At 36.6% G+C, this 523955-nt stretch overlaps 59 protein-coding genes and 2 long non-coding RNA genes across 89 annotated transcripts; 35 read left to right on the plus strand and 26 right to left on the minus strand.

Moving 5' to 3' along the window:
• The first annotated feature begins 427 nt into the window (after positions 1 to 427).
• LOC141899065 (ileal sodium/bile acid cotransporter-like) lies at positions 428 to 5048 on the plus strand. The gene is made up of 3 exons (XM_074785218.1): positions 428 to 1186; positions 3788 to 3959; positions 4336 to 5048. The coding sequence occupies exons 1-3, from the start codon at positions 428 to 430 to the stop codon at positions 5046 to 5048; spliced, it is 1644 nt and encodes a 547-aa protein (XP_074641319.1).
• A 5489-nt stretch (positions 5049 to 10537) lies between these two features.
• On the plus strand, positions 10538 to 11450 carry LOC141898405 (dynein light chain Tctex-type 5-A-like). Its single transcript, XM_074784263.1, has one exon. The coding sequence runs from the start codon at positions 10814 to 10816 to the stop codon at positions 11282 to 11284; it is 471 nt and encodes a 156-aa protein (XP_074640364.1). The 5' UTR covers positions 10538 to 10813; the 3' UTR covers positions 11285 to 11450.
• Positions 11451 to 13070: 1620 nt separating this feature from the next.
• LOC141898404 (sodium- and chloride-dependent glycine transporter 2-like) lies at positions 13071 to 28951 on the plus strand. Of its 2 annotated transcripts, none has more exons than XM_074784262.1 (14): positions 13071 to 13499; positions 18143 to 18577; positions 18932 to 19063; positions 19352 to 19664; positions 20607 to 20739; positions 21305 to 21439; positions 21566 to 21669; positions 24647 to 24771; positions 24964 to 25076; positions 25458 to 25589; positions 25702 to 25801; positions 25953 to 26053; positions 26301 to 26468; positions 26654 to 28951. In XM_074784262.1, the coding sequence occupies exons 2-14, from the start codon at positions 18367 to 18369 to the stop codon at positions 26843 to 26845; spliced, it is 1959 nt and encodes a 652-aa protein (XP_074640363.1). In that variant the 5' UTR covers positions 13071 to 13499; positions 18143 to 18366; the 3' UTR covers positions 26846 to 28951. The 2 variants fall into 2 exon arrangements, with proteins under 2 accessions (XP_074640363.1, XP_074640361.1); XM_074784260.1 differs by having other exon boundaries at positions 18388 to 18577.
• Positions 28952 to 33596: 4645 nt separating this feature from the next.
• LOC141900217 (cytochrome b-c1 complex subunit 6, mitochondrial-like) lies at positions 33597 to 34687 on the plus strand. Its single transcript, XM_074787006.1, has 4 exons — positions 33597 to 33723; positions 33961 to 33993; positions 34131 to 34292; positions 34496 to 34687. Exons 1-4 carry the CDS (start codon positions 33679 to 33681, stop codon positions 34526 to 34528), a joined length of 273 nt encoding a protein of 90 aa, XP_074643107.1. The 5' UTR covers positions 33597 to 33678; the 3' UTR covers positions 34529 to 34687.
• A 4476-nt stretch (positions 34688 to 39163) lies between these two features.
• Positions 39164 to 44469, plus strand: LOC141898711 (heparanase-like). 2 transcript variants are annotated; one of them, XM_074784768.1, is made up of 10 exons: positions 39164 to 39459; positions 39698 to 39882; positions 39969 to 40142; positions 40225 to 40399; positions 40479 to 40526; positions 40613 to 40813; positions 40897 to 41008; positions 41106 to 41221; positions 41356 to 41502; positions 41603 to 44469. In XM_074784768.1, exons 1-10 carry the CDS (start codon positions 39242 to 39244, stop codon positions 41772 to 41774), a joined length of 1548 nt encoding a protein of 515 aa, XP_074640869.1. In that variant the 5' UTR covers positions 39164 to 39241; the 3' UTR covers positions 41775 to 44469. The 2 variants fall into 2 exon arrangements, with proteins under 2 accessions (XP_074640869.1, XP_074640870.1); XM_074784769.1 differs by having other exon boundaries at positions 40631 to 40813.
• Positions 44470 to 44690: 221 nt separating this feature from the next.
• Positions 44691 to 51781, minus strand: LOC141899287 (uncharacterized). 2 transcript variants are annotated; one of them, XM_074785495.1, is made up of 21 exons: positions 51721 to 51781; positions 51202 to 51292; positions 50917 to 51090; positions 50496 to 50730; positions 50208 to 50333; positions 50011 to 50137; positions 49755 to 49928; positions 49480 to 49563; positions 49047 to 49106; positions 48407 to 48541; positions 48229 to 48314; positions 47999 to 48151; positions 47807 to 47898; positions 47586 to 47666; positions 47372 to 47504; positions 47165 to 47295; positions 46943 to 47049; positions 46751 to 46853; positions 46531 to 46670; positions 46276 to 46453; positions 44691 to 46095 (listed from the first exon to the last, which is right to left on the minus strand). In XM_074785495.1, the coding sequence occupies exons 3-21, from the start codon at positions 51070 to 51072 to the stop codon at positions 45970 to 45972; spliced, it is 2427 nt and encodes an 808-aa protein (XP_074641596.1). In that variant the 5' UTR covers positions 51073 to 51090; positions 51202 to 51292; positions 51721 to 51781; the 3' UTR covers positions 44691 to 45969. The 2 variants fall into 2 exon arrangements, with proteins under 2 accessions (XP_074641596.1, XP_074641598.1); XM_074785497.1 differs by lacking the exon at positions 49047 to 49106.
• A 268-nt stretch (positions 51782 to 52049) lies between these two features.
• LOC141899864 (G patch domain-containing protein 3-like) lies at positions 52050 to 54200 on the plus strand. The gene is made up of 6 exons (XM_074786446.1): positions 52050 to 52503; positions 52618 to 53063; positions 53160 to 53334; positions 53462 to 53712; positions 53798 to 53925; positions 54013 to 54200. The coding sequence occupies exons 1-6, from the start codon at positions 52062 to 52064 to the stop codon at positions 54197 to 54199; spliced, it is 1629 nt and encodes a 542-aa protein (XP_074642547.1). The 5' UTR covers positions 52050 to 52061; the 3' UTR covers position 54200.
• A 360-nt stretch (positions 54201 to 54560) lies between these two features.
• Positions 54561 to 58649, minus strand: LOC141899593 (uncharacterized). Of its 2 annotated transcripts, none has more exons than XM_074785980.1 (3): positions 58554 to 58649; positions 57942 to 58134; positions 54561 to 56579 (listed from the first exon to the last, which is right to left on the minus strand). In XM_074785980.1, the coding sequence occupies exons 2-3, from the start codon at positions 58119 to 58121 to the stop codon at positions 56445 to 56447; spliced, it is 315 nt and encodes a 104-aa protein (XP_074642081.1). In that variant the 5' UTR covers positions 58122 to 58134; positions 58554 to 58649; the 3' UTR covers positions 54561 to 56444. The 2 variants fall into 2 exon arrangements, with proteins under 2 accessions (XP_074642081.1, XP_074642082.1); XM_074785981.1 differs by lacking the exon at positions 58554 to 58649 and adding an exon at positions 58450 to 58547.
• Positions 58650 to 58726: 77 nt separating this feature from the next.
• On the plus strand, positions 58727 to 60141 carry LOC141900158 (large ribosomal subunit protein uL18m-like). Its single transcript, XM_074786927.1, has 6 exons — positions 58727 to 58891; positions 59011 to 59101; positions 59328 to 59405; positions 59493 to 59606; positions 59715 to 59832; positions 59910 to 60141. The coding sequence occupies exons 1-6, from the start codon at positions 58810 to 58812 to the stop codon at positions 60111 to 60113; spliced, it is 687 nt and encodes a 228-aa protein (XP_074643028.1). The 5' UTR covers positions 58727 to 58809; the 3' UTR covers positions 60114 to 60141.
• Positions 60142 to 60639: 498 nt separating this feature from the next.
• LOC141900611 (uncharacterized) lies at positions 60640 to 63427 on the minus strand. Its single transcript, XM_074787595.1, has 9 exons — positions 63238 to 63427; positions 62805 to 62919; positions 62654 to 62716; positions 62329 to 62460; positions 62034 to 62241; positions 61834 to 61942; positions 61682 to 61750; positions 61311 to 61388; positions 60640 to 61210 (listed from the first exon to the last, which is right to left on the minus strand). The coding sequence occupies exons 1-9, from the start codon at positions 63267 to 63269 to the stop codon at positions 60697 to 60699; spliced, it is 1320 nt and encodes a 439-aa protein (XP_074643696.1). The 5' UTR covers positions 63270 to 63427; the 3' UTR covers positions 60640 to 60696.
• LOC141900612 (aspartate beta-hydroxylase domain-containing protein 2-like) lies at positions 63379 to 66054 on the plus strand. Its single transcript, XM_074787596.1, has 2 exons — positions 63379 to 64348; positions 64664 to 66054. Exons 1-2 carry the CDS (start codon positions 63601 to 63603, stop codon positions 64927 to 64929), a joined length of 1014 nt encoding a protein of 337 aa, XP_074643697.1. The 5' UTR covers positions 63379 to 63600; the 3' UTR covers positions 64930 to 66054.
• A 569-nt stretch (positions 66055 to 66623) lies between these two features.
• On the minus strand, positions 66624 to 81545 carry LOC141900609 (uncharacterized). 7 transcript variants are annotated; one of them, XM_074787587.1, is made up of 25 exons: positions 81424 to 81545; positions 80447 to 80837; positions 80175 to 80361; positions 77313 to 77420; positions 77150 to 77223; positions 76928 to 77064; positions 76687 to 76831; positions 76319 to 76487; positions 76176 to 76212; positions 75949 to 76089; positions 75605 to 75831; positions 75324 to 75465; positions 74888 to 75109; positions 74681 to 74773; positions 74317 to 74349; positions 72965 to 73158; positions 72782 to 72886; positions 72296 to 72698; positions 72087 to 72202; positions 71817 to 71980; positions 71521 to 71663; positions 71121 to 71330; positions 70569 to 70928; positions 70243 to 70473; positions 66624 to 70117 (listed from the first exon to the last, which is right to left on the minus strand). In XM_074787587.1, the coding sequence occupies exons 4-25, from the start codon at positions 77412 to 77414 to the stop codon at positions 69921 to 69923; spliced, it is 3645 nt and encodes a 1214-aa protein (XP_074643688.1). In that variant the 5' UTR covers positions 77415 to 77420; positions 80175 to 80361; positions 80447 to 80837; positions 81424 to 81545; the 3' UTR covers positions 66624 to 69920. The 7 variants fall into 7 exon arrangements, 6 of the variants coding, with proteins under 6 accessions (XP_074643688.1, XP_074643691.1, XP_074643690.1 ...); XM_074787590.1 differs by having other exon boundaries at positions 72965 to 73146; positions 80175 to 80837; XM_074787589.1 differs by lacking the exon at positions 81424 to 81545 and adding an exon at positions 81354 to 81373 and having other exon boundaries at positions 80175 to 80837.
• Positions 81546 to 81792: 247 nt separating this feature from the next.
• Positions 81793 to 84031, plus strand: LOC141899232 (developmentally-regulated GTP-binding protein 1). Its single transcript, XM_074785411.1, has 9 exons — positions 81793 to 81931; positions 82097 to 82393; positions 82483 to 82552; positions 82681 to 82850; positions 82941 to 83126; positions 83218 to 83330; positions 83454 to 83576; positions 83655 to 83750; positions 83834 to 84031. Exons 1-9 carry the CDS (start codon positions 81893 to 81895, stop codon positions 83838 to 83840), a joined length of 1101 nt encoding a protein of 366 aa, XP_074641512.1. The 5' UTR covers positions 81793 to 81892; the 3' UTR covers positions 83841 to 84031.
• Positions 84032 to 84306: 275 nt separating this feature from the next.
• Positions 84307 to 87591, plus strand: LOC141898709 (ubiquitin-like domain-containing CTD phosphatase 1). 4 transcript variants are annotated; one of them, XM_074784763.1, is made up of 11 exons: positions 84307 to 84326; positions 84790 to 85003; positions 85072 to 85163; positions 85252 to 85334; positions 85438 to 85553; positions 85630 to 85728; positions 85822 to 85958; positions 86044 to 86157; positions 86534 to 86661; positions 86774 to 86794; positions 86884 to 87591. In XM_074784763.1, exons 2-11 carry the CDS (start codon positions 84838 to 84840, stop codon positions 86921 to 86923), a joined length of 996 nt encoding a protein of 331 aa, XP_074640864.1. In that variant the 5' UTR covers positions 84307 to 84326; positions 84790 to 84837; the 3' UTR covers positions 86924 to 87591. The 4 variants fall into 4 exon arrangements, with proteins under 4 accessions (XP_074640864.1, XP_074640866.1, XP_074640862.1 ...); XM_074784765.1 differs by having other exon boundaries at positions 84326 to 84337; XM_074784761.1 differs by lacking the exon at positions 84307 to 84326 and adding an exon at positions 84342 to 84475.
• A 503-nt stretch (positions 87592 to 88094) lies between these two features.
• On the minus strand, positions 88095 to 94897 carry LOC141898742 (rho-related BTB domain-containing protein 1-like). The gene is made up of 9 exons (XM_074784810.1): positions 94812 to 94897; positions 92839 to 93078; positions 92369 to 92472; positions 91887 to 92078; positions 90778 to 91706; positions 90530 to 90648; positions 90195 to 90437; positions 89962 to 90110; positions 88095 to 89835 (listed from the first exon to the last, which is right to left on the minus strand). Exons 2-9 carry the CDS (start codon positions 93019 to 93021, stop codon positions 89652 to 89654), a joined length of 2103 nt encoding a protein of 700 aa, XP_074640911.1. The 5' UTR covers positions 93022 to 93078; positions 94812 to 94897; the 3' UTR covers positions 88095 to 89651.
• A 139-nt stretch (positions 94898 to 95036) lies between these two features.
• On the plus strand, positions 95037 to 97817 carry LOC141899066 (transcriptional adapter 2-alpha-like). The gene is made up of 11 exons (XM_074785219.1): positions 95037 to 95266; positions 95572 to 95663; positions 95951 to 96048; positions 96158 to 96208; positions 96289 to 96517; positions 96604 to 96647; positions 96749 to 96859; positions 96967 to 97127; positions 97293 to 97368; positions 97450 to 97523; positions 97626 to 97817. Exons 1-11 carry the CDS (start codon positions 95099 to 95101, stop codon positions 97815 to 97817), a joined length of 1296 nt encoding a protein of 431 aa, XP_074641320.1. The 5' UTR covers positions 95037 to 95098.
• A 197-nt stretch (positions 97818 to 98014) lies between these two features.
• Positions 98015 to 106894, minus strand: LOC141898341 (phosphatidylinositol-3,5-bisphosphate 3-phosphatase MTMR3-like). The gene is made up of 14 exons (XM_074784191.1): positions 106806 to 106894; positions 106364 to 106653; positions 106061 to 106227; positions 105051 to 105147; positions 104814 to 104927; positions 104350 to 104537; positions 103762 to 103978; positions 103413 to 103611; positions 103143 to 103328; positions 102879 to 103049; positions 101649 to 102782; positions 101300 to 101530; positions 100899 to 101095; positions 98015 to 100025 (listed from the first exon to the last, which is right to left on the minus strand). Exons 1-14 carry the CDS (start codon positions 106890 to 106892, stop codon positions 99848 to 99850), a joined length of 3456 nt encoding a protein of 1151 aa, XP_074640292.1. The 5' UTR covers positions 106893 to 106894; the 3' UTR covers positions 98015 to 99847.
• A 5832-nt stretch (positions 106895 to 112726) lies between these two features.
• On the plus strand, positions 112727 to 113513 carry LOC141900613 (delta-stichotoxin-Sgt2a-like). Its single transcript, XM_074787597.1, has 3 exons — positions 112727 to 112775; positions 113166 to 113233; positions 113329 to 113513. Exons 2-3 carry the CDS (start codon positions 113167 to 113169, stop codon positions 113466 to 113468), a joined length of 207 nt encoding a protein of 68 aa, XP_074643698.1. The 5' UTR covers positions 112727 to 112775; position 113166; the 3' UTR covers positions 113469 to 113513.
• A 517-nt stretch (positions 113514 to 114030) lies between these two features.
• Positions 114031 to 125221, plus strand: LOC141899067 (Y+L amino acid transporter 2-like). Its single transcript, XM_074785220.1, has 11 exons — positions 114031 to 114082; positions 115521 to 116049; positions 116526 to 116651; positions 117008 to 117107; positions 118735 to 118779; positions 121132 to 121255; positions 122485 to 122588; positions 124071 to 124167; positions 124291 to 124440; positions 124824 to 125001; positions 125148 to 125221. Exons 2-11 carry the CDS (start codon positions 115536 to 115538, stop codon positions 125219 to 125221), a joined length of 1512 nt encoding a protein of 503 aa, XP_074641321.1. The 5' UTR covers positions 114031 to 114082; positions 115521 to 115535.
• A 3659-nt stretch (positions 125222 to 128880) lies between these two features.
• LOC141899636 (small ribosomal subunit protein eS7-like) lies at positions 128881 to 130962 on the minus strand. Its single transcript, XM_074786056.1, has 7 exons — positions 130900 to 130962; positions 130282 to 130362; positions 130107 to 130178; positions 129865 to 130005; positions 129711 to 129775; positions 129097 to 129247; positions 128881 to 129005 (listed from the first exon to the last, which is right to left on the minus strand). Exons 2-7 carry the CDS (start codon positions 130360 to 130362, stop codon positions 128928 to 128930), a joined length of 588 nt encoding a protein of 195 aa, XP_074642157.1. The 5' UTR covers positions 130900 to 130962; the 3' UTR covers positions 128881 to 128927.
• Positions 130963 to 131124: 162 nt separating this feature from the next.
• LOC141898736 (ribonuclease H1-like) lies at positions 131125 to 133429 on the plus strand. Its single transcript, XM_074784805.1, has 8 exons — positions 131125 to 131317; positions 131478 to 131737; positions 131812 to 132180; positions 132389 to 132503; positions 132591 to 132645; positions 132730 to 132814; positions 132952 to 133076; positions 133154 to 133429. The coding sequence occupies exons 1-8, from the start codon at positions 131214 to 131216 to the stop codon at positions 133244 to 133246; spliced, it is 1206 nt and encodes a 401-aa protein (XP_074640906.1). The 5' UTR covers positions 131125 to 131213; the 3' UTR covers positions 133247 to 133429.
• Positions 133430 to 133749: 320 nt separating this feature from the next.
• On the minus strand, positions 133750 to 138565 carry LOC141898737 (elongin-C). Its single transcript, XM_074784806.1, has 4 exons — positions 138520 to 138565; positions 136520 to 136727; positions 136258 to 136306; positions 133750 to 135696 (listed from the first exon to the last, which is right to left on the minus strand). The coding sequence occupies exons 2-4, from the start codon at positions 136686 to 136688 to the stop codon at positions 135555 to 135557; spliced, it is 360 nt and encodes a 119-aa protein (XP_074640907.1). The 5' UTR covers positions 136689 to 136727; positions 138520 to 138565; the 3' UTR covers positions 133750 to 135554.
• A 233-nt stretch (positions 138566 to 138798) lies between these two features.
• Positions 138799 to 145582, plus strand: LOC141900040 (ubiquitin thioesterase zranb1-A-like). The gene is made up of 8 exons (XM_074786743.1): positions 138799 to 138933; positions 139418 to 140706; positions 140807 to 140878; positions 140972 to 141170; positions 141258 to 141376; positions 141453 to 141578; positions 141668 to 141897; positions 142032 to 145582. The coding sequence occupies exons 2-8, from the start codon at positions 139485 to 139487 to the stop codon at positions 142257 to 142259; spliced, it is 2196 nt and encodes a 731-aa protein (XP_074642844.1). The 5' UTR covers positions 138799 to 138933; positions 139418 to 139484; the 3' UTR covers positions 142260 to 145582.
• Positions 145583 to 145778: 196 nt separating this feature from the next.
• Positions 145779 to 176896, minus strand: LOC141898842 (uncharacterized). Its single transcript, XM_074784969.1, has 11 exons — positions 176826 to 176896; positions 150330 to 150488; positions 150082 to 150242; positions 149730 to 149824; positions 149515 to 149643; positions 149286 to 149415; positions 149136 to 149193; positions 148912 to 149044; positions 148616 to 148830; positions 148331 to 148440; positions 145779 to 148191 (listed from the first exon to the last, which is right to left on the minus strand). Exons 1-11 carry the CDS (start codon positions 176853 to 176855, stop codon positions 146238 to 146240), a joined length of 3174 nt encoding a protein of 1057 aa, XP_074641070.1. The 5' UTR covers positions 176856 to 176896; the 3' UTR covers positions 145779 to 146237.
• LOC141900347 (uncharacterized) lies at positions 152433 to 155136 on the minus strand. Its single transcript, XM_074787199.1, has 3 exons — positions 154836 to 155136; positions 154578 to 154751; positions 152433 to 153479 (listed from the first exon to the last, which is right to left on the minus strand). Exons 1-3 carry the CDS (start codon positions 155076 to 155078, stop codon positions 153201 to 153203), a joined length of 696 nt encoding a protein of 231 aa, XP_074643300.1. The 5' UTR covers positions 155079 to 155136; the 3' UTR covers positions 152433 to 153200.
• Positions 176897 to 177358: 462 nt separating the features above from the next.
• LOC141899957 (small nuclear ribonucleoprotein G-like) lies at positions 177359 to 178963 on the minus strand. Its single transcript, XM_074786602.1, has 4 exons — positions 178815 to 178963; positions 178302 to 178324; positions 178090 to 178214; positions 177359 to 177578 (listed from the first exon to the last, which is right to left on the minus strand). Exons 1-4 carry the CDS (start codon positions 178844 to 178846, stop codon positions 177528 to 177530), a joined length of 231 nt encoding a protein of 76 aa, XP_074642703.1. The 5' UTR covers positions 178847 to 178963; the 3' UTR covers positions 177359 to 177527.
• A 162-nt stretch (positions 178964 to 179125) lies between these two features.
• On the plus strand, positions 179126 to 184615 carry LOC141899907 (transitional endoplasmic reticulum ATPase). The gene is made up of 15 exons (XM_074786519.1): positions 179126 to 179283; positions 179677 to 179785; positions 180300 to 180472; positions 180642 to 180722; positions 180815 to 181139; positions 181222 to 181324; positions 181410 to 181543; positions 181633 to 181881; positions 181967 to 182254; positions 182337 to 182549; positions 182634 to 182718; positions 182797 to 182890; positions 182971 to 183100; positions 183226 to 183530; positions 183618 to 184615. Exons 1-15 carry the CDS (start codon positions 179267 to 179269, stop codon positions 183727 to 183729), a joined length of 2418 nt encoding a protein of 805 aa, XP_074642620.1. The 5' UTR covers positions 179126 to 179266; the 3' UTR covers positions 183730 to 184615.
• Positions 184616 to 184918: 303 nt separating this feature from the next.
• On the minus strand, positions 184919 to 186738 carry LOC141899804 (BRISC and BRCA1-A complex member 1-like). Of its 2 annotated transcripts, XM_074786340.1 has the most exons (8): positions 186669 to 186734; positions 186405 to 186508; positions 186130 to 186188; positions 185917 to 186037; positions 185725 to 185834; positions 185517 to 185637; positions 185323 to 185409; positions 184919 to 185237 (listed from the first exon to the last, which is right to left on the minus strand). In XM_074786340.1, exons 3-8 carry the CDS (start codon positions 186159 to 186161, stop codon positions 185064 to 185066), a joined length of 645 nt encoding a protein of 214 aa, XP_074642441.1. In that variant the 5' UTR covers positions 186162 to 186188; positions 186405 to 186508; positions 186669 to 186734; the 3' UTR covers positions 184919 to 185063. The 2 variants fall into 2 exon arrangements, with proteins under 2 accessions (XP_074642441.1, XP_074642440.1); XM_074786339.1 differs by having other exon boundaries at positions 186405 to 186738.
• Positions 186739 to 186786: 48 nt separating this feature from the next.
• LOC141898731 (membralin-like) lies at positions 186787 to 191428 on the plus strand. The gene is made up of 10 exons (XM_074784801.1): positions 186787 to 186861; positions 187615 to 187856; positions 187932 to 188454; positions 188540 to 188650; positions 188753 to 188875; positions 188963 to 189063; positions 189193 to 189250; positions 189331 to 189414; positions 189504 to 189636; positions 189723 to 191428. Exons 2-10 carry the CDS (start codon positions 187632 to 187634, stop codon positions 190477 to 190479), a joined length of 2115 nt encoding a protein of 704 aa, XP_074640902.1. The 5' UTR covers positions 186787 to 186861; positions 187615 to 187631; the 3' UTR covers positions 190480 to 191428.
• A 66-nt stretch (positions 191429 to 191494) lies between these two features.
• Positions 191495 to 194547, plus strand: LOC141899303 (uroporphyrinogen decarboxylase-like). Its single transcript, XM_074785524.1, has 10 exons — positions 191495 to 191610; positions 192278 to 192383; positions 192470 to 192549; positions 192624 to 192722; positions 192797 to 192958; positions 193047 to 193208; positions 193289 to 193426; positions 193515 to 193615; positions 193734 to 193800; positions 193879 to 194547. The coding sequence occupies exons 1-10, from the start codon at positions 191587 to 191589 to the stop codon at positions 194038 to 194040; spliced, it is 1101 nt and encodes a 366-aa protein (XP_074641625.1). The 5' UTR covers positions 191495 to 191586; the 3' UTR covers positions 194041 to 194547.
• A 112-nt stretch (positions 194548 to 194659) lies between these two features.
• Positions 194660 to 196115, minus strand: LOC141900401 (uncharacterized). The gene is made up of 3 exons (XM_074787282.1): positions 196014 to 196115; positions 195565 to 195810; positions 194660 to 195473 (listed from the first exon to the last, which is right to left on the minus strand). Exons 1-3 carry the CDS (start codon positions 196113 to 196115, stop codon positions 194718 to 194720), a joined length of 1104 nt encoding a protein of 367 aa, XP_074643383.1. The 3' UTR covers positions 194660 to 194717.
• A 53-nt stretch (positions 196116 to 196168) lies between these two features.
• On the plus strand, positions 196169 to 200357 carry LOC141899302 (zinc finger CCHC domain-containing protein 8-like). The gene is made up of 14 exons (XM_074785523.1): positions 196169 to 196491; positions 196639 to 196681; positions 196785 to 196850; positions 196938 to 197025; positions 197346 to 197429; positions 197507 to 197610; positions 197872 to 197949; positions 198104 to 198259; positions 198335 to 198385; positions 198469 to 198617; positions 198796 to 198858; positions 198937 to 199007; positions 199111 to 199282; positions 199379 to 200357. The coding sequence occupies exons 1-14, from the start codon at positions 196173 to 196175 to the stop codon at positions 199903 to 199905; spliced, it is 1971 nt and encodes a 656-aa protein (XP_074641624.1). The 5' UTR covers positions 196169 to 196172; the 3' UTR covers positions 199906 to 200357.
• Positions 200358 to 200672: 315 nt separating this feature from the next.
• Positions 200673 to 212194, minus strand: LOC141898789 (N-lysine methyltransferase setd6-like). Its single transcript, XM_074784886.1, has 11 exons — positions 212032 to 212194; positions 209232 to 209376; positions 206613 to 206760; positions 206097 to 206225; positions 205433 to 205682; positions 205102 to 205200; positions 204925 to 205020; positions 204567 to 204647; positions 204187 to 204286; positions 204057 to 204102; positions 200673 to 203969 (listed from the first exon to the last, which is right to left on the minus strand). The coding sequence occupies exons 1-11, from the start codon at positions 212191 to 212193 to the stop codon at positions 203810 to 203812; spliced, it is 1416 nt and encodes a 471-aa protein (XP_074640987.1). The 5' UTR covers position 212194; the 3' UTR covers positions 200673 to 203809.
• Positions 212195 to 214628: 2434 nt separating this feature from the next.
• On the minus strand, positions 214629 to 282130 carry LOC141899068 (uncharacterized). Its single transcript, XM_074785222.1, has 20 exons — positions 281879 to 282130; positions 277464 to 278330; positions 266902 to 267117; positions 265627 to 265677; positions 261364 to 261393; positions 234579 to 234624; positions 230958 to 231189; positions 229396 to 229682; positions 226662 to 226885; positions 225199 to 225243; positions 224272 to 224349; positions 223603 to 223731; positions 222608 to 222709; positions 221166 to 221355; positions 220983 to 221057; positions 219981 to 220046; positions 219556 to 219609; positions 218429 to 218654; positions 218311 to 218346; positions 214629 to 217986 (listed from the first exon to the last, which is right to left on the minus strand). The coding sequence occupies exons 1-20, from the start codon at positions 282128 to 282130 to the stop codon at positions 217098 to 217100; spliced, it is 4095 nt and encodes a 1364-aa protein (XP_074641323.1). The 3' UTR covers positions 214629 to 217097.
• Positions 282131 to 283063: 933 nt separating this feature from the next.
• LOC141900094 (unconventional myosin-XVIIIa-like) lies at positions 283064 to 328662 on the plus strand. 2 transcript variants are annotated; one of them, XM_074786826.1, is made up of 53 exons: positions 284627 to 284709; positions 285072 to 286263; positions 288929 to 289129; positions 290195 to 290371; positions 290921 to 291131; positions 291496 to 291638; positions 291778 to 291878; positions 292207 to 292267; positions 293036 to 293053; positions 295824 to 295968; positions 296304 to 296442; positions 298614 to 298754; positions 299125 to 299317; positions 299674 to 299760; positions 300387 to 300425; positions 302100 to 302241; positions 302761 to 302920; positions 303212 to 303392; positions 303467 to 303677; positions 304572 to 304669; positions 304915 to 304980; positions 309302 to 309430; positions 310043 to 310186; positions 310385 to 310594; positions 310684 to 310795; positions 310898 to 311028; positions 311232 to 311386; positions 311694 to 311913; positions 312067 to 312168; positions 312261 to 312371; positions 312464 to 312587; positions 312681 to 312808; positions 312992 to 313105; positions 313230 to 313346; positions 313463 to 313546; positions 313659 to 313796; positions 313890 to 314075; positions 314158 to 314291; positions 323308 to 323350; positions 323498 to 323605; positions 323685 to 323771; positions 323857 to 324095; positions 324210 to 324287; positions 324539 to 324616; positions 324895 to 324947; positions 325061 to 325123; positions 325655 to 325769; positions 326582 to 326666; positions 326927 to 326986; positions 327263 to 327346; positions 327787 to 327867; positions 327971 to 328077; positions 328167 to 328662. In XM_074786826.1, the coding sequence occupies exons 2-53, from the start codon at positions 285148 to 285150 to the stop codon at positions 328303 to 328305; spliced, it is 7389 nt and encodes a 2462-aa protein (XP_074642927.1). In that variant the 5' UTR covers positions 284627 to 284709; positions 285072 to 285147; the 3' UTR covers positions 328306 to 328662. The 2 variants fall into 2 exon arrangements, with proteins under 2 accessions (XP_074642928.1, XP_074642927.1); XM_074786827.1 differs by lacking the exons at positions 284627 to 284709; positions 323308 to 323350; positions 323498 to 323605; ... (11 more) ...; positions 327971 to 328077; positions 328167 to 328662 and adding exons at positions 283064 to 283153; positions 314579 to 314727; positions 314813 to 316844.
• Positions 317179 to 321751, plus strand: LOC141900095 (uncharacterized). The gene is made up of 2 exons (XM_074786828.1): positions 317179 to 317257; positions 318797 to 321751. The coding sequence occupies exon 2, from the start codon at positions 318820 to 318822 to the stop codon at positions 321205 to 321207; it is 2388 nt and encodes a 795-aa protein (XP_074642929.1). The 5' UTR covers positions 317179 to 317257; positions 318797 to 318819; the 3' UTR covers positions 321208 to 321751.
• A 5671-nt stretch (positions 328663 to 334333) lies between the features above and the next one.
• On the minus strand, positions 334334 to 344685 carry LOC141899815 (protein-tyrosine sulfotransferase 1-like). Its single transcript, XM_074786362.1, has 3 exons — positions 344645 to 344685; positions 336342 to 337209; positions 334334 to 334745 (listed from the first exon to the last, which is right to left on the minus strand). Exons 2-3 carry the CDS (start codon positions 337163 to 337165, stop codon positions 334394 to 334396), a joined length of 1176 nt encoding a protein of 391 aa, XP_074642463.1. The 5' UTR covers positions 337166 to 337209; positions 344645 to 344685; the 3' UTR covers positions 334334 to 334393.
• A 1303-nt stretch (positions 344686 to 345988) lies between these two features.
• LOC141899205 (protein farnesyltransferase/geranylgeranyltransferase type-1 subunit alpha-like) lies at positions 345989 to 352712 on the plus strand. Its single transcript, XM_074785371.1, has 8 exons — positions 345989 to 346106; positions 349179 to 349293; positions 349376 to 349480; positions 349625 to 349735; positions 349881 to 350042; positions 350128 to 350190; positions 351316 to 351490; positions 351629 to 352712. The coding sequence occupies exons 1-8, from the start codon at positions 345992 to 345994 to the stop codon at positions 351749 to 351751; spliced, it is 969 nt and encodes a 322-aa protein (XP_074641472.1). The 5' UTR covers positions 345989 to 345991; the 3' UTR covers positions 351752 to 352712.
• Positions 352713 to 353142: 430 nt separating this feature from the next.
• LOC141898858 (mitoferrin-1-like) lies at positions 353143 to 356608 on the minus strand. Its single transcript, XM_074784991.1, has 4 exons — positions 356335 to 356608; positions 355879 to 356101; positions 355154 to 355210; positions 353143 to 355035 (listed from the first exon to the last, which is right to left on the minus strand). The coding sequence occupies exons 1-4, from the start codon at positions 356461 to 356463 to the stop codon at positions 354398 to 354400; spliced, it is 1047 nt and encodes a 348-aa protein (XP_074641092.1). The 5' UTR covers positions 356464 to 356608; the 3' UTR covers positions 353143 to 354397.
• A 187-nt stretch (positions 356609 to 356795) lies between these two features.
• LOC141899771 (uncharacterized) lies at positions 356796 to 366532 on the plus strand. The gene is made up of 13 exons (XM_074786289.1): positions 356796 to 356974; positions 357413 to 357537; positions 357663 to 357898; positions 357984 to 359291; positions 359386 to 359441; positions 360247 to 360382; positions 360472 to 360862; positions 360939 to 361142; positions 361243 to 361407; positions 361510 to 361593; positions 361680 to 361742; positions 362909 to 362971; positions 363057 to 366532. Exons 1-13 carry the CDS (start codon positions 356852 to 356854, stop codon positions 365755 to 365757), a joined length of 5655 nt encoding a protein of 1884 aa, XP_074642390.1. The 5' UTR covers positions 356796 to 356851; the 3' UTR covers positions 365758 to 366532.
• Positions 366533 to 367032: 500 nt separating this feature from the next.
• LOC141899323 (suppressor of fused homolog) lies at positions 367033 to 371037 on the minus strand. Its single transcript, XM_074785566.1, has 13 exons — positions 370971 to 371037; positions 370442 to 370618; positions 370206 to 370340; positions 369928 to 370073; positions 369707 to 369849; positions 369539 to 369624; positions 369371 to 369443; positions 369125 to 369299; positions 368954 to 369044; positions 368748 to 368873; positions 368534 to 368672; positions 368386 to 368454; positions 367033 to 368294 (listed from the first exon to the last, which is right to left on the minus strand). Exons 2-13 carry the CDS (start codon positions 370603 to 370605, stop codon positions 368205 to 368207), a joined length of 1437 nt encoding a protein of 478 aa, XP_074641667.1. The 5' UTR covers positions 370606 to 370618; positions 370971 to 371037; the 3' UTR covers positions 367033 to 368204.
• Positions 371038 to 371892: 855 nt separating this feature from the next.
• Positions 371893 to 381929, plus strand: LOC141899711 (cys-loop ligand-gated ion channel-like). Of its 4 annotated transcripts, none has more exons than XR_012618642.1 (9): positions 371893 to 372309; positions 374473 to 374601; positions 375305 to 375508; positions 376448 to 376705; positions 377124 to 377279; positions 377487 to 377690; positions 377866 to 377913; positions 381470 to 381666; positions 381861 to 381929. XR_012618642.1 is itself a non-coding variant. In XM_074786157.1 (9 exons), exons 1-8 carry the CDS (start codon positions 372028 to 372030, stop codon positions 378037 to 378039), a joined length of 1299 nt encoding a protein of 432 aa, XP_074642258.1. In that variant the 5' UTR covers positions 371893 to 372027; the 3' UTR covers positions 378040 to 378061; positions 381470 to 381501. The 4 variants fall into 4 exon arrangements, 3 of the variants coding, with proteins under 3 accessions (XP_074642258.1, XP_074642255.1, XP_074642257.1); XM_074786157.1 differs by lacking the exon at positions 381861 to 381929 and adding an exon at positions 378022 to 378061 and having other exon boundaries at positions 381470 to 381501; XM_074786154.1 differs by lacking the exons at positions 381470 to 381666; positions 381861 to 381929 and adding exons at positions 378264 to 378449; positions 379716 to 380053.
• Positions 381930 to 383606: 1677 nt separating this feature from the next.
• LOC141900121 (uncharacterized) lies at positions 383607 to 385181 on the plus strand. Its single transcript, XM_074786868.1, has 7 exons — positions 383607 to 383763; positions 383897 to 383969; positions 384052 to 384187; positions 384481 to 384509; positions 384595 to 384628; positions 384703 to 384829; positions 384912 to 385181. Exons 1-7 carry the CDS (start codon positions 383709 to 383711, stop codon positions 385124 to 385126), a joined length of 669 nt encoding a protein of 222 aa, XP_074642969.1. The 5' UTR covers positions 383607 to 383708; the 3' UTR covers positions 385127 to 385181.
• Positions 385182 to 385726: 545 nt separating this feature from the next.
• Positions 385727 to 389072, minus strand: LOC141899069 (T-box transcription factor TBX1-B-like). The gene is made up of 6 exons (XM_074785223.1): positions 388873 to 389072; positions 387866 to 388139; positions 387636 to 387788; positions 386697 to 386764; positions 386495 to 386619; positions 385727 to 386410 (listed from the first exon to the last, which is right to left on the minus strand). The coding sequence occupies exons 1-6, from the start codon at positions 389070 to 389072 to the stop codon at positions 386142 to 386144; spliced, it is 1089 nt and encodes a 362-aa protein (XP_074641324.1). The 3' UTR covers positions 385727 to 386141.
• Positions 389073 to 391768: 2696 nt separating this feature from the next.
• LOC141900321 (C-signal-like) lies at positions 391769 to 393512 on the minus strand. 3 transcript variants are annotated; one of them, XM_074787155.1, is made up of 5 exons: positions 393345 to 393512; positions 393098 to 393149; positions 392826 to 392896; positions 392593 to 392742; positions 391769 to 391997 (listed from the first exon to the last, which is right to left on the minus strand). In XM_074787155.1, the coding sequence occupies exons 1-5, from the start codon at positions 393477 to 393479 to the stop codon at positions 391770 to 391772; spliced, it is 636 nt and encodes a 211-aa protein (XP_074643256.1). In that variant the 5' UTR covers positions 393480 to 393512; the 3' UTR covers position 391769. The 3 variants fall into 3 exon arrangements, with proteins under 3 accessions (XP_074643256.1, XP_074643255.1, XP_074643254.1); XM_074787154.1 differs by having other exon boundaries at positions 392593 to 392721; positions 392826 to 393013; XM_074787153.1 differs by having other exon boundaries at positions 392826 to 393013.
• An 809-nt stretch (positions 393513 to 394321) lies between these two features.
• Positions 394322 to 395473, minus strand: LOC141899793 (membrane-spanning 4-domains subfamily A member 12-like). Its single transcript, XM_074786319.1, has 2 exons — positions 395326 to 395473; positions 394322 to 395251 (listed from the first exon to the last, which is right to left on the minus strand). Exon 2 carries the CDS (start codon positions 395225 to 395227, stop codon positions 394493 to 394495), a length of 735 nt encoding a protein of 244 aa, XP_074642420.1. The 5' UTR covers positions 395228 to 395251; positions 395326 to 395473; the 3' UTR covers positions 394322 to 394492.
• A 1311-nt stretch (positions 395474 to 396784) lies between these two features.
• Positions 396785 to 419623, plus strand: LOC141899331 (uncharacterized). Its single transcript, XM_074785577.1, has 22 exons — positions 396785 to 396790; positions 396883 to 396983; positions 397191 to 397316; positions 397426 to 397563; positions 397724 to 397788; positions 397896 to 397957; positions 398063 to 398172; positions 398298 to 398481; positions 398580 to 398669; positions 398785 to 398933; positions 399007 to 399168; positions 399275 to 399427; positions 399500 to 399584; positions 399656 to 399843; positions 399928 to 400026; positions 400117 to 400329; positions 400931 to 401049; positions 401285 to 401419; positions 402081 to 402159; positions 402315 to 402435; positions 407544 to 407752; positions 417435 to 419623. Exons 3-21 carry the CDS (start codon positions 397197 to 397199, stop codon positions 407735 to 407737), a joined length of 2466 nt encoding a protein of 821 aa, XP_074641678.1. The 5' UTR covers positions 396785 to 396790; positions 396883 to 396983; positions 397191 to 397196; the 3' UTR covers positions 407738 to 407752; positions 417435 to 419623.
• Positions 419624 to 426083: 6460 nt separating this feature from the next.
• On the plus strand, positions 426084 to 430645 carry LOC141899681 (uncharacterized). Its single transcript, XM_074786114.1, has 2 exons — positions 426084 to 426300; positions 427862 to 430645. The coding sequence occupies exons 1-2, from the start codon at positions 426205 to 426207 to the stop codon at positions 428825 to 428827; spliced, it is 1062 nt and encodes a 353-aa protein (XP_074642215.1). The 5' UTR covers positions 426084 to 426204; the 3' UTR covers positions 428828 to 430645.
• An 892-nt stretch (positions 430646 to 431537) lies between these two features.
• On the minus strand, positions 431538 to 436856 carry LOC141900450 (uncharacterized). Its single transcript, XM_074787369.1, has 2 exons — positions 436781 to 436856; positions 431538 to 433733 (listed from the first exon to the last, which is right to left on the minus strand). The coding sequence occupies exon 2, from the start codon at positions 433717 to 433719 to the stop codon at positions 432067 to 432069; it is 1653 nt and encodes a 550-aa protein (XP_074643470.1). The 5' UTR covers positions 433720 to 433733; positions 436781 to 436856; the 3' UTR covers positions 431538 to 432066.
• A 422-nt stretch (positions 436857 to 437278) lies between these two features.
• Positions 437279 to 442661, minus strand: LOC141898843 (transforming growth factor-beta-induced protein ig-h3-like). Its single transcript, XM_074784970.1, has 15 exons — positions 442081 to 442661; positions 441273 to 441374; positions 440962 to 441084; positions 440630 to 440724; positions 440327 to 440487; positions 440020 to 440211; positions 439645 to 439795; positions 439438 to 439560; positions 439146 to 439355; positions 438919 to 439055; positions 438491 to 438658; positions 438312 to 438398; positions 438048 to 438194; positions 437892 to 437967; positions 437279 to 437809 (listed from the first exon to the last, which is right to left on the minus strand). Exons 1-15 carry the CDS (start codon positions 442581 to 442583, stop codon positions 437550 to 437552), a joined length of 2535 nt encoding a protein of 844 aa, XP_074641071.1. The 5' UTR covers positions 442584 to 442661; the 3' UTR covers positions 437279 to 437549.
• A 3018-nt stretch (positions 442662 to 445679) lies between these two features.
• Positions 445680 to 446714, plus strand: LOC141900768 (uncharacterized). Its single transcript, XR_012618764.1, has 3 exons — positions 445680 to 445833; positions 446312 to 446531; positions 446638 to 446714. It is a non-coding gene; the product is annotated as an uncharacterized LOC141900768 (long non-coding RNA).
• A 202-nt stretch (positions 446715 to 446916) lies between these two features.
• On the plus strand, positions 446917 to 449927 carry LOC141899070 (uncharacterized). The gene is made up of 6 exons (XM_074785224.1): positions 446917 to 447023; positions 447432 to 447523; positions 447818 to 448108; positions 448370 to 448524; positions 448754 to 448790; positions 449065 to 449927. The coding sequence occupies exons 1-6, from the start codon at positions 446917 to 446919 to the stop codon at positions 449907 to 449909; spliced, it is 1527 nt and encodes a 508-aa protein (XP_074641325.1). The 3' UTR covers positions 449910 to 449927.
• A 994-nt stretch (positions 449928 to 450921) lies between these two features.
• Positions 450922 to 457987, minus strand: LOC141900001 (vesicular inhibitory amino acid transporter-like). Its single transcript, XM_074786688.1, has 2 exons — positions 457785 to 457987; positions 450922 to 452826 (listed from the first exon to the last, which is right to left on the minus strand). Exon 2 carries the CDS (start codon positions 452821 to 452823, stop codon positions 451561 to 451563), a length of 1263 nt encoding a protein of 420 aa, XP_074642789.1. The 5' UTR covers positions 452824 to 452826; positions 457785 to 457987; the 3' UTR covers positions 450922 to 451560.
• Positions 457988 to 465771: 7784 nt separating this feature from the next.
• On the plus strand, positions 465772 to 472055 carry LOC141899276 (uncharacterized). 3 transcript variants are annotated; one of them, XR_012618619.1, is made up of 3 exons: positions 465772 to 465795; positions 467885 to 468069; positions 471501 to 472055. It is a non-coding gene; the product is annotated as an uncharacterized LOC141899276 (long non-coding RNA). The 3 variants fall into 3 exon arrangements; XR_012618617.1 differs by having other exon boundaries at positions 465793 to 465928; XR_012618618.1 differs by lacking the exon at positions 465772 to 465795 and adding an exon at positions 467473 to 467505.
• A 2837-nt stretch (positions 472056 to 474892) lies between these two features.
• On the plus strand, positions 474893 to 477501 carry LOC141899326 (uncharacterized). The gene is made up of 5 exons (XM_074785571.1): positions 474893 to 475023; positions 475355 to 476086; positions 476163 to 476275; positions 476345 to 476486; positions 476574 to 477501. Exons 2-5 carry the CDS (start codon positions 475381 to 475383, stop codon positions 476957 to 476959), a joined length of 1347 nt encoding a protein of 448 aa, XP_074641672.1. The 5' UTR covers positions 474893 to 475023; positions 475355 to 475380; the 3' UTR covers positions 476960 to 477501.
• A 426-nt stretch (positions 477502 to 477927) lies between these two features.
• Positions 477928 to 491343, minus strand: LOC141898597 (F-BAR domain only protein 2-like). Of its 6 annotated transcripts, none has more exons than XM_074784581.1 (26): positions 491283 to 491343; positions 490003 to 490094; positions 489840 to 489914; positions 489603 to 489744; positions 489302 to 489367; positions 489068 to 489173; positions 488867 to 488946; positions 488633 to 488731; positions 488299 to 488389; positions 488015 to 488143; positions 487317 to 487415; positions 484961 to 485045; positions 483953 to 484117; positions 482547 to 482568; positions 482395 to 482461; positions 482282 to 482317; positions 482049 to 482185; positions 481889 to 481965; positions 481562 to 481767; positions 481343 to 481482; positions 481045 to 481256; positions 480806 to 480961; positions 480394 to 480526; positions 480106 to 480308; positions 479758 to 479987; positions 477928 to 479628 (listed from the first exon to the last, which is right to left on the minus strand). In XM_074784581.1, the coding sequence occupies exons 1-26, from the start codon at positions 491307 to 491309 to the stop codon at positions 479585 to 479587; spliced, it is 2919 nt and encodes a 972-aa protein (XP_074640682.1). In that variant the 5' UTR covers positions 491310 to 491343; the 3' UTR covers positions 477928 to 479584. The 6 variants fall into 6 exon arrangements, with proteins under 6 accessions (XP_074640682.1, XP_074640681.1, XP_074640683.1 ...); XM_074784580.1 differs by having other exon boundaries at positions 488299 to 488395; XM_074784582.1 differs by lacking the exon at positions 483953 to 484117 and adding an exon at positions 484517 to 484600 and having other exon boundaries at positions 488299 to 488395.
• A 120-nt stretch (positions 491344 to 491463) lies between these two features.
• On the plus strand, positions 491464 to 493575 carry LOC141899318 (RING finger and CHY zinc finger domain-containing protein 1-like). The gene is made up of 8 exons (XM_074785557.1): positions 491464 to 491547; positions 491969 to 492094; positions 492254 to 492451; positions 492535 to 492638; positions 492739 to 492768; positions 492850 to 492994; positions 493071 to 493158; positions 493238 to 493575. Exons 1-8 carry the CDS (start codon positions 491479 to 491481, stop codon positions 493255 to 493257), a joined length of 780 nt encoding a protein of 259 aa, XP_074641658.1. The 5' UTR covers positions 491464 to 491478; the 3' UTR covers positions 493258 to 493575.
• Positions 493576 to 493765: 190 nt separating this feature from the next.
• LOC141900260 (carbonyl reductase family member 4-like) lies at positions 493766 to 498773 on the plus strand. Of its 2 annotated transcripts, XM_074787063.1 has the most exons (7): positions 493766 to 493962; positions 494045 to 494167; positions 494287 to 494433; positions 494559 to 494693; positions 494967 to 495109; positions 495213 to 495271; positions 498039 to 498773. In XM_074787063.1, the coding sequence occupies exons 1-6, from the start codon at positions 493815 to 493817 to the stop codon at positions 495249 to 495251; spliced, it is 735 nt and encodes a 244-aa protein (XP_074643164.1). In that variant the 5' UTR covers positions 493766 to 493814; the 3' UTR covers positions 495252 to 495271; positions 498039 to 498773. The 2 variants fall into 2 exon arrangements, with proteins under 2 accessions (XP_074643164.1, XP_074643165.1); XM_074787064.1 differs by lacking the exon at positions 498039 to 498773 and having other exon boundaries at positions 495196 to 495260.
• A 4457-nt stretch (positions 498774 to 503230) lies between these two features.
• Positions 503231 to 508400, plus strand: LOC141899734 (A disintegrin and metalloproteinase with thrombospondin motifs 6-like). Its single transcript, XM_074786209.1, has 21 exons — positions 503231 to 503436; positions 503527 to 503610; positions 503758 to 503888; positions 503979 to 504022; positions 504101 to 504206; positions 504303 to 504449; positions 504748 to 504886; positions 505002 to 505109; positions 505196 to 505341; positions 505428 to 505491; positions 505591 to 505693; positions 505788 to 505921; positions 506013 to 506136; positions 506228 to 506308; positions 506409 to 506572; positions 506719 to 506875; positions 506951 to 507077; positions 507245 to 507449; positions 507569 to 507745; positions 507937 to 508087; positions 508180 to 508400. Exons 1-21 carry the CDS (start codon positions 503248 to 503250, stop codon positions 508290 to 508292), a joined length of 2694 nt encoding a protein of 897 aa, XP_074642310.1. The 5' UTR covers positions 503231 to 503247; the 3' UTR covers positions 508293 to 508400.
• A 430-nt stretch (positions 508401 to 508830) lies between these two features.
• Positions 508831 to 511395, plus strand: LOC141899937 (RNA 3'-terminal phosphate cyclase-like protein). The gene is made up of 9 exons (XM_074786574.1): positions 508831 to 508960; positions 509095 to 509166; positions 509244 to 509419; positions 509501 to 509575; positions 509665 to 509789; positions 510593 to 510718; positions 510803 to 510962; positions 511036 to 511139; positions 511225 to 511395. Exons 1-9 carry the CDS (start codon positions 508831 to 508833, stop codon positions 511382 to 511384), a joined length of 1128 nt encoding a protein of 375 aa, XP_074642675.1. The 3' UTR covers positions 511385 to 511395.
• A 508-nt stretch (positions 511396 to 511903) lies between these two features.
• On the minus strand, positions 511904 to 513747 carry LOC141900532 (uncharacterized). Its single transcript, XM_074787466.1, has 5 exons — positions 513609 to 513747; positions 512977 to 513102; positions 512757 to 512880; positions 512565 to 512679; positions 511904 to 512230 (listed from the first exon to the last, which is right to left on the minus strand). Exons 1-5 carry the CDS (start codon positions 513682 to 513684, stop codon positions 512099 to 512101), a joined length of 573 nt encoding a protein of 190 aa, XP_074643567.1. The 5' UTR covers positions 513685 to 513747; the 3' UTR covers positions 511904 to 512098.
• Between the last annotated feature and the right edge of the window lie 10208 nt (positions 513748 to 523955).

A 523955-nucleotide genomic window follows, 5' to 3' on the forward strand; every position in this document is an offset into this window, starting at 1 on the left:
CGGGTACGAGCTAGCTGCATATCTGTTCATATTCAACACTGACCGATAGACCATCGAAATTTCCCGACTTGGATTCTACACACTGTGTATAAGCTTAGTTTATGTGAACAACATTTGCCGTGAAGTTGAATCGTTATTTTTCTCAAGTAGGGAACGGATCATTTTATTCGTGCACCTGGCAAATTAAGGGTTAAATAATTGATAAGGATATAATAGGTTGTCGTTACATTGTACTTATTGGCTAATGTTAATACAATTTTTCATCATTTCAGTTTCATGAGCCGTGAGGTATGCAGTGCGTATGATTCACAAGAGGAAGAATTCGCGGCCTAAAATGACTGTTCGAATATGTTAATAAATCGAGTGCCTTAGCATCTAGGTTCGGAAAATTAGTTCACTTTACTACTATACTTACAAGGTATATGCAATGGCATTGTGGCGATATCGTGTATCTACCTCTTTATTTGTTTTAATTTTGGGCAGCTTTGTCCCTTCAAATTGGGGCTTCGTTTATGAACCGTATTACAAAAATGGCATGCGACATAAAGATCCCATTGCCGAAAGTCGTGTGATGAGTTTGGAAGAGGCCGACGGTCCATTGCCTTGCGTGATGGATTTGAAACCGAATAGGAGTCGAAAGTTGTTACTCGACTCGCCATTCCAAGTAATCCGATTCAACTGTTCGTGCCCCCATTCACCCATAATTCTCGAACGCAGAAACAATGAAAGCATCTACATTATCGTAAAAACATCAGATTTCGTGGTAGCGAGACCGATGGTGTTGAAAGACCTTCGTCGTTGTATCAACAGGGACGACTGTGACCGCATTAGCGTATGGATTGATAATTGCGACAAGGAAAAGGGATTTAAGATCGAACCGCTCCACATCGGACGTGTGAATTTCACTATCGAAATGATACAGTATTCTTACAACTCTCAGGGATTAAAAACACCAAATGGCAGCCTATGGGACACGAAACTGTTGTACGAGTACAATTATAATGCGGTCGTCACGCGGAGGCGTAGAATGGTAGATACGGTCTTTGACGTGTTGATCGCGATGCTGGCCGTTCTGACTAGTTTCGCTGTCGGCTGCTTATGTGATGGTGAAAGCATCAAGAAACATTATAAGAATCCATTGGGTCTGATTGGTCTCTTAGTCTGCCAGCTTCTGCTAATGCCAACGGTATGTACCATAGACATAGTTAATTTTTATACTGCATATATATTTCTTTTTACTAGGATTGGGATTCGTCATCTCTATCTTGTGTCGCCCGTGCAATTTTCCGATGCACTTACTGAAATTGTACATTGTCCCGTATCAAGACCAAATAACTGTACGCTTCGCTGAAGTGATATATGAATAAATCTGTCAACCATGCGAAATACATGACATTGAAATGTATCCTTTTATTCTACATCTCGGTAATGTTTGCAGTAACAACATTGTCTCAGTCAACACATGGCTTGTCAATAAATAGAGATAATATGAAATCTGGTCATCAGCGTCATATGCTTCCCGCCGTTGAGCCGAGTCGGTGCTATTGCAGCTTCCACCATTGGATACCATACAACACCGAGATTAAAAATTAATACGCACTTACCATGAAAAAATTACTTACCCTCTTTTGTGGACACTTCTTGGCAATTCATTAGACAAGATGTGGAATAACCAAAACAATTGGTTCGGCAGCTAATTTTGATTTTTACGAATTGTTGAATTCACCTTTTCACTATTTGAAGTATGCATATATCTAAAAATTGGTAAGGGTAATGTAAGATACAAGTATACTATAGCTTATATATGAACGGCGAAGATGAGGATAATGAATACGAACAGAGCGTCGTATAACGAGGGGAGGTTATTTGTAGAACAAGAACTACAAGACGTGCATCTTATTTTGTTTTTAGTTCGTGAACTCTTATCTCTTTCCTACTTCTTTTCTGTGGTTTGTATCGTGCACAGGCGTTATCAACTCCGTCCTTGGCTTAAGAAATAGATGTATTGTTTTCCAGTTTACTAGGTTCTAGTAAATTGTGGTACTGTTTGATTTTTTCCCATGTCGGCGTGGGAATAGTAACAAATGTTGTTTTAAGATATTTCGAATATTCTTTAAGTATCTCTTGACAATTGGAACTTCATTTTCCATTTATAGCAGCTAGCCTTGGACTCTAAAACCATTCTTCCGTTGAGTAAACAAATGAATTTTCTGAGAAAGTAGTTTTCCGTTTTGTTGTTCAAACCATATATACTAGCATGGTTGCTAATACGGGCCAGTATGAAGATCTTTCATTATGCAAATTAAGATGGAAAAACGGTAAAACGCCAATGACACAAATCACCCACCGCATTATATACTCTACTCTCATGTTTATACATCGTAGCGGATTTTCCGTTAAGATATTCATCCTATTCGAGAAAATTTAGATTCTGTATATTGAGGGCTTCGTTTCTACTCAAGTTGTCATTGTCATTGATTCAATGTTGACGTTCAATGACATTAGTTTAGTATGGCATTCATGAACATGTTATTTCGACGGGTTCTTCAGCTGCAGAAAAACTGCCGTTAACCTATGACGCACAGTGAGGTTTGATCTGCCTCTCCGTCTATTTCCTGCAACGATTTCGATATCGATTCTTCCGCCATCACTCCTACGAGATTTATTGAACGCTCGATGTGATGTCGGAATATCAGCATATTGGCTTGCCTAACATCACGGCAATACACAAATTCGACCGGTAATATCCAATTCAATGAGATACTTCAACGCTTTCAACTGATAGTAAAATAAGCCAATCTCTCCGCTGGTTCTACTGACACATTTAGCAGTCTAGTAAACATAGATGATGAGGGGTAGAAGGGAGGAAGGGAAAGATTTAAAGCTTAAAACAGATTATGTTAATCAATTCAACGCCTGCCAGTAGGAGTTGGAGTTAAATGCTAATTCGTGGCTGTTGATAATTTACTAAGTAAACACTAAAACCATCGGCTGCATGAGCAAATCCAACTTCATCACACAAAGAATGAACCATGTACGAAAACAGAACGTGATTCAATTAGATTGGAAAACATTTGAATTATTAACATATATATACTAAGAATTACCCATGGGCAATCAGCTAATTACTTCACATTGAAGCATTATGTGCATGTTTTATTTGAATTCCAAATAAGATTGCGTTCACATATTTCTTGATTCTTTAAAATAAATCGTTTAATCAAAACGTACTAAAATCTCGAAGGCTTTCTCATTAGTATTCTGAGGACTGCCTAACCGGCCCTTTCGTCACAATCATGGAAATGGGGAACGTTTGATATACCGATGTTTGCACGAATCTGAATTATTGAATTATGTGAATATCCAATGGGATTTCAACGGCCGGTCAGCATACCTCGGCAATTGGAGCGATCATTATACCGTCCCATTAACCCTAATGACACGGCTTCTTGGTGCCGTTGTGTAGCACATATTCGTCTGGAGGAAAATCTGGATGCTTAAGTTAATGAGCTTTCCTTTCGCTGTTTATAGAATCTGCGCAGACTAGCACGCAAACATCACATTTACCAGTACACAAAATCAGAAATCTATACCTTTACATGTACAGTTGTATCCATTGAGATGGAAACAGAAATCAATTCGTCGAATGAAAATTTCAAGAGGCATCATGTATTGATGAAAAGTCAGTCGCGGATTCCTTTTTTCAAATTATTCTATGATTTTTATGTGCTCCATTGTGTATGAAAATTTCGTAAAGAGAAATAAAGAGATATTTTTTGTTTTACAGGTTGCGTACGGATTAGCAACGTGGCTCGTCTTGAGTAAAGAACTTACGCTCAGTTTATTACTGATGGCCTCGATACCCGGAGGAGGTTTGGGACACTTGCTGTCGTTATCATTGGGAGGAGAGCATTCTCTGAGTCGTGCCAGCAATGCATTTTGTGTGATATTAGCCGTTGGTAAGCACTTTCGATACCTGAAGCACTCTTCTTATATATAACGCATATATGTTGAGTTCCCAGGGCAGAAGACATGTACACGATGTTAATATGTTGTAAAACTGTGGAATAATATGAATCTTGTTATGGACGTTTTATCGAGAAAAACACCAGGCTGCATCCCTCTCGCAATTTTAGATATGGCACAAGTGCGCTTACTGCAATTATGCCTACCATTTATAACTCTCTTCTTTTCTACTTTCATATTTCCTGTCAAATACTTCAGTTTGTACACTTTCAGTGACGTATATCCGACTGCTCGGTTGCACACGCATTTTAATCGATGTCGCACGATTTTACCCGTTGATTTATTGTCGTTTCCTTTTTCTATTTTCAGGCACGTCGCCTCTGTGGATCTTCGTGCTAAACGAGAAAACGATAATCAACGGGCCGGAGGTGATGAAGATCGATCTGTACAAAATTCCCATAGGCTTAGGAATGATTATGGTCCCTATGGTGCTAGGTCTATTGTTACAACATTTCTACGAGTCTTCCGCCGAGGCCTTCCTCAACTGGATTATTAAACCCCTGCTGCTGTTAGCAAGCATCTTGTTCGGTACCCTCGGAGTGCACATTAACATGTATATGTTCAGTGTCATCGATTATGCAAGCGTTACCGCTTCGGCGACATTGCCATTAGCTGGGTTTCTGCTGGGCCTGGTTGCTGGTATCGTAACCCGACAGTCAATACCAAACATAAAAACAATGGCCGCGGAGTGCTCTGTCTCGAACTGTATGGTGACCATGTGTATTCTTCGGTTTTCGCTTTATCAACCGGAGGCGGACATCGCTTCCGCATTGCCCATTTGGGGCATTTTCTTCGCACCTGTACCCGTTATATGCACATTTATTACGTTCAAAGTAATCAAAACTGCACTTGGATATATGCAAATAAACAAAGACAAAGAAGGAAATTTTAGCATAGCGTCGAGTTTGGCACAAGTTACTCAGGTGTCAGCTTTATCCACGCCATATCTAGTCGGGGAAGGCTCGGAAGTTGATGACGAAGGCCAGAATCTCATTGACCAAGAAAAAGTGACCGTATTATAGGATCTTGATGCAGTGACTCTTGAAATCATTACGTGAGGGCTTTCTTGGTATCACCCGCGGTGAATATGAAAATGGTGCCATATTGGTGCCAAATGTGAATTTAGAATATATGAAGATATTCGAGGTCATGTGATGTATCAGTGCTCTTATTTACCATTCGATATGGCAGCCCTGTTATCACGAACTTGCCGGTAACAACAGATGACATAAGTTGCTAGGACCAGCCAGCCATTACGCATTAAAGTATATACCACCAGGAATGCTTCGGAGCTGATGCTACAAGTAGTGATCAAAGCCATTCGTTCATACACAGAGCTTCCTACGAACACAGTACAGGACAAAATGCAATCAATATGAATGAATATTGCCGTGTCTGTGATCTACCACAACCACCATCACCGCCATCCATGAATATCCTCGATCCACCAGCACATCGTACTGCAAATTGATTCTTATAGAGCTACATATGCATACTGCATTGAATAACGGCAGGATAGCTTGCCAAATATAATAATAGGGATATCATGGTTTATATTGTTGATTTTATGGCGAGAATATATTCCCACCTCTACGTTTGCATGGCTTCCGTGTGGTTCATTTTCATCCGCATGTAACGCAGTAAACATTAATACACAGTAGGCATGTTTTACATTAGTAGTCAGCTGCTTGTATGCAAATAAAAAGTGTTTTTTCAAGAGTTGTTCAGATATAAGAGGGAAGGCATCGATCGAAATTCTTGTGACTCGCATCTAAAATTCAACCAAATCGTTAGAATTGTTGGAATGAGAGAGTGGAAAATAAATGTAGATTATCAAATGTACCTAAATTCAACATAGTAAATGCACACAAGAATGAAATGGAGATCAAAAATTAAATGTTGTCTTAGAGACTTTATTTATACTTTTATACACGGCATAATGATAATATAAAACTAAACTAATAATGATAATATGCAAGATTTATCTCCTGTGACCATAAGTTTCATTCATCTTTGAATATGCAGAATGTATGATTCATCAATATATCAAAACGTTTCACCGTGAAGTCTTTTTAGCAATATTCATTGGCCACGTTGGTCAAAATGCAAAATCGATGAATAACGCATTTTATTCAGATAGGCTACCGGCCTGCCGTACACTGGTCTTTTTTCATTTTTGCGAATCGCTTGAGGTTAAATCCGGTTAACGGGGAATGTTCTTCGACTTTATAGTTGATTTATATAAATCATATATATTATAATGTATTCCACCGTGGTTTCCACGCACGTAAGTGTATATAAACTTATCTCAAATCTTTTCAAGATCTACCCATGAATTACTATCTCCCTTTCGCTCTCTATTTCCCGTTTCACATTACGACTAATGCAAATGCTTATCTTGATAGTCTCTTTCACCTTTTCAATCGGACGTACAAAATACATTTACTAACTATAAAGAGGTTGTATAGGAGCGTTATTCCACAATATAGGATGCTAATATGGTTTGAAATAGAAATATCTATAGAAATTGAAAGTTTCGTGTGATAGCCAAAAAAATGAAGGTCAAACGTAGGTTTGTATTAGCAAGGTTTGTTTCGCGGAAAAAGCAGCGATATCAAATTATTATATTTCGCGCTTGGTAAGCTATTAATAGTAAAAGTTGTACAAATTTGCAGTTTGAAATAGATAAATCATAATTCATATATTCTCATTTTAGTCCACATAGCCACTCATATTATGACTATTACACGATTTACTATGATATACCTGAATACTGTTTGCGCTTGGCACTTTTTTATATCATAACAATATTATCAATACATACACCATCGTCACATTTTCAATATATAGAACAATATACCGTTAAATTATATATGAATATTACTGTAAAGTTTTACACATCTTTAGGGACTCACTCTATCGTCGAAAACTCATTTTCATTTTTAGATCCTATTTTTAAGTGTTTTCTCTTGATCTCGGGATAGTGAGGCGTGGTATTGAGGATGCATTGCTCAGAATATTAGGCCTATGGTTATAAAAGTTTGACCGGCGGTGTGTGACCTTGGGCGCTCGTTTTTGATAAACGCACGTATGCAATTTTTCGTGTGTCATATTCTTCATGCAAAAATATATATATATACATATGTATACATAAAATATCTACTTCTTACGAGTTCGCTTCCAATCTGTCCGGTCTTACGTACGTAAGTAATCACATTATTAATTTTCCTGATAAGAATAATAGCTATGATATTGATATCGATGTTAAATAGTTATGATGATAATGATAATGACAAAAATCGCTTGTTAATTTGCCAATGCTTATGTTATCTGCTGCTTAGAAGAAAAATACTCGCTTATATACGCTTCCTTCGTTTTACCAACAACTACCTATTTGTGAATATTCTATAGTACATTTATTTTCTTAACTCCTTACTTCTCTTCTTGCACTCGTGACTTTATTCTCTTTCGCCGTAGTTCAAATTTGGGGGTGCTAGAAAGCGCGTATCCCTGAGATAACACATTTTAACGAACTCATGACGAACAGTTTAAAACATCATTTCTTCTTATCATCTGAAATTTTCAATATTGGATTAAAAAAGTGGCATCTGGATGGTTGTAGGTTTGTCGATGATCTTGATAATGTTGATGGTAATACTGAAATCTTCCTTACAAGATAATAGACAAAAGTTATATAATACGTGGTTAATGTATAGAATTTTATTGTTATTATTAACTGCTGAGTTTCTTATTCTGATACCCATTTTTATTTGATTCTTGTGCATCGTTGAACGTTGAATGTAGATGCAGTATTCTGCTTTTTGACCCACTTGGAATTTTAGTCCCAGCAGAATATTGCGTTCACTTTTCGTCCGTCGTTCATCGGATCCGTACGTTCGTCCACCCAACAGTAGACGGAAGCCAGCTTGGACCCATCAGCATAAGCAAAATTTGGTCAATCGGACACAAGATAGCCGTCCTGTGACCTGTCTGTGCCCATTTTCAGTCAATTCTTACGTAATCCACAGCCATTTTAGTCTGATCACTCCTCATTCGTAGACGAAGACAATACCATCAGGTTTTAACTTATAGTAATGATATTTTATAATTGATTACACTGTCATAGGTCACATCTCTTCAAATGGAATTATGATTACCTATGATTACCTATTATGAATATTGAATCATATACAATTTGTCTATTTGTCCCAATGCATATTTTGTAACCGTATTTAATCGAAAAGTTGTAGCTCATAACAGGTTCTATGATTGTGTTGAGTTTCAAGGTAACTGATTACTGTATTTGTTCACCAAGGGCGTTGAATATTGAAATTGTCAGATTGTCAAGTATTTCACCAACGGGACGTGGTATCCCTAGGCCCCTAGTTAACTTCATCGATGGTTATATGCTGAACTATATCCCAAATTGTAAACGATTATCTCTTTTCCGATGACCATACATAGTTCCTGGAAGTACTGTACTGTAGTTAAGAGAAAGAAAATACTGAGAGTAGGTGTGGGTGTTTCGAACGTTTTTTTTTTCATTTAATTTTATCAACAATTTCTTTAATATGCATTGTGTCCGAATGTCTTCACTGAGCTTCATGACTATATTTGGGATGCTTTTAACTGCTTAATTGTAAAAACTTTTCCATTCGTATTTAATTTATTGGTCTTTGATTTATTAGTGTATTTTCATTATAGCGGTAAAGCTCTATACCTTTCAATATCCACGTATCTCTAATTATCGCAATGCATTATTTTCCTGCAGTTCAGCAAAATTAGGAATTTAATGAAAATAGAACATTTGAGATATGTTTATGAATTATAGATTTCTTAGAACTCCTTCACGTACGTTAATTTTGATAAATGTTTTGTTTCAATGTTATGTATAGCAGGAAAGTTATTTTTCAAAATAACGTGTCATTTAAGTGTTACTATTTTAAACCTCTAGACTTTAGTATTAAACATGTCTTATATCAAATTTCCCATGTAGCCATAAATATAGGATTCAGTATATACGATTATGTTAATATATTAGAATTTCGTCCTGTTTGCAACTATACAAACTGTAAATATGTACATTTATTTCAAGACAATCTAAACAATGAAATCTCGTCTCATTATCATGTATGTCCGACTACTCATTTTTCGCGTGTCAATTTTTTCCCTTGATATCATAGCCACGTTTTTTGGCTCTTGCTACCCCTGTTTATTGTCTATTTCTAATTTCCGAGATTCTTAGAAATCCACATTTCTTTCATAACCCTTACAGAAATCATAGGCCAGTTCTATAGACTGGGTATCCACTCCCCTATATCAAGTGGCTAACTTCTATAGTTAACAATAGCAAACGATGGGATTTTTCAAATGAAACCTAGTCTAAAAACGGGCGCTAGGGTTATTTTATTCATCGTTCTCATTACAATTTTCTTACACTCGTTTCATGTTATATCAATGCACACTTCAATCTACGATGCAGGTACAGGTATTACGATACAGCGATCTAATGTACTTCAAAGGTGACAAATTCAACTTTCAATCAGACGACGATAATTCATGTATTGTCCATATTTAAGAGTGAAAAATTTCCGCCGTGAGTGAAATCCAACTTGTTTTTTCCTCTTTGAATAAATATTTCAAAGGATTTAAAAAACTACACCTTTCGTTGTATTTCCTGCTGCTCGGTGTATTGGTAAAGATAATAAGAAATAAGACGCGGAATTAGTTGAATTTATGTAACAAAAGTCGATCATTATGCATCATTGTCTTGTACGTGGATATGTAGACGATGAAGTTTCTACAGTCAATTAGCGGTCGTTTCTGTCGAAGATTTTCATGTAGAATGGTATTTCAGTTGCTTCTTTCAGTAACCCAAATGAGCGGAACCATTCCGCAGCCAAATCCGCCCGCAGGACACGAACGAAAGAAAGATACGCTGAATAAAAGAGCTACGGCAAGTAGGTAAGGTGGCTGATCAGGGACAAAAAAATTGTGATGATTGTTTTAACGCCACGTAAGATCTACGTAAAAACAAAAAGAAAAAAATTATTGATTTTACGTGTTATTCACGTAAAAACAATTCTTTTACAGTTTTACATAGATTTTACTTGGCGTAGTAACAATTTTGGGGATACAATTTTTTGTCGCGTATCAGCTTTGAAAAAGCCACGATGTACCTGATCAGCCGCCCTACGGGCAAGCGCGTATTCACCCACCCGGTATGGTGTCACAAAGTTACTGGTCACAATATATAATTCAAAATCTTTTGACGTCAAGGTCTTAAGAGACCATTACCAGAGTACCAAGACGATACGCTACGATACGATATCTCAATTCAAAGATCTACAGGTGAGTTAATGTATGAAATTTGCTGAGGAATAAGTAATTGTAAATATTTATCCATACTTCAAATATTTCCAACAGTGTGTCCAACCATATAACTTTCAGTTAGGAACCAAAGGACACTTAAAAGTTTGAAAGCAAAGTTGTGAGTATGTCATTCACGGGCTTTTGAATGAGTTCGTAATTCATTTTCGTACGTATTTACCTTAACTCCGCTGGGAAATTCGTGCATTGCGTTCGTTCGAACAAAGAATCGAAAGTCATAATTTTCCCAGAATGTATACAACAAGGAAAATATAGTTCACTAGAGTATAAAACAACGTAACGACAAAGGTAATTTGTCACACTTACGCTAACACAGATCTAGATAAGTTGTTCTGCTGAACGAAAATCTTCAAAAACCGATTAAGCAAAACGCGTTACTGAATCTCAATTCTGGAAAATGGCTGCTTTGATGGCTGCTCTCCGTATGAGGGAGAAAGTGGCGTATGGTCGTGACCCCTCAACGAGTACAGGAACGCGAATCTCGCTGCTGGGCAGACGTCGAGAACCGCCGAAGAAATACGAGCCGACGTACAAAACGCAGCCGGATAAGCGTGTGTTTCCGGAAAAGTGTCAGAGGATAATCAGCGATTGTTTCGAGAAGAAACTGCATGACGTCAAATATCAAGCGCAAGCGTGTAACAAACTCGGTAAAGATCTGGCGACGCTCATAAAAAATCAAGTGAAGATGCTCGGATACAAACGTTTTCGTATCATTGTCGACGTGATGCTCGGGCCTGTGGACAATACATCAGTGACTGTCTCCAGTCAGTGTTTATGGAATCCTCTCACTGATACGTACGCCGAATGTTCGTATCGAAATGATTCGATATTTGCTGTCGGTTTAGTGTACGCTATTTATCAAGAATGAAATAAACAATATACATGTTAACCTATATCATGTCTATTACTTGGTAACGTAATTGTGTTTTATTCAAATTATATATACAAATACAAGTAATTCATACATCAATATATAGCATGTATTTACCGTTATAGTACTGGTTACTACAATTTGTAAACATTATTTGAATACATGAGCTATGAATGAAATCCTTTACACATTTTCTATCTGCGGGGTACTTTCTTTTTCTCGGATGTTTTGAAATCCTGAACGACTCCCTTTTTCAGATGCCATATTAGAAAACTAGTGGGCATTTCATTGTTTAGTGAATCTAATTTTCTACTGTGTTCTACGCGGCAGTACTTCTTGCAGTAGCTTTTGTCCTTGTACGTACATTTGGCGAGGCATCGGGTCATGATGAAACATCTTTGTTCGCAGATCTTTTTGTATCTTGCATAATCTTTCGCCGTCGTTCGACCATCGTTCAAATTTGGAGAACAGCCTTTCTCGCATCTCATGAGGTTTTCGGTTGTGTCATGTCGGAGATCTCTAACAGCAATCGAGGCCTCTAAAAAGAGCAGCCCTGTAGAAATAATCATGACCTCTACATTAATAACAGCATTCATTTCAAACTAAGGAAAAAACGAAGACATATATCACGATTTGAGTACTGAGATATAGAATATTCTACGAATTTGTTGGAGTCAATATTGATTGACGAAAGGCACTAAGTGGCAGATTTCTTAAATTCAGTTGATTTATAGATTTGTTTACGTAGAATGGGTTAGATCATACTCAACTTGCTTGATTATTATTGAACTGAACTGAACTGAACTGAATTGAACTATTTTGGCAACGAATTTGAATCTTAGATTGAACCTTTGGCTTTTGAAAAGCCTGTGAAAATTCATCGATAGAAAATCTACCTGACTAAATAGGTGCAGAATAGGTACACAAATCTAAAAAGAAAATTAAGTGCAAGATATCGCTCACCACAAAACATCAGTAACGAAACCGAGTGCAGCATTGTCCCTTCGTGTCCTCAAGTGCCTCACTGCAAATTATTCTGTGATGATGCGATACTATCATCATTATCAATATACATTGCCGCGGACTACGCTGTATGAATTACGTCACTTAATAACCACTTTCACGAATAATAAGTACAATCATTGTAAATGTGTTTTTCCTGCTACTGGTTATCAAACCTTTAAGGAAATTATACGTTATGATAATAATATAATCATATATCTATCGAAGGAATTGATATATATGTCGTTGATCGTCTCATTATTAACCATAAGCTCAAGTTTGATTCTTTTCACACAAAGTATGTATAGATAGATGGCGAATGTAGCCGTTTCGCCTGTCGTTGCAACGATGCTGTCAAAATATATTAGCTAAATAAGAGATAGATGATATATGAATCAGGTTAAGTAATGAAGATGTAATACAAAATTAAAATTGAGCGAAAAGAAGATTAAAAACCATTCACTTAATTTATGTTGCGTTCTTATTTCTAATTAGCTCCTACAGGTTACAGGCGTAAAGAATCGTATAAAAAATCCGTCCCTGAGGATTTGAATACAATGACGGCTCGTCCGCGCATGGCCATAATTACATCGATTTTCGGCTAACGAGAGTGATCAGATTTTATATTGCGACGTGATATTAATTTCAGTGATAGAGAGGAGCAAGTACTCTTCGCTAGGCGCGAGTCTAATAACTCGGTACAATGAATACATGTAACATAAAGCGTTCGGGGTTTTAACTGAAAATAACGTTTCAGACGCACGCGGACTAGTTGAAGTTAATGACATGTTGTATGTGCTGCTGCAAGCGACGCAAAATTCTATTGAGATCAACGCAAGATCACTACCTTGCACGACAGCGAGTATCTAATCACACCTTTGGCCGTAGCGGCGACTCCGGTCGATTTTCGAGTTCGGGCACCGTCGACGACAAATCGCGGCCGAAGTTCGCACGTTGTCTACACTCGCAACTGAAATCACACGGCATTGGGTAATAATATTATCACCGTTGCTACATAATCTCTGGCACATATTACCATAAGCGACCTATTATACGTAAACCGAAATAAAAATTCGGAAGCTCGACACGTGTTGTATTAGACAGCGCATAATATATATTTATTCATCCCATGGAATAAACTCGTCAATTTTCAAAGATGCCTGCTATGGATGGGATGAACTGTTGTGGCGGTAGAAATAAATTCGAACCGGTAAGTTTGAATTATTATCACATGTTATCATCATTACTATTATGATCAGTATCATTAAATACCCGTTGTTTTTATATTCTGATAGTTTCCAAAACTTTTTCCAAACTGTTACTCGATAAAAACTAAGTGGTTTTTAGTGAATGAGAACATCATCGAATGAAATGTTCCGCAAAAAATACTTATTTGTGGACTATTTCTCGGTTCTATTTTGTATTCGATTTCGAATAAATTCTTTTCTATATAAATTCTATATTCTACATATTTTCTTTGCCAATAATAGTTGCGTTGTTGGGGTTAGTTTTTTTGTATGCATTCCACGGGGATCCGATGTATTAGGTGTTTTATCTTCCAACGTGACAGGACAGACTGCGCAGACCTAACGTGAATCGGTTATGGGGCAGATTGCGGAATAAAACATCATTGATTTCAGACCGGTTGAACGCTGACAGGATATTTCTGTCAACCATTGTAAGCCAGTTTATCTGTGTTGAACAGATTTTGTGCAAGTTATGGGCGCCTAAGATCAATGACGGCCGGTTGGATACATTTCCAATACTAAATATGCCTTCAATTTTTGGCGAACATTGTAAATGCCTTTTTATATTGGTAATTTGATCATGCGTGAAACGGACCTGCATTTAAGCGATAAGGTTCCTCAATAGAGCAGGGCATCATAAATTAAAGATTGCTCTGATTAGGGAATATAACCGCGTACATACCATCCGTGTTTTTAATTCTAATAATTTCCATAGCGACGTTAATTTGACTTTGGAAATGAGATTTACTGAACTTCCATTTCGTCAGTAAATATTTCTCATTGTGTCCACTTTAATTCATTAGCACTACGCGTCTGAGTAGAAAATAAAAAATGGTATAAAATCTCATTGTTTTGTAGTCTCTCACCTACCATGTATAATTAGTTCAACCAGTTCAATGATGATATCGTGATTATTTTTCTTGATAATCGATCGATAGAGTAATCGCTCATGTTTACCAAGACCTCTTTCTTATCTCCTGTTATCTTCGGCGGCCGATCACTACCAGTTCATAACCAACTAGTTCTAACTAGAATAGAAGTCTGTTAGGAGAGAATGTTATTAAAAAGAATGTTGAAAATGCGATCGTTATATTTGATGAGTGTAAAATAGGGAAACTAAAATTTCTAATTTCCCCTCGATTGATTGATTGGACCTATTTAAATTCCATCACTATTCTAATCGTAAAGGCTATCCTTAAACATCGGCTGCAAGGGGGGAAATAGGGTTCATATCAGTGACAACCAGAGCAATAAGAATTCCTACGAAATTGAAAACGTGATATATATTTCCCCTGGAGATATAACATTACCGGTGCATCTCGAGACAGAAGCTATCCCTTTGTGATTTGTCATGAACGGGTAAAGATAATACCCAAACCCAGAACCAAAATTTGAAATAAGTTCAACTCTCTTTAGAGAAACTGACAACGTGGAATTACGCTCGAAAAAGATGTTTGAAAGGATTTCAATGCCTCGAAAACAAATCTCAAGTCTTATACAATATTCCCTAATAGACTTTCATGCTCGATACGCGAAAATAGTAGCAAATAAATTTCATTCGTAAAGATTATACAATTTTAATGAAATTAATGTGCATTTATGGGTATTCAAATTCAATGAACATACATGTAAAACTGGATCCGTAATTTCTGTGTTAATTGTCTATGTAAAAGATAATCAGAAATGATTATCCATATCAAGCCAGATGGTATCTAATTTTCATCCAAATATATGCAACCTGGCAATCTTCCATAGGTGTGGGATGATTTTATACGCATCAACGTGGGATAATCCGACCTTTTAAATATGCGCATCGCTAACGGAAAACTGCAAATGAAATTCAACTAATTTGTCCATTTTCATTATCATTATTCGTTTCGTCGATTCTTAACTTATATGGCACCAATAGTAGTGATTATGATGATAATGATCTTTATTCATCAAAGCTAAATCGCATCAGCTGTACGATAATGATTGAGTAGCGCAAAACTTGTTGCCAACATCTGAAAATGTCGAATACCAATATCCATTTTGGTCGGGAATTCACCCACAACCACGGGGTGGGAGCGCGTGGTGTTGTAGTGTAACTGTTCGGGCATACCGATGAATCATTCCCAGATGATATTTTTTTAGTCGGGGCCGGGGGTTCTGATTTTTTACGGTGGGTTGTGACGTAAGTAATGTTGTGAGTTTTCTTTTCTGTCGGCCTTGTGATTGTATGACCTTATAACTCTTTTTATACTTTACATGTTTACATGTTTACATACTTTACTATTTTGTTCTTTTATCTTATCCACATTGTTTGTACTTTATTGACTTCATGCTCAAATGTTTTATATTGTAAGATTTTAGAGTTCCATAAAGTTATTTTCTATTCCTCCATCACAATTACCCGTCTCTGTCTCCTTATGAATATATATGTCAGTACACCGTGTGAGTAAAATACTATCAGTATCAGTGTCAATCTAAAGAGAATCCCACAATAACATAACGAACAAATATCAGGTCCGAAAATGTTTTCTCAAGCTTCATTCCTGAAGATGACTAATAGAATATAGTCGAAACGTCGAATGAATTACTAAAACAAGTAAATATTTTTCGGACTTAATATTTTTTCGATACCATTGTGGAATTCTCTAGATTATCGTCAACATACGGATATAATATCAGTATCAAATCCCATTAAGGCAATAAGGTCGACAATGCAAACAATTCCACGACATTAGATGACTGCGCTCCTTAGATGAATACTAGATTTTGTTTTTTAAAACGAATTATTCTTTTTATAACTCATGAAAATCATATCAATTCATCCCTAAACATGGTCAAATATAACATAAAAATCTGTACATAATATTTGATATTCAAAGTACTGTTGCAAATGCGATTTTGGGATTCTGATGTTAATGAGAAGTCATTGCAAGTCAAGTAGACTGGACTTGGGAATTATTTGTTATGCTATTGGTCTTTGACACTTTCTGTTTGTTATTACAGTCATTCATGGCTAATCAAGTCGTCGTTCGTAGATTGATTATCGTGAATAGTAGCACAACTACTACAGACTCGCGTTAGCTCATTTTTCCATAAATACCAATTCCGTATTTGAACCACGAAATCATTGAATCTCGGTTTATTAGCGTTGAGTTGAAAGTGTGTAAGTGTTGTGCTGTCATCTGTGCATACGACTGTGAAAGTTATTAGGTATCTTTGCTTTTTTCATTTTTCGAAGAATTTGACAAAAATTTTCAAACAATCTGAAAATTGTGGCTGCCGACAAAAGAACTGCTATAACGAACTTTTCCGCCGCGCGGTTATTTGCAAGTTGCAGTGTTTGCAACTGCAATTAAGGGATTGTTTTGAGTGCCGATCTGAAAATGATTTGCCTTTGCAATTCTCAATATCAAAACCGCGAGAATAATTTTGAATTGACAGAATTGGACGATATATTGATTTTCTAAGTAAATAGCAATCCTGGATAGCCAAGTCATCAACATTCACGACTGTACTGGCGTCCGGTTCTACACGCAATCTGAAGGCACTTGACCAGGTGACGATATCTTCCGGGCAAATATGCAGTTCGCTGCATGCTAGTATGTTAATGGACGTTTCGATACCGTTCTTCCAGCGAAGCACGATTTATGAAAATATGTCGCGGGTGATTAGTCGTAAGCTGATCGATGTATAACAACCGAAAGAATACCAGTTACACTTGCTCCCTGCCATTCCGCCGTTAAATCTGATACCAATGTCGATTAAGCCCATGGCCCCAGATATGGATAACGAAAATTTGTATTTCGTCAAAGTGTTTACACTTGTATGACAATTAAAAATAAAGTGAACAAAACCATTAACACAGATGGCGTTACTTTTTCACAATACACTATCTTAATTGATGGACAAGTAATCATTTTAATTAGTATCACTTAGGAGAGCATCTTCTACGTCTGAACATCCCTAACTAATATTTTCCAATAGTATCTGTAGATTGACTGCGAGCACAGATATGGAACACAGAAGCTCTACAAATTTGAAGATAGTCGGATTACGAGTGTAGTATCTTGGTAAAAGGTCTCTTCTAAGTGAGTTGTACGCAAGGCAGGAAAGATGTATACACCTGTTGCATCTGGCGTTACTTTCATGTCTGTTTACACGCTATCTTCATTCAAAAGTTACCTTGATTTTCCACATGTATATGTGAAAAAGTCATCGCGGCGTCTGTGCCGTATTAGAGGTTAATCCGCTATTAGATGTTAGAATAAAAATCAACTTTTATTCCATGTGACGTGATAATCCTTCCCACGTTCAATTACTATAAAAAGTGTGTTCCGTAATCAACAACTGCGTATATCGCTAATCGGATTCACAAAATTAAAATGGACTCTTATCAGGTATTGCAGCCTCTGATTTGGGCTAATGTTATTTCTCGCCGAAATCCAGAAAACCAGAATATTATTCGCTTGATAACGAATCTCGTCCGGAAAACATAATTTCCTTACGAAACGGATCATGTGCACTGACACGATGATTCTGCGTGTGATATCATAAACTTTCTCGCGTGAAATTGATGCAGATGATCATGATCGGTAGTGATCGCTAAATTTTCTAGGATGAGCAATTTCTGATGTCATTTGACGGATGGATGAATTGTGAAACAAATAAAGAATGACAACACAAATATTCGCATCGAACCTATTCGGCCGCTGCGAAGCATTTTGTTTAAAGCTTGATACCCAAAGTTAAGCCTACAATATTCATATCAACACTAAAAACTACAAATCGTCCGTTGTTACTTTTGACATTTATGATGCAAAATGATTCATAGCAAAATGTATGTCTGTAATTGAATTGCAGCCCACGACGAACGCAAATCATGAAGAAAAGATTCCAATCGATGGACCTTCCGATACCTCGTCTGAAGACAGCGAAAATGCGAGGGGACATTGGGGAAAACAGCTCGATTTCATATTATCATGTGTAGGATATGCAGTTGGTTTAGGGAATATATGGCGTTTCCCTTATCTATGTATGCGAAATGGAGGAGGTATGTAAAACTTAATTAACGGGGCTGGCAATATCCACATGGGACCTTTATATTACCACGAGTTAGTTATAATCATGACACCTGTACGTTCCGCAACGGTACATCATGGTGGTAGTTGCAGAACCCAATGAGCCACATCGAGCTGTATATCTACAACTGTGATGAGTAATAAATAAATACAATATTATAATGAGCATGATACGTAGCCTCCGACTTTGGGCGGAATTGAAATTTGAAACTTTTAAACTACGCGATATGAAAAATCAGTTTATCTCAAATGCAGGTTGTTTACCAGTACATAGGTAGATGTTATGAAAAGCTTTTCTGAATATTCCAATGTACTTCCAATTTCAGGGGCGTTTCTCATACCTTATTTCACATTTATGGTGTTGGGCGGTATTCCCTTGTTCTTTATGGAATTATCGATAGGTCAGTTCTCCAGCCTGGGGCCACTGTCTGTTTGGAAATACTGCCCGTTATTTCGAGGTAAGTACCATATCATAAGTGGCATCGGAGTCAATAGCCAAAAGCGACACCGTGATGTTATTCAATATATCGTTTTTTATAGGGAACACGAGGCTTAGGGGTAAAAGATCCGATGTTTCATTTACTTCGGAAGGACCCCAATGTTCTTCTAGCTTAGCATGAAATAGAATCTTAACATTGGAAAATCCGATCCAAGCATTTGATTCAATATAGACTAACTGAGAGAAGTTGTAATTCTAATTCTGTAATTTTCAATGGTTATTCTGTACAACTGTTTCAATTTTACAGGTATTGGATGGGGAATGATTATCGTCTCAGGGATATATACTCTCGATTATAACGTCATTATTGCGTGGATTTTATTCTACTTGGGAAACTCTTTTTCCTGGGAATTACCGTGGGGATCATGTAAAAACGACTGGAATACACCAAACTGTCGGGAACGTGGCTCGGCGGCCAGCATACTAGTCTTATGCAATAGTAGTATAAGTGATTGCACGGAAAATGCAACTTACAGTATAACAACTCCTCTGAACGCTACGGCAAATATCACCACAAATATAACAGGACGAATCATGTCTCCGGCCGAGGAATTCTGGCAGTAAGTATACTAATTCTATCCGGAATGCAGAGTTTGTGATTTGGGGCGTTTAATTAACAAACCGGTCTATTGGCTAGCACATTTCTGAGTCGCAGTGGCTTTAGTTCATAGAATTTCAATGTATATTACATGCTGAACGCATCAGTCTCTCGATAGTCTTTGCTTTAGATTATCGTGGTGCAATCCAAGAAACTGAGATAAGCCGACTTAAAGTCTTTCCCGTGAATACAAAGAATGTTTCCGCGGAACTGGATGATGGAAATCCAACCAAAGGCGATTTGGTCCTATACACTCGAACATGTAAACGCGATATTTACAAAGGCCGCGTGTGCCGTCATTAGTTCAGGGTCAACTATATCTAACGGATGTCGATTCTATTGGGGTTTCGCGTCGGAATTTACGGTGAGCCGTCTGTCTCGTCAGGAAACGAGCTTCTGACAGCTCTACGGCTTTTATCCTTCGCATATTATTGAATTTTTGCCTTCAGTTTAAATCAATTTATAAGATGCCAAGCCCTAAAGAATTCGATGATTTGATTCGAAAGCGGATGGTCTTGAATAGGTTTCAATGCGAGTGATCCGCTGAGGGAAGGATTTAGGATATCGACCTCGATGATTATGACTTCTCTTCGTCGGGAAATTATTTCGCAGCGCTAATGAATTAGTTTCTCGTTTCGCTAAGGGAATTCCAAGTGAAAATAAAAACGAACATAGGTTGTAATTATATCATGATTAACACAGCCTCTCTTACTCGGAGAAACACGTAATGTCTTCATAATTTTCAATTTCGAATATCGTGCGCAGATACGTTTTTCAATTTCTTCTTAGCCACGCTGTCAACATGGAATTGAAATATCCAAAGCCAATAACTTTAAAGCACAGGTCGCATTTTAGTGTGAATGCGTTGTCAATCAAGTAAAATGAAGTATTCTATTATTTATAGATTTAAAGTTTTAGACATGAGTGATGGAATTGGAACCTTTGGTGGATTACACTGGCAATTAGTTTTATGTCATCTCGCCAGTTGGACGATTGTATTTTTCTGCTTGATAAGAGGCGTCAAATCATCGGGAAAGGTAACTTCAATTCAAACTTAGATTAGCCCGGCTAAATCCCACGAGCCTTCGCCGGGAACCTGGCGGGCGTATTAATAATCGGTATTTGGGTTGCAAAGGGTTGATTCACATTTACAGAGCAATCTCGTCGCGAAATACGGCTCTTTCCGATCTCCGATATCAACTAACTGTATTATTCACAGAATGCACCGTTTTGTTCACATATGTCGTTTATATTCACATGACAAACACAGATCTCGGCGCCTGGAGGTTTTCATCCATATATTCTTAAGGTCACAGACGATGTAATCTGTAATTTTCGTTTCATGATTTATTACATTCATAACTACAAGAGACAAAGTGCGAATGTGTGAAATCTAATAAAGATCACAGATCTACTCAGCGCGCTGATGTTTCCTCGCTGCAATGATACGTGTAAAAGTAACGAAATCAGTACTCGGTATTGACATTCTTTCGAGCAGCAAACAGATTCATCTTTCCATGTCCAGAGTAATAAAGCTCGGCTTAGAAAATGGAAAATGTAGCGCTAGCACAATTATTGAAGAGTCTTTTTACTTTTTCCAAGGTTGTGTACGTCACCGCTACAGTGCCGTATTTTTTTCTATTCGCCCTACTCATCAGAGGCGCTACTCTGCCCGGTTCACTAAATGGAGTCAAATACTACATTTCCCCGGACTGGAGTAAACTACTCTCATTCAAGGTACGTTGTTATCATTCTAGAGATTTGAAGTGAAGACAATCAAATTCAATCTTTTGGCTACGATTTATTATATGGTTTAAATGCAGATTGGGGCCCACGACCAAATAACGTGTTATCTTTTTATAGATTTGGGCTGAAGCATGTATGCAGATATTCTTCTCACTGGGTCCCGCATGGGGCGGATTAATAACAATGGCCAGTTACAACAAATTCCATCATAACTGTTATCGGTAAGTTTGACATTCCCCAAGGCAGTCTCACGACGAATCCCCGCCGATGGATGATACAGAATAGAAGGTCCGACGATTTGAAATATCTCATAGTTGGTGTTAATCATTTTCATTTTTATGTACTTATCCTCTGGAAGCTGAAAATCTAATTTAAACTGTTCAACCATACATTATTGGTGAATGTCATTTATGAGTCTGAGTTGCGGTAAGAAAGGCTGATTTGAGCTGTATGTATTCATGCATAAACTGATAACGACTGAAGCATTTCAAGAGACATCCTTTACATCGATTCAACCTGGCCACTGCAAAAACTCATTTGATTTTCAGATAAATGTTTCGGGTTTAATACGTGTGTCTCACTCGGTACTGGTCGTGTTACGGTATAGTTCAAGTTGTCTTTAATTCCAGTGGTTTATCGCGTCACTAGTTAAATATGCCAGTTGTATCGTATTTGATAAAAAATGAAATAGCTATCAGCATCATGTTTCTGATTTGCATGGCGTCCATTGAAGGTGGATATTGTCGATAAAAAGATACGACTGCATGAGGTTGACTTTTATTGCCTTCCACGTCTTAACGTATTCGACACTATTGTAGTGTATTTCCTGCGCTTAATGATTTTCTTTTCTCGCTTCGGCTTATAAAGCAAGGCATTAATTCTGACAGGTCGACGAAACCGTATCTTTCCATGACGAATTATCATTGGTAGCGAGAGGTTTCAGTTTCATTTCGATATTCTAATTAATGTCCATCAGTTGTATACATATATGTGTGAATTGTATGCTCCAGCTAATCTAGACATCAATATAACGGGAGGCTGTGCAGACAAAAAAAGAATCACAGGTGGCAGTCCGCCGATTTTTACCCATCGGATGGGTACAATATTTTCTGTTTTTCCGATGCTATATAGAGTATCTTTCACAATACAAAGTACTTTTTTCTAGGCGTATGTTTGGGATACGCATTCTTCCGATGACATTAAGAGGAGCTCCATACATATATACACGTATTGTTTCTTTTTTTATTATTATGTTTTCGATGGCCGAGTGAGAAAACGGGAAGCGCGGGACTGGCGCGTGCAGTTAGGTCCAAGTACTCAGACACGATTTTGCTAACTGGGAAATATTATGCGGCCGCATATCAGCTTCCGCTTTTTTGCGTTCATGTAAAATAGTAATATTATCTAAAATCGATAATTTTCTAGATATGAATCAACAAAATTCTAATATCCGATGCGCTGTGAATACAATACATATGAGAAAATCATAACCAATCACACGGCAACGAAATGATAGCGAGACTTATGACGAAAAATTTAGAACCTTTTCTCCGCCGTCGAAGAGCCAAAAATGGCTTTACCTTGCAATCAATTTTATGGAATGATTTTTTATATAATCAATAAAAATGAAATTTTCTATAAAAGATATCGTTATACCGCCTCAAACATTTCGCAACTTTCCAGTTGAAAAGTTGTATTGTGAATTCGCCGAAAAAGATAAAAGGGAATTCCAATGATTGACAGCGATTGATGAACAACCCCCTGTTTTCCATCTACAGAACACTAGTCATTCTGAGTTAAAAAGACGTTTACAGCAATTACGTTTGTGTCACGTTGAAAGACGAGCCGAACGAGTTTGCCGTTACACCACCTACCATAAAGAAATCATCATGCATGGTGTTATCGATGTTATAAAGTGTAAATATTGGAATCAATAATGACAAGAAGTTTATTGCGCTGAAAATGAAAGATTGGGTATAATAAATATCCTTAGAAATGCCTATTTGACAAGGCTTCTTCGACTGTAATTTCGGATTCGATGTCGTTAAGTGATTTCCAATATAACAATGGTGGTTCTGATGCTCTTATAGATAACATGTATCTATCAGTTTCCAATGCGTCAATAATTTGGGACAGTAAACAAAAGACGGACTGTTTGCATTTAATGTTCCTTACCAACTTCCGCAATATTGCCTCAGACACGAGTGATGGAGTATTATTTTCTTAGCATTACTGTATCGACGATAGCGGGCCACGATTTCAAAGACCTACAACTAAGCCAAAAAGGATACTTGGCAGTTACTTTGCACCGCTACTGCACCTATGTCCATATAAAAAACCCACCACACCTTGCTGACAAGGTGGTTTTGTTTTGAAGTAGGAAATCGAAGGGCAGATGCAGATATAGTTGGATGGTCGGTCAAATGTACAGAATTCTTTGTTTAAATCGAAGCAATTTCGGTTTTAATTAGTGTCTAACAAACGACTGATTCAGTTTAGTTTTTGTGTCTGCCAACTTTGAAATCATCTTTGACATCAAAATCACAGTGTAACCTTGCCATCCACAATACTCAACTGATGATCTGAAGACAGGTCGAGATCAGATCGGCATTCCATATACCGGGTAAGCCGATGGTCGAGCTAGTTGAACGATCTGCAATAAAATGCCCAGTTGAGAATCGCAGTAATTCCCTCCAACATTCCATAAATAACGTCCAACACGACCGGGTTGTGGTAACGAGAACATAAACGCACACATACATCACACAATATACATATGGCTAATATCTTCTTGACAGTTACTTTTCTCATTTATCTCCGGGCGTTTCCGAAGCAGGTGATCTTCTTAGCGGGTCGCCACCAGTCTTATTCAAATTCTTTACCGATTATCCAGAATTGCTTAATCACGCGTGGCTTCACTTTTCGCTGAATGATAATCGAGGTGAACTATCAAATAAATTTGACAGCCTGTGATGTATTTAATCACCTAATGGTCTATTCCGTGTCAGCAGCATCCTAGGGCTAATATTCCCAGTAAACATTATTTTTCGTAGTAACGAATGAGTTATCGATAGACATTGGCGCGTTTTTACACGCGTTTCATGTAGTGTGTAATTAGATGTATTTTCAATCTATTTGATATTCCAAATAAATTTCTAAATACAATATTAGAATTCTAACAAATCCACTGCTTTTCAGTGATGCTTTCATCGTACCATTGGTGAACTGTGGGACTAGTTTTTTCGCTGGTTTTGTCGTATTCAGTATCATCGGCTACATGGCACACGAAGCGAAAGTTCCCGTCGAAGACGCCATTACTTCCGGTTGGTAGATTCGAATTTCTCTCGGAATTACATGACAAAGATCCTTCAATTTTATTGTCCAACTGAAATAAGAGAAGAGTAACATGTAATAACTTGGAAATATTTGGTTTAAATTGTTGGAAAATGTCTTTTTTCAATTCATTTTCAAGATTGATATGATTTTACTAATAACATTTATATTTCCTTTTACAGGCCCTGGTTTAGCATTCATCGCATATCCAGAAGCGCTTACGAAACTACCTGGGTCAGCAATTTGGGCAGTTTGTTTTTTCATAATGTTATTGACAATAGGGCTGGATAGTCAAGTAAGTAATGTATATCATCATTGGTATTTTGGCCCTTGTTCGGAGATAATGGAAACCTGATAAATAATCGATTATACGAAAGGTGTTGAGTGCATTTATGAATAGCGTTGATGGAAGAATCGATACATCTCGAGAGGCTGGGAAAATCGTCAAAAATCTCTATGCCTTTGTGGTGTGTTTCCTTGCAATGATTTCCATTATAAATCTAACATACGCTAGCTAGTGTCCTTTGAAGAATTCCCTTGACCACACTCACGCTCTTTCATCACATGAGACGAGCTTTTGAAGATCTATAAAAAATCTTATTTGTTTATTATACATTTCCTTTTGATTTTCGAAGTGATTTGTGCACATTGAACTGTTTATTATCATTTCTACTAGTTTGTAACATTTGAGACGCTTACGACTGGATTTGTCGACCAATTCCCCAAGCAATTGCGAAAAAGAAAATTACTGTTCACTTTTTCGTTGGTTATACTCGAAGTAATCGTTGGACTTCTTACAGTTTGTCGGGTAATACATATTTAACATATACGAAAGATACGAAACAGTTTCTAATGCTTCATCTTTATGAATAATCACGTCGATGGTGTCTGTGTTACTTTTCTTCTGATTCTAATTCCAGGCTGGGATATATTGGTTTCAACTAATTGACTGGTATAGTGCCGCTTTTTCAATTATGTTGTTCGCAATTATCGAGTGCCTTGTTCTATCATACATATACGGTAAATTTGATGAACATATCGTTTCACTTATTTACGTAATATTTTTAACGTAGCATAGGCATATCCCCATTCACTAGCCAATCTGAATAGTTATTATATCAGACTTTTGCTCTTTAATGAACCTTTATGCAATTTTTTTCGTTCCTCTCAGGTTTGAACCGGTTGTATGATGAGATAAGAATGATGATAGGTTATTACCCAATATTTGTCTGGAAAATTTGTTGGTGTGCGATAACCCCGCTGCTTCTTGTAGTAAGTACTACGAAAACCGAATGATTTTTTGGAATGAATATTATATGTTGCAGGAATTATGGTCAAAAATGTTTTGTCTGAGAAATATCTTAGCAAAACTACAACGTCATGAGACAGTGATAGACATATTTAAAAGCATGTAAAGTTTGTGTGAATCCTGAACAATTTTATTTTCTGTGTTCTATTTTATCCAAGATATAGTCTAAAATTATTTCAATCTTTTTGTTGTTGAATTTTTGCATTATAGGTATGTCTTCTGTACGCATTAATCAAGCAGGTTGCACCTTACTATGGAACCTATTTCTATCCACCCTGGGCTATTGTCGCTGGATGGACGATTGCGAGCGTCTCGGTCGTTCCTATACCGATATTCATGGCGCTAGAATTACGCAACGCAAAAGGAACATTCTGGGAGGTTGGTATAGATTTATGATTTATTTGTATTAGTCTTAATTTCGTATAAACACTCATTAGCAAATGCTGATAAATCCAGCTGAAATACTCGTTTTTAAATGTTTGTAATGCTTACATTCACAAAACTATACGTTAGTTCACGCGAGCATTTTCACGATTATTTATACGAAAAAAAAAAACTTTCAGAAATTGAAGTTCTGTATTACACCAGATCCGACCTGGGGTCCAGCAGAACGGTCGATACGAGAAGAAGTTAACTACGGTGCCCCACCGCCGCATGAAGTAAATGACGCATCAAAAATAGCCATGAAAGATCTACCTAGCGAGAAAACGGCGTTTTTGCATAATTCCAACATCCCTTCGCCGGCTGAAGTTTAGTTCCACGCAATGACCGATGCTGATATCATTGTATCGTATAACATTTAGTCATTGCCAAAACTTTTATAGTATCTCACTCGTAAACCACTAGAAAAAGGTGGATATTTTGTCCCTAGAACTAAGACGCTTCTGTAGCAATGTGATATAGATTTTGCAACGCACAGAACTTCCTCACTTTATAGGAAGCGTCCTTCGTCGGTACATCAGCTCGGGTTCAGTTAGGCTCAGTTAGGCACAATTGGGCTCAGTTAGGCTCAGTTGGGCTCAGCTAAGGAGTGATAACCAGGCTAGCACGTGATATGAAAACAACGATTAAGACGCTCCATTATTTCATTCATCAGATTGTTTCAAAGGGTAAAGCTATATATGTATCGGAATATATCATGTATTGAACTATATTAAAGGAACAAATAGAGTTTGTATGAATAAATTTGAGAAAATCTTCCCATTATATGGGGAGCTTATGTATTCTTAGACTAGGCAATTGCACTTAGTGATCCGCTGTTATTCATTAAGCCTTTGCTATCAATGAATTAGCAATGAATATGGAAATTCGTCTACCTCGATATAAGGTTCAAAATTGATTTAGCATATGATATTAACGTTATGGCTTACAAAAAATATTTTAAAAATATTGTACCCTCTACATATCGTTTCATAAGAGCAATACTAATATTACGTATATAGAAACTCAGAATGGACGAATCTTTCGATGATCCATAAGAAAGAAAATGTTCATCATACAGATTGAGAAATTCTCGCAAATAAATGAAGTTCAGATATCTTGGAGAGACTGAACAGTTTTATAGATATCGAAATAAAAGACATTTTGGAAATCATAGTTTAGGCTACAGGGAGGATTTTTTAGACAACATCTTTTTAAACAATCCTTACATCTATCCCAAAAATTAAGGATATCAATGAAAAATCCAATACATAATTGTATAAAATATGAAATAGATGCAATTGAATCGACGTTGTTGCAAAATTTTTTACTTTTCCTGATATTACAACTGTAAAGAAAATGTTGATATTGATATCCACTCATTTTATCCACTCCAAAAAGCTATGCAGAGTGAATTTCAGTCGGCATTGGCCGCTGAGTCTTGTCGAAATGTGAAATAACAACGGATTAATGGCACCATGCTTTGATAAATCTCACTGGTCTTCAATTGGTAATTATCATATTTATCACTCAAATATATATCATTTTTTATGGAAAGCTAACGCAACATTGTTCCCTATTTCCTATCCTAGTACACACGAAAATGAAACAAGAAGTGAATTCAAATATGTACATTGCATGATGTCAAAATTTGAAAGCTATTTAATGATTCAATTAATAACTTTAGATAGAAAAATTGTACTTGGAAATGTTTGTGCAACGACATGTACCTTTTTGTCTCTGTCTTTCTAGTCCCGCACATTCTAATGGCTTAAAAGATTAATAATGCAAATATGATATAAAATTAACTGAATCATATATCTTTATAGACATTAAAAAAGATTGTTTTTAGAAATTGTGAACAATATACCTCATATCCTAAGTTACTATGTATATGTAATAATGTTTTATGTAGGGCCTATTGACTTCGTCACTAAGATCCTAGTTTCATCAAGCCTACGTAATAAACTAGTTCTAATGCCTATCACATCTTGGCACTAGCGTTATGTACAACGACACAGCTAAACCAACCGTAAAGATATTCCATTAGATTTATGAGCAAATCTCAAAGAACAGCCAAAAACACATTAGCCTCCCGATCGGGTACAGAATACTGTGACGTGTGAAAATCATTATGGCATAGATGATACTTCTGTAGTATCGATATACAGACCGTTGAGTCTTTTTACCAATTGTGTATATTTGAAATTTTGCTACTAAATATATTTAGCTGTTAATGTTATAGATATAGCAGATATTATTAGATTATGGTATTTCAATTACTTAAACTTATATATCCAAAAAATATTTACCTGTTAAAATTTTAATGATTAGGACCTAGTGTCAACATGGCAGCGACATAGCTGATAGTATATAGTTGCTGTAAATAGTCAACTACTGTAAATATTAATTCATTTCAGTATCAATAAAATTACCCAAAACGTACAAAGAGTTTCATCGTTTATCTTGTTATCTTTACTGGGTGCGATGGCAAGTAATCAACAATTAAATGCGTTATTTCAAAATTTGTATTGTTCCCTTTCTTTGTAATCGTTATCGGGTCCTAAGAATTGAGCATGAAAAATAGGAAAATGAATACAAAATTACCCCGGACAATTCTGGTTCTTCTATTGCTGTATGAGTTCATGTGTATCACCGGTAAGCAAATGTCAGTAATAGGCTATCCATCGATTTTCTAAGATATTACAAACAGAAGAGGCGTGATGATTTTGGGAAGTGCACTGCTTGTGAAATTGCAGGAAATGTTTCGTGTCTCAAACTGGATACTGATAGAATGAAGCGAGATGGTTCGGATCCGGATTATGAGGTATGATTTTGTTTATACTGATGTCTGATGATGCAGATAATAAATGTATAACGGATTTTCTATTGATAACATTTTTGTATTTTCATATTTATCAAATGTTTAGCCAAAAGGGCTACCCATCAGTCACTGTATGCGAAATTATTCTATAATAGTTACTCGACGAAAAGCCTGACGAAGTCGAAAAGTCAAATGATGATGACGGATTGAGTGGGAAAGCGATTGGTATTATCATTGGCGTTGTTTTCCTCTTGATCATAACTTTTATTATCACCTACTGCTGCTGGTTTTGGTGTAGGAATACAGGTTGCTGTCCCTGCTGTGACGATATACCCAAAGATGCGAAGGGTACGAAGGTTGGCAACATGATGTCAAAGTGAGTGACCATAAATGATTTGAATAGTTTATGGGAAATTTGTTCACGAATGAGTAATGTAAATCAACGCCTATGTAAATAATCTCATCGTAATTTCAGCAACAAATAACGCGTGATCTGTGAACTTTGAAATATGAGCGTTCGATATGACTTTCATATAGACCCATAACTCCCATTCGTTTTCCGAATAATACCTCGTAAATGTCTATACTCCTAATCAAATCATGATCCAACATTACGTGAACATTTACAATGACTCCAGTCACTTTCCCTGAATAAATATTAGATAGAATAGACAAGGGTTTTTTTAGTAACGGTTAATTTCCTTATCTAATCTTTACAATAGCACCCAGACAATGTCGGATAAAATTCCAATCGTATTTGTGTTGACAGTTTTGTACCCGGAATGAGAAAGGACAAGGACGGAAAGATGAGATACTACAAACCAACAGATGAAGAACTATCGGCTTTAAAAGAAGGCGGTGAAAACGTGGCAAATGTGTATTTTTAACACAACTCTCTAGCAATTTTTCCGCGATTTCGCTACATCCGTTTAATCCGTTTGACAAAACAATGTATCACAGTCGTTATTTCTTTTAGAAGAATAAACGTTTGCTTAACGTATCAGCTCAACACAATTCTATTTCGAATTAAAGTGTTGTTTTTTAAGTCTTTTCAATCAACTATGCAAACTCGTTGTCTCCGAGAATTTGTTATTTTGACCCATTTGAATTTCTTTGTATTTTCTTAGAATAGAACAACTACCTGCATTGTAACAGAAATAATACTGCACATTGAAAATATTTACGCGCTCGAAAAATCCTTGGAATATTTCGTGCGTGTGATATATATGGGTTTTCTCTCTATTTTTGGAAGGTTAAAGGCATATTAAGTGCGTCACACTGGCAATAACATTCCGGACAGCGCAAAAGAAAAGCACTTAAAATTGACGTCACGAAAAATAGCCCCAAACCATTTCTCGGTCGTCTGATATTTTTCATTCACATCAAAATGAAACGCGACAAACCCTGAAAAGGTCAATCTAACTATGTGTACTACTTTATTAAGCATTTACATTGTCAAATTTTGGTTTGAAATAATCCCCATCAAATCCCAAAGCGCGTTAACATGAATGGGATGATTATTTTGAAATATCTGTATATATCACATCGTGTCCTTCGTGATTTTCCCGAAAAAATAGAGGCCGGGGGCATGAGTTCATACCTACGAATTTCCAGTAAGAGTATAAAAATGAATAATAGAGGCGCGCATACTGATTAATCCACTGTAACCATGGTGCCAAAACACATATTGATGTTTTGATAATAATGTCCAATCAATCCCAATAATGATGAGAAAAAATAGATGAATGATTGAATCTATAAAAGAATAACTCCATTACAGAATTATTTGTTATTACAATGTCCACAGATATAAACCATATTTGTAAATACGACATATCCCCCAATATATGTAACGTGGAATAAATCATCCGAAAAGTATACATGTTGTCGTGTAATTAGAAATCGTTACCGGGTAGTTTAGAGTTTAACTACAGACGTACTGGTACGCGGAATTATCTGCATATAATGTTTTGAATGTTATTGTTTTCTCAGTAAAATGCCATTCTATTGATGGATAAATAGAATGATCTACATAGCGTATGCTTGAACCCGTAATCCAACTCGAGCGCATTAGTCATTCAGCAGTACCAACCGACGACACTTCCTGGAATTTGCGGTTTTATTATGCAGCGCGTGTTGATAATATTATTGTCAGGCATATGCGACACGGACTCGTCTAGAAACACAAACAGGCATATTCGCGTGCTATAAATGCTCATGACAAACGGCGGACCGATCATCAGTCAACTATCAGTCGAGAATTTCGGAAGTGTTTGAGAAGCCAATTTCTAAAAGACCGCGAGGATATCGGTAATAAGACGTTTGAAGTTGTTTACTCTTTCGCTTGTAGCGGTTGTATGTACGATTAAAGAATATGAGGAATTTAGCGATGGAATTCAGGCGTCCATTCCAAACTGGCTTACCCGTGGATAACCGTGTGAGCCGTGATGATGATAAGTCTCCATTGTGTAACATGTGCGGGCTAGGGTTAGAGAAATTATCATCGGCGGTGACAGTTTACCAACCGGCAGCTGCTTGTAAACAACGCCTGATGGCAAAACTGTACGAGACAAACTTTGGACATTACATTATGTTCTATCAGCACCGCAAATACAGCAAACCGTTTGCATTTATAAATCTAAAAAACTTTTACATTCAGATGGATGACCACACACGGACATTTAATGTCATCACAAAAAATAACTGCGATGTATTCGGAAATATTTCGTTTACGGTGAATTCGGACAAAGATTCCGAAACGTGGAAAAGTGAACTGTCTTGCTACGAAGTGAAATTACAAGAAGGTGCGAAAAGATCTTCAATCCCGAAAGTGCCATTGATGCCTACGTTGGAAGAAGATGGAGACGAGGATTAAAGCGATTTTAACTGTGATATTGCTATCTAATTGTGATGCCATTGTGTTCAGAAAATCTACCAATTTAAAAATAACTGGACTATTTTCATAGTATCGCGATATATGTTAATGTTAGTCTACCTGTTTAAGTGGGGTGTTAAGTAAATCAATATTTCGGAACATCAGATGAAATGTTATCTGTAATAGAATTAGCTCAATTCCTATCAATAGTTGATTGGAATAAGTGGGGTGATAGGCGAGGACGTGGTATCAAAATTCGAATTGCCCTGATGTATTAAAGTATAATTTGTATGTATAAGATAAAAATTGATTAAAGTACGAGGTAAAATGAATTAACAGGTTCTTTATCTTAGTCTTCGTATAAGAAGCATAGCTCGACCGTTAGTGCTGTCCCTATGTTGCTGGTGAACATGTGAATTAACTTATCACCTCACGTTCACTGCTAATGAAAGCGACCAGCACTTGACGGTCACCAACGTGGGATGACCGGACTTCTTTAACAAATTCAGACCAGAGATTTTTAGTGCTGGTGTATTTTGTTATCTAATTTTTACTGAATTCTATACGTTAACCGGAAATTGTTTGATAAGAACAAAAAAACGCTTAAAGAAAACGATTAAAATTCCAACCACTGTGCTGACAATTTTCTGCCCGGAATGAGGAAAGACAATGAAGGAGATACTGGACTGATCGGCATTAAAAGATGGCGGTGAAAAATATGGCCGACATATTTTCAAAATAACTCTCTAGCAATTCTTCTTTAACGTAAATGCGGATCAATTATTCAATATCTTAAGAATATTCAGACTAAAATACGTATATATCACTGCGCAATGAATCACAGAAACGGACACCAAACTGCGCTCGTTTTTTGCGGGCGTATTGCCGTCGACACGCAGTCAGCAGTGACACAGTGAAAAAATAGTTTTTTTTTAATGCGTCTGCTTAGCAAAATATTGATTTAACACCGTTTATTGACATACCATACAGGCGAAGTCTATTTCAGTTTTGATGTGTTTCAATGTCATCATCACAAACTGTCAAATTCTCTAATTAAAAACGAACTGGAAAAAAAACGTTGGATTTGCATTTATCATATTCATTCAGAATATCACTGTTCACAAAATGCCTTAAATTATACAGATCTTAATTAAAGCGACAATTAAATCTTAAATCAATAAAAACGGAGATAATGATGATACAAATGGGCGTAAAATTATCTTAGATACTCGGTCACCGAATTGCCAATATAATCTATTAGAAAAAAAGATAATGCATTCTGGGAAAAAAGGAAAACGACTTTTTCCTCGCGTTTATAGTAAGTTGCGTGAGAATGGACCCATTCTCGGAAAAGAAAAATTGTACGGTGCTGCCATCTTGTATGTTACGATTCTAGCACTGGCAGTTGATAATTTGATGGGATTCGAACCTACTACCCCTTGTGCCCTTGACCTTACAATTACGGCAAAATGGCCTTGGGGAATGAAATTGTAGCTGCTGCGTCTTCTGTCGAGGTTTGTAGCTTGGTTTTACGATAAATTACGAATATTTTCTGTTTTAACGAAACTTCATGTATAGTTTTATCAACCTTTAATGTTCAAGGTTGTTGAAATATCTGCAGATTTTATGTAATTCGCTCGAAACTAGTTCTACTACGTGGTCTGCGTGAAATCTGTTAAGACAAGTCAATTCGAATTATTAATCACAGACAGTAGGCATGTCAACTGAAATGAAATTGATCTTTTTTTTAGCCTGAAGAGGAAGAGGAAGAAGTTGACTTAGAGGTAAGTCTACCATTCAATCTATGAAAATACAACTCCGCACAACCTAGAAAAATTCTCGACTCCTGGCTAATAGTAATATTACAGTAAGAATTGAGGAAGAAGGTGCTAATGACAGGCGTCTTCGATTATCATTTCAGGACCCTCGCGACAAGGTGAAGGAAAGATGTCAGGCGACTAAGGAATGTCAGAAACATCTGGATGAATACGAACGCTGTAACGAACGAGTAAACAGTAAATCAAACACTAGTGAAACATGCGCTCAGGAACTGTATGACTTTATCCATTGTGTCGATCATTGCGTAAGTATAATCATCATTCGAACCATTTGATAGCAGCTGATGTTTCACTAGGTCATCGAACCTGATAGCATCCCTTCCCATTTTAGACTGAAGAAGGGTGGTAGTGACCACCCGAAATAGTGGGATTTTAACTATTATTGTTTTATCACGGATATTGTGAGCTACAATTGGTTTTTATTTATTCCGGTTCTATTCAATTACAGGCAGCGCAGAAGGCGTTTGAAGGCACAAAATGAAGACGTTAAATTTAGGAAATTTCAATTGATATAACAATGATAAATTAGAACAATTACTAGACCAACAGATGTAATAATGATTAGTGGTGTGTTGTGTGATTAGATTAATGTATGATGTAAGCAGTTCTTTAAATATTAAACATGTTTTATTGAAAATCAGTGAATGTGTCTTTTTTAGCCCACTTGGGACTTTAGTCCCAGCGGGCTATTGCGTTCACTTGTCGTCCGTCCGTAGACGGAATCCAGTTATTTTGGGAAGTTTTGAAGACGCTTCAAGGTAACGTCTTGATATTTGGGTTACACGTGTATCTACCCTAGACACATCTTCAGCCCAAAAACTGGCCCTGTCAGAATCAAGATGGCTGACTGGCAGCCATTGTTGTTCACCAAAATCAGCACTTTTTACACATTTTTTAACTTTTCGAGGGAAATTTTGAAGACGCTTCGATCAATTACCTTGATCTTTCGGATATATATGAATCCCCCAGGGCCCATCAACGAAACAAAAATTGGGTCGGTCGGACTCAAGATGGCCGTCCTATAACCTTTTTAGTGCCCAAAAATGTTAATTTTTGCCCGAATTCTGAGTCCTGTAGCTTCCTACTGGTTTACCATTTCTCATCGCAATTTGTGATGGGTATTCTTTGGAAAGGGATGTTTTATACCTCAGACTGGCATTTTTCATCAGCCAATTATGACGCAATTGGCGGCCATCTTGGTGTCACCAGTACTCATTCGTAAGTGGGAAAAAGTTTTTCCACATTATATTGATACCTAAGCGTATTTTGCTACCACAATCAATTAGAAAGTTGTAGCTCATAACGTGTTCTATGATTGTGGTGAGTTTCAAGGTAATTGGATTTCGTATATGGCCACCAGGGGGCGTTGAATAATACAATATCTTAGCATTTCTTTATTATATTCGTACCTATGCATATTTTGTAACCACAATCAATTGGAAAGTTGTAGCTCATGACATCATCTATGATTCTTGTGAGCTTTAAGGACATTTGTTTTTCTATATGGTCACCAGGGGGCGTTGAATAGTAGAATAACTTAGTATTTCCTTATTATATTGGTACCTAGGCATATTTTGTTACCATGATCAATTGCAAAGTTGTATTTCATGACATTTTCTATGATTGTGGTAAGTTTTGAGGTCATTGGGTTTTGAATATGGTCTCCAGAGGGCGTTGAATAGTAGAATAACTTAGTATTTCCATATCAATTTGGTAACGAGGCATATTTTGTTATCACAATCAATTACAAAATCGTAGCTGCTGACATGTTCTATGATTGTGGTGAGTTTCAAGGTCATTGGTTTTTGTATATGGTTGCCAGGGGCGTTGAATATTGAAATTGTTAGATTGTTGAACATTTGGAACCACTTCCCAAGTGGGCATGGTGTCCCTGGACCCCTAGTTGGACTTTTTTGTCGGTGTGCTGTCACAAGATCAATCAAATCAGATTTTTTTTCTCAGATGTTTGACACTTTTTTATGGATGAGGTGCAACTTCAGTACTAGGGTATACAGTACTTTACCAGCTGGCACCATCTTCGCTTGCTGGGGTTTTTTTAAGTCTGACTACCAGTCCAGTCGTTACGGGTTACTAGACCACTTTTTAGTAGTCGTATCGTTGCCTCCCGCTGATGCTGCTTGTGAGGTATGGCGAGAGGCAATCCAACTCTGGCAAGCGAGGATAGCTATATAGCTTACCCCGAACATATAAAGGCCTTATAGGCCTTTTTATGAACACTCGATTAGTATATTCGAGTATGCAAAACGTTTTTATGAGCATGGATTATGTCATAATCCGTCATTTTTATGAACATTGGTTATCATAATCGATTAGCATACTCAGCATACTCGCTCGGCGAGCAAGTATGCCGATTATCTAATCCAACCGATTATGGTGTTCTCGGTAGAAGTCGCTGCTGAGTAGGCCATAATTGAATAATTTCTACCTGGCGTTTTTATCAACCAACATACCCGGTTATGCTAATTGACACTAATCGGCTATATAATCTAAATAGCTAATCTATTTCGATTTTGCTGGTTCATAAAAAGGCCTATAGTTTCTTAGGCCCCGAAGTTGCCAATGAAATAAAGATTGAATTGAATTGGTTTTCAGTTCGTGACCGGATCAGCTCTTGTCAAGGTCGGTGCCCGTAGAAGACCGGTTTTTTCATCTAGGGCAATCTTAAGACCTGCTTCATATGGCGTCACAAGCCCCGAGGCTTGTCACGCCATATTGGGGCTTGACACGCCATGTGGTAAACATAAAATGAAAATCAAATCCTAGTCGACTACGTCTCGCGGGTTTTTCTTCCGAAGTTGAAATATTCGATTGGATATTTATTTGTCATAGATGATTTACAACGTACTATATATACGTAATAAGAACTACATATTACATCGCATATATGAAAATGATTTGATTCAGAAGATTACTTTTAATCAATAACTTATAACGAGTAATGTTTGAATCAAACTTTATTTGATATGAATTTCATATTTTGTAAGAATCTGATGGAACAGGAAAATTGAATGAGTTTTACAGAATAAAAATTTTTAATTTACTATCTTACATTTCAATGAATCATTCATCTATTTCACATGATTTGTTGATCAATTAGTCTTAGAAGAACATAGTTAATGTTAGAAAAACATATATGGTGAGCCAGGCTCCAATCTAGTGTGATCTGCAGTCAATATGGCTCCTAAAATCGCTAAGCCTTCTACATGGCGTGTAAGGCCCCAAATGTTCTGCAGCCAATATGGCGTGTCAAGCCCCAAATTGTCTGCAGAATAGCTTCAATAATTGAAACATGGTTTGTCAATAATTTAGTCTTAGAAAAAAAGCAATACTGTTAAAAAAAACTGGTCTAAAATCACGCTGTCTTCTACATGGCGTGTCAGGCCCCAAATATTCTGCAGCCAATATGTCAAAGCCCCAAACGGTCTGCAGAATAGCTTCAATTGAAACATGGCGTGAGAGGACCCAATCGATCGGGTTTCCGTAAAAACAAATTAATAATTGTCACTATTTTTCTTAACTGTTCAAACATTAATCATTCAACATGGTTTGTCAAGCATTTAGTCTTGACAAGCAAAAACTGTTACATAAAGCTCCTAAAATCACGCTGTCTTCTACATGGCGTGTCAGGCCCCAAATGTTCTGCAGAATGCTTCAATTGAGACATGGCACGAGAGGACCCGAACGGTTTTCCCTACAAACAAATGAATAATTGTCATTAATTGTCTTAAATGTTCAAAGATTTATCATTCTATATGGTTTGTCAATCATTTAGTCTTAGAAAAAAGCAAATACTGTTACATAAAGCACCTAAAATCACGCTGTCTTTTACATGGCGTGTCAGGCCCCAAATGTTCTGCAGCCAATATGGCGTGAGAGGACCCGAACGGTTTTCTATGGAAGCAATTAAATTATATCTTTAGTTTCAATTAGTTATATATTGTTTATGATTTGATAATCACAAAGTGTTAGAAAGCCAAACAAATTCTGCTAGAAAAACTGCGATTTGTCTTCTATGTGGCGTGTCAAGCCCCGAACGTTCTGCAGCCAATATGGCGTGTCAGGCCCCGAACGGTTTTCCGTACAAACAAATGAATAATGTCATTAATTGTGTTAAATGTTCAAAGATTTATCATTCTACATGGTTTGTCAATCCTTTAGACTTAGACAAAAGGCAAATATTGTTTCAAAGAACTCCTAGAATCACGCTGTCTTCTACATGGTGTGTCAGGCCCCAAAGTGTTCTGCCGCCAATATGGCGTGAGAGTACGCGATCAGTTTTCTATGGAAGCAACTAATTGTCACTAATTATATCTTTAGTTTCAATTAGTTATATGTTGTTCATAATCATAAAGTCTTAGAAAACAAAACAAATAGTGCTAGAAAAACCGCGATTTGTCTTTTGCATGGCGTGTCAAGCCCCGAACGTTCTGCAGCCAATATGGCGTGTCAGGCCCCAAATTGTCTGCAGAATAGCTTCAGTTTACATGGTGTGAGAGGACCCGATCGGTTTTCCGTAGAAATAAATGAATAATTGTGACTGATTATCTTAAATTTCAATCAGTAGTACAATAATCATTAAGTCTTAGAAATAGGTTTATAAATCGTTGTTTTTATTTTGTTCATATATAAAAATATACAAAAATCGCTTTGGTAAATGTAGCTAATGATCTCCTGATCGTCTCGCACCATAACGGAAACCTGCAAAAAACATATTCGAAGAATTTTACATAAAAATCTTAAGTAAAAACGTGATATAATTTTCTTTCAAAGTGGTTGCACTGAACGGAATACTTCAAAATAGCGTATAAGTACCGGTACTGGGTATATATTTAGACAATAAGTTAAGAAAAAAAATAGAAATTCATTACACATTGACATACCAGTACTTATAATTATCTCATTCAGGTTTTACACGTCGTATCGGACTTAAAAACGTGGTCCGTTCGACGCTAACATATATCTTCGTTCCGTGTGAATTATATATAGTCTGCATTTTACTTGGGGTTTGTGACGCATGTCAGATATGGCGTGACAAGCCCCGGGGCTTGTGACGCCATGTTCTGCTGATTCTTAAGATTGACTTCACTCTGTTTTTCAATTCCGAAATTCTTTCATCAAAATACAACACGTCTTCAGTCGAGGACAGGGTTGATTTTTGTTTGCCTGGTAAAAAATGGCACGGATAAAGTGTTCTAAACAGAAAGTTGTTTTTTTGACCTGGTTTATTATCGCTGCTGTATATGCTAGATCACCGAATGGCGGTAATGTCAATAATGAAGTGAATGTAACTGTAGACAATCTTCGTATAACTCAAGTCACTGATGAGCGATTTCTTAGTGTTGCGGTAGATGCTTCGGGTTTGGCAAATCATTGGGCAAGAGTTGATTTGAAGTAAGTCACGAATAGGCTAATAGTAGAGATTAACGTTTGGGAAGGGAACAAAGGCAAAGTAGTGATCATAGTGATTCTTAGTCTGAATACCAGTCGTTGTTGCGGTTCCCTACGTTGTTTGGGGAACGACGGCTAGGTACTAGACTAAGTGATTCTCGATTCCAAGATTTTTAGTGGGTAGCAAGCGTCTGTGAATATATTCAATCCATGGTGACATTTCAATTTATTTCCCTTTCAGCAATCCTGAACTGTTGGTAATTGCGCAAGCTCTTGAACCGTTGTATCTTCGTGTCGGTGGCACAGTTGAAGATTCATTGTATTTTGATGAGGAATTCACTGTAACTGAATTTGACAATGTTATAGATGATGAGTTGTTAGTTGATGAAAGGAGAGTTTTACCATTAGACAAAGCAATATTTAATGGTGAGCTAGTATCAAGAAACCTTAGATTGAAATGGTTAAAATCATCTTACTGTTAAAACAAACAAAATTTTTTTTCATATTTTCAGGAAATGATTGGGATAAACTGAATACATTCATCCAAAAATTGCCTAGGACTGAGCTCTATTTTGGTTTGAATGTCCTAATAAGGAAAGATGGTGCTTGGGATCCGTCAAATGCACTCAAGCTATTTCAGTATACTGAAAGGAAAAACTATTCTGTAAATTTTCAGCTCGGAAATGGTGAGACCACGGAGGAAATTGTAGGGCTTTGAAAGATTTTCTTTGAATTCTACTTCTTAATGTGCTGTGCTGTTTATTTCAGAACCAACTGATTTCAAGCATATATTCCATACAGAGTTGACCCCTGAACAAGATGCGGCTGACTTCATTAAACTGCGAAGTATTCTCAACAAATTTCCGAAATTGAAGAACAGTAAATTGGTTGGGCCCGATTCCAATGACCCAAGAAAACTAAGAAACCTTCAATATTTCACTAAGTATGTTATACATGTAGTTTGTAAGAATATCTTAATGAGTTTTGCTCATCTTCAAATGATATAAAGAAACTAATTTCAGATTCATCAAACATGCTGCCCCCTATGTAAATGGAACTACCTGGCATCAGTAAGTTTAGATTTTCTCAAAATCCTATGTATGGGCATTATTGATAATGGATATATGATAGAAAGAAACTTGTTGATTTATTACAGATATTATACTAATGGAAGGACTGCTACATTGGATACTTTTGTTGATGCTGATTTGTTAGATACATTAAGAAAGTCAATAGAAAACACGGTATCAGTAGTTCATAATGTGAAACCGAAATGTCAAGTTTGGTTGGGAGAGACAAGCTCCACATATGGTGGAGGAACAGAAGGATTGTCTGATCGTTATGTCGCTGGCTTCATGTAAGTTTTTGGCATTATTTTCTGATATTAAAGTGGCCCGAAAGTCATGATTGTGTCACACACACACTGGAACTTTATTACAGGTGGCTTGATAAACTGGGTTTGTCTGCCAGATATGGACTCAGTGTTGTAGTAAGACAGTCTCTCATACATGGACACTATGCACTGATAAATGACGATTACTCTCCACGACCTGTAAGCGCATGTATATAAATTCAAAACTCTTCTATGAAAACATCCTATAGTATTCCGTGTAGGATATTACATGACAAATACAACTTTTTATTCTTAGGATTTTTGGCTTTCTTGGATCTACAAAAACCTTGTCAGCAAATACGTCCTGGATGTAATTGTCAAACCCCAAACAAACAAAGTGCGACTGTATGCTCATTGCATAAAATCCCAAGCGTAAGTGTTTATGATACTTAACTTGGATAATTTTTGATATTGAAGAAACCACTCATCAGAATAACCATCTGAACTGTGATCTACTTGTAATTATTGCTTGAATGAAATTTTTGATTGTATGATATATTTTAAAGATCTGGCTATCCAAAGAATACTGTGGTTTTGTATGGAATGAATCTAATGAACAGTGATGTAAATATCAACTTGCCAGTAAAGCTATTTGATAAAGGAGCATATCTTTATTTGTTGACCCCTCATGGTCCAGAAGGCCTCAGAAGCAAGTAAGTAATAAAAGGCTTTTGACTTTGAGCTTTTGACACCATATTGTCACAAACCACTATGAAATTTCAAATGCATTGATTTGCCGTATATTTCCTTCAGATTAGTTGAGCTCAATGGAGAAGCACTTCTGCTGCCAGAGGGTAAATGGTTTCCACCACTGCAGAGCAAAGTTTATATTCCACCAGGAAAACCTATTCGTATGCCTGCTAAGACGTTTGGTTTTGTAACTCTCCTTTCTAAGACGGACAATGTCTGTAATTCTCTAATTTGAAACATATCAAACCAAGTATCAACGGGGTATTCATGAAATATTTGAAGAGTTTTGATTTCGACTGTGGATGGTATATTATAGGATGAAACCATCCAACTTTCAAAGATGAGATTTCATATTCTTTTTCTAATTCTATTGCAAGAGATTTGAGTTATTTATTTATTCTATTTATCAATATATCAAAACTTTTACACATTTATACATGTTTTTAGAAAAATCCTTACATATCGAAGGAATGAAATTCTTTACATCACTGGTAGGATGCTTGTACTTTGTGTAGGTTATCTTCACTCAAAGTTGATATGATTTTTATGGACTTTCGCTTTAGCGAAGTCCATAGTTTCCATAATAATGTAGTATATGATGATAGTTACATTGGACTTCAATCGATCAGGATCAAATCAACCCAGATAACCGTTCGATTCAGATGTTTGTTGAAAATCTTTTGACGAAACTATGAAATACATAACATCCAACTCAGATATCACTTAAGTCTGTCATATCATTACGGCCCCAAAATAAGATTCGGCTCGAGCGGAGTTTAGTGTATTGAGCGAAGAATAAAATCGTGAACATTTATTGTTGAAAATAATGTATTAGTCACAACACCGTAGTATGATGATGACTGTTTTAATGTACCATTGAAATCGAATATAATAAAATCGCACATTTATAAAGAACTAGGGTTCCAGGGACACCATGCCCACTTGGGAAGTGGTTCCAAATGCTCAACAATCTAACAATTTCAATATTCAACGCCCCCTGACCATATACAAAAACCAATGCGAAACCTTGAAACTCGCCACAATCATAGAACATGTCAGCAGCTACGATTTTGTAATTGATTGTGATAACAAAATATGCCTCGTTACCAATTTAATATGGAAAAACTAAGTTATTCTACTATTTAACGCCCCCTGGTGACCATATTCAAAACCCAATGACCTCGAAACTTATCACATTCATAGAACATGTCATGAACTACAACTTTGCAATTGATCATGGTAACAAAATATGCCTAGGTACCAATATAATAAGGAAATGTTAAGTTATTCTACTATTCAACGCCCCCTGGTGACCATATAGAATAACCAATGTCCTTAAAACTCGCAACAATAGTAGATGATGTCATGAGCTACAACTTTCCAATTGATTGTGGTTACAAAATATGCATAGGTACGAATATAATATAGAAATGCTAAGATATTGCATTATTCAACGCCCCCTGGTGGCCATATACAAAATCCAATGACCTTGAAACTCACTACAATCATAGAACACGTTATGAGCTACAACTTTCTAAATGATTGTGGTAACAAAATACGCTAAGGTATCAATATAATGTGGAAAAACTTTTTCCCACTTACGAATGAGTACTGGTGACACCAAGATGGCCGCCAATTGCGTCATAATTGGCTGATGAAAAATAACTGTCTCAGGTATAAAACATCCCTTTCCAAAGAATACCCATCACAAATTGCAATGAGAAATGGTACAAAAGCTACAGGACCCCGAATTCGGGCCAAAATTAACATTTTTGGGCACTAAAAAGGTCATAGGACGGCCATCTTAAGTCCGATCGACCCAATTTTTGTTATGCTGATGGGCCCTGGGGGGATTCACATATATCCGAAAGATCAAGGTAATTGATCAAAGCGTCTTCAAAATTTCCCTCAATAAGTTCAAAAATGTGTAAAAAGTGCTGATTTTGGCGAACAACAATGGCTGCCAGTCGGCCATCTTGATTCTGATAGGGCCAGTTTTTGGGCTGAAGATGTGTCTAGGGTAGATACATGTGTAACCCAAATATCAAGACATTACCTTGAAGCGTCTTCAAAACTTCCCAAAATAACTGGATTCCGTCTACGGACGGACGACGGACGAAAAGTGAACGCAATAGCCCGCTGGGACTAAAGTCCCAAGTGGGCTAAAAAATTGAAACTTAGTTTTATTCGTCGTAAATATGTTCATTAGTCCATGTTTGAAGTTAGTTTTGTGGAAGCACATAGTTCTTCGGTCTTCACTTTGGTCATGAATAGTTTTAGTTTTTCGTGAGAGGGTGTTACTAAAACGAAGAACTATGCACACCAGTTAATTTTTGTTAATTCCGGGTAATTTATTGTCGCAGCAAGATAGTATGATGGTAGTTTATGTGCTACTTTATGTACTACAGTAGACTCCGCCCGAATAGGATCCGATTAACCTGGAAAACCACTCAAATCGGATGTTCGATGATGCATAACATCCAACTCGGGTATCCCACAAGTCAATCAGATCTTTACGGTCCCAAGATGAGAGCCGACTCGGCAGAGTCTAGAGTATTGATCAAAGAATAAAATCGTAAGCATTTATTGGTGAAAAGAATGTATACAACAACGAAGTATGATGACAGTCTGTTATTAAAAAAACAAGGGTGGCAACTAATCTTTAATCTCAAAATGACCTCTCCACTGCAATCGCCTGTAATTCCAAACATTCTTAACCAATTCACATGAAATCAGCTTTAATACAAACTACTGCCGGTATCTAGAATTTCGTTTCTTGTTATGATCTATTTTCATATAAAACAAAATTTCAAAATTAATGAATTAACGGTATAGATATTTAAGATGTAATTACATAAAATGAAGGACTGCTCTGAAGCTAGTTAGCTAGTAAAAGTTGTATATTACATTTATTCATAATTGGGAATTATGTATTCAGAAAATTTCACAATAAATCAGGTTATCATGTCATATTTAGCGTTCTCACTTCTTAAAATCTGTATCCGGTTTTGGAAATGGACTCGGTGAGGACACTTGACACAATGCAAAATGGAGATTCCTTCAGCCTATGCGCAGTTTATAGCCTGTAATACCATGACACCTCATTCCAGTCGGAATAGCCGGCTACATGTTGAAAAGTCTCATATATGAAGAATATAGTTTTTTTAGTGATGATATCTTTATTACAATGAAAAATATAAAAAAAACTTTATAATAGTTATGAATTCAAATAATTTCATTAGTGGTTCTAATTCATAATACAATTACATAATACATCGACCATATGATAGTACCATATGTATTTCTATTATCTAGACTCATCATGAATCTTAATAACTTTTTTAGATAAAAATTTTCTAAAACTTACAGCTGATCATATATCAAAAATATATTCAAATAATATAGTTCATAGTATTAGAACATGTATATCGAACTCGAGTATTTCGATGGTATTTGATAACATTAATACACCTAAGGAGACGATTTCCGATACCGGGTGTTCCTACCTATGATACACATTATTTCTAAGCATTATGTAGGGAATATATTCAATATTATTTGAAGAATACGTACACTGAATAAATTCTTTGTGTATAGACAGATGATGTATCATTATTAGTTAATAAACATTTACAATTACAAGTAATTGAATATCCTTAAAGAGTATTCTTTTCTTTAGTTAGTATTTAACATGTTCTCTGTGATTGATTTTTACTTTATAACTTAGTAGCATTGCCATCATATTTCGTGAGCAATATTTTGCAGTAAGGTGAACATTTCAGGATGTAAATTTTTCAATTATATGTGACAAAACAATAACACTAACAACAAAATCAGGCAAACAATCACAACCTTTTATGATAAAAACCTTACAACATGATTTCAGGAACCTGCCCGAAATAATGGAATTACCGAATGAAATACAGAAGTATAACTACTATCGATAAAATCAAAGTATATAGACTTCTCTTAAAACAAAAGGTTTTAACAGTATAAAATTCATCCATCTTGACACAGAATTCATGTCCAAAATATTAAAATATTCACAGCATAATGTACTTAAACAATTACACTACTTTCTAGCTTATAGTAAAAAGTTACAGGAAACATAAGAAAACTCTCGGCATTCAAAAACAACACAACAGAATAACAGTTATTTTATTGCACTAAATATTTGCAAATTGAAAAGCTTGATGTTACTACATTTGTAGACATGTACAGATTTTCTATCCCTTTATTGAACTTTATGAATATAGTGCCATGGATGCAAAATTTTGACAAATTTTCCAATCATTTGCAGCATTCTCCACATTTGCTTTTGATTACAGGTATATCAATTTAAGAGTGCTAGAATAATAGCTGTGTGAGTAAGGGGATAATGCTGAAGGACGGTTTTTCTATGATCTTATTACTTTAGAAACAGTACACTATCACGTTGTATCTAGGCGTATCATTCGTAGTTTTAGACTATCAGCTAGTATACATGCAGCTTCATTTGAACCACCGCAGTAATGTGACGACGAAAATACAGTCATAAGTTTACCTTTCTGCTGTACCTGTATATATGTGAAAACAAATTACGACATTATATTTATTTTTCTCTTTCATATAAAAATCTATCCAAGTCCAATTTGATTCATTTCATCATTTCTTTCATTTCTGGAAAGTTGTTAAGCATTGGCTTACATTTATATACTGAATTGACTGAAGATTAGATGAGTGGACATGCATCTTACCTGGAAGCCAACTTGTTGAACTTCATGAGCTCGCACCACATGAGATAAATTATTCTTTTCAAGAAATGTAATAAGAGCCTCACAACTGAAGAAATTAGCAGTACCACGTCTAGTATTGTGTATATATCCTCTATTCTTTTCAAGTCTCTCAGTCAGTTCAGGAGTTACATTATCTGGACTACAAAAAAATCAATATTTTCTTTGAAAATGTGCTTTCCAATAAATTCTGAATAGATAAACAGTTATGGTACTCACTTAACTGGATCACTCCACAAGATTTCCCAGGCTAATCGGCTTTCAGCTTCTGGGTCCTCTAATGGAGCTGGAATACTATTGATATCATCAATACTTTCGCAAACATGAGGAGCTGGAATTCCACCATGGACACAAAATATCTGAAAGTCATTCAAAAATTCTCAAAAATTTGAACATTTACACAAAGATTAGCATTGAATTATGATATCAAATAAAATACCTTGTCATCAACAGTTGCAGCAATGGGCATGGAATCAAATACCGTATTTATTTCATCCCAAATTTGTAAACCTATCGTAGCCCCAAATTTGTCTATACATTCTCTGAAATGTCATCGAACATCAACAACATTCAATCTCAAATCAATGACAACCGAAATACTAATGCCGGTTAATTATGTTTATGTACTTACTGATGAAAAGTGAACATTTTCTGCACAGTTCGAACTTCATGATTGCCCCTCAGCAGATAGAACTTTTTGGGTGCAAGCAGTTTTTGAGCAAGCAGATAAGCAACCACCTAAAGAATTACCAGTGTGTAGAACAAAATTACGCTTTGTAGGACAAGTGGATATGTATTTCATACATTCGCAAGAAAAAATTTATTCGCCTATGATAAAAGTTAGTAATTGTACCTCTACACCACAAGTTCCACGGTCAACATAATCTCCAAGAAAAAGAAAATTGGCAGGAGTTAAATGTGGACCCATACGCCATAAAACCTTTTCGAAGCATACAAGATCTCTGAAGTTTCCATGTATATCCCCTAGAAAACGAATATTACGACTGAATGATGCGGCTAAAAGACGATGTAACATTTTCTTTCATCAATATTAACTTACCAAGAATGTAGGTAGGAGACTTCACTTTAATCAGTCGTGGTTCATCTAACATGATTTCTTTAACTTTTCGGCACAAAGCTAATAGACATTTTGCCAATGCCCTTTTCTCTACATTACCCCAGTCAAATGGTGGCTAAAGTGTAAAGACAATATCGTGTGCACAGTTGTGAGACGTGGGTAAATGTAATTCGCCAAACTTCAGAAAGAAACTCACCTTTCCCTCACCATCTTTGTCTGATTTAATTTGCCGTTCAAAATATCGTAAACCAGTCAACATTTCATTGGCATGAGACCTCTGACAAAAACATTAAGGTATTCTAATTCAGAAAATGCTAAAAATGTTACTCTCTACTACATTTAACTATACCTTGACATGATATATGAAAAATTCAACAGTAAAGTTCAATTCCAGCCCGCTTCATCATTCGAACAAACCTGATTAAAAGTATCCATGGAAGACATTCTTTCAAACCTCGATTTATTGCCTTCCAGTTCAACTTGAGTACTATCACTAACAGCTGTGGTACCTGAACACAAACACACATACATCAATGTTAATAAACACTCTACCCCCGTACATCAGATATCATGTACCGGTATGTCACATTTTTTGAAGAGGAAAATTACCTGCTAATTCCCAGATGGCCATGACATCAGACAATGTGCCAGTGCGACGTACTTTGATAGCATGAGTAGCAAGTTCATACGGTCTATCTTTACTAACTGGAGACAGTTGACAGGAGTACGGAAGTTTGAAGCCATCGTCAGATACAATTGAGCCTGAAAAACATAACAAAATAAACTGAGGCAAAATGTATATCATGAATGCCTGATATATGTTTAATATGTACATGTACCTGGAGGTTTGGAGATCAGATCAGATTTTCTTCTTTTTAACGGAGGTTTGAAAATGTTGAACGTGTCTTCTACCATGCTTTCACTTCTAAATGACAACGAAAAGAAAGAATACTTAGAACATACAACCAAACCAACTCATTATCCAGTTTTTTTTGTGTTAAAAGTATGACAGATTACTCTTGTTTTCGGTATCCAACTGTGCACGATTCACTGAGACGAAATAATACAGAAGTGCCGCGAAATTTCAGCTGGCCAACAGCTAACAGGAAGTCTGACATAGGAAGTTTATCGCGATGCTCATTACCAAAAACCCTGAAAATATATCCAGATAACAGCAATTTGTTAACAGCACTAGTATAATTCGATGTCTTCAAAAGTGATATTTTGTTTTTCTTAATTTTTTTAAACACAAAGGTGCAGTCACCAGTCAAAAAGTTTACAGCTTGTGAAAATGCATACACAGAACAAACAAAATAAGATAGCGGGTGCAAGATCGCGTTTATGAACATCACCACAAGACTTTCCTCACTCCCCTAGAGTCTTACTGCTTTACAGACAAAATGATGCATACTGTAGATAGTACCAAATATATTTTTGATAGTACACAAATCATATATGCAAACCATACTGCTTTAATCATGCAATAAAATTCCTAAATCACTGTTGGTTAATATTTTAGGATAGTGATTGATATAATATGCAATATATAATATGCTCTTCCATGCATCTTTTTACCAAAGATGGTTAACATCAAAATATCAATCAATAATAATGATGAATATTATAAGCACACAAATGATAAATATAACCTATGTACCAGTTTTTGTTAGAATCAACTAGAGAATCAGTAGTGCTTTCATCATCACTCCAGAATGTTCTGAAAGGGAAATGTGTTTATAAAGCTTTTCTAAGTTTGCCCCATGCTTTATTCATAGTGTTATATTTGTCACTTTGCTTATCAATTGTCGATTGTTAATCAAATCATACATCGTTATAGAGAATTATAGTGTACGTAAAGTGTGCCAATATTTGAAACATAGCTGCAGCGGGTTATCGCTAAGATTCCAAAAGTTTTTAGAGCATCCCCCTCTACAGATATATGTACAAGAAATCAGTAACTTATACGGATTACATGGGAAAATAAGCACAGATACGTTTCTGCAGAATTCATAGTCACAAGACTTAACGAGGAAATCATAATAAAAAATACTACTGAATACACCTTCAAAAGTGCAACGTTAATAGCTTACTTTGCATTAGCTTCTGCTTCTTTATCAACTGATTCATCATCAAGACTAAGTCCCTTGAATTTCCTTATATCTGACACTAAAGATCTGTAAAATACAAAACAAAATTTCTAATGTAAACAGATGTCATAACACACCCACACAAAGTGGTAGGAGTCTAGATAAGTGGATGATGGTTCCCACTACAAGTATGTGAGGATTAATGCTTTTGTCATTTGTCCGAGGCATTTTTGATACTTTAGAAAAATAATTAATTATTTTTTTCTCGCAGAAAGTACCTGAATTCAGAAAAATCGAGCAACCCATCACCATTAACATCGTAATATCTGAAGATATAACGACATCTCATTTCAGCTGGTGTTCCACCATGTTGTGTACAAGGTTCCATAGCAGACAATCCATACAGGAAATCGCGGTAACTTAGCATGCTCCTTTTTTGAATATCAAAAGCTCTGTATATAAAAGCAATGAAAATCACATTTAACTGACATCTTCAATCCCAAATTGTTTATAGAAATAATCTAGTTGAATTACCTGAATAGGCTTTCAATGAAGTTTTCATTGACACCTTTGGCAATCATGCATTTCATGAAATTTTCAAAATTCATCATTGTGCTCGGCGAACTGTGCTTCGAGAAATCTTCATAAATCCATCCTTGCTCTGAAACCAACAAATCTAATTTTTTTTCTGTTTTTCTGCTAGCTATAAAGTCCTCAGTAAAGATTTTTACCTTGTTTGTTGAAACGAGCACCCTTCACTAGTTGTTCTTGTGGTGAAAGTTGAGCCCCATCCACATTAATATTAACAGCTTCAAAATAATTCTCTTGAATTACCGGAACAGGCATTATACTAGCACCTAAAATTTCAAACATTTTTTCATAATTTAGCCTGTTTGTTCACAATGACAAAAACCATCTCAAAATCAAGATAACTCTCAATTCAGATAGAATTATTAGGTCACAATTGATGTCAAAGTTAAGAAGGATTTTCTATAGTATTAATCGAATGTGAAAATTACCTTTTTCTAAATATTGTACAAACTGAAGTGGTTCAATACCATGAAGGGAATGTTTCTCTTCTTCAAGTTCAGTTAAAGAGAACCATCGAGAGAACTCATCAACTGTCTGTACTACTAGTAACGGATGAGTAAGGTATGTAATTTGAGTATACGTGTTGCTAAGATTATCTCCTGAAGGCAAACGATGCAACTGAACTCGAAGGACACCCTGCAGACTTATTCTTGTTCCAGCAACCTTTTAAAAAGTTATATAAAAACCATATTAACAATATTGGAAGCTATTTAACAGATATGCATGAAAGAGGTGCTGAGCACATGATTAAAATCGCAATTCATGCGCATATGCAATTCAAAATCAAGTGCCCATGTACATTAAACTATAGAAGGGAGATTTCCGAGAACCAGAAGGTAAAGATTTTACCTCAGCTGCAATCCTTAGTGCAGCAGACTTGAAACTTTCATTGTTCTGAACTGTACCAGTTGGAAGCCACCATCCCAGCGCTGATTGTTTCACTAGCAGGTACTTTCCATCCTCTTCCCGGGGTATCAATACACTCACAACGTTACTGAAAACCATCACAGTTCATCTAGCTAACTGAAAATTAATTGAATTATTAGTCAATTAACAAATTGAATAGACATAGGCCTAGTTACCTTGTCATCCAAGACTTACACCTTGACTAGAACAATGCTAGAAAAATTTTACCTGGTGAAATAATAATTTGACATTCACTCATGCAGTCACCAGTTGAACAGGTTTTAGCAGAGACCAAGACAGTACCAAGATCAACGACAGTCTAGCGGATAAGAGGAAAACATGTCAAAATATCTCAGTCAGAAATTTGCGCATATTCCCCGCATAACATCCACAGCACAACAGGTATGTAGATGATGGCGATGCATCGCTGCACTGTACAGTACATTTTTTATGGAGTCAAAGGCCCAGGCCTGAGCAGAGAGAGTAGCAGAAGCATCCTCCCTCGGCAGGGATTCGAACCCGATGACATCGAGAAGTACAACAGCGAACAACTACTAATTACAACAGAAGTGTGAGTCAGCCTCCAACAAGCCAGGAGACCTCCTTGGCTTAGGTTAGTCTATAGCTAGTAAACAATTCAAAATGTAGCAATTTCTAAATGTGTAGGATCGACCACATATTAGGTCTAGCTTTATTTCAACTCTTATGCCTATGTAGTAGGCCCTAGGCCTATATCATCTTAATTACCACAACGTTGCTGTGTTATACTTTGCTCTGCTTGTTCAACCGTGTCCAAGCTCTTTTTTGGCTTTCCTAATTGATGGCTATTAGACTTGGACTTTGATCCGGTCTAGTCACTTCATTCAAGTAAACGATTCTGACTCTTTGAATAAAGCATGCATATATATATATATCTGATAACTAGATTGTCTCAAATATTTGCCGGCCACAGAGAATCACAGTATATTCACATTTATACAACTCGGCGTAGGTAAATCTTGTAGCCGACAATTAGTGAACGCCACCGGCACACAAAATTACGTCATTGTCGGAATTCCCTTTTCGTTTCCGGATTCCCTACTGTCGAAATGGAAATGAATGAGTTTGTTTATGCTGTTGTTAGAAATATTCCAAAGACTTATCACACCAGCGACCTGCGAAATTATTTCTCCCAGTTCATAGAATCTGGTGGATTTGACTGTTTTCACTTTAAACACCGACCTGAGAAGACTTCGACGTACTCTTCGGAAAACATTCCTTCTTCAACAACAACCAGTTCCTCTTCTGTTGACGCTGCTAATACTGGTGCATGTAATAACTACCAAATGTACAATGATGACAGTGCGAGGCAACGTAAAAAAACCAGTGGATCTGATAGTTTAATGAAAACGTATTGTTGTATTGTACGAATGTCCCCAGAAAATCTAAAACGATTGCTGAAAATGTATAACAGAAAACATTGGTTGGATATAAATGGTGATTCAATTGCCAGCCTTTGTCAGATATCAAAGATTAAAGTCAAGGATATCGGTGAGAGTCTCCAAGATAATTGTAGAACCTAGTTCATCATCGGGAATTTCTATTAGGCATGATGGTATTTGTTTACATTCTTACTTCCACACTAATGTCAATTCACAAATTTAGTTTCAGATTCTAAAACTAAAGATTACAAAACTCGCATCGAAGAAAAACAGATTCCAACAGATCGTGAAGAATTCACCAAATCAGATCTTAAGACCATGAGGGAATTACACCCACCTCCGCTTATGAAAAATGGAAATGTTGGCACACCTACAATGGTGTTCATGGACCTGATAAAACAGTGCAAATTACCCTCGAAAATTATAAAAAGTTTAGGATTAAAGTTCCCTAGATTGCGGTTAAATAAGCGTTATGGAAAGGTACCATTTGATTATGGAGGCACAGTAGTTGCCGGTACTCTTCCAGATGATGTAGTGTTGAGTGGTGAAGGAACAGAGATCATATCTACCGATACGTGTACTCCTATGGTAACTGAGGATGAGAATAGGAAAGCAGAAGAAAATATTTCAAGTAGCTGCGCCACTGGAGAGGACAGTGATCCAGATAACGTAAGCATAAATGAAAATTAGAAAATGTTTTATCTCCCTTGAGATAAATATTCAATACAAACTAATGTCATGAGAACTGAATCTACTTACTGATAGGATGATGATACATGTGAAGAATGGGAGCGTCATGAAGCCTTATACGATGATCCTGATAACCAAGAAAGAAATAAGGAACGATTGTTCGAGGAAGAAATTGAACTGAAGTGGGAGAAAGGAGGATCTGGTTTAGTGTTTTATACCGATGCCCAATATTGGCAAGAAAAAGAAGGAGGTATAATGAATTGCAGTACTAGTTTATGTTATCAATGAAATTAAGTTTTTTTTGGAGGCATCTTATTACTTCCCAACGCATTTACCATGAGGTAATTTAATTTCGTATGTTTTCATTCAATTTCTAGATTTTGATGAACAAACTGCAGATGACTGGGACATCGATATGAGTGTTTACTATGAAAAAAATGCTGGCGATAAGGATGCCCGAGATATAATGATGATGAGACGAGAGCAGAACCGTCATCAGGGAATTTTCGACAAAGATGATAATACTTTCAGACCATGGAAAAGGATAAAGCAAAAATATTCATGTGACAGCAATGATGAGGATGAAATATCAACAAAAAGGATTGGTAGTTTTGAAAAGTTCACTAAAGTAAGTTTGCGTTGATTAATTTAAAAAAAGCTTAAGTAGCATGCATATGGGCCTATATTCTTTTCTAGCTGTATCTAAATTTTAGGGTTTTGGTCGTAAACTGATGGAAAAACAAGGCTGGAAAGATGGTCAAGGCTTGGGCTCTAGTTTTCCTGGAATGGCCGAGGCTCTGGAAAATGATGGACAGAATCCTAAATGTAGACATGGTTTCGGGTAAGTATAAGACATGAAGACAAATCGAATTGTAAAAAAAATAAATTGTTGATTTATTATCTAAACTATCTTCCTATGTATTTTCAGTTACTACGGCGAAAAACTGACTGATTTCAAAAGTATGAAAAAGCCAAGAACAGATCGACAATTTATTGTGTCAACAGTTTATGATAAGCATGAAGATACAGATCCACCTGAAACTGTATCGCGTAGAAACAATCATTATGGACTTAAATACCGCACATCTCGCATTGACTTTGTAAATTCATCTTGACAATAGATTTTTATTTTGATTAGGTATATTTGTTATTTTCACTATTTTTTGAGCATTTGTAGGAGCCAAGTCCTTTCATCGTAGGATCATTTGAATATTCCTTGTATGATCAGAAATTCTCCAACAGATTGATGAATGCTATGAAATTGATGGCAACATGTTATGACATACTAAATAATTCACTCCAGGAAGATAGTAGTCAACCCCCGATAATAGGTTATTTACGATGTTGAAAGTGGACAAACCTACTAGTATTCGCTGGCATCAGACGGAGTGGATGGTGACTAGTTGCCAATCAAAGACAAAAACAATGAAATACGCTTAATTACTTTTACAGTGAAATTTATTTTGTCACATCCACACACAGTGAAAATCGTACACAGCAGTTTGTATATTTGCAACACGAAAGCTTGTGAAATCAACTTAAATAAGCAACCAAGCGACATATTACATTAAAGAATAAATGTTGAAATATGATTTATTCTTGTGAAGAGAAAACTAAACATTATTTGCAGTAAGTGAAATATCTCAACACTAGCTAGTTATAACTCAATATATTGTTGAATCTAAAGGCTCATCTACACAAGAGGAAAATCCTTTATCTTCTATCTACACAGACAAAATTGACAAAAAACCCCTTTTTAAAAATGCGGCTCTGCATAGGCCTACTCATGAGTAGGACCCAACGGAGTCACTTACAAAGGGAAGTATAACTCCCACACCACAACGTTTTTGTAACCGAAAACCTGAGATTACAACATTTTGTGTAACCGCACTTCCCCAGTACTAATATTCAATCGTGAAGATGTGCACTTTTCAAAATACATTCTCAAAAAAAGCTGGTTCCAATGAAGTCAGCTTTTTAATGCCTCTGTGTAGCTGAGCGTTTAAAACCTTTAAGTCAAACAAAAACATGTACTGGAAAAAACTATCGAACTGTTTCCGGACTGAATGAATCATGGATTTCAGGTAAAATTAGCTTTTTCTTCGAATTGTGATCTTCAGTCAAACAAATCTTTCAACACAGGGATACATCTATTGTAAGCCTCTGGGGCTGGTTGCATAGTGATGGCTTAGACTTAAGACCAGTCTAAGACCAACTTAGTTCTTTAGCCTATCTAACAACTTAAGACCAGTTTTAAGATTTAAGACCACTTTTGGACTTAAGTCACGACTGTGCAACTGGCCCCCAGTAATTCAGTGTCATGGAAACAAATATTCATGAACAAACAATTCAATGTTTGATGAATAATAAATGCATGTAAAAAAACATAAAAACCTAAATGTTATGAAAAAAATATCACAATTCATAGCACTTAAGATAGAAAAGAGACAGCTTTAAATCAGCTTATAAAATAAATATTCAATATCACAATGCTTGAGATGTATCTAAAAATGAGTTAACCAGAGGTTAAACTAGCTGTTGAATTAAGAAAAAACTTTGCTACACTTTACATGAGATCCACCAGTACAAAAAAATGTATATAAAATGTAAAGCGTTAAGCCAGATTATAGTTTTTATATGCAGACATGGTATAAACCCTTACATGCACGTACCTAACACCTACCAGTACACTACACTATTCACTTAAAGCTTATCAAGAAAAAAAATATGTGCATATATTTAAGAAATCTTATCATCAGTAGTAGTACAGTCGTACACGGGAAATCCAAAAGTTCCTTTATATCATTGACGACAATTTATCATAGGTTTCTTTGAAAAAATAGAGTTATAAAATTAAAAGTGGGTTACATACAGTAGAGACAGAGGGTTCTGAGCAACACATTGTACCTCTCCACAGCACTTGAGGTAGAAAATGTTAGAATCAAATGGCCAAAATCATATAAACCGTAATCAAAACTCTGCATCTGTTTCAATTTCTATGAATTGACTAATAGTAAAACAACAGGAAAGTGCTTTAAGCCACAACTTGTACAAGTGAAAAAAATCTCACTGAACTTGCCATTTAGGCAATCACAATCAAAGCAATCACATACTGGGTATTCAAGTCTTTCAATGTTGTAAGAATAGGTTTTTACCAACTGGGAATAAGAAACAAAAAGTTTCCAAATTATCTACTCTGTTATAATCTCTTGTTTTCACTTTAGTCCATAAACCAAGGATAAAATTATAGACCTTGAAGCCTTTCTTTATAAGTGGATTATTCATAAGCCAAATTATTTCTGATTTTTCTCCAGTTACTGTACACAGTTTATGCCAGGGAGATGTGTTGATGACTCGTATTCAATCTTTGCCTATTTTACTTGAAGGAGCTGTCAAATTGACATCTTTCTCGATGATTGGAGTGACTTTTTCACACATTTTTTTGCATTCCTTTTCTCTTTCTTGGATCCTTTCAATCCTTGCTTTTTCTTGGGCCTACAAAAATGTTTAGTAGAAACAAATGAAAAACTAGGGGTCCAGGGACACCATGCCCACTTGTGTAGTGGTTTCAAATGCTCAACAATCTAACAATTTCAATATTCAACGCCCTCTGGTGACCATATACAAAAACCAATAACCTTGAAACTCAATACAATCATTAAACATGTCAGCAGCTACGATTTTGTAATTGATTGTGATAACAAAAAATGCCTCGTTACTAATTTAATATGGAAATACTAAGTTAATCTACTATCCAACGCCCCCTGGTGACCATATTCAAAACCCAATAACCTTGTAACTCACCATATTCATAGAACATGTCATGAACTACAACTTTTCAATTGATCATGGTAACAAAATATGCCTAGGTACCAATATAATAAGGAAATAAAATGTTATTCTACTATTCAACGCCCCCTGGTGACCATATAGAATAACTAATTTCCTTAAAACTCACCACAATCATAGATGATGTCATGAGCTACAACTTTGCAATTGATTGCGGTAACAAAATATGTATTGGTACAAATAAAATATAGAAATACTAAGATATTGTATTATTCAACACCCCCTGGTGGCCATATACAAAAAACCATGAACTTGAAACTCACCCCAATCATAGAACACGTTATACGTTACAACTTTCTAATTCATTGTTGTAACAAAATATGCTTAGGTAACAATATAATGTCGAAAACCTTTTCCCACCTATGAATGAGTACTAATGACACCAAGATGGCCGCCAATTGCGTTATAATTGGCGGATCAAAAATACCTATCTCAGGTATAAAACATCCCTTTACAAAGAATACCCATCACAAATTGCAATGAGAAATGGCAAACCAGTAGGAAGCTACAGGACCTAGAATTCTGGCCAAAATTGACATTTTTGGGCACTAAAAAGGTCATAGGACGGCCATCTTGAGTCAGATGGACCCAATTTTTCTTATGCTGATGGGCCCTTGGTAGATTCAAATATATTCGAAAGATCAAGGTAATTGATCATATCGTCTTCAAAATTTCCCTCGTAAACTTCGAAAATGTGTAAAAAGTGCTGATTTTGGCGAACAACAATGGCTGCCAGTCGGCCATCTTGATTCTGATAGGGCCAGTTTTTGGGCTGAAGATGTGTCTAGGGTAGATACATGTATAAACCAAATATCAAGACATGCGTCTTCAAAACTTCCCAAAATAACTGGATTCCGTCTACGGACGGACGGACGGACGACGGACGAAAAGTGAACGCAATAGCCCGCTGGGACTAAAGTCCCAAGTGGGCTAATAAAATACAACAGCATTAATCAATTTCTACTACCTTAATGAATCTCAAATACCAGGTTATAAAAGTAAACTGACCTTCCTCCGTTCTTCGGCTGCCTTTTGCTTTTCATCCAAGACATCTGGAGTAACCGGTCTAGGCATATGATCACTTAGACGCTTTTTCAATTTTTCCGGCATTTGACCTGATGTTTTTCCAACTCCACTATCATCCAATGATACGTTGAATGAAACTGGTCGTTCATTTGCTTCAGACATGATTTCAGGTCTCCTGAAAAATGAACATGGCAAAATTAGATTGGTGCAACTAAAACGCACAAAGACAAAAAAACCACACCCAGTCTGACAGGTAAGACTACTCACGAGTATTTACATACAAAATAGGATGACAAGTGAAACACTTTGACAACCAAGAATGTAAGAAATCACTAAAGAATGAGCTTTTGCGTTAATCCCTAACACAGTAAGAGTTAAGAGATTAAGCACTGACTCATCGCCAATTTCCAGACTTGATTTGAATAAAGATAGTTGTAATTTGACTTTGTTACAATTGAATTGATTGAGTTGCAATATTTTGGCCTTTTACCTGGATTAGTTCAGATCTTCAGATGCTAACTTTTACTTTGTTTGATAAACTGACTACTCAAACATTCAACATTTGTGTATAAACAATCTGAGTTCGATACTTACGATAGTTTTGTGACAAATACTACAAAGGTAATTCAATGGAGATTTCACTTCCTGGTTCCAGGTTGAGATTTAATGTCCGTCCTCGTGAGTCATTCGTTACCGTTAGATGGCGCTTTATTTATCGCTATTTGCTATAAAAAGATTTTTTGCCACCAGGTAGCGTCAGCCGCTAGTCGATGGGATATAGTCATTATCTTGGTTCATTGAACCATGCATTGATTGAAAATAAATGGTTGTGCATACTTAAGCTGCATTTATGATGGAGAGATTAATAACCAATTTTAGTCGAAGAAATTTTCCTTTAATTCTTCTGCAATCCTCAAGTAAAAGATTTGTCGGTGAGTTGCCTAACCTAACCGATTAAACCTTGTCCTAGCTTGTGCCTTAAAAGAGTAAATTCTAGAATTGAATTTACTTTAACTTTAATTCTGTTAAAATGTTTTTTTTTCAATTTCAGGAAACGTTGATGTTAAGTCACAGTTTGAACCTGCAAACCTGAATAAAGAAAATGAAACTATAAGTCCAGATTTCATAAATAGAAATCCTAGGTAGAGAATGTTTCTAATTCTTTATTCCATACCAGAATTGTCATATCTCCATTATCACAAATCAAGGGCAGGTTTTATCGAGCGAAGTATAAACATTAGTTGAAATATATTCCTCAGAATAGATCAATAGATCTACTTACTTGCAGAAGGGTCCTTCAGGATGCCCACAGCGTTTATCAAAGGATCTGTGTCTGATTTCATTCAATTTTTCCATATTTACTTTTAGAAATATGGAAATTTTGGGAGTTGCACGGAAAAGAGAAGGCTGGCAATTTCAATTTCCTCGGAGGGACTTTTATCATAAGTAAGTTAAAGTGTTCAGACAAAAAGTGGTACAGTATTCTATCATAATTCCATCATCAATGAATAATATAATCTAAAAACTTTTCAGATTAATCTTCAATGCTTCAAACCGCAATACCACTGCATCTGTTGTGCACACATCAGGAAAAGTTGTTGTTTCAGCATCAACAACTGAGTGGGCCATTCGAAAACATCTATATAGGTAAGAATCATATCAAAGTACTTGCATATATGTCCATAATCAAAAATACATGATGATGTATGTTTTTTTGCCATTATTCAGTTGGTTGATGCAGTATATTCATTTCAGTTCAACGGATGTTGCAGCTTCTTTGAATATAGGACGAGTACTTGCTCATAGATGTCTGAAGGCTGGAATTTCTGAAATGCTTTTTGATGAAGAAGAAACTCCACTTGCTGGAGAAAAGGTATGCCCCAGTGTTCCATTTAAGGATTGAATCGAAGGATTTGTATCATTTATGCAACTTATACTCATGCTCTCTAGGTTTCAAAATTCTACCAAGCTGTCATAGATGGAGGAGTTAGTCTAGAAGAAATAGAATATCAACCAGCAGAAGAGAAGATTGGGATGGATTACGAAAACTTACCTAAGCAACCAAAAATTAAAGAATTCAGAAAGCCAAATCCGGGCACTAGAAGACCCGGCAAAAGTAAATACTTGAAGATTTCTGACAAAAATATGATATAGAACATCTGTAGAAAAGGGATTTTTAATAAAAAATATGTTCATTTATTAGAATTGTTGTATTGGTATTTTTTTTGTATTGGCATCTTTTCATTCTTAATCAAGGAAGTTCTTAATGGAACAATCACTTCTGTATCATTCGGTTGAAATTCTGTTGTCTTTTTCCACGTTGCCAAGCATATCGCTTGTCCACAGCAAGTTGACTTTGAATTCTTCTGGATCATTTTGTAAATACAATCAAGACCGAACATTGTGGGAATATTCACTCAGTAAATCTATGTACAGTCACCTTTTTAAAGTCATGAATCATGGAGTTCGCACAAATTGTAATGTCCCAATAGTCTTACTTCAAATAACCTTTAAAATCTCTCTAAAGGGCGCTTCTTTCTAAGTCACATAAAAAGACTGGTTCCCTTCAGGTGACATTCAGTTCCCAAGTACGTGGAGGTTGACCGTATAAAATTTTTCCTTTGAAACAAATGAACTCTACGTACAAAATCAATAAGTTAAAAGTAGATATCTTTTTCGGTTTCATTCACGAACCAATGACATATAATTAATGAAATAGAAATAACACTTGACTACATTAATCAGAATCTGGTGCAGTAACAGATACATGCGAAGTTGCTGCTTTTCTCGCAAGATATCGTGCTTTAGCATCACTAATTGTGCTATCATTATTACGCCGCGCATATTTTTCCGCATGAGTCTTTTCCTTCACAGGTTCTGGCTGTGGTTTAATTTCGACCACATTTTCTGTTTCATCGGCACTATCGCTATCATCTCTATCGGGATTTATATCAGTTTCAGCTGATTTAAGGATTGGTTCTATGGTATCCGGCTCTAGTTCATCACTATTATCCTTGTTTCGTTGATGTTCCTGATTTATGTTTGTCCTATTACTGTCATTATCTCGATGATGTCTACCGTGACTCGGTTTATCGAGATGTCTTTCTCTGCTTCTCTTTTTCATCGATCCAGAATCCCTGTCTCTACTCTTTCTACTGCGACGATCGGGTGAATGCCTTCGACTAGAATCATGTCTGCGATGGCTTTCACGATCATGGCCGAGTTTTTTTCTTGTGGACGAAACTCTTTCCCTATGTAGTGAAAATATCCAGATATGTTTGAAAGAAATTTTCATATTTTGAAATGGAATGAACGGTTATGATACTGAAATGTCATGATATTTTAACTTACCCATCACTACTGCTACCAGAGTCATGATGTGAGCGATAATTCCGTCTTCTGGTACTCTCTTCATTTTTGACTTTTGACCTATAAGCAATGAGAATAATCATAAATCTTATAATCTAAGGGAATAATGTTACTGAAAAACAAAACCTATCTATATTCGGAATAAGAGTAAAACTCACTCAATTCGGATGACTGAGGACTGTCCAGATTTTTCTGAATTAGGAATACTAGTTTACATGGTTCCAAGTTAACTGGACAAAAGTATTTCATGCGAATTAAGCGAGTATACCGGGACAGATTGAACTGAGGTTTACTGTAGTGATATATGCAGATGTGCAAGACATCTTCACCATATTACAGCATAGGAAACTAACCTATTCAACTTTTCCTCCGAGCCTGATTTAACTGGACCTTGATCTTCTTCAGTCACTTCTGTTTTAACACTGAAAAAGGATCAAATTTTATATAAGCTTTCTTTTCCATTGGTGAATTTTACAGTATATTCATAGACTGGAATGATAGTTACCTAACAGTTGCATCCGGTTCTTCTTTAATATTCACATCTCCAGTTGTTTGTTTGTATAAATTTCTGTAGAATCCACTGAGATCTTTCTGTTTCGTTACATCCAACATTGCTACAAACATAAGCAATTAAATCGTATGATACACCCGCAATAATCTCTCCGTTACTATTGATTTATATGACCATGGCCTATAGTTACATACCTTCCATTTCAGCCTCTCTTTTCTCTTTAGCTTCTGCTTCCTTCATGTCTTCAAGCTTTTTCTTGTAAGCAGATGTCACAAACTCTTCCTTGTCTGCAAATTCATTACCCTCGGCATCTCTTTCCTTTTGTATTTTCCTCTCTAGTCTTCGCTCATCCTCTTTTTTGCGAGATTCAGCCATTTTCAGCAGCCCAGTGATGTATTTTGGCTACAATGAATTAACCACATAATACAGAAAACCTTGAGTTGACTTACCGTAATACAGAACATAGCTAAAATGCGATCAGTGACTTACTTTTCGTTCAGCCTTTTTTTCCTTCAATTTAGGATCGTTTTTCTGTTTTTGCGACTTCATGTCATCATACACATTGTCGTATTCATAAACACTAGGGTCTTCCGACAGAGCCTTTTCAATTTGTAGCTGCGTCTACAAATATGAAGTCATACCTTAAGGTTCTGGATCATATACAAACTGACATTTTTGAGGGGTCCCATAAGTCAAAATTTTCAAATACAGTGATAATGAGAGTGGCATGCGTGAGAAGTATTGAACATTGAGAATTATTAGATTGAAGATTAATAGGCCTAACATAATATAAATTCACAATGGACATACCTACCTGCTTCTTGAAAAGACTCTTTGAAGACTCCTTTTTGATGGCCGATTCAACTTTGTTTTTACCCTGAATTGTAAATTGATTCTATGAAGAATTTCTTTATCAAATACAAAATATAGAATTGTTCATCATTGATGATTGGTATGGAATTTACCTCCTCTTCATCGCTGTCATCTTGAAAAGCAGCAAGACGATTTTGTAGGAATGGGTTATTCACGGATTTAACAGTGGCTGATGATGATGGTTTCTTCTTCAGAATTAATCCATATCTGAAACGGAAAAGATTAAATGATATTAGGACACGAAAAGACAAAAGACTTCAAAAAAACTTTCGATTTGATAATTTCAATCTTTAAAAATTGTATATAGGCTCAGGCTTAGTGGGTAATCTAATTCTATTAACCGCAAAAACACATAGCCAGCAGGTGCTGCCACCGTGTGACCAAGGAAGAAATGTTGCAAAATAGGCTGAGTCGAACATCGTTTGAGTTGACTTCAAACCAACCAATTTTATGCCCGTTTTCAAAAATGATAAAAAATATTGTGGACATTTAGATCCACGCACGAGACACTGTTTAGATACGTACTTCTTACCCGTTTTACCAATTTCAGCATTCATTCTTGATGTGTTTCAATCGAGCAAGCTCCATGAATTTTAAAATCATAATCGCGGGAGTGGGCTGGACGAAACGTCATTGAATACATGACCCACCCACAAATTCTAATCCATGTGAAAAAAATGATAAAATATCAATATGTAATGGCATGGTCTCAGAAATCCAAATAAACTAGCAATTATGATTCTAATCACTGAAATGATAACTAATTGTGGCCAGTAGGTGGCAGCACTCGCAGAACATGTGCCTGTACATGAATCCTTTGACAGATTACAGTCACAACACAACGCGTACGATCGCATTACACTGTTCTGATCAGGTTTGTGGCATGACATGGCGTTCTTGTTTACCATAGATTGCTATCATTTACTAGGTTTTGCTTTGGGAGTGATAACAACAATAGCATTAGTGTGGTCAAAACTGAAAAAAGAGCTAAAACTTTTTGGGGGCACCACAGCTGATGATGATGCCAGCAGCAGCAGAGGCAATGATAATGATGAGGAGAAAGACGATGATAGAAAGTTCTCTAAATGCAAATCCGCAGGATGTGTTCGATGCAGTCGAAAGAATTCCGTGATTTCAGCCGCAGCCGAGCTCTTGGACAACTATCAAAGTGAACATCCGAAAAAGTTACCGCGTAGAATCGAATCAGCAGTCGATAATTACGAAGAGATTTTAACCAAACTCAAAGGTTCAATGCAACAACCGAATATTTTTTTCTTACCCGGTCTGCGTACGTCTCCGTTTTGGAATAGTAACTCGTTTTCGAAAGACGCGAACGTGTTGAAAAAAAGTTTCAACGAAATCAATAAGGAATTTTGCACGGCCTATGCTAAAACTGCCGGCTGGATTACAAATGTCGTTCCGACGGGAGAGTGGCACATTTATCACTTGATCAATCAGGGCCAAGTTGTTGAAGAGAATGCGAAATGTTGTCCGAAAACGATGAAGATCGCGAGACAAATGGATTCAGCTATGAAGAATAATCTATTCGGAAATGTTAGCTTTTCTGTGATCATTCCCGGGACGCATATAACTCCGCATTATGGACCGTGTAATTTCCGTATACGTGCTCACTTAGGTAAAAATTTATGATTAACGTCAAAAATTATCTTTGCCAGACAGTAGCGGTAGTTAGTTTTTTCCTAAATTGTGATAGTCATTATCTGTTGGACATAAAATACTCAAGCTGTCTCTATTTTCCGTTACAAGGTTATCACCAAGACAAATTGGGCTGACTGGACTCGTGCCAATTTACTAGTCAGTCATAGTAAATTTATTTCTGTACTATATTTGGCGTGATGCCAGACCGAACTTGTGTCACATTTTTTTTCCGTACCACTAGCTTCTATTATATTATATGATTATTGTACTAAAGTTGATTGTATATTTTCAGCTTTGCTCGCTCCGACTCAATGCTCATTAACGGTCAGTGGTATCAGTAAAACCTGGAACGCAAAAGATTGCCTTTTTTTTGATGATTCATTTTTACACGAAGTTCAACACACAGGCACCGATGATCACGGACCCCGCGCTGTACTTATCATCGATTTATGGCATCCAGATCTCAAGAACGCGGAACGAAATGTGATCGACTATATATTCCCTGGTAGTGGTAGTGGCGAGAAAGTTAACGAACATCCTATAAAAAAGAGATTATGATTTCTACGTAGGAGTAGTAGAGAAATGTTACATAATGTTGTGGTGTCTGGTTGTATTGCACTTTCTAGTTCACTCAATTTTCATATCTCAGGAATTTGCACTGTTTTTTGTTTGTTGCAAGATGGAACCTCTTAATGCAAATTGACATCAACTGCCATTGATTTAGCCTATCAGGTTATTTTCTGTAAAATTTATTTACAAAATTTATACCTTCTTTCACATTCTACTAAGCTTAAAAAGTTGACCCGGCCAGCCGCCTATATTCCCTGTACATAAGTTTTTTGTTAAATCATGATCATGCTAACCATAACATACCTGGCAGCTATAGAAATGAACGAATTACGAATTTCATTGCATTATACAAATTAAAATGACCCGATTAAGAAGAAACAAGGAATAATTTTTTAGCCTGAATATGGAAAAATTGTTCAATATTTTTTCATTTATTCGGGATGAAATTATATTGGTCACTACTGATAAAAATCAAACTGGCCTACTACTGGACTGTTTATACTTACTGGGGTAGCCTATTATTTTTACTTTCCCTGTTTTTAATAATTATTGTGTCACAAGCGATGTTAAGATTTACTTAATTTTTGCCAGTGTTTTCTCGGTTGAGCATGTTAGAAATAACTGTTGAAATTGTTAGAGTTTGCATAAACGATTGAATTGTTTTCGACTTACAGGAAATCAAGTTTACAATGGGGCTTGGAATTGAAAACGATCTCTACGGTGCTAAAACTGTTAGAAATTCAATACCCGGCGCAGATTTCATAGGACTTAATATATCATTATTGCCAACAGTATTGCGTTACTATGACTAATGGAACTTTAAGTCATTCTGTGAAACCGGCCCCTTGTTCCTCATAAACAGCTGATTTTATGTGCTCATAGCATCTGTCTGTCTTCAAACAATAGATATATGTATGTCTAATGTGTTGTCCTCTATGCAAACATGATTCTTGCCTTAGATGCTTCTGTCCAAAGATTTGAATGTTTTAGAATCAGTATTCTAATTAATTGATTTACATTTTAATGTATTGAATATTCATTGTGTACTTTTCTTCATCTTAAAAATGTATTTTTACAGCGTTGTGATTGATTTGGATTTTTCATTAAGGTCAATATGTCACTTATGATTCACAATTAAAATTAGTATTTAATTTCCGAGTAAATGAAGTTAACATAATGAATAATATCAGATATTCGCTTGTTCTTTCGTTCAAATCTTAAAGGGATCTATAGATCTAGGGATCTATAGATCTAGGGGTCTATGTTGAGGCAGCTCTGCTACTATCACTTTCATGGTAGTAATCTTTTTGATTGATCAAGCATATTGCACCAAAGCACATCTGGAGCTAGAGCTCTTAAAATTGATTTTCTATTGGGGGTCGAAAGAGGAAAACATAACGGGACACGGCCACATATGGCAGTGAATTAAATATTCCATAATCCCGTGGCTTGTCTGTCGATCAAACTTGGAAATGAGCCAACAAGAAATTTTCCATAGAGATAGCAACACCCTTTTCCCAGACCTGCCACCTACACAGAAATCTTATCTCTAAGAATAGCCGACACTGATGATCTTTTTAACATCGGGCCATTTTTAGGTAAAGAACATATTTCAATCGTTCATCAGTGGTGTCTATCCTTTAGTTTGAAACATTCAAATAATCAAGTCATTGATTTGTGTTATTTTAACAATGCTCTTCAAGATGAATATTTTATTCTTTCACAGCGACAGATGATATAATTATCCGAATTAACTCACTTTTATACTTCAATGTTTTACCATCATGAACGTATGTAAATAAATATTAAACCACTCTATTAGGTCTCTACACATGTTTCAACAACTTCGCATACAGAATTTACACTAAGTTCTTCAAGCAAACACAAAATTCGGCATTTCATCAAACCAGTAAGTGTAAATGACCACCCTTGAAAAAAATAACCTAACCTACGATTCAAATTCCTTTTAGTAAGAAATTGAAAATTTCTTCATTACCAGTCCATCGTTAATAATTGGAGATCATTATATTTCGGTACAAATTAAAAGAATACCACATATAACAGGTAACCACTTAAGCCTTGAAGATGTTATATGTTCATTATATATTCTTCCAAACCTATCAAATCAGTCAAAATTATCCTTTTTTAGCAGGAACCCATTCCAAAAAGAAGTGTAACTTGAAATCAAAATGTGAAAAAATGAGGAGTTAATGGACTTATATTACCTAATTCAAAACACTAACCGATCCACAATACTGTAACTATGAATACACTGTATACAGTTTTATTCTATAAAAAAGTCAAGGCCCAGTTTTGCAGTTGTGGAAATTATTTCAATGGAGTTACTGAAAAATGAAATTATTTATTCTCTGCCAGGTAAATCACATCTATGGTTGAAACGGGTTCAGTAAGCGATGAGCCTGTAACATATTCTATACTGCTCTAAGCTTCTACTCGAGTTTATTTTTGAGACAACACCAACCCACAAGTGTTGAAAGAAGTTTACATCAGATTATTAAAAAGATGGGACTCAAAGCAACATCCTTACAATACAATGAGTCTATCAATGATGATAATATTACGTGTTCGAAACAACATTAGGTATCTGATGGTCAAAAAAAATAAAGAAAATAAAGGTACTATTTACAAGTGCGCCAACGAAAATATACTACAGGTACCAACATCATCCAGAAAACCACGATACAATGGAAATTGACATCAAACACGTACCAAATAACAGTACATAAATGCACACAATTGCCTCACCATTTAATGTTTATACATGTAATTATTATTAGTAACTGTCTTCTGTGAGACAAAACCATCATTGAAAGCTGGAATATTATTCATTAGATTACAATCAAGTACGTCACATACAGTAATTTACGAACAATCGAAACGACATATCTTTAGTATACACTACCTACAAACTATAAGAATTTGGAGAGTAAGGTTCTTGATATAACGCAATTCATATTTTCTAGTTTGTGAATAACTGCATATTCCTAATATTTTGTGCTATAGAATTAAATTCTTACATACATCGTGTATATAGTCGTTTAAACTGCAATGCACATACAACATACAGAAAATCCAAATCTTTTACAGAGCACAACCACCAAGAACCTACGAAGCAGTGTTTTATTCATTCAGTTGATACATTACATGCAACTGCATTAATTTAGTTGTTACCTCGTATAATACGTTAGATGTAAGATGCATATACGTGCAAATAACACCAGATAATTCCGAACCAAAGGAAAACACAAAAATTACTTGAATGAAATTGGTTCATAAGCTTATTATGTAGCTCTTTTAAACAGATTACAATGAATGATTTTTGACAGAAAAGGAAAATATATCGGTTTTTTTAAGTCTGGTGTCTTTTGTGTACTATCAAGAGGCATGGTGATATAAATTATTAACCACATCAAAAATCACTTCCATTTATCAAAAAGGTGTTTGAACCAATTAACCATTTATAACTTTAATTTGACACAAGCAAATCATTCAGATATATCTTGTTTTATGCATGGAATAAAAAGAGTGAGTACCAGTAAATAAACTAAATATCTAACTTGATAGCTTATCAATCATAAATGTGATAATATTTACATGTACACAAAAAACTAAGCAAAATCAGCAGCTACCTAACTGCCATAACCATATTTTCATCGAGCATTTTGTGCAATCGATTAAAAAGGTATTGTCCTCAATATCTTATGGCCTGATAAAAAATTACTACAACTTGAAGTGCGTTACATATAACATATAATGAGTTGTACAATGAATTAATTATTTACATACACAATCTACACAGGAAAACCATCTCAGAAATAAGCCTCTTAATGGCACCCATTTTTTCTTTTTTTTTTCTTTCTTACATTTTTACGTATATATCGAAGTTGCATTTCGTACTGTACAAACATTTTTTTTGAGTTGAATAATATCCAGCTTAAAGGAATACAAATTTTGAGTTCACCATCAAAATTGGAACAAAATTGTACTTTTTGTCCATTTCATTCACGAAATGTGGTAATGATTGACCACTCGTCGAAACCACTTATTTGAAAGACAATTTTCTACATACAATATGAACTGGTATGTTTTTTGACGACAACTAGCTATTTATCAGTACAACATTGTATTTTATTCTATTATTCCATACACAAGTTCGAGATAAAAGTGTGAAAAAGAGCTAGAAAATATTGTTACTTTATTACGTCATACACAGACCAACAATTAGCACAATAAAATTAACTTAATGACACGAATGATATCACATTTACTTAATTTCAATTGTCCAGTGATGCACGGAATGGACAAAAATTTGTAAATAACAGAAATGAAAGCCTAATTATAAATGTTCACCGATTCTACTTGCCCCAAGGCTTGAAATTAAATCAACACACAAGTGCATTAAGTACATTATAACGTCAAATGATGGGAAATTGAAGGAAATATTCTGATTAATTAGTACATCTCGAACCAGTCAATGAGTAATCACATAAATAGTAACACAATAGAGGTAGTTTTATGTCAAGTTAACTCTAAATGACGGTTCTTCCTAACTCTAAATTCCAATACCGGGGTGATATGTAAACTCAGAAAAGAAAGATACCCATTGAATAATGTCTTCAGTTGTCTGTCTAACCAAGCACATCCGTGAAGTTTTTCTATTGAATATCAAACGAATTGTAAATGCCGGATATCTGTTCGATAGTTAATATAAGATAATCATATATGCATTTAGAATAAGCATAAGAATCCATGGAAAAAAATATAAATGAAACTCTTTTTTCAAGTTATTACAAACAGAATATGTTTACATCATTTTATATCATTTTATATCATTATGACACGCAATCAAATCGTTCAAACTTCAATCACATATTTCCACATTTACGAAGTAACATCATACCAAACACAAGTTATTAATGTAAATCATTATATTTTGCACTCAGTGCTTTGTTAGTGCACTAGGTAACGACCTGCTGACGTCTTTCAATTTCATCTACAGTCATCACGCGTTGTCCTGGTGCGGGTAACGGAGGCATATTCGGTAGCTGTTGTTTTAACAAATCCATACCAAACCATTTCGTCAGATTTGAGTCCGTCATATTCGGACTTGCGGCTTTTGGATACACACCCGGTGACAGTGGCCCATTTCTACCATCTGAAAAAGAAATTAAGGAAAATACAATAGTCATAAGCGAATACTTGAACTCACAGGGTATTTTGACTATACTTCATACTCATAAGTCAATGAGGAAATAGATACTGACGATATAAGTTACTTACCAGCAACAAATTGAGAATGAATCTGAGGCTGAGGTGAAAGAGATCGATTGTTCATATTCGGCACACCGAGAGCATTTGGTGAATTAGGAAGGAGACCAGCGCGCTGTCCAGGAACTAAGTTAGGATAGACACCACGTACTGGCATTCTCGGATCGATAGTTCTCTGCTGTTGCTGTTGAATTGTAGCCAGTGGATTTAAGTTCATATTCATCTGATTTTGAAGTGCATTTACTGTAAAATTCATTACAATAAACATTTTTAATTCAATATACATTGTACACAAATTTCAACTAATCAAGCTGAATGAACATCGTTGTAAATCTTACCTCTGGCAGCAGCAGCAACAATTGCATTTTGCTGGGTCATGCCTGCTTGCATCATCTGTTGAACTAGAAGTGCATTAGCAGCGGCTGGGTTCACTATGGCTGGCCGTGTTCCTTGCATCGGTAAACGACCGGCTATTGGTGAAAGGAATGGAGGCGTCGTCGTGTTTGGAAGATGAGGCATGTTTGGCGGCGTTCGTAGATTATTCATATTTGGTGACTTGGGACATTCGTTTTGTCGTTCATTAGGGGTTGAAGGAACAGCAGCGGCAGCAGTGCCGCTACCTCCTGCACGTACATTCATTTCATTACCCACTGATAGCGGGCTGTTTTGAGGTGCAGAAACAGTTGGCTGATTCGCAGCTGAAAAACAAATACCTGCACCATTTATATCTTCAAGTCATGTCTTCATTCATTTCATTATACTCCATTTGGTTATCTTGTTAGCAATTCAAGACAGATGTTAGTTTAAAAGGCTTTAATTGAATATTTAGAAGGCAAATATAACTATGAGATATGGTCAAGAACAGTGCCTCTTAACTCAAAATCCCATACCTGTTGCCTTCATTATAGGCCGTCCTTGTTGAGACACAAGCGCATTCATTACACCTTGTCCAACTAATGGCCGTCCAGGAATATGTTGCGGACTGACAGGAAGCTGATCTTTCGTCATAATCAGTCGGGGCGGACTAAGATTTGAATCGTCCAATGACCGAATTTGCTGCTGGAACTGGGGCAAAAGTTGTTGGTTCATCATGTCGATATCTGAAATCAATTGTTGAACAAAAATCCCTTTACGCCTGAAAATTTGCTAGTTGAATCCAAGAGGTCAACTGCTCAAGTGCTAACATTATACATTAAATACATTGAATGACTTGATGCGAACTTGAGCAACTGAAGTAAAAGTTATAGTAGCCGTAATAGTAAGGTCTCGCAAGCAAAAACCTTTCTTTACCCGATTCCTCTCTCATCTTCTTCTCTGAAGCCATTTTCATAATGACAGATGTAGGAGTGAATGCAGCAGATACACTCTGCGTAGTCGAAGCAACTGGCGTAGTAGGTACTTCGCCCGGTAGTCTCATTGGATTCGGTGATTTTCTGTAAATATCAGAATTATAACTTAACCTATTCTTTCTTACTACTATTGGGAATGATTTCCATGAGAAATGATAAAAAAATGATACAGCCGATTACATGTACATCTTTATATTTCCAACGAGAAACATAAGCAGTTTAATTTCATATGCCTACCGGTTCGGTTCATGTTGTTGTTGTTTCTTGATGAATCGTTCTTTCTGATCTTCCAACTGTTTCTTAATAAGAGCATTTTGCATGATCGCCTGCGTATGGAAAACTAACTCCTGTGGAGATGGAACTCGTGGTAAAACTGATGGTCGTAATGACGTCGGCGAACCCTGAATATGAACGCACAAAACCCATCAATTTCTATCAGCAAACAAGAGTAACCAAATCCAAACTTTGCCGAATTGACTTGGAAGAGTTTAAAACATGAATACTTACAGGTGTAACTTGAAGAGTGTTGACTGAAAGGTTAGCTGTTGGAGAAGCAGTAGTTGACTGTGTTGGATGTATAGGTGAAGGTGCACTCAAATGCATTGGTGGTTGAGTTCCGAACACTGAAAGTTAACACAAAATATCCCACCAACTTAACCTCTTAAAATTGTAATGGTCATCATGACCGGTAGAGTGTAAATGATGAATATACTTACTGATAGGTGAAGGAGCTCTAGGGGATGAAGGCTGTTGTAACAGTATATTTGGTGACGGTACATTAGGTGTTGTTGGCTGTTGTTGCTGTGGTACATTAACGACTGGTGATGCTGGCTTCGTTATGATCGTTGGTTTATTCTTTATAATATTTTTCAGCATCTCTTGTTGTTGTTGATGCTGTAACAATTTTGCTTGGATTTGTTGCAGTTGTTTTTGCTGTTGATTTTGCTCCTGCATCTGGCGTTGTTTTTGTTCTTGCATTTGACATTGTTGCTGTTCCTGCATCTGTCTGTGTTGTTCATGCAGCTGACGCTGTTGCTGTTCCTGCATTTGACGTTGTTGCACCTGCATTTGACGTTGTTGCTCCTGAATCTGGCGCTGTTGTTGGGTCCGTAATAATTCCTAGAATAAACGAAGCGATACGATAGTAATGAGCAAGATCAGTAACTAATAATCGGCAACTTTCAAGATAAGCGATGCCTTACTTGTAACATATCTTTCTGTGGTGCCTGCTGAGGTTGATGTAAAGAAGGGTCTGATCTGGCCTGTTGTTGTTGGGGAGTCATTATAGTAACTGGGACTGGTTTATGCTATAACAAAAAGAAAACATTATAAACAGTTAATTAATCCAAGATTGATGAATCTACCTAACCGAATTAGCTACTTACCGGTGCTTGTGGAGAATTCGGCAAAGAACCACTAGCTTTCATCAATCCCAGGAGTTTGTTAAATGCGGTCATATCTTCATTTGAGGGCTGTTGTTGAGGAGTGTGTTGCTGTGGTTTCATAGGTGTAGATGATACGCCTGCCTCGAGTTCGGCGAGTGTTTTTATACGATCAGTCGGTACACCTGGAATTGAAGCTGTGAATTGAAGACCAAGATTAAAACAACATCGAACACACAAAATAATACAGAGATTATAGTACAGAGTGGCCACTTTTATTTGACTTGCTTTTTCCCTGACATGCACATTGTTTTTCCTGACTCCATCTGCTAAGAATCCAATCAATTAACACAGTCAAATACTTGACTGTTTTATTTCACTTGCGATCTAGCAATATCAACAAATTTCCTCGTCTCTTAGCTTATTCTATTTTTGGACAAAATTCCCTCACTATTCCCAGACTTTTTTAAAGAAAAGAAAATTCTGACTTTTCACTGATTTCCAAGTAAATGGCCACCCTGTAGTAGTGGATAAATTAGCGATAATATAGTGGATGTATCAAATTGATCCAATAAACCTAATAAAGGATCCAGTTCCATTTTCATGAACTCAGGAAACCACCTATTGAATTTTAGATGATAAGACAAAAATTTTCTTGCTGAAGACAACTCAACTCAGTGACTTCCATAGTATCAAACTAATGAGTAAGGCAAAAGTCTACTGAGCATTTTAAAGAATTTCTAAATCTTTGCTGGTCTACAATCATCGATATGTTCCATATATCATCGCTCATAAGTAAAAATCCACACATAAACAACACCGATGATGAATGAGAATGTCAAATATAAACCCTTAATTGTGCATCAACTTAAATTCTTTTATGTCATAATATTTGATCAATGAATTGAATGGTAAAACGCTTGTGAAAAAAATCAAATAAACTTCAGATTGCAACATAAAAAGCTTAGCCAACTAAACTTACAACATGCAAGATAAAATATGTGATCAACAATCACAATAAGTGAAAAGTGTATAAATAGTGTTTGAAAAAGTGTTAAATTCTGCAGGACATTTGATATGGGACTTGATATGACTTGATGATACCAGTTGAGTTGGTACCATATATAGCCAGATATAACAGCTAAGTATTGAACCTAGACATTTTCTTGAAAAGGGACTGACTTCAAAGGTATCTTAAGATTTTATGTACAATTTAATGGAGATGTCACTTCACTAATAGCGATATAGGATAAAGAATTTTCAGTTTTTAAACCACAGAATATAGAAAATCCTCAGATGAAGCTCAATAATTTTGGCCCGAGATATTCATTTTCAAGACTCTAGGCCATACTCACTTTCTTGTATGCTGTCAAGTCTATATCGGTTTCCTTTAAGGAATATATGGATAGCATTCAATCATATGTATTTCATTAGTGCGCAAACAAATTGTTCAGATATTTGGTGAGTTTCTATACACAGGGAATCTAAACCGATTTCGAAATCATCTTTGCCAATCAAAAAATACTATTACATAGTGCAACTGCACATGCTCCATAGGAAATAACAATACATAGGCTAAATTCTGATAAAATCAGACTGGTTACAACAATACCATAACACAAGGATTTTTAGTCATTTCAACAATTGTTCATTCAATATTGGAAGTGTTTAGTCATACGTAGCCTTAACAATTGAAATGAAATTTTATAAGATACTTACTGATAACAGGACGCTGTTGCTGTTGTGAAATTTCAGGTTTCTTGCCGGAAAACAGTAGTGCCTTCAAATCAGCCTCCATTGCCGATGCTGTGACTGCAATTTAAGAAGTTCCGTGATGAAAATAAACCTTATATATTGTATCGATTTGTGGCCATGTAAAAAAAATGTGTTCTCTGTAACTCCGAAACAATGTGTAGTGATGCTTACCTTTATCCCTATCCGAAAGTCTTGACATGTGTGTTTGATGAGATGGAGGAGGTACGTGTAAATTTGGTTTATTGTTCATCATCATCATCTCAAACAGTGACTGCTGTTGTTGTTGTTGTTGATCTTCGATATTTGGAATTGGCGAAAACATACCTGGCGGATCTGAAGGCGATGGAATTGTAGGACTTCGGTGGCCACCAACGATGTCCGAAAATGAAAGATCTAAAAAAGAATTCATATGGGCCTCAAAACTGTTCTGCTAACGGATGAAGTATTCTAATAGGCTACACTTAGCTACATTTAGTAAGCAAAAGTTTCATACACCCGTTTTTGCTTTACGAAACATTTAACTCACTAATTACTTAGCAAGCATAGAATATAACTTTTAGTCGTATAATGTCCCAACTCGTTTAATACTCGATTAAAGATAACTAACCATGTAGATAATTATAGTCATCAGTAAATGAAGATCTACGGCTACCATTTCTACTGTTATGAGGGCTATTAGTTTGAAACCATCGAGTGAATCGACTTCCACTTTGAGGCACAGTTGCTTCACTTTCCACCGTAGGGTTACTCTACAGATAATTATAATACAGATAATCATTTTACAATGCCATGAAAAAGTCCCCTGTTTAGAATAAATTTTTGAATGAAATCTAAAAGTTTATGATCCTAGAAGAAAGTAGAACAAAATGTATTGGAGAATGTGCTCACACCAAGTCCTGGAATGGTCTCGAGGTTGAAAAATGCGTTAAAGTCAAAGTCAGGTCCATTAGGTGCTTGTTCTTGTTGCAGTTCAGCTTTATCAGATGAAGCTGGAGTCGATGGTTTTTCCGGCGTTGTTGATCTAGCTTCATCCAATGAACTACTGTCATTGGTTGCAACGCTCTCACCATGCCCAGTGCGAGCTTGTTTTTCTGAGGCTTTTGTCGCGGACACATCTGTGAAAATATGTAGCATATTTTTAAACAAAATCTTTAACGATGATATAAAGGAAGTTATGTACTTCATACTACAGCTATTCCTGAAAATACAGAACATCCACATCACTGACTGACCTGCATCACTACCATTTTCAGTTTTCTCATCATAGACTGGGTCCTCAAATCCCCTCAGCTCAATAGTCTCTAGCTGGTTTGTGGGGCCACTAGTAAACCATTCAGGCTGTTCCTCCTCACGACGCCTTACAGGACGACGACCTGTTGATTGAAATCAATAAATTGTCAGATTTCAAAATTTACAAAAAAACTGAGCATAATTTGCACTATCTATAGTTTCTACTCACTACTAAATCGCCGATCCTCATATTCAGATCGTTGACCCTGTAATTGAGAGTTACAAAACATGAATGAAATGACTGTATGTATGATAAAATACAATACACCATAGTATTGTCAAACTTAACATATCTATTAACACAACACATACCCGCCTAGTGTCCCTACTGTCTCGATCATGTTCATCACTGTCTCGGCTATCTCTGCGATATCTTTCGAATCTCCTCTCATTGAATCGATCCGAACGGAAATCACGATCCCGGTCTCGATCCATCGCCAAACGGCCACTACCGATACGTCTGTCCGGGTTACGTCGATCCCTTGAAAATGCACAAACAAATAGAATCGTGAAATTTCACCAAAAACTCTGCGAGTTTCATCACCTTAGCAAAAATTGAGATTGATAAGGAAATGACGTACAGTCAAATTAGGTGCAGAATAGAGTTATAAGATCAGATTTCTAAAGGAATCTTTAACCAGAAATCAAGAGGGTAAAACAATGTGATAATTTACTGCTACCTTTCAACAGGTTCTCTATATTCCATCGGACTGCTCGGACGACGCTGCTGAGATGATGTGGTCACGTGACACCCGGTGCCAAAACTTTTCCGCTGAGGACTGAGGATGATGCCATCTCTTTCTTCTCTAATACGCTCTTTTGGGTCTGCAGGAATTAATTGTTACAATTGTTTGAGTGAGTTGAGGTACTTTTGAACCAGTCGGAAAGGTACTGCTGGTACCTAAGTGATTTTACTCTTACCGATTGCGCGTCTAGTGAAGTCTCTGTCGAGGTCAGCCGGACGTCTCTTCTCTCTGCTCGGAACGGTAACAGGTGAATCACCGTGAGGAACGTGGAACGATCGGATCCATTTCTCAGGATCCCAATAACCATCAGACCTGAAATTAATTCAACCTTCACATGAGGACCATGAAAACACGTACCCGGTAAACACTGCATGTGTTCGATAGTAGTAAAACTTACGTATCAAATTCAATCGAAAGCTCGGCTGGTCTCGTTTTTGAAGCAGGGACCTCTGACAGATCAATCAACTTCCCCTGTATTAATTCAAAATGTTCAATGAATAAATTCATTTCCTATCATTACCTGCTATCACAGCGCTAATCTTATTTGGACAATGACTAACCCTGGAGTACATGTGCTCTGGCAATGGCCCATCAGAATCTGCAGTTTCTTCAGTTTCAATAGGAACATTTCCAGCTTCATCTTTATCTTCGGCCTTCTCCATAGCACTCTAGGAATATCAATTTATACTTATAACATGCATACAGATATTGGTAACATACTAATGGTGACTAATCTTTCAAAATTTTCATAGGAATCGTAATATCTTAATTGCAATCATCGCGGAAATTCGTTTCTTAAATTTTCATGTAGGTTTTCAAGCGAATGGCACAAAAATTTAACACATCAAGTTTCACTGATCAAGAATTAATCACTACGCTAACGACAACAAATAATAATAGACTTCACCAACATAATTTGACACCTATCCAGGCAAGTTACATTATAACCGCCGATAGCTGGAACCAGGCATCTATTACTCTTTTGAACTCCATATATGGTCAAATGATAAATCATTACCTTTCCTTTGCCCTATCATCATAAAAACTATCGAATCCAAAAGGGCAGCCTATGTTATAACACAGTTCAACACCTTTAGACAGTCCACAGAATGGACACCTCAGGTCACTAATTTGAATATCACGTTTAATCCAGTCTTCACATAACTAAATTGCGATCAAGTACTTCCTTTTATCGGCCACAACGATATGTAAGTTCATTTATCAACTCAACTGCGGCATTATCATAAATGACGCCCGCTACGTAGGTATTGTTTTAAACATCATATCCGAGTATATTACAAGACAATATCATAGAGAATTTGCCATGTGTGTCATATGAGCCATGCTCATTGCTGTTACACAGGCCGCTCGCTCGCGAGACAGCCGCATTGCTATTTATAGACATCTGACATTTAAGGCGAAATGTTGTAGTTTTTCTTATCATTTTTGTGATATGAAGAGTGCATTCTCACACAAGCGCGCTGGCGATTTAACACAATGAGACGTTTTGCAATCCGTCCTAATGATCTACATACGCACTCATGATTGAATACCAGTTCAATATTCAGTCTGTAGATATCTGATCAGACAAAAAGCCAACTAAACACATAATCGGAATTGAAAAAATAATCTTAGAGCCAAGGAGAAATGCATTTTTTTGTAGGCTATCATCTTTGAACACCAAGATTATCAACATCAGCTCAACAATAATTACTCTTAAGGTAGTCCTAACATTCAATTTAACAAGACTAATATCAGGTCATTCATATTTCAATCATATGATAAATTTCTTAAATGAAACTATATGTTTCCTGTTCTGATTTAATAAGCAAGGACACCAAAGAACTCCAATTTTATCACAAGTATCGCATCATCACTGAGTCAGGACCTACTCACAAGAAGGGCCTGGTCAGGAATGGTGAAATAGAGTAGCCGCTAAAATTAATGTAATTTCAGGACCAGCAGGTTCAGGAAATGTCATTGAATACGGCTGTTTGTCATTCAATATGGCTAGATAATATAACAAGAAAACTAAACCTCAATATTTATTGACCTTGAAAAATAATATATAAATTGCTTAAAACAGTGTTCTCCACAACAGGTTTTAGGGGTCCAGCCACCCCCTTTATGTTTACAACAAGCCCTCTGAAAATCTGCCACCCGTTATCTTCTGCCTATACCACAGTGAAGATTCTATCAATATATTGATATTAATTGCTTTGAAATAAATAGAGCTAATGTGTTAGGCTAAAAAGAAGATTGCACCAAAATTAAGCTTGAAAATTTTGTATTTTTTGGATGGAAAGCCTTGCTACTTCCGCAGCTATGTCATCATACACCCAACAATGAATGCAGCCCCTTTAAATTTCCAGCATGGTGATTACTGCAAAATATTGTTGGAGATGAAGAACTCGATGACAAAGATCAAATATCAGGCGAGATTTAACGAATATGATACCAGAACTGTACCACAGTTAATCCTGGCCCGACATTCGTGGTACATCAACAATTTGATATAATCTAATTGACCAGCATCCTAGCCTCAATGCTGATACTTAAAATAAATTCATTATTCATAAGACATGAAATATCATGAAATGGAAAATGAAGGGTTCTGTGGTTCTGTTAATGCAATGCCCACAAAAAACCAATGACCTTGAAACTCGCCACAATAATAAAAATAGCAATGATCTAAAACTTTGCTATTGACAGTGATTACCAAATAAGCATAGGTAACAATATAAATTGTCAATTACGCAATCAATATTAACCTCCTCTGATGGTGAAAACAATATACTGGGTAATCGTTTGACAAGAATCGTCTAGATTGGCAATGAGTCTCCAAGACTCACAGCTGAAAAAGTGTAAATGTAAATGTAATCCCAAATCCAATATGAGGTGTAAAGCTGCTGGGGGCGTCAAAATCGAATGAGCTAAAAACCTGTCTGATATGTTAAGGTCTTAATTTCAATGTAATATGACAAACCATGTAGAAGAAACCTCCCCTTACTGAGACAAGCCAACTGAAGACTTGCCTAACTCGAGACAAAATGAAATTTTTGTGACATGCTGGGAACGTATTCTCTTATTAACTTGGGACGATTTTGCTGGTCCCAGTTCACCTGAGTCAAACAGGCTTTACAGTAGTAAGCTAGAGGCAAGAATTCAGACCTATAATTACCTTTTATGAACAAAAAAGGTCTCAAGATGGCTATCTTGTTTCCAATCGACAAAATCTTTTCTTGCAAATTGCAAGACCGAGAGGGGAATACACAATACATACTTAGGCTCAAGACAATTGATTAAAGCGTCTTCAAAACTTCAACAATGCGCAAAGAGCTTATTTAGCCAAATAATAATGGGCACAAGTCTGCCATCTTTATTCCGATCGGTCTAACTAAAGTAAGTAAAACCGTGCTTACCTGATCAGTAATTATTCTGTTGCTGTTAGAATTTCCCCTTTTCTCCTTAATCACTATGTAGAAGATCGTAGCTCTATGTTATCATCATTCACTCATATTGCATCAGTTATAGATTGATAATCCAATGTTTCTTGAATGGTCAGTCTTGAAATTTGTTTGTCGAGATTCAAGATTTTCAGGCAACACACTGGTTAAACCAAGGATAAATAATTTGATTAAGTAGCGATGTAAAATTCGGCTGCCAAGTACACAAAGCTTTAACTACTGCTCACAATAATGTTCCAATTGGAAACCTCCACTACTGATCACTTTAATCCAAATTCTTTTGAACGCACCAGCACCACTTGTCTCTTGTCCACAAAAAGTAGGCTATCAGAATTTAGTAGATTCAAATTTGTAGAAATTTCTTAAAGGGTTTTTTAAACTAAAAGCCAAATAGATGGACCAAAATAGTAGCCTTAAAATTCAGGGTAAATGAGACTTCAATTTGTTGAAAACGGAATACAATTTGTCGATAACTTCCAATACGTCAGGATATATTTCTTCCGACCAAACTAAGGTAGAAATGTCTTAAAGAAGAGCAGCGAATGAAAACTGAGTAGAGTATTTGACAGCAGCAAAATGAGCTCAAGTTTCAGCGTTGTTGTTAACGATACGACAAACCTACAAAAAATACAAATATCAATATAATTATGTTTGTGATAGCGTAATTAAGAGAATGGTGCTAAACAAAATAAGGATGCAAGTATGTATTACAGGCGAGTTATAATAGGCCTAAGTCACCTGCCCACTTATACGTGGCGCTAGGCGATATCAAGGACTTATTAGGGCTATGGTCAGTTCAGGTACAACTAACTATAAGGGCCACCTTAACTACTGTGAGTTTTGCGTGTGTGGGCGCTGTGTGTAGTAGCCGTTTTATTTAGACATCATTTCAAGGTCTGGCACTGGAATGACTTCTTGCCGAGATGAATACTTAACTTCAAGGAACATTTCAAACAACTGGCTTTTACCACGCCGTTACATGGCAAAGGATTAAGATCAGGTTAAGCTCTGCTAAATTTACCCCACAATACAGGAGTTATCTAATATCAATTGGGGTCTCAAGGTAGTGAACATAATAGGAGGCTTAAAAAAGACGATAAAGAGAGAACTCAACTGCCTCTTTCAATAAGCAACCTCAAATAAAATGGACAATGTTACTACCCAGCCCAGTCTGACTTTGGCCACGCCTGTTTTCGACAGCTACCGTATCAAATATTCGTCAAATTCATGAGTTATCGGTTGAGAAGCACGGAATTTCAGCAAATCTGGACGCAGTATTTTTCTCAAGACAAACGCTACAACTACTAAAACCACCGGAAATGATCTACAATGGCTTACTGCGCACGCGCAACGAATGAACGAATGAGGAAATCCTACTGTGGCAACCAAGGATCCATCAGGTTCGCTAGTAGTTAGTAAAGAAATGCAAAGTGATATCTTATTGAAATCTTAATCAACCTATTTAATTACGAAAAATGATGTCTTAATTTCAATTGATTCATTTTCTAATAAATCTCTGAACAGTTTGACTGATTCTCGTACGAAGTCACGCCAACGCGAGATTCGCTTTTACTTCCGGGTTGAGAAAAATTTTCGAGCGTGATCCTTGACTTGAATCGGCTATATTCAAATAACTACTCCTGTCTTACTTGCCCTAAAAATAAAATATCATCATGGGAATATTGGAAAAAATATCGGAAATTGAGTCAGAGGTAAGCATTCATTTATAATTAAGTATATGTGCTTGAAATTTGATAGCAGTTGGGAAAATGAGAGCCGGTTTGTGTAGTACAGGTGGCGCCACACAACAATTTGAAGTAAAAATAGTGAAAAAAAAGAAAACATTTGATTATGGATGATATCATTTCAATTTTCAGATGGCCCGTACTCAAAGAAATAAAGCCACTATGGGTCATTTAGGATTGCTGAAAGCGAGACTCGCAAAGTTAAAAAGAGAATTGATTGAACCCAAAGGTGGAGGTGGTGGAGCTGGTGAAGGGTTTGACGTAGCTAAAACTGGAGATGCAAGAATAGGGTTTGTTGGTTTTCCTTCAGTCGGAAAGTCGACTTTACTGAGCAACCTGGCTGGCGTATATTCAGAGGTAGCTGCTTATGAATTTACTACTTTAACCACTGTTCCTGGAGTTATTCGTTACAAGGGTGCAAAAATTCAGGTATGTTAAAGCAAGTCGTTTTTGTTTTCCTTGATTTATATGACACACTACTTGTATTTTTGTTTTCATAATCTATGTTTTATTTTCAGTTACTTGATCTTCCTGGTATTATTGAAGGTGCTAAAGATGGCAAAGGCCGTGGAAAACAAGTTATTGCAGGTAAATTGAAGCTATGACTGAAAATTTATTTTCTATGCTATTGAGGGGTTATTAGTAAGACTTACGCTCTTATTCTAAATTTCCCAGTAGGAGTCACTGTCATCTTATTGTTGATATTTGTATTTCAGTTGCACGGACTTGTAACATTATATTTATGGTTTTGGATGTCCTGAAGCCATTGCAACACAAAAAACTTCTTGAGTATGAATTAGAAGGCTTCGGAATCCGATTAAACAAAGAGCCGCCAAATATCAATTTTCGTAAAAAGGAAAAAGGTGGCATCAACTTGAATGCTACTGTAAGCATTATCAAGTTTTTCATATTTTTTTCTTCTACAATCACCAATAATACGATATTGAAGTGTGTCTACATTTCGTATTTTGTCTAGTGCTCCCAAAGTGAATTGGACTCGGATACAGTCAAATCGATACTTGGTGAATATAAAATCCACAATGCTGATATAACGCTGCGAGATGATGCAACAGCTGAAGATTTAATCGATGTTATCGAAGGAAATCGTATCTATATTCCCTGTATCTACGTTCTAAACAAGATTGATCAAATTAGTATTGAGGTATGTTTGAAGCTCTGGATGATATGATGTCCAATTTATAGCCTATTTTCCTCAGTGCTGCTATATACTTTGCTGATGCTTCCTCTTTCAGGAGCTGGATGTTATTTACAAGGTGCCTCACTGCGTTCCTATATCTGCTCATCACAAGTGGAATTTCGACGATCTATTAGAAAAAATGTGGGAGTATCTACAACTTGTCAGAATGTAAGTAAAACAATATAATGCTAACAAAATGGGATATACACTGAACACGTTTTTCACTGTTCTGTTAAATTGGATACAGGATGTGGTAAATAGCGATTTTCACTTAGAATATTTCTCTTGTAGTTATACTAAACCGAAAGGACAGCTTCCAGATTACTCCGCTCCTGTTGTGTTGAAACTCGGACGTGTGACTATTGAGGACTTTTGTCATAAACTTCACAGAAATCTTATGAAAGAATTCAAGCAGTATGTGTATGAGAATTAGTTGAAATTTTAGAATCTGTTATGTATAGAAATGTTTAATGATTTTGTCATCTGTTACAGTGCTGTAGTATGGGGATCCTCGGTGAAACATCAGCCACAAAAAGTTGGTAAAGAACACGGTCTCAACGATGAAGACGTTGTACAAATTGTTAAAAAGTATGTTATAATTTTATACTTGCCTTATTCCTTGTGATCTTCGAAAAATATACATTGTTTGAATCCATGTGTTTTTTCTTCAGGCATTGATGAAAAGTCCCAGAATTTTGGAAATAGTTTCAAATTTGGCTGTTTTGAATTCATGAGTTCACATGGATCCTTGCATTTTGTTGGATATCGGCTTTGAGTCATTCAGGAACTGAAGAAATTCACCCTTGGACTTGGAAGTAGAAGACTTGAGTGGAGGATTAATTTCTTACAATTTCTTTAACCGCATTGTGCTGTATATCGTTTAATCATGTTATTAAATGAGAATATATTATTCTCTGAATTATAAACAGCGTTTTTCCTTCATCATTTTATCGAATAGGATTTATAATCTTAAGTTAACTCGAAAAAAAGGCAGTCTAGGTATCAGTAAGTTCTACAGAGGTTGAAAGAGCAATCGATCAAAACGGGAAACTTGGATCCGAAAGTCGTAAAGATGAATAATTTTAATGAGAAGGATTCGAACCTACCTAATTGGATTCGAATCGTGCAGTACTTTGAGTAGTGTGAATTATCCAGTACCATATCGTAACTAAAAAGTTTATATATATTCCGATAATTCTTCCTCAAACGTGGAATTAATGCCAGTTTATGACACCAAACACCCCCGGGTCTTACGATTATTGCTCGCAGCCATTCTTGATTTGTAACTGATTCGAACCAGAGTGTCTCTTGCGGTATAGAATATTCAATCAATGAAATTTTATTGAACCGTATTTTTGTCTGTCGTGCTAATTACCAAACATTAACTATTTATACTAACTCACTTTCGCTCTAATGAGTGACAGAATGATATTTGACTGATATCCAAGATACAATTGTGAAACCCTGAAATTATCATATGAGCATTTTGAAAAAAACTGTATATAAGGAGGTAATTAATTCCACAATAATCTGCTGATTAATGGACCATGATTATGAATAGGCCTATTTTCCCTATCAATAATAATGTCCATCATAATTTTCCCTCAAACCATTTTTTCACTAACAGGAAAGAATTGAGAAATAAGAAGAGAAAAACAAAACAAGACATATCATTATGGCAAATGATGGCTTTATCGATTTTATTGTCAAATGGAGTGGTAAAGAATATAAAATTGAAGGCCTTTCAGAATCGGAAACTGTGTATAACCTGAAAGATGCCATCAAGAAACAAACAGGCGTAATGCCTGAACGAATGAAACTGATGGGTTTGAAGTATAAAGGTAGAATCAAATTGCTTTCTGAATTCAAATCCTATGATTGTTTATTATCACGTGTGACTACACTGTAGGTAAACCTCCTGATGATGATGTTTCCCTGGGTTTGATGAAACTAAAAGCAACAACTCGGGTCATGATGATGGGCACAAGAGAAGATGATCTGGTAAAGCAGTTTTTTTATAGATAATGCATAATTTACAATAACATAGACTTTACCCCTTTGATGTTATTACATTAGCGACAACTTTCAGGTTGATATGGAACCTCCGAAGGATTTACCTGAAGTGGTAAATGACTTCGACATTGAGGAAGAGGAAATAGCCATTGAAGACAGGTTTGTAATTTACTTGAGTTGAAGAGTTTGGTATTATTCTTACTGTCATTTTAAGTGTAGCCTATTAATTAATTTTCAATTGTCTGCATTGTAATTTATAAAGGGAGGAATTCTTATCAAAAATAGAGAAACGTGTTCGAGACTATAAGATAGACATGATTAATGAGCCTAGACCTGGAAAAAAACTGTTGGTGCTCGATATCGACTACACGTTATTTGGTAAGTTCCGTTCTGTTAGAAATAAAAACCGAAGTTGATGATATAATGTAGTCGTCATATGTGATTATTGTATTAGATCATCGATCTGTTGGTGAAACTGGTAATGACCTGATGCGACCATTCCTTCATGAATTCCTTACTTCTGCTTATGAAGATTATGATATCGTCATTTGGTGTAAGTTTATCGTGAAATGATGGTAAAACATTTAATCATAGATGTGTGACTGTGCTTGTTTCTGTTCCTTATTGAAAATTCATTTACTTTCAGCTGCTACTGGTATGAAATGGATTGAAGCGAAGATGAACGAACTGGGAGTGTCAGCGAATCCGAACTATAAACTAACTTTCATGTTAGACAGTACTGCCATGATAACTGTGCATAGTCCTAAATATGGCGTCATTGATGTATGTTGCTGGTAAATCATGCAAAATTCTTTATCCCAGTATACCAACTACCGGTATATTATGCGAAATCTTATTGTTATTGTAGGTCAAACCATTGGGGGTAATTTGGGGTAAATTTTCTTGTTACACGTGCAATAACACTGTGATGTTTGATGATATGCGAAGAAACTTCATTATGAATCCTAAAAATGGATTAAAGGTTGGTATACGAATAGAAAGAATGATGTATCCCTGCTCTATTTCTGCCATCATTTCCCCACTTGGCGGGCTTTTGCATTCACTCTTCGTCCGTCGTCCATCCATTTGTTTGGTTTTTTTTTTAAAGAAAAGGTTTTATGATCATATAGGGGAGTTAAATATTAAATTGCATACAACTGTACAATATTTCGAGTAAGTACCTACCGGTATGTGTATTTTGTTATCACAACCAAAATTGCATATTCTAGCTCATGACAGGTCTATTATTGTGGTGAATTTCAAGCTCATTGATTATATAAAAATTATCAGATCGTCAAGCATTTCACTAAGTGGAAACAGTGTCCCTGAACCTCTAGGTTCGTAATATCCATTTTTAGATTCGACCGTTCAAGAAGGCTCATTTCAACCGTGATAAAGATAGAGAATTAATCAAATTAGCAAAATACCTAAAAGACATTTCGCAAGAAGAAGATTTCATGAAATTGAATCATAAGCATTGGGAAAGGTATTTTTCTGTTCATATATTAAAGGATAATATGATAAATGTAGCTCTTAATTTACGTACAAGTCTCGTTTGTATCTTTTTTATTGGTGCTCTGTATTATAATGTATTTCAGATATAGACCTCCTTCAGAAAAGTATGTCATAGTTTTATTTGTCTCGTTAGTTTTTAGCCTATTTTCAAATACCAGGTATATTTCAATTCGCGCTGACTTTCTTTTCTTAGAAACAAAAACCTGAGCAGGAGTCGAACCGAAGAGCCATAGAGAAGTCTTATGAACTGCTGCATTAGGAGCATCTTTATACCTATGCCATTACTGTAATACAAGTACATGCAGGGAGGCTGTTGACCTCAGATTATGCACAAACGATTGAATTTATTCAGAAGCAAACAGATAAATTATTGCTAAAATTACATGCATTCCTGTCTAAGAAAAGCAGAATAGGTTATGTTTTTAGCTCCGCTGACCTTCGGTCACAGCGGGGGTTAGGGGGTCAGCCGTCATTGTCCGTCCGTTCGTTCGTCTGTCAATTTTTTCTTCCAATCGCTACTAGTCTTACAGTTTTAATGAGATCAATTCCAAATTTGGTATGAATGTTCTATATGGACCAAGGCCTATAAAGTAACAGAGCCATTTTTTGGATTCGTGGAGTTTCTATTTCTTCACATCGCTACTAGTCCTACAGTTTTGATGAGATCAATTCCAAATTTGGTATGAATGTTCTATGGACCAATACCTACTAAGTACAGCGCTTTTTTGGATTTGGCCAAAAGGGGGCACCCCTAGGTATGCAGCTTCTATTTCTTCAAATCACACAGCGGAGCTATATAAGCCGATAGGCTCCTTGTTTAAGTAACTGGTTAATGAAAGATATCTGTACTACTGATGTTGCTGAATATGGTGTAATTTGTGTCTTATCTATAAAATGTATTAAATACATTGTTGTTTATGGTTTTTGCCTTAATAAACATTCTTTTCATTTCTTTAAGTGTCTCGTTCAGTTCTCTTGATATTGGTGGTCTGTATTTCAGTTCTCTTGATATTGGTGGTCTGTATTTGCGTGACAATTTCATCACTTATTGTTCTATTACGGCAGAATAAATATGAATGTGGAATGTCCGGCCTTCATGAGGTTATGGATAAACCAGTTTAAATTTTAGGACTAGAACCCTGGACTTCGCATGTGGACGAGCTAATCAAACCTAGAAGTGTTGCTCACTTCTGGACTTGGCCCAGGGGTGGCTCCAGGGTTAAACATGGGTGGATTCCAAGCCCCTGACTGGTAATGTAGATAAACCTCAGAGGAAGAAGTCGATATGAATATTACACAGAGATGGAGAGAGAACATCATTTATCTTAAGCATCACAGTTTATTGAAGCACATATTATATACATTAATATACTTATCATAATATAATATCTAAACAAAACTCAACAATATCTCAGTAATAGAACTTATTTTAAGGCTTAAATATTAAAACTTGCCTTTTCATCATGAATAAAAGTAACAAAAAAAATCAAAATGCAATGCCGCCCAAATGCTCAGTTTTTGAAAATCAGAATAAATAAATGAACATTGTCTGCAAAGAATTTACATTAATTGGAATGATTCTTTATAAAGTGCTGCTTCTGTAAAGAATAACATTTTCCTTTCTTCCCTCTTGTGCATGAAAATAAATGAAAGGTTAATACTCCATATGGTAAAAAAGTCTATGCAAAAGCGGCGCTAGAATGTGATCAGGCGTGGTAAATTTTTTCATTCTAAGAAGCCAAATTACAGAATCATGCAATAGCAAATGGCACTGTCACCATGCAGGGTTACTCTACTACAATACAGTAGAGTTTGCTTAAGTCGGATATCATAACCGTTCTATTTTTAACTTCTAACCTTCAAAGTAAATTATGTTTTTCATCTTCTTTATTTTCATTATATATATGCAATACATATATAAAATAATCGTGGAAAGTATGTACTACAGTTGACAAGAGAAAATATCAAAATTTCCACGTACGTGCAACTCCGAATACGAATAAGTTGGACTAAAGATTACGGTCACAAGTCATCCAAATATTATGTGCTCTATTGTACAAGGAAAACCAGCAGAATAACTACAATGCTGCTTATCTAATACATTTATACATTAACAGTCCGAAAAGTGAATACATGTATAAGTCTATCCATCAGGCCCTCAAAAACCTCTGCTGAAAATATGGAATAGAACATCCTATTGTTCATTACTACACTTTGTTGGCACATATCGGTAATCAAATCTGGTTTTCTAGTGTTACTTATGTTGAATATAAGATTTAACAACTTAAATATGAATATTCACGCATTTATGTGTAGTCAACCTATCAATTATACATGTAAATATTGATCATATATATATATAAAATATGTTTGCCCAGCAAGTATAGACATTAAATGCATATAAAACAGAGCACCATTTATACAGAATATAATACAACACTCATTTTTGACAGTTGTAAACCACCTCCAATTTGTAGAATAAGATCTTAGTAATTTGAGCCATGCTGATTGGTACACCCGGTATGTACATATACCTATATTGTATATACTCTCATTATAAGATGCAACAGTAAGTGATAATACATAGTAATCACAGAACACTCCATATGAAATTCAATAAGTCAATTTTCCAATTCAAATTTAGAGCCAAGGTAAGCTAAATAAAAAATGTAGACCTTACTCAATTTTAGCACCAAATCATTTTCATTTGGAGCTCTGTCTCTCTCCATCTAACCATTTTTTGTTTCCAATTTTGTGCATTACATCATCATTCTTGACCATTTCACAACTACATGTACTAACCCTTAAACACAGTCTGAGATACAAACTGACAATATACGTGAACATTTATTCATTATAACATGTAAGATATATGCAGTCATAACCAATATATTTCCATACAGAACATCGAACTCAATGGTACATACAGATGTGGATCAGCCTCACAAAGTTCTATGCGTATCAATCTTCGACTTCTGAGTTACTAGTGGTAGTAGTTTGGTGATTTACTCTCTGTCGACGACCAATGCATAAACAACCGCTATTCTTTCGCTGGCGTTTAAGCGATGATATTGGTTGCTGACTGATTCGTTCGCGTTCTTCATCACGACCACGTTTCTCATAATAGTCCAATTCTTTCAGATACCTGAATAATATTCAAAACGACAAAACACATATATATCTTAAACATAAGAACGGGTTCCGCAGGTAAGTAAGCCTGACATAAAACTCAAAATATCGGAGTATTCGAATTTAAGTTTTAAAACTTTACCAAAGTGGTGGCCATCGATTCTTCACCAGATATGTTTGATTATCTGTGTGTAGCATTTTGAAGAATTTGAAATATTTGTTGTGCAAAGTCTGATAGTTGTTACACAGATATGACAGACACCAAGATGCCAGCTGGACGGCATTAAAGCACTGAAATAGAAGAATGGAAGCTCCAGGTACATCGGCTTAGAATGTTATCATTAAAGAAGTCAGAATCCTAGTTCAAAATTCCACCTGTGCAGGTTCAATCAATGCAAGGACATCTTCCATAATATTCTCTCCATCATCATGAGCTTTCATCAGGTGTTTCACAAGCATGCTCTCTAATAAAGAATGCATGCGAGGCAAACACAAGCGATTCGATAGCTCAATCAATTCAACAGGGTCAACTTCAGAGAAATCTGGACAACAGTCATCGAGATACAGGTATTCTAGTAGATATGAGAATGGCAACTGTTCCAATCCTGGCATCGGTATCTAAAATAATGAAAAAACAAAAAACTTTTTTAGAAGGATCATAAACCCATATTGAAAAATTGACATTGATATATACCAAAAAGTGTACATACCACCTCAGCTAAACTCTCTTTAAAGTTATCAGTGAACAAAGCTAACATCCAATCACAACGAGTGACAAGCAGGGCCTTGTGCGCTGGTACAAATCCATCATCCAGCTGAAAAACCACATCTAGGGACAACATAAATAGAAAGTTACATGTAAGAAACATATTGGGATACATGTGCAATGAATCCGCAGTAGGACGGATTTATCAACAATTAGTTGAATAGAATGTATAAATTAAAAGAAATAAGTTACCTGACAGAAATCCTTGCTGAATTGCAAAGTTCCACATACGTTTAAACCTCTCCTTAAAGAATTTAGCTTCCAATTCTTGATTCAGAAATGCGTTACCATCCAACATATCATTTATCATATTCACTAAATCTCTAAGTTCTAACCAAACAGCAATTTGTTTGACTTGGAGAAGTAGTTCACTAATATATGGGGCTTTCCCGGTATATAAGTAATTCAATATGTAACGGAAAACAGCTGGAGTGATATCAGAATTTAAAACTACTGCAATTTTGTGAGTTTTACTATTCTTAGCTGAGCAATCGCTACCTTCAGCGTCCAATGATTCAAATGAATAAACACATTCAAATGCGGGATGTGAGAAATTAGCAATTGAATCACTTTTATTTGACTGCGTTTGTTCTTCTTCGAGTAACTTTTGACGGTCAGAGTTTCCTTTTTGTTCTTTGTCACCATTTGCACCATAAATGCTTCCAGGCTTTGACACCATTTTAGAAATGGAGGCACGGGTAAGCTGTACTAATTGATTGCTGCAGAAAAGTTGTTGAAAAACAGAAGAAGCGGCAAGCAACATTACGCAATGAGCATAGATTCTACTTCCACGAGATATGAACACAACATCAGCAAAGTTTTCATCTAAAAGTAACTTTTCACAGTCTGATATGTATGTAGATTCTTTGACGATTATATCTGGAACAACATGCGGTGGTGGCAAGTATGGTGGCTGACATAACGGATAGTTAATACGCTTTAACTGAGGATTCCAGAATCGCATGCGCCGTCTTTCAATCAACGCTGCTCTTGTGATATTCTCAAAAAGGTGTTCAACACCGTGCTGTGTTAGTACACTTGTCTCATAATATTCAGCTCCAATATCTTTTGCTACTTCTCTCCCTTGCTCAGGTGTGATGATTTCAGACTCTTTAATTTCCCTAAAATGGAATATCAATCCTGATGTGATGAAGTTGAGATACTTTTTTTCACAACCCGTTTTACATACCAGACACAAATCATTGAAAAGATAGCATGTTATCATTTTGACACATGATAAACAATAATCGTTTCATTTGAAGATACCATATGACATTCATTATTATATCAATATCACTTACTGAAAGAAAAGTCCTTTATCCATGGCTTTAAACTTCGGGTCTTTGTACAAGTGCCGAAGATCATTTTGACATCCACAAAGCACAATAGGAGTTCCCGGACAGTAACGTTTTATCTCACAGTACCAGATATTCCAAACGTTTCTCAATGACATCGGACGAACCACAGAAAAGCATAGTAACACCACATCAGCTCTATAATCATCATAATAAATAATTTCATGTTTTTGTTATGGACTGTGAAGAAAATTACAGGGCACTAGTAGACGGGATATTCCTTTGATATGCTCCTGTTTAGTATAATCAGGGAGGTGGGAGTGAACTCCCACCTCCCTGGTATAATGGACCAAATTGCCACTGGTATTTCTTTAACCATGCAGATAGCAATCTACAATGAGCCTCAAGGAAAGGTGGGGCATAAACTATATGATTATGTCATCTAAAATTAACTATAGGGACAAGCGCTTGGGAGTTGAGTCACAAACCTTGAACAAGCAAATCTCCTGTCCTTATCATGGTAGCCAAAAGTGTCCCAAAGTCGAAGAGACACTGCAACTCCGTCAACATCACAGAAAGATAATGACAGTACCTGTAATTAATTGATCAATGCGATACTGATAATAATAATCACTGTCATGATTTCATTGTCTTTATATTAGATTAGCGGTAATATAGGCTACAGCAAAAGCGTGTTATATATCACAAATTGATTTGTGCATATCATCGTGCAGATGAAACATATCGCATTCATGTGTTCTATACAGACGCCCAACTCATACTCAAACCACTATAATCATGGAAAAATTATTTACACTTTTCACAAATGAATCTTTTTAATATGAATATTTGTTTCCTGATTCTATGCAGGGTTTATTCTCAAGTATCTGTGGTGGAAAGAATGTGGAGCAAATTTCAACACAAAACTGAATATCAGGCTGAATAATCAAATGCATACCTCACGGTCCATATTGTAGTTATCTATGGCCCATACTGTTGGAATATGGGTCTGCATTAGTTGTTCAAGGGAGTATCGAGAATGACATGCCCTTGAACAAACTAATCGCGTCTTACCAACTCCCGAATCACCGATTACGACACACTTCACCAATTCCATGTGCGGTTGGTCATACTCAGCCATAACGTCACTTATTAGTCATCTATTATGAACGGCCATCACTGTTTTACTGTCTTTCTTCTGAAAACATAATTTGTCCAACCTGTTGTCAAACCTGTAATGACTATTTTCCCTAGATTTGAAGTGTCTGATTTCACATGAAATAAGCATTCTTCTATGAACTAGTTTTTTCAAGAACAGTCTTTGGAACCTAATCGGTGCTCAGTCAAAAGTTATTGCTGACAAACAGTTTCACAAATGAACTAACCGTATTGAATGGCTATATAGGGCTACAGGTACAATACACATTTAAGCAGAAATTATTTTAACTCTTATAACAGAATAGCAGAAGTACCAGTATTTGTCACTATAATACAGGACAGATGGTTATGTTATGCTGTAAGTAAAAGCTATTTTTAGTATTGATCGGACAAAGAAATGCTAAAACATTTGGCTCGATGCCATTTTATCTAAAACATGTAAGTCCAATGCTAGTTCAAATATGATGTGTGGATGATATTTCTTTGATCAACATTGGCACATTACAGTACACTGACGCATCCGCAATTCATAATTTATTCTGTTCTGAGATTATCTTTCTATAAGCTTACCATGTTCTATCATTGATATTATTGATCACATGGCAAATAGAAAACCAATAGAGGCATTCAAATCTCAGCCAATTTATGGCAATTTTGCCAGTTCAGATTCATTACGAATGTGTGAATTTGAATTAACTTTACGTTACTAGTTTAACATGAATGGCAGATAATGTATAATGATGTCTATGACGTAAATGATACATCAATGCGATCGATTTCGTTTATGCCAGCACTGCAAATATTGATTTATTGGACCTAATCATAAAATTGCGACATCTATAGCCGCATCAAACATTGCGAGTTGTGTTATCCCCATTGTGGGACTTTGTACCCAAACAAATCAGCTTTAATCAATATGGACAAAAATACATGAATTTTTGATATGGAGTATAGACCCAAGCCAAAACACTTAAAACAATGGATTTGTGTCAAGTCAACTTGCAAAATATTATGAGTTAGCCTTAAGGCTATAGCCTATATTATAGGCTGACATATAAAGGTATTTATATATCAAAGAAAATTGAAAAGCTTTGGAAGTGGATATATTTTGCTGATGCAGAAAGTTTTGGAAGTGGATATATTTTACGGATGCGGTTATTTAGCAAACGTTATTATTCCACCTTCTATAAGATAAACTATAAAATCAAAAAATCAATACTAAGTAGGTTTGGGGTAAGGGTCAGGGCTTGGATAGAGTTACTCTAGAGAGTCCAGATGGTAGGACTCATTTTAAGTCGATTAGGATCTAGGGTTATAGTCAAAACTATTTCAAGTAATTCAGTTCGCACTCTCAGTAGTCTAGTGGGAAGATGAAGTGGTAGGCCTATTTCGGCCCGGGTTCAAATCCTGAATTGTCTGCTCTAAGTCACACCGAAAATTTTGAAAGGTATTTTATCGACATCAAGGATAATCATAATAATGGAGACATGAGTAGAAAATATCCCCTGCCTTAGTTTTCGCAATCAAAACATTAAAATGTCATTCCTACATATGTGGCCAATACATAAGCTTCAATTCAAATCAAATGCAAAATACCCTAACAAACACCAGTATGACTCGCATGAGTAGAGTAGGCCTACCTACAGACAGTTAATCATGAGTTTTACAGTCACAGACACGCGTCACCACACAACCTTAGAAAGTGACAGTTGATTGGTACAAACAAAAAGGCAACAATTGATTTAACTGCTAGAATGTGACTTAAATCGTTACCTGTTCGTTGCTTCATTTGGTAAAGTCGACTTCGAGTTCGTTTTTTGCGTTCCTTCATAAACAATTTGACAGCAGATGTCAGCTGTAAAAAGTAAATAAATAATCATACGTCACTTCTTCTTCCGGGTTAACATAAATCTCCGGTAATGGCGACGGTAACGGCTCAGAATTGGCCTTTTCTCGGGATCCGGCTATTCCACTGTCTTGCTCAAGGTCGTTGAGCCATCTGACATTTCGGGTTAAATTAAAATAGTGATAAATATTCTGGCAATTATCTGGACAAAATCATGCCTCCAAGCAATAAAAACTCTATGTGCCCTGGATGTGGCATCATTTTGAAAGAGCCATATATCAAATGTGCAGAATGTGTGAAGTCTTTGAGTATTTGTCTCCGATGTTTTGCCAGAGGAATTGAAGTTCGTAAACATAAAAGTTACCACAAATTTGAAGTTATAGTAAGTACATGTATTCCGTATCCAGGATTTATATGCATATGAAAGTAAGCTAAAGAACCAAGCAGAACGAAGCGGGAGAAATGATTTATATGTTTAGGGCTAAAAGTTCAATGTCAAAGAGTGTACACACGAATTGGTTAAGATTATTGCTGAGCTCGGCCTCAAGGCTCAAGCGCCTCAGGAGCAGATGATATCCAGCAATTTATTCCAGTCAAGTGCTGATAATTCGAGGTCGGCGCATTATTATTCAAAGTCTTTTAGGCCTACTTAATGTATTAACAAATGAAACACTATTGAATTTTTAGAAAAATGACTTCTCACTGTTCGAAGAAAAATGGACCGCCGGTGAGGAACTACATTTATTGGATGCTATATCAGAATGTGGTATTGGAAACTGGTAAGGCAAATATGGTAGCATCTGTAAAAATGATAAACTCCTAAATCAATTTAACATAAACCAAATTAATTGAAGAAATTAAATTGATTTCGGAGTTAGGCTAAACTCCATTTTGTAAAACTGGGTCCTGGCCAGGGCCTCATGTACGATATATTGTATCTGGCTAAGAAATATTGCACATTATTCTAAATATAATGTTGGGAATGCATTGTTTTATCGTGTGCATATCTTTAAAACATGTGATGCTACTGTACCTTATCATTCGTAATGTTATCTAATCTTAACAGGCAAGATGTTGCAAGTCAGCTACAAACAAAAACCAAAGAGGAATGTGAACGCCACTACAATATGTATTATATACATAATGCTAAACCGCCTTTACCAGGTAAGTGCATGTTCTATGTATTAAATCGTCCTTTGTAATGAGTAATTATTTGCTAGATTTGCATGGTTTTACAATTTACAATTCAATGAACGGTTTACACATTTTTCAGAAATGCCAGATCCCATCATTAGTTATCCACCACCTGCGATTGTTTTCAAATGTAAGTACTCAAGTGTTTCGTTCATGTACAAAAATTTATATCATATTTGACCGGTAGATCATGTTTTATTCCTTTAAAAGTATCTGAGGATCCACCACGACCACCGGATGGTTCTATGATGCAGATGGATATGTCTGGTTATATGGCAGCTCGAGGTGATTTTATGGTTGAACCATGCAATTATGCCGAATCAGAATTAAAAGATATTGAATTCACTGACGAAGATAGCGATGACTGTGAAACTCAACTTAAATTAGCCGTTGTGGAAAACTACTGGCAAGTGTTGAAAGAGAGACAATGGAAGAAAAAGTGAGTTTTTCTGAATTTAAGTGGGATAAATTAGTTACACTTAGATTCACTTAATTTTTCACTTTTCTCTTGTTTTTATCTTGTAGAATCATAAGAGATTTTGGGCTTATCAATATCAAAAAAGTTATGGGTAATTATTTTGGTGTACGCCATTAGATACCTAATGTATAGCATTATGAAAAATAGCGCAGCATGCTTAATGTATTGATGTACGGTATGCTTTGATTTCAGCCCAGTATAAACGCTTCGATCCAACCATCAAGACATATCTGGACAGACTTTTGCCTCTCTTGAGACTTTTGTCTCCTGTTGATGCAGATATGTATTTAGAAACACTCCATTGTAAGTAAAATATCATTCATGTAACAAGTTAGTATTCATTTTACTATTTGGACATTTTATGGTCTGTAAATCCTTGATTTTAACGAAGGATATATATATTTCTGTAGATGAAGTTCAGTTAAAGAACGAGATCAGAAAATTGCAAGAGTACAGAGAAAATGGCATAACACGAATAAGACTCATACACCTGTACGAGTCATTAAAACAACGTCGCAAAGAAGAAAGTGAAAAACCAAAATTTACTACTGAAGTAATGAATCATGTAGAGGTACGTGGAAACTAATTACATCCGAATGGAACTGGTCATTTATATCATTTATATAATTTATTGTTTGTTCTCCAATTAATAATTTAAGTACACAGTTCAGCAGGACGGTACTTTTTTCGCTAAGCTGCATAGAGTTTTTACTAATTTTGCATTGTTTGAACATAGAGAGATGGAGCTTGTCAACAATGGTTACAGAAATCTTTAGCTTCTGAAGATGGTCAAGTCCCTATACCACCTATGAGTAAGTATTGCTAACTTTTCATCGAATGATGGAAACAACATTTTTTACTTACCGGTAATGGAAACTATGTATTACTTTCAGCTCGTCGAAGTGCAGCTCCTTTAGATGTGATAGGATTACCTGGTTATGATAAACTGTCAACCAAAGAAAGAGAGGTCAGTACTAATGAGTTAACAGAACCTATTAAATGAACTACATGCATGTATACCATAGTAAATTGCTTAAATTTATGTCATTCTCATTCTCTTCATCCACAGATTTGTTCCAAATTCCGCTTGATTCCGAAATCATATCTGGATTTTAAAGAACTATTGATAAACGAATGTCGTAAACACGGATATCTCAGATTAGCTCAGGCTCGACAACTAATAAAAATCGATGTCAATAAAACTCGCAAACTGTTCGATTTCCTTGTAGAAGAGGGAGAAATCAATAAAGAACCGACATAAATGATAAATAATATATAACTGTGTCTCAAGCTTTCATTCATATGGGCATATTTCCAAATCTCCATCGAAATTATGGCGAGAATCATGTGGGCAATGATTTGCTTATTCTGTCTAGGCAGTAAGCATGTGTTGCTCGTTAGTTTATCCTCATAACGAATACAAGATGGAAGAAACTCCAAAAGAGTATGAATTGTTTGTACATATACATATGTTTATTATACAAGTTACAGCGCATTTGTGTCACACAGGGCTCCCAATAATAATCTTTAATACGTATGATTAATAGTCATCACAGAAAACGTACTAATTATTTCTAACTTTATTACCATGATTTTCTATGATTCTACAATATCCAAAACATCACCCAGCTAGAAGAGAATTTGGCAGGAGTTGACCAAGCATAGCATTTCATATAAGCTGAGCATAATATCAAAGATGAAATTGGCAGCAATGTCATGCAGGATCCCTATCTTTGAACTTAGGTATATTTTAGCGATTTTTTATATTATTGTGTCCACATTGCATTAAGATTTTAACTGATATTTCTGTGAATATAAATTTCAACGTAAATATATGTGAACTTGCATTTTGAATATTTCAACCAACAAGCAACAGGTTTAACATTAAAAAAGAAATTACGTTAATATAACCATAGCACATTTCTTGTGATTTTCTGGTTAGAATATTAAAGGAAAAATCTACAAAATTAGAGAACTCATTTTAAAACCAATTTAGGTCCGAAATATCGGACAATAAGTCTATGAAAAAAATGGAAACAATCAATTCTTCACTGTGGCAAGACATGATGATGGTATGATCACTCTGCACTGATGTTGCACTAAGTACCTGAATATCAATTTCTATTACATGTATATGGAACTGCTGTTAACTTTTAGAACTAATATAAACCTAGTTACAATGACTAGTTCCTTCTTGATGACAACTGGCTTTTTCTATTCTACTCCAGGAGTTATTAATTGCATCATTACAAGTTCTTAATTTGGTAACATTTCATGGTTCATAGATATAAATGCATGAAGTCATTGTCACAATGCAGTTGTTATCCAATAATGATCTATCTATATCTAGCAGTAAAACAACATATAACCACGTAATATACCACTGTTTTATCTGGTGATTGAGGCAAAAGCAAACTAAAATTGAAGCCAGGGCGATGTTTATGGTACAATAAATCATTTGCATATTCATTGGTCTATCTATGAACAAGTCTTAAATTGAGCTTCGGCAAACACTGTTCTTATTATGTTTAATCATGGAAGTACAGTACAGAATATCCCCAGTTAGATACTCCCGAGAGAAGATACATATGAAGCAAACACATTGCTGTAGCCATGGATGTATGAACTAGTTTATACATCCATGCTGTAACTGTATTGAATGACGAGCACTACTGTAATACCCATCACACAAACAAACATATCGTACATACATTTTGTATACAGGTCTAATTCCACAAAACCAATAAGAGACTCTTTTAGTTGCACCTTGATCTGAATCTTATTAATATAACATCATGGAATCGGCCCAAAACAAAGTAATTCATTTTTGTATAATTTTTCCAACATGCAGAAGACTATTGAGAGTTTTTTAAACTCTTGATAATTTCCATTATAAATCTTTAAGGACTAGACAATGTTCACTTTAGTCAGTCAATATATACAAATACATTATTAATCCAAAATATCCATTGTATGTGACTCCAGTACCTTAAAGGTACGTGTTCCAGTCAGCAACATAAATCAATGCACGCCCATAACTTCAAAAGCAAATCTCCCAAATCAGCATCATCCAAATAGTACATATCCATTACACCTCAGATTTGAAATTAACTACAGACTACACTTTTCAAAGAGACAGTAAAGTTAAGTCCCAGAGATGCTGTATTATGAAGTAAGCAATACCTTTTACAAACCTAAAGATTCGATAACAAATTTGGGTTAAAGTAAGGCATACTCCACCGAATATAACCGTACTACAATATCTATCATATAAGTATATACCATCACAGTTTAACAAGGCATCATTAATGCCTCTTGGGATGACTCAACCATAGTCTCAGCGGTGTTATTGTTGCCTGAAAGGTTTCTGAAACAGCTACGGCATACACGGACTGGTTCCCAGAGTTGTTGCGTTGGAATCGAAGTGAAATAATCAGTGCACTGTCCACAAAATACTTTACCACAGTTTCTACAACAAATAACTCTCAAATTAAAACCAAACTGCACGTTTTAAAACCAAATTAAAATGATTTGTTTTGATAAGTTGCACATACACAAGTAAGTCATTTTCGTGTATTACTGAACTTATTGATAAAGTAAACATTTGACCTCATTAGATCAGGGTTTTATTACATTTCATGCTGATTTGACACTTCCTTTTGGACCATTCAAAGGCACCAAATATGTAAACAATAATGGAACTAAAGGTCAAATGTAAAGCCCAACAATCATCATCTACAGTTTATATATTACTGCAAACAGCCTTAGCCATTTATAAACAATGATAGCGCCATACCCATAACCATTAATTGTGAGAAAGAAAAGCAGGTTGTTTAAAGCGGGTACCAATATCTTAATTGGTAAGATAGTTATCAGAATACTTATCACTAGATTTATAATTGGTGGTAAGAAAATCCACAACCAGTATCAACTGTTATCAGCCAAGTTTTATCCAGCAAGAGTATTATAGAATTTGGAAAATTGACACAATTCTATTGGCGGGTAAACATCAGAGATATTTTTCAGACTTGATAGGATAGAAGTTTGACACAACAATTGTTGTTAAATGCAAAAAGAAATAAAACCATTTCTTTGCAAATCAGAAAATATTCATTCAGCTTAAACGATGAAATATCACCATAATTATGTAACCAAATCTAACTATGACCATAACATAGAGCATTTCTAAGCACGACAGAATCAAATCATCCAAAAAAGAAATAAGGAAACCAATAGTATCAAGACTATTTGTCAATACCTGTTTTTTGATTCGCAAAAAGAAATGGCTTCAAGAAAAGGAGTTATTCATGCAAAAGACTTACAAGAAGCCACATGGACTTGCCTGCAGTGATGCTTTCGTCGGACAACCCAGAATTCACCCTGACAACCAGCACAATGTGTAACGGCATGATCAGGCACCCATAACGTCATACGAGCATCTTTCTCATCGATATGTTCCCACGACAGATCTGAGGCAGCTGTACTGCCGTTACCGAGGGATTGCAACTCCCCGCTGCCAGTAGATTCAGGCAGAGACGACTGAAAATATTCCAAATGCATTTTCAATACTGGTAGATCTGAAAACAGTGTACTTTTATATTGAGTGTTATCAATCTCATCAAATGGTACCGGTAGGCAATTAAAATATACCGGTGTTAAAAAGAATTACTATTGGTTGATTACGTTTTCATTTACTCAAAAATAATAAAATCCTGAAGAGAAATGACTGAGAATATTATTTACCATGTCATCGTTATTTTCAGTAGCAAGTCGACCATTACATCCCGAAGCATACTGATATAAAGCGACTTTTGCAGCGCGCAATTGTCGCTCTAATGTCTCTATACGATGTACATATTCACATTCCATCTGATGCAAACGAATCTGTACGGGATCATCATTCACAGTCAAACCATCGATGTCCAACTGACGCGTGATTGCCGCATTGTTACGATAAAATCGTGGCTCCGATATCTACGGATATAAGTCAAACATATATTGTTTTTTTCTTTCATGTATCAAATTACATAGAACGCTAGAATAGATTCAGATTCAGTATAATTATTGATTACAAAGCAGAGCTTGTACGTACCTTACTATCAGCACTAGGAGTGGCTGGACACGATGAGCATGGAGTGTGTGAATTGTTAGGAGTCGAGTTAGCTGAATCAGTACGCGAACTACCCTTACTGGATACTTCACGCGAGCCATCACTTTGCGAGCTACGAGAAGATCGCGTACCATTATCTACTACGGGACCTAACGTCAATGTTAGATCATTCACTTTTAAGCTTTGTCCGTTAAAATGAAATTTCTCATTTAGATTGATATTAACATGCGAATCACTGATATCTGTTGTACTGGTACTGATACTAGTACCCAGACATTTACGTTCAATAAGTTCATTAATATTTGGCTCAGAACAACAGCCATTTTGTCGCGGAGACAAGACGGTGTTTTCTTTAATAATAGTCCTAGCAATACTATCGCTTTTAGTGTCTTTAATATTAATGATTGCATCTTCAGTGAGCGTGTCTGTGGAGCTTTCTATAGCTTGTCCCACATCAGACTCCACTGTATACACACTATCACAGTCCACACATTTATCACTGGCAATATCACATTGTCCGTTTGGCACGATACCATTTTCCTTTCTAACACCTGTCTCTAATGTACCATTTTCTAGGATATTTCCGTTAGAAATCGAATGTTCGTCATCGTTTAGAAAACCATTTTCTAGCACATTTTGTTGAGATAGATCTTGCTCCGTATCGCTATCGTTCGGACTAAATTCCTCCGGTATTTGAATCGTAGAATCTCCTTCCGAAGCCGTCTCCGATTCCCCGTTCATTTGATGATCACTTGCGTCTGGTTTCAGCGTGATTTCGCTCAAATGCTTCTCAAATTTTGCTGACTCCTCGTTGGCGTTGATCTCGAGACGTTCGACTTCAGTTTGAAGGAGAAATTTCGGATCTCTGTGGTCGGAACTGAGGTTTGGGTCAGATGATGTTCTTGTTAGATTACTCGTATGTTCTAATGCTGCAACAATGTCGTCGCATGATCGAGTTTTTGGCAATAAATTCTGTTCCTTTCTGTCATCAGTGGTACTGTCTGGGGTAAGTGGTGGAGCACTCATGTCAAGAATGTCCGTCATGGGGGCAGTATTAGCCAAGTAAACTGCATTCCACAGTAGCATGTCTCTTACGTGATATGCAGGACGCAGCACCTGGAAATTTTAATGAACCATCGGATGAATTTCCAATTAATAACAATGAGGAACATCAAAACATGTTTTTCTATATAAATTTATCGATATACTAACCTGAGTATTATTCCTGGAGTACAAATAGTTTGTAATCTTCCAGGGTTTATGTTTGAGCAGAGACCAGAATGAGAATGAACGGGATTTCACGTTTTCTTTCTCGCGTTCCATGACGGTGTTGCACAGAAACGTTCCGAATAAACATGAATAAGTGTGATAAACGAGTTTACACTGGAAAACATGAGAAAACAAAACATCGAGAAAGTTGTCATTGTGGAAGACAGGAGATGATGATAATTTGAGTTTGAGAGATGTCCTACGTACCAAGAATGCTTCATTGAATTCGAAGGCACAAGGGAACTGTTCCACTAGTTGATGAATGCAGTCTAACCATTGGATAAACACTGGACACCTTTCATTTACATCATCACTACCTAAACCTTGGCCACATCTATCACTGAACTTGTGACCAAACTCCAACCATTCTCTTTCGACCAATATCTGAAAACCCTGTAACAACAATATTAATTCATTATTTATACTGCCAATACAAATAGGGAACAGCGGAGGCCTTTTTTCGATGTTGCACTATACCTCTATGGTCCTATAGAATGGGTCTAACATGATTTCGGCTAAGGCAACAATCTGTGGAGTGCGATCCCAGCCATCTGAGCAATGAACGACAACGGGACGAGCTTCTAAATTGACAGCATTCACGACCGTTAGTGCCGACTTCATCAGTCCCGAAATATGGTGCAACCATTTAGTATTTTCTAATGCAGAGAGCCATGAACTGAAAATACATTACACAACTATAGATACATCTGGAATAAATACATATTATGATTAATATCATGATCATGTTTTCATAGATAGGGCATTAACCTTTTACACTAGGGCTTGGGATAAAAAATGCATTAAAAATGCAATTAAAAATGCTTACTTAGCTTGTTCAGGTCCCGAGGCACACAGAGTTCTCATTGCCTGAAAACTCTTCCTGATTGTGTGTATATTTGCCAAACTCATGAACTGTATCTCGCAGTTCGGGTAATACTCTGGACATTCACATCCTCCACCTTTCGCTCGGTTAGCCACAGCAGCAGTGTAAGACCGAGCATCGATTATCAGCAATTTCTGCAGCTGAGCTGTTCGATTCCCACCTGCAAATTACATAGGAGAAAAGAAAACATCACATAAAACTTGAAGATATCAAAGGTGTGTATTTTCATGTGACACAACTAAAAAAAAAGCCTCAACCCTTTCAGTGCTGACTAATTGATACCCGAAAGTGCTGGAGATAATTTGTAAATTTCTAAAAATTCCACCCAGTATGTTGAATAATGGGTTTACTGCTTTAGTGCATCTACACCATGACGCGGTGAGTCCTTAGTTACTAATAGATCGCCATCTTCCAAAAGGGATAAAAACTAATTGCTAATTACATTGATACACTACAATGTGGTTTACTAGCAAAGTCCATCACCGGTACATACACCGCACTGGAAGGGTTAATACTTAGAAATAAGCGCACCGGCGTGTCCATTGGCAATGGAACCATTGCTTGCACTTTTCAATTGGTTATTATCTTCATCCCCTCGATTTTCAGCGCACGCTTTAGCGATAGCCTGTAATAAGTCTTCGTCTTCCGTTCGTCGCCAGCCTAACCAACCGACTTCAGGCTGACTACATCGACCGATTATAGCCCCGGTACGTCTGTCTCTACAATGAATTACATAACAAAGAACGTTTAATCCAGCTCAATAAGTAGACCTAATTGCGACAATTGACACCTCGATAAAACCATATTATCTTAATAACAATAACGTGACAAGTTCGATAATTCTTATCAAGTAAATGGCACCGAATAACTGTTACAGGTCCTATTTGTTACAAGGTCCAGTATCAAATTAGGTCTATCAGCTAATAACACAACCATCAAAATACGCAGCATAGGAAAGTATTCCATTAGTCCTATATTTCGTCCATAAATCTTACCTCCAAACAACAGATGGAATACGCTTAGATGATCGAAATGAAACAACATTCTCTAAATGTTTTTCATCAACTGATGATGGTACTATGTGATACTGTGGATATGTATTGCATACTCTGTAATTAGAAAATAAACCATCGTAAAAAAGAATTTATCCGCATAAATACTATGCACTTTTACTATGCACTTCTAGTCGATGCATGTTAAGCTAATAAATAGGTTAATTAAACAAATATTACTTGTAATCCTCATTCCAGTAACTAATTCTCCAGGCACCTTTCAGATCGAAACCCATTCGCTCTACCTCCTGACCAAAACTATAGGCGTAATCATCACCTACATGTAGGAAAAATTGTTTTTTACAATATCATTCGAGCATCAACAGAAAAACGAAATACGCTAGCTTTTTTTCGCATAAACCCTGCACAGTCTGCACGTGCCGTTGAGACAGAATCAGTCCCTCGAGGCAGGGTTCTCTAGACCATTGTTATTCAGACAGGTTCGTGTGTTCCTTTTTTTATGAAAGTTATCTACGATTTATATCATTGTTACAGTGAGAACAAAAAATCTTAATGAATGCTTTCAAAGTGAGCCAACAATGCTATGCGCAATGTGGTCTATAGATCTATATTCTACAAAAAAATAATTTTGAAATATTGTTTTGGAATTTTTTCAGTTAATAATCATTATTTAGAATTTTCGTTATACTAAACACCAGCGTGGGCTAAAGTTGATGTTAGCAGTGGTATATGAATTTAGGCAGTTTCATTTATGACAGTCAATCTATGTCACAGATGGTATTCCATCTGTCATAACGCAAACATTAATTGTATATAGCAGTTTGCCAGTACTTCCATATGAATTAAACACTTCAGTTAGATAGTAGCATTTCAAACCGACCTAATCACGAGTCTGAAGACCGTTCTATGATCTCTCCATGGCAAACAAATTCAGTTATGCAATTTCATAATAAGCAACAATGGTTTACTGAGAATAGGGGAACACTACTTAACTGGGACAGCGGATTCAATTTAGGCTTGAATTATCTAACTTTAATGCTTTCATATAGGCCTATATCCAAATATTGCCTAGACTCTATAAATACTTTCTTCATAATATTATGCAATCTTATATCCTTGTTATAATTACAGCTTTAGTAACTCATGTAGTAAGAACCAGTAGTGAGTGACCCCGATCAGTTGAATAGAAATTACGTTGACAGATTTCGAAACATGTTTCCTATTTTTACCTTGCAGTAAACAGGCGTAATCTTCTGTATCCGAGATACACCTATGGTCCTGACAATAGGCGTAGAATCGAAATGCAAATACATCATCAATTTTTCTGGGAGGATCCAAAGCATAGCTCAGTCTTTTATACCACTCCATACATAATTCATTCGTTGAAAATGTGCACCTAGAATGCAAGAAACCAAGAGCAAAAAAGTCAAAACCGAAAGAAGCCAATCGAATTCCTGGTAATTGAACAGATTTTAACATAATAAATAAATAAACGCATCGGTCTTAACCGATCGCGATAAAGATGGCCTTACCTTATGACTCGGGCATCTTTGCAATAAACATGTAAGAAGAAGATATCTCGGCATTCAATCATCTCGATAAGTCCCAGTGGAATATTGATGAATGAATCCGCATAACAAACAAGCAGACGAAAGTTTGATAATGTGATCGTCCCGTCCGACGTGCGGCCCAGATATGTGACATTCTCTCCGACTAGAGGTGGAAATGGGATCTGTAATGACTTGTCATCGGAAATAGTCTCACGTTGCGGGTAAATCTCGCGAGCCTGCACATATTCAAGACTGCTTTCTTCCTGGTATGACTGCAAAATGCAACACGTTACTTGTTATCATACATACAAGAAATTTGCCTTATCCAACAATAAATTCAAATTCACAGCACGCATTTATCTATGCACTAAAGCCTTGTAGGACTGACCCAAGATCAAAATACCCAATAGATAATATAGCTCACACATGTCAATAACTGGTCCACCAATTCTACTCGTCCTATGTCCACCCAAAGATACTCATAACAAGATATAATGCTGACCATTGGCATCTTTGCGTCGAATATGTCTGATTTCATTATTCTACCCTTTGACGATAAATAATTTTTCACAATACGTATTTCAAAATAATTTCCTATAGTAATCAGTCCACATGCTGAGTAATACACGAGCATATGTTGCATAACATTTTCCACATATCCTACTGGTTAGAGCAAAGTTCATCGACTATCCCGCATGTTTGTCTGGTTTCATGCGACATAGTTTTCTTTTTAAATCAACCAATCAATTACCATAAACTTTCCCATATTTTCATGAAACTAGTGGGCACTGAGTTTGAACCAGGCCCGATATAACCGTTAGCATGAATCAACTTGTTTCAACTATTGCTGACCTGATATTTTTAAACCTGTATATATATATATAAACAGTAAGATGGCTGAACTAAAAGTTCAACTTCTTAGAAAATGTTTCGAGTTTAGTCTATTGTAGACATAGCTAGGCTTCATATTATTAGTAAAACAGCAATAAAAAGAATATCTTAGGTAGGCCTTACAGGTAACAAAATTCTATAACTCACCATGTTTTCACATTATCCGATGACAAAATGTAGAGTATAAGAATCAATCAGCCAAAACCTGCATAAAAAAGATTGAAAAAAAGGATTTCATCGAATCATTTATCAATCAGACAGAATAGATTCGTTTTTCTAGAAAAAATCTGGTTTTGCCAGAAATAACTTATAAGGCCTATCACTGCAGTTCTAGTGTATGTGTGCTGACAATAAGGGAGGCTAAAAATAAACACAAAATTCCAAGGATATTATCCTGTCCTTTATTATACGATATACGGTATTGATAAAGATAAAAAGAGCCCTAGTATAATTAGGGTTAGGGTTCGTTTGAGGCCTAGGCTAATCATTTTTGAATATGTCTGACATTTGAGACATAAAATAATGAAGTCCAATATTAATCAAATAAATACCAATTGATATTTGTAAAATATGTTAGGCCCTATTGCATGCTTATGTATTTCGACACTAAGGTGAATATTATCAGTTCAAGGTTGCGTGGAGTCATTTGTTTACATTTGCACTAATTGCGTTTAAACTGGCAGGCAGATTGTAGACGTTAGTCTGAATACCAGATGATGTACAGATTCCTACGCGTCTGAAGCCTAACTGTGAAACTGTTGTTTCTTGTAATGCAGCTTTTTATCAAATAAATTAAATGGTTACTTGCTTGACCTTGAAAATGTGTTAATATTAATATTTATATTTTTGATGATATATTCGGAAATCTAAAAATTCATTGATTTGAATTTGTGTTAGGCTAGAATTTGATATCAAACGTTTTGATCCCTAAATTATAATCTGTTGAAAAACTTATTGATTTGGCAATAATTAATTAGGAATCAATATCTTTAAAATTCTTTGAAATAAGAATTAAATCCACCAATAAACACATTGTGGCAGCTTTAGACTTTGTTCACTTCCAACTGTATTTTGACAAGGCGACTAAGCCTACATACTGTCCTCTAAGTTTTGCGGTTCCCCAGATTACGCAGATAGGAACGTTTTCTGCCTCTGTACGGACTACAAAATAGATAGACAATTCAATTCAAAAATCTCTTTATTATACTGATACACCCTTTAGGGGTCGAGACGCAGACAGTCAGTAATTCAGTTAAATCTACACGAGAGGTGCATTGGATTTTGGATCAAGGAGTAGAGTTGCACAATGGAAAATAAAGGCTAGGCCTAGATGGCGAACTCAGTGAATGTTTTATTGTACATTTTGCAGTAATATTTCATCATTTTCAACACACCGACAAGGGCAAGAGGAAAGCCCATATTCGTGGTGGTGGTCTTTGACAGATCTCAACGGTCAGATCATCACCAGACCTGGTCATCAGCTACTCGACCCTTAGCGCCCTTGTGTAACTGACCAAAATTGTGATTGTCAATTTGGGGACAGACAGGCGTTATTAGCCGATGGACAGTGCTATTACAGAGCATCACTAACAAAACACAATAACAGTTCAGCAGTGTAAGGTGTTATAAATTTCAATTTTACTCGAACGGAACGTCGTGTTTTGAACTTGAAGAACCCTACCTCGCTCTCCCTTGTCCGAACGAGGTCGAATTTAATCCAGAATAAAACCCCCTCTCTATTCAGTCGGGGGTCTGAAAGCTACCATATCATGATCCAGCGTAAATAAACGCCGAAATAAACGAGTAAATTGCAATTTCACCCTATTTTGACCCGGATCTCAGCAAAGATGGCGATCTGTCAACAACAAGTGACGTCATTGTGGGAGGTGCAGATCATGTGACCTCTATTTGTGTGTAGAGGGCGTAAAAAGCACGTGGTATTTGTTTATGTTATACACTATCGCTAAAGAGATAGATGGCGCCTTAGTGAATAGTGTAGTGTTCATAAACTAGCCAAAAAGAATTTTGTTTTCAATGTGAAGACTTTAAACTTGCCAGCCGATCTAGGTTTTCCTCTTTGTTTTCGTATCTATACCATATAGCCTTCTTTGATGGTTAATAATGATATGATATATGATATGATATCTCCACTCAATTTACCCGATTGCCTTCGTTCTTGCTTGATCCTATGCCATACTAAAAATTACCACTTTTCTCGACGAATATCATCTATTGCAGAATTATGTAGATCATCGCGCAGTAGCAACTACATTTGTGTTTGGAACCTTCTTTTTAGACTTGCGTTTGAACCTGAACTACTAAGTGTGTGAATCTACAATTCTTGGAAATTATGAGAAAACGAAGCTCAATCAGCCTCGTTTAAGAATTTAAAACTTTCATCATTCCGGCCCTTGAGGAACTTTTATATTTTTCTTACCATACGTAGGCCTATACATATTCTGTGTACAGTGTTGTTGTTTTCGTTCTTCTCTGTCAGAAATTGTTTATCTTTTATTCTATACTATGTTTTATAATTGTAAATACATTTCGTGACTCGTTGAGGTGTGTGTTCCTTTCATCTCCTTTCGAAATTTCTTCTCAGGCAATGGAAAATCCATTCATTCCCCCAGAGATTCCCTCAGAGAAAAAAGTTCTGATACTACTCCCCCGAAAATACTAATCGACTTCAGTTCAAACTTGAGGAAGCGACTCCTGTAAACCTCTTATTCACCGATTCTTACTGCGAAGCTTCACTTAGAGGTTACATCGGCCTCCATTTGGTGTCAAGTGTTAAGGTGTTCTGGGGCTAACGTGATAGTAAAACTACGCAATAAATCGCGAGAGAGAAATGAAATATAAGTCCCACAATCACGAGTTCGAAAGAGATTTTAAAACATCAAAACTATAAAAAATTAGTAAAACCTCGAATTTTCGGTTTTATTCTAAAAACCATTTTCAAGAGTGAATTTTTCATTAAATTCCCATTCAAATTCCTGTGTCAATGGTAACCTTGGTTTCTCCCCCCATAATAAACTTTTGTCATTCTTTTGTTCTGGGGCTGTATTTGATTGAAAAAAATCATTCCTTTGCATTGTGGTAAGACAGTCAGTGCTTGAATTTATACAGTGTCAAGACATGTTTGACGAATACGATATTTTCTCAGTTGCTGGTGCAGAACATCCAATCAAACATCACGTGTTAAAAACGACTCGACGTCGCGCAAGTAATTTTGAATTTCCGAAAGGGAAAACCTCGCGTTAATGCACCTTATAGAGAAAATATATTTTGAATCAAACAGAGAAAAATCATAATCTTTATATTCATTTTTCAATTTATTCGCTTTCATCTAACAAACATTTCTTTTCTAACAATGATATAAAACTACCAACAACATCTACCGATAGCAAATCCGCTACCACTGCAACAGTTGTGATCTGGTCCACCAATCACCCACCAGGTTCCTCGTTTGCCGTTGACTTTACAAGTACATGGAATTCCTCTCTTTTCAATCTCAACTTCTATAATGCATGTATAGAAATAAACTTGCTATAGAGTTCGCAGAAGCAAATGTAATCAAATTTTGTGCGTGAATTTTGATATATATTAGTGACATGTTTTGGGCGGATCATATGAGTCGTCCAAAAGATTTTTGTCCAAATTCTACTATATTGATGGATAATACGATATTTACCTTCAGCAGCAATGGCACCAATGACCATGAAAACGGCCAGGGCAACGAAAAGAGTTTTGGTAAACATTCTGAAAAATTGTATAAAACAAGATAATTTACGTGGCTCCAGGATGAGTTACCGCATCTTAGTCGAAATATCTAACTGAGGCAAACATACTATTGAATTTAGATTATTAAAAAACTTACCTTCAATGAGTGTGAATGCGTAGACGATTCAATAACAAAAACTGACAGAAATCAGTTCTTTTATAGTGATAGAGCCTTTACGCGTAATCGGCTTTTCGGATGAAACTTTTCACGTATGCCAAAAAGCAGAAGCTTTACATTTTCAATAAGGATATTATTTATGTATTTTCAATATCATTAGAATATATACATACATTGACTCTTAAGCCCCATTTGAAACTTTGCGTCGCTCAGATTTAACCAATAACTTCACTGCTTTTTAACAATATGTAGTTGAGATCGGTCCACATCGATTCGGGTTTTAAGAAGCAAACAAACAAACAAACAAACACCTTCCATAGGTGGAACAACTGGAATGGGAGTTTTCAAATTAAGCAGGTTATATTTCATCGCCGGGGACTCCAAAACAAAATGAAAGTTGAATAAAGATTTCTAGTACGTATTTTATATAACCAGGGGATTCCAAGAATAAGAAATATATAAATCAAGAGTTCCGCGAGTTTTTGGGGCCCCGAAATATTCTTTGCGATCCAAATTGTGCCCTTTTCTGTAGTCACCTCCAAAAATTCTGCCTTTCTTCGTGGGCACGACTTCACCCGATTCTCGGAAAGAATCTAGTTTGAATGATTTGAACGGGAAATGTGAAATGTGTAGCCAAATGTGAGCAAAAATGGTCGAGATTTCCCGAAATATCCAAATTACGTACGTGCACATTCTAATACTGTCGATGAGAGAAACTATAATGGATCGTAGTAGCTTTATATCAATAAAATAATATATAAATTATATATAATATATAATATATAATATATAATATATAATATATAATATATAATATATAATATATAATATATAATATATAATATATAATATATAATATATAATATATAATATATAGTATATATTATATAGATAAAAGAAGCGAGTAAAACTGGACCATTATATTTTCTAGTTATGGTAGCTATTAGACAACAACGTGAAATACGTGATTAAAGTTTTGTATCAAAATATTGTTGTTGCGAATCATTCGCCGTATAATTGACCTGCGAGTGAATTCGGGAAACTAAAGTTGACACATTGAGACGAATTCGGTGCGAAGTCTGATTCAACGCACGGGCGAACCCCGATCCAAAGTATTGAATTTCATTTTCAACGTCTGAAATGGATCTCAATACGTTTATACTGAATCATCATCATCATCATCCCACCAAGCACAGGACAGTATGCAACTTTCAAAGCAGAGGCTTCAATCTATAGGACTCGAATGTAAAACGAATGTTCCAAGCCAACTTCCGTCGTGATTTGGGATAGTACCGCATTCTGGAGTTGTCGAAAGATGAACACGAATGTTCCAGAGCTGGCCTTATATGTTGGCCAAACCGACTGATTGATGAAAGCCAGGTTTCCTTTTTTTCAAACACACATGAAAAAATCCAACCAAGTTTTTGAATATACTTTTTAACACATGTTACGATGAAAAATCGTGAATAATTTTTGAATAATCCAACCAGGATTTAATCTTTGTTGACAAATCCCACCAAGCTGGTGTTTATTTGAGGCAATAAATGGAGGATTTCTGCTGGCACAAGCTACTGTTATCTCAACACAGACACCAATAACAACCAGGTAAGCACTTCTCCGAAGCCGAAGGCTTTTTGAATTACCTGGAGCACGGATTTTTTTCTCGTAAAAAATGGGAGGGTGAAGGGAAAATATGAGAATAATTTTTTTTTGTAATAGGTGTTCCAAAATGGAAGGGGACTAACTTTTTTTAATTATTTGAGTATTTTCCGCATAAAACCTCGGTAGGACTGCAGAAAAAAAAATAAAAAGAGAGTATGAAAATTGTGATTAATTTGATTCAAATGATAGGAGAAATTTAGATGAAAATATGAAAGAGGTCTAAATTAAAATGTTTTTTTTAAAACTTTTGCCGATTTTTGCCGAGTTCCGAATGCCTAATATCAAACGCTCAATCAGCAAATGATTCTACTATACATCAAAATCTATTTTCAGAATGTTTACCAAAACTTTGATTGTTACTTTGGCCATTTTCATGGTTCTCGGAGCCGCCACGGCTTCAGGTAATTTTTTCGTTAACCATTCTACAATTAAAATGGTTCATGCACGAAATTTTCGTTCAGTTTTTATATTTATTTCTGATCTTTTTAAATTACAGATGAAGTACATATTGCCAAGAGAGGTGTACCATGTTTCTGCCCAGGTAGATTCGGTCTCGGCCAGGGAACCTACTGGCTGATTGGTGGACCAAGCAGCAACTGTTGCAGCTGGGGTATTGGAAAATGTTGCAAAAACTAATACATTCCATGAATATGTATAGAATATCAAATAAAATAAAAAGAGTGATCAAAATCATTATTTTGGTTTTCAATTGCTATTAAGGTTACTATTTAATGTGAAAATCTTTTTATCGTTGCTCTAGCCGTACAGAAATTTTTTTAGTATGGCCTCGGTTGTGAATTAATCCAAGTATGGTCGTGAAATCCTGAATTTTATTCATTTTCTTGCGTGAAAACGTGAATTCTAGGCTATCCCGGCTGTTCTCCAGCCGCAGAGTTTTAAAAATCATTTTTCAAGATTTGGAGTATCGGATGAATGGCCATGTCTGTATCAAGTTCATAGTGAAAATATAATAAGGATGATGATAAACTATCAGTATTTTGCTGCAGATGAAAGCCGGAAACAAAGCACTAGACGAAAGATAAATTTCATTTCCTCCCACACGCGTACGTACCTCTTTCTACTACCGTGAGAGCGCGCGACTCTCTCCTACCCATTGGTGGCAAGCCGCCGTTGCATCACCCTGTCACTTTTGCTTCTAGAGTACCACCGACCGGCGGCTGCATTAACTGTCTGGAACCTGGAATATTTACAAAAAGGAACATTGATCTGTTGAATTTTTACATATCTGAGTAAGTCCTTAATTGTACTTTTTGATCAGTTATTTTATCACTTTTTTCGTTATCAGTTTTGCAGAAAAAAGATTGATTATATACGTACGTATAAGTAATGTAATTGCACATGCTTCATGATATTTGAATTCAAATATTCTGAATTATCTAATTTGCGCTTGCAACTTCATATCATTTACATATGGCCCGTTGTTTTTATGAAAAATCCGCGGGAATTATTGATGCGTATTTATAGGATTCGAACCTTAACACGAGAATGCGCGATTTGAATGCATCTAAATGCTGTCTGAACCGCGTGCTGTAAAATCGGAGTCATCACTTGCAGGTGCGGACAGAATGAATTTGTCCATAGAACTCGAATCACATTTTTTTTTTTAGTTCTATGGTTTTCGATCCGACAATCTTAAGTCTGAGATACAGTACTTAGGCCTAAGGGCTGTAAGATTCATGCAAAATATCGTCTTCCTTCATGAAAGCAGATGATCAGAGAAAAGTGAACCGTCGAAATGCGCAATCACAAACCGCGACGGCCTCGGGATTTTCACTTTTTAGTTTTTGTTTTGACATGTCCATTGAATAAATAACGTCGGGTCTATGCTATTATCCCTCATTCCCTGCTCTATCGGTTCCTATCATTGTTAATGTCAAATCGTCATTCGTCATGGTTCTATTCTACAACAAAAGGCAAAGGCCATAAAGGGCGGATCTAGGGTAAAAAAGGAAAGGGCTAATCTAGGACTGGATCTGCCACTGTTTCAATTTTTAAAAGTGAAAAAAGAAAACTGGCAATCTATTCTAATTGTGAAGTAGTGGATAAACAATGCAGGGATTTTACAGGCCACATGCTATTTGTTTACCGCGACCAGAGGCCTTCACTTGTCTTTGTGGGGCATTTTGCTTGTCAATGGGATGGGGCCCTCATCTTGGTGGGGGAATGATATTTTTCAAAATTTGCTGCCAGGTGCCTTTGCCTGGATGTATTCTTCCAGATTTCAGAATTTCAAAACTAATATTGGATAGGCCTATATATTTTTTTCACGACAAAATCACAAGAGAAATGATTTGATAAGAGCTGTACCCAATGCCTACTCTAAAAGACCTGAACACTTTCGATAGGCCTATGCTGCATATTTCCATTGTTTCTGGCGACTCCCTGCTGCTACCTCCTTGTCAGGATTGATTTCTTGGAAAATGTTAGCGGGCCATCCATTGCAGCACTCCTGCTTTAAAACTCTGGATATCTCTTACACCTTTTGCTAAATCCACCCTTGTGGACCTTCTGTGGGCCTTCTAAAAACTGCTATGAATTGGAAATCAAGGAAATTGAAAGTCTTACAAAGCAAACTTTGTTGAGTTAGGCTTCCTTTGAGCTTGCCTTTTTCCCACAGTTGAGGGGCAGTCAGCTATTTCAGGTTGTAGTGTTTCTTATTGTTTTCAGGTGTTTAGAGAGATAATGGCCCAGACTGCAGAAACAGACAACATGATGAATATTGAAACGATAAGTGATGCATCTGTATCTAGTTCTACCACTGATTCTTCACTTAATTCTAACAACTCCATAAAACTGAAAAGAAATTTAGGATTGCGTAATGGTATTGCAATTATCATTGGTATTATAATTGGCAGCGGAATATTTGTTAGTCCAACTGGTGTACTTCATGATGCTGGATCGGTTGGCATGGCGCTCATGATTTGGTTACTCTGTGGTATAGCAACATTGCTGGGTGGACTATGCTATGCTGAACTTGGCACGTCTATCCCGGTGTCGGGAGGACCGTATTCTTATATTTACGAAGCATTTGGTCGATTACCAGCGTTTTTAACCTTATGGATATCCGTGCTGATGAGGACCCCAACTGGTAACGCGATTATGGCTTTGACTTTTGCAAACTACGTTCTTTATCCAGTTTTTCCAGACTGTCAACCACCTCACGAGGCAAAAGTGTTATTGGCAGCTATATCAATTTGTAAGTAGGCACCAGTATTTGATAATTTTTTCATCCATATGATTCAAGTTGAGTGCACTCGCGCTATGGGTTCACATCAGTGTTTTCCTTCTGTCGGGTCTTTTGATGGAAGAAAAATTGGTATATGTAATCATTAATACAGGTTGATATAAAAACACTGCGATTATGTATATAATTTTTTTGTGTGTGCACCTTGTGAGCACCTTGTTAATCTAACCTGGAACCAAGTGTTTTGAATGATAATACTGAATGTTTGGTCTCAAATTACAAAGATTGGCATTGTTGGTATCTGGTGAAGTAATGTTGGGTACTGTTACCCTCCAATTACTCTGACCAATTATGGGAAGTTTTCACCATTTATTAAACAGGCCCGTTCAGATCATATTTGTCTACCGTTATTTATCACATGAAATCTTCCTATTTATAACTACATGTAGAATTAATGTTTCTATTGTGCATTTTTTTTTCAAATTCAGGTTTTCTATCATTTCTGAATTGTGCAAGTGTTGATTGGGCGGCACGGTTACAAGACGTTTTCATGTTCTTCAAAATTCTAGCGCTTGGAATCATAATAGTTGCAGGCATGATTCCTCTCTTTAAAGGTATTTATTCAAATCTAATTTGAAGGCATTTCTTATTATTCTGTCAATTTTGAACAGCTGATATCTGTAGTATTTTTGCCTCCTTATCGCTTAACATACCTCATTCAAGAATCATTTCAGTGAAAACCATTCTTTGAAATATGCTTCCCGTTGTAGTTGATTGTACAAGATATCACGTTACAATGACTAATTAATATTTGACTTGGTGACTGAAACTTTATTAACTGTATAATATCTGGTTACCTATTACTGCTATTCTATTACTTGATGGAAAGCATTTATCAAATTTGAGTTCATTGTAAGATGAATGTCTTTCTTCAATATGCGTTCTATATTCGTTATTTTTCAACTTTTAGGTAATACTGAACACTTTGAGAAGCCATTTGAATCGACGACAAGGGACCCAGGAAAAATATCTCTAGCAATCTATGCAGGGTTATTTTCATTCTCTGGCTGGTGAGTACTTCTCTTAGTTCTTAATCTTGAATATTACAGTAAACCTCATCTTGCTCGGACAACGACAACTCTGATTTTCAACTAACTATGACAAAAAATTAAATCATTTTTCAGACGTCCTTATGTATTATCCTATCCTTAATTCGGACTTCGCTTATCTCAGACCAATTTTGCCGGTCCCATTTTATTCAACAATACTAAATGAAGGACACTCAAAAAGTGTGTATTGGGCAGTCTTGCAGTTTGACGTATTTTTCATTAGTTAGCCAGCCTACTGCAATTTTGACATCATGCCTTAGAAAGGGTCATATCCACCGAGTCCTCAATAAATACCAATAATGACGAGCTAAATATTTATTATGCCTTTCATTACACGCTGTGTGGAAGAAGATGAATGTAACCTTTGTCGGCGTCGCTTAGAACTTCGGAACCTGTATTGCATGTGAGGCAGATGATTAAATATAAATAACCACCTGATCAATATGATATATATCTAAAACTACTAATTATGCGTATAGTTGGGGGAAGACATATGCTGGGGTCTAATGTTATATGGAGACTTCTAGCTAAATCTTGGTGAAACATGTCTGCTTGGCTATTGATTAATCTATATCATAGTCGATGCCGCGTCTTATTTTCTTGACTGGTGTGCGAAACACACGCATAAAACTGTGATAAATCGGTACCACAATCCACAGCAGTAATTGATCAGGTTTCCCGTTTCATAAAGGGCGGTACTTACTTGGTACCTTTAAGGAGATGTTTTTAGGACATGTTGACTGAATTCTGTACCCTTGTTTATGAGTGATTAGAAGAAGTTTGAACTTGCTTGAACGCTTTAATGAAATCATTTGAGTGGCTTTTCATTGGAAGCAATTCTTCGAATAGGCTTTGGCAATATTACATTCCACGAACTTAATAAAAGCAGCATGAAATATGATTCCACAAACATTGTAAAAAAGAATTCTACATTGTACAAAACTAATAATATCAACATATATTGCTTCAGGTTTTATTAATTTTTGATGTGGTGTACTGTGCAGTTGTTAACAATGATTTTATCGCCATGATTCAATCATTTGATATTCTGCGACACATGGCCAAATAATGTTGTCTCCCTTCATATCATAAGTTCAATTAAGATATTCAGTAGTTATTGCGAAAAACATTAGATGTTTTGAGATGCTTGCTCTCCTACAAACAACATCTATTGTACGGGGTTTGTTCCTTCCTTTCTTCCCTCCTCTCAATCTACGGTATTTCTTGAATGATTTACAGATTGTATCTGACAGCCCGGCTGTCTGATATGTATTGATACTTCCACATTATATCAATAACGATACACCTCTTCTTAGTATAAAACTATGGTAATATAAGAAGCCAACAATAGAGAGAACTAAAATTAATCGCTTTTGCTGAACATTAGCTCCACCCTAGTATAGTACTGGTATGTTAGCTGCTAAATGCTGTAGCAAGCGTAGATAAATGTCACGTTAAGGGTATTATAAAATGCTCTATGAGTAATGCACTTGGTAACACTGAATTAGAAGGTGATTCCTCCCATTGACTTGTAGATAGGTTGATCTAACGCATTTCCGCTCTGAATGATTTTAATTTTCTTTTTCAGGGATGGGTTCAACTTTGTAACAGAAGAGATACGAAACCCAAAACGGTTGGTATTTCAAACTGTTATTGAACTCATCATTAATTTAATCACATACATATTGCGAAAAATAAGATACCATATGAAATAAGTAGTTCATCATCTTGAGCTGATTCCCCACGTTTACTTATCATAAAAAATTCCTTGAGCTTCTAACATAGAATAGTAAGGCTTGCTTGCATCGGTGTACCGTGCATCTCGTATCCAGTGCATCCATGTAGTATTAGTTGCTCAATCGACTGAGATACTGAAGCCAATTTGAAGCAGTAATTTGGTGCAAGTCATGAATACTGATCAAGAGAAGGTTATAGTGGTAAAGATCCCCGATTCTTTGAAGTAGGTAGAAATCGCCCACCTTTTGAATAGAGTGCAACTTATTCATACAAATTATCGAACAATTTGAATTAGATAAAACACTAAAAACTAACAGTTCATTATACTAGATTAATACTGAAAGTTATCACACAGCTCAAATGTATTACGCTAGCTTGAATTTAAGATATTTCAAATTAAAAGTTCATTGTTTCTAATAATTGCATCGCACACTGAAATATACCACAAAAAGGTCGCAGTTAATATTCCAGTTTCGAATTTAAAAATATCCCTGATAAAAAGTTTGTCTAATTCTATTTGTTCTAACAATTAATTTAATTCTTAGAGTTTATTCACGAATGTATCACAACGTAAGAGTTTATTGCACGGTTCAAATATATTGCAGTTTTGTTGCAAATGAATAGAATTGGAGAAATATCTTGCTTTGAAATGTTCTCAAAAAGGAGAGTTTTTACCTACTTTGAAGATATGGGGATTCATTTTACTATGTGGATTTTTACCGGGTTTTCATTATATCAAGTCTTCTTGTTTGATTCTTTAATTCTTCTTCTTTGATTTAGTCATAATCTTAAGAAGGTTTAACAAAGCAATTCATATCACCATTTACTTCTTTAAAATTTCCATCTATTTCTACAATGATCTACATTCAAATTATGCCATACAGTGATCGTAAAATGATTTAAAATTATTAAGTGCCACAAAAAAATTCTGAGATAATCAAAGCAAATGATATTAACAGAGCTGCCGACTGTTCCTGATTTTCCATTGTTACTGTTTTACAAGAAATACTGGTTAATAATAAGATAAAAACCCACTATGTACAAATTAAAAGAATTCTAAAATCGAGAATTTATTTATTGAAGCAATCTAAAATATAAGAACACGACGTTTCGATCTCACCCTAGAGATCATCGTCAGGTTTGTACTTCGTCAGGTCGTCAGGTTCACAACTGACGATGATCTCTAGGGTGTGATCGAAACGTTGTGTTCTTATATTTTAGATTGTTTCAATAGATAAATTCTCGGTTTTAGAATTCTTTTAATTTGTACATAGTGGGTTTTTATCTTATTATCTATTCACCACGTTTGACTGTGGTTATCGCACTACTGGTTAATTTGTTTATAATGCATACAGAAAGATGAAAGTCAGGGTTATTGATTTCTGATTAATTTGAACATTTTCCTTCATATTTCAATCAAATGTTACTAAAACAATTCAATTTATTACTGATAGCACTTTTCAGCTCTGTATTAAATGTTGATCCCTGATTATCGAATTCTTCAAATCTTTTAATTGTTTTTTTATTATAAACTTGGGTTTCATTGGTAAACAAGGTTCGGATTGATCAAGCGTATTTATTATTCTGAATGTGCCGCAATGAACTCGAGGCTACGATTCTCAAATGACTGCCATTTCGTTCTTCTTCTTCACGTCGGCCGTTGTCATAGCGACAGACTAGGAAATACGGCAAACTGTGTATTATATCGATTCTACATCAAACTGTAAAATGAATATCTGTTTGAAAGTGCAGGAAAACACAAAAATATTATTGTTCTTCAGATAAGATAGATCGCTTTGCTTATCTCGTGTGGCAATTGGGCGATATTTGATTTGCAGCTCTTGATGGTTGATTACTCGTTAATAAGGCCAACTAGTCATAGTTGAATGTATATGAGAGATTTGGATCATTACTGATGTCGGGGAATATTGGATTTCAGATAAATCTGGCTGCCTCACATTATCCATGGGTCATAAAACAAAAAGTTCTCGAGTGGAACAAACTCCAAAGTGCTTTAAGATCGAAGATTGACTTGAATTTCTTTTTTTTTTAAATTGACAAGAAATTATTTCATAATTGTAGATTCTTCAAGGCATTTCCTCTGTCTTACCAACGTTTATACTTTAGGTTAAACCAACAGAAAGAAATGATTTGTGGATACGTTTTTTGCATGTAAATGGGGATTTCACTGTATTCCGACCATCTTCAATAACTGATAATATTTTTTGAATAATTTTTTTTCTTCCAGAAATCTTCCACTGGCTATATGGATCTCCATTCCGTTATGTACGATTGTCTATCTATTAGTCAACGTAGCATTTTTCACCGTTCTCGATCAGCACGAAATATTGACATCATCTGCTATTGCGGTGGTAAGTACTTGCGATGTTGTATTTAGTTACGTACGCATACATCATAGCAGCATGAAGGGTCGCCATCAAGAACACTGGACTGAATTCGTTACCGATACATTACGCGTTTAATGCAATGACACAAAGCGCCTCGGTTGACTTATACATTTTGCTTGTTTGCCTTTTGTAGGTCGATGGTTTTATACGAAATCGAAATTTTACAAAATGTATGGATCAATCGGGCGCAAAAAATTCCAAACTAATAAAATCTTTTAATAAAATTGAAGAATGGAATGTACGAAAAGTACCCTTCATGTTGCCGCCATCCTCTTGGGTATCTCTCACATAATTAGGGCCAGTAGTTAGTTAAGTGTGATACCCATTGCTTGAATTACATTCGTAATGTGTGTCACACTACTGTCGATTTTAATATATTGTTTTACTCAGTCACATCCATTGCTGGAATTACATTCGTAATGGGTGTAACACTAGAAATTGCTCAGGGTCGAAATTTTTCTATCACTACGTTTTTTTGCGGTCAGGGCTACATAATTGGGCGACTGCCGAAACGTAGAAGTTGGACGTGGTTTTTTCTGAATGTCGCGCGGAAGTGTTGCATCTATTACTGGAATTACATTCGTAATGGGTGTAATATCTATACTGTAACAAACCTTTCTTACACCGTGTTGTGTCCAATGCTTGAATTACATTCGTAATGGGCACGATACTCTAATACTTAGGATTAAACTAGTTGATATACGCAGTACTGTTTAATAATGCAATAAGTGGATAATGTTTAAGATGATCGAGTGCTGTGAATTAAAAGAATTAGAATTATTCGTGAGAGATGCCCAGCCTTGTTTTTCAGTGACCCTCAGACATAGCCGGGTAGATGGTGTGTCGTGTGAGAAGTCGAACTCATTTGTTGTCGATGGATCCTTGCATGCTGTCGAAAACCTATTTGTCATAAAACATTAGCGTATTCAGCGATTTCAACGCTGGTGTTTAGCATACAGAACTGCTAGTCGTTTCAAATTCGATGAATGCAATCGAATGTGAGTTAGATGCCAGTCAAACTCACGACGTAAAAATCAGTTAAGGTTTCCTACATCATGGAGAATTTGGTCGGCAACTATAAATGTGTTTGGCTTACTTGCACGGTTAGCACACTGGGCAAAACCACGTCTGGCCTGAGGACTGGGTGTGGGACGCTAGTTGGGGGACATTCATAGATTGATTGCTTCTTTTAGACATTCAGTCAGAAAATGCTGGGCGTGATGTCATTTCTGATGCCCGTGTTTGTTGCCTTCTCCTGCTTCGGTAGTCTGAATGGATCTCTTCTTACCGGGTCCAGGTGAGCTAAAATGTATAATCTCTTGACCTACAAGACAGTTAGTGCCGCTCTCTGCAGGCTGCTGTTGCTGGTGAATTTACTCATATTTCGTATCACAGGTAAAAAAGTTTAGTTGGTTCATTGAACCTGTGAACTGTCACGTGTAGACTGAGGGCAAGCCGATACTACTCTGTGCTACGAGCTAGCTCTGTGGAACTGGCAAACCATTGCTTAAAATGGCTTATTTTAGATGGAGGAAAATGAATTAGTACTGAATAGATCTCTACACTAAATCTTAGAAACAACCAATTATCAACCAATTATTGAGCAGGAAAAGATACATTTACATCATGTGATTTATGAATATTTTCACTCTTTCAATCAGTAATTTATCAGTAATTTAGAATTATGAAAACGACTAATCACGATTTTGGGTTTCCAGTACCCCTGGAAAGAACATCAAGCATGAGTTGTTGTTGGAGAATTTCATTAACTTTTGGAAACCCCCGCCGTTTTTGCATGGATGGAGTACTGTTGCTGATACATTTTAAAGGGTTTGGCGAGCATGACAACGCAATGCTATTTTGCTGTATCTTTTCCATCGATGATTCCACTGTACTGGTGTTCTTCAAGGATCACTGCCGCATGTAGTTACAATTTCAATATTCTGAATAGCCGTCCTCAGCAGTACTAGCTGTGGATTCTCACAATACCTACAAATCGATCTCTCATTATGGTGTCAGAAATATTGGACATTGGCTCATCATAGTGAAGTACATTTCAACTGAATATACCTTTAATGTGTGTGTATTATATTAACACCTCTGATGATTATATTTTCTATTTGAATTATGTTCCTTTTTTTTTAGAGACACATGAGATGTGCATACTCTGGCTGGTTATCCGGGAGTATGTGTATCTTGACATGAAAATTTTCTCTATTTTCAGAATTGTTTTAAATTTCTTCTTTTTCTAATAGGGATTATTTATCTATACATGTCACTATATTAAATTACTACTAAATGATGTATCTAAATTTATAGGAAAAGGCTTAAATTCATTTTCGCTCTATTGATCAAAAATTCTTCACATGACAGCACACTGATTACAAGCAGTTAGTGCCACTATATCGTGATAATTAAACCATTACATTTCAGATCAAGCAATTTTTATTATTTTCCTGTTGCTTCTTAAAATGAGATAGTCATGGCCCGGCTTAGTGTCCAGGAATTGAACCTGATTTATAGCAAGTTGGCACTTTTCTGTTCATTCTATGATGCAAGTTCAAATGCTGATCGTTTCTCTTATCGCTAACCTGAAACTAATAAAAACTATTATCTATTAATTTTCTCCTCAGCCATTCCAATTCAGCTGTGTGATACTGGTAATATCTAGAAAAATATATTTCTCATAAAGAAAAGACATCCTTTTGAAAAGCATATTACCAGTTGAATGATAGTTTATGTACGCTGCTCATGCTTTACCCGTTATGATTGATTACAGGTCATTCTTTGTCGGAGCTCGAGATGGAAATCTACCAAGCGTGATGGCACTGGTTAATGTCAAGTGTTTGACTCCCATCACATCTGTTATATTTGGGGTAATGTATTAATTAAACGGTAGATAAACCAATAGCCAAATGTCTGGGGATCAATTGGTGAATAAATATTGATCTACACTTTACACATATTTAATCCAATCACATTCATACATATTATTTTAGGGTATCATGTCGCTGATAATGATTTCTACGGGAGATGTCTTCGAGTTGATCACTTATTTTGAATTTGTCGAATCATTGTTGCTCGGAGCTCCAGTTCTCGGCTTACTCTATTTACGATGGAAGAAGCCAGACATGCCAAGGCCAGTGAAGGTATAATTACTTTCTCCTAATGTTTAAACGCAGGCCCGTGCCGTGGGTAGCGAACAAACCCTCTACAATTTTCAGAACCCTTCAAAAAGTCAGTGTAACAAAATTTGGCTCAAACTTCTAAGTCAAAGAAATCATTCCTTAAAACTGTTCAATTAGTTGTAAATATTGTTGAATATTGGAGATACATACTATTTGAATTTAATGCCTAAAACGTAAAATGAAACGTTTTTCAAGTTTAGGTTATCGAAAAAATTATGTTTTAATAAGAAAGAGCCCCTTTTTCTCAGTGAAATAGTGCCCTCTTTCTTGAAATAGAACTGCCCCTCAAAAAGCTTAATATGGGCCTGAAATGTTTATGAAACTAAGTCTTGATTTATTTTTAGGTACATATTATTATCCCAATAATGTATCTGGTTGTCGTCACATTCTTACTGTTATTCCCCTGGCTTGAGAGTCCAGTCGAGACCATGTGGGGCGTTGTGATGATTTTGTCAGGCTTACCCATTTACCTGATATTCATATCGTGGAACTTTAAACCTAAATGCGTCGAGAAATTTGTCTGTAAGTGCCATTACCTTAATGATAGGGCAATATAGAGTTGTGCAATGAAGAATATCTCCATTCATATTAACTATCATATAGTACTGGTAACCGAGTTTCTCCCCATCCGTTGCTAAACTGAGAATATATTCGTCTTATTTTTACAGATAACATTACGAAGTACACTCAACTTATATTCTACTGTGTACCGCAGGAAGGCTACGAAGAGAAGCTCGCCTAGTAATTAGAAGTTGCGCGATGTACATGTATATATAAATTGAATCTCTACGTGCTATATTAAGTAACTATAAGCTTTGCAAGGTGTGTCTGATGAAGATGTTTTGACTAAAGGAGGCAGCACTTTCTACACACAGAACAGAGTGATGCCGTTGGTGATAGATGAACATGATGCTTCCATCGTTATTCAAGTTCCTTCAAATTGATGAGAATCCAAATATTTTGAAAAAGTTCCAATTTCTTCAACTTGGAAGGAAGACAAATTTTTCGCCGCCTTTTTGAAATGGGTCCTTCAGTTGGAATTTGTCCGTCCGTTAGAAATGGCGCTGTATATAGATATACAGATATATGGGATTATGATTTGTCTTCTTAAAATGGTGGTATGCATAGCTAACAAAACAAGAAATGAAATAACATCAATATTTTCATAGACCATTTTTGAAATAAACTCTTAAAACTGCTGTAAATCAACAGCATTTAGAAAACCTTATTCATCTATTTGGGGTTAGTTCATATCTCAGTTGATATTTTGAACAGAAATTATATAATCTATACATGGTTTATATTGATGTAAGGCATGGCTCAGAGAAATGTTTTATTAGCACTAGAAAAACTTGAAGGAACATCTTAGATTACACGGGTCCTTCTACACAATGGCTGCAACTGTGATCAGTATTATTTGAATTTTATACCTGTTGTGGACACAATACACGATCATTCCTGTTCACTGGAAGAACTTATGTTTATATAATACTTCTGTTTACAAAGAAGTGTGGTTCATAGACATATATTAACTAATACATCGTAGGTGATTGTTACTGGGCAAATTCACAGGAACATTCCTGTCCAGGCAACTCCTAGGGTAAAAGATATTTTCAAGTAGTTGATGGTTAGTTTTTATACTAGAATTCTATATAAGATTGCGTACAGCAAAGTAGATGCATTTGTAATTATAGGAATTCATCAAGATTATTGTGTGATAACACCTCATTGTTGGTTGGCATCATTCTTACTTGTTAATCATGAGACTTGCACTGTAACGATATGTCTAGGATTTGAATTATCTAAGACCTGTGATGCTAGTTCACTTCTGTTGGATCGATTTTAATGAGGGCAATTACTTGTTGCTGATGGTTTATCAGATATATATGTATCAGCAATTTCGAGTTGTGTTAGTATTCTATTCTATCGAATCATGAGCTGATGAACATTACTGTTCGACCTGTCGGTGAACATTCCGTTCATGAGAATTACTGTTGCAGTCATTGAAGTTAGATCGACCGTGGACTCTGGATTGACTAAAAATCATTCCTGAGTAATTTAGTAGTCTTATATCAAGGTGGCATATTGATTTACTGAAGTATTTAGGTTTAATCAAAAATTCATCGTCTTTATGAATTTTTGGTTTAATTCATTCTGTTAGAAATATCTGCCACATCTCTCCAGACCAGAATCAGGAGAAATGCATTTAAATGCACATGTGATTGGATTGTGGGATTAAACACATGTGCTATGTTTATTTGATTGATAGGAAATGTGTCATTAATAGTGTAGTTTTGTAGGAGCTCAAAAATATATGGTATGTCTATTTTACTGAGAGATATGTGTTGACATATTTTGCAGAACAATATTTTTTAATATCCTGTAAATATGTGAAATCATAATTACGCATTGTGGAATCATTAGAAATTAATTGATTTTGCTGTGATAGAATTATCATCATTGATGGTCTCCGTAGATGAAGTCGTTATCACGAAGAAATTGTTGCTTTGTTCAATTTTTCAAAGCAAGATCTGTGAAAAATACTAAGGTCTATCCTAATGTTACTAAGTAAGGCGGAGTCCACTCTGTTACTTTAACTGATTGTTTTAAATGAAAATCTTAAGCTGTAAAGTAGTTGATTCTTCCAAGTATTCTATCAATTTTTCATTTCTTAAAGGGTTGAATTTTTAATCAGCCAGTGATTATGTTAACCTTTGCCAAATAGTCAAGTATTGTACATTAACAAGTGTCTTCATGAAGTTGTATTGTGAAATGTATCCACAACTTCGGATATGGTAGATGTTATCTTTTGATTTTTTCATGCCTTGAAATATTGTTATCATCGTTACACATGTGCGTATCAACGATGAGATGAAATTATATTTTAGGATGAACCTGTGATGATAATCTTCGTGCCAATACTTCCTCAATGGATACTTCTCTGGATACTGTGAAAGCGGCTTAAATATTGCTCTGTAGTTACCGACAATTCGTTTCATTCTGTTATCTTGATTGTTACTTGCAGTATCTGGTATTTATTGCATCTTTTGATGCATTTTTAAGAAACTAAACTGTCATTTATCTTTGACTTGTAGAGTCAGAGAATAGATTGGCTAGTGACGACTTTAACTTGCTTAGAGCATATCTTTCGTTATGCATAAAATGCAGCGGCATGTTTTTGACACATTATTTGGGAGGTACCTCAACTCATCATGGCTAATGCATGTTACATTTAAATTTTGTATCATGTTTGTTAAAAAACAATTTTTGCTCAAATTGCTTCTAAATATGTGGTAGCCATATTTTTGTAATTTTGGTCATTGTTTTTTGAGCTCAGGGTTAAACATTAACTTGTAGTATATTACCAGATTCTGCATCTGGATATACCCGATCTCCTATCATATTCTACAACAGACTAAATGCTTATCCGATGATACATGTACTGTTTGTGAAAGCTTTATGTCAATGTCGCTCAGTTTTACGTGAACAATCAGAGCTTTTATCAAATCAGTGCAGTATTATAAAATATATCGAAAATAAGTGTTCTATTGAGACAGTTTATATATATATTATGTAGATTGTATTGTATAACTGACATTGTTCACCATAAATCAAACATGCACGGCCTATCGTATTTTATTTTATTTGTGGAAGTGTATATGGTTGATTGACTACATTTTCTGTGTGAAATAAAAATTGTGAAGTAATGCAAAGTTAAATTGAAATTTTAACATTGGTTTTCATGTAAGCATTCTCAGAGTTTGTCATGCACATTCCCTTGTTCATAACATCATCCTTTTCTGATAAGGCTTCCCGTTTGTTCAGGACCTCACTTCCGGAAAATGAATTTAACAACGGACTTGCTCATTTTACCTCCTGGCATTCAAAAGTGGTAATCTTCTGTGCCAACTGTCAATTAAAACCCTGAGCCCTTACCTCAAGGATAGACACTTATCCACATTATTTAGTTAAAGCGTTGTCACTATCAAATCTCTACTTCAATGTTACAATATGAAGAACATTAGTGCATCCGCTGTCAGAACCCCGACGTACGTGAAAATGGTAGAAAGTGGTTAGCGTCTCTTGCCCGGCTTCCCTCTTGCCAACGCTGTAGTGGTATTATGTTCAACAATGAAATTTCATGATTTAGGGTGGATTGAAAATACCAAACGTATCGTGAAAGTGTCATATGCCCGAGGAGGAGGTTCAACGTAACAATTGACCGCCGCATTAGACTTCACATGATCTTATAATGGGGTTTTGGTTGTGGGCTGCATAAGCTTGAACAAACCTTCACCAAGGAAACTACATTTCACAGGACAAGAATATTTCAAATTCCATGACGAGTGCGCACCACCACCACCGAGAGGAGATATGACCTTTTTCAAAACAAAAACTAACTTCTATTTCTTGTGTTGGCAATAATTATTTAACCTCTTTTACACATCTTACAATACGTAATCGGGGAATTCGAAAACGACCTCTTTTCCCGTCAGTTTCTTGTATACAGCCGTAAATGTTTCCAACTGAAAGATTAATGATTGAAAAAATACCGTTACAATTTTTTCATCAAAACGAAGACCACCAAGAATCTAGCGCGCAAATCAACGTTAGTACCTTGTGTTCGATATTGGTTTGCTGGTTTTTGTCGAGGTGTACTTTAATAAGCCGTGAACCATCCAATTTGATTCTGATTCGTTTGCCTACAATCTCTGCCGGGTAGCACAAGTCCTCGAGGATGTTATCGTGGACACTGGTTAATGTTCGGCTGAAAATAACGACAAACGCAATAAAGCAACATTCATAAAGATTTTATGCAACGGCACTAGAAAGTAGTAATAAATACATGTCAATTGTTTCTACTGCAACACATGATCGTCAACCATATGTCATACAATTGAGAAACGATTTGTTTCATGTAGTCCAAAAGCGAAACTTGATGAGTTTGAGTTAGAACTCATCCAGTATTAGAATGGACAAATTTCTATATAGTCAACACCGGATATACAACCCCCTGATTAGCCACCGCCCCTGTCTGATGTTGGGCTTCTGAACATCTGTGTTTCATCTCAGAATTTATCTAAATTAATCCCCGTGCGATATACCCGTGCCATATTCCAATTAGCAAGGCACACTTTTAACATTGATTTTTGTTACCAAACAAATCTGTAGTTGATAATAATATGGTTAAGTCTATCAGGATGAAATGGCATAGAGAAAAGGCTTTTTACCTCCTGGGTCGCTTCTGTTTGCTATTATTGGTGCTTTTTCTGGTTGGTTTCGCTAAAATACGTCGCTGAAAACATACAAAAGAATTCAATAAATTTGAAAATTTATTTTTTTGATAACCCATGAAAAATAATCTTGTTTATCTGTTTTTCTTACCTGAGCAACAAAAACTACATGTTTACCGCTGAACTTCTTTTCCAGTTCCCTGACTAATCTGGTCTGGATTTTCTGGTAGGCCCGCAGTTGTGGGACAGGTACGAAGATGATGATCGCCTTTTTGCCGGCAATATCAATTTCCTGAATGAAACAAAAGCAATCAGCATTTGTCGTTTTAACTGGCTTTCAAAATAACTGGACACTTTTAATCATGATTAGCTTCTATAGCCTGCTGACAATACCTTAGCTCCAGTAATGAATAATTCACGGAGTTGTGCTTTCAAATCACTGTTCATTTCAAGATCCAGAAGAGCCTAGAAGAAATATTTTGAAAAAAGATTCTTTATCATGCCTAATAAACCCATCAGAAATTCAAAATACATCTTCGGTTAACATTTCAAGTGAGAAAAGGTTTACCTGAGAAATAGAGGATTCAAATTCATCAGGTTTCCTGGTAGTGCCCGCAGGCTTAACGATTTTGGCGCTTGCCGAGTACATCTAAAATTAGGATATAAAACATATATTCAATCAATATCAGGAAGGCTTATGTCATAAAATGAACAGACCTATATAGGCCAAACAGAAAATGAATATCTCAAAAATGATACAAATTGATATTGTCGATTGATAATGATGGCGAATGAAATTTTGGTTTTGAAACAGACAGGAAGAAGATATTGAAATCAGTAGAGGAAGTGATTCTTTTGAGGAGACTGCTGGAAGTTCAGAGGCAAGCATAAAAACTAGACCACAGAAGCGAAGTGTAAGTTACTCTTTCAGGGCCAAAAACCAAACATCTATTTGTGAGAATCTAATTCTGATACTTTCGTGAAGGTTTTTTGAACATTTCATCGCGACAGCTGAAAATCTAGTTGGACAATCGGTGTTTCAAACTGTTTTATCGCATCGATCGACGCAATTTTCCAATTTGTAATAAACCTAAATGTTTCTGTTTTTCAGCCTACTTTGTTAGTTTGTAATTAAATCTTAATGGTAAAGTGCAAAAAGGTATTTTTTTGCAAATATTTCACAAACCTTGTACACTTTCACGACGCCGGAAGTAGAAGAGGCAAATAGTCTCGTAATTTGTTACAATATGATATACCTTGGTTTTAAGAATCGAATAAACCCTAATGTACTACTAATGAAATGCCAATTTATTGTAGATTTCTATATTTTTCAATCATATGAACGAAGATGACTGGATTATGTGGAATAATTTGAGTAAATATCTTCATTAGCGAGATTAATTGACCACATGATATACAAAATGGCGGCGCGTTGAACCCTATATTAATAATTTAAGTGTCGATAATTTGAAAGAGCCCGTCTGTCCTGCAGCATGTAATATGCTCAAATATTTTCAGAGAAATTCTCTTCATACATTTATTTGGTTGAAAATGGTTTACTACGCCGTCCGTGTTGGTCGAACACCAGGTATATATCATTCTTGGTAAGTATTTCTTTTTTAATTTTAGCATGTGTGCTGTGAGTGTAAAGACAAAGTATTAAACCAAACTGAGAAGGAAGTGGAAATGGTTCTATAATGCCTTGTTGTGCCGTTTGCAAACTATGAACATAATTCCGTCAATGAATTTTTACTATTTTTTTAGGGCAGAATGTGAAGCTCAAATAAAAGCATATCCAAAAGCGCGGTTCAAAAAATTCAAATGCCAGAATCAAGCTCAAGAATTTATTCGTCAAACAGCCGGTGAAATCGATGGAGAATCCAAAATAGATGTGGATGAGTCAGAAGAGAATGGTACCGTTATTCATCAATTCATCAAACCACCATGTTATCCTCTAGGCGAAAATTATAAACCTGAAAAGTGTTTGCAGTCAATATCGACCAATAAAGCACATAAAAGGAAAAGTGTGTATTCTAAACAAAAGCATTTTTGTTTTGATTATGGTACAAATCATTCATCGCTGTAATTCTCATTACAGATGAATTGCCGATAATGATCTCAGATGATGATGATGATGAGTTGTTAGGGCACGCTCTTGATGTGTCACAAGCTGAAACATTGAATTCATCCACATCCAATAAAAACAGTCATGCTGCACCATCTGAAGCTGATCGAAATCTCATAGTCGATGCCTGTCAAATGGCGGAGAAACTGAATGAAACTGCTAAACATTTAAACAAGACTGCTCTGCAGCTTAAAGACACCGCTAAGGAACTATTGAACCATGTGTCAACACTGAATTCAAAGTTCAATATTTGTAATAGTTCGATTCTGTCTAGTTCGAAACGTAAGAAGTTATCTGGTGATTCAGTAAATGAAAGCCATAGATTCATGTCTAATGATACAGGTAAGTTATTAATTAGTTCTACCAATTTAAGAGGACTGTCAAACCACAACTCTACCCTGGCTTGAATCCCTGTCGAGGGAAGATGGTTGCGTTTAGGTTTAAGCTAGGGTAGAAAAGGTTGAATTTGTTCTCATTACAAAATTGATTTCTAGCCAAAGCATAACAACACAAAACTTGAAATTGTCCTCGATAAAACCTTTTTTTTAAGGATTCAATATGACTGGAAGTGCTGTTATTGTTTATACTGATGGTGCTTGTTCTTCCAATGGTAAAAAAGGAGCAGCTGCCGGTATTGGTGTATATTGGGGTGAAGGTCATCCAATGTAAGCAAACTTGGATGAAATTTCGTTCCTTTGTTTCCTACCAAATTTCCATTTCCCAATAAAATTTTCGTCATTGTGAATTGCCAGGAATGTTAGTGAAAGATTACCAGGAAGGCAAACAAACAACAGAGCTGAGATTCATGTAAGTTGGTCAATTATCTATTACTACAGATTCCTAAGTAAATAAGAGATGATTACGTGTTTTGTATCCAAAATTTTCTTTCAGGCAGCAGTTAAAGCTATCAAACAGGCAAAATCTATGAATAAACTGAGTGTCAAGTTACATACAGACAGTCAATTTCTCATAAATTGTAAGTTTGAAACAATTATTGATCTGGTAGTACAACCAAATCTGAAGTTTCTTTTGATCAATTATTAATTCACGATACATGGTAGTTTTTGCATTATTTTCTACCCTTAGTTTGGTTTTATTCAAATATATTTCTAGCTGTTACAAAATGGATGAAAAACTGGAAAAGAAATGGCTGGAAACTTGCTTCTGGTGAGCCTGTTGTAAATCGTGAAGATTTTGAAGCGCTTGACCTTGCCATGTGTGGCATGAATATTCAATGGGTATGTTGCAGAAAATAAGGCCTCCATTCTGATAAGAGTGTTTGTTGCATTGTACAAACTATCCATATTTGTTATAGGTTCATGTTCGGGGACATGCTGGGATACTGGGTAACGAAGAAGCCGATCGCCTTGCTAATGCAGGAGCAAAGAAGAATGAAATTATACTATGAAAACGTATTCCATGGTTCAATGGTACATGTTAGATCAGATATTTTCTTGTTGACAGAAGTAACAACAATCAGTAAAAACTGAGTTCTTTTCATGAGAAATGTTTGACACTCTTTTCTTTTGTATTTTTATAATAAAATGGTATCCAAGTCTTTGCATATTGTGTTGCCTTGCATGCATTTAAAGTTGTAAATAAATCAAAGTTTTGTTTCTATTTCAATACATTTGCATGTTTTGGTGTTTTTTATCTGCTCTGAAGACTCAGCACTGTGTGGAGATGATGGAAATGACATGAATCATTTCAACAGATTTTGATTGAATGCACCGGTAGGCTTTTCATATACATGTATACATATCCCCAAGGTTTGCTTTACTAAAATGTGCTTACGAGATATTACAACTTGTGTCAAATGCATCAAATTTTCATATAACTAGCATTGAATTAACCTTACGCAACTGTGTTTCAGCTCCATCATAGCACCATTAATTTGAGCCAACTAACAGATAAGTGTATGTCCATATACAAAATTTATTGAATTAGATATCTTATACACTATAGGTGTTGCACAACTCGGGCTACTTGGTCTATGATTGAAATGGATCAATAATAGTAGTCATTCAAGACTAATGAAATTCACCAAATTGTCCATGTAGAAAGAAAACTTAAACATATATTGGTACTGCTTATATAAATCAGTAAAATTTAACTGGAATTCTAGACCTGAATATACTTTAGTTACCCAGATTAATTAAGCATGTTTGACATCTACACGACATGTAGAAATGACATACATCATGGTATACAACCTTTTTCGTTGACAAACAAAAAAAAAACGTTCTTATTTGTGATTATAATTTTTGTTATGGTTTTAGCAATACAGACATGTACATTTCCATAAATCATTCTATTTTTGCTTCATGCACTTGGGTGACTGATCCAAGGCATTTCATGTACGAAATAACAGAAATTGCATATATATGTACGAAAGACCAAAAGAGAAAAGACCCTTCGCATGCTCTAGTTTTAAGGGAGTGAAGTGGTCATAAATATGAAAAATAATCTAGGATAAATTGGATATTTGAAGGGTAAGCATAACACTTTTTGCCAATACCAGGTAAATTGCACTTTCAAGACAAGGCTATTTACTGGTATAGTGCCATCTACTGTCATAATTATCCAATGACTGGAAACATTCACACAACACATGAACAGCAAAAATCCCTGATAATACAATAACTTTACATATACGTATGTTCAGAGTACCATAGATTTTGAAGCAGCAATATGATACAAGTCCAAATGGTTTTTTTATGAATCTAAGTTCCATTCAAGTCTCAGCCCAACAGATATCATATCGGACTAAAGATTATATCTAAAATCAGCGATAGCTATCGAGACAATTTCTTTCAGATTAAAAATCCTGAACGAAGTATCGAACATCTTGATACATTTTGGTAACTTTCTTTAAATGTCAGTACAATAAGCAATAAAGGTTAACTATAGTAATATCGAGTCCATCAATAAATAAGTAGGTAGTGTTGAACAATGTTATTTATTTTCAATTAAAAGAGTAACTCAAAATTTACATTAGGTATGCGTAATAAGTTCTGAAGCGAAGTACAAAATGTTACTAGAAGATTTTAATGGTAATGAAGAAAAAAAACCCAATGGATTGATACACACACAAATTGTTTTTGACAATATCTAAGTATTTCATAACCGTTCTTTAAAAGTAAATATGCACCTAGAAAATGTCTACCAGTACAAATTAGAAACAGAAACCAGAGCGATGTTTTCATGTACGGTAATCATTCTTTTGCCAATTTTCTCTTTTGCTATAAGGGGACAGTGGTTTGGTTTGCCTTTAAGTTTCATAAAAAATCCTGCATTTCCTAATCCTTTTACTAATATCCTGTTCAGTTAAATCAACGTCAATCGGCTCAGCACAGGAATTTAATACACAGTTTTCAGAATCATAACAACAAGATAGAAACAACTACTTAATAGACTTTTTTCATCATATCATTTTATCACTGGCATTAACGTTGATCTTATACCGGTATAACCACTAAACATGACAGCAGCATTTACAAAGCTTGAATTAATGATAAAAACAATTCAAAACTTCATACACGTGCAAAGCTATTATCAAGAGTTTATAAGTTCACACCAATTCTAACATGACAAATATTTTTTTTCAACTGTCACTTTATGCAGACTATATCTTCGCAGTAACAATTTCAATAAATCGTTAAGGATACCAAGCTTTCGTCTTTAAATTAAATTAAAACTATAAATACGCATCGAGATTAACAGTCCAAGAAATTCGCAGCCATTAGTAATTCAAGAGCTATCTCCGGTGCAATCGGGAATTCAGGAATTTCAGTTGAGCTGTTGGTATAACGAACTTTGTACGTGAAGTACATGCAAACTTTTTGCAGAACATGAGATCTGAAAACAAGTAGCCACAGAAAGTTATAATGTTACAAAGGTTATTGGTAAAACTAGGGGTCCAGGGATATATCCACTTGGGGAAATGCACTATGACTGTCCAATTTTCCTTCTGCCGATGGACCCTTGGACCCTTGGGGGACACGAATATAATATGAAAGATTAAGATAATTGATCGAAGTGTCTTCAAATTTTCCTTCGAAAACTTCAAAAACGTGCAGATGAATGCTGTTTTCAGCGAACAACAATGGCCACCACTCGACCATCTTGATTCTGACTTTTGCCAGGGCTGAAGATGGGTCTAGGGTATAAATGCATACCCTACATGTATAAACCAAATATCAATCCCTTGAAGCATCTTCAAATCTCTCCAAAATAGTTGGAGTCCATCTACAGATGAATGGATGGATGAAGGACGTGATCACAATAGCCTGCTGGGACTTGACTCCCAAGTGGGCTAAAAAGCCACTGAACATGCATTTAAATGTTTCCTAATTTCCAAATACTGCGTAGAATTTCCAAACCATCCATAAGAACCTGTAATGACATTAGAATACTTACGGGATTTCCCTAAAATTAATTTCATTTGTTTCATTTTCAGCAAACTGACCTAGAATATACAAAACAGCCAAATCATCAATAAATATTTCAACTAAAATCATTTCATGGAAAAGATTTCTGACTGTTTTCTACAAAAAATATTAAGGATTCAACTAGGGCCTAGCCTATAGGCCTATGAATTATGGAATGAATTTTCTGCAATTTCTTTAATAAGCTATTTGAGCTATATGTAGCACTAATATATGAAGGTAGCACTACTTACCAGGTCCACTTAACATAGCTTTAATTGTGCCAGATGTAAGAGCATGTTCTCGTTTGACAATAAATTCATGCTTATCGGATGACACTAGTTTCACATACATGGCGTCGGGACCTTCACAGCCACCATACACTTTCTCCTCTTCTCCTTTCTCATCTTTAGTATCTGTCATACTGTCTGGTATGCTTGGTGTATCGCTTGAGTTAAAATGCTGTGAAAGATGAAGATTAATGTTTCATGCATTCCACAAAGATAGTTCCAAGATATAGTGATTACTAATACAGTCAAACTCGGTTAAGTCATCATCGTTTTATTCGTCATTTTGTTTAAGTAGTCAGTTTTTGTAAGAACGAAATATATTCTTCATTATTCCAAAGAAAATTCTGTGGTTAATTCGTCTCTTATAAGTCGTCATTTTGTTTAAATCGTCGTTGTAATGTCGGTAAAATTAGTCAATTTCCACGTAAAATGCCTCGGTTAACTCGTCGCGGGAAATTTTCTGAATGCTACTGTAATCAATACATTCCAATATACATATATTGGGGCCTGCTGCTTTTTATTTATTTCTCTTGATATTCTTCCCACCTTGATATTGGAGTGTCTATAGCACTGCCTTCTTGAAATTTACCAATAAATGACCGGGGGAAAAAAGATACGGTAGTTTTCAATTTTATTTTGTTCTCCCCTTTAAATTCTTTTGATAAAAATACCCTAATGCCAAAAGAAAAACTATTCACTGAGGACACTCTTTAAATAAATACGAATTACACACGGCTGCACTGAGTCACCCATCAAGATCCGAGCCCCGATTAACGTTGCTTAACTTCTAATGGTTAACCGCTTGCATACGATGTTTACTGTCATATTATTCTGACATCGTCGAGGATTTACATGAACCGGGAGAGATATTCATGGATTTTCACAAGCTCAGGGGTGTTTTAAGTAAATATTCTGGATGGATGAGTACCATTTTATCCATATTAAGTGTTTTGGGGAACATTGAAAAATTATCACATAGGCCTAACTCGTCACTTGGATAAGTCGTCGTTTCAGTATCGGTCCCCCGGACGACGACTTAACCGAGTTTGACTGTAATTGCAGTATTAAAGTGCAGGGAGATAGTTTCACTACAGGGCCTATGTTTCAACTTCGGCATACAGTGACAGTGGGAAGGTGACCTAACTAAAACTGTAGTTCACACAACCACAATGTGGCAATCGGCCTAGTACATAAAACAAAATCGTCTAACACAGGGTATGATCTAAGCACTTGTCCGATTGTTCGGGACAAGTATATTATCATAAGGGCAAGTAGGTTATCATTATCACTTGTCCTCCGGGCTAGTGGAATTCTATGTTTCAAAGCTTTTTGCCAATTGATACAACAGTTGGACTGCTTGTGTAGGGCAAGTAGATTTTTGAGGGGGCAAGTAAAATTTCAGATATGCTTGCCCCCGGGCAAGTGGTTCTAATTCCTTAGATCGGACCCTGCTAACGAGATCAAAATTGCGTTGATTAAGCAATTTTGAAAATGTGCATGCAAGGCCTTTATGATCAGTGACAGTCATTCCTCTATAATGCACAGGGACTGTTTGTGTCAAGTCCCTGTGCTATAATGTAGGCCCCTAATTTATAATAATATGCGAACACACATTATACATCACGATTAATCGGCTGTGGTATGAAGCTTCTGCTATTGATTCAAAGAGAATTGAAAAACACAAAAAATTCAAATATAGATGAACAATAACAGCTTAACGATTAATTCAATGACAAGGCCCATACAGTTATCACAAAAAAACCAATTTCGTCAGAGGTTTTTTTAAATTTATTTGTTGCCAAGAAGGTCGGGCTGTGTTGAAATCTAACGCTTTTAAGGCGCAATTACACCGATTCACGACCCAAAACAACGTCAAACAGTTAATGGGATACAATATTCAATTCTCAGAAGTACGATTTTAGAGAAATTTCGAATAGAAGTCGAACAAAATCGCCGCTTTTTACCGATGCAATGCGTGATGTGTGAAGTGTCCCTACCAACAAAGATGATTCCCGATTTCGGCCGAGCGTAAAAAACGGACGTTGGACTTTCACGGTACTTGATAATCTAATTATGTAATATTTTCTAATTTCTTTCTTATTTTTTTAAGGGGTTCATAGTTAAATTGTTAGATTTCTAAATGCTTGATTTAATGAATTGAGAAGTCACCTTCAAAATTAATAAAATTCCACGGTAACAGTTAAGTTGACTTATTCTGCGGCTCGCGATTTCACTTCCTGTTTTGATTATTTAATGAAGATGAAAATTTCCTCAATAAAATATCATTATCGACCAATGTTTGCCCTTTGATGAAATCATTGAATAATTGTTGAAAATGTACACAGTGATTATCTCATTACCACTTATTGCAGCATGCTGTAAGTATTCGTTATAAACATAAACGAAAGATTCCAGTTTCGAAAGTGTAAATTTACTAAATCTGCTGGAGAATGGAATTGACACTGACTGACAGCAGGGGTCTAGGCCCTGGATTTTATTTCACTTCTAGTTGACCTCTGACTGTAGGAGGAATCGAATCAAGTATCTGCTGTATTGTAGATGTCAGAATTTTTTTATTGTAAAGTTTGATTAATTCACTACTACTGCCACTACTGAAAGTGAAATCTACAATTTGATAAAAAGATTGAGATGAATTGGTTAGTTCAAAAAGAAAGGTTTTCAAATTTGATTTAAAAGACTAGAAAGACTAGATAAATATGACTCAAAAGCCCTCTTTTGGCAAAATTTCTATTTTGATGTGACATTTTGTGGATAAAAGCTCAGTGAAGCGCGGCAATCAATTATTGATACTTAACACATTTGAATATTGTTTTAAAATTTTTGTTATGTTACATTTTCCAGGGTTACTGGTTGAGAAACTGTGAATGGTTGAGTCAATCAAGTTAACTGACCTGTCCCCTGCCACAGGATGGAAGGATCTGAAGGACAAAAATGGTCATGTGAATATTGCACTTATGAAAATTGGCCCGTTGCGAAGAAATGTACCTTATGCCATGCTCCCCGACCATTGCAGCTCATCTCCCAGGCAGTTAGCGATCCCGAACAAGACATTTACAAGTTGGCCCCTCTCCTGACACAGGATGCTGCTAGTGCAACGAGCACAAGTTCTTTTTTGATAAGCCAGTGTTATGATCCTACAAAAAAATGGTCGTGCCCAGCATGTACATATCTAAACTGGCCACGTTCCCAAAAATGTGTACAATGTATGACAGCACGCCAACAGACCCCAACGACATCGGAACCTTCATCAACTACAGCCTCAAATGAACAACAGTTGAGTCCTCTCAGCATAAACGTGAACATCACTCCATCAGGAAGTCCAGGATCTCGCCATTCCTCCCCAAGCTCACCCGAGGCGGCTAAAGAACTCAATAATGATCGTAATCGCCTTGTTGCTTTAAAACAAGGAAAATGGACCTGTAGAGCTTGTACATATGACAATTGGCCGAAATCGAATAAATGTGTCATTTGCGCGACGCATAGAGGACGTCAGTTTGAAGCAGGGGCAGCTGGTGGCCATAGCCCGAGAATTATATCTCCTGATTTTGATGAACAGTGCAGCAGTAGCAGTACCAGTACTAGCAATAATCGTCAAAGTGAAAGTCGCAGGCGACAGTCACCAACAAGAAGCATTCGCAGCGCTGAAAGTCCAGAAATATATGGAGCAACAGCTGCTCCTCGCATTATACAGGAGGACAATAATATCACTCAAGAGCGTAAATTAAAACAGATTCGCAATCGATTACGTAAAGTGGACTGGTTGTGGTTGAATGCGTGTAAGGGTGTAATTGACGGTGATGTACACGCAGTTGAAGCCTATTTGACGTCCGGAGGTAATCCCGCACGCCAGTTGACGAACGACGAAATATCACTGCTCGGTCGTCCAAGCGCGTATGAAATTGGTTACACGCTTGTTCATTTGGCGATTCGTTACCAACGTGAAGATACATTAGCAGTATTACTCACATCGACAGACACACCAAGCAAAGCAATAAAGCGAGTCCCATCTCATGTTAGCCCAGATTTGGCAGCAGATATTCGAAGGGATGTGGCAGGAAATTTACGCCAGCGAAAAGGAGACTTTCCTTGTTACTTCGTTACTGATTTGGTTACTTTTGCTTTGCCAGCTGGTGAGTAGAGTTTACTAATTCTTTAAGTTCATATCTATCACATTAACTACATTTGCTATGAATCGATGCATTAAAATCTTTGTCATGCGGTTTTCTTCAGAAATTGAAGATCTTCCGCGACCGATTCAAAAACAGTTATTTGAAGAACTCTTAGATAGCGACGTTCAGAAAGGTAAGACGGAAAGTACATATTAATGTTTTCAATTTAATTTGTTCATTGTACAACGGTATAGAATGTTATCTTGTATCTCATTGAATTTGGTAGAATTAGAAGTTGAGGAGCCTATAATAAACTGGAGTGTCGAGTTAACCGATCGCCTTGGAAGTCGGCTGTACGCATTGTGGAATCGAACAGCTGGTGATTGCTTGTTAGATTCAGTGTTGCAAGCAACCTGGGGAATCTTTGACAGGGATAATACTTTACGTCGGACACTAGCTGATAGTCTGTGTGATGGAGCCGCTACGTAAGATTGAAAAGAATATTTCAAAGATTCACTATAAAAATGCACACTTGTAGGCTAGAAAGTTTTGAAATATTTTATATCTTGTAGATTTTATCCTCGCTGGAAAGAGTTTGAGTCTATGCAAGCTCAGTCCTTACAATTCACCCTCGATGAAAGTCAATGGGAACGTGATTGGGCCATCTTACTAAGTCTCGCTACTCAACCAGGTAGATTATTTCAAATGTGAGGCATTCTTTACTACCAGGTATTTCATACTATCTTCATATCACTTTTTCTTTATAGGCGCATCCTTGGAACAAACACACATATTTGCTTTGGCTCATATTCTCAGACGGCCAATTATTGTCTACGGTGTCAAATTTGTAAAAAGCTTTAGGGGTGATGCAATCGGCTTTGCCAGATTTCAAGGTATGTTTCCATTACGCTCGATCTTGTTGAATTTTTCAGCTCTTTTTCTAGCAGCTAATACACACAATTTTACTTGATGCTTGTTTTAGGCATATATTTACCAATTCTGTGGGAATCCAGTTTTTGCTGGAAAACACCAATAACACTGGGGTATACACGGGGACATTTCTCGGCGCTAGTTCCTCTGGAAACTGATAATGATCGTAATATTGGTGCCAGTTGTAATCTTGATGGCAGCACTGATCAACAGATCACATACCTACCACTTATGGACAGCGAAGGCAAACTCTTACCAATTCATTTCTTATCAGCATCTCAGGTGGGTGGAAAACCATTTGTCATCTGTATATAATCATCACAAGATCTTAAATCTTCACTACAGCTATGAAATCAATAAACAAACCATTCTATCAATCATTTACTTAACTTTCTATAATTTATGATTTGTTATAGTTGGGTAAAGAAGAAACAATCATGCACGAGTGGATGGACTGTTGTCAGACAACGGGGGGCCTGCTAGTCGCGCAGATGAAAGTTGGTAAGAAACCAGGACTAGTTCGACAGATGATCGACGAATGGTTAGATTTTTATCGTCGATTATCGCATGTAGTGAATAATAGCCAGTCATCAGCAGCACCGGTTCACACATTGTCTAGTGATGGTGAATCTGAAGATGAATAGATCTCAACTGTTCACATACATTACATGTGCCATAAAATGTCCACTGTCGTGAATAACTTCTTGTATATGTTAAGAACCTTTAATTGTCCATGCTCAAACCGAATGGTGATAGCCAAAGAAAATCATTTGACAAAAATTTGATCGGATATTTTATTACCTTAATGAATGTATAAATTGCTTATTTGTTTGTAAACCGTGGGCCAGTAACTTTGGACAACCTTTGAGCATTTGGCTCCATGCATTTCTCGGCTTAGACGTGTTAAATTAGTAACTTTATTCGTATCTGCAAATTTGTCATGAGCACAGGAAGGACATGTGGATGATTTAGAATGTCATTACCAGTTTATTCAGGGGATTAATACTAGAGTATGCATAGGACTGAAATGAAATTCAATTACCAATAAATAGGGCTTTTTAGTTCTCCTAAGTTCATGTAATGAAAGAAAGACTTATGCATACTCTCTACTGAAGTATCTACCTCTGTACATTCAGTTGGCATTGGTGTAGACTCTTGCTAAGCAAGCTATAATAGTTTTAATCCAATTTATGCTTCGCCAGATTATATACTGGCCACCTGGGCATTTGTTATTTATTCATGGCAATCTGTATTGTGTGAAACAAACAGGCATGATTATGCTTGAGTCAATAATATGACCTTCACATTTCAAGATATGCTATATATTTTTTTCTTGACAAGAGTATTGTCTGTTAAGTATGTATTATACTATTTACTTCATCATCAATTGAAAATTACAAAAATACATGATAGAAATAGTATATTGATGATGGTGGAAGTTATGAAAGAATTGAACTACAATGTATTCTTAATTATGATGTTTCAGTTTTAACTGTTGAAAATACAAATGTGCTTTGTGTAATATGCACATGTATCTGGATTGTATTCATAACTAAGATCTCCGGTAAAGTGTGGTTTGATTCAAGACCCTGTTATGACCCTGTTAAACAATGACATGTAAAAAAGTTTCTTAAGGATTTTACTAGCACACTAGACTGTCTTTGGAAATTTTGTATACAATCACATACTATAGAATCAAGAAGAAAAAGGAATCGTTCAGCGGTTGTTGTTCGTAGAATGTTGCATGAGAAATCTGCTAAAATTCAATGAAGTGGCAGAAATTGGTTGTTGTTCATTAGCAACTACATGTAGACACATAACGCCTGCATGTATGTGCCGGTGTAATACTTTCTAATCAATGTTTAGAAAATACAAAATGATTGTAGTAATATGTATTGATATGAAGAAACCTATGTGTGTGATACATTTGTAGTACATTGTATTCGTGTGCGGTCAGTGCGATCGGCAGTATTTTATGTGTATTACTTCCATAAAGAAACATCTGAGAGAGTGTATTTCTGCAGCACAATCTATTGTACCAACATTGTGTATATTGTGTATATACTTTCCGATGACTGCGAGAAGAGAATGGACCGTCTCATGGAAATGTACCAGTAGTTAGTTCCATTTACATCCACTGGTATATGTAAATCTTCACATGTGACCAATTTTGATTCCCGCTTCAAGGTGCATGATCCTCCCTGAAGACTTTGTATCCTCCATCATGGTGTTGTTCATAAAAAAAATACTTGTACCGGTACATGTTGTTGTGAATAGTAATCTAAGTGAAACTGCCCTGACATTCATTCATGTTCAGGAAAAAGAAACAATTTAATTTGAAAATCTATTTGATCCAAGTCGGAGTACTAATTGTTGGTAATAACAATTACTGTTTTTAAGGTTTAGAACATGTTACATAAAATATGCATGAATTAACTTAGAATTAGCATTAGCTGATATCTTATTAGCTTAGAAATTATGCACGTGATTTTCTGAGTGGTACTGAATAATTTTAGTTTTCCTTCTATCTGATGTTTGCACAAGTTTGCAGGGAAACTAAATCTATTTTAGAACTATAAATTTAGATTGCCTGAGATTCTAAATTTAAAAAAACAGTTATAAATTCTTTTCTGAAGCAGTTCGGTTACATGTTGTAGCTGTTATTCTTTTATTTTGGATATTCATGTTTTTCAGAACAGTAATTAAAAATTTTCTTTAAGTTTTGATGCTTTCAATAATAGATCATAGATTTTAGAGTAATCGACAACGAATGTGATTAGTGACATTTGTATTATTACCCCTTTCGCTTAGCGGTTGTAAGAGTTCTTCTCAAGGGAGTTCAGCTTCAATACATTTTTCAATGAATGAATTTAGACGTTTTCTTCGAACAAGTATTTCAGTTAAGAATTTACTTTGGTGCTGTGAATTTTTTGTTTTCTATTTCATTCCTAGTTGAGAAATTCAATTATTGGTGGAGCTATATGACGTATTGTATGTAGGTTGATATTATAGATGTTGCTGTGAGATTGATTAATTTGGAGTTTGGCTTCGTTTCTTCTTAAACGACACTATTTCACTTCCTATATGGACATCACAGAATAACTTAATAAGCATAAGATATTGATAAAATATTCATTTTGAAATTACATTCTTTTGTTGGTAATTTAGCTGATAAATGAATTCTCAGGTATCTCATAGCAGCAGCAGCAGCTCATTATTCATGATATCACCAGACATGGATGGCCTTGTAAACCAGCCATATTTGTCATCATCAAAGTACTATATATACATTACTAAGTATGCTATGTGTACACAGTTTTTGTTTTCTCTTTATCATGATGTCCATATTGATAGTGTAGTTTATCCAAATATGGAGCAGATACACAAGCTTCTGATTGAACAAATCTTCTCTGGGGAAAATTCTTTAACTTACCATCCATAGTGGGTACCAGATACACCTCCAGTTTAACAGAGGAAACCCAACTAATAATTACGATTGACTTTTTCTTATCCTGAATTTTTGGCAATGGTAGGTGGGTTCTGCTCTGTATTTTTTTTTTAATGACAGTATAGTATAGTTAGGTTTGTTAATAAAGGCATGAATGTAGTGACACAGGAATGCTGAACAATTTATTGTGTTATAAGTAAAGCTGTCAGTGCAGTAGCCAAGAAAGAAACGAACCACTTACTTGCAGATCTATATGTAATGCTAAAATGTATTTCTCTAGCTTCAAGAGAAAACACTATTCAGCAATCTTTGATGGATGAAATCACATCTATTTAAAGGCATGATACTATCGGTCTGTTGAATTGGCTTATATCAACAATTTGAAATGACAATGAAGTTTTATTTGAAGTTTTAATGATAAAAAGGTGGGCTAAAAGAGCAATTTGGAATGGTCGAGAACGAATATTGTAGGATATATTATATATACCTGTTCTTTTTGTATTTTATTCGTAATAAATACTAATATTGTTGATTGTAAAATGATATTTAAAATCTCTGGTTTCCGGATGTCATTTAGCTGGTCTCCAATCAGAATAAAAGACTTCCAACATAAAATCCTCATTCAGTCAGTATAACCATAAACTTTCATAATTTTTTATATCAATAATGTCATTATCTTTCATTCATATATACACATGTACATAATATCTACACATCAGGAGATAGTGAACACAATTGGCACTAGGTATTAAAAAGATTCTTTTTTAAAAAGATTCACTTAAAAATGTCCCAGGAAATAAAATGAAAAGAACATTGAACTATAAAAATTAAACCCGAAACAATGGTGCATTCTACCTCAACATCTACAACATTAACGGCAAAATACAGCAACAATATCCCTTTTTACATGTACTGGTGCTGTACTTATGTACTACCTAGGAACACCATGCCCACCAAAACTAGATTCTACCTGTAGATGGACAACATATGACAAGTGAACGCAATAGCCCTCTGAGGAGACTGAAGTCCAAAACAGGTTGAAAATAACATTATTTCAAAGCAATAATAATGAATACAGTGAGTTTGACTCGAGGATTTGAGTTAAAATTCATAATCTACAGGTTATTTCAATATTGCACACGATTGTCTTGATAAATGTGCATTTGTTACTCCCCTACATATACTCATCCAGCAACATACCAATTGCATTCTCGACATTCCCGAAATGTATTTCCAATGCACGGGCCATCTCTTCAAGAGTTGCCTGCGGAACAATGCAATGTATAGTTTCAATTTCATGCTTCCATTTATCACTAGTCTTACTTGGTGATCTGTATTCGTTGAATGATGATGACGATGTTTGTTGTGATTCTGCCTCAACTCCTGTATCCATTGGAGAAATATGGGGATTCGATTCAAATTTCGGCGCTGACAAAACTGAAGGTGGTGTCTTATTTTCGACGGATCTAGTAATAGCCTCTTCAGATTGTAATTTATTTGTTGGAGATTCTGTTGATTTTCTTTTGTTAGATAGTCCGATGTGTTTATCGTGAGACAAATTGTCTGGTGATGAATCAGTGGATTTCGAGGGACTGATATCAGGCAATGAATCGTCATCTGAATCAATCTCAACTGGTTCACTTCGATGCTTACCAAGTGACACTGGAGATTGTTTATTTCCAGTTGGAATAACGTCTTGTTTCAATATATCTGAAAAGTTTATTTCTCTTTTGCGAGGAGTACCCAAAGTTGATGACAGGGGGAGAGCAAATTTTGAAGGCGTCAAAATTGGCGACATTGAAGGAGAGCGCTCTTCATCCCCAAGATATAAATCATTCACTGGTTTCATATCGTATAAATCCTTAACAGCCTGTGATTTCCCTGCAGTCTGTTTGGGGGGAGAGTTGTCATCCAAAACTGAACGATGCTCTGTCCAATTGGGAGATATGTCATCTCTTATATTCGGCCATACTTTGCGAGGAGTTCTTACAATTGGGGCTTCTTCAATTCGATCTAATTCACTGCTATCCATAAGTTGATGTTGCCTCCACATTTTAGTAGGTTTCAGTGCTGAGGCTTTATTCGTTGAGTCACTTTTAGCTGGATGACTATGAATTTCAGCAGCAACTACAATCACATTACTCTCATTGCAAGTCGTTTCAGGGAGATCTTGTTCAGCAGGTGTCACCACAAATGCTTCAATATTCGCCACTGGTTCAGCAGTTGATGTTTCTACACTAGGGCTGACAGCAGAAGTACCCACAAATTTTGACTTTTTCATGTCCGAATCTAGATGAGATGATAATGATGAGTCACCTGTATTATCCATCGGTTTAATTTTTCGTTTTGCACCCGATTTCGATCCAATGAAAAGATCGTCATCACTTTCAAATAAATCAGTATATGGATCAGTTTCAGAGTTCTTTCTTTTTGGAGCTGGTTTTTGATTCATATCATTATGCAATACTATTTGATCATAATCAAGAACAGATGATCCGCTATCAATATGGTTATTATATGAGAGTTTATTTTTTTGGCAACTGCTCTGAAGCACATTTTCTCTAATTACTTCACCATTTGCACTCTCAACGCCATCCAGATCATGAGTAACATCATTTAATGAGTTTGATGTTAAATCAGTCGTACTGTCTGTAGCCGGTGCATTACAATGGTAGTCACTCAATTGTTCTTTGCCACTAATGGAGCCGTCAGCTGTACTAGTTGCCGTTAATTTTGATTCTTCTTCACAGCAGTTATGTTGCAAAGATGATTGAATATAAGAAGTTTTCACTTCAATGGTTTGTCTATGGGGAGAACTAAGGCCACCTGGTGTATCAAGTTCCTCTTTAGAGACGGTACTTGTCACATTAGACTTAAACATATTCCTTTCAACAGAACTTTGCTGAAAATTGGTATTTTCGGCTGAATCTTCGGCTGAATTTTGTTGTTTCCCAAGAGCTGCTGATTTGGTTGACATCTTGCGAGATACGTTTAAAACATTTTTACCATCGTAATTCACCCATTCATCAGAAACTCCTGGATTATTATTGTTATTTTCTTTACTTCCCACAGTGTCTTTTAGTTGAAATCCATTGGGAAATAGCACATCAAAATCACCAGTATTCATCCTAAATTGAAGAGAGAATTCAGACACTAAGATTAAATGTGATTTTGTGTGAAAACCTTTAACGATGAACAATTATCTTTAATCTGAACCATGAAAATAATGGTAGCCAGCTCAAACGACAACCAAGATCATTATGTTACCTTTGTTTGATATCAGCAGTTAGCATAACAAGCACATCAACAGTTGTTTGGATATCTTGTGTCCGAATCACGGAGAAATCAGTGCTGCAGTCAAGATCTTCAATTATCTCCTATAAGAAAATCAAATGCTGGTGCATGGCAGAGAAATATGGTACAGACACTGTCATCATTTACTACAGATGTAAATGTAGCATTTACGGAGGTAGCTATATTTTCTGATGTGGGCAATACACATAAAATTTTTCTGTGGAATATACGATGATCTATAGCCTAACTGGTACTAACCTGTAAAGCGTCGACTGGGGGATTGCCACATTTACCCACGCCTTGACAGCCATCCTGACAGCGAACTACATACCGCTCCAGGTCACCTTCGATTAAATATTTCACTTTACCATTCATTTCAATGCCCTTGTTTGCAACAAATTCATTGGACCAAGCTTTCATCTTATCAATTTGACTAAAAAACCGCCCGTCGACAATACTATTGGCAAGATCATCTATAACAAAAGGCCACAAATTTAAAATACGTTGTTGATGTGTAAGTTATTTTGTTCATCGTAAATCCTTGAAATAATTACCTCCACGTTTACGTTCAACTAGGAATGGAAGACAATATTCTATTCCCTTATATCTGTAAATCCATTGATAATCACCAGTTTTTAACCGTTTTGTTCGATACGTTAGTGAAGTTTGGTCAATCATCCGTGTAAGCTAGAAATTAAAATTTACAATAGCATGCACAAAGGATTAACAAATATGATTTAAGCATCTCATTATCTTCTTAATTTCTCACACAACGCACTTGTGATAATCCAATAGCATCTCCACCCCATTCTTGAGTATCTACCAGTAGGATTACACTAAAAATGAAATATATACAGAAATATATAAGATTTTTATTACTGAAATAGCGAAACCTTAAATTTCAAAAGAAGCGGTAATGAATGCTCACCCATCATCCTGACCAGTATCATTCGTGTACAAAGCATCAAGAAAGTGATTAACATCCTGTAATTTTCTGGGGCTTGGTTGTAAACGTTTATTCTTGAGAGGACTTGTACCAACGGGCTGCGAAGTCTCCCCTGTGAAAAAAGAGGGTTAAGAGTGTAATTGACTCTTCAAACTTATAATGGGTCGTGATTAAATATGGCAAATTAAATGAGATGGTTAGACGAAATTACCTCTTAAATGAAGAGCTACTTGTTCTCCATACGGTAACAATTCATAAACTGGCTTTTTATTGACAGTTCTTTTTTTCACCATACCACGGGAACAAAGGATGTTAAGCCTCCAAGTTGCAATACAAAACCCTATAGAATGAGAGATTTTTGGGGATGTCACAAGAAGTTGATTGGTTCAATGATGTAGATTAGTAGAATCGAAATTGATTACTTACCAGTAGAATCAGCAGGTAAAAACTTCTCTTCGCAAAGTTGTGCCGCTACCTTACACAATGATGCTTCTGACACCGCATAAACTTTCTTAGATGACCTAAAAAGGTAAACAAAATGATGTTATACGTTACATTACATTATCCACATAATAACCACAGTTTTTGCAATTTCAGTTAAAGACCAGTTGCTCAAAAGTTGGTTAATAAGAGTTAACCAGTGGATAGAAAAAACAATGACATAGTGACACAATCCAAAGTCCATTGTCACTATTGAATTTATCCGCTCGTAATCTTTAAGCAAATTTTGAGTACCAGTAACTAGCCCCAGATATTTATCAAGGTTTTTCAAACTCACGGCTCACTAGTCGATTTTAATCTATCTTCTTTCATATTCAACAGAGTTAATAACAATGCAGGTGCTGATGATACAAATCTTCCTTGTCCAGGTGGATCTGCAGCATACTTGTCTTTATCGTTGCAAATGTCTTTCAGTTTATCAGCTAATACATTTCCAATCTGAATGAAACATTCTCATAGCTTTCACACAAATGGAATATGGCTTTGAAATCTGCATTTGAAATTGAAAGCTGTCAAATAACTTACCCCTTCCAACTGAGTAGCTTGTTTTACAGATTTCAGGGGTATGTCACATAAATCTAACGATACGATGGCACGTGATGTACACTCTGCAGCAGACTTAAAGTAATGTCTTGATCTCTGGAAACTTTCTAGGGGTATAAGTCCTCGGATAAACTTGTGTCTCTGAAAAATAGAAAAAACTTTTTTCTTCAATTTTTGCCAGATTGTGTATGTCATTGTCGACGTCCAAGACAATTTTTTTGAGGCGCAAGCACCTACGTGAAGTGAGCCTGTTATTCCAGCCTCGTATTCAGATATAGTGTGTACACACTGTATAGCTGCCTGTAGATACTGGTTGACATGAAATGTATAACTTAACATGACGGAGCGATGATAACTAACGTAAACGTTAGTATATAGCATCGGATACTGATACTCAAATTTCTCTGAAACAAAAACTCCAGGTTTCGTAAAAACTGAGTATATTACTGAGTAGGCTCGATTGTTCAAGTAGATATATAAAGTAAATGTCTGTGCATCGATTTGTTCAGGTATCATTTCAACTCACGATTGCATCATTCCACGATATCTAAAATTTAAAAATTCAAACTCAAATTTCTCTCAAACTAAAACCTGGGGCTTTCTGAAAATCGAGTATAATATTAAGGAAACTCTTTTCTTTAAGTTGATGTAAAGCGGATGTCTGTGCATTGATTTGATCATAATAAAAAACGCGTCATTTCAATACACGATTGCATCATGGCGCGATATTCAGAAATTTAAATTTCAAAATCAAATTTCTCTAAAACTAAAACCTGAGGCTGTCTGAAAATCAAGTATATTAATAAGGAAACTCTATTCTTTAAGTTGATTTAAGGCAGATGTCTGTGCATTGATTTGATCATAGTAAAAAAATGCGTCATTTCAATACACGATTGCATCATGGCGCGATATTCAGAAATTTAAATTTTAAAATTAAATTTCTCTCAAACTAAAACCTGAGGGTTCCTGAAAATTAAGTATATTAATAAGCAAACTCTATTCTTTAAGTTGATTCAAGGCAGAAGTCTGTGCATTGATTTGATTATAGTAAAAAAACGCGTCATTTCAATACACGATTGCATCATGGCGCGATATTCAGAAATTTAAATTTCAAAATTAAATTTCTCTAAAACTAAAACCTGAGGGTTCCTGAAAATTAAGTATATTAATAAGCAAACTCTATTCTTTAAGTTGATGTAAGGCAGATGTCTGTGCATTGATTTGATCATAGTAAAAAAAACGCGTCATTTCAATACACGATTGCATCATGGCGCGATATTCAGAAATTTAAATTTCAAAATCAAATTTCTCTTAAACTAAAACCTGAGGGTTCCTGAAAAGTAAGTATATTAATAAGCAAACTGTAGTCCTGAGTTGATGTAAAGCGCATGTCTGTGCATTGATTTGTTCATAGTTAGATTGCCTGTTATTGCGACACACGATTGCATCATTGCGCGATATTCAAAATTTAAAAATTCAAACTCAAATTTCTCTAAAACTAAAACCTGGGGTTTCCTGAAAAAACGATTATATCAATAAGATGACTCTATTCTTCAAGTTGATGTAAATAAGATGTCTTTGCATTGATTGGTTTATAGTAAGAATTGGTGTTATTTCAATACTCGAAGCATCATTGCGCGAATATTCAAAAATTTAAATTTCAAAATTAAATTTCTCTAAAACAAGATGATTGATGAAAATATTGAAAATACGAACATATTGATAAACGGTTTAGCGATATTCACTGGAAATTATGTCGATGTAGTCTATTAATCAAAATCGCCCTCTTTCATAAGTTTAGTATTTTGCACCTATGTTTTGATTTAGAATCAGCAGTGCGCATATTACTGCCTCAACAAAAACGTGCAGAAAGTGAAATGTTGGTTATGCCAACGTGTATCCGCTCCTCTGATGACTTTTCTGTTGCTAGGTTTTCCGTTTAAGTCGCAAAATGGGGGTTTGAATTGAACTGTGAACAAATCAATTCTGGCAAATGTAGATAATGACTTATACCAAGTACATTGTACTTTCCGATACTTCCAAAAATAAATCCAAATAAAAGCTCGCGTTCCGTTTTATGTTTTTTCTTTATTGAATATAAAAGAATCCGTATAATGTAAACTTTTTAGTTTCAAGAGGCTGAGAGGTTTTAGTGTCAATGTGTCGGAATAATTGCTTTGCTTGAATTGTTATCCAAACTAGTCTTTAAGTGTTCACACTGATGAGCACTTTCCCCCAGGCTTAAGGCCAATATTCAAGAGTTATTCTAGTCTAATAATAATAATAATCCATTAACTATACTATATACACTCTATTATTCTTATTTTCAATAATCGTAGTTCTCCCAGTCTAATGTCCTAGCGTATCATATAATACGTTGTATTATTCATTCAATTTATTTCTAAAAAAGTGAAACCCAAATCATAATATTCCCCTCCCCTCAATCTACGTTCCCGTCCTTGGGGACATTCATATAATAGCCATCATATACAACATATATTGAGCTGAAAAAAATAAAATCATTTTCCTAAAAAAGATCATATATCTAGCTGAAAAAATTAAACATTTTCCAAAAAGAGATCACTTAAGTAAAAGAGTGTCCCGCACCAAAACCTGACGCGAGCTTTAGACCCCAGGAAAAAACACTTTATTGATGGAAATTCAATTACATGATAGCTGCAATGTTATATATATATAGTTCTTTAATATATTGTGTACTTCGCTGCCATCAAAATCCGTGGTTCACGATCCTGATAAAAAGTGGCTCCGAATCCATTAACGCAGGGCCGGGAGTGTGATCAGAAACGTCAGGATGTGTAGGTGTAATGAACTAGAATTCTTCGATTTTAAAGTCTAATCTATCGAAACATCTGGTTCTTCAAAATCAAAACTTCGATCCCCCGGTGTCTCCTCGGTACATAGTCCGTGCGCAATATTAGCCCTCTCCACTCGTTCCGCGATCTTACTTCTGGGGTCAGCTGACAGATTTTCCTTGATGTATTGCATAATATAACGATGCAGGCGTTCTATTCCACGATCATTTAAATGCAACCCATCCAAACGATAAAATTCTTGTTTGACAGAGAATTGATCTCCTTTGTTTTTGCGTTTCTGACTCGTTTCGAAAATACGCTGAAATGAGACAACACAATCAAAATGCAGGCTATGAAAATATACCATTTTACAGATGTTAGCCGCCTTTTTGTTAGCGTACGGTACTAAACTTTGTCCTCTATTGTTAGATAACTTTTTTCTCTTTTTAAAGGATTATTTGTGATGTGTTCTATCATATTTAATTGGTTTGTAGGTGAATTTTGCCATGTAAGGAGCATTCAAACCATGGGAATACGTATCTTGTTTGTTTTCAGTTATCTAAAATCTACGAGCAATTATAGATGATAAATGATTGCAAAAGTCAAAAATACTCTAGAAACCAGCAAATAAGGAGTAATTTTGAATTCTTCATTTTCGTAGCAAATTCAAACTTTGATTGACTTTGGAGGAGGAGCTTCTTAGTTATCAACTCACTGACCACAAGCCTGCTGAATTATGTAAACATAACAGCTGTGTGTTTTTTATCTTGTAAGCTGTTGTTAATTAATTGCCTTCACCGGCAATGGTTTTTACTCGGAGCAAAACTTGTTTACTGGGTAAAAAGGAAATATGATAAATTTTTAATTCGTTTCTTATAACTAGATTGATTTACCCTCAAATTTTTAGGAAAATCGGACCTCAAATAAAAACAAGGAAGTTTTTTACCCATGTTCTTGCCTTTAATCAGAAATAATCCCCAGAATCATGGAAGGTGTCATTCAATTCCATCAGTTACAGATTTTTACTCGTTTTACTCGAATTATTGGTCGAGTAGTATACAGGGAGTAAAAAACAAGTTTTTTTTGTCTGGCCAGTCCAGGGGCCGTGCTGAGATACAAAAAATAACGAACTTCGAATCCCTACGCATGTGGCAAAAACTGGCCACGGGTTTTTTTATCATTCTCATGTCGCATTGTTGCGAATTTGAGAAACACTAGAAATGTTTGAATGCTGCCAAAATGTCAAAATCCACCTACAGGCCAATGAAATATGATAAAACACATCACAAATAATATTTAAAATAGAAATAATTACCAAACAATAGAGGACAAATGAAAGTACCCTAACAAAATGGTGGCTGGCAACTGTAACATGGTATTAGTTTACGGTATACATTTCATGAATATATATATTTACCTCAGTTTTCATGAAGGAAACCCTTTTGAACCTGGGTTCGCGCAGAAGCTTCTTCGTTAACCTATTAACTTTCTTCCGCTTCTGATCCTTCACCTTTGAATCATTTCGTGGAAATATCGGCAACAGAAGGATTTTGGTTGATGGCATCATCAGCGCGAGATAACCTAAAAAAAACTAGTATCAAGAGGAATTTAGTCATTCGTCATTTAGTCATTTGAATTTTCTGTAATTTTCTGCATAAACTGTTGAGTAACTAACCTGGTATGCCTTTACTATATCCTTTGGTTGAACATTTTCGTTTAAATCGTTAGTTCCGACCCATACTATGAGAACGTCCGCGTATTTTATGTCGTCAATTATTTTCTCACCGACGATTCTACGCATTACGTCAATGCCTATTCCTGGCCAAAAATGTGTCTTATGATTTTTCGATTCCGGGAAAAAACGACCCATGCTATCACTTAAAAGTATCGTTTTCATTTTGAATGTGTGCGCGCTCATGTAAACCGGGTAATAATCTGGTAAGAACTGGTTTGAAATTGTTGTGCGCCTTAAACTAGGTAGAGCAGTCACTTTTGCTTACGCAACTGATAGTTAAGCAACATAAGATTATATAATATCAATGATTTATAAAAATGTTTATACGTCCATGAAGTAGTTTTGTTTAAAGATTCAATGTTACATGTACGTATGATTGAATAATGAGGATGTAGTGGAAAAATCCCAACGTTTTAGTTAGCCACTTAATAATTTCAAGATCAGGATAATAATTGTTAGGTTCAAAGAAGTATATTGTTCATTTATTTTGCCGCATAACCAAAGCGTTGAAAATGATGGAATATAACATTCTATTTCACCTACACATGCTGTTTAATGGGAATGTCTATTTGAGATTAGCTGACACTCTCAGATGAGAAGTGCGGACCGATAAAACACAGCGAAATTGGAATATAACATTCTATTTCACCTACACATGCTGTTTAATGGGAATGTCTATTTGAGATTAGCTGACACTCTCAGATGAGAAGTGCGGACCGATAAAACACAGCGAAATGTGAGGAATAGATACAATCTATGCCTAGTATAAAAACATTTATACTGTATAGTCCTTATGAATATTGATAGTGTACTACTAATTACAAAGAATGTCGTGCAGGCGTGAAATTCGTGTTAGTTGATACTTGGTTTTTCGGATTTTATGCCTGTTTGATGGTGATTTCAAAGTCACTTCTGCCAGAAGTTCGATGTACGATTTCCACATGATGTTAAATGTTCTTTTATCGCTGAAGGTTAAGTTCCATGCTCCTTTACCCTTGTGGCGAAATTTCGTCACGGGTTGGGGGCGGTCTGTACGCTACGCATGAACAAGTTTTTGGTGCCAAATGAATGGTCGTTTATATGTTTTAGTATCGATTTCATGGTTTCGTAGACTTTTGGACCATTTAAGTTTGGACGCTCCGCGTGACGTCACCCACTGCGCGCAATGATCAAAACAAACACAAAGACAAACACGATGTGAAGTCTATTCATAATGAGTTGACGTGCGGCTTTTTCTCCACATCAAAGAGCAGCTACTGCTGTGAGCTGTCAGATAGCTGCTACACAAATGATCCATCACAGATGTGCTGACCCACTGCAGCCCAGCGTCCACCAAGAGTGAATAACTACACACACATAACTTGCATCTCCAACCACTCAGTTCTTTAATATTACCAGGGAGGTGGGAGTTCACTCCCACCTCCCTGATATTACACAAGTCAGTTTATAATGCAAATGATTTGGTTGACAAATTCATTATAAATATCAGCGATGATAAATGAAGAAATCTCACACTTCGAATTTAAAATTATATGATCAAATTTATTATTACGAAACCACAACGTTTCGGCTGTTGACTAACAGCCATCATCAGGTGGAATGACCAGAAAAACAAGTTACAAAGCATATAAACTCACAGGATCTAAAATAGAAGCAGTGTGTCAAAACTAAAGATAAACAGACCAAGCAATAAAACACCAAGGGGTACCGTGGAAACCACAGCAATTCTAAACAGTTCAGAGTAAAAACAAATTATGTAACTAAGTGAAGTGGACTGAAGAGGGTGGCGATAACAGAGTGACACATAGTGACATTAACCCAAATCTAATAAAGAATTGATGTGTCTGGATAATAATTGGTTATGTGGAGAAAAACCAGTATTTAAATTAGTAGATAAATTGGATTTCGAAAGTTTACATATTAGGGCTGATTCCACTATGTGTCTCTTATTAATATCTTTACAAGGATAAATAAGTTTCGAATTCTGAAAGTCAAATTGGTGATTAGTTGTAAAGACATGATTTGCTATTCCACTCTCAGGCTTTTGGTTGCGGATATCTATGTTGTGTTCTTTAATACGCTGACTAAGATTACGTCCCGTTTCGCCGATGTACATCATATTACAGTCTTTACATGATGATTCTTCGTCTGAATTAGATTCAAACTATGTAATATGGATGCATCCGCAAAAGAGAGTGACTGGGTAGAAGATTATCGTAACTTTTTACACACTTATAGCTATCTGTTTTCAGAGCCTATTTTGATTTGTTAGTTGATACAAATTACCTGGCTCGAGATAAAGTTTTTCCTATCATTTACTTCGACTAAAGCATAATATATGTAACCGACCACCCAAATCAAGTCAAGTTGAATATGGGTACAATGTCGAGATGAAAACATATCCATGGTTTCCACACGAGAAAAAAAAATAATCAACTCAAATTCAATCATGATAAACCCGTCCTTGTTCCTCGAGTAAACAAAAATGATGCCTTGTTTCTCCGCAGCGGCCGGGTCAATTTTTGTAAAATTTGATAAAATTAGTAAACAGTTCATTTCTAGAGCTGCTGGGTTTGTTATGGTAAAATTGATCACGATTTTTAAAAAAAAGTAATGTATAGGGTAGATAGGCGGCCGGCCGGGTCAACTTCTAAGCTCAGCAGAGCGGGGAAACAAGGTATCAATTTTTTTAGGCTTAAGCTAGTAGTAAATATATAAATACCATTTAGCGAGACAAATGTATGATGACAGAATAACTGCAGTCTAGATTATTTCATTAATTGTTTTGGACACTGATTATGTACCGTGCTGCTTTTCAAATAGGGAAGTTTCCAGTTACAGGCGCCAGAAAATAGAAATTGTCGCCTTTCAAACGATAATTTTGGTGTCAGAGGGGGGATGGACGACAATAAATCGTGCCAAAGGTTTTACTTAAAAAAATAAATAAATCTATCCAACAACGGTACCTGTGGGACCACCTCAAAATGACGCCTAACTGGAAACTATTACATCACATGGCAACGGGGTTATCTAATATTCAAAATGAATGATGATTCTGTTTCGCGTATTTTTAGAATCACTCATTTTAGAATCACTCTAATCCGTGTAATGTTGATAAATAAAAAAGTTTCGCAATCGAATATAATGTGATAAAATATGGAAGCAAAACCGGCTACTGACTACACACTGACCGGCTACACAGCCACGGTCAGGTGCAATTTCCAGTAAAGAAAAAAGCATACACTCACAGTACATTAGCAGGGTTAGCGGTAAAGGCCCCTTATTCTAAGTTAGGTAAAAATCCTCTACCTTTTGAACGGAGTATGAAACAATAACTATAAGGCGGATTTAGTCATATTTATTTATTCAATGTATCTATATTTTATTGTACGGTGTACATAAGGATACCATCAACATACCAATTACTTTATACTACATTCTCAAAGTTATCGCACAGCTCGAACATATCGCAAGTTTGAAACAGGTCACCGCACAGTTAAAATGACACTTGCTTGAATTTAGAATGTTTAAAATATTAAGTGCATTATTTCAAATTTCTTTTTTTTCGCATCGCTCAGTGAAATGTAACACAAAGTAAAAATAGTCCACCGTTCGACGATGTTCCAGTTCTAATTGAAAAATGTTACAAATTAAGAGTTCACTTATTCTATGAATTCCAACAACCCCTTATTCGAAGAAATTATCATATGATTTAGGGGATTTTTACCGAGGGAATGTTTTCTCACTACTCATTAGCAGAAGCTGTTCAGAAAGTATAAAAATGTGATCTTTAGTCAGCGCATCAAAGAACATAAGCCTGAAAGTGAGGTTGCTAATCCCATTTTATCACCAATTTGACATAAGAACTCGTTATTTATACTTTAAAAAAATGCAGACACATAGTGGAATCGGCCCTATAGGCCTAAATATAAACGGGAGAAATTTAACTTATACAGCATTCACTTTCATACTGGGTGAAATTTTCCACATAGTAATTATCGGTATCTATCTATACGTATATATCAACTTTTTATTGAATATCCGTTTATTCTACAATGGACGTCATAAACTAGATTATACTCCTTGATTCTACTAATATGTGTTTTATCCTGTAATGGACCAATGGACGCTAATACGAAGGGACGTAAAAAAGCGGCGTTAGATCATGACCAGAGCTGTAGACGGATCATATGGCAACGTTGAGATGGCTTTCCGATGAGATGACAGTATTTTGCCAATTATAGCCCCGCCGAATAGCTCTGAGCTAAGAGCAATCAAGCTCATTGCGTTGAGTTCATAATCTTACTTTACTATTTCGATTGAAACTAAAATTAAATTTTCAGTTGCGTCAGATAGCTTCGCCGGGGACAGTAAAAGAACTGGGTACATGTTACATCACCCATGATTAGTGACGGAGCAAATAAGCAAAACTAGGAAGAAAACAGCGAGAGGTACCTCAGTAACCACAGTCTTAACAATCTTTGACTCCATCCAATACGAGTATTAAAGCCCATGATTGGACATTATGTAACCATGGACAAGCCTACAGCAACACCAAGCTGCCAACATCAACCGATAATCTTGTTGGTAACGCTATTTTTGTTAAAATTGATATACTAAAAGTGGATTGATTTTTCTTCATCGTGGATATATACTTTAGTATTGCATAACATAATTACATAGCGTTGCGTTGTTCCAATTTCCTTTACTTAAAACGTCAAGCGCATGTTGTTCTATAAGTAAAACCTGAGGTTTCTTGAAAATTAATGATGTCGGTGCAATAATCTGTTGTATTATTTCAATACACAAATGCATCTTTCGGCAATATTCAAAATTTAGAGATTCAACTAAAATTTTCTCTCAAACTAAAACCTGAAGCTTTTTGAAAAATGGACTTTGTTGAGCCTATCCTCTCTAAAGTGATAAAGAATTGATTTGTTCATAGTTAGAATACATGTTATTTCATAGAGGATAGTTAGATACACCATCGATACACAATACACACTGTAAGGGCTGACTGTAGGTTTACAGTAGCCTACCAACCACTGGAAGAGTTTCATTTCAGGCGAATGAAATTACTCGGAGACTCCCACATACATTTTGGGGCGGCACCTCCTTTAAGTGTATAGTCTATATATATATATATATATATATATATATATATATATATATATATATATATATATATATATATATACTGGTATTCCATAAACGGTACAGATCTTTACTGAAACGCACTCAGTTCAGTAAAATATCAAAGAATTTCGCTGCAAGTTAGTTTGCGTAAAACCTTGTACCCTCGAAGATCGCGATTATATATAAGTATATTATTTTGGAGCTGCAATCATGGCCAGAAAAGCCTACAAGAGGTTACACAATGCAAATCATTGCACTCTAGACGAGGAGACGGTAAAAGCGGCTATACAAAAATATGGTGTTCCGAATATTTCTCTTGGTGATTTAACTTGGGGTTTGATGTCCATTTTTATATACAAAAAAGACACCCCGAAATTACGACGTAAATTGTACGATTACATACGTCGCCATCCAAATCTCATGGTCGATGATACACAACAAAATCAAGAACCGGAACCAATTGATCTACAAAGAAAGGCTTGGCTACCGGTAAGTTTCATATCTTTATAGTAACCTGTTATTAAGCATAAGTCATGTGTAATTGAGAAAAACTCCAGCTGATTTGCGAAGAAAATATAGAAGATAAAACCTCCACCCCCACCACCTCCCTTGAAATACATCTATTTGTCGCGCGGTAATAACCGCCTATCTATACTAAACGATTGACACATTACGAGATCCTGGCGTGCTCTGGAAGGCCGATGGTTGCTTCATACGATTGAATATTGAATTTAAAATTGATTTCATAAAATGTTTCTAACGCAATATGTAGACTAGGCTGTTAAATCCATGTTTCGCGTTTTATCAAACATTTTTTTAATACAAATATAAATGATATTTCAAAAAATTGTTTGTAAGAAACTAAAAAGCTTCAGGCCCTGTACAGCAAGAAAAGTATCAGTTGCAACTAAAAATGTCTAGGGGGTTCTTGATGTGACTAAAATGTGTACTTGACGTTCTCATAACAAGATAATTGTTATGAGAATGTTTATAGTGTATTTTGTATGTGCATTATTTATTAATGATATAATGGAATTTTGTTCAACTTCGTGGAAATCTCACTAAATTTTTCTTAAATTTTCAAACAATTCCTATCGTCCGCATGGTCGTTGTAGCGGCTCTGCATCATCGGTCGCAAAGTAACATTGCACACAGTCCCTTATTACTTCCCTGGAACCCACCCCTACAGAAATTGATGAGAAATGATTAAAAGTTAAACTAAAAAGTAAAAAAAATATACGTATTATCATGCAGCACAGAAATCTATAGTCTAGGAATGAAGTCTCCCGTAACAATTTGTAGTGATCATGAAAATAACACTGACATCCTGTCGCCAGAACTAGAATAGCTAAAAAAGTATATAAAATTGCGTCAGTCGTGTAAAGAATTTCAAAGGACACAGTCCAACGTTATAGAAAGTAAAATAAAATAGCGAAATATCGGTAAAGAAAGTTTTAAGTACTTTAAAATTCTAGATCCGCTCCGATAATCGATTATCCCTCCGTCTGTGTTTATGTTGTGGCTATACAAACTAATACTTGCAAGGAGAGGCATCATGTTTATTACTCAAGATGAAACTTAAATTTTAAGTGTTATCTTTAATGTTCAGGACATTTTTGATTGTTGTCCACTGATATTTTAGGGCTAACCGGAATAGCCGTTGCACCAGCAGTTCACATAGATACCTGGTGCAAAAATAAACGATATCTCCATATATCTTTAGAACCACCTACTGGTAACCGCAAGTACTGGTAGGCCTGTAGGTGATCATAGCAAGGTGTGGGCAATAAATTAGCAGAAGCCGATGACAAGTAGTTAATTAAGCCTTTGCGCAGCATTCGTAGTCAATGCACATGCGTTATTACTCCAAAAGTGATGACAGCACAATGCGCTCTTGTGCTGCGCTGAAAATAAATAATCCCCTCTCCAAATCACCACTGATTTTAAATCCCCTCTCTGATGCTTGAAGAAAGCTAGTTATTACCACTGTCCATGGTTATTCACCCGTAAATTATATGATGTTTGGTATAAAACTCAACTTCGCGTATTTTGCTGTTGTTTTCGCCTTTGATCAACCTGCACCAGTAATTTATTGATTATTTCATTTTCTCAGTTTAAGGCAAAAAAATGATACCCTGTTTCCCATTCTCCGACCGAGTCCCATAAAGTACGACAAAAATCATAAAAATAAATGCTGCCGACCGGGCCTATTACCTTCTTATTTTTATGATGCAGATAAAAACCGACCGGGTGGGTCAATATAAGTAGTATATGGTAATGAATTTACTTGTTTAAAATCAGATGCCAAATAGCGTGAGGTCGGGACTTGAACCTACGCCAACACTCCTGGGTAGAATCGCCGTTGTTCCAGAACCCGTAACGTCGACTGGTGTCCAGACTTCTAGATTAGTCTGGACACCTTTGCTTTTAACAGAAATACACTCGATCATTTCGACTTAATCACTCAATCATTTCGACTTTCGAAACTCTTGTTTCATAAAGAAATTAAAAAAAATGTTTTTGAAGTTGAAATTTAAAAATCAGATTCAAATTGGAAATATAAGGTAATTTATATTTGGTTCATGCTAATGATGATGATTCTTGTCTGGGATTTGGAGATTTTTATAATTTCATTTACTTTTAGATATTTAATTCGTGGCACTAAATAAGTATTTTCATGCGTTTGAATCACGCCAACTCCCCATACTAATGGCGTTTCTTCGATATTTACTAAAGCTTATTCTATAGAACGCTTTGTAGCCATGAGCGAAAAATCCTCGGTAGTTGGGAATGATCCAAGGTTTGGCAGCTAAACTAGGCAGAGTCTCTTGCTTATTGTTTCCATTCTGGCTATTTAGAAAAATAGTTGAATAGTTAACGTACCCTCGAAAATTGGGGAAAACAGGAAGATATGAATGAACCAACATCTGGAAATCAAACTAGACCTACAAGTATACTATAATGGTATTTGACAAACAGTGAGAACTTCTAAAAACCATATCCTGTACATCTTTTTTATCTCAAAAATTTCAGTGGAAACAGTTTTGAAATGAAAATAAAGAAAGGCCGGCCTGGTGGAAATATGTCAAATTTCATACTTTTTATGGAAAAAATAAAAATAAAATGCTGCCTGCCTGGTCACTTTTGGGCATACAGTTTTCCTCTATAGATGAGAAACAAGGTATCATTTTAGGCCATTTATATAGGTTTCGAATTGTTCTACCAGTGTCCCCGTACACAATCAAAGTTCGGTAAAGTGCAGCAATACACCATCTATCAAAAAAATAAGTATTTTTCGAACAGATCTGCACTTCTTGCACCGTGACTGATAGTAATATTTATTTGTAGGAATCCTGCAATAACATTCAAAATGAAGTTGATTTGACCAGCTCATCGAATTCGAGTTGCATAGAATCGACCATATCCTCACCGATAACATATGCTGATATTGTTAAAGCCATGCAAACCTCTTTGTTAGCCGCTTCTGAAGAAAGCGATGATGACGGAAACAACGGCAGCAGTAGCAGCATTGACAAGGAAATTGATAAAGGTGCATTAAAAAATAAGGCCGAGTATATTCGGCTGACATCGAATGCAGCAACATCGTTATGGTCAAAAGCCTCCTTGATATCCCCAACGTATGCTGACATATTGAAGGCTACTCCACAATCGAACAGTGGGTCTAAAAGTCAACCGGAAATGGAATCTAGAGCTGTGCCTGAAAAAACACCACCTGTATGTGTTGAGCAAAGGAATAGTGAAATAGTGCACTCAACCTACGCCGATAAGTTGAAGGCCAACCAGCGAGTGAAATCACCCGCTAATGATTTTTCTACACATAGCTCGCTGGATGAATCGGAAATTGAGCCTATGGAATGCTCAAATGAATCAGTAGTGCGAAACGATATAGAGTCGTCGAATGATATTTCATCACTTTCGCCAACGTATGCCGACATATTGAGAACGAATCCACAATCAAGCGGCGAGACTAAAAAAGAACCCGAACGGGAATCTACACCTAAAATAACAGTACCACCGGAAGTAAGGACACCACCTCAATATGCGGAGCTACAAAGAACTGCAAAACCTCCATCGTATGACGAAGTCATGCGAAACCGACAGGCCTATGTCCTCGATGACGAAAAAATAAATGGACCAAATCGGATGACATCAATTAACGAACAAGACGTTGAACCAATCAATACAAAAAACATAGAATTTAAACGGAATCCACCGCGGCATAAACGTAAACGTTATACCGACTTTTATCGTCCAACGGTCTTCCATCGCTTAGACAGTGGGAATATTAAATACTGCTACTGCCAGGAACCAAACGATGGGGATCCTATGGTGGAATGCGATTATTGTGGCAACTGGTTTCACTATCGATGTATGAAAACAGACATCAACACGCAAAATTTTACAGATGAAACAGCCGTATTCTGCTGTTCCAGTTGCACCTCTACTTTCATTCGTGGTTCTAGCAAACGGGGCATCGTGAACATAAAAAACACATGTTGGCTAATATCGGCAATACAAGCATTTTTGTCAACAAGTTATGCCGGATTTCTGCGGACGATGGATGTCGAGCGACCTGTGCAACGGGTAACTGATGTGGTTCAAAGGAAAATCCTTCGGATTAAAGATCAACTGTCGTGCATTATACAAATGGTTTGTACTGATACGTTTGATGAACCGTATGTGGGAAGAGAATTTATGGACACCTTGATTGAAAGTGTTAATGAACTCCTTCCTGGAGTATCTAACGGTATTATGTTTGATTGTGACGATTTTGTACGCCAAATATTGACAAAACTGCTTGTGATGTTCGATCGCCAGGATAAACTTCGCTTTATCACAAAAACCTACTGTAAGCGTTTGAACCATCATCACGAATACATAAACAATGACCAACAATTTAATGAATTATTGATAGGTCGCTACGCTATTCCGAATGATGATATAATGATGGCTATTCGGCGCTACTTCGAGGAAGAACGCAGAGACTGTCGATGCCCATGTCCACATTGTGAAACACAGCGTCAGCGTGAAACAGAAGAAGTCAGATATATACAAAAGATAATTAATCTGCCAAAAACGCTGATCGTAAATATGGCCCGTTGCAGGATTAACTATGAGGACGGATCACTTTTTAAGAACATGGACCCGGTGAAGCCGTCGTCGATATTAGATATGACATCATTCATGGGTGCTGACGCACCGCAGTATGCATCTCGGTGTTACTGGTTGTCCGCAGTTATTGTGCATCGAGGTTTCGCAGCAGATAGTGGTCATTATGTAACCTATCGATTCAACCGCGATGGGACCGTTACTTTATTCGATGACAGCGTGGTAAAAATTGTTCACCCACAATTAGCGGATGCGGATATCACTATCAATGGACAGATGTTCATATATACGATAGATAACATCCACTGTGACGGGATACCAAAAACACAGGCCGAAAATTTGAAAGAAGTTAAACAAATGGAAAACCGATCTATTTCACCAAGGAAGTGCCGGTCACCAAATTCTCATGAATCGATTCATGAATACAAAAGTCCATCGTTCGAAGATAAAACGGTAAGTAGCGTAACGATGACAGACGATGACATTCTGAGTCACAGGACATTGGAGGCGCTTTCAAATACAATAGTAGAAATTGATGCATATGAAGCTCCGACACCGGAACCGGCACTATTTCAGTTAAAGGCTGACGAATGGAATGAACTCATAAAAAAAGCAACCGTTATAACATCAAAGAAAAAGCCAGCTCAAAGACAAAGATCTCTACCACCGAATTGGGTAAACATATTTCATGACTATATAAAAGAAAGCAATCCACATTGTACCATACAATTCAAGGGTCACCGAGTACGAGCAGCAAAATCAAGAAAAAGAAATGCTCCCTTATTTACAGCAACGGGTTATTGCAGCATTGGAAAGAACGAAGAAGATGTAAGGGAGTGCCCTTGTTCTATAAAGCTGGTGATGAATGATCAATTAAATTGCATAGTTACATACACAGGTACAATACTACACGAGAAAGGTTGCAATAGCCGTAGATATTTCAGAGCAAATGAAAGAGATGAGATGAAAGCCCAATTACTGGATGAAAAGCATCCCCGTAAATTACAAGATAGACATATAAGTCAACTTACAAAAACACAGCTAGCTTCCGGCAATTGGTCAGGTGCAACCGTATCCAGTGATGTTTATAGAAGTATGCAACATGAAGCCAGAAGAGGACTTCAAATGAATGATGATGTGTGGAAGAGTCTTATTGAAATGAAACAAAAATTCAAAATTGAAGACGGACTCGATGATGAGGACTTACCAGGATATGTACATCATATTGGAATAGATCCGGCCACCATACATCTCTATTCCCACGCAGGAATTAAAGCATATCACGACCTTGCAACAAACTTTCCCATATATTATGATGCAACGGGGTCAATTATAAGGAAGCAAAAAGATGGACCAGATTACTACTATCATGCATTAGTTATTCACAATCCAAACGTCAAACCAAGCACTCCTTTAGCAATAGCTGAGATGATAACCCGAAGCCAAAATGCACCCACAATTATATCATGGTTGGCAAACATCCAGCACGCCGAAAAACGAATTTACGGGTACAAAAATACGATATCACCATGCATTATTTCAGCTGATAGAAGCGCAACATTTTTGTTAGCCTGGTCGAAAATGATTAATTCTGAAGACGTTGCAGATCACTTGCAGAGAGCGTACCGAATAGTAACCGGTGAAGCTTCAAAAGATGATTTAGGAAAAACCATATACCATATGGGATGTTGCCACCTTATGAAGGATGCTAAAGTAATGGTGAAAAAGTACTATGCAGCAAATTATCGACTCGGCATGTACATTTTCAGCGTACTGGCAAACGTCTCTAACCTGAAACGTTTTGAAGATCTATACTACAGCATTTGTTACGTATTGATTTCACAAAAAAACTCACCAAAAACTGCTGAGCACATGCGTAGACTGCAAGCTGCACTGGAAACATTGGGCACAGAGGAAGAAGATGTTATAAAAAGCACCTATGTCGAACCCGAGGTAAAAAATAACGATGATGAGGGCGGGGATGAAGAGATGTCTAATCGTTTGACAGAAGAAGAATTCATTCATTCGAATAAAACTTCGTCATTTGCTAAAATGGGTAAGAAAATACTGGAGAGGGTGCGAGCGGATATCTTGACAGAACGTGCAAACGAGTACATTGAGGAAAACCCTGCAGTATCAGAAACATTACTGAAGAAGATACAAAGTCATTACATTCCGACTATACCATTATGGTCTAACATGCTGCGTGGGGACCTCAGACGACACTTCCCAAACGGAAGTTCGCAGCGTGAATTCGTTCGCCTCACCGGTACCGTACCCAAAACACAAGGATTAATTGAAGAATTTTGGAAAGATGTCAAAGGTTCGATGACCAATTACATTCGCTGGCGCCCAGATGTATTTGTATCTAAAGCCAAAGATTTCCACGTATCCAGGTGCAAAAAGTTTTTCATGCAGTCTACTTTAAAGAAAAAGACAAAGCGTGCTGGGAAACGATTAAAAAGTCTGACGAAAGAGAAGTGGCATCATACGCCAACAGTTCTAGGCAGAAAAATGACTGGTAACAGTAACACAAAGAAAAAAGGCCACTTCCAAAAACCTCCCAAAACTCCAGTGACAGCTCGAAAAAAAACTGATTCCACAAAATTGCAGAAAAAGATCACTCAGGCAGGAGAAAAGAACAAAGCAATTGGCATTTCAACAAAACGGAAATTGACCTTCGAACCAATGATCAAAAAAGTTAAGTTTGATAACTCGACACTCAACAGAAGTGACCACGAAAAGACGGTAAACGAAATAAACTTCCATCCAGGAAATACATCAACCCCTAAAATGAAGAAGGTGATCACATTTAACAAACCTAAAAATTCTGTTGAAGTCATCACAATATCACCTGAGCAACAAGAGAAAAACAACAAAAAGATCGTCTTCAGACACGCCTATCACTTGTCATTAAAGGTAATAGGAAGTATCTTGAATTCAAAGGAATGGCTAACCGATGAAGTGATTCATGCATATGCAGAAGCTGTTTTCTGTAATACTAATGCCAATTTCCTAACAAGTTTTTTCTACAGCGCCTGCTTGAATAAAAATCAAACCACAGATCCAGTGGTATATCTCAAAGATGACATTACTGATAAAAAGTATCTTTTTATACCAATCAATAGATCTAATCATCATTGGGTATGCGTTATCATCAATACCGAAGCAAGGCATTTGATATATCTAGATCCTACCAATAGAAGTGGCCCTACACTGCATGGACAACAGGCAATAAAGGTGATAAAGGATGTTTTTCAACGGAAAATGGGAGAAACCTTCATGGAAAACTGGACAGAGCTATACGACCCACCAAGTAAAACTCTGCAAATTGACTTAAGCAACTGTGGTGTATACATTTGTGCATATTTCGAATCAATGTTGATATCATCAAAATTGTCATTCAATCTCAGGGAAAACTGGACAGCATTAAAGTATCGGAAGAAGATGCATGCTATTCTGATGAAAGCCAAGTCTAATGCAGTTACCTATTAAAAAGTCTAATGCAAAGTATCCACAAGGGTCAACAGTTTGTATGTTGGTTTGTTGAGGTTCTGAAATATCACTTTCCTATCAGGGTCGAGTCATCGGTCCACGCGATGCCAGTATACCTACTAGGGTCAATAGTTTGTATATGTCGGATTTTTTTAAAGTTCTGAAATATCAATTTTCCCTATGAGGGTCGAGTCATCGGTCCACGCGATGCCAGTACCCACTAGGGTCATTGTATATGTCGGTTTATTGAGGTTCTCAAATATCAATTTTCCCTATCAGGGTCGAGTCATCGGTCCACGCGATGCCAGTACCCACTAGGGTCATTGTATATGTCGGTTTATTGAGGTTCTCAAATATCAATTTTCCCTATGAGGGTCGAGTCATCGGTCCACGCGATGCCAGTACCCACTAGGGTCAATAGTTTGTATATGTCGGATTTTTTTAAAGTTCTGAAATATCAATTTTCCCTATGAGGGTCGAGTCATCGGTCCACGCGATGCCAGTATCCACTAGGGTCATTGTATATGTCGGTTTGTTGAGGTTCTGAAATATCACTTTTCCCTATGAGGGTCGAGTCATCGGTCCACGCGATGCCAGTATCCACTAGGGTCAATAGTTTGTATATGTCGGTTTATTGAGGTTCTCAAATATCAATTTTCCCTATGAGGGTCGAGTCATCGGTCCACGCGATGCCAGTACCTACTAGGGTCAATAGTTTGTATATGTCGGTTTATTGAGGTTCTGAAATATCAATTTTCCCTATGAGGGTCGAGTCATCGGTCCACGCGATGCCAGTACCTACTAGGGTCAATAGTTTGTATATGTCGGTTTATTGAGGTTCTGAAATATCAATTTTCCCTATCAGGGTCGAGTCATCGGTCCACGCGATGCCAGTATCCACTAGGGTCAATAGTTTGTATATGTCGGGTTTTTTTAAAGTTCTGAAATATCAATTTTCCCTATGAGGGTCGAGTCGTCGGTCCATGCGATGCCAGTACCCACTAGGGTCATTGTATATGTCGGTTTATTGAGGTTCTCAAATATCAATTTTCCCTATCAGGGTCGAGTCATCGGTCCACGCGATGCCAGTATCCACTAGGGTCAATAGTTTGTATATGTCGGGTTTTTTTAAAGTTCTGAAATATCAATTTTCCCTATGAGGGTCGAGTCGTCGGTCCATGCGATGCCAGTACCCACTAGGGTCATTGTATATGTCGGTTTATTGAGGTTCTCAAATATCAATTTTCCCTATCAGGGTCGAGTCATCGGTCCACGCGATGCCAGTATCCACTAGGGTCAATAGTTTGTATATGTCGGGTTTTTTTAAAGTTCTGAAATATCAATTTTCCCTATGAGGGTCGAGTCATCGGTCCACGCGATGCCAGTACCCACTAGGGTCAATAGTTTGTATATGTCGGATTTTTTTAAAGTTCTGAAATATCAATTTTCCCTATGAGGGTCGAGTCATCGGTCCACGCGATGCCAGTACCCACTAGGGTCATTGTATATGTCGGTTTATTGAGGTTCTCAAATATCAATTTTCCCTATCAGGGTCGAGTCATCGGTCCACGCGATGCCAGTATCCACTAGGGTCAATAGTTTGTATATGTCGGGTTTTTTTAAAGTTCTGAAATATCAATTTTCCCTATGAGGGTCGAGTCATCGGTCCACGCGATGCCAGTATCCACTAGGGTCAATAGTTTGTATATGTCGGGTTTTTTTAAAGTTCTGAAATATCAATTTTCCCTATGAGGGTCGAGTCATCGGTCCACGCGATGCCAGTACCCACTAGGGTCAATAGTTTGTATATGTCGGATTTTTTTAAAGTTCTGAAATATCAATTTTCCCTATGAGGGTCGAGTCATCGGTCCACGCGATGCCAGTACCCACTAGGGTCAATAGTTTGTATATGTCGGGTTTTTTTAAAGTTCTGAAATATCAATTTTCCCTATGAGGGTCGAGTCATCGGTCCACGCGATGCCAGTATCCACTAGGGTCAATAGTTTGTATATGTCGGGTTTTTTTAAAGTTCTGAAATATCAATTTTCCCTATGAGGGTCGAGTCATCGGTCCACGCGATGCCAGTACCCACTAGGGTCAATAGTTTGTATATGTCGGATTTTTTTAAAGTTCTGAAATATCAATTTTCCCTATGAGGGTCGAGTCATCGGTCCACGCGATGCCAGTACCCACTAGGGTCAATAGTTTGTATATGTCGGGTTTTTTTAAAGTTCTGAAATATCAATTTTCCCTATGAGGGTCGAGTCATCGGTCCACGCGATGCCAGTATCCACTAGGGTCAATAGTTTGTATATGTCGGGTTTTTTTAAAGTTCTGAAATATCAATTTTCCCTATGAGGGTCGAGTCATCGGTCCACGCGATGCCAGTACCCACTAGGGTCAATAGTTTGTATATGTCGGATTTTTTTAAAGTTCTGAAATATCAATTTTCCCTATGAGGGTCGAGTCATCGGTCCACGCGATGCCAGTACCCACTAGGGTCAATAGTTTGTATATGTCGGGTTTTTTTAAAGTTCTGAAATATCAATTTTCCCTATGAGGGTCGAGTCATCGGTCCACGCGATGCCAGTATCCACTAGGGTCAATAGTTTGTATATGTCGGGTTTTTTTAAAGTTCTGAAATATCAATTTTCCCTATGAGGGTCGAGTCATCGGTCCACGCGATGCCAGTACCCACTAGGGTCATTGTATATGTCGGTTTATTGAGGTTCTGAAATATCAATTTTCCCTATGAGGGTCGAGTCATCGGTCCACGCGATGCCAGTACCCACTAGGGTCATTGTATATGTCGGTTTGTTGAGGTTCTGAAATTTCAATTTTCCCTATCAGGGTCGAGTCATCGGTCCACGCGATGCCAGTACCCAATAGGGTCAATAGTTTGTATATGTCGGGTTTTTTAAAGTTCTGAAATATCAATTTTCCCTATCAGGGTCGAGTCATCGGTCCACGCGATGCCAGTACCCACTGGGGCCAATACTTTGTATGTAATACGTACATTTGTTTTCTAAAGGTATAGATTTTCAGCTCAGAAGATTATTCCATGAGATGGTTTATGGCAAGAAGATGGTTTCAAGAAGATAATTCCATGGCAAAGTCTATCCCCGTATCATAGGCCCTTATAAGGGCCACTCATATGTCCAGAAAGAGCAGTTTGTGCAGCGCCTCCTCGCTTTGCTTCAAATTTTTACATTTAACTTCATATAAGTAGCCAACGAAAGGAGGTATAAACCGTGAGAAATTTTAATGAAACGTCATTTTCATTAATTATGTTTTACGTGTTCGTGTTCGTTTTGAATATCGCTCCATGGTGCAAATGTTTATTGCAATACCACGTAAAAACCAATGCACAGACTTCTGCCTAACATCAACTTATAGATATTAAAAAAAATTCAGATAAAAGAAATTCTTTTTGTCTTAAGTCAACTTAAAGAATAGAGTTTCCTGAATATTATACTTGATTTTCAGAAAGCCTCAGGTTTTAGTTTTAGAGAAATTTGATTTTGAATTTTTACTTTTTAAATATCGAGCCATGATGCAATCGTGTATTGAAATGACGCGTTTTTTACTATGATCGAATCAATGCACAGACATCTGCCTTAAATAAACTTAAAGAATAGTTTCCTGAATACTATACTGGATTTTCAGAAAGCCTCAGGTTTTAGTTTAAGAGGAATTTGATTTTGAATTTTAAATTTCTGAATATCACGCCATGATGCAATCGTGTATTGAAATGACGCGTTTTTTTACTATGATCAAATCAATGCACAGACATCTGCCTTAAATCAACCTAAAGAATAGAGTTTCCTTATTAATATACTTGATTTTCGGAAAGCCTCAGGTTTTAGTTTTAGAGAAATTTTATTTTGAAATTTAAATTTCTGAATATCGCGCCATGATGCAATCGTGTATTGAAATGACGCGTTTTTTTACTATGATCAAATCAATGCACAGACATCTGCCTTGAATCAACTTAAAGAATAGAGTTTCCTGAATATTATACTGGATTTTCAGAAAGCCTCAGGTTTTAGTTTTAGAGAAACATGATTTTGAATTTTAACTTTTTAAATATCGCGCAATGATGCAATTGTGTATTGAAATGACGCGTTTTTTTACTATGATCAAATCAATGCACAGACATCTGCCTTAAATCATCTTAAAGAATAGAGTTTCCTGAATATTATACTAGATTTTCAGAAAGCCTCGGGTTTTAGTTTAAGAGGAATTTGATTTTGAATTTTTACTTTTTAAATATCGTGCCATGATGTAATCGTGTATTGAAATGACGCGTTTTTTACTATGATCGAATCAATGCACAGACATCTGCCTTAAATAAACTTAAAGAATAGTTTCCTGAATATTATACTGGATTTTCAGAAAGCCTCAGGTTTTAGTTTAAGAGGAATTTGATTTTGAATTTTAACTTTTTAAATATCGCGCAATGATGCAATCGCGTATTGAAATGACGCGTTTTTTTTACTATGATCAAATCAATGCACAGACATCTGCCTTGAATCAACTTAAAGAATAGAGTTTGCTTATTAATATACTTGATTTTCAGACAGCCTCAGGTTTTAGTTTTAGAGAAATTTGATTTTGAAATTTAAATTTCTGAATATCGCGCCATGATGCAATCGTGTATTGAAATGACGCATTTTTTTACTATGATCAAATCAATGCACAGACATCTGCCTTAAATCAACTTAAAGAATAGAGTTTCCTTATTAATATACTTGATTTTCAGACAGCCTCAGGTTTTAGTTTTAGAGAAATTTGATTTTGAAATTTAAATTTCTGAATATCGCGCCATGATGCAATCGTGTATTGAAATGACGCGTTTTTTTACTATGATCAAATCAATGCACAGACATCTGCCTTAAATCAACTTAAAGAATAGAGTTTCCTGAATATTATACTGGATTTTCAGAAAGCCTCAGGTTTTAGTTTAAGAGGAATTTGATTTTGAATTTTAACTTTTTAAATATCGCGCAATGATGCAATCGTGTATTGAAATGACGCGTTTTTTTACTATGATCAAATCAATGCACAGACATCTGCCTTAAATCAACTTAAAGAATAGAGTTTCCTGAATATTATACTGGATTTTCAGAAAGCCTCAGGTTTTAGTTTAAGAGGAATTTGATTTTGAATTTTAACTTTTTAAATATCGCGCAATGATGCAATCGTGTATTGAAATGACGCGTTTTTTTACTATGATCAAATCAATGCACAGACATCTGCCTTAAATCAACTTAAAGAATAGAGTTTCCTGAATATTATACTTGATTTTCAGAAAGCCTCAGGTTTTAGTTTTAGAGAAATTTGATTTTGAATTTTAATTTTTAAATACTGCGCCTTGATGCAGTCGTGTATTGAAATATTGCATTTTTTACTATGATCAAATCATTGCACAGACATCTGCCTTAAAGAATAGAGTTTCCTTTATAATATTCTCGATTTTCAGAAAGCCTCAGGTTTTAGATTAATGGAATTTTATTTTTTGAAATTTAAATTTCTGAATATCGCGCAATGATGCAATCGTGTATTGAAATGACGCGTTTTTTTTACTATGAAAAAATCAATGCACAGACATCTGCCTTGAATCAACTTAAAGACTAGAGTTAATATACTTAATTATCCTCAGGTTTGAGTTTAAGAGAAATTTGATTTTTAATTTTAATTTTTGAATATCGTGCCACGATGCTATCGTCTATTGAAATGACGCATTTTTTACTATAATCAAACCAATGCACAGACATCTGCTTTACATCAACTTTACATCAGAGTGTGCTTATTAATATACTTAATTTTAAGGAAGTCTCAGGTTTCAGAGTTTCAGAGAAATCTCATTATGAATTTTAGCTTTTTAAATATCACCCAATGATGCAATCGTGTATTGAAATGACGCGTTTTTTACTATGATCAAATCAATGCACAGACATCTGCCTTAAATCAACTTAAAGAATAGAGTTTCCTGAATATTATACTGGATTTTCAGAAAGCCTCAGATTTTAGTTTTAGAGAAATTTGATTTTGAATTTTAACTTTTTAAATATCGTGCCATGATGCAATTGTGTATTGAAATGACGCGTTTTTTTACTATGATCAAATCAATGCACAGACATCTGCTTTGAATCAACTTAAAGAATAGAGTTTGCTTATTGATATACTTAATTTTCAGGAACCCTCAGGTTTTAGTTTTAGAGAAATTTAATCTTGAAATTTAAATTTCTGAATATCGCGCCATGATGCAATCGTGTATTGAAATGACGCGTTTTTTTACTATGATCAAATCAATGCACAGACATCTGCCTTAAATCAACTTAAAGAATAGAGTTTCCTGAATATTATACTGGATTTTCAGAAAGCCTCAGGTTTTAGTTTAAGAGGAATTTGATTTTGAATTTTAACTTTTTAAATATCGCGCAATGATGCAATCGTGTATTGAAATGACGCGTTTTTTTACTATGATCAAATCAATGCACAGACATCTGCCTTAAATCAACTTAAAGAATAGAGTTTCCTGAATATTATACTTGATTTTCAGAAAGCCTCAGGTTTTAGTTTAAGAGTAATTTGATTTTGAATTTTAACTTTTTAAATATCGCGCAATGATGCAATCGCGTATTGAAATGACGCGTTTTTTTTACTATGATCAAATCAATGCACAGACATCTGCCTTAAATAAACTTAAAGAATAGTTTCCTGAATATTATACTGGATTTTCAGAAAGCCTCAGGTTTTAGTTTTAGAGAAATTTAATTTTGAAATTTAAATTTCTGAATATCGCGCCATGATGCAATCGTGTATTGAAATGACGCGTTTTTTTACTATGATCAAATCAATGCACAGACATCTGCCTTAAATAAACTTAAAGAATAGTTTCCTGAATATTATACTGGATTTTCAGAAAGCCTCAGGTTTTAGTTTTAGAGAAATTTGATTTTGAATTTTAATTTTTAAATACTGCCCCTTGATGCAGTCGTGTATTGAAATATTGCATTTTTTACTATGATCAAATCATTGCACAGACATCTGCCTTAAAGAATAGAGTTTCCTTTATAATATTCTCGATTTTCAGAAAGCCTCAGGTTTTAGATTAATGGAATTTTATTTTTTGAAATTTAAATTTCTGAATATCGCGCAATGATGCAATCGTGTATTGAAATGACGCGTTTTTTTTACTATGAAAAAATCAATGCACAGACATCTGCCTTGAATCAACTTAAAGACTAGAGTTAATATACTTAATTATCCTCAGGTTTGAGTTTAAGTTTAATTTTTGAATATCGTGCCACGATGCTATCATCTATTGAAATGACGCATTTTTTACTATGATCAAACCAATGCACAGACATCTGCTTTACATCAACTTTACATCAGAGTGTGCTTATTAATATACTTAATTTTAAGGAAGTCTCAGGTTTCAGAGTTTCAGAGAAATCTCATTATGAATTTTAACTTTTTAAATATCACGCAATGATGCAATCGTGTATTGAAATGACGCGTTTTTTACTATGATCAAATCAATGCACAGACATCTGCCTTAAATCAACTTAAAGAATAGAGTTTCCTTAATGATATACTTAATTTTCAGGAACCCTGAGGTTTTAGTTTTAGAGAAATTTGATTTTGAATTTTAATGTTAACATGTTGAGCCATGATGCAATCGTGCGTTGAAATATTGCGTATTTTTTACTATGAACAAATGAAGACATCTGCTTTAAATCAACTCGAAGAATAGAGAAATTAATTTTCAGGTAGCATTGTTTTACTTTTATAGACATAGTTGAATTTTAACAGGCATAATTGATGTAAAATACATTTCGATGAAAATCTATGAAATTTACGAAAATCACTACACATTTTAATTATATAAAACAATTATTGATCACTCTTCTGCCCCGGTGACTTTATTGAATGATCGTCGTTTCGTCCGGTCAAAGTGTTAAGTTATACATTTCATGTCAACCAGTATCTACAGGCAGCTATACAGTGTGTACACACTATATCTGAATACGAGGCTGGAATAACAGGCTCACTTCACGATAGTGGCGCAAGCCCCTGTTTAGCCTCTGCAGTTTTCAAAAATGTCTTGAACAATTTATTCATTGTGTACTTAAACAAAATATAAATCATGCTTATGCTTACCAAATCAACATAACCCCTTGTTTCGGACATTTCGAATGATTACTAAGGGCCTACAGATTCTCACAAAATTTAATTATGAACATTTTGATTTATAACAAAAATTGTTGATTGCGGATGTAATAAAACTTAGTATTCACTAATGATCGGTTGTCGACCTTTGCTTAAACCCGGACTCTGCGCGTTACTCTTCTTCACGGCACCGCAGTCCTTATTTCACTGCGTTTGAGATTTCACTATTGGTTTTCGTTATTCCATATTGGTGTACTGGCTAATTGGTGGACCTTGCAGCAACTGTTGCTGGGGTATTCGAAATTGCAAAAACTGGAAAAAAAACAGCGTAAAAATGGTCTTGTCTTGCACTTTTTTTTTGTCAATCTTGTAGACTCAGTCTATCGACAAGCTTTTTTTGACTCAACACCTTGGATAAAACACATCAAGAATGGATGGGAATAGCAGCATTCAAAACCAAACAAAACTACATGAAAACCAAATGGCAATGCAGAGGCAGAAAAACAAACATATGTAAATATTTACAAAAGGTTGTTTATTTTACATGATTACAAAAATGTGTACTTCATAAACATTAAACACTATTCACAATTCAATATCAATTATTGATCAGATTTTTCTGTTCTAGCTCAAAGCTAAATGCGTGAATCATATATACATGAACATCCAGTGTATGGCATTCTATCAGTAGCATCATATCCTTTCTTGAGACTCAAGCAAAACCACACTGTTCCCTCTGACAACCTGAAGTAGAAATATACAAAAATTAAGTAATTTTCAATCTTAGAAATAGCAAGAGTTCATTCATTTTACTAATACAGTCAAAGTCTGTTACTTATAATGCCATCGTTTTTTCTAAAGACAAATTTGCTCAATCCAACTCAATTTCAATGGAAATACCATTCTTTACAACGCCAAATTCGTAATCATGCCATGTTTTTCATTGGCTCCAACAGTATCATCATAAAGGACATACTGTAAAAGCTATTTGGATTTTCCCCTCATTTCCAAAGCCATCAATGACATCAAAGTTAGTAGCCGAGAATTTTAACTAGACAAAGTATGAGGAGTTTTTAATTAGAATAGCAATGTAATCCATCACGGTACGACAGAGTTGCAGTCACATTCAGACAGCTGAATAATTCAATAGGAATGCCACCATCTGGTCATCCTCTACTCAACAATGACGGATAGAAGTGCTGAGTTTCTAAGTGAATCAGAAGGTTATCTGTAATGATAAAAATACATAACATACCACCATGCCGATTGGTCGTTTTTCACCGGTTTTTAACTCTTCAATGCACTCATCTATCACTATATTCATGAATGGATCGAAGCCTCTCAGAACTCCTGTTATTTGTCGATAGCCATTGAGTTTCACTGTAAAAAAAAATCAGAATGAGCATTGTATTTAAGATTTATACAAAAGGCATAAATGCCAGGGTCAATAAGTGTAAAAATACTTACATGTTAATCTCTTGTCCATATACCTGAAAGAAATAAATAATCAAATAGAGAAGAATTAATTAAAAACCAAGTCCAAGATGGTACATTCATTCATAAAGAATTAAAAGATACTCCAGCACACCCTCACTACTACTGACGTACTGTAAGTGGTTTATTTAAAAAGGTGAATATTAGGTATTGAATTTAAGTGAGTGAATGGTGCCTGGCGAGGCCGAGGGTCTGATGAATTTAATGCACAACACTGCCACTGAGCAAATGCACACCAAGATTTCACCAAATGCAATATGACAAAATTGCAATCATAATTTTTTTTAGCAAATAATGTGTGAAAAGAAACGGGGGAAAATTAGAACAATAATCATGAGTATAACAATAAGATTCGCTACTAAATTGTCAGAAATAACCTTAAATTTTTCACTGTGTATTTGTAAGCAAACTATGGCATACTACAACACATTTTTCGAATAAACAGATGATAAAATCGTAAATAGTGCTTAAGAATTACAAACATACTTCTTCAATTCTGGTGGATGTGCTTTACTCATCGTGATTTAGTAAGATTATTAATCCAAACTTTCAAAGAAATTCGTTACGAATACAAACAGCGCCGGTTAGTGAGAATGTTACAGGAAAAATTCACGACGCTGGACCGCGGGTAACACTAAACAACGGAAGAAGGATCAGCGTCGGTATTCGATGTAATAATAATTTAAGCTATTCTCTTATATCTCTAATTATAGATTTTAAAAAATAACAAGTTTTGAACTTATTTAGAAAATATTTTGATATCTGGTAAATGAAAAGTTCTAGAATTGCTGTCACACGTCAGTAATACGCAGTAGTGATGACGTCATCGACATATGCGCACTAAAGGACACAGACCGGCGAAGTTGTGCAGTTTTTCAGTGTAGAGCTGCTACATTTTACAACTCACCTTTGAAAACATACACACATTTCTCTCCAGAATGGCTGAAGGATCCGCGTATGTATAATTGACTGTTTTCATATTACTTAGATGGTTTCCTGGCTTGAATAATGGTGGTATATGAGTGGCTAAATGAAAAATAGTTTTTGTTTTGTTTCAATTTCACTTTGTCACGCATCTTGCGGCGACACCTGGTGGTGACATTTGTACTATTCACCCCTGTACTTTTAAGTCCACCTTTTAATAATTTTTCTTAAAGAGATAGGTTGAATGTGAGTTATAATTTAGGCCTAAGGTACTTTAGCAACAATTGGTCTCCCCCAATCAATGAAAACCTGCAAAATTCTGATTGGTGGCAAGTCGTATTTCATAGCGTTTTCCTGTTCCAAAAAAAAGGTCTCTGAAACCTTTTCAGTTTTATTTGATTGTTCTGCTTTTTTTTCAATGAAGCCATCAAGAAGAACTGGCTACAGCCATCTTGCGAAAGAAAGAAAAACCTAACAGACTGATCGTAGAAGAGTCGATCAATGATGACAATTCTGTTGTTTCACTTTCCCAGGTTAGTATTGAATTTTATTTGGACAAATGTATTGATCCTCATAGAATGGTTCTAAGAGTAACTTTCTGTTAGCTCTTGGTGGCACGAATTGTCACTACTGGATGTACACAGCCAATATTTTGTATGATATTTTGTCATAAAAAAGGAAATATGGAAAGTTTCAGCTGTAAGCCCTTTGGGAGTACTGGGAGAAAATGAGCAAAATTTCAATGAACTTTCCCCCATTCTGATTATCGATGCTTGACCTTGTTTTATTGATGATGATGCCCCTGGGAGAGCATTTCAGAATCCAAGTTCAGTATTTAAAGCATAAACATGCTAGTGAGTCATGGGGAAACCTATTACCATGAGGATCAGAATCTGATATACATTGTAGCAAAAATACGATTGTAGGCCTAATGGGATCCCCCTTTGATTATTATCATCAAAGTTGAACCTGATTTCTACAGTGGTATTGATTTCATCTTTATGCGCCTTCTGACTGAAAAATGATTATAATTTAATGTCTCTTTAGGCGAAAATGGAAGAGCTGCAGTTGTTCCGTGGAGATACTGTTCAACTGAAGGGAAAACGGAGACGAGATACGATATGCATCGTCCTATCGGACGATACTGTTCATGACGAAAAGATCCGCTTGAACCGCTGCATCAGAAGCAATCTCCGTGTACGCCTGGGTGATGTTGTCAGGTAAGGATCCATTTTGGAAATTGAATTAGTGCCAGGCTCGATCAGATGTCCTGCCCAAAATCAACTATTAAAGGAGTAGGTGCTGATTTGAATGTGAGAGTTTGCAGTGAAAATCCTCTGTGTTAAGTGAGTGTGATTTATTATGATAAATACCTCGTTTTGATTTCAGTATTGTAGCATGCCCTGATGTGAAGTATGGTAAGCGGATTCATGTTTTACCTCTTGATGATACCGTTGAAGGTTTAACCGGGTGAGAGATTAATCATGGATTTCAATCTGTTCAGTTTTCTATATGATTGACTGTTATTGGTACTAATTGTTCTAGCTCGTTTTTGTTCTTAGAAACCTATTCGACGTATACTTGAAACCATATTTCTTGGAGGCTTACCGACCAATGAGGAAGGGTGATATTTTCATCGTGCGCGGAGGAATGAGGGCGGTAGAATTTAAAGTTATTGAAACCGATCCGAGTCCGTTTTGTATCGTAGCGCCCGATACGGTTATTCATTGTGAAGGAGAACCGGTAAAACGGGAAGAAGAGGAAGAAGCGTTGAATGAGGTCGGATACGATGATATCGGTGGCTGTCGCAAACAACTGGCACAAATCAAGGAGATGGTCGAGCTGCCTCTTCGACATCCACAGTTATTCAAGGCCATTGGTGTTAAGGTATGAATTGTGAAATTATTGACAGCTTCGATCTTGTTAAAGTTATCATTAATTACATTTCTTTTATTTTATAACGTTTTAGCCACCCAGAGGTATATTGCTTTATGGTCCGCCCGGTACTGGTAAGACTTTGATTGCAAGAGCTGTGGCCAATGAAACTGGTTCATTTTTCTTCCTCATCAATGGTAAGTAGTATCGTTCTTCAATGCTGATATGTAAGGTGCTTGTGTACTGCCGTTTTTACCTAATGTTTTGATTTCTTGTTTTAAGGACCTGAGATCATGAGCAAATTGGCTGGTGAATCAGAAAGCAATCTCAGAAAAGCCTTTGAAGAAGCTGAGAAAAATGCCCCTGCTATCATCTTCATAGATGAATTGGATGCAATCGCACCGAAAAGGGAAAAAGTAGGAAAAATACTTTATTGGTTATTATTTGGCTCGAAACAGATGATTTCAATGAGTTTTATGTTAACTTTTATGAAAAATTTTCACAGACTCATGGCGAAGTGGAAAGACGTATTGTATCACAATTACTTACTCTCATGGACGGATTAAAACAACGATCACATGTAATAGTTATGGCTGCTACAAACAGACCTAACAGCATTGATGGTGCGCTGAGACGTTTCGGTCGTTTTGACAGAGAGGTTGACATCGGAATCCCGGACGCTACTGGTCGATTAGAGATTCTGCGCATTCACACGAAAAATATGAAGCTGTCGGATGATGTCGAGTTGGAACAGGTATTTTTACTCTAATGAAATTTTGGTCAAGTGGAACTTTCTCATGTGAAGATCTTAGATTAGACGTGATGTTTTTGTTCGACAGATCGCTGCTGAAACTCATGGTCATGTCGGTTCTGATTTGGCCGCGTTGTGTTCGGAAGCCGCCTTGCAACAAATCCGAGGTAAAATGGACCTCATTGATTTGGAAGATGAAACTATCGACGCCGAAGTATTGGACTCATTGGCCGTTACGCAAGAAGATTTCCGATGGGCCCTCAGTAAAAGCAACCCGAGCGCCCTGCGTGAAACTGCAGTCGAAGTACCCTCAGTCACATGGCAAGACATCGGTGGATTGGAAAGCGTCAAAAAAGAATTACAAGAATTGGTGCAGGTCAGTAATTGAAAAAAAAAATGTAAATCGTTTTACTTCCCAAAAAAGTCATTAAATGAATTCGATGTTGTGCTGTTTTCAGTACCCTGTTGAACATCCAGACAAATTCCTCAAGTTTGGTATGACACCAAGCAAAGGTGTGCTGTTCTATGGTCCTCCCGGTTGCGGTAAAACATTGTTGGCTAAGGCTATTGCCAATGAATGTCAGGCAAATTTCATTTCGATCAAAGGCCCTGAACTGTTAACTATGTGGTTTGGTGAGTCAGAAGCGAATGTCAGAGATATTTTTGACAAGGTTAGTCATTTTACGACAAAGATGATTTCAATGGTTTATATCAAAGATAGAGTTTACTAGTTCCAATTCCAATTGTATTTTCAGGCCAGATCTGCAGCCCCTTGTGTTTTGTTCTTTGATGAATTGGATTCGATTGCGAAATCCCGTGGTGGAAATTTGGGTGATGGTGGTAAGTTTGTGAACCAAAAAGAATGATCTCTGAATACCTCCTGTGAATTGACTATTAAGATTGTCGTTGATTAATCAGGTGGTGCAGCTGATCGTGTGATCAATCAGCTCCTAACTGAAATGGATGGTATGAGCTCGAAGAAGAACGTTTTCATTATTGGTGCAACAAACAGGTACAGTGCTGTGAATTTGATGTAAAAAATCATATTTCTGTGACCAATCCTTACTAACCTACGGTATGTGCTTTTTGCAGACCTGACATCATAGATCCAGCCATCTTGAGACCTGGACGTTTGGATCAATTGATCTACATCCCACTGCCTGATGAGAAATCACGCGTCTCAATTCTAAAGGCTAATCTCAGAAAGTCGCCTGTAGCAAAGGTATGATGATTTATTTACTGCTATAGGATAGATTCCTATATTGCTATCTAGTTTGTTTTTAATGGCAGATAACCTGTTATCTTGTTTATAATCATCAATATTTTTTGAATGACATTAAATTTTAGGATGTGGATACAGATTTTTTGGCGAAGAGTACAGCGGGATTCAGTGGTGCAGATTTGACAGAGATCTGTCAACGAGCGTGTAAATTGGCGATTCGCGAAGCCATCGAAGAGGACATCAAACGCGAAAGTGAAAAAGATGCCGACGATGACATGGAAACTGAAGATCCAGTTCCGGAGATTTCTCGCGAACACTTCGAAGAAGCGATGAAATTCGCCAGACGGTCAGTAACGGACAACGATATCAGGAAATATGAAATGTTCGCCCAAACATTACAGCAAAGCCGAGGATTTGGTGGCAATTTTAGGTAAGCCACTACTGAACAAGAGTTTGATTCTGATTTGCCAGGTATTTGCTTGAGAGTGAAAATTAACGAATTGATTGTTTTGATTAGTTTTAGATTCCCCGATCAAGGCAGTGCCGGACAAGGTGGTAGCAGCCAGGGTGGTGCTGATAGTGGTAATCTTTATCCGGATGATGGAGACGATGATGATCTTTACAGTTAAATCACATCAGATACGATTCATTCATTCATGAGTTTAACATCCTTCGATGAATTGCCGAACGTACGACATGTAAAGAACACTCTTAGATGATGAAAGTGTTTCCAACGCAGTTCATTTCATTCCAACACTAGTTTGACATTTCGACTTACAAATCTTAACTTTGCGTTGTTTAAATTCACATGAAATATATAATCAACCAAATCTGAAGAATTTTTCGTGTATTGTATAGTTCCGTAGTTGCGGATATTTTGTAATATATGAAGCGTAATTTTATTGAAGAAATATGTAATTTATATATAAACACAATAGCTGGCACTCGGTATTGACGAAACTTGTTGTATTATCATCGAATAATTCAAATTTGAAGCATAGTTTTCAAAAAAAAGTCAAGTACCGGTATATCTTCAAACAAAAAAAAACTACATGTATCATTAGCGTAGTATTTTCATTGCATTTTAAGATCCCAGGATTGTATTGATGTGCTAATGAATTTGTGTTTATCTGTGTGTGTAAGGTATACTGGAAATTTGGATATCAAAGTACATGTATCATGCATTCCACTGTTTGATAAACCCCTTTCGCCTAAATTGCCTTGAAAATCCGTGGCAGAGATAACTATATTCATCCAACAATGCTAATGTTCTCTTCTGGACAGATTAAATTTTCAGCCGAATTTCAGGAATTTTGCCGTTGAATGTCAAGTACATCACCTTATCCTGTGAACAATATTTAATTGCGTATGGCTATTAATTTTTTCCAATGAAGAACAATGATATTTTGTTTTGTACTGTATTTGGTTACAATTTCCCGGTCTGTGTTTACTGAAGAAACTAACCTTACTTGGGTTTGGGAAAAATGTGATGTTACCACAATAAACGGGGAATATACTTCTCAATTAATTGTGTTGTTGTTCCAAGGTCTTTCTATTCAAGAGGATAAATGTTGTTGCTGCTGCTGCCAAGATCAAACTGGGAATTAATGAGGATACACTGCTGACTAATACATAGGATATACTACTGCGAAAGGTTAATGACTGCTCGATACCAAACTTCATCATTTTGTATCCGAATACCTGCACTTCATCGGATTTGCAGATGAAAGATATTTACCCGGTACCAAAATCCCAATAATTTTTAACTACAATGTGTACTGGTAAATATTTTTGTTTACTTTGTAAAATATTATTGACATTAGGTATGTACATAAAAAATTTGCAACAATGGATTCTGCTATCCTTCAGTCTAATAAAGACCAACTTGCAGCCAGTTTGATAGGATAGCACCTTAGATTGCGAACAAGAGAGACATTAATCTTGAAATTCATTCTCTTGAGTTTCATCCGTCACGCAATGAGTTAATCTTAAAATACAAGTCCTTTTGATACGGTCGTTGAAGAGGATGTGCGAGTAACTGAGCAATATGGTCGTAAACCCTCGTAAGATTCTTTGCCACCTCAAAGATATACGATCGTTCCTTAGTGTCCAGATCACAGAGGAAGTTGAATACTTCCTACAATGAATGAAATACACCATACTTATTAGCATTAAAAGTGCACTTTTGATCAGAACCGGAGAAGATTCAATGAGTATTTTACCTCGCATTTGTTGTCATCACTAGCAGGCTCGTGAACGTAAAATGCGTCGATAAAGAAATACGGAGATGAATTCAACAGTTTAAAACCCTGGAAGATCAATTAACAGTACATCATGATTATTATTTAAAACCTCATGTAATTTAAAACCTGATTTAATATATCTGATTGATATAATTTTGGAAACCAATACTCACCTCGTCATTCAGGATAGAAGGGACACAATGAGACCTTCCATAAAACAAAATAGCTCTAGCTGTAAACGGTGGTGGAACTGCAGTTGGGTCATTCACTACAGGCAACACCACATGATTTGATCTGTTCGGTTGAAAAAACAGAATCGTGGAATTACCAGTATGATCAAATCAATCGAATGCTGCATGGATTTGGACGAGATAAACTTACATCACTTCGAACAAAGATCCGATATCAAAACTGTCACACTGGAATGATTTCGGGCTTAAATCATCGAGGAAATTGACGACTTCTTTCGGATCTTTGGTGAAATCCTTTACCTGAAAGACAATATAAAACGCTCAGAGAATAGAAACAGTTTGATAGTTAGACTGTTTGGTTCTAGTGAAAAACTCTACTAACCCATACAGCATCACCATGTAAAGCAATTAATGCGTATTCGTGATTTCTGTTTATCTGGCTTTTAGTCTGAAGATATATACCAAGAGCTCTCTTAATCAGCTTCATCGGAGAAAACTTATCCCTAAAATGAACACATCATTTTTATTCAACATCTATATCATACGGACTATGCGGTGAACTAGAAAAATGATATATATATATATATATATTTACCCTGCACGGGACTTGAATAATAAACTTTCCATTTCAGAAGACAGATCAAGGCAAATAATCTGAAAGGTTAAGAGTTCATGAATGTTGGTGTAAGACAAGGATGGTAAGGGCAGTAAACAGTTGTTGTTGTACCAGAGCGGAGGTAGTCTAATACCTATTACTTAGTACCTATTAGAACCGGTAACAACGACTGGTATTCAGACTAGAGCATCTTTTCCTGGAAGAAAGTGAAATCAGAACAGAAACCCCGATGAAAAAGGGGCATATTGACTTACAATTTTTTCAGGGCAATTAACCCGAGGAAATTTGATGCTGGGAGTGTCGATAAGGTTTGTTGCGTATTCATCTTGTTGACCTAATGATGGCGATGCTGCAGCAGCTGAAGAAGAAATGGAGTAACGCCGGGTCATTTCGGGTCTTCTTTTTTCATTTTTCCTCGTATTCTCATTAACTAAATCACTGCTAGTGCTAGATTGTGATTGTGAAGGGGACACTTCGGTTACGCATTGATCGTCGATGATGGCATATTCATTGAGCACCTCTTGTGATGGTGGTACGGGTTGACTTTCCGTAGAATTGTCAAAAGTATCATCGCTGTCGTCCGCCATCTTGTCAACACTACTCGCAGGTTCCGGCCTAGCAGTTGGAATAATCCGAATATAGATGGCGTTGTTATCCAATGGATGAGATATCTATTTTCTGTGAATTTTAACGTATTTTGTGGTATTTTAGGTAAATCTATCAACCGATTTATTTCAATACACCGATACAGTATCATATAAGGCATATAGTTTATCACAATCAAAGATTTCGTCCAAAAAAGTAATTGATTAACTGAAATCTTGTAGTTTTAAATGACAATCTTTTAGTCAAAGTCGGTCAGGTTAGTTTTGACTTGTGTGTGGAGGCATTAGGGATAGGGAGCATAAAAGCTAGCCTTACCCTTACTCTCATTCATTCCAGCTGTTAACCTTCGTTATTACGTCACGATTCCGTTTAAGATGACACTCGTTTACTTATGATGATTTCCAGTGTGAGATATTTAATTTAATCAAGCTAGTTATGCACGATACAAACGAAGAAACCTGTTTAATACGACAATTTCACTTTTGCCCCAAGATTCATATTAATGAGGTTTCTCTGTGTTTTTTTTTTAGCGAATCCATCATTGGTGTTAGCTAATCGAGCTTTTGGGAAATATTTCCGATCTTGAAACTAAATGAAAAACTTTATATTCCCACAACACAAGTCATACAGTCTGGTGAATACCCAGACGATGACTTTCAGGTTCTGCTACTACCGAACAACGGCTTGATATTTAACTACCATCATATGACTAGTCCAGTAGACCAACCATCATCATTACCTTAAGTGCTCTACCTAGTTACACTACGTCTACCATTCAGAGACACCCTTACCCTAGTTTAGTACAACTCCGATCATCCATTCAAGCCCAATGATTAAAGTAAGTTAACTCCTTTTCAGAGAGCTGAATCATAAACATGCCTGATGCTGATAATACAGGCAATGCACAGCCTGAGGCTACTGCAAATAACAATAATGGACCGCAGCAACAGCAGCAGCAAAGACAACAGCAGCAGGCTAATCCTTTATTGAATGTTCGTGATCGACTATTTGAAGCACTTTTCTACCGAATTGCATTGACTTATGCGCGAGCTATCCCTCCTCCTATACGCAAAGCATTGGAATATATAGTTTTGGCTAAGGTAAACATATCTATACTTTACTGTTACTAATGGTTTGGAATCTGTAGAATCTTATATTGTACAATTTTATTTCAGGCTATAATTGTGTTTCTTGTACTTGCCTATATTCACATGGTATTCGCACGTGCACCTATGAATTGTTTGCAACACGTCGAAAAATCGTGGCCCCGCGATGGCATTCTTCGAGTCGAGATTATAAAAAATGCCTCAAAAGACTACACGATTTATAACTCGTACGAGAAGGAATATAAAGGTTTCGAGCCGTCTACGTTGTGGAACATGTCTACTGATGACGATGGGACTGCAGCTGATGCTGGCGAAGATGGATCCATTGATGAAAAGTTAGGAATTATGCCAAAAGAACCAACAGAAGAGGGAGGTCAGATGTTTGAAAACCGCAATAAGACTGGCAACTTTGCCGATGGGATGGTACGCAATGACCTCCCAAAAGCTCTGGTGGAAAATTATGAAAATGATTCCAAAGAGATCAACTTGACAAATTCGTCTCTTCAATATGATGGTGTAGAAGAGAAACCTCTTAAGAATATTCAACCATTTCGTGAGACAATCTCAGAATTCGAAATGCTTACGAAAGCAGGTTTGTTTGTTTCAATAAACTTAATATATGAGAAAATGAATCTCGTCTCATCAGCGGTTCTCTATATATTGTAATGTTATTTCAGTTTGGCCTGAAGAGAAGTATATAGTTGAGTATTCATTGGAATATGGTTTTCTGCGACTTTCTCCAAAAACGAGACAAAGATTGAATATCACTGTCATGTTAGTGACATTAGGTATGATTACATGTTACCATAAAAACTACACAGAGTTCACTTAGATTTTTGCTGTAATCGAATTGAATTCGTCTTATAAATCATTTGATTTTCTCATTCCAGATCCATTGGCGAATGAGTGTTTTGGAGACAGTTTCAGTCGCTTTATATTGGATGAGTTTTTGGGTTATGATGATATACTAATGGCTAGCGTGAAGCATCTTGCTGAGAATGAAGACAATAAAGGTAAATCATATGATGAGAAAATATAATTTATCATCAGAATTCCCATTGATTCATAAGCTGACTCACTCTGGGTATTCTTCTTTTTAGGGTTTTTGCGGAATGTAGTAACTGGTGAACACTATCGTTTTGTCAGTATGTGGATGACGAGGACATCATATGTGCCAGCGGCTCTGATAATGTTTATTTTTGTAAGTACTTTTTTTTTAGTCGTCTGCTGATTGTAAAGTGATTTAGCATCATAAACCCAATCATATACCCGGTACACAGATACTTAACTGCGTTGCAAAACTTTGAATGAAAACCTCTGCAAATTTCAGACTTTATCCGTATCAATGTTGCTCAGATATTCACACCATCAGATTTTCATGTTCATTGGTGAGTAGTTCAGTATATTTCTGTTTTATATCGCAATAATCAGACACTCATTTTGAATTGATTATTTGTTCCATTTTCAGTTGATTTGTTACAAATGTTAGAAATGAATGTTACTATTGCTTTCCCTGCTGCTCCGCTGTTGACTGTTATATTGGCTCTCGTTGGTATGTATTATCTTCAGCACATTAATCATTGATCGTAGTTCCATACCTTCCAGCTTCATCTATACGTTTCAAATTCTAAATCCTTTCAGGAATGGAGGCAATAATGTCAGAATTTTTCAACGATACGACTACAGCGTTCTATATTATTCTGATTGTTTGGGTGGCTGATCAGTACGACGCTATCTGCTGTCATACAGTTATCAGTAAACGTCACTGGCTGAGGTAAGTATCGATAAAGATCAGACTGGAACAATAATATCTTTAAAATTCTAGTGAAGTTATTGCATGTAAATTCATTGTTCTTTCAGGTTCTTCTATCTCTACCATTACGCCTTCTACGCGTATCATTATCGGTTCAACGGACAGTACAGCGGGTTAGCACTGCTGACATCGTGGCTTTTTATTCAACACTCGATGATTTACTTTTTCCACAATTATGAGTTACCGGCATTGTTACGTCAGATGCAGATAAACCAGTTACTCGTCGGAACAACCGATCAAGGTAACAACAACGGACAAGCAGCTGAAGGGGCGACGGGGAACGTTGCTCCGAACGGAACAGTGCCACCCGCTGGCGGAAATGCTACAAATGAAAATACTGGTGAAAATGATAATTCAGCGAATAGCGATCAGCCTGCGGAGTCTCAACCAAACGCAGCCGTGAATCAACGACCTCAAATACGCATTGGTCCACTCGGTAATATCAGAGTTTACGCGAATATAGCAAATGCTGCCAATCAAATCGGGGTTCAGCGTCTCATTAATGCTAGTCTGCAAAATTTCTTATCAACGCGGCAACAAAACCCGCCTGCCGCGCCCGTCGTGGGTAACAACACTGACATTGCTTCAACGAGTAGTAGTGATACCGATGGTGTACCGGATATAACTCCTAATAACGAGGAGACATCACTTAATAACGAATCCAGTATTAATGACAATAGTGCTGAAACAATACTTACAGACACTCACAACGAGGATAGTGATAACAAAGATGATACTAATGTACGTCATCGGCACGTAGGGGATACGTTACCTCCAGGAAGTGTCGTTACCAATGAAACATAATTGAATTAATTTAGGTTAAGTTATCAGAATTTATGAATTCTAAATGTGATAGCATGATTTTTTTTTGTTAATCCGTGCCTGATATGGTGATTGCGAAAGTGTGTAAATATTGAGATAGAAGTTTGTAACATATTGAACTATGGTATCTGATCGAGTTTCCTTTTTGAGTTTCATGCTAATGATATGTAAATGCGTATTGAACTGTGAACTGTTCATATAAAGGAAATTGTGAAGGTAACGATGTGAATTCTGCTTGTATGGTAATTTGCGACTTACTAATCTGGATTCATATCTATTGAAGAAGAGTTTTTCATAGATATATCTACTATTTATTGTAATTATTGGTCTTGGGTGAAGAATTGTTGAGTGTATAAGGTAAACCATTGGCAGCAGGGAAGAAGGTCTGAAATAAAGCAAATTTTGTCTATGTTATCACTTGTTATTTGAAATGATAGTAACATTGATAGCGCGGATAGTATTTATGAGACATCCTGCTATACCTAATAACTCAAGAAATGATATTGTAATCTATATGTAAGCTTGAAGCAAAAAATGTAGTTGAGAATTTCAGTTTTATTTTGCATTTGTTACAATTTAGACAATTCACATGTCATTGTGACATTCATTTTGTATCTGTTAATCTGTAAATAATGTATAGCCAGTGTAACGTGTATTGATTTTAAATTGAATAGATTTTCAATATTTTATTCTAAATTATTAGCGATTAATTTCTTGAGACCTAAGAGAAAACTCTGCCTCACGAAAAATTAATGCTAAATGTCTTGAGTAATGACTCTTAAGAGCAATTTTAATCAAGCTGTACATCAACCCAGGTGTGGTTTTGGAGGGATTTGTGTCAATGGAAAATGATTTGTTGTGTTTTCTTGCCATATATAGATTTTGTGGTAATGAATAAGTTAAGAAATATATCGCTATTGTCTATGGAAAAATGCAAATTGTCTTACAGTCTTTTCTTTCGTTTTGCTGTGTACTGTATCGACGTATATTGTAGAGGGCAGCACTAGTTGAGCCGGTTCGACTCGAAAAATATCTTTGCCATCATTAAAACCTTTCTGTAGCTGTTTATCCTGCTTTGACAATAACGCAATGGATTGCGATAAAACCGGAAAGGTACAAAAATCTTAAATATAAGTAGCTCAATGCCTGTCCATCCAGATTGTGCGAATGATGCCATCGAATTTCCATGGACATGACAGGATACAGTATGGTGCAGAACTATAGAAGAAGTGTGCAACCAGGAAAACATACGTCACAATTTTCGTTTCTTGTCCTGATACATCATAATATCTATTTCAATATGAGCTGTTGAGTAGGTTTACCTGTATCTAATTCCTTATCCCTATTCTTCCTTACACTTGTGGTAAGCGAACGAACACCAATTGTAACCAGAAAATGTATTACGGGTTACCCTGTTTTAGGACGGCTAGGTACTTCACTAAAAAAAATCTTTTTTGTCTGGGATCGATTTTTGGGGATATTTCTCTTAATTTTTTGAAGACAGTTTGAATAAATCATTGGTTTGATAATCATTTAGCCGTGTATTGAAGGATTGGCATTCTCAAACTGCACAGTTTCATTGGTGTTAAGACCAAATTGTGGTATGTGTTCGACAGATTAAGCAAAATGTCCCAAAAAATCGATCTCAGACGAAAGTGAATGGCTTTAGGTAGGCCCGGATATTACAGCAGTGCTGATAGCAGATTGCTCCTCCTCGTGAATAATGACTAGATTAGTCTGACATTTAAGACTCACATTTAAGTTGTTTTTCCCATTCTAGGTATTTCCCCCATTGAAAAATGATACCCTTCTCAAAGCTGCTCGGGGTGAAAAGGTTAAACATGTACCAGTTTGGGTGATGAGGCAAGCCGGACGGTACTTACCAGGTACAGTTGTAGTATACTTTATTTCAAATGAATGTTTAAAAATATTTTTTGACTGCAAGTTTAGTATGGAAACTTTAATATTTCAGAATTCAAGGAGTTGAGAAGCAAGCACTCTTTCATAGAAATGTGCCATACACCAGAACTTGCTTGTGAAGTCACATTACAGGTGAAATCTTATATCCTTCAATACAACTTCATGAAAAGTCTAAGATCATAACTCAATGAATCTTATATTTTTAGCCACTCAGGAGATTTCCACTGGATGGTGCTATCATATTTTCAGACATTCTTGTTGTCAATAAAGCATTAGGTGTCGACTTTGAACTTATACCAGAGAAAGTAAGTTTTTTTGTATTCAAAAGTTTTGATTAATTCATATTGCATAATAAATGAATGAATTATGAATATTCTAGGGTATTCATGTACCAAATCCACTAAAATCACCAGAGGACATTAGTCGTTTAAAAACTGATATTGACATCAAGAAAGAATTGTCATATGTTTTTGATGCCATAACCTTGACTAGACATAAACTTGAAGGCAAGGTTCCACTTCTAGGATTCTGCGGTGCACCGGTATGTTTCCCTAATTTCATGTATTTTAAAATAAACACATTTGGCAAAAGCTTACTTACAGCAAATTATTCCATTTCATCTATTCTAGTGGACACTTATGACATATATGGTTGAATCAGATAGCTCCCCTGGGAAAGAATTGGTGAAAAAATGGTTGTACGAGTATCCAGAGGCTAGTCATAAACTATTGCATATTATAGCTAATGTACTGGTGGATTATCTAACTGAACAAGTGTTGGCTGGAGCTCAGGTATGCAGTAGGAAAAAATTTTCTGTATTCTTTTGTTTCAATCATCTTTGCTCATATATATGTACCATGTATTTTTGCAGATGTTGCAAGTGTTTGAATCGCATGCTGGTTGTTTGGGGACAAACTTATTCAACAAATTCTCACTACCATACGTAACTGACATAGCAAAACGCGTAAAAGAAAACCTACAAGCTAAAAATATACAACCAGTGCCCATGGTAATTTATTACTCGATAACAATATTTTGTCTTTCTAATGCAGCTTTTATTGTCATTTTTTGAAAAATTGTAATGTTTCTGTACATAGGTTATTTTTGCTAATGGAGGACACTATGCAATTGAGGATTTAGCTCATTCAAGTTATGATGTGATTGGATTAGACTGGACTGTTAAACCCAAAAATGCAAGGTAATTTCCATCCCAGTGCTTTGAATATTGTGTAGTGTAATATTGAAAATGTCTCTTAATCATCGAAAATATTTGTATCGAATTTGAGTTTGAATATTATTTTGTGTTTTGATTTCAGGAGGTTAGCTGGAACTAGTGTTTCTCTTCAAGGCAATCTGGACCCATCTGCATTATTTGCCCCTAAGGTAAGAGGACCTAAAAAGAAATTGAGGTGAGGTGATGCATATAGACTATTGGTAATATCGTTGTTGTATTTTTTGTAGGAAGAAATTTCGAGATTGGTTAAAGAGATGTTAGATAAGTTCGGTAAAGATCGTTATATCGCAAATCTTGGTCACGGTATATCTCGATACACAGATCCAGAACATATGGCTGCATTCGTGGAGGCTATTCATCAATATTCCACTGACTCTGATGATGAGTGATGCAGTGTTCCTACAGAGACTGCTTCTGATTTCAGTTAATAAACCACTTGTCTTGGTTGATGATTCCTATTTCCTGCGACTTGAATGCAAATTCAAAACCCCATGTCAAATATTTAGTTCACTCTGTTACATAGTTTCCTGCGAACAAACGTGTGGTTTAGTGAGAGTACCTGCATCATGTGTCCCTAAACATGTCTTTGATAATATTGATTTACACTTGAAACATTTTAATCTAGTCCAATAGCTATGATATTGATATACAGATATACAAATGTAATAAAGCTTTATGAATTTTTTGTAAGTTGTCGCAACTTATACAGTGAAATTTTTTCCATGAAACTAACATATTTGAATCTCTTTCGTTGGTTGTTTTTTTCTTTGTGTGTATGAAGATTTTCTGAATGCTGTACAAGTACCGGTATTTTATAAGAATCAGATAATGTTCAATACAGTATTATGAAATATTGTTGCCTTAAATGAAGTGAAAATAATGTACTAGATTCTATGGTAATGAAATGATTATCCTTTGAAAATACGGTTGGACCGTAGTTGTTTTAAATCCTTTTTATTTGAAAACAATGCGAGTGTTACTGGATTTTCTACCAAGGCTAGAGATTACTGGATGCTCCGCTGGAACCAATAAAGAAAATGATACGAAGACACCATTTGAGAATTGACTACGAATGTAATAGTTTTGCATTTATTACATGTGACATTCCAGAAACAAATGCGGAATTACAAAATTCTAGAACTAGCTGAACAAAATGATATCTTTTGTTTACATCCTCATTTCTACCATCAGAGACTCGTCGCTTTTTACTGACATGGTCAGAATTATTCTCTGCGTTCGAGTCATAATTCTGTACGTCCATCCACTGGCAAATCAGTATTTGCATACACTTAGGAAAAAGTTCAGAAACAATATCTTCTGGTGGTGGCAAATTGTCTATGCAATCTATATGATTTACTTTGAAGGTATCGACTGCTTTTTCAACATTTTGTTTTAGTCCAGCAAATTTCTTGCCTAACCAATCGGCAATTGTACATAACATATAATCACAAGTGTCATATTCCGTGACACGGCAGCTGTCACAACTTAGATCATTGATGATTTTTAGATATTTTTCCAACAAATTATTGATCAATGAAAAAATACAGAAATTGCAGGTCGGCGTTGTATGTGAATTGTCTGAAGAAATCAACACCTGACAAAGTGTTCTAAAATTGTTAATTTCTCCACAAACATCGAAAACTGGAAATTCTGTTATCACAAAATTCTGGTGATCTGTATGAGGATTACTTTGACTGGCAGTACAATCTGCTTGATATTCCCCTGTCCTTGTATCGTTGTAATATTCATAAACTTGTGAATGAAACCGCATTTGCATGTAATGAGGAAGAGGTGCATCATCGCAAAATTGAAGCCACAAATCCTGAAATAAAGTGAAAATTGCCAAACTTAGATAAAAAATCGTAAAAAACGATTTAATGCAGATACGAGTATTTTCATTTCAGAGTACTCACCTTCAAGTGAACTAAACATAGTTTTTTCATCTCTTTAGTATGTCTTTCAAAAACTAGACTAAATAATCCGCTGACAGAGTAGAACCATAGTGGAGTTAATGCATTCTTGATGCCTGCCACTTGAACATTCTTGAAGTCTATTCTTGTAGCCTCACCACGTTTACAAAAACTCTGATTAACCCTTGACTGGTGCTTTTGAGCAACAGGACCTCCCTGAAATATATCCGCGCCAAGGAATAAAGGGATCTGAAATAAAAAGTTAGTAGTTATAAAACCATTAGGGTTTATATGGGGTTTGAACCACCATTGCGTCAAAAGGGATAATAATTACATCCGCGATCAACATTGTAGTCATAAGAATCTGCGCACCGATGAAATTTTGGCCCTGTCTCCAACAATAACATCAAAATCTTATCCATTATATGATTAGAAAATAGTAAATTAGTTACCCCATCGTTTGACATAAAACACTCTTCATTTATGACATTAACATTGATGTAACGAAGCACAACTTCGCCAATTTTCATATTTTTTACATATATGTCGGCCATCTTGCTCCACAATACATCCAATTATCCGCGTTTTAGTCGTACCTGGACTTCTTCGTAATGGCTGAGTGCGATATTTTCGGTGATGCCTCTTTATTTGGGGAATTTGAACGCGAAAGAACTGCCAATGGCTCTCCGGCTTACGACCAACCCCAAGAAAGCAATCCACTTGAGCGAAATGAATCAATATCTGACCCCAGCAAACCTCCCCCAGAATTTTTTATCGGGTGTTCAGATGATTCGGAACCCGAGAATTCCGCCGCCGGCGGGACTTGTCTGGAGGAAAAGCCTACAGGTTCTGAAAATGAGAAAGAAAAGGATGCTTTGAAATCCGAAATAATATCGTTGAAGCAAAAGATATCGGTTTTAGAATCACAAAATATCCTTTTAAATTTCCGTGCAGTGTTAAATTTTGATTATTGTTGCTGTTAGTAAAAACAAAAGCAGGTTGAAGACCCAAAATAAACAATTGTTTTGAGGTATCTTTCTCAAGTCAGTATTCAGAATTATCCTTAACCATGTTTACAGCTACGAATGATGAAAATAGCTAGACTTACAGAAGTTCCGGCGTTAGTATTAAGTGTCCCTAGAAATGTCATTTTTCAATTCACATCTTAGGGTCTACTTCTTAGGACTAATAATTTCAACTATTTTGATTTTAATTTTTTTCAGGAATTTAGTTTTAACCGAAGAGTGTCCTGCATTTACTGTAAATTTTTTAAATAACCGACTGGCGAGGTTTGTTTTGCCAAAATCTTTTTTTGGGAAATTTGGTTTTTAAATTGACTGATTGAAATGACACGTTTACTCGCTTTCCCTTTACAGGAAATACAAAGCCAAAATTGAGAACTTCATCAGCCATTTGATATCTGAAGATGATGACGCTGAGAAAATGCCTTCTTTAAATATTCGAGTATGTTTGTACTAAGCGCAGGCTTAGGCTAAAAATGAATTAGGCCTATACCTTGTTTCTCCTAATCGGCCGGGTCATTTGGTAAACCGCAAGGAAATTTGTAATCTCATTGCTATTACTGTGGGGGTATTACTGTGTTGTTGTTAGCTTGATAATGAAAAAAGTGTACATGGTAGATAGGTGGCCAGCCGGGTAAACTTTTTTTAAGCTCGGCAGAAAGTAGAAACAAGGTATAAATCTTTTAGCCTTGGTTTGGCCTCCCAATAGGCAGCACTTTGCATAACTAATAAAATGTTATAAGATTGTCTTTCTATTTCTAGTCTCATTACCTGTGTTTAGCTGATGATTCATCTTTAGAAAAGATTGATAAAGATAAGGTTGATGAATTGAAAGAATCTTATACTGTAAGTTCTATATGGAATATTATGACTATTTTCATGAAGCCCGGTCCCTGAAATCTATATGTTTGTATGTTTTTCAGGCTATCAGTAGTTGTCAATATTATCAAATGTTTATCGCGGATAGTCTTGGTTGGCCTTTAGTCGGTGGTAATCCTTCATTGACCGATAGCTGGGAAATTCCTTCGTATCCTTATATCAAAATATGAAGGCTAAAAATGATTGGTACCTTATTTCTCATTTCTGCTAAGCTTAAAAGTTAAATAACAGGCCCTGAAGTTATAGAAATGAGCTGATTAAAAGTTTTATTGCAGTTTATTTATGTGACCACGCCGAATATGAGAAAAAGGTATCAATTTCTTTTCGGCCTTATAATTTTGTTTTCTCATCAATCGACGTTCAATGATGTTTATATGTTCATGAGTGATTTTTCCTGATGTTTCTGTAGCTATGAACAGATCTATTTAAAATCACTACCGTATAACAAAGAGGAGGATGAAGAAGAAACAAGACCACAAAAAAGAAGGTACTTCCATTTTTTTCTGCTTATCCGGACAAGATTTGGCCCCAATTGAAGTTTAGCTCTAGACAAATTGGAATTTGTTTTCGCTGATAAATGAATTACTCGCTTACTTCAGTTGAAACCTTACACACACTTCAGTTCTTTCTATTCAATTCAGGGATAAAGGTCCATCTTGTTTCAACTGTGGAGGTTGTCACACGATGAGAGAATGCACAGAGAAGAAAGACCCAGCAAGAATACAACAGAATCGACAAGAATTCATGGATAAATTCTCCCCTGCTACTATAAGTGGTCGTAGTGGCCGGGATCCGAGGTTTGTACAGTAATGTTTGTACCAATGAATTTAAGTTTTTAATGATTTCTATTATTCAATATTGATACTTTTCAGATATCATGGTACAGATCCTAGGTTTAACAAATTCAAGCCTGGCGTGATTAGGTAATGATTAAGATTGCTGGGTGCTGAGGAGAATTTCAGGAAAATATGATTAACAACTGTATTACCGTAAATCTTATTTTCAGCGATGATCTAAGGAAAGCTCTGTGTTTAAGAGAAGATGAACTGCCTCCGTATATCTATCAGATGCGTGTTTATGGTTATCCACCCGGGCATCTACAAGCTGCTGAGATTTCACATTCCAGTTTCACTATGTTTGATAAGCATGGCAGAGGTAAAATTTGTTCATTTGTCTTAAAAACTAAATATATTATCGTTGCATTGCAGTACAAATATTTTACGGTTGAGTATGCCGCCATTAATGCCACACCAACAGAAACACATGTTACGAGAGATGATGGGTGAATCTATGTTTAAGACTATCTAAAGCAATTTATTTTATTTATTATTAGAAACAAATAAAGAAGGTGAAGCTTTAGAGGATGGAGAGGTTGATTCTGATCGATATGGAGATTGTAAGTAGATTTCAGTTTATTTAGATGTGTATTGCATTTTCACATGCAACGCATTCTATGGATTGCTTGTTATTTCAGTGGCATTCGATTTGAATGCAATTATTGAATATCCTGGTTTTAACACAACAGTTCCTGATGGGTTTGTTGATGTAAGTTGATTACTGGTGTAATACGTTCGAATATTATCTTACACTTTGTTTTATGAAACTTAATTTACGAATATTGACATATCATGACTTGTGTTGATTTTAGGACTCCAGTCGGTTGAGTATGCCGCCATTAATGCCACACCAACAGAAACACATGTTACGAGAGATGATGGGTGAATCTATGTTTAAGACTATCGATAAACCATCGCGGAAACGGAAAGCTAGTGTTCTGTTAGACAGAGATGAACAAGACATGGACTTAGAAGATGATTCAGGTAATTTAATTGTTGATATAAAAGATTATCAGCATTTCAATGAGATCGATAGTGATTTCCCGCTATGCTGCCCTACAACTAGTGCACTACTTTCAGGTGATCCTCAAGACACGGAGGCAAAGAAACCAGTTCACACACAAATCAGTCGAATTATCGATTCATCCAGCGCTTCATCGTCGCCTGGTTCAACACCAAAGAGGGCCCAATCATTTTCTCTCGACGAACTCGAACAACAAAAACTACAACTTTTGTCACAACTCGCTAACGAAGAAGTCAGTGCAGCCGAAACAGACCCATCTATCGATGAAGATGGTGTGGTCTCCGCGCCATCGGGAGCATCGACGCCAACTCGAATGAAATCTCAAGATCAGCACTTATTTTCACCTTTTGAAACACCTACTGCAATGACTTTGTCGCGTAGTGAGTCAATCGGATTAGAACTAGGAACACCAGTTATTGAGGAATGCAATCAAACTATCAAACTTCCTTCACCCGAAAAATGGTCAAAGGATATAACTGAACATATCCCGTATGAAAATTTACCCGAGGCAACAGGAATGTATCAGAAAATGAGAGGTGTTATTAGAAATGTGCGTAAACAAACAAAGCCAGATAAATCATGATTTATTGATACTTAATGAGGTGATATTTGCTTTCATTTCGTTGTTTAATCAGCATTCTGGCTTCAAGGATATAGCTTACCCCGGTAGAAACTAATACGACAATTCTTAAAATCCTCTAGTTGGAATGACTTTTACCGGTAGTTGGAACAACACTGATACAAGTGCATTTATAATTAATTCAAGTATGATGGGAGCTATTCTATTATTACTTCGTTTGGTTTCTTTTTCTTTGAAATGGGAATAATACAAAAATTCATCTTGTTCAGATTCACACCAGATATTTTTGTTATGTCCATGCATTTTTTTCACACTGACTAAACAGTGTCTACACATGTATCAGATAATGCAGTTTTTAGATAACCTGCATATCAAGAAACTTCAACGGTCATGGATGACTCGTGGTGCTCACATAAATGTAATTGTATATATTTTTGTCAGTTTACGAATAAAAACCTTTGTAATCGAATGGTCAGTTTTCCAGTGATTTAATTCTCTCAGAAATATCTTTAAAGGTCAACCTTAAGAAAATTAAGAGAAAATGGAAAGAATTCAGAAAATGTGATATGGTTTTTGAAGAAAAGGCCAATCGTGAATGCTAGTCTGGCCTCCATGTATCGATATTCTAGGGAACAGTTCTCTATTTGATGTTGTTTCTGATAACTAATATTAAGCTCCATCTCGTGTAACAGGATAATCTGGTACATATCCATGACAAATGATCTCTATTAATTAAGAAACTACTTAAAGTTTCAAGTTATTATTTCACATTTATTTTATCTAAAATATCATGGATATATAAAACTATGAAATCATCAATACATAAATCCATACATAAGTACTACATGATCATTATTTTAAAAACATACCTCAAGTAATTGGAACATAGAATACTCGGTATCAGCTCCAGTAATATTTTACATTCAACTGCAGAAATGGCCTAAAGAGATGACTGCCTTACCATTGGTTAATTAAAAAATAGTAAACAACTTCTTTCAAAGCAGCACTTGAATCAACAGATATTGAAAAAAAATTCTTGATTGAATATACGGACAAAAATACAATGAAGAAGAAGATATGGTTAACATGAGAGTACTGAGGTAGCAGACAACTTCAATCAGGAGACTAACAGTTTCAAAGCTTACAGCTTGGTCCCAAATAAAATAAGACTAAAAGGTGGGTGTTTAGAACACTAACAGGAGAAATGAGAATGAATCATCAGCATATGGCTATTGTCAATATATCTGGCATACATATATGTACAATGCTTGCATTGAGATAAACTTTATCTTTGAGACCATCCATCTCTTAAATGCACACATTTGAAATGAAAAGTCTTCTACCTATGGTAGGACATTCTTATAGGACAAGGTTCAACATGCGAAACAGCCATTTCTCCATCAATATCCAAGTTCTAGCCTTTGAAAATAATCATCACTGTTTAAGATAAGAGGAAGAGACAACTATGGAAGTATTAAAGAATGCAAGATGAATTCATTACGTTATTGAATTCAAAAGTGGTGGCGTGTGGCACCAAACCTCAAGTTAAGTCTAGACAAGAAAAGAAACATCTTAAAACTACAGTGAGTGGATTGTTAAGACTGAATTATCATTTCAAAATATGGATAAAGAGAATATTCCGTTGTTTGCTTTGAGCTAAATTCAACGACAAAAATAGCTTTATGTGAGGTAGCATGGTATAACGCATTTTGCTATAAAATCTGGTTATGTGCTACCTAAGTTTTTGACAGACAATCTATTTGCAGCAAACCACCAATCTTTAATCTTTAATTTGAATGACTGTGGTGAAAGTGCATCCATCATTATCATTCTTTTTATCTTTATAGGAAAGAGCAAATAGGAAAGTAACTTATTTGTACATTACTTATGTAATAGTTATGCCCCAATACACTTATATATGCATCTAATGCGCAAAAGCTGTGAATACAAAAAATTCTAATCTGACATATTCAAAACAACAGTAACTTCTATGGTTCGGGAAGACTTAACAGTTAATTCTAAATTTTGTGCAGTAAAAAAGGCTATATACTTTTCTCAGGAAATGTATGACTTGGTCATAAAAGTATAGTATAGTTTGATAAGTATCGAAATATTTTGCCAGCAAATAATAATGATAATACTAATAATAATTTAAATACACGTCTTAATGAATTATATTACAACATCAAACAGGAAAGATTCACACATGCGAAGTCAATTACAGGTACTCAATAAAGGCTTTTCATATGTTCGATGAATAGTTTCCAGGAATGGTACAGAGATCTAATAATATGTACCAGAATGAGAAAGCAGTGTGTAGTAACCAGGAACAAACGAAAACATACAATGCATTTCCCTTCACAGCATATCGCATGCATGAATTGTGCAGAAAAAAAAAAGAAATATCACTCAGATTCGGTATAACAGTGAAAAATCTATCTCGACAAACAAAACTGGTCCTCTAATATCACCTTTGTTTTATAATTATCAATAACATATTCTGGACCAACAAAATATTATGTACAACCTATAAAATATGCCAATACTATAACAATAATAATCTACCACGCCTGTGTTGGCAATTCTATAGAAATACAAAATAAACAACGCACATGTATATATTACTGAAAAATAATAATAGTGCGATTTCCAGATGAAGAAAATTTACAATAACTAACAGTTTAGATTTCGCTGAAAAAATTATAGAAAGGCTATAATTGTTTGAATTTTGCTGTTTAAGATCAGGATATATCCCAAAAAACAACACATTAATCATTTTGTTAATCATTTTAAGTCATTAATGCCCTATTTTTAGGAAGCTTTTTTGTTAAACAGTTATATGGATAGGCTGAAATCAATCCATTCCAGATGAGCTTAAATATCATTTGTTTTCATTGAATTCTACTCGTGACGATGAACCGCAGCTATGTAGAAACGCCACCATTACCCTGACTCGAGTGATTCATTCTTTCATTTACTTCCTTCAACATCAACGACGTATGTACACAATTAGTGCTATCAAAATTGATCGAAAATGTTTTCCCTACTTAATATTCTACCTAATACCAGGATACATCTATCATCATTTATAAGATGTACTACCGTATTTCTTTCTGTAAAAACCTCATTTCTGTCTAAGAAAAGGCACGTCTTTTTAAATAGTATTCAATTTTCTCAATGTATATACACTCACACTACATATGCTAATCTGTAGGGATAAATTGCGTTATAAATACATTATCTGGTGATTATATTGTTCCCTAGTAATGTGTCTGAAGACCATTTCAAACAATGAAAATAACAGTCACCAACCAACACATGCTTCCATTACATCAATAAACATGTATTTCCACCAACAAAAAAAAACTATCTGATTTATCAAATATATCACGTATCAAATATTTCCTCCAGTTTCAAATTACTAAACATTATCTCAAAACATAGATAGTACAAGCTGTTTAAGACTGTAACTAATTTCAAAAATACAACATCAAAATATTTACTCAAGTAGATCTTGTTTGGTAATCAGAAAATTTTTTGTAAACATGTTTAAAGACATACCGGGTTGTCATTCATACACATACGTCAACATTCACCAAGCATTGATTATGAAATGGTTCCTCGAGACAAATGCGCCATATTTTCATATTGTTAATTAGACTTCTTAATGCTGCCTTAATCACATCACCGGAACCATTCGATCTACTGAGACCACCATCGTCCTTTTCCTCTGTTTGAGACATGCGATCCATAAGTGCTGTCTTATGGATGCAGATGCCATCTGTCATGCAACTCCTGAGATAGGTTCAGAGCTTGCTGCGGCAGCTACAGTTGGTTTATTCTTCTCATGCAGCTTTTCACATTTCATTATTAAACATAGATCCATAATTGCGCAATCCATGCACTATTATTTTGTTATATCTATCACGTGTTGCAATATTTTCAATTGTCCGTATCGAACATATGCGGCATATTTTTGGCGAGAATTGAGCACATCAATGTTTTTGAGTAGTTTTTCTTCGTCACTTAAAGACCTCGGGTATAAAGTTTGACATTTCTTTGCGACCCTGGAATATAACAATGTATTGATTGTGAAGTGAGATTCAGATCAAAAAGAGCCGAGCTATAATAATAAATGGCTAATACCAACTTACCTATGAAATATACTTTTCCAAAGTGTAGGCATTGAGGGTACAGACTCTGCAAACAACAACAACAAAAATAAAATACTGTCTAATCAATGAAAAATAATAGTTACAACTAGAGCTGTGTCCAAGGACTTACTGTAAAGGAGTTTATCATCACAACTAGCCGTACTTTCTGCATCACTCCAACCTTCCTGTTCTCGGTGTTCTTCGAATTCGCTTCGAGTCATCGATAATACCTTATAAATAGAAAATCTACACGTTTGATACAGATCAAAGTAGTGCTGCCACCTTGCACGCAATGTAGTAAGCTTGAACTGCCTGCAGCGTGGAAGCCTTTACAACCACTCCGTACTCTATAAAACAACAATCTAATCTACATGTATTTTCATAATTCCTCTCATTGAGGATGATTCGATCAACTTTCTCATTTTGATAAGCACATAAAATGTGTTCAAATGAATATGAAATACTTCAAATGAATATCTATTGGTATATTCGTTATACAATAATTCTCACCTTCAAAGTATGATAAAGTTCCTCTTCAGTAAGAACGCCATCCGTACCGAAAACAAATCCGCCATCATCAGGTATCAACTCCTGAAGAATATTATTCATCAAATGAATTAAAAGTCAGATTTCCTTATCAGCAGTTCAAAATACAGTTTATATACAGTATATAAGAATATAACACATACAGTCATACGAAACTATAGAAATGTCATACATATCGTATTCGCTCAAATATAAATTCTATCTGAATACAACATAAATATTGTGCACGACATTTTACCTAAAACTGTTTGATATCGAAGATAAGGATTTACGAAGATGTAAAAATTTAAATGCAATCTTCTTGGTCTATATTTTCACATACCAGTCCTTGAAGAAATTCCCATTTTTCATCTAAAAGATCCATATCTTCCGAATCCTGTTTGGCAATTTCATACACTAACTTCATTGGAATGTCAACCTTAACAGAGATTTAAAGGTAATCATAAATGGTAAATATTTAGTAAGTTTTTCAGGAGATACATAAAATATACAAACTTACGGTGTCATTATGATTTTGAGGGTACTGTTCAGCAAACCCATACATATGTAATAGCTGCCAGTTTGCAAGTGGACCATATGTATTAAACACTTCCTCGCCCTAACACACATAACATAGAATAATAAATCGAACCATCCAAGTAACGAGGATTGATAAATAAATAATAATAAATGTTTACTGGTATGATTGAATTGACAGTTATTCCACCATCAAAATGCAATAAAAGTTTAAGTACTACCCTTAGAAATTCTTTAATGTACACAAAAATGACCAATATGAAATAGTTTTATTTCCTTTTGATGATGAAATTTTTTCTTGCGATTGTATTTACCTTTAATATTGGTTTCAAAGAGACCATTTTCAACGATTCCTTCCCCCATATTAGATTTGCATTGTTCTTTGCTATATGATTTAATACATCCGCTAATGGCACCATCATAGGTAACGGTTTTACAGGTAAAGTAGAAACGTTGTCGTTGCTTATATCATTCAAAGCGTCTTCGTTTTCTGGCTCTGTAAAGCTGTACGCCATAACGAATGATACCATCTTTTTATACATATCTAGACTATGGCATTCGGACCTGAAGAATATATAAACCGATGCTACTAAATAAAACAAATTGTAATATAGTACAAATATGATTCAAGGCTAAACTTAATGAGGAAGTTAAGGTGCTTAAAAACTTAGCTCATATTTGCATTACAAATTTCAAACATGTACAGGCATATTAATGAATTTGCAACTATCACTTAAGGGTCATCGGGACCCGACATAACTGCTTCATAATATGGGGCTGTATGCAAATATTGTAGAAAGAAATGATATATAAAAATAAATCCATCAGATCGACATTGATTTTTGAAGAGAAACATCATATTGAATACTGAGATTGTAACCTCAGCATTAACACGCGAAAAACGACAATAATCAATGAGTAATAACAGACCAGTTCTTCAAAAATGGAAATAATGGTCGTTTTGCGATTGATACCTACGGAAAGGTTTCAGGGTGTTTTTTCATGAAAGGAAGTACGATTTTGTTGAATTCTTTTTTTATATTCTCCAGGTCTTTTTCGACTGCGTCGTGGATGCCGGTTCCTTTCAGCTCCTTGGCGCGTTCTTTTCTGGATAAATAGAAAATGACTTGGTTAGTTTTTTTTTTCGAGTGATCTACTGCATGGCTAATTTCATCCAGAAAATGGCTACAGTACAATGCCATTATCTAATGATGTGACGGTTTGCTAGCAGTCTTCTGCCAGTCTCAGTGACTAACACTATACAGTCTTCAGCTCAATGTCCGGAGAAACCAATGATTCTAACATGCTGTTGATGTTTGCGATGTTAGAAATGTTAGCAAATCTACAACTCAGATTAATCCAGTCCATTAATTTTCAGTCTCTAGGCTAACAAGTGTGGCACAAATTTTGAATTACATGTAGTCATAGCAAATGAACCAAACAGTTCAAAATCAAAATTTATTTAAAGCGCGTAATTAGGTAAGCAATACGTACCTTTCCCAGAACATCGGAGGATCAAGTTCTTTGAAGTCCGGCACCAAATCGATGTATGGTCGCCATCTTGAATGCGGCGATGTATATTCATATAATAATGACACTAACAATGGTACCCATCCACTGTTACTTTTCAATGATTCAGACTCTGAAAGTATAAAACGATCAGGACATTAATTTAATCATAGTCTCTACAGATCGGCCATTCCTGGATTAAAGGAGTTTTAAAGGAGATAATTCCAAATTTCAAGGTGTCTGCATCACTGGCATATCCATATCACAGTACACTCCTCCTAATCTGTACTTCATATCTCGATGCATGGTTGTTTTGTAAGCAATTATTACTCTTTACACTATTAAAATCTGTTTCTACTTCGGCAACCGCCTTATTAGTTAAAGGAAAAAATCCTGGTCCGAACTGTATCGGTTTAGGCATTTTCCACTGTACAACTACAGTAAACCTCACCTTACTCTGACATGGCCGACTGTTAACTAACTCAAACAAGAAACAATGTAATTTTTCAGACTTCCTCAAGTATTTTCCTATCCTTAACTCAAATTATGCTAACCTCAAACTGATTTTGCCAGTTCCAGTTAGTCTGGGTTAGGCGAGGTTCACTGTACAAAAATTTCTAATTGCCTATTTCTCAAAATTGAAATATTTTTGGGCATTTTGTTCAATTGAGTTTCAAGCACCTATAAAAGCATTCTCAGTTTAGGAGTTTTTAAGGAATCAAGGAGTTGTAGGGACTCTGTTACCGATCTCATAAGCCCATGTGCTCGGGACAGTCCGCAGAGAACTCAATACCAAATTTGAGTAATCTAATCAAAATAACGAAGTAACCACATTTCAAAGCACAATTTGAGATTCTTTTTTGCATTTCAGAAAGAAATTGTTCATTATCCTCGCAGTTCACAGTTCTATCAGTCATAACTGAATATCATAAAATATAGAACATAACCATCCACCTGCTCTTATACCCCAGAGGACAACTAATTCTCAAAATGATATTACCATGCATTTCAGACATGACATAAATTTCAGATTACGCAGATAAGAAATTCTCCAGGTATGATAATGGTTTGGACCAAAACAACGAATACATTTTCAGTAATTTTAATGAATCAAATAAACAATGAAGTTAAGTATCAACGTCTTAAATAAATAAATGCATGACCAATACTCATCAATAAAAAGAACTGCCATTGGACCTGAAATGGCCATTGAAAATAAGCAAATATACATCTTGATAAAATATATGACTAGGCCTGTAACATTATTAAGCGCACAATTCGTAAATAACGAATAGATTTTAGATATCATCATAGGGCTCTATTGAGAAGTGAAGAGCACAAGAGTATTGAATACCCAATTATTCTCAACACACCTCAAAAAAATAGACGGACGTGTGACAACAACGGACACCGTACGGCCTGACTCGGGGCAGTGATTAGAAAGTCACAAGACACCAAACTTTCATCAAACAATGCTCAAGCAGCACCTGGTCGGCGCTTACTAAATCCACAACAAAACCATAATACAAAGCTACTATCGCTCCTACTACTCTCCTGTTCAATGGAGAAATAAACCTTCCGATTAATGGCCTAGTGATTCCAAAAAAGTAATAAGTTTTTTTAAGAAAATCAGTTGTTTATTCGCCACATCTAGATAGAAAAAATTCGATATCAAGTTTGTTTATCTAAAACACGATGAAAGTCATTACAGGCAACCTATCAATTTACGGTAACACGTTCATTTGAAGTTTTCATTTTTAAAAAAACCCTTATTGTGCCTCGAGGTACCACGGTAAAAAATTGACGAGATGAAATTATTCAACGAACAAATACCGGTTTCCCCAGTGATACCCGATATACTGTGTGCCTGCAGGCGAAAAAATCGTCGGTGGCTGTTTTTTTATCTGATGGATGAAGTTACGTGCGTTTTATTCTCTGGCTGCGATATAAGCACAGCGCGCGCACACACTCACACACACTCACACACACACGAGATGTCAGTGTCTAAACAATCAATGGCGAATACAGATCCCTTGCTGACCAGATAACCATGGTAACGGAGACTCCATCCCTGACAGCGTTCTGTCCTTTGCAGACCGAACGAAGTACGTCTGCATAAGCCAGCTATCCACACGTATATAACTGCCGGCATTTTATTGACTTAGTTCTTACAATCCAGTAATCATTGTACAACCAAACCAAACTCTCCCATCATTCTTAAAGCGGGCCTGTAGCCAGGGGTGTGTGCATTTGGCACATCGGCGCAAGATCCAGAGTTCCGCTATTTTTTGTCTAAGAAAATTTATTAGAATGCATTAATGTTTCAGTGACTTTGAAACATTAATGTCAGAAATGTATCTAAACTGCTTCAAATTTTCCCAAACCGCCACAGGAGGTTTTTTGTACCCACCCAGGCTGCGTACGGGCCTGTAAAGCGTATTAGCCATTCGATCGTTCAATAACTAACCTTTTGAAATGCAACCCGATGGAACAAAAAAATTCATAAGACATCTAGAATAATGCTATTGAACTGGAACTGAGTTTCTTTAAATCATACGAAGATCTTCAAATATTTTTCAATGAATACAATGGGACTTAACTTACCAGTTTTTAAAAGATCGGCTATATTGGTAGTATCCGAAGTGAGAATCACGTTTCGAGGTATTTCAAATAGAACTTCACCTTCATCAATATCATACTCCGCAATCATTCCATACTGCGCGCATACGCTTTCCTTCTGAATGGTCACCTGAAAAATACCATTTTGGATACAATTTCAATCAAAGTTTTAAAACATATTTATCTTCGTTATTCTAATAAGTCTGCAAACAAACGCTACATCCAATTCAGATAATTTACCAAGGTGACTCATAGAACAGGTAGATAAAGAAATGAAGAAAGCCATAGGCCCACATCCATAGCCCAATACTATAAATGCGGAGGGGTTTTCCGGTCCCATACATGCGATTGCATATATTTTTTTTTCAAGCTATGCCAGACAATATTTAGACATGCATTGCCATTGAAGAGTCTTTGTACAATGGCCGGTTCATAATAGAATGTAGGGTACAACACAACGTATTCTCCTCAACTAGCGACTGACGACCAATAGTCAGAGAATAAACCAGATGAACGCTACAGATAATAGTGGACAAATTTTTTTCTCCAAATAATGCGGTATACGTACAGGTACAATCAGTATTCAAAGAGAATCCTCCTCGGCAATATTAGTACCAGAAGAGAGCGGAGTTTTAAACAGTCCCCGAGAACACCACCAACATCGAACAATATCACAAATCTCAACTATTCTATCTTGTAAATATGTTTTATCAGCGAAATGAATACAGTATTTCATACAAGTAGTAGAGACTTAACAGTAATTACTGAGCAAAAACAGTGGCGGAACTATTTTCTTGTTCGGAACAAACTAAATGATGAACGAACGAATGAACGATGCGTTTAATTCGTCGAGCACAGATGGTAAATTTCTCGAAGCTGCTTCGCCGGATGGATCTAAACGCCGCGCAGACTCATTTAAGCGTCAAATCACCGACGCGATTGGAAGACGCGACGATCAATAGCGAGAGATTTAACTCTCAATTAAACTTGATTTTAATCATTTGTGAAACGACGTTACTCGACGCAGTCAAATTAGAGTTTTCCATGTTCGAGTGGAATTAGGAAATTACCGCTCGCCGACGGAAAACCGACAAAGAAAAACGCTTTCAACGTCGATATACAACAATAACGACAGACATCGTCGAATGTCTTAATCAATACAATTCACATGAATAAATCCACATCATACTTAATTATACTCATGAAGTCGACGACCCTGATCGTTTCGATTAAAAGTGAACTTTTTATTCGTTCGAATGGCGAGAACATCGAGACAGACTTAAGTGATTTACTACTTTGTATACACCCTCTGAATTCTACATGATGATGAGGGGGCATAAAAAAAAACTGTGACCCTACCGGTGACCCGGCGTTTGTCCACGTCGATTCAAAAAATAACAATACATGATAACCGCTCTGGACAGAAGGGTTGACAGATGCTGCTCTTTCGCCCGTCTTGACCATGCAGAAAACGAAACAGCTGCGTAAGCGTGCAAATTAGGCAGACGGCAAAAAATCCCGACGTCTTGTGCAGAAAGTGTGGACATTCAAAACAATGACAAAGGCCACAATCAAAAAAGCTGTTTGGCTGAACACCGGACACTAGTCAGAACAATGAAGCCCCACGGGTATGAAGCGCTAAGCCTAATTTATTCACCATTCGTCTTTTGTATTGAACACTGAAATCGACTGCGGACGCTCGGCCACTTGTACAAATGGGTTATGCATACAGTAAATCGCATATCCAATCTCGGCTGGATTCAGTCACCCAATTGCCCGAATTTCTGTGAAAAGTCAGCATTTCACAGGCTACTTGCCATTCACCGATTGTATGCCTCTTTAATACGAGATCTGGCTCACGAATGTTGAATTTACATCAAACGCGGAACAGATTCTCAAAAATATAAATCAACCCTACTGAAAAAAGCCCTGATGAAAAATCAGTTCTTAAAACTTATCGTTCCATCAAAGTGTTTTAGTATGTTGATTAGGCCTATAGGCGCTGACCTATCTATCTTACCTTAAATACCATCAACACTTCAATTGATATCACAGGAAAACTAGCCTTTCATTCCGGCTATGGCTAGACTAACATATCTGATATGATAAAAAATGCTTCTCAAGAAAAATAACAAGCTTAGTCCATTAAGACCGCAGGATGTAACACGAAGACTCTCATAAATTGACAACATCGTGTTGAATTTCATCATAAAGATTTGCGGCCACTTTCGTTGAATCATGTTTGAGAAAATGACAAGAGAAGCAAAAAGCCTTTCAAGCTTCCCTGCATCTACTCCATAGCCCTAAAATATCTAGGCCTATATATAAAATATATCAGCTATATACCTATATACCTAAGCTTTCATCAATCATCAATATTAATTCCAAAATCCTCATCAATGTCTATATTTATGGCAATAATAATAATACATTCATTCCACTTTATCTATCGACCTATGCTACATATAACTGCATCTTCTTTCACCTCCTCCATCTCTCTTCGACATCTTCCAGTAAAAAGTTGTACAGACTACTTACTACACACTACACTTACAACTACTACAGGAATTCTAACAACATACAGCTCAGCTTTTTACTAGTTTTAAAACTCCAATTACTGACATTCCTATGCTTGTCAAAATAATGATCTATTTGATGATGAATGGATACTGAAGTCACACTCAAGAAGAGATAGTAGAAGCACAAAAACGCGAAAACTCGACTGACCACCACAGAAAATTGACCACAGAATTGGACGCAATTCTACACGGTTTTAACTACGTACCTTGTGACTGATTGCGATTTTCTCGTTCTTACACCACTCGACGAATTTGTCGACTTCGTTTCTATCGCCATTCGACGCGAATTTCTTGGATGGTAGGACGTCCAGCGGGCCAGTCTCCTCCGCATGGCTTCTCTTGCACGTCGCCATATTGGCAAATGTCATAGTGAACATTCACACCTTCAAAAACAGGAGATAATACCGTAGTTAAAATGATCGACGTAAGAGGGCAGCAGGTGACGGTTGTTACTGGCATGCACTCTCGCCGGTGCGCCAAGTCAACTTTTGAACTCAAGTTAAATTATATTTCTTCGTATCAAACAAGCTGGGACGAATATATGCAAAAGAATTGCATAGAAACAATACAAACGGAAAATGATAACAAGGAAAGATATATGAGCGCACTCAAACCAAACCGCCAGTTTTATTCACTTGGGCCAAAAAATTCTAAGATGTCTTTTACAATCTTTTTTTCATTTTGAAAATCGTACATACAAGTACAAAAAGCACGACGAAGTTCAAATGAAATTTCTTTTACTTTGGCTAGGATTCCAATTGGCCGTCGTTCAGGTGTGATCGGAAGCTCCCCACCAGGTGCTGAAATTGGTTTTTGATGAACCAATGCGGCCTCGGCTCCGTCCAAGGCGGGCTTTGGCAATCAAACTGTTGCCTCACGATAAGACTATTATAAGATATGATAGCCTATTTATAATCACTCTTTCATGCTACTTCGGTAAATTGATTGAAATTTTTTCACAAAAAGGAGAAAAAGAGTTTCATAGGTCTACCTCATAACACACACACACACACACACACACACAACATCCAGATTTCGGCACATTTGCCCATAAGTGCGAGGAACATCTCAGTTATCAACTCTTACTGAACTACCTTTCCAGTTTAATTTTCCCCGAGATACACATAATGTTCCGACAAAAATCTAACAAAAAAAACCTAAATTTCGGAACTTGTTTTATTATACACTCGTGCAAAAACTAATATATCATTTTTTATCGATACGGTATCCAGGATTTGCGCAGTTGGCGGTACCAATAGCCAATTAGGTTTAAACCATACAGTGCTGCCGCTATGCTATGCTACAAACATACCCTGGCAGTCAATGTGTTTGTTGCCTTTACACCATGAGGTGCTGCCGCCCACCGAGACAGCACTTGATTGCCAGAGTCTGTTCATAAATCATATTAGTGTATGAAAAATCCGCTAGCTCAGCAGCACTTTACGGTGTAACAAGGCAGCACCTAAAGCATGAATAATACTTTCCTCTATTAAGAAGCAGTTCAACAACCGTTTACAACCCGCAATAATTATGACCTAAGCATTCCACATACCACAGATTAAAGACAATTTCTTCTGTGAATCTAGGGCCCTAAGCAACTAAATATTTCAATGGCTAAGATATTTTCTGAATTAAACTCTTGAATTCGAATCCTATGTCGAAAAGATACCCGACACATTTTCGATTCATTTGTTTTATTCCCGGGATATTTTCTTTTATCTTACGAAACCTCAATCGAATTTTACCAGACTTGTTCGTTGAGAGGCCAGTCTCGATTACATTATTTGATCTCATTTTTTGGGCGAAAGCGAACTGTGGCCAGTGGTTTCTTTCAGCTCCAATTAAATGAAATAAGTACCGTAGTAATTTTTGTGAAGTTATAAATGGTCGGTCATCTTTGCTGCAATAATTGCAGATGTTCATCGTGGAGTGTACGAAGCCGAAATCTTGTTATGAACGTTGAATTCAAGATTATTTCATGATGTTTAGAAAGTTTTTAATTTCACAAATTTCATATCCATTCAAAATTAAGGAGAGATCTCAATAAATCAATGACACTCGATATGTGTGTATGTGGAATCTGCAATAAAATATGACCCCAGTGAAGTCATTACTTGTTCCTTATTCCGTATTCTGTTACTTATTGAGAATTCATCTCCCAATAAGGAACAAGGAACAAGTTACTTGTTCCTTGTTCCTTATTGGGAGATGAATTCCCAATAAGTAACAGAATAAGGAATAAGGAACAAGTAATGAACTTCACTGGGGTTGGCATAAGATATGCCAGTATTGTTTTATTTATTTTACCCCATTTCCGCACCGTAGTTCATTTTCGATTAATCAGAAATTTAAATTCCTTCATTACCAGTAGATGCGCCATTGGCAGTGTTTAAAAGAAGAACTATATCTAATCATGGATTATAAATCGAATCATCTTATAGTCCATCTAATCCATCACATCCTTCATCCGATGTTCAGCATCTACTAGTACTAGGGTCCGGACTGCTTTGCAATTTAGATAAGTCTACCCATTTTGTCAAGATAGAATGTTGAAACTAGGACACTCAACTCTCTCAGAAATTGCATCTACGAATGCATTCTTCAGAAATTTTCTATCTCTGAGGAACCCTGCTTTAACTGCAGCCCATTTCTTCAGTGTGGCTGCTTTATCCAAGAAATGCCCTTCATATTCCTTTGAATATCTGCCTTCCAATTTTCCCAGATACGCCTGAATAAAGTCTCTTTCCAAGATTCGATGAAATAAAAAAGCTGAAGACAGTAGGTAATGTATTAACATTCTGAATGTTATTTTTATTTAATTTCGTTAAATGTTCTTCTATACACTAGATAGAAACACATCTTTCAATATACAATTTATTTGGCAGAGCACCACACACAGAAAAGGGTTAGGTAGAAGATTTTATAGAAAAATCCATCATATTACACAGTTGCTTTTTTAAAATCTGAAATGCATTTAATTTCAGGTGACTATGAATCAACATATGCTTACCAAACAAACAGGTGGAAATGAAGTTCAAATATTTAATGAAACAAATTTAAGTTTATCGACGACGGCTCAAAAAGTAAAATGGGAAATAGCATTCAAATTTATTACAAATTGGAAACACATTAAAATGCCATAAAATCTTATACATTCTACTTCATCATTTCAATTTTTGTCACGTGTTGGATCCTATATTAAACACGGAGTGAGTTGCATAAAACTAGTTCACTTTCAAATACATTTGTAGTTGTAAAAATCACAATATTATGATTATACTTATACATAGTGAATGATATAGTTCTTAAGTCCACCAACACATTTTAGTAAGAGGGATAGACCCAGTGAGAGATTAATGACAGAACAGAATGGGAGGGGACGCTTTTTGGCAAAATAAAAACTTAAACGATGCATACAATAACTATAGATATTTATATTTTAAAAAAAACAACACTTGGAGCAGAAAATGCCATGGTTTTAATCATTATTGGAAATCTTTTCATTACACTTCCCTTTCTTACTACACTCCCCACCCTCAAAAAACAAATATCAGAAGGAAATTTAATTGGTGCAAGTTTTGGCAGCGACTCGTTCAGAAATTGAGGTTAAAATGCATCCACGGGTAATTTCTCCTCATAACGAGATATGATAAATTAAACAGACAGTCATTTCGGATAATATAATTGTAATCATAGCACATAATGAGCATACAAAATAAACTCAGATCTACCAGGTAGGTCGTCAAATTTCACAGCGCACAAAACCATTTTTTAAACACACCATAATCAGCGTAAATCAAATACTGAGTTACACTCAAAAAAACTTATTTTGATTCAGTGACAGCGAAAAACGTTTACCAGGATAATGGCACTTTCATCACAAAGTGCAGTGATTAATAAATATAATGGTGAAACAAAATTGATGTAAGACCCGAATCATCGTCTTTCAGGTAGAACACATTTCACTCTGCAGCAACTCTCAACTGTTAACTTCTCTTTTATCAACAGCAATAATTTATCTTTCGAATATCAAATTTACACATCATGAAATGAAGGTTATTCCGCAATGAAATAATTTAAGTCTAGCTTTTAATAACTAGTGCATTGTGCCCACGTGTTCAAATGATCAAGTTCTTGAAAACCGTTGGCGTAATGAATCAAAACAAGGAATGATGTGTATAAGCAGCCTTAAAAGGAAATTATCCCTGAGATTTTGAATTTTTTATTTATTACTTTAATTCATTTCCAACAATATTTCTAAGAGCTGGACTAAAAATGTCATCGACTATAAAATGTACCTCACGATATAGTCTGTCATAGGTGTATGGTCACATCATATTCTAGATTAAAACCATTAAATAAAACACTTTCTGTAGATCGTGTGAAAAATTCTTATTCATGCATTTGTAAAATGTACCAATAAAGGGTAAGAGAATGATTAAAATCCATATGGTCATTAAGATTACTTATTTGAGGGTTTCACTTTAGGCGTGTGTACACTGAAAATATATGGCTAGTTCTTTTTGAAATTGAGGAACTGAACGCAGAGAAAAATAATTAATTCATGGATGTAAATAGAAAATTGTTGACAATATACTACTTGCTCTATGAGCTGGTGTCTGATAAAATGAGTCAATGAAATGTAAAATTATCATTCCAGTTGATATAATAAATATAAAATTGACAGCTATATGTCGTGTGGAGGTTTTATTTTCAAGAACAGCACCATGTGTTCAAGTGTGCACAGTGAAAATACAGTCACAATTTACATTCTATCTTAAATGTCATGATCATTTTCTTAAGTTTTGAGAGCTGTCCTCAAATCACATAAACGTATACTACCAACAAATGAAACTAATTAAACATCATGATTTCCTAATGGTTTTTTAGCGTTCTCAATAAGTTTTCATCGAGGACAGTTTTCAAAAGACTAAATATCTTTCAACTATTATTCATAATATACTAAACACCAGTGTTTCATTCACTCAAGCAATTTTATAAATACACATTCAAAACAATATGAATAATATAACATCACCAATTTCAGCATATACAATAAACTCTTTTTACGTTCATTTTAAAAAAAGTACTTTGTACCACACAATATCTACAGTTATACACAGCATTGCATTGCTTCTATTTTTACATACAATGCGCAATAGAGAATCTTTGAACACCACGGCGTAAACATGATAATAATTTTCTATTATCAGTTCAAAAGTTGATATCTTACAAAAAGAATTCATTACACCTAACAACACTTCCGGTGTGACTATCTCGACTGAGCTTCTATTTCGTTATTTGGTTGAAGTGTATCACGACGGTCTTTTAAGTTTTGCTCAGTCGATGATGAGTTTGGCATTGGACTATTAGACTTAGATTTTGAGGTTGTCGCCGGTGAACTATTATGACTACGTGACTGATGGACAGCGGTTGCTGATGGAATGAGCGGTGGTGGCCCACCGGCTGCTGCGGCGCTACTCGGCGAATTACTTTTACTGGTATTGTTCAGATGCGAATGGTTCACAGTCACAGGGCTGCTTTGTCGTGGAAAATGCACAGCACCGGTTGCCATAGGCAAAAAGGAATCGGCTCCATGACGCAACACAGGCATTTCGTGTCGGAATGTACGTTCGCGCATCAACAACTCCTCTTTATATCGTTCGTGTTCCATCATGGCGCTCAACGGATTTTGAATCCGTCGCAGCATTAGTTCACGTTCTTGCTCAGCCATTTCTTTCTGGAACTGAAGTCTTTGGTGAGCGCTGAAATCTAATCCACGCTCGAATGGATTCCAGATGCCCGGATGAGGTGGTCGATCGGGAGGCAACCCGTATGGATTCGGAAATCGAGCCACTCGATCTAACATATTAAGCGATATCGGATGTGGCCCGGGAAGGCCTTGAGGCAGAAGGTGATCATTCCTTTTATTAAACATAACATCGTCTTTTCGATCGTCTTTCAGTCGGAGATCAAGCTTATCGTGGTTACTGTCTAAACTGTTCGCATGTTTTATATTTGTCTCTCGTTCTCCGTTTCTAATTGGAGACCTAGACCGCGGACGACTAGCGGGTCTATTGCGGTCTATATCTACACTATTACGATGATGGTCCTTGTGGTTATTTGTACTCGGTGAACCTCTGCTAAGTCTATCACGATCCCTAAAAAAAAAGATACGCATGATGAGTTATTCAGGAATACAAAGTCGAACCCAATAAAACCTCCCTTCTTTTGATGTGAATTCTCTAAAGAGATCTCGCCGAAGGGATATTGAATAAATGTAGTAACATACACAAGAATTCCTACCACCTGTCTTTTGATATGAACTTTGTTTAAGCGTTAAGCCAGAGGGAGACAGAATTGCTAAATACATGTACAAGTACAAATTCTAGAAATATGATAAGGCCATGTGAGACGAGTGTAACTTCAGGGTATTCTAAAAAAAATTCTGTAATTAGAATTCACAAGTGACTCATACAACTCACCTTTCTCGTTCCTGATCTCTCTCACGTTCTCGCTCGCTGTAAATATGAATTTTGATAAATTAAACCTCGTGCAGAAACAAACCGTTTTAGCTGCGAAATATGATGAGGCAATACATACCGCTCTCTTTCCAGTTCTTTTTCTCTTTCCCGATCATTTTCACGGCGTTCCTTTTCACGCTCAGCCTCTCTTTCTTTTTCGCGTTCGCGTTCACGCTCAAGGTCTGGTTTTGGCCACGTAGGTGGCGTTGGGAATGAGGGGGGTGTCCGATGTAATCGGTTCCAGTCATGCGGTGAAGTCATGCCAGGCACAGCCTGAAGATCACGACCTCCTAACAAACCATTACCTGAAAAAGTAGCATCATCAGATGGTTAGAGATTTTATGCCTTTTTACCAGGCCATTAACAATTTGACCATGTAGTAATAAGACAATGGCCAGCACTTCATGATAAGCTTTGTAGGAGGTAGTTAGAAAGCAAAAGTATTCATAGAACATCAAAACAACCATAGCAGAATGGTAAACCGCTGCCAGGCATACAGACTGTGTTGATAAAAGAATTATGGTTAAACCACCAGTGATGAAAGAACATTACTTTGTTGTCATGATTGGTGATCGATGTTGATTTATGTATGCTAAATTTAATAAATTAGCAGCAATGCCAAAGTGAGCCATAATATTACAGAATCACGTTTAGGCCAATTGCTGCAAAGCAAACAAAGCAATCGATCGCTTTAGAAACCAAAAATATTATTCATCGTTACCAGTAACGATATGAAAATATTTCTGAATTAATCAAAGCGAAATCGCTTTTCATATTCAAACACGACACAACCGTCTTGGAAATGGTTAATTTGATTGAAAGGCAACTCGTGTTATGTTTAGTTTACAATAATAGAAAGCTGGAATGATGAACGTCGTGTCTTATTGACATTGATTTATTGTATTAAAGAGAAGAGATCGATATGAGATACATGAGAGACAATAACACGCAGTATCGTGAATACCAAAAAAATCCCTTCAATTTCATAAGGAATATAGCGTTTGCTTTCGCTGAAAATTATTCAGGCATATCGTGCATAATCTGATTTGTGGTTTCATAAAGATTTTTTTCATTTATTGAAAATTCTCAATGCTGCAGTTTTTTGAATGTGCGAACAAGCTGCAATAGGTAAAGAAGAAGAATAACCCTGATGTATAAAGAAAGAAAAGCTAACTTTGAAAATGGTTGATGAATTGCCCAGCTTACCTGCAAGTAATTGGGCGCAATGTGGAGGAAAACCATTAGCTATTGACAGCGAACCTAATGGTCCAGCAGCAGAAAAAGAGAGCAAACAATACATGATTGTAACTCATCATCTGCTTAGAATTTCAAGAGGTTCTGATCATCTCAAAAGGGATCCGGGGACAACTGGATGAATCAGAAACTAATCAGCTAACAGCATGCAGGTGAAATCATTGAGAGGATTCAGAACCTCATATCCTACAATTTTCTTAATCAGGAAGAAACATTTTGAAGTATAATAAACACTAAGCAAATGAATCGGAAGAAATGAACTGTAGTAGTTATATCTCTGGAAAAAGAATTAATCAGGGGCAATGATTTCATGTGCTGCTTGCTGTATTTATGATCTGGCTTGGTGAACTAATGATATTGCGTAAAAAAAGACTCACCTAATCCACCAAATGGTAATGAGCTGCCTAAACCACCAAATGCACCAGGCCGAAATGGTGAAATGCCTGAAACAAAATCAAATATGCAATTGAATTATTGAATTCTTCAAAGAATAACTTTAAAAATCAATGTAGGTGTGATGCAAAAATCAATACCAATCTAGAAAAATCCAGAAATATACACAAAACTATAAGGGCGGGTCGGTGAGATCATACTGCTAATGATAACACACTTTTATTGAAAATAAATTTTATCTAAAATGAAAAACTTTGTCTATTGCGGTGATATAAGTAGTTAGAAGACATTTTACATATATTATCCAGCAAATCGATTAGCTAAGTGTTTTATTGTGAATGTCAATATATCTGCGCAGCTTTGGTAGCATGAAAAGTTAAAACTATATACATCTAGTGTTCGTGACACTCTTTCATGTCTTTGTCAATGACGAAAAAAACATCGATATTTCGTAACAAGAGACAGAATTCAATGACAAGCCCCTTCAGTCGAGCAAACAGAAAAACTGTTAAAACGTCTCTGCTCTTTGAAGCAAATGATCGGATATGGATAGGCTTAGTGGTGGAAAATCAATGCTATCAAATTAGCGTTTGTCGCCCTGAAGGCAATTTTTTCTAATCACATTCTATGTAATTGACCGCGAATGGAACGTTAAGTCTATATATAACGTACACGTAACAAAATATTTCACAAGCACGATTCATTCAAATATTCATCGCCATTCTACACCTTTTAGCAGTAACCCGCGAATAGAAATTTTTTAACCATTGGAAAATTGATAACGAACCTTCAAGCAAATAAGTAAAAAATCTAACATCAACATATATATTGCATTTTCCCTCATATTTCATAAATTTTTTTACTGTAAAATCAATTTTTGATTGATATATTTGAAAGTGTTTCATTATTCCAGGCATATATAATGGATAGTTCTAGAACATCTCAGTAGCTCTGAGTTGTACTAAGTGGCTAATCATTTGACTCACCTAAGTGACCAGCACCTATTAATCCACCATGAGGATGACCTCCGGTTTCAAATGGTGTTCGATTATGTGCAGCAGCTGAAATTGAGAGATTTTTTTAAGGTTTGCACTTTAAATCCATTGTAGTTCTAATTGTGGAATTAAATTGCTGAATACAAATGGTGAAGTTATATTTACAACACTGACCAGGTCCAATAAGTGGTTCATGCGGCCGATGTAATGACGAGCTGCCTGGAAAAATATGACTAGGAGGCCGCAAAGTTGGTTCAACAGATTTAGAGTCGGATGACTTTTGTGCTTCGGCTTGTTGCTTTTGTTGATGATGATATATTTCCCAAGCCACACGCACATGCACCGCATTCCATTTACCAGTTTTCTGCAAAAAAAGAAGAAAAACCGATCGATGTAGCGTTGAAGAATGTGAGGAAACATGCGAAATGCAACTTATCGAGAATTTTCATTATTTGATTTATCGTCCAATAAAAATCACCATGTTATTATGTATAAAATTTACATTCGCTACAGCTCCTAATTCTTAAAGCTATAAAGAGGAAGCCGGGCTCATTTTACATCGATTTGACAATAGATTGCAAAAATCCTATACTGATTTGCCGACTTCTGGCGTGTTCATGTGGAGAAACAATAAAATCAGAGTGATTTGAGCAATTCTCATTAAAATAAATCAACAACCCGTGAATAAACGGAAATAATTCAATCCCAATTCTCATCAGCTAATCTTAAAGCCGCATTGTTTGATTAGTACAGGTTTAGTGCTTGTACGCTGGATTTTACACATACAGCGCATCAGTATAAATCGCCCGACGAAAAAAGATGAAAGCATGTCGTGGCATTGATTAGTTCCTTTATTTCGAATTGTCGATTCAAATATCGCCTACTCAGAAGGTGTATTAACTGACCAGAATCACTTTACACAGCTTCCATAAAACTAGCAATAAGGCATAAAACACACAACCATTAACTGCTCGAAAGCCTTTATTGAAGTATTTTTCTAGACTATTGTTGACTGATGCCGTGTTTAATGTATTCAGCAGCAGATACCCGGCTCAACATATAATGGCTGCTAGTCCGGTAAGCATCATTTCAACGATGCTTTGCAAATTACTGCTCATGTCGCTGAATTAATAAGGGCTTAAATGATTAGAGTATGTCAATGCGGCCTGCTTAGGTAAATGGCGTCATGGAAATAGACAGCTTAACTAAGCTAAAGTCAACTAGGCTTCCCGATGGTGGTGGCGATAGCGATCTCATACAGTAAGCCTTCAGAAGCTGATCAAATTATTGGAAACTGGCCACAGATGTAGAATATAGGTTTTTCAGACATATGGTTTGGTGGCAGAAGACAAAGAAACCCCTGTCCTGCGTATGTGATCAAGTGACAAATTTAATGGTAACCATAATCATAGAGTCCAAAAGTTGGAGGTCACATTGATTTGCACCGGATTCTGTTAACACTAATACAGCAATTAAAATTCTTAGTTCTTAGTTCCAATGGAGAAATTCACTTACAGTAACGCATTAGATTGAATGCGACAGAAAAGATGCGTATTGGAAAAAATACGTCAAAGGTCGAATCAAGCGAAAGAAGGTGAAAACGAAAATGAACTAACTTTCTGAGCCAGAGGTGGAGGAGCAGCGGGCTGTGCGTTCTTGTCCCTATCCCTCAATGAGAGAAGTAACTGTGCATGCGGCATAGAACTTGGTGGACCAGTCTGTAAACCATACAAATGAACACGATCATTTACACATATATCAGCACACATACAAATATATACATAGCAGTTCAAATATGAAGAAAACTTTCGATCAAGAAAGCAACTCACGAATCATACACTCAGTGACAAAATGATTGGTATATAAGAAAGAACAATATAGAAAGATATATCGTGTTTGTCATAGAAATGAAGAAATCTGTATCCCAGAGGATATCAACCAGATTTTTCAGTAATGAACATAACCTAAGAAGTTATATCATCGTTATGCATATCACCTTCGATGACATTTGCCAAAGGAATTTGTTTTTGCTTTAGGTATCAAAGTGTAATATACGCAAACCCATAGGAATCGTCGTATCAGCCACACATAACATGCTCTCCATATCGAACCTGTCACTAGAAGGCGATGATGGTGCATTTAAACTGCAGCAATCATGTCTAGTGGGAAATTAAGTCTACTCATTTAAATGTAGCCTTTATTATGACGTATAATGGCAATTCGGAGTCTACTGAGGAAAATCAAGGGACAGTCAAAGCAAATTAGATCGCTTCAAGCAGGAAATATGCCGCAGATGTAGCGAGACCCTCGAGAATGCCACAGAATATATGTAAATAGTGTTCCACTTGCAAATTTCATTCAAGATGACTTGAAAAATGGCATTCTATTTGCAACTGGAGTACACTAAAACACATTTCCAAAGCATAGTCAAAGGAGCTTTACATAAATACTTAAAACTAGAATAAACAGCTGCAAAGTCTGTGTTTATCTTATGCAAGTTTTCGTGGCAGAATTTCAACACTTATACAAATATTTCATCGTAATATGAAGCAGTCTATACTTATGATAATCATCGTGATATTTCTTCACCTGTCAGGGTAAGATAACATACCTTAGGCTGGAAAGCACCGGATCCGAGGGGACCAGCGCCTAGTGGACCACCAGTGGGAAGAGCTCCTCCTCCAGGTCCCGGCGGATGAAACATTGGCGATAATCCAGGATATCCAGGAAGACCAGGAACCTGAATGAGAAAGGCATTCAATCAAATATAATTATATAATCATTGCATCTCTTATGGATGAAAATGATCATTTTCATGAAAGCAGAATATAGACAAAATTCTGAGAATTATTGATATCCCAATTGAGCTTTTATTCTAAATGAAACGAGCAGAATATTTTATGTAGATTGGGAAAAAATATCAAAGGAGTCTATGGTTTCGAGACATACAAACCACTTAATCGATACCAATACGTTGTCGAGACAGACAAATTAGACCCAATGGGCCTATTAATGCTATAATTTAGATTTCAGCTTTAAATATAGAATTCAAATATAAAACATTGATGAACCTTTTAACTATAGTCTGATATAAATACTTTGGGAAGGAAATCATGAATGACATCAGGTCAGTAGCCAGGGAGCCTGTAACAGCTTTGACATAACTCTGAACATTGCGATGATTATTCCGGCACATTTATTTGCAATATTTCAAAAAAATCAATATTAATCATCGAAATGGATAAAACTTTGTAACGTTGTACGCGTGTTGACTGACTACCTGTGGTTTGTCCATTCTAGACTGGTTCGGGGGCCTCACATTTGTCAAGGGTCGCGGATCTATTCTACAGGCTCCCGGCTATTAATAGAGATAGAAAGATGAAGGCAAAGTTAAAGACAATGTAGTAGATGATTATAAATCAAAAGGTCAAATTTAAAAAGGAATTAAAACATAATACATATCATGCAAAATACCATAACTAAATACATTTTTGAGGGATATTAAGGAGGTTTGACTATTTTCTTTAACATCTATTTGAATCCCACAAAACTAGTTCTATATTAAGATTCAAGCATCAAACTTAAACAATAACTCTGGAACCAGGCAATACATTTGCAGCTTAGTTATAGACAGTGCGACTGATACATCGAACAATGTATTCTTTCGGACAAAATGTCCAGGAAATGATTCACTTAGTTGCATCAACGAACTCAAATAGTAGGAAATGAAAACGTCCAAAATTATTGATGGAACGTTAGCTGACGTGTGCATGTCAAACACATCAACATGACACTGTCAGATATCAAACAAAAAAAGTTTCAGATTACTGTCATGGAAAGAGGCTTCCTGTTAGCGTCTAACTTGGCATATCAATATGTAACGAATTTTAAAATTTTATTTATGTGTATTTATACAATATACATTGCTTCCACCGATCTCGCGATGACTGACATCTAAATTTACAGAGTTTATCATTTGTTAAAAGCAACTGAAAGGGAGTGCTGGTAATGAATGAAGCGCTTCGCCAATAAATGAATGTAAATGCAATGCATATCAGCTAAAGAGACAATGTCGTTAGCACTTGACATGAAGAACTGGTTTGTGAGTGCAACGACAACAGCAGAAAATGAACAGTAAGAAATAAGCTCACTGAAGATGGATAGAAATGAGCTTGTTCATGTCTTTTGAGTTGGTGGTTGAACTTACCGGCTGTCTGAAGAATGGTGAATCATACTTCGGCATTTTATCGAACTGCAAAGAGAACCGAGATATACAGATATAGCATGAAGGGCCAAGTCCTCAAGAGCTGAGCTCTCCCCTCACTAGTCACATCTCGAGAGCATTTCACGGCTTTTTAAGCCATGCGCAATATATGGCTTATCCCGTAAAAGTTCACGGTTCACGTCTTATCCTCACCGAGAGATAAGAGGGTGATAGCGAGAATATTTCGGATCAAAAACTGAGTCAGAATTAGCTAATCGTATGGCACATTAGGTAACAGATCATAAGTTGAAAAAATAACATCTTGAGGTTTCCCTGCGGTTAATTTGATGACTTCCAGAAGATATCAATAGGCTACATATAGCTGCGGAAATAGGCTTTATTCTGCTCATGTATTACATAGCTTCAAAAATCTCTGGGATCTTTATGCTGATGTTTTTATGCCAAAATATTTGACCTTCTTTCAGAAAAGCTTTCAGATCGTGTGACTACTTAACCAGCAATTACTAACATAAAATTTTGTTCATTTTTTTTCGCTCCACAAAGCGCGATAATTCATCATATCAAAGGGATCATTATGCAGGTTTTAACTGATCGCGTCCCGCTAGTAACATCCACCAAATGCACATTCGACTTAATTAACAATGACAGACATTAATATCGATGACGAGTTTGTAAGATTAATATTCGAAACTTAAGACAAATTGCCGGAGAGCTGCATGCGTCATTATTCAGGCAACCGGTGACATGACAAGTGAGCATTTAGCTATGAAATGAGCTCGCGAAGGAGAAAAAATCTCATTTGTCAGACGTGGTAATACGATTTTCATGCATGCTAATTGTTCATCACAGAGGTGATTCGATTTCAATCAGAACACGCAGTGCATTAAATTAGCATTAGTCTTTAATCCTCGCCGGGTGACGAAGATGAAATTACGCCTTATATTGCAGCCAGCAATATCATCGCCATCTTTTACACGAGATATCGACCGTATTATATCCATCCCGAAAAATAATGCGCAGAAAAATACACTACACACGTGTCAGTGTAGCTTCAAACAAAAGCCTATTGATTTACATCGGGTAATATCGCGGAAACCTCTACAGCTTCACCAGCTCAGCTCGCCATAAAGAGGCAAAAAAAAAACTAATTTCATCGATAATTATTAGCCATGCGTATTAAACGATAATGCACCATGCCATGATTACAAACCTAACAATTCGGTAGCGAATTGGGCGTTGTTTTTTACATGTACAGAAAAACTTTTAATGTAAGTACAATTACTAGAGATATAAAACCATATCCGATGTGGAGACTTAAAATAACTAAATCGCTAACTAGGCTAAGAATAAAGCAAATTTTTGACTCGTGTCGGTAGTGCTGCACTAGACATCATCAGAATAGATGGGCCGGTTCATTACCATCAATATTGATACCATACACTTACCAAGTGGACTGGACTCTGCGATGGTAACATCCCACTGCCAAGAGTGGGTGGAAAACCCGGACCGTATGTGTGTTGATGCATGTGCTGGTGTTGGTGCATGTGTTGATGCTGGTGCATCTCCGCACGCAGTAATGGCGAATTCGCAGCCGCTGCCGCAATACGGTCGGGAGATGCGTGAGATTGTAAAAAACGATTATTCAACTCTTGACGAAGGAGATCTTGACCTGGAAATAGAAAACGTTACACATGTAAATACGAATAGCAAGAATCGATGACTGAAGATGACATAAGTGCAGACAACATACAGAAAACTCGTCGCTAAGTGGAATGAAAGTGGTTGAATGTAATTTATCTTTGACAGTCACCGAGACATTTGTTAAGAAAACCTGCTCCAGATTCAGGAACGTAAAATGTTCGCATCAGTGTATATAGCAATCCAGCCGAGACGGAAGATGAAATACTGACCAAGCCATCTGAAAATTCACCATTCAGACATTCGCTTTCATAACTAATGCATCAAGGATAAATCACTTTGAAGCATGAACAGTATTCTCACTGGCACAGATTTGACCAAAGAACAAGATGCAAAGCAATGCGTAATACAATTATTGCACATCAATCCCAATATATACGAAGTTTGAACATCATCTCATGCGCAGATTAGTTACAGTTCAATTTTCATTCACGCATCGACCTTCTTTTTCAGCACTCCTAAGTTGTCAGTAGCATTGTAGTCGACGAAGACGATTGCCGGGATCAAGCATCGCGCACTGTTTCTGCCTGGTTTCCCTTCATTCTGATTATTTCCTGCCGATGTGATGTTACAGGATATTGCCATTAAAGCCGTTCATATTAAACCACGACTTCACACTATCAACAGTAACAAGGAAATGATCGCAACGTCTACAACCGACCGGACCTAAATCGCGCTTTCTCGTTACCACGGTAACGATAAGCCAAAACGGGATGAAAAGTGACACCTACTTGAAAAAGGCTCTGCAAAAAGCAACGCAAACCTTTAGACATTACACCCAAACATATCGTGATGAAATTAAAGGTCCTGATGTTGTAAAACAAATGTCCCTGCTGATAATCAACGACGGTAATAGTATAGCAACTAACTACTACTGGCAATAGATTTTTACAGCAAAATGAAATGTGATATTTTACGTTCCCTATCCATGAATTATATACAAGAGCACTTAAGTATTGGGAGGTTTATATATATGATATGAAAAACAATACAACTCCATAAATGACAATCGCTACATATCACAATACATTTTTTGCTGTACTAGGATGAGTAAGGCCTTCAATAGTAGATCAAATTTAGACGCTTCGTAGAAAAATAAGGCACTGCGTTATAGTTGTGAAAAACAGTAAGCATACAAAGATATTCAAATCATGTAGCTCATTTCACCGATATCAGTTTTCAAGACGTTCAAAGGTTTTCAGAATATTCAACAAATCCTGAATAGTTGGGAGACTAATTTTGAGTGATCACTTTGATATGTCGCCCATAAATGTGATTCAACAATTATAGATAGACACAAAATCGATAACATACTCCATTACACAATCATGTTCAAATTTTCTCTTATTTCTAAAATTACATTTATTTCTTCGCATCAATTTCAAGGTTTCCAGTAGGAATAGGAGATCGCGCATTTGAACTTCTAAAAACTTTATATAGTATACGAACAGCTATGTGACAACGGATTCAGAATATCAGGAGCCTCTGGCAGTGGGAGGATATATTTTCCTATATTTGTTCATTATTCAGGCTGCGTTTTGTGGAAATAAATACGCATATTTCATCAACAATATTGCCGCCTAAAGGCCAGTTATAATGGACAGCTGAGATAAAAATGAACACAATAGGTGATGAATGACATAACTACTGTGATGATTAACTAACCCAGAGCTGTTACTGGTATTAATAAAGAAACAGCAAGTCAGAGCCAACGGAACCACACTTTCACAGGAACGCCATCAGCCTTCCAGCACATCTCTCACAATATGCCGGCAGACCAAATTGAAATTGCTCCATAACAGAAATCCAACACCCAATACCTGGTGGGGATAATACGTTTCCAGGCGCTAATAGACACATATTCTGGCACCCATGGCTGGCAGAAAAATGACTGTAATCCACCTAAAAATTTGGCTACAATGGATTTGGTATAATACTTAAACAACTGACCAAAATGATGCCGATGAGCGAGCTGCTGGTGCTTCATAAACCATGAATAACTGAAGCACACTATTCAGTCGAGAAAAAACTGAATGATACATGTAAATACATTGATGTAACCGGAAGCCAGTCAGTTAGATGCAAGTTATGACTTACAAAGTGAATACAACAACGGGCATATAATTTTAGCGTAATAAAGCGAGAAAGCTCTCAACATCAGATGATTAATGTGAACCGTGCTCTTTTGATGGCAGCATGAAAAAAGATAGCGACGACCCACAGTTACTAATTAAATGGACAGAGAAGTTGACAGTGCGCACAGCCGACAAAGCGAGCTGGCTTTCATCCAGGACAAAAATCACTGCCGGTATAACATAAGATAGATATCGCAATCTCTTTCTATAATTCACCCATTACTGGAGAACAAAAGAAGCCATTTCATTCACTTCGTTGAACATCCCTTCGGGCCGACTGCTGAAATTTTAGATAAGAAGTAGAAGAAATATGTGCGTATTTATATCATAAATGAACAAACCGTACCTGAATGTATTGAATCAACCCCGTAGGGTGTGGGCATACTAGTTGGAGCGGGCAGTGACTGAGACGTTAATGCTGTTGGCGCCAAAGGAGGCGCGAACATGTTCCGGGGAGCTGCCTGTGATTGTAGATGCTGCGCGTGAAGCTGAGGATTTGGCGGATGATGAGAATGATGAGGTTGTAGATATGGCGATGATGACTGTTGTTGTCGCTGTGGTGGTTGCGGTTGTTGAGAGATATGCGGATGATGACTATTTGCTTTCAATTGGTTCACAGTATTGTTCACGGGACTGAAAAGACACAAATAAACGTACAAATATATTCCCGACATAATGATGAGGAAATGTAAAATCAGATGGAAATCAAGCGATAAAATTACTCAGCAAATCATACAATTATTCCAATGTTGAAATAATAACTGTATGTTGAATACGGGATAATAAGTGATTAAAGATGATTTATACGACTGCAGCTTATAGTATTAACAAGTCTGATGCTTTGGCCGAACACATCTGTATAATCTACGAGCTGTTTAGTCAAGGCAGACTGTATACCCAATCAAATTTCAATAAAATTCTGTAAATTTTCGATTAATTTGTTGCTAAATTCACGTTTTATTTGCCATACAGATGGAGCATTTGCATCGATAATTATACTGCAGTCAATCTAAGTTGCCAGCGATAAACCTCCCATAAACCTTGATCCCATCATTTATATTGTTTCAAAAAGTATTTACTTGTACGATACTGGTGAAAGAAAACAGGACTTTCCCTTGGAAAATATAAACAAAATCAGACAATCATAACGTTGTTCTTAATAATAAAGTTGTTATTGCTATACATATTACACATTATGTGTGGCTATCATAGATGATTTGGTACTGCAAACGTCTATCTATCCAGTAGAATTTTTAATCAAATTTCAAAAAGGCAATATGTAACACATTGCATTACCTATTTCAAACAAGCATCTCACATAAAATAAACATTCACAAGCTGTGTACACTAGCGCGCATTGTTTTTATTACTTATCAATTCTCACATTGCAACAATGCCTGCTGAGGCATAGTCTTAAGGTAATCTTCTTTCAACTATGAAAAACAAAAGACCATCTACTGTAAATAATTATACCAACTGTTATAACTAAACCTTCAAAAGCCAACATAATACGGTTATACATATGGTACCTCACCTGTAGGCAAAATATTCATATATGTTGGAATGACGGTAAGAAATGTGTAAGGCTTTAAAAAGCTCCGAGTATATACCAGTTTTTAGCCAGTTGTTACATTTACCTTTCTGATTCTAATGATGTTCAGCCTGAACTATGTTTATTAGTAAAACAGGGTAAAATATTTGCAGCAACAGGTGTGATTTGTATGACTGCCACGTGAACATCTATCAGATTTATTGGCAGACAAAATCTAGTAAAGATAGTCCTACCTAACTGACTGACTGAAAAAAAATAAACCTACATCGCAGATAACATAACCAGAAATGTTACCTGGTGGCTTATGCAAGGCTGGAAGAAAGTGGATATGTGTAGTAAGAATTGAGTGAGCATACCTCGGATGCCAGCTTGGATGGGTTTTGGAATATGCTGAGATATGATGGTCCTTATCGTACAATTGATCAGTTTTACGACTGGAAGTTAACTGCGGACTTGGCGAGAGATTCGGTCGTTTTCGATCGCGGTGCAATGGTGGCACAGGGCCCTTAGGGGCAGGGCTTGGAGCACAGCTTCCACCACTACTACTGCTACTGCTACTGCTTGCAACACTATTATTATTTGCTTCACCTGAAAGAAAAGAATGAGAAATTTGCATGTAGAGTTAACCCTTAACGACAATTCTCATCATAGAGCCACATTTTTAGAACAAGTTATCACATTATTCTTTTTGGCAACCTTTCATGAGATCATCGACAACAACTTCCAACAACATATATTTCTATCGCAGGTAATTGAACCTTAGACTACCCACACAACCACTGCAAATTGATACACATAAATAATGGCAACTTTTGAAAATACATAGTACTTTGAAGCATGATTGGCATGGAAATATTCTGGTATTATTGATATAAGCTGCATTCAGTACGGTACTAAGCGTTCACACTAGGAAATTATTCGAGGCCTATTCGCGGCTTATTCAGTTCCGTACTGAAATACGCGGCTTATTAAGCGTGAAATGCGATTCTGTGCCGAAAATCCGATCTCAGTACGGCACTGAGCTGGCCGCGTATTTTCTGTGGTGTGAACGCAGATTCGCGCTTAGCTGGTCGCGATTTCACATCCTCGTAGTACAAAACACTTAGCACTAATTTCACTCCCCTCTATTGGCACACTGGATGACTACTATACTGGGCTCATTAAGTGCCGAATTGCCGACTCGTAGTGTGAACGTAAATGGCTGTATAAGCCCGTATTTTGGTGAATTCGGCACCAGTGAAGTACGGTACTTTGTAAGCGCCGAATCTAGTGTGAACGCGGCTATAGATGGTGAATGTAGGACCATTCCAAAACTACGTTTTACATTTTGTAAGCTTGCATTATCAAATCAATCATTGGGAAATTAATGAGATAACTGTCTCGACATTACATCATATTGTCCTGTCTCAATGGCATAGCTTCATTCACTATAAATTCATGAACATTGTCATTATCATCAAAACAAAGGGCACAACATTCATAATTAGTGAATTTTCTCCATTGTTTGATGACACAATATGCAGACAATGAACTGAGATGCAAATGATATTTTGGGATAAAGCCAACTGCCAGGAGTTTTATAATGTTAGCGTTGACTACTAAATGTGACTACTAAATGATACCGGAAACCCAGTACCAATCATTGAGCGTGCATTAAAGCTGGTTAATTCGCTTTGCAATGAGCATTAATCTTGATGTAATTTGTTCAGGGTCGTCACTATTGGCCGTCATTAATACTAATAGTAGTGGCGGCAAATTGCTCTTGGCGTTCTGATCATCATCACAGGGCATGTATTAATGGCTGCATTCGTAGGAATTAATCAGTACGGTCTGAATAAACCACCAATGAGTCTTGTATTGATGATGCAAATAAAAATGGCCATAAAAAGGAGATTGAGAACAAACTGTATGACGGTATCTAATAGGTATCAAAGATTCAGTTTCATCATCTTAATCGGTCAAAATGAGAAAGAAATGATCGTAATAGAGCTTCATCTTTAGTCATCGCTCCATCTTCGTTCCACTGCCTCAAAGTGGCCCATCAAAATATTTCATGAAGTACCAGTACGCAATTTCCATTCTCATTAAAACGTTGAACATCTTGCAAACTTTGAGAACTCTTGAACTCCTCAGAACATTTTCTTTGAAGACAAATCAACATACAAGACTTATGCATAGTAATCAGATTTGGTCACTGATTACAAATATTTACGTCATGCTAACCAGTATTGGCTGGCGAAGTGCTTGGAGAGATGTTGAACTATGTCAAATATTAGTATCGATTAACAACACTAATAATACCCTGTGCTATTCCTCCCACACAAGTCTAATCTATCATCAATATCTTGAATGCAATAACCACAAAATCAACCAACAACCAGAAATTCAACCAGAATAATGCGGGGCCTAATTTAGTTCCAAAATTGACCTCATTTCAGTTGGTATAGTGCCAGCTTAGCTCTTCCTCATTGGAACAGAAACTTTTGGTTGATGAAAAAATCTTTCCACGAATAGATAATTCATGAACGCCTAAATAATCCAATTCATGCTTACACTCGCAAAACATCAGATGATAAAATATTGCATGTGCGTGCGTGTATGATACAGAGACAAACGGTTTGTCACGTATTCAACATCGATCCGTCGGAGATGAGCTTAAATACTTCTTTCCATTACCCTTCTCCAGAGGCGAGCGTTTCTCCATTTACTAAATCCGTCATAAATCAAGCAAATTCACAGATGCGAGGTTTGTATTTCCCAGCGGTATATCTTGACCAAACAAACTGACAAATACGCATGACGGCGTCGGATTTCGCAATGACTCGTCAACGGTGCCAGGCGAACATGTCGAATGTTATCGGTTCTAATTCAACCAGCATGGCTAGTGTGCGGAAAATTTCCATTTGTTAATCATCTTGACACGGCAACCGGATCAATTTTTCAAATCACAAATCAATCGCCAGACGGTCTTCGGGGATAATGGCATCAAGTAGTCGCGTGGCCGCCTTCACACGTCACATACCGATTCTTTTCCGCATTCTGAAGAACGCGGCCAGGATTTGTCGTATCATACTCCGGTCGTTGACTATGTTTTACTTTTTCAAATCACGTTCGATACAAACACGACCATGAAATCATAACACGGTAAAATTCAGCAGAGAAGAAAAAAAATCATTGTACGATATCCTTCAGCTATATAGAAGTTTTTAAACGTTTCGATTATATCATAATAGTCATCATCAGCAATACTGGAACTTATCGGACTCATTTTTCTCTTCGCGGTATTTGTGGGATTTCAGCGTTTCGTCAAGATTACCATAAAATCATGTTTTTAGATTAGTAGATCGGTTTTCATCGATGAAGTTTAACCGGTGATTCACTAGCATCGTTTTGACTTCAGTAAATTTGTACATGCTAGTGTATTATAGCGTTATCAAGGAATAAAAGCTCGCCGATAAAAGCGATACCGGAAAGACGATAAATTACGCATTAGCTACCCACAGAATGGGGCCGTGAAAAGCGGGATTAATGCGCTTTTCGACAAAAACTGGCAGACAACATGCAAACAACATTACAACTTAATCCAGTGACGAATTTGTGAATAAAATAAGATTGATGACGGAATTTCCGACATTAAATCCAGTCATTGTGCCCGACGACAGATCATAGCAATGAACAATGTCAACACGGAAATGAAGAAATGTTTGACTAAGAACTTCGATCCTACGCAAAACTGTTTCACATTTTTATAGCGTTCAATCACACTGCCTCGCTATATAAAATTTTTCTGGAACATTTTAATTGCAAAGAATTCAGGAACATTCTATATCAATTCCAAACGAGCATTTCAAGTCCTCAGGCTACTGACATAAAAATGGTAAGGGACTGAACAGTAAAATATACTGATTTTAGACAGAGCGATGGACATCAATGATGGATATCATACGCATTCATTATCATACTTCGTTCATACTTACGTTTATGACCAAGCGTTAAAATGCTATCTGAACCATTTTCAGATACCTGAAAATATACAAAAATACGAGAACATTAGTATTGAATTACAGATTCAATATAAAATCCCTGAAAAATTTCAAAAGCCATTTGTCCTCTTTATATGAGATAACACCTCATCATCAATAATTATTCCATACTACATCTGTGACATGCTAATTCATGATGTCACAGATGCTCATGAGAACCAATGAAAAAAAAATATTCCTGAATCTCATGACAAATCAGGAAAAGTAAAACTGTTCTTTCATGAAAATTCATGAGCTGACATCATTACGTGAAATTGAATATTCTTTTTAAATATCAATACACTATGCGGAAACGTATCTCGTCATTTCCCTGTTGAAAACCCCCGATGATAATGTGATAATGCATGACTGAAAAAAAGCTGCCATTGCGTAATCAATCATTGATAATCTTCATACGACAAGAATACAGACATTGTGGCCAACATCATTTTCACTGGCAGCAGACACGAACTTATCCTCTACCACCATAAACTATTCATTTCAAAACAAGAAGAGAAGCTACATGCTGTAATATTCTGTACTATTCTCCTAAAACGATCATTATGAAAACTTTAAAATAGCCTACGTGGCAGGTGGTGCAATAATTCTTCTTCGTGTAAAAAGATATGCTCAGCATAACTCATCAAAGAGTATTCTATTTCAACCCATAGGATGATGATTGATAAATGCTGAGGTTCTCATATTTAGAAAATGTATCTGGGGCAATTGAAATATCAGGATATCAGACAGATTAAGATTAGATTTCCATACCCACTGGGTTATCCAATTGCAGTTATGAAGTCCTAACACGTATGCACCGGATAGGTATCCTAGGATCCATGGTAAAGGTTAATCAGGAATCAGACGACAGCTGCTAAGGGTTCAAGGATTTATTAACATCAGTCCATATTTTCCATTTAAACTACCTCGGTTTTAAGGATGAAATCCATTTTGAGTGAACTCTAAATCCATATTCATCATATTTCGGGTGAAACAGCCGATATAAATAATGCCGATACATAAAATGCAAATAGATGTACAGAAATCCATGAAATTATCGCCCATGATAGATTGAGGTAAAGCGTATAATCATCTGTCCAAATGGTTAAACATTTATTACAATGGAAAAAATTTTACCAACCATATTTTGCCATATCTGTAGTGTTGAAGCTGATTACTCCAAGGTTGAAGTAAAGATACCTATGAATGAATGAATATTCCATGCATCGTTGTTATAGCTAACACAAACAGCATATGTCACTGATAAGCTATATATGTATCACAAGTATCCAAACTTCGAATAATTCAGTCTGGGTGTATTACTTTATATCATGTCCACAACATATCCAATGAACAAACGCGTATAAAACCAATTTGATTTCAGAGACACACCATAACTGATTACATCTAATTGCATCGTGAATGCGTGTAAGCGATAGCTGAAATATTGGCGCATGCAATAACACGACGCGCGTGCGTATTTCTCATCAATAAAATCATCGCCAGGCGATCGCTGAGGCCTATTGAAACGTGGAACTAGTGATTTAAGATGCGGCGAACTGAACTGTATGACATCACTATTATTATTGGATCTACCGTGTGTGCGGGTACGTGATGTCTAAAACCGATAACAGATCACTAACATTAGAGCGGTAGCACTGCTGATGATTACACATTCATCACGTGAAACACCTAAATCCAATAAGACATAATTATAGTGATAGACAGTATACAACGTTTCATTAGCATTCATACACATCATCAGACATCTACTGTCTGGGGTACCTCGAAAAACATCATATCATACGAATCATATATACCTAGCATCGGTATCATGAATTCCTAATGGACACTTTTGACACCGCAATCGAATTACTATGAGTTGGCCAAATACATAATCATTGAGGTAACAGACAAGTCAAGACTGCTGAAATAGCTGCAATATGCATTAGTACGCCTGAACGAGCTTTACAACATCTTCATCCGAACAAGCAGAAATCTCCTGATAGAAATTGCCGTTTCAATTTCGAAATGTTGTTACAAAAGCCAATATCATCAAGAATGGTTGAACTGTTTCGAGCATGATCGGTTATCCGAGCATGAACATGACTGTATTGCTGTATCAATTACATTATGTGCATCTAAAAAATGCATCCGATTACAAAATACTTCGAGAGCTTCGAATCCGAGGGTTTTCATTACGTAAACAACAAAATCTGGTTAAACTAACACTAAGGAAGAGATGAGGATATTGATCTTCTAACAGTGACACAAAGATAAAACATATCATAGGAATCTAGGTATGAAAGGTATAAATGATACAAGATAGATAGAGTGGACATAGATTTAAAAAATCACGAAGAAATTACAAGACAAAGCCGTCAAAAATGTGATATATTCATATATATTCCGTAAGTTTGTATCAGTGATAAACCACTTCCAACGCGCAGCTTCATACGTATAATATTTAACAAATAAAACTGCCACAAGATACAACTGATCTGTTCGCCTTGGCAGCTTTCAGGCATAGCTCTTGATATCCATTTGCAAAAAATCCGAGAAACCTTGAGTACGAACAGAAAGTGCGAAAACGCATCAGTTTAAAAATCTAGCCAAGTCATTATTTCATTATGAGTCTAAACTCAACAAAATCAATCCAGGAATTTGAATATCTCTAAATCATTCATACAAAATCTTAACACATGTGTATCACAAAACCTGCAATATTGATAATCTATAATTACGGAAGTTAAAAAAACAACGGAGAACGTCTTAATGATGCTTTTGTCTTTGAATGAATAATATGCAGTTAGATTCATTATAACTCAGTACAGAACGCCCAGACAATGCTAACAGAAGAAATAGAAGAAAACTGAATATATGAGATATATACAGCTGACATTAGACCATCTCAAAACCACCTGATAAATGTCTGACAACTTTTTTGTCATTGATAAGTCCGACCTATCTTTTCAAAGAGTGAACTAAATCTATACTTAGTATATAGCCGGTGCTGTTATGAACAAACAGAAACCTAAAATGAAGACCTCAGGTTAAAAACCCACTGAATCTGATTACGAATGAAAGTTGGATTATTTTTTATAACATCAATGAGGCATATAAGCACTATCATGTTGATCCCACAGGCTCGAGCAATAGTGGTATTTTAAGTAAAAACAAATTCGCACTTTCACCTGGTGTTTTGGCTTTCGCACCAACTGAAACCATCAAAACCCTTCAATTACTTAGCAGCGTATCAGGTGTGACTACAAGTATAGTTAATGGTTTGAAGGGTTTACAGGCTCCCCTCTTCAAGTATCATTCAAACTGACATACACCAGTCCTACATCCCACGCTTTAAACATATCCACCACTTATCACCGAGATAAACCTCTTTCGTTCCCTTTCTACCCTCAGATCGACTGGGCTTTGTAGGTTCCGTATTCAAATATTACGCGTGTGTTTGTAATATATTTCAGATATGAAGCCAAATATATCGATCAAAAGTTCGTAGCGCAGTAATTTAACAATTCTTGACAAAAATCGGATATGTCTCATTGATCATTTGAAGAATGATATTGACATAATCACATCTACATAGCTTTGAAGTGCCTCTACTTTTATAAAGTGGTAGTTTACGCTTGTGATGCCGAGGGAGTTGCTATTCCGAGAAAGATCACGCTAAAAACCCTACAGGCCTTAAACTGCTTATATGACAAACTAAAAACATTTACAGATACAATCAGGCACTGTTATAAAATGCTGCGACAGATGATTCAGGAGGGCTACGGAACCATTTATTACTGACCAAGAAAATGACTGATGACCCAGCTTGCCACTAATCCTCTAGTGTAAAGCTGGAATATCATGCATAATCCGTGCCTCCCATTTATCTATCTAATGATAATCCAATGTCCAGCGCGGATGACAAGATCTCACTGAGGGCCAACTCGGCTCATTTCGCGCAGATTAAATTGATTTGCCGGCGTCTTCGTCGAGCCAATAAAATGTCGGCGAAGCGAGTAGCGTAGTGGGATTATTAGGAGATTCGTGCGCCATATGCGATAAATGTTCTAGCACATGTTGGATATAGCAAGGAAGTATTTTTAGTAGCAGCACCGATATATCTGTACGAACCACGAAAATCATCGTATTATTTCTCATTAAAGATAAAGTAATAAATAATCCACGTATTCCAACTAACTACTTCAATGTAAAAATCAATTTGGCAAAAATTTCTGCTAATCGGATTTTACGCCTTTTTTCCTATGAACCGATGATATCGTATCTGCTGAGAAAAAAAGTCGAGATTATGCAGTAATGCGCAATAGATACATACCACTAGATAACAAGACCTCCGAAGCTATAGGGATCCTCCTGGACCGATACATGATAAAGTACTTAATCTACACCAATACACATGATACACAGATACCCCGGATAGTCAAGCGGAAAAATGCAGTGAAAGAAGATATTGGCAATGCGAAACATTCTCCGACAATCGTTTTGCTAATCTACTTATCCAGTAGTATGATGATGAGGGTATTGCTTACATGCAAGTATTTACACTGATAATCTCGAGTAGACCTGTCTAATGGCTTCCTAACATATCAGACCAGTAATTGAAATGAACTGACTGGTATAACAACATTTACCTTTATCATGTTAGATTTCCCCGAGTAAATATCGCCTTGATGATTAAGTAAAGAAATGGCTGACTGTATAAATAAAATTCAACTAGGTTCAAGCACGGAAGGTGGAAACCTCTCTAATTCTAGTTAGTTCCTTCAGCGGTAAATCCACAAAATGTCCATACGATATTTATAAACGATTTAAGTATTTCAATAATTATCTATAATCACTACATCAAATATACTTCAGTATTTTACTCCTTGTCCTAGGTTTCTCCTAATCTTTACCAATGCCTATAACATATTTAGCCAGCAAAACCTTCCAAGTAATAGAACTTACTTTTACCCTCACAATCATCTATCCCACACACATCAAAATCTAAATGCTTATCTCGACCATGTCAAATTGTAGAACTATTTTCTCACGTCATTTTCTTGTACCACTCAGTCGCTTTAAGAGTTTCAGATATTGCTGTTTGTTAAGTAGTGAACTAAACTGCCAGTGATAACAGTGATTAAATTTCTTCCATTTCCAAGAGTTATGCATTTTAAACGAGTCACGATAGCTCGAAAAAATTTAAGTTGAAACTACCGCAGCGAGGAACAATTTAGGATTAGTTACAGATTCACGTCATCATCCATTAGTACATTACCAAATATAAAGACAATTTCAAATATCAAGACACATATAATCCTCCTTATTCGCAATGTCAGTGGAAAGTTTGACAAGATTTCCTGCAGAACACTCCTCCAGAAACTCTTTGGTCTCAGAAATCGAAGATCGATTTGAGTGTAATGGTATAACGGACTGCAATGCCTGCACCTGTCATTGGCTTGTTCAAAGGCAAGCAGCAAGTGAGTAGTTCAATACATTGCAGAACAATTTCAACATGGACTTTACATCAAGTGAAACATCTACCTGGTCATCTACCCAGGTAACAAGGTGTTCCGATGTTTCAGTGAAACTGAAAATAAGCAGGTCAAGGCGACTGAAAAATCTACTGGAGGCATGCAATGGATACGGATTAATTAAGAGGTGATAAGATAAACTCATAAGGTATATACTAAACTGATTAGAGATAACACTTAGCACATGTTTACGCGTGAGTGGTCTTACTGAACTGCATCACCACTTTACCAGCTGGGAGCTGATTTTCAACAGGCTTTTAGTGTTTTTACATTAAATTACTCTCACCTGAAACAGCTAGGTACACCATCAACACAAGCAGATTAGTAGCACCTGGCTCGTGTGCACGCAGGCTTATAATCCAAAGATATGAGGAAAAGATTTACCAAAAAGAGCAGCCATCTTGACAGAGTTAACTTCTTGTCAGTTTACATTCAGGTGCAAATGATCAATTATCAGCCAGGTATCAATGGTTTAGCAGCTTCCCCAGTATTTCAGCCAGTAATAATACATTCTTCATAGCACTGCATCGCCAATTGTTTTACGATCAAGCTACCGATGGTCATGATCGCGGTACAAATATATAGCTATCATGGATGATTAGTTTAATACTACATTCCACTCAGCTCATAATCAAATCATAGCTTTCGGGAATTCGGTGCTACCACAGCGTAATAATAATTACAGACATAACTAGTCATTACACAGGGAGAATGAAAGAGAGAGAGAGAGAGCAAAAAGTTGTAAAACAACGTCATAGTAGAATCACATTTAATTGGAATCGGTATCAGAATATCGCACAGGTACACTTCAATGGCACATGTCGCGAGTTATCAGGTGAAGTCAAACTGTTACCAAAAGCGACAAATTAATGAATTATTGATTAACACGCGATACATGGATATGGACGTGAGTATATTTGTGAAGGAGACTGAAGTAAATCACTGGGTGATTAGGTATCACTGAGTAAACCATCAACTCCTATGATGACTCCGACAAGTAGGTGAGATTCCATCTCTTGAGTACTGGTGCCGACTCTTCAGCGATGCAATAATGCGGAGTACCGCGTAATTACACCGACGAGTCGGGAAACCTTTATCAGAAAATTGGCTCAATTTGAACAGAGAACACTCGAATCGGTCAGAATTCTGGTGAGGATTAGTATCCATGATATCGGTAGAGTGGTCCATCTTAACACACAGTGCAAGCAAACAGTACCGACAATCATATTCTAACACCACTTCATCACCGATGACCGGCTTAAGAACACAAAGCGTACTTCGCAACGCCATTGATGGCCTTGACCTCTCATAAAGGTCTTATAACATTCTACTGAGAAACACCAGATTCATAAGTAAATTGGTGAACCTGCGCTCTTCACCGATGAAGCCATAGCAATGACTGGGTTCATCGACATCATTTCAAAGAAATTAGATCAATAGAACACAAAATGTCATTTCTCGTTGGAAGTCGTCTCTTTCAAGCCGGTAAAATGATGAACAGATGATATTTCACACCTCCTTGAGGCTTACACATGAACTAACCTTCCGGAACATAAACCAGAGTTCTTTTATTTTCCCATTTCTTGTCATGAGAACGCTTCATCAGTTCAACGGAACGTGTAAACAATCATGTCACTGCAGCACCCGGTGACTCATTACACTTCACCGGCTTTCCAAGATTATTAATCCAATCTCAAAGACATCTAAATCGGTGAGAGCATTTCAAACACTGGAGGGCCACGTTGACAACTTTATTCCATCAGTGGGTTTCATTAACACTTTTGGTCAAGGATGATCGTGCCTCGTTCGGCGGCAATCATCCACAATTTGCCGGCAGCAAGAGAGAGCAGAGGAACTGAGTGAAGATGTTTCAAGCAGAAAGATGATGGCTCTTCGACATGTTATCGACACATTACGTCTTGTCAGGATATTTTAATGGTTCACTAACTATTCATCCTGCAGTGCTTCCATATCTTATTTCAGATGACCACCATCGTGAACAGCAGACGAAGGTTAAACCTTACTCGAATCACAACAGTTATATATCAATATTCTGGTAGTATGGATATACCAATTGATTAATCTAAGTTTCCCGCCTTTCAAAAATCCTTCGGACAATTCACTAATTGCTTGAAATGATTATCAAGTAGTGAAGTAAGTAGCCATGTGTTTGAAAGGCATCAATAACAAGGTTGACATTAAACTAATACATTTTTCGCAACTTTCATGATGGAGTAACCAAGATAAGAACACTTGGACGGCAAATTATTACCACTCGATGCGTAAAGTTACCAAACATACAAACCTAGATAAATACAGATCAAGAGCTCTTGACTGAATTGTTGGCAAAAAAGTGCCAATTGAAGTGCACCAGGAAAGGCGCAGGCTTTATATGACTCTTCACCCCTTCAAGTTATGGCTAGGATATCTCGTTATTTCCCGGTTAATTGCTTTTGCCACTCAAGTAGCCTTCATCACTGTGGCATGACTTCCACTTATGGTGTCGTGAAACAGGTCAACAGGATACTGGCAACGCAGTCGTACACTACTGACACTGTATTTAGGTGGTTTCATAACCAGTTCAAGCGTAATTTTGTCAACCAGTAACTGATAACCTGACGCCAAAAAAGCCACTCAGCGATTGCACTCAATGATTGTAATAAAAGCGCATTCATCAATCATTGATGCACCAATTCAAGAACCGATATCGGTACAGTTAAGATTAGATTTTAGAGTAAGTATAAGGTGTACATATCCATGAAAATTAGATACCCATACCTTATTCGCGTTGTCATCATTTATCAACATGTCCTGCTCTGCACCAGTTTGGGAACGAATTATGCACATCGCGTTGATATTGTATATAGCCACGAGGTTTATGACATCAAGCAATAGATGGAACGGTGCCATAGTTAGTGATAACGACTGTAGACAAGGCTAATAGAAGCCTACAAGCACCGCGTAACATGGCATGTCCGTTAATATGATGACTGATCTAGCTGCAGCTGTGTAAGAAAGCGGTCTCTTCTTCACTAGATGTCGGCTAATGTAATATGCTTGCGTAGTAATTGAGTTGTACAAAACAAGCTCCAAGACAGCAATTCATCTGAATTCAACATCGTCTATAATGCAAAACGCTTGCATTTCTGCCTTAAACTTTGCAATCAATATTCAGAATATATATCAGAGCAGAACATTGAAAAATTCGAGTTTCAGGATGAAAATTGAAATGACCGCTTTATCAAAAGAGCAAAAGATGATGGCAGAAATATGAAATCTTTCATCTGCTGTTTGTACAACTTACAAGTACTTAAACTTGATGAATAGACTACTAATGCTATTAAAATAACACCGTTGAAAAAGCAACCAAAAACGTCAGTGATCGTGAAATCAGCTTATAGCCTGCCATATATCAAATGTCTACTTACTATCAGACATCAGTCACGGGATGGTAGGAAATGAGGCGGATTAGTATGTCGCTGAAATCCCCCAGTTGGGGTATTAAATGAATCTTATATTTCGGTAATTCTGCCATGCAATGCAATTGATCTGTGGGCTCCCAGTGTGGCTGATTACAAAAGCCGTCTACTTGCAACTCATGGCTCCCCAGACTACGATTGTCGGTGATTTCGTTACTGTTCTGATTAGTCCGCGGAGACAAAACAAACCGCTAGAGAAGTGAATAAAACTGGTGATCATATCCACACAAGACGCCGATGCCCACCGGGACGTGGGGACTGATTGATGATGGCTTACAACTAAAAGCTATCACTCTCGGGGGAAGTTGGCACACAATTTCCACGAACACACATCGAGTTGCAGTATCAATGCTGAAATCGACTGTGAAGGATTTATGGTGCGTTAAGAGTGCAGCTTAGAGGAAAGCCATGGTTCAATGTCATGCACGAACTGCTTAAAATAGTGAATGCCACGTATAACTATTTATAATATTCCATAATGGAGCTAGCTGCAGAACTTCATATTTCTGCTGTTGGGTTGCTTTTTGAAGTTCCCAAGTGATCAAATCATTCTACTTTGTCCTTCGGCTACGTACATATATGTCATAATATGTTTTGTAGGAAAATATGATATACAGGTATATGTTATTGTGGTTATGTCAAGTGAAATGGAATGCCAATAGACCATCAAAAAGGCTAAATCAATAGTTTTTGACATTTCAATACAAATCAACAACTTTTTCTCATAAAGTTTTTTATAGCCATGAGATACTTAGATTTTTACTGCAAATGAATATTTCCACTAAGTGTAGTTAAGGTATAAACAATTTTAGAGTTGATTCTATACCTACAGCTAAGGTGGGGCATACCTTGGTGAGTGTCACAGAAGTGGGAAATCTAATGATCTAATGACAGGCCAGACTGGGTAAGTTCATACAGACATTGATATAGATTGCATGATAAAAGCCTTCAGGACTAAATTATAAAACATTACATAAAAATGATTATCTATATTGAATGAGTCAAATTTCATATTCGCACATTATCATTTTGTCCTTTGCGAAGTCAGCTCATATTTATAGCATAATCAATACCTAAGTACATAGAATGTCATCAGAAACATCTGTTTATGATGAAATATGTCTCAATATACAAGAATGGAATTAATAATAGTAAGTTGATATCACTCACCTGGTGTTTGGTTAATATTCGCGTATTAATTTGTCCTAGATCTCAAACGCAACAGAAAATCCAAAGAGAGAAGTTCCACGTACGCGAAGGATTCACTACTGAACGCGTAACTGACTACCTTCGTATTATAACACCTCGACGAGCAACAAACACATGTTCCGGGGAGGAGAATGTAGAAGTTAGACTGTTTGAACAGTCTGCCGTTGCACTGTTGAGTGGAATACTGGCAAGAAGTCAGAAACAGCAAGAAACTTCACCAACTGTTAAAATACCATCTCATATATAGATAAATGAAATCAATGAACAATGTTTTCCGTAAAAATAAATGTACTATTTTCTAGTTAATCCGTCAAACAATAGGTGGTGCTGATAACACTTGACCCGTGTACCGGCCCTGTACGATTCTGATATGCCTAATATTACAAAACAAATTACTGGCACCGATGAGAGCCCTAAAACCTACTGAACACCCGGAGAACCATTTGCCCCTAACACATTCGAGTGCACTCAAAGAGCTATCCAGTCAACATTGGCAGAAGTTCGAGTGATCACGTTTTCAATACTGCGTACTACATTTTGTCTCATGGAGACGCTCAATGCCTGGGAATAATAGACAGTAAATATACTGATCACAAAAATTGGAAAAAATGCATGCTGTCCAACTACCACTTTTTTATTTACTATGTGTACCTTTTGAAACCTTGATAAATGAGGCTTGACACATATTGTAAGGTATGAATAAACTTTTCAATTATCAGGCATTTCAAGTGACAATCAAGTTGAACACTTCAGAAGAAATCGCGCATAATGTACGCATACAGTCATGTGACATGCAAAGGTATACGAAAGATTTTCAATAGAATCAAACAAATCATGTCTCGTGGAATGTGTCTAGATAGATTACAAAAATGCAGGTCAATTCAGTATAAATACAACTAAAGAGGCTCAGAATGGTTCAAAAAAGTGTCGACAATAAAAAGTAACATTAAACACTTTTAAGATTGATAAAACACTATATATCCGTGTTGTGACGATAATGTAGAGAATCAAACAATAATAACGAAAAAAAGTCCTTAAATGTTTCCTAGAGCAGTTTATTCAACGTTTCGACTTTATTCTTATGGTCATCTTCAGGCATACCCATACTGTATTACTTTATTCCCGAGATGACTATTAGAATAAAGTCGAAACATCAAATAAACTACTAGCTCCAGTCACATTTTTGGACTGTCTTTCGTTTTTTGTGTTTCGTTTGGACTGTCTTTTGTGGGATTCCCTCTACATCAAACACTACAATCATACTGTAAGGATTGTTATTATTCAATCTGCTCTCATTGGAAAATGATGGTAACATATTGTACTTTGCTCAACTTTCTTCGGCTTAGTATCTATACTCAATCGAATGAAGAAGAGAAATAAAATAAAAAAAGGAGAGTCTCGGTTATGCCCTAAAGTTGTCTATCACATATGGATAGCAGGTTTAGTAAATCTAATCCGATAACATATTAGTAAATTGCAGAGGGAGATACCGCCAGCGGCACCGCGTAAATCCTATTTTGTATAATTGTATTCGTCGGCGACGATAATGAAGCAAGTCATGTGAACCGTGAATAATTCCTAAAAGGATGCGGCATTCAGTCTGGCCGCGAGCAATGACGCTAGGCTAATTCCTCAGATTACGAGGCCTATTGCTAATACGCCGTTCTAATCTAATCAAAACTGTAATTTCGCTATTCGGTCGTCCTATACTCTAGTCTTCATCGAACAGTTGATGACGATTCGTTAAAATCGATTGGAAAAACAAAATCGTCGCATTCGTGGGCCATAACTAATGTTATTAGGTAAATTGCCGAGCTACCTGTAAGGTTTCATCATCATTAGTGAGATTGTTGGTTAAATGATAGAATTTCAAATAAATCTTCGCTTTTGTTTATAATTAATATCGAAAGGGAAATCGGTTTATGACAAAGCGATCCAGCCACGCCAATCCATCAATTTATTTATGTCGAACAACTAACAATTGTGACAATTGAATCCATCATGTTTAATTGACTATTTGGACGTTAAACATCGATTAGTTTTTACAGCTAGTAAGTAACTTCTGCAATAAGGCAACCGAGGTGTGATTTTGACAACATACGCAGAGTATTGAATTTCTGTCAATGTGAAGTATGAATTGTTTGAATTAAAAATAGTTTATTCACCTTTGAGGTAGGATACTTTAACATGAGGGATAGTCAAGGCTACAGGTATGCCTATCTTTATGACGCATCTCGGTTTTTGACAAATATTTTTTCGAAGCAGTGCCGTCATGTGTAGTTCATGTCGAACCCATCAATGCACATTCATTGGTAAAGAAAAAACCAGCTTGAAATTCTAATGTCTTGTCACACTAAGTTCTGGTGCCTCGGGCAGACACTAACCTGTTTGAATACCCCGTATTGCATCCCCCTGCGAGACGACAATCAACGCGATATGTCAAAAGAAATACTTTGAGACACGAAAGATACTTTGAAAGATATCACAGTTTGACCTTAAACATGTAGTGTTCAGACGGGTGATGAATTGCTATCTACAACATAATCACCACCATTGAACATAAATCCAGTGAAAGAGGTATGAATATATGGAACTAGGTATGGCTCATAATCCTATTAAACGTGGAGACTGAAGCTTGACTGACGCTTTAGAATTAATTGGCACAATGTTCTGAAATAACCTTGACTTAAGTAGCAGCAGCAACATATACGTTAAAATTTGAAGCATATCTGAGGTTGTCAAAAAATCCATTGTCGTCGCATGGGTTTCTCTTACAAGTGGCCTTTCTAAGTAGATTTAAACTTGTCAAGTCTGATGATAACATGAACATAATAACTGTTTGATTATTGTCGCTGGAGAGTTCATATGTAAACCGATACCACTTATCTTCATCACATTCAAGTCACTCTCATATCCAAATCACAACCGGACAAAGGAGAAATGACAAATAAGTTTACTCAGCACACAAAGGAAAGCTTTCAAACCTCCAAACCTTTAAACACCAAAGTGAGAGTGATTATCGTTTGGAATATGCCAGCGGGTATGATTCAACAGGCCTTTGTGCTTCACATGTCAAGCTCAAACAGCCAGAGGAAATTTCATTAATATCTCTCAGTTCCTTCTATCTATCCCTGCCTGGTTTTCAATACACTTAAGCGGTGGACCATGAGTCCCCCTCTGATCTTCCACTGTACCAATTAATTGATAATCACCTGCCACAATAGAAAACCTTGCAATTATCAAACAGTTTAATCTGAAGCCAACTCTGAGAAAGGTTCAGCTGTCCATTAATAATCAAACAATACGCAAGTGGAAATTTGACCATGTTCAAATACTTCACATTGCCTCCAACCACAGAAATCTCTTTAGACAACATGACATGCACACAGTCAGATAATCCCTTATGTCAAAAATTATCTACCAACATGAAGTGTGCCTTGACAGAACTTTTCAAATCATAAAAAATGTAGCATATAAGGCAAGTTCCAATTGGTCTCAACTGATTCCTGAATTCTCTCCCAGCATTTTCTACCTATTCTGGAATAGCATCACCTGTAACCTGAAAGAAGGCTGGCCAGTAGAGTTTGTAACCGCTAATTGCTATTCATAAACCTGCCTCAGACATGCCAAAGCCATAGTCCAGTACTTTTAACGAAAAAGGTGGAATAAAAATACAAGCTTCTCAGTTCTCATTCGTAAATACCCAGATGATCATGGGTATATGGAAAATTGCTCGCTGATTCAGCGAAATAAATCCATAAACACACGCAAATGTCCCATTTATGATAATAGGTACATAATTGACCATAATCGCTACCAATTTACAGATGTTTATTCGAAGTGTAAATCATTATCATTAATGGTATAAACGTTCATAAATAGGTAGGCCAGCCAACCGAGTGTCAGAGTATAATACGCAGCATTCGACAAATATAAAGTATCACCGATAAAAATACATACGTTATCGTTATCGAGTGACCTTACGATGAATACGTGATTTCAACTAGTTGATAGCACTTACCGCGATAAACATCCGGCGGCATCCATCGCACCGAAAATATCCGAAAACAAAAAAACAACAACCGTTCAACTAATCAATAATAAATCCGTTTCTCACCGTCGACGATCCGTTCGCTCGGCGTTTCAAAGTCGGTTTCGCGCGGAGTTAAATCCAATGGCAAAGTTGGACGCGAGAACGAGTGTAAAATCCTAGCGCGCCACAATGGCGAGATCATCCATCTGTGATTTATTCACAGCTACTACGTAAGGTTCAATGTCGTCGCTTGTTCGACTGTCATGCGAGAACTCGGCGAGGCGATGTAATGTAATTATCTGACGCGCCAATCGTGCAACGCGAACGACGATGCCGCAGTAAAAGAGAGACGTACATGTCAACCAACCAATTAATGAGACAATAGCTGAGCCTTCGGTGGTCTTTTATTTGTTCGACATAATCATTGTAGATGGCTACAGGGTCTAGTCACGCTTAGTACTCGATTACAACTAAAGAGGCAGCACAGAACGTAGTCCTAATTCTCGCGCAGTTTCTCGCTCGAGTTACGCAGATTTCGCCGAAACTCTATAAAATGCGGCCGTAAAAACGGACGCGCAGCCATAACGAGTGCGGCGGACGCTTAGTAAAATTGACAGTGGCTGATCTACGCGATGGTTCCCATCTCATTTCATTATCCAGTCGACTGTACGTTTTAATTTCCTTTCTTGTCAGTATAGTCGAAGCGATTCATTGATCGAACGACGACGCAGTAACCGCACACCCCGCTGACTAGCGGCGCGCACCTGCGTGAATAAGCGTTATACACGCCCGGCGGCGCGATCGATCGCACAAAGTAATGTGTCATAATTAAATATACATGCTAATGGCCGCGCAAAATAGGATCGTCTTCTAAGTGTACGACGACCGCCCTCGGCTATTGGGCACGAATGAGTGCCGGCTTAGCTGGCTTCTGCCCAAATACCCGTGAACCGAACGTCGTCCGGTGGAAAAACAAGAATTATTACCGGCTGAATAAGTCACGAGCGCTATATTTAGTCTGCTCGTCCGTCGCTAAACGTCTCGTTCGCGTTTAGCACGAAGGTGAAGGTCAATAATGGAGACACGAGGATTCGTGACTATATTTGAAGGAGTACGTCCATGAATTAGTACTTAGCGTAACAGTAAAAGCGAATGAAGCGAATGTTTATAGAGCTGCAACTCGGCGTATACATCATATTGATTAATAAAAATAAAACCATGTAGCTATAGGTTGAGTTTTTTTCAGTCACTCAAACAATGACTGGAAGTGCATCATTTACAATGAAATAAGATTTATAGCACTGCAATTGCTGTATCAGAGAATGACTCAAATTGCGTAAAAAACACAATGGCCACAAATTGGTCCAATACATGGAAAACCTCATCATGTGACTAGGCAGTGAAATGTATGCTGTAATTTCGGGTTATATCAATTGCGATTAGCAAACACTTTTCGGCAATTTGCCCAAATCTATCTCAACAATATGTAATTGTGCCTGCAATTTTCGTGACAATTTGCACGCATTAAATGCAATCTCACTAACTGGGATGAATCGATTGTTTTCATATTTCTCAGTATTTTACCAACCAAAACAACAAAATTTGATAGAAACAACAATCAAACGCATTTGCTTGAAGCACGAAAGGAATAATTCATAAACGTATCCAATGAATTTTTGAGCTATCGACGGAGAAATTGAAGAAGCATGTAACCAGTACCGACCAGCGGAGGAATGGGGATGGATGAACCATTGTTCAAACGGCTAGGAACAGGATATAAATTTCGAAGAAATGGCAATTGTGTGTAAATCCGTAAAAGAAACTTGACTACCACTTGACTACCAAATTCTCCCTCGGGTATTTCGACAAGATCAAAATCCAACGTACAGAATGCCATGGCATCGAAACCCTAGATTTCTACCGAATTTAATATCCTAACTTCTCAATTGTTATCTATTCCCCGCGGACGTGATACCCATTAATGTCAACCTTGCCGTATAGCAGATATATTAAGTAACATTCAAAAGTGAGATTATTCCAGGCCCCGGCGGACTGCATAAAATTCTATGGCGATTCCCCGGTGACTTCTCAACATCGACCACGAAATAACCTCACGGAACTGCGGGTAATATACAGCGTGCGATAGCAATGTTTTCTTGTATTCATATCAGGCACGTTCGGGGAGTAGTTAAAAGCGGAATAGCGATGAAGAATTATTCCCAGGCGACTGCTCGGCTAATAGCACATAATCAACTCCTAGTGCCATAATGAACTCCCAAACGTGATCTTACGTTCCCGGAGGCGCACTAAAAACTTTTGCCCGAGCTATGAGTAACGCCGAGCAATTTGTATGAGTGAGATTATTCATTTAAACGGGGTAAATACCGTGTGTGAATGACACCAAAAAACAAAAACAAACTGAAAAAAATAAATCATTAATTTTTGGTTACCACTAATGGTTCGAAGCCCATCTAAGCAATTATTCGTTAAATCTGCTGATACTGTTTCCTGACAAACATTTATGGCATAAGAGTTTTTTGGCCATAAGTCGAAAAGCATACAGATCTTCCCTGGTCATGAATTTTACATGATATATCAAGACAAGCGAATAAGAGGATTAACGTCGAATCTTAAACCCAGGCTCAAGTTGCACTCTAAGTCGCGGATTGTATTTCTTTATTTTGCGCAAAAATATCTCTCGACAAAAGGATTTCTTCCGAGAATGTGCGTGGTTCACCTTGCATGCGAGATGTTACTACTGTACGATGATCCGATGTTGGGGTGTGTACGGTACTTCACTCTATATCACACCATCACTACCATAACTAGCAAAAATAGTACTCTGAAGTTGAAATATCATACGTGGTAAGTCAAAGTTACATCATAACACAAATGAGGATTGGTTTACAGGAAATTAGATCACATCAGAATAGTTCGAGTGGAATGGGCTGAGATTATCTTGCAATAATCATCTAACATAGTGCAAAACTGAAGTGAAAACTCTTAATAATAGCATTCTGATTGAAGAGTCTCATGATTGAGTAAAAACTTGTGAGTTGATTCTTCAAGCAGCTCTTGACACAGGCAGAGAATAGTCCATCTGCTGCATAATTTGATAAATTGTTGAACCTGCAAACAACAGGATCATCAATGAACTCCAGACCTACCTCGTGAGTCTACTTCAAAAATTCAATTTGCTATTGTATACATCCAGCTGTTCCATCAACCAACATTTTTTATCCAATTACAAATTTCAAATGTTCCGTCGAGCTAATATGAAATGCCAATGATTGCGAATAATAGAAGTCGGGAAACCTGGCTAAATAGTACATGTAGGCCTATTAGAGCATCAAAGAGATGCTAAGCGTCTTAACATCTTAATGGTTCAAATCCTTGAAAAGTAGCGGCGAGATCCGAAGCTTGATAAAGGGCGGGTATTGGCCAGCCTACAAAAGCCCAGCGTCGGCACAAAAATATGGTGTCAAAATGGGCACCGAAAAGAACAATGCTGCTTCACAATGAGAACAACGCTGGAAGCCAAGTAGACCACTGTTGTTGAAATCAAGCAGTTTTGATAGAAGAAAATTATCCGGGCTGAGGACAATGTACCATCGATGCGACATCATGACCTCATTATTTTCCTTAAGGTACTTCGCAGACATGTTGAAGACCATACCACCAACGATAGATGATTTCATACTAGGAATCCCAAGAACTACCATGCTCTGATGTACATGCTTAGAATAGGGATAAACAACAACTGGTACAACACTGACCAAGATAAGTCATTGTCCAATAAAAAATAGATTAGCATAACCAGGAAACACTTTTCATGATTAAGAAACATATGATTGACTGAGGTAATTAAAACAAACCATGGAAAACATAATCTCCCACATCAATTGAAATCTAAAGCGATTAAACATCTTGATAAGGAACATAAGTTAGCTAACCACCATTTACAAACTAGACTATTTCCACTTGACCTGACTAAATCCCTACAGAGAACGTTCCCTCTATTTGTGACACTTCACATCACAGCTACTAAGTCAGGCCAAGTGGTTGTTCAACTTTTGACAGCAGTTTGTACAAAAAGTGCCTCATCGATTGAGGACTAACCGCTGTCTCGCAATCTAGCAGTAACCCTTTCATCGAAACTACTATAATTTGTGCAGGCTGTCAGAAAATCTGAAATCAAGTGTCCGAATTATCAGTCTATGTAGAATGCTAACAAAATCAAGCAAAAACATCTTTACAATCAATGAATGAACGTATGTGACATGAAATATGAATATTTTGATAGTATGCCAAAAAAGTAATTATCAGATTCCAGATAAAGGATTCAATTCTCAACGTAACAGTTGTATTGCACTACTTTCCATACTGAAAATGTTCCACTGATGCTTTTTTCCAAGTAGCCAGGTTTAAATTCGAAACCGTTCAACTAGATTGTGAAAAATCTATGATATAGCCTCGAGTGGTGTAGCATTAAGCAGAATATGATATTAGAATTCTAAATGTGCAAAAACATACCTCGAAGCCATAAATATAATCTCCGCAATACAACTGGCAAAGCCATTTTGATAATCCTTCTCACAGGCCATGATCAAATTGAAGTTTTCTTTCAAAAACAGAACACGATATCCGAAAAGTTTATAATATCGCCAACATTTTTTGACCAGAAATATAATCCTCTATAGCCGAAGTCGTCTGTTGTGTACAATCCACAGCTTTAGCTGTCGTTACCGGCTGCCGTCTTCAGTCTGTGTGACCCGATTGGCACCTTCTACATGAAAAGCACACCTCGGCTGCGTGGCGCGTCTATTTCATTGAACGACTACGACAAACACTGGTTGGTTAAATGATCGGCCTTTCACAAGCCACCGAGAGCTATTCACTACTCCCGCAGCAAACATGCCGATTGACTCGCAGACGTAGCGTTTCTAAAGTTACGATCATCCGGTTTGATTGAATAACGCCGATTGTCACAACCAGGGAGTCGCCGATCTCGACTACGACCAGATGGACACCATCCAATGGGACTCGGAATTTGCCCAAGTCATTCGAGCCGCCGCGCTTGTATATGCACGTACAAAAATCAACTTAGAAACACAACGGCAGATGCCACCTGACTGAATTCAAGAGAAACCGATACGTGAAATACAAACCTATGCAGATGTTGTTAGTATGACATCGATAGCTGCTGCACTAGACTACGGGATCATAGTAATGAGGCTATTGATTGAACATTTTGGAAATTCTAAATATCTACTAGAATATTAATCGCCCTAAATATAGATTCCTCATTTGAAAGACAGACAAATATACCGTACTAATGCACTAATACCACCACAAAGCCGAACTGAGCTGTCAAAAAAATAACCTCCAACAACGATTTTCTGATGGCTCAGTTTCAGTAAACTGGAAACAAAATACCGGTCTTTTGTCGGACGTTGAATTGTTAGAACGTTTATGCGGAATTGCTCATTCAATCGAGACAGACATGTTAGCTGCGATGATGACACACCGGATTCACCATCACATCATGCACGCTGCCAACAAAATGTATCCAGCAAAATTATCCACTTAGTCCGACGCGCTGTCAGTGGCATGATTGATTGGAAAAAGCGCATAATAGATCAATTATTTTAATAAATGCCTTATCCGAGGCGATTATTGGCACGATAAACACAATTACCAAAATGACTTCTCCGATTCAAACATTTAGGACTGCGAAACCCACGAGAAATGAGATGACATACCGCGGGGATTTTTTGCGCGCCGCCGTATATAATAGCGGCGGCTGATAATAATACGCATCGAATTCAATACGATCAATCCCTACAGAGCCGACGTGATTATCTTCACAGGGCGAGTTTAATATTTCCTGTAAAACGGCAGACGTAACGCGCGTAATTACAAACAGGAAACGGAGAATAACCCACGCCCGTCGTTGATCAAACCCGATCCACAAACGCGCGTAACAAAAGACAACCTTATAGACCGCATCTCAAATTTTGCAACTAAACGAAGACGGACGATCGAATGACAACACATACCTTCGACATGACCGTAATACTGCTTGTAGTACGTTCGACCAGTAACAGCGATTCTAAAGGTAAAGTCACATTTTCATGATATGTTCGCGTATACCGACAACCAGACAACCAGATGCTCCGTTACTCTTTATCAGTCAGATCAGTGACAGTTCTATATCACTAGAAGCAGGTGCATGAGAAATGACGGTATACAAAATGATATCAACGACGTCTGATACTATAGAAAAGTGATGCGCCAGAACGCAAGCGAAACATTTCTCCCACCAGGGGAGAGTTAATAAGCGCCAGCCTGAATTTAATCCCGGAGACATGATATGCAATATATTACGCTGATATGCCTGATGATAGATTATGAATAAGTAAATCTGCTCATCATCGTTGTAAAGGAAGCTTAAGCCCGATCTGCATAAAATTAACATCACATATCTACACATACTTCATTGATAGATACGTCTAAATGAAAGGCTTGATAAGTATAAGATCATCGGTGAGTTTTACTTTCAGTTTTTTGAAGCGGCCCGACGAATTGATGCGGCGATTAACCCTCAATCCACGAGTGATCGATCTTGAGAACAGCTGCTGTTTCCACCGGGCGGAATAAATGCTAAGTCAGCGGCAACAATTCACCCCCGGACTTCGCCGCGAAGATTTTGAATAATTTGCCGCCGCCGCGCGGCGATATTGCAAAATCAATTCATATAGCTCATCGAATTGTCGATTAAGCCACAAAAAAATCTATACCAATAGAAGCAAAGAAATTGGTATTTGGTTAAGCATCACGGATCAGTGAAAACGCATTTGATATCATCAAAGCAGAAAGCACGGTTGAGTAGGCATCCTAATCATCTTCTCAGTTGACCAATTTTTCAGAGACGATACACAGCGGAAGACATGAATGTCTAATATATTGATGAATATGATCGGTCAAAGGTGGCCTTTTGTATCATTATTTTTTGTATCATTATAGGAAATTATCTTATTCGAGAAAAATATCAATTAACGAAGAAACGAAATATCCTAACTGTAAGCGGGTTTAGATAAGGCGATGATAAGAATACCAGGCAGGTTTCATTCTCAGCCCACTACCGCAACGTAGTCATAAATTAGAGACGTGATATGAAAGTCAACCTATCAAGAAGGACATAACACCTACAGTTTATACAGTAGGGGGCTAATAAGTACATAGTAATCCCGGCAATGAAAGCAGTTTTGCTTCAGTAATAGGTAAATATAGCTGTCGTCAGGGATAAACTATTACCAATTCATACTCTAAACCAGGGTCAATATCTGTACATGACATCGTTTGCATTGTCAATTCATCCGTTTGTGTGTCCAACGTGAGCGCGCATACAATCACTCGCTCACGGATAATATTTGCCAATTGGTCGGGAGTTAATGTTCAAACAGGCGAAGCTTTTATCTATTTTTTATGCCTACGATCATATCCTGGCCAATGAATTATGTATAATGGTGACAACTTGCCCGGAAATGAGTGTCATTGCCGCGGATTGCGAAAATCGGCAACAATTCTATGAGCGAGCTGATGTACACGATGTAATGGCGTTTTTTTTTACCCTCTCGCAGGAATGAAAGAGTAACCTCCGACAGCACCGCATAGAGAATGAGCTCGTATGCCTTCGTGATTCACAAGTATCAAATTTTGCGAAGAAACTGTAACCGTAACCGTGTATCTCCGTGTATCTCCGGGTAAAATTAATACATTTAATGATGCATATATGATGCATTTCAATTACACGTAATTCGATCTTGCGCTTTCATCTGACAATTTCGTAAACATCAAACGCCACAGACGGTGCAACTTAAATTATCTAATCTATCACAGCCCCGGCGCTATAACGAACAATCAAGAGCTTTCCTAACGTCTCATTACACTTTGTCAATAATCAACGGGGATTTCGTAACAAACTGAATGAGACCAAATCATATTATTCATTATAGATAGATATGCACATCCAACGCACATCCAACAGTAGCATCGACTGATGAGTTTAGTAAAACTTCAAAGCAATGAAAAAACTGAAACACATTAACGTTTATCCTTGTGGTCACATTTGAAATAAATAAGAACATTTTAGAAATCAATGCTAAGTTTATCAAAAACAATTTACATGCCATTTAAGTATCAAAATTCAATTTTGGTTTTTTTTTCCTCTTTCTCTTTTGTATTCCTAGTTAAAATAAAATAGGATTGTATTTACAAGGTATTGCTAATAATGTACTTTATGTATCTAAGCAAACCATTGATATTTAATGTGTACAATATCAAATAATAAAGGCACATTTATATCTAAAAAAAAAATCCTTGTGGTCAGACACAAGTCTCTATAAAATGTTGAAAGGGTTTGCTAAGGGTAACGATACGAATTCAGCGCTATCTCCTGCGGTGTCTATTTTCCGAGAAATATCGCTGATAAAACACAGGGAATAAAACCTATATTTTCCGGCCATAAAGGTATGCACGAAGCAGAACACGAGTTATAATTTCCCACTTCCTGCCAGCTCAGGTAATCACTATGATTAACACTCGTCGAGGGACAGGAGCAATGATTGCTTCCTCAATTCGTGGACAGCTATAAATTCTATATCTCGTGATAACTGACTTTCGATCTGAATAAATATAGAGACGCAACCTGTAATCAGGTGAGGATTGAGAACGATAAGATTTCATATTTCGTAAGATAAAGAAGGTGGTCTGTGACAAGTGACATGAAATGAAACGATGTATAGGGAAAGATTTGCCGACGAAAGTGATGGTTCAACTCAGAAATACGAAATCAGTACGGGTCAGTAGTTGATTATGGGCAACACAAACCATGAACTTTTCATCCTCTGGTCGTATATTTCCTATTATCCGACACACTAACTCCCAGCACAATCAGTAAGCTGTAACCAGTAACGACTCAGGCAAATAAATTAAACATATACCAAATGAATGTCTCACTGGTGACATAAAGAAACCATTACACTTTTCCTCATCGACTCACATGAAAGTGTAATAATACTAAGTGTCTAATGGGAGAGAGCAACAGAATTTTCATCATGGGTAACACTTCGTTGGCGATAGGAGAGAGGCCCTGTTGAAACATGGTTTCCCATAAACCTTGAGAAGAGTAATGTATATAGATACTTTCACACAGGCTCTTGACAGAACTCTCGTCGAAAGATCCTCTCTGAGAGACTTTCTTAACAGATGGCGGCACCACTTGGGACCTTGATACTTTGAATGATATCTACAACCATGGATTGCTACGACCGAGCTAGACATTTTCGTAATACCATCTAAACATATATTACTAGGTGCATATGCATAAGCCGTGGTAATCTTTATGATTTAATATCTGTCATTCATTGCAGTGAATGAAGTTAGATGAAAATTTAATGAAGCTCCGTTCTAATTCACCATCATCCATCATTATCAATCTCATCGTCGGAACTTCGTTTTTGTATGGCAACGAATAATATCATTGTATGCAGACCCTCAACTTACATGATAAGATATTCGAGTTTCAACTTTATGCGAATGGCTTAAGCCCAGTCTAGCAGTGCTGAGTCCCTGCCATAAAAAACTGAAATGGTTTAGACTTTGTGCGCTTACTCTCAAATAATATATCCATCACCCAAAAAAATCGTAAAAACTCCACAAAACCTTCACGATCATATGCCGACAGTAAGTAAGGAGGTTCGAAATGATCATTAAGCCCTCTTCAAAGCAAACGAACACCAGCTAATAATTCCATTAACCATCACAGCCCTCGAATCCAGAGTTGAAGGCAGCTATCTATTGCTGTAAGTAAATTCTATTACTGAATAGAGCCGTGTTTGTGATTAGATTATCATCGATGACGTGTTGTTCCGTGATTGTCTTGACAACTTTAACTTCGCTGCCGAGATCTCGTTACATCAAATTGAACTTATGAATTTAGACAAATTACGCGTGATGGGTCATTGTGCCTGATATTTTGCCAGGAGCGAGTGTATCACTGCCGCGACGAGTTCTACGCAGCCGATGATTCTCGTCTCGATAGCCACCAGCAACTAGATGCTGTGTAATTCCGCATCACGTTAATGTCACAGCTAAGTCCAATTTCACGCTTCACCAAATACATTCAAAGCGGGCTGATTTCTGCGGCCAATCAACCAGCGAAATAGAACCTTCTGGCAACTACTCTAAATATGCGAAGGTAAAATGCCCGGGCAAGTACATTATTTGTCTCCGTTATCAAGGGAATGATTGCCGCCGAGGGCAGGCAACTCCTGAATAAAACAACTGCTAAAAACAGTAGAAACAAATATTTCATCCCAAGATATTCAACGAAAATACACGACCAACTAGTTCCGCGTCTCGGAGCAATCATCTCTTCATGACCTTTCAGTTGATCTGTTCGATAGATACTAAGTATTCTTGTCTCATTTCAGAGACTGGTAACAAAAGAATTGATAATTAGCCTATGAACTTAACTAGATCGTAATACTGTTTGTGTCGATGAAGAGCGACTAGCAGCACTTGCCACACTACTTCGTAACGCCCAGTTTGACAACGCAATGCGCCCATTATCACCAGCCAAACAACCAATTTCTCACAGATATGTCGTCTGCCTTGGGCAACAAATAACGTACGAGACAGCTGCAATTAATTCTGAAGTGATGATCACACGAGCGCCCGAAAAAAACGGTAGTACAACATTACCGAGGTTTTATTTTCATGATTGCTAAACTAAAGAATACGTTCAACTGAAATCAGCGGGAAATCGGTGATGCGTAGATTAGCTTGATTAAAAATCAGGGTGGTGTGTGAATGAATGTACCTCCTGGTCAGTTAGATAATGCCAACAGCTGCAGATACCTAACTGATGTAAAAAAAATCGCGCTCTTCATTCAATTAAGCACCACGTGCCGTACGTGAAAAACGATCGACTGTCACATTGAACAACGAAGTATTTTCTCATGAATGGAAGTATCTGAACTCGAATATCGCCCCCTTTTTTTTCATCTTCACGAGCCGTTTATAAAGATTTGAGAATGTAGGCAAAAATATGACGCCATCAACCATAAAACGGGCACTATCTATACGCAGCCTCATCCATTCATCTTCAAGTTCATATCTGACTATTTCAAAAGAGCATTTATGTCGCCTCCAGCAACCATTTTCCACTATTATCAACTATGGAAAACAAGGCAATTTACCACATAAAATGTGCATACACGTAGTAATATGAAAGTTGATCATGCATTCATACAATAATGAACAAAGTATATTTGTAAATAGGAGCTAAAAGAAACATCAATTCATCCCTGGCTCCTTTGTTCCATAAGACAGAAGTCAGAACATCAAAGCCTTGCACATAAATCATTCAGTTATGAAATAAAAAAAATACTACACTAAATATACCTGAAGGCAATATTTAGCCTAAAATGAAATTTTGTTTTACTAATAATATTTGCAATAATGTGTGCGTGGTATAAATGTACCCGCAGTGTGACATTAGCATTATCATCTAATAGTTATTATTCACAGTTTTGGTACGAAGTCTATCATATTAAACTAACCTTAAAAGCAACATGAGATATGAAGATGTGATGCAAAAGATACATCAAATCACACCACATCCAGTAAAAAGGAGTGATATTCTAAACGTGTCAATTCAAACAAAACACCAACCACCTTCTATGAAACGTTAAACCAACTGGAACAGATATATTTCGATGCCTTTCTCCAAAATCTGATCCTCAAGATATCGTTTACCAATAGACACAACATGTCTTTGCCTCATCGACAATTAATTCTTTGGTGGAACTACAGTCATTTCTTTTTCAGACATGAAATAACATACATTGATTGATTGATTGATTGATTGATTGATTGACTGGATGATTGATTGATGTGTCTATTGCCCAAGAGAATAAAAAATTACATATTTTAATCCATTGAGAGAGCGGGTCACTTACCTTTTTCTGGATAATGAAACGGAAACACGACGAATAATATCATTAGTGAAAATCGTTTATTGATAGAAAATGATGGGCGAAACATTTGTGTTGATTCGGCTGCAACTATCTATATGCAACAACAAGAATCGTTGTCATGGATTTTATATTTGAAAATGCACTATATATAAAAGCGCGCAATTATTGCCCCATGAAACTGTTAAGAACAAATAGCCTGAAAATAATATATGGCATCGGCACATACATATACAACATGTTTCATCTTTGAATCAACCACCACCGTTATCTATGATCCCTTTGATGTGAATCATAAATGCTGGTTTTGTCAGTGATTACATATTGCAGCAACACCGTAAAGGCAGATAATTGCTACTACATGTAGTGTATGTGTGCATATACATATATATGAAATATATATCCACATATGCATACAATTGTAACTATGAACTTTACCTTGTCAACTTCACTGGATTCACTGTCGCCCTAAAAAGAAGAGATTGAAATGATACATTAGGATGAAAGATAATTTCGTAAAAAGCAACATCCAACAACGTGACACCATGATAGAAAGCTTCATCAAAAAGCCTTTAAGTTGTATTTTTGGTTATACGTATATATATATTTCTTGTCGACAAAATATCTGCCCAACAGCGGCTCTAGTTCAAGTTTCCATTAAAAATGTTCATAGCTGAGTAGATATAAGTAACCTTTAAAGTCATATACTAGATCTACAATGGAAACGTTCTCAACCATCTTAAAGCAAATAGGAAACCAAATGATGACACTAGAGCTGTTGTTTTGACACCCAGTGCTGTGGCATTAGTAAATCGATGCTACTTTATGAAATTATATCAAGCAAACATAATCAAGCCAGCTCTTGAGGCAATAATGCAAATCACATACTGCAGCGCTCTAGCTTTAGTAAAAAATCTACCCAAATGAAAATCAAGTAAATAAGAAATTCTGAACATATCATCATACAGTCAGAAGTATGAAAGAATATAAACAGGAAAAAGAGATTTCGCAGGACCTTTCCATTTCATTCTCAGTGGTAAATTCCAATGAAATGATCTTAAATTCGAATGCGATCACATATAATGTAATTACATGTCATTTCACACCGTGAACTGAATAAATGAGCAGAGAGGAAAGCTGTTATTGTCAAAGGAACCAGTGGTAAAAAGAGGGAGATTGCGGATAATGCAGCAAATGATATTACCGGTAACCCTGAGAACACTGACAATACTCCCATTGCAGAAAGTGCAGAAACGATATAAATCAAATTTGTCCTTAAACTTTGTGAAGGTAATCCATTTTCTGACAAAGAAAAGCGCGCTTGGTAATTCGTAATGAAGTCAGTTCCAGTAACATCGTAGCTGTAGGCAGGATTTCAAACCTTCACAAAGAATTGTCAAGTTGTCAAAAAGATGGTACTTGATCCCATATATCTAGACATTAAAAATTTCACAAGATCATTTTCATATCAAATACGAGCAGTTATTCATAATATTTGCAACCTTATATCTTGGAATCTTTCATATGAAACTTGTATGAAAAGAGAGCTTTAATGTCAAAAAGTGTTTACAATTTTCTGACAACAAAATTAGAACTTGAGCTTCGGCGAAGGATTTATACACTTCCAAGAAATACAAAGTTGATTCCGCTAAAACAATATCAAAGGGATAAATCCGTACTAATATCTTAGCAGACCATTTCCAGATTACTTGTCACCAACTATTTCAATTGGCACCCATCGGCAGTCACTTTCTCGAGGATGGAAACAATCGCGAGTAAACCGAAGACGTGCGCTGCCCAGTGGGTGTTTACCATTAATAACTGGCAACGAACCAAGTCACAGGTTACAAATTTTGCTGGCACATTTCCTGATCGCTGTGTCTTCAAAGACGGACTACGGCAGAGCCTGCGGGGAGTAGACATGTATACGACTTCATCAGCTTTCCGCGATCCTTCGTAATGACAGTTTCTTAACACAAAGAACTTTTACGTGTGACGACTCTTTCCTAGCTGGTAAGATTTCATTATCTAACTGAACATAATTTCCTCCTCCAAAGCAACGCAGATATTTATCTTGTCTGTGATACACATGATTACTGCTTCCTGGTGAGCTAAAAGCATACTATTTGCCTAATCTATCTATCTAAGAAATGATTTTCTCTAAGAAATGCAAATGAATGCGCCGGATTGAGGAAGTGATTTAACACGGCCTGGCAATAAGTCAATAAGTAAAGCGGTTGTTCTGAAATTCATGGGGTCAACGCGGAATGTCTAAATGCGCTCAAAAGAGTCGATCAAAATTACCATCGAATTTGATTACGCAACAGTGAAACTGTGATTCAATGGGAAATCTGAGCTAAAAATACATTGAGGAATATGCTAAGATGTTGATACATTAAGACATATAAGACATTTATAAGTTGCGAAGCCACGCAAATGTGAAAAATAGAGAAAATCAAGCTGGAAGACTGAACAGTTGAAAGCTAACAGGTTGACAAGCCCCTTCAAATATCACATGAAGTTGATGAAGACCAAGTATATGGCAGACATAATTTGTAATTAATAGATTATTACATGATCAGGTATTCTACACGTCCCACACCAACATAAAAGACGTTGATGTCTTAATGTCTTAACGAACTCCTGGAAAAGCAATTTGGCAACTTACGAAGAAATCTCACAATATATTGGATTTCAATTTTCGTCAAGATTGATTGTACCGACAGCAATTTCATATGAAATATCAGTCAATACATCATAAACCAGAGAAAAGGACTTTATATGGTCGGGTTCCAGTTTTATTTTTCATCATCAAGACTTATTGAGCAACTAGCAGTCATCCCATCGGATGCTGTCTTATACTAATGGAACATCACGGATCAGTGAGATTACTGACTACCGGTTTCTGAAAACTTAGCCCGCCGGCCTTAATCAATAAACTCATTTATCATCGTCTTTCAAGTTCGCTATAGGCAAGATTGTATTTTCATTAAATAAATGCCCCGACAACCGGGGCCGTTATAAGAATCAATTATTACTCTCGGCGTACAAGCCGTAATCGTTCCCGCCGTAATAAAAACTTGTCATCTGAAAATTTGCATGCCGCATCATTGAACAGATTAATCTTTCAGCTGAAAGAGACATTGACACTTCGAGGCATATAATAATCTGGAACTGCGTAAAGCCGACAAGATGTTTGCGCCTAATTTGGCATTAAGGTTTTTCAAACAGAAACGCATATTGTTCAGTTTCTTCATGAAAGAATCTCGCGCTGCGTCGACTCAAGTTAGATTTTAAAAACTGCAGTTACAGTAACTCTGAATCTGAGGTAACGTGAGCTACAAAGAAGCCTGTCTCGTTAATTAGAATTAATTCAGGATTGCGTCATCAATTCAAGAAATGAAAAAAAAACATCAGTGATGTAACGATCACAAAAAAACTCTACAAATATTCTGTTCTTTTCATGAAACTGGGAAAATGAATATCATGTATGAAGTTGAGAAGAACATACGAAAAAGTCAGCATACAACTATGCCATGGGCAAGAGCACGAGAAAACCAGGAACAGAATTGCGTGATACTGACTCGATCGGTGATCATAGTAATAGAATTTCTGAAACCGCGCAATTACTCAGAAAGAACGAAACACACAGAGAAAATATTGCATGAAAATTACAGCTTCGGGCATATAGCAAGCAAAGTTGGCACTTTACTGCTATTACCCAAAGGCATCGAATAGCGGAATATGGCTGTTTTTCTAAACAGAAAAAATCAAACCTCTAATTGGGGGATCTGGGTAAAAAATCTGTACCGAGAGGAATGAATACTACATAGAGGGAGTACCCTCAAATAACTGTTACATCTCTGAAGACCGAAATGTTCTAGAGGTTAAGATTTTTCAGGGTGCCACGATAAATTTCTCCGATTTCTTGCTTTTCACAAAATTCCTTGACTTTTGGAAAAAGAAAATTCCCCAGATGTCTTCCTGATTTCCAGGTAAGTGACCGCTCTGTTTTTGAATGGCGTTACATCGAAGAATACATCAAAAACTTCTCATATTCTTCAGCGGAATCATTGCGTTGACACAACAGTATTCGATTCATGCTTATCGATAACGCAGCGTGGAAGGAAGTGCGGGATCCTCTGCACGGTTTGGCGTGAAACTACTTTCCTTACAGGAAACATTAATGGCGAATTACCACTCAGTGCCTTGTAGCAATATTTACTAAGCCTCAGGCCAGAGATTTTTTGCCACGGCAAACGGAAATTATCACCATAATCGACGGTATTCGATCGCGGAATGAAATGCGCACGAGTTTTTAAGGGCCGACTCGATGTCAATGCAGGCATTAGAAAAGCAACTCAACTTTATTCACAGGGAAATTTTGCCCTTTTTTTCCCGACCCCAATTTTTTTTTGAATACATTTTTATAAATATATTTATAGTTGCCAAGTTGATGAGATCAGATGCCCTGAAAAGTCACTAAATAAAATTTTTGTTTTTCAACCCCTCTGAAGAAATCCTACATCCGTCCCTGATTCATATTACAAATGACAGTTTCGTTTCAGTGAGGGTTTTTCAAACTTTCAAAGTGATCATCAAAAGGAACATTTTTGTCAATCGCAATAAAACCAACATGTCACATGGGATCACTCAATGGGTACCTGTATTACGAACACAGCATTGATAGGATATACTTACATTATAACTTCTTCCTGAACTGACCCCTGAACTCGGCGTTCTAGCACGATCCTGATAATAAAAAATAGTTATAACTATCAATATTTTGGAGGAACTTTTTTTCAAGGTTAGCAGATACTAAGAGACTCGTTTTACGAGCTCTATGAAATTAGATAACCTTGTTATATCATACATATCGACACAATATATAACGCGCGCACATGATTTAAGCATGAACCTAACAAGTCACTTGTAATGATAAAATTCCCGTGAATAACACTTAGGAAACACTTTCCATTTTAAATTAGTTCAAGTAGCATTAGTGCAATTACAAGTTCGTGATGTAGGGTTATTATAATGACAATTGGTGGCATGAAAAATGTTTCTAAATGGAAAAACTGTTTTAAGTACACACTGAATGAATCATGTTTTACGTCTGCACATGAAGTGTCTATCGAGAGGTGCATAAACAGCGTTGTCATCGCGCAGGATGCGTGACAGTTCGTTCTTTATCATATGCCAAACACATGCGTCCTCTTTCCCCAAAGAAATTAACACGGCTTTCGGGATACGGACATATATCGCCATTCAATATTCGATGTGTAACGAAATACCACGCGTTCTAAGTGATTGTGTATGATTGAAATTCACCATCAAGCTATATTACATTATCACCACGTCTCAAACTCGTGCCATCATCATCCGAGACTCGAGCGTAAAGTTTGTGAAAAATCGTCGTCATTATCTGGTTTACAATCACGCATCGGAGACGAGAGACTCATGTTATATAGTATCGGTCGCCGGCAGGAAAGTGTGAAGTATAAAGTGATGGATCCCATTTACGCGGTCGATACCGAATCGATGCACCATTAATTGATCAACGAGTTCGGGATCCGTTAAATCTGCGACAAATCGCCCCGAACGCTCGGCTGCATTATGACAGGACTTGCCACCGACGTCGTAAACATCGATAAACCAATCTTAAACATCGCGTCGTCTGATCGACAATCGCCTGATTACAAATATCTAACATCATTCCGATTTTCAACTTCAAGAGTTTATCTTTAGTCTGATTTTTTAATCGTATCGACGTGACGAAATATCATATCAACCCCCTGGGAAACCATTGATCACGAATAAATTGGCAATTTCTGCACGAGATTCTTTTTATCGAATTGATAGTGAATCAGGTTGAATAATAGAACGCTCTAATATCAAAACACAAGGCTTGAAATGGTATCGATGTTTTATGAACTTATTCTATCTGATTGACAATAGCTGATATTTATATCTTACCTCTGAAACTCTGTCCTGAGATATATGTTTGATAGGGCCATTCATATGAGACACAAGATGTTGTTGATGATGATGATGATGATGATGACGATGAGGTTGGTGGTGGTGGTGGTGGTGGTTGTGGTGGTTGTGGTTACTTGAGACTCGTTGTTCCTCCTTAATTATCACACTTTTATCACTATTTTTATGACAATATCCGGGCGATGCAGAATTTACCTGAAAATATAATGATAATTGCAGCGTCTAAGTTGGTGAAATATACGTTACTTTACTTTGGCCAAGGAGGACTAATCATGAATCAGCAAATAACCAGTTCTAAAACCTGAAAGATTGATTAATGAAAACATAAGGTACCATATCATACATTAAGAGATGAATAGCTAGATTTTTGGCGATATTTTTGTTAATCAAGAAAATAAAGAGGGAAGGAGAATTAAAAAGATGAACCGTCAAAAGTTTTTTCCAAAGCAAATTACATGTGCCACCAAATCGGTGCGTAACGTCAGATGATAGCCAGCGCATAACGAAAAAAGAAATAATTACTTAACGCCAGAACTGAGCACGGCGAACGTAGAAGTCGGAACAAATTTTTGAACTGTTCTATGTCTTGTGAGACGGTTAGCGGAAATGACTGCGTATTGAAATTGTTGTTTGATCTATGACACCGAAGTCAGCACCGCTTGTAAATTTGCTAATGAAATCAGAACCGGGTACAATAAATCACAATACAGGAACATCACGTAGGCGACGCGTCGCGGCTACTTGTTAGTTGCGGTCTCTTTTTCTGATTGGTCGTATTTTCGCGGCGTTAATGGTCCATCATAGGATAATCGACATCAACGAATCTATGTTAGAGCCATTAGTTTGCAAATCATGCCCTCTGTATAACGTACAGCCGAAGCTAAATTAAATCTACGGTCGATTATTGACGGATGCGCGTAGACCTTCCGCAGGTAAAACAGATCAGTCACATTATTACTGCAGTCGTGAATGCATCAATTCGCTGTTTACAGTGGAACTTAGTTAAACGAGCTACGCTGCGCCATCATCTGCTCGCGATGTATGCGCCCGTCAATAGATTTCTGTCATCATTAACGCGCCAGCGCCATTGTGCCCGATCTTCATCGTTTGTCAGCGCAATTATCTTGTATTACACACGCGCTATTGTGTGACGATCGTACCATTAACGATATTTGATCAACACTCGAAAATGCCTCCGAAATTCATGGCACTGATACCCGACAATAGCTGCTTCGCCCTGTTGATAATTTGGACTGTGGCTCAGGTCGATGTATCACTTGCAATTGTCTATTCACGATGGATACATTGCGCGCCATTGTCTCGTGATATAATCGATGAACCTCTCTGTTTACTTAGAGCTTGTTACTGGTCCATTGCTAAGCAATCTACTCATTAATATTGATTATAGATGACTACGCGTATTTTTATATCTATTAATCGTCCATTCTTGGAAACAATCTTCGTAAATATTTATAATACGGGCGCTAATTCAGGTATCATAATTTCCACTGATGTAAAGCTCAAAATTAATGAATTCGATCTTGTTTTCGATCAAAAGATCATAGTAACGAGAACCCAATACAATTATAAGCGAGAACAGAGGAACGTCACAATTAGTAATATAAGATTGTTCCAAGTATATACCTAACATATATATAACGTATATCTATATGAAGCCAATAATTAATTCAATGATCTGGGCTAAACCTATTACGCTTAAACTGGCACTGCCGCGGGATATCAATTAGTTCATGAAACACCAATCAATGATGTTAGACAAGCGCACCACCTCAGCCAAACCAAATCGGTAACAGGTCACAGTACAAATAATGAAATATCCAATAGATGTGACATAGTGAGACTAAGTGACTGATGTATTATACCTGATAAGATGAACTATTGATAATTGGTTGTTATGTCCGAAACTAGCGGTTGAATTGATTTCCAGATTCTAAGTTAACATACGAAAATTTCTACACGTATCAATGTACGATGACTATACAAATCCTGACATAGATCGTAGATCACAGTAAGCTACATTAATTCAAATCAAGACGTACAATCTAATTAATGAGACCCCATATCTGTTATGGAGAAAGAACCAGTATCACACTCACCCGAGTGACAAGAGATAGCGTGATAATGATCAATTGACTTGAATTGCTCATCGGGACAACTTTATGGTTGCCATGGTCTCGCGTCAAGATACTAGTCAGTCAGTGCACTGCACTGCCTCCTGTCATTAAATTCTTGAAGCTTCGTGGTGAACCTAGGTTTTCAGACTCCCACAAGAGGGCAACATCTCTCAGTAACAATATAAATTCTTGTAACCTCTATATAACAATGTTTGGTTAGAGAAAAATAAACCATTCTATATTCTATTCTATTCTAATATCATTAATAGTGCATTACGTGTATTGTTAATAATTTTCTCATATTTTGAGAAACGTTTATATTTTCAGTTTTTTTTAAATGATATTGTACATATATTTTATAGTCTCCCTCCATATACAGTGGAAATGGTTGGAGTGCAAATAAATTCCTAATTCATAATTTATCAGTTGAACTAGACAACCATAAGCACTGTCTCGCTGAATAAATTTAGGATCGGTTGCCACAAATCAAATGCCAGCAAACTTAGCTATGAAAACATTGAGAGAAATGAACGTCATCGTACATATCATTGGAATCTTGATAAATCTAGTGATGAATTACATTTTCTTTTTGAATGTTCCAAATTAAACAATGTTCGAAGAGCTCGCCTAACAACCGGTAAACACCGTTAAAACACCTAACACTGTTAATACTTAATGCTGTAATAATAATATCCTTATCAAACTTGCTAGATTTATAAATGTTGACCTCAAATTACTAAAGTAAATCAAATGAATTGTGTTTCTTTTTAAGTTTTGTAGAAAACAAATTAAATTCTATTGTATAAGTTCTTGTAACCTCTATGAACCAATGTTCTGGTCACAGAGAAATTAACTATTCTATTCTAGTTTAAACATTTTTGGTTACCTTGATATTTCTTCAGCACTCTTATACAAATCTAATAACTCAGCAACTTCTTCTCTTATAGAAGTTAGAACTGAAATCATGATAAAATCAAGCGTGCGAAATAAACTCTGCGTCATTTTGTTTTGAACAGGTTCTATCAGGTTATGATTCGTTCAGAGCACCTCTATTGAGCCCCTAGCAAACTAGACAATTTTGATTCGTTAACCATCAGAGTTTCAATTGTCAGCGATTTTTGCCATCAGGTCAACCACCACAGCATACTCAATGATTTTTGTGGCCAAATCTCAGGCCACAGTGTGGCGCTACTAGTATTTCACATCAGGGAGCTGCCATTTTGTGAATCGCACATGATTTTTATCCCGTCGATGATTTTCTGTTTGTCATGTGTTACGAAATGACTTATCACTAGGAGCCGCACACCAGGCGACGTAATTCGCTGGCAAATATCTATCATGCTAGATACTGACCGATCAAATCGCAGGTGACTATTTGCTGACCGACAAAAGTTGCCAGTGACCGTTCACTATCTTTGTAAATTTGTCACCAACAAATCATTCAGATATCACCTAGTGTGTTTGTTGGAAGCTTTAGATGGGCTCATACCCTCATTTTGAAGTTTATGGAAACCAACGATTGGACAATTTCAAACTATCTACATTCACATGACCAAGTAGCTTTCAACTTTCTTTTAAAGAGTTAGTTTGCATTGATTATTTGTCTCGATGAGATTGTATTGGTAATATGACTGAAACCGGTGATTATATGGATAGAGTTTCTTTCCGAATTTCCATCAATACACATCTTATTCCGACTTTAATATATTTTCAATCTGCAATGCAAACATATCATAGTTGCGTAAAGAATTAAAAATCGACAAATGACTCTTTAAAGTCCCGACAAATAATAGCCATTCCCACACTTTAAAAGCATAAACAAACATCAAGAATGAAATTTCTGACCTATTAATTTTCCAAGTTCATTTTATCAAAATCTTTGTTCAAAAAGTTAAACGCACTTGACTTTTGAGTTAATGATATCATTCTCGTTCATTCTAGTCTCAAGAGAGAAAGAGCAGAAACACCTGAAATTGCTCCTAAGAAATTTTATCAGTAGTAAATATGCGAGCGTATTCAGCCGCTGATTATTATTTTTAATGACAACATTCAAGTATGTTTTCTAACCCCCTTTCATCTAGCACGGCTCAAACGCATTAAATACTTTCATACGTAATTAAAAATCAACCATTGTGGCCTTTAATCTGGAGGAAAAAAATTAAAGACTAGGGTTAGTCATTTGCTTTGCGCTTAGCAAAATTCTGCTTATCTTTACAAATAAGCTAACCAGTCTGCAATGTCTTGCGTACTAATAATTAAATCTTAAGCCACGAATTAACAGATTATTTCAACTGAAACATTATATGCAAATGCCCTACCGATAGCGGCAATCTATGATTATCTATTTGACTGTTCGAAGACTACTCTTCACCAATACCTAATCCGTTCTGACAGTATGATTAAGTGCTCTTAAAGGGGTTGTAAATCACGAGCAATCGGGCGTCGGTGTGTTTACTAGTTTGTATTCTTATTCTCAGATGGCGCCACAGTTTACGAAGACAATCGTTTACATGTTATTGAGACATTTTCACGCACAGATCTCGTGTTTTAGATTTCGAGATACCCACGAATGATGACAAATTCATTCTTTAATGAATACAGCCCTCAGATACTGGAGAGTCTGGTGTCATAGAGAATAATAACAACCTTTACAAACAAATTAGCCTAGTAAACAAAATACTATGAAAATCAGACCTCTTTGGTTATCGAGGCAACTGTTGTTATATGAGGGACCATCACATAATTTACATGGCCAATGAATATAATTTATTGTTTCTCATTATATCCATTAGTATGAAACATGAATACGAATTCTGAAACATCATCAACAAATAAGCGAATCTTCAATAATGTTAAATATCAATGATTTGACGTGATGGCAATAGACGAGGTAAATTGTACCCAAACATGTGTTGCACCGTTTCATATGGTTCATAAACAATTTTGATATACTACAGATGCTGTAGCACTAAAAATACAAAATTCTGAAATTATCCTAATGTTTCTAATGTGTCAAATAAGTCTTATTCGAAGGCTATTTCATATTTTCTGGAAACCCGAGCCGCTATCTTTTTTTTTGCACGGACAAGTTCAATTGTGAAGGTAATTTAGCTTTACTAAAGATCAGCGTGTCGTGCTATTATAACATGCACATGGGGATATTATTCGCTATAGATTGTTCAATTCTGTTGATGACACACTAGTCTCTTGTCGTTCTATGAATAATTCAATAGACTGCGTTTCGACCGCAAAAGGGGATCATTCGCAAACACATTCGGCAACTTTTTTTTACTTCGCGATGGAAAAAGTGCAATATTCAGATTTTCGCTGCAAATACAATAGACGAAAACCTCTTCGAATGAAAGCTCAATTATACAACAGGGTTCCCACAGGTTGGCCAACATCATTTTTCAAACCTTTTCCATACATTTTCCATACCAAGATTATAAATTTTCCATGCCACTAGGTTATACATCGCCAACCTGATGATTTTCACCAGGGAATTTTACCGGTGGGGGGGAGGGAGGTGTGATCCCCTCCCTGGTGTAAACAAGCCAGCATCATTATAATTTAGTCTAGATATGAAAGCATGTCCTGTCCTTCAATACAAAAGTAAATAAGTGGCATTAATGAATACCATTCACAAAGTGTTTTCATAAAGATTGTTCTCAAATGTGTAGTGACTAAAGACAACCTGTTATCTGGAAAATGACAACTCCCTTTTGTTATCAAAATTCTTAGTGGAGAGGATTGGCTTAAGCCTATAATTCAAAATTGAAGGACATTTTTATTTTGAGGTCATTTTCTGATTTTCCATACTTTTTCCACAGCCACAGAGAAAAACCAAAATTTCCATAGATTTTCCAGGGCCTGGAAAAGTGTTTGCGTGTTGAAAAAGTGTTAAGTGTTTGCTGAGGATTTTTCTTATCATAAACTTCCTTCTCTTACCCCTTTTTCCATGTGGGCGACTCTGAAATCGTAACTTCATTAGAGCATCATACTCCCATCTACGAGCTCAAAGGAACGCTATAGCGCAATGCAAAATTCTGCAATCATCCTCAAGTGACTGATTTCAAATAATATCATATTTTCTGTATACCTAAGCCACTATCTTTTTTATTTTCATGGACGAGTTCAATTGTGACAAGCTCAATTTTACAAATGTTTGCAGAACATTTTTCTACTTAGAGACTTCCTCCTATTACTCTTTTTTCCTCCTATTACTCTTTTTTCTCAAGAGAATTCTGAACTCATTACTTGATTAGAGCATCATACTCCGATCTACGGCGCTCAAGGATGGTAAAGTTTAACATGTCAGTTCGAATGTGTAAACATTCTATATCGTACATCAGGAAGTATCAATTTTCAGTTTCCTGTTTTCAGTGAAATAATGCACTTTATTTTCAATACTTGCACTAGCAGTCAATTCATGGATCCATTATGCGAGGTTGAAATTTCATGATATTAGTAGCAATACAAGATGCCCATTCTTTGTACTGCAAACTGGCGTTATCAAGAAAATGGTAAAAATTTCCTTCGCTGAACAGTTAAGCCTAGCGCACATCGACACTGCGATTGGAGACAACTAGTTGCAAGGCAGTTTTCGGCGCATGAGAGGAACTGGCTGGATACGATCAGTTGCTTGAATGTGTTGATGTGAGCGAGCTTATGATTGGTAAGCGTCGATCTATCTCCAGTTCCAGCCAGTTGCCCATGTTCTACTTTTGAGCAACTGGTTGTACTCAATCGCAGTCATATCCGTCGATGTGCGCGCTCTGGATCTCGACGATCGACACGTGCCATGCAGTTGCTGCAACTGACCGGTTGTAACTAGATTTCGATGTGCGCGGGGTAATCGGGGTAATCGTTCGGTAGCAACTAGTTGTCTCCAATGGCAGTGTCGATGTGCGCTAGGCTTTATGATTTGAAAACTGGAAATAAAGTTTCCATGGCGGAAATTCTCGACTGATGTCAAAACCAAGTCCACCCACAGCGAAATAAGATAGCTCTGAACGCTGTAATTTAGATATTCGAGAAGGCCATTATATAGGATACAAGCAACTGAGGATAGAATTCTATATTCTACGAGTGATTTTAACTTGAATTCTAATTTCAATTTCCCTAAGAGCTTCATTCGTAAAAAAAACTAATTCGAAGCTCTTTTTCATCCACACCGAAGCCGCACAACTACTTAACTTAATAAGATTTGGTTAAACCAAACCTTACAAAACCTGAACTTTACGAAGGAGTTAGCTACTCTGGGGAAAAACTGTTGGCATAGCCACTGCTATAGATTCCGTCTTGGTTTAAACGTGGTTAAACCCAATTAGTGTCTTGTCAGATCATGAAATACAGGCGGAATTGATATAATTAATCACACTGATGATAGCGGGACATCTTATGGATTATCCAGGCGAACTAGGATGACAAACAATGCTGTAATGGGTGGAAGCCAGGATGCAGTAACAGAACAACCCAATGAACTCAGCTACAAAGTATATTCAGCATTCTGCATACTGACTATGGAGTTTACATCACATAAGGAGGTAGAGGATTATAGCTGGAGGGTAGGGCAGAACTACATTATCATCTCTTTGTTAAAAAGATCAGTACTCGTAAGAACATTGACGCAGACATCATCTAAAAATGAACATTCATGAAATAAAACTGTCACAGATTTATGCGACATAGTTTGCAGATCTAATGGAAATTCTCAAGGATAACTATTCCAGATATATCTACAATCAGTGTTAAACTTAGATTAGGTATTGCATAATTTTCTTATGATCCGAGATGGATATAAGAATGAGAATACAACCTTACACAATGCCTACCTGCGTGTACATTACGGACTGGGCTATAAAATCCCTGTTGGACCCTCAAATAAATCGTTTTCAGTAAATTACTTGAAGAGAATGATTTTGCCGGACAAGCACGAGTGGAAAATACTTCGACGGTCTATAAATAACAACATAAAACGAAAATCCCCATGACATAATAGATCCCCTCTTCAATCTTATAATCTAAAAAATTCTTAATATATACTTAACAGAAGTTGTCACTCGAGACTGTCGAGCGCTTGTAAAAAAAAGTCATGACTGAGTGTAAATTGATAGCACTCAATTTAATGCGGTGGAATTTCCTTGGGAATCAAATAATCAATGTGTGTTGAAGTAAAACACTAATCTCTTGATTTTCATCTGTAGTTTACACGTGCCGTATGCTAGCAATACTATCCGCATATAATCAAAGAGGTTTATGCCGACTGCGTATAAAAATGTCTCCGCTTAGGGTGAAAACTGAAGCCATGAATTTGTGTCGCGCTATATACCAGTATCAGCGAGAGTGTGGTTAGTGACATTATGTCCTGCATCATCGGGACTAGAATAATTTTTGCAGAACAGTCCACGAGGTCGACGAACAATAAATCGCCGATGTCCATTATTGAAACGCTGCTATCAAACTTTCGACTTTGACGAAACAGAACTGATTGACGGAAAACTGCATTTACAATTTCAGATGATGGAAGTAAACACTAGAAACAACAGATAATTTTACATCCAGCAGTAGTGAAAACATATATAACTAGTAACATAAACAAACAATTACAAACACATACAAAAAAATCAATAGATAAATAGTGTTTCTCAATGAAATGCAGTTTCACTACGAGTAATCATCACATTGCAGGTTCGATAATGACAATAACCCAATAATGTAGTATTCACATATTTAGCCGATTCATATCAAAACGTATTAACATAAATATAAACAAGAAAGTTAATTTTAATAAATTATTTCACCCCTTCGAATTTTTGGGATAAGCTAATGTGGAATTGCAAATTTGAAATTGAAGTTTTCAGAAATTTGGGGAATTATGAGATTCGGGGATTGGGTAGGTGATACGAGGTCTTAGTCGAATTGATAACTTGCGACCGACTTCATTCACTTTTGTCTCTAAGTTGGTCTGCAACTGCATTGCCTCCATGGTTGAGGAGAGCTCGTCTGTCTGCTTCATCTGGGACTTTGGATGATGAGCATATCGTGTGGCCTAGCCGGCCCGGTCCCGGTTTGGCTGTCACTCGATATTTCATTTAAAATAAACTTGTTTATGCTATTTTGTATGAATTGTGTATTGAATTTGGGAATTTAAAGGATCAATAAAGAATTGAAATGTCACCTAATATGCATGCCATCAGAGGATGCGGAGCCGTATATGACAGCTATGCTATCATAAATTGCTAATCTCATGAAACCTGCATACCCCTAATATCGAACATATTTTCTAAAACATTTGAATAATGAAATTATATGTTTACACATTTTTATATTGACCGCCGATGAAATTCACGCCGGCCCTACACAGATCGTAGATAGCTTCGTCATTCCACCAGCATCCCCATGTCAGGGTCTTGCTTTTATATCAGACTTCCATATGTATATACATCCGCCATTTTGACCGAATAATCCGATTTACTTATCATTTCGATTTATGCCTGCTTCTGATATCATCATACATCCTTTACTATTTCAACACGTCTTCTAATGATATTCAATGCAATATAACATTTCGATGTTCAAATATGGCTCATTATATAATCACAGGAAGCCATTCTACATCTGTGTCAATAATATTCTGCCCAATAGCTTGTATGTGTACACATAGACCTGTGACGTTTTGCACATCGATTTATGGTTGTCGTTTGTAATATGACGCTGAATGGTTAACGTTGTTTAGGTTTCATAATGGTAACGTTTTATAAGGCGCCAAAAAAAAAAACTAAATATTAAGTGCAGCAAAAACAACTAGAGTGGCACAGAACACAGGGAGAATCGATGTAAGCTAACAATATGATCGGGATAATTCATCGGTCATGTAGCCGCTGTAATAACCGCTTCGGGGTCAGGGAAAAACTACGTAGTCAACGGACGAGGCTATTCGAGACTCTCGAGAGGAAAAAAAATGAAAATTTGATGACGATTCGCTAATAAGACATGTACGCCGACTTTATTGATTTGTTTTGCTGGCGGTCTCCTAAATACAGCTGTACGTTCTCCATTGGTAGAAACGAACGAACGACAAGTCTGACAATGAGGACTACTTGGACATAGCACTTGACACTGCAACATGATTGCTATATAAATTCTACCTAGTTTGACAAACCAGGTGTTTTAGCATATTTACACCAGTGATCCCTACAGTCAGAGTCTCATTTCTAGTGTTTTACGCTTTCCACATGTACCTCGAATGTTTGACTCCTAACAAAGTATGGCTACCTAAAAGCATGCTTCAAAGATTATAAATCATCGTAGCTCACTACGGAGATATTGTATTTACGAGAAAAAAAAAATACACATACCATTTCGACAAAGAAAAAATCGTTCCAACACAAGAACGATGCTTACCTTATTATTTTTCTTACGAGACAATGAGCTAGGCGATAAGATCGTACCAGTAGTAGCGGCGGCGGATGTAATAACAGACGGCGCAGGTGCCGACGATGACCGGGCAGATACTGCGACCGACGTTATCGCCGTCGTACAGGTCGTCGTAACGACGGTCGACGCCACGGCGATAACCGTCGACATTGTTGTCACGGTGGCGCTAACACTAGCAGCAGAAGGCAACAATCCACAAGTTGACGATGACGACGGTGGTGGTGGTAGTGGCGGCGCGGGCGTCGAGTGCGGTTTCACAAACGTCTGCGGCGTCGTCGAATTGTTCGCGTTCACTTCGCGTTTAAACTCTTTTAACTCCCCATTCGAACTTATATTCTTAATATCACTTGCAGCATTCGGTTTCGCTTTGTTAACGTTATTATTCTTCACGTTATTTACAACGACGCTATTTTTACTGCTATTCTTATTACTGCCGACTATTCGCAGCGGCGGCGGCACAGAGCTATTCGGCGATATACTGGATATACTACCCAGATTTTGATTATTCCCTAAGTTTGTATTATCCATTGATTGTGATTGATGGTAGTGATGTTGTTGCTGGGTCTTTTTGCTCGGAAAATCCAGTGGAATCGCTGCCTGAGTTGTTGTCACAATAACGGGTGTCACAGCAGCAGTATTCGTGTCATTACATGTCACTATAGGAGGCGTCGCAGTACTGGACTCAGTACTGGACACTACGCAGCTATTATCGAGAGTCGTCGATACAGTACTCCTCTTCTGATCCAATACTGAGTTGGTGGTTGCGGTAACTGATGCAGTAATTGTGCGGCTTCGGTTGTTGGTTGAGTTCTTCATCTGACTCGCGGAGAAATCCTACACGAAAACAGAGAAAAAATACATTTATGAAAACTTGTTATAGGCACGAAGTTCGGTATTAAAATGCGTAACTATCAATCTACGCTAAATCCAGCAAGTTCGAAGAGGAACAATATCCACAGCTGGAACTAAACAGAATCAATTATCCAGCAGCAAATATAAATTTAACTGAAATCGATAAGTTCATCAACACCAGAAGCAATCCATACAAAGCAGGTGAAGTGAATATGACGAATATTTTCACAGGGGGACAAAACTATCGAAGCTAAATGAACGTTGGAGAAAGCCTGCTTTGAACTCAGGTCATTAATATCAGCAAACCATTCCGAAGTCGTAGCAATAATGGTTGTGATTTTATGCAGCATCATTGTAGCAGAGAGATGCATGGTCCAAACAAATGTGTATAGCCTACATGAAGGATAGGATTACTCATCTACCAATCAATATTAAGCCTTTTATCCTCTGTGACAAAAGGCCTTAAAATTCATACTTTGTCAGCATTAGCACATTTGTAAACTTCCCGATTAACCCTGAAAACCATTCTTAACTTCTCTTATGGAATAACTTAATATTATTGCTCCTTTTCGTGAAGTGATTTAGAATCAACCTTTAGCCTATCAAAACTTCAAAATCAAAACGATCTTGTCAAAGTCATAAATTGAAAAATTATCAATACTTCTTTTATCAAATCATTCGATATATATGCCTAAGCCAATAGAAGCCAATAGATTAAGTGGTCATATCAGGTTGCTTAGTTCAAAACACAGCCCAGCTAAAATTACCAACAATACACTAAATGTTTCATGTTCATTATTACGAAATCAGCTTTTGTGTCAATATAACTTCATGGCATTCATTTACGAGTAAAATGTACTATGTAGGCACCTGCTACGTCAATTGAGATTGCATTTATATAAATATATCCATACACAAAGAGAAAAACTAGACAATTTATTCTCTTAGAAAGAAAACCATTCTTGAAGGTGTGGAGATTATAGTACAAAACACCTACACACATAACATTAGTGAAAAGTGACCTGTGGCCCGCTTTACAAAACGACTTGACATGTCATCTAAGTATCATCTATGTGTTGCCTAAATGCAAATTTTTTAAATTTTAAAATATGGATTGACCCTGTTAATCATTTGATTGGTAGATTTGATTTGATTTGTTTTGATTCGGTGTCCCTTACAAACCAACCACACACACCTACCGGGAGCAAAACAGGGGGGTTTGATTTTAAAATCGGAAATACAAGTACAGATATAGATGTAGGCCTATAATTGGCGATCAAATTTACGGAAATTTTTGTTTAAATTGAGGTACAAAATTGGAAATATCGGTTCCAGTTCATTCAAACGAAACACGAATCCCATGATAAATATTTTAGTGTCTCTGAAATGGTCCCGTATAGGCCTACTTTAAGTTGTAGGTATTAGTCAATGAATTAGATTTGTATAAGAAAAGTTGAATCTCAGACAATTATAAGCTATCATCACTAGCTTATGAAGATCTAGCCTCAACTATAAAAAAAAAAACCATAAGTATAGAAATCCTATAAATTTCATTCACAATTCCAATGACTATCAATTTAAATTTCACGAATTGAAATTCAGGCTTAACTTCATACTATTTATAGACATAGAAAAGTTGAAGACGATATTAATGAGTTTCAATTGATATGTGCATCACTTATTATAACGTCTTCAGATCTCAAAATATTAAGACTTTAGGGGCAGATTTGGCATATTGTCGTCTTGCGTGCATGCAATGACAGGCATTATAACCCTCACAATCCTTATCGGCTCTTCAGAGTTATTGTCAAATAACAGCCAATTTCCATGTGAATGATTCATGCTCTCAGGGCCTATATTAGAGCAGCTCGTGCAGCCATCATCCGAGCAGATAGGATATGAATTTTAGAGTTAAAACCTACTACATAACCAATTTCAAAATAGCCATTATGTAAACACTTTTAATTCATTGGCAAATGGCTTCTATAATTTCATCAGCATTATTTGTATATACAATCTACTCTTATTCGGTAGCTTTGGGACGATGAATATTTCACCGAGTTAACCAGACACACTGAATTGAAAATAAGTGTTTAGTCTGATACATTTTCATAAAATTCACTGACTTTTACAGTCAATAATAAGTCAATAAACAAGAAAATCTATCATCCATAGAGATACACACAAGAGGGAGACAATAGAATAGGGATACAAACCAAAAAGGCAAATATTTTGCATCATGAATAATATGCTATAAATTTTACTAAATTCTAGACAAGGATCTACTTGGCTGTGTTATTGAAACACTCAAATTAACTTCATTACATTTCATAGTTTTTATCAGATTCCTTCATATTAATGATTACTATCAATCTAGGGCTCTTTAAATACTCAACTTCTAGAGTAAAAACAAGCAGACATAACATAGAAAGTAACTCCACTTCAAATTGGTTTATGTGCTCACAGAATAACAAAGGTTTACAGAACCTGGCTGGAATCAAATGATGAATGCACATAAATGTAACACCTGGTTTATTATTACTCTGAACAACATGGTGTCAAGTTAGCAAATAATGAACCACTTTGTTGTAACATCAGCAAATATACCCGATTGAGAATTAGGGAAATATCATGACCATGACCATATCCTAAATTGAGGAATTGTCCAGACCTGGTGCATTTGAGTTAAGTCTAGAATCAGAATGTAATATCTTATCCATAACTTTCTTGACAATCTTTATTGTGGATTTCATCAAGATTAGCAATATAACAGCAATAAAAAATTCTTAAATAAAACATCAAATTCGTCGCTCCTTTTTCAATTTCTAAAAAAAAGTTTTTTTTTTGCAATTTAAACATCGTCTCCAAGAATATTTTATGAGGCAAAACGTTCAATAATCAATGAATTATGTGCCAAAAAATACAAGACTGGGCCTAAGCTTAAAATGGGAATATTACGCCAAATATTTGTGGGCTAATAATTACTAAATTTCTGGTAAATTAATGAAAAGATTTTCTTAAAACTTATAGAAAGCTATCAGAGTTATCAGTGATTGGTTATAAAGGCCTAATGATAATATTATTTTATAGGGGGCCTAATCATTTGAAATAGCACACTGAATTCCATTTTCCTGCAAAGCATTTTGTTACAAATGTATACATATTTCATACAATATAACACAACAAAGAACTAATGTATATCAAAGTATAAGGAGTCTTCATACAAAAGCAAAACATGTAATATGACTAATGAATCTGATCATAAGACTGTTGTGCATGGCAAATGACTCCTGCACGTAGACATTGCAGATTGCTGCAATTAAAAATTCATCAATTGCCTACACAGTTGTCGAAGACAAATTTCATTACATACTAGGCTAAACAGCAATACTTAATATATATTTCAAATAATGAATTCAATATGAAAATCAAATCATAAATGTTAGCTAATAAATTAACAATAATGCATCATTTACAGGGCAGATGTTGATTTTCCTGTGGATACGGTCCCTCAAATATAAATAGCTCACCTCGAGATCTTCCAAGCTTCTGAAACTGACTATGGCAAATCCATCAATTATATCTTCCTCCACAGATTCTGTGCTCTCAGTCGAGCTATCCCTTTTCACTTCAGCCTTTTTAGGCTTATCTTTGCAAGCCCTAGGAGGCGAATCCTCGCCCTCATCGTCGCTAGAAACCACATGATTTTGTTTTTCCTTGTGGGATTTATTACGATCTCTACGTCGTGGGCGAGGGTTTCGAGCTTTCCCTACACTTTCCATGACGATTCTGGCGAGATCTGCCACTGGATCGCTTAGAAAATCACCTCATCTGGAACCTTAGACGTTAAACTATTACACAAAATACAAAAATCACGGTTATAATCCACACAGCGGCTGGAATCCGGCTAATAATTTAGATATCCTAAAAGCTGAATCCCTTTGATTGTTCGAATGGCGGAAAATACAATATGGCCGAACAGCCAGCTGAATACCGTTCTTCCGTTCTCTGATCTATAGTGCCCTCTATCATGATGGTGAGGACTCGCTTAATTCTTTAGAGTGGATTCGTCAGATAACGAGATTTTTCTAAAAGGATTTGAATATTGAAATGTAAACATATCACATGATAAAAGCATAAGTTTTGAGTGACGATTTAAAAGAATTTTTGATTAAAAAACATTTGAGGGGTCGCCTAAGGCGGATCAATTCTGAGATTCATAGATTATCATTTTACTATTATTTTAGATACCGGTCGATAATCATTCATGGATCTACTAATTAGACGATTAAACTGAATTTGCTTTTTTCTTGAAATTTCAAATCATTTTAGAGAAAAATATAATTGATATCCCAGAAAAAATCTAGGCGGCGCCTGTCAATAATTAAAGGTGTTGAAATAAATTTGTAGAACTTTGAATAAGTACATTTGGACAAAATCAGTCTGCCGGTTTGCTCGAATGAAAGTGTTCCTAAAAAATGTTCCTTGGTCGTTCAATAAACATGCAAATATATCGTTTGCTATGAACACATTTATCTATTATCTCTTTTATACAACATACATGTATCGGGTCCGGGCAACAATCTATAAATTTAAGAATTGGTCGAGTCCTAACAAGGAAGGTCGTTCGTAGTGCGAGCTGCTGAAGCACTTACTGCGGCAAGTAGATCTCATCGCGATCGCACCCGGTGAAGGTCATGTGTCATAGCTTGCCGCCATTTTGTAAATGAAAATACAATTTTTGCGTAAAAAAGACCATTTTCTCATTGAATTCTGAGCTGTGTTAGTTTATTTCACTCTGATCGGTAAGTGTACTTATGTAGTAATGCCATGTGTATGAACCCAGGGTTATATTGGTGAGAGAGAGTGTGTAAACTCGGAGTTAATTAGGCGTTAGTGGAGATCCGAAACGCGGAAGTGAGAATTTTGTCTGTGTGTGGTGGTGGATGGAGTCTGATGATGGTGTATTGCCATTTGTTCAAGTTCAAGTTAGCTACGTTGCAGGGCCAATATTTGGCACCTAGGGTAACGAAATGAAGGGTTGGTTAAAAGTGCAGATCCGCACCTCTTCACATAAACGGTTCAATCAATTACATGAAATATCATTGTTTCAGATTCAAAATGTCATCAGCAATTCAGTACATTGCCATTGGCTAATTTTAAGACATCTTCCCTAGAGAGAGTAGAAAGATTTTAGCCTGGATTCTGTCATTCAGCAGATTGCGTCAATCACGAGAGGTGCGGATCTGCACTTTTACCGTTACCGAAGGGTTGTTTTGTCATGTAGGCCTACTGTATGTAGTAGTCGAACAAAGCGCTCGCTTCATTTGCTCATATGACATAAAAAAATCAACAAACTTGAGGGTGACTCCATCAGGCCTTAAACATTCATTTGTAATCTCTTCATTCATAGTTTTATTTTTTAATTGACATGTGAATTGATCAGATATGAGGTACCTTAGGCTTTTTTGAGTTTTTTTGTTGAGTACGTCTAGTAGGTCCTAATAAATGTAACCCCCTTCACCTTATTTGGATTCACCCCCTTCACCTTAGTTGGATTATTATTATAAACCAAGTTTTTGGGCTTATTTATACGTACATGTATTTTTACATGGAAATGTTAGATAGGACTGAATTAGGACATTTTGATGGAAGAATTTAATAGGTCTACTACTGTAGGCCTAGTTAAACTCAGTTCCTGTGAAATGTGTTCAGTTGAACAAAGCTAGGTAGAGAGCTTATAAAAGGCTGTAAACTGTTAAAGTGGGATGAGTGGAGTATAACATGTTTTATCACCAGCGTAAAAGATCCTTCAATATAACAGAATAATCGATGAGAGATACATGTTAAATACACGTTAGGTATGGAATGTTAAACAATAACGCATGGTGAAAGTATATGTGTACAGTGGTGGCTATCTATATCAGTATATCATCTATCGAAACAGTTATCAGATACTAGAAATTAACTTCATTGTCCATTCCTTCCAAAAAATGGGAGCTGACTGAATCATGTATATACAGGGTAAAGAGGAGTAGCCCACATGGGATCTAGTTAATTACCGGTTTTTATCAGTCTGAAAGAAAAAAACCAGTTGACTTATGTTCACAGCGTTCATTTGTCACAATCTTGTTAGTCGGTATAGTTGAGTGTACAATGATTTGTCTGTGTCGGTTTTTGCAAAAGGAAATGATTCATGCTTGATTGCATGTACTGCGCTAGTTGTATGAACTCTTAAACTCAAAGAAAGGCTTCATATAAACTGAGGACACTTGTAATCCGCGGGGACTAATAGCAGTGTCAATTTGAATATTACAAATATTCTATTCAGAGTTATTATTTCATATGGCTGTGTCGATCTGTAAGTAAATCTAATCTTGGGCTATGACTTAAATGTTGGATGTTTATTTGTGTTTGATTATGAACTGTTAGATAACTCTGATCACTGCTAGTTCTATAACATAGCGTGGTATACATACATGGCAGAGATTATGATTAGTAGCGATGTTTTTAGGTCACTTATTTATGTAAAAAAAGAGGCCTATGTCATGAGTTTGTATAGTGAAAATTAACGAAGTAAATATCCACTTTGTTTGCTAGTTTCAGATGCATAGCTTTATCTACTGCGATTCACCATGAATCAGATGCTTCGGAAGTACGATAACGCTCAATCGTGTTCGATCCATTGTGATACGCTTTTTACCGGTACTTTTTCCATTGCAGGAATGGTGAGAACACTTCATCGCGTTAACTTTATGTTTGGTACAGTCGCAGCGAGTTCAAATTACCATAAGGCATCATGATTAACTTTTTCAAAAAGGACAAAGAAGAACGCGAACGCAAAAAGAAGGAGAAAAAGGATCGTAAGGAAAAAGAGAAACAAAACCCGTTGACACACGAAGAGCTTGAACGCCTCGACGAGGCCAAGAAAGGTCTTTTCGGTCGGCGGTGGTCATTCGGCGAGAAGGATAAACATAAACAGCGTAAAGGTAGTGACGGCATGATGCAGAGTGATAGTGAATCAAGTTTAGCTTCGTTGAGTAGTCGGGCTAGTAGTAGTAAAGATGTCGAAATTTCGACTCCTGTTTACGACACGCCACCTCCACCGGCGCATACAACATCGGTGGAAATACAACTCAACAATAATCAACCGAAAAAATCAGAAAGTCACAACAAACGCTTATCCTCGAAACCTAAAAAGGGAATTCTGAAAGGGAAGTCGAGCTACGGACCAGCGATACCGAATCAGGGGGTCGTAGGCAATGTCGACGATGTTGAGAATTTACAGATGATAACGCTAGTGAACGAAGTACTATCCGGTGACCGCGTCGATAGTAAAGACATGAAACTCGGACAGAAATTAAGTTCGAAAGAACGAGACGCCGTGATTCGTTTGGGTCAGGAAGCTAAATTCCTAATCGAGAAACCGGCTCATGAGATGGTGACGGGGAAAACGTTTAACTGCGAGTTGAAGTTGCCAGCAGTTGAGCAAGTGCGTACTTTGCGCGCTAGAGATATGGTTCTCAGTCGCCAGCCGGCTGGAGATTTCGGATTTAGCTTAAGAAGAGGAACGATGCTAGATCGTTGTGCGGCCAACGCACTAGAGCGCAAGCGTATGGTCGTGTTCGCCGAGCCAGGTAGCGGCCCAAAATGCGTGCAGACGGAACTGTTGCCGGGCGATAGATTGATCGAGATTAACGGTATTAACGTCGAAAACAATACACGTGAAGAAATCATCGAGTTGATTAAACGTTCAGGGGATGATGTTCGCTTGAAGGTTCAACCGATTCCCGAGTTGTGTGAGCTGAGTATGAGGTCGCTCGGTGTCGGTGGCGGTCATGTTCTACTCGACGATGAGAATGTGAAAACCGGCAGTCTTAGACGTAGTGGAAGTATCAAGTATAAGAAAAAAGAGGTTAGTAATTATTAGTTTTCCGTAAGTTAATGAATGCACGCGTTTCATTGTTACAGAGAAAATGAAATGAGAGATAAAGTTTTATTGCATTTATTCGGGCTTAAACTTGACATATTTGAAACACGAATTGACAGGTAACAAGTCTAGATTCCTCGTGAAGAAGAGGTTTCTGTTCGCTGTATCTTCTTAAGATATTCACTCGGGACATCATCAGCTTCTCGGAATGATCTTTTCAAATGTGACATGACTGGGTGTATGACTAACAATAAACGCGCTTTGTCCACGGCGTGTGGCTCCGTGTTCACCCGATTCAATGCACGAATTGTCAAAGCATTCTCGCGATTTCTATACATAATGGGTTCAGATTTTCATAAAGCCCGTTCGGCTTACGACGGTGACGTTGTTTCCGTACACCTTGGCCAGCCGAAATGCAATGCTTGGATGATGAAATATGCCGAGAAAATCAACACCGTGTTTTTGACATGGACTATGAAAGTGAGCCACGATGATGGTCGGGTGAGTTATACATTCTCGTAGACGATGTGTCATTGTCGGTGCTTGAAAATTGGATGCTGTGCGTCTGTGGCACTTCGGTTTTGGCGAGGTACTGTCATGCGGTGAATGGATTTATTCTGGGAATGATGGTGTACTGTTACTGTAAAAATATTAGATCGTTTGAAGTCCTTCTGCAGAAGTTGATTTTTAATTGGTTTAAACTGGTATGTGTGGGTAGCAAAATTGTCGGTAACAACCTTAGGAAATACTTGTATAAGTTTTTTCCTTCTTTCCAATTCACTTCGGACTGAGACCTAATTCAGGATGGTGTTCAATGATTCTCTGAATTTGTAGTGATAACGTTGGCGTTATCGTATAAAGGTTGATGATTTATTAGGCTTACATTTTATTTTTACAGGACTCACAAACATTTACTAGATTGTTGTACGTGCTTTATGCATAGGTATTTTAATAACCACCTCAAATATTTGATATGACATTCATTCGGTCATTATGCCGTGACCTGAACTGAAGGACCTTCAAGAAGTCTTGTCATTGCCCTATATACCCTATATGCATATGAATTGAGGTATTTGTCAATTGCTGAATTAAACCAAATATATGTGACATTTTTTTTAATAGATTTTATTTCAGTAAATTGTCACCAAAAGTATGCAACAGCCACACAATTATTCTACGGCTCTGAAATAATATTTGTGGTTTGTTAGGATTGACATACTTATAATGGGATTTTTTTTGGGGGTTTGTGAGAGTTATCAGTATTTTCCAGTTATTCCGAACTATATTTGTATTAAAATTAATACCGGTAATCGTAAATGTTATTCAAAATTGTCACTATGTTCAGAGCTCTGAACGTCGATAATAGAAATGGTTGCGCTTGCAATTAGCTTCACCATCTGTTTAGAAATGCTTTCCATGAATATGATACATTATATTTTTAACGAGCCCAAAGGCTAAACAATCATCAATGACATCGCATCGTCAGTGACGGTTATTATGGAGAAATTCAAATTTTTCCTGAGAAACACTTTGCCGCGTAGATTGTCGACTGGATCTCCGATTGAAAATTGTCCGCGAAAATTTTCACTGGATTCAATGGGGGATAATAATCTTACGTGGGATTTCAGCGATTTTAAACAGGAATTTCAAGTCAATAGTGAGGTAGGCCCTATCTATCTTGAGGGCAATGAGATTTTGGATGATTTTCAATCCTTGGTGTATGAACTTAAGTGAGGGTGACAGTGATTCTGGGGAACCAGGAAAACACAGGGAACTAATCTGGAAAACCGGGGAATGCTGTTTATTTTGCCCGTGCATTTTCTGTACGAAGTGTATATTATGGTTTCATACCTGTCATCAGAACTTAACGACTTTACTATCTTTATTTCATGTGGTAAATTTTGAAATTCCTTTAAAAATACATTGGCTGAAAGTCGTAATTTTTACTGCTGGCATCTGTCAAGAAATAACTCTCTGGTCTTTCATACTGCCATTCATCAGAACACAGGGGAAAGATAACTGCTTTCGCCCGGAAAACACCAGGGAATTTGGAAATGGATGGATTGTGGTCACTATGTTCAAACTGCATTTTATCGTGAAATGACTATTCCAATATTTCATGAATGTGTATTAGAATTCATCCACGAAGCTGTTCGTATCGGGATCAATTTTTATCATGTGTTTTACATTCTGTATTGGCATATGGCAACGATTAATCGTGTTGTTTTCTCCTCAAAGACATTGATTATACACGATGCTTATTTCGCTAAACTAACCACTTGCTCGCTACTTTTTTACCGTCGTCGGTCTAATCTTCCTCGATATTCAGCACTTGATGTCTGCTTAGGTTTTCTTCAGCGATCTTATAAAGGAAGGTTCATCGCTCGGTAGAAAAATGTCAAGTTCTTGCCATGTATGGATAGACGTAATATCGGATTACCATATGCAGTTATCAGTATTTCACTTCATTTTTTTTCAGGGAAAACAAATCAATTATTGGAATGTGTCATCTGCACGTTTGATATTTACGCCAGTGGCAAAATATGCAGTTGACTGCGACTTTAATGTTTTTCTCGATTTCTTCAATTTATTCATTTTCGACAATCTGTAAAAATGAAGTGATGCTTAAACCAATTGATGCTCGTTTCAGGCCAAGACGGATGATCAGTTAGCTCATGAAAAAGATTGGCTGGAAGTTGAACGTATTTGGTTGGCGCATAAAGATGGATATACCGCTGCTCATCTGCTCAAATCTGCTGATGAAGACGCTACCTTACCGGAGGGTAAAGCCAAAGTTAAACTGGCATCGAGTGGTGAAATTATTGAAGTTGATGAAGATGCAGTTGAAAAGGTACATCTAAAAATTGTTATGGTATTATTCCTCATTCCCTTCAGTCCACAAGAGTGTAATAATTAGTTGACAGGTGTTTGTTGTCGAAGCGACTAGTGTAATATTCGTGTCACAGCTGTCCCATTAATTTATTAGTAATTTCGCTGTGTGCATGAACAAAAAAGGTATTTTCATCCGAGTTCCGAGAAATTTTTCGACAAAATAACGAGTGATTTGCCTTTATACCCGGTTGATTGAAGCAGTTTTTTGTTTAGAGATACTGTAGAATTGCCTTCTATAATGAATGAAAAATTCATGACATGATATGATAATCTGTTTATCTAATAGTGCAGGCATATTATATTTCTATGTCAACTGACACTCACAATTTGAAGCTTGATGGGATTGTTTTTTATAAATTTTCAGTTGCAGATTAGTCTAGTTGACATACTCTCTTCCTGTATAGATAAATATCATATACATGCGTAATGCATTATGAAATAGTACTCCTTATATGTGGGTTGTAGTTCATTGTGTTAGCTTTTGAGTCCTCTCCAGCTAAACGATATAATGACACAGTCCCTGGGTCATTATTGAAAGATGGTGACACACTGGTGAATATGTCGGATCGATAATTGCAGGCTAGCACTAACAATAAGTGTGTAATTATTGCCTGATTGCAGTGCTGTATGTAGTGAAGTTTGCAGCACGGTCGGCCTATCCTTGGATTGATCGAATCATCCGTAATCGCTCAATTTTGGGAATAGAATTCTATCAGATTTTTATTGAATAATTAATTGATTTACAGTAGAAAAATATGAATACATGTACACACCATATTCATAGCCTATATGCGTTCTTGAAATTCTGATTATGTCTCGGTAAACATTTATTCTTTTGACTAAAACTTTTATGAACTTTTAATCTAGTACTCATTGTATGTTCTATTTATCTAGACCAAATTTAAACATATTTTGTTAGCTGTGAATTTTGGATTGGAGACATAATGAATACCTGCTATTTGATGATTAGTTTTCTTTCATCTTTCTATTCTACTGATTAATGTCAATAATTTTCTGCTTGCAGTGTAACCCACCACAATTCGATCGCACCGAAGACTTAGCAGCGCTGCGGTATTTAAATGAGTCGTCAATGTTGCATACCATTCGTCAACGCTATGGCAACAATCTTATCCACACGTATGCCGGTCCATCCATGCTTATCGTTAATCCTATGCATCCCATGTCCATATACTCCGAAAAGGTAAGCAATGAAATGAATGCGTCGAACACGCTTGGTTGAACAATCATTGGATTAATCTTCGTAGTTCGGCAGAAATCGATCGCGTTTGTTAATTCGTAATTTAACGCTGTTTATTGCAATGCGACAAGTGCTCGAAATTCCATTTCACAAATGGAACTTAATTAAGCTCCACAGACATATGTCCAAAAACGGGTTTAAGAATAAGCTGGTCTTATTTTGTTGAATTGTTTGTACATGTACAAGCAAAGTAATCGGGGCTCGGTTCCATAGCCATGGCTTAGACTAAAGACAAGCAGCCAGTTGCTCAGAAGTCGGTTAGAGTTAACCAGTGGATAGTTAGACAATTAAAGATTCCTTGTTACTGTGGTATTTATCCGCCCGTTATCTTGAACAAACTTTTGAGCTACCATCCCCTGTGTAAGATCATCTATGTTCTATAGCCAATCCAACAAATTGAAACCAGTCTTAAGACCTTTAGACTTACGATTTGACCATGTAACTGGGCCAGGTCTTGACCATTATTGAATGAAGTCATGTATATGATTGTAGGTAATACAGATGTTTCGAGGATGTAAACACGAAGATATGCCACCTCATATTTACGCCGCTGCTCAATCAGCGTACAAAATAATGCTCGCCACGAAACACGACCAGTCATTGATATTCCTTGGACGTAGCGGTAGTGGAAAAACTACAAATCTTCGTCACGCTATCAACTACCTGATGGTGACGACTAACAGCCCACATTCATTAGTCACATGTAAGTGGAGTCCTCAACCTGCACAACATACGGTTTCTCCCGTCCACAGACCTCTACTCACGCATATTCAAGTAATCAGTCATTACTACAGTTACTGCTCCATTCATGAGGATACACAATTATCAAAAATATACTGATAAAATGTAATACTAAATTCATTCTCATCACTGGCATGATATTTGAGTATTGATAATCTTTGAGTGTATTGCATGTTTCGGTTCCAGTGTTAAGTTACTGAGGTAAATCTAAATCTGTTCTTAAAACGATTCAGATAAGTTTTAAATACAGTGTTTACTCCTTTTTGGAATGTAGCTTTTGGTTTTATTTCCTAGCATTTGTTTGAAAACCTTGTTTCTCGTTTCAGTGGACAAGATTCATGCTGTGTTCATTTTGTTAGAAGCATTCGGTCACACACGCACTATTCAGAATAGCAACGCCTCACGCTTTATGCAGCTTTTTTCGATTGATTTTGATCATTCCGGACAAATAGCATCTGCATCGATTCAGGTATCTGTTTTATCATGCTTTACACAAAAACAGTATTCCAGATAGTAATCATTGCTCCACATCTTCAGCTTATATCCGATCTATTATGTGTGTAATAAATTGCGGATCGCATTAATTTATTGGTTTCTTTTTGAAATAGATATCTTTGCTTGAAAAGACCAGACTGATACGACGCCCTGAAGGTGAACCAACTTTCCATGTTTTTTATCAAATGTTAGCTGGGTTAGACAGTCAAATGAAGTAAGTTGAGCAATTACTAACTGATGATTCTTACGAGCAATTGAGCTATTGGTAAAAGTTTTGGCAGTGTTCACATATAGTTATGAAGCTATGATATGATTAGCTTAATGGGCGAATGCATAATTAACAATTAGCTGATATTGGATGATATCAATATGTTTAATTGTAAAGCTATTTCGCATCTTTTATCCATCTCTCTTTTCACGAACCATTTAGTTAATCTTTTTCTCTTAGAGAATTCCATTGTGTGATCTAGACTTCATAGCAATGTTATTTTTTACGTGCTTTCAGCAGATTATTCTGTACGTGTATATTATTTTCGCTGCAGGAATGAACTTCACCTCGCTTCTCTGAATGAACCCAACGCTTTCATGACACCTCTGCTAAGGGTAAGCGATTGTTTACATTCGTTTAACGGCATGTTCGAATAACTAACAACAAACTGGCATCCAGGAAATGTATCAACAGTTACTGATGAAGTATCTCCACTACAAATTACCACCATCAGAAAATTAATGGGCAGTGGTATAACACAGGCAGCACAAAATCAAATGAAAGGAACTGAAAACAATATTTCAGATTGGCTGAGAATCTCAGAAATGATTTACCTAAGATTGTATTTTCACTATTCTTTAGGTTATCCATTCAGTACAGTGTTTTTGGCTAACATGCAACTTACTGGCATACTCCTCACATTGTCTTATCTTTGTTCTTACGCAAGAAAATCTGAGCTTTCAGTATCGAATTGAAAATGTGGTTTCAATGAGTTCATTTATAAGCCTACCTGCTGAGTATATCTTCTATGGATAAATACATCTGTGAGCGCTGGAATTTTTTCGCAGCTGCCAGTGAGGAAAAGCTTAGTGTGGCAAAAATGTTCATGCATCTTTATTTCAGAGCGGAGTAAATACTTACCTGCGTTATCAGACCTTTCTTGTTTATGGAATGTTGAAGAAATGTTTGGAAAAAGGACTGACAATGTGAAAGGCAAATATTGTTAACCTGAATTTTTAATTCAACCGACTGTGATGAGGGTGGATTTCTTATCTTACAGGGAACGGGATGTAACTCCATTGATGCTCTCCATCTTCCTCGTTATAACCTTATAACCTAGAATCTTATTCTCATTTGAACATTTTGTTGTTTTATACTTATAGAAACTTAAAGTTCAAACTGTGAGTAATGAAAGCCATGTGCATTCAACTTATCAGATATTCTATGAAGAATGATTTGACGAAATCCTGATGATTTATCCTTGCTAAATTTCCCACAACCTTGGCTTATGACCAATGATTTATTCATGTTTGATGGATGTGATTTAGTAGAATCTTCGAGCAAATGCCTCCCTGCTGACAACAAGCCTATTATTCTAAATTCATAAGTTTTGATTATGATTCTGATTATTACCTCCCAAGTCTCATATCAAGGTAGAATCGGTCTTGAGACATATTTTAATAGTAGGTGACTAAGAACCATTAGTGCCAGTCTAGTTTTTATTCCCAGTACTTTTCTATCTCTTTGATATCAGCTCAGACACGTGCTATAAAACGATAGAAGGAAAAGATAGCTTTATTATTTACTGTCTCGAGGAGGAAGGCTCTTATTCGTGTTGACTGGTCTTTGAAATTGAATCTCGCAACAATCATTTTCTGCATCATAATGATCTGTTGTTCGGTACTGCCCTCTTTCTTCCTGTCTATGATGAATATCGCACTTGATTAATTCCCGATGAGAATATCAGTATTTGTTCAATACTGTAGCCGCAATCGTACAAGCGTTTTTGGCCAAATATAGCCTGTGCCGAATTTGGGCCGACCAAAAACGTCCCACTAGGCTCGAGCAAGATTATTGCATGTAAATTGCTTCTGATTCCGGAAGTGACTCACTTTGTTTTGTCATGGCATTGTTTAGTATCGAGTGAGTGGTTCATGTGTGAACGCGCACTCTAATTAGGCATGGACCAAATTTGACTCAAGCCTGATCCGGGCCCAGGCCAAATCTTTTTTGTGTGGTTCCAGCTTAAAATTCATTATATCTGACATTCTAGTGAAATATTCAAATTTCAGTTTGAGCTGATTGTCCTTAGAATATCAATAGATGTGAATAATCAGGAACACCTTTGCATTATTTCAGCCAGAAATACCTACTTTATAATCTATGGTGCTTTGTTTTATAATCTATGGCACTTTGTTTTTTGTTCACTGGCATTTTTTGCCTTTGATCTGGTTTTCTGTGACATATTAAGATAAAAGGATTATTACTTAATGTTATTCGATACAAAAGCTGAAATTGCTCTTGGAAAAATGTGAATGCCGTCGGGTGATCCAAGTTTTTCCAAATATTGTGAGTCATGTGCATGTTATTGATTTGAAGGCTCATGACATGATATTGTATATTACACCTGTGGCTCCTTATATAGGTTTTCGCAATCATTTGCTGAAATCCAAATATTTTACATCCATGATACTCTTATTTCATATTCCGGTGTCAGTATGCATGGTAGACAGCCAGCATGCGGGTCAAAACACTCGGTACACATATTACTCGTCTGACGATGAAACGATACTGAGATGGCCCCTGAGTGCTTTGTCAATAATAATAGTGTGTGAGGAGCGAACCACGTATTAACTGCACTCTGCTCATTGAAAACTGATTTTCATCAGACGAGATACTGCGTGTAGATAGCATGTAATATGTATGAATTCATGACTGGATCATGCTGGTGCGACAGCAGTTATTCAAAAGTTAATTTGCTGCTCAGCTATATCCTCCTATATGTGATAGACTAATAAAAACTGTTTGTCTAATTAATGACATCCATAACATCGATTTCTCTACGATAGAATGTTAGACTCTAGACAGCTGAAATATAAGAGTTTTTGGGCCGAGCTGAAGAGCTTAGACTAGACGATGTGAAACGAACAAATAGTTTGGTTCTATCGGAGTATTGCAGTGGTAGATAACACCATTTAACAAGTGTAATCTTATACATAGGGGTCATATACTGGTAATTGTAATGAAAAAATTCTTGTAATACTCAATTCTAAAAAATTTGTTTATATATTCTTAGTTTATGCTTTTGGCGCCTAGAATTGAAGATCTACCGTGATGTAATTGATGTTTTTACATTCAAACAAAATTCTCCCTGAAACACTGGCATTTTCGACGGATTGATTTCCTTAATGGAGCAGATATTTGATTTATCCTCGCCGACACGGCGCTAAATAATTGATTAGTAATGAGTATTTCTAACAATAGTTGATTAATAATTGATAATTTTTGTGATTGATATGCCTTGCTCACGTTTGAATTTTATTCTCCTGGGTGACGACAACTTGAAGTGAACATTTGATCATTTTTCACTACACGTGCTTAGCTGTTTATGCCCACATCGTAAAATAGCGAGTTTAATCAGTTTTATGGGCAGAACTTTAATAGATGATAAAATGATCACTTGAAGTTTTATTCCAGTTGAAAGCCTAGTCTAGGAGACGTTGAATCGTTTTTAGTTATTCTTATCGAGGCAATGGAAAAAAATTGTTGTTCAATGAGTTTCAATTTAACACAAAGAACTTAATGGCAACAATTATGAAAATTAAACTTAAGTCCATTCATGAAATGAAGGCTAATGGGATGAACGTTGTATTCATTGTATTTGAATAACTGATGGTTTTGTGTAAAATGGGTGGAGTTTTCAAATGGCCTATTCAGAGAGTTGAAATAGATTTTTAGATGGCCCCTCAGCGTGTGGCTGGCGGCTGTTGAGTCTGATACGTTTATTTGTAAAATGTCTGTTACACCACTAGGGGAATTTGAAAGCGTTATAACTTCTTTTTTTGTGAATGCTTAACTTAGAAGTGAAATCGCATTGATGAAATGACGAGAATTTAATTAAAAGTAATCCTGTATATTTGATTCTTACCTCAAAAATTATTGTCACTACAGCCTGAAGAGAAACAGAAAGCAGCTCAAGCATGGGCAAAAATACAGCATGCTCTGAATACAATTGAATCAACAGATGAAGAGGCCAGAGCAATATTCGCTGTCCTAGCCGGTATTTATCATCTCGGAGTTGCTGGCGCCAATATGGGTGAGTTATAATACATGTATTACAAGTGACAAGTTGACACATAGTCACGTTTACTGCTAAGTTGTTCGTGGCTGCTACATTTTATTTACCTCGGGGATAATTTCATAGTCAGTTGTCTGGAGAATAGCTAAACATATTGATTCGTAAAAATGAGCTATGAATATAAAATCAATTTATCTTAATAACGCTTTTGTTAGTTGTTTGTGAAGATGGTTAGTAATTTTGGCACAAAAAATTCTATAAAAAGTTATTCTTAACCCTAAAGCATGTAGGAATTCGGCCTTTGCTGGTTGAATCTGCCAACGTTCTAATGCAAATCTTTTATTTTCTTTCAGGTGCCAATAACAAGCCACAGTTTGCCAACCCTAATGGTGCTCAGAAAGCTGCTTTTGTTCTTGGTCTTGATGTTGAGGAACTTGGTAGAAATGTCTTCACGCCAAATCTTACTCCAGGCACTGTTCGTGGACCCCGAAGGTATGGCATATTCTCATACGATAGTTCCTATGAAACTAAGTTGTATGAAAAATGGTTTCGTTAATGTTGTTGATTCTGGAATAGGGAACTTGCTTAATACTGAGGCGTAATCTTGCGAGTTGATTGCAGATTCATTAATTTGCCATGCATTTCAATGCATGTTAAACGAAATACATTTCAATTCGATTTAAATCTCAAAGGTTTGTTCATTACTTGTACATTAATGATGTTTCATCGCAGCTGAAATCTAACGGCAATTGAGAATGAAAAGTCAACATTATTATAACATCAGTCCTGGGTACTCAGTTAAGTCATTTCATATCAAGTGACTTGAATCTGTAAAAAGAAGCCTTTGTCCAAGTTTGTCTTTTTCTCAATGGAGATGAATGCACGCAAAGCAAATGGTGTTGTTTCTTATTAGTATGGTTTCTATTTATCAATTTAAGATATTGAATTACCCTTGATGTTTTTCTTGATACACTCAGATTTTTATAGTGTCTCTGTTTGCTATCCATGTGGGCCAGATAGAAACCTGATAGCCTCCACGGTATACATCACTTAATGACTACTGTGCAGTTATGAGGCACTTAGCGGGATCACAGCGATGTCAGTTGCTTGTAGAAAGCACAAACCTCGACAGGCTAAAAACGTCTCTCGCTTTACTTCTGCGTCAGTTGTTAGGTGATTTTTTGCTAGTGATCAACACATCTCATTTTTTCCTGCTACTTATCCAGTGTACCATTATACATTGTACTTATTACTTATTCTATTGGCATTCAATTTAATTACGATTGCCCTAAATTACGGAACCTCCCTGATGACAGTAATAATACTTGTTTCAAGCATCATTTATGCTTGTTCTCGTTACTTTTAAGCTCGGGGCTCACGAGTGAATCTTTTTGCCTGATGGTGACTACTGAATTCACCAGTGAATTTATACGCCCGATGAGGAACGGGCACACGTAGCCCTCAATACTGATATTTCGACAGCGTATGCCGCTTATGGCAGCCATTTTAGCAAAAAGCAAGTGATCCAATCGGTGGCTTGAGTAATCGCCCAAAAATACTAAACATTTTTGAAATGGGCAAATTCGGCTGACAAAATTGTCATTGGCGTGAAGGGGGCACATAGCTGATTTTTTGGGGCAAATATGAATTTGCTGCAATTGTGCAAAAATACACTTACGCATCCCCAACCTTTAGTCAATGTGAAACAGATGTTATCATCAGAATTTTTGCTTTCTCAGAGACCATCCATATGTGTAGAAATTATGATATTCATTATGTGTTGGCTTAGAGAATCTTAATCCTGCCATTTCGACTACTTATTAAATTGCTAATTGCGGCATATAAAAGCCGCTGGGGACTGAATTGTCCTTATAAATTATTCAATAATCCTTCTATCAATACATGATCGGAGACAAATTCCCGGGGCAGGCAGTTGGACATGTGCTGAATACCGACGGCAGTGGTAACATGCGTTCAGACGTAATGATTCTAATAAACGCAACCAATATTTCCCCAGTTTGGACAATGTATACCTGGCGAGTTCTTACAAGTATTACCAATGTTAACAATGCTTACATCCGTAGATAACAGCCATTTAGATGGACCAGTTTTTCCACTCAACAATGTGAACTGGCAGACAAATGAATGGAGCTATGCTTTGCCCAATCAAAGAATTCTCACTACTGTGTGGAGGCATAAACCTCGCTCTTGTCATGAATCAAAGTAGATTGTTCCCTTTGTGTCTGCTGGCTTGAAAGTGGTATTTCTTATTCACATAAATAAGAGCCTAAGACACATTATAGAGAGTTATCACCATCCATTAAAGTTATTCAGCCCTATTAATGATTATGCACTGGAGCACTGGAGTTTCATCATTTTTTTCGAGGGGTTTGTTTAGAGTGGACTATTAAGCATCCTCCACCAAGGAACCTCCTCATTGGGGGTTTGTCAAGCCTCAAAGAAATTACTTTTACCATTGAAACCCACACAAACACATAATAAGTCCAATAAAACACTACTTTTCTATATACTAACTCGCTGGTAATCTGTCTCTAATAGATATTATGCCCTTGTCTGATCTAGTCTTTATCTTAATGTTGTCCATCACGGCAAATTGCTCGAATTTGCACAGTATCGTAATTTTCATGTTTTGTTCATTTCAGGGCACCGAATTCACTTTCCCCGAATGCCAGCAAAGATCAGTCATCCCAAGATTTAGACATGACTCCGATAGAATATTTGGAAGGTTTCGTAGTTGGCTTATACCAGGAAATGTTCAATGCCTTACTGAATATCATCAATCGGTAAGTTTGATGATTATTTCATATCCTTTCGCATTTGAAAGAACAGCAGTACTATTATATACTCACAGGCTGTATCCTAATATCCAAAAAAAAAGTGAATACTACTAACTGTGGCGTCATGTCATTAAGCCAGATGTATCAGGTGACAGACTTCCATTGGTGTAGAGCTAATATTCACTGATTGAGTGAAGAGCAATTACTGCTGTTATAATTGTGTTAGCGGATATAATACATATATATGTATATATATATATATTCTACTCTATATATATATATATATTTGTCTTGGATATTGATAAGATGGTCTACTTTTTTTTAGATGGGCTATTTGAATAAGGCCTATGTATAGATTGATTTGATTTTTTTTCAGTTCTTTAGCCTCTAATGTACGAATAGTAAACTCAATTACAATCGCCGACGGGCCTGGTTTTCAAAATCCAGTCAGCTGCGGCCGGGAATCCGGAGCGACTTTTGAAGATCTGTGCTATAACTATTGTCAAGAACGCTTACAACTTCTTTTCCACGAGAACATCTTCACGCAACAACAGGACAGATACGTACAGGTAGTTAGACGTACAGTATCACATGCATCGTCGCCGTCATGTCGTTAAGAATATTCCATTTGAAGTAGCTTGTATAAAGTTAATCATCGTCACGATCGATGAAATTCTTCTCGAGCTGAGAATGGATGTGTCTGCGTCTGTTTAATCATAATCTAGGGTAGAGCACACCGGGTGTACACAAATCTCCCTAGCATCCTACCGTTAATCAATATTCACCATATCATCTACGCTGGTTAAACCTCTCTATGAAAGATGAAAAATGCGATTGGAAATCGATAATAATTGAGTCTGTTGCTTTAGATTTGAAATGATATTAACAAGTAAAATTTCATACCATTTCGTTTTTTATTTGACAGGAAAATGTTGAATGTGATTATGACAGTACATTCCCTACTCCGGCACCTATGGTAGAGTTTCTCGATAAGCCTTCGCAGTCGAGTTTGGTAAGTTAATTGTGGTCGTACCTGCTCTGCACATGCGTGTTGTTGTCACAAATAGAATAAGATAACCTTTAGAAATTGTCATTCTCCTGATTTTTAGCGATTCTGGTTCTTAAAAGATTGTCAAATTTCCTTCAAAACCCTGTACAGCGTGAGATATATTTCAAGGCTAAATATTGTGGGATTTTTTGTATGCTTCTGAAATATTTTGTTCAATCTGCTATTCTGATGAGGAAGTAAGCGGATTTGATTTTCAAGTTGTTCGAATCAAGATTCTGAGATGGCCCCTCCAGTGTATTGTATCTGTATTTGCCGTCTGCTTGAGCTGAGCGGGTTTATTTCACTGCTTAGCGCTGTGACACTGGCTGCCACTGACTACTCGCTGATGGAAAGTTAATTCTCCTAAGTGGAATAATACACTGCAAAAAACCTATCAGTTATGCACATCTCAGATAAATTTAATTTGTTTTTCGTTTTTATTCATTCGTTCATTTTAGCTTCATTAATACGACTACAGCTTATTTGATTTAATCTTCAGGCTGCTGATTATTCTATCGCAATGAAGATCTATGCGAGTTTTCTTTACACTTCATTTCTACCAGTTTTTGATTTTAATGTTTTAAATTCAGGTATCGACTGAGTCACCAGTCCACAAACAAATTGATATGGTAACGAATTTGTTGTTTAATTTCTATCAATTTTGATTAGTTCGCCCGTTTTCTGTTCCTCAGTTCACAAGATTTTACCCGGTACCAGGGTCCACCAACACTTCACCTTTATCTCGGTTCAGGTAGCGCATGAACTGCATCAATAATATTAGCAAGCAAGAAAGCATATTACCAATCAATATGCCGTAATTCATCTAAATTCAACCAGCAATGAACTTGATATACAAGATTGGCATGGATGTCTGTCTATCAGTCTGTCCTAATCCTTCTGTCTAATCCAAATCTTTCCATCATCAAACTGTTAAATAGAATTGGCTTAATTACTATTCCATGTTTGCTGGTGCAAATTGATTTCATTCATTTATTTCGTCAGACTCCTGCTGTTATATAGTTAGATCCGCCCCTGTAGTCGGAAGACACAATTCCTTAGATATTCACTTACCTTGAATGTCTCCTTCAAAAGCTTCAAAAAGATTTTATTTTAATGAAATCCACTGTACACTTTATGTTCAATAGCGCAAAATTAGGCGGAAGGTTTACAAAGGGGTTTGCATGTTAAGCAGCATATGAGCTGTGCAAGGAGGTATCCATGTGCCTCAGGGGTAGAGAACTCATTTTCATCATTCAGTTGAGATTTTTTGCTCACAAATGACCTTAGTCCACCACTTATGGCCTCTAGGTCAACTCAATTCCGCCATTTAACCACAGACTCATCCCGATAAATACCCTTCCTTATTTTTAAGTTCATTTTAGTGGAAGGAGATTCTTAACTGTTGAGAGATTTGATTCTATGATAGTTTTAACTCTAGCTTTAACTCTACCTTTGTTCACAATGAAAAGTGTCCATGACATTCCAGTTGAAGGAATCATCTGGAGTATGATTGATGTAGCTAATTCATGTTTTTATCCGAGGCGTAACGTCATACATGAACAAAGTCGATAAAACTGATATTGTTAATTCATGCCTCCATTCAATTTGTGCTGAGTGTTATTACTGAGGTTAGGTAATTCAGCTGTGCATAAACACATGTACTTACATCGATGGATTTCATATTTGTCGTAATAATGCTATATTCTAATCACTACTACGTGTAAAAACAACGAGTAGTTGTTTTCTATTGTCGACAAATCAATTTTATACATTTATTACTCGGTGAGCAGCTTTTATTTAAAATCAATTCACGTATTAATGACTCAATACTGTGATTTCAATGAAAAATTTAATTATCAGATTTGTATTCACGAACTGTCAAACCTTTAACGTATGAAATTGCAATTCCTTATTCGCGAGATTTTTCTTCAATGTTAAAGAGATATGAAATGCCGAGTGGCTTGAGTGTATCGATGAAGGTGAAGTGAAGTGTATTTTCTTTAATAAAGCCTGTTTTATTTCTTTTCCCTTCGCAAAAAGTGGATAGATTGGACAATTGAAATAATCCTGCTTTGTGGAAATTAGGTCCAGTTAGTTGTACCTGTTATTTTGTAGATTGTAAAGACCTCAGCTCCTTTGGACTATTCATTGAATTTCACAAACACCAACTATCATTGACAAATATATTTTCACTGAAAATGTCTTCTACTTCATGCAAGCTCAATGATTATTTTATGATTATATGTTATTTCCATCAATATTTATTCACTAAAATGTTGATGTATATTTTCTTTATCATGCAGGTTCGTACGTCTGGTTTAGACAGACGAGACACTGACCAGAAAGGTTTATTGTGGATATTAGATGAAGAGGCTATATTACCTGGTGCCAATGAAGAAACATTCATCAGACGTGTTTACAACGGTTATCGGGATCGCAGAGATGGTAAGAAACGTTCTTTAAAAATTGCTGATTGAGAGCGATGTAAAAGTGTTTCATTGCAGTTCGCGACTAATAGTTGAACGTATAAAACCTCAATTTTCTGAGGCTATAAACATCATTTTTGAATGCATACCGCTTCAGCGTCAGGGTGGTGAGCACCGGTGACTCAACAGTCAATAAAGATCCAACTCATAATAGATTTGTTATGTAAGACAGCAGTTATCATTGACTTGTACTCGTTGAAGAGATGTTGTCGTCAACGCCCGGATAACCCTGTTATATTTCAATATCGGCATTCACTGACGATCTGTAGCACATAATTATCGATTGTAAGCGTTCACGAGAAACGATGATTAGAGACTTGTCTCAGTCTGTCGAGTCAGATAGTAGTTATCAGCGTCATATCAATATCAATACTCATCATCAAACGGATGGACAATTTGTTTTTCTTTCTTACATCAGTTATTTGGTAACTCGTGATGGAAAAAATTTCATTTTCTTTTTTTCGGATTTTTTCTTTAGGCTGGCATTTATTATATCCCGAAGAGGACCTCAGTTTCTTCACCTTGAATCATTGTCAAGGCAACAATCCTGTTACGTACAATACTTCTGGATGGCTGAAAGCTGCTCGTGAGAACCCTGTAGTGAAGACTGCACTGGCTGTTTTACAGGAATCACAGCGGTGAGTTTGAATTAATCATTATTGTCCTTGAGGCTATACTGACATTAGCGTGAGTGAGTGTACCTTGTACGCTGACTGCAACACAACTAAGCGGCCGTTCGCTAGCAATGGACCTCCGCTAATGAAATCGTCTGCAGAATCTTCTTTATTCACACACATCTCTTCACCACCATATCGGAACATCTAAATTCAAATGAATCGAATTACACTTACTGATCAAGTTTCAGGCTATGTTGTATGAGCACTGGCACTGGTACTGGTACATGAGTTCTGTTATTTTTGTTGTTGTAGGGAGAACATTGCCCATCTATTTAGCACAATTCGCACGATGCCCACAACCTTCAGTGGGTCAATGGTTGGCATGGAAGGAGGCGCCACCGGTCTGAGGCGTTCGACGAGTATGCGGAGATCATACGTAGGGGGTGCTGGGCTTAAACGTCGTTCAATTCCAATACAGCTCAAAACTCAAATGGTAAGCATCGTGAGTGATAAAGTTTTCTTTGAGATATCGAGGAGTATCGTGTACTGAAACAATCTATTTTTCAGGATTCCACTGGTGAACAACTCAGACGTACAAACATGCATTTTGTACACTGCGTTTTACCGCAACCTAACGCAGGTACTTGCGATATCAAAGGCTCGACTTCCGCTCTCGGTACTCTGCCTACGATGGAAGATTTCATGATCAATGTTGGCCTTTTACGCCAACAAATCCGTGGGTCTGAGATATTGGAAACTGTGCGCATACATCGGCAAGGTAATTCTTACATTTTACATTTATATATGACTTGAATGATAATATAATGTATTGAATGATAAATGTTAGAATTAGAAATTTTGAAACGAGCTTTAATTCTCCTCAGATAATCTAAACCCCTATAGATAACTGAGTGATATTGTGAAATTTGAATTGTGTGTCAGCGACTTCCAGTAGCATACATATATATATATATATATATATATATATATATATCACCACTTTAAATCTGTTTTTGTTTGTCCTTTGGGTATTATGGTCCATCCAATAATCATAGACAGTTTCCTTTCAGCCATCATTGGCTGTTTTGAGTGATTCTCATAATTCCCTGTAGTGCTGTATCTGAGCTAGTCAGGTGCACATAATCTAATGGAATGATGTACGGCCATATAAATGACTATCGAGCATTAGTTTAGAGGGCACGTTGATTTCTTTGTTGCCCTGAAGGTGGCAGCATGGTACAAGAGCGACTTGTCTTTGTGTGTGAAGGCGTGAAAATGACTTCCAATTTGCTCCGAACGAAACCAGAGAAAATGGTTGGATTGATCGAATGGAAATTCCCCGATAATCACATGAATTTTCGTCGTTGGTTGATTCGTGCTGTGTAATTTACTGATGCGCTCGCTGTTTTGTAAAACATTTGATTGAGGGAAATTTAGGACATTGAGTGTTATCAAATACTTCTCAATCTTCTTATTGTTTTTTACACGTAGATTAATTGAATATATAGAATTTTACCAAAAATCATTTAGAATTATCTCAAACTATCACCTCCTTTATAAGTTTGGCCAAGGAGGAGCTTTGTCCATTTGATTAAGATTTCTGAATTTTCATGAAATAATTATTACAATTCATTCATCATTGATTATCTGATTGCCATTATGTTTAATTTAGGTTATCCGGAGCACATGCTTTATCCAGATTTCCGTAAGAGATATGAAGTGTTGTCTCCGATTCCACTGAAGAATGGAGCTGTAACTGATGATAAGCAGGTAAAGTGATCTTGTCACGTCAAGCACGAACATTTCTCTTCAGGCAATGCATCAATACATAATAAAGACGATAATCATGACGACAATGTATAATAGTCTAGTTATGATAGACATTGGGCTTTCTAATAGCATAGAAGACTTGACTTAGAATACTACATCTATCTTGTGAGGTCAAATCTATCAAACTGGACCTGATTGCACAATTGTGAGTGTTATCCAACATTATCAAAATTTTTGGTTTTCAGGCCGTGGAACAATTATTGGACTTTCTAGAGATAGAAAATAACACGTACAGACTGGGTCTAAGCCAGGTAAGAACCTAATTACTGCTTTAATCTTGTTATCTGATGTGCAAGATTCTGAGATGGTCCCTTTCGTGTACGGTTATCCAGCTTATGGCAGATGGCAGCAGAGTTGAAGTCAAAATCATCGTTGATTAATGTTACAAAATGTCAATAAATCAATAGAACAGACTAAAATAAAAACCTACCTCCTACGAAAAGGCAGGCATGGTGATATCCTAGATCATAAACTTGTGGTTAGATAGTTATTGGTGTTATTATTGACCCTGTTTATTAGTCATTTTGACACATCTTCAAGTGTGGCTCTACTGCTTGTTAAGTACTTAATGGTTATTGCGAGATGTAGTAGTTTTTTCAAAACAGTGAAAATCAAAGAGGTTTTTTCTCCTAAGCAATCAATACAAATAGGAGTTTGTTTTAAACAGCTTAACCTCTTTTAAATACATGTGTCAATTATAAGTAGTGTTGACATAAAGTGTTGATCCGCTGTCTTGGAATGGGGTATTTCGAACTAGCAAATGAACTAGTTGCATATATGTATTGTATTATATGTTCACTATGTTAAAACGTATGCCTTAAAGGTAGAAAATGAAATGTAGGCTCTCTAATAACAGGCTTTGTCAGACCATTAATGTAATTAGAAGAAAGATTAGTTGCCAGCAGGGTCAAGATTTGTTAGTGAAAAAGGATCCGCACAAATACTACTGGTAACTTTCAATCATGTTTGTTCAGTGAACAGTGAAATAACGTTGAGTGCTTTATAAATAACGTGCTTAGAACAGATAGCTACCTCGTTTCTATTTCAAGGGACAAAAAGGTTCTTGACCTTGGAACAAGCATCACAATTGAATCATTTATTTTTTTCTTTGAATGAGATGAAAATCTTTACCGAGGAAAGTTGTAGATTTTGAGAAAAACTTATGATTTGTCCTTGTTAGTTATCCTGACTTTGTGGCGTGAAGATTGATTGAATTGATACCGCAGTATTTTCATTATTTGATTCTTTTTTTCTGAATTCGCTTGAAAACTTTCATAGATTATGTGGGAATCTGATTTTCAATAAGTAATGTATAATCTATTAATCTGACATTACACACTTTAGCCGCGAGAAGCCATCACCCCTGCATTAACCATAGATAATGAACTAGTCTTGTAAGAGCATTAATAAAATGAGTGGCAGTCCTTTCGGCGCACGTCCACTATTGAAGACACAAGGTTAGATAGAGCAATGCCAGCAGGTAGTGAATGAGTAGCAATTGTCCAGTGATTGATAGAGACGTTTTGCCTGATCTTTCATCTTCCGCATCAAAAAAAGGACTTTCTGAAAAGAAAATTTTTCCACGCGAATCGTTTGGTAGAACATCTGAAAAATAGGAGTTTGGCATTCATGAGTTTCTGAGCAAGTCAATCGCAGACGGCAATCGATATAATCAATAGAAAGGGCCTATGATAGTCGACTCAATTTGATTGATTAGTCGGAATATGTTTGATTGCTGCGCTGAAAAAATGAAGCAGCAAATTCTCTGCGAATCGTCTGACGGAGTTCGGAATGGAGAAGGAAAACCGTGGAAATATCGATCAGAACATATTCAGTACGTCCCCGGCTCGGATTCAGAGTCTCATTTCGACAGTTGCGATTGCAGTCGCGCTGAAACATGGAAGTCATTAGATCAACGGGTTTGTGATGATGAAAATGGTTATCACATCCTCGTCCGTGGCAGTCCGGTATCAAGTATCGCCGATTCATATTTCAGTAAAAACTCTGATGTCGATAGTTTTTACACGACGACTAGTGAAATGTACGATGAATTGACGGAGACGTCCGAGTTGGAGCTGGTTGACGTTTACAGCGACGGAGTCAACGAGTATTTAGAATTCAAGGAAACCTTTAGAAAGACCGGGGTAAATAATAATAATAACGAAGTCGATGGCGTGGACGCAAGATCTGAGTTATCATTGAACGATAAAAATGTTGACAACTACGAGACACGTGTGATAAACTCGTCTCGCGAGATTGATATCGGTGCACGCGCAGACACTCAAACAGTTTATCACAATGAAATTCAGGTAAAATTCGTTGATATTCGATCACTGAACTTCGATGATATTGTATTTAAGAATGGTACATTTATGAGGTCATCACATACGCTATTCTGTGCAATATTTTTTTCGTAGAAATCACAAATTTGGAAGACATGCTATTTTGGAAAGTTTATGATCCAGTAGTTGATATTCAAGCAGATCGCAGAATGAATTAGTATATACATCATCCCTTGAATTTCTGCTTGCTCTAATATATTCAGGGCAAGGTCAATATAATACATTGTAGTATATAAGTGAATGAATGCATTTATTGCATGGTCTTGTTAGAAATGGTGATTAGATTACTGATTAGACTACTAATCTACTATTAAAGAATGTGTCTGATATATGATATTGCAAATACCGGCTCAAGTATTTGTTTACATAGTTAGTTTAAAGTTTTTCTGTCAAGATGCCAACAGTTATGAATTACTATGTAATGAACTTTTGCAAGGAGTCAATGATGCACAAAAAGATATGTAAAAATGAGAGGCAACAAATGTGCTTTCATTTCAATATTGAGTTATTCAATCGCTATGAAAATGAAATTGAATTCAATTTAAATGACCATTCGCTAATACCTCTCAGTCTGGAGTCAGAAATTAGATTCAACCTGAACAACTATCATCTGTTATTCAGAGGGAGATTATACTTGTTCAGAGGTTTAGAATGATAGTAATTGCGCTGCGCTATGTCTGGGTTGTAATACTTACATATTACTATAATAACCATAGATGCCATTAAAAAATGTACAGTATCACGGCGGATATTTCGCGAAACCATTCCACGGATGTCAATAATCTATGCGGAATGCAATTATCTCAGTAGAAATAAGTTACTTAATGATGTAGAAATAAGTTACTTAATGATGTCTTGGTTAATCAGTCGTGAGAATATTGCTGAAAGAATCTTGTAAGAAAAATGACAGTATTGCCATCCCGTGAGGCATTAGTGGTACCTCATTATCATTTGATATAATATTGCTGTCGGCAGACAGATTTTAATTGGTTTTCAGATCATTAATTAATGAGCCAGCTGCGTAATGAAGTTTCACGATGAAATTGTTAATGCTTGTTCCTGTATTGGGTCTTCCTATAGTAGATAATGATTCATACATATATACTATTGTTTTCAAGACTTGAGTCCAGGTTGTGATAATTTACTTCAGTATTGAGACGGTGTTGTTATATGTGGCTTTTTAATGATGTAGGCGTTCATTCTTTCAGAGCTGCCAACTATTCCCGGTTTCCGGAATTTGTTACTATTCCATAATGAGGAATTCTGATTTGATTTGTTTGATACATACAGATGTATGAAAGATGTTACTGCTAAAGGTCTTTCTGTTGATTAATTTTAAAGTTTTCTTTCATATTTCATTGAAATATTATACTGAAATAAATTGAATTTCTTACTGATAGCACTTTTCAGAGGTTGGCAGCCTTGTTCTTTGTGAACGAATTTGAAAAACTGAGGATTTGTATAACAATGAAATTTATTGAAGAATCACACTTCTTGAATACCGGTATATTCTTTATTCAATCGAATCAGAAGTTGAATTTTATTCAATATTCTCAAACCCTAAGCTCAAATGAAACAGGCTCCAGATGTGGAAAAACATTGAATATGCGAAACATAGAGAACAGGTGTTCTTCAGAAGGTGTATGACTAAGGATATTTTTAATTCACTTATAGAAAGGAATAAAAACATAGTACAAAAAATAAAGAATAGAAACTATATACATTATTGATACTATTACAGTGAATTCTCTTCAGTTCCGAAGTGGTGTTTTAGTATTTTATTTGAATTATTTACCATTAAACCTGCTGTACTAGCACATCCGAATGAACATGTATGGTACTTGTCGTTCAGCATTTTGTGGAAGTACATAAGATATTTTGAGACGAGACAGACGAGACAGCGTTGTGAAATGTCATAAACGTTTGACATTTTTGCCGATTTTCCGTTTTCATCAATCTAGATTTAAGTTATCTTCGCGAGACAGACTTGAGCTTATGGGTATATACTGTATATAAACCCGCATGTTAATTAACCTTAATGTGTATAAAAAGATACTCATGAACATTTTTCCCTACATATATTCTTTAAAAAATACTTCTGCTGTTGATGATAGTGCTGGTATGTTTGACTGGAACTAGATAGAATTCTTTGTTGGTAGCATTGATAGCTATCGTTATTTCAAATGGTGATAAGTTCGTTGATATATAAGATTTTGTTTTATTTTTTCAGATATTTTTCCGATCAGGTGGTTTAGCTCAACTTGAGGATGCCCGAGAAGAGAAACTATCGGGAACGATCCAACGCTTCCAGGCTTATTGCCGCGGTTACTTGGCTCGACAATATCTTTCTAAACTTAAAGTAAGTATCATCATGTTCGAAATAATTTCATGTACAGGTTGTTACCTAATTGAATGAATTTTTGAATCAATAAGATCAAACAATTCTTCCTCAGTCTAAAATGGTAAGTTCATAATGCCCTTCTTCATATCATTTTAGCCTGAAGAAGGGTGGTAGGAATATTTTGAGTATTTCAAATAGTATTAGCTTTTTATTGTCTTTCAACAATCGTGTGGTTTTACATTTATTGAATGAATTTTTGTCAGTAAATTTAAGAATTAAATACTTGGAAGATGATATCGAGAATCAAAATAACTTGCACTTATTCAGGGGTCTTATATATTTATTCAAAATTATGGAGGTTCAACTGAATGGCAATTACAAGTCGTCTATTCTATTAAATGTGAATTGATGTGTTTTGTATGTTACACCAGTGCATATTGAATATTGTATCGAATAATCACATTAAACAATTGTTTCACACATGGTGTCTGTATATGATTACTCGAATAACATAAAATATGATTCATCAGACTAGTGAATCTCGTGATAAAAACTGGCAATTGATTAAGCAGTTCATTTTACAAGTTGGACTCGTGTTCAAATATTACAATTCCTTCTATCCATTTCTAGTTGCAACATTTGGCCGTATCTTGCATACAGAGAAATGTGCGCAAATTCATGGCAATTCGTACCTGGACGTGGTGGAGACTTTATACGAAGGTTCAACCACTGCTGGATGTGCATAGAACGGAAGAGGAACTCAAGAATAAAGATGTTAGTTCATATCATTGCTCTATCTATTTGAATAATAGGCAATTGTTTCTTAAGTGTCTATTTTATTAAGCTAAGCTATTGAAGGAAATTTTTACATACCGGTAATGGATGTAGTCGATGTTATTTGAAATAATTGAAGGCCTTCGTGTTGTTATCATCGGAAATCAATTGTTTTTCTTACCGTCATCATAATGGCAGGTTGAACTGGAACAGTTGCGATTGAAAGCCGATAAACTGGAACGTGAGCGAAATGAATACAAACTGAATAGCGATCGCTTGGAATCGAAACTGAACGAGCTAACAGCTGATCTGATGGATGAACATACAACGTCTTCTCAAGCTGCTGAAATACTCGAGGCCGAATCATCTGAAAGAATGAGATTAGAGAAAGAACTCCGTGACTCTCAGGTACTTGTGGCCCACTTCAATGTTACCAATGCCATTTTCCAGATAAACCGGAAGATTTATATTTTATCATAATTCTTGGTCCATCATAGGCGAAACTGACTGCTTATCAAAGAAAAAATGAACAATTAGAAGTACAAGTGATGCAAAGTCAACTGTGGACATCTGCTATTGATGGAGAAATGGACGACGATGAAGATGAAGGTGAAACAATTAAAATGAGACAAAGGCATTTTTTAATCATTTTCTATCTACCGGTATTTGAAGATTGATTTATGGTAAATGATGGTTATTCTTGGTTCACAGGTGACTCTTTGTATAAACAAAAATATGACAATTTAAGACGAGAAATGGAATTCATGAAGAAACAACTGCAACATCAACACGAGGAAGATTTAGAGCAAGAAAGAAACAGTAAAAAACATCTGGAAAGACGCGTGAGTTTGCTGGACATTATATATTCAGAAATGTGCTAAGCATACCGGGTATTTCATATTCTGAATCAACATACCTTTTACTAAGATTTATGGATAAAGATTATATGGATAGAAATATATGAATTATATGTTGTTGTAACTGCATTAAACTGCTTGTGGCATAAGATTTGTTGAATCACTGGCAAAAGAATTTTTGATTTTAGTTAAATGAATTGACTGAAGAGAATGAGGAGCAGAGGCGGCAGTTATTGAATGCGAAGAGAAAAACACAGAAATGTACGACGGACATGCAAGACATAAAATTCCATTTGGAAGAACAAATTTCACGCAATTCTGATCTGGAGAAGAAACAGCGACGGTAGGTTTTAGTTGATTGATTACTGACGACAGAATTGAGAATTATTCATGAGGAAGCAATTCTGTTGGAAATTTCTATTGAAGATTGCTGTTATGCCATCATTCCCATGTGATAGAAAAAAAACTGGTTTTATGTTTATCGTGCGTTATACAGGGTTTATCATTAGATTGTGATTGCCATACTGAAATGGAAAGAAAGTTTTTGTATGAATAATTTTTGTTTGTAGTTAAGCTCTGATCTTATTAGCGTTCATCTATGTAACACACAAAGATCAATTTTTAATGCAACTAGATTTTTGAATAATCAGATTCGATGCCGAGTTGGCGCACTACCAATCTGAAGCAGAGGAAGAGAAAATTCAGCGTGAAAAAATTCACCGTGAGCGTGAGCAACTGTCAGCAGAGAAATACACAGTGTCAACAGAACTCAGTCAGCTACAAGAGGAACATGATGCTCAGAGTGCCGTGATCAGGAAACTCCAAGATGAGCTGTCTGATCTCACTGAAGCAGGAAATAAGGGCGATGAGGTAGGTTAGAGCATCACAGACATATGAAAGAGGCTCAGTTACATGAACCTTATCAGGATAAAAGTGTCTTGTAATCGTGCTGAACATTTTCCATTACCAGGAGCTATTCATAAAGATTTTGTCTTCATTATTAAATATATTCATCGTGTGCAGGCATTGGTGTTGAAACGACAAATACGTGAATTAGAAGCTAAAGTTCAAGACCAGGAGGAAGAACTAGATGAGCAAGCTGGAACAATACAACAGTTGGAACAAGTATGTATTTAATCTGCCTTCTAAGCTGTATTTATAACATACACAACGCATGGATGCTATCATTGCATGCAATCTGACTTTTTTCTTCACAGGCTAAGCTACGTTTGGAAATGGATCAAGAAAAGAAGAGGCAACAATATCAGAAAGATTTGGATGAAAAAGATGTTGAAGTCGAAGAAATGCGAGCTTCTACTCAAAGGAAGGTTGGTATTTTGATTAGTGTTTCGAATATCGTAAGGTTTGTTATTCCCGTTATGATGTTGTTGGGGAAACTTTCTGAAAATTTAAATTTCAGCTGAAACAACTCGAAGTGCAAATAGAGGATGAATATGAAGAGAAACAAAAAGCTGTGAAAGATAAACGCGATTTAGAACATCAATTACAAGAACTAGGAGCTAGGGGACCTGAAAGAGATCGAGGTGAGAAATTATTTCATTAGCGCTGTAAACAATATTATGATTCAATAGATTTTCTTTGTTTCATTGTCATATGAATATTACCTGTATATTTAGGGGCTGAACGGAGTCTGCGACGTGATTTAAAACGAACAAAGGCATTGCTCAAAGATGCACAGACAATGTTAGACAGACAGAAAGACCCTACAGCTAATCGTAATATCATCAAACAGCTCCGAAATCAGGTAGAGATTTATCTTCAGTATATCTAATTACACTAGAGTCATATCGTGATTATCGGTATACCTATCCTTTTCCATGCAGTGCTTTATCAAAAATCATTTTAATTTTGAAGATACTTAATGAATGAATACAAATGATAATAGTACTTTTCGATGGTTTTGAAATAAATATTTGTTCATTTACAGCTTGAGGATGCAGAATTTGCAAAGGCAGCAGCTATAAAATCACGAAAAGGTCTTGAAATGGAGGTTGAAGACCTTAATCATCAACTTAATGACCAGTCAAAAGCTAAACAAGAGGTAAGAGTTGTAAGAGATGTCTAAATACTAGTATATTGATGGCTGATGAATAAGAAGTATTAATATCTGGTAAATTTGTCCCTGACAATATGCTAAGATATGTCATGTAATCATCGTCTTACAGATTGAAAGTAAGTTATTAATAGCATCTAGAGAAAGGATGGAACTGCAAAATAAAATTGACGATTTGGACGAGGAACTTGCGGAATTAATGAAGAAGTACAAAGCTGCAGTGCAACAAGTTCGTAGACCAATATCCCGAGACTTTCTAATGCTGCCTTCTGGTGGTAGAAATAAACACCAACTGAATCACTGAATCACCTTAACTATTACATTGATAATAACTTTGTTTTACAGCAATCAGTGGACCAAATTACTATATCAGACCAACTACAACAAATAGGAGAACTAAATAGTGAATTAGAGACTCTAAAAGAACAGGTAATCATTGATTATTATATAAAAGCTTTATTTGCACTAAATTTCTATGTTATTGGTCTTTTGTTAGGTTTTTCTAAAAATTAATTATTGTTTTGTGTTTATCTATTGGCAGCTTGCACAAGTTTCTACACGAGTGCAATATTTAGAAGTAGATCATGTCGACAAGCAGGCTGTGGCAATACTAGAGGCTAAACATCGTGAGTCGGAGTCAAAACTTGAACTAGAAAGGACAACTAGACATAGGTTAGAAGTAAGTAACTTCGTGAAAAGTAATTAAATTCTCATATTGAAAAATGTTCTTAACATATAGGGGTTGATTGATCATGTTGAGCTATGTTTTTAGATGCAAATTGAAAGAACAAAGGAAACAATTGATAATCTTACTACACAAAAAGATGATCTAGTTAGTAAAGACGAACGACAACAAGAAATTAATCGGCGGCTACAAAGACAACTGCGCGACGCTCAAGAGGAACTTGGAGAGATCCGAGGAAAAGAGGCCGAGACTAATCAACGCAAACATGACCTGGTAGACATGATATCCAATTATATCCTATTGTGTGATATTTAATAATCCGTGAATATTCAGCATTCATTAAATTCTATTACAGGAAGTGAAAGCGGAATCACTAGAGGCTGATTACGATCATGCTCAAACTGATTTGAAATTGGCATTTAGACGAATAGCAGATTTACAAGCTGCACTTGAGGAGGATATGGATTCAGATTTAGAAGGTTCCGATAGGTAAACAAATATTTTCTGGTCAATCACGCTCCATTGATGATTCCTGCCAATTATAGCAATCTTTGAAAAGTTAAAGTTTTTTATATTTCATTTATTCATCACCAAAGTCATATAAACTCTTATGGTGGATATATCCACGTACAAAGGAATATAATATACATGTAATACACCGATATCAGATAATATAATATCAGACAGTACAAGTAGGTTTTCAGACATAATATCGAAGGGATCTATATTTGTGATTTAAGTTTAGTAACTTCATTTAAAAAACATATATTCTTCAGTGATTTGGGAGAATATACAGATGAAGAGGATGAAACTGATGAAGAAGATGATGATGATGATGATGACGATAATATCACGAACCACAGGGCATCGTTGTCGAGTTTAACAAAATCAAGCATGGATTCTAGTCTACAAATGGACGACGCTAGTAAGCAGTTAGTTGTGCTTCATTTTGGAAAAGTCTTTTTTATCCTATATGAATAACATAAACATTATGAAAATATTTTTTCTAGGCGTAAGCTAGCTGAAACGAAGGTACACGAACGATGACGATAATCACAAATGACAGCGTTGAGAACAATTACATGTTGGTGCTTAATAATCAACTGATGATTCCCATTTGCGTGTACGCTTTCTGTCGTTTTAATGGGACCCGAACCAAATAACTGTGATTGATTACTTGTGTATTAAACGCGATGATATTCATCAGCTTTTATCCAAGTGTATGATGTAATTATAGTGTGTGTCAATGATTTGTTGATTCACGAATGAAATATTGGCTCTGTCTTCAACTCTAGTGCATTGATTGCTACCATAGCTAATCAAAGTGCAGAAGCTTTAAAGGAAAGCCTTCGCAGTGATAATATATAAGTGGTAGACGCACCCACCATGATGGACATCAAATCATTGATTTCATCTCATAAATACCACTAGGATGTTTTGAAAGAAAATGTGTTGTAAAGCTTCCTCAGAACCTTCACCTCATTAAACAGATGAATTTGCTGTTGTTCAATGTTTATGATGATTTATATGAATCGAGCATGAAATGTTAATAGAATTCTGTAAATTTTCCGTGATTTTTGAAAGTACGCTTTTAATGTAGGCTTTATATCTCGGAGCTTCCAGATAGTCTAAGTATTTTCGTATATTCAAGTACCGGGTAGCTTGTAATGATGAAATTTTGAAAGTAAACGTGTAAAAGGGGTACGGCAATTCATACTTGTTTAGAACGCAAGTCAGTGATGCAGGACTTCCATTGATGTATATCAGGTCTCGGTTCTGAATGAATGCTTGAAATGACCGGATGAATGTGTTTTTTCATACGTTGGAACATCAGCAAACAAACCAATGTGATAGATACAATTACAATCAATCAGAGTATGTTTTCATTATTTTGAGAATGTGGATGTTGTTGAACAGGGTTTTCTATCAAAATATCGATTCCATCCAACAACTCTAGGTAGGTTAGGGAGAATATGATGGAAGTTCCGCTAGCTTAATCCATGTTTCTTCAGGTTTGTGGAACAACTTATTTCTGAATACAGAGTTTTGTAGCAAGTATTTGCTTGAAGTTTTTAAGCATTCCAAATATATGAAAACATGACAGCACTTAGTCTTTAAAATTGTGCCTTTGTTTTGTAATTTCTCTCACATAATTTGATTATGAAACGTGAAGAGAAGTTAATTTCTGTTGTTATAATTCAACCTAGGTTATGCTGAGGATAATTTGTAGTTATTCATTACAGATCATTTCATTTAGGGACCATTATCGGCTCATTTTGTTATAAATTAAAATACTTTAGGGTACTTGTAGGCTATAGGTTGCATTTTCGAAGCGAACTATATCCAACTTCAAGAGAACTCTCACTTGCTTATGAATATTATTTTAAGACCTAGATAAGTCTGTCCTAAACTATCAAACTTGTGCATTCTCTACTGAAGTCGCTTTTGTAAGATTAGCTGCTACATTACTCAAAAACATCAGGTCTTTTTTTACTATGTAAATTTCTTACAATGCATTTAATCTGTACACTCCTGATTGCATGATTGTGCCAAAGTATGTGATTTTACTACACAAATGTCCTCTTACAATGTTTCATAAAGATAGGTTAAGGGTATCTTTCTTATTCGACAGAATCCATAGTTTAGCTTTCTCTGTTTTAATTCAAGTTTATTTGAATACTAGTAAATTGATACCTGGTATTTTAATAATGTAAGCAAGCCAATTATTTATATGACAAGGTCTGAAGCACAGAATCTGTGCTTTGGTGAATTGGTCGGCACTTCTAATCAGTACATTGTAATTATATTTAATTGAAACTGCTGATTTCAATTCATACTTACCGGTACTTTATTTTTTTTTTCAATTTACCATATAAATAGGCTAAATAGATACGAAGTGAAGTTCAATATCCTAGAAGAAAATGCAGTCTAGTGGAGGAATTATAATTCTTCCGAATCCAAGATCTTATCAAGAATGTATTGTGTGTTTGCCTAAATGAATGATATTATGATGCAGCAAAACTGAAGAATAAAAAATCAATTTATAACTTAAATGCAATTTTTTTCGTTATTTATTCTCTGTTCACAAATATAGTTTTTCATGTGCTAGATCCAAGGAAAGTTTTAATGAGACGATTGAAATCAATAATCCCTGAAGTAGTTAGAAGGCTCAATGGTATTTTTATCACTTGAAGCTTATTGTTGGTGGTAAGCTTATTCAGATGGGCCTGAAAATAGACAATTGTGAAATTAAATGACCGGATTGCTCGTAGACGTAGATACGTATGACCGTCATTTGACAAGTCATTACTGCTGTTAAAATAATTACTACAGCTACATCACTACAATTTTGCTTTTACAGGATTCCACCATTTTTCGCATAAGAAATTTAGAAATTTTGACCTTGTCCCAAACGATATCTGTTTAATTTGGAGTGCATCTCATTCGTTTGTTAAGTAAGTATATTAACCCTAGTATAATCTAGCTCTTTAGACGTGATTTTAGAATAGTAGATGCGTAGTAAATTCAATGCTTGCTATAATGAATGATACTATTTATTAGGCTACCATACCATGTCATCTTGACTGTTGACTTTTCTGCTTTTTGCTTCTGCCTTTTCTGCCTGGTTGCACTGCTATAGCAGATCTGCTGCCAATGCAAGATTTTTTTCTTCCCCGTGTCCCTTATAAAACATAGCTTAGGTTCACCGTCCAAGAACCTTTGGGACCGAACCCGCAGCGTTTGATGTTAGGCTACACCACCGCCACTAAAAGGCTCGATATTCTTGACTCTTTTAAATCTCTGTGACTTAACGATAAAACACCAACCGATTCTGAAGAATTATCTATTGTTTAGACCTCAGATGTTCATTTTTCTTTATAAGTTTATTTATTCGGAGGTGCTATGGTCAAAGTCAATATAGCGAAATCTTTTTTCATCATCAATATAATGCACAAAAGCAAAAGATAACTGTAGTAGTTTATTCATCAAAATTGGTTGTTTACAACTTGAGATGCTGTAGTTTAAATGCAGACAAAATAGCCAGTTTTGGATTTTGATAGGCAACTATCTAATTAGTACAATTGAATGCACTAGTCTGGGCTGATGATTTAGACTTTCAAGCCAGGACTGGGTAAAAATCTTAAGATATTTTGTGGATAGACAGTGAAATGATAACCGCTCATTAACTGTCAATTCTACTAATTATCCAGCCAGGGTCCAGAGACTGCTGCAAGTGGAGTCCTGTTAAGGCCAACTGCCTCAAAGCGCTAAGCTAATTATAAATAGTTAGTTGCAGAAGTTTAAAATGAGAGAGATGATAGTCTGTTATCTCACAGGCACTTAGGCCTATCACTTGTTGATAGTTATTATAGTATGGATCCAGGTTCAGTGACCAGGTACCACTTGGCACTTTCCCTACAAGTACATATACAGTCAGATAGATAATAGTGCTACTATTAATTATCAATTGTGACAAGCCCCTGCGCTATATGTATTACCAGAGATGTACATCTTCCTGGTATTACAGATCTTATACTTTCATACTTGATAGAGGCAAATACAATTGATACTAAACATAATGATGCTTCTCGCGGCATTTTAGATTAATAGCCTATGAGGTCCTGGAGTGGGATTCCATTTGTAAAAAGCTTGATTTTGTTGATGTACTTTAGGAAACTGCTGTTAGGCCTTGATGTCAATCACAATAAGATAGCTATCGTTCAGAGACGGTATCAAAGTGTTTACCATTGAAAACTAGTGTACCGCTATCTCACTATTTGATAACAATATACTGTCCAGGTTATAAAGTACATCTTGTTATTAACGATCTCTGGTCTAGCGTGTACCTACTATTTAGTCATATCATTGAATATCAACCTAGCAGATGATTGTTTCTGTGTTTGTTTAAGTCAAGGTAAGGGTTTCTATGCATTCAAATTTTGTACTTATTGAAATTAAGACAATTTCTTAATTTTCCGTTTTATGTTTTTCAGTTAATCTTTTTCGAAATGCTACGATGCTTTCATTTATGGCCAGCCGTTTATACAAGGGTTACCAGTATTCGAGAAGTTTCGTACCTATTTTCCAACAGAAGAGGTCGCTGAAACAACCGAGTTCAGTCACGACGCACAAAGTTGAAAAATTATGCTCCATTTTGGAAACGATTCAACAATTGCGCTATGAACCCAAGTCTGCATTAGAGGAACCAGCATCGGAGGCTACACTATTCTGTAATGTTTTCAATGATCTGCAGTGTTCAATCGTCGAATTCATCAAAATTATTGAGAAATTACCGAATGACGAAGATCTGTCGGTTGTCACCGACGATTCCGGATATAATTTGTTACAAAAAGCAATAATCGCTGCCGATACCGATTTAATCCCGGTTATCCTCGATAAAGGATGGAACTGCGATCACGGAGATTGTTCATTTCCGCTGCATCTGGCGTGCAAGCTCGGTCAACTCGAGATCGTTGAGCTTTTGCTCGAAAATGGAGCTCAACCGGACATTAAGTCTTCCGTTTGTTACCCGTGTGATCACAGTCCGGCGGTATGCGGCAGCGTTCCGCTAGTCAGTTACTTTCGTAGAACACCGAAGTGTTTAGGAAACAGCGATCCAGAGCTTCCCATTTCTTATGCAATCGAAAATGACCACGTTGATATTGTTAGGCTACTGTTAGCTGATCCGTATCACACCGGCACCTATCACTATCAGCAATTATTCGAAGCGGCATGTCGACATGGCGCATTCGAATGTATGCAGTTTTTGGTGCACCACGACGAAAGTTCGACCAAAGGTTCTATACCGGATACCGATAACGAGGAGGGCAATTATAATTCGGGCTACATCTCAAACTTGTTTAATTACTTCGTTTCGCACAATAGCTTAGACATTAATGGTAAGAACGTTGATGGTTTAACGCCGCTTCATCTCGCTTCCACTCAAGGGGAAAAGTATATTCAGTTTCTGTTACGTCACTCGGCCGATCCGCGAATTCAAACCAACTCGGCTGAGACTGCGCTGCATGTGCTGTTTCGAAAGAACTTCGCTCCACTCGAACTTTTGAACTGCGCGAAGTTGCTACTCGGGACCGGTTTGGAACGAGATGTCAACGAACTCGATATCTACGGTAATACAGCGTTACACTACGTTGTCTCGCACGTGAACCATTCAGTAACCAGCACTTGTTCAACGGATATAAAGTGTTTTGATAAATATGCCGTTTGCACCATGAATGAAGACAGCGTTAATGCCGATTTACAAAATAAATACCAAATCGAAGTTTTAAGCTGCTTAGAACTTCTGTTGCAGCATAACTTAAATCCAAACATAAAGAACAAAGCTAAAGTGACCGCTTTTCAGAAAATGCTGCAATCGTTATTTAACTGTATCCGGGATATGTATCGCGTGTATGGTGAGGATCATAATCATCAAGGAGTCCGCGATGATGAAAATACTCAACAAAATTACCACCTTGATTTAGACGTTATAATCAAGGCAATGAGAATATTTCTTGAATATGGTATCGATGTAAACGGTGTTTCTCCAGCGGGTTTAACACCTTTACGAATCGTCCTGCAAATCATTTTGAATATTGAACCTAGTCAATTGAGCGTGCACTCTCATCAGTTTTTGAAGATGATCGATATTTTGTGCTTACATGGTGCTCAAACAAACTTTATACTCGGCAACAATGGTGGCACGTGTGTAACCCTGGTTACCGCATTAGCCGAAGGTTGTCTGTGCTACTCTAGTCCCGATTATACTGAAGAAATTAAAATGCGAAATGCCAATTTTATTTGTGATTTGTTGGCACTACTTTTGAAGCATGGTATGAATCCAAATTATAGTACCCATCGTCGCAGACCTTATTTACAAGGAGGCATTGGTAATGCGCTAGTAGAGTTTGTGCAATTGACCCATAACATTACAAAACCCTCGGACTTACTTTACATTCACCAGTGGGTTTTAACCCTGCTGCAGAATGGCGCTAATCCTGATATCGAGCCTTACTCTTCCGAACCAACCATTTGCCACTCTCAAAGCTCCATATTTCTTCGCCACAACAAAACACAAGCGGTCAGTCACTATATGCACCAAATCAAAGATATATCAGTTGTGTTCAATGAAAGCTATGCGGAACAGTTGTTGAATTTGTTCTATAATTCGATGGATCACTCGGCGATGTACCAATGTCTGAATACAGCGAAGGCAAGATTTGACTGTTTGAATAACACAAACTTTGTCGATTTGTTGCAGAAAATGTCATCACAACCGCGAAGTCTGAAACAGAGTGCTAGAGTAGCTATCTATAAAGCTTTGAATAGAAATTTGGTTGGAAATGTTGAAAAACTTGAATTGCCGAAAACATTGCAATCATATTTGTTGAATATTGAACCATAAAATAAGGTTAGTTTCTGAATTGTATCAGATAGCTGTAATACATAATTCATGTATCAGTTTATAATGGGACCAAATTCAAGCCAGTGCTATAGGTCTGGTTTAAAGTTTTTGGCTCTAGGGTATTCCAGTTATCGGAAATGAACTGTTTTAACTGCATTGTCAGTTTTTATCACTCATGTGCTAATCATTATGTGCTATCCAGCTGCATTTACACTTGCAGAGAAAATAATCATGTTGATAGGAGGATTTCATCATAAAATCAATCAGAAAATGTACATGTCTTGTAAAAAGCTATTTTTTGTGCTGAATTATCTGTATTTGAATTGAAATGCAGTGCAACTGTTATGAATACTGATATATGTATAAGTCTGTCTATGCATAAGCAAATGAATATTACCGGTACCGATAATGTTAAAATGACATAAATGGAAAGTAAATTCCCGGTGTTCCTTGAAGGAAAAACATCAGTAGTGCCTGACTTTACATATTGTATTGGTTTATGTATTTCTTGTAAATGTCAACCGAATGTGCTACTAAAACATTATCCTTGTTGCTTTTTGTAATATTTTTGGTAAAATTTTATTATGAGAATAATAAATGAATATCATTTAAGTAAAAATTCTTGTTGTGGTGTGTTTGTTGACTGCATGAGAAAATACACTACAGACTATTACCGGTAATTAAACCACAGGTTTCCACAGATTTGGATTTCTGCTGTATGGAAAAATTTAAAACCTTTAGATTGATGACCCGGGTTTTGTAGTTCACTATAAACAAGAATCAAAACTCAACCGATATTGATGGGATCTAATCTATTTTATGAATGTCGAACTGGATCGGCATATTAATTTAGTAGTATCTAAAATTGGCCAAAAAGAATAATTTTATGAATTGGACAATTTTTTTTATCAAAATACATTGAATTCACACCACAGGCTTTAGTTTAAATGTTTCTTCTGTAGCTGGTACATAGGCCTATTGTATATAACTGTTAGTATTATCGTCGATTGAATTATAATTGAAGAATTTACCCACAAACAAACATTCTCGGTCTTCTGCTCAGGCAGCAGTTTACTATTAGAATACTGTGCACTTGTTTTCTGACGGAAATAGAATCTTATATGATTCAAGTAAAGCCGATGTGTGTTATCTGTACACGCAGAAACTTACAAATTTTTTCTTCATTTCTTAAGTTTTGTGGGAAACCTCAGACAGCAGCTTAACATGGTTTGCTCTTGAGGATTGTCTAGACAATGATAGTGTCAACTAGAACAATTTAGAAAAGGAAGTATCAAAATGGAGGATTTATGCTCATTTCATTGCATATGTTCAGCATTTTGTGTTATTCTGATGGTAGTGGCTTTCATGTCTCCAGTTTTGCTGTACATGATCATAGCTTATGTTAATTGTACCGGATCCTGATCCATTGGTATTTGTTACGAAGGAGGAATACACAATGTGCTAATCCGATCAGAACAGAAACTGAGATCCATCGTGACTCCACAAGAAGTCTCAATGAGGAGAAATGCGTATTGAAATCCAATTAATTCAAAATTGATGAAATCAACAAATAGAAGTGTTTTATTGCTACACCAGATGTGCCATGAAGCCTTTTTGATTGTACATGTACTGTATTTTACTTTTGCTGTACTGGCATATATACAATGGACTGAATTGCAGTGTGCTCGTGCGCACCAAAGTTACTGCGACAGGGTAGATATTTTACTATAACACTGGTGGCAGCTGGCACTTGCAGTTGTTCTGTGTTGTATGTTCTGTTATGTTTAAGGTGATTTTTTGATAGGATTATAGCAAAGGTTATTGTATCAGACATTGCACTGTTACTGTTGACTGCACTTCATTATATTATCATCTGGATGTAAATATGTAGGTGGTGTTCTGGTTCATGGCGTTGTTCCAATTTTAAGAAAGCTACTTTCTTTTCGCACTCACTCATGAATTTGTTAACACATTGTTTTCGGCATTGTAAATCTCTTCTAGATCAGTATCATTCTGATTAACCAGGAACGCTATTAAGTGTTTGTCAAAGGTGAGATGAATTCTACTTGGAAGTTTGAGATAAGTTTGTTACTGTTTTAGATCTTTAAATACCATGGAATCAATAGCAGATGATGGAAAACAGGTAATCTTACATCAATTAAATATGATAATGAAATATTTAAGCGATTGACTTGAAACTCCATGATGCAGTTTTATATCATGTTAAATGAAGATCAGTCTGTCGTTCCTTCAAAACGGAATCTGGAAAGAATGCTTTAAACGCTTTTAGGCTCATTCTCTTTGGGGAGGACGATTCACTGGAAAAACTGATCCAATCATGCAAGCGTTTAATGTCTCAATTAACTATGACAAGCGATTGTGGAAACAAGATATTGAGGTAAGAGTATATCCTGAGAAATTCTTTATAAAATGTCTCGGAAAAAATGAAAATACCCGGTAACACGTATTTCATCTAGGGCAGCAAAGCGTATGTAAAAGCACTGGAAAAAGCTGGACTTGTTACCCAGGATGAAATGCAAAAGATCTTTGATGGATTATGTATGGTAAGTTTGGACAGCTGAAATATTGGTACCGCACATATTCTGCTAGATGGCAGGATTGAAAATCAGGTGTGGATCTTTTTTACAGGTTGCTGAAGAATGGAGTAAAGGAGAATTTGTCATACAACCAACTGATGAAGATATTCATACAGCTAATGAACGGAGGCTAAAAGAAATGATTGGTCCAGTTGCAGGAAAATTACACACTGGCCGTAGTCGTAATGATCAGGTTGCTACTGACACGCGACTCTGGTTGAAAGAAGCTTTGGAAATACTTGAAAAATATTTGCTTTCCCTAATCAAAGTCATCGTGAGCCGTGCCAAAAAGTGAGTCCTACGAGAGAAATAATTTTTAAGATATTGAAGCAGCTATATAAACAATGTGCAGCATCCCATACCGAGTATATAGTTGAAATGTTATAACATCTATCATCTTTTTAGAGAGATAGATATTTTAATGCCTGGATACACTCATCTTCAAAGAGCTCAGCCAATCCGATGGAGCCACTGGCTTTTGAGGTAAATCACTACTGGGGTAATCCATTTATGTGCGTTGGAACATGGGTCGTTTGAAGAATGATATTTCTTGTACATTTTTGCAAACACATTTCCAGAACAGGCCCGGCAGAAGCAATTTCATGTTGGTTCAAATATGATAGGATTTGAATTATCAAAAACCATATACCTCCCCACTCTTATTTCAGATCTCTTATTTCAAGGTTAAGGAATTCAATTATTGCTGGTTCACATGATTCATTTTATCGTTTCAGTTATGCCTGCATGATGAAACGAGACTTAGAACGTTTGAAAGAAGTTCATAAAAGAACAGATGTTTTGCCTTTAGGAAGGTATATCGATGAATATTGAATTAATTGGGTTTTCCATAGTTCCGCCAGGTGCAGACTGTTACATGAATTGTCATATTTCAGTTAAATGAAAGGATGTTGAATGTTGCATCAAAAGTTCATTTTGTAAATGAAGAAGATTGTCAAATAGAATCTATCTGTGTCTATGTGCAAAATGCATATCTGCCAAATTATCTCACAGTTTTGCTTCTTCCATGAGACTAACTCATCATATATTTATGGCCTTGCTTTACAGTACAATGTACATGTTATTTTTTCAGCGGTGCTCTCGCTGGTAATCCATTTGATATCGACCGTGAATTTTTACGGAAAGGTAACATATATCTCAAAAACCTTGAGTTCGCTTTCAGTCTAATGAAAATTTGTCTCACGTTTATTCATACCTGTGTGGAGTGTTAAAAATGAATGAGATTTCTTTTCTTGAAGAGTTGTCTTTATCGGAGGTTTCATGGAACAGCTTAGATGCTGTTAGCACTCGGGATTATGCACGTATGTAAAACTCTTATATGACATTCTGTGATCAACCCTAAAATCATTGCTACAGTGTATACCAGGGTATCTTTCACAAAAAAAACTGACTGCAATCTGAAACTACCCTCATTTTCACTCTATGAAAAGAACTGTACCTCGGTAGTAATTGGAGTTATCATTTATGAGCTGATACTTTCTTGGTGTCTGATGTCATTCTTCACGGATCATAATTGGCTAAGAGAAGTAGCTTCGGTAGATAGCCAAGATCATGTCTAGTAATAAATTAGATTCAGTTTGGGTTGCACTGTGGGTCTTGTTTGATGGTGCAAGTTTTTGCTTGGGGGCATTGTCATTTGCCAACATAGAAGAACAGCATGTAAGAAAGAAATATAGCTACAAAAATAGTCAGACGTTATTCTATGATCATAAGACAGACATGTCTCATAGATTGATTCCGTGCTACCTCAAAGTAATTTTTGCCTCTGAAATCGGTGTGTTGGTTTTATGTCTGCTTCTGATATTTAATTGATTTTTCTTCTCATTTGATAGTGGAATACCTGTTTTGGGCTTCGCTGTTATCGGTAAATCTGAGCAAATTTTCTGAAGATTTAATACTGTATTGCTCGAAGGAATTTGGTTTCGTCACACTGTCAGATGCCTACAGGTTATTATCACACATTTCATATACTCGCTTTGAGAATTTCTTTTGTATCGGATATTGAAAAATGGATGCACTTTGAAATTATCCTTTTCCATAAAAACCAAATATTAGTGTTTTTATGTAATATTTTTCATTCACACAGCATCCTGTTACTGAATTGATTTTCATTCACAGTAATTGGAAATATCATAATCTATTATAAGCATGTCAGGTTTGACTGGCTTTGATGATTCTGTTCTGACATTAAAGCCATACAATAGCATTTTCTAGTTGCGAGAATTCTTAATGCAGAAAAAACTGATTAAGTGTTTCTTTGGCAACAACTTATGTACGTCAAGGATAATAGCTGCAAATATCTTGTCATGTGCATGTGTGAAAAATCGTTGACAGGGTTGTCGAGTTTACAGACTCATTTCATTTCGTATTCTAAGTGGGATCTCTTCTCATTACTTCAGCTTGCATAGTTGTAACTTGTCTCGTTTGATTACAAACTCAACAAACTCAAAACTGGTCTACATTTGACGAAATTACCCATTTTGTCTGACGGTTTTTTTTCCGTCAAAATTACTTTTCAATTCCTTCATATGATTCCCCTTATTAGTGTTGAAATTAGTTTTTATTTGTGCTGAAATGATTGAATAGCTTCTAGCTAACATGATTGAATATCGTCTAAGAGCTACGTCGTATTTGTCGGGTAACTTCAAAATTTAATCATGCGTACACAAAGCTGTAAATCTGTAATCTGCCGGCAGCCACTGATTCAATTAAAACTTCAGAGAACTCCAAAAATACACGTTCATTTCATACCTTTCTAGCACTGGAAGTAGTCTGATGCCACAGAAAAAAAATGCTGACAGTCTTGAACTGATTCGCGGAAAATGTGGAACAGTGTTCGGAATGGTAATTTCTCTTTTATTCAGCCATTCGTGAAATTTTCCAAACTAAATGAAGGCAGATCGCTTTCCTTTTTCAATTATCTGTGCTCATGTGAGTGAGTACCCAATAGTTTATATTGACCCTTCAATCAATTTATTCAGAAATTTGATATAGATTCAGTGAGTTTGTCGTATGACTTAATGGATACTAGTAACGTCCTGGTTCTTCAGGAATCGTACTTCATTTCATACTTCATAATATAATATATGTGTGTATACTTGCAGTGTTCAGGATTGATGATGACTGTAAAAGGAATCCCAAGCACATACAATAAGGACTTGCAAGTAAGTCACGTACCCACCGACCTACTATCGCATCGACTCCACGCTCAAATAACAAAACCATTTCTCAAAACCATGTCATCAAAGTTTGAAAACCTGACTAGTTTTTGTGTTAACAAATGCATTGAATGTATCCGCAATTTTATGCATTAGGATCTGGGTTAATATGAATTGAATTCATTCTGACAGTTTCGTCCTTCGACACGACAACGGATAAGCATCAGCTTATCAATATTCTATGCTATATTGTACCTACCTACTGCAATGATTTATATTTAGGAAGACAAGGTAGCAATATTCGGCGTGTTTGACACAATGTCGGCGATCTTGCAGGTTGCAACAGGAGTTGTATCGACGTTGAAGGTAATAATGGCTCATTATTGACCTTTTGGCTGCGAGGAAATTGGTACGAAATTAACTTGATGATTAACTTCATTTCGCGCGCACAAATATTTGAAGATTTCTTGCATGATGAAATCACTGGTTGTCATCATATGAAGTTGTATGTTAGACGGGGGGGGGGGGGGGGGGAGGTGAGAGAGAAGAATCAAAGGAATCGCTCTCTCCTACCTCCCTGGTTAGACACAGAGATTATATTGACTTGTTCTGCAGTAAATTGTCCCTTTTCTTTGCATAAGGTAATTACACTGTGTTGTTCCCGAGAGCAATGGTAACGTAATTAAAAGCTTCTGACTTTATGTGTACCAGTACTTTTTCCTAGTAGCCCAAAGTTATACTGGTCATCAAATATAGCTACGATTAGTGTCTGAAACATTAATTAAGGCTGGATATACAAATTGCAGATTGATGAAGTGAAATGTAATGCAGCATTAAGTCCAGATATGTTGGCTACTGATATTGCTTACTATCTTGTCAGAAAAGGGGTAAATATTATTTCTTGATAGCAGACAGCAATTTTTTATCAAGTATTCCTTCTTCGTTCTTGAATTGTTTATGGTTTACTTCATAACATCTTTGTGTTTACAGATGCCATTTCGTGATGCACATGAAATTTCTGGTAAATGTGTAGCAAAAGCTGAAGAAAAATGTTGCACAATGGATAAACTAACTCTAGGTGACTTCAAAAATATTCAGTAAGTACTAAGCATTAAGATGAAAGATGAAACTGTTTGATCGATATCTGATGATGCAAGTTATTATTCTTATACTGTTTCCTTTTCAGTCAATTATTTGAGGCGGATGTATTGAATATATGGAACTATGAGAACAGTGTAGAACAGTATGCCGTGTTTGGAGGAACTGGCAAACCTAGTGTATTTGAACAGATTAGGAAATTTGAAGATTATTTCAAGCTGTTCTAATATACTGATATTTATTGTCTCTCAAACTATTATTGGTTAGGGTATTACAGTGAGAATCTTACATATGTTGATTTATCAACTGGGTACAAAATTAATCTTCAATGAAAAAAGATCTTAGTAAACCTTTTATTTCTTATAGAATTGTCTCATTAGCATTTTCTTTTATAAAAATGCTCATCTTATTCATATTTATTACAACAGTGGACTACTTCACTATAAAAAAAAACTAAAAGGGATATGTTGATGAAGATTATGAATACAAGTTACGTTTAGTTGCTATTTCTGAACTAATTTCAATTTCATGCAAAGGTGCTAAATGAAATTTATTTTTATTTGCTATATTAAAATAGCATTCATAATGGAACTGATGTTGTTGCTTCAGTTTGAATGGATATTTTTGGGACGAGTTGGATGTTATGTTTATAACATGTAGACTACATGAGATAGTGTAACAAAAAATATTTCAACAAACATCCGAGTTGAACGGTTATCCGAGTTGATCAGATCCGAATTGGGTGGAGTCCACTGTACCAGTATTCTTGAATTTTAATCACTGTCGCTGAGTAACAATTCACCATAGTACCCATTTGCAACAAAATGCATTGCATTGCTAGCCTAAGCCCACCTAAAGAGGATGAAAGATGTTCTGTTTGTTGAAGTCTATTCTTTCATTTGATGAGGCATTGTTTCAAACTAAGGATGTCTCATGAATACAGGCCTTCAGAACACCAAAGATGGATTAGTGAGGATAAATTACATCCACACCTGCCAACCCTGCTCCAATCTTCGTACAATGAGATTCCACTGATGTCTGGTCAAAAGAAACTGTTGAAATCATATCTTAGGAAACAATATGACAGTACCTGATAACATTTCACAAGATATCATTCTTAATGGATTAGTTATGTTTTTCACGACACATCTGCCTCGTAATGTGATGGGTGATTAACAACACAACTATTGCATCTTAGAAAAATGGTAATGTGGACTGAGTTGGTGTGATGCGATGTGTGGAATCGTTCTGACGGAGATTAAACTGCTTCCATATTTCCTTAGAAAATAATCAAATACTCGCGTTCAGCCCTGGGGGATGGTTCGCTGTGGTATGTGTCGTTCGTGGATCCATGGTTTCGCGTTATCGAGAAATCTCTAGCTTCTTCAGAGCCAAATAGCTGCGTGACTACTGGTGCATTTGATATGTATCCAACGACTCATGCTTGATCTAATTTCAATATTTCTGGTGACATGGTTTATATCAGTTCTGAGATGAAAATCATTGTTGAGCTTTATCATTTTCACTCAAATAAGCACACTTCAGACAATCTTCTGTGGTCTTAATCACACAAATATTTCAAGATCAATTTTCAGTGGAAATTCCTGTCATAAATCCCTGCAAACCATTCATTTACATTCAATCAACATTTGACGTAGATATCACAGTTATAGAGGGGATATTTCTATGCCCATGGTAGTCCTGTACTTGACAACTAAACAATTACTTAGAGGGTGGGGCTGCCAGCTTCATTCGTGACCATCAGGTGACTGAGCTCAGGGGTAACGAAGAATCATTTGAATAAATGGGGACGAATAAAATGTACTGATATCTAAACAAATTTACTAAATCTAATTTCAATTATCTTAACAACGACATTAGTATTTATTAGTACATTACATTTTACAACAATTGTTCGAACAGTTGGCTAAAAATAATAATACTTAGATTAACTTAACATCATTGCAACAAGCCTTTAGACCAGCATAAACAAATGCAGGAAATAAAACAAAGACATTCAACTTTGAAAATCATTGATTGGTTTAAAATGAGTTGATGTAATATAAGCAGTGTTTGGATATGAAGAAATTAAGATAAACTTGCCTTAATCGATTAAAACCCTTTCAGTGCTGACTTATTAATACCCTATAGTGCTGGAGATTATTTGAAAATTTTGAAAAATTCCACCCTAGTATATTGAATAACCGGAATACCACTATAGTGCGTCTACACCGCGGCACGGTGTATTGTTAGTTACTTTTATTTTACTATGTTTGACAGGTGTTGCTATCTTTCAATAGAGATAAAAACTAATTACTAATTACAATACACTGCAGTGCAGTGTACTAGCAAAATCCATCACCAATTTATACACCGCACTGCGGTGTAGATGCACTGAAAGGGTTTAATACATTAATCCCATACACAATCAATCCTGAATTTGTACTCTTGCCCTTTTCTGTAAATTGTTACCTCGAATTAAATCAACTTACATTAAGAATTAAAGTGGATAAGGCCATGTCTACTGTATACGCATATGCACTAAAATCACACATAAAAGTCTGTTACAGCCCGAGGAAATGTTTCCTTATCGGGAGAAAATCATTTCAGTTCATTTATCAAATACGTACATCTACCAATCAACTAAGGTAATAGATTTCTCAAGGAAAATATGACATAAGTATCAGGAGCCGAATAGAGTATAATGTACACCAGCATTTTATACAATCATTCTATAAATATAAGACAAAAGAACTCAGATTCATGATACAAAATAATGAAATATAAATCTTAACAGTTATTAAACCCTATGAAATTGGCTTAAAGAGTTACATACTTGAAAATGAATCAATTTTGACTCAACAGTGACCAGACAAAATACATTGAAAAACGCATCAAGAAAGTTTTGATGTAACACATTTTATGTCATTAAACGGGTATACCCAATTCAAGGCATGAATATCAATTCCAGACTTCAATTGTTTTCAATATCACATTTTTTTCTTCCATTTGACATTTTGATATGATATTGATTTTTCTAATGATGATACACGCTGCGTCAATTAATCAAAGTGAATATCGGATAATGATAATAAAACCCCACTGACAGCGTCGACTATTATTACCAGCAGTGGTTGGTCGCGAGCTTTTTCAAAACATCATCTGCTGTCGTTTTTCACTCTCTCCAAAAGCCATTGCATACAGAAACGATGGAGCATGATTTTATTAGGCATCGGGCGCGAATATTAATCATCTGCGGCTTTTGTATTTATAAAGAGAATCGATATCGTCTGTGGAAGTTTTAGCAGATAATCAGTTGAGCGAGGTGATCATTTTCTAAACGGCAAGGGAGGGACTCGTATAAAAAGCCATTTGTTTCTCAATTGTGATGTAGACGCACATTGCATACATCCATGAGAGTCAATGATATATATCACTCGGAAAGTCATATGAATACAAGGTGATATTCTGTTGGTGAAATGGCAAGCACTTCTGAAAATAGTGTTGTTGTTATGACAGATCCAGACCAGATGATGAAAGACTACACGAGATTCTGTACCATAAAAGATGAATCAGTCAGACACTGGATCCCAACAGAATCAAATTATCCTCTGCACTTTAGGTTCAGGTGCACACATTGGTTTGAAAACATATATGTGTGTTTTGACTCACAAGATTTTTGATAACAATAACTGCCACAGGAGAAAATGAAAAAAAATCTGATCGACATTGTCTATTACATATGTGTAGAGACCATGTGTTTAAGGGCGTAGGTAGACTTGTGACACGATTGGTTGCAAATGAGCATGTAGGTCAACTGTGACGCTATGCGAAAGTAGAATACGTGCAACCAGGGAGGTGGGAGTATACCCACTTCCCTGGTGCAACTTATTTACCTGCGTTGCTGGCAGTCACAGAGGACAGCATCGCAACGAGTCGCTGGCAGTCGCAACGCCGACCTACGGCCGCATCTAAGTACATCAACTTGAAATACATTGTTTTATCAAAATATAGCTCAAAAGTAAAAGAATTCAACTACTTCTAATGTCATGACACCATCTTAAGGTAATTGGAATAAGAAAAAATGGGACAAGTTTTACGGCTTGATTTATCGGACAATCTTCTGCAGGCCATTTCTGTAAAATGCTTTACCGGTATCAATCTTATTGCGCTCTAATGCTTTTGACGATCTCTAACTGGTTGAGTTGAGTCTTTAAAGTGATCGATGTTTATTCAGGAAATCCATGAAGCAAATTGATGGATAACCATACTAAGAAATGACTGAGGAGACAGACGGGTTTTTGTGAATACATAATTCAACTTGTCATTACCAGTCTTTCTTTAGCGATAGTAGGTAGATAGTATCAACAGTTGCTTAGTGACTCGCTTGCTTGTACCCACTCAAAATGACTGAAATGTTCTCCAAGCATTGCCCTGGCTACTAATGATTTCGTTTATCAGAATCATTGAACGCCAGGGCAGGCCTAATTGCCGTAAACAATCTTTTTCCGGCCTGGTATTAGGAGCATGTCTCGAACAGTAAGCGGATACTAATACTGATGGACGATAGCGATTAACCTGATGGATAGCACCAACGTGAAATAAATACGAAACACAACATGGCAACCTAAGCCAATCAACCAAACCAACGCATAGCGATTGTTTGATTCAAACAATACCTGTGTACCATGATGTACCTGACAGACCCCACATGAAACAACCTGCAAATATGATATGGCCATATCCCTTACAAGAGTAAATGTCATGTATGCCCAAGAGAATGAAACAGTAGTTTGTATTGACATGGCTCTAAACAGATTCTTTGCTCAAACTGTTGATATAGTCAATAAGTCATTTGAGTCAGTTGTTTAAAAAAAAACTGGTGACAAAAATTGCATCGGAAATAGACCAAGGTTCTTCGTACAAAAAAGAATAAGAACTCAATACTTTCTTCTCACAGGGAAGTGATCTGGAACTTTTTGTCTTCGCTAACGAACAACTAATTCAATCAAGAAAACAAAAAATGTACACTGAGACATGACGGTAAGACTTAGAAAAAATTGTTTGACTGTTCGAAGCCAGCATGCATGACACTGGCTCACAATAAAAATTTGATGCAATAAAGATTAGGTTTGCCATATTTCGGTGACACAGAATTGATGCAAATCAAAACCAGCGGAGCAAGAATAACGCAGCCAGTCAGTTCTGATTTTTCAAAGCAGACCACTGGGATGGGAATATCCATACACATCATGTAAATCTTCTTTTACGATGTCTTAAATCATGCAAAACTATACCAAGATTGGCATCAGTAACTGTAGTAAATATATTGATGGAGTGTCAACCTTTTAGGCTTCGTAAACTGATTCAGTTAAGCATTTTCTATGAAGTACCTAAATTCTTAAGGCTTTACAAGTCATTTAAGTCCTGCGTACAACCTCCTGTGAGCAGTTATAAAACATAAATTGTACTTCGATGATATTCATATATCATACTAAATGCATACCTAATTCCCACTTTCCGATGGGAAATTGGAGATTATTTTGTAACACTTTCATGTTGTAAGTGGATCTCCCACTAGAAATGCGATTCAGCTGAAACTTTTCTAACCGCCGCCAGAAAATTTATCTCCAATTCGCCCTAGCCGCATTTGCGATGATCAGATTTCTCATGGCATAAGTTAAGAATGGCTCGTAGCCGGCAGAAAGAATGCAGCGACTATGACATTCAGAGATTGCATTAGGAACGTTTCCTCGAACATGGAAATCTGATGTGCTTCAATCTCACGTGTACAGCTGATTTCCATTAAACGTTGTTTCTTTTCACTTCAGTTTCAGACAATTGCAACTCGTGACTAAGGTAGGAAGGAGCTTTATGAAGCAGTTTCATAATAGAATAACTAATGAATCTCTAATTTAACAGCAGCACTTTCTTTTGAATGAGATGTCGCAAAAATTAAGTAACATCGCACATTTGAGTTTCGCTAAAAGATAACAGATACATCTAACGACATATATATATATATATAAATAATACTTTAAATTTTGAATAAAAGAAAGGAGATTGCCCTCACTGTTAAAATGCACACAAGATATAACAAAATACATCGATATAACTAAACACTACTTGATACATCGATAGTGAATCGACCAACAAAACCGTTTTACCGTTGTAGTATAAATGCCCAATTCTATATGCCGTAACTAAAACTCAATAATTTGAAATGAATTCTAGAAATAGCTAAATATAGTCGAGTTTTTGTTACTGGTCAAAAGGCATTGATTAATAATCTATTTTTAATACGTTGAATCAGCGTCAGCTGACCCCATCTTTGAATAATTTTCCTGTCATGTTTATATTTTTGTTATTATCACTAGGACCATGCGTTGCATCACCATAGTTTATTTTAAGTCCTTTACTCAGTATTTCCTGTTCACGTTTATCCCAAAACTCCTTATTGCGTCTCAACGCTTCCATATTGTGAGCGACCATTTGGTCCGGTTTACCATAATCCGGCGGATTCTGTCGTGGATTATAACCGAATCTCGCTAACATCGGCGCAATTTTTGGCATATCGTGGACAACATCGACCGGTATCTTACCAACCCATCGAGTCAGCGCTTCCACATTCACAGGTTTAATCACTTGATCAGTTGACTTTTCAGTTCTGAAATGATGAATAGAAAAAAAAACTCAAAACCAGAATCATCTTTATCTGTACTTTCAACTAATGGAGTTGGTAGAAATGCCTTTGTTGTGATTAACTGATGAAGTCGGATTCAATAATTTCTATTTTCACATGATTGAACGTCGTATAATTGACTACATTGGCTGGTTAATATTTCTGCCGATGAGAGTTGATTTATGATGAATAATTTGTCAGATATGATTTTCTTGTTTTTCACGCGATGAACGCAGTCTCCGAGACCGTAATTCAAATCGCATCTATATTCATACAAGGTTTCCCAAAAAATCTATTAAGTCTATCTATGACAAGACAAAACACCACTTCTCTGTGCGAGGTTTTCGGATTTATTGACAGAATTTTAATCTTGGCCGATTTGATAATGGAGACACTCTACATAAAGATAATTCATCGTCTGAAAATTATTCATCACCCGATGGAAGCAAATAAAGTCTCAACACGCTAGGATATTCTCTTGACTAAAATGGCTGCTAGTCAGCCATCTTGGAATTTAATGGCGTACATCTATTTGTCATGTGGATACATTCCATAATGAACAAAAGAAGGATATCTCTAAAATGGAATAGTACTGGTCGAAGTTCTGGTAGGCGTATTGATTACTAACATCTGCTTTGATCACATAATAAGAACTACATCGTAACTCAATAAATTGATATTTGGTTGACTTCTGGCAGCAAGAACATAACCATGAGGTCTGATTTATGGCGACTTTGTCACAATGAAATATACCCTATACTACACAAGTGATTCATCCGCTGAGAGTAACAGTGCCGTTGCAGGATTAATAATTCAAATGGACAAATTCACCCCTGAAAATGCTGACATATAAATGGTACATTACTTTTGATGTATCGGTATGTCTTATTAACAATGCATATAGAACAGACACATCAATTTATAGCCAATGGCATCATAATGTAATGTCTTAATTCATTACTTCTATAACCTGGAAGCACCAAGCTACTGATTCAGCGAAATTGGTTTACCCGAAGTAATTTTCAGCTACATTGATGAATCTAGATCAATATGGCAAATATAAATATCACCGTTTCCATTAGCAGTTACTGAATATACTTAATAGGAATTACGAATATTAATGATATTAGTTGAATATGGTACCATATAAATAAACCATCTTCGATAATCAGCTGACATATTGGCGTATCAGGAAATGCACATTTGGTACATTTAGTACAAGAGTACAATGCTGAATTTGTAAATCTGCCTTCCAAAGGACAAGAGGTTAAGAATAAATTGAAAATACAAGAAAATGAAGACAGCACTGAAACATCAGCTCGACGATAATCCCCACATCAGCAAACCGAATGACAAACTTAAGTGGGCTTACTAAGTGTTGAATCATGTGTGTGAACGCAAATAGTTGGGTAAGCACATTATTCTGGTAAATTGGGCACCACATAAGTTTGGTACTTCATAAGCCCAGAAACTTGGGTGAACGTTACTATCAGTCAGTCTAGAGACATCGAATGAAAGCTAATGTAAAACATTATTCACTAGGTTATCAGTTTTTGAAGAATAGGAAAAACCAGCACAAACCTTGATAAGGAGATTCCTCCTGGTTTTCCAACATAATCTTGATGATTCAACACTGAATCATGCCAAGGAATGGCCAAGAATTCCATGATTTTTCGCATCCATTCTTCAGGATGAAGTACAAGTTGTTCATAATACACTGGCATACAACGCGCGGATCCAACTCGTAGGCACTGATAATACATTTGCTCGACTGCTTCGCTCCACTTTTTCAAACTTTCGCGATAGCTTTTCAAATTGAACCCGGAGATTGTCACCTTGCGACTGATGATCGAATGGACTACGGCGCGACCGTCGCGAATCATGAGCACGAATTTCGAATTCGGAAACATTCGAGACAGATAAACGCTCGCTTTCAGCGTGAACGGATCTTTGTTACATAAAAAAGGGGCGGCTTCGGCGTGTTTCGCGATGATCTCCAGAATAAACACGGACATCGCACCATCTAACACTTCCTCGGTGATTCCTGCTTCTTTAAGACGTTGCATTTCTTTGCTGGAATGTGCCATGTTGCTGCGCATGCTCAACACGCGCGGGATTATCCGCGTTTCTTCGCCGCAGCGCACGTCGGGATGTGCATCGAGCATGACGCGCATCAGGGTCGTTCCGCTGCGCGGTACGCCACCTATGAATATGATCGGCATGTGGCGGTCGTACGGATACGTTTTGTTGTCCTTGCCTCGCATGTAGTGAACCGATTCGCGCGGCACCATTTTGTAACCAATATCGCATGGTATGAACCACGTGTAGACGACAAAGACGATGATACCGATAATGAAAATCCGATAGCAATATTTTCGAAGACGACGATTTGGCAGGTTCATCATTGCATCGTGGGCGACGTCGCGGAACAACGATATCTGTGAACACCCTGAAAAACATGAAACGAAACATCATAAGAACGATAGGAAAGATAATTACTGAATTTGTTCCGAAGGGTTGACAGCTTCTGTATACACAAAATTACCAAAAACGTTCAATAACCATTAGAATTTCATTTACCAAATTCATAATTGACCTTCACAAAATATACTGTAGGCCTATCCTAGAACTTGAACTAGAGGATCATTAGTGAAAATATGTGGTTCCCTTTTGTGAAATACTCAATTCATACTTAATATCATTTCTTCGTTATAATGTTAAATAATGTAACATATTCTATTCTACCTATAAATCAATCAATCCTGGAACTGAATGCCTGACTGGCATCTCTTCACACCCTCAACAACCATTGATATCCCTTTAGTTATTCCTGATCGATCGCCCAAGCCCACAAATCTTTGAGATGCCCGCAATCAATGGCCAACCCATGATCTCCTTCACCGAGCAGGATCCCGAGCAGACAGAATCCGATGGACAAGGTTCTCCACAGCGATCGAGCTCGGTGCCAACAGAAACTATATACATACAAAAATCTACACTAGAACAAACCTTTTATTATGGCGATTTTAGATTATTACATTTGAATCTATTCCTTTAGTTACAGTTACGTAGCTCGTAGTTTTTTTTTAAATTTCCGCACTGATATGTAATCTCAGATATCCGAAACTAATAACCCAAGCAATTTGAAGCTTAATAGCCGTGCTGAAAGGTAAAAACAGAGAACACAATATCTGTTCTATCACAGAACATAGTAATCTTTATATCACATTCCAAATTGCTCAGAACACTCCGAGCTAACAATCACTTAATTCGAGTTATCGCGTTCCCTTGATATTCGCTAGCGAGAGAGAGAGAGAGAGCGCTCGGTTCTCGATATGACAAGACGCAACTTCTCGCAACGCCGCGGCAATGGCTTCAAGTTCAATTAGGAAATGCAAGACCAACTTCATACTAATCCCATTCCATCTGAGCGATCCGCGTTGGAAACATGTCAATTACGTGCAGCAGCTGATTACAACAACATCCATTCTTTAGATTATAGCGCAGAAAGCCGACTAATGAGAACGCAGCGTACTGTGCAATAGAAAAAATCTCGCAAGTTCTCCACACTGCGCTAGAGAGCGTCGGATGCGAAGTGCATCGGGAGTCTTTTCAACAATAATCTCAGCGAGCATCTCGTGTCTGTACCTCATCAAGAAATAAACGCACTCTAAATATACTGTACAAACAATAACAGTGAAACTAGAAGAAATTAGCGAATATTTACTCTCTGTGATTGAGATGATTAAAACTGCGAATATATTGAACTATACTTAGCCGCCTACTAATACAAAGTCTGCATTGAGTGTTTCAATACGAGCGTCTCGAACGTCGCGTAAAGCAATAGAAATACAAAACAAAGACTCTCTGCAAATCCTTGAAAAGACGAGGAAATGTGAGTTTCATTCTACCGCGATAGCTATATACCTCATTTACCAGTTGTTACAAACTGCAAGCAAAATGAATTCAGCTCATCATTGTTGTTCAGCTATGACTGCGTTCATCTCTCGTTCATGTATAGGGTGCGTATTGTTATGAGGCTTTATAATTAGGCGATGCTTGTTATATTTAGATATTTATAAAGCGTCCTCTATTGTTCAAAATGAAAACTATCAGCACGCACGTCACGACTACGACTACACTGGGACGTACTGGGATGGAGAAGAACACATTAAGAGTGAGCTTGAGTTATTGAATATGTTGAGTCCTGTATTATACACTGACTGGCACTGGAATAATAAACACTGATTAGTTCTAATAAGACGCTTGACACTTGATAGAAGCAGTAATTTTCAGCTACGCCAAATAAGGGTCTCATCATTAGGATGTTACAAGTACCGGTAGCTATATGCACACAACAGTTCCACTCCTCCAACTTAATGGCGGAATAAATCTAGTGAAATTTTAGAATCTCTGATATTATTGTGGGCCCACAAATGTTTTATATCCACATTTTAGCCATTTTGATTGCTGTGTTCATAGTCCCGGGGCAGGCTAAAAGCAAATAACTATTCTATAAGTTGAAATATTGTTTAAATATTTGATCATTCTGAAGAAAGGCAGCCACTAGGGGTCTGTGAGATGTATTCATGAGCTCAATTCCTGATTGACGATAAATTTTACTTTAGGCTAAACAGCGATAAATAGCAGATTAATCATTAAATATTATTTCTCCCAGAAGATTATAGCATTTTGCTGTTTTAGAAATTACATACGAATAAATTTACAAACAAGAGGGAGGCGACAATATCAATATTACTATTCTGTCTGTTTTAACACACGACAACTGTGAGGGCGTATTTACGGAAGCCCCTAGGTGACATATGAGATAATTTTTTTCATAATTTCGACTTATTAAGTCGAATTTCGACATAATAAGTCGAATTTCGACTTAATAAGTCGAAATTCGACATGAAAATCAAACTCGAAATTCAACTTAATTAACTCGAAATTCGACCTAATTAACACGAAATTCGACTTATTATGTCGAAATTCGACTTATAAAGTCGAAATTCGACTTATTATGTCGAAATTCGACTTAATAAGTCGAAATTGTGAAAAAACTTTCTCGTATGTCACCTAGGGGCTTCCGTACGTATTCATTTAATATCATATGAAATAAAAATCATTTCACCACTCGCATCAGGCCTACTTCAAACCTATCTCATTGAGGTTTTTTGCCGCGATTTACACCGCATTTTGACACGTTCGCTTATTCATTTACATCTTTGAGCTATTAACGAATAGTGAATAGAAAAAAGCCACTGATCTGCACGAAAACTACCTCTTGGAAGTTGGTAGCGGTCTAAATTCCCAGCATTTATATTCATCGGTCCATCGCATGTTTTTCTTCAGAGAGCACTTTAGATGTGTTATCTTGTCAGCTCTATAATGGAACGGCAATTTTCATGCAGATATTTACCGATCAACACACGCATGTGTATGTTGACGATGAAATATTGTTTGACTTCCGTGCTACGGAATAGATCGTTACTTCTTATAGTAATGTATGGCCCAATGATTTCACATAGATCAACAAATACTCTTCTGTTCTGTCTTACGAGGATTCAGAATATCACTGGCATGCATGCGCATTTTTTCCAAAGGTTAAACCACGTACTCGTCGTGGCACAATAGCCACACTCAGACGTGGAAAACAGATAATAAGTTTAAAACTTATTTAAAATTATGATTTACACGTATTCAAAATTTCTAAACTTATCAACTTATCATGGACTTTTCGTTTTATAATCCATGGACAAACATATGTAACTTTTTAAACAGAGATACTTTTTGTGATATTCCAGCAAAAATTGTTGATATCGTGAATTTAGATCAGAACAACTTTGGCAGAAAAATTGATACCATACACTAAATGGTTATCTTTTTGCTAAAAACTTTTCATCAACGCTAATAAGTACCAGGTGTCAAGACAAATAACAAGCGTTTCAATGTCTACGATCTAATTTACAGTCAGACGTGAAATGCTTGATTTTGATTCTATTCGAAAACCTGACCTGACTATCCGATGTAGTCTTGTCGATACCAAATGATCTACAGCTAATCATTGATTCACTTGACTCTGGTAAATCGAATTATGCTCGACCAACATTTTCACAAGAGATGGAGAAAAGAAATACCGTACATCATATTACACGGCGTTGAAATTGACAAGATAAAAAATGCAATAACTGCGAAGCCGGCTTGAAATTTGTCATTTTCCTAAAAGCACTTCATCATTAGACTACGTTGAAGTATCTCTTTCCTGCGTGTATCGTATATTTTCGTCATGTTCGAATACTTCAAGGGTAACAGAAAATAATCACGACTCGACAGGCAATTATTGGCATTTGACATTTTCATTGAAATGAAATTTTAAAAAGACAAACTTTTGAAAAGGACACTTAAGGGGCGGGGGTTTGTTTGCTACCCCCAAAACCCTTCCACTAGGCATGGTCCTGCGCTGAAGTTACAAGAGTGCATCTAATTAACACCGTCATCTACCCGGCACTAAGAGACAATTATTGATTCTGCGATTCCAATATCTCAATGCTTGAGGGATATTCCTGCAATGTCCAGACATACCTAATTGACCATCAAGCTAATTGGGATGTGACATTTGTTCACGACATGTTTTTGACCTTATCGTCATTAGATAAAAGCGGCGAGGTGCCCTAACACAACCAAGATAGAATTGATGAAATGAATGGAACTATCAACTCTGATAAACTGGGTCCACGAGGTTCTCATCACATAAAACTCGCTTAACTGAGTCATAAAACCTGAATTACAGTTATCTATCTGCGTTATAACATTGACTGCAAATAATTGGGTGGGTCTAGTATATAGAAGAATAGAATGACAATTAATAATCAATAATCTGCTCTGGGGAGGACGAAATCAAATGCAGGTTGTGGTCATTGTGACAGGATAAATTAATTCAACGCAAAGTTCTAATTGTCAATTCATAAACAGCCTCTAGGTGCTTCATGAGACAAAAATAGTCTGCAATCCTGTGTGGCTCTCAGACCTACCTGCCACTCCCTAGCAGCCGTGACAACTATAAACTACCGAGTGAATTTTGATTTGAACTATAATTTTGAAAATATGGTAATTTTAATGGTTTTCTAAATAAAAGATCAATAAAAAAACATTTATTCGCCACATTTAAGACACTGAGGAATCTTTCATCTTTAGCGATAATATTAAAATCACTTGCCTCATAGTAATTTATCTCTATGTGCGTAATCCCGATGAAATCAGGCAACACGACTGTGTTTATAGATAACTGATACGGAATCAATACGAATTAACTTGCAACTTACTCTCGATCAAACCTGATCAATAATAATCACTGATACGGTTCATCCTCACTACTGATAGAATACAACTACGCACGCCAAGTGACCAAAGCCTTCATTATACCAATCGCGAAACGAATTGCCATTTTTTCTTTCTCAGAATTGTCTGATGTGTACGTGACATAAAATGAGGCAATGATGTGAGAAAATGAATAATGAAGCTTTAAGTAATAGGTTGATGAATACCAGGCTGAAATACCATGAAATTAAAATCCATAGAGGAAACTGATTTAAATGGCCGCTGCATGCGGTGAGTATCGTATGCGTAATTTCAGGGATGGATTGATTCTGTAGGAAACTACACCCGGATAAAGCCTATTTCCGCTAGCGTAACATGTAGTGAGATGAGCCAATCTGCCGGTTCCTTTAATCCAAAATTAGATTTACAGACGGGTTATATGACTGCGTGCGTGCTAGCAAATGGTCGATGTTTGAAGCATGAAAGTGATAAATCCTTCGCCACAAATACCTTCTCTTTTACTTTGAGATTGTCGTGGGTAACATTCCGTTTGTCTAATGGGGCGTGTAATGAAGCACGTGGATTTCGGAATCTGTTCTCAGTAATTGCGCTTTTTATTGGGATCTTCAATCAATAGTTACTGCGGAGTTGTTTGTGAGCGAAGCATTTTGTAATTAGAGGTGTTTCATTTCCTTAATGAAATGACCATACCGCGTAGGCCTACAGGGTATATCAATGCGAAACACAGCAGTAACTGTACTGAAGGCGGTGACAATTTCGTTATTTAGTCAAGAGAGGAAAAAAAGTGATTTGATTTTGTTCGGTCAACAGCAAGAGTCATCATGACCACAGCTAACAAAGCATTAATATCCGCACTGCAACCGCAAGTAGTTGTCTAATGAATAATGTGTCCTCTCAGAAAGACCATCAACTGATGTGGGTATTCAGATAAGTAAAAAATAGGCAGACAAAGAGTCCCCATCAGTTAATCATGAAAATTTACCAAACAACAGCAAATATTTACGATTACAGTAGATCCTCGTTCTAACGATGCAGGGATATAATGATTTATCGGTTATTACAAACCTAGAATTTCATCCCAAACACGACAATATCAATGACTTTCATAATGGATATAACGAGAACTATCGGTTATAACGAACAGATTTTCTGGTCCCCTGAAGTTTGTTGCGACATTGACCCCTGTTTTTAGAGTCCATGGTTGCAATGAGTTCTACTGTACATAGCATTGTCGGCTTTTTGTGGGGTCATCACTGAGTGATTTTTCAAATCTCATCGGTGATACACCCGACATCGCCATCCACTCCTAAACGTGATGCGCTCATTTAGTTTTTCATATGATGACATATTCACGACGACGCATTCTGCCAAATCCAATGATACATCTGATAAATGATGTCACAAACTACATTTTATTGCCCATCAAGAATTGAGACGACCAATTTTGCAAAATGGACCGAGCCAAAAACCAATTAATACTCTCAGTGAAGCCTAATCTGTTGAGATATATTTCCAATGCCTGACATGCATACCTAACCTGATAGTTATAGCTTTTTTTCCTCATAGTTTATCGAGTTCTAAATGGATCATGCATGTAGAAAGAATGTTCCCATCTCCCTGTAAATATCTCCCAATAACTCTAATAACTTGATTTCGATTTCAAAATCTTTGAAATAATTTTAGGGGGATTTTTACCTTGAGTGGATCGGCATATTTATACCAGTTACTACATATGTAAAACGATCGCTAAGATTGTTTTCTAAGAAGGTCAACAATCGAAAATAAACCTTCAACTCCTTACTATTCATGGATCACATACAACACGCAATATTAGATTACATAAGATGTTGGAATTAGATATTCTTTAATCTGACAATGAGTCCATTAGTCAGCCGATTAATGAGCAAGAAGGTTTCCTCAGGGTAAAATTCCCAGTTAAGCCTGCGACATTAAATGCACTAGTGGGAATAAAAATTGATTATGTCTAGCAGTAGATCTATTCGATTCCAAATCAGCTATGATCAGACTTCAGCCCTGCCTGATGAAAAACAATCAACATTAATTTTGCCTTTTAGACGTTTTTTCCCTTCATATTAATTTCTATATCATGTACTCAGTAATAAAATGTTATAACGACCATATGCCGAAATCTGTTTGTGAGATATGATTATGGTTTTTAACATTGGAGAGTGATTATTGGAAAATTTGCACAGAATTTTTCAGATAAGATTAAAAAATATCCTTAAGTATAAATCAAACTCATATGGTTTTGACAGGTGAAATAAAAAGGTCTTGATGAGACTCACAGTGGTTTTAAATTCCATAGTTCTGGGTTTTCAGATTCAAATTTAAAATCATTTCTTGTATCTAACATGTGTCCAACTTTTAAGTTAAATCTGAACTCAAGACTGCTGGAATTTGGTCCTTAACGTTAAGGATATATGAGGTGTTCAAAATTCATTCAGTAACCATGTTGTACAACATTCAACAAAAATGAAAATGGATTTTGAATAGGATTAGATACGTTCATACATACAACTTACCAGCTACTAGACATGAGTTATACAGCTCAGTGGTCGAATGTTCCCATTATTATCCACCACAGAGACGCAACCAATCACCAGTGACGCTCTCTTCGTTCTACCAGCAATGAGTTAATACTCCCTGTCAAACTAAGACTGCATTTCCAATAATGGATTTACCATGGCAGCAATAGGACAACTGAAATGAAACCAATAATTCTATTCATGTATCCTCAGTTGAAAGGGAAGGAGAAAGTGACCCACTTAATGAGCATCAAAAAATATTCCCGGTAATAAAAAGAGAATCACCACTTGCAGGGCGGATACTTTCTATGGCATATACAGTAATACATACAGTATGTCATTGTCTGGTAATTGTAAAACTCAAACTGGAGCAAGAATTTTCAACTACATCTCAAAGTAGAATCATTGATGTCAAATGGTATTCAAATAAAAAACATCAGTTCCTAAAATAACTCGGGATAAATACTTATACTGGTATGTTAAAAACTCTGTCAGGTCATTTTATCCACCAGGCTTAAAGATAATCAATTTTTGCACATTTTGACTAGACTATCATAGCAGATCTTTGAAGTGTGCACAATAAATCTATAATTAAAATTTGCAAGCTTTATGAAAACATGATAACTCGTCTGAAGAAGAGCTAATTAAATTTTCTGCAACTTGCTGTGAATGAAATCTAATTAGACCCATAATTAGTGCCCGTACTACAATGGTGAGGACAGTATATGTAGGCCTACTAGTTACTACTATTAGTTGCTAAGTCCTACACTAGGATAGTACTGAATATGGTCATTTAAAGCATAATACTTGAATTAGCAAAAGAACAATACTAGCAGAATATTCATACTATGAAAATCTACCCAAATATTTCCGGTCCCAGCTTAATCACATCTTTGCTTATTTACACAAACATCATCAATATTTAGCTTTTTTGTCGAATAAAATTTCAATTGAATTGATACCACCGAGTTAGTGGTGCATAATCTTTTTATCATCAATGAAAAAAACTGCAAACCGACAAGAAAAAAACCAGGTGTTAAAACCCTTACCAAAACGCTAACATATTAAATTCGACAGTATTTGCGAATAAAAATGCTTCGAACATGGAGAACATGGGCGCAGCCATCTTGAAAATACATGAAATGGCCCCCAAAATTTGGTCGTTTTCAAAAAGGCTTAGAAGTATGTTTTTTTTATTTGGCTGTTGATTTTTCTGTAATACGTTTATCTTAAGCCGATGCCCACAGACATAATAACGTTTGAATTGATTGATTGATTGATTGATTGATTGATTGATTGGTACACACTCAAACTCCGTCCGGGCCATCGTCCGTAAGCCGAATAATGGCGGAGACTTCGCTCACGCTGTACAAGGATCGCGAAGATTTCGCTGATCTTATTCCTATTCCTGTTGACGAAGGACCCAACCCTATCGTTCGCATAGCTTATACGGAACACTGTGAGTATTCATATCATCACATATTTAAATAGCTAGTTTATTCAAAGCGTAACCTGCTGAAAACAAATTCAAATCATTTTATTGACTGCTTTTGCTTGCCAGTCAGGAACACTTTCCAAAAACGGCTTATTCTGCCATAAATGGCGTTTTCCGCCAATAACGGCGGAATCAGCCATTTATGGATTACTCAGTTTTAAACTGCTTCTGCCAATTTAGCCGAAATCGGCGTTTTCTGCCATTTTTGGCTTGTTCTTAAAAAACGCCATTTCCACCGTTTTCAGCTGTTACAGTTTTTAAAACTACATCGCCAGAACACAGGGGCTTGTTAACTGGCTTGGATTTTACTTCCGGGTTGTTGATAATCTCGCGAGAATGGCGCTAAATTTAAACTGCAAATAAATTCAAAATATCACAGAAATACCTCTTGTTGATGTTGTTTATTTATCCACTATAGAGTTTCGATAAACAATTGGCTGTTAAGGATCAGTATCAGTGGGCGCGACGCCTTACTATATTAAAATAACAAGGGATGAAACGGCTTCGCTTTTGCCTGTGACCGTATTGATGCGGCGGAAACCACTGCGCATGCGCGGCAACTTCCGAGCGCTAGTGAGCTGTCAATCAAACTTCACATTATAGTTTTTCTACATCAATTCAAAAATTGATAATTTCCTTAGAAGTGTGATTGTCTTGGCTTGACATAGGTTTTTGAGAAGAATCAATTGAACTTGAACTGATCTTAACCTTTCGGAAAGTTGCCGCGCATGCGCAGTGGTTTCTGCCGCATCAATACGGTCACAGGCAAAAGCGAAGCCGTTTCATCCCTTGTTATTTTAATATAGTAAGGCGTCGCGCCCACTGATACTGATCCTTAACAGCCAATTGTTTATCGAAACTCTATAGTGGATAAATAAACAACATCAACAAGAGGTATTTCTGTGATATTTTGAATTTATTTGCAGTTTAAATTTAGCGCCATTCTCGCGAGATTATCAACAACCCGGAAGTAAAATCCAAGCCAGTTTACAAGCCCCTGTGGCCAGAAACGGCGTTTTAGCTTAGATAGTTTTACAGGTGCTATTTATAGTGCTTAGTTCGATGGGAGTCCCTATTATGACATCATCGCTTTTCTGCTGGCATACATTTGTATATTTGCGCCGAAAAATTAATCTCATTGATCCATTCCAGGCTTCAAGAAAGAATTAAATATAAATGTACGGGTTTCCGATGGCAATTGTATTTGAATTCTGTTCTTTCTTTATGCCTGTATTCTATGTAATAAATATATACATACATGTATCCCAAATTGTTTCGAAAATGTTTGTTGTATTTTGAAATGAATCTAGATACAGCTGTATTGATTTTGAGTGTTGTAATGTCATCGGCCACCAATTCATTCAATCACTACCCATCACAAGTCCAATTAGCTGGGAGGCATCGAAGATGTTAATTACCTTCAATTAACCAACATCATATGCAGTCCAATATATCCCTCAACCATTCTATGCTTTATTAGGCAAGATAAGACCATGGGCAAAACTTAAAACTAGATTTTTGATACACTAGTTTAAACATCCATGATTGATTTGTCTTATGAGAATGATAATTATAATGATAATTTTATTTTTATTTTTAACATATAATATTTACACATCCGTTCACCTCAGCAAATTAATCATTTTATTCCGAAAAAAGTACCCTGTAGACACTAGGGAAAAGGTCTAAGCGGGTGGGGGAATCCTCATATATAACAAGTGGACTGCCAATAATGGCTTAATAGTTTATGATTATAAAACTAGCTACGCCAAAAACGGCGGAATACGCCAGAAATGGCGAATGTTTTTATGTGTACCCATGGCAACATTTAATTGAAAACTTTATAATAGTTTTTAAAACTAGTTCCCAAATTTATTTTTAACAAAAATCATGATTAATAAACTTGTTTCATGCTGTAGTAGTTTTGAGAGTTTTCCCGGAGTTTTTGGGCTGCATATGACGTAATCATTTAGAAAAACATGAATTTGACCACTTTACCTAGCTCAAAAATTTCCATCCTAGCGTCATAAGAAAGCTTATCGTCTGCTCGAGATTATGACGTAATCGGCAACATGCGCTAATTTGACCGGAAGTGCGCAAAAAACTTTAAAGCAAAACTCGAAACTTAGTGAGCTGAAACTGGCTGATTAAGCCATAAACGACTGTAAAAGTTTCAAAACTGAGTGATCCATAAACGGCTGATTCTGCCGTTATTGGCGGAAAACGCCGAAATTGGCAGAATAAACCGTTTTTGGAAAGTGTTCCTGACTGCTTGCCAAACTAAAAAGCCTTGCTTGCTTTGATCGATTCAGAAGTGTAAATTTTTTGATAAACAAATCATGAGAAAAGTTTCCCTTATACAAAAGGGGCAGACTTGGGTTAACGAAGGTAGACCTTGTTGACTATTTGTTTACTTCCTAGAATCCTACATCCTCCCCCGGCAGGGATTCGAACCTGATGGCATCGAGATTGCCACGGCACGAAACCCTGCCATAATCGACCGTGTGCGCAGATACATGCGCAGTTCAGATGATGTGATTTTTAGCCAATCAGAAATCCCGTTTTATTTTAGCCCGGGTTTTCCCATTTATAGTTCTTCCTTGAAATTTGCCTCAACGATTATACAACGAGCAATCTGATTGGTGCCGCAAGTTTTCATTCGGAAAGCTGCGCATGTACCTGCGCACCCGGTCTACTGATGCAGGGGTTCGTGCCCTGGCTGAGTGAAGCGATGCCATCAGGTTCGAGTCCCTGCAGAGGGAGGATGAGAATCCTAGTGTGAAACCGAATGTCACTTGGTCCAAACTTACATACAGTCCAAAAATAGTGAACCACACAATTGAATACAGTAACTGTTATTCGCTGATGTTTGCCCTTTATACCCCAGAGAAAAAAGGGTTAAGGTCGGATTTGGGCTCCCCAGACCATATGCCTTAAGTGCATAATGAATATTGGAAAATGGTGGCGTAAATAAAGCCACTACCTTTGTATTTTGTTAGATTAAAATTTAATCGAAGTCTTCTTCATCTCTTGCAGTTAAAGATGTGTATGATTATTTCCGCGCCATCTTGAAAAAAGATGAACGAAGTGAACGAGCATTTGACGTTGTAAGTCAAGCGGTCAAATTAAACCCAGCTAATTATACCGCTTGGTACGTAGTTACTGATGTTCAACCCCGCCCCCCCCCTTGCAAAATACAAGTGGATATGAATTGAATTATTTATGATTTTCAGGCATTTTCGACGCATACTCTTGAAGGATCTGACGAAAGATTTGAATGAAGAGTTGGATATGATTTCAGCTGTGATACTAGAACATCAAAAAAACTATCAAGTTTGGTATGTCTATTAACGATGTGTTTTTTTCTTAAGAGTGTTCGATTGAAAGTCACCATTTTCTTCTTTTCTGCACATTTTACAATGACCAATTTGTTGTCTTATCGAGTTCATATATCTTCAATTGTCAACATCGGATTTTTCAAGGCATCACAGAAGAGTTATAGTGACGTGGTTAGATGACCCGAATAATGAGTTAGAATTTACTGATGACATTCTTACTCAGGATGCCAAAAACTACCATGCCTGGGAACATAGGTACATTTCATTCGCTAAAATTCATGTATCGCTCTTATATCACTCTAAGCCAGTTAATTTTGAAAATTATTGCAATAATGTTCCTCTCTGACCAAACATCTCCATTTTTGTTCGGTGTTTAGAAGTAATACATTTTTTTATACAGACAATGGGCTATCAGAACTTTTGATCTTTGGGATGAGGAACTGGACTATACAGATCGGCTACTAATAGACGATGTACGCAATAATTCTGCTTGGAACCAGAGATATTTCGTCATTTCCAATACAACAGGATTTACTGATGAAGTCATCGAAAGAGAGTTTGAGTAAGTCTTAACTGAGAACATTGAAAAAAATCATTTATTTACCCACAGACAGTTGATTTAAATTACCCTCTACTTGTGGTTTAAGGTACGCAAAGGAGAAAATTAAAAGGGCTCCAAATAATGAGAGTGCTTGGAATTATCTGAAAGGGTAAGATTAGTTTTTCTTTAAAATTCACACTCGCTTAGTATTCTAGAATAACGTTGATTCAGAAATGGTGAATGGCAGCTCATTTCTTTGTGGAACTATTTGTGATAATGGATATCATCTATTCTATATGTGGGTTCGCGCAGGTGTAAAAACCAAGAAGTCATTTAATATCATATTGAGATTCAGATATAGTTCGAAGTCACCGATGAAACATGTGAAAAAACAAGTTTACAAGGAAATATAGAAATACTAATCTAAATCAATGAGAATAAAGCAATTAAACAAATGTTACAGAATTTATATGTCTGCCATATCATCAAGGAAAGAGGTCAAGTTTAGCTCATCCATAGGCTTGTTCAAGGTAGTTCAATAACATAGAATTATGAAATAATGAAGGAAATTAAAACTGAATAGAATGATTCATAAGATCATTTCTTTATTCCAAGTTTCCAATTATTTGGATTGATACATCAAAATGATTTGCAGATTATTATATTTAAATTCTTGGGTCAAGTAGTTTTGCGAACCGTTGACCTCAATAGAAAGTTGTTTTGATATTCTTACCCAGTGCTGCCCTCTTTGGTAGTCTTTACCAGCCAGTTTTAAAAAGTCTGTTTCACATATTTTTTTATTTCGCATTACTCATTGTTATTTTATTAAAATGCACTGTACTTGGTTTATTTATCGAGAAAAAATATGTTGTTATTCATAGTTACTTTATAGATGAACAATCATATCAAGAACGTTTCAGTTAAACGTGCAAAGATCAATTGTTTTGAATGTGATACACAGTTATCTTATTAAATCCTGTGTCACTTGGTTCTGTACCCACTGTACTATATATTCGACTTAAAATCGAATGGACATTAGGCCAACTAGTTTCGTATTTGAACTTATTTTTCATTTTGTACTATTATTCTCTTCTTGATATTGACTAGACATTTGACTTGTAACAGGGTCAAAATAGTGTCATATTTAGCCAAGCAAGTAAAATTACTATTGATTCACAAATATAGAATTATTGTATCTAACCTCATTTCTAAGACAGATTTTTAGTCAGCGTACCATATTTGCATATTACCTAGTTACATAGTTGATCAATTTGTCTCTGTTAAATATTTCTAGGATTCTCATGAACAAGAAGATCAGTCGATATCCCGGGTTACGAGAATTCTGTGATGAGCTCTACAACAAACATATCCATTCGCCTTATATGATCGCATGTCTGATAGATATATATGACGAAATGTTGGAATTAGGATGTGAAAATAAATCGGAAATCTTGCAAAAAGCAGTCAAGGTATAAAAATGCATTTGATAATCTTGTAAAAATAGAGTACCAGTAAATTAATTTTTAGCCAGCTTTCTTAAAAGTAACCAGATTGTTTCAAAATTATTTGGAGATAATATTGATAATATCTGTCCTGATTTTTTCCAGCTATGCGGTTCACTCGCGAATGATTACGATACAATACGTAAAGAGTATTGGGATTACGTAAGCAGGTCTCTGTCATTGAAATATGGGCTGGCAGTTTCAGGCGACAATAAAACCTCGTCGTAATTATCATTTGGTCCAACGAAAGAAGCTTTGAAGATATTTTTAATCATAGATTGTGTTCAATTCAGTGATAATGTGTATTGCTCAGATATGCCCTAGTTATGTAATGTTTTACCATACAGTGTTTATTTACATATGTATTGATGGTAATGTGAAATTATGTAAGTCGTTTAGTTGGAACTGTATCATGAAGTCTATATGAATGTATAATTGTTTATTGCCACCTAACATGGGGCATATTATTATTTTTCTATGAAGAACTTATATTGGATGTAACATCTTGTAAAATTATTTGTACATAGTGAATGTAAATTATTCAACGTTTGACAAAAGTCGGGAGTATTTTTCTGTGAAACATACACTGTGTGGAACGACCTATATGTATTTTATAATTCATGCAACAGACATGTGCTAGTTGTACCAGACATCTATAATGGTTGTATGCATTGTATTGTGGAGCTTGCCGCCGTTCAGTTCAGTAACTATTCCATGCATATACAGACCTTGCTAAAAATGTATTGGTATATCATGTAACCACGTTGTCTGAAATTAGAACGAAAATTCAGCCAAGTGATTGTAGGTCATATTTCTGTAGTGGTTATTATTGCTCCTCTAGAAAGAATCTGATCTTCCTTTTATCTGTCCTTTGAAAAAACCATGTACCATGAAAATAATATATTAGTACAGAATACTCCGCTCTAGTCGCACCTTTTGGGACCGTAAAAATCTGCCGACTAGGTCATCCGAGGTGAACAGTTAACTGTGTAGATCAGATCCGACTAAGCGCAGTCCACTATAAATCTTGCTCAGAACTTATGATCACACTCTTTGAGGTCTCTTTTGCGTTGGCACAGCTAACCACTCGTAAATTGTGTACTTAAATCGTCATAATAACATATGAGCATTGTTTATTGCATATGTTTTTAAGAGTGTATCATAAAATTGTCATTATCAATATTGTCTCATAACATTCAATAAAATTTAGAAAAAATAACTATTCCTTTCAATCATCATTTGATCTATCAATCACGTTGAATCTTTCGCCTTGGCGTTCTCTTTAAAGTAAGACCTTGAACTTTGTCCAAAGGTTAGACAGCCACGTCACAGATATATACCCTAATGGCCTATGCTTGTACTGTAGTAGGGCATGACATGCTGTGGAACTTCTTACAAACTCTTGATACGATTCTTCGGATATAACAAATACAGAATTTTGTCCAATTTGACTAATTTCATTACTGGATATAACCTATAGGTTATAACGAACATATTTTCTTGTCTCATCAAGTTCGACGTTGTAACTAGGTTCCACTGTATAAACCACATAACAACCTTGCTGAGATGGAAAGTCAAGCCAACAAAAACTACAAATGGAAGATGAATTATTTAGACTTCATGTATTTATTAATATAATTCCTAAAATCATAACTCACAGGATATACTGATGCCAATCAGAATGTTAAAGTTTACAACTGAATATTCCTTAAAGTATTATGATTGACCAGTCTAGCATTTTGGAATTATTCAGTCCCTGGGAATGGCTTGGATCTACAGAATCTTAACGCTGGAAGTATAAACTCCATTTGCCCGAGGGAACAATGAAAGACAATGTTCATCTGAGTAACCACAGGTTTATTCTCATATCATGAGTTCCTATGTATCCTAAGATGCTAGCTAGCATGGCGGCAGTTTTATTAAGCCTATCACAACCGATTGTATTCAGATTTTAAACATACTTCATTTTGTAATCCAATCAATATCTGATGAAGAAACTATAAAACAAAATCTAACTTTTTCACTGACAAACTAAGCATCTTAGTAATTTACTAAAATCATTATTTTTATTGCTTGACCTTACTGTATCTATGTTCCATTGTAAATCTCAAGAAGGATATTTACTTAGCTGGGAATTAAAACAAGCAAAATCAATGCGTTGTGGGGACCATAAAAAGCCCAATGCATAACGGAAAATTTACCCTGACACCATCTCAAATACCTCATAACTGACAAACCACGTGCCCCGACCAGAAAATGCACATTCAAAAATTAAAATCTAGGATCATTTTAACTACGGGCTTAGGATATTATATCAAAGGATGAAATGCTCCCCGAATTTTCCTTTAATCAGAGCATAAAGCTATTATTAAGACGATAAAATAAATTAACTTTGTTGCAAGTTTGACAGTATGATTCTAATTCTAAATCAGTGGAGTCTCCGTGCCAGATCAAGACAAATAGGGAATGGACAGCTTGGAGCATCAGTGCACATTACAACTTATTTTTCAGAATTGTTCAACAGAACATATATTTTTGTAGGATGATAAATACAAAAGCAGCACCATTGAAGAAATAACACATGCATGAACTGTACCAGTAAGGTTGTGCCATCTATTATTCAATCTTAAAAATCATAGAATAACATTATCGTACAAGCAAAAATAATTTAAAACTTTCACCTTTCAAACTTTTTTTCTAACTACGTAATAAAATCATCATACTGAGTTTGATGACATAAACTAACAATTCAGTGTCACATTCAATTAATCTGTACATAGCCTAGAATTGTAATCTGAAGAACACGACACGGTTTTAAATCCAATTCTGAAAAATCTTGCCCAGTGATTGAATGCGTTAATGTGCACAGTCTGTTCATGGTTTGGCCGTTTCACACGCTTGAACGGATGGAACTGCACCAGTGGCTATACTCGGTAAATAGTGAGTCGAGGACGACAAAGCATTCACTTTACCGAATTCGTTCTCGTGTACGACCGACGTTGCGGTTGAATCGTTCTGCTGATGCTGTTGCTTCGTGATGAAATACTTAAAGAACTCATAAACCGACCACGATATCGCAGTAGCCGGCATCTGAAACACGACACGCGCCGAAACGCCCTGGAAATATCCGGTGAAACCGCGAATATTGTAGACAGTCCTGATAGCGTTAACCATTCCGTCAATGCGCACCGACGACGATGCAACAGACACGGTTTGCGTATTCAATAGAGTCTTGCAAACATCTAATGGTGTGGTGACCGCAGCTGCAATGGCGCCGGCCAAGGCACCAGATATCACATGTGAACCGGGATGGTAATTCCTTTGAGAGTTGAGAAAGTCTTGCATCAACTCGTACATGACAAAATGAATGCTCTGAAACGGCACGTTCATAGTCAATTGTGTTGTATAGCTTCGATAGAACGCGCGTAATCCTTCAGTCCTTAGCACAGAGCGAATACAGTCTAGTGAACCTGCGTATGGACTTTTATACATTTGAAGTCTTTGTTTTATCACTGTGAAAAGTTCCGCAGTAAACACAAAACATGAAAAAGAAAACAAAATCAGCGTAAGAACAAAACTACTATTGACCGCAAAAAATGGTGGAAATGGCAAGTATTGCGTTTTACGTACCTTCTGCTGGGTTCATAACAGCATCATGTAACAATGTAGCAACACAGCCAGCAGCTCCTGAAAACGAAGCAGAGATAGAATCATATCAGCTGAGTGAATCAAACGCACATCAGTGGAAAATAGGGTTCAAACTTGCAAATAATTCGATTGGACTTGAAGGCAAATAATCCTACTTATCAATTTGTGATAAACAAGAAATCAGTTGTATGACTAAGTGTTCATTTTCAACAATTACATTAGATTATCATGTGTACCTACCATCGTCCTATGGAAAGATTGCAAGATAATACTCTATATAAAGAGAATTTATACATTATCGATGCATAAATAATCAATATAATTGATTTTATCTGTTAGTGACTATTGTGTAACGATGAACATAGAGCAGTATCTAAATCACAAGAGCATAACTAAATGGAATTAATAAACTTCAAAATTGATTCAATCAGGAAACTGATTAATAATGGTACCATTTGATTTTGATATGTAGTGTAATAAGTCATTACGGAGCAATAGATATGTTGAATTGTTATTATCATGAGCATGATAAAGGTGATATAAATGCGATCTCAAAAACTTTTTACAGGGATTCTCCATAAATAATCATCAAGGCATCAATTTAAACTATCATTATTGCATATAATATAAAAATTAAAGCTGGATGAAGTGACTAATGAGATGGCGCATAGATTTAAATATGTCCAGAGAGCAACAGCTGGAGTTACCGTGTGCTATGACATGATGGCCATAATTCGACGAACTGAATGCCTTTTTTAAACGTTCGTAACAAGCGAAATACATGGCATGGGCGGGTCCGGCTCCACCGATGACAGCCTGCATGCCGCGCATAGTCTGACGAATTCCCTCGCGTCGAATGATGTTCTCCAAAGCGTGTGTGATACTTTTATAACGAGCCTTCGGATGTGGTTCCAAGATCTGCATACGAGTCTAAAATAACATTAAAAATAAGTGTAAACTACAAATATCTCGCCAAATACATCGTCCCATAAGCATCAAAGAGGTGGTAAGGTCATAAACAAGGGTCACGACAAATTTGGATTATTATAGTAGTAGGCCTTCACTGCGTATACTAATAATACAGCCAGACCCAAACAAATATGGTATACCTAAAATTCTCATAAACAGAACTTTGCAGGTACACTGAGACATCGTCAACATACCTTCACACAGTCGACAGGGTACATAACGCTATGTTCCATAATTCCAGCCAAGGCGCCGGCCATCATGTGGGTTTTTACCGACGTCGTCGTTGGGAGGCTTTCGTACTCGTCTCCTTCCATGTCGAGCATCAATTCGGCTTGTTCACTTATAAAGTCGTTTTCTCAGTGAGATCATGAAGTTGTCAAACTTGTTACGTCATCTAGTGGACATAGTTTCAGGATAAGACCGAGAAGACGACACCGACCGAACCTTCCTGCCAGGCTCGGGTTATTTCGCCATGCTGAACTGAAACGCAGCCAATCAACGTCGAGTACCCAGTCATGTGTGAGGGACCGTATTGCAATTATAAGTTAAAGAGGGCAGCACCAGATGACCGTGTCTCAGAACTCACCCATAGCTGAAGAACAGCAACGCCCGATTCCTTGATCCGACAAATTACAATTACCACAAAAATGGCAGCGGCCAGTCGCGACAAAAAATAATCGAATTTGGATAAAAGAGAGCATTAATTTCACAATGGAAGCCCCCAGCGTATCACACGGTGATCCGAAATTGATTGAAGCTATTGTGAATCGTGTGAAATCACAGGGAGTGTTTGATCAACTTCGTAAAGATTGTATTGCTGACGTTGACACGAAGGTAACGTAGTTCGACCAATTAATTTTGGGACCCCAATTTTGACGTCAATTCTACCTGAATCGGTCATCTTCAACATTTACAAAATTCAAAGAAAAATTCAAACTCAGTAGCTTAACTAATGTTTTTTGCAACTACCCCAAACTAATGTTGGTAATTCAAAATCCATAGAAGTAAAAACAGTACAAATCTCATTTTCTAATGAGTAATATATATTTATTATAGCGAACGTTTTCGGGAGTTACATTATCCCCTCTTCAGGCATAGCGCAAGTGATTAAATTTACATATCATTAATAATTGATAATTATAATACAAAGATAATCAATTACACACAATCTAATGTTGGTAATTTCCCATTTGTTGTTACTTAGACCTGTCCTTTTTGTTATCCTCTAATAGATTTTCATTTTTGTTCTAAAACAAATGTTTTTCATTTCAGCCAGCATATCAGAATCTTCGTCAGAGAGTGGAAAGCTACGCAGAGAAATTTGTACATAACCAAAAGTGGAGTTCAGATCTGAATAAAAATCAACTACGTGATGGCCTACGAAGAGAACTTAATGAGTAATTTAAATTTCCGTATCCAGCCATGCTATCTAAAACACATTTGCCTAATATTGGTTTTATAAAATGAAAATTTAGTTGGCAATACATGTGAAAAAATGCTTGATTCTTTTCTTTTAATATAGGACTGGTATACTCACTAGTGGTGTTGATCGAATTGTTGAACAAGTTGTCAATCCTAAGATATTTAAGGTGTTTAAACCCGAGATTGAAAAGGTTGTCTGCGAATACCTCAATATTGACCTGAAAGAAAGAGAAAATAGGGAGAAACGCCGACAAGAAATTCAACAACAAACCATGCATCAGAACATGGAGAATTTGAAAGAAAACTTAAAAAAAATGCAGCAAAGCCCACAATCTGGTAAAAAACCATCATCATTTCATTTAAAAATTCTTTTCTCTTTCATTTGAAAATCAAATTATCTGAGATCTCTTGTGTTATTCAGGTTCACCAGGCAGTGCAAATACATTTGGTTCGCCGGGTTTCAATCAGAATCGGATGCCATATTTTCCACCCTCAAGTTTACCGAATGTGGCTATTCCGCCACCTCCGATGCAACAACAGCCGATGTTTGGAGCATTTCCATTTCAAAATCTGCCACCACTACCGCCAATGCCCATGGGAATGCCACCTTTACCCCCTATGCCTCCTCTGCCACCTATTCCCGCAAATCCGTTGATCCCAGCTTCAGTTCCGACACCCTATTTAGCAACTCAACAGTATCTTCAGCCACCTGGAACATCAGGAGCCGCAGTACCGTTCGGTACTATGACCTCGACAGCAAATTCAGCAGGACAATCTCCAGTGCCTGTATCAAATGTAACTAGCCAGGTTCCAACAACTGCTGCAAGCACTCCCTTGCAAACAGATGCTCCCGATAAAACACCGTTAACATCCACGCCAAAAGTAGAGACAGATAATGTTGTTAAAAACGAGCGCAAGAACTCTGAATCAGAATCTAAAAAGGTTGATAGTAAGAAAGAGCATAAGAATATGAGTGCATTAAAAAGTAAAGATAAAGATACAGTCGTTGCATCACCAAAAGAGTCACCGAAAGCAAAAGAATCGCCGAAAGTGTCCATTGACTCGCCACAGGATTCGCCAAAGCCTGAACCAATGCCTAAACCAGAGAAATTGATTGATGCTTTCAAGAGAGAACAGGAGAAAGAAAAACTTATGAAAGATACTGGAAAACTAGGCGGTATAACTAAAGATCCAAGCAAATTAGGCAGCATAAAGCGCGAACATTTTGCTGGTAAAGGCACGGCGAAAGAGCCTCCCTTAATGAAGGAAAAAAATGTCATTAAATCGAAGGACATCAAGGTACTCAACAAAGACATACGATTTGATAAATTAAAGGAACGCTCGAAAGATATCATTAAGCTTCCCTCCGATCCAAAAGTAGAACGTGCCAAAGAAAAGATGTACGAACGCATGAAAGAGATGAAGCCGGGAATCATGAAAGAAAAATCAATTCATAAGTCGGAGCACAAACATCGCATGTTTATAGAAGCGGAGAAATATAAAACTGATACGAAAATCAAGAAAGCAATGCCAGTGGATATAAAACCTGAGAAAACTTATCGCTTCGCTTGGGAAAGCCAGATTCGAGATCTGGATGAAGATCAACTGTCAGATATTACAATATCTTCCGTTCACACGGATGACTTATCTGACTTTGACGTCTCAACTGGTGAATCAGACGCCGAATCGCAGAATTCGAAAGACAGGGACATTCCACAGAAGAAACTAGGTAGAATTCCATGTTCATAACATCAATTATAACATCAGGAATCCTTTTGTTGGTTTGCGTACACGTAACATCCTATTCTATTTTGCACTTATAGCGATGAAAAAAGAAAAATCACCAGTGGAAGTTGATGAGGAACCACACAGAAATATTGTAAGTATTTAGAAATCAACAGATTAACTGGTACATGTGTGGGCTATCTTGTACAGATTCATTGCCTGAATTGTTCTTTGACATATTGAAATTGGTTAAAGAATTTTGATTTATTATGTTTTCAGTTTGATGATTTCTTTGTGAGTTTTAAATCTTTTTTGTCTATTGCTATATATGCCAAGATATTTCCATTACACGCTGTATACAATAATCTGAGTTATATATGACTCGACAGAGCTAAATCTAGGTTATAAACGTGGAGCTGGGTCCTGCTGTGGGAAGAAGTATTAAGTGTCCATATCCAAATTAGAAAAGCCAGTGAAGTTATTTGCAGTAGTCATTGCCTGGTTTATTCCTATTTACATCCCACTCTGGTGGTCTGTGGTTTTCATCTATGGTCATTGGTATTTCTCTCTATCATACCCATGAATGTATAGCCAAGGTGTAAATTTGATAAAAGGGTTTTTATGAATGGTGGTTATGTTGCTTACTAATGTGAATGGAAAATCACTACTTGCTTTTTACAAGTAACAATGATTATTCTGTTGGTGGCTTTATTCAAAGATGTCTTAACGAAAGACCTGTGGTCAACATTTTTGCAGTTACTGTAGTTGGGTTCATGCAATAATCATTGTGACATAGCTATACGGCTTCAATGGCACACTGGTACATTTTTCATTCCTTCCCCTACTTCTTTGGTTGTAGGTCTTGTATTTATGATTCCGTAATTTTGACCAAAAATTCTTCTTTTTGGCTAAATTTGAATCCAATACTGTTAGAATCAAAATAATGAGTTCTTTTTCAGTCAAAAGACAAAGGAGATCGTCATTTGAGCCGTCAAGAACGGCGAGCACAAATTGAGGCAAAGATCAGAGAGATAGAAGAGAAGAAAAAGCAATTGAAAGAGCAATGGAAGAAAAGACGAGAACTGGGTGAAAAAGGTACGTGCTTTTATTCACATTGAAAAGGTCATGGATCGTCTATATTTGTCCACCAGTTGAAATTACATAATAGATTTTATGCTTTGCAGCAGATACATCTATAAAAGAAACTGTTAAACCTGAACCAAAGAAGAAAACTACGCAGCGACAGAAAATGTCGAAACAAGCAAAAGAAGCGCTGAAGGAGCAGCTTAAAGAACAGAAGGTCATGGAAAAACGAATGGCCTTACGACGGCAAAGAACTCGTAATCCACGCTATGAAAATGAAGAGTTCATATCAATTTTCACAGAAAAACGTCAAAAATCACATCTAGCAAGTTTATACGATGAATCTCCTCTTTTACACGTGGAAGAACCTAAAACTAAACCAAAGTTGAAGAAAAAAGATACAGAAGAATCGCTTTACGAGTCGATATCAGATTCTAGTCAATCGGATAGTGAATTCTCTAGCAAGAAAGTTAAAAATACGAAGCTACCACCGTAAGACTTTTATAGCTGTTTCTTCATCTCCAATTATCTGAATATCTACTTTAACAGCTTGTGCTCATTTTTTCAGACGGCCACCGAGTGAATCAGATTCTGACAGTCCTGTCATCATCCCAAGTGAACCCAAACCGAAGCCGCCAGCTGCATCTTCGACAGCTAGGTATCGTTATGACACATCCGATTTATACAAGCCTAGAATGAATTTACGAAAAGAGGGAACTTCACCGAGACGTGGTGGCTCTCCTGAACCCCAAATAACCAAGCCATCTCCTGCGTAAGTAGAGTACTAGACAATCAAATCTTTCATATTTTGTTCAGATGATAATGGATGTTGATTTGAAAGAATATTTATGATCTGTCCTGATATTTTCCAGAATGGCTAATGTTTATAAACCCCATCCAGCAGCACCTGTGGCTACGAGAAAGCCATCAGATGACAAATCATCAATTGCGTCAGATTCTGATTCGTCGGATTGTAAACGAAGTAGAACACCGGTTGATTTATCAGAGTTCGGTGAAGCTGCTCGTCGATATTCCAAGTAAGTAACAAGTCATACCCCTTAAATGAAGATCAATTGGCTAAAGTTTTTGATTAAATATTTAGTTGTGTTTACTGGGTTTTTTCATTATTTCTACTTAAGAACGTTAAGCAGAAGAGTAGACCAGTTTGGTAGATCTCGGTCACCCATACAGGAAAGGTCAAGATCCCCACCACCCTATAGAAGGTCTGTATTTACATCTTTGTGCTAAAAAAAATATTAGCATGTATGTAACGTGTAACGTCTGAGACATTTTTGTGAACTTTTTACAGTTTGAAGAAATCGGTGCCAGTTGAACCAGCTCCGTTCTCTGATCCCCAAAGACGATTTTCAAGGTACCGTATAACAAAGCACGTACATATGTATTGAAGTGTACTACCATAGAGGCTTGTTAATGGTGATTTTTGACATATTTTTGGGGATTTATTCAGATGCTATCTCTGTGCAGGTCGTCATATTTCTTAACTCTTTGTACATAAGCGTTGTAGTGGGTCATAACCTCAGTCTTGTAATACGGATTCATTGTAGCAGTAAACGTAGTGATATTTTGCATTAATTACAGGCCTGTTTGTCCCCATATGCAACCTGCACTGCCCACCCCTGTGATGTTGCGGCCCCAAATCGGTCAGTGTCTTATACATAGACACAATCTTGGTGAGATTCCATTGTAGTCGACATGCTACACAGTAAAACACACAAATGTTTGTGCTATTTTGTTTCACTCACCAGTTCATAACTCAGTGAGAATATTTTCAATGATATTAAGATCACTATTGCGCATATTTTCACCTAAATGACGCACATCATGCTTTAGTAATTCTGTTTTGAGGTTTTCACTAATTCTACTTTTTTACAGTACATTAGCTAAATTTCTGGTTGAATCTTTTTTAAAGTTACTATAAATTGTATATTTGTTTAAGGTCTATCAGAAATTATTTCATTAAAGGTTATATTTCAGTGATTTGTACGATCCTGAAATACCTACACCAGGAACTCCAGAAACGTGAAGTACGATAACCGCCTCAAATCTCATCCTCCTTCCTTCAACATACCGTAGATCTAAAAATTGCTTTATCTGTTGTTGTTGTTCAGATTTCCTGAGTCATTTGGTATTGTAGAATTGGGTTGTAGGTAAAAATTGGTTGAAAACGGTGATGGAGTTCAAACTTACTTTGTTGCATGGAATAATTTATGAGATTTGATTCTGATTATCTTTTTTCCATTGCTTTTAAGTTAGGATCTTATTATTCTTAAATCGAATCATTTGAAATAGATAATTGGTTGAGGCTCACATGAATGTTACAAGTGGTTAAATGTGACCCTGAGATGGTTGATTGCCAGTAAATGTGTTAGATACCGGTATATGTTTCAATATGTTATGCTTTGTTTAGTGTCAAATTTATTTGCCGCTGTATGGGTTGGGCAGTGTACTATTTCACCTACATTCTAACTGTTCTTTGATTCATCTGAATTTCAAATGTTTTGAACTTAAATATTTCAGAGAACGGCGAGAAAAACCTGTCACAGAAATGGATTTTGGTGAGGCCCAGAGGCGTTATGGACGGTACGTCTTATGTTCATACCAGCATGCCACTTAAAACTTATACCAGAGTCACACTTAAAACTTACAATTTGTTTTTCTATTTAAGGCGTCAGCGTGCAGTTAGTCCCTCGTCTTCCCGGTCACGCTCACCACCTCGTGGCAAGAAATCACTTAATGCTGCCTCAGACAGTGACTCCGACATCGAACCCGTTTACAAACGGACTCCTGCAACTCCCGTGCCAACAACTAAAAGACAACGCACTACATCATCATCAAACCAATCACCCTCGAAATTTGATGATGCCAGCGGCACTAGGGCGAAATCTCCGACATCACCTCCCATCAAAAGATTGAAGGCTTCACTACCACCAGCTGTACCGACTGTTCCTGTGCGTGGAGCTTCACCTATATCTGATGGAGAATTATCTGATGAGGGCGAACTACCACCTTCCCCTGCTCGCTCAGGAACACCTGTCCTTGATGAACCTGCACCCGAGCCTTTAGTTGGAGAGGCTCAATATCTTGGAAAAAACAGTGTCCAAGTGGAGTTAAAGGATAATTATGTGTTATTAGATGACGGGGAAAAAGTCACAATGGCAGCAATTGAAGGATACAGCGGAATTCCAGCTAGACAGACAACTTCTCGAGAGGCTCGCAGTCGTTCATCTACACCATTAATGGATGAGCCGATGCATTCTCCTAAACAACCACCAGTTGCTACAATTGAGACATTACTGGCGCGTGTAGAAGGTCGAGAAACAGCCCGTTACGAAATGGCTGATGATGATGTTATAGATATAGAAGTGGTTCCTTCTTCAACTGATTCAGATGATGAACGGGGTATTTTACAACACGTTCCTAGTGTCATTGAATCATCTGAACCAGTCATTCATGCTCAGGAAATGATAAACACTCTAACAAAAGAAACAAAAGAAGATATTAAAGCAGATGTTGAGGAAGGATCAGAAGAAGGAGAACTAGTTGAATCAGTGGAAGAAGATCGCGAGACAGATGCACTTAAAGTCAGCGATGAAAATGACGCAAAGAATGTTACTCAAGAAATTCCCTTGATAGAATCAGATTCGTTAGAATTAAGTACAGGAGATATTATTGTTGATAATGTAGATTCAATTTCTGATTGTGTAGCAGGAGATGTTGATTCTAATGAGAAAACAATTATGGAAAATTCTGATCTGGTTGGAAATGTAGATTCTGTTCCAAAAGAAATTGTAAATGCATCAACTGCTAGTTCTGATCAAGAAGTGCAGTTTGAACACCCAAATTCTTGCGAGACAAATACCCAGGAAGAAGTTGAAGACGAAATAGTAAATGCTACATGTGGTATAGACCCTCACGATAAATCAATGGATGGTAATGACAGTGAGACTAAAATAAGCATGAAAGCATATGATACAACATCACATGACTCTCAGCCACAAGAAACATGCCAATCGAAGATACAAACTGTTAAATCAGATAGTGAAGTGGAACTCGTTAAGTCTGAAGTTAAACCTTGTATTGAAGATGATAGATCCCTTGATAAATCAGAACAAATAATTGAACTAGAAGAGAAAATGTTTGAATCTATCAAAACAACAGAGACAAAAGAATCACAGTCATTACAGACGTTAGTTCCTGAGTCACAGGATCCGGAACAGGTTAAACATGAGGATCCAGTAATACAAAGTGTTGAAGTAATTGGGCATCTTAAAGCACAAACTATAGACTCTAGGACACAAGGTGATTGTTCAGAAAAAACTGAACTTCATTTTCAGTTGAAGGAGCCAATTGATGATATTATCAAACCGAGTGTTGGTGGAAAAAGTCTTGAGCTGTCTGAGCCGCTTATTGAAATAGTAGAATCCAAGGAGTTAGGCAGTGGTGATTACGAAAAACCTCCTTGTTTGGATATAGCTAATCTGGATGTTGTTGACTCATCGAGTAATGCTGTCAAATTTGATCAACGGGACCAGGAGGCAATGATAGGTAACACAAAACCAGATGATGAAGTGTGTGTTGCGAAGATATTACAAAAACGCCGGTCAAGTGTTAAAAGTGACATTAGTGAATCTAGTAGAAAGAGTGAGGAACGAACAAGTAAGCGACGTCCTTCAACACGGTCAGAAAAGAAAACCACTGATGATGATCAGCCATCAAGGCCAAGTTCACGGGCATCGAGGCATTCCTCTAATACTCAAAGTGATGATGATAAAGGTTCAAAACAAACACCTTCGTATGGTAGTGGAGAATTGTCTACAAATGTTAGTGAAGACGAGAAGGAGCCCTTAAAAAAAACAGAATTACTCTCTCGATCTGATTCCCCGCATGACCCTCAAAACGAAGTTAGTACAGTATTGACAGATTTACCCCTCGACATTGCAAGCAAAACACGAAGTCAGTCAAATGAATCAGAAGGGGAAAGCTGTTCAAGTCATGAGGGTAAAGAAGTAGCAGAACTGTGTGATGTTGAAAGTAGCGGTAATTCTGAAAGCGGTCAGTCAAAAATAGGCGATTCTGCTACTGACAGTATAACCAGTTCTAAAGATGAAACTCATAGAAAGCCTAGTCGATATCGATTGCCTACACCTGAACCAATCAGGACGAGAAGTGGTCGGACTTCATCTCCTCCACCAGCCTCATCGAAAGCATCAGCGACCAGTCAGCGACGTATGTCTTCACCTGCCCTGTCATCACAGTCAAGAGCAACCCGCTCAGCTGATGCTAAAAAGCAACCAGCGGTCGGCAAACGTAGTTCTTCTAAGATGTCCGATTCATCAGCTCCACCAAATAAAAGATCAAAGCGTTAATGGCAGATGGTTTGAAATAAGTTAATCTGTTATAATCCTAAGACACGCTTATTCCCAAAATTCTTGCATTCATCTATATCACCAAATTTGTTATAGATATTCTATGGTAGTTGTTCTTGGATTTATCCCTTCAGATCAATCTACATGAATGAAGAATAATGAAGTTGTGGCTGTCAGGCTCTTAGTTGTATATATCAAATTGTAGATAGCTAAAAAGTCACTTGTACAAAGGTGTATATGAATAATGCGTATATGGTGAGGAATTATGTGCAACTAAGGTTTTTCATGTACGGTACCATTCACATAGTAATTTAGGGTACTGATATGCTTGAAATAATTGAGATTAAAATACCGGTATTCTTGAAATGAGCAAGATTTAAGTCCAGGTCTTAGGAGATCACTGATAGGTGTAAGTCATAGGGATAATGTCAAATGTCAAATTAAATTTTCCTCTAAATTATTCACTTGTCGGTATGTGCCACAGTAGGGTTTTCATGTTATAAAAATTCTCTAAGAATTGTTTTGTAAATTTAATTCATTGTTTTGTGTGCTAAACTTCCTGTTCTTTTGAAGGAATAATCGTAAAAAAATACATGTGAACAATTTTGTAATACATAGCATATGGTGTTGTTATATGTACCTGATAGTTGAAAGTTAAAGCTATTTTGTATTTGTACAACTGTATTTTTGTAATTGCTGTTCTGATTGTCTTAGTCTCATGTGTGTTAAATCAATTATGATTAGTGTTCAGTTGATATATGTACGAGCAGAAAACTGCCTGAATATACAATGATTCTTATTCAAATAACATACTCTGTCTTGTTTTATCCGTCGCAAATTCTCTGAGAAGATTCTGCCTTCCTTGGTTACATTTGACTTTTTAAATTCCAAGAAGTAAAAGACATAGGAGTAAAATTGCGGAATGAGAAATTTAGAGGATTTACCACCATTTTATGAGACTAAGCATGAATTACTGATAGAGGATGATGTTGTTTATGATGTGGTTACTGCTAGAAACCACTGGTACACCTTTCATTCAGTACATACTAAAGAAAAACCATCACCATTGGGGGTCATTCATATATTACGTACACACAAAATTTGAATTTTTGACCCCCTTCCCCCATGTACGCAAAATCGGCCATTTTTTCATATACATTAAGTATTACGGTATGCATTGTACTGACCCCTCCCCTAATGAGTACATAATAAATGAATGACCCCTTGGCAAATAAGAAACAACTACAGAGACAACTTATTTATAGTACACAGAAAAACAACTTGTATATTCAGTTTGTCGTATAATAGTACATAGATATAAAACAGTTAACATCTTCTATCTTTGTTACCATAATTGTTTAACACAAGATTTGGACTGCTAAGGTCTTGTAGAAATTTTTTAAAACTTGTTTAATCAAATTCACTATACTTTACATTTTAGGCAAAAAAATTGGTACCTTGTTCCTCATTTCAGCTGAGCTTAAAAGTTCATCCGGTTGACCATCTATCTACCCTGTACATTACTTTTCAAAATCATGATCAAGCTAAATATAACAGACCCGTCAGCTATAAAAACGAACTGATTACAAATTTTTATTGTGGTTTACAAAATGACCCGGCCAATTAGAAGACACAAAGTATCATTTTTTAGCCTAATATACACTAATGCAACATCACAGATCTGAATCAGATTAAACATTTTTTGAGCAAAATTCTGCAATATATTCCTCAAATCCTGTGAATGGATAATACAAAAAATACATGTATTTTTGATAACACTGATAAATGCCAGGTCACTAAGTAAATAATTAAATGCGCCAACAGCTGGTCATAATTTAACTTGTAATCATTGATGCGATGAGATTCATTATTCAATTGTTAACATCAAGCATAGCAGTTCGAATGCAGATTTGCTGAATGTGAACTGAATACTGATTTATACAAGCTTAAAACTATATTATACACAATGTATGTACGAGTATACATGAAAAATAGATATCAATACATTGGAAGTACTTCATTTCAAGTACCAGTACTTAAATTAAAGTAAAAATACATTTTTATAACAGAACGGTCATTGCAAACGCCATCTTTGAATTTCGTTGTACATTTGCTGAGTGGCAGAGTTTAAAATTCCAGCAGTGTAAAAATCAATGGAAGTAGACTCCCAGTAAAATGCAATAACTCAAAAGTGAATCATTTATCTGCAGAACTCATAACAGCACTCGGGGGCAACATAAAAATTTAATGTCTCTATACTTCGTTATTATGTCAAGATTCATTATTTTGGAGCCTAATAATTCAAAAATATATAATGAAGTTCAACACAGCCAATTGTGTATTGTCGAAAGACCATTTGGGCCAAGATCTGGAACCAGCTTCCAATACTGTTATACTTATTTATCTAGGGCCTGCAGACAATGAAATTGTAATAAAACTCCTAACAACTAACTACACACAACTGATTCCACTGTATCTGGGCAAATTGTAATCGTCATATGATGTTCACACCATTGGAATACTTTTGGCAAATCGATCTGAAAGATAAATAATTAGTAACAACAATAATAATACTAGTTCAATAGTTATAACAATAATTAAGAGAATTCATCTTTCAGAATAACATACCACATCGATTTCATCTAATATTTGTATATCACGCAACATATGATCTATGAAATCATCGGTCAACAGAACCTGAAATTTCAAGTTAAATCTTATCGGTAACAAAGAAAGCGATTTCGTTTTTACAGAAAATCGTTTTTTCATTACTGACCTGTAACCATGGCCCATGGGCAGCGTATGGGTGGGAGGCATCAGCTATTGATCCAATTACACTTTGGGAAACAAATGTTATAGCCACATCATTGAGAATACTTTTGAAAGTGAAATGGCGACCATGTTTCAATCTTCCTCTATAAAAGAAACTCATTGAAAATATAAATGGATAAAACTGTGACGAAGAATATAGAGGCTACACAACAACTTACAACAAAGCAAGTGGCAGCAGTTTTCCAGCCTCTAAACTAAATTTCAAGTGGACGGCATCAATACTTCTTGTACGAAGGAGTTCAGTTGGTGCATCACCACTCAAATTACTATCAAATGAAGCTTTTCTGAATAGAAACATTATATTATATTACACAATAATACTGATGTATCGATAAAGTGAAACATCTACAATCATGTATTTTACCTTGATGATGAATCTCCAGATGGTATGGGTGGAAGTACTGGCTTTGAATATCCCAAACCAATTGTTAAAGCATTCTTTATTTGCTCAGATTCTGAAATAGATAATTAATTGCTGTTCAAGCAGGGTACTATTGTATCATTTGAATTATCCTACCAAATAAATAAACATTACCTAAATCTGTTATATTTGGTGCATCTGTTGTATCGCTAGTTGAACTGCCTCGGCGTAAGTTGTCATAATTTTCCTTGTTGTCATTACTGACTTTTGATAATTCGATCCACGAACATTGGCTACTAACTCCACTTAGGTTAGAGCCTTCTAGTGATATACCCTGATCAACTCTTTCCTGTGTTAAGAGAAACAAATGTCATTTAAAAAGATATTTTTGCTCAATACGAATCAAATCCCAGTATTTACCTGTAACTGTGGGTCAATTTCAAATACATTTTCCCCTCTCCTCATATCAGTTATAAGCCATGCACCTCCAGCACTGGAAAAAAAATATTGAAATAATGGTTTTAAAAGTGATTTTCTTCAAGCTTTTCTACCAATGATAAGAGACATGACGTGAAAATAGATACAAACTTGTCAACAGTCTTCATTAGGTCAATAATACCACTTCCATTCCAATGTTGGGCAGCTTTTAACTCTTCTTCACAAACACCAACAACCTTTACAAAAATTCATCGACATGGCACTATGTTTTCATTCATTCCCATTTCAGCGATAATTGCTTAGCCTACAACTACATACTTGCACAAAATTCACCACACCAAAAGCAGTGGTTATTGTTTTAAGTTGAGGATCCGCAGTCATGAGCATATGTTGCATTCGAGATTCACTACCATCTAATGAGCTATGCCACGGTACATGATCACCTTCGCACAATGTATTTTCTATAAAGAACAAAAGTGGCATACGTTCGAATTCTATTTTCCCCCTGTTTAACCAGATCATGAAATGTACTAACTCACCAGACTGAAAAACATATCTCGCAAGGGCTTGCATGAGGGCCGCAGGCCACGTTGGCGGGGCTGTTTCTTGTTCCTTTCGCAGTCTAAATGTCATTTCGAAACCAAACCCGCTCGGGGAATCAACAGATCCACTACGGTAGGCAGAACTGTAAACAAATCAAAGTAATAAATTATTGCTTTCATGATAAATAAGTGAATTCATTAAAGCCAGGTTTAAGAACCAAGCTCTGTATATTGGATAATGTCCCAAGGAAATATATAATGGATATGATACTTACTCATGAACTCTTCCATCGCCGTGAAGATCAGATAATCCAAAACTAACATAATGCCAATGTGGGGGCACATTCTTTTCTGGACAACCAGGATTTGAGTACATACTTATATAATCTAGAGGGTCCGGACCTCCCAACCTATAATGGAACATCACAAAATAGCATTTGCTTATATGATATCAGGTTTTCTAGAAGATATATGAAAATATATCCAGCATTGATAGAAATTGCTTATATACCAGTATTTCACCAAAGCGGTGACTTGTAATGGATTTGGTTGGTCAGGATACAGTTGTCGGCATGCTGAATAGATCGCCTCAAATCCTGGAGGTGTTACAGGTCCCTGATTAATGTTTGCAGTGTTGTAAACTTGTGCAGCATCTTCTTTTTTCCCAGACGACATCTTTTCAACTTCCCTGTAATAGATATCTACTACTAATAGAATTGTACATCGTATCCTACTAAAAGAAGTAGTAGAGTTAGTAGCAGTAGGCCCAACTACTGATCATTTCACTCAACCAGCCTAATAGACGTCGACGCATCATAGATCGGTAATTTAGGCCTATTAATCGGCCATCCTCTTCGCTACGCCTCGGGCTCCTGCGTTGTGTCTGTTCTGCTGTTATATTGATGTGGCCGTGGGGGAGAAATGAAGTGTCGCGGAAGAGCTTTCCTGTCATTTCTCACAAAAATCACAGTAAATACATTGATGTATTGTATAGATGGTTTATGGAAATGACCGATGTTATAAAAATCCTAATAACACACCATTAAAAGAAAGGCGAAAAGACCACCCAGAATAGGAAAACAATGATGATTTCAAGAACGACCGAAGGACATCCGTGATTTGTTGTGCCGCATTTCCGGGTTTCTGTCAACTGAAGAAATAGTTCTTATATTTCGGGGATTTAACAAAATTGATGTCGATGGTGTGATCTTTGAAACAATGAATTAACTTCTATGATAGAAATAGTCAAATAATTAATACTTAAATTTCATGTAAAAATATGTTAAGTAATTCGCTGTATTCTTACATCCATACTCACTTACCAGAGGATACTCCATTAGACTGGTTACCGCTAACCTCATCGGGTCGGTTACAACTCAGTGCCGCGGCCGTATTCGCCAAAACCTGATATAATATGTTGAACCAGCTCTGATTTTGAGGAAATACACTAGGGAACGAAATCATGAACCCATATAATTCCGGATATTGTAACTGGCTGCCAACAGGCGGGTGACTGATTGTGCCGCCGTATGCTTAGAAATAAATGATAGAATCAGTGTGGAGTCCGAGGACTAGATGTTAGCCAAATCGTTTTTCACAAATCACACATTTCATTTCCACCCAAGAACATCCGCTGTTCAACGAACTACTAGTTGCCTTTAATTTAGATTTTGGGAAAGTTTCACGGCACCCATAAAACTTTTTTGCACCATCCGTTTTATTCGATTTCGCCGAAAACTTTTTTTAAAATGATAGAGAACTTCTAAAAGGTATCATAAACAAAATCCGAAAGCAACACATATCCTTTAATCGTTCTTTGAATCGATCAATAGATACTTGTTCTCTTTTTCGATGAAGTTTATGACTAAGTCTGCGATGGCCAGAATTACAGATGTCGTTTCGATCGACACTGGGATTATTAATATGAACGCTGAACCACCTGTGACACTCAGAAACACACTGCAGATCTTGTTCAGTGCTTGCTAAAACAGAGCTTCCTGTAGCGATTCTATATGTGACATCTGCCATATAATACTATAACATGAATCATGGACTGGGCGAGGATTATTAGCTGCTATTGCGAGAACCCGAATATCGATGGTTATCTATAAGATGCCTTCAAATACCACTAACAATAACGACTATGACCCTGAAGAGGATTTCAAATATCGAACCGGATCGGCAAGAAATGGACCACGAACGTTCGTGATGGATTCCAATCTGACCAGCAGTCTAATTCATTTACAGTCGTCCATTGACAAATTTACGGAACTGTACAGTCGCATAGCGCATAAACAGTTATTAGCAGATACGGGCAAGAAGCAGCCCCAACGGTCTCAGAGTTTGGCCAGTTATCCACCGGATTTAAGGGATGAAAAGGTAAGCACGACGAAAATAATAACATGAAACACAGTTTCGGACATTTCAAGGAAATTGATATTTTTCAACCAAAATGTTATTTACGAACGCAATAAGGGTTTTTGCGATATAACGAATGTTGTTGAGCGCACGATTCAATTTACCAATAGTTGAAAAGGAGACCAAAAATTCCGGATATAAATGAATTTTGCGGGTATTCTGTCTCGGCTCACGAAGTCGATTCGTAGCTAGAATAGCGCTCGATCGAAATCCAACTAAAGGTCTTTTTTGCACAAAATAATGAATACATAAATGAAGAAAAGATTTTCCATTACCGTATATCATTATTCACGTTGTTTGTGCAGTCGATTCGCAATATTTAAACAGCTTAATAGCTTAATTAGTATATTTCCCGTACTTAGATTAAGATGATTCTAATGTTCGATGAATAGGTTTTTTTAAAAATCAAAACGGCTAACGCAAAGACCCTTATACGTATACGCAGTAATTAAGTTTCCTGATCTCAAAACTAGTAGGAAATTTTAGGAAATTCGCGCAATCAATCTCTTCTACACGAATAATATATTACTGTAAATTTTTTGTGGGCATACTACATTTTCACCCCGATCGAATCTTGATCACATAACGAGGTAGTTATCGATGAATAAACCATGAATGTAATCTCTATTTACCACTAGATTTATTGCTTATCTACTGAAATTAATTACTTTCTTGAGGAGTGATCAATAAATCATAGATGAACCTCATGCGTTCTTAATTCCCAGAACTGGAAGGAGTTTGAAGCTAAGTATTCAACTTTTCGGCGAAAAAGACTTTCAGATCGCCACCAGTCATCAGTGACCTCGGATGAGGCCAATACGTCGTGATAATTGGTGAATTATGAGGCTAATACATTTGAATTAAAACTATACAAAAATAAACGTTGGGTAATATGAAATTCCATGCGGACATTTTTTTGTGGGGTAGAGGGGATGATTCTTTTTTTCGAAATGTTGGATTGTGCCATGCAGACTCGATTGAGAAAGTTTAGGACCCCGTCAGATTTTTTAGAATTCATGCTTCCTTTTAGATAAAATTCGGTTTGTAAAAAGATACCGACTCTGTTATGGTCTCCGTGCGTGGAATTGAGGCGTGATTCAAGCAGATGATTTTAGAAATTGGATGCGTCTGAACACTCCACTACATTACAGAACAGATGGCGAGCGACCATGAAAATCGATGCATGCTAAGCAAATCTTACTTTATTGAATATTATATCAGCTATGTAGACAACTATTAATTGTCAACATTAACACGCTGAATTATTACTATCTTGAACACTGAATGAAAAACAGGTGCACCTATAAAAACAACGAGTTTATCGATCTCAAATGAGACATGGTATTGATATATCTTGAACATTCAACCACCTGATCGATATTACCTAAAACCATCCAAAATACGATAAAATGTATCATTGTCCGATTAATGTCTAGTTAACAATACCGTCACGAAATCATAAATCGAAGGACAACAAGGACCACATCATAGTAATTCTATCTCGTTACGCCACAATACCGATACCCGTTATAACAAGGCTTATAATTAAAACGTCCAGGTAAACTTTATTGGATTTTATATCAGCCAAACGCGCAGATGTTGAATCTTCGGGTATTTATAATGCATATTCGCGCATTAATATAAATCTCCCAAGTGGCATATGTTAACTGAGCATTGTATGAGCGCACATAGTTTCGGGAGATGGAGAGTCTTACTAGTACACAGGTAAGCAATTTGGGTACGCGAAAAGTCGGTTTTTAGCTAAACAGCGTGACCTAGTTAGTTCCAATGTTATGGATTAGTCTTTCGCTATTGGAGACAAAATTATTTCATTTCCAAAGAACATTCCTCCTGAAAAAGTCAATATTTGCGTAAGATAGATGGAAATCAGTGTCACACGTCCATAGCAATAATGCCAACAAACAATCATACTCAACGTGAGGTCTCGCAATATGACGTTTGATGCTTTAGAATTTTATCTGAACATCATCTTTTCGCATAAAATACTCTCAGCGATAAGCGTTATTAGGTGGTTAGGTTCGTCGTGGACTCTGTGTTGGCAACCAATTAATGCACACTTTGATGATCTTCTAATGATTCACATTATTTTTTTTTCTATGTTAGGTCGTGGTGGCATTACGGATGGTTTTCCTAAAGATTGGCGAAATTGATACATTGAAAGAAAACTATACAGCGGATATATTTTTGTACGCCACGTGGCCAGAAGAAAGCCTCGATGGCTGGGATGATAAGGTAATCTATAGGCTATTCGTGAATTTTTCTGATGCGATCAATAATCGTCCAAAAAAATCCTGGTGAGTTAATTTCAAAAATTTTCATTTATCAAACGAGGCGTGATGGATTTGATATGATATGATATGATTTATTTTCAAGTAAAATTTTTACAAAATTAATGAATAAGAAAATACATTAAAAATCTAATAATATTTAATGAAGGACTGCTTTGAAGCAACAGTTAGCAAAGCAGCCCTAGAAAAGAATTTCACTTAATGCGCCAGTGAATTAGAAGCCCTTACAATTCGGTATAATGGAAATGAAAATGCTGCATCAATTACATGCATACGATGCGATGGACAATAGAAGTAGTTTCACAAATCCATCAACTTAGATGATATTTTGCAGCAATATAATATGGTTGTATAAATCGTTTTATCTCACATAACGCTATAACACGAGTTGCGTTATTGGAGTCAGTGGTATATGACATGTTGATAGCCATTAATGATTATTAGCAAACCAAACCCCTGAAATCTGTGTGGCAGAAAGTCGTTGGGCGTTTCTCCGTGTGATACGCCGTGAACTGTAACAAGGGCATGATAAATTTCGGTTTTATCTAATGCGATAGTTTTCGTTCGATGCGGAAACGAATCGATAAATATAATGCATTAGTCGAGAAAAACGGCCAGTAACAATTTATTTTTCTTTTCTAATGTAGATTGATATCAATACAGTTGATTACTCGAAATACTGGAATCCGAAACTTGTCGTAGAGAACACGTACAGTGACGAACCGAAGGAAGATATCTGGCAGTCTGTGCAATTTGATAATAACGGCAAAGCTACTATGGTCGAAAAACGGCGACTGAAAGGCACGTTCGCTGAGAACCTGGAATTAAAACATTTCCCATTTGACACACAGGTAAATAGAATGCCTTCCATGTTCTATTTATGCACAAATATGTGTCATCGAATATAATCAAATGCATTTACGGGGAAGATTTGATGTTAATTGCGTGTTTCTATGCCACTGTCACGTGTTTGCATATTTTCCTATGATTATTCGGTAATGCCAAGGTCATCTAGAAAATAAAAAACATCTATGAACTGTTGAAATAGCAATTTGAAACGATCAAATAGCAATTTATACGCTTAGGTAACGAGAAGTCAATCAAAATTGAAAGCAATTTCACCAAGGTTATGATGAAGTCAGTACTACACTTCTGTAAACGATTTTCATATTAATTTTTCTCAATGAACTAATGATAATTTGGTTCTCAATGTGTCCATTAGTATCCACCACGATACCTGTGCACTACAGAAGCACAAAATAAATGTCTAGGTCTGAAACGTTTCATCGCTGGAGTTTCTGATTTATATTGGTAATATCCGGTTCAGTTTGCTGAATGAAGTCACCTTTTCATTGTTGATACAATTATCTAAGAGAAGAACGCTGCCATATTGCTAAACGATTGAACTTTTTTCTTTACGCAATGAATGCTAAAGGGTAAAGTAATATTGATAGATTCCAACGTTCTCGGGGATAATATCAAATAAGAGTATAGAAATAGTAAATAAACCTACGAATAAAAAACAACTCATGCACAGTTCTACTGATTGGATGATCGTCTAACATATAGTAAACCTCGGGCAAACTGAGACCGACAAAAGCTAAGCAGAACCCCGGAACGAGGTAGCGAAAATCCGAATTAACGATAGGAAAATACGTTAGCTAGTTAAAATTATTTCGTGTTTGTCCGAGATAATTGAGAAGCCGAGTTGGCCATCAGTTAGGCGGGTTTACTATACATATCTGTACATATCTGTGTTATAATGTATACATGATTTGTTCTGATTTCAGGACTTGTCAATAACAGTGGCAAGTGAACGATCAGATAAAGAGCTCGATCTTGTCGAGGACCCGAACAAACTCAGTTGCATTAATGTTCAGACTTTCGTAGATGCCCAAGAATGGGATCTGCATTCGCACGTCGAAGTGAATAAAAAATCTTCGTTAAAAGAATTTTCGGGCACGCCATATCGGTCGCCTGCCATGGTGTTTACGTGCCGAGCTGGAAGACGACCAGGATTCTTTATCTGGAATATTCTACTCGTCATGGTAAATACCAGTAATAAGTCATCATTTCAAAACGAATTTCAAATATAATTGTCTGGAAAATAAGAACGAAGCCAAATGATATGAAATCCTATTCCCTTGCCATGATTTTCTTGTAAAACAGAATTGAGGGAAAAATCTACAGCTTGCGATCAATGATTCACTTGCTTTATGCGATTGAATTTTTTGCTAGTTCAGTCTTTGCAGTCAGTCGATTGGTTCACTAATCAATTCCTCACTCCATCTTTATATCACCATAGAAACGGGTAGCTCAAACATCCGCGTTATCTGATTACTATAGCTTCATGATGTTAGAGTTTGAGTTTGAGAGCTTACACATTTCTTTTTCGGAAAAAAAAATCTTACCTGCCTGGTAACTTTGTCACATCGATCTATCAACTGTAACTGATGTCTTTTTTAGTTTTTCATCTGTTGCCTCATATTCGCCACATTTTCCGTGAACGAAGAACTCGTCCAGAATCGTCTTCAACTGTCGTTTACGTTGGTTCTCACCGCCGTAGCATTTAAATTCGTTGTCAATCAAAGCTTGCCAAAAATATCCTATCTGACATATTTGGTAAGTGTATCATCATATCGCCCAGCTGTATAAATGTACCGGTATGATAGATATCTTGATGCGTCTACTGTCAAAAACCATTCAGCGGTAATCATATTACGGCAACGGATTTTTAATCTTCACAATCAAAAATAATGTCTGGCATTTTACATTATTCTATTGAATACGAGTATGACATTTTATATTTATTTCTGGTATTTTTTTCAGGATAAATACATATTGGTTTCAATGACGTTGCTAATTTTAGTTAATTTCTGGCACGCGATTGTTCATCGCCTGCTGTTCAAACAGATCGCTAATGGAAAATTCACGATAGACCAAGTGACCAGGGCTGATACGTGGGCAATAATAACGTTCGGCATTTTATTTGCCCTGTTCCACGTTCTGTTTATTTTGCACATATATTTCGGCGTGAGTAGCATGTATATAGATAAAAAACCGATAGAGTAGGAAAGATACGTCTGGTGATTTCTATTCAATCGAAAACACATTTTTGGTGTACTTTGAATATTCATATTTATATCCAACAACATCAATCAGAAAGATTTTTTTAAGTATAAAGGAAACGATTTTTACCGTCTTTCAGGCGTTGAAGAGAAGGCGGGAAATGATACGAAAAGATCAAGAATACAAAGTACGTATGCGTGTGTAAATATAAAAACTGTTTCTTATTCCTAATTACCCTTCTCTCATGATGTAACAACACTGTGTAGTTTATACATATATGTATTTCGTTTCGTAGATAACTTTCGATGTCTGATGTAGTGCAGCACCTGTTCTAAGTAAATACGTATATACTTTTTAAAAAATTTCGTTTACACCTTCCACCCATTACGTATAGCACTCTTACGCAGACGGTATTTCGACGAGGGAGTTTCGACTTGAAGTAACTGTTTGCGGCAGCTGTAAAAGCTCACCTTAGACAACGGGATCATTTCTATTCTTTTCTAATACATAATCGCCAAATGGTATTGTATTTGATAGAGACGACGGTTTATGTTCAACAGCGCCCTTACAGCCACGTCTAGCGTCGGGTTTGATCTATCCAGCGAAAGAAACATGGTGAGGACCGCGGGCCTGCACCTAACCGACTACGAAGAAGCCGATAATGTGGGCCATTTCATGCCTATAATATTAACTGCTGGTATTACTACCGGTACAGTTTAGTGTGTGCGTATGATACGTATTTTAGTATACAATTAGCGCAATTATTCAAACTATCTATTTTATGTTTGTTTATTTGCCTGTAACGACTATTTAACGCACCTGCACTGCTTTGATATACTCGCAGTCGCCTTGCAAAGAAAAATGAGAATAAATTCGCAGCTGCAAAATTATCTCGCGCCACAAAATCATCTGGTTTTGGGTGTCGCATTTACATTAATTATATTCAAATCTAATTCCTGCTGTATTTGCATTTACACATTAAATTTCAAGAATCATTACGTTTATAGACGCGAATAATGGATGCACCTGTGTCATATTTGATTAATTTAGGGCATGGAATAATCCTTCGTACTAAAAGACAGATAATTATCAATATCCAAAAAGGCATGAGTTACGCACGTGCATGTTTGAATAATGAGTGGTTTCATTTTATAGCACTGTGACGAAAGAGATCAAACCTGTCACTAAGTGTTTTCGGTTAGCGATGACCAATCCACGAATGAAAGTTGTTCATGTAACTATTATTCAATTGATATCTTCGCGGTAAATATGAGCGCGTGTAGGCCATCGAGATTCTTTTTCTCACGTTGAAATATAACGTGCATTTTGACCGTCCGACACGAACAACTCTGTATCCAAGCTGACGGGTAAGACACAGTGATATCTTAATTAACAATGATCCCAACCAAAGCATTCTAATCCATTATAAGATTTTATTCATTATACGACTCTACTCAGATATCTATGAAAATCGCTTTCCTGGTACAACTTTTTAGTCTCAGAAAGGTGTACCGGGCGATCCATATGGAGCTACATGGCTGAAAATGTTTGCACTAAATCTGGCCGCATTGATCTAGAATTGACTGATAACGATTACCAATTTTCATATCTATTTTTGTTTGTTTGCACCAACAAATCATTTCCAACTGCATGAATCTTGCTTAGTATTTGCCGAGGTAAGCCCACTGCAAACCTTTCCTTGCACTCATTAGATTTTACCGTATCCTGATGCATCCTGTATACATCGGAAAGGTATACAGCAGGCTTCAAGTATGAATACATAAGATACTGAAGTAGCTTTTCGCACAATACACTCAACTTTTATATGCAATTTCTTTCACAAAGATGTCGCAAAAAATATCATATAGTTTAGCAATCACTTCTGCTTAAGGATAATGCCATTAATGTCAATTCTATTATCGTACATACAAAACGCATAAAGTTTACGCGCGACGTCTTTTTAACTAATCATCTCTCCTTTCATTGTAGGAATTGTGCCTGAAATCAAAGACGATAGGCCTTAAAGCGCCGAAAGTGTTCGAAAATGCTGGATTCACTAGCTCGGCTTGATTATATTCGACTTAGAGAGTGTGCTGCAAGTCTGTGATAGATAATCACGAATGTATTACAGAAAGACTATTCGTGAAAGACTATATTATTGCATTTCGTTAACACGGGTGACAAAATAGGTGATAAAATAGTTTCATCGCGTCGTCCAAACTGATCAAATATCTGATACGATACGGGGAGGCATCGTTCGACACCACCTTTTTCGTTTACTTTTGTAATTTCTCATAAACTGAATGGCCAAACATATGGGGTTTGTGTGAAGTATTGACAATATATATATATATATATATATATATATATATATATATATATATATATATATATATATATATATATATATATATATATATATATATATATATATATATATATATATATATATATATATATATATATATATATATATATATATATATATATATATATATATATATATATATATATATATATATATATACTTATTAAATATTCATAGTTTGGTTTTTAGTGAGAATCGGGTATAAAAACCTGTAACCATCGCCGTGCACAGGGGATTCAAGGGTCGCAAGTGAACCCTCCTTTATAATGTAGGTGCCCTCCAAAGATTTGTGTTTCTGTTACAATAGGGGAAATATCATGATAAATAAACAGGTTGGAGAAGCACCTTTTACAGGAAAACAGGAGCAGCGTGTCTACAGCACAGGGCAGTTCCAGGATGATCCAATTCAAAAATGGGTATAACATTTTCATCATAATTTCAAATGACTTGCTACGAATCTCTACCCAGCTTATCGGCCGCACAACAAAATCCTCAAGAAGTCTGGGGGGGAGGGGCAGAAAGGACAAATCTTCATAAAAACTAAGTAATGATCGACATATTTAGCTGAAAGGGCCCCGTTACTGCAAAAGGAAATACATTGGGTATCTACAATGGCGGGGCATATCATGAAACCTAATTTCTTTGTGGCTGTCCTGGAACTTATACTGTCCTATAGGCGGCGAATACTTTAAAAAGTAATCCGTTGTTTTCTTTTGTGTGCCCTTTCCCGTGAAAATTTGCCTTTTTTTCAAAAACCAGAACTGCCCCTTGAAAATCCTGCGCACGGCCATCATGGGAACCTCATACCTCTTATATGTTAGTTAGAATTTGTTTATTTTATAGTGTATAAATATAAAACTTGAATAAAATCAATACTGTATAATGACGAATATGTAATTGTTATTTCGATGTTTGCATCGTGATTTAAATTAAAGAATTCGAAAATCAACGATGGGTCCAGTTTTTGAAGGGCTCAGCTATCCCCGTTCTTCACATGCGTGGTTGTTGTGATAATAAATTCCTCCTGATACGACGGTGGAATCTTCATCTCTCGTTATTTATTAGGAACGTACGTGTATAAATATATCACGGTATTTTTTTCCAAACACATCTTCCGTGCAATCTCCCGTGCACCTGAAATCGGTTTGCTGCTGTGGTTTGATGTATATTCAGATATATGTTATACAAGTAGTTGAATTGAAATGTCGGTGACACATTTTTTCTAAAAATTCCCAGCTGTTCTGTGTAATGGACCTCAAATAGGATTTTACTGTGTTATGGGTATTGTCATTTCGTTCATATACCAATGTTACAGTTCCATGGATAGAAATTTCTTAATCACCCCTTTATCTCCCGATGTATCTTTCTATTTCAGGTGAAATCAAGGAAATTCAATAATTCTTATGGGAAGAAGGGTTTACGCGCCGCTTTTAACCAGGCCTACGAACTTAGTGGTACTCTCGTGTGATGGAGATGTTGAGACGGTCGTCGCGGTGGTTTGCGAAATTTTACAGGCGGCAGTTTTGTTCTACCATCAACCCCTACTTTTTAGGAGCTTGATCCACTGCGCAGGTCGAGAGATTATCTTGCTTTATCCATGGCAATCCTTGTTGATATTTTTTACAAATTATAATTTTGCATACATATAAAGACTGAAGAGAAAGGAACTTGATCAAAAAAGATCAAATGAACCTTTTTCTTAAGAGTTTGAAAAGTGTGAAAACGATATAGAACACTGCATAATAATGCTCAATTTCATACTTCAGAGGCACTTACGTGGTTTGACAACTGGAACTGTCGAATATGCTAGTGAAATTTGTGATATGCTCTCAACCTTTAAAAATATTTTCGAATCAATAATCATAGATCTATCTCATTATTACCTCTTATATTTTCAAATTGATAGACTTCAAGCTTCCTGTCCCCTTCCTGGCATTTTGTGACGTCAAGACGCCGGGCTAATAGTTCCGAATACGGAGCGCAGTATAAGAAGCCGTAATTGGTCCATATCAGCTTCCATCGCTCGGTCGTCGGTGACTTGATGCAGTCGATTGGTGTCATTATTTTTGTATCCATATATTCCAATATCTGGGCGCACATGCTAGTTCTCGTGTATCCAGATTCAACATCAGCTGAAGAAAGAAATAATCAAATGTCTAGTTTATCTAAAACTGGTGAGATTTTATTGATATAAGAATTCCAAATTCTTGCGAAAATTCATCATCTCGGGCGTTTCTTTCCTATACTATTTCCTTTATGAATTTTCTTTTTAACTTACGCAATTTTGTATAAAGTAATCCATTTTGTGGACCAGATGAAGAGTCGCATTGGAATCGATGGATAGTGCATATCTTTTGGTAGAAACTGAATTGTAAGCATGTTGTTTGGGTGTTGCACTTCGAAACGCATTTCTCAAGTATCGTGTCCTTAAAATCGTAGTCGCGATCACCTGCATCCAAACACCCGGCGTCCAATCGTTTGATGTATTCAGCTGCACATACAATTGTAAGATTGTAAGATTGAGATTTGAGATGAAAATTAATCTTTACTCTGCCAGAGGAAGGTAGTATAATGGGGTGAATGAGAAGAGATAGAGAGAGATCTTTAGGGGTAATATTTAGACCTATACAGCAGGAGACGTTTGTTGTTTATGCGGAAGGCAGGTTGGAAAGGGTACTTGCTGAATACATTTAGTTACCGCTGGGATGGATCGATTGGGCCTGTTCACGCTAGTTTTGAACATGTAGTTTCATTGACGTGAGTCTTACAACCGCCTCGTGCAGACATCAAAATCCGACGATTTATCGCAAACTAAGTATATGATCCGTTTCCAACCTTATACATTCAAGAATCACAATGGCGTACCGGCGATTTGGCGGTTCAGAGTTCCTTCTTAACAGATATATAGATGTAAAGACGTCTTCTTTGCATTTATGAACGGAAATTGAACCGCACAAACATATTTCGTAAATAGAACATTCACTGATACGTTTAAGAAAAAAAACAGAATAGTACTATCATAAGAAGGTTGGTTGTGATGTTTACATGTTTTCTTACCTGCGTTTGTCAACGAACCTAGATAACAGATAATTACGGCTACCAGTCGACAGGAGATCATGATTTCCCCGATTCTGAATAGTAGAACTTCAGTACCGGTTACAAAAGATACATCGTGCAGTAAACATGGTTATCTCGAGGAAGGTCTACTATGAAATATTCGTTTATGGCATTTGTGGTCAAATAAACTGCAGTGCAAGTGCGCGTTAATTGTTAATTAAATATTTGTCGCAGGAACAATCACGATGATCAATGGCCACACCAACACTTAAAAGCGACGTTCAGATGGAATCAGGAAATGGACAACGTAAAGCAATTAGCAGAGGATTATTGAATTCGTTTTGGTTTACCGTCCGGTGTAGCGAACGTATGGCAAAATCACCAAAATTTATATATATTGTTTCGAAATCTTGTCGTCCCACGAAACTAGTTCGAAAGTCGTTAACTGTATAAGGCCTTTTGAATTCAGGTCACGATATTAAATCATATTGTGATCATGATATAGACAATCATTCACATATATATGTGTATATATCAATACGGGTTTATAAGCGAAAATGTCGGGTATACGCAATTGGTTTAATGCGGTAATTCTGATCAAATGCATCGGAGGTAAATGACAAGACGCCTTTTCTTTTCAGGAAACCCCACATATGAACAAATGTAGCCTACTGCTGTTAACTGTTTGTGTTTATTTCCTCGCAATTTATGATGTAGATTTGAAATATTTTTACTACACATGTAGTTATTCATGGACGCATTTGTGATGGTGGATCAGTGATTCCGTTCATTCCAGTTAGTGAAACGAATTACGAATGGTGAGAGGTGAAATTCCATCTCGTATTTTCCCAGCGCCGAAAAAAAACTTATCGATAACAAAATATGGGCATTATTTCATAGGACATACGCGAATATACAAGACGATGGACGAAGACCACTGGGATTCATGAAAGGCACCTGGTATTATGACAATCCTTACGACGGACAGCTGTGTGTTCTAGTGAATAACACGAAAAATAGAAGAATTGAAGTAATGGTAAGTGTGACAGGAACGCGCTGATAAACTTCTTATGATGTGCACGAAGAGGAAGATAGATGTCCCTGAAGATGAAGAAGGGAAATATTTCCGAAATGCCTGGAAAACAGATTAATTTATATTATCATTTCGTCAATATTGTGGGTTTTGATTACTAAGTGCTGCCCCTGTTCGGTAAATTGATTAACTAAATTCATGATTTCGGACATGTTATTCTCTCGAAAAATAGTGCATTATTTCTGAGTGTGCGTCATTGTCAGGAAACTAATATCTTCACGTTTATTTACGTTCAGGTACAAACTTCTCCACAGTCCAGAATATGGTAAGTTATTTACTTTTAAGTGAACACGGCTTTAATCGTTTGTTATGTATTATACATATTCTTAAAGCTTGAAACAATATTTCAGCGTAAGAAACAAGATTGACAGCCGCTGTAATCAGGTAACTCATTCCACATTCAATGGCACAATAGGTCTTTTACGTTAATTCATAAATTGTCGAAAAATATTTTTCAGGAAATCGTATCATGTCTTCAGGCCCCGGATAATACGCCATCGACCATATACGAATTTTATTGCGACGCTGAATGCTCACAAACAGACGTGAATTTTTGGTATCGTTTCACTGTATCCGACCCGGCAGGTTGTATCTTATGAGAAAATACATCGTTGTCAACGTTTGTATTCCAGCGCTGACACTGATAATATAATAATTTTCATTGCAGCGAATGACCCGAATGATTGGTGCCTCGACCGAAATTCGGACGAATTTCCCGAATCGCTGTTTGTGTTACCATATGTGCCCTCTCCGAAGCCAACTCACAGATCAAATTTTAATTCGTCGCCCAAAATCCATTCGTCGAATTGCGTTGTATCATCATCTTCTGCCTTACTAATTGTGCTGAATTTTTTAGATATCAAAAGATATGTATATCGATAAACTGTTCTTAAATTCCAAATAAATCTCAGTGAGTTAGTTACTCTTGGTACATTAAAAATTCAACCAACTGACAGAAAAAACTTCCTTTAGCTTATGCATGGTAACGACCTGACATACTCATCCCAACAGGATATCGACTATTACACGCGCCATTAAATGTGTAATTAACATGAAATGTACCGCTATCTCCATCATGTAACACATTGCAGCGACATTTTACGGGTATTTCGTAACTTTTATTTGGTCATGGACCCTTAAAACGATTCACGTAGTAAAAAGGTTTTATTTTTCTGCGGCAAAAAGGTCTGGTGTCTGCCAGCCAACCTGAGTTCCCACAGTGTTCGTACAAGTGGTTTCGGGTCACTGGTGAGGTCAACGTTTCTGATATTCTGAATTTGGATGTCAAAACAAATTAAATTTGAGTAACGAGTTTTTTCTGAACTTCAAAAACTCCATCCATGAAAAATGAGGCCACAACGTGATAGAAAGCATAATCCAAAATTCAGAAATTTGAATCGACTTTTCGAGAATTTGTTTCTATATTTATTTACAAGATTAGTTATTTACATAAATACTGAGGATATATTCACAAACCGAACACACGTTTACTGCTTTTTGTACTGCTTGCAGTACTATAATTGAGATACTAATGTTCCCTTTATCTTAATTAATGATAATTAAGAGCACCGGTAGAATAGTCTGACTCACGCGATACTCGTTGTAAATCACCGGTCCCGGCGCTGATAACTTTATCCATGGTTTCAACGTGGTATTTCGCTATCTTCGACATTTCGCTAACTCGCCATCAAATATCGACGCATACGTTTTCTTATATAAAAGGTCAACTCGAAAGTTCCAATGGTATTATCTCGCTCAGGTGAATCATTGGTGAATGAAGGGAAAACGCGACGCAGGTGCGACCTTTTCAAATATCTACGATAACGGGATCTGATGGGCAAAACGGATTCATCAGATGACGTTATATATGAAACGAATTTGGCTCTCAATTAGCCGATCAAGTGGTCTTTCCTAGGCAAGACGATACATTTTCGTACGCACAGTTGTATCGGTCTTGAGTTTGGTAGAACCCCTTTAAGTTGTGCGTATAAACCGGGTAATCAGAGGTCAGCGAGTAAGGGGTCGGGCGATGTTTCACCGCAGCGTTCATATAGTAGTCACCGTAGGCGGCCATAGCGGACATAGGATAATCATAGGCCGAGTATATTTGTGCCGGAGTAGCTGTCGGGTAAAGCAACGAGTTATCCACGAGACATTCTGGAGATGCTGAAAAGATCAAAGATGGAATTAGTCACACTTAAGATTGCAACTTATTGGAATGTTACTCCAAGTTTAGCAGTTGACAATTACCTGAATCTTTACGCGGTCTTTTGCTACGGCTTTGTTGTTGTTGTAGTAACGGTACTTGCAGTGAGCTTGGACGTTGGTGATTCCTGACTCGTAGTCCGGGGTGAGATAGAATGTCCATCACCACACTTGAAATAAACGAATCAATCTTATTCATTCCAAGCTAATGATTTTACTGAGTAAACAATCGTAAATCGTGTCTTACCAGTCTCCGGGTTCACAGTCACGAAATCCTTTGGCGAACGGATTACTCGCAATTTTCAACTGTGTTATCTAGAATCAGAAATCAAAGAAAATACATTTTAATTGATTTATGTACCATCACTTCGCACTTTTTTTCACGTGAATTTATTGTATTCTGGTAACCACTTGTGAAATGAATGACCCGTTTAATTGTTAGAGCATTGATTTAGTATAATAATTTGTTTCAATAGAGATATGTTTTTTTTAGGTTATGGAATTTCAACTTGGTTATTTCCGTTATCTCGCACGGATCTTGTATAATCAACTGTTTGCATACACTTGCTGTTTTGAGCTATTTTTTTGTGAACCGAATCAGTTGGGCGCATGTACATAGGAAACAATCTACACCGTGTTGACAGGCAACTTCTCATTTAGCGCGGATAACCTTACTCGAAACCCGCAAATACACCCTCGCGGTTATCTTGTACTAATTAAAACGTTACCGGCGAAAAACCTTTGAAAACATTTGGCTTGAATGAAAATCCGCCGGCCGGCCGCGATAATTGACTAGGGGGAGGGGGAAAGACGGGGCATGAGCACGGCAGATAATCGCTTGGAGAATTTGGCAGACGCTCGCACACGAGAAGTGTTGAAATGACGAAATATGTGCCGTAATCAACGTACGAACGACCAACACGTGTTGTAAACACTAATCGCGCACCTGACACCGGAATCTGTCTCAAACAATTTAACCAAAAAATTGTGATAGAAAGCTTGGAAAATTTCTCGTTTTGAAAAAAAGAATTCCAGGGCGGAATCAGTGTAGTCTTAACGAGCGGATTCATATTTATAGAACAACCAGTCTACCCCTCTAATCTAACTATGTGAATAACCAGCTAATGACGTTTTTGACGTGGATATCAAAACAACAAGATTGTCATGATATGCGAAAAAAACTAACCCTGTGATTCTGATATGCGGTCACTGCTATGAACGCTGTTTCGGGAAAAACAAACGTCTTAAAGCATTCAAGCCTGGACACGTCCTCGGATTTGCCATTGACGTAGATCACGTGAAACCGCGGTTGATATTTATGCATCGAATTCAGAATAATCTGAAATTAAATGAAAAATAGTAATTTCTCTATTGACCTAGAACGAGCAGACCTTAATCCGCTGACGGCATTCTTACATGGCCATTGTCGTCCATTTGGTTGTTTGTCAGTTTCAATTTATCGAACGCTACGATTTGCTTGGCCCATTGGGCACCGGTACTCGGTGAATCCTGATGTACGTGCATCCGGCTAGGCATGTGTGGGTCAGCTTTACCGGCCACTACCCAGCTAGACGTATGAAACGAATATCGATATCTTTTGTCATCAACAGGCAGAAAATCCATGATCAACATATAACTCGATGTTGGGTCCAAACCGAACAATCTGGTCTGAAATGTCGGGAACATTCTCCTGGAAAACATATAACAGAACATACCGTATTGTAACAAAATCTACGTCAGGTTCTTCCAATCACAAAACCAATTTTTTTCCAAAAACTGGGAGAATCAAGGGCGTCTCGTTATGGCTCCTAAATAACTCAACTTTATGAAAACTACCAAAAACGGCTAGTGAATGGAAAAGTGTCAGTGATGGGAATCGGCTTCGAATTTGCCAAAATATTTCCAATGATTATTTCAGAAATTTGCAGAAATTGGGATGACCACGCGGAATCTTATGACCATTCGTGGTTTTAACATATCAGAAATATACGTTTATACAGGTTACGCTGAGTGCAGATGAACAGACGATGTTTATCTTGTATTAGCACTTTATTAGAATCATTCGCACGTCAGGTGAATTTTAGATAACAACGGTATGGTCTTTATTACAAGTTTCCGACACCGTAATTTCTGAGTATACAAATTGTTTGCGCAGCAGAATTAGTTAGCTTAGAATGTACATATACACTTTTACGTCAGATCAACATAAAAAATATTTACGGTCCCTATAATTCGAGGGTGAGAGTTTGAATCGTGCTGGAATAATCGGTCATCATTATATAGCATTATGGTGATTTTCCCCGTTTACTACGAATAATTGCTAGTAGATTTTAAGAAGCAACGGTTTTATGAAGTTGAAGAAATATTTTTTTCATTAAGTGTCATACACGCTCGGAAGTTAATATAATGAATGAAATCCTCACCTTCCAGCTTTAGTAACGATCATTTCCGTTCCAAGCTCATTGAATTCGTCCCACAGCGCTTTTGCCTCCAGTTTGGCGGTGACGTTCAGCAATTTAGGATGCAACGGTTTCTTCACGCCATCATTACTTGTCTGTAGCAGGGAATCTTCTGGGTTGCGTGACTTACCGCGTAGAACGGCCTCAAAATTTGCGTCGAACATGTTCCCCGATCCTCTTCCATTCAACATACACGCTATAGAAAATATACATATTATTTGAGGGATTCTCAAGGATAGTTTTACAAATATTTATCATTAAATAAGATATCCATCGTCCAACTTTTGTGACAAGTTTCCCCAGTCTGATCGTGGACTCTAAAACGAAGTCCATGGTCTGATATTATCATCCACGCGCTCTAGCGATATCTGAGAAGTTACGTGATGCGCCTAGCAACATTTTAAATAGAACGACCACAAAACACGATACCGATCTACGGCATGGACGCTTGGACATAAACCATTCGCAACGCCAATAAAGATCTCATTAACGACCGATTACAAAGCAGTGAGAAATACGCCATAGCTAATCAGTTTGATAAGTTCCGGGACATTCCACGCGGACAAGTACTAAATCAAATTTAATTTCTACACTAACTTGACTTACAACGTGTGAAAGAACACCAAAACGGCGCTATTTCTATGTATCCGAACACACTAATGTCTGCGGCCCGTTAAAAAAATTAATCGGTCCCGATGTAGCAAACGAAGCGACACGTGTTTACTCGCAAAAAACTAATTACTCAAAACATGTGTGAAGATATGGAGAGTAACCATTTTGAGTTCTCATCGTGTATATTATCACAGGTTTTGTTTGGTCATGTTTGGTAATTCAATATAGATGAATTTACATTTGAATCATTAAGCATTAGACAAGATCCATTTTATGTTTTCAATTTGTCAGTTTCCATTTTTCAGATCAACTTCATTTTTATCGATTAATCGAAATTTACGATATGACGGATTTTTCAAAACGATTAAAACGGAAAAGCCAACGTTAATTTCAAATAAATTTTCATAACCGTCAATTTGTCTATAAAGAGTTACTTTGATCACAATCTGAATTTTAAAACTTTAAATATATATAAGTACCTTGATTGTCATTTGTGGCTGGCCAGGACGGCAGCGGATAGTCTTCACATCCAGACATCAGACTTGCGATGCTGAAAGACGTAGCTCTAGAAGAAAGCGTCTCCATATCGGTATATTTCAGAAGAAATAAAGCCTCCAATCCAACTCAAACTCTCTTTTTCGCAAACCAACTGAGATAGATAGAGCTCTTGGCAAATGGTGCTAACGTCGAAAATTAACACGTTATCAGAAAACGTTCGGCAATTTTAAAGTTTACGACGCGATAATAATACGCTTGACGGAGACGACGATAAAATTTTTCAGTGTTTAACTAAAACGGAGAGGAGAAGCTTGGAAAATAAAAAAGTGCGAACAGCAGTTGTTGCAATGTTGCTGATAATCCGTTGTCATCAGTAAATATGCCCGGTAACAAGTGCACCGCAATAACTTCACACAACCGCACAAAAGAAGTACTGCCTCCGCAAACTTTCGACCAATCAGCGACTTCGTCATCACCTCAAGGATGATGCATAATAGAACAGGTGCGTTTGAATAGATAAAGCAGGTCGGAGATCTCAATCAAGTTGAGAAAGATCAAAGATCACAGATCCGAAATCCTATCATTCATGGTTTTCGTGGACTTCAGAACATTTTTGATTAACTTTTTAAAATAATCCAGTGTAAGCCTATTTCAGTAGCTGAATTGAACTAAAGAGTCCAGTAAGGATAATCATAATTTGTAAAGTAGGTCTCGAATCCAACTCTCACGACTTGAATTATTTTCTAAATTACCAATTCCCAGTAAGGACCTAAAGCTATAAAATCACTTCGGAAAAATCGAATTTTCTTATGTCTTTTCATTAAATAGACGTACATATTTTCATATTCTTCATCGAGAATTTCTCTAGAAAGAACTTTCCGGCTCGTGAAGTAATTTGTTAGGCGCTAATAATGTTGATTACCTTTCGCGCCGATCAAGTTGCTAAGCTGTGCACCTTGCATTGAAAACAGGCGCGAATCCGTGCCTGCATTGTATCAAAGATGAATTGAATAGACGTGGAACTTAAAAGTAACATCTTTTTGCCGACGTCGCCGAGATGACCATCGATGAAAGATAAACCGATTTCCAAAGCAAACTGACCACATCGTCTAGAATAACACAGGTGCGTATGGTTATCTCTGAAACAAAGTAGTGAAGTCCACCACTCTCTCACCGGTTTACTATTTATAACGTCTCGAGTCTAAATTAGCATTTATTCATCTTCAAAAACCAGTCAAACGCCCAACTAAAATGTAGATATACGTGTACATAGTACTATTCCCGTCCAGTCTGAAACCTTAAATGACGATCTCATAGAGTTTGCTCTGAAAACCGATCGATACTTCGAAGTCGAGTTAATTTTACTCATCCCATAATTGATCAATTTTCTATTAACTTGAAAAATAAAACGACATCTATTGAAGACTTGCTTGGATTTCTTTGGTGGATTATGCACTCTCTTTATGGGTACCTTCTCTTCAGGCTGGTTTACCAGAGTGGGAGACCTGGATCGGTTATTATTACATTGGAAACTATTCTTTTATCAATGCATTGTCCTGGTTCCATTGTCCTTGCTGCAGTTCTAATACGTAATAAGTATTTACGGCTCGATAAGGGAGGAAGGAGTTAATAGTTTCTTCACGGAATCTATGAATGAATTCATTTTCATCTGATGATAAAATGGGACTTAAATAAAATTTCACTTCGTTCTAAATAAAAGATTTTATTTGCGAAAAATATTTTAACAGAAATCACCATGGAATTACAGCACCGTTATATTTAAGCAAAAGTCCATTTTGATATTCTGATATTTCAGAAATAACTTTCAATATTCCAGCCACAGATTCATTTGGGTCCATGCGAGCATTCATCCCTTTTGTAGACTCGGTTCTCACGAAACCGGGATCCACGGTGTTTGCACAGATTCCGAATTTTTTCAGATCGACACTCAAACTTTTTGTGATGATATTCAAAGCACACTAAAATAAGATGAGTTGGATATATAGCTGAAGTAATGATGGTATACCGGAATGGAATGTCCAAGTAGGAAAAAATACCCAATATCACTAACTTGTCAAATTAGTCAATTTCACATCAAAATAACATCAAAAGGAACAAACTATTGGTGCAGACAGTTTAGAAAGCTGTGACTTAGGCCACACAAAGAAATACCCTAGTTCTCAAGAAAGTCAAATGCCGTCCGCGTCATGAAAAAAGTACCTAATAAAAATTAAAAAGACAAATGCGCACATCCGCATCTTTGTGTGGCCTTATCCTGCATGATATACTGTGCAGATTCTTGATAATTCAATTCCTTAATATTGTGAACAAAATAAAAACGAATTTTACATTTTACACATTTTTGTACGCCTTTTTGTAAAATGTGCAAATTCTATATACCGTAAATTTAATAATTTAGCCGGTTATAAAATCAGTTATTTGTAAACTGTGCAAATTGTTGATAATTGTAAAGAGAAAATAGAATAATAACAGCTGGGAGATTTTTTCCTACCTTTTGTTACAAATATGGACATTTTTTTCCCACATTCTTATATCAATCATAGGAAAACTCACCTTGGCCGGTCTTGTAGCGTAATGTCCACCACTACGATTATCACTAATTGATGACGTTAATGATGAAATATTAACTATAGCAGCCCTATTACAACCAATAGCTTGATCCTTGTTGCATTCTGCAGCATTCTTTAGTAAAGGCAGGAAAGACTATTGTATGAATGGAAGCAAAGGAAACATTTAAAAAAAATGACATCATGAGAAGGAAAAAATGTACTCAAGTACACATTTACATTACACATTAACGCAGGTCCAACAGCGTTCACTTTATAACATTCCATCATTTTTTCGGCTGATATGTCATCTAAAGACATACGAATTAGGACACCGGCATTATTGATCAAAACATTTAATCCAGAATCTCCAACAAGGCGAGTTACGTCATTTACACAGCGTTCAATACTTGATTGCACAGTAATATCTAACAATGAAAAATAACTTGTCTTGAGAAGTTAAATGTCAAAGCAATAGTGATTAATGAGGAATGAGAATATAGCTTACTAACCGCATTGAATAATATGCACATTTTCATTTTTTGAAGCAATACATTTCAGGTCCTGAAATGTATACGGAAATTTGATTAACAATTACATTTTTAACTGTGGACCGGTATTATTATTTGGCTTATGTTTTAGCTTAATATTCATTTCTGCGTATTATTAATCAGGGAGGTCTAGCATGTCTAGAGGTAATGAAATGAATCATTTTTGAAAAAAAAACAAATTTTGATGGAGCCAACTTTTTCTTCTTACAGATGCTTTATCAGGTTGTCGACACGTAGCAAAAATAAAAGCAGGTCCGGGTTTCTGATTTGACAATTGCTTCACCAGTTCCAAGCCGATTCCTTGACTGGAACCGGTTACTAAAATTGACTTTCCCGATAGCATGACTGACCGAAAAGTTTTCGATAGGTATATGGTTCTACGACCTTGGAAACACTGTTTCTACTAAGATTCCTATCACGGCCCGCAGATCGCAGTGACCGTCAAATGCTGCCCCTTCCTCTCAACGGTGAACATGTGAACTAACTGAACTGCGCAACAGAGTAGACTGGTTGCCGGTCTCAATTTCAGCACTGCGAATGGTTAGAATCCAATAATAGGCATCAGTCTAAAAGAATTTCGCAATTAAAAGAATTTAGATATGAAATGTATCAAAGTCAAATCTATCCTTCTTATTCGACAGTGTTCTGATTATATGACGTAAATTGCCGGCGGGGGTGCCTGCATGTCATTTTGCCTGAACTATATTTTTCATATAAACAATCCGTCCATTAATGAGGGTTCGCCCGTTGTAATGACATTAGTTAACCATTAATTAAGTTACTACACTCGGGGTCAGTCTGCATCGCGGGCACCACTTCACACAAAACGATTCAGCGTCGGTTGAATTAATCAGCGTCGGTCCGTGGCATCGATCATATCCGCAAGTTCAACACGCGACGGCGGCCTATAGGGCTTGAATTCAGAGGAGTTGGGAGTGAAATGCTATCTCACGAAAATAAAGAATATGCAATTTCATATAGGTTATTCCGTCTGAAGGCCTCTAAATTTCTTTATTGGGTTAGGAGGGTTTTCTCTCCCTCATTAATCGCGGACCCGATCAGCATCCTAAGAACTTTGTCGGAAGCATAATTAAATTGCTCTCCCGGAGATGTGGTGGTAACTACTGGCAGAGAAAATACTAACTCAAAGAATAGTTAAAACACTATAGTTTATTGTACGAACCAGGATTTGGATGAATCTATACCGGCACCGCATTACAAATATCACAATCATTATGAAGCATACATCTAAAATTGAAATTGCTATCTCACTGTGATGTTTATTCGTCCGTATTGAATCCATTATACCATCAGGAAATTCAACTCTTACGGAATCTTACAACATAAACCAAAACTTTAATTGCCAGTCTTCGGGGGTAGAGCTTCTGCTCCCATGCTCGTATATGGCGGTGGAGGTGGATTGTTTTCGAAGTTTGTGTTATCTGTTACAAGGTTGGGCGGTGGGTGATTAACGTGCATTATAACGGGATAATACTGAGCAGGCGCTCGACAAACACTATGGCAACAATACGCAGATTCAACAATCGCAACTATCATTTCAAGAACTCCGAACAATAGGAGGATGCTGTCAGAAGCGCGCCCTCCACCATCCCTGTACCGATATCTAGCAAAACCCCCAAACAATAGGCTAATGCTAGAGAATACGATGATGAAAAAACAAGCGATAGCTGATACTATACACAATACCAAGCAACCTATTGTTAAACACCTACTGCCCTTTCGACAAGCTATTCCCAAACTTCCAGCAACCACACACAGAATACCGCCCCAAATTCCATAGCCAATACTTGTCAATCCATAAGGGAACGACAGTAAATATACTATGTGCGTTATAAATGTAATTACACCAGTGCATATCTGTAATGATCCCATAATCGTGTGCTCTTTCTCGTGTGCCTTCACTACATGAGATTGAACTCGAGGTTGAAGCACCTGTACTTGACTTTCGCCCTGCTGGATGATGGTTGTTGGTTCGTGATCGTACATCGGTGGATACGGAGGTGGCATAACTGTCACAGATACTGTTTGTATTCCAGCCGTTGTTTCGTTGGGTTGACCTGCTCCAATCATGGTGTCGAAACAGGAATTATCTTCCTAAAACGTAAGCGTATAACCATTCACAAATTTGATACACGTACCAGCATGACGACGAGATGGTATATACAAACCTTACGGTATCACAACCAATGCCTTCGCATAAAATCGAAGCTAGACTACTTTAACTGGTACTCGCGGAAAATGGATTCACTGTGTAGTTCGAACTGCAGTAATAACTGAAGGCTGATATAATGCATCAAACCCGTGACTACAGCATTCAATAGATATACCATGCAGTAACCCAATATAATACATAACTCGAAGGGCTAAAGCGTTGCGGCACGATTACGTAGTTTCATTTATAACAACAGCGTGCGAGAGGATGCCGTGGGAAGGGAATAATCCGTTAGCCTTTACGGAGGGTTTTAGGAAATATAGAAATTATATGATATCTGAAAACTATATCAATCAGCTTGTGGTGATGAACCAGTGACCGGTGAGACTGTACGAATTGCGGACTTTTAAGCGGAATCAGTTTGGCCATGGACACTACTAAACGCAGATTAGTCCGTTCCAAAACTCAAAGCGGACCCGGATCAGTGTTTTAGGTCTGTCCAAAATTGAACTGATCTACTATAAAGGAGATTGGGACGGAAGTGTTCGTGAACGCCTTCCGCTCTGTGGTGGGCATCTCGCCGGGGTTGCTGGATTTCCAAAGTCCAAATTCGGACCGGTCTAATGAAAGAACGTATTGTGAACGCACCCTGTCACCATAAACCAGCAGGAATTCGCGGTGACAACTAACAAGTATAGTTCCTTGGACTATCTTAGGCCCAAACACAGCCACACCATCGCCGTTTACTACGACCCGACGAGATGCCCGGGGCCAAATGCATTTCGAGAACGTTTATTGTTTTTTGAGTGAATTCCGATTAAATACATTAAGTGTGTGGTTAGTTCAACTGACTCATGATATCTTTCATACGTTTTTTGAATTTCTTTTATCCAGTTCCTTATTGTGGTCGCATTTTATGGAAGATTATGCATTTGGATCAATAAATCTCGTGATTTGTGATTGAATTGAATGTAAACAATATGGAGGACAATATTCTGAAAATGTTCATTTTTCGCGTATTGATTCTGCTTTTTGTCATTTTCCTGACAGGTATTCCTAGAATATTTGCAAAGATGGCAAGATATCAAACCATCCCATCATTGAAATTACTTATATATGTATCAATCCAGTTTTTGTTGTGACATAAGCTAATTTAGTTGATTCACGATCGCTTCTGTTTGAATTCCTCCTCGCATGCCAAAGGAAGCTTCGCGACGTTTTGGCCTCTTTACTTTGGGATAGCGCAAACACAACAATAGTGCCACCTCGTTCAAAGTTTTTTCCTCATGCAACTGGAATCTTGATAATGATGGTGCTGACAAAAGAAAGCAATATCAGGGTTTTATTAATAACTTTGGTTGCATTTTCATTTACCTTTTTAGAGCAAAAAGGCTGCTTCACAGATCTACCGACTCAAGTCTTTAAAAAACATGTCCTTATAGCAAGACAGCTGCCACTTTGTATTCTATTTAAACGGAATGGTAATAATGAACTACAGTGCATGAGAAAATATTAGAACTTATTTTCATGAAACATCCTGTAACATTATATATCTTTTCATTTTCTATTTGAGGTTTCGAAAAATTGGAAGCTAACCTGTGTGAGATATGGCGATCACGAGAACCTTCTCAAAATTATTCATCATTCCAGCTTGGTTCTTATTCCTCTCAACAGGTAAAACTGATCCCTCTTCAAAATAAATGAAGAATGTTCTTTTTTGTGTCTAGAGGCTCTATGCCTATGGTGCTGATGGAATAACAAATTCACTCAGTTTCTTCTAGTGCCGTACTTTCAGCATAAATCAAATAGACCTAATTAGTTGCTGTATAGCTCTGCTATACTAAGTTCTTTAATCTAGTAGTCTGTAATATTTGTTTTCAGAAACCAATGCATGACATTGACATTCCAAAGCAGTCTGTTGTTCGGTGCTATCTTGGATTTTCAAAGCCTGAAGATTACGTTGGAAAAATTACTCGAAACTCACTCAAAAAGTGGTTGAACAAACTGGTATGTGCAAATGTATCCGTAAAAGTTAAGAGTTTTTAATTGTTTGAATATTTTAGATTGTGAATAAGGAAAATTGTCCACATTTTTATGAGAGCATTGTCAATTTCAGGCTAGAAAACACTCAAACCAACTAGCAGAGGCTTCGCTGTCATTGATAGATCACTATGCCTCAGGAAATAAACCCTTGACAGTGATTGGATTTCCTGGACATGCAAATATATATCAATTGGAAGAAATACTGTTCAAGGTACAATAAAAAACACCTCAATCCTGTTTTGCAGTGGTCATCCTCACTTGCCAGGGTTTGATTGCCTTCCGCCAAAGCTCACGCCAACACAAACCTGGCGGAAAACCCTTCATTGGTCTATTACATTGCCTATGTTGTATACAAAAAAATTTTTTTTCAGATTCGAAGTAAATGGAGTTTTTTAGCAGAATTTATGTTTGTTCATCCACATTCAGACCATAATATGTAAGTCATCAAGTTGTTTTGCTAAGATCCCTACTTCTCGCTATAAAAGAAAGATATTTGTGAATTGTTAAAATGAGTAATTCATTTTGTTTGAATTTTCTTCATAGGGATCTTGTTCAACGTTATGATGTATTTGCCACTCCATCAATAGTTGTACTAGATAATAAGGGTAAGGAATAGGCCTGTTGCAATGTACCATGTGTCAGAATCAGTTTGCCTAAAACGTACTTGAATTTCTCTAATCATATTTCTTGTACTTTATTTGCTTCATTAGGTCATGGGGAAGTAACCTTGGATAAAAGATTTGTTGAGTATGAAGTTGAATATTCAAAATTAGATCTGTATTTCGTCTCCAGACATATTCCTGCTTCCAGACTGACTGTGGTAAGATATAGTCATCGCCCAATAGTTTGTATCGGTAACAAAAATACGTAAAGAGGATTCTTAATGTATTTAGTAAATATGGTTTGAATGGTAAAATATGTCTCCTTTTGCGAATATTGTTACAGGCAACCTTTCAGTCGGCAACCCAAATGCATCAGAACTTTAAACCCACTTTCATTCTGTTTTACGCATTTTGGGCAAATAATTCACTGGAGCATCTTCATGCATATCACAGTACAATCATTACCTTGAGAGAACATGGTCTACAAGCGAAGTATGGGCTGGTGGATGTGAATGAAGAATTTGATAGTAAGTTTAAGCTTGTACGATATATATTCAGTTGATTATGTTAAGGCTACATCCTTAATTCTGACTATTTTATTTCCTACATTGTATTGCATCTGCAGTTTTAAATCGCTGGTTTGATGGAACCTATGCCCCGATGATACCATTTATTGTTGTTTATGCACCAAAGATAAACTATAGAAATAACAGAGGTATAGTATATTCATAATGATTGCCAATGAAGATTTTCAATTGTTCAAACTGCATTGATTTTCTGTCAAAATAGAATAGTTTCACTCTCACACTGCTCATCTGCTCTCATTATAGTAATGGGTATAACTAGGTATTCAAAGTTTTTATCGCGTCCATCACCTGCTGCAGTCGCTAAATGGTTAAAGATGAAAAACATCCAATTGATAAACACTAAAACTAACACGTTCACTATTTTTAAGCCGTACCCAAGCATCATTGGCCAGGTAAATGAATGCCAGTTATGGAGTTTACTAAAAACTTAATAGGAGATAAACTTTTGCTGCATTTTCATTTCAGCAATCTAGTGTCAATGAAGGTCCGTATGGGTCTCTATGTTCTCTTGAGTATAACAATGCTACAAATAATGAGCCATTTGTATATTCAAAAAGAAAACAACTGAAGGAAGTTAATGTGCAAAGGAAGAAAGAAACAAAGAATTCATTGCTGCTCCTGAAGAAGGTAATGAGGTTTCCTTTGCTCAATGCATGTAGATGTTGTTGTTTTATATCATAGACTATACCTCAAACTGAATATATTTGAATGTTCATTTGGATTGATTTTCCAGTCACGAGAACGGATAATACAGATGCTGAATCATGTGGATGGAATTCCAGTTCTTTCTGAGTCCTCATGGCAGGAAATAATAAGAAAATCTTATCCATCCCTTCATCCTTACACTTCACTACCCTGGGCAGGCCAAGTTAGCAGTATAGTTTTGGTAAGGATTCTCAGTTTTCTTGGTTAAGAGGCTAAGTAGACCTAGATTAGATATCATATGTTTAAATTTCAGGTTGTGTTCCTAATGGCTGACTGTAATAGCTGTAATAGTAAAAGGGATACATTTGTAAAACTGAACAGAGCCGTCAGATCCTTAGGTAATTTCTCTTTTATTTGTTCATGAATTATAAAGTTTGTGTACTTATCTAAAGTTCCCCCACATTATCAGATGATGGTTCGTTATTTCTGGTTAACTGCACTGAAGAAAAATTGTTGTGTGAAAAGGTTGGTGTGATAGGGTTCCCGACTGTAAGTGCATTTCGAGGTTCTGGTTGGCTTTATAACAGTCGATGTGTCTCGGAAAGATCAGCAAAACTGGACAACACAATTCGAATAGATTACCACGGTGTTATACAGGTAGATATTGCAGACTCAGATCAATTTCTTTTTTAACATTGATACATCCTTATACAATTTAAAACTTTGTAACAATATTTTTAGGTATCGTCGATTATGGATTGGTTGAGTAAGATGGCCGAACCTTCTGTTGACATTATTGGATTTAATAGAGAACCAAAGAAGGCGCTGAAATCTCATTTGGTGAGTTTGTCTAAAAATTAAGTTGTTCTCACATGTTAAAATGTATAATGCATTGATAAATGTCATAAATTCTACATCATTTCATTTCAGTCAACAGGTATTCTAAGAGCTACTCTGATGCCTCGTGATAGTCGATTTCTGGCAAATATCCCGAGGTCGCTGCAGCGGAAATTGTACCCATATGAATGTTTTCGTCTTGTCTGTGAACGATTGTTCAGACAAGTAAGCTGTTTTGCTAAATACAGCCAAGATATTCCACCTACTGAATATTCATCGAAGAATGCACGTGTGATTGTGTCAACGGTAAGTTATACATAATGCTGTCTTTGTTTACATATAGATGGCATCATAGTTTAAGTGAGAAAACTAAATTGTGACTGAAAATATATAGAATGCCGCTGATTGTAGGCCTACTACTTTGTAAAAACTTTTCTGTAGTTTCTATTTTGTAGGCTTCTCAGCCTCTTCATAAAATGTGAAACATGGATTTTTTCAAAATAAGACATCATTTGCTGTTTAAAAATGTTATTTTTCACTTGCCTTGAATCGAGACCAAACCGCTTCAACCCTATTATTATCAAAAGCCAGGTGTAGGTGTGAAATGAATTAATGTTCTCAAGATGTATACGATGTCGCCACTCCATTATCAACTTCATTTTTTATGAGAAACATTTCAAGCAATTTAGTATGGTGAATAAAAAAATGCACTAAACACAACAATATTTGATTGAATTAGTCCCTTAAACAGCCAGCCAGCATTTCTAGGGTAGAATTAATGCAGCTTTTTTCTATTCTTTTATTCGTTGCCATTTTTTTTCCTTTTTGAATAACTCAATTAAAAAAATGATATTTTCAACAATTGATTATGTTCTAACGATTGATACACCTGTCAATCTTACATCAGGTGGAACTTGAACGTACTGATGGATTAACTGTGACTGTTGTCAAACTCGGTCAAAGACTGATACAAACATTGCAAGATGAAACTATGGCAGAAGTGCATAAATTTCATCAACCTCACACGTAAGATATACAATGTTCCACATTCTCCTATGACACTTTGCTTTATTCTTTTTGAAAACCTGCGAAATGTGTATGGATTCAGCCTGACATTGTGCAGAATTATATTCAAACGATGCTCGATGAAAAATGATTCTTTTCTAGTTTTGCAAAATATGGTTGGATTCGGACTGACACTAATAATCTCTTATCCTAGTGCTTTCACTCAAATTGATTAGATCTTCTTCTGTAACTGTAGATACAGCATTAGTCACGAGCAAAAATGTGAAGATGACCATGGCAGATGTACTGATTTGATTATCGACTTCGTCAGTGACCACATCCGACTTCTGGTCACTGTCATGACATCGGAAATGTTTCATACAAAGCATAGGTAACTTATAGTTAGAATACACTGATAAATATCATGCCACCAAGTTGAAATTACACGGCTACTTAATGATAACATAACAGCTACATAATAACGAATGCCAGTTTCACAGCAATGGTAATTCGAGAATGATCCCATTGTAATTGCTATTCTTCAGCTGGTATATTTATGAATGCGCTTATTATCTCAATGCTGTAAATGTATGGTTTTGACGTTTTATTTCTCAGCATAGACAACAATTTTGATTTAATAATTACGGTAATCGTGCTCTTACTATGGTAACAATTTCTTAAATATGACCATAGAGATGATTTCTTTTTCAAAACATCGTTTCTGAGCAAAACTGTGCAACTTATCATTATATGCTGCAACATTAACTCATGATTTGATTTTTTAACAATTGTTGTAATTGAAAGCAATTGAAAGGGATTTTATCGCTTAATATGTTTCCCATAAACAAGTAGAAATATTTATATTTTTCTGTTGATGAACGTAGCGATTTTCATGCCAGATTTTTATGAAAGAAATGTTTCTTATGGTATCATTCATTACCTGCGCTTTCTTCAATCTCTTATCGATATATTCAGTTTATTTGTTGGAGCTTTCAATTTTATGATATGTTTATTGATAGTATTTTGTATTTGTGTTTTGTATCATTTTCTAGCATTTTCTCTGCCTCACAACCAGTTCTATTGGCATTGGTCCATGAAGGCAATGTTTCTGCTGAAGCTGCATTTATTAAGGTGAAATTCTCGATACTGCTGCCATCTACACCTGATTTACCTTCTTAAAGATTTACCATTTTCGTTCTTAAATTTTACGAAAAAATTTAGTTGTTACCGAGGTGTAAAGAATTGAAACTAGACATACTAAACAAAGAATCTTTCTTCAACTGTAGGAATTGACCATTGTTGCCGAGAAAATGTACAAAACCATCAGTGTGGTTACTGTTGATGTATATCAGTATCCGGCATGGGCTGGTCAGTTTGTGCCAAAGAACTATGACTCGAAGATTATTGGTAAGGCCCTGCTATGTATCGGCGAATTATTGGTATTTTTTCAACTCAGAGATTCCCGATCGATTAAAGCAATAAGATAAAAAGTTATTGTTAGATTCCGTTAAAGATTCTTGTTCTAGACAAAATGTCCCACTGGAGAAACTCTTCCAAATTCATTTAATTGTGTATAAATCGTGTTATTTTAAATGAATGAATGAATGAATAGCTTTTTGTCATTTTTGCACCATGATCCATAAAGATACATGTAATACTTGCATTCATCTTTTCTTATCTATGACTCATCGCGATTAATCGTCATGTAAAAATACCTGCTAGTGATTTTCTACTATTTCCCTATTTATAATTGGGTAGAAAAATGATTTTGTGTGCAATTTCCCAGTATCTTCTTGGTGCCTTCTCTTTTTGAATCTTGATTCTCTATTAATTGGATACTGATGGCGAGTTCAATTAAATGCTTCCTATTGAAAACAATTTCACTCTTGTATATCAGTATGGGCTTCATTGAGATATTGAGGAGATGCTAATGGGCATTAACATCATGAAATAATTACTGACTGCTTAAGATGTGCATTCGTATTTATTTTCATTTTTCATTATTTGGATTCATAGTTTTCATCATCATGGTGAATGCCAACAAGAGGTCTCGAAACTTGCTGTTGAATCTTTGGTCTTGCCTTTCATTTAGCTGTGGAAATGCAAAGTTCTCCATTTCTCATATGTGCTAATGTTTGCCTTTCGGTGTGAAGCTGTGTTCTAATCCCTGAATAATGTTATCTAATTATCTAGAATTTAGGTATCATTACATCATTAATTGAATTCCTCATTTCAATATTAGCCGAAAAGTGATGGAATTAATAAGTATAATTTGTGACTTTTCTTGGTATATCTATATTGTTATATGTGATATGATATGAATTGATTATAAAATATGAATGTAATAGTGAATGAGATTGTTTCCATGAAAACTGAACGCTGTACTGGTGTATAGAAAATGATTTTCACTTTCAGTGGTGTAGTTATCACCACGATACTTGAAAGCAAACAACAATTAGCGTATTTTACTAGTTTTCCCCGATCTGTCTCTAGACGAAGATTGTTCCTAATTGGGCTACTTATCTTGTATTTCAAGAATTCAAGGTCGATACTCAAATGATAAGAACACTGTTGCCTATGCCTTTGCATATGCCAGGCTCATATTCATAGCTCATCCAGACTATAATATAGTACCAGTCATTTTCAAATCGAGCATTTATTTTAGAATTCAAATTTATTTTTCATACATTTGAATTTATCTATACTTAACGAAACCGTATTGTGTATTTGTAACACAGATTTTCTGGGGCAACTGTATATTGAGTGGGTGTAAATATGATTTGAGCCTGAAAGTATGCTCCACATACTTTTTAAAAGCGTATTCCCACCGAATTACTCTGACTACTTAAAATGTAAATAAACGCAAACAAAAATGATAATAGAAAATGTCATTGCTAAGAGTTTGAGGCAATTGCTTTTTTCTAAATATCAAGTCATGAATGAAAATAATGACCTATTATAAGCACTGACTGTTGCTCGACATATTTCGAATTGAGAAAATTCTTGAGAAAGTTTTGCTGACATCACACCACTCCGTGCAGTGACATCACTACTGCCAATTGCGGTTTGAGAAGTGATTTTTTTCCACGAATAGCACGTATAATTTTTTACCAATCCTGTTCCATTTTTGATATGGAGCAATATCTACGTAGTGTTAATTGTTTATCGTCGGTTGTCACTTGCGGTTATTGGGTGTCATCCACAACTTAATTGAAAACCGATCCTATATCATAACTTGTCAGTTACAGTGAACACGTTGAAATGATGTTTAATGGTGAAGCAAGTCGTGTGGGAAACTGGCGTTGCAGACCGTTTTGAATCACTTGGCTTTCTATGAAAGTTCAGTTTCACAATAACGTGACATTTTTACAGGGAAAAAGACGATTAGTTTTTTTTAAAAAGAATTTTAACATGTGTATTACATGTGTATTACTGGTTTCATTATCGTTCTGTTTTATTTCACGACGTTCCACAGTGGTTACACGATTGTTGCTGTGCTGAATTGTTTTGATTTTGTGGTTTTTAGCGTAAACTGGATTTTGCTCTCATGTCATTGTCAATAAAACTTGGCCGCAGTTTTCATTGACTTAAATTAACACAATTCGTTACGCTATTATCAACGTATACAGCGCATATTTCTGTTTAGAAGACGTTTTTTTCTTTTCTCAAATCGTCACTCAGCGAGACGATTGTAAATCTGAATTGAGATCGATCGGGTGCACCTTTCTTTAGCTGTTCTTCGTTGAAAGCCTCAATGAAAGTATTACGTCAATGCGCGATTTCGGATTGGCTCTTTAGAATTGTGATAATTTTTATTGCCTTTGATTATCATGTGTAAGAGAGATAGTTATCAGTGGAATGTTATTTTGGGAGTTAGATAAAGATTTGGAATGGGAAGTGTAAAAAAAAAATACATAAGTAGGCATAATTTAAAGAAGTCGGTACTCTAGTCGTTAAGTGTTTTTGCTATCAACGGAACCGCGTCATTAATACAATTTGAGGAATTCAAGTTTTTAAACACATTTTTTCAAACCCCAATCCCTTTTTGTAGATTCGAACCTGATGGAACATGTCTGAAGAAACACGAATTCCAAAATTGTCCGACCTGGTCAGTGATTTGAGTATTAATTAGTCGTAACCGCGGCATTCTGACGCAAATCCCGGTGTAAACAGTGAACTTCTTGACCGCTTCGGTGATGAAAAACAAGCGTAATTGAAACGAGAAGGCAATTACGGCGCGGACGAGTCTTGTCGTTTACGATTTGATTCTCGTTGAGGTTTCCAATAAACCGTTGCAGAATGAGCGGCTGTAACTTTAATTCGTTTTCTCCCCCGTTGACTGATGAATACGAATACGAGTGGACATGCAGTCGGATATTGTCAATTGTGCGGCTGATATAACCGGAGGTTATGAATTCAAGACATCACAGCGTGGTCATCTCAAACTAGATTATCCGTCCAATAGTCTGTATTTCATGTATGATGATAATATGATACGCTTTATTACGTGAACCACTTGTCATTGATTAGCACCGACTTGGCGTGGAGTTTCATGTTATAATGATGGCTGCCGAGTACGCGATGTGGTCTCATCAATTTTTTACGATCATCTTTCCCAAGAGTGAAAGCGATCTTGCCAGAAGTGAAAGTCGTGTCTGTGAGGGATTCGATTGGTACGCGTTGAAACAATCGCGGAAATGCGTGCGCTAAAAAATTAGACGAATCGTGATCAATCTGATATATCGAAAAGTATGCTTCTCTTTAGACTTAGCCTCAAATTTCAATTCTAGGAGGACGGTTGCTTGTGAACCACGACCGAATACTATTGACCGACTTGTTCTTTAGATTTCTAAGGTCCTCAAGAGAAAAGATCTTGGTTTTTTCATTTTTATAGAAAAAGCTCCCCTCCCCGAGGTCAACAATTTGATCTGTATTTTCAACTAGTCCTTTTCTTATATAAATAAGTTATTGCCAGGATGTGCACATGTCTCATTCTCTTTTTGCTCTTGTTCTGAGTGAATAGGATTATACTGATACCATCGACTATATGTCAAACGTGTGACCAATTTGCCATTGTAAACCTCTGATCCTCACGTGTTATCATTGTCGGGGTCTAGTACTTATGGAACAAAATGATGACTGAGCCGTGATGAGAATCCATAATAAAGATCATACCGATGGAACCTTTTTGATGACGTTGTTCATTTCAGTCAAACAAACCTGGAAGTTTCTGTTGTCGTCTGTATGTTTATTTTACCATCACTTATTTTCATTCGATTGCAGAAAATATATCAGTCGTTGTATTTGAACCTGATTACTAATATTTGGCGCAACATCTCAACGGATTTCGCTCACTATTCAGCCTACATGTTGTTAGTTTTTAACTGACTGCCCACGAAGCTTTTAGCCTCGAATCACGTGGTCGAGTAAATGGTAATCTCTTACGAAGTTACGTCTTGAGATTTTCTTGGTTTGTTCAATCGTGAATATTATTGACAAGAGAAGCGTCAGTGATGGCCGATTTATTCGCCGTGTTCGGCGTTGTTGAGTTTTTCTGTTCAGTGAGCATTGACAGTTTCCGTGATTGTCTTCCTGCCTGGAACATTAGTTTAGGATTGCAGTACATTTACTGTGTAAGTGGATGCTCTCGGGCATTTATCAGAAAACCTGACACTTAGCGGATATTTTATGCGCTGTAATTTCAAGGTGTTAGGAGAAATTCAATCAAAAGTTGCGGATTGCTTTTATAAAAGAGGCGCCAAGTCTCTAGCGAATAGATTAAAATGTAATCGATTTAGAAGCTTATTGCGGCATACCGAGTCACTGGAACATAATCTGGTGTCAAGAGTATTATCTGGTATAAATAAAACCTTCCCCGCAAAGAGAATGCTACCATGAACCTGTCAGTTGACATTTTGATCGAACTAGCTTTCGAGTTACCCCGCTTTAAAAAGTACTCGAGTTCTGTAGGTGCCAGCTCTCGATCTCTTTTGATTCGTGATCTTACGGTAGCCTATATCTTTTAAAGTTAGTTATCCAGTGTTGTTTTCAAGAACTACAATGGAATATAGCGGAATGCGAATTAATACTATACTACGCACTATTTACAAACCAAAATGATAATTCTTGAAAAATATCAATCAAATTCGAATAGAATTGAAATCAAGACCATGTACATATCAAAACCTAAAAAGCAAAGTCTTTTTCATTCCTTTAGAATAGTTAGATAATGCTGCGGAGGCGGCACAAGAGATATTTGACATGATGTGGCTGCCTTTGCCCTTGTTATCACGGTAACAATAAATCTAATTTATTGTTGCGTAGGTTTGGGATTAATCGAATGCTTCTATTTTTTGATTCAAATCTAACAAGTTCACATTTCTAGGGATGAATACAATATTCAATAGAATTCTAAGAACTGTTTTTATCAATTGAAACTTCCACGAACTGCAGTGTAATTATTGTAAAACTTGTCCCTGCAAACGAAACTTATATAATTGTATTTCTTATTTCAGGAAATGACCATGTTTTGGATTTGTACATTTATCCTCGACTATGTATAATTCAGTGGGAAGACCACAACCACGCGGCGTTCTACCATCCACCATCGAAGGATACTGATCCATTTCTGTCGAATAAGATATTAGATTTTATCTCGTCTTACCTAAAAAACCCGTCAGCTCACATCGTTGAGACAGAGTGGTTTTAAAGTAAACTATTTAGGGTGAGTATGCCGCTGCCCGATAATGGGTCCTGAAAATCTGAATTAAAGCAACCAACATGTAAAAAAGAAGGAAGAGATACTGTGGCTGATTTGGGCAAGTCCAACGAATTAAGCTGTGCTTCATAACAAAACTTTAAATATTATGATATTAGAATTGTATCCATATGTGTACTATATGTATTTTTGAGTGTCGTATTTCTACCTAGAATATATTATGTGAACGGACCTATTCCTGGTAGGGAAAGAAAACTCAGCCGGATCATGTCCATCATCTTATAATCTGCCTATTGCCATTATTAGTTCCGATGACGTTTTCCTTCGCTACGAAGTATAACCACGTCACAATGGTTTGGATGACACATTTGCCGCCTGCGAAGATTGTTCTAAAATAATTCGTGATGTCCGGCGTCACTGATACTGTCTGTTTTAGCACTTACCCAATTACACGTGTCATGTCTGATGTAGTTTTAACTTCAATTTTTTTTTGTGTGTGTGTGTTTGTGTCAGTCATGATTTTGAACTGAAGCGAGACGTTCTTCGGTAGGAATTTTGAGAAACCGGCGCAGTTTCATTAATCTCATTCCCTGACAGTCATTTCCTCCGTCCCTTAATAGTTTACGATTAATACTAAGTAATTGGCTGCCATTTCCCGTACAATAGCATTGACGCTGTAGCAGGACACTGGGTTATACCATGGACTCTATAGCGTTTTAGAGTCCGCAATGTAGTAAGTCAAAGAGTCAAATCCTAACTCCTGCAGATTACATGTTACTGGCGAAGTACACATAGAAGAAGATTTAATTTCTGTATTCATTATCTCATTTCTCCAAATGATAACGCGTTGCAGTGTTATTGTCCTCACGCATGTTAGATCCAATGTGGGTTGGCTCCGAGAATATTCAATCCGCCGTATTCGAAAAAGTGGTCTTGGTTTTTTGCCCGCACTACAGTGTGCCACGCAAGAAAACATAAGACATTCGCACCAATCATTGTGTCAAGTTTTTGCGAAACCTCCGACGTATTTTTGTACATCGGTGTCCTTTAGTCTGTCCATCTTCATACAGACTGAAGATATTCTCTCGGCGAAACAAAGGGAAATTATTGTTTCAACTATTCAAAATATCTGTTCTAGTTCTGGCATGCTATAGCTGTTATGATACTTTTCGATTGCAGTATCCCAGGGTATGGATGTGCTTGAAAATATGATCCATCGTACGGAATTGATATTGTGTCAAATAAAATTATTATAATTTACTACGAACTTGGGGAATCGATCTTCAAGTGGGTGTCTCTTGCGGTTCCATGTAACATGAGTCCCTGCAATCTATAGAACCTTCAACTTTGAATATCGATAAAACCTAAATGTTCAGAGCAACGAGGTACATGTATAACGCGCGCGTGCTCATCGGTGATGGGTGACCTAACATCCTCTTTGTTTTATGCACCAATGCTATCGAATAAAGCCTGTTTTGACCAACATACTTCCAATATATTCTGAAAAACCTCTATGAAAATCTCAAAAGCGGCTGTAAAAGAAGAAAAAAGCGATAGTAATTTAGATTTCCGAATAAACAAGTTGGTTTATTTTATGTTCGAGATATGATCTGGTCGTTACGGTGGCACTGACCTCGTAGACTTGTATTGCAATTTGAAGAATATAAAAAAGCAAACAATGAAAGCAATGAAATATCGAAGTTTTTCTCCCTGTCCTGTTTGTAAGGGGGGCACTGTTATTGTCATTTATGAAAGGTCAGTGATACGGTTGTTAATAACTAACAGATTATTATCACAATGAACATCGAGTTTGAATGTTCTCGAAATATTTCATTGTCGTTCATCTTTGATCTCTCGTCGAGCGGATGCGTCGATGTATTTTTGCTACCTCTCTCATACGTTCGGTCACATTATCCGTACGTTTGTGTGTAATCAACCAGAAGAAAGCCTGTATTATCTATACGTATAATGGATAACATTGAACAATCAATTTGAATTCACCCCGTCTCTTGTTAGTCTCTTGTTAATCAAAACGTAGAGATGAGGAAAATGCGACATTATATACTAATCTATTAAAGTCGCATTGTGCGCAGGTTTCATCGTTGGTACTGTTCTTCGGTTGCTATCGGTCTGCCTTGAGGGCTTCTATTAGTTGAAAATGGACGGCTTTCACAGCGTCTGATGTTTGAACATAAAGAAGGGCATTTAGAAATCATCCATAGACGCATAGCCGCTAAAATGTCTCATTATCGTCATTAACTGAGCACAATAATGAAGAAAGGGTTACCGTTATGCATTAATCCGCCGTTTAAATTACGAATTATACATGCTGTTGATTATCGGCAGCAGAAACAGACTGAAATCTTTTGTTTCATGTATTACAACTTACATCATACAGTTTGACATTTGCAGCATTTTAAATGCATTGATCGGCAATTTCTGTTACAATCACTGATTTTCAATGAGAAATGCCCGCCATATTCCCTATTCAATCTATTGTCTACTGTTATAATAAGCCGACAAACCTTTAAAAAAGTTTTTTGTTTCTATTATTTCTTTATTTGTCACGTTCATGTTACCAGTAAAATCCCGGACGCACGCATTTCCGCCATCGGCCAGCCAATTTGAGGATGATCAGGTGATGCCCGATGATTGGTGCCAGTTTATATAAGCCCCGTTAGGTAGAAAAATAATCACATGTCTTTTGTTGTCGCGAATGAAAGGGTTCAATGGTTCACTCGCTATGCGCTCATGTGAATGAATCAACAGGGTTTTCTGTCTCCAACAGGTGAATAAGACAATGAGGATAAATAGCACAAAGATGTGAATATTTCAAGAATCACCTTTCAAGAATCGCGTTTAATTTACAGAAGGTTTTCTGTTTTTATCGAATTAATTGCGACAATGCAACGGTTTTCCCCCAATTTTTTCGTCTGAGATTTTTTCCTCCTATTGAAATCAGTTAAGATCTGATATGCCCATTGAATGACTTATTCGATATGATATCTTTAAAAAATCCGCTGATGTAACAAAACGAAAGAAATTTGGGTTAGTTTCGTCATTGAAGAAAATTGAGAAGAAATTCAATCGTGATTAAAGAGCTCGTCATCTATTGTGTCTGAAAGTCATCAAAGCTTAAGGTTTCATTTGCATTTGTTTCTGAATTATAGATATTGAAATTATGGATATATGATTCTATAAATCTAGGCAACAAACGAGAATAATGTTACCTCCCTAGAGATCGAATATCAATTTGTTAATATCATAATGTTGTGAACCAGATCTATATCATACATGATTAATAGCTGTATATCTCTCGCCAAACTGGAGTTTATTTCATGCGTGCTCGCTCGAAGTTTTGTTCATCTGAATTAATCATAAATAAAAGAGCCCAGTGCTTCATTTCTAGTTTTAGTTTTTAGGGTTTTTCTCGATGGAATAAACTCTATAGGGGTAGTAGTTTAATTTTCGAAATGATGTATTTCATTCTTTGTAAACCCCTGCAAATATCTTCCATTTCCATAGCAAAATTAAGGATATAACCTGTTGATGTTATTTTGAATCTTTTATCAATTTCAAATAGCCCATCCATTGAATGTCTTTACAACCCCCAAAATCGGAATTCATCGAGCATCCTCTCAATTGGCATCGATGTATCGATATATGTTTATCTTTGTATCTGGTATTTTTAGAAAATCTGAGTGCGATTTTTTGCAGAAATTCTTTTGTTTGCGACAACTCAGCATGTGGAAAGAATGCGCGAATTCAATATTCCCATAACCCGAGGCAATGCCCCTTGTACAGCACGCTGTCACTGACGACTGTCTCGTCTCTCGCTTGTTAAACGCGAACTGAAACGAATTCCATGTACTGCTCGGTTTTTACGGGTTTAATTTAAATACATATCTATATTTAGAATCACAAACGTGTACAATTTAAGCAAAGACGCTGCGCTCAGTAGTTTTTTTTTCAAATGCAGTAAGTTGACGTGAGATCGGGTGACTCGACTAAGAGATATTTAAAACCTATTCCGACACGACGTGCATTTGACGAAGTTTCAGAAAATACACGTAACGTCTCCGATTGAGAAACTGTCAGGATAATTTAGAAAAGCTTGCTCTGAATTCATTATGATTTCCAGACCCGTGTCGAGCATTTTGGGGGGCGGTTCATTTCAAGATAAAGTGCACTTTTCCACCGTGAAAACGATTGTCTTTCCTTTTGAAAAATGACAGAGTTTAGAAATGATTTATTTCGATAACCTAAACTCAAACAACGTCTCATTTGTATTTTGAAAAAAAGCCGAGTACCGTTACCTGAATAAATCATTAGAGAATGGATTACTTTTCCTTTTTCGAAAAACCATGAAAATTGTAATCTTGACCCAAATTTTTGAAACTGACTTGTTGGAGGGCACTCTGTAAATTTTAGGTACCGTGGATTATCCATGGACTCGTTCGTTTAAAACATCATATATTATCTATTTTTCGAAGTTTTTGCGCAAAACAAGTTACGTTCAAAAAGATTAAAATGGATGTGCTAATGGATCATTTGCGTATGGTTATTTGCAAGTTATAACTGACATTCACAAAACCTTGTTGCTTGTTGCCATTTTGCAGAAATGAGTCTGATCATGTCTTTATCCATCCGACTCTCGTATATTCTGTCATTTCTCATTCAGTCATGTCAGCATTTTTTGCAATTACTTCTCATCCATGTTGACGCCGGACGGTAATTTGCTGAATTTTCTATTTCTTTTTTCATTCCAAAAATAGAAATATCAAAATGCGAACGTACTAACGATACGTGATTGGAATTAGTCGACGGATAAAATTGGCTCGTCTGATATAGCGTGGTGGTGTCTAGCTTCGGGCTATATTCGTATCGCCATAAGGCTCGTTTCGGTACATTCCTCTAACAATGTAAAGTTCAAATTACAATTCCTGGCATATACTCTGTTTTCTCTGGGCATACATATTTGTATGCAAAATTTTATCCATCAAAAACAGGATGGTGTAAATCTATTAGGTCCTTTGTTCTTGAAATTTAGAGATTATGGAGAAAATGAGTTTGACCCAATTGTTACGGACAATCTCTCGGTATCGATAAATCTAAAGCTTTTAGTAAGATTTGGAATATTTAATATATTTCCTTCCTTTTTTCCCATTGGTGAATTGGTTTCGTGCATGTATGAACTTTTACGCTGAAAATGATCGTTGGTGTCAGGTTCGGAAACATCTATCTGAGTTAGTCGTGATGATCTGTTCATCGCATCAATACATAAAGCTATCAGACCGAAACACCAAACTGCACCTTGTATTACCCCGGTGTAACGGGAACCCTGGTATATACCAAATTGTATAGATCGGTTAGAATTTCCGGCATCGATATGAAATATGTATCAGTACTGATGATCTACAACTGAAGGGAAATTATAGTGTATCGAATTAGTGGTTTTTGAAATCTATTATATTCCTGTTGGTCGTAGAAAATTCCAGTATACTCGAGACACGGTGTCAATAAACGCCGATGGCTCTATCGGCAAAATATCCATCAGCTGCAAGTCGTAAGTGACACGTTGCACATCCTCTGTCGGAATGCGTCGCGCAATTCGAAATCGGGTCCTATATATATTATTCTAAATATAGATTCCACGTAGCATGCTGATTCTTTGTCGTGATTGGCGGCGATGTTGACGCTGTTTCGTGGCGGATTTTTCATATTTTCCCGGGGGCATTGATTCGTGGATGCCTTCATGTTTTTCGTTTCCTCGTCGCGTGTTTAATGCATTCTGCCAACAACCGGTGACATCACCCCGGCATATATATCTATCTGTACGTGCTGGCATTATATAGCCCGAAATGTTCATATAGCTATATGTTACCTGAGCTACCGGTGCAAATCGTGACTTCAAAGATTTTTGTAAATTGCTCTTGGCGAGGAATTGATTCCAAACGGAAAATCAATGGCCCCACTGGTGATTGAAGACTGTTGTGAATATTGGGCTTATTGCCAAGAATAACGTATAGATGCATACGTGGAACAGCAAATTAACTGCTCCGAGGAAAATACTCAAGGGTTTTTATTGAGAAATGTGGGAGCAATTTCAAACGTTTATGTTGTGGAACAGTTTGATTCAGTTTTGTTTGCATTGGGGTTTTTTGAGAGTAATGATTGCATAGGTGTACCCTGTAACATTGATAACAGTCTTGACGATTGATAACTTGATGGCAAAAAACAAAAACGGAGAAAACCTAAATAAAAGAAATGCTCTTCGATGTGTTTTGTTGATTGATAGTTGTATGAAATGAGTGCGCGTTTGGGTAACGCGGAAACTCAGGATTCAAAACCTAACCATTTCCTGACCTAACTTTAGAAAGTGAAGACCCTTACCGCTCAGCCAAACGTCCGTTTGAGAAAAATATTATGACCTTACCGGTATGCTACAATTGTAAGTTACCCCTCGTGTAAGACCCTCGATCTGTACTTTGGCGATGGAGAAGTAATTGTGGGAAGTGTGGATGTATATTCTGAATATTGTGTATTTTCGACACGGTCAAAATGTGTTTTAGAAATGATGCATACACACTTGCCGCAGCTCCTTTCTCGAGTGCGTTTTTCGCCAGGTGGTGGACTCGATTCCGCAGTGCGTACCACGAACTTTGAACAGCGCGCAATTTGCGTACGCAATTTTCGCTCGTGTGCGGCGGGCTTAAGTGCTACATTTTCCAATATCGCAATCAATGGCATTAATGAATACTTTCCTTCTTTCCGCAGACGCTTCTTTCATAGCGAAGGCGTCGGTGTACGTCACCAGCGGTGTCGAGTCCAGCTCGGCATGGCGTACACGATCCGGTCATGTCGGTCATGTTCTACTCTTTGATGGGTATTTACCGTACCATTGCGTGAATTGCTTGTACAACTTTGGCGACCGTGTTCAAATCAATTATGCGGAAAGATTAGGTAGCATTTCATCCTGAAATCTTTTTCTCCTGTGAATTGCAGCATTAGCGAATTGATATTCTGCCAATGGGGAGAAATGATTATGCTTCATAAAGCATGGACAACGTGGGCTGACAGCTAAAGCTTATAACTGGGAGGATAAAGTAAAGGAAATTAGTGCCATCTAGGTGCTTTGCTGCATGAAATTGACGCCGTGACTGTCAAATGAAACTTTTCATTATATTCATAGCTTTTCATTAAATTGCCCGTCCACCCTGTAGTGCATCAGCATCATTTTGGGCCGTGGGTGCTGGAAAGATGTCAGAATGAGAGAGAGCATCGACGTTTATCATTGAATTCTATGCATTTTATCTAAGTATAAAAATACTAGTCTAATGATTACTTAGCGAGTGCTTTTCGATGCCCCTCTCAGAATTTGCCTAAAAATGTTTTAGGTGGCCGAACATCTCCTCCTATAGTGCCAGTGATGGCATCATGTCCTAACGTTTCTCATGATTCAAAGATTAATAAATAAATTCTTTACATCTTTTAGTGCAATTTTATCTGCTCGGTGAAACGCTCATTCGTTGTAATCGTCTGATATATTTTCTGGAATGGGGTGATGTATTTCCACTGCTTCTCGATGACGGCGGAAGTACGCTGAATTTATGAACGCTTCCTTCATAGTGTAATAATGCTCAATTTGCTTTCTGTTCTTTTATGTTCCACTTATACCAACTATCTAGTTTGGACACTGGAATTGCTTATGAAATATTAATACCTCAGAAAATTACTTCAGATAACCGTTGCTATTGATAATTCGTTCATTGCGATGTATTTCTACTCAAATAATTGGATTTGCGTGGAGGGGACTATTGATTTTCGATCGCCGAATTTCCCATCGCCGCGACTTTTTTCTCTCACTTTCTCGTGATAATTAGACGCTACAATCCGAGATTTTGATTTAGATTTGATCATACTTAATTCGAATGTTTTTTAATTAAAACCATATAGCTTTGCTACAAGCAATGGAATGAACATGCAGAAATATGTTGTTAAATGTTAGACAGGCCGGTAGCGTCACTGATTTTAATTTATGGGCACAGGGGCAGAGCCAGGATTTTCAAAGTGGGGGTGCTCCGCTGGTCATCCCCCGAATATGTTTAGAATTATTGTACCATATATAAATTTCTAGTGCACCTTTTTCAGATTTCGGACGATTCGTCATAACCCCAACGTTTAGGCCTGTTAGATATAATTGGAAGAATTAGAAGTTCGTGGTTACGGTATTATCATGACATAACATCCTTCAGCGTAACGTTCATCATTTTACGGATTTCAATTATTGAGGTCCATCATTAAAACAGCCGGACGAGAAGGAAAAGGAAGCTCGAGAAATGTACATTTTCTTAGCTGTAACGAACACGCTTTGATTTCGAAACGGCTATTTAGAGTTCTCTTTCAGTCAGACGTGCCGCAGTTGGTTCTGTAATAACAGGTTTCACGTTTCAACAACTCATGACAGATCAAGATATTCATAACACTTAATACTGTATCTGGCAGATACATTAGGACAAATCTGTGTCTCTTTGTATAGCCTATCATGTAAGATGACGTGAACTTGTATTGTATATCTGTTTATAATTGAAATCCGGCTTCCCCGTCATGAAGTCAACAACATTTGGCCATTGTTTGTTACGGCCCATTTGACTTTTAGCTTTTGTTATGAAATTACTATCGAAATCAGTTTCGTATGATTTATGTTTTTGTCATATCACGAACATAATGAGGTCCTTCGCGTGTCGACTATTATTCTGCTTACCAGGGCTACTTGTGCGCTTACTGGACACAGGTCATGCTCTTGACAGTTTCAGCTGATTTTTGGTTATGAACGTAATGATCGCGAGATATATAGCCAGAGGATCGAGATCAATTCGGAATGAAGGATCTGAAAGACATTGAATGAAAACTCGCAATAGATATTCAAAAGCCTATGTTTAACTTAAATATCTCGGGCATTTTCCATTGTCGTCATTTTTGCATGACCACGTATCAGCTCAGAGACTGACAAGAAAGCGAATCAGTAAACAATAAGCGATTTAACAGAAACATCCTGGAGCATAAAGGGGCAAATCAGTCGTATCAAATGATGCGAGCTGCGAGTAATTGTAGTTTATGCCTGAAACTTTGTCTTATGTTCATTCTATACGTGATTATGTTGATTGCGTATATAAAACCAGTTTAATAGCTACAAACATACATATATCATGTTACTCCGAAAGATCAATTTCTACGTAATATGAAATAATGAATTCTTCGTCGAATTTGGTATCGTGTTGTCTTTTATCCTTAAATTTGCGCTGAAATCATAATTCATAGCTTGACTCGTAACCATAGCGATGTATAAATGCGCTTCATTTGGCCCATAGTAGTGGGGAATCCGAGCCAAGCACCAGACTCGAATTGATACGTGTTAAATTTCACGTGTCCTAACGATGCCATTTGAAATGAATTGATTTTAAACAGTATAATAATTTCAAAAACGAACTTTCAGCATATCTCTGCCTGTTGCAAAACCTCTGGATATAGAATCATTTTACTTATGATGTTTTTTTGCGACGTCAGCTTCAGATATTTCTATGAAAGTTTTTATTTCGAGATTGTCTTTTTATATTTGTTCTGTTATTATGAAGCGCAAGCATCAATCTTAACAATGAATGATTAGTAATATGTTTTCTGATTTCAGTTTATATGTCATGACCCTGGTTCTGACAGCGGAACACCAGCCTGTAATCAAGTCTGCGTAATTGCCGAGTTCTATAATTTTCTGACTGAAAATATCAATTTCACACAGTAGAACTTCAAATAAAGAGATTGAAAATCAATTTTTCCTGTGATCTCGATGCTAATTATAAATCTATTGTGATGACTATCGCCCTTATACTGCTGTCTGGTAGTTTTGCCATTAGAATGCTTATCATTTGTATATTATATAAAAAAACTTGTTCTTCTATTTTGTAATTTTATGAACTTAATTGTATTTCTAAACGTTTTAGATGAGCTTTAAGCATATCACCTTTATATTTTCCATGCAATGATTTACACACCCAATTAGTATTTTGTCGAATGATATCTGACTGATCTTGCAACATGAAAAAATCATTTCATAGATTTTGTATTGTTTGGAGCTGTGATGTTAAGCCCTGGCCGGTTGCATAGTCACGGCTTAGACTTAAGACCGTTCTACGGCCATCTTAGTTCTAACAACTTAAGACCAGACTTTTGACCATTAAGTCTCGACTACTGAACCGGGCCAGTTCCATAGTTGTGACTTGAGACCACAAGTTGTCTGGAAACCTGAGTCTGGTCTTAAGTTGTTAGATTGGCTATAGGACTAAGATGGTCTTACATTGGTCTTAAATCATGACTGTGCAGCTGGCCCCTGGGTCGAAAAAAGGTATTTGATTTATAACACTGGCAATTATAATCCTATAATGATTTTACATCCCTGTGTCCCTTTTATAAACTTTCTTTGTATATATTGACGTTAAAATTGAAAAATATTTTTCTTTATATCAAACATCGTATTTGTTCTAAATTCTATCTCTAGGGAATCAGATCTGCTATAGATTTTAATGTCTACATAAGTAATACGATAACATGTGACATCAAATCCCCAATTCACGAATCTGGTGACAGAATATAAAATCATTTTAGTTTTCGATTCGGCTGTTTGATATATAATTCTACGTGTTACCATAACAAAATGAACCCGGTGATTCTAGCTGTTAGTTAATGTTTCTGTCGTTTTCATAGAACGTTACACCGGTGTTTATTGTATAAGAGTTGTTAAAAGCAAATCGTTTTTCGATGTTTATCTTCGTGAACTCCGTCCATTATAATCGATTTGCTTCCCGTCAGAAAAATCGCGCAGGGTCCTTAAAAATCGGTTGTCTTAAGTCAGATAAATGATTCCATTATGTACGGTTAAACTAGTGGAACTCGTTTCGCGTATGCACAATTTACGTTGACATCAATTTGTATTGGAAGTTGTTAGGTTTAGTGCAGTATCGCCCGTGTCGGCTGGGTGGCTAATTTAGTTGGTAAATTTTAATGAGTCCACTAATTTGTATTCAGTCTCATTAAGGGTTGAATTTTCAATTTGCTCGCCAAATTGCGCGAACAAATTTTAAACAATGTCACCAGTAATGAGGAATATGATACGGTGGCAAAGAATCAGAATTCAATTTAAGATTGATAGCCCGCAGCTGAACTGAGAACTGATCGCTAATAGATGAACACCAGAGTCAGGCTAGATTTTATCATTGCAGTTTTCGATTGCTGTTGGCTGTGTGTAAAGCCTCGTTAAATTCTAACGTCATTTTAGAAAAATTCCAATACCATCAATAAAGCAATGACGTCCAGGCTGTTGGCTTCACATCAGTATTATTGTACAATAGGTGCTGACTCTTTTGTGCGCGGCGAACGTGACTTTTTATGTTCGGAAATTGCGCTCAATGAAGCCTTAGCTTTGTTCGCTGTGAACATAGTGCACACCTGATTTATCTTCGCGATGTTTATTCATTCGTGTCTAAATGGCTTGTTACTGCCGGATTGGTTGACTGGTAAATGCTACGAAAATGAAAGGCTTCACACTTTTTTTACCGTATTGCAGGACTGTGTCCAGAAGCGGTTGACTATTGAAGCCGCGTATAAACACGTTACTTGAAAGTATCACCAGTAACATTTGCAGAATATTCCAGTAGATATGGCTGCTTCCGCGATGCGTTGTGATTCTGTAAATCAATGGTTCATTGACTTTGTGTTTCGAGTTTTTACCAGTTATATAATCGTCTACACTTAACTTTTTTTTTATTGGGTCTGAAGTTATTATGTTCAGTGAGGTGCGAGAAAACACCTGCTTGATAAGACAGACGTGCACTTTATAGCAATTAGTAAATAAATGAAAAATATATTTCTGTTATTCTTGTTGTTTTTTATATACTTTTTTCGTTCACATGTGTCCTCCATCAAAGGTGAAACTTCTGATTCTTTTTTTGACATGTGTGCATCCATCAGGTCTGTTACTAAGGCCGCGATCACGCGAGCTTTTTTTGGGCCGGAACAACAGTGTGTATAAACAGATGCTTAATGGTTCCGTGCCTGTCTTTGACCAAAATCGTCGGACCAGGCGCGAGCCAAAATTTTGCATTGGTCAAAACAGTGGGTTAATTGCTACAAAGCGTCCCACTTGGTTTTGTCTGAGCAAGTGGTTTACGTGTGAAAGCGCTCTCTAATTAGGCACGGGCCGAATTTGATTCGGACCAGACGCGTGTCAATTTTCTAGCCAATTTGGCCCGGACCCAATCGTCTCCGCGTGATCGCGGCTTAAGTTTACCTGGACATCACACCATTCCGTTTCGTAATTTTTCTGGCGTGGCTGCGGTCCTCACTGAATTAAAAGTGAACCATTGGATTTAGATAAAACATTGCTAACATTTCTAGCGGATTGTTTCATCTTTCGTTACCAATTACGTAGATGCATTAATTTTTGCGCGTAATCTCTGGATGGACGACACGATTGCCCCAGGACAGTAATTTCACGAGTGTCGCCGCAATTAATTCTGATTAAATATTTGTCATTAACAGCTGTCCACGCGTAATGAGAAAGTATTTTTCAATGACGATATTCCGATGAAACATAACGCGACGACCGCTTGAACAAAGCAACATACCGTCGCAGATATACACTTAACTAACAAACCGGTTTTTAATTGTCGGCAATATTCATTACTCGCTCGCTAGAGTTATTCGCGCCAAACGATCGAAACGAGTGGCGATGATTTGATTTTTATCTGCGGCTGATATCGTGATGAGAGCGATGACAATTAACAGTTCCACGTTTATTAACTAACTACGTATTGTAAACCGTACGTTCCCGTTTCTTACGTCACGATCGTTGATACAACCGCCTAGCGATTGCAGGCATCGGTAAAGATCGTCTTCGCTCTGGGATCAGGGCGTACAACTTGAAAAATGATTTTGTCAAAATCCCAATGACAATGACAATCAACAATTACTTCAATATTCAGAAATAACATTGACATTAGAAGTGTTTTGAAAATCGGCACATTTTCTTTTAAATATGAATTTATTCACAATGTATATACTAAAATAATGACTATAAACACAATACATCCACATACACCGTGTATATAATTCGTCAGGTTAAACAATGGTAATTCTGTTACAGTCAACCACATTATTTACTGCTGTAATACAAATTAAGACAGGATTTGGATGTATAGTCCGGTTCCCGTCAACCACCCTCCTTTGGTAAGATTCAAACTTAATGACATCGGGGCTCAGGTGTTTGTAACACAGTACCGTGATATCGCCAGAGGATGCTGGACCTCCGACCAAATAATGTAGGCTATGAGTTCAAAATGTCATCGAGTCGATATCAATCCAGGAGGCGGCGGATGATCAATTTCCACACTGACGCAGTTGACGAAGAAATGTTGACATTTTGTCGCCGTGAGTTATTACATCAGTTTCTAATTATCAAAGTTTTGTTTTCGCACGGAGGTGGTTGATGATGAGGACGATATGAATATTGCTAGAGATCCGTGTGATACGATCGTCACTGTCAGAGACAAAACTTTTCATTAGCATGTAATCTTGCGATGATCTAAAACCAGATTCTCACCTTCATTAGCGTCTGTTATCGTGTATATTGTTCTCCACAGTTTACTAGTTTACTACACCGGAGACCCCGACTGGGGGCAGCCGGTAGAGTCTCGTGTCATCGGCTTATTGTTAATGTATATTCTGCGCGATTCCGAAATGATTAACACTAAAAACAGTGACGTTAATTCGAAAGCTCGTTAACGATAAACAGTAAACTGTGAGGCAATAAAACGTGTTAACAGTTCAAATAGATTATTGAAACACGACCACTGCTGTGACCGAATCAACGGTACCGGTACCCTGCCTGAAAATAAACACATACATCTAAAACGAACCAATACAAGCTTAACCATGATTGTACGACCTGATTGTACACAACATTAAGAATACAAGTGACTACATATTTTTTCAAAAGTGTTTAATTGATAATCATTTCTGGTTTATTTTCTATGTTTAGCAGTAAATCATTGATCTTTAGTGGGTTATATGGTACCACGTCATGTGGGAATAATCGCGATCTTTTCGGGCTCAATTTAATCTTCGATTGTCCTACAAATTGGTAACATAAACCTTGTATCCGTGATGAAACCTGTTAATTAGAACATGTTGTAATTTGCGCCGCAGTCAAGTACCCGTAATGATCTGTTCGTCCGCTTTGTCACTAGAATTCACCGGTGGCCAGCAACATCAATAAGCCGGTCAAATCATAACCACGAGCCGGATTATAATAACCGGTATTCACGGATACTTTGCGCCGTTCACAGGGGAACAATAGCGATCCGTCTTTCATAAACGAGAAAATTTGAAATTTGATGACATGTAGCTATCTATCGGGAAGCAGGTATGAACGTGTTGCCATGGTAAGCATACCAATGATGACCACCTGATTACTCTCTGGAGTGCGTCGGTCGCCGTGGTTTTTATTGATATTTCATGACGTGCTTCGCCGTCAGTGACCCATCTAGGGACCCTGGTCAATCACGGAAGTAACGTCCGTGGCCATTATTTGGTGGCAGTTTTTTTCGACGGTACACGTCGCAGTAATTTTCAAAATTATCAATTTTCTTTGCGCGCTCTCGGAATGCTACCGGTCGGTTATGGCAGGAAGTGGTGACGTCATTGCAAATTTACGTCCTGTTTTCTCCTCGTGATAGGATTTCTACGATGAAATATCATATGTCATGAAGTTTAGAAGTTCTCAAAAAATCATTTTTATTAGTGGCAGTATTTATTTACGTCACTATTTTTTGGAATCTACAAGCATCACATTTATGTTTTGAAAAGTATCAATTCCCCGAAGATTCAGTTTTTCGTGTTATTCGTTAAATATGACGCCGTTTAACGACTTACTGCCGTTCTAGAATGAGTCTTGCACATGACAAAAGTACTGGAGTTGTCTGTTCCAAGGCTTAGGGCGGTTATGCTTGTTTAAATTGAACGCAAACATCCGATATAATAAGTCTTCAAAGCCTTTTTTAGACTAATTATTAACATGGAAGCGTCCCGTGTCTTTTAACTCGGCATAAACCGTTGCTCGTTGCCGGGGGCGGTTCGAATATATATTGTTTAATTCGGTCTTCTAATGAAATAGATTCATCAGGGCATTGTCTGCCCACCAGATTGCGCTCTTGCTGAAAAAGGGTGCCGATGTCTCGAACCAGCAGCTATCGCTGGTTCCCCGTAGAGGAGGCGTTTTTGGCGTACTGGATCCGCGCTAATTCGCTTTATCCCGACGTTCGTCCGCGCCTGATACATTCCCACGGCCCTAAAAACACACGCTGCCTTGTCTATAACTGGTTTTATCTTACGGTATCGCATTTTATTCTATCCGGGATAGAGATCATGTCAATTATACCTAATTCGATAGTTGTACACGTAGTCAACTTCATTAATACGCGTAGTTCGATACATATTTGGTCGCCGAACTTTTTCCAGATAAGCGTATTTGTTTACAATAAATTTTCGTGATACTAAAAATAAATACCTTTCCCAATCAGATGTTCACAAAATAATTTAGATTTAAGGAATAACTAATTAATTTGAGATTTTTGCCATTTTTTATCAAATGGTTGATTAAGCCGTAAGTAGAAGGCGAAGCAAGAAAAAGCACAGATGAAAGAAAAATATTGCCATAGCCAGTGAATCCATACCATAAACAAAGACAATGAATGGTTTTGCCCTTGCAGAATTATGTATTCTGTGACAGAAGAGTCCATGGTTGAACCAGGCAGCCATATAACAACTTAGAAACCAGCGGTGAAAATGAAAGTTTTAGGTTGCCTAGGGCCAAGGAAATGATTCACGTTCCGGGCACACGACCAGCCCAGGTGTGAAATCGTTGAGATTACAATAACAATTTCCTGGTGAAAAAGACACCCCAGGAACCGCCGACAGTTCTATAGGCATCCAGCTGATATGAGTCATTATAATCAAGTTTCCCTATTGTCACTCGAAAACTGCGAAAATCACCAACATATTATCATATATTTATTCACCCCAAGACCGACTGACTCATCGTCGCTGAATATAGGCTTCGGCCCTAGATATTCATGAGTGTCCCCGAAATAAGAATATCATCGACAGATCAAAAGCGTAAGAGAAGATTCCGCTACGTATTACGCATGTACATGCAAGTTTAGAGCAGAAATTCAATGTCTCAAATAAAGGGCCTGTTTCACAACACGAAATCCCAATTTTTCTATACGCATAAAAATCAATCTTCCTTAATCTGATGTTTAGAATAATCGCATTTGAAAGGTAATATACAACCATGCGGTGTAAGTTCAAGTTCATCATCACATATGATCATTTGCTAATAATTGCAACCCAGAAAATTCACGCGCTAGATCACTTTCATTACGTGAAGTGTGGTGAGAATGTAACAAGCAAACTTCACACAAGCCAAACATACTGATGAATCCTGGAATAAGGATAAACCTATTTTCAAAGCTGATGAACGATGGTTTTGCTTTAATACAAACCATATAAAACTTCATTCGTAGTTGCAAATTGTCGGCGATCAACTGGTGAATTAACGTCTGCACTCGTCATCTGAAACTTAACCAACGTTCGATTTGCCGGAATAAAGAAACTCGCTAAAAACCGATATTCATCGTATCCATGATTCGGTCTCGTATATTGAGTTAATTAATTCGCTGAAATGAAGTTATATGAAATGTTATTCACAGAACATCTCAAGCAAGAGTTCGCGGGTTTTCACTTAAATGATTTACAAAATCTTTAATTTTACAAATAATCAGCATCTGCGCACTGAAGTGAGGAGTACCCAATGATCAGCCGTAATGAATATACGATTGTAATAAACATGTTGTAGTCGGCAATGTCGTGATTTCATTTCTTTTATTTGTGGTAGAGTCCTGTGGCTACTATATACACTCTCTCGACACTGTCAACATAGACAGCGACTGGCATTATTTTCTGATCATATGTTAAAATAAACACTGATAATGACACTGATATTGCGGTCGGGGACAATTTAAATTCATCGGTGTCACAAATGATCGCTATAAATGTCGATCTGATCTTAATTTGAGTTGGTAAATGTATACACGACAATCTTGTTATTCACGTTCCCACGCATGCTTCTTCGCAGAGATCACTTGACATTTTGAAGTTAATTTTTTTCATATCAGGTTTATATATACGTAACGTACCATTGTGACAATATTTGATCATATCAATACTGTACTGCCATTCACTATTGATATATCGCACTCATCCCTCAGCTGGCCAGGCGGTCCAATAGAATATACATGAGTCCAAACTCATCAATTGCTTCTCTACGACTCGGGTTTTCAATTGATTATCATTACGCTTGGATTTGGGAACTGATGTATGTTGATTGATTTTTCACCAATGCCAACCCGAATTATCGCAAACCTGGGAAAAGAAACTTAAAATGAAAAAATTGAAAAAACGCTTAGGTGGTCGCCACGTATTGTTAATTCACTACGATATTTCCGAGCTTCCCAGGAAAAATGCAACGACTCATAGTCCAACATGGCAGAGAGTTTCGTATCAATTCTTCAAAAAAGTGTAGATTTATGGATTTGCAATCAAGGATTTGCTTTTAAGATCAGGCAGTTTGTTAATTCAGTGGCACAAGTACCACCGGGTCACACGGGATTTGTGGCCCCTGTCAAAAGTAATTTGGGAATTCACATATCCCTTTAAAAAAGCAAGAAGACCTCTTTTGTGTGTTTCAGGACCCGATGTAAACAGTTTGCCGGTAGTTTTATGAATGACATGATCGGCTCGTCCGGACCGACTTTTAATATATACCGATACTAAAAATAGAATTTCTAGGATATTAGTCACAGTGCGCTTGTCAGCATTTTAGTGTCGCAAGAAATATGCGAAATATGTGGAAACTCGACCTAAATCGAACCAGCTGTTTCATAGATGACTCAGCGCCACCGTGCGACATGTATTTGTTGTGAATGAAACATGGCAACGCTCGATCGAAGCTCCTCTCAACCCACGAGCTAGTTGACACTGAGCCATGCGTGTTGCGCGGGAGCTCTTTATATATGTTACTAAAAATAGTTCTTCGTTGCTATTGGTTGGATTATTAATTACTTCCATATACGGCGCACGCTTGACATTTGGGCCAATCACCTTGCACAACAGCAATATTTTGAAAATTGCCGGTGAATCATGCATATTCTAATGAGTTTGACTGACCTATTACGAAAATCGCGAATGAAAATATCGTAATGCTCGAACTTCGAACAGAACTCGTGTTTATGTCGAACTGTCAACAGTGAACAGAAAATAGCTGCTCTTAGATAGAGTACTCCATCAATATGGCGCAAGTGATGGATCCATTACTGACCACGACAAATCTTTACACATCGGCTTTACTGACCAAGTATAACGACGAAAACATTGACATTCAGTCGGTAAGTGAATTATTTCCTTTTATTAGATATTCAAGCGTTTAAAGCTGTGGCATTTAGTTAGCTTATACGCAACACGTGGTTGCATCCGAATTCGCAGAGTCTGAAGAGTCAGGTTTATTAGCTTTTTACACAAGACTAGCTGCAATTTAAAACCATTTAATGACAACAAGACAAATCTAGATACTCGAAACTAATCGAGTTTTTAGAGAGTTACGTATCTTTAAAAAACCTTGAAAATGGGAATGATTCGTCAAATCTATGTTATACAGCTAACAGATGTATACACAATAGCTATAAGTCTCATCATCAGAGAACCGAACTGCAGCAGTAGGTGTATGCTAGCGAACATCTGCGCTGTTTGTAGCAGACGATATTTTACTGAGCAGACGACACGAATGTTATTGATCGATTGGAGTAGTCCCAATCCATCATATTCTCAACATTTAGTAAAAACATAGTTGTTTTGAAAAGGATAGCATAATAGACTTCGTAGTTGACATTTTTGCAGTAAAATAAACTTATCAACCTATTTCTGTGCATTAGCTTGATAATGATCACTCAGTGGCCTCCCTCTGACTCGAGAGGTTCGAGTCCTGTGTGTGAGTGTCGAATTAGTATTATTCTAGAGTAATACGAAAATAAATAAATATTGTTCTTATGACATGAGCTGGTGCTTGAATTGAAAAATCACTGCCCGGAGATATAAAATTGCAAACCTCGAACAGCATTGTTCGACTAATGATCGTTGTTGCATTTCACACCTGTGGATGGTTAGTTTTGCATATGTAACCCGCTATCAATATTACTTGAAGCAAACTGATGGTAGATGTTAATAACGGTTCATAAAAGAAACACGGTGTCGAATTCTGGGTGTAAATTGAAATGTTGCACGCGCTCCCAGTGGGTGGTTGCACGCGCTGCCTCTGGCTATATCATTGTACATAGACTCGTTATTGGTTTCATTCTTCAACGATTTGGACAAAGAAATGTAACAAAAACGAAAAACATGTAATTTTTCTAAGTTTTGAAAATATTTCGAAATGAAAGGCATTAGTTCGAATACAGAATAAGACATTTTTCATTGCCGTTAGGTGATTTCCGATACGGTTTATAGCTGAAACTCCATTGACCTTTTTTTTTAAAGTATCAAAATCATTGGCCTGATTGAATTAGTCGCTATCGTGCGTAAGCCGTGTTACGAGTATTTAACGCCTGTTGATAATAGTAATTCATCAAGCACATTTAGATAATGCATCACAATAAGATTATCAAACACTTCAGCAAATTCGAGGACAATCGTATTTTCTTCAATGAAGATTTTCCGCTCACAAAGAATTGGGCCGATTTTTTTTCTTTTAAAAATAACACTCAATTAGTCCCATGTAAAAACTATCGTTGACGAAACGAAAGAAAATCATTAGGCATTCTTGGTATCGCCTTGGAATCGAGGCATGACTTTTCAGCGACACGCGATGTATTACGAACCACTTATCGACGGATAAATTACATAAAACAAGCTTGTTATCTTGTTCTGACCACTCGGTGTTTATCTATTTTTCAGGCCTGGCAGGATGTTGAAAACTTCCTACAACAGGAGATGACTGCTTATGACAAGATGCTGCTCTCTGGGATGCAACACGATGGTATCCATGGCAACACATTTTACGATATGTCGTCCAGATTATCGGATGTTCCACCTCAAGAGACGTACCGTTTCCCTGAAGATTATGAATCATTACTGGATTTTGATTTTATCCTGAACAATACGGTAGAACACATGTCAGAGAATGTGAACTTCACCGAAGAGGGCTTACAACGGCTAAAACAGTCTAAAATGTCGTTACCGAACTTTCAATCAGCATTCATAGAGTTACCAGAAATTAAAGAAGAAAATTCGCTATCAGACTCTCGCTCACATCATATATCTAGTGAACAATATTCAGAATCGGGATATTCAGCTGGATTAATGCACGGGCATGTAAACATTCCCGGTCAATTATCACCCCCTGCTTCTCCAGAAATGACGGATGAACCGCAAATGTTAGATTTGCGTACAACGAAACAGCAACAGGACATGCTAGGCACTGCCACACAGGAACTTGTCGCCCGTGTCTCCCAGTCTCAAATGAAACCCATATCTCATATGATAACTCCTCCGTCGTCACCGCAGCTCACTGACTTGTTAAATTTATCCCACCAACAGGCGGCCCTCGTGGAGGGTATGCCAAAAAAGCGTGGGCGACGCAGCTGGGGCCGCAAGAAGCAGACGACTCATACGTGTTCGTACCCCGGTTGTAGTAAAACGTACACTAAAAGTTCACACTTAAAAGCTCATCTGCGTACTCACACGGGCGAAAAGCCGTACCATTGTAATTGGGAAGGATGCGGTTGGAAATTCGCGCGATCAGACGAACTTACACGACATTACCGAAAACATACTGGTGACCGGCCGTTCCAGTGTCAACTCTGCGAGCGCGCCTTTTCAAGAAGTGACCACTTATCGCTTCATATGAAGAGGCATATGTAATCGAAAATTTGCTATTATTATCATATTCATGTGACTCAATATACACAGCGTTGGTTCTTGAGTGTCGATCACTCGTGCTAAGGACTAAGAAGACAATTATTATTTGGTGCAGTTCGAAATTGTCAGTATTTCTTTAAACGGTGCATAACCACGTGCGTTTTGTCATTTCAAAAAACCCGCTTTTTCCCGTTTTTCGCGCGGTAATTCTATTTCATTCAGAGACTGGTATTGCCTTCTCCAAAACTGCATCTGCTGGCTGAAAGATGCGCGAAAGGGGGCGAAGCGATGACCATGTCTTTCTATAATGCGAATAATACTCATTTTTTAAGTACTCCTATGTCCACAGCGTTTCTGTCCAAGCAATACACTACCCGGAGGTCATATCAAGTTGATATGCGTAACGGGTTGGGTATCATTTGCACAACATCTGTCCAAATCTAACGTCCGGAACGGGTGTAAAAACCACCAGTAAATTCTGAAACGCTTTCTATGCAACAACTTCGAAGTTGAATGCAACCGGCTCTGTATGTCTTTTTTGTACAACAAGAGATTTTTTCACGGCTATGATATAGATATGATTATATATGTAATATAAACAGCAGAATTGCAGTATTTTGGTGGTTGTTATACCTTTATTTCAATGACGAATCGAGCACATGTTTGTTTTATCTGTGATAACGTATATTTTACCTATATCTACATAAATATACACAGGGACTAGACAAAAGTATGGTATTTTAGGATTTCAGATTTATTGTTAAACTCAAATATAATCCTCTCTTCGAACTGGTGACGTCCGCTTTCGCTTTGATACTATTCGGCCTACCTACTTAAATTCGTCCACACCAGTTTCTCAGTCCTGCCGATATAACTTTGGAATATGTATTTTAAAAAACTTACACCGTCCTGAGTTTCGTCCAATATTTAGTCAGTTTATGAGAAATACCGCAAATGATAGAAAAGTGTTTTCTGGAATCATGAACATTCCTATTCAAACGTTCTTGTAAAAACGGCATTTTTGACTGTCTCAGAATACATCCTATACTTATGCTTACATATCATGTGATTATGTATCAATGTTATTGGTTACGCTAAGGTTACGAAAATCATTAATTGGGATGATGGACATTAGATCCGTGTACTTTCCTTCACGTCTTCTTGAATTATTTGGTTGTGACCAAGATACTTGTATTAAATGTTTTCCAAATTTCGATGGCTTTGGTTCGTTATGATGTGTGTACATATATTGTCCTGTTAACAAGACAGCCAGCACTCCGGCTAGCCTACCTTTAATAACGGCTGTCATCGTTGACTAAATTTACGTGCATTTGTTTAAATTAATTATCGCAGGGTAGAGTGAGTTTCCCTGACTGTCCACATATACACACGCTATGAAAATAATCTGGTCAAAACGTCTGTGACGTCATATAGTCTTCGTGCAATCGCTGTAAATAGTGTCGATATATAAATGATATATATCTATTATATATGTACAGTAATTTATTTACCAATGAGGTCTCGTACATGTTGTCGTTTTTATTCGTGAGAAATAACTACCATGCCAAAAAGACATCTTTGGTGATATTTCTTTTCAATCGACACTTTATGGTAGATGATGTTGATCAAAAATACGAATTTTGTCACGTTTATTTCTTTTTTTTTTGTATGGATATATACATACATACGAATATGATAATTTAAGGAGTATATTATGATATGTACGGTGTATATAGAAAAAAAATGATATTTTTAAATATCTAGACAAGATTTTCTGGATAATTTTGTTAATAACTTATAAATGTGAACAAAAGAAGAAAATGTGAACAAATAAACTTCTTTTGACAAGTGAAAAAGATCGTGAACTTTCTTTCTTTCTCCAATAATTTTCGTTACTCTTCCCAAAAGATATCTCTTGTCTGGAAGTGGAACCAACGGCACTGACTAGATCCGGAGCTGGGAATATTGTGGCTAATCAGCTATGGAGTAGATGACAGTTCTTACATTTTGCTCAACGAGAAACATATTCATATATTCAGTAGAGTAAGACTCCGCTCGAGTCGGATCCGATCAATTCAGATGTTAGTTGAAATAATTTTTGTTACACTCCAGTCGGACACATTTTACGGTCCCAAAAGATTCGACTTGGGCGGAGTTTCGGATGATCAAATTCGCCTTGATTGAACTTCGGCATCCTGGTCGTTCTGAACAAATTTACAGCCAATCGCTTTGATCTGCACCGGGTATATGACCTATTTTGAACCGCAATACAGGAGAGGATGATATGAAGCCTCTGAATGAAATTATTCATTCAATGCTCTGTGTATATTTCAGTTAAGAATCATTTCCAATCGAACTCTGAAACAGATATATTCGTATAACATAATATATATATTCTGTTAAGTGCCCTGCTTTAGAAACAAGGAGCTCTATAAGTTTCATAATGATAGAGTAATGGTGGTGATAATAGTAATGATAATAATAACATAGACAAGGTGACTATGGTTTTTGAATGTACAAGAGATTCATTATTTCCTTGTTATTTCTAGTACTAGAGTGTATGTATTGAAACGATGCTTTGGAACCATTGGATTTATTCCGCTAAAACGATAAATTGAAAACGTGCATTTCTTCCATATAAATGGATAAAAGTCATACATAAAAAAATCATCATGTTCAGCAGAACTATGAAAGATTGGCACGAATTGGCAGTATCCTCCTAGGGGCAATGGATCTGAAGCGTTTCTGAAATACAAATTGGAAATATGAATATCAACCACTATTTCTCGAATATTGTCATTTTTCCAAATCATATCTGTGAAATTTGAGATAGTCTAGCTGTCCATAACACAAATTAGTAGCAAGAGCGGTTCCGTTTTGTTTATGCTTGTCTTTGACGTGGGTAAATTTCGTGACTGCCGTGAATTTGATACAGCAAAACAATCATATTGCGGGACATTCGAAATGTAGATCTACGCACCGAATTTACGTGAATAGATACTTGAGACTTTGAAATACCGAATTGCAATCGTTACCAAATGATATGGCAGTACCAATGCAATAAAAAAGCCAGGCTTTCGTGTTTTAAATATCAAGACAATATTCTAAAGTAATACGTACATACAAAGACGTCGCAGTTCAATTTGAATAAAGGTATTCAGGTATTATGTTAAATAGTCAGTTTTTAGAAATTAATCATTCGTGACTTTTTTCACACCTTAAGGTAATGCAATATAGCGTGACTACTGCTGCTTGCTCGGAGACCCGAAACCTTTCGAAAAGTCGGAAAGCTGTAAGATGGCAGGCGGAAGCGGGAGAACTTTGTTTCCGTTTCGTTCCGGCGGCCATTTGTATTTGACGCACGATAGTTGCATGTCACCCAACGTCAGTGGATTCATTTCCAATCTACGGTTAAGCCCATGTGGCCACAAGCTGTCGTGTTTTAGGATCATATCATTGAAGTCTATATCGAGATATTTTGTTTCTTCGGTAGTCGTGAAATAAAAGTACCAGTCTTCGGCTTTTGTGCTCAATAGAAGAGCGGCTAGTTGCGGAAAATGGGAACATGCCGTGAGGGAGTCATTTATGCACTGTCGAACAGAGTCTAGAACATTTTCAGACTTGTCCACGTACCGTAAATGAGGCATGGTCTTATGTTGGAAACAGAATATCCCCGGATGACCAATGTTTTTGTAAAGTTCAGGCTCATCAATTTCCGGACTCCATAGTAAACATTTCCTTACGAGAACATCAGTAAGACACGGTAAATTCATTATTCTTCCATTGAATTCATGGATGCCACGCATTATGTCAAGACCCCACCAGCCACTTTGCAGCCTCGTATCTATTTTAAGAGCACGCACGTTGTCCTTGTCTTCTCTTTTAAAGATCTGAGCGTAGAAATCAACGATATGCTGTAAATTTGACCAATCTTCATCAGTGAACGAGTCGTGCCTTGTCTTAATCTCGTTCACCATTTCATACATGCGTCTTACGTCCTTCCCGTATCTTTCCAGGTGTTTATCATCCGATTCGACGATGAACTGTCGGTATTCGGAATAAGTGAGTCCCGAAAGTCCGGTGATGCGATCCTCACCGATACCATTGCCAGATAAGCTGGATTCCATTGAATCTATCGTTCGGTTAGCTATAGGTGGCCAGTGCCACTTTTTTGCAGATCTTCGAATTTCTGGAAGTGTCATCGGTGTTAACTGTAAGTTGATATTTCCACCAAATGGCCATAACGTATGGTGTTTGAAAATAGCCTCGTTATATGCCACGTCGATTGCGCCTTGGTCAGTAAGTGGTTCGAAATAGAACGCCCACTCACCTGCCAGAGTCGACAACAGAATTGGCAAAAATGGCTCGAACTCCATTGTCGCACCTAGAGCGCCGTAAATGATTTTCTGACATGCGTCAAGAATATTTTTACCCTGTCCTACGTAACGAAAACATTGTATATTCTTATGTTGAAACACAAATATACCGGAATGGCTGATTTTTTCCGATTGTTCCATCATGACGTCACGAATTTCAAACCATTCCATCTTTTTCAAAACTAAAGTCTGTTTCAACTTTTCGATGTTCATAGTTTTTCCACTTGGGCCATTAAACGATGACTTTTCGTCGGATCCCCACCATCCGCTGTGAAAACGTAAAAGTTTCATGTAAGTTTCGCGTTCTTGTGCTGTCATGGAAACGCAACGTTCCTTGTGACGTTTGTAGATTTCTTGGCAGGTCTCCCAATCGCCGACTTCAAAGTTGTCACTTCTTTCAAGAATTGAATTTTCGAGCATTACAGTTGATCTACTTCTCTTTATGCCTGCCTCTACCGGTTCAGGTGTAGCATGGCCCATTCTACCGAGCTGGGGAACGCTCAAACGATTTGCATCCATCTTCGAAATCAGTGCTAGAAATATAAATGAGATACTGGATCAGCAAAATAAGTAATCTGGTATTCTAGCATTCTTTTTTATTCATTTGTTTTAATTGATTAATTTTGATTCTAGTTTATTTGATTTGAATTTTGGGTTTCCTTACAAACTCACCACACACCGGGAATGCAAACAAAGGGTTTGATTTTGAAATCAAAGTATATACAAATATAGTTGGGTGATCGGTCAAATTTAGATGATTTTCTCCTAAATCGAAGTAGATGATTAAAAATGTCGGTATTCAGATATTAACCAGATTTAATCTTGAATGTATCCTTAAAATCTGTTCTTCTTAAGCAATCCTAATTGGCAAACAGCCTCTTCTTATTATCATTAACCACCGCCTAATCTTTAGATTCTATAAGTTTTCAACTTAATTTCAATTTTAAGAAGGTCACTATAACGAAAGAATAGCTAACTCTATAATACTCTGAAATACATCAACCCATACATCGACAACCAGTATGTAAACATTTTCTATTTCAGCAATAACATGAAATTTTCTCTTCATTTAGATAAAAGCTTCGAGACCACTAATAGTACGGATGTAACACGGTTTAATGGATATATATGCAGAATTTCATATAAAAATACAAGCCACTAGAATGATAATATGACGAATTGATAACAGTTAATAATTCGCGAATACTATTTCTTTTTAAATGCGATGTTGAAAAATCAAAATAATTACGTATACATGTATTGGTATTATCATGGTACGTGCGTGAGCATCTATTTTTCATTATTGAAGAACGCCAGTCCGGATAAACCCCTCTCGATCAATTTATTGCCATGTTGTCAATTTCAAAATCACATCCGGACTGAATACGTGTATCAGTACCAGGGAAAATTAATAAATCTGTACAAATCACTATGATGTTTTAAACTAAACCGCAAATAAACCTGGTAATCCCTGATATAAATAATGACCTGCGTTTATTTATATATGATATCACAAATCATGCATATATTTTCATCTATCCATTTGCCTTATACCTAACGTATATTTGATAACGAAGATACAGTACATAAAATATATATGCGACGTCCTTTTGCTATTCATCTTCATTATCGACGAACAGGCTGTGTTGTCCAAACGGATTTTTTCTCAATACACACGGAGAAAGTTGCTCTATTATATTGTTTATCAAAGCAAATCTAATTAATCTGATATTGGATGGTTCTGATGCGGACACGGACGCTGGGTCCGCGCTGGTAATCCTGACAAAATGCTTAAAGAAACAATTTCGCCACCAACTTCGCTCCTTACACCGGATTAGTTCCGTTTATACATAGGAGTAAGCGAAGCGAATGGGCCGATCATTAACTCGTCTGTGATGCACTCGTATGAGTATTATACATATCATAATGATGCTGTTTCTGGAGGTCCTGTTATCCACACTCCTTTCTGTCCCGATTTGACTTTTCTAAACCATTGAGAGTGATTTTCTTGTGCTCGCTGTTGCTCGTATATTATAATATCCACTGGGTTAGCGATTTTTGATTGTGATATATATTTGAATATGAATGTAACATAATCAAAGCCTGTTGCAATTATATTACCTGAATCACTACAGTTTACCATCAGTCTCTCCCAATTTTGTTTTAAATCTCCAATTTGTGGTAACCCTTTCTAAATTTTGTTGATGATATAATGGTACTAGCTGAAACGCTTATTTCGGTCATTTTCCCACTCCGATCTGTGTAAAGATTGGTATTTCAAAAAAAACTAACGGCGATTTTGAACCCAGCGGCAGATTTTGCTTGGCTTCCTTTCGAAGCGAGTTTTGAGGGTCTTCGCTAGGAACTCAACTCCTTTGCTTTTGGTTCGTCGCTTGCAATTGAAGGCAATCCAGCGAACAATGGACACGTGTATTTTAACTTCTAAACAAACGTCGTTTTCCGTCGCAAATTGCGGCGATTGTCACCAAAGAGCAGATAGCGGCATTGATCGAGTGGCGGAATAAATCGATTATCGACCAATCGATGAGATGCGGATTTCATCTGATTAGTTTCAGTACAGACGACATATCGGGTTGTTCCTAGTTGTATGAGACTTTTTTCAGTATGACACCGAACATTTGTTATAACATTCAAATGAAATATTCATAAGAAATGGTTTTTAAACGTATATACATATGTATATATATGTACATATACATTAGAAATTAGAAATCATTGTATAGGAAATTGAATATAAAATTGAGCTTAAGAAAGATGAACTTTCATGATATTCATATTGGACACACGGCTGTATTCATCTATTCATTTAATCAATTTTAAGAATTGTACAATTGTTTGACCTTATTGCTAGTTTCGAAATTGTCTGATTTCCTTAACCGCATATTCGAGAAATGCAAACATTTCCCTTGTGCCCCAATGATTCGTCTTACAGTCGTTTTGCTATTTAGTGCTAACGCTGCACGGGGAGCGTTTTACAAATAACTTCCATTTATGACTTATTTAGACACTAATGAAACCACTCTATTTACACCGTTCAGCCGGTTCATAACTTTATATCCCAATGTTAACGAAATGATGGATCATTTTTTTGTAAGAAAAACCAAAAGTTAGACTAAGAGCGAATGGAGATCTCGATTTGAAACCTAACATGTACCGCAAGTCTTATGTTGCAGTTCATATGTTATAAGCCATCTTTAGCTTTTGATTTGAGAAAATTGGCAGCCGGATTAGATGGTGAATTCAGGTGCAAACGAACCCTTCGAGTTTGGAAGGGGGCAACCGAAAAGCCCTCGATTCATCCATCTTTTATTAGATTGGCTTCTTTCAGTATGTTGAATAATTCAAGCAAAAAAGGGAAGTTCCAAAAAATTAATCAGAGAGGTAAGAAGCACGTTACACCAACCGGTCCCGGACAATATCACTACAGTGCACAGCACCAGAGAGTTCCAGAGCCCTTGGCTGGCTGGTCCCGTCTGTTCATTACAACAATTTCATATCTGTCTAAAAGAAAATATTGAGTTTTACAGTTAACCTACGATTATTGCCGCCTTTAACTTACCTTTTCTACGAGGATAAGAAATGAAATATTTCAGCGTGTACTGGTACTATCGAGTGTAAATCTGCTGGAATGCTGGTCTAAACAGCTATAGCTAGTAGATATCGGGTCTCCATTAGCTACCATATATACCAGTTGTGTGGCATAGAATGAAATGTCAACATATTCTTTTGATTTGCAGACCTGCACGTAGTATGAACGCAGTAAAAGAGAAACGAGGACCGAGTCGATGGGTGTCCGCGACCTGATTAGATTTTATCGGATTATTTAAGGCCTGTCTTAAAATAAATCTTTATAATCATTGTCATGCGATATTAACGATTTATTATTCTATTCTCATAACTACATACTAATCTGCCATAAGCCGCTATGTTCGCACCGGTCACGTATGTTGCTAATAATTCGTTTGAGCTTCATATATTTACTACTTTTAAAATGGTTTTTGTAGTGCCGAACCTCAAATCTAGGTACACAGGCATGAAAAAAGACTAAAATCATTAATTGAACCAATAAACTAACTATTTATTATCGATAAAACGAACGTCATTACACAGGTTAATATAAATGTAGTATAAACTACTAGACTCAAAATCAAGCGATTTTCTCAAAAACAAACTGTAATATTTGGAATAATATATGTATATGTATGTACACAATGCTGATTGCTTCTTGCACAGTCTCATAACTTAAGAAGATGGGGACAAGCGTTTCCAACGAGGCAAATCCTTTAGATGCGAATTGGCATATACGTTTTTTTGGAGAGGATTTAATTTTACAAGGAAAAGTCAAAGTCGTCCAAATCACTTTGTATGATGTCAAAAATCTCGGAAATACCGGGGCGCAATCCCTCCAAGGTTTGATCAACTACGTGGATAATTCCATTGGTTGCTGGCAGGTCACATGCGCTGATACGAGCGATATCTCTTCGTCGATTGACTATTCGAACATCACCGGCCACATGACGGAAATTCAAGGTCATTCCGCTGAGGGAAAATGCTGGTAGTACTGAGCTACTCTTACAGCAGAAAACCCCTATTATGAGAAATGTATGATAGCTCAACAAACATTTTTAAGGTATTAATCAAACACGCTGAAAAACCTTATTCGGAATTACCTCTAATGATGTGACTTTTTATGAATTCTTTCAGGTTTCTCCTTCTGCCATGCGACCGACGCGACATCTGAAATACCTAAAAAATCTCATAGTCAGTTAACTACATCAAAATGCTGAAGTCATGAATAATCGCGGAGAGAAATTATTCGTTTTTACCGCATTGGTTGGGGCTAAAATAGTCATAGGATGGTCAGATTGTAAATGATGATGTAAGCCTGTCGTTCTCAAAAGAGTGACAAATTCTGTGAATTGTGGATCGGCTGAAAGCGTGTCCAACAGGTTCGCTTGCGGCGTGTGTAACACCTATGATGATACGGAAAATCGTAGACAGTAAATTCTGACTCAAGTAATATAATCCTTATGTGCCGTATCTTATGGCACTTCATAGATTTTAATGAATATCATGGTTCATACACAGACCTTGTCGATAAGAAACACGTTTACGTTAGAACACGTTCTTAGATTGTATTTCACCAACTGGGCGCATTGTACCAATGGCTTAATCCACTGAAATTCAAATAACGACATATTTTCACTAGAACTAACAATTCTAGTATAATGTGATTTTTCTTACGGATTCCAGTTTATGTGATACGCACGTGTCTCGAGTTGACAGTGAGAGTCTTGTTCTCGGACATTGATGGTAGATGTCGCGCGTGTTTTATTTTACGATAGTCGTACAGTCCGCTGACGAAATGGTACTTCAAAAGCGTCTTCAATTCCTGCTTGTTTTTCATCAATTCATCCATTTCTTCTTTCGGTTCTTGCTACAAAGGAATTGATGAACTAATTACCATTGTGAATTCCAATCAACTGATTTGGTAATTAATGAAAACGTATTCTATCTATCTACACACACTGCAGACAGGAGTGCCGTTCCCGCATTAGCAACACAGCCATAGCGGACGCTGTCCACAGCAATAGGCTACACACAGGGCTTGATCCCATGATCCTCCGGGACCGAGACCGGTGCCTACTATTTCATTTATAGACCAATTTTATTTTCATTTAAGTGACATGTCCTTACTATGATGGCTCCGTTCGTTGGTAAGAATAGGGTTGCGTTCTCCATGGATTCTACATATGACAGTAATTCCGCTTTCTTTATCATATTGATGATTTCAGTGGCGCCTTCTGCTTTCGCCAAACTAACGGGACTCATTTCTAAAAATAAGAATATACACCTGTTCAACTCCTCATATAAGATTCAAAAGTTGGTGCTTTTTTTCCTAAATAGCCAATTTCTGTCCATACTTTCCATCCCGAGCACCTTGTCAACAACCAGAACAACTCCGTCACTTGCCACATAACTAGCAGTGACCTTGACCCCAGAGAGAAAAAGACTATTTTCCGCATCTTTCGTCAGACGTAATCGTTTCTTGTTTAGATCAGTGACTGTAAGACCATCAGTAGTGATCACCGTCGGACATATCGAATTCTTGATCACGTGCGACCGAAGAAAATCTAGAGTGACGAGAATATAGTGAAACTGTATACATTGTAAAATCATCCCGTCCCGTGGGCGTGTATATAGGAATATACTCACGATCACCGAAACATTTTTTCAATAGATTTTCCAGATTCGGTTCGTTGAAGGCATTATCTGTCGGAGCAATAATAGTATAACCGTCATCGCCACGGAGAGTTTCATTCCACTTCGACTTCAATTCTGAAATGACCATGTGATCAGATTCATAATCTGATAATAACGTGATGGCTATATTGCGATACACAAACATATCTAAATGCGAACCTTCGATGAATTTCTTATGATTTCCAGTGTCTTGAAGAATCTGTATTGTTGTTCTGCCGATAGTTGGAATAATGTCTTCGGCAACGTGAATGATACCGTTAGATGCTAGATTATCCACAGAGACCAATTTCACACAGTTTGCCGTTATTACCTTAACAATTTAACCAATCATCTTAATGATACATATTTTTTGGATGATAAATTCAATATAATGAATTGTGAGTTCACCTAGAAAGTTTTTTTTTTAAATTCAAACTAACAAAATGATTCAAAGTCAAATATGTAATGTCAGAATTGAGGTTTTCTGTCTGATATTTTTATCTAGTGTGTATCACTGTTCGTGCCACATATAATTAGCAGTAAGAATTAGCATACCCCAGTACGTTTATCCTTATTAAACCTGATTTGAGAACCGGGCAACGTTGGATCCACCACCATATCGTCTATCATGTGGTGAGAAAGCAACTCTCTCTTTGGGATTATATGATTGAGTACAGTTTCTACTGCGTGGCCCGCCTCACTCGCCGTATCTTGCGATACCACCACCAAGTTGTTCATCAGGAGATTCTAAAAAGCAAATTTTATTTCATGTAAGAATTTTGTGTAAAATTGTGTAAACATGCCTAAGATTAATGAAATTGCGTAGCCTTCAGTGTCAGTCTCTGTTTTCCATTTTCAGTACCTGTTCCGATGTATACTGCTTCAGTTTTTCGTTAGGGGGCGCTAATAGTGTGAGCGTTGTATTTGTTAACGATTCGTTGAGCCCTATGCTGGATAATGCTCTCCTGAACTCGGTCAGATCCAAATCCTTCAAAACCTCTAGAATATCTTTCAGCTCCACCTCTGAAATAGGATAATTTTCAGAATCGTTCATGATATGCGTTTTAATATGTGAATTATGTAATTATATTTAATTCAATTTTCTTTTCTCTTCACTCCAGTTCATTCAATCTGAATCTTCTGCAGTATACTCAACAAACTTTACCCTGTTGGCATCCTAGTTCTCCTTGTCTATGACCAAATCCACTACAACAGGTGTATGTTACCACACTCGTATTCTTCCATGCGCCACATTCGATACTATGAAAGTTATAGATTCATAAATTAATTGCAAATCGTAAGTTTAATGGTACTTGGTTTTACGTACGTGAAATTTTCACATTACATAATTTAATCAAAGATAATGTTAACGAAGAGACAATGTATTTAATCGAAAGAGAGCATTTACAAACACAATATAATACAAACTATACTTCGTTTGCAATCTTCAAAAAACTTATGTCGAAAGAGACACGAGAGGTAAAAACAAAAGCTTACGTTGATTCACAAACATAAGCAGAAGCTTTGTCTTGACATCGGTTGATTTTCGTGATGAAAAATGAACTAGACGGGTTTTCTTTGCGTTCAGTGGTCGTCCGCCTCTTCTTACAAACGTTAGGCCTGTAATCCAGTGATACAAATAGCAGTTATATGCAATAAGTGCAATAGAACGAAACTATGCACATTTGGCATTTATTGACCATATAGATGCCCTAAAGTGAAATAATGCTAGAACATATCTCTGCTGCTTTTGGATTTTACGTCAATCTAAAATTATTCACGGAAAGAAGGAGATTAAAAATACGTACCCTCTCCACCAGTCAGTTGAACTGCTGAATTCAACATCGAAGTCGAAACCAAAATTTATATCCCAGTCAGGGATACCCAGTCGTGCGGCTAGTTGTACCCAACTGAAAATATGTGCATTTAAAAGATACATTTAAGGGAACGCGTTAGTTTGAGTCTCCTAATTAATCTCAGAATGTTCTCATTTTCATTTTCACGCTGAGCAACTTGTTTCTGAATCGTTGCCAAACGAATTGTTTTGCACTTCTCGATGCGTGAAAACAAGCTTGTATCCGCGTCTGAACTTTGTGTAAACACTCATGTTTCCTGTTCATCTTGCCAACCATACAGATACACATTTCCATGATTTACACAGCGCCATCAAATCCTCATAACGTTTACTCGATAGTTTATCTTCTACAAGGAGTATGTTTCGCGTATTTTCCATGGCAAAATAAGAAAGACTCAATACAATTAGATCAGACTGTTTCGTCTAATTTTGTTTGGAGTTTTCTAGATCTAGATTGACAAGAAATACAAAATACAACACGAAAGAAACAGATTTTAGATAGATAGAAATTTTCAATGCGGATTAAATTCGTTATCGATAGTGTTCTTTTACGGTGGAGGCGTCCTATCAACAATCCCCCCCCTTTCCAGCATTCCTTCCTAGCGTATCTTTCATCAAGCAAGTTAATCGAGAAAGGTTAAACCTGCCGTTACGAATTAGATACATCTAGCTGAGATCTCATCAGTCTTTGCCAACTTCTCTGAAAATACCTTTCTGTTCCGCTCGATACGTTCATTTAATACAAGAATTCATTTACTTACTCTACCAGGTTTTTGCCATTTTCCAAAATACTGCTTTGTCTTCCTCCACGCCGCTTCGAAGAACCACGTTTGTGGGTAACATGGTGCCCAGGTCTCCGGGACACTCCTCGGCCTCCTCGTCCGAATCCTCCTCTCCGTCCAATTGTCCGACTATTGAGTTCCACATCGTCTACTCTTCCTCCGCGTCCTCTTCTGCGATTGTCTCCCCTTGAAGGTTGTCGTATCCTAAAACCTGGATCTTCGATGCCGTGTACTCGTCGCCATGGTGGATCAACTGAACCCATATTTCGGCCACTTTTTGCCAGCCAGTCGTAGTCGTACACATCATCACCACCATCGTCATATTCGTCAAAATAATCGTCCAGTAAGTCAATATCCGTAACGAATGGTTCCAAGGCTTCAAGATGATGCGGTCCTCGCCGACTTAAGGCTTGTTGCCACGAAACACGCCCTACAGATAAAGACACGCACACTAAACAAATCAACAACAGTGCTAGTCTCATTTTGTTGTTGCCCCTCGTGTAAGAATCTGGTAAATAAACTCTGTATCGATGTTGTGAACAGTAAGTATTACTGTTATACTATAAATATCGCCTTATCGTCAGTGAGGAGAGAACTCCCTGCTATCCGGGAAAACTCGAATAATCACGCGCTCGCAGATGGTTTTGTAACATTTTTTCTTTGTCAAAACTCATCTTCAAGTGAATGTCACTTGAGTTTGAGTAATCTTTCTTCGAAAAGAGAGCAACCACCAAGAATCGAAATGGAAGATTTTTTGTGTGTGTTGGCGTTAGACAGCTGGTTATATAGCTTAGAGGTCCTTTTAGCTAACTATCAAACTGAATTGAAATGAATTAATTATTCTTTGTTGCAACTTGATATGATTTGTAAAAGCACTGAAGATACTTAAGTAAAATGTTGGAGTAAAATTTTTTCATTTCTCATACGTTAAATGAACGTCCAATGACTGTCCAATGAATGTCCATCGGATTATTGTGGTTTAACATGACTCAACATACAAACATAGTTATCATTCTATGGTATGTGGGCGCATTGAGTAAACCTTCAGTTTTCGCTAATAACGCGACCTTGGATAAATATTGTACATTGTCATTAATCCAATAAATCGGTTAATAATTAAAGAATATGCCCAAACCATTGATATGCATAGCTCGAATGACACACTCAGTTAGTCGCGAACTTTCTATAGAAAATAACGATGTCGCGAAAAAATCAAATGTTGTTTTCACTCTTGACTTTTTGCAGCATCCTGTTTGGATTTAACACTTTGTCAGTTAAAGGCTTCACAGTATCTTATCCATCAGTTTTAGGTTCGACTGCTAGTTTGAATTCGTGTAAAAAACAAATAACTCAAGGCGCAATTCACGTGTGGGCACGTAAGACCGCTTCTTCGGAACCAAGCGTCTTATCATTGAACGGGCTACTGGACCAGTTTACTGATCGAAATAAATACTCGGTACGCGTTAGTGGAACAAATGTTGTTCTGGATATTTTGCAAGTTTCGCTTGGTGACGAGGGGGAATATTTGTGTTATTATTTGAATCAGCAGAATGATGCCAGTTCGTTCAGATTGATCGTACTCGGTAAGTACCCGCAGTTAAGTCAGCCTTACGCAAAGCTGATGAGGTGATATACAACAGGAAAATCCGCACTCAACGCAAAACATAAAATTATTGAAGGCTGGTTTCCACATGCAGTTTCCAGCGCAGAGAAACCGCTCGAATATCGAAAAACTTGTCCCGAACCGGAAAACGCGGCAGCAGAAAAAACTACTGCACAATCTGCAGGAAATAGCTGACTGGAAACCGCTCGTCAAAGCAAGCCTTTATTTCTGAGAAATGACTGACGACTGCAAGACATCTGGCTTCGAGATTGCTCGGGAGACTGCGGCGTTTACGGAAAACTTGGAAAAGAATATTTTTCCCCCTTTGTTTTGAGTAAATGAATTTAATTGCAATTTGATTGTTTAACTATTTGTTGATATAAGATGGTATAAATGCTACTGCACGTCGACCACTAATCGGTTTCAAGCCCTTAAAATCCATTTTAAATTTAATTTGAAATCCTATTTTAATCTTTTGTAATTTCTTTGCAAACTTATTGACCATGGAATACTAATCATATAATACTATAGACATTTTATTTTTTGTTTATGCAAGTTTTTGAGTGACAAAATGCAAATACAGGGTTGCTTCAACTATTAAGAATAGGTCCATGAATTTACATAAAAATGTATTCCAGTTCGCCCTACGTCACTTTTTGCTGAAAATCCGATTCTACCAGTGAAAGAAGGCGGTAAAACAAGTTTGAAATGTCGTGCAAGTGCTTCGAAGCCACTCCCAGAGATAACATGGACAATCAAAGGTAACTACGTTTCTAAAACTTCTATAATTTCTCTTTTTATCTGCTCAAGAATTATTGTTGGATAAAATCCAAAATTAAGCTCGTGGGTTAATAACCTCAAGCAATAGATATGTTAGTAAGTAATTCGAAATTATCGAATTTACTTTGGCGTATGTGTATATACATGACTTATCCCAATGTTTAGGACGCTAGTATTATGAAGACAATGTGGAATCCACAAAATTATTCTAAATTGATTATAGTGAGCATAAAATGTGCATTACTGGCAAATCGTTAAGTCATGGGTGGAATACACTATCCTCATGAATGGATAGATCCCTGAGCATGAAAAACGATTGAAGAAAATCTCGATTTTTTCGGCATTTTCCGCTTGATACAGTTTTGATAAATAAGTATGAATGTATGCATATCACCCAGCCCCAATCACCCTCAATGTATCCTGAGAATCGAGCATGTGAGTTTGGCATTTAGTGTTCACTTATATAATCGCATTATCCCTCACTTAGGAAGGTTCTACACTTTCATCTAATTTCGTTCGCACAATATATATCACAAATTACTAAAGGCATAAAAGTGTTTTTTTTGCCAAGGTGTTAAACTTTTTTTAAGACACATTGTCGTTCGAGCATTAAAGATTGTTGTCGGTAGTCTAATACAAATCATATAAGTAGGAGGCACGAACATTCTTCTTTTCCATCATCGCCCTCCTGAAAGGTTTACACGTTTTGCTGGTTACGAAAACCTCATTAAGACTTGTATCATTTCAGCTGCAGATGGTAGTTTGATCAGGTTCGAGGATGATATAGGGTCCGTTTCTAATTCCGATAATCAGTTCCCCAATGGTACCGCCAGTCGAGAGAGTACACTCAGCATAACAAACGCCACCAGGCAACTTTACCGATCCACCTTCAAATGCGAAGCCACCATACAATATTTCTACTACGACGAGAGAAAATTGCCGTTCACTATGAAAGGTACAAAACTTTCCACTTAACCAAAAATCTGAACTAATGAAAAAATATCGACACTTTCTCCGCTGAATATATTAATGTGCAATTTTCTTCGTAGTGAGTCCAATGCGGCCCTATTTTTCTGGACTATCTGCTGATGTAGGTATGCCGCTTACACTTACCTGTCACGTGTACGGTGCAGACCCAATAGCTGACGTTATCATACTCGAAAATAACGTCCGTCTACTAAGGGTCCGCACCGACTTCATCAACATTGCCGACGGTACCACGAATACCACAGGGTCCGTAGAAATTAAATCTATAGCAGAAGTTACGGACGACGGGCGTACGTTTGAATGCCGCACAACAAATGGAATTCTTTTGCCAAGAAATCAATTTGGAATTGTGTCCATAAATCGTATGTATCAATTTCAACAGAATGAAACAAATATTATACACTCATATATGTAATGGAATGAATAACAAACTAGTCGCCAGGTGAACTAAACATACTTAACTTAATGAGTAGGAAGAATATCTGAGATCTGAGGCGCAGTTTCTTTATTCCAAATTGAGATTAAGACGTTTCGGCCTTAAAACCTTTATCAATTGAACGATTTTGAAAAAAACATTCTTCCTACGAGGTGAGGTGAACACGATTAACTCCATCAACATTTCTAAATACCTAAAACTTAACAATAAACTAAGCCATCACGATGTTACGTAGGGTACTTCCTCGATGAGGATTGTATCATCATTTACGATATACTTTTGCATTATCATTCGGTTCTATATCGTTCTACCAACTGCTATTAATGAACTTTCTATGAATTACAAACTTCTTTAATGAAATTTGTGTTCCTATTTATATTCGTGTTCACATGTATTTGAAACAGGTGCACCAAGTTATGCTTTTTTATCAGCCAACTCCTCCACAGCTACAGAAGACGAGCAGTTCAAGTTATATTGCTCGTCAGATGCCAATCCTGCGCCTTTAAACTCTCAAGTCATCTGGTTTAAAAATGAAGCAACTATTGACGTCACGATATCGATCCATTACGTCACAACCGTCCGTAACGATACTGTGGCAACGTTGACACTGAACACAGTTAAAAGGTAGAGCAATGGCAATGAATAATATGCTTGGTGGTTCTTTTTTTGGAATCGTAATTTTTTGAATAATTGGAAAATCGTAAATATTTGAGCATGTGATGTTATACAGAACTGATGCAGGCGTATATCGATGTCGTATCGAAAACAGACTAGGCGTGGCGTTGAGTGCCCCTTACGAGATCCATACTTTATGTACGTAAATTGAGCGGTTTCAGAAAGAGAGCATAGTATCCAAAATCCTCATTCTACTTTGCTTACTTGTATATTTTAACCTTCTTTTGAAGATCGACCAGTTTGTCGGCCTTTCCAAACGCTGAAATACGCTTGTAGGCAAGGTGAAACCGTTGAAATTGCGTGCTACGTATTGGCCAATCCTAGTAGTGGCGTCATGTTTAACTGGACCCAATCGGATGGCGCCCTGGATTCTTATGGAACGACGTTGGGGAGCGAACTCTCGACTAATATCGTTGTATCGACAATTCCCGTTTCAGTCAGGTGGGTAATAAGATAAACGGCCTCCACCCATTCTATACAATTTTCTCCTGTCAATTTATCACGGAGCTTCTAATTAGTCGACTCCGGGTAGATTGTAATTCAGTTTTTAATTACAAAAAACAGAAACAAACAGGGATCTGATGCTGTGTTCCCATCAGCTACATTCAGCGTTTAATTAATTTAGAGTTTTTGGTTAATTGGATCAATTTCGTTATGCACCGGTTAATGGATCATGCAACGTCGTAACTAAGTACATGTCAATTACATAAAATTCCTAGACTAGCAAGTATGTCACTCAATCCGTGAACACATGAAGTGGGATCATTAAATCACGGGAAGTTGTCAATGTAAGATGAAGACTCTTACTGTTAGTTTTTAAGTACAGCGTTCGCTATATCTTGCTTACAGGGCAGCTTGCGATTACAGATTGTATGAATGTAAAGCTAGTAACGACATCGGCGAAATGGTTTCACCGTGTCGCATAGCAGTTGTTCAGCCCGGTAAGAGAAAGTTCCTTCCATCGCGACAAATTGTAATCACTATTTCAATCAACCAACGTTTTGTTTGCCAAGGTGTAGGATAGAAACATCGTTTATTACGCATGGCTGCAACTTCTATTACTTTCTAACATATCTGCTCTGTCTTCTTCCGTTTAATGTATATACACAACCTATGAAATGGTTTTCTATTTCTCGCTTATTTTACTGTTTGAAAGATTTTTTTGTTTAGTTTTTTGTTATGATGATTGTTGGAAATTATTGGAAACGATGAATAAGGCTTTGATTGTATTTCAGGTAAGGCTGAAGCACCGATTAACTGTCAAATAAACAATCTCACTGATTCTTCCCTGGATGTTGTATGCATCCCTACTTTTGACGGGGGTTCGAAGCCACATTTTGCCATATCTTTGAAGTCAGCAAAAATCAATGGCGGAGAGTTCGTAGTAAAGTCTAATCTAAGTGATCCAACATTTGCCGTTTTTGGTTTGTTGCCATCGACGGAGTACTATTTTCAAGTGTGCGTATCCAATGCTGAGTTTTGGAAGGAGGTCGACTGTACTCAAGAATCAGTTTTCACGACATCAGGTAAGCGCATTTATTGGGTTTTCTAGTTACAGGAGACGACGCGTCCGACTGATTGAAACGAGGGTTTTGGAAGACTCGTATTCACAGAAACATAACCCTGAAACGCTAAGTTAGAAATAAGTACCGTAAAACGCCTGTAACGTCCAGATGCGATCGACAGATTCTATAGAGGAGTTATTACTGATCTTGATACTATTTCCAAATATGGTTAAATCCTCGATATTTTCATTTAAGTAAAATGCCGTGTTTTCATTCGTTTAGAATCCAACGTGACATTGTCTCAAGCGGGATTGGTGTCACCAGAGATGTTACCTCTGGTGATAGCTTCTACCGTTATTGGAGTGCTCATAATTGTTCTCGTCGTTGCTGTTCTAGTGATGACGAAAGGTCAATGCCATCGGTGTCGACATTCTCAGGTAAGATAATCGTCTCCGGTGTCTTTCGCTTGATGTTTTATTACCTCAGCATCGATACGATCATGTTCACGTACTATCTATTATGACTCGACATCGAAGTAAAAAGATCTTTAAAATTGTTATAAAAATTACACGATAATGTATCTAATGAGTCATGGTGAACGGGAGACATCGAAAGCGATATGTGAAAGGTTCGATTTCATGTCAAGATCAACGCGTTCAATTTCAGGCAGACGTCAACAAAAGTTCAACAAGCATCGAAATGAGTAAGTAAAAGTTCACAAACGGAATATTCCTTGGATAGTACCTAATTGGTTGTCGCCTCTGGTATTCGATTTAACTTCGTTAGATGTTCGTATTGATAAGACGGCCGTACGAGACAAATCAACTAGAAATTCTTAATTAAACAATTACAAAACATTGACCTGCAGATATAGCCAACGGCATCTTCACACGCAGGAAATGAAAGCTCCATATTCTGTCCATATGACTACTACGGTCATCCTAGCTAACGGAATATATATATTTGTTACATTCCAGATCCTCCACCATCAAAATCAAATCTGAGACCAAGCATCGTAACGGTGTACGAAGATTCGATACATTCCGAAAATGGGAAAAATAGAAGTAAAAAAGTTACTCGATTCAGTGACCAGGAATGCGTTCAGAATCCGGCACAGATATGGCTCGGTCCTGATGATCAGCGCATCCAGAAAGATGACGAAATGAGTGGCTTTCATCAGAATATGTCGCAAGAAGATAACTCCGACCCAGATACAGCGGATACATTCATATCAAACGGAGAAGAAAGTTCTGCGAAGCCTGCTACCCCAGTTGTCGGTGATGCACCCACTGACGAAAGAAAAATTAAACCATACTTATCACGTAGTGTTAATGTCGACGACAACGATGATGAGGCAGTAGAACACGAGGGGCAAGAATCGCCTCGAAAAGCGTCGATAGACGTGACAGCTGTGATACAACAACTGCGAGCTGAATCCGCTGAAAGACGCACAAGTCTAGACTCACCACCACCACCACTTCCTCCACGTAGCTCTCCAAAACCGGCGATTGCCAAACGTAACGCCCCAGTGGTAGCCAATGACAGTCATGAACATCCTCAGAGACTTCGACCAGCGTTATCCTTCCTGGAAGCTATTGGTGATAGTTCTACGTCTGAGTCGGAGATATCTTCCTCCTTCTCGTCTGAGGCCGGGGAAGAAAGATTTATCGAAGCGTCGATTTCCCCAGATGACGTCCAGGTTGATGCAAATTTGAGCAATACTGATGGTCAGACGACCGATGGTGAATATTCGTCTGCGAATACTTCACAGGATGACTCGGCAAGCTTTACTATCAGAGATGACTTTGAAATGGATGTCTAAAGAATATCCTTTGTTATGAGGAGATATTTAAAAAAAATGATATTCTTTAATCTCAAAATCACGTTATTTTATCGATAGCTAATTATGTTTAAAACTAATAAACTAATTAAACGTTACTAACTAAAGCAAGTCGAAAATAATTGAATGGAATTGAATAAATCATGAATTATGTGATCCAAAGAATTCCTGTTTTAAGACTCATTTAAAAATTTGCGCATAATGGTTGGCATTGTTTTGGATGTCTTCGGTGTTTACTATGTTCTTCATATTTCCGAATTGGAATTGTCATATCGTCGTATCGGTTTCATCCACTGTGTTATGGTGATAAATGATCAAAGGGGTCGATTATAGGGATATTCCACGCGCTTCTGAATTTGAATTTAACTCTATGAATTATTTGCGAATTGAAACGACGTCTCGATATAACACTTTCATTCGCTTCCCTTCTGTGCTGTCTTTCGATCGTGCTAGCCTATTAACCTGTTTACAATCGCTCCATTGTTTCTATGTTTATTAATTCAATACCTACGTTATATCGTCTATGCGAGGAGTCCTTTTGTGCGCTGGGTTTAGTTTATAAACGACTCGGTAAAGTTGATTATAACGCCCTATAGCCAGTGAAGTCCGTCTCCTTAGTCTCGCTATAACTGACGCTTAATCAGTTACAAATCTTCATTACGTCGTTGGAGTGAATCGTACCTCGCGGCCCCGATCAAAGTGCCGGAGATAATCACTACTAAATTGGCGCATGTATAACGAGCGAGCTGGTAACTGGGGTTTCTCTAGTGCATCACCATGATGCACTAGATACATGTAAATGATTTAGCGCAATCCCAGTTATCTTAAAACTTCCAATCTCAATTGGCAAACAGCTATTTCTTTTTTTCTAGCACCTTATACATTTTTCATTGACAGAGCAAATAGATCATTTAGCGATATCTTTTCTACATAGTCGTCTAAAGAATAACTAGACATTACCATACATTTCAATGCACCGAGGTTTTTTTACGGTAACTTTTTTATTTTCTGCTCTACATCGACTTTTGAGTAATACACAATTGTTTCTATATAACTACTTTCAACTTTTCAATATAACGAGAACATTAATCATAATCATATCCAATGAGATATAGTTCAACCTATAATGGGCTTATCGTGCCGGCTTTCAATGTCACCTAACGTGCTTCGCCGATTCCTCATATTTCATGGGCTATTATAACATTTCATTATATATATTTTGCATTCAGCTAAATACTCATATAATATGTATATGTATCAATCATGCATATACATGTACACCGTTTCAAAAAATAAATTTTTCCAATGAATAATGCATGAAAAATAATATATCATTGATATTCCATCATTGAATTTCTTTTACACAGCACAATGATAACTAAACGTTTGCTATGAACTAGTTATTAATTCTCATTACATATATATACATATATAATATATATATATTTCATTTTATCCATTCTGTTGATATAATATTTTAGAACATTAAACAAATACTTATTTATATGTAAGTTACGTATAGTTTGAACGGTGCTCAATACGAGTACAGTGTATTCCGGTATTGTCTCTTTTTATTTTCAATCACTCCACGCTTTGGAAGAAATATTTTCTTAGAACGATTCTGCACCATCCTTCACCAGCCATAGTCTGTCAAATTACCGACGGTAGAGCTATCGACATACGAGCCTCCAAACGGAGGATTTACGATCGGTATTGTTTTCGTCCCGGGTTCCGGCGAAAGCCCTCGCAACGCTCTCAGTAGCGCGTGACCGGAATAGTAGATACCGATAATTCCGCAGATAACTCCAAGAAATATGATAATGATGTCGAATATTTTCACGCGTAATCGAAGCTCCGGTCCCTTAATTTTGATATGGAAAACACAAGGCCACACAAAAGATAACATAGTCCCAGTAAAACTACCTATAAGGCCCATCAGAAGTGCAAAATGCGGTATTATGATCGCTAGGATTAACGTTATAACGACCAGGCCCAACCTTAAGGTCAGTCCCCATACCTTTATGGAAAGATTATCGTCAAAACATGATGGGAACGGTTTACCCTTAAAGAATGACGTCTGGAATAGCTCAACAGCCGCATAGTACGGCAGTGGATACGAAAGCAAAGCTTTCGCAACCAAAATCAAATTAACTATAGCTTTGAATTCTCTAGAAGGCAGATTATTTGTTATCACCTCTTTAGTCTCGTCTCCCCAGGTAATGAAGCAAATGTAAGAGAACACGGCTTTGAAGACGGCGGCCGCCACGTGGGTCCAATGCATCATACAACTAAACTTCGAACGATCACGTAGGTTCCCCTCCAGAGAGGGCAGAAATATTTGCGACGTATAGCTAAACACTACGATACCTAAACTTATCGGAAATGTCCAGATGTCAATTTTGATTTGAACTTTGCTAAATTGCCATTCAGACGCTTTCGTGAAGCAGTAGATGAGAATGATCGCGTTGATGAACATGTGGGCGACGGTACACCAAAAACTGAGCCAAGATACTGCTCGAAGGCTTTTCAAGAATGCGCAAGGCAATAAAAGTATAGAGCTAATCATTATCCAAGAAGTTAGATTCAATGGTGTGTTTGGGAAACTTCCAATGAGCAAATCTCCGCAAAGCACCAAGTAGAGGATGCAAGTCATCAATAATTCAATAATCTGAGCGATGTTCACGATTCGACCCCCGAAGCGTTTACCCCAAACTTCCTCGGCAATTTCCACGTAACTATTACGCACACGAACTTTCTGGCCACAATCGTTAACCTCGTAGAGACAATCGACGAGAATCTTGCCCGTGTGGCAGCAGATATAGGCTATGATGACCATCGCAAATATGGCCCAGTAACCGCCCTGTAGAACAGCGTACGGGAAACTCACAATAAACATACCCTGAAAAGATACCAAAAATGTTTATGAACAATTGATTGAATAGTTTCACGCTGTAAGGATATATTTTCCTTTTTTCCAAAAGATAAAATGAACAAAGGAATGTGCCTTTTCCGATCTAATATATCACATGATATTTAGAAAATCTATCACATGTTAAGATAAGATCTATTACGCAGAGGGTGAATGCATTTTATTTTTATATCACTTGACGTGTTATGCAGAAAATTAGTTAGTCGTGACATGTGTTTTAACGTTTGACATCGGGTATTTTAGTTTCGTGATGTCGCCGATTATCAAGAAAATGGATTCAAGATTAACACGGTATCTCTTTCACACCTATTCGGATCGCAGACTCGTAAATTATCGACAACAGAACGTTCGGGTTCGTTTCGCGGGGTTTAATTAAAAAATTACACTAGACCGTAAATTTCAATCAGCACCAACACGGCATCGTTTTCTCGCGATGCGAGTATCATCACTGATTCCGGGAGGTAACATCAGCGAAACGCGCTGCAACTGTTTTGAAAAACAAATACGTTATTGTTTCTGACGACCGTTTCGAAAAGAATATTTCATTTCGGTAAAGTGAAAAGGTCTGAAGTAGCGAGGCATTGAAAGCTGATTGCTCATGGGTATCATTGATTCATTCGATGTTAAATAGCTCTGTCATACACAGGTTGGATGTCAGCTCGGCCATTTAGGTTTACTGAAAACAATCCGCCTGGTATTGGAAAACTGTTTCAAATGATCCCTGACGGGAACGACATGGACCGATGACAGTTGTTGTCTTAATGCGTTTTTCGTGTCTTGCGGGCTAACGATGTTGGGGTTAGGATACAAGAGACTAAGTAGCCGATCAATAAGGATTAGAGACAAACCGCCTCTCGACTCCCCAATTTCTTGTATGATTGAATGCAAACTTCTATTATTACCGTTTGTTGTCGAGGTTGAGAATGAAGCACACCGAGCCATTACTTCATTCAGTCATTTTCATTCATTTTCTGCCCGGTTATTCTTTTCTGGAAAAAATCTACTACAAAGCCTCCTTCGTTTGCGCTACGTGGTTTAAAAGTATGCGTTTAAGTATAGGACTGCTATAAGTATCAAATTTCGATATTCAAAAGCTTACACCGCAACGACGGGAATGAATACATTTCGGGAAAGTCGAAAATGATTTTCGTTGGTGACGATATAGTTTTTCGTTCGATACGGCGTTCACACGTATCGGATACACATTTTGAAAAAAACTTCTGGAGATATCATTAAATCGTGGGAAAATATCAATATTTCTACTAGGTTGCAGGGATTTTGCGATGAAAAGTGATCGGCTCTCTTTATTAACGCCGATTGATCGATAATTCAGTGTCGAAAGGCTTTCCGTTAGCTAAAATCATCAGTCGGGCTATTGAGACTTCGATACGCGTCAAATATCGACGACAATTTGTTACGCGAAAAACATATTGGATGCGGGTAGAAATTCGCGTCAGCGACGAATATTGATAGGCAAAGTGCGGTCATGCTGAAATGCTCGGTAACTTGCACCCATTATCTTATAAGCTTGTCAGTAGTAGGTTATTCCACTTCGTTTCATAAAACCAATTTTGTCATAAATACGCACGTCTTCAAAATGTCCAGCACGTTATTAGAACATACTAGAATTACGAGTATAAGTCGCTTAAACTCATAGAATTTAAGTAATATTTCATTCCTTCTTGCATTTTAGAAAAAATATACTTACGATCTACACCAAAACGAAGCATTTCGTATAGTTTATATTGATCATATTCAATAGGGAGAGTTTGAAAGTGAAAGAGAGCTGGAACACACTCGCGAGTGGATTTTAAGAAAAGATGCTCTAGGAAACCGACGCTCGATGGAAAAAGAAATAGCAAAATTCGATCTGCACTTCTTAATCAATGGTGCGACACCTCGAGCTGATTTCCCATCCAATATTCAGATAAATAGCACCGATATCATACAAACATACAGGTACCAGTAACATGGTGCTATATTGCTCGTGGCTATCAGGGACAGTATCTTCAATGATTACCTAGAAATAACTCTTCCCTTAACGTGTGTTTGCAAGTGTTAAAAACGATATTATTTGCGAACAATGTGAGAAACGCGCAAATGGACGATCATATAAAAATACGATGGTCATAGAATATGGACATGGAAAATATGATTGACACGAGGAATTTCAGCCACAGCTATTACGACCGTTCTGCGTTAACAATTCTGGGTTCGTTTCCACAGTTTAATCCTAGGTTTTACTAATTTTGAATTTGAACTTACAACTATTCAACCTTAAGCGGTATAAAAATCAATCAAATCGATAGTTAGAAATGATGGAACCCCTAGCCAATACTAGCCACTATGACCAATCGACCAAGATGCAACTTCACGGAAATTAAAATTAATTGGCTAACATGGTCAGTACTCCGTGTGTGTGTGTGTGTGTGTGTGTGTGTGTGTGTGTGTGTGTGTGTGTGTGTGTGTGTGTGTGTGTGTGTGTGTGTGTGTGTGTGTGTGTGTGTGTGTGTGTGTGTGTGTGTGTGTGTGTGTGTGTGTGTGTGTGTGTGTGTGTGTGTGTGTGTGTGTGTGTGTGTGTGTGTGTGTGTGTGTGTGTGTGTGTGTGTGTGTGTGTGTGTGTGTGTGTGTGTGTGTGTGTGTGTGTGTGACAGTCATAACAACATGATACTTCAATACGAAATGTATGTGTTGTAATATCATGTGTTCAAGATTTAGTTTCATGATGAATTGTGACAACAGTTTGACGTGTGCATCGCCTCATTAGTTCGAAAACGAATTTTCACTTTTTTCTTTTCGTTATAATGTATTTGATGATGAAATTGTATTTCATTTGGTATCGTAAATATGGAGACTCCTATCTCGGATTACCAGTTGCACCAATAGTCAAAACACGTGTGGTCAACGGGCAAAAGGCGTAAATTTATTCCACAAAAGAAATGTTTTCACAATTGCTATAGTTACTGCCACAATATTTCATTCTACGGGTTTGATGAAACAATGCTTGAGCTTGCGTTGATTTCTTAAACCATATTCATCGTGTATAGCAATAGCGAAAATGTAATTCTTCCTTTTTCGGTTTACCAAAAGTAGATTGATGGAAAAATCCTACATCTATGCTCGAAAGTTTAGTGTCCGTTTCATGTATAACCTAGAGCATGTTTTTTCGCAGAGAATGTGGGTGATCTTGTCTATTAACGGGTAAGAATTTATCTGATCTCGAATCGATGATGGTACAGTATCTCGCACCTGCTCCATTCTTATAATTAAATGTCGGTAAATTTATCCAGCTTTAACGTCATCGCCAAAATGAAATCAACCTATTTCTTTCGGCGCTGTGTTTGGCACATAATACATCGACGAGCGATACGAATTCCGAATTTTCATAGTCAAACACTGGTGATGGTGTATGAATTCACAGCAAACGAAAGTTTGTTTCTGACTCAAACCGTATTATCGGAAAACATATTAACGCACTACTTTTTAGATCATTATGGTACAAGTATATATCTTGTATGCAAAATTTAACGATTCTAGTAATCACCTCGTATCAGTACTTTTCGCTATAAAAGATCGCAATGAAGATCCAAACCCATTTGAAATTGAGTCGTCCATATGAAGTTTACAGGGTAGGCCCCTGGCAAAAGATGGGAAATAATTTTCAGGGCGATTACGCTTGCATTATTTTGATTGACATATATTTGTATATATATGTATATAGTTGATATGATTTCGGGTTTTATTTGATTTGCGCAGAAATAAGATGGTCTTGTAGATTTATGCAACTACTTTACGCCTTGACAAATACAATCCACTCAAGAGAAGCAGATACAAACTGTACCTCGTTACAGCTAAGTAACGGATCAGTGTGTTTACTCGCTGTTGAATGAATAGCGTTGTGATGTTCCGATATAATTACCTATTACACATAATATTATGTACCATATATCAGCTGCAAATAAAACGGATTTTTCTCAGGATTAACGAAAAGATATGATGGAAAAAGGCCACCTGCGTAATATATATATATTTATAACAGTACAGTACATACCAAGGAACATCTAAAAGCGCGCATCAGTCTTTAAACTTAGACTTATATACATAGTTTATATTTCATGAAATACCCACAGAACTACTGAGAACGTGATATTTCGTCGAGGTTTATGTATCAGAAACTGTCGTCAATCCAACATCAGACGATTGCGATATAAGTGCGCTCAATTACGATTTCACAGTCACGTCCCAGAATCCGCCTGATGTTCATTTTTATAGCCAATAGCGCGATAATTCTGCCTGTAATTTGAGGCCCGTCGCACGACCTTTGAAACTGCATCGCGTCATACCCAGGCCTGTGGATCACAGAAGACTTCGACTCATTTGGAAAATCGTGCAAAGCAACCACCTTCAAAGAGTTTCGAAGTTTCATCTTATTGATCAAAAATTAAAAGAGCGACTTTATATGAAATCTTTAACGAGCAAAATTTCCCTTTGTTCCATAAAACATCGCGTTCTGAAGAAATTTCAAGCCATTTAGGTAAAGCATGATGTGATGAAATATTTTAGATCGTAATGAAGGTGAACTATGCGCCCGCAAGTGGGCACGTTTACAGGGCAGTTGAATTGGAAATGATTGCGTGCCATCTCGTTCCAGACCCCGCAAGTGACAATCTATAACATTTGTCGAGCTTCCTTTCACCTATATCGGCTACAATAAAGCGTATTTCGCGAGTACTTAGTTCAAAATGTACAAAATACAATGAAACATTCATTAATAGATGAGTATCGACCGGTATACACTAGTAAACCAAAGGTAACACTAATGCAACATTCTCAACATCTTCTAATGGAAGATGACTCGCTGAGAATCAAACATATGCTATCATTGGGTTAGTTCTATTAGCAAAGCCTGAAAATTGACCGATTCTTACCTGTGCCGATATTTACCCTTGGGCATTAATTGGCTGGTTGATTTTAAGCTTTGTCATGCCTTCTATCGCGACGGAGCACAACTTGTCTTGTCTCAATACACACATTTCACAAACCGCTAATGGCCCTCCAGGAGTAACCGACTTTTCTCTAGTCGGATTAACACCGTTCTTTTTAGATTAATTAACCAATAGTGGAAAACAACTTTTTCCTTCACTTGATATTCGGCTAGCACCACCGAAAATCAGCTAGCAAAAATAGATTCATTTTTAGACCTTGGACTTGTTTTCGACTCCTGTATCGAAGGATTTATATACGTATTTTTATAGTATCAACGCGTGTTTGTTGTCAATATCATGAACGCGACTGGCTGTGGAGCTATGTACGCATTCACCTTCAGTAGCTTGTACCTTAACTCGCGTCCCTCAAATTAGAAGAGGTATGAATCTACTTGCGTATACGAATTGAGCATCCTTCATGTCGTCGCCATTAGTTTGTATTCTTGTTATATTCGCGGAAAGTCTTGCCGACCACGCGTTGGAAATACGTGCTTATTTACTAGATGGTAGAAATGGATTCCAGGTGATTACTTCAGGACATCCCCTCGTGTGAACCAATTACTCGTGGTAAGTCCGGCCACGAGAATGAATTAGGTATTCTCAAAAATCGCCCAATGCAGCGGATGATGAAGCATACAGCCCTTGGGCTCAACCGGAGACGTTGAACGTCTCCAGTCTGCACAGTCCAGCCTCCGAGCAAAAATATGTGGATAAACTGTCCCAAAACCGTGTACAATAATCATTGATAAATGCGTGTGTGGGTATACCGTATAATTCCACTCCTCAAAGGCATCATAACGCACGAGCAAGCTCATTTCAAGGGTGCCGCAGAAGCCGGTTGTTTGTAACAGATCTCATGTAGAATCACCAAACACCGATGCTATGGATCATATCTACCAGAATTAACCATCAAAAGAATCCCATAAATTTAACGCGTGTTCCATGGAAATTCTTCGCATTCATACTAACGGATTTTCGATGGTCTTTGGTCCATGTATTTGCACAAATCCGGAGTTCAAACACAAACCTACATCAAAATGACGAATATTCAGAATACTCAACTCTTCTACGCCACGGAAACATATTACAGCAGTAAAAGTATCAGTTATGGTTAGAAATAATTTCGCCAAAAAATATAAGGAAACTTTATTCGAATCCGGATGATAAAATCTATCCATCTATGGAGCGGTCTTCGTTAGAAAAGGGTCGCACATTTTTGAAATTTTCTAATTATCGCATTGAGTTGCGCTAAACCTAAATATGGATTATGACACAATGACCAAACGACTGGAGAACCTGACGTCATCACTAATTGCTAAAGCCAATTAAGAGCGAGCATACTTAATTGTCTAGATCGTTGTGTCGCAAAGAAACAGCCCGGGGCGATAGAAGATGAAGATTGAATTTAATTTCCCTCCACTGCCTGTAATTGATTAGTTTATGTTTTAAGCTAATGGACGGTCGCTACGCGTTTTACGTTAGATTAAAAAAGAATTATGCAACAATTTTCGATCGCTGCGCTCTAATAACCATGCACGGGACCCGACGTGTGAGTGACGTTTTAGGCTTGAGAGAAATTAAAACTTCTGGAATTCCCAATCGAATAACACCTTCGTAGTTTCTCAACACATTTTGCGAACACGCACGTAAACAACGACAACTTGCTAAATTTACAAATTGTATATCTCACCTTTACTAAAGTATAGCTTAGCTCTGTTGATGTAAATGTACTCCAGAATAACCGTTCATATGGACCCGGCTTCACAAAATTGACTTATAGGGCGAAATATGGCACTCATCTTGTCCATAGTGTCCCAAACTCAATGAAATTTTACATAACGTTATTTAGGTCGATTTTTATTTTTGCAAACTCCCATGCATTCATTCAAAAAAAGATTAGTAAAGACTTGTAACACACATTCCATAGTTCATTTATAAGGAATTGCCAGTAACTGTCGATTTAAGCGTCATTTCAAACAGCTGCGGACGTTTGCAAATTTAATTAATCAAACTAACATTCACTTCACTGAACACATTTAATGCATTTATAATGACAGTTGTATCACCTTTACTGAAGTAAAGCTTATCTCTGATGATGTAAATGTACCCCAGAATAACCGTTCATTTCGACCCGGTTTCACAAAATTGACTTATATGGCAAAATATGGCACTCATCTTTGTCCTTAGTGTTGCAAATTCAATAAACTTTTACATAACGTTAATTTACGTATAGATCTTTATTTTTGCAAACTCCTATGCATTCATTCAAAAAAAGAATTGATAAAGACTTGTAACCCACATTCCATAGTTCATTTATAAGGAATTGCCAGTAACTGTCGATTTAAGCGTCATTTCAAACAGCTGCGGACGTTTGCAAATTTAATTAATCAAACTAACATTCACTTCAATGAACACATTTAACACATTTATAATGACAGTTGTCCCAATAAAAACAATATTCAAACAGGAATGGCAATACAATCAAAATGGAGATGGTCAAAGTATGATTGTATTTTTGTCACAAATGATTTGATTTCGTCAGCGATGCTGGTCATTCTTGATGGGGTGGTTGGGTGTATAAAAAATACCTAGTGCGCTTATTATAGATCTTGTTAATAGACGTGCTTTCTGGTTGATATTTGTAACGTATCGTTTGTCTCGGAGGAGCACGGTAGCTTTGAAATAGTACACACAAAACCTTCGATGCGAATTGTAACTAATATCACTGTATGATTGTTTTAGTCGAGCCAATACTCAGCTATAGAACTGATATGATCCAGGGATATCATTTCATAGCGAGGATATTGTGATCAGTCGATTGTCATAGTGTAAAAAATCCCATTAGTCCAAATCCTATGAAGTGCGATACAAGGTTAACGAGCAAGAATTCGAAAATAACTTAAACATATTTTTCGGTCTGCATACCGATTAGAAACTATCTTAACGTGACTTATTTTGCGCACTGTTACTGTCGTTTGTGTGTGTAGTACACGGGGACGTCGGAAAACCTTCGAAGACTCTGAAAGTCGTTGATGTATACGATTAGTCGCTTAAATGAAGTCTTGTTTCCTCGGTAATCGATGCTTTTTCAGTCAATCTCAACTCGGTCATAGATAAACAAATCGACGCCAGTGTCGTGACAGACTGCTGTATATATATATAGATACATGTATGATGCGCTATATAATCGCCGATTTGAATTATTAAATTTTCCAATACGATGAAAGTCGAGTTAATAGCTTCGAGGATCTAAACGGCTTAAAAATTATCCGATATACTGTACCCAGTTCCACGCGAACATACTATTCTCGATACTTATTAGTGAAGATGAAAATGTATGATGCTTAATGCTTTTCAATAAACTAAAATTCAAAACTGGAGTATCTTATTTACCTGTATTGCATTCGTGACATTCCATCCTGCTTGCCATTCTGTAATCTGCGTTCGAGGAGCTGCTGTATCTGCTTCTACTTTTTCTTCTGGGATCTGGGAAAAGTCCGGTGTACCCTTTTCCCCGCCGTCGAAAGCCTCGTACGGTACCTTACCATTCGGGTATCCGATATCGGGGGTTTGTTCAACTGAGTTCGGGTCTCCGCAAAATTCCGTCTCTGTGCGATCAAACTTTGCGAAGTTCACTCGCTCTTCTTTTTCGCCGATACGAAAAAGTGTCCGAAGTACTCCGAACGACCCGATGAAGTTTCCGATATTTGGCATGGTGTTGTAAAGACTATTTGAAAATTATCTACTCATACAATGTTCTCAATCAGTGTATGCCATCGTTGCAAACAGGTGTGATCCTTATGAATAAATTTGATTATTCATTGCGGTCATTCTTCCCCAAAAATGACTTCGCTAAATGATTGACTAGTTCCGATATGGTGGAGCGAAAGTTTATTTAGTTGATTCCGGTTTCCGCTGCTGCGCTAATGCCATGTCCGACGTGGTAAGTGATAAGGAAATGGGCGGCACCTTCGGTTGACAGCGCGCGCCGCCAGTAAGAGACTGCACGACGCAAATCTCAAGAACGCTGGCGTATATTTGAATCAATGAAACAGCACCAGAATTTTATGATGACATTACAATATTGAAAGTGCACAAAGTAAAATGAATTGATGATTGATCAGTTATAGCTGCTGTTTCAAATAAATGGTACCAAATCAAGATCTGCGAATATCAATTTTCAAATATTTTGAACCAATCATTAAATATCTGTAAAAGAGGATCGATTGGGATGAAATAAAAATCTCTTGATGGGCCAGTCATGTTCTAGATTTATGACCGACATAATTCATAACGATTTCAGGAAAGTCACCAATGAGCAACTGGGCCCATACTTCATTCTAACCGAATCTGATTCATAGATGCCAGTGATCATACTCCAGGACCCCTGCCTATCATTGCTGCATACGTTTATCACGCAATATCGTGACTTGTTGCACATTTTGCACGTCATGCACTCGAAAAACTGCGCGGTCACAAGATGCAACACAGCATGTGTGTAATGCGATGTCGGATCCTTTCAGAATTGTTCATTCATCGTCGACTGACGGAACTTCGTTTGCAGTCCATGATATGATAAACTCATGCAATAGTTGAATCAGCATCAAAACTGAAGGTTTGGTTACAGCCAGAAATATATATGCGTCGGTTTTTAGGATAGTCACAAAACCTAAGTGAACCACCAGACTAGTTTACCAGACGGGGGAATTACTACGAATGACTTTTCATCCAACCATCGAAGATAATTCTATCAAGTGGAGGCTTATATGATAGTATATATTCTTGCGACGTCTCGTGTCGCCGCATAATCGCTATCAATCCAGTCCCTGTGAATTCCATTTGTTTGTCATTAGCCAGTTTCTACTCGTGTGCACAATTCTTCTCGGGTGATTGCAAATAATGTTTTCCGTAACTCGAAACAAACAGTTGCTTTGCCCTGCTAATTAAGTATCATTTCAGAGCTCGGGTAGCGACCGTAAATCTACGACATATTTTGTGCTTTCGCCTGAGTTGATGCTTCAAAAGCGCCGATCATTCAGACTCAATAACGTATGTGACCAGCGTAGAATTCCAATAGACTCGTGCTCGCACCGTGCAGCTGCCGCCATTTCGATATAGCAATTACCAGTTTCCCTGATTGGCATTTGTGCATGTGTGATCGCTTTCAGGATCCATCCATGCGTCCCGTATAAAAACGGGTCGAATGTCGGGTTATTGCTGCTATACCGAGCTAGATTCCCCCTTAATCCTGCTGCCAGAAGGAAGGACGTGATTCAGTTAGCGGTGTATATTCTTTATTTTATGGCGATGTCCACTTACCATCGGCCACTGAATCGTTTTGGCGCGCGTAACGTTACAACAGTAAGCTTATTAAGAGTTTATCCTTTTTTGTAAAGATATGATCGCTTCGAATTTCTAATGTTCGATTGACGGGATTATTGTGTCATTTGCGCGATAAGGGCAATAAATCGATTTATGATTTGTCGGAACTTCATGCAAACAAACAAGAAAAACAGCTGGGAGAAATTTACTTCGTAGATAGTTCAATTTATCCATAAGGATGTTAGTTTTTAAGATTAGGATATCAGTAGAGAGGTCCGTTGACAGGTAAAAAACCGGTGTTTGACTTTTATCATCAAACTGATGCCGATGATTGAAACACTGCTACATAGCGAATGATTTTACATCCAGCAATCGACACAACGCCAATATTTCTATGAGACAACTATAAAGTCGATATCATCTCACAATGACGACGAAGAGTAACTCTTAAGTACTCGTATGTCAAGAAAATTGGAGCTTCTCAATGGTTGGACAGCTGTTTCGATTCTCACATATCCAAGCAGATTTAGCACCGTCATAGTTGGCAGGCGCTCCATTTCAAAACCATTTGAATCCTTAAGTTATCATATCCAAAAAAATAAGAATATAATGTAAAATGTATTGACAAACACCTCAAGAGGTGTTTGTCAATACATTTTACATTATATTCTTGTGGTGTGGCTCTTCTACAAGATTGTGAAGATATTCTCGGCGATGAAGTGATTTACGCCGACTGGTGTTCGAAGAATATTTCATTGGACATTGCGATTTATGAATAAGCAGATTTTCTGCTAACGCCTGATTAACGTGAATGAAGGATATAGGATCGCGCTCAATGTGTCGTTTCTTTAAGACCCTTTTCGCTGAAACTTCGCTAAAACCAATTCCCAATTTAGACATAAAGAATTTAGTCATAAAGAATTTAGAAACTTTGATTAAAAACTGCAAATTTTCAGTTAGCTAAATTCACCCAAAAAAGAGTTTTGTGTTTTGAATTTATTTTTGCGCCGTTATCTACTTTTGTGCATTTAAATTTGTGTATGCGTGTTTTCGTGGAAGATGATGAAAACAACCGTGGCCCGAATCAGTCGCTCCATTCTGTTTTAAGTGTTTCTAGAGACCTCTCGACGTCGGCTCCATCTACTGTAAAATATTAAGTAATAAATGTGATATTTCAGCTTGTAACGACTGCCATCTTAATCATGTTAACTTCAATTTCCTCCTCCTTATTAAGAATCGCACTATTCAATATATAAACAGTACTATTCGTCGAATGAGGAGAGTTTTAGTATGGAATTCCTCAAGGGCCATACGAGTAACGATTTACGAATTACGAGTTATCTACCATCTCCGGCTACATAATCAATTATTATCTAGAGATATCATCAACACGATCTCTACTAGATTTTGGTTAGATATAATAAAATTTGTAATCAGTTCCTGCCGGGTCTTTTATAGGGTTATGGTATAAATTGATCAGGATTTTAAAAACAGTGTAGGCCTACAGGCCCGGTAGCCGTAGGAGCCCGTCAGTCAATAGAGGGAGACATAGCACCGATCCTTTGAAATTCTGCCAAAGACTTCTTTACCATTCATTATGGAATTCCTCAAGGGCCATACGACTTACGAGTTACGTTTTACGACTTACGAGTTACGTTTTACGAGTTACGATTTACGTTTTACGAGTTACTTATACATTTCCTTGAATATTCGTTACGACTTCCGTTTTATGAGTTACGAATTACAACTTAAATACGTTTTACGAATTACGAGTTACGATTTACGAGTTAAGTGTTGGAGTTTCGGTTTGCAAGAGTTCAAGGACAGTGGCCACGTGGTAGGCCATTTCACTGTGTGGGTGTAATTATTAGACGAATAACTGTAACGATGATGGATTGCTGTATGCGGCCCAGTGTTTTCAAAAAATAAATACATTTTTTCTAAATTGATGAATCTTGTTCTAATTATCAAAATCATTTCCAGCTAAGATCTATTGAAATATCGTCTATTAAAATCATCGTGCACGTAACGGGGCAGTCATCAGTCAGTGTGAAATGTATTGTCAGCATTTAATAGATTTTGAGAAGGTTCGCACCAGATGGCCAACGCGCAAATTTTCTGTCCTGTAATAGACCACTGCAGTCGAGATTGATTCACTATGTACAATAAATTACTCTTATTATGCTGTTTGAAATGACAATTCGACTTCATTTTGAAACCCGTTCTTTGAATTATGCGCTTCGGATATCCGAAGCCAGTTAGTGAAAAACGTGTAATTCGTAAAACGTAAGTCGTAAATCGTAAGTCGTAACGTATTGTAGGAAATGTATTAGTAACTCGTAAAACGTAAATCGTAACTCGTAAAACGGAAGTCGTAACGAATATTCAAGGAAATGTATAAGTAACTCGTAAAACGTAAATCGTAACTCGTAAGTCGTATGGCCCTTGAGGTATTCCATAATTATTCAATAATTCGGCCTGAATATCTCGCGGATTACACAAAAAATACTGCCGTGGATACCCTGATTTGAATATTCTCGGAGCTACCCTTTGTATTCGTCGGTACAGAAGAGACCTGCAAGTGGAGCCGGAAATTGCGGGAATGGCATTAATGGCGGTGTTATTGAAGCAGGTATAACTGTATGCCGTTTTACGGCATGCAGCCCCAATTAGCGGCCCCAGGGATCTTAACTGGATGGGTATTGTTCGTTAACGTCCCTGAGGATATTGAATGGTCATATCTGACATACTTACAGCCCTTTAGGGTAAATTGATTAATTATATTTCTATGAGTAAATGTGGCTTTAAACGAACCAAAAAAGTCAAAATTCAGCAAAATATCCCTCCGGATTGTTGATTTAATCAGATAAATTTTTACAACCCTGGGAACTTTGACTGGACATTATCTGGCATATTTACATACCTGGGGCTGATATCTGCATTAACAACCCTAGGGACCTTAACTGGACATTATCTGGCATATTAACATCCCCAGGGCTGATATCTGCATTAACAACCCTGGGGACCTTAACTGGACATTATCTGGCATATTAACATCCCTGAAGTTGATATTTACATTAACAACCCTAGGGACCTTACCTGGACATTATCTGGTATATTTACATCCCTGGGGGTTGATATTTACATTAACAACCCTGGGGACCTTAACTGGACATTATCTGGCATATTAACATCCCTGAAGTTGATATTTACATTAACAACCCTGGGGACCTTAACTGGACATTATCTGGCATATTAACATCCCTGAAGTTGATATTTACATTAACAACCCTGGGGACCTTACCTGGACATTATCTGGTATATTTACATCCCTGGGGGTTGATATTTACATTAACAATTCTGGGGACCTTAACTGGACATTATCTGGCATATTAACATCCCTGGGGTTGATATCTGCATTAACAACCCTGGGGACCTTAACTGGACATTATCTGGCATATTAACATCCCTGAAGTTGATATTTACATTAACAACCCTGGGGACCTTAAATGAACATTATCTGGCATATTTACATCCCTGAAGTTGATATTTATATTAACAACCCTGGGGACCTTAAATGAACATTATCTGGCATATTTACATCCCTGGGGGTTGATATTTACATTAACAACCCTGGGACCTTAAATGGACATTATCTGGCATATTAACATCCCTGAAGTTGATATTTACATTAACAACCCTGGGGACCTTAACTGGACATTATCTGGCATATTAACATCCCTGAAGTTGATATTTACATTAACAACCCTGGGGACCTTACCTGGACATTATCTGGTATATTTACATCCCTGGGGGTTGATATTTACATTAACAACCCTGGGGACCTTAACTGGACATTATCTGGCATATTAACATCCCTGAAGTTGATATTTACATTAACAACCCTGGGGACCTTACCTGGACATTATCTGGTATATTTACATCCCTGGGGGTTGATATTTACATTAACAACCCTGGGACCTTAAATGGACATTATCTGGCATTTTTACATCCCTGAAGTTGATATTTATATTAACAACCCTGGGGACCTTAAATGAACATTATCTGGCATATTTACATCCCTGAAGTTGATATCTGCATTAACAACCCTGGGGACCTTAACTGGACATTATCTGGCATATTAACATCCCTGGGGATAGCTGACATCCTCTAACCATTCGTCCATCCATCAACTTTCGATTCAAATTGCACCACGAGTCAGTATATCCATAAAAACATAGAAAATATCTCCTTTCACCAAAAAATACAGTAAACCTTGACCGACCAACTTGAACTTAATAAGTGCAAGTCTGAATGAGTTGGTAATGTTTTACAATCCAATGTAAGAGAAAAACGATTACAGTATAAAATATATTTCGAATTGTCTATTCACAAAATACAAAACATTATTACAGTGCACAAATTGGACAAACACCTCTTCTCAATCGGCAACTTCCTTTACCCCTCTTGATACACTGCCTGTGCAGCCAAAAGAATTCACACCTCTCACATCCTTCCTTAAAAAGAGATAATCCAATAATCTGATCAGAGTATGGTAATAATAATATAAGTGATTATTAACAGCTTTTTTGTATCTCTTACCCAGAGAATTCTTTTGTGTTTGTCATCAGCTGGTTCCTTTTGGCCACACAACCGGCATACCATTTTTAGTATTTCTGTATCTATAGAAATATATATATTGTTCATTTCATTTATTTCAGATGTATCTTGACCACCAACAAGTTGCGCTTTGATCTACTGATAGAAGAGTACCTACCGCATACACCATGGAGAATTTCCAGCACTTGTTCTTGCATAGATTCGATTCCAGAACTAGCTGATTCAAAATCCTCTAGCGAGGTTTCGCATATTAGACCTTCAGCGAACTGAAAGAAGAGAATTTCAGGTAATGCGAAGACCTATAAATTAAAGAAACTATCAGTGATTATTTTGAAGGAGTTATTGAATTTTTTTTGCTACTCACAGCAAGGCATAGAAGTCCACATGACGTGCTATCCTGCTGCTTAGTATGTGGAATTGTCCTGATTTTCCATTTGTTTCGGTCAAAATTCAGCAAAATATCCCTCCGGATTGTTGATTTAATCAGGCCACCATGTAGGTCTATTCGTGTCATGGCCCCATATTGATCGACTTTTTTTTCCTTCTGAAAATAACATAAGAATTTGTAATAGAATGTATGATTTAACCTTACTTGGATCAGCCTCCCAGAATTCTGCCAAAATCATCTAATTAAAGAAAAAGTCCTCCCTGTTTTCATCACAATTTTTCAAAAGTAATAAATTTTTTTGTCATGTACGTCTCGGTTTGCAATCTAGCAACTTGTAAAAATTTATGTTCATCTCAATGTTCAATCTTGTAATTTTCAAAAAAAGTTTTTTCATTTCTCCCATTATTTGAATCAAATTCATCACAATTTTCACTCCTTTTTTATTTTTTTCTGCAGTCCTTCTGAGGTTTAATGTAGGAAATACTCAAAATAATTCTAAAAAACTTTTTAAAAAAAATTTTTTCCCTGTTTTCTTCCAGTTTAAAGCACATATTATCAAATATTCCCTTAGCCCTCCCACTATTTCGTGAAAAATTCTGAACTCCGACTAATAAAAAAGGCCTTAGTGTTAACTCACCAGCTCCGACGATAATTCTTGAGACCAAAGCTCTTAGAGTATGATTCCCTTGGGCGTCAATTTCTTCATATGCATGGTCCTTCAATGAAACTTTACTCCATAACGCTTCTCCATCTGAATTTTCATCCGTAGATTTTTTTAGGGACGCTACTACCACTTTTAAGAACTCCGACTTAAGTACGGAATTTTGTGTTGCCGTCTGAAGTGCAGGGATGTCTAAAAAGAAAAAAAATATTTGCTGAATTATGATCACTTGATTGTCACCAAGTCATGTGGTTCCATACATGTATTTATCAAGAAAAATTATCCTGTGAATTGTCAGATATGAGAATCATATATATTCGTTAAACAAGTATTTGAAACAATAAACATGTTTGGTACTTGCTTGAAACAATATCTACAGACCCCTTGTTATATTGAAGTAAAACCATTGCTGGCAAGTTCTTTTCTGATTTTATCTGAAAAATGTTATAATCATATGAAAATCTCGTAGGCCCTTTCATTTACTTTTGAATATATTATGAAAACATGATTCTTGTATGATCTGTTCTTATAAAAGTAATTTTGTTTTCACCTTTTTAGTTATTCTTGCAAACCTTTTTCTTTCATTACACCTCAACTTCTGTAGAGAGGTCAGCTTGCGTTTAACAGTCTGAAGATGAGAATAATGCATGACCGTTACAAATTTATCAAAAACATATTTAACTACTGGTATAAGATAAGGGGTAGTAGATAAAACCCCTGGGTTGAAATCCTTTGAAGTAGGTAAAAATCTCTACTTGGTATTTTCAATCACATATCAAAAAAAAGATGATTCTCCAATTCTATTAGCTTGCAATAAAACTGCAATATATCCAAACAGTGCAATAAACTCTTTCGATAGATTCTTAAATAAATAATTAGAACTGTGCGATTAACACTGAAACCAATTTTTCAGTTTCCTGCAAGATAAAGGGTTATGCTATGTGAACTTTTTTTTACCTGACTTACCTGTGAGGCGATTGTAGGAAAAAATACCACCAGTGAAAATGACAGTAGGAAAAAAATGCCATAGACATTCAGAATATAATTACTGCTTACGAATTTGATTTTAACTAACAATAGAGTAATAATTTTTGATTAACTTTTAATTTTTGATTTAAGTAATGTTCATAGTATGCCACAAACTAAAGAAATTTTAAGTGGAGAAACTTAGGGGTACTAAAATACAGCGCCAAATACAATAGCAGGTTTGAAATTCAATAGAAAGAGATCATTGATAAAATGACTGATAATTAATGCAGTCAACTCGAATACATATGTTCATAACAACTGAGTTCTTTTTCCTACTATACAAAAAGTGACATTTTTTCCTATGTTGCAAAATTTGGTGGCAATAGATATTGCCAACACAAGTTCTAGGGATTGTCCAAAGCAATGCAAGTATTATGTGAAAGTATTATGTAATTATGTGAAATTACCTACATTACCAAGTTAGCAAGGCTAGACTGGATCATTTTTTCAAACTCAAAAATCTTTTTTCAAGGACTGTGTTTTAGAAGTATTTGTCATTTTTCATTAACTAAGAATTAACAAACACCCATAGAAATGATTCTAGCTGTCTTAATATCCATGATATCATAAAAGTGTGTAAGCAAACTTCTATGACAATACAGACCATGAGCTTCACCTGGCCTTGCAATCCTATTGTCCTGTTGTTAACATGAACAATTGCCATGCAGTTGTGGTCCCACTAATTATTTAAGTATTGGCTGGATTCCTTACAATTAAGATAATGAAGTTGAACTAAGTAAATATTAACAGCTTTACTTAATGGGGAGCCACAACTCTGGAAATCGAAATTGTAAAAATCCATAATATGATCAATAATTTATTATGCTAGCTTGATTTCAAAATATTTAATAATTAATTCTAATAATTCATCGCATCGCACAGTTAAAAATACTACAAGTAAAAAATTGCCAAGAGTTGATTTTTACCTACTTTGAAGATTTTGAGATGATTATTGTACCATTTGAATGAAAAGGTACTGCAAATCAATAGTTCATTAATACTAAGTTAATACTTAAAGTTACCGCACAGCTCAAATTTATCACGAGTTGAAGAAAATTCATCACACAGTTTAAATAGATTACACTAGCTAAATAGATTACACAACTGTTTAAAAAAACACCTGACGATGATCTCTAGGTTGAGATCGAAACGTTGTGTATTCTATATATTTTAGATTGAATAAATAAATTCTTGTTTTTAAATTCTTTTAATCTGTAAGTAGTGGGTTTTTATCTTATTATACGTTCACCACATTTGAGTGTGGTTATCGTTCTATCAAAATATTTCAATTTTGAATTTTGAAATATTACATAAGTTCATTAATTCCATCAATTTAACAATTTATTTAATTCTGAGAATTAAAAGTTAAAAAAACACGAATTGGAGAAATATATTTAAATAATTGCTGACCAAAATGGATCATTCGATGATTCCAAAAATGTATTTTAGTGCAAATCCTATTTTTAGAATAGCCTACATGAAAATCTGAAAATACGTATGGATGCCCTTGATTTTGAAAATGACGGATGTCACTGCTTTAAAAAAATGTTCTGTCACTTACCGTATTCGTGAATGATTGTTCATCAGACATCGTGTACTTTGTTTTGTCAATTCCTATATGTATATTTATCTCTTCCAGGTTGGTTGATCTAATAATAAGCGGGTTATGATCCTCAGCACCCAGAAGTATATTTATATGCAGAGCCTCCGAAAATACCCGTGAAAGGATACTAATTAACGCTCTCAAAAACATGGCATGGCATTTATGATAAGGTTTAATTCAGGTGGCTGCTAGTTACTGATGGAATTTAATTACTGGCTAGGAAGCAGTTGTTAATTAATTATTTCTACCTGTTTCAGCTGCTTATTTTGTAAAGCGTCACCATTAATTTGATATTATAAGTCAGACCACTTGACAGAATGAAGTAGAATTGTACATTGTAATTACTTTGGCATTTATAAGGTTTAATTCAGGTGGCTGCTAGTTATTGATAGAATTAAATTACTGGCTAGGAAGCAGTTGTTAATTAATTATTTCTACCCGTTTAAGCTGCTTATTTTGTAAAGTGTCACCATTAATTTGACATTATAAGTCAGACCACTTGACAGAATGAAGTAGAATTGTACAATGTAATTACTTTGTATGGACAAGAATAATACAAATGTATCAAAATTATGATGAAATCTGTAATAAAGAGATATATATTTAAATTTTGAGTTGATCATTTGTTTAATTTTTATATTTTCCCTACTTAAAAAAAAATACAAGTTCTGAATGCTAAATTTCAAGCTAATTATTCACAAGATTAAGATTACAGGCTAACCATTTAGAAAGATGATGAGCTGTTTTGGAACAGTTGTTGGTAGTGGGAGCCATTGAGCTTTGGTGAACAGGGCCTGCCTTATTTTGCAACCAAGATCAGGGGCCAGTTGCACAGTCGTGACTTAAGTCCAAAAGTGGTCTTAAATCTTAAGACTTAAGTTGTTAGATTGGCTATAGAACTCAGTTGGTCTTAAATCTAAGTCATGACTATGCAACCGGCCCCAGGAGCCTAATATTGTATTCATCTAATATTCCTAAACGTGAGAACTCCCACCAAAATAATTCAGCCAAAAAGAGAATTTGTATATATTTAATCAATGTGTCTATTATATACTGTTCTATTCAAGAATTCTTTTTGGCTGAATTATTTTGGTGGGATTTCTTTTGTTCATTTATTGTACACTATGGATGTTGTGTTTCTTCTTGACTAATGTGATAGTCCTATCACAGCTGCATTACTTAGGGGGGTATTTAATTACCATATTTGTCTACCAATGACTACTTACAAGTCCCCATTTAATTGTTCTTTAAATAAACACTAAGGAAATCAGAGAAACAGATTTTGGAATGGTAGACCAGTTTCGAGAGACACTCATAAAAATAATTAAAGAAATTGTGTATCAAAGACATTATGATCATAATTTATTTACAATTACAAATTATATATAAGTTGAATTTGCACAAAAATGTTAACTTCAATAAATGAACAGAGAAAAGCCCTATAATAAATCACTACTGGTTTTGAAACAAAGACTAATGAAAGTAGGTAAATATCAACTCCTGGTAAAAATCCCTCAGTTCTCTGTATAAAGCCCAAATGAAAATAGATAATTATTATGTACATAGATATTTTACTATAACTTTCGGACCTAATTTTTTAACAGAAATTTTAACAAAAACTACTAACAATATTATTTTTATGCATGTTACTTGCTTAAAGTCACAGAGTAATGTCATTTCATGACCATAGCTTGGTAAAAGTCACACATTGTCAAAGAAAAACACCACGGAAAATTTGAAATTTTTGAAAACTACATATATATTTAAGTTTTTCAACAAGAATATTGACGAATTTTATTTAAATTTGCTGTGAAACCAAGTTTTGGGTACTTTCACCGGGTGGGATTATCTGTTACCCATTCTAATAACATTCTAATAACATTCTTTAACATCCATGGTTCAGACATCTGCAAAATACAAATCATGTCCATATAGAGTATCACAAGGAAAAAATGTTAGAATATGAAATAAATTTAGGATAAATTCTAAAGAAATGCATTCAAATTATTACACTGGATAAAGAATAATGAGACGAGTAGTACTGTATAGGTTAACTATTTATTTGACGCACAAGCTTTCGATTCTAATGAATAAAAGCTTCATCAGGTGAATGAGTATAGTCAATGGAAAAACAACAGTATTTATAGGTAGAGACACCAATTACAGAGAACTGAGTGAGAAGAGTTATTACAAATAAATGATGAGTGAAATAATTAATAACTAAGTGAGTGAGTAGATAATTAATTAATTAAGGAACAACAAACTAAAACAAATCAAAGAGAAATAGGTCTAAATCAAAATGAAACTATATCAAAGTAAAATAAACAGATGGTATCTAAGAGCAACGAATAACAAGAAATGGAAGTCCGAGATAAGTCGAGATACAATGAATAACAAACGAAATAAAAACTGTAGTGGGACATGAATCCTAGGTAGATCGCGATTGAGGCCAAGATTGATTGAAGGATTGACACCTTGATAAAGAGTAAGACAACTGCACAAGGGCAATTAATCATAACATAGCCATCAGGACCAAGTTCCACAGTTGTTAGTTTAGGATTTGACTGAATCTATCAATGTTTTTGGGATATTTCGCTAAATGTTTTGAACGCATGCCTCGAATTTGGTCTTCATACGACCAGTAAAACTGTGCAGCCTCAATGAACCATCGTTTTTTATCCATTTTACACTGTAGGCCTATTGAAGCATTGCCAAAGTCTTCATTTTCTCATGTTGGAATGAGAAAAGATCAGTTATTTAAGTCTCTTACCTCCGATTGAAATGATTTACAGAAGACTTTTTAGCAATCAGTTTTAGCAATCCTTCAATACATAGTGTTTTTTAAATGGATAAAATTAAAAACGATGCGATGATGGCACAAGTTTCACTGGTCGTAGGCCTATTACAATCGCCTAAGACTAAGACCAAATTGAGGTGCGAGTGTTCAGAAGATTTTTAAGAGAAATGTCCCAAAAAGATCAATTTCAGAAAAAAAAAATTTACAACTGACTCAGTGACTTGTGCCCGTGGAACTGGATCGGAGAAATGTGGCTCACCTTTTTTGCCGGCCGCTTGCGATCCGAAGTACTGACCAACGAAACCTTAAACTAAAAAGTTTACTTAAAGAATAAGTAAGAAGGCCCTCTTCGTAGTAATAAGTTCACCAACTTTTGATAGTCTAGTCCAGTGGCAGTAGTGAGACGAATTTAAACGAAATAAGACGGACGAGTAGAGTAACTGAGCAGTCCGTATATCTGTTAACTGATAAATCTATGCAAGCTCGAAAAATGTAGGTCCGTACGCTAGGGATTTTAAAATTCGAATGCGTAATAGGCCTAATTTGTATTGAATTGAATTGGAGCATACGCTGCTGCGATTGGTCAATTGTGGTCACGTGAGGTCTGTACTGAGGGTCGCTAGACGGGGCTGTATGCCATAAAATGGCGTCTGTAAATACCTCATTGAAGTGATAGATTTTTCAGTAATTAAATTCGGCGAATCGAAGCGAATGCGCGACTGTCCAGTGGTTTCAAGTGTTACTGCTCGACCAATTCTGAATGTAGGTACAATTCTTTTAACCTGTCTTCATGGTCTGGAGTTAAAAATTATTTTCGATACTGATTGATGCTGTCGGACGTGGCTCTTCTGCTATCGCACACTTCTTTTTCGCACTTTCCTTCGGCAACCAATCATCATCAATCCACACTACAGTACTATGTATATAGTACCTTGGATATTGGATGATCTAAGCTACAGTTCACCCCCAAGGCCAAACTTCAAATATGAGCCCCTGTGCATCAATCATTCGATTCAGCATGCGTTCGCATGATTGAGCGAGGTGAATGATATAAATATAAGTTAAAAAGTTGTCTCATACTATGTGTTTTCAGGCACGTTTTGTCATTGTTGGATAAACATGTCCCATAAAAATAAGAATAACTCTGCATCTGCTAATCATCGTTTGGAAGGAAATTCTCATTATGTGGAGGCACTTCGAAATGGAATCAATCCCTCAGTATCTGAGGTACGGTTACAGAAAGCCATCAACTGTTACTATCTAGCTGAACAGACATCCAATACTGATGAAGAAAAGGCTTCCGCGTCAAAAAACTATGCCATGGCTTCCTGGAAAATAGCTCATGTGAAATGGGCAAGAGGTGAAAAGATTATACTTGTAACGCACAATTTCAAAGAAGCCATAGATTATTTCATGCGGGCCCAGAGAGCTGGTAATTCCAAGAACTTGACTTGGTGGCAAAAATTAGAGGCATCAATCACCGAATGTTTAGACGCAGTTTTCGAATATCTCCTAGCAAATTACAGCAAAGGACAAGAACGTGGACGTCAGTTGGAAACATTTGCTCGTTTACTTCCGGATGGCATTTCGAAGGCTAAATGTTACTTAGAAATTGCGCGAGGTTTTTTCCACCAAGGAATTGAAGACATCAGTAATGGGATTTATGTGACCGCTTTATCATTGATGAAGGAGTGTTATTACCCGATAGAAGAGGCTGCTCGGCTCGGTAGGCATGACGTGGAATTGAGTTCTGATGTAAGAATACAAAGGGAAGATGTTTTCAATAATCAGTGCATTGCTGAATCCATGCAGTCAAGGCAACAAGGTATGTATACAACAGTTCGAACTTACTGAATTATTTTCCTTGCAGATAATCAATTTTACAGAGATAATTGTTTTAGGGGATGATATGTACAAGGTGCTACTGATGGACACTGAAGAGTTAAGCATGGATCTGGCGTGGAATGTGATAGATTGCTATACTCAAGCTATTGTGCAAACCAGAAATATGTCTGTAAGATCTGGGGTTTGAAAATTTGTACTTGTAATCAAGACTTTAAGACTGAAAAATCTGTTGTTTCAGATTGAAAATGAGGCAGCTGCTCTGAGTCGATTGGGGCGAGTTTATTCCGTCGTTCTGAAAATGAAACACAAGGCTAAAGACTTGTTCCAGAAATCCATAGAGCTCGCGTTAACAATGGTGCCTTGTTCCCCAGAGAGAGAAGGTATGTTGTCAACTAAGATGAGAACTTGAACTCTGCCTTCAAACCTATTCTTGACAATAACATGATACAGGCATATTTTTTTTGTAGAATGGTTTCAAGAAGCCAAAGCTTTTGTTTCTAAATACCAACTTGAAAAACAAGAAGAGGAGAACAAGAAATGGGAAAACCTGCGTAAACCATTCAGAGATGAGATTGATGCAGAGATAAGAAAACTTGATGAACTCGCAAATAAACGCGATGAAAAGAAATTACTTTCGTACATTTACAAGACATATCCGCCGAAAGACAAAGGTGTTGTTGTGCTTCCCTCTGGTGAGAATTGGGATATGTCAACAAGTAAGAAGGCAATTACAAAAGCATTGATACATTACCATCCGGATAAAATTGATATGGAGAAATTCGGAATTAAATGGAAAGTTATTTGCGAAGAAATAACTAAGGTTTTAAATAATCGATTTACGTGTTACAAGTAAAAGCCAGTTCAGTATCATGTGTTTTAATTTTTACGGAGTTTTTATTGTTTTATCGTTTTCTAATCAATATATCGATTAAGATTCTAAATGCTTTGATTGCTGTTTATTTGACCGTGATATATTCTTAAATTGCTGGAATAGCGATTAGTTTTAATTACATAGCTCTTTACTACAATTTTAAATACTATTCTTGTGCATGTGAACCATTATTAATTTTGGCTCAATTATTATATAACGCAATATTCATTCATCATAATGTCTACATTCTACTCTATTCTACTACTGTCATACTATTTTGCTGATCGTATACTCTGGTGTTATTTCTTATCTCGTATTGGTGCATTAAAACAGTATTATCCGCATTAATAATTGTGTAATTCAAATATTTTATGCATGTTCATTAGAAAAGAATAGGAAAAATTTGTCCAGACTAGTGAAAATATATATCTGGTCATGAAAATAAATTAAGACATAAAGTTCATTTCTTATGGTAAAGGAATATATTCATTTCTGAAAGCAATCAAGACCCTAGACATAATTGGTAGGATAAGAAGTGTTTTAATGCAAATGTAGTAATAAAAACGCATCTTGCCCATCCACACATTCAATGTCTTCATTGCAAATATTCCCTTTCAATAAACAAAATGCCCTTGAATGTGCCACAAGACCAAAGGAAGGCATTGAATCTATCCTTGAAACACCACCGACCAACATCGACTGGATTTAACAAAGACAATGGTGGTTGATGGCAGTGCCCATAAAAGGAGTATTTGTTTTGTTTATATCTGCATCCTCTTGCGAAACCACTAAATCAAATACGTGTAAAACTGTCATCAACATGAGAAGATTTGTATGGCCAACATCCCATCAAGACGCTCCCGGTTTGAGCATAAGTCTAATCATAACATGTTGTATCCAGCAAACTCGACCAGAAGTAACTAAATAACAAGTGGATTAAAATAGTGCAATTTTTATATTCAGATAATTTTTGGGACATGTAGCTGAAGGTCTAACTACAGGCAAAGATGTACATTTGATACATGTATAAACATACTATTTAAATTCATCTATACATATATTTCAAATAAAATATTTTCCAATGGAACAAACTCCACAAAATTTCTTAGTAATTGCCATATAATAATGCCTTATATGTAAACATATATTACCATTATATCATTTATATCAAGGTATTAGGGTAATTATCAACTATATAACTTAAAAATATGAGTTCACTGAAATATCTTATTGCAAATATGTTTGACAATATATTATGATTTACAGATCTACAATTTTTATTCATTAAGAGTTTACAAATATTGCATGACTCAATTATTTGAAGACTGCAAGTTATTCTTTAACTAAACAACTGTTGCTAAGGTGGGTTTGAAAATATACGATAAAAATCTTTGTACTATGTACAATTCCAACTTTTCAACGCTGATTTCGTAACAAGGAACATGTTTAAGAATAATCGAAACTGTACATAATATATGATATACTTCCAAAAGTAAACTTGTGGTCATTCAAATCAGATGAATCTTATGAATACAGAAACATGGGATGACCTTCGACGCTTCAATGTTCTCAAATAAAATTTTAGACCGATATAAACGAAATTGAAAAAGTATAAAAATTCTGTTAAATACCGTAGTGCTGATCCCCAACAATACAACTCCATAGAATTTCAAAGAGTTTTTCATTAGCAACCTATTAGAATATCTGTAGTTCCAGTGAAATTCTGCAATTTTCTTAGGTTTTTTGCCTAGGCAAAAAAGCTAACCAATATGAAAATAAGCCATTGAAGTTCTTGTGCATTAAAGATCTAATATCTATGTTCACCACACTAATGGATTGAAATGTAAAATGGCACCTGTTTGTGAACATTCTGTACTCAGATACAATGTATATGGATATACACTTTATATAATCATTTTCGCCAACCATTACTGAACATTTCTTTATTCATCAACATATTGAATCAAACATCAGTTATTTCCATGAACATCAGTTATCTTTGCCAGTCAAATGAAGAAGTCAATACAACATTTATCGGACAGCTTCAGATTTTCTTTATGCATCTACAAGAGGGACAGATATGCAAGATATGTGTACACAAAATAACGTTTTGATGTCTACTTCAAACCTCGTAAAACCATACTGCACTGGTCATGAATGATGAATTCGATGAGGTGCAGATGAAACTAGTAACCAACAACGGCGTCTGCCCTAAACATCAATTCAACATCCTACAGTGTTTCTTAGAAAAACAAAATCCTGAATCAGGTGACACCGGAATCAAATATCGACAAATGAACTAATTTCAACTGGAGTTGGGTCTAATCATCAAAATTGCAGTGAAGCTAAAAAATGCATAACTCTGACATGATGCATGCACAACAGTTTCAGAAAAATTTTCAAATATTTCGACAGAAAATGAAGTAACATGGAACGAAGTACCAAGTATTCAAACATATGAAAAATTCAGATGTAACGATTTTTAAAAACGCACATTTTACATGCACAAATATTGAGCACAAGTATTTTTTGTAACAAATCACAAAATATATAATGATATTAAAATACACAGTAACACTGTAAATATAATTTGATTGTACAGTGATGCTACACATACTGGATCTCAGAATCTGGTTCAGCAAAGTACTTTCCTGAAAATACAGAAAAGAGTACTGTAGATTTCATGTAAAAACTTCCAAGATGCATCCTATGTTTGACAATTTGATGACACCGGGAATTCATGTAAGCCATCACCTCAATATCCTTCTGTAAATTCTTACCTGATGATAATCGTCGTTTTGCTAATGATAATCTGTACCCTGGTCCGACGAGTTCGAAATCAATTCCTGAGATAGTAGATCCCTCACACAAAAATTGAACAGCAACATTTTGAGGTGTACTGGGTCCAGCAGCCACCTCAAATTTAGCCCGTATACACCCTTGTCCGCCATTTTCATTCATATCTGACACACTATCTAATTTCCACGTTGCCCGTTGTTTATCCTTCGACCTGAAGCGAAAAACAATTTCGATAACTATTGACTCAAATATCTAAGAAAAATTCATTCTTTATCCTGAGCTACTCAGATGAAAGAACTAGGTAGGTAGAGAAATGACCGTCAACTTACCAGAAACCAGCTGGAAGGGATTGTAAAGATGTGGCATCACCATTAACTGGGACTAGAATATTCACATTACACAAAGGCATAGGATTCGACAAAGCAGCACCATTATAACTATAATCCAATTTAAAGTCTGTATGAGATGCCTCGCATTTCCAATAAGGCGTTATATGTAACGGTGTACTTTGCGCCTCCGGGAGAGGTTTCACCTAGAAATGTGAATTCGACGAAAATGTTTCATCATAAAATGAATAATGTGTTCAATCAGTCATTGAAGATTTTTGAAAAACTCACCTGATACTTTAATATATCTACATTATAATATGAGGCATTTTTATGTTGATCAGCTTGAGTTCGTAAATGGTCGATCAAGGCTGTCATGTGAAATAAAAACATTCTACTATCACTAGTGCTTTGGCGTGTATCCCTAAAATAGAAATAACAATTCAAAAATAATGCCCACAAAAATAGGGGTCCAGGGACACCGTACCCACTAGGTGAAATGCTTGACAATGTGACAATTTCAATATTCAACACCCTCTGGTGAACAAATCAAGTAATCAATAAGCATGAAACTCATCACAATCATGAAACTTGTCATGAGCAAGAATTTTGTGGTTGATTGTGTTTAAAAAGATATGCCGAAGTACCATCATACGAAGTTTAATACCACTAATTCTTCTATTCAACACATTTCAATACTCACTCTGTTATGAGGTTCTTATTCGTAACTAAAGACTCCAATCTGTTCATATTTTTCATTCTAAATGTAAGCTGCGCTGGAGATGGATTTTCAGTAAGAACTCGCACGATACCCTGTGGAAACGACATCTTCATGTCTCCAGACAGTCGCACTAGACACCTGACATACAAATAATACACACAGCATTGACTGTTGATATCTATACAGAAAATCAACATGATGTTAATTGATTCAAGACTCACTTCGAATGATTTGATCCTTTGAAAATTGCATTGATAGTTTCCGTATAGGCAACTGCTAATGGAATAGTATCCGACATGCCAATAGTCAGTGGACTCGGTCCCCTCGATGAACCAATAGGAACTGATGTAGTATTAAATGTTATACTACTAAGACTACCTTGACTGTCGTTTCGACTCATGTTCGTAATTGGACTTTGTCGACCTCTGGTTGTCTATAATTGATCAAATGCCATAACTGCTGTTTAAGCTCATCAATAAATATGATTTCATGACAATAATTAAGTTACAAAATACTTACCAATTTTGTTCGAGAGGCTGTCTTAGGTGGTGGTCCAGGAAGGAGCACAGGAGATGAACCAGAAAGGCCATTTCGATGTTGTTTGGCAGGAAGAGCTGGTGGAGTATCGTTATCATTTTCATAATTATCTAAATATGGACCTGTGAAAAATAAAACCATTAAAGGTCGATGCAGATTGAATGCAGTATATACATTTAGATATAAATGATTTAGACATACCTGGTGTAGAAACTGGTGTTGAAGACACAGGGGTGGATGCCTCGCTGCCTGCATTACTTGAAAACCCACTATGATTAGAACAACTTGGGAACAATGATGACGGGAAGGAATAGTTACCACCGGTGGGAGTCGATGCACTTGATGATGCAAACAGATTTGACATCGTTTGACTTGTACCGAGCAAATCCTGACTAGGTTTAGCAGCACTACAAATTACAACCAACCATCAAACTGAATTCTGGGGCAAAATCCATATTCATTGCTTTTTGTTGCTTTTCATTGTATTCTATAGACTCTATCTCAGTCAATGAAGGGAGGGTTACTTACTGTATAGTGTCAGAAACTGAGACTGAACGCTTCATATTGTTGGCATCTGATGAACTATTACTAACACTCCGACGACGCTAGAAAATACCAAGATATATATATTAGACAATTCTTCAACATTATAATAACTTATCAAGATAATAGGAGCTGATAAACTTACTCCTCCGACGGGAGATAATTTCAACCCCTCAAAAGATGCACGGATATCATCGACATTGGATGTACTGGTTGAAGAACCATTTGGACTCAGAGGCTTAATTTCTACTTTGATTTTGCGTAATTTATCAGAATCAGCATCTGAAACAGAAACATATGCAGAATGGATAAAAAACCTGTTTAAGAGGGTTTTACACTGCTGATTATTCCGAGATTGGGATGGAGAAGAAATATCACCTGATTCGCTATCTGAACTTGAACTGTCTTGGGTACCTGAAATTTACAAGAATCATAGATGAAAATGAAAACTTGTACACGAGTAAGTATCAACTAGATGGAGAGACTTTTACCATAGTTTAAAGGGTCATCTGGCCGTATGCTGTATCCTTCATCATCTACCATAGGTGTTGGAGTTGCCTGAACAAATATAACTTGAGATCATTAGATGGCTATAACTCCGAAAAAAAATCATATTAGACATTTTACATATCATGACACTCACCCTCTCAAGACTATTGACATCCCTGAAATGTAAGAGGAGTTGTCCATTAGTTTCAAGTCGAATTAGATTGAATCCAAAAAGTTCTCTGAGCTAATCATAATTTATGTAAACATATTCTATAATTCCGACAAAAATCATTTTCACTGTGTGGATATAATGCAATTACTAAAGGACTGGTTATAGTTCTATAGTGTAGTATATAATAATAATAATGATGATAATAATAATAATAAATAATGATATAATATCATAAATAGAATGACAATATCATAAATATAACAACAAATCAAATTGATCATTGACAATGAAATGAAGTGGAAAATCTTCAGAAAAGAGTCTGTTTTTTCCTGAAAACTGAGTGAGAATATCACTCACAGTACCGGTACTGTAACCCAAAATACTGGTACTGTCAAAACATGACCGTAGTCTTGCTCCAGCACAATAAGTTCATTCAGTTTTCAGGTGAAACATCACATGAACAGTAAACAATCGAACATCAAATTAACAAATAGCTCTAACAGAAAATCAGCAACGGCTGAAACATTAGTGATAACGCAGGCAGTCTAAGTTACTGCTCAGAATTTTCGCAAAAGGTAGAATCTGACCATTGCGCATGCGTGTCTCTTGTGAGAAAAAAGCTAACTATTTTTTTCTGGCGCTGAATGTCCATATCTTTGACACAGTCTGATCGATAACAGCATACATGGACATGTACCCTCCCTAAACAAAATAGAATTGGACTAACTGCAGTAGTGCCTGTGATGAGATTGCGTGCACATATCAGTTTTCAGAAAGTTTGTGAATTTTCATTCCATTTAATCACTGTAACCTTGGAAGACATGAAAGCGATATGAATAAAGCTATTTCTAATTTTTGAATATACAGTATAGGACAGGTGTTAATGGGCAAGGGTTGATACTAGTGATTACTACACTTGATGATAATTAATGATATCTTGCTTGCAGGAGAGAGCCGAAATCAGTTTGTAATTACCGATATTACTACCTGTATTATGTTGATTTTAATGGGCTTAAGATTTCATTTTAGAACCTTAGTCCTTGAGAATGATTACTAACAAAAATTGGAATGTGCAAAAATCAAAATGAAATCTACAATCAAAATCAAGTTTATTCTCTAGAGATTGCTGAATTCATAAGTTAGGAAGGAGATATATAAGTACCGATAGACAAAAATATTAATTAATGGTTGTGAATTAATTATGATCGTATCCTTCCCTTTTTTACAGTAGCTATGGTCAGTTACCTGAATAAAATTCAATTGTACACAGAGTTGACTAAAGCTACATGAAAATGGAAGAATACCAAGACAGAATAAGCGAGTGCAAAAGATGGATAGGATACGACTGTCTCGTGTACATGAAAGTATTACAGATATTACATTAATACCTTGAGATGTGGTGTCGACAGACGTATTTAGCGATGTTGCGCATCAGTATTGGGTTAGAGTGAGCCCATGCGGGGAAGGTACATGTACATGTAGCATAAGATAGGGCGGTAGATGTATTCATATTGGGATCTACAGGCTCAAACAAACATGGATCATTCTGAATTCTACAGAAATATATAGATACACAATGATTAATACAAGAGCACAGCAGAAAATTCCCGTTTAGAGTTGTCTTATTGTATTAGTTAGTATCGAAAGTTGAAAATGAATATATGAATGAATGAAATGCGCGATTAATAACCAGTTACTCGTTACATTCTGGTATTGATGATAATGAAGTCCACACCCCATGCACGTGTAGCCTCGAAACAAAGTGCGACCAACTTTTTTTGATAAGGAAATAAAATACTGAGTTGAAGAGACCACAACAACAGACAAAAATGCCCCCCAAGTCATGTACATTAATTTCACAAACAACAGCATTAATTTTGTTGTTGCTTCATCTTTGTGACAAGGGGCACATTCTGTTTGACGTGGATTATATGTAATGTGACAATTTTTACCAGATAATCAACTCTGGCGGTGGACATAAGATGGGGCTGATAGCTCTCAGGCTAACTTTAGACAACTGCCGTACAGTTCTGGGGCTAATGGAAAGAAAATGAAACAAATGAAATAAGAGAGAAATGCATTTTAGAAAGAGGCGTGAAGTTAAAACACCACATTATCAAGTCTAAATGAAAATGTAATAAAGTGATCGAAATAACTCAATAACAACTCACAAAATCAAATGCCTGCATGGATTACAGGGATTAAAACTATTCTACTTAAATCGATGACATTTCCAGCGCATTCTAATTATCTACGTCTTTTGAGGACAGCATGCTTAACCATGCGTGTTTAGGATTAGATTATATTTCATAAAAGCATTGGGAGGAAAGAATAGTTGAAATGTAGCCTAGCCTTGTTTCTCAAAAGTATGTCCGCTCAACGAAAAAGATACGTACGGAGACTCTGATTCTTCTTTATCCTTGTCACTTTTTTTCTTCTTTTTCTTCTTTTCCTTTTCTTTCTTCCCTTTGCTGAGAAACCCTGGAAAACAGAAGCACAATTGAAATTAGAACCGGCCTTTCATACTGGCTGTCGGATGCTAAGACACATAAATATGTAGAGAAAAACATCTAAGATTTGGAGACAAGTGACGGAGAGTCAATGATCAAAAACATACACAACTTAAACCATTACGCAACGGATGCATTCAAATTATATACACAGTAAAAAAAACCAGGACTTCGATGGGGAGGGAGTGAACCAATTCACAGAATTACAATTAAGAAGATTATCGAATTGGAAAACAGGTAATACAGATCTAAATGAAAAATCTATCTTGTGAAAACAATCAGGGTTATCGTTATATAGCCTATACACGAGCATACTTGGAGGTTAATGAAGTTAAACTGTTCGCTTAACACAGGTGATTATTTACAAAAAACATTTTGAAGTTGATCCTATGATTTAACATAGAATTGGTGCAACCAGTATGTTAACTGTAATAGAGTTCATAATCCCAACTATTCAATGGATTACATTGGCATTAAATCTAAATGGTGTTTGGTTAGAAAAAAATGGTTATGTACACAAATTAGTTAGATGCCTGTCCCACAAATACAATTCATGAAATACACGTTTGATTATTACACCAACACTAGAAAATTCAGGCATAGCAGTTATTTTACTTAATCATCTAAGCACAAGGACAAAAGTTTCAAAGTGACTTTAAAAAAGCTATCCTGACTGAAAAGTATACATATTTAGGATACACAAGTGCTATGACTGAAGTTAACCGGTGTAAACCCAACACAGAAATATTTTTAGAATCATTATTCTAAGAAACCACATCCAACCTCGACTGATGATATTGTTGTCTTTATCGTGATTATCACCACCGATTTTCAGCAGATCAAAGCTAGGCCCTTTCATTAACAAAAAAGAAAATACAGAGGAAAAATATGTTAATACCAAATTTCGAATTCGAAGAAAAAGAAATACCATCGATTTCATCACATCATAACAGTTCTAAAAGGCTGGAATATTATTTAGCGCTGATCAAGTGTGATCTCTCTAATAGAGAGCAATTCAACCTGCTAATGGATTTTCACTAATAGAAGGTATAGCTATGGCTTTCAACACTCAGATAAACCAGAGGGGAAATCGTTCATATCAAACCTTATGTTTAACGAAAATTACAATAGCAAAGTAGAAGGAATCAGAACAGAAAAAAAAACGAAAAAATCAAACAAACAAAATATAATAGTTTTCAGAAACCCATTAGTGAAGGATAATGGTACAGTGACGGGGGTCATCAGCATCTTTCCACAGTTGCTGAAGGAAGTAAGAATACTCCAGTTAAATCAATAGCCCATTTCCCGAGGAACAGTGTGCGATGATACAGGTCACTCCGTTCACAATATCCTGACTAAGATTTCCTGTGCAGACCCATAGACCTCGACCGACAAATATTAATGAGATAAAGATAATGTAACAGATTAATATTCAAAATGACAACACACAGGCTGGCACAAGCTTCCATGGCATGAGATTCACAGTTAATTCCCACACACACACACACGCGCGCGAAATTGTGCATGAACCAAGAATCACTGGTACCAGGAATATTAATTCGATTTGATCAAACCTAGCACATCACCTTTTCCGAATACATGTACATCAATAAACAATTATCTGAACTTAAATGACGTTCGGAAAAATAACAGGAAAATGCTCTCAGGCTGGACAAATTGAAAAATAAATTGTACAACAAGTATTACTTCATGACCAGTCAGACTGTCTTATTGTGCAAAAATGTATACAATTTGATGTGCTTTCGCAAATGATTCAATAATTTTGACTGGAAATGAATGTAGGGACTTACAGCGGACAATCTTAAAATAAGGTGCACAAAGCCCAGCGGGTACAAAGTACAGATGCAACTGTACACCATTTTAACGAGAGGAAAAGTGAATATAGCAAAACATAGACACATTTCAACTTTATCCATCACTCTCAACAAGCTTTCAATGCATATGTATTCAATCAACCGATGATATTTCTATCAAAGGCTTATCTAAGAAATATTAGGGCATTCATTCATCACTTTCTTTATGATTGCAACACTAGAAAAGAGGATGCTTATTATTGTGTTATAAAAGCATTTTTTTCTACAGATGCTTAAATTTTTGATACATAATCATATAGCGATAATTAAAACATCTATTCTATTAACCATAATTGAAAGTGAACTAAATAAAGCGTGAGCAACTAAATAAATAAAGTAAATGTGTCCAGATTTTTGCATCTATTTACATCGTGAACCCCGGAGACCAGCTGGACTGCGACTCCGTTCTATAAACGGACTGAGCTTGTTCCAGTTATACTCATTATTTGTGTTGATAGGGACTTCGTCTGAAAACAAACAGACAACTTACAGTGAAGAAACATAAAAACTAGTGTGAAACATATAACCGTACATTAGTGTGATCAGTTCTGTGAGGCCACCAAAAAAATCTAACAACTCTAGCGTTAACAGCTTTTTCATAAAATGTATACGGTACAAAAAGAATACAGCAAAGAATATGTTGAAAATGCTGGAACTACGCAAATATCATTGGAATGTAGGAAAAAATACATGTATGTTGCAAAATTTCAATACTTTTGATTACTTGTAATTTCAAAATCATAACCTAGCACCTCAAAACTGGTATCAATGTTCTGAGAATGAAACTCGCGAATAATACACAAATTCGATGAGAGTAATAGTAGTAATACCTGTACTTACTACTTTGGGAATATCAGGTCAACTGGTATTAATCTCAACATACAATATTGAAGAAGGTATCAAGCACTCCCTTTCACTAAATTCTTACAACCTCTAATACCAAGTACTGTACCATTCATTTATCAACTAATGTACACGTACAGACAACATATTTCAAATACCTGCATCTGCTTCCAACAGAAAGGAATTCTTCATCTAACCACTATGAATTCATGTAACTACTTACCCCCTTCTTTCCTTTGTTTATCAACTGAGACACTTTCCCTTCGTTCTTTCTTCACTTCTTGAGGAGTACCTTCATTACCGCTGCCACTTGCTGCAGTTGAAGCTTCAAACTCCTGAAAAGTGACGGGCCCTGAAAGAAACGAATATTCTATATTTTACAAATTTCACAGAAATGTATAAATGATTTTTGAAGTTAAGTTGTCAGCTTTCTTGGCAAGGCATTGAAATGCAGGGAGGAGCAGTTGTCTGGGGGTAATACATAAATATGTATTTAGATAATCTTACCTGGCTTTTGTGTTCCTGTGGCTTTCGATTCAACGAATGTAGCAATTATTTGTTCAACTGTTAATTCGCTTCCATTCTTTTGAAACTCTTGCTGTACCTACATCAAAATATCGAGATTAGTCTCATAGACCACAAATCTTCATAAACCAAACATCTATAACTCGAAACCGGTAACAATATATTTTTTTCATTCGGGACCCAGATCCAGTTTCTAGATTTGTATCTGAAGTTAGAATAACTTTGTCAAATTTATATAAATAACAGTTGTCAACTTTTTAGTAAGTTGCACTTGTGGAGCACGGCCCATATATCATACATATGGATAAATCCATACCTGGCCTAAGGCTTCAAAGCCCTGTTCCCAAGCTTTAGTATAAGTATCAACAAAATCTTTCATTTGTTGTAAATGTGTTTCCTCTTCCTCCTGAAAATGCTGGGAAAGAAAAAAAAACTTCATCTTTTTAAAGAATTCTCCACTAGGAAGATGATTTCAATCTTTGACTGCGCGATAAAAATAATGGAGAATAATAGCACAAAATGTTAGAACTGGACCATATGTTACACCTACTTTACATGATTCAGTCATCTTTCTTTCAAAATCATCTCGAACATTTCCATACTTTTCCACATAATATTTGTACTCATCAGCTGCAAACAAGAGCCACTTAAGTTCTAAACAAGAGTCATATACTAACTAGTCGACAACTCATTGAATCAATGCCGTCTTTACGATAGACCGAAAATAAACTACCGGCAGGAAGGAACTTACTAGCTTTTTTAAATTTGGCTTCAGCTTTTTCAAGATCTTTCTGTTGGGCATTTTCTCTCTTCAATCGTTCAAGTTCATTACCTCTGACATTATATATTTCTTTACTCTGAAAAAAAAAATTCAGGTACTTTTTTATTTTTTTCTGACGGGTGGACAAGTTGAATTATATTCATCCCATTTGATATGGATACTGTCAATACATCTTGTGTAGGCCTATATTCTTATTTCTAGTACCTTATGTAGACCAGCAGTTATTTGTTGTATTGACTGCACTGTTTCCAGGGTACTGCTCTCTTTTAACTGAAATCAATACAGGAATGAATTATTCAAATGCATAACAGCTTATATGCCAAGTATTTTATCAGCACTTAATCCACTTCAAAAAAAGAGAAATAATGGGTTCCCCTTTTTTAAGGCCAAAGATTCATTCAAACAATCTAATAGTTGGCCTTATAATATCAAATCTTAATTAACAAAATAAATAAAAGCTTGTTCTATCTCCTCAGCCAGAATAAATAATTTCAGTATTTCTCACCAGTTTATGTCGCTTGTGTTGATCTTCGGAATATCGATGTACGTCTTTTAATAAATCCTGCCATCGGTGAACTAGCTGTAAATGTAGACTCGATAACTTCTCAACCAGAGTCCGTAGGATCGGCCAAAATGTGGAAAAAGTCCTAAAATCAAAAATACATTTTAACATATTATACCGGATACAACTTATTTTTAATATAGAATTTATTATACACCAGTATTCATTGATCAACATTACCCCAATTGACTGAAATTTCCTGTTTGTTTTGCAAGTTTACTCAATAGCCGTGAATAATTCTCTTCTATGCTACAACTACAAAATACATAATATTTTGCATCTAAACTTTACAGATCGAATAATTTTCAGCAGCAGAAATAGAATAATGACATGTATTTTGTACCTTTCTCTCAAGAAATCAGCAAATTCTAAACTGGACTTATGCCCATATTTCATATTATGGTACAGAACATCAAATCCATTATTTTTCTCCCCCTGAAATAAAAAGAATAATGTTTGATGCTTGTATACTTTCTATATCCAAAACAAGGATAGAAATATTGTTTTAAACTACTCGTTAGATTATTTATTATATTACTAACTAATCAAACAAAAGAATTTCCTAAATTAATCTAATCATTGAGTATGAAATCACACCCTTCCAACCGCAATTACCACATCAGGGACAAAAGGTAAATTTTCAGGGACACAACAAGGAAAAATGAAGAATTAAAACAATTTTCAGAGGGACAGTACAAATTGGTTCAGGGACAGCAATAGATTTCCATAGCATAAAACAGGACGCAATGAGGTATTTTCTGGGACTGTCCCTGATAATCGGGGACAGTTGGCTGTCCTGACAATCAAAGAACAGTTGGCAGCTCTGTAAAATTAATCAACTTCTCATCAATTTGTTTATAAATTCATACTGAGCTGAGAAACATCAATGAAGATAACCACAGGTTCTCACAGATCCTTCACAACTGATGATGATGATGATGATGATGATGATGATGATGATGATGATGATGATGATGATGATGATGATGATGATGATGATAATGATGAAGGCCCTTCTCTAGCAGGCAGCCAATGTATGCATGTGTCTACTAGTTGAGAAATACTTGTTTCAATCCTTCAATTATTGTATAGGTTAATACAGGAAAGCTAGCTAGGAGCAGGGCTCAATTTCACGAAGGAAATAATGATGTCGCTATAATACATAAGTTGCTATATAAGTTGCTATAATACAGCTAGGTCTACTCTACTATTTCCAGGCTATGTGTATTGCCATTCATGACTTTATTGAGTAGGTCCAGTTCTTTATGCATTATTGCATTATTCAGTTATTACTCATTCTTCTACTGTCGTGTCTCGACTCCTGTCGTGGTGAAGATGTCATACGAACAATCCTATACGGTTAATTAAACCAAGATCCCAGCGAACAAACAAACATACACATTCGTTCGTTGATGCAATTGCGTGGTTTTGTCTTGGATTGGCTCCTACATTTGTTTGAATTTTTTAGGAATAACGTCAACGAGAGTGTATTCATGATTTTTCTTTTGATGCAAACGCACAGAAATAGGCACTAAATGTACTGTTTTTTTTTAGTACGCATGATACTTAGACCTATGTAGACTATGAAGTTAAAGCGTACGGTGGAGAAAATAAAATACTTACCCAGAAATTTTCTGAGAAAATTGTCATTTTTGAATCATACACCCATCAACAAGATGGAGCCCAGTCTAAATTAGTCTCTACGGCTATGGTTTTGTGCCAAGTTACTATACAGAGAGTGCAGAGTGGCTACTGATTGCCACAATAGTAGAGATTATATTCATTTCCTAGGCGCTAGATGTCGCTAGTGGTTGGCAAGATGTCTGCCTCCACTGAAAAAAATTCTTCTTTTGGCTGTGAACATTACAAACGAAAATGTAGCCTAGTGGTGAGTCGATTTAAACCCAAATTATCTCTCTCGATTTCATATTGTTCTCTTTGATTTAAAGTAAATTTGAAAAAGGTCTTTTGGTTATTTGTAACGTGTTTTAGTGATAAATCAATAACAACCCACTGTCATGTCAACAGAAGTAACGCTAATTACCGAAAAAGGTCGTTTTCATCGTTGTCGGGTGGATTGATTTTTGAGTTTTCGTTTTATTGGTGATATATATGCTGTTAAATACTGCCAAATGTAAATTTAGGATTGTGTTAATGACCATTTAATGGTACTGTATGTAGCCTTATTTGTAAAAGTATAAAGAAACATAGTCCGAATACCAGTCAGTGGTTGTTACGGTTCCCGTGGAACGACGGCTAGGTACTAGACTAAAAGAAACAGTGCAGTTTTACTTGACTGATTTTTCCAGGCACCGTGTTGTGGACGGACATACCCTTGTCGCATATGTCACAATGATGAAGAAGATCATGAGCTAGATAGAAAGCATGTTGAAGAAGTTGTGTGTGGTGATGAAAAATGCAAAAAGCGGCAAATGGTAATAAGCAGCACTTAGATCAGACCTTAGCACTTAGATATTTCTCTTACCTTAAGTTTGAAATGAATTATTTAGGCCTATAGTAAGTTTTTGCTATAATTTATCATAGGCTATTCAAATGAATTCAACAAATTTCAGAAGTTAAATTTTCTATTTCAGATCCAAAAAACTTGTCAGGAATGTGGTATTATCTTCGGAAATTACTTCTGCTCTGTTTGTCGGTTGTTTGACGATGTTGACAAACAACAATTTCACTGTGATGGTTGTGGAATATGTCGTATAGGTGGCAAGGATAACTATTTCCACTGTATTAAATGTGACGTATGTCTTCACAATAACCTGAAAGAAAAACATAAGGTGAATATTGGTAAATCAGTTGATTGAGATGACATTTTTAACAAAGATGAATGCTTTTTATTTCGATTTTGAAATAATTTCAGTGCGTGGAGAAGGCATCTAGAAATAATTGTCCGGTATGTTTAGAAGATTTGCATACATCAAGAGAAGAGTGTAGTGTTCTTCCTTGTGGGCATCTTCTGCACAGGTGTGTTTCTATTCGACTGTAAAGATTACCCAACAACAGCATGATCTTAATACAATTCATGTGTTACAACAAATACTGAGTTTTAATGTTTTCGTTTCAGGCAATGTATGCACAACATGCTCAAATCATGGTACGTATAGTAAACAATATCAAAAGCACTTGAGTTTGTATTGTTCTTTGTTTTGTCGATTCTTATGGGTTGATTTTTCAGTAATTTTGGATGTGCAGTCTGTGGACAGTCTATGGTCGATATGAAAACTGTCTGGGAACAAATGGATGACGAAATTGAAAGTACACCCATGCCTGATGAATATAAAGATCTTCATGTACAAATTCTCTGTAAAGATTGTCACAAGGTGAAAAAAGAAATGGTGCATTTTAGCAACCGAGTCTGTTAATTGTGAAGTAACAATGGAAAAGTATCTTTTATAGGAGAGTAAGGTACTCTTCCATGTAGTGGGATTAAAGTGCAAAGAATGTGGATCATACAATTCATGCAGAGCTGCTGAACCAAATGATGGTAAATATTTGTAACTTTCAAATCGCTTTTGTTTTACACAGAAATGTTGTTCTAGTGAACTGATTCTTTTTCTTTACAGAGAAAGAGGAGTCGAGATAACATTGGATTCTACCAATGTCTTAATGAGATTGGTGTGTCTTCCTTTCAAATGAACAAGGTTTTCCTAAGTTTGATTATTTTCGCAAACTGGATAATCCCATATTTTAGATTTCTCTTCGTTGCCTCTGATCGGGTTAAACGGTCACAACAACTAAAATTTGTCATGATTTTTGGCAGATGTGTTAAAAGGTTTTATTTTCTTCAAAAGTGTATTTTTATTGCTTGTAGCTAAGTAGACAACTAAGTAGAAAATTATGAATGGAAAATGTAAATAGAAAATTGCCTATTGTTCATGTGTTGAGAATTTTTGTTGATTTATTATTAAAGATTCTCGCTTCCTATCAAACATATGTTGGTTTTCCGTTTATTTTTGTTGTGGCTCAAGTCCTAGGTCGGTTTGAAACCGTTTCTTAGTGCATTCATATATGTACCGGTTTATGGACGTTGTGTCTGGCCGCTGCGTCCATATTCCTTCTAGGGCAAGTGAGGACGGCAACCAATCTAACTAATGGCGTTCACCGTTCTATGAAAATAATATTTACGATTGGTAGAATATTATGGATAAAGTATGCGCTGTCTTTGGGGGATCTCGCGGAATTGGCAAGGCAATAGTAAAAGACTTTATGAATGAAGGCTATAAAGTAGCTGTCATATCCCGTAACTTGGAAACAATCGAAAAAACCGTCAGTGAACTGCAAGAGTTAGGTATGTCGTACTAAGTATCGAAACAAACCCACTAAAATATCTATTGTAAATCTATAACTAGACAAAAATGTGATCTTTTTAGTCAATGGAAAAGATGTAGTTCATGGAGAAGTTTGTGATATATCAAAGGAAGATATGATTCATAAATCGATTTCAAATATAAACAAGAAATGGGGAAATATTGATGTCCTGGTAAATTCTGCTGGTCAGTAGTATTGTTTTGATGTATTCTACATATCTCTACACTTCAAGCTCTTGGAGAATTTATTGATAATTAATTTAGATGATGAAATTTTTGCATTAATGCAAACATTTTCATTGCAGGTATCAATCAGGATAATTTGCTATTGAAAACTGATCTGAGCGATATGAATGAAATCCTTCAAACCAATCTTGTGGGACCGATGTTGACATCAAAGATAGTTTTAAGGGGAATGTTACAAAAAAAGCATGGCACTATTATAAATATAGGTAAATACCATCAGTTTTAACATACACGCCTGCATTGCAATTCAATTTATTTCTATCCTACTTCCAATATACAACTATATTTTTTGGGGAACTTTAGATGAGTATAAGTTGATTTTCTTTTATAGGTAGTATTGTTGCTAATACCGGAAATATTGGTCAGTGCGCATACAGTTCATCTAAAGCCGGTTTGATAGGATTAACTAAGAGTTTAGCTAAGGAGGTCGCATCACGTGGAATAACTGTGAATCTTGTAGCTCCAGGTAATAAAGATCTTCAACGAGAAAGATTGTTTAGGTCGAACCAATTCAGTATTAAGTTGTATAAAACTTTGTTCTTATATCATTAAATACTAACAGATTTACCGAATGAGAACATTCTTAAAATGTTTTTAAAAAGGTATAATGATATAACTGTTATGATTGAATTTGCTGGTCCCATATTTGTTGTACCAATGTTCTATTTGTTACACCAAAATTCATAAAGACTAGAATTTTTGGTTATGGGAATTCAACATTTTCTGAATTCTGTTGCAGGTTATATATCTACTGATATGACAGCTGAAATGCAAAAGATAGGGCCTGCTAAATTAGCTATCCCTATGAAACGCTTTGGTAATCCAGAAGAGATTGCACAGACTGTTAGTTTTCTTGTTAAAGCACGATACATTACTGGACAGGTAAACCCAGTTTCATTGAACGGAATATTCTCTTTATTTACATTGGTAATTATAAGTTCATTACATATGAATTTGATTTACAGCAGAGATGTATTATTTACAGGTGATAACAGTCGATGGTGGTCTAACACTCAGTGTTTGATCAGTACGCAATATATCAGTGTAAGTCAAAGTTCATTAATTGAAATGTAATTTAACTGTTGATTGAAGTTACTTTCATCGTGTTAAGTACTCTGAAAATAAGTCAGGGGATTGCTGCTTGTATTTGAATAAGTTAAGTCAACATTCTCCGAAACTTTTCATGATTGCTTGTCAAACGAGATTATTTTTCATTCATTGTGATGTATCATTTAGACAGCTAAGGATCTCCTTGTCTCCGAAACAGGTTCTCTGTCTTACTAGCTGCCATTATGAGTATATTTTCTTGGTTCACAGATTTGTATGATACCTTGTTGTTAGAAGTTGTAGAAACCCAGTTTACTATTGTTGTTATTTTTGTCAGTTAATTGGATCTGAACCAGATTCGGTCTTGTGTTGGATGGATTTCTTGCGAGTGGGTTTGATACGGCTTGTCTCTGGATGTTGTTTGGAGAATGGTTGTATTCCAGGCTCTGCGGTGGAACATAGTGCCACGTCTGTGGTGGCACAGATCCTGGTGGAAACTGCGATACAGTATACAATGGAGGCGGTGGAATCATTATGTTAACTGGTGGGAATACAGGTGGTGCAGAAAGGCTACCGAATGGAGGACCTGGGGAGAATGCCCAGTGTCGATCTCCTGGTAGAATTGGTGGTAGCACTGGTGGTTGTTGTTGGGGCGGTCGTGGCTGAACTATTGGAATAGCTCTTTCTTGTGTAGAATTCACATTATTCCATATTCCATTACTTGAGAAAAGCTTAGTTCGAGATTTTAGATCATAATCTCTTGAAGTATCCGGCATTTGTTTAGCTGGACTTTGGTGATGTTGTTTTTGTGGTGTCCGTTGGAGTACTGGAGCTGATTTTGTAGGTGTAATACTAATATGAAGTCCAGTTGTAGGATCGATGAACTGCTTTTCCTTGTTACTGTCTTCTTGAACTAGTCTATGAACCTAGACAATAGAAAATTACTTCTGTAATTCTAACACTATCTTATCAATCTTCTATCACCAAATTTTCAAAGGCCATACTTGATATTTAAAATGGTCAGCAGCTGTGTAGTGACCATCATATTTCACTGGTAATGCATCACTTTGAACATTGGTCAATTCCTCGTCCTGGGTACTATTACTTATAGCTTGTTTAGCTTTGAATTGTTTCGATTTCTGCGGGGATTTTCCCTGACTCCACCGAGGTACGCTTTTATAGTGCGAAGATGGACTGTATTTAGTTGGTTTCGGTGGGTTTATCGTACGCTGTTGAACCTGATGAACGATGAAAGAGTCCTTATTACCGATAGCCAACATGGAACATCGGTGTATAGGATATTATTCCGATGATTCATGGATTTGCAGAACAAAACATTTGGATAACAATTTGCCTCACCTTTGTGCTACTACCACTTGTTGTCCTTGAGACCAGGCAAGGAATTGGTTGACTGTAAGAGTGACTGGCATATTTTTCATTTGAGGTGGACCTAAAACAAATAGTGTCCGCTTCAATTTATTTCAATCTATGGATGAGGGATTCAACTTAATTTGTACTTACTCTGATGTAAGACTGCTTAAAGATTCTGAATTACTACGGGCTGTACAAAAACTGGATGTATCATTTCTACTTTCTGTCTCAATACTCGTTTGACAGGAACTGAAATATACAAATTGCATGGAGATGAATAGGAAAGATATTTTGCATAAACCTGAAAAATTACTTTAAAAAAGTATCTCGAGCTAACCCGTATACATCTGGATTTGATCTTGATCTACATGAACTAGAGCCTTTCGTTGATGTAAATGAAAGATCAATAGCTCCATCTATCATAGATTCAGTGAGGGAGCTGTATGGTGTGCTCCTTTGCTGTGGTTTGAATTCCGGAAAACTGTGATCATTGGGCCACGCATTTTCTAACGAGGACATTGATTCCCTGAATTTGTTTGTCGTCGTTTCTGTAGATACATTTTTTCTTGGCGGACAAATTGGTCCCAGTGTCGTCGATGTGGATCGATTCTTATCGAAGAAATCTTCTAACCACAACAAACGTATGTCGATATTCACCACACTGCGAATCACCTTTTGTAGATCTTCATCACCGACTTCCAATAACAACGGGTTTGAACTGTACAAATCTGAACGCGAGACTTTCAGCGGTAGATGATCAGCACTTCTGTAGCTGTTATTGTTTCTGTTGTAGCAATCTGAATTGTCAATTTGAGGATGTGGAGTACTGTATTCGGTACAATTCAATGACTGCAAATGATTTCGATATGTTTCAGTGTGCTCTTCAAACAGTTCACTGATGTCGTGTCTACCAAGGAATAAGTTCACAATTTCAGGCCCAAGATTTTCTTGTGTATCAATTTTTCCCCAACATGTCAAACCTCTGAAATGACTAAGATAAGCAATTTGATGTAGAGATGACATTTAATGGAATAAAGTGATCCAGTAGACTCCACCCGGGTCGGATCCGATCAATTCAGATATCTGTTCAACTCAGATGTTTGTTGATATATTTTTGTGAATCTGTTTATGAAATACATAACATCCAAATCGGATATCACTCCAAGTCAAGACACATTCTTTACGGTCCGAAGAGATCCAACTTGAATGGAGTCTATAACTGGCCTAGTTCATATCTCAATCTTACATTCGTGGATCAAATGGATTGTTATAGTGCAAATGATCTTGTTGGTTTTTGTATGGATTCTGGTAGCCAACTGTCTTCATCAAGTCAGACTGATGCACGTTTACCTGTAGATTTCATAAAGAACGTTTTTTATTCATTTCTTTCCAGAAACAAGATCTGCGATCAACAACACATGAAGGAATACACACCTCAGATTTTGTGCTAGATTAATTGCGAACTGACACATTTTTCCTTAAACTGTTTTGAACTGTTTTATAATAACAAAAATATATGAAGTGTATTCTTGGTGTATTTTTGGTGCTAAGTTGAGTTGAAATTAATGAATGCCTTTTTGACTATGAATAATTAACTAAATGTCTAGTTGTTAGGATTTTAGTAATGGTTGTTATAGATAATTGGTTTTACACTTAGATACTATTAATTTGAAAACTGTGTGCGTGAATAGTAAGTCCATGACATTGCAAACATTTTAATTAAGATGCCAGTTATGCCACAATTTACTTGTAGCATTATTCCTTGCTAGTATTTTTGTTAAGAGTCAATATATCTATATCTTTAGATTTTTCGCATAACACAATCTTGATGTTATGAGATGGTTGGTTTTCTTTAATACCATAACTGTTGAAGTAACCCTTTTCATTGAATGGACATACATGTACCATTATTACCGTACTACAATGTATAACCATCTTCGAGTAAGAGTTTTTGCATCATAAGGAAAGAAATCTCCTAGCTTTATTGTAATAAGTAGCAATAATTTTATAACTACGTTACTATCCTCTAAAACGGTTTTGTTTTTCATTTTATTTTGTTTCGCTTAATTTGTGTGCCATAATTCATGTCTATAACATGACTTTTCTTGAGAACTGTTATTTGTTTCTAATGTATGTGAAATTATGAATGTATTATCAGTATGATGATAAGTATTAAATTATTTAAGTATTTGACTATAAAAAATTCTGTTTTTCGTAAAATTCTTTTCGTAAATAATTAGTTTAATCCATTCTCTTACTGAAAGTACGTGCCTTATCGCCATTATTACCGAGTTGAATACCACCTTTGTCCGAAGGCGCATCAATGCCACTGTAATGAAAAAATATTTGCCCTCAAACAAAGAAACATTTGCCTTCAACTAAAAGGAATTTCTAAAGAGTCAAAATCTCTAAGAATAATAGTGCCCTTTCGAAACCCATAAAATCAAGGAATTTAGATTTTGAATCGACGACAGTTCTGAAATGTCTTACCCGACTGGGATGTCAATATTCGAACATTGATCGCCAATGAGGAAATCTAACGATTCCGGACGAGATAAGTTATGAAAGCACCTGTTTCTTTCTTCGGCAATCTTGTCCTCTCCCGGATGGAGGAGTCCAGTACGAAACAGGAAATCTGTAGGTAGATTTTCCATTCGCTCCTGCAATTCTTTGGCCCGAACCCATAATCGGGCTTGTACGAAATCTAACCTATCTGGTAATCGGCATTTCCAACATTGGTTCACTGAACACGTAAGCTGATATAGAGCATCCTCGAAGAGGGAGGATGGTGAGATTTGGTTTGAATCGGGAATGGTCTCTGATGTTGTTGTAAATTCTTGGAATGTTGGTGTCATCTTTTCGACTTATTTTTGATATTCCAAACTGACCCGGAAATGCGAAAAGCTTTGTGGGAAAAACGGCTGTAACCACCCATTTCTAAGGATACGACGAACCAGTTATGTTGCTATGGAAAACGATGTTCACGTCCAGCAATGTTTGCTACAACAAAATATCTTACAATTTTCTGTCAGTAGCACTAAAAACTGATCGTATAATTTTGAATGATGTTACTTATTTTCCAAATCTCAAACAAAAAAAGTCAAATATTTTTACTGACGCGCATTTCAACTGCAATATAGCCCCAGTCCGCCGTTTTGTGGTTTTTCTATGTGGGAGGGAAAGTGTTATCAATAGTATTTCGGAAACAAAATAAGTCACTGCTACAATTCTGCCTATGATAATTAAATATATGTGAACCTAGGTGCACACTGCGAACTCTGTGGTCAGATTCCGAGATATTGCATATTTCAGTAATAGATTAAGGGCATTTTCTGGATTTACTCACGCATAATTACTGGATTATTTATGAGAGTATAATTAACGTATCGTTCGGCTTATTCTTAAATTTTTTTCTCATAGCTGTACTTTCTATACATGAACATGTTAAACCGCGTCGGTCGGTGCAGGTTGCCGGAGATGTACTGCTACCCTGGGAAATTATTTAAAGGAATACTTCATTCATACTATCCATATCGAGTTCTCACGGCGTTGATATACCTTGCATTTTTTTATAGTAACAACTAGTCGGAAAGAAATATTTTCTTGTAAACGTCACAAAGAAGATTTTGTATGATTGTATCGGGAAATAGATACAATTTTATGAGCGCCGATAGGGCAGGTCATTGCGCACACTGGGTACGATGCTCTTGACTCCCGGATGCGGCAGAGAGCAAGAGGAAAAATCCCCGGCTACAGGTGAAAATCTCAAAGTATAATGAGAAAGGCGAATCTCTGGTCCGTATTACCAAATAACGATGAAAGCACGGATTATTATTTGGGTTTTGTTTCTAGTTGCCGGGATCAATCTTACGAAAGGATCTTCAAAAGCAGGTAATTTCAAACCGATCATGGTTAATCGATTAAGCTTAGTTTTCTATGATAATGAATAAGGTTTCAAATTATTTCTTGATCGTATTAATTTTGATTGAAATTATTTGGAATATTTTGACTTACACAAAATCAACATTCATTCCGACCATTGGCCTTAATTTGACCTGAATATATACTGAATATATTCAAATACATTCAAATTCAACTTGCCGTTTTGGAAGTGCATTCATAATAAATTGCTAATTGATAGAAATTGCGAAAATTTTTTATTATCTCAAAAGACCAAGGCCACACACAACGAATCGGAATTCAACTTAGAAAAACTAATTTTCTGCGTGGCTTATGCAAAATATTTTCAGTATTTTCGTAACTGATCATATCTCAGAAAATCTCTATAGAATACAAATTCCCTAGGACACATCTGTAAATTACTTAGTCAATGTTTTCTTCAATCTTTCGAGGAATGGTACTCTTTAACCGATCAGTCAATCAATCAGCATAGGGATCGAATAGGCCTACATACATGTAACAGCTTGCGATTAATATAATTGATATACGTATATATAATCCTTCTTATTCTCCTACAAATCTATAATTAAATCTAGCTCATTAAGCACATAATCTGTGGAATACTTGTATTAAGTAAATAGAATCTTCATCATTCCACTGCTCGATCTTGGTGCGGGGTTATTGCATTCCTCGTCGTTACCGTTTTCATGTCCGATACAGAGGATTACTGTTGAGAATGAGAATAACGAAAAAAGAAGAAAAAATTCTAAAAAGTTTTCTAAAAATTCCCTGCCGTGTAACAACATAAGTCGAAATAAAATACCACTAAACTTGTTGTATGTTTTTTTTTCGCACGCATTTGTTTTACAAAATATCAGGGAGGGTTTCCACGTGTAGCGTGGCGAAAAAATTCACCCTCCGGCGAGTAACATTCAGAGTGGAGAAACCGCGAATCATTCAACCGATATGTAGTAAGAGATCTATCGAAATTCGACTGCTTAGTACCGAGATAACCGAAACTATAAATTAAAACTTCCACGCTCTGGTAACATATTCGTATAGTTAATATGTCTGCGAGAAATGTGTTTTAATTTCCGTCCTGCGTGGCATATAAACGCAACTCTCGTCTGTACTAATTACTTAACCCAATTTTAATCACCGATTCAGGAATTTTCTAAACACTGGCGCTGATTTATTCGATTCGCTTATAAAAATGATGAAAAATAGAAGGAATTTTATAACAAGACGCTTTCAATATACACTATTAACACTATAATATATTATCTTCCTTTAATCATGTTCTATAAACTGACTCAAAAACCAAGTAAATCAAATTCTATTTCAGATGGTTCAAGTGAAGAAGTGGTCGTTACTGTAGAAGATCAACCACTTAAGAGATATATGAAAAATGCGAGTCAATTACAGAGTACGAAAACCCTGAAATTCTTCGCCTTCGGAAGACAGTTTTCACTGCAGTTGAAACCTATCTCTTATGGCTCTCGCAAATATCTCCTCGAGCACTGGTCACCGAACGAAACCAGGATAGAAAGCCATTACATCGAGCGATCGTGTGACTTCTCCGGACGTGATTCAGAGCTGACCAGCCGCACTGTTGTAACGAGTTGCGACGGAATTTTGTGGGTAAAGTGTAGCTCTTTGCTTGATGTTTCATTTGCCTAGTTAAATATTTCGTTTATAAACTTATCCTATCTACATATTTCGGTTAACGCGATGGTATACGTGCGTTCTGTCGCCTTTCTCAATATCGAATCGAAGCAATTGGTGAATAAAAGCCGCATTTACGTTGTTCGCGCATTCATCTATCATCTCCCCCACGCCAGTTTTCTGGCAGTAACGTATGTAGTAGGTTGTAAACTATTAGAACATCACATCGCTGAATTTTTATAACGAACCCAGTGTACCCTAAACCCGGTGTATTCTCAACGAGCTATCTAATCAGCTATTGGGATCAAGAGCCTTGTTATTCGGGTGATTTATATAAATTGTTACTTATTTTTTGTGCCTTTTGAACAGTGTTAAGCTGAATATAAGTTGCTAAAAAAACCGATGGTAGATTATTCCAGAACAATTCCTGGAATATGTTAGAGATATCCGCAATCAGTACAATCAGTGCATAGCCATCATTATCAAATCTATACTATCAAAGACAGGCCAGCTGGACAAAAAGTTGTTTTTTTTTAACATTATTCCCTCGACAAGAATCTGTATACTTCTTTATAGTAACGGTCTCGGGTTTCTTGTGGATCTCCATCGAATTTCATTCCCACGAAAGGGGATCAGTGAAACAGTGGGCCCAATTCATTTTGTAGAATGGTGTTTTATCGACGAATTATACAGTATTCACGATTGAACCAGTCACCAAAACTTACTCTAATCAGCAATTGCACAGAGTTACCGAATACATCAATCATGCGGAACAAACAGGTATTTGATCAAACGTATCGTAAGGGGTTCAGGGGCGGATTTGAGCAGATGGGGGTCAAGCGCTTTTCTCAGATATAGGGTTTTTTATATTTCAATGAAAAATGCATTCATTTTGTGTGCATTACCTACAGTAATTTCCGAAACAGCAATCCATAACGATTTGAATTGCGGTTAGTTTCATCAATAATATGATCACTATCACAAAATCTATGAACATGGAGAAGGGGTTCAAGACCCGTGTTCCCTATAGCCAAATCATGCATGTATATTCGTACATTTTAGTCGTAAAGGGTCCAATATTCTTGACTGATGAGAAAATCAAATCTCGTCGACGCCGATCAGCCAGCACCGATCGCTATGTGGAAACTTTAGTCGTAGCTGATAAGTATATGGTACAATTCTACGGCAAAGATGTAGAAAAATACATCCTTACTCTAATGAAGATTGTAAGTAAGACTATGATGAAAATACACGCTGTGGTGTGCCAGGGTTTTGTCGAACTCCGATCCTTGTGATGATTTATCACTATATTTCAGGTAGCTAGTATATTCAAAGATCCATCTATAGGTAATTCTATCAACATAGTAGTGAATCGGATAATCATACTCAATTATGATGAGGTAAATATGTTTTGATTTTAAGATCCGATGATCCTCAAATCCAATTCAGGATTATCATGGGCCTCAGCTTTAAGCATAAATTTCGACTGCAACTATGGAATTAGTCGTTGAATTGCAACTGAGGTAAAAAAAAACAAATATTTACAGCCCAAGCTGCACCTAGGTCATCATGCGGATAAAGTTTTGGGTAAATTTTGTAAGTGGCAGAAGTTGATTAATTTACCAGAGAATGAGGTGACTAATTTACAGCATCACGACCATGCTATTTTCATAACTCGGTGAGTAATCCACGAAGAATGTGTATTTTCATATTAACGGTGATTAAAATGAGCTCTAGTTTGAAATGTTCATCAATCATCAATTTTCAGATATGACATCTGTTCAAAAAAAGATAAACCATGTGGTACCGTCGGTATGTATACACACCTTAGCAAAACGGCTGAGAAGATTATAAATTCAAATACAGGTATTTTCATGCATATGATTCTAGGTTTGGCTCCAGTTGGAGGGATGTGCAACCCGACTAGAAGTTGTAGCGTCATTGAAGATCGCGGTTTGGCAACCGCATTCACCGTAGCGCATGAATTGGGCCACAAGTATGTCAAACTAGGATTACTGTATAGCTATATTTTCTGATATTTTCCATTACTGATCTTTTCCATTACATGTAATGTTACATTTGATACTTTCAGTTTTGGAATGCACCATGATGGTTTGGGTAATCCATGTGGAGATATTGGTCACGAGAGTGCTCGTCTGATGGCCGCTCAAATCAACAAACACATTGATCTATTCAGTTGGTCGAGCTGTAGCAGAGATTATATCACTCATTATTTAGAGTAAGTCTTTAAAATGCACAAATGAAAGGCAAGAGGGTCTTTCTCATTGATTGATGTGCTATTGTCATCTTTTTACCAATGATGGAGGGGGTATCTTTGGCGAAAGTACCTAAATGATGTAGGTTTCTCATTGATTCAAACGTGTCTTAATTTTCATATTCTTTTTAACATTCTTTCAAGAATTTTAAAGTCTTTTTCCATACGAGTGTTGTTATTTTTGACTACCGAACCGTGGAAGAGGTTATGTCTGATATGCTTAAAGACAGAAAATCTTTCAATCACTGTTTTACTTTTTAAGCTCAGGGAAGGCTGATTGCCTGTTAAACGTTCCAGTAACGAATAACTATGAATACGCAGACACCCTGCCTGGTTTGCGATATGATGCAGACAAACAGTGCCAATTTGCAGTCGGCAAAAAATCTCGTATTTGCGGAAACGTAAGCTATTTCGTAAAATCAGCACGATTATGGAATTAATGCTCTCTTTCTTTTAATCACTATTTGAAGCTTGATTGTTTTGTTAAGTGTTCCTTATTGGTGTTTTTCATTGTAGCTGTCCTGTAAAGAACTACGGTGTCTCGGACCGTATGGGAGTTGTCTCACCACGAATCTGCCTGCAGCAGATGGAACGAACTGCTCGTCAAATGAAATCGAAAACGGGGTAGAGCAAACATTTTCATTTTGTGTGCAGTCATGATTTACCGCAGCCATCTCTCTAATCAATTTTGAATGTTCTATATATATTAGTGGTGCTACCAATCGAAATGTGTGATATACGGCGAATTTCCCGAAGAAATTAACGGCAATTGGAGTGAATGGTCAGACTGGAGTCAGTGTTCAAGAACTTGTGGTGGTGGAGTCATGAAAAGTTACAGAAATTGCGACAACCCAAGGTAATTGTATATATTCTTATCCTGGTTGTGAAATGGTTGCATCGAACAAGATGCTAATCTAAAATGTACTTCATGGACTTTTGTAGTCCGACTCATGGAGGAAGGTACTGTCTTGGAGACCGTAAAAGGTTCAGATCATGCAACGCAGAGGTATTTTTCTATCATCATTAAGTCTTACAAAATCTATATACTATACTGTTGATATATGATGAATATGATTTCTTAATCTTTTACTTCATATACGTTAAGCCGTGTCCAGAAGGTGCACCATCGTTCCGTGAGGTGCAATGTGCCAGTTATAATAACATTCCTTTCCGCGGAAAGAGATACACATGGAGGCCTTACGCCGCAGGTTAGAACAAATTCAATGATCCTTGATAACAGATCATCCTGCTAAAAAATACCAGTTCTCTCAAGACATAAAGCTTGCGATTTTATTTTTGCAGCTCGTATCGACCACTGTGCGCTGTATTGTATGGCGGAAAAGTTTCATTTCTACGTAGAGAAATCGCCCAAAGTAATTGATGGAACTCTGTGCTACCAGGGCAGTACTGATATATGCATTGATGGCCAGTGCAAGGTAGACGATCTATAGATTTTTTGGATGAAATGTACTTCGATTTTAAATGAAAGTTTGTTTGAATACGTAGTTATCAAAAATCCTTTTAAAGGCAGTTGGTTGTGACAAAAAGTTGGGGTCATCGGCCAAGAACGATAAATGCGGAGTTTGCAACGGAGACGGTAATAGTTGTAGAGCAATAACTGCAACTGTAAAAAAGGAAGTCAAATATGGAAGTGAGCAAAAGAGAACAACATGAGACATTTTGATACATAACCCTGATGAGGTCGTAAAAATGTTCTTTTTTCTTGTTTTTTTTCTATGAAGAGTATGAAGAGATATTAAGAATTCCGCGCGGAGCAACGTCTATAAAGGTAGAAGAACTAAATATATCTAGAAATTACCTAGGTAATTATGACAAATACAACAATGAACTCATAGCTCCGATCTCTCAAGACAACACCTCAACTTACAGCAGAGTCCTTCTAAAGCAAACGTTTAATTTCAGCTTTAAAATCCGAAAGTGGTAATTTCTATATAAATGGTGATTGGATTATAGATTGGCCACAGACGTATTACGTGGCTGGAACTTTGTTTCACTACCACCGAGACGAAGGTAAACTGGAATACCTTGAAGCGCCAGGGCCAACTACTGAAAACCTCATCATTATGGTACGAATGCAGGGGGAGGCGAAAGCTCTATTGTATACGATGGATGAAGCAACGTTGCCGTTTCAGTTTTGATATTTAGTTTCATTCTATTGACAATTTGTCTGCTTCCATGCTTAGTTTGGTACGAACGAATCGTCTAATTACAGGTACTACCACAGGAGTATGCCAGCAGCGGTATCAAATATACACTGTCTGTACCCTTAGTTGAAGGTCCATTGAACAATAGCATATCAGACCGTACTCAAGTGCAGTCCATTTGGATAACAACACGGTGGTCGAAATGTTCCCAAGATTGCGGGGGAGGTAAACCATAATTTGACATTACAGCAAATGTTCATTTATGGATTGTCTTGATCGTTTATTCTATTTTCACACAAGGAATAAAGTATCGTCATTACGCATGTGTACGAGAAGATGATAAAACTCTATCCGACGAAAGTTTATGTAAATCACCGAAACCAACGGCTAAAGAGAGACGTTGCAACGTAAAGCCATGTAGACCCCAGTGAGTAAGCAACCCTCAACCCGCTTAGCGCCACTCAGTGCTGGACTATCTTTCTCCAAACGCAGAGTAGGGGCATGGAAAAGTTAGAAAATCCAAGATTGCTTCAGTATTTTGAGTTAAGTACTTGTAAAAGTGATGAGTTTCTATTGATACACAATCCTTTACAGATGGGCATTAGGTGAATGGTCAACTTGTTCAAAATCGTGTGGGGGTGGAATCACGACAAGACGTGTACTCTGCATTAAAGATATCGAGAACCGTAAACACGAAGTTGTCGAGAACAGCACCTGTTCCGAAAAAGCACCATTAATGGTATCGGTTTGTAACAAAAAACGATGCCCACCTCAGTGGATTACTGGTCACTGGAGTAAGGTAATCTTAAATCTCACTATAGCTAATGAGACATCCGCCATTCTAATATTTAGTTCTAGAGCGCACAGTTCTGCTATGCTGTCACGCACGCATAATTAATGAAATTTGAAAAATTACAGTGTTCCAAACAATGTGGCCAGGGCACAAAGACAAGGTTCGTTTTGTGTTTATCGAAGGATGGCAAAACGTTCATGCCGCATTCAACATGCGATCCTAAACTAAAACCGACCAAGGCAACCAGTTGCTTCACAACTAAATGTATTCGACCTAGGTGGGTCATGGGGAAATGGAGTCAAGTAAGTGAATTCGATGAAATGTCCTGACAAAAATATAACAAAATCTAATGCGCTTCACCGAGTCCTTGTTGGAACTGGCCCGTACTCTCCGCAATCGCTCGCCTGTAGTGTTAGAATCATTAAGCACGTTTACGCGATGAAACCCCACGCACATGAATATATTGTAAATCATTTTTCTTAATGTTTTAAAGTGTTCGGTATCATGCGGAAAAGGCACAAAAATAAGGACAGTTGAATGCCGAGATTACAAGAATCGAATCACTGATAGCTGTAAACTTAATAAAAAGCCTCCAAAATACGTAGAATGCGGCAATTCATGTAAAACCTCAGATCATGCCGAAGGTAAGATGAATTATTCCAATCGTTCAGACACATTCTAATCAGGATATGATTTTCATTAGACCCGGTGTGTGCCATGATTTCTTCTTTTGTAGTATGTGAAGATTATCCACAGGTGAAATATTGCCCACTAGTCAAACTTTACAATTTTTGTTCAAGGCAATACTTCAGAAAAACCTGCTGCAAATCATGCGAAGGCATTGCCTAGTCGACCTACCTAAGTCAAAACTAAACTCTTACAGTGTGTTTTTACAAAAAGAGTTTTATTCAAATTTATATACCGTACTGAGTATAATGTCGTTTTTAACCAACCTATAAACCTGCTTTGACAGAACGAATCATACATTGTTTATGTCCATATTAAAAGTAAATAAACGAATTTTTTCTTATATATATGGTTTTATTCCTTTTTAATGATCTGGACGCAGAAAGTTTGGAGAGAGTAGAATTAGCAATTAAGTGATTTTCTACGACAATATCTAGGTAACAACACACATTTTACCAGTGAAAAAGCTAAAAGCAAAAGAGATTACGGACAACTACTTGGCATAAATAATTTAGTAGGGGCTTAATTCTGGTAATTCTGGTGATTGTTAACAGGAGAAATAATTTATTTCAAACTGCGCGGGCTTCAAATATCGTCAAACTTTCTAAACCAATCGGTGCAAATGTTTCTCGTTGAGATTAGGTTCGAACCATGATTATTGTATGCTGTAAAGGATGTCCGGTTCGTGGTCCGTACAAAGATGGCTGCGCCCGTGTTAACATATGAAGGATGCAATTTTCTTCGACAAAGATTGATTTTATCGACGCTCTCCGGGAAACCGGTAAAAATTAGAAAGATCAGACATAAAGACGATAGTCCTGGACTGCAAGGTATCAAAAATGTATCTGATAACTGTGTCTCTAATGCGTGACAGTCGAATTAAATCCGACATGCTTGAGCGTGATGATAGTCTGTTTATTTTCTGCTTAAAACTTAGGTTTATGTCAAAACAATTATTTTGTAGAATTTGAAGCCAGCCTTCTACGATTATTGGACAAAGTAACGAACGGAACAGTAATAGAAATAAATGAAACAGGTATGGGCTCGTTTATAAGATTCTTCATGTGAGATAGACAAAAAAGCAAGGTTTTAAGAAATTATTTTATCATTTAGGTACCACATTATATTTTCAACCGGGTTTATTAGTCGGTGATAGTATTGAACATGACTGTTGTACCCAGCGAGCTATCGGATATTACCTTGAATTACTGATTTGTCTGGCGCCATTCACAAAAAAGCCTTTAAAAGCTGTATTGAGGGGCGTAACCAATGATAAATTAGATCCCTCGGTAAGCTGTTAATATAATGGAAATAGATTATGCGGTGAAATTACAATTACATAGGTTGAATATCTGATTGTTTATTTTCAGGTGGATGTTATTAAATTATCAATATTTCCGGTGCTTAAAAGATTTCTAGGAACAGATGAAGGATTTGAACTGAAGGTAGGATCGATTATTTCCTCAGAATTCAATCTGAACGTTAGATAGGTGCGGTGTACTGAATATAGATGAATCATTTATACTGATTACAGATAAACAGGAGAGGAGCTGCTCCGGATGGAGGTGGTGAAATTCTCTTCAAATGTCCTTGTCGACAAAAATTACGTCCCGTTCAGTTTACGGATCCAGGAAAAATAAAAAGAATTAGAGGAGTGGCGTATCCTTTATCTATTGGACTTTCATTTCGGAATGGCCTTCAATTTCTTCTACATTTCAAGTCAACTTTTCTCATTAGAAAATCAATTTCTAATAAAACTGTACCATACACTTGTTGGGAACGTCAATCTTATATCTATTTGATGACTTATTTGACAACATTTCCATTTGGGAGCCTAAAAATCCAGTTCAAGGTTCATTAATTAACCAATTTTCACTACGTTTAACCTTGGAGTAATCAGACTGATTACTCCAAGGTATAACTGAGTGCATTGTAGCGCCATCTGGTTTGTGCTGATGCCCCATTATAGCCCAGGCTGTAAGTCTCCAAAATTGAAATGCATGTATTTTATCAGCACGTTACCTTAGCAACGCAATATTTTGGCCTGGCTCATGTAACCAGGGTTAAAAATCTACCAAAATAAACTTCAGAATCTTATCTTTCTTCATTGAAAATTTGGGCTTTGATGTTTTCCAGGGAACCGAAATCATATTTCTAGAGTGTTTTTGAGACTTAGAGCCTGTCCTATTAATGATATATAAATAGGGGAGCATTCATTTATTACATACGCATAAGATTTGAATTTTTCAACCCCCCTCCCCCTCTGTACACAAAATCGGCCACTTTTTCATATACATTAAGCATCACAGTACGCAATTGCACTGTACCCTCCCTTAATGCGTACGTAATAAATGAATGACCCCATGTAGTGTCTACAAACACTATGTACAGCTGTTTTTTTCGTTTTCAAAATCAATTCGCATTTGTTCAATGTTTTGTACTTAGACTTTAACTTCTCATAGCTGGGCCGCTAGAGTTTCTCCAGCCGTGGCTAATAGAATTGTGGATTCAACCAGAAGCATTCTCAACAAATGTCTCCCAGATATATACATTTATACAGATCACAATAAAGGCAGCCAGTCTGGCAAGTAAGTACTAAATAGACCTTTCCGGATGTAGCAGTAGATGTTACGTTTGATTAAAGATTATACATACATGCGTTCTTTTTCCAGGTCTCCTGGTTTCGGTTTAACGTTAGTAGCTGAAACAACAAATGGTGCTTTCTTATCGGCTGAATCGATATCTAATGCAAAAGGTAGTGAAGACGGCCCAACGATTCCAGAAGAGCTGGGGAAGAATACAGCTGTATCATTACTAGGAGAGATTTATAGGGTAAAGATTTAGTTAGCCCAACAGCAAAAAACGTCTTAAGATACAATCGATAAAGACTTTTCATCTTTTGTAGGGTGGATGTGTAGATTCTTTTAGTCAGAGTTTATCTTGTTTGCTAATGACGCTTGGGCAGAAAGATGTATCTAAAATCCTGACAGGTCCGCTATCACCGTACACGTAAGTATTACTCCATCGATGTTGAATTCATTTTATAATTAATTATGTTCATGTGATTTTGAAATTTTCTTAATTTTTTTCACAGAGTACAATTTTTACGGCATATGAAAGACTTTTTCGAGGTCATGTTCAAAATAGAGCCAAAACAATCTGCTGAGGAAGAAGATTTGAATTTAGGAGGTGAAAAACTGCTTTTAACTTGCGTTGGAATCGGTTATCAAAATCTCAGTAAAGCTATAATGTAAATTAGAATAAATTCGAAACATCTATATGTATACAATGAATTGACTTGTTCTCTGTTTTCTGGATGGATTGATTGATTAAGGTTAAATTTCTCCTATGGAAAATGAATATGCCGTGCCAAAAATCATTAACGATCGTTGCCAGCTGAGCTGGGTTGGACTAAACAGTTTTTTCGAGAATGCGTAGCCCAGTAAATACATATTACAGTCAACTCCCGATGACCACATTTTTATTCTTTCCAAAAATTTACTTTTCAGAAATCTTCACATTATTTCACATGCATCTCATCCCTGCCGTATATTGGGGTTAATTTTGAATCGAACAAAGATGAAATCCAGATGTTCCGTTTTCTGAAAAAATCTTGGTATATTGCGATATATCATCGGGGGATTGACTGAATATTGGCTGCCATGTCTTGAAATCCTCCGCAGACTCATTTTATGTCCAGACTATCCGAAAAAAAGCGGATATATAAATTTGAATTCAGATTCATTTATTTGCAGAGGTTAATTAGCCACATTTTCGAGTAGACTTATGTACAAATATATCTAGATATTCTACAGAACACCAATTGGCTGATATTGGGTTCAAGAAATTCATCTCTCAAATCATACATCGTATCAACGAATTATATGCATTTTAGAAGTGCATTGGCTGAATAAGACGAGGATAAAACGCATTTTTCTAGAGTGAATTCGTCATTTAGTTGTTTTCGTTCAGAAAACGCTATGTTGAACTTGTTGAACGATGCTTAGCCTTCGGACGCCAGCTCCTTTCTGTTGCGCTACGAAACAAAGATCGGCTTTTTCCGAACTGACCGAGTATTCCTGTTCGTATAAATACAGCAGCTGAAAAATATGAAATATAATACACATAACATAACTACATTGTCAATTACAGAATTGGGCCATAGCTAGCATTTTAATTTTTCTTTAATTTAATTTTTGGGGGGGGGAGGGGGCGGATTGTGGGAGAAACTCGAAAAAGGGTAGTTTTTCTGAATAATTTGCAAAAAGGGCACTTTTCCAAAATTTCTGGGGGCAACCGCCTATGCTAGTTACGGCCCTGAATTTTATAGAACTATAAGTACGTTACATCAGATTACATTTTCAATTCTGTTTGTTTGATAATGTATTCTTTTGGTTTAAAACGAATATTTGCTTGAAACAGTCGGTCAGTTACCTCTAAAAATTGCTCCACGTCCACTTTCCCTTTCGCACCCGTGTCGACTTTTGAAAAGTATTTTTGTCGCTCTTCCGTTGAACTCTTGTCACCAAGTTCATTCATTACCGTACAGCTAGAATTACGTTAAGCACATGTTGTCAGTTTTATTTCAACATTGTTTGGTCTTAGCCGAGAAAATGATTGACTTACAGTTCATCGAAATCTATCAATCCATCTTTATTTAGGTCGAATAGCAGAAATTGGGACTTCATATCAAGTAGTTGTTGCGTTTCCCAATTCGGAAATTTAGCTTTCAAACTTCTCGGGTCCAATTCTGAAATAATTTGACATACAAAAATATTATCTCGTTTGTCTTCTTGGGATTCCTTTAGACATAGTTTCCAGGATTAACTGAGCGTGATTTTTTTACCGCGGAATTTTAGTTTCATCTGTTTTAGATAACGACGTTCTTCAACGAATTGTTGGAAAAAATCATCGATAGCCTTTTTGAATTCAGATTTTTTATGATAAACCTGGTGATCTGGAAAACGCTCGCCTGAAATAAGCAAAAAAGAACTTATAAATCGTTGTTTAGTAATGTCAATGACATTGAGAGGTTTTTCTGGCGTGAGAAAGTCCCGAAACTTTAGGCCTATATTATTCAATCAATCACTGACACTAATCAGTCAGTCAAGATTCACGAGTCGGTATTGTGTGACGCTTTTTTAAAAACTTTTTATAGCGTTCTTTTGTCTTATTTCACGATAGATTCTTACTAAGAAATTGACCTTTAGCGGATATAATTTTCATTAACCCCCTCCCCCAACCAAGTCCAAGAAGATATCATTGATCAGATCGACAAATTGGAATTTCTTACTTGGTCTTTTGGCGCGTGGCTGGCCACTATAGGCCTATCTAAATATCAACAAAACGAATGTAAATCGTTCGGTCGAAAAAACTTGCGATCGTTCGCCATTCTTTGTTTTCTTCTTCTCCCCAACGTCTTTTGGATCGAAACAAATCGGAAAAAATCATGCGCTAAAGCTATCCATCTGTACCTACCCGTTGGCGAAAATACTTCTGCTGATTCGTACGACACTGGGGCTCTTCCCACGTTAGGAAAAACTATGTTTCCCATGATGGTAGTCTTCTGCAAAACCTCTGCAAATGTTTTGGTTTTGTCAATTCACATTCAGCTGGGCCTACATCCAACGTGACACTTTTTCTGTGTGCAACGTTTTGAATCGTGCGCGCACTAATCAATTAAATTCTAACAATTTGAACCAGTCGAAATCAGTAACCATAGCTGCAGGTTTACATATCGAGTATAATGGGAGATGAAATTATTATAGAACATGTTTGCTCGGTCTGTTGAAGTAGTACTAGATTTATGAGAAACATTTTGCACACTCTCTTGGGGAACGATTCTATTTATTAGCGTTTTAATGAAATTCGCTGGCGTTTCGACTACAAGCGATCTACATTGAATCTAAAGCATTTCACTTTGGGCGAATTCATTTCATTTTAATACTTGAACTTGAACTTGAACTTTAATTTTATTGCTCCATATAATACACAAGTTACATAGGAAATGACATGCAATAAAATATTAACATCAAAACACAGGGAAAACAGTACAAGAGTGGACATACATTTAAAATCGCTTTTATAATGGATAACATAGGAATAGAGAATATTTACAAATAAAATATGTTAAACGTAAAACAAAATATAATACTACAGCAAGGAAACTAGGTGGCGATACAATCAAGTGAGTATAATATAAAAGAATCAAAGTGTTGAACGGAGGGCAAGTAAAGAGTTAACTAGGTTACACATAAGGCTGGCAATTTCATAGTCTCCGTTGTTATAGGACATCAAAAATAGGAATTTATCGAAAACACAAAAAGACTCAAACTCTGTGAAACATACAAGTGAGGATAAAATGGAAACTCTGGCAGGATGAAGCGAGGGACACGGGATTCGTCCTCAACTGCATCCTGGTGGACTTAACCTTGGCCTTTTTATAGCCATTTTTTAAAAGAAATGAAACCTAATATAGGTTGTTTATCCTATTTAGTTCTTAGTGTTCCGAGTCGTCCGATCTGCGGTCAAAAATTTCGCTACTCCATAATTTTAGGTTGCATACAGTACGAAATCTAATCTTTCCAGAGAGACAATACGGGATGGGCATGCTAGGCCCGACATAGGATTTTGGACTCATTAGAAACCGACATTCGTAGTCGAAAGCCTTCAGCGTCGTTCGTTAGTTAATTTCTTCGGTGAACGAGGACGGCAATATACAGAATTATATATAATTATATACAAACAGAAATGTCAATTTTCTTTCGTAAAATTATCCAGCAATCATTTTTAATTTCATTATTTCAAGCCCGGCTTGGCGGTGCGACGAAAGTAACTCATCAATGATTGCTTCACCATGCTTCTTTGACGCTGTGAATTATCAAACACGGGCACTGCATGTTACCTGTGAAAATTCAAACAACTTACATTTGTATTTTTCTACATTGTTCCCCGTTTTGCCTCTGATAAAGGTAGTTCTTCAAAATCTCCATAGAATTTATTCAGTCTGTACCGGGAGAACTTATAGCCAGGTGATAAACCTGGCAATTAATTACATTAAAATTTATAATACCGTTATCGCCTGGCACCTCGTTCGAATAATCAAACTCGTTAGCCTAGGTCTATTATTCAGCAAAACGAATTCATTGTATTGCTAGAATTTCCCGGGTCAACTAACTCAGACCGCACTCGGCGAGGTACTGCATCAGAGATGGTGCAGGGGTGCGACCGGCCAAAAATGTCACTAAAGTTGCCCTGAATTTATGGGGAAAATGAAAAATATTTACGCTTACCTATAAAAAGTTTATAGATTTGTTTTCTGTATTTCTCAAAAATGAGTTATTTATAGGCTATAAATGTTTTCCCGCGTCGAGTTTTCTTTTTGGGTGCCCTTTTAATTATTTTGCGTACACCCCTCCGAGGCAGACCCCAGATCTGCGCCCCTGCTCTGGTTATACCCGGTAATTCCAATGGCCATAGTATTTTCTGCGAAACGACAATCCTTTCGAAAGTAAAAGCAAAGATGTCGATTAATTGCTCATTTGAAGCGCGAGTGATCAATCAATATAATTGATCTGAATTAGGAACGGGATCCGTTACCACTCACAGGAATGAGAGAGCAGGATTATTGATTGCTCCTGAATCTAAGAAAAAAGGTACAAACATTACTTTCCCATCACGATCTCCGTGGTGACCACTCGCAGTGATCAATACATGGTTCTCGCGTAGCGTGAAACTTAATCATCGATGTAACCCCTAGCAAACCGGATTTCCGATAAGGAGTTAATATTTCGTTCGAGCTTAAGTTCTAATGCAGAGTTAGTGCGTGAAGACACATCTCGAGAAGAATATGTCATTTGGTCAGAGGGCAGTGATCTGTTAAAATCCGCCACAATTAAGTTGCAATAAGGCGATGATCGGTGTTAGTTTTGCCGGACTTCTCATTAGCCCAAAATCGGCTTTTTGGTCATAGATTGATCTCCTTTGGCGTAAGGGCAGTATTTTACGTGATAACGAGATAGCTTGCATGATAGGATCTCTGCAAAATGATGTGATCCATCACGTCGCGTCGTCTCAATCATAAGAAAGGAAGCCTATCCGTCGGCAGTCATTAGGATCACGCCAGCCTGCGGTGTAAATCCCAGCAAGGATCTCGCTCTATTGAGAATAGTTTTATTGCCGTTTGATAAAATTGGTCAGATGACCGATGGGTCAGATCCATGAACTGAAAATAAATAAATATCATATATGATAACGACTCCGGTATTGGAAATATATCATATCGTGACACTAGTCCAATAAATATATAATCGACGTCAGCGACAGTGTAATCTGCAGAGTTTCGCGAAATAAAAGCAACAGTTCCTGGCTAAACTTCGAGATTACGGAGAGAATGTAGAAAATCAGGATTTGGAATGTCGGGGGTGGGGTATACACAGGCTGGCAACAATATGGGGTAACGTATACGGTACCACGGCTGACTCTAGATTTGAGGACTTCTCGCTTCAACTGATATGACACATTCGATTTTTATGAATATTGCAAAGAATGACGCTATTGCTATTCGTCTGTGAAATAACATTATCACGCCATAGACGGCATTATTAACCTGATTATTAAGTCTGAGGCAATTCAGGTGCTGAGTCTTCATGTAACTTCAACAGATGGTGCAAATGAAGACGTGGAGTACATTTTGCAAAATCCTTCTCTATAAATGTCAACAACGTGGTTTACACGCGAACTTGAATTACGAACTACTAAGGTTACGAATCAGTGGTATCATCGTGCATTGATCAAAACGCTTACGAGGAAATCAAAAGCAGTGTGCGGCGGGCTTAATGCCGGATCCCAAAATACCTTCGCGGTGGCTTTCGTAAATGATCAACAGTCTGGATCCACATTACCACATGGCATAAGACCACAATTAGGTTAGTAAGTAGTTTAAGATGCGTAGGGGGCAGAACCCCAAAAGAGGTACTCTTGCCATATGTTTCGGATAGGTGTCGAATTACGGTTATATGTATGAAATCTGGGCGTTCTGAGGGACAGATTGATGATGAAATAGGCCTGGATTGTTTTGTCTAAAGTAAGGGTACCGGTCGGTACCAAACACGGCGGGGATTTCCTTTGATGGCTCGGATAGTGGCACACCTGTACTGGGATACCCCTCCTTTCTAAAGGTTTGATTATTTCTAAAGTTCGGTTGGGTGTGCGGCGAAAATCACTTTAAACGCGTAGCTGATGGCCTAGCAGCAGGCATAGTAAACAAAGAAGAACGAAAATAATATTGCCGAAAATGTACACAAGGGCATCTTGCGGAATAGCTGTAAAAACGGAAATGTGATGATGTAAATTTATTTCGATTTTATGCGTTCCTTTCCGCACGATGCTCTCACGGATTACGGAGGCAATTGACTTTCCTGCTAACTAAATACCAGCATATTACAGAACGTAAACCTCACAGACTCTCGGAAATGGAGGGTTTTTAAGTGTCCTTGGCTAAGTCTTCCAACAATACCGATCTTTTCATCGGTACTGCGATTTGATATAGTGGAAGCAATTCAAAATATAATATATCAGGAGTGGACTTAAAGGCTTATGCAGTGCGACTCAGGGTTATTTCAGGCAACGACGGAATACTTCAAATACTTTTTCTGTACCCCAGGCGACATGGGCCTTTAGGATAAAATTTGATTTGAGATTCTATTAGTTCAGAAGATTACAGAATACTATGGTAAGCCCAGTATAGTAGTCACCCGGTGTGCCGATAGAGGGGAGTGTAATAAGTGCATTGTATTGTAAATAGTTAATGTATATATATTCTAATGTTTTCATTCTCTAAATGTTTATCACTTCAGTTTTGTTTTGTAAATATTTGTATATACATGTGTAATAGTTTTCCTCCATATGCCATGGAAATGGTTGGAGTGTAAATAAAATCGTAATCGTAATCGTAATCGTAATCGTAATCGTAATCGTAATCGTAATCGTTGTGTATTGTTCTATACGCGGATATACGCGGCTAAACGCCGAATCTACGTTCACACTATACAGAATCTACGAGCAAGCAGAACGAGGTTAAGATGATTGCTCGTAGACAGACTATAGCGGCCAAAAACAGTTCCGTACTGAGATCGGGTTTACGGCGCGGAATCGCGCTTAATAAGCCACGTATTTCAGCACGGAACTGAATAAGCCGCGATTAGGCCTCGAATAATTTCCAAGCGTGAACGCTTAGTACCGTACTGAAATCCTAGTGTGAACGCAGCTATAGATAGGGATCTTGCTATTACCGACATTCATGATAGAATGGCAATGATTGACCGAATACTACTGATAAGCTGGTTCTCATTCATGTCACTAGCAGTCACTCGACATAGGGACCTCAATCTTCAAAACAAATACCATTATTTTCTAATCTATCATGCGACGTGTGGCTTGAGACAACAGCGCACTGTTTCTCCGAAGAGAAATCTGGGAGATGCAGGTACTAATCTTCCTGGCTGTTTAGTGTCAGGCTATCAGATCTGGCCACCCGTGACCACTGAGCACCACAGAGGATTCATTGTTACTAATTCTGTCGACTTCTCAGCTGATACTGCTAACGCAGAAATGGAAATAACGAGTGAAAGTCACGAGGGGTATAGGCTAGCTTCTAGAACGTGGGACATTACTGTGATTGCATGAAATGCTTTCATCCACTAACGAATTTTTACACATCCATCAAGCCATCCTGTTCTGCACGACAACTTCATTATTGCTTCATTTGCTTTATTTGCTATTGCTGGTCAAGAGAAAAGAGGGAGGTTTGCTGACGGTCGAAAAATAATAGACTTGAAGCAAGAATACGTTAAACAAGATAATTATGACGTATCTTCTTAATATCTTCTTTGTATCTCCTTTCATCATTATCACTTGCCCTTCCTCTTTTCCAGGTGCATCGCACTTCTTAAGTGTTACAGTTATTTTGATTCGGAGTGGTAATCAATAAATTATCATTATGATATGTTATATCATTAACAATTGTACATATAAAATGTATAATATTATACATTTTACATGTACAATTGTTGATACACATGTAATTCTTTATTGATAAAATAAACATTACATTACACTACAAAACATATATCCAAATCATGCAAAAACGGATGCAATAACTTTATCAATTCTCATGATAATAATAGTCCTCTTTCACATTCGAATTGAGAGCAACGGTAATCATATGAATAACTCCGTATAAGATGAGACAGAAGTGACTTCATTGGATTATCTCTTGTGGAGGGTGACGCTTTTCAATCCGCTGTACGGAAATTACGTCTAGAGACATTCGTCTGACCCGGCGAGGCCTCCCTTGTCAATCAATCTCTGTTATATACACCAGATCCACACCAGTAATACTTGTCATCAGATTCCTATAATCCTCTCATCTTCTTCAAAAAGTCAAGGTGGCGAGAAGCAACACAATCTCGAAGAATGTAGCTGATAATGTGCCGAGAACGATATCAAGCGAGTTCTATGAAGATTCTCTACCTGTTATCTCGTCTAGATAAATCAGTCGGTTCATCTTACAAATAATGATATTCACTTATGATGAATAATTCAGGATCATCCAAATGTAGAAGAGTAAAGACTCCATTTGTTGCTAAGTCGAGACCATGAATTTGGTATCTTATTCATATTACCACGTTTGCGACACTGAAGACAGTGGATAATTTTTTGAGCGCAAAAATGTCGTTCGTGATTCATGAATAAGCAGCAAAAGTTAATCATGCCGAGCCTGATAATTCTACGATACTCGTTGACGCTTCCTGGGCTGTGGTTCGAAATCAGAACTCAGGAATATCAAATGTAGCCACATTATCCAAACCCATTCATTTGCCGGCATAACGGGCTGATAACATTCGATTTAGCACATTCATACGCAAAATAATAAGCCTATTACGACAGCTTGCATTGTGTTAGTGCCAGTCTATAAGGCGAGTAGTTTCCTGAGTTGACTCCTTTTATGACTACCCGCCATAAATCGGTATTAGCTCACATACGCGCGCACGTAACCATGTGATAGATGGTCTAATCACTATTGGTTTCTGAAACTACAAATATCTGTCGCTGATAAACGCTCCGGTACATATGTTTGGCCAAGGTTAACCATCAAATTGTATGGTTGATCACAGGATCGTGGACAGACGACGGAGGCATGCAACATTCCATATTCGCTTCACACGCATTTACACATGTTATTGTTTTACAGACCACCACACCACACCCAAAATCATTAGCTGCAATATCACAGCTTTGATGGGTTTACATAGTTTGTCGCTAACTGGATAAGCAAATAGCAAAAACAACGAACAGTTAATCAGGTTATCAAACATAGAAATATAATAATAATAGAATGAAATAATCAATCAAACCCCACGACGAAAACATCAATTTATTCTACCCTCTCTCAAATATTGCAGCGAAACAATTTAACCAGCTTTGATTTATTGCTTGACATTTTGATAATTTTCTCTCATGAAAACAAACTGCTATGCCCACATATTTTGGATTTCTGGAAATTACTTCAGTGTTCGATATAAATCAAAGAAACGGATAGCGTTTCAGATGACATGAACAAAGATTTTATAGATTTTGCAGACGAAATTAACTACGAAGGTCTGTTTATCTAATTGCTATAATTTCGGATAGAAGTGCCTGCATATGTAACGGTCAAGGGTTTGAATTTAGGTGAATTATATGAATCTTTCTCCTCTGTAGTTACAAGCGCGATACGACACCAAGATTATATTCTATTCATATTCGATTAATATTATGAGCTCTCTCCCTAACACACAAACATTTCAATAACCACGACATTTTCATTGCGAATTTACACAACTTTGTCATGAGAGAGGAAATTAGACGAGTTCGTACTTTACTCACATTTTGCTACGCGGGCATTGAACTATCCTTTTCAATTTGCGGTGTAATACGAGAGCGAAGAATTCGAACTCTTCAAAGATCTCATCAAGAAAAGTGAGTCATTACCACCGAGACAACAAGTTTTTAGTCTTTGATTCATTGCTGGTTCAGAGCCACTAAAGGAAACACTTGAGGTTCTCTTGAAGAATTCAAAAATGAGGTTTGCGTGCTTTCTTCAGTTGAAACACTTATGATTATAAAACCATTCACCGCAAACAAAAGCTTGTTCGTGAAAAAGACCATCATCAAGCAATTCTTGAATAGAATCACGGACAATGAATTTGATATCATGATTTTGTATGCTCGCAACTGTTTGAATTCACTGACGCAGACAGAAGTGGATCATCAATAAGTGTAATCAACTTTTTTTCATAACAATAAAAGTGAAAAAAGTGAAAAACTCAGTTTATTACCATTGGGTTACTTACAATCTTTCTTTTTTCATCGATGGTCAAACTGATAATAATCTATTGTCATATATGTTCTGAATGCTGAAGTCAGATTGTGTATTTGCAGTGCTAATTGAATGGTCGTGTTCAATGTAAGGTAGACAGAACTGATGAATATTTCATCGATTTCAGGTATGGAGATACGTTCAATCAACACTTGGGAAATAGGAGCGGATGAGAGTATTTGACCGCACAGAATTCCGAAAACTATCCTCAGCTATTCTTAAGAACATTACCGTTAAGATAGGCAATCATAACGTTTGTAGTATCAAGCGGAAAGAGGCGAGCAGTACATACCATGTTCTCCGAAACTAATGTCAGCAATGATTACATTATCTCATAGATGTCGAAATCTAGGAGAGACATTACGTCTTTGTGCCTCTGGCGATTGCTTCTTTTTTGACTATACGGTATCGTTCTCTCTTGATTTCTCGTATCGCATTCTGTAAAAAGGCTAGCTGGCGTCTAATTACACGTTCCTCTACCATTGGCAATTTTTCAATCGGCTGCTTTATTCAGTTAGACGGATCGTACATGAAAAGGAGATAATGATCACTAAGTCGTCGAGGTACTTTGAGACGTTGAAAAACATTTTGTTACTGTATGCAACATCTTGAGTAGTAATTAGGTACAACAACTTGTTTCGGTCCAGGTGTTTCTTGCAAAGATCATCGATATATCTTCCCACGACACAATAATGTGAAAATCTATTCCATGGAGACTCGGATGGCATGTTTCTTATTGCAAAAAAAAACTCCTCGAGGCTTATTTAGTTTCTAGATTCCGAGGAAAATTGGAGAAACAAGACTCCCTTTCCATTGAAAACAGTGAAAACAAAATTCACCTGCGTTAGAAACATTACCTTCTCTTGACATGACTAGTTTTTTGCGAAGGCTCGTCTAACATCTTCCTTATTGTTTACGTTACTGCTTTTGTTATTTCATAACTATCTATCATTTGCATTACTGTCAATATTTTAACGGCGTTATCCGACGTCAAATGGACGTCGTAAGTAGTGTAACAATACGGCAAATCACGTGAAACCACCCTTTCACAACTCACCCGTCGAGAAACATCGGAAAAAAGACGGGGAAGCGCGGTTATGATGTATTTGTGGGGAAAACTAACGCAAAATGAAGGAATTTCAATAAAATTCGTTTATTTTTCGACTTTTTGACGATCAAAATCGTGAAAGGATAAAAAACCGACGACTCTTTTTTTACAGTGTATAGATAGATTCTTTCAGAAATCCTTTCACTTTCGGAAATCCATTCACTTATGAACATTTCAACAGGTGCAATTATAATCTCGTTATAGATATTATGAAAGAAGGAAAACTTTTTTTTACTGTAAATCGTGTAAATTGTTTTTGCAATACTTTCCTTGTTATGGAAATAAAAAGCGTACGAATATCTTCTTACGAGTAGGCCTATGTAGAATATGAAATGTCATGGCGTTAGGTCTATCTAATACTTGTACAACAACACCGGAATGTTTCTACAAAGACTGTAAACCTGCGTAAAATCATCGTACATGATCTAAAAGCCTGCTTTTGCGGTTCTTTGATCATTACATGATTGTCCATTAGGGCTTTAGTCTTAATTACCGGAGAGGGATCATACATGGGTGAACCATGATGTAAAGGATTTTGTACGCATGGCTTCAGCTACCTTCATATACCTGTATCTTATCTGATAGTCTTGGTTGATGTTTAATTGAAATTACAGCTGTATGTTTTCAATCTTCACGATTGAAAACATACAGTACATTAATTAAACCCCATTGGTCATGGCGACTGCAAAGAAAAAGATCCACGGACCAACACAGCAAAACCATAATTTTGATGTTTCCTTTCATCAGCATATTGTCACATAACTCAATTACATTAATTTCATTTCGTCTTGTACTCCGCATTTTTATTTAATTAGTCGCCCACTGATAAACCAGTTTCACCTTGCATACATCCAATGTGGTAAAATAGAATTATGTTTTATCACATTTCATTTCATAAGCAGGCACTTGTCATGCACCATTCATTCGTTCGTACACATTTGTTTTGCCACCATAAAATGCATCCAATCGATCTATCAGTCATCAATCGGTCAGCTCATGGCCCGGCATCTCCGTCATTTGAATAAGCTACTGATGATAGCATTTAAGCTAGACGAGGTGATTATAGAGGCTAATAGAGCTTACATCCGGAGTAAATTCCTCGTCACATATTGCAAATTACGTATCATCACATGGACACTCATCAGTGTTGCCGAAATAGCAGCGTTTTGAATAACAGTTCATTAAATATTATGACCAAAGAAATACGACGGGTGTCACTTTGAAGTGTCTTTTGCTTGTATGAGAGGACCTTGCGCTAGGAGAAACTCACGCCACTTGACATCCGTTAATGAACAAC

This window comes from Tubulanus polymorphus, chromosome 2 (genome assembly GCF_964204645.1).
Source record: "Tubulanus polymorphus chromosome 2, tnTubPoly1.2, whole genome shotgun sequence".
Classification (NCBI taxonomy): domain Eukaryota; kingdom Metazoa; phylum Nemertea; class Palaeonemertea; order Tubulaniformes; family Tubulanidae; genus Tubulanus; species Tubulanus polymorphus.

Excerpts from the sequence above, each read along its gene's own strand:
- LOC141899068 (XM_074785222.1), bottom strand. The coding sequence starts at position 282,130 with ATGGAAAGTGTAGGGAAAGCTCGAAACCCTCGCCCACGACGTAGAGAT. Across the intron at positions 229,683-230,957 it reads CATCCAAGCTGGCATCCGAG|TCCCGTGAACAATACTGTGA; the intron begins GTATGCTCACTC and ends GTGTCTTTTCAG. Across the intron at positions 226,886-229,395 it reads GGTTGATTCAATACATTCAG|GTCAAGATCTCCTTCGTCAA; the intron begins GTACGGTTTGTT and ends TTCTATTTCCAG.
- LOC141899907 (XM_074786519.1), top strand. Across the intron at positions 179,786-180,299 it reads CTGTTGTTTCACTTTCCCAG|GCGAAAATGGAAGAGCTGCA; the intron begins GTTAGTATTGAA and ends ATGTCTCTTTAG. Across the intron at positions 180,723-180,814 it reads ACCGTTGAAGGTTTAACCGG|AAACCTATTCGACGTATACT; the intron begins GTGAGAGATTAA and ends TTTTGTTCTTAG.
- LOC141899711 (XM_074786154.1), top strand. The coding sequence starts at position 372,028 with ATGGTTATCTATAAGATGCCTTCAAATACCACTAACAATAACGACTAT. Across the intron at positions 377,280-377,486 it reads TATCCTATCTGACATATTTG|GATAAATACATATTGGTTTC; the intron begins GTAAGTGTATCA and ends TATTTTTTTCAG. Across the intron at positions 377,914-378,263 it reads GAAAAGATCAAGAATACAAA|AGACGACGGTTTATGTTCAA; the intron begins GTACGTATGCGT and ends TGTATTTGATAG.
- LOC141899793 (XM_074786319.1), bottom strand. The coding sequence starts at position 395,227 with ATGATTGGAGCAGGTCAACCCAACGAAACAACGGCTGGAATACAAACA.
- LOC141899864 (XM_074786446.1), top strand. The coding sequence starts at position 52,062 with ATGGAAATGAATGAGTTTGTTTATGCTGTTGTTAGAAATATTCCAAAG. Across the intron at positions 53,064-53,159 it reads AGGACAGTGATCCAGATAAC|GATGATGATACATGTGAAGA; the intron begins GTAAGCATAAAT and ends ACTTACTGATAG. Across the intron at positions 53,335-53,461 it reads TTGGCAAGAAAAAGAAGGAG|ATTTTGATGAACAAACTGCA; the intron begins GTATAATGAATT and ends TTCAATTTCTAG.
- LOC141900609 (XM_074787587.1), bottom strand. The coding sequence starts at position 77,414 with ATGGAGAAGGCCGAAGATAAAGATGAAGCTGGAAATGTTCCTATTGAA. Across the intron at positions 70,474-70,568 it reads TGTTGCTGCTGCTGCCAGAG|TAAATGCACTTCAAAATCAG; the intron begins GTAAGATTTACA and ends TGAATTTTACAG. Across the intron at positions 70,118-70,242 it reads TCATTCTCAATTTGTTGCTG|ATGGTAGAAATGGGCCACTG; the intron begins GTAAGTAACTTA and ends TTTCTTTTTCAG.
- LOC141899303 (XM_074785524.1), top strand. The coding sequence starts at position 191,587 with ATGGATTGCGATAAAACCGGAAAG. Across the intron at positions 192,723-192,796 it reads TTGAACTTATACCAGAGAAA|GGTATTCATGTACCAAATCC; the intron begins GTAAGTTTTTTT and ends TGAATATTCTAG. Across the intron at positions 192,959-193,046 it reads TAGGATTCTGCGGTGCACCG|TGGACACTTATGACATATAT; the intron begins GTATGTTTCCCT and ends CATCTATTCTAG.
- LOC141899205 (XM_074785371.1), top strand. The coding sequence starts at position 345,992 with ATGGCGGAGACTTCGCTCACGCTGTACAAGGATCGCGAAGATTTCGCT. Across the intron at positions 349,736-349,880 it reads TACCATGCCTGGGAACATAG|ACAATGGGCTATCAGAACTT; the intron begins GTACATTTCATT and ends TTTTTTATACAG. Across the intron at positions 350,191-351,315 it reads GCTTGGAATTATCTGAAAGG|GATTCTCATGAACAAGAAGA; the intron begins GTAAGATTAGTT and ends AAATATTTCTAG.
- LOC141898711 (XM_074784768.1), top strand. The coding sequence starts at position 39,242 with ATGGCACGGATAAAGTGTTCTAAACAGAAAGTTGTTTTTTTGACCTGG. Across the intron at positions 39,460-39,697 it reads TGGGCAAGAGTTGATTTGAA|CAATCCTGAACTGTTGGTAA; the intron begins GTAAGTCACGAA and ends TTTCCCTTTCAG. Across the intron at positions 40,527-40,612 it reads AATGGAACTACCTGGCATCA|ATATTATACTAATGGAAGGA; the intron begins GTAAGTTTAGAT and ends GATTTATTACAG.
- LOC141899066 (XM_074785219.1), top strand. The coding sequence starts at position 95,099 with ATGCCTCCAAGCAATAAAAACTCTATGTGCCCTGGATGTGGCATCATT. Across the intron at positions 97,369-97,449 it reads AGTCCCTATACCACCTATGA|CTCGTCGAAGTGCAGCTCCT; the intron begins GTAAGTATTGCT and ends TATTACTTTCAG. Across the intron at positions 97,524-97,625 it reads TGTCAACCAAAGAAAGAGAG|ATTTGTTCCAAATTCCGCTT; the intron begins GTCAGTACTAAT and ends CTTCATCCACAG.
- LOC141898731 (XM_074784801.1), top strand. The coding sequence starts at position 187,632 with ATGCCTGATGCTGATAATACAGGCAATGCACAGCCTGAGGCTACTGCA. Across the intron at positions 187,857-187,931 it reads AATATATAGTTTTGGCTAAG|GCTATAATTGTGTTTCTTGT; the intron begins GTAAACATATCT and ends ATTTTATTTCAG. Across the intron at positions 189,251-189,330 it reads TCAGATTTTCATGTTCATTG|TTGATTTGTTACAAATGTTA; the intron begins GTGAGTAGTTCA and ends TTCCATTTTCAG.
- LOC141900121 (XM_074786868.1), top strand. The coding sequence starts at position 383,709 with ATGTCGGGTATACGCAATTGGTTTAATGCGGTAATTCTGATCAAATGC. Across the intron at positions 383,764-383,896 it reads TCTGATCAAATGCATCGGAG|TTATTCATGGACGCATTTGT; the intron begins GTAAATGACAAG and ends CTACACATGTAG. Across the intron at positions 383,970-384,051 it reads AGTGAAACGAATTACGAATG|GACATACGCGAATATACAAG; the intron begins GTGAGAGGTGAA and ends ATTATTTCATAG.
- LOC141899734 (XM_074786209.1), top strand. The coding sequence starts at position 503,248 with ATGCATGTATATTCGTACATTTTAGTCGTAAAGGGTCCAATATTCTTG. Across the intron at positions 503,611-503,757 it reads TCATACTCAATTATGATGAG|CCCAAGCTGCACCTAGGTCA; the intron begins GTAAATATGTTT and ends AAATATTTACAG. Across the intron at positions 505,922-506,012 it reads GCATTGATGGCCAGTGCAAG|GCAGTTGGTTGTGACAAAAA; the intron begins GTAGACGATCTA and ends ATCCTTTTAAAG.
- LOC141898405 (XM_074784263.1), top strand. The coding sequence starts at position 10,814 with ATGGCTGCTTTGATGGCTGCTCTCCGTATGAGGGAGAAAGTGGCGTAT.
- LOC141898709 (XM_074784763.1), top strand. The coding sequence starts at position 84,838 with ATGGCAAATGATGGCTTTATCGATTTTATTGTCAAATGGAGTGGTAAA. Across the intron at positions 85,729-85,821 it reads TTATGATATCGTCATTTGGT|CTGCTACTGGTATGAAATGG; the intron begins GTAAGTTTATCG and ends ATTTACTTTCAG. Across the intron at positions 85,959-86,043 it reads CTAAATATGGCGTCATTGAT|GTCAAACCATTGGGGGTAAT; the intron begins GTATGTTGCTGG and ends TTGTTATTGTAG.
- LOC141899323 (XM_074785566.1), bottom strand. The coding sequence starts at position 370,605 with ATGTCGTCTGGGAAAAAAGAAGATGCTGCACAAGTTTACAACACTGCA. Across the intron at positions 369,850-369,927 it reads GAGATATGTTTTTCAGTCTG|AAAATACATTGTGCGAAGGT; the intron begins GTGAGTTAGTAC and ends TGTTCTTTATAG. Across the intron at positions 368,455-368,533 it reads CCCATGGGCCATGGTTACAG|GTTCTGTTGACCGATGATTT; the intron begins GTCAGTAATGAA and ends TTGAAATTTCAG.
- LOC141900450 (XM_074787369.1), bottom strand. The coding sequence starts at position 433,719 with ATGGATGCAAATCGTTTGAGCGTTCCCCAGCTCGGTAGAATGGGCCAT.
- LOC141899070 (XM_074785224.1), top strand. The coding sequence starts at position 446,917 with ATGTTTAACTGGACCCAATCGGATGGCGCCCTGGATTCTTATGGAACG. Across the intron at positions 447,524-447,817 it reads CATAGCAGTTGTTCAGCCCG|GTAAGGCTGAAGCACCGATT; the intron begins GTAAGAGAAAGT and ends ATTGTATTTCAG. Across the intron at positions 448,525-448,753 it reads ATCGGTGTCGACATTCTCAG|GCAGACGTCAACAAAAGTTC; the intron begins GTAAGATAATCG and ends GTTCAATTTCAG.
- LOC141898737 (XM_074784806.1), bottom strand. The coding sequence starts at position 136,688 with ATGACAGATACTAAAGATGAGAAAGGAGAAGAGGAGAAAGTGTATGGT. Across the intron at positions 136,307-136,519 it reads AGCTATGTTAAGTGGACCTG|GTCAGTTTGCTGAAAATGAA; the intron begins GTAAGTAGTGCT and ends TGTATATTCTAG. Across the intron at positions 135,697-136,257 it reads ATTAATTTTAGGGAAATCCC|ATCTCATGTTCTGCAAAAAG; the intron begins GTAAGTATTCTA and ends ACTTGTTTTCAG.
- LOC141898341 (XM_074784191.1), bottom strand. The coding sequence starts at position 106,892 with ATGCCAATGGTCAGCATTATATCTTGTTATGAGTATCTTTGGGTGGAC. Across the intron at positions 104,928-105,050 it reads TACTGGAATGAGGATTACAA|AGTATGCAATACATATCCAC; the intron begins GTAATATTTGTT and ends TTCTAATTACAG. Across the intron at positions 103,612-103,761 it reads TCGGGACCTGAACAAGCTAA|TTCATGGCTCTCTGCATTAG; the intron begins GTAAGCATTTTT and ends ATGTATTTTCAG.
- LOC141899771 (XM_074786289.1), top strand. The coding sequence starts at position 356,852 with ATGGAAGCCCCCAGCGTATCACACGGTGATCCGAAATTGATTGAAGCT. Across the intron at positions 361,143-361,242 it reads ATAACCAAGCCATCTCCTGC|AATGGCTAATGTTTATAAAC; the intron begins GTAAGTAGAGTA and ends GATATTTTCCAG. Across the intron at positions 361,408-361,509 it reads GCTGCTCGTCGATATTCCAA|AACGTTAAGCAGAAGAGTAG; the intron begins GTAAGTAACAAG and ends TTTCTACTTAAG.
- LOC141898736 (XM_074784805.1), top strand. The coding sequence starts at position 131,214 with ATGCTCAAATATTTTCAGAGAAATTCTCTTCATACATTTATTTGGTTG. Across the intron at positions 132,504-132,590 it reads TGGGGTGAAGGTCATCCAAT|GAATGTTAGTGAAAGATTAC; the intron begins GTAAGCAAACTT and ends GTGAATTGCCAG. Across the intron at positions 133,077-133,153 it reads GTGGCATGAATATTCAATGG|GTTCATGTTCGGGGACATGC; the intron begins GTATGTTGCAGA and ends TATTTGTTATAG.
- LOC141900094 (XM_074786826.1), top strand. The coding sequence starts at position 285,148 with ATGATTAACTTTTTCAAAAAGGACAAAGAAGAACGCGAACGCAAAAAG. Across the intron at positions 311,914-312,066 it reads CAGGAAATAAGGGCGATGAG|GCATTGGTGTTGAAACGACA; the intron begins GTAGGTTAGAGC and ends CATCGTGTGCAG. Across the intron at positions 313,106-313,229 it reads AGTCAAAAGCTAAACAAGAG|ATTGAAAGTAAGTTATTAAT; the intron begins GTAAGAGTTGTA and ends ATCGTCTTACAG.
- LOC141898789 (XM_074784886.1), bottom strand. The coding sequence starts at position 212,193 with ATGACATTTGCCAATATGGCGACGTGCAAGAGAAGCCATGCGGAGGAG. Across the intron at positions 205,683-206,096 it reads AAACACCCTGAAACCTTTCC|GTCCGAATGCCATAGTCTAG; the intron begins GTAGGTATCAAT and ends TATATTCTTCAG. Across the intron at positions 205,201-205,432 it reads CTTTGAAACCAATATTAAAG|GGCGAGGAAGTGTTTAATAC; the intron begins GTAAATACAATC and ends TATGTGTGTTAG.
- LOC141899069 (XM_074785223.1), bottom strand. The coding sequence starts at position 389,072 with ATGTTCGACGCAAATTTTGAGGCCGTTCTACGCGGTAAGTCACGCAAC. Across the intron at positions 388,140-388,872 it reads ATCGTTACTAAAGCTGGAAG|GAGAATGTTCCCGACATTTC; the intron begins GTGAGGATTTCA and ends TATGTTTTCCAG. Across the intron at positions 386,620-386,696 it reads GACTGTGAACCCGGAGACTG|TGTGGTGATGGACATTCTAT; the intron begins GTAAGACACGAT and ends GTTTATTTCAAG.
- LOC141899937 (XM_074786574.1), top strand. The coding sequence starts at position 508,831 with ATGGCTGCGCCCGTGTTAACATATGAAGGATGCAATTTTCTTCGACAA. Across the intron at positions 509,420-509,500 it reads ATGATAAATTAGATCCCTCG|GTGGATGTTATTAAATTATC; the intron begins GTAAGCTGTTAA and ends GTTTATTTTCAG. Across the intron at positions 510,963-511,035 it reads TACTAGGAGAGATTTATAGG|GGTGGATGTGTAGATTCTTT; the intron begins GTAAAGATTTAG and ends CATCTTTTGTAG.
- LOC141899232 (XM_074785411.1), top strand. The coding sequence starts at position 81,893 with ATGGGAATATTGGAAAAAATATCGGAAATTGAGTCAGAG. Across the intron at positions 82,394-82,482 it reads ACAAGGGTGCAAAAATTCAG|TTACTTGATCTTCCTGGTAT; the intron begins GTATGTTAAAGC and ends TTTTATTTTCAG. Across the intron at positions 83,331-83,453 it reads TATCTACAACTTGTCAGAAT|TTATACTAAACCGAAAGGAC; the intron begins GTAAGTAAAACA and ends TTTCTCTTGTAG.
- LOC141898404 (XM_074784260.1), top strand. The coding sequence starts at position 13,446 with ATGCCTGCTATGGATGGGATGAACTGTTGTGGCGGTAGAAATAAATTC. Across the intron at positions 25,590-25,701 it reads GACTTCTTACAGTTTGTCGG|GCTGGGATATATTGGTTTCA; the intron begins GTAATACATATT and ends TTCTAATTCCAG. Across the intron at positions 26,054-26,300 it reads TAACCCCGCTGCTTCTTGTA|GTATGTCTTCTGTACGCATT; the intron begins GTAAGTACTACG and ends TTTGCATTATAG.
- LOC141898842 (XM_074784969.1), bottom strand. The coding sequence starts at position 176,855 with ATGTCCGAAACAAGGGGTTATGTTGATTTG. Across the intron at positions 149,194-149,285 it reads GATACTGGTCAGGATGATGG|TGTAATCCTACTGGTAGATA; the intron begins GTGAGCATTCAT and ends TTTCATTTTTAG. Across the intron at positions 148,192-148,330 it reads ACTGCTGATATCAAACAAAG|GATGAATACTGGTGATTTTG; the intron begins GTAACATAATGA and ends TCTTCAATTTAG.
- LOC141899065 (XM_074785218.1), top strand. The coding sequence starts at position 428 with ATGGCATTGTGGCGATATCGTGTATCTACCTCTTTATTTGTTTTAATT. Across the intron at positions 1,187-3,787 it reads AGCTTCTGCTAATGCCAACG|GTTGCGTACGGATTAGCAAC; the intron begins GTATGTACCATA and ends TTTGTTTTACAG. Across the intron at positions 3,960-4,335 it reads TTGTGTGATATTAGCCGTTG|GCACGTCGCCTCTGTGGATC; the intron begins GTAAGCACTTTC and ends TTCTATTTTCAG.
- LOC141899326 (XM_074785571.1), top strand. The coding sequence starts at position 475,381 with ATGTCCCATAAAAATAAGAATAACTCTGCATCTGCTAATCATCGTTTG. Across the intron at positions 476,276-476,344 it reads TGCAAACCAGAAATATGTCT|ATTGAAAATGAGGCAGCTGC; the intron begins GTAAGATCTGGG and ends CTGTTGTTTCAG. Across the intron at positions 476,487-476,573 it reads TTGTTCCCCAGAGAGAGAAG|AATGGTTTCAAGAAGCCAAA; the intron begins GTATGTTGTCAA and ends TTTTTTTTGTAG.
- LOC141898843 (XM_074784970.1), bottom strand. The coding sequence starts at position 442,583 with ATGAGACTAGCACTGTTGTTGATTTGTTTAGTGTGCGTGTCTTTATCT. Across the intron at positions 440,725-440,961 it reads GCTTATGTTTGTGAATCAAC|TATCGAATGTGGCGCATGGA; the intron begins GTAAGCTTTTGT and ends TAACTTTCATAG. Across the intron at positions 440,212-440,326 it reads AGCAGTATACATCGGAACAG|AATCTCCTGATGAACAACTT; the intron begins GTACTGAAAATG and ends TTTGCTTTTTAG.
- LOC141900613 (XM_074787597.1), top strand. The coding sequence starts at position 113,167 with ATGTTTACCAAAACTTTGATTGTTACTTTGGCCATTTTCATGGTTCTC. Across the intron at positions 113,234-113,328 it reads CGGAGCCGCCACGGCTTCAG|ATGAAGTACATATTGCCAAG; the intron begins GTAATTTTTTCG and ends TTTAAATTACAG.
- LOC141899318 (XM_074785557.1), top strand. The coding sequence starts at position 491,479 with ATGTCTGCCTCCACTGAAAAAAATTCTTCTTTTGGCTGTGAACATTAC. Across the intron at positions 491,548-491,968 it reads AACGAAAATGTAGCCTAGTG|GCACCGTGTTGTGGACGGAC; the intron begins GTGAGTCGATTT and ends TGATTTTTCCAG. Across the intron at positions 492,452-492,534 it reads ACCTGAAAGAAAAACATAAG|TGCGTGGAGAAGGCATCTAG; the intron begins GTGAATATTGGT and ends AAATAATTTCAG.
- LOC141900611 (XM_074787595.1), bottom strand. The coding sequence starts at position 63,269 with ATGAATGCTGAAATTGGTAAAACGGGTAAGAA. Across the intron at positions 62,242-62,328 it reads AAAAAAAGGCTGAACGAAAA|CCAAAATACATCACTGGGCT; the intron begins GTAAGTCACTGA and ends AATTCATTGTAG. Across the intron at positions 61,943-62,033 it reads AAGAGAGGCTGAAATGGAAG|CAATGTTGGATGTAACGAAA; the intron begins GTATGTAACTAT and ends TTATGTTTGTAG.
- LOC141900347 (XM_074787199.1), bottom strand. The coding sequence starts at position 155,078 with ATGAGCGCGCACACATTCAAAATGAAAACGATACTTTTAAGTGATAGC. Across the intron at positions 154,752-154,835 it reads ATATAGTAAAGGCATACCAG|TTTTTTTTAGGTTATCTCGC; the intron begins GTTAGTTACTCA and ends TCTTGATACTAG. Across the intron at positions 153,480-154,577 it reads TTTCCTTCATGAAAACTGAG|CGTATTTTCGAAACGAGTCA; the intron begins GTAAATATATAT and ends GTCTCATTTCAG.
- LOC141899815 (XM_074786362.1), bottom strand. The coding sequence starts at position 337,165 with ATGATGAACCTGCCAAATCGTCGTCTTCGAAAATATTGCTATCGGATT. Across the intron at positions 334,746-336,341 it reads GGAGGAATCTCCTTATCAAG|AACTGAAAAGTCAACTGATC; the intron begins GTTTGTGCTGGT and ends TCATCATTTCAG.
- LOC141900321 (XM_074787153.1), bottom strand. The coding sequence starts at position 393,479 with ATGCTATCGGGAAAGTCAATTTTAGTAACCGGTTCCAGTCAAGGAATC. Across the intron at positions 393,150-393,344 it reads GACAACCTGATAAAGCATCT|GACCTGAAATGTATTGCTTC; the intron begins GTAAGAAGAAAA and ends TATACATTTCAG. Across the intron at positions 392,743-392,825 it reads GACCTGCGTTAATGTGTAAT|TCTTTCCTGCCTTTACTAAA; the intron begins GTAAATGTGTAC and ends TTCATACAATAG.
- LOC141898742 (XM_074784810.1), bottom strand. The coding sequence starts at position 93,021 with ATGGCTGAGTATGACCAACCGCACATGGAATTGGTGAAGTGTGTCGTA. Across the intron at positions 90,649-90,777 it reads TCAGCAAGGATTTCTGTCAG|ATGTGGTTTTTCAGCTGGAT; the intron begins GTAACTTATTTC and ends TGTTGTCCCTAG. Across the intron at positions 89,836-89,961 it reads AATCGATGGCCACCACTTTG|GTATCTGAAAGAATTGGACT; the intron begins GTAAAGTTTTAA and ends AATATTATTCAG.
- LOC141900401 (XM_074787282.1), bottom strand. The coding sequence starts at position 196,115 with ATGGCCGACATATATGTAAAAAATATGAAAATTGGCGAAGTTGTGCTT. Across the intron at positions 195,811-196,013 it reads GTTTTATGTCAAACGATGGG|ATCCCTTTATTCCTTGGCGC; the intron begins GTAACTAATTTA and ends TTTTTATTTCAG. Across the intron at positions 195,474-195,564 it reads TATGTTTAGTTCACTTGAAG|GATTTGTGGCTTCAATTTTG; the intron begins GTGAGTACTCTG and ends ACTTTATTTCAG.
- LOC141900532 (XM_074787466.1), bottom strand. The coding sequence starts at position 513,684 with ATGGGAAACATAGTTTTTCCTAACGTGGGAAGAGCCCCAGTGTCGTAC. Across the intron at positions 513,103-513,608 it reads AGAAGTATTTTCGCCAACGG|GCGAGCGTTTTCCAGATCAC; the intron begins GTAGGTACAGAT and ends TGCTTATTTCAG. Across the intron at positions 512,231-512,564 it reads ACGTGGAGCAATTTTTAGAG|CTGCTGTATTTATACGAACA; the intron begins GTAACTGACCGA and ends CATATTTTTCAG.
- LOC141900001 (XM_074786688.1), bottom strand. The coding sequence starts at position 452,823 with ATGTTTATTGTGAGTTTCCCGTACGCTGTTCTACAGGGCGGTTACTGG.
- LOC141900217 (XM_074787006.1), top strand. The coding sequence starts at position 33,679 with ATGGCCTTGGGGAATGAAATTGTAGCTGCTGCGTCTTCTGTCGAG. Across the intron at positions 33,724-33,960 it reads CTGCTGCGTCTTCTGTCGAG|CCTGAAGAGGAAGAGGAAGA; the intron begins GTTTGTAGCTTG and ends TCTTTTTTTTAG. Across the intron at positions 33,994-34,130 it reads AGGAAGAAGTTGACTTAGAG|GACCCTCGCGACAAGGTGAA; the intron begins GTAAGTCTACCA and ends TTATCATTTCAG.
- LOC141900260 (XM_074787063.1), top strand. The coding sequence starts at position 493,815 with ATGGATAAAGTATGCGCTGTCTTTGGGGGATCTCGCGGAATTGGCAAG. Across the intron at positions 493,963-494,044 it reads CAGTGAACTGCAAGAGTTAG|TCAATGGAAAAGATGTAGTT; the intron begins GTATGTCGTACT and ends TGATCTTTTTAG. Across the intron at positions 494,434-494,558 it reads TGGCACTATTATAAATATAG|GTAGTATTGTTGCTAATACC; the intron begins GTAAATACCATC and ends TTTCTTTTATAG.
- LOC141898597 (XM_074784580.1), bottom strand. The coding sequence starts at position 491,309 with ATGACAATTTTCTCAGAAAATTTCTGG. Across the intron at positions 489,368-489,602 it reads AACACAAGCGACATAAACTG|TTAAAAGAGAGCAGTACCCT; the intron begins GTGAGAAATACT and ends TATTGATTTCAG. Across the intron at positions 481,768-481,888 it reads TCAGTTTCTGACACTATACA|TGCTGCTAAACCTAGTCAGG; the intron begins GTAAGTAACCCT and ends TGTAATTTGTAG.
- LOC141899331 (XM_074785577.1), top strand. The coding sequence starts at position 397,197 with ATGCATGACATTGACATTCCAAAGCAGTCTGTTGTTCGGTGCTATCTT. Across the intron at positions 399,585-399,655 it reads CAGAGCCGTCAGATCCTTAG|ATGATGGTTCGTTATTTCTG; the intron begins GTAATTTCTCTT and ends CCACATTATCAG. Across the intron at positions 402,436-407,543 it reads CTATGACTCGAAGATTATTG|GAAATGACCATGTTTTGGAT; the intron begins GTAAGGCCCTGC and ends TTCTTATTTCAG.
- LOC141899302 (XM_074785523.1), top strand. The coding sequence starts at position 196,173 with ATGGCTGAGTGCGATATTTTCGGTGATGCCTCTTTATTTGGGGAATTT. Across the intron at positions 197,026-197,345 it reads TGCCTTCTTTAAATATTCGA|TCTCATTACCTGTGTTTAGC; the intron begins GTATGTTTGTAC and ends TTCTATTTCTAG. Across the intron at positions 197,950-198,103 it reads ACAAGACCACAAAAAAGAAG|GGATAAAGGTCCATCTTGTT; the intron begins GTACTTCCATTT and ends TATTCAATTCAG.
- LOC141899067 (XM_074785220.1), top strand. The coding sequence starts at position 115,536 with ATGGCCCAGACTGCAGAAACAGACAACATGATGAATATTGAAACGATA. Across the intron at positions 118,780-121,131 it reads GAGATACGAAACCCAAAACG|AAATCTTCCACTGGCTATAT; the intron begins GTTGGTATTTCA and ends TTTTTCTTCCAG. Across the intron at positions 121,256-122,484 it reads CATCATCTGCTATTGCGGTG|ACATTCAGTCAGAAAATGCT; the intron begins GTAAGTACTTGC and ends TGCTTCTTTTAG.
- LOC141900158 (XM_074786927.1), top strand. The coding sequence starts at position 58,810 with ATGATGGAGAGATTAATAACCAATTTTAGTCGAAGAAATTTTCCTTTA. Across the intron at positions 58,892-59,010 it reads CTCAAGTAAAAGATTTGTCG|GAAACGTTGATGTTAAGTCA; the intron begins GTGAGTTGCCTA and ends TTTCAATTTCAG. Across the intron at positions 59,607-59,714 it reads ATTCGAAAACATCTATATAG|TTCAACGGATGTTGCAGCTT; the intron begins GTAAGAATCATA and ends TATTCATTTCAG.
- LOC141899681 (XM_074786114.1), top strand. The coding sequence starts at position 426,205 with ATGGCGCAAGTGATGGATCCATTACTGACCACGACAAATCTTTACACA. Across the intron at positions 426,301-427,861 it reads AAAACATTGACATTCAGTCG|GCCTGGCAGGATGTTGAAAA; the intron begins GTAAGTGAATTA and ends TCTATTTTTCAG.
- LOC141900095 (XM_074786828.1), top strand. The coding sequence starts at position 318,820 with ATGCTTTCATTTATGGCCAGCCGTTTATACAAGGGTTACCAGTATTCG.
- LOC141900040 (XM_074786743.1), top strand. The coding sequence starts at position 139,485 with ATGGAAGGATCTGAAGGACAAAAATGGTCATGTGAATATTGCACTTAT. Across the intron at positions 141,377-141,452 it reads AAGTCTCGCTACTCAACCAG|GCGCATCCTTGGAACAAACA; the intron begins GTAGATTATTTC and ends TTTTCTTTATAG. Across the intron at positions 141,898-142,031 it reads ATTTCTTATCAGCATCTCAG|TTGGGTAAAGAAGAAACAAT; the intron begins GTGGGTGGAAAA and ends GATTTGTTATAG.
- LOC141899593 (XM_074785980.1), bottom strand. The coding sequence starts at position 58,121 with ATGTCTGAAGCAAATGAACGACCAGTTTCATTCAACGTATCATTGGAT. Across the intron at positions 56,580-57,941 it reads CAGCCGAAGAACGGAGGAAG|GCCCAAGAAAAAGCAAGGAT; the intron begins GTCAGTTTACTT and ends ACATTTTTGTAG.
- LOC141898858 (XM_074784991.1), bottom strand. The coding sequence starts at position 356,463 with ATGCTCGACATGGAAGGAGACGAGTACGAAAGCCTCCCAACGACGACG. Across the intron at positions 355,211-355,878 it reads CCATCATGTCATAGCACACG|GAGCTGCTGGCTGTGTTGCT; the intron begins GTAACTCCAGCT and ends CTTCGTTTTCAG. Across the intron at positions 355,036-355,153 it reads TGTTATGAACCCAGCAGAAG|TGATAAAACAAAGACTTCAA; the intron begins GTACGTAAAACG and ends AACTTTTCACAG.
- LOC141899287 (XM_074785495.1), bottom strand. The coding sequence starts at position 51,072 with ATGGTTTTCAGTAACGTTGTGAGTGTATTGATACCCCGGGAAGAGGAT. Across the intron at positions 48,542-49,046 it reads GTTGATTCTAACAAAAACTG|GGTTTTTGGTAATGAGCATC; the intron begins GTACATAGGTTA and ends ATATATTTTCAG. Across the intron at positions 46,854-46,942 it reads AAAATGTTCACTTTTCATCA|AGAATGTATAGACAAATTTG; the intron begins GTAAGTACATAA and ends ATGACATTTCAG.
- LOC141899804 (XM_074786339.1), bottom strand. The coding sequence starts at position 186,737 with ATGGCGGACGACAGCGATGATACTTTTGACAATTCTACGGAAAGTCAA. Across the intron at positions 186,189-186,404 it reads TTAATTGCCCTGAAAAAATT|ATTATTTGCCTTGATCTGTC; the intron begins GTAAGTCAATAT and ends TTAACCTTTCAG. Across the intron at positions 185,835-185,916 it reads TACATGGTGATGCTGTATGG|GTAAAGGATTTCACCAAAGA; the intron begins GTTAGTAGAGTT and ends ATTGTCTTTCAG.
- LOC141899957 (XM_074786602.1), bottom strand. The coding sequence starts at position 178,846 with ATGAGTAAAGCACATCCACCAGAATTGAAGAA. Across the intron at positions 178,325-178,814 it reads CATCCACCAGAATTGAAGAA|GTATATGGACAAGAGATTAA; the intron begins GTATGTTTGTAA and ends TATTTCTTTCAG. Across the intron at positions 177,579-178,089 it reads AACGACCAATCGGCATGGTG|GTTGTCAGAGGGAACAGTGT; the intron begins GTATGTTATGTA and ends TTTCTACTTCAG.
- LOC141900612 (XM_074787596.1), top strand. The coding sequence starts at position 63,601 with ATGGCGTTCTTGTTTACCATAGATTGCTATCATTTACTAGGTTTTGCT. Across the intron at positions 64,349-64,663 it reads CCGTATACGTGCTCACTTAG|CTTTGCTCGCTCCGACTCAA; the intron begins GTAAAAATTTAT and ends GTATATTTTCAG.
- LOC141899636 (XM_074786056.1), bottom strand. The coding sequence starts at position 130,362 with ATGTACTCGGCAAGCGCCAAAATCGTTAAGCCTGCGGGCACTACCAGG. Across the intron at positions 130,006-130,106 it reads TATTCATTACTGGAGCTAAG|GAAATTGATATTGCCGGCAA; the intron begins GTATTGTCAGCA and ends TGTTTCATTCAG. Across the intron at positions 129,006-129,096 it reads AAACCAATATCGAACACAAG|TTGGAAACATTTACGGCTGT; the intron begins GTACTAACGTTG and ends TTAATCTTTCAG.